The sequence below is a fragment of the Bufo gargarizans genome, chromosome 4 (assembly GCF_014858855.1).
Source record: "Bufo gargarizans isolate SCDJY-AF-19 chromosome 4, ASM1485885v1, whole genome shotgun sequence".
Taxonomy (NCBI): Eukaryota; Metazoa; Chordata; class Amphibia; order Anura; family Bufonidae; genus Bufo; species Bufo gargarizans.
This window is the reverse complement of record NC_058083.1, coordinates 225,002,973-225,516,965: the sequence shown is the minus strand read 5'-3', so window position 1 is coordinate 225,516,965 and position 513,993 is coordinate 225,002,973. Positions and strand designations below refer to the sequence as shown.

Sequence of the window (513,993 nt, the reverse complement as noted above, 5' to 3'; positions counted from 1 at the left end):
TCAGATTCGGTTTTGTAGTGGTCTCTTGAGAAGGCTATGGCATGGGTGGTCTTGACTAGTTCTGGGAGGAGGGGGTTACTGGGAAGTTGCTCAGGTGGTTGGTGGTGCGAGGACCATAGAAAGATTTTCTATGGGGCCCAGCCTCTTCTAGTTATGGCACTGAACAAATTGTTCATTCCCTATAATTGCCTGCTTGGCCTGTGTAAAGAGGCCTTAAGATGGACATTTCTATCAACTGATTATGTTGTATGGTAGAAATACCATCCTATTAAATTGGAAGCCTCAGAACATCCCATTATTAACACAGTGGACCAAATTAGTGGATGCTGATCTTTCTCTCTACATACAGACTTACTCTACAGATTTTAAGGGGTCCTGGCAATGTCTTTAGGATGTGGAACCCATGGTAACACACAAAAACTGCTCATCTGCCTTCATGTCCGATAAATTAAATGTGATTGAGAGTTGGGAATATGGTTACCTGCAGGAGTTAAGAATCGCAGGGGGTGCGACAACGACCAGGCCCAGGTGGCAGAATGGCCCATAGGACTTCCCTCCACTCCAAATACAATCTACCAGTCTCCCTGGAGGAGGTGTACTGCACTCCTTCCCTGTAGTCCAGTGCTGTGTAAGCTCTTAACCCTTACCCACGAGAAAAGTATCAGGGCTGTATTTATCCTTGATAAAAATTATTTATTATAAAAATAACAAAGTAGACTGATCAATGGCAGCATTTACACTAGACTGTGGACTGACGGAGAGCATGACTGATCGGGAACATCATTTACACTGGGCTAGGGATTTACAGGGAGCATTGTTTACAGAGTAGACTATGGACTGATGGGAGCATCATTAAAGGGTTTGTCTCACTTCAGTAAGTGACATTTATTATGCAGAGAAAGTTAATACAAGCCACTTACTAATATATTGTTATTTCCCATATTGCCTCCTTTGCTGACTGGATTCATTTTTCTATCACACTATACACTGCTCGTTTCCATGGTTACACACCACCCTGGAATCCATAGGAAAAAGCACTCCCATGGTCCCGGCCACAGAGAGGCTTATGCTTTTTCTTATAGTGTGCAAGCACGACCACCACTGATGGATTGTAGGGTGGTTTGTAACCATGGAAACGAGCAGTGTATAATGTGATGGAAAAATGAATCCAGCCAGTAGGGGTGGGCGATATGGCCTAAAATCTATATTGCGATATAATTATAAGCATGTGTGATATGCGATATATATCGCAATATATTCTATATTTCTGGGGGGGGGGGGGGGGGGGGTTAAACTATTTTTTTCTTAACTTTTTATTTAATAACTATTAGCCTCCTTAGGAGCTAGAACCCTTGTCCTATTCACCCTAATAGAGCTCTGTTAGGGTAAATAGGACTTCACACTCTCCCTGCTGCCCTGTGCATAGTACACACAGCATCGGGGAGGTAACCATGGCAGCCAGGGCTTCAGTAGCGTCCTGGCTGCCATGGTAACCGATCGGAACCCCGCGATTACACTGCTGGGGCTCCGATCAGAACCTGCCACCCTGGGGCCACTGCCACCAATGATTTATTTGTGTGGAGGGGGGGGGGCCCGTAATTAATATAATACTTACAAGAAGGGGAGTAGAAGGGAGGGACTGTGGCCACTGCGCCACCAATGAGAATAGAGGGGAGGGGTTGTGGCTACTGCACCACCAATGAATATAGTTAATATGCCTGAATACAAACATAGCCTGCATGTGCCGGCCATATCCCATTCCTGGTCTCTATTACTGCCTGAGGGGACCTGAGGGGTTAATTGCGGTCATAGAGGCTGGGTATGGGATATGGCGGCACATGCAGGCTACGTTTGTATTCAGGCATATTAACTATATTTATTGGTGGCGCAGTGGCCACAGCCCCTCTCCTCCTCCTCCTCTCTGTTCTCATTGGTGGCGCAGTGGCCATAGTCCCTCCCCTCCTCCTCTGTTCTCATTGGTGGTCAGCGGCAGTCGCACACAGTGGGGAGGGAGGGACTCCCTCCTTCTCCACTGTGCCGACTCAGGATCACATGGTGCGTGCCGAGACCGGTGCATGCCATGTTCTACAGCAATATGGCGAAATAAACTAAATATCTATCGTTGGCCAAATTTATATCGTATATATCGAATATCAGGGGATTTAGCCCGCACAACCCCTAACAGGTGCAGATTGCTATGGCGAAATACAGATACAAACGCAAAAACACAAAATGCAATCGTACACTGCAACCAGCACTCTGCCCTGCCTTTATGCTGGATGTTGAATAAGGCATTGGTGTACATTTTGGCCAAAGCGTAATAAGCCACTCACCACGTCAAGGTCGCCTTAATGAGTGGTCCCTAACACTAGTTCCTACCTTTTATGGGCCATGACAGCCACACAAAGTCCAGGGAGCGCAGGTACAGCATGTTGGAGTGCATGCTGTACCTGCGCTTCCTGGACTTTGTGTGGCTGTCATGGCCCATAAAAGGTAGGAACTAGTGTTAGGGACCACTCATTAAGGCGACCTTGACGTGGTGAGTGGCTTATTATGCTTTGGCCAAAATGTACACCAATGCCTTATTCAACATCCAGCAAAAAGGCAGGGCAGAGTGCTGGTTGCAGTGTGCGATTGCATTTTGTGTTTTTGCGTATATATCGAATATCGTCTATATCGCCCACCCCTACCAGCCAGGAAAGGAAGCAATATGGGTACTAACAATACATTAGTAAGTGGCTTGTATTAACTTTCTCTACATGATAAATGCTACTTACTGAAGTGTGACAACTCCTTAAACACTAGACTATGGACTGATGGGAGCATTGTTTACTCTAGACTGTGGACTGATGGGAGCATTGTTTACTCTAGACTGTGGACTGATGGGAGCATTGTTTACTCTAGACTGTGGACTGATGGGAGCATTGTTTACTCTAGACTATGGAATGATGGGAGCATCGTTCACACTAGACTGTGGACTAATAGGAGCATTGTTTACACTAGACTATGGACTGATGGGAGCATCGTTCACACTAGACTGTGGACTAATAGGAGCATTGTTTACACTAGACTATGGACTGATGGGAGCAGCGTTCACACTAGACTGTGGACTGATGGGAGCATCGTTCACACTAGACTGTGGACTAATAGGAGCATTGTTTACACTAGACTATGGACTGATGGGAGCATCGTTCACACTAGACTGTGGACTGATGGGAGCATAATTTATACTAGACTATGGACTGATGGGAGCATTGTTCACACTAGGCAGAGCTTAGTGGTGCGACAGGGCCAAATCTGTCCCTTGTACTCCCGTACCTGGCATTATGTGAACGGCATTGTTCGGCTAGGTTCATTTATGTGGGGAAATTCCATTTTTCTATTCTGCTGTAGGAACAGAAACTGTAGTTGCCGGATTTTCCATATACCAGACACCACCGGCAATTGACTGATAGTGTTGACTATAGTGGGGTCTGTCCAGTTTCTGGTATAGATCCTGGCATCCAGCTGGATAACATAAGCTGCATACATTGGTATTTTGTCCTCTTCTTTTTTTTTATTTTTTATTCTGCAATGGATGCTCCTAACGCAGGCGTGAACCTGACTGGGTCTATTATTTATGTTATAGATTGAAAATCCAGCAAGCATGGAGAGAGAAAATTGAAATTTATGTGGTAGAAGATCCAATATGTAGCACACAAGATTTCTGACTGCAGATAATCTAATATACTGTATATCTACTATTTGGCTAAGGAGGGATTATGTTACAGCTCTGTCTTAGTCCTGTCCTATTACTATGGGCAGCTGTACATTTCATTTTAAATTCACTTCTAACATTTCACTTAAGCCATTGGATTGTGATTAGTGTTGGTCGAGCAACAAAGTGCTCGGGTGCTCAAGTAGAACATCTCGGGATGCTCGGGTGCTCTACAGAGCCCCCAAGCACAGTGGAAGTCAATTGGAGAACCCGAGCATTAAACCAGGCACCCCCTGCCCCTGCTCTGATGAGGGGAGGGTGTCTGGTTCACAGGAAAAGGTCAGAAATTGATGGAAACGCCACTGAAATGGTCCAGGAACAGCATGGGGAGGATGTCTGGATGCATCTTGGACTCCCAGGTCGCTGCTGGGAACGATGTTGTCCAAGTAGTACGCCACTTTTACAGACTGACAATAATATGCACAAAACCAAAGATAAAATCGATTTTAGAGGAAAAATTATTAGATAACATTCTTTCCTGTATATTTGCAGTAAGTTCTGCCAAAAATTACAAGGAAGAGGCACTCCGATACAACCTGTATATCACATAAAGGAGGGCCTTATTCACATTGTGGTACAATTGTTCAGGTAGTGGGACTCCTACACTCATAAAGCTTATGCACTAAATGAAAGGGCTGCCAAAAATTGCAAGGAACCGGCACTACAATACACCCTTTATTACATATAAAGAAGGGCATCCTATACACCCTTGAAAAATTATGATTGATGGCCTGCTGGTGACCGTCAAAAACTATTGGAGCATAGGCCTGCTGATCTGACCATGTAAAACATTAGGGGTGAGGGCCTGCTGCTGATGTGACCACCTAAAACATTATGGGTGAGTGTCTGCTGCTGATCTGACCTTCTAAAACATTAGGGGCAAGGGCCTGCTGCTGATCTGACCATCTAAAACATTGGGGGTGAGGGTCTGCTGCTGAGCTGACCATCTAAAACATTAGGGGTGAGGGTCTGCTGCTGAGCTGACCCTCTAAAACATTAGGGGCGAGTGCCTGCTGCTGATCTGACCATCTAAAACATGGCCTGCTGGTGATCCTCAAAAACATTATGAACAAGGGTCTGCTGGTGATCCTCTAAAACATTATGGGTGACGTCCTGCTGGTAACCCTCAAAAACATTATGGGTGAGGGCCTGCTGGTGACCCCCTAAAACATTATAGGGTGAGGGCCTGCTGGTGACCCTCAAAAACATTATGGGCAAGGGCCTGCTGGTGACCCTCTAAAACATTATGGTTGAGGGCCTGCTGGTGACCCTCAAAAACATTATGGGTTAGGGCCTGCTGGTGACCCTCAAAAACATTATGGGTGAGGGCCTGCTGCTGAGCTGACCCTCTAAAACAGGAGCGAGGGCAGCCTAATAAGCATGTTGATATGATGAGGAGGAGGACGAGAAAAGGGAGATTGAACCATATACCCTTTATAGTGGTGGAAGGGGTGCATGAGAATACAGTGTATCCAATACACCATAAAAGCCACATTTAGAGTGCCTTTATGTTCATCTGCTTTCCTCTGGTGGAGTAGAGAAGTCAGGGGCAATCCAGGCCTTGTTCATTTTTATAAGAGTCAACCGGTCAGCATTTTCAGTTGACGGGCGGATGTGCTTATCAGTTATTATGCCCCCAGCAGCACTAAATACACGCTCTGACAAAACGCTGGCGGCCGGGCAGGCCAGCACCTCCAAGGCTTAGAGCACCAGTTTGTGCCATGTGTCCAGCTTGGACACCCAATAGTTGTAAGGCGCAGAGAGATCACTGAGGAAGCTGACACGGTCTGCTACGTACTCCTTCACCATCTTCCAAAAGTTTTCCCTCCTTGTGACACTAGGCCGTGCATCAGGTTGAGGGTGCTGGCATGATGTCATAAAACTGTCCCAGGCCTTGGAGAGGGTTGCCCTGCCTCTGTTGGAACTGCTGTGTGTTCCCCTCGTATCCCCTCCTCAGTTGGCCAAGGAACTACGTACTCTGCTGCCAGCGTTGTCAGCTGGAAATTTTTGAAACAATTTTTCCACAAGGACCTTCTGGTATTGCACCATTTTGCTCGTCCTCTCCACCACAGGAATGAAAGATGAGAAGTTCTCTTTGTAGCGAGGGTCGAGAAGGGTGAACAACCAGTAATCGGTGTTGGCCAAAATGCATACAACGCGAGGGTCACGGAAAAGGCAGCCTAACATAAAGTCAGCCATGGAAGTAGAGTCCCAACAGACAAGACTTCGCTGTCCTCATCAGGAGGATGACTCTCAATCTCCTCATCCTCTTCCTCCTCTTCTACCCATCCACGCTAAACAGATGGAATAAAACTTCCATGGGTACTACTCTCTGTAGCGGAGGCAACCGTCTCCTGCTCCTCCTCCTCCTCATCATCCAATTCGCGCTGAGAAGACAAACTGAGGGTGGTCTGGCTGTCACCCTGTGTACTGTCTTCCCCCATTTCCACCTCTTCCACATGCAAAGCTTCCGCCTTAATTGTGAGCAGCGAGCGTTTGAGTAGACACAGAAGTGGGATGGTTACGCTGATAATAGCGTTATCGCCGCTCACATGTGTGTTGATTCCTCAAAGTTGCATAAAACCTCACAGAGATCAGACATCAATGCCCACTCATTGCTTGTGAAGAGCGGAAGCTGACTGGAAAGGCGACGACCATGTTGCAGCTGGTATTCCACTACTGCCCTCTGCTGCTCACAAAGCCTGGCCAACATGTGGAATGTGGAGTTCCAGCACGTGCTCACGACTCACAACAGTCGGTGAGCTGGCAATTGCAAGCACTGCTGCAGCGTTGCCAGACCGGTGTAAGCTGTCGATGACTTGCGGAAATGGGCACACACTCAACGCACCTTCACCAGTAGCTCAGGCAAATTGGGGTAGGTTTTGAGAAACCGCTGAACCACTAAGTTGAACACGTGGGCTAGGCATGGTATGTGTGTCAGCTTGCCGAGCTCCAAAGCCGCCACCAATTTACGGCAATTATCAGACACAACCATGCCTGGTTCTAGGTTGAGTGGCGAGAGCCACAGCTCAGTCTGGTCCCTTATCCCCTGCCATAGCTCTGCAGCGGTGTGCTGTTTGTCACCTAAGCAGATCAGTTTAAGCCTGGCCTGTTGCCGCTTCCCCACTGCAGTGCTACCGCTTCCAGCTACTGACTGATGTCTGATGGTGCTGCAAGATGATAATTCAGAGGTGGAAGTGGAGGAGAAGAGTGGGTTGCAACCACTAACGTAGGTAATGAGCACCAAAATGACTCACAAAAGTGAGTACCCGTGCAGAGCCAGCACGTGTGGTAAGACACCAAAAAAGAGAAAATAGGGCTCGCACTAAATAGTATTATGAATATATAAATTTTATTAGTGTCTCCATATGAGACAAATCACAATTAAAACACATAGGAAACAATGGATGGTGAAAAATGAGCACACAGAATGACATGGAGCACGACCAAATTACTAAAAATGACAAATAGATACAAAAATGAGTATATAGATATAGCACTAAGTGTGCATGTAAATCAAATAGAATGTTAGTAATACATGTAATCAGGCAAAGCTATACAGGCTAGGTAATGATATCATACATAGTGAAACCAAAGTCTGCATGCAGACTTTGGTTTCACTATGTATGATATCATTACCTAGCCTGTATAGCTTTGCCTGATTACATGTATTACTAACATTCTATTTGATTTACATGCACACTTAGTGCTATATCTATATACTCATTTTTGTATCTATTTGTCATTTTTAGTAATTTGGTCGTGCTCCATGTCATTCTGTGTGCTCATTTTTCACCATCCATTGTTTCCTATGTGTTTTAATTGTGATTTGTCTCATATGGAGACACTAATAAAATTTATATATTCATAATACTATTTAGTGCGAGCCCTATTTTCTCTTTTTTGGTGTCTCACTAACGTAGGTAGTGGCAGAAACGCTGATGGAAGTAGGGCCCATAATCCATTGCGTCGGTAGCACCTGTGCCATTCCAGGGTACGACTCGCTCCCAGCCTCCACAACGTTCACCCAGTGTGCCGTCAGGGAAATGCAGCGTCCCTGGCCAAAAGCACTTGTCCATGTGTCCGTCGTTAAGTGGACCTTCCCAATAATTTCATTGGTCAGGGCACGGGTGATGTTATGGGCACATGCTGGTGTAAGGCTGGGACTGCACACCATGAAAAATATTGGCGGCTGGGTAACACGGGATGGCCACCGCCATCAGGCTGCGGAAAGCCTGTGTCCACAAGAGAAATGGCAACTTTTCCAGGGCCAGCAATTTGGAAAGGTGCGCATTTAGTGCTATGGCCTGTCAGTGGGTAGCTGGGTATTTGTGCTTTCGTTCAAATGCCTGGGGTATAAACATCTGTACGCTGCGCTGGGACACAGAAGTAGATGTGCTAGCTGATGGTGCTTGCAAAAGTCCAGGTGCATGGCGGGAGGCATTAGGGCCTGCATCTTGGACAGGGGATTGGCCAGCACATAACACAGGGGGAGGTAGTGGTGTGATCCGCAAACACTGATTGTGGACCCAGGCGTTCAGCCCACCGATTAGGGTGCTTTGATGCCATGTGGCGGATCATGCTGGTGGTGGTGAGGTTGCTAGTGTTCACACCCCTGCTCATTTTGGCATGGCACAGGTTGCAAATGACAATTCTTAAATCGTCCGCACTTTCCTCAAAAAAGCACCAGACTGCGGAACACCTACCCCTTGGTAAGGGGGATTGCCGCAAGGGGGTGCTCCGGGAAACAGTTGCAGGCCTTTTTGGTGTGGCCCGCCTTCTCCCTTTTGCCACCCCACTACCTTTTCCAGCCTGTTGCGGTGCTGCGGATCCCTCCCCCTCTGTACTGCTGTCCTCACTCGGCTTGCCACCTTCCCAAGTTGGGTCAGTGACTTCATCGTCCACCACCTCCTTTTCCACTTCCTCACTCTGTTTGTCCTCCTGACTTGTTGACCTAACAACAACCACAGTTATTGACAACTGTGTCTCATCCTCATCATGAACCTCTTGAGACACTAATTGCAGTTGACTTATTGGCAACTGTGTCTCATCATCATCATCCACCTCGTGAAACACTAATTGCCATTCCCCACCGTCATCTTCTTGTGACTGTGGATGCTCAAGAGTTTGGGAATCAGGGCACAATATCTCCTCATGTCCCTCTTCAAGCAGGATTGTCGAGAGGCCCAAATCAAGGAATAATAAATAAAATGTGGAGTTGTCGGTTGTGGAAGCTCCTTAGTTTGGCTTACCCAGCGCGGCGTCCCTCGTGGTTTCTGAGTCAAACGTAGCGTCCCACGTGACTCTGCAGCCGCTTCCTGAAGTAGGTCTTCAGTTTCCTGGGTCCTAAATTCCCTCAGCCTCCGCTACCATTGACTTGGAGGTACAAATATCAACCGGAATGTAGCATCAAACGTCCATAAATAAATTCATGAGCAAAATGTCTAATGTCCAGCACCAAATGCGTTTCAAGGTCTACACCCCTTTATCAGTGGCTAGCCAGTGAGATGTGCACCCACTTTCATTGTGCTCATTTGGTGAGCCACTGAATCAACCTTTTTCTGTCTGTCCAAATCAAGGAATGTCGATGAAAAGAGCTCCTCGGAATATCCGAGGTTGGGATCACTTGTGGGAGGAAGGAGTATCAGGGTGAGCATTCTGTTGACCAGACTCTTAGCTACTGAGACTGGACTTTGTGGAAGACAGGGTGGTGCTTAACCGACTGGAAGCATTACCTGCTGCAATCCAACCGACCACCTGGTCGCATTGGTCTGACTTCGAGAGTGGTGTTCTGCGCCGCCCTGCAAACTGGGACATGAAGCTAGGTATCGTGGATGAGTGTGTTTCTTGTGCTCTGGCAGCAGGCACAGTTTTCACCGCACCCAGGGCCACGTCCTCTGTGTGCACCATAAGCAGCATGGCCACTTCCACTATTAAATGGTATATATGCTTGCAAATATGTCACATGTACAGTAGCGCAGGTTTTGTAAGTGTATGCGCAAATAAGGTACACATAATAACCGAGAAGCGAACAATAGAAAGACGGCACTCATCAGTGTAGAAAAAAACTATGCTTTATTCGTTCATGTGTAAAATCTTCAGGCTAGATCATACAGTGCAGGTGTATACGAAAGGAGTAGGCGGCGTTGGCCGTTTCGCGCTAACTTGCACTTCGTCTGGCCAAAAGTACTCATAATGTCACAGATATTTTTAGGATGCGCACTTGTTAAATAGGTGATATAGTACAGATAATGTTGCTGTGCGCAGCATCTATGAAAAAAGTACACTTAAAGGGACTCTTAGAAAAGAAGGAGGGGGGAGTGAGGGAGAGCCGGAGGCGTATCTAAGTATTTTCAGGCGGCGCTGATGAGAGCAGAGGAGGAGCTGGGCACGAACGGCGGCGGCGGGCGGCATCGTCAAGCCATGAGCAACGCCCTGGGCACCTTAACAAGATGACTGACAGGTTAGATAAAACGTTTTTTTAACTAAATGAGCCTGCAGATTTAGCTTATAACACCACAATAGGAATCACAAGGGCTCCATGCACAGAACCATATTTTTAAAAGTGGGGGTCAGAAACTGGTGACAGAGTCCCTTTAATGTCACAGATAATTTTAGGATGCGCAAATGTTATACAGGAGGTATAGTGCAAGTAAAGTCGCTGTCACCAGCGGCTAATAAAAAATTACACTGAATTAATCTCACTGATATTTAGGATGCGCAAACGTTATACAGGAGATGTAGCGCTGGTAATGTCGCTGTCACCAGGGGCCAAACAATTGCGCTGAATGTCACTGATATTTAGGATGCGCAAATGTAAAATAAAAGATGTAGCAGAGGTTGTGTCACTTTCAGAAGCGGCACTAACAATTGCATGCAATTTAGCTTAGGTTGCGCTAATAATTATATTGCTGCCAGATACAACAATAGTCCTTAAAAGGACTTTTGGGTCTCTAACAAGTTTTTTCACTAAAATATAACTATTTCACTCCCTACACTATCTGTCCCTTCTTCAGCACAGCTCTCCCTGACTAAGACTGAGCCGTACACGTGTCATCGGGTGCTATATAGCACCCGATGACGCGTTTCGGCCAGCCAATCGCTGTAATGCCAGTAGCCAACATGGCTACGGCATTACAGTGAGTGCCATTACCTCCTTCTTATTCTGGACACTCATAATAATGTGTGTGAAGATGCAGTGGCTGGGTTTGGGGTCCCCCCGACACAGTCGAGGTGTCACCACGTGTTGCTGCTCTCCGGAAGGAATGGTAAGGCCTGGTGCCTCCCAATGGGAAATAAGTCCAGAGAGTGAAGGTCTGCAGTAAACCAGGGTGCTTCTTTATTGGAGGAATTAAAGTACAAAACAATACAGGCGAGGCATTGGGCTGGCTTCTAGAGTCTCCTCCCTAGCAGAAGAAGGGTTTGATTCTGAGCTAAGGCCTGAGCTAGCTATCCCTCTTTCTCTTCAGAAGGCTGTTACCCTGGTCTAAGGCTGGTGATCCAGGGTATGTGGCAGCGTATTCCCATCTCAGCGTCTTCATCTGGTCACTCAGTAGTCTGGCAGAGTCTCCTCCCTGGCAGAAGAAGGGTTTGATGCTGAGGAAAGTTCTGAGCTAGCTGTCCCTCTCTTTCAGAAGGCTGGCATCCTGGTCAAGGTCCCACGGTCTGTAGTTCAGTAGTCCGGGTGGCTCCTTGGTCACAGGGCTAGTTACCCATGGTCTGTGGCTGTGTCCCCATCTCAGCATCCTCTTATGGTCACTCATGCAGGCTGGCATGAGTATCCGCTCCAAGCATTGGTCCCTAACTGCAGCACACTAAGGGCTCTGACTGCTCTCCTTATATACAGTTTTTGCTAGACTAGAAACTTCTAGTGGGAGGGGTGGAGAAACTCAGCACAAACATATACATTGTTTCAGCTCCCATCTAGTATAGACTTACATTAAAGCTTCAGTGATACTCAATGGCAATGACACAGCAGGTTTTCCGGACAAAACAAGTTTCCAGACATAACAACATAGCTAAAACCAGACATTTAAAAAGGTCAGGCTGTCTGCTTTTGGTGGTAAACAAGCCTGGGTTTTTCCCTCCAAAACATGGTGGTAAACCATGTCTGGGTTTTGTTTCCTCCAAAACATGGTGGTAAACCATGTCTGGGTTTTGTTTCCTCCAAAACATGGTCTTTAACCCCTTAACGACCAGTGCCGTACATGTACGGCGCAACCGGACGTGACTTAACGTACAAAAGCTGCGTCCGTCCGATCCACAGCAGGGGTCCGGCAGTCACTGATAGCCGGACCCCTACTGAGGGCACCGGCATCTGTAAAAACATAGATGCCGGCGTATTAACCCTTGATATGCTGACCGCGGTACATGCGATGTGTGGAGGGAGGGAGAGAGCAGCCATCAGGTGTCCGCGCTGCTGTGATGGGGACCCGATGGCAGGGAAGGCAGCCCGATGCCTTACTTAGGCATCGTGGCTGACTTCCGTGACAGCCTGTGAGATCCAGCCCCCCTGGATCTCACAGACAAGCAGGCTGTAAGTGTATTACAGTATGTAATACACTTGCAGTCAATGCATCACAATACAGAAGTATTGTGATGCATTGTAAAAAGGGATCAGACCCCCAAAAGTTGAAGTCCCAGAGTAGGACAAAAAAATAAAGTTAAAAAAGTTTTAAAAATTTTTTCCTAAAAGAAAGTTAATTATTATTTTTTTAAAATAGTAAAAAAAAGAAAAGTAGACATATTAGGTACTAAATGGTGCAAATTTTTTTTGTCACCTCACATCACTAAAAGTGCAACACCAAGCCATCAAAAAGGCATATGCCCCCAAAATCATACCAAAATGAGCCCCTACCTAAGACAGTTGCCCAAAAAATTTAAAAACTATGGCTCTCAGACTATGCAGACACTAAAACATTATTTTTTTTGTTTCAAAAATGCTTTTATTGTGTTAAATGTAAAAATAAATAAAAAAGTAGACATATTAGGTATCGCCGCGTCTGTAACAACCTGCTCTATAAAAATACAATATGACCTAACCCTTCAGGTGAACACCGTAAAAAAAATAATAATAAAAACTGTGTAAAAAAAGCCATTTGTTGTCACCTTTCATCACAAAAAGTGTAATGCCAAGCAATCAAAAAGTCATATGCACCCCAAAATTGTACCAATCAAACAGTCATCTCATCCTGACAAAAATTAGCCCCTACCTAAGACAATCGCCTAAAAAAATAAACTATGCTCTCAGACTATGGAGACACTAAAACATGATTTTTTTTTGTTTAAAAAAATGATATCATTGTGTAAAACTTACTCATGATCTAACCTGTCTGATGAACATTGTAAATAACAAAAAATATAAATGGTGCCAAAACAGCTACTTTTTTACCTTGCCTCGCAAAAAGTGTAAGGCCTCTTTCACACTTGCGTTGTCCGGATCCGGCGTGTACTCCACTTGCCGGAATTACATGCCGGATCCGGAAAAACGCAAGTGTACTGAAAGCATTTGAAGACGGATCCGTCTTCAAAATGCTTTCAGTGTTACTTTGGCAGCCAGGACGCTATTAAAGTCCTGGTTGCCATAGTAGGAGCGGGGAGCGGAAGAGCGATATACTTACAGTCCGTGCGGCTCCTGGGGCGCTCCAGAATTAAGTCAGAGCGCCCCATGCGCATGGATGACGTGCCATGCGATCACGTCATCCATGCGCGTGGGGCGCCCTGACGTCACTCTGGAGCGCCCCGGGAGCCGCACGGACGCAAGTATACTGCTTCCCCGCTCCCCACTACACTTTACCATGGCTGCCAGGACTTTAGCGTCCCGGCAGCCATGTTAACCATTCAGAAAAAGCTAAACGTTGTATCCGGCAATGCACCGAAACAACGTTTAGCTTAAGGCCGGATCCGGATCAATGCCTTTCAATGGGCATTAATTCCGGATCCGGCCTTGCAGCAAGTCTTCAGGATTTTTGGCCAGAGCAAAAAGCGCAGCATGCTGCGGTATTTTCTCCGGCCAAAAAACGTTCCGGTCCGGAACTGAAGACATCCTGATGCATCCTGAACGGATTTCACTCCATTCAGAATGCATTAGGATAAAACTGATCAGGATTCTTCCGGCATAGAGCCCCGATGACGGAACTCTATGTCGGAAGAAAAGAACGCAAGTGTGAAAGAGCCCTAATATAGAGCAACCAAAAATTATATCTACCCTAAAATAGTACCAACAAAATGGCCACCTTATCCAGTATTTTACAAAATGGGGTAATTTTTTGGGAGTTTCTACTCTAGGGGTGCATCAGGGGATCTTGAAATGTGACATGGCAACAAGATCCCAGTGAAATCTGCCTTCCAAAAACCATATGGCGTTCCTTTCCTTCTGTGCCCTGCGGTGTGCCCATACAGCAGTTTACGACCACACATGGGGTGTTTCTGTGAACTACAGAATCAGGGCAATAAATATTGAGTTTTTTTTTTGGCTGTTAACCCTTGCTTTGTTACTGGAAAAAATTGATTAAAATGGAAAATCTGCCTAAAAAAGTGAAATTCTGAAATTTCATCTCCATTTTCCATTAATTCTTGTGGAACACCTAACGTGTTAACAAAGTTTGTAAAATCAGTTTTGAATACCTTGAGGGGTGTAGTTTCTACAATGGGGTCACTTTTTTTGAGTTTCTACTCTAGGGGTGCATCAGGGGGTCTTTAAACACTACCCGACCACCTAATGCAGGATTGCGTCCTGCGGGCGGCCGGGTTATTCCTCCTTGAGACGCGAGATTTCCTGTGAACGTGCGCTCACAGGAGCGTGCGTTCACAGGATTCGAAGGTAAACTAGTTAATCTACAGCCTGACAGCGGCGATCATTCGCTGGCAGGCTGTAGATGCGTTTTTTTTTTAACCCTGTAAAAAAAGGTATATCAGACGCTGTTTTGTTAACAGCGTCTGATATACCCGGTCCTCTGGTGGTCCCTTTTGCTTGGATCGACCACCAGAGGACACAGGCAGCTCTGTTATAAGTAGCACCAAGCACCACACTACACTACACCCCCCCTGTCACTTATTAACCCCTTATTAACCCCTGATCACCTCCCTGTCATTGATCACCCCCCTGTAAGGCTCCATTCAGACGTCCGTATGTGTTTTGCGGATCCGCAAAACACGGACACCGGCAATGTGCTTTCCGCATTTTGCGGATCCGCACATTGCCAGAACTATATAGAAAATGCCTTTTCTTGTCCGCAATTGCGGACAAGAATAGGACATGTTCTATAGGCTCTACAAAAAACGCAGTGTTCGCCCGATCAGACCTGATCTTGTGCGCACTCTTGCGTTCAGTCTGCCCCACCGCAGTGACAGAATTTTTTTTTCTGATCACTGCAAAAACACCGTAAAATCGCTGCGGCGCTATAAAGATCACTTTTGAGGGGCATGGCGAGTTCATAGAAGATCATTTATTTTTTTGGCACAAGTTAGCAGATTTTTTTTGGGGGGTTTTTCTTACAAAGTCTCATATTCCACTAACTTGTGACAAAAAATAAAATCTCACATGAACTCGCCATACCCCTCACGGAATCCAAATGCGTAAAATTTTTTAGACATTTAGCGGAAAATGTTTTTTTTTTTTTTTTCTCTTACAAAATCATTTTCCGCTAACTTGTGCCAAAAAAAAATATTCTAGGAACTCGCCATGCCCCTCACGGAATACCTTGGGGTGTCTTCTTTCCAAAATGGGGTCACATGTGGGGTATTTATACTGTCCTGGCATTTTAGGGGCCCTAAAGCGTGAGAAGAAGTCTGGAATCCAAATGACTAAAAAATGCCCTCCTAAAAGGTACTCATTGGAATTTGGGCCCCTTTGCGCACCTAGGCTGCAAAAAAGTGTCACTCATGTGGTATTGCCGTACTTAGGAGAAGTAGGGCAATGTATTTTGCGGTATATTTTTACATATACCCATGCTGGGTGAGAGAAATATCTCTGTAAAATGACAACTTTGTATAAGAAAATGGGAAAAGTTGTCTTTTACAGAGATCTTTATCTCACCCAGCATGGGTATATGTAAAAATACACCCCAAAACACATTGCCCTACTTCTCCTGAGTACGGCGATACCACATGTGTGACACTTTTTTGAAGCCTAGGTGCGCAAAAGGGCGCAAATTCTAAAGAGCACCTTTAGGATTTCACAGGGCATTTTTTACGCATTTGGATTCCAAACTACTTCTCACGCTTTAGGTCCCCTAAAATGCCAGGGCAGTATAAATACCCCACAAGTGACCCCATTTTGGAAATAAGACACCCCAAGGTATTCCGTGAGGGGTATGGTGAGTTCATGTAAAATTTTATTTTTTTGTCACAAGTTAGTGGAATATGAGACTTTGTAAGAAAAAAAATAAAAATAAAATCATTTTCCGCTAACTTGTGACAAAAAATAAAAACTTCTATGAACTCACTATGCCCATCAGCGAATACCTTAGGGTGTCTACTTTCCGAAATGGGGTCATTTGTGGGGTGTTTCTACTGTCTGGGCATTGTAGAACCTCAGGAAACATGACAGGTGCTCAGAAAGTCAAAGTGCGTAAATTCACATTTTTGCACCATAGTTTGTAAACGCTATAACTTTTACCCAAACCAAATAAATATACACTTATTGCATTTTTTTTTAATCAAAGACATGTAGAACAATACATTTAGAGAAAATTTTATATAGAAATGTAGTTTTAATTGAAACATTTTACAACAGAAAGTGAAAAATGTTGTTTTTTTGCAAAAATTTCGGTCAATTTTATTAATATAAAAAATACCACCAAATGAAAGCTCTATTAGTGAGAAGAGAAGGAGGTAAAATTCATTTGGGTGGTAAGTTGTATGACCGAGCAATAAACCGTGAAAGTAGTGTAGTGCAGAATTGTAAAAAGTGGTCTGGTCATTAAGGGGGTTTAAGCTAGGGGAGCTGAGCTGGTTAAATGGGACATGGCAGCTTAAAATTATCCCAGTGAAATCTGCCTTCCAAAAACCATATGGCGTTCCTTTCCTTCTGTGCCCTGCGGTGTGCCTGTACAGCAGTTTACGACCACATATGGGGTGTTTCTGTAAACTACAGAATCAGGGCAATAAATATTGAGTTTTGTTTGGCTGTAAATCCTTGCTTTGTTAGCAGAAAAAAATTGACAAACCAAAAAGACAAGGTGGCATTAGCAGGAGGTGCTCAAACCCACATGCAGTCGTGCATATATACAGGGGAGCAAATCCTGCACTTGTGGCCCGTTGCTAATGGCGATCCCCAGCAAAATGCATACGGTGGAGGATGCCTGCGGCGAACCACAAGTACCACAATAGACATCTCACACAAGGTAACAAGTGCGGATGTCATAATCAATATAACAATATAACAAAAAATAACAAATACAGGTGCACTCTGCAGTCTCACTAAACCCTCAAACTGATTTTAAAATTGATAGATTAGTCAACATGTCCTACGGTGTAGAACTTGTCTAAGCCCGGGCACCACGTCAAGGTTTCTCAAGTAGCCCGGGACCTAACACTCTCCTACCTGAGCCATATGGGCGATACCAGGAGCCAGTGGGCAAATTACAGGAGCATGAGGCCGACTCACAAACAGCTCACCAGTTACCTCCAGCATGTAACCATGCTTGCAATGGGAGGAGGGAGGAGTCTGCGAGTCCCACTCAAGACTGACTGATATGGCCCAGGCCTCACAGGTGCACCTAAATGTGGCCTGTAGATGGAAAACAGGCACATTTAAATTGGAGTTTATACACCTCCAGGAAACTATATATACAAACCAAAAAGACAAGGTGGCATTAGCAGGAGGTGCTCAAACCCACATGCAGTCGTGCATATATACAGGGGAGCAAATCCTGCACTTGTGGCCCGTTGCTAATGGCGATCCCCAGCAAAATGCATACGGTGGAGGATGCCCGCGGCGAACCACAAGTACCACAATAGACATCTCACACAAGGTAACAAGTGCGGATGTCATAATCAATATAACAATATAACAAAACAATAACAAATACAGGTGCACTCTGCAGTCTCACTAAACCCTCAAACTGATTTTAAAATTGAGAGATTAGTCAACATGTCCTACGGTGTAGAACATGTCTAAGCCGCTGTTTGTGAGTCGGCCTCATGCTCCTGTAATTTGCCCACTGGCTCCTGGTATCGCCCATACGGCTCAGGTAGGAGAGTGTTAGGTCCCGGGCTACTTGAGAAACCTTGACGTGGTGCCCGGGCTTAGACATGTTCTACACCGTAGGACATGTTGACTAATCTCTCAATTTTAAAATCAGTTTGAGGGTTTAGTGAGACTGCAGAGTGCACCTGTATTTGTTATTGTTTTGTTATACAGAAAAAAATTAATAAAAATAAAAATAATCTGCCCAAAAAAATTAATTCTGAAATTTCATCTCCATTTTCCATTACAAAGTTTGTAAAATCAGTTTTGAATACCTTGAGGGGTGTAGTTTTTTTTTGGGTGGTTTCTATTATGTAAGCCTCACAAAGTGATTTCAGACCTGAACTGGTTCTTAAAAACTGTGTTTTGAAAATTTTCAGAAAAATTTCAAGATTTGCTTCTAAAATCCTAAGCCTTCTAACGTCCCCAAAAAATAAAATTATATTCACAAAAGGATCCAAACATGAAGTAGCTAAGGAACCAGCGCTCCTGGTGTCGCAGCCCGGCCCCATTCACTTCTGTGGGGCTGTGGTGCGACCTTCTCAAATATCTGATCTGGGGGAAGGCGGACCCCCACTGATCAGTATATACAGTACAAACCAAAAGTTTGGACACGCCTTCTCATTCAAAGAGTTTTCTTTATTTTCATGACTATGAAAATTGTAGATTCACACTGAAGTGTCAAGGAACCATGAACCAGACGTACAACAAGAGATAAGTGGAAATAAGAAGGCTTTATTGAAAATCCAGCTGTAAGGCAAAAGTCCAAACGGATGGCTAAACCGAAGCAGGGTCTTGCGAAGCCAGAGGTCAGGAACCAGAAGGGTAGTCAGACGAAGCCAGGATCAGGAACCAGCAGGGTAGTCAGACGAAGCCTGGATCAGGAACCAGCAGGGTAGTCAGACGAAGACAGGATCAGGAACCAGAAGCAGCAGCAGTCTTAGAAGCATGTGAACACAGGAGGACCAAGCAAGGAACTGAAGCCACAGACCTCCTATATATATGAGCTAGGCATCCAGCTCCTCCCAGTGGGAAGGAGAAGCCGCAGGGTGGGAGGCTACAAGAAACCCAGAAACCAAGATGGCCGCCAGCACATGTCAAACGAAGGAGAGCAGCAAGAAGGTAAGACCATGACAGTACCTCCCCCTCAAGGGCCCCTCCTCCGCGGAGTGAAGAACGGTTTCTGAGGGAAGCGTGCGTGGAAGGCTCGGAGCAAGGCAGGAGCATGGACATCTGCGGAGGGAACCCAGGAACGCTCCTCTGGACCATAACCACGCCAATGGACCAAAAACTGCACCCGACCGCGGACCAGGCGTGAGTCCAGGATATTGCTCACCTCATACTCCTCACGATTGCCCACTTGGACCGGACGAGGCCGAGGAACCGAGGAAGTGAAACGATTACACACCAGTGGCTTCAACAGGGAGACATGAAACACGTTGGAGATCCGCATGCCAGGAGGAAGCGCAAGGGCATAGGCTACCGGGTTTACCCTGCGAAGCACTCGGAAGGGACCAACAAAGCGAGGCGCCAGCTTGGGAGTGGGCACTCGAAGGTTGAGGTTGCGGGTGGACAACCATACGCGGTCTCCGACCTGGTAGGAAGGAGCGGGCGCTCGTCTGCGATCAGCCTGGAGTCTCTGGCGCTGCGCGGAGACCTCAAGGGACCTCTGGATCTGTACCCAAGAAGCACGTAGGACGGAAAGGTGATCCTCCACAGCCGGAATATCCTGGGGAGAGAATACCTCTGGTAACACGGCAGGTTGGAACCCATAATTGGCCATGAAGGGAGACGTCCCAGAGGAAGAGTTCACCGCCGTGTTCCTGGCAAACTCAGCCCAAGGCAGGAGGTCAACCCAATTGTCTTGGTGATCGGAGACATAGCAACGAAGGAATTGCTCCAAGGCCTGATTGGATCGTTCTGCGGCCCCATTGGACTGAGGGTGGTAGGCCGAGGAGAAAGAGAGATGAATCCCCAACTGGGAGCAAAAGGAGCGCCAGAACCTGGACACAAACTGACTCCCCCGATCCGACACAATCTCCTTGGGCAAACCGTGCAACCGGAAGACCTCCCTGGCAAAAATCGTGGCCAACTCTTGTGCAGAGGGTAACTTCTTGAGAGGAACACAGTGGCACATTTTGGAAAACCGATCCACAATCATGAGAATGACCGTATGGCCTCGGGATGCAGGGAGGTCCACAATGAAATCCATCCCCAGGTGTGACCATGGACGCTCCCCGGTGGCTATGGGTTGCAAAAGGCCCAACGGACGGTGCCGAGGGGACTTACTCTGGGCACAAACGGAGCATGCCGCTACAAATGCGGCGATGTCGGAACGTAGAGAAGGCCACCATAACAGACGTGAAACAGCCCAGGACAGCTGATTCTTTCCAGGATGCCCCGCGGCCTTGGAGTTATGGTAGGTTCGCAACAACCGAGTGCGCAACTCCTCAGGCACAAAACATCTGCCGTTGGGTCTCCCAGAGGGAGCACCAGATTGAGCCGCCAAAATCTGCTCACCCAGGGGAGAGGTCAGGCTGGTGCGAATGGCGGCCAGGATCTGATTCGGAGGTATGACCGAAATCGGAATCGACTCCTCCCCGGACAGCTCGGAGTACTGCCGTGATAAGGCATCCGCTCTGATGTTCTTGGAACCGGGTAGGTAGGAGACCACGTAATTAAAACGTGACAAGAACAGAGCCCATCTGGCCTGACGTGGTGTCAATCTCTTGGCCTCAGAGAGGTAGGTCAGATTCTTGTGGTCCGTCAGGATGAGAACCGGAACCACCGAGCCCTCGAGCAAGTGCCTCCATTCTTTAAGGGCCTGCACGATGGCCAATAACTCCCTGTCACCAATCTGATAGTTGCACTCCGCGGAAGACAGTTTCCGGGAGTAAAACCCACAAGGAAGCAGAGGACCCTCTGGTGTTCTACGCTGAGACAGAAGGGCGCCTACTCCCGTCTCAGACGCGTCCACCTCGAGGACAAAAGGCAACCCAGGGTTGGGATGCGACAGAATCGGAGCCGACACAAAGGCGGACTTTAGAGCCTCAAAAGCTCGGATGGCCTCGAGCGGCCAGACCTGGGGATTACTGCCCTTCCTGGTCAGATCCGTGAGAGGCTTGGCTAGCATGGAAAAGTCCCTGATGAACTTCCGATAATAATTGGCGAAGCCCAAAAAGCGCTGCAGGGCACGAAGACCACTGGGCTGGGGCCACTGTAAGACAGCCGAAACCTTCTCAGGATCCATGGAGAACCCCTCAGCGGAAATGATGTAACCTAAGAAGGTTACCTGGGATCGGTGAAATTCGCATTTCTCAAGCTTACCGAACAGCTTGTTCTCTCGTAACCGTTGCAACACTCGTCTGACATCCAGAATGTGGGCCTCCATGGATTCAGAATATACCAAGATGTCATCCAAATAGACCACCACACACTGCTGTAACAGGTCACGGAAAACATCGTTGATGAATTCCTGGAAGACTGCGGGCGCATTGCACAACCCAAAGGGCATAACCAAGGATTCATAATGACCGGTCCTGGTGTTAAACGCGGTCTTCCACTCATCGCCCGCCTTGATCCTTACCAGGTTATATGCCGCCCTCAGGTCGAGTTTGGTAAAGACCGTGGCCCCTTTGAGGCGATCGAACAGCTCGGAAATCAAGGGTATCGGGTAAGCGTTCTTGATCGTGATGCGATTGAGACCCCTGTAATCGATGCAAGGCCTCAACTCACCGCCCTTCTTTTTCACAAAGAAAAATCCAGCCCCTGCCGGGGACGAGGATTTGCGAATGTGTCCGCGTGAAAGCGCCTCCCTCACGTACTCCTCCATGGCCTCATTCTCCGCTACCGACAGTGGATAGACCTTGCCACGAGGAGGAATGGCACCAGATTGTAACTCTATGGCACAATCGTATGGGCGTGGGGAGGTAGGGCAACCGCACGCACCTTATCGAATACATCCCAGTACTCCTCGTATTCAGGAGGCAACAGAGAGTCCGAGGAAGTACACAGCAACTTGACAGGCCCATGGATGCAACTAGCCCCACACTGCGGTGACCACGAGAGGATCTCGGCCGATCTCCAATCGAAAGTCGGATTATGCTTCTGGAGCCAGGGGTACCCCAAGACCACCGAGTAGTGTGGAGACGAAATAACCTGGAAACAGACCGACTCTCTGTGAACGGCACCAATGGCCATCCCCACTGGAAGGGTCTCATGAGTCACGTGTGGCGGCAGAAGGGGTCTGCCGTCTATCGCCTCCAGAGCCAGTGGGGAACCTCGAGGCTGCAGAGGAATGGAATTGGCGGCAGCGAACACACTATCAATGAACAAACCACCAGCACCAGAGTCCACCAACGCCTGGGTCGTCACCAAGCCCCCGACCCAGGAGAGGACAACAGTAATCAGTGGTTTGTCAACACGGGAAACCGGGGACGAGGAGACTCCACCCAAGATCTGCCCCCGACAGGATCTCAGGTGCGAGCGTTTCCCGGACGGTTCGGGCATGCCAACCGAAAATGCCCACCGAGACCACAGTACATGCATCGGCCCTCGCGTCTCCGGAGTGCCCTCTCCCCCTCGGACAGGCGAGCAAACCCCAGCTGCATGGGTTCACCCCCAGACAAGTCATCCCCAGGAGGCGTGGGAGGAGAGGGAGGCACGGGTGGGACAGCAAACGTAGGCGCCAATCTGTTAGAAGGCCTCCGCAGGCTCTCCTTAAAGGAAGGTCTCTCCCTGAGTCTGGTGTCAATCAAAATCAGGAAAGAAATAAGAGACTCGAGCTCCACTGGTAGGTCCTTAGCTGCAACCTCATCCTTCAAGGCATCCGAGAGACCATGAGAGAAAGCAGCGACCAGAGCCTCATTATTCCAGCCCACCTCTGCTGCCAGGGTACGAAACTCAATGGCGTATTCAGCTACGGATCGTGAACCCTGTCTGATGGACATAAGGAGCTTCGCAGCAGAGGCAGCACGAGCCGGCACATCGAATACCTTCCGAAGAGAAGCAACAAAACCGGAAAACTCGGCAACCACCGGATTGTTGTTCTCCCATAAAGGGCTGGCCCAGGCCAAGGCCTTGTCCGAGAGCAGCGAGATCAAGAAGCCCACCTTTGATCTCTCAGTAGGAAAGGCATGTGGCAGCAACTCGAAATAAATGCCCACCTGGTTAAGGAAACCTCGGCACTGAGTTGGCTCTCCCCCAAAGCGCTGTGGAAGGGGGGCAGAACCGGTCATACCCCGAAACACCGCAGGCGCAGCAACAGGTGTCGGGGTAGACTCTGGCGCAACAACCGGAGCGGCAGTAGGAGCGGGCCCAGGAGCGACAACCGACCCATCGGCAACGGAAGCTAAATGAGCCGTGCGTTCAAGCAGGGTTTGCAACGCCACAGCGAACCGACCCAACAGGTGATCCTGCTGATCAAGTCTGGCAACCAGCGTAGGTAGCGAGGATGGCCCTGTACCGTCAGAATTCATGGCTTGGTCCTAATGTCAAGGAACCATGAACCAGACGTACAACAAGAGATAAGTGGAAATAAGAAGGCTTTATTGAAAATCCAGCTGTAAGGCAAAAGTCCAAACGGATGGCTAAACCGAAGCAGGGTCTTGCGAAGCCAGAGGTCAGGAACCAGAAGGGTAGTCAGACGAAGCCAGGATCAGGAACCAGCAGGGTAGTCAGACGAAGCCTGGATCAGGAACCAGCAGGGTAGTCAGACGAAGACAGGATCAGGAACCAGAAGCAGCAGCAGTCTTAGAAGCATGTGAACACAGGAGGACCAAGCAAAGAACTGAAGCCACAGACCTCCTATATATATGAGCTAGGCATCCAGCTCCTCCCAGTGGGAAGGAGAAGCCGCAGGGTGGGAGGCTACAAGAAACCCAGAAACCAAGATGGCCGCCAGCACATGTCAAACGAAGGAGAGCAGCAAGAAGGTAAGACCATGACATGAAGGCATCAAAACTATAGAATTAACACATGTGGAATTATATACATAACAAAAAAGTGTGAAACAACTGAAAATATGTCATATTCTATGTTCTTCAAAGTAGCCACCTTTTGTTTTGATTACTGCTTTGCACACTCTTGGCATTCTCTGATGAGCTTCAAGAAGTAGTCACCTGAAATGGTCTTCCAACAGTCTTGAAGGAGTTCCTAGAGATGCTTAGCACTTGTTGGCACTTTTGCGGTCCAGCTCACCCCAAACTATCTCGATTGGGTTCAGGTCCGGTGACTGTGGAGGCCAGGTCATCTGGCGCAGCACCCCATCACTCTCCTTCATGGTCAAATAGCCCTTACACAGCCTGGAGGTGTGTTTGGGGTCATTGTCCTGTTGAAAAATAAATTATGGTCCAACTAAACGCAAACCAGAAGGAATAGCATGTCGCTGCAAGATGCTGTGGTAGTCATGCTGGTTTAGTATGCCTTCAATTTTGAATAAATCCCCAACAGTGTCACCAGCAAAGCACCCCCACACCATCACACCTTCTCCTCCATGCTTCACGGTGGGAACCAGACATGTAGAGTCTATCCGTTCACCTTTTCTGCGTCGCACAAAGACACGGTGGTTGGAACCAAAGATCTCAAATTTGGACTCATCAGACCAAAGCACAGATTTCCACTGGTCTGATGTCCATTCCTTGTGTTCTTTAGCCCAAACAAGTCTCTTCTGCTTGTTGCCTGTCCTTAGCAGTGGTTTCCTAGCAGATATTTTACCATGAAGGCCTGATTCACACAGTCTCCTCTTAACAGTTGTTCTAGAGATGTGTCTGCTGCTAGAACTCTGTGTGGCATTGACCTGGTCTCTAATCTGAGCTGCTGTTAACCTGCGATTTCTGAGGCTGGTGACTCGGATGAACTTATTCTCCGCAGCAGAGGTGACTCTTGGTCTTCCTTTCCTGGGGCGGTGCGCATGTGAGCCAGTTTCTTTGTAGCGCTTGATGGTTTTTGTGACTGCACTTGGGGACACTTTCAAAGTTTTCCCAATTTTTCGGACTGATTGACCTTCATTTCTTAAAGTAATAATGGCCACTCGTTTTTCTTTACTTAGCTGCTTTTTACTTGCCATAATACAAATTCTAACAGTCTATTCAGTAGGACTATCAGCTGTGTATCCACCTGACTTCTCCACAACACAACTGATGGTCCCAACCCCATTTATAAGGCAAGAAATCCCACTTATTAAACCTGACAGGGCACACCTGTGAAGTGAAAACCATTTCAGGTGACTACCTCTTGAAGCTCATCAAGAGAATGCCAAGAGTGTAATCAAAGCAAAAGGTGGCTACTTTGAAGAACCTAGAATATGACATATTTTCAGTTGTTTCACACTTTTTTTGTTATGTATATAATTCCACATGTGTTAATTCATAGTTTTGATGCCTTCAGTGTGAATCTACATTTTTCATAGTCATGAAAATAAAGAAAACTCTTTGAATGAGAAGGTGTGTCCAAACTTTTGGTCTGTACTATAGGTCTCAGAAAACCCATTTAACATATAATTTTTACCCATGGGCAATGCTGAAAAAGCAAAAACTAATAAACCAATGGTGAAATTGCATTTTCTTCAAACTCCACCCCAGCCCTCATACTCTATATGAACGGAAAATTTGAAAGTTATGGCTACTGGAATTGCTCTGTCTGGAAGGGGTTAAATTTGGAACTACAAGGAACCGAACCAAGGTTTTTTACAGTAAAAAAATAATTTCTGAAGTTATTAAACGAAGTCTCGCACGACTTTGCGAAGTAATAACTTTGGCTCATTGGTGCCAATTTATTTTAATACTGTACGGAGTGGGAACTCCGTACAGTATTACAACAAAGTTTTTAGCAAATCGACTTCGGATGCAGCATCCAAAGTCGATTCTCTCATTTCTAGACACTATGATAGGGAAGTTGTTTATCAGGTCATATCAAAACGCTCTCCTGTACCCAGTCCAGGGGACAAACTATGTGTGGAGATTCTTTTGAAAGGGTGGTTTTTAGAATTTAAAGCAAACCTGTAACCTTGATTTTGGGTATAGAGCTGAAGTCATGGGTTGCTAGATGGCCGTTAGCACATCCGCAATACCCAGTCCCCATAGCTCTGTGTGCTTTTAGTGTGAAAAATAAACGCTTTGCTACATATGCAAATTAACCTGAGATGAGTGGTCAGGATCAGGGACAGGACTCATCTCAGGTTAATTTGTATATCTTTAAAACCGTTTTTTTACACAAAAAAATCCCGGTGACAGGTTCCCTTTAAGCACAACAGGGAGCATTTAAACTAACCTTGTAAGGCCAAGTTCACCCGAACATGTGTGACCCGTGCCCGTGCTGCGGCCCGCAAATTGCGGGCCGCAATGCACGATAGCCAGCTGTGGGTCAGCCGCATTGGATTGCGGGCCCATTCACTTTAATGGGTCAGCGATCTGCTCGTTTCGCAAAAAGATAGGACCTGTTCTATCTTTTTGCGGAACGGAAGTACGGGACGCAACCCCACGGAAGCACTTCGTAGTGCTTCTGAGGGGTCCCGTTCCGTGCGGCCGTTCCGCAATTCCGGATTGAAGTGAATGGGTCCGCATCCGTGATGCGGAATGCACACGGAACTGTGGCCTTGTATTGTGACCCGCAATTTGCGGGCCGCAATACGGCCACGGATCACACGCGTTCGTGTGAACTAGGCCTAAGTGTTGGGCTAAAGCAAAAACATTTATACAGTCCTGATTAAAAGTTTAAGACCATTTGAAAAATGGTAAAAAAATCATATTTTACATTGTTGGATCTTAACAAGGTTCCAAGTAAAGCTTCAACATGCAACAAGAAGAAATGAGAGTGAGACAAAACATTTTTTGAGTATTCAATTAATTGAAAATAACGATTAAACTGAAACAGGCTGTTTTTCAGCTGATCCAAATTTTAGGACCACATGCCTTTAAAAGGCCAAATCTGTGCAAAGATGTGGATTCATTGTCATTTTCTGTCAGGTAAGTCACACGTTGTGATGGCAAAGGCAAAAAAACTCTCCCTTTTTGAACGTGGGCAGGTTGTTGAACTTCATAAGCAGGGTCTCTCACAGTGCACCATCGCTGCTGAGGTGGGACACAGTAAGACAGTCATTTGGAATTTCTTAAATGATCCTGAGGGTTATGGAACAAAAAAGTCAAGTGGAAGACCCAAAAAAATTTCATCAGCACTGAGCCGGAGAATCCAATTGGCTGTCCGTCAAGACACTGGACGATCCTCGACCCAAATTAAGGCCTTTACTGGTGCTGACTGCAGCCCCATAATCATCAGACGGCATCTGAGACTGAAGGGCTTCAAAAACAAAACACGTCTTCAAAGACCTCGTCTCCTTGAACGCCACAGAACTGCTCGGTTGGACTTTGCAAGCGAGCACCAAACATGGTGGAAGAAAGTTTTATTCTCTGATGAGAATTTTTTTTACCTTGATGGTCCTGATGGTATCCAACGTTACTGGCATGACAAGCAGATCCCACCTGAGATGTTTTCTACGCGCCACAGTGGAGGGGGCGCCATAATGGTCTGGGGTGCTTTTTCCTTCAATGGAACAATGAAGCTTTAGGAAGTGCAGGGGCGTCAAACGGCCGCTGGCTATGTCCAGATGTTGCAGAGAGCATTCCTCATGACTAAGGGCCCTCGTCTGTGTGGTAACGACTGGGTTTTTCATCAGGACAACGCTACAGTACACAATGCCCGCAGGACAAGGGACTTCTTCCAGGAGAATAACATCACTCTTTTGGCCCATCCTGCGTGTTCCCCTGATCTAAATTCAATTGAGAACCTTTGGGGATGGATGGCAAGGGAAGTTTACAAAAATGGACAACAGTTCCAGACAGTAGATGGCCTTCGTGCGGCCGTCTTCACCACTTGGAGAAATGTTCCCACTCACCTCATGGAAACGCTTGCATCAAGCATGCCGAAACGAATTTTGGAAGTGATAAACAATAACGGCGGAGCTACTCATTACTGAGTTGATGTTTGGAAGTTGGATTTCTGTTTTGGGGGGGGGGGGGGGGTTTGGGAGGTGTGGTCCTAAAATTTTGATCATCTAAAAAACAGCCTTTTTTAGTTTATTCGTTGTTTTAATTAAATTGAATGCTCAAAAAATGTTTTGTCCCACTCTCATTTCTTCTTGTTGCATGTTGAAGCTCTACTTGGAACCTTGTTAAGATCCAGCCATGCTAAATATGACTTTTTACCATTTTTCAAGTGGTCTTAAACTTTTGATCAGGACTGTATGCTCCATCTAAAACAAAGACAAGCAAAGTTGAAAATGATGCCAGTGTTACAAGGGTCTTCTTATCCACCCTAAATGACAACACCAAACGATCGGATCAGTCCGAGACAGCAATATGACCTTTGGTATGACAGAAACAGGTGATTCTGTTGCATTCTTCAGGAAGCAACTCTCTTCAGAACTGGAAGAAGACAGACAGGAGGATCATGAGATTGTTTAATCGATCCTTCTTGCTGTGCCTTAGGCCCCATGCACACGGCCGTTGTTCACAGCCGTGTGCGGGCCGTGGAACCGCGGCCTGGATCCCTCCTGAGAGCAGGAGCGCACGGCGTCACTGGTTGCTATGACGCCGTGCGCTCCCTGCTGCCGGCACAGTACAGTAATACACTGGTACGATCTATACCAGTGTATTACTGTACTGTGCCAGCAGCAGGGGGCGCACGGCGTCATAGCAACCAGTGACGCCGTGCGCTCCTGCTCTCAGGAGGGATCCAGGCCGCGGTTCCACGGCCCGCACACGGCTGTGAACAACGGCCGTGTGCATGGGGCCTTATACTAAAAACTCTGATGTCCAGGGAAACACACATTCCTCCCCTACCTAGATTCTGGAAATCTTTCATGATTTCTATGAACAGTTACAACACTAATCTGTACCAGACCTAGAGAACTCCATTAGTTTCTTGAGCCAGATTTCCCTTCCCAGTTTATCAGATGAACATGTGATGCTCCAATCACCAAATGTTGCCAGGGCCATTAAATTAAAAGGAATAAGGCTCTGGGCCAGATACAGTGGCATGCAAAAGTTTGGGCACCCTGGTCAAAATTACTGTTAGTATGAACAGGTAAGCAAATTGAAGATGAATTGATCTCCAAAAGGCATAATGTTAAAAATGAAACATGGTTTTCAACATTTTAAGAAATATCAGTGTATTATTTTGGTTTTGTACAATTTTACAGGGGAAAATGGAAAGTAGGACCTAGCAAAAATCTGGATACCCAAGAAGATTTGAGCCTCAACGAGCGCTGTGTATACAGATCAGGAAGCGCTATGCCACTTCCTGTCCCGGCCCCGTGGTCATGTGATTGCCTGGGCCAGGGGAGTGCAGGAGCTGTCGGGTCTTCCATAGACATCGATCAGCCCTGCACTGAGGCTGTATAGCGCTGTATTATGCTGTACAGCCTCTCTGGGGGGGTGTACTATGTCAGCCCCAGTTACAGGAGAAATCAAGAAGTGAAGTTAATGTCCCCCACATGTCTTATATGACCTTATGGGGGGACACAAAGTGTAAAATAAAAATAATGTTTTGAAAAAAATAAAAAAAAGTTTCACATAAAATAAAAATCACCCCAAATCCGTTATTTAAAAAAAGGTAAAAAATAGAAGAAAAAAAATAAAATAGACATATTTGGTATCACTGTGTCCGCAATGCCCGGCTTTATAATATTATCATATGATCTACCCCATCATATGAACGCCGTAAAAAAATAAAATAATAAACATTGCGCCAAAACTGATTTTTTTGTGATCTCACCTCTCAAAAAACATTATGTTAATCAATCAAAAAGTCATATGTACCCCAAAATGGTAGCAATTAAAATGTCACCTCATCCCGCAAAAAATAAGCCTCCACACAAGAACACAGCCAGAAAAAAAAAATGGCTCTATGAAAACTGCAACACAAAAACACATTTTTTTCTACAAATGCTCTTATTGTGTAAAATGCTAAAAAATTAAAAATAGACATAGTTTGTATAGCCGCGTCCTTAACAATTGACTCTACAAAAATATCACATGATCTACCCCATCAAGTGAACGGTGTAAAAAAAAAACTAATAAAAATTATGCCCAAAAATATTTTTTTGTCACCTCACCTCATAAAAAACTTTTATATCAATCAATCAAAAAGTCATATGTACCCCAAAATTTTACTGATAAAAACTTCACCTTGTCCCGCAAAAAACAAGCCTGCACACAAGACTATAGCCAGAAAAATTCAAAGAAATGGCTCTAAGAAAATGGCAACACAAAAACATGTTAAAAAAAATTAAAAATGTTTGTATTGTGTAAAACGTAAAAAAACGTAAACATTTTTTACATATTTGATATCGTTGCGTCCATAATGACGGGATCTATAAAAATATCACATGATCTATCCCATCAAGTGAACGGTGTAAAAAGAAATTTGAAAAATGACACCAAACTGCTTTTTTGTGACTTTACCTCCCAAAAATGAGATAAAAAAGCAACCATAAATCCAAATGTACCCCAAAATGGTGCCAATAAAAACTACAGCTTGCCTCGCACAAAATAAGCCCTCATGCAGCTCATTCAACAAAAAATAAAAAAAAGTTATTTTTCTTAAAAACCATGGCAGAAAATTCCATGTTAGAAAATCCAGATGCAGCTCCTTCCCTTCTGAGCCCTGGCATATCCCCAAATAAGGCCCCTTTAACACGGGCGAGTTTTCCGCACGGGTTCAATGCATAAGGTGAACGCATTGCACCTGCACTGAATCCGGACCCATTTATTTCTATGGGGCTGTGAACATAAGCGGTGAGTTTTATGCATAACTTGTGCGTTGCGTGAAAATCGCAGCATGCTCTAGAAGTGAATGGGGCTGCATGAAAATCACAGGCATCCGCAAACAAGTGCGGATGCGGTGCGATTTTCACGCATGGTTTCTAGGTGATAATCGAGATTGGGACCCGATCATTATTATTTTCCCTTATAACATGGTTATAAGGGAAAATAATAGCATTCTTAATACAGAATGCTAAGTAAATTAGGGATGGAGGGTTTAAAATAATAATAATAATTAAACTAACCTCATCCACTTGTTCGCGCTGCCTGGCTTGTCTTCTTTCTTCTTCTTTGATGACCTGGGAGGAAAAGGACCTTGGTGACATCACTGCGCTTATCACATGGTCCATCACCATGGTGATGGACCATGTGATGAGCACAGTGACGTCACTAAGGGTCCTTTTCGCCCAAGTCCTAGTCCTCAAAGAAGAAGAAAGAAGCCGGGCTGCGCGGACAAGTGGATGAGGTGAGTTATAATAATAAAAAAAAATATATTAACCCCTCCATCCCTAATTTACTTAGCATTCTGTATTAAGAATGCTATTATTTTCCCTTATAACTATGTTATAAGGCAAAATATTAAAATCTACAGAATACCTAACCCAAACTTCAGTGAAGTCCTAATTCTATGAAACAGCTGTTGAGTGAATTGCTCGCTACACCCCATTCCTTGGGTGGTGTAGTTTACAAAATGTGGTCACTTTTTTGGGGTTTTCACTGTGGGGTTAAATGGTTAACAACATTTCTAAAACCAGTTTTGAATAGTTTAAGGGGTGTCATTTCTTAAATGGGGTCATTTATGGGTTGGTTCTATTCAAAACCTTCTAGCGTCCTAAAAAAAAAAAAAAAAATTACATTACTAAAATGATGCTAACATAAAGTAGACATATGGGGAATGTTAATTAAGAAATATTTTATGAGGCATCATTATCACATTTTCGTTAACTTTTGAATTTTTGTATAAATAAAGGTAAAACATATTGACTCAAATTTACCATTAACATGAAGTACAATGTGTCACGAGAAAACAATCTCTGAATGGCTTGGATAAGTAAAAGCATTCCAAAGTTATTACAACATAAAGTGACGCATGTCAGATTTTCAAAATTAGGCCTGGTCTGGAAATGGTTAAAGTGCATACTTGAGGATTACAAAATACAGACTACGTTGATTAATGACATTAGTAAAGGAGGTGAAATGAGGCAAGTCCCACTGAGGTACAGGAGGTAAAGATTTAAAGCAGATATGCAATTACTAATTAAGGAAAGCAATTAGTACTGTAGTAACATGTATTTCCTTGAGTGAATTTTGGTTTAAGTAATATGAGGGATATATTTACAAAGATAATTAGAGGTCAAATGGCAGCGTATAGTAAATTGTAATATTAAACTTAATGTGAATAAGAGATGTCCTAAGAAAGTACACTGTATACTGCTGCCATTACTGGTATTTATTGTATACATGTGCATTTCATTTATTATAAAAAAAATGAGGCACAAATCAGGAAAACTTAAAAAAAAAAATTGACAATGGACCATAAAAAATTAGTCAGTTATAGCTTTTATTTTAGATACTAAATTGAAGATCATTTTTTTGTCCATCCTTTAATCTTTATTAAGAACATACAGATCCCTCTAATCAGCTAAATACAACTTCAGAATACTTTTTCTAAATCATTGAAATCATTATTTCATATATAAAATGTATAATTAGTGTTCCAAAAGAGGAGTAGGTAGTATAATGTCTACAGCCACACCCTGGCACTAGAGCCTGAAGGGGACCAAAATTGAAGGCATACTGAACCAGCATGGCTACCACAGCATCTTGCAGCGGCATGCTATTCCATCCGGTTTGCGTTTAGTCGGACCATCATTTATTTTTCAACAGGACAATGACCCCAAACACACCTCCAGGCTGTGTAAGGGCTATTTGACCATGAAGGAGAGTGATGGGGTGCTGCGCCAGATGACCTGGCCTCCACAGTCACCGGACCTGAACCCAATCGAGATGGTTTCGGGTGAACTGGACCGCAGAGTGAAGGCAAAAGGGCCAACAAGTGCTAAGCATCTCTGGGAACTCCTTCAAGACTGTTGGAAGACCATTTCAGATGACTACCTCTTGAAGCTCATGAAGAGAATGCCAAGAGTGTGCAAAGCAGTAATCAAAGCAAAAGGTGGCTACTTTGAAGAACCTAGAATATGACATATTTTCAGTTGTTTCACACTTTTTTGTTATGTATATATTTCCACATGTGTTAATTCATAGTTTTGATGCCTTCAGTGTGAATCTACAATTTTCAGTCATGAAAATAAAGAAAACTCTTTGAATGAGAAGGTGTGTCCAAACTTTTGGTCTGTACTGTATATATATAAATCTCCATATACATATATATAGAAATCAATATTAATTAGGTAGTGTTAGTGTAGGTTTGTGTGTGCATCGAACAATTTTTTTTTCTTTTCTACTCTTTTCTCTATATTTCAAATTTATAACAAGCCCCGTCACGTGTGAAAACACTACATAAACACCCCATACTAAATAAAGTTTTACATATTTCACAAAAAACACCCCAATAAAATAAAAATGGCCCGTCCGTCCCAACAAGTGTACTCAGCTAAAGAGGCATACGCCTATCTTGCCTCTAAAACTGAGTCGGCCAGTGAGGGAGAAGAGGATGCCACTTTACTCCTCTAGCCCCTAATTATCATAATCCGCTGATGAGGGACCCTCTAGAAGGCACCCCAGGGTAGCAGCGGAGACAGCCCCCCAGAGTGACCCCATATGGACCCCACCCCCTGATGATTATCAGCCCTAAATTCCGGATTATGTGGGCTACTCCGGAATACAAATAGACAGTGCGGGCTTCACAGAACAAGATTTTTTCAAAATCTTCTTCTCTGAAGATTTTGTAAATGTAAAGGTGGCCCAAACCAATTTGTACGCCAAACAATTTATAGCTCAGAACCCTACCTCACCACATGCTAGACCCCTAGGTTGGACTCCAGTAAGTGCAGCAGAGATGATGAAGTTTTGGGGACTCGTGCTGTGTAGTAAAGAAGCCAACCGTTAGACAATATTGGAGTTTGGACATTTTCTACCAGAGTCCAATTTACAATAACACCATGACCAGGAAGCGTTTTGAGTCAATTTGGAAATTCCTACACTACAACGACATTTGACCGTCTGTTCAAGGTTAGGCCCATCCTTGACCACTTTAGCACCAAGTTTGCTGAGGTGTACACCCCTGATAAAAATGTATGTGTAGATGAGTCCCTGTTACTTTTCAAAGGAAGGATTAGATTTTGCCAGTACCTGCCTAGCAAAAGGGCAAGGTATGGCATAAAAATTTACAAACTTTGTGAGAGTAGCTCCGTGTACACCCACAAGTTCCGCGTTTATGAAGGGAAAGATTCCCGCATAGAACTGCCAGAATGCCCCCCCCCCCATCCTAGGAGTTAGTGGAAAGATTGTGTGGGACTTGCTGCACCCACTGCTGGATAAGGGTTACCACCTCTATGTGGATAACTATTATACCAGCTTACCCCTATTCAGGTCCTTAACTGCTAGAAGTACTGTGGCTTGCGGCACAGTGCGCAAAAATCTGAGAGGCCTCCCTAGATAACTGGTAGGGCAACCACTGAGAATGGGTAAAAGCAGGATTCTCCTCCATGAGAACATGCTGGCTGTTAAGTACAAGGACAAGAGGGATGTCCTTTTACTGACCACCGTTCACACAAACACCAGCTCCCCTGCTCATGTGCGAGGTACCACTACCACTGTCCCCAAACCAGTTTGCATCCTGGACTACAATAAGCACATGGGAAGGGTTGATCTTTCAGATCAAGTTCTGAAGCCCTACAGTGCCACACGAAAAACAAAAGTGTGGTACAAAAAACTGTCTGTACACATTGTACAGGTGGCAATGTACAATGCGTACGTGCTATTCAATTTGCAGGTCACATAGGAACTTTTCTCCAGAGGTGGTAATAAAGGCCCTAATTTTTCATGGTGCCTGTGTTGTACCAGGGCAACATTTTCCAGGTCAAGTCCCCCAGACAGCAAGGAAGTTAAGGACCTAAAAAAGATGCAGCGTGTGTTGCAAAAGGGGGATAAGGAAAGACACCATTTACCACTGCGAAAACTGCCCTGAAAAACCTGGCATATGAATGCAGGAGTGTTTTAGAATCTACCACACATCCATGGAGTATTAATTTCATCATTGATGTACCCTGTAATTTTACCACCTTATACCTCTGATTTAGTCCGCATAGCTTACATATCCACTTTTCACCAACCACTACACATTTATTTCTATGAAACACCTGTTAGGTCAAAAGTGCCATTTCCACCCCTTAAAATGTTAGATTTTTTCAATGCGACATGGCAGCTAAAATCCATGTCTGCCCATTCAGGCCTGCAAAAAACATATTTAGCTGTTTGACCTTAGAGCCCTGCCATGCGGCCATACATAATTTTTTGAGCACATATGGGGTCTAGCATATTTGGGGGGAAATGGGAGACAAAATGTGGGGTGCATTTTGTCCTTTTTTCCCCTTGTAGAAGTGAAAAATTTAAATGTAAGGCCTCATGCACACGACCTTTTCTTTTTACGGTCCGCAAAAACGGGGTCCGTAGGTCCGTGACCGTTTTTTCGTCCGTGGGTCTTCCTTGATTTTTGGAGGATCCACGGACATGAAAAATGAAAAAAAAATCTAAGTCAAGTTTGCCTTTCAAATGATAGGAAAAAACGGACACGGATCACGGACGCGGATGACAATCTTGTGTGCATCCGTGTTTTTTCACGGACCCATTGACTTTAATGGGTCCGTGAACCGTTGTCCGTCCAAAAAATAGGACAGGTCCTATTTTTTTTGACGGACAGGATACACGGATCACGGATGCGGCAGCAAAACGGTGCATTTTCAGATTTTTCCACGGACCCATTGAAAGTCAATGAGTCTGCGAAAAAAAACGGAAAACGGCACAACGGCCACGGATGCACACAACGGTCGTGTGCATGAGGCCTAAAGCAACTTTTTCTGGAAAAAATTGTCATTTTTTATTTTTACAGCCAAGCGTTTCCTAATTTTGTAAAACACCTGTTGGGTAAAAGTACTCACTGCAAACCTTGAAATATTCCTTGTTTCCGGAATGGGGTCACTTTTTGGGGGTTTACACTCTAGGGCCACCTCAGGTTGTCTTCATATGCGACATAGATCCCAATTACCATTCCAGCTAAATCCTCTCTTCTAACCGCCATATCGTGCTCCTTCCACTCTGAAGCCTTGCGTGCGGACATACATCATTTTTTAAGAACATATAGGGTGTTGGCGTATTCGGGGGGGAATAGGGAACAAAATGTGGGGTGCATTTTGTCCTGTTACTCCTTGTGAAAGTGAAAAATGTGGGTGTAAAGCAACTTTTATTGGAAAAAATGTAAATTTTTTATTTTCACAGCCAAGCGTTTCCTAATTCTGTGAAAAGCCTGATGTGTCAAAGTACTCACTACACACCTTGAAATATTCCTTGAGGAGTGTAGTTTCCGGAATGGGGTCACTTTTTGGGGGTTTCCACTTTAGGGCCACCTCAGGGTGTGTTCAATTGCAAGATGGCACCTGTCAATTATTCCGGAGAAATCTGCCTTCCGCAAGCCATTTGGTGCTCCTTTCCTTCTGACCCCTGTGGTGCGTCCATATAGTAGCTTACAAGCACATATGGGGTATTGCTGTAATCAGGAGAAAATGGGTAATAAATTAGGGGGTGCATTTTCTCCTGTTCTCCCTTGTGAAAACTTAAAATTTGGGCCTAAAGTCAATTTTTCTGGAATAAATTGTAATTTTTAATTTTCACAACCAATACCATGAGTCACCTTTGAGGACAAAGTTCTCACTACACATCTTGCAATGTTCCTTGAGGGGTGTAGTTTCCAGAATGGGGTCACTTTTGGGGGATTTCCACTCTAGGAGTACCTCAGGGTGTCTTCATATGCGACATAGCTCCAAAAAGCCAATCCTGCAAAATCTGTCCTCCAAAAGCCCTATGGCGATACTTCCCTTTTGAACCTTGCCATGCGCCCATACATAATTTTCTGAGCACATATGGGGTGTTGGCATATTCGGGGGGAAATGTGAAACAAAATGTGGGGTGCATTTTGTCCTGTTTTCTCTTGTGAAAGTGTAAAATGTGGGTGTAAAGCAACTTTTTCTGGAATTTTTTTCATTTTCACAGCCAAGCGTTTCTTAATTCTGTAAAAACGCCTGATGAGTCAAAGTGCTCACTACACCCCTTGAAATATTCCTTGAGGAGTGTAGTTTCCGGAATGGGGTCACTTTTTGGGGGTTTCCACTGTAGGGCCACCTCAGGGTGTCTTCACATAGCTTCCAATTACCATTCTAGCTAAATCCGCTCTCCTAACCGCCATATGGTGCTGTCACGAGGGTATCGAGAACCACGCCTGACTCCGTTATACCCGGGGTCAGGAAGTCGCAGCGGTTGGCTGCACGCTCTATTTAAGATAGGGCTGTTTTCCTTATGGTAGCTTTCTGGGTTTGCTTTGCAAACCCTTTTGGCTCACTCAGGGATCCGTAGCTCCTTCTCCTCAGCTGTTCCTTGTCCAGCACTCCCAAACCTCCTTATATTCCTCTCTCACACTTCTCTGGTTGCCAGAGATAGAGCTTCCTGCCTGGACATCTATTCTGACCCACTGGAGCTGTGTTGCTGCGTTCTCGGATGGTTGTTTCAGAACGCTACCCTCCGGATCCCTGTTGGACCTTTGTGGACTGCTGTGGTCGCCCACCTGGGTCTATGTGTTTGTCTGTATTGTCTGTCCTCTCCCTGGTGTTTCCCTCTTAGTGCAGTGGTGCGGACTAGCGATCCCACCGGCCCGTTCACTATCTAGGGCTCATTTCAGGGAAAGCCAGGGTTTAGGCACGTGATCGCCGCACGGGTGAGGAACCCGTCTAGGGACGTCAGGGCAGTCAGGTGCCAGCCGCAAGGTGAGTTAGGGGTCACCACCTTTTCCTCTCCCTTGGGCAGGGCTTTCCCTGTTTTCCTCCCTGTGTGTGACGCCGGTCATTACAGGTGCTCCTTCCACTCTGAAGCCTGCTGTGCGCCCATACATCAGTTTTTAAGCACATATAGGGTGTTTCTGTAAACTCCAAATTCAGGGTAATAGATTTTGAGCTTTGTTTGGCTGTTAACCCTTGATGTGTTACAGAAAAAATTGATGAAAATTTAAAATCCGCTAAAAAAAAATGATTCTCATTTTCATTTAATTCTCGTGGGGCACCTAAAGGGTTAACAAAGTTTGTAAAATCAGTTTTGAATAGCTTGAGTGGTTTCTAATATGTAAGCTCCAGAAAGTTACTTCATAACTGAACTGGTGATGAAAAAATTGGAGTTTGGAAATGTTCTTAAACATTTTGAGATTTGCTTCTAAAAATGAAATTCTTGACTCCATTTTACCACTGTCTTGAAGCACAATATGTGATGAGAAAACTATCTCAGAATGGCTTGGATATGTAAAAGCATTTTTAAGTTATTACCACATATCAGATTTTACAAACTTTATTAACCCTTTAGGTGTTCAACAAGAATTCAAGGAAAATGGTGGTAAAATTTTTAAATGTCACTTATTTTGCATAAAGTATTGTCCATTTTAATACATATCTTTCCTGTAACACAGCAAGGCTTAGCAGCAAAATGCCTAGACATACACCAGGGCTCAGGAGTAAAAGAGCACCATGTGTATTTGAGGACCAGTGTGGTGATTTATGCATCTTGTGCCGACAACTGTAAAGACCCTGAGGTGAAATAATAAATGGAACCCCGAGAAGTGACCCCATTTTGGAAACTCTGCTCAAGGCAGTAAGAGGTGGAATCAGCATTTTGATGCCACAGGTATTTTGCAGAAATGAACACGCTTCATACTGTGCAAAGTAAAAATTGCAAGTTTTCCACTGATATGGCTTTTTACTGCCCAGTATTCTGTGCCCAGCTGGTGCCATCTGAGACCTACAACACATACTTGAATTGATACAGTAGGTGGGTTCTACTGGGTGCAGAACTGTCAAAAATGTGGGCATAAGCTACTGTATGGACATGCAACAGGGCTTAGAAGAGCACAGATTTTTCTGGAATCCTTTTCTAGTGCTACAAAACATTTGGAAACCCATAATAATTTATCCCATTTTGGAAACTACACCCATACACCCCACCAAGCTATTTATGAAGGGGTGGAGTGTGTATTTTGACGCCACTGGTATTGAGCAGGCAACTGTGCAAAATGAAAATTGCAAGTCTTCCACACATTTGGCATTTCAGGGCCCAATATGCTGTGCCCAGTTGGTGCCATATAAGGCTACTCTCACACTAGTGTTCGGGATATGCGTCAGGGAACATCCTGCTGGGTCTCTCTGGATCTGACATTCCTGGAAGCTGCATGAATTCCTTCTGGCCCCATTAAGTATAATGGGGATCCTGCGGAGATCCGGCACAGCAGTCTTTGTCCGGATCATCCAAATGCTAGTGTGAAACTAGCTTAAGACACATCACACTCTTCAAATTGTAAGGTGAGTTTTGCTGGGTTCTTAAAGGGAACCTGTCACCGGGATTTTGGATATAGAGTGGAGGACATGGGTTGCTAGATGGCCACTAGCACATCCGCAATACCCAGTCCCCATAGCTCTGTGTGCTTTTATTGTGTAAAAAAACAGATTTGATACATATGCAAATTAACATAAGAGTCATATCTTACTTGTGTGATCAGAGAAGAGTCATATTTTCAAGCTCTGACTCATCTCAGGTTTAGCTGCATATGTATCAAATTGTTTTTTTACACAATAAAAGCACACAGAGCTATGGGGATTGGGTATTGCGGATGTGCTAGCGGCCATCTAGCAACCCATGTCCTCAGCTCTATACACAAAATCCCGGTGACAGGTTCCCTTTAAATGCAATAATTGTGGATGTAAACTAATGTTTGGGTACGCTGCAGGGTTCACAAGGGAAAGATCTTCTTTTGGATTTTGCAGCGCAGATTTTGATGGATTAGTTTACGGGCACCATGTTGCTTTTGAACAGCCTTTGTGGCACTAGTACAGCTATTTTCTGAGAACCATGGGGGAGATTTATCAAACTGGTGTAAAGTAGAACTGGCTTAGTTGCCCATAGCAACCAGATTCCACCTTTCATTTTTGAATAGCTCCTTTGGAAAATGAAAGGTGGAATCTGGTTGCTATGGGCCAGTTCTACTTTACACCAGTTTGATAAATCCCCCCCCCCCATATGTTTTTTATTTTTTTCTCGACTGAGCTGTGAGAGGGCTTATTTTTTTGGTGGGGTGATATGCCATTATCATTGGTTCTATTTTGGGGTACATATGACATTTTGATCACTTTTTATTTTGGGCAGCAGGATAAAGAAGTGCATCTTGTCCATCATTGCTTTTTTGGTTTTGTTATTGCAGTGTGCACTGTGCATGAAAAGTGTCATGTTATCATTATTCTTTATTCATTATCATAGCTGAATAACCGGCATATCTGTCTTTCAGGGGGTTTTGTGTCTGGACCCCATCCAACTATTGCTTATAATCTATATAAATATTTTATCATATAATAAGGATATATGGGAAAAATAAACAGTACACAGATATACAGTATGGGGCAGGTACAGAAAACTAAAAAGAAGAAAGAGGACAAGTTAAGGTGGTTGTCTAGGATTTTTATCCTGAGCTGTCCCCAAATAGCTCCAGTGCTGGCACTACACATTAGATCACCTGTGGTCTCTTGTGAAAGGGTACACTCCCACAGTATTGAAAATAGCACAACAAAAAAGGAGTGCGAAACACACCACTATGACATGATTAAAAATTCAAATTTTTATTAATATATCAATAATTTATAAACATGATCGACAGCATGTATGAAAATAAAAAAAGCAGGGACTAAACACAGTGTACACCGCCCTACTATGAGCCCTATCCCAATAAAGGTAGTAAATGTGTCTCTGATGATCAATACAAGATGGAATGAATGACCTATTCAAGGTGATCAATCAGAGCAATGTGAGGTGCAAAATACCAAATATGAAGATGCCCACCATAGATGACGGCAACACTACTGAGACCCAGAACAGTCAAGTCATACAGCCTAGAGGTGCTCTGAATAGGGAGGCAACATACCAGTATCGGAAGGGTCCATATAACTGGTTACTGCAGCACTGCTCCTATTCACGTCAATGGGAGCAGAGCTGCAGTAGCCGGTTCTGTCTACCACCCGGTGGATAGAGATGTGTAGTTCTAGCACCTACTTCACGTACCGAAACTTCTGATGGGTGGGGTTTCAGGGTGTCGGATCTCTCAATCAGATATTGATGGGCTATCTTGAGGATAGGCCATCAATATCAAAATCCTGTAAAACCCCTTTAAATCTTGACTGGGACAAACATGAAGTACAAAATGCAACAATACATTGTAGATTAGATTTAGTACAAAACATTGAACAATTCTTAAATATATGACATAACCATATGGTTGTATGGATATATATAGCTGACCTTGGTATATGATCATTAAAACTTCCTGTGCTGTAAAGGAGTTTAGGAAGCAGCAAGAATATGCAGCTGAACATCTGTCCCTGGGAAGAAGACAAGGGTGTAGACTGCACATAATATCCTATTTATCAAACCAGCTACAATACGGTCTTCTACATTTTAATCCCTTCAGCATAACACTCATTTTGTCGCTGAGACACACTAGTATTAGTCGACAGTCACAGTGTCTATTGCCCTGTCTGCACACAGTTCCAAGATGTCTTATGTGGCGGCTCATTATTCAGAGTGATCTTTAAAGCTGAAGATGGAAAGTAAATCATTCTTGCTGCCTGTTAAAATGAAGAGTGCTGGGGACAGACAGTAATTTACTCATAGTCTATTATCTGGAAAACCATTTCCTATACATATGTACGAACATGAACTTTTGTTATCTGATTGTCACATACGGGTAGATTTTGTGAAATTTTGTGAGGAGTGAGAAGATGAACAGTTGCCCTTCAAAATTCATCTGTGCCCCATTATGCCATTTATTGACTCCAAGACCCAGAGGTTTATCAGAATCTGGATTGTGGTGTCGCACCAAACACACACGTTACACACAGTTCATTTTACATTGACTCTATCTACTATAGCCAGGTTCACACATGCGACGGAGGTTCTGGTAAAAGCCTCCATTGCAGATTCCAGCATTGCCTACAGCGGTATGGTATTTTGTCAGGCAGAATGTCGGGATACACACCAGAATCCTGGCAGACTCCGTTATAGTGAATGGGATTCGTCGTGCCGTGGCGGTGTCTGGCATATGCTAGATCCAACAGTTCACGTATTTTGGTCCTATGCGGAATTTAAATGCCAACCTAAACCTAGCCCTATCTTTAGTGTAAAATCTTTTGACTGCCTAGTGATGCCCGTTACAGAAGATTATCTAATATATATTTGATGAAACGTTTTTACCCAGTCTGCAAACAAAGAACTGGGGTTTAGTAAGCACATCCCAATGCGCAGGTGCACGTCGCCAGGGCTGAAAGCACAAAAGCAAAAAAACAAAACACAATGCAACAGCACTCTGCAAACACAAATAATAAGGTAAATACAATAGTGCCATACTCACTATAGAAAATGTAGTGCTAATGCTATGTTATAAATATTAGATTTTTGGCAAATATATTTTTCGTACAAACCTTTTTGTGCCTGTCCGCCAACGACAAGGCGATCTCTTTAGGATAGGAACCTTCTCCATTAAAGGGGTTATCCCACAATATCTGGCCTCCTCATACAGACAATACTTATCTGGTCCCAACACCTGTGTCCTCCAGGATCCCTCTACGGCCGTTGCTGCATCTCCCTATCGTCACAACATCTGGTGACAGTAGGTGCAGCCAATAGCAGGCTGCGACGGTGAGTTGCTCCCCTTGCATCACTGGTGACATCACAGGTGACACAAGGGGGCAGATCACCGTCGAGGTCTGCTATTGAAACCAGGTAAGCATTGTCTTTTTTTGGGGGGGGGGGGGGGGGGAGGGTTTTACAGCTTTGGATAAACCCTTTAAGGATATTTCCACTTATTTTAGGAATTTGTGATTAAAGATCAGTATCACTGTTTGTATAATTATGTACATATATACAGTAATCCCCAATTACAGTTGTATACTCAAATTGGTTGCAGGTTCCTGTGGTTTAACAGATGCAGCAGTGTATGTAACATGTCATATGTCCGAACACACGTTCATTCGGCCAACAGTTATCTATCCCTTCTTAGATGCTCCCATGCGATGCAGATGTAGTGAGTGAGGGGTGAAAACTGCTGCCAGCCAGCTCTGGCATAATCCTTCAATAACAAAAAGATCAGGCAGATCCAAGTTGCCGAATGGCACCATACATATTAGCCGAACCTCACAAGATTAGCAGTTTGGCAGGTATAGATATTGGGGGGAATTTATCAAGAGGGGACTATTTGAAGTATGTTTTGCTTGAGTCTGCGTTGGAATACTTTATGCCACATTTATCAAATTCCTCATGTCGTTTAAATAATTTTGTCTCATCATTAATCCTCAGCCCTCATGCACACGGCCGTTGTGCAGCTGTTCCATGAATTGGGATCTGCAATTTGCGGTCCCCAATGCACAGGCAACGTCCATGTGGCGGCCGGGACGGAACGAGACCCATTCAACTTGAATGGGTCCGTGATCAGTCTGCACCGCAAATAAATAAAACATGTTCTATTTTTTTTTTTGCAGTGCGGAGGCACAGACAGAAACACCACGGAAGCATTCGTGGGGTTCTGTGCCTCCGTTCTGCATCACTGCTCCGGATTGCGGACCCATTCAAGTGAATAATTTAAGTGAATGGGTCCACATCCATGATGCGGGGAGCACACGGCTGGTGCCCGCAGATTGCAGAACCGCTGTTTGCAGGCCGCAGTACGGCCACGGCAACGGTCGTGTGCATGAGGCCTCACACTGTGGTCAGAGGCATACTGATATGCAGGGCGCATGCACCGGTTAAGTAACTGGCCCGGCGGTGAAGCGCATAGGACGAGAATGACGCAGCAAGGATACAGGGCTGGCCGGACGATACAGAGGGGAGGAGTCTGGCACAAGTAAGTCGGGGAGCACTGGGCACTTGCAATAGGTAATTTGGAGGCTCTGAAAAACTAAACCCGGTTATCAGTGTTATGGATCTGCCTCCCACAGAGCTATATAATCAGTTTAAAACATGTTATGTAGGTGACAGACAACCTTTAAAAAAAAAAAAAACATTTTTAGCTCAAAATTAGTACAATGCAATAATTTCAAAAAAACGTCCCTAAAGGAGTACGTAGCCTTCAAGGAGCCTGCATTGCTGAGTGTTTGTTGTAAAGCAGAATTTTCATGCAATTTTTGTAATCCTTGTTTTAGGGTGGTTATGTGTGTAAATTATTTTGCTGTGTTTCTATACAAAAATGTTATATGAAAAAAAAAGTACACTGTTTCTGCACAAACGCAAGAATATGCCTATGTGTGTATAGTGCTGAGTGGTATTTTGACCATGTGTCTACTTTCAGAAAATGTATGGGTATGCTAAAATACATGCACCCACATACACAGACACCACAGTTCCACATTTTTTTGTAACACACACTGGGGGACATTTACTAAGCATGTTGCACCAGAAAATTTCTCCAGAATTTTAACCATAAAGAATGCATCACGCCAAAAATGAAATTATAAATGTCAAAGTGGGCGGAACTATAAACTTGGCGCATATTTTGCCTCATTTATCATCCTCTTATTAGCAGAAATGGCTCAAATTGTAGCGGACAATTAAGCCAGCTTATGTGGTGGTGTTTTGTGTAAAAAGTCGCATTTATGGAATAAAGATGAGACTTTTTGTCAAAAAGTCGCATTTAAGAAAAGAAATCCGACTCGTCGTGGGAACAAGTGATAGGTAAGTAACAGGATGCATTTATTTTTATCTCATATAAAGGAGCTAAACAGCAGGGTTTTGTCAGTAAATTGACATCCAACAAAAACAAAACAATAACAAAAACGTCCTGAGTCTGAGACAGAAGTTGCAATTTACCACTGGAAGTGTCGCAAAGTTTTCAAGTGTGGTCTAACAGGGGGGTGGCTGAAATGGCGCATTTTGGTTTTAAAAAAGTCGCATTTTTGTGCCATTTGTGTTAAAATGTAGAGATGAGTGAATTTCTTAAAAGTTCGATTCTGCCGATTCACCGAATTTCACAAAAAATTAGCTTCTTGACGAATAACTTTGTCGCAAAGCTGATCTTATTTAAAGTAGCGGGTGCAATGACAGGTAGCTGCGATAGCGCCGCCCCAGTCATTGTACCCCTCAGATGCTGCGTTCATACATGATCGCGGCATCTGAGTGTAAAATTAGCAATAAAAAAAAATGTAATCAAACTTACTGCCTCCATTTGCTCGCGACGGGCCAGCCGCCGCAATCTTGCTTGAAGATCTCGGACAAAATCCTATGCAGCACGAGATTATGTCATCACGCCGGCTATGTAATCTCGCACCGCACAGGATTTTGACCGAGATCTTCAAGCAAGATGGAGGCTGGTGGCCCGTCGCGAGCAAATGGAGGAGGTAAGTTAGATTCTTTTAGTTTTTTTATACTATTTCAGGTTAAATCGATTCGCTGACACGAAGCACAAGGAAATTCGTCTTCTACGCGGATTAAATTTATCCTGAAATTCAGATAGAATTCCACTTTGTGTGATTCGATTCGCTCATCTCTATTAAAATGTCGCAAATAGAGAGAAATAGGCAGGAAAAGGACATTTTAAAAGTGGGATGTGCCTTTTGATATATGAGGTGAAATAAATCACCACTTTTGATTTAAAATGTTAGTATTTTATTGGCGCAAATGATGCCATTATTGATGAATGTCCCCCAGTGTGTTGTTTATTTGTTTACCTGCAAAATGTGCCAGTTCCAGTATGTGGGATGCACTACTGGCCCGTTAAAGACCAGGGTCAGTTGAAACCTGTCTGACGCCATTAGAGATAAAAATAAAAACACCCTTCGTCATATTTCAGCGGTCTCCCATCACATCCTACACCAACACAATGGTGATGTCACCCATGTAATGGTGCAGGGTATAGAAAAAGTGACATTGTCAGAAAGAGGTGGGAACCTGCAAAGGAAATTATTTTTGGTTGTTTAAACGTGATACCTGCATCCCCCATGGTCTGAACAGGAAGTAAGATCTGATTTTATATTATTGACTGTAACATTGTACAGCCTTGTTTTAATTATGTATTTTTATAGTTGTCAAGGTATTTACTTGCATTTGCTATGCTGAATGGCAGCGGAGGGGTCAATTGGGAATTCATTCTCTTCAGTATGCACACATGTGGTTCGGCAGTTCCCCTCCCACTATAGCTGCTATTCAGTTTAGCTGTTTTTGTTTATGTCACTATTCTATGACTAAGGGTGCAAAGAGGATGCACCCGAAACGCGTCAGCTCGACAAGATAAATATTGGATGTTTCTTACCATTACCGGAGGCTGGACCTTTTCACTTATTCATATATACAAGCAAACATATAATTAGAAACTGCATACCGTATTTTTCGCCTCATAAGACTCATTTTTTCCCGCCCATAAGTAGGGGAAAATGCCCCAGTGTTTTATGGGGCGAATACTAATGAGCGCTTCCATTATGGAAGCTTTCATTAGTACCAGAGGACCAGGAAGCGGAGAAGGCTCTGTACTCACCGCTTTCTGGTCCTCCGCTGTGCTGTGGCTGTGCACAGCGTCAGGGCGCTCTGTGAAAAAATATTTTTTTCTTATTGTCCTCCTCTAAAACCTAGGTGCGTCTTATGGACCAGTGTGTCTTATAGGGCAGAAATACGGTACTTATTTAGCAGAAATCCAATGTCATTTACGTATTGATGGATGACCCATCATTCATGATGTGCAATAATAGATATCATACATTTGTTGATCTCATCAGCCTTTAAAAAAAATGTTGGCTGTGACTTGGGGGTTCCAACTGTACTGTTCCCAGGGGCTGTCTACTGAAGGAAATGAGGAATATTCTTTGAGAAAGGATGAAGTGGGAACATTTTTCACATTATTTATAGAAGCCGCGCTGAGCACTGGAAATCCCAGACATCATCGGCTAATAATAGTCGGCGTACAGGGCACAGTTACAATACTTCATGAACAAATTGTCCAGTAAAAACTGGTTACCACAGAATGTTTACTTGTGGTTACCAAAATCACTTGTAGCAGTTTGTGGCACTGAAGAGAATCTCAGCAGAGCAATTCTCAGGAGAAGGCAAATGACTGGTTATAGTTTATTTGTTTTATGACACACAATTAACCCTTGGTGCGGAAAAGGATGTCTAATGACAAATATGTTTTAAATCTGTTTGGTTCAACTTGGATTTCCATACAGGATATAGAAAATTAGAGCTAATGATATGGGAGAGATAGAGGGAGAACAGCTGAAGGATGATCCAGCTGTAAGTAAAACTGATGTACCATATTTATTTATCTACAGTCATGTGAAATTGGACCTGCTTGCTAATTGGCGATTACACATTTTTGATTCATTCACCAGCTATCTCTCCTGAACCCCATACCTATGCATGCCCAGCTTGGCCGAGCAAGCATGTGTTCTGAATGGAGAGAGGAGTAAGCCAGTGTCAGACACCTCTGATGGTGGCTTAAAGGGGTTATCCATGATTAATGTTAAAAAATGAAATCAAACATCACATAGTACATGTGCTAGAGGGCTAGAACCAGCCCTGTACCTCACATGGATCCACAGATCTCCCAATTCATTGTTCCAATTGCCCTGCTAGATTTATACCAAGCTAGCAGCTCAAGGGGCATATCCTTTCTCCTGCAGCTCAGAAGGTGTGTCCTTTCTACTGTACATGCTGACTGGCCGAGGTCATCACCGCTATGGCCAGTGATTGGCTGAGTAGACATCTCCTGGCATTTCTGTGGTGTCAAGCTGGGACCATGAAGTGGAGAAGAGCAGGGACTAGAGCAGCGTTGGTACGGCAATGTATGGCTTTTTTTTTTTTTTTTAGGCTATTGTAAGCTATATATTAAAAAAATGAATACAAATGTTCAATGGCAGCATATTACAAGGAGAGTTCTGCTGGAATATTAGTACAAAGGTCACAAAACCAATATTGGGCTATTTGTCTAATAGAACCAACTACAGTATTTATTGGGGAGCACTGACCTGTAGCAAAAAAGCTACGGCCTAGGGTAGTATTTCCATCTATCTCAAAACTTTCAGTTCCTTGACTTGCCCCCCTTCAACAGAGGCATAATGAAGAGGAGAAGTGACAAGATGGTTGCACACATTGGTCAACACATATTTGAAGAGTTCAAAAGAGAGAGCCTTGGGTAACTTAACACTTTGTCTCCTCCTACAGTCATGTGAAAAAATTAGGACACCCTTTGAAAGCATGTGGTTTTTTGTAACATTTTTAATAAAAGGCTATTTCATCTCCGTTTCAACAATACAGAGAGATTAAAGTAATCCAACTAAACAAAGAAAACTGAAGAAAAGTCTTTTCAAGATCTTCTGTAAATGTCATTCTACAAAAATGCCTATTCTAACTGAGGAAAAAGATAGGACACCCTCACATGTATTCCCTCTTAAATTGGCTCAGATCTCACACAGGTATATCACACCAGGTGCACATAATTAGTAGATCGTTACTCTGCATGTTGAATGAGGCTTGCCCTATTTAAACCTCAGACATTTAGTTTGGTGTGCTCCTGACTGTTGAAGTGAGAGTGGGCACCATGGTGAGAGCAAAAGAGCTGTCAGAGGACTTCAGAAAAAAGATTGTAGCAGCCTATGAGTCTGGGAAGGGATTTAAAAAGATCTCAAAAGATTTTGAAATCAGCCATTCCACTGTCCGGAAGATAGTCTACAAGTGGAGGGCTTTCAAAACAACTGCCAACATGCCCAGGACTGGTCGCCCCAGCAAGTTCACCCCAAGAGCAGACCGCAAGATGCTAAAAGAGGTCTCCAAAAACCCTAAAGTGTCATCTCGAGAACTACAGCAGGCTCTGGCTACTGTTGATGTAGAAGTACATGCCTCTACAATCAGAAAGAGACTGTACAAGTTTAACTTGCATGGGAGGTGTGCAAGGAGGAAACCTTTGCTTTCCAAGAGAAACATCGAGGCCAGACTGACATTTGCCAGAGATAAAGTTGACAAAGACCAGGACTTCTGGAATAATGTTCTTTGGACAGATGAGTCCAAAATTGAATTATTTGGACACAACAGCAGAGGACATGTTTGGCGTAAACCAAACACAGCATTCCAAGAAAAGAACCTCATACCAACTGTGAAGCATGGAGGTGGAAGTGTCATGGTTTGGGGCTGCTTTGCTGCAGCAGGACCTGGTCAGCTCACCATCATAGAATCCACGATGAATTCTACTGTGTATCAGAAGGTGCTTGAAGAACATGTGAGACCATCAGTTAGAAAATTAAAGCTGAAGCGGAACTGGACCATGCAACATGACAATGACCCAAAACATACTAGTAAATCAACCAAAGATTGGCTGAAAAAGAAGAAATGGAGAGTCCTGGAATGGCCAAGTCAAAGTCCAGATTTGAATCCCATTGAGATGCTGTGGGGTGACTTGAAAAGGGCTGTACGTGCAAGAAACCCCTCAAACATCTCACAGCTGAAAAAGTTCTGCATTGAGGAGTGGGGTAAAATTTCCTCAGACCGATGTCGAAGACTGGTAGATGGCTACAAGAACCGTCTCACTGCAGTTATTTCAGCCAAAGGAGGTAACACTCGCTATTAGGGGCAAGGGTGTCCTATCTTTTTCCTCAGTTAGAATAGGCATTTTTGTAGAATGACATTTACAGAAGATCTTGAAAAGACTTTTCTTCAGTTTTCTTTGTTTAGTCGGATTACTTTAATCTCTCTGTATTGTTGAAACGGAGATGAAATAACCTTTTATTAAAAATGTTACAAAAAACCACATGCTTTCAAAGGGTGTCCTAATTTTTTCACATGACTGTATATGCACCATCCATTATAAATGTCCAATGTAAGAGTACAGACAGAGGTTGGGGCACCTGTGTGCAGGTGATCATGTGGTGAATAGTGGCTGCCATTGGAAGGGCATGTTCGTAGGACTTTGGCTACATGCTGCAACAACTGTCTGTGCCCTAAACATTTGAAGTGGCAAGACCCCTTTTATGGGTTAGAAACTTGACTAAAGAGGAAAAAGCTGGAGAGCTTTATTTACAGATTGTATTTCCAATTGTAGTGCACCAGCGACCACTGCAAATGGTTAATTGTTTCTGAAAAGGGTAATTTAATGTTACTGAGTTAAATGTTGTGATTTCTTGTTAAAGCACTTATTTCTTTGTGTAATATGTATACCTAATGGCAATGTATGGACACTAATTGTTAACTAACTGGCAGAATTGGTTAGGTTACCAGGGTGATGGAATTTGTCCGCCCCCTGGTTAGTTAGGACAGTCTTAGCTGAGCACAGTGTTTGTGTGTGTGTGTGTGTAAAAGCTCCTGCAAAGTAGGCCCAAATAGAAGCCTCATCCAGGAGACACCACTCTTGAGACTGAAAAGCTGCCAGAGAATTACTGAAGAACCAACAGAAGATAGGAGTAAAATACTTACTACAAACAGGATATAACCTGGGTTTTGGTTCAGTTTCAAAGGTTGCAGAGGTGAGTATGAGGTCAGGATATGTAAAGAGGGCTTGTTTTTACTTAAGTACAAGATGTTTGTGCCCATGTGTGGCCATGCATGAAAAGATGCCTCATCAGAATATGTTTCTGTATGGACTGTTAGTGGGGTCTATTCAATACCTAATTGCAGGTAATAAAGCACTGTGCTGACAATACTATAAAGTGAAGTTAAAATGCCAAGTCTCCAAATTTTGGAAAGAAATTGAAAAATTTGGATTTGATAATCAGCTGTGATGCATAATAATTTACTGCCAATCAAACCGTCATCTCATCCCGCAAAAATCATACCCTACCCAAGATAATCGCCCAAAAACTGAAAAAAAACTATGGCTCTCAGACTATGGAGACTCTAAAACATGATTTCTTTTTTCTTTCAAAAATGAAATCATTGTATAAAACTTACATGAAAAAAAGTTGACATATTAGGTATCGCCGCATCCGTAATAACCTGCTCTATAAAAATATCACATGAACTAACCTCTCAGGTGAATACCGTAAAAAAATAAAAATAAAAACTGTGTAAAATAAGCAATTTTTTGTCACCTTACATCACAAAAGTGTAATAGCAAGCGATCAAAAAGTCATACGCACCCCAAAATAGTGCCAATCAAACCGTCATCTCATCCCGCAAAAATCATACCCTACCCAAGGTAATCGCCCAAAAACTGAAATAAAACTATGGCTCTCAGACTATGGAGACACTAAAACATGATTTCTTTTGTTTCAAAAATGAAATCATTGTGTGAAAACTTACATAAATAAAAAAAGTAGACATATTAGTAGGGGTGCACCGAAATTCCGGCGGCCAAAAATATCGGCCGAAAATGGGCCTAATCCATTTCGGCCGATATTGGTACATATCGGCAGAAAATAGCGGGGAGGGACTGGGAGGAGGAGCTGGGGGCCGGTCACTGGGCTCCGGCCCCCAGCTCCAGTAGTTATAAAATGTGTACAATTAATAAGGATTCTATTCATGAGGCCCCCTCTGCAGTAGAACATTCAATATAGCCACATCCTACTCACAGGGCTGTTATCTTAATGCTGGCCGGCCGGGCAGACGAGCGGCAGCGTCACGACTGACGTCATGTGCCCGGCCTACTTTCTGAATGAAGGAGGCGGCGCAGGCATGTGACGTCAGTCGTGGCGCTGCCGCTCGTCTGCCCGGCCGGCCAGCATTAAGATAACAGCCCTGTGAGTAGGATGTGGCTATATTGAATGTTCTACTGCAGAGGGGGCCTCATGAATAGAATCCTTATTAATTGTACACATTTTATAACTAGTCTGTACTGGAGAGGCAATGGGGGGGGGGGGACTGTGGATGGCACTGTTATGGGGTGGGTGGGGGTCTGTGGATGGCACTGTTATGAGGTGGGGGGCTCTGTGGATGGCACTGTTATGGGGTGGGGGGTCTGTGGATGGCACTGTTATGGGGTGGGTGGGGGTCTGTGGATGGCACTGTTATGAGGTGGGGGGGTCTGTGGATGGCACTGTTATGAGGTGGGGGGGGGTCTGTGGATGGCACTGTTATGAGGTGGGGGGGGGGTCTGTGGATGGCACTGTTATGAGGTGGGGGGTCTGTGGATGGCACTGTTATGGGGTGGGGGGGTCTGTGGATGGCACTGTTATGGGGTGGGGGGGTCTGTGGATGGCACTGTTATGGGGTGGGTGGGGGTCTGTGGATTGAACGGTTATAAATATCATTAAAAAAAAAGTATTTTAAAAGTATTTGGGCAAAAAGGCAGTTTCGGTTTTCGGTCAAGGGCATCCTGAATTTTCGGTTTCGGACCAGAATTTTCATTTCGGTGCACCCCTACATATTAGGTATCGCCGCATCCGTAATAACCTGCTCTATAAAAATATCACATGACCTAACCCCTCAGGTGAATACCGTAAAAAAAATTAAGGCATTTTTTGTCACCTTACATCACAAAAAGTGTAATAGCAAGCAATCAAAAAGTCATACACACCCCTAAATAGTGCCAATCAAACTGTCATCTCATGCCGAAAAAAATTAGCCCCTACACAAGACAGTCGACCCCCAAAAAAATAAAACTATGGCTTTCAGAATGTGGAGACACTAAAGAATCTTTTTTTTTTTTTTTTTTAATGCTTTGTTATGTAAAACTTTAACAAATAGCTATAAAAGTAGGCATATTTGGTATTGTCACGTCCAGAACAACCTGTTCTATAAAAATACCACATGATATAACCTGTCAGATGAATATTGTAAATAACAAAAAATAAAAACGGTGCCAAAACAGCTATTTCTTGTTACCTTGCCTCACAAAAAGTGTAATATAGAGCAACCAAAAATTATATGTACCCTAAAATAGTACCAACAAAACTGCCACCCTATCCCATAGTTTCCAAAATGGGGTCACTTTTTGGGAGTTTCTACTCTAGGGGTGCATCAGGGGGGCTTCAAATAGGACATGGTTTAAAAAAAACAGTCCAGCAAAATTTGCCTTCCAAAAACCGTATGGCATTTCTTTCCTTCTGCGCCCTGCCGTGTGCCCGTACAGCAGTTTATGACCACATATGGGGTGTTTCTGTAAACTACAGAATCAGGGCCATAAATATTGTGTTTTGTTTGGCTGTTAACTCTTGCTTTGTAACTGAAAAAAATTGATTCAAATGGAAAATCTGCCAAAAAAGTGAAATTTTGAAATGTTATCTCTATTTTCCATTAATTCTTGTGGAACACCTAAAGGGTTAACAAAGTTTGTAAAAATCAGTTTTCAATACCTTGAGGGGTGTAGTTTGTAAAATTGGGTCAATTTTGGGTGGTTTCTATTATGTAAGCCTCACAAAGTGACTTCAGACCTGAACTGGTCCTGAAAAAGTGGGTTTTAGAAATTTTCTGAAAAAATTCAAGATTTGATTCTAAACTTCTAAGCCTTGTAATATCCCCAAAAAATAAAATGGCATTCCCAAAATGATCCAAACATGAAGTAGACATATGGGGAATGTAAAATAATAACTATTTTTGGAGGTATTACTATGTATTATAAAAGTAGAGAAATAGAAATTTGGTAATTTGCTAATTTTTCCAAATGTTTGGTAAATTTGGTATTGAATTATTTTGCCTCTATTTTACCAGTGTCATGAAATACAATATGTGACAAAAAACATTCTCAGAATGGCCTGGATAAGTAAAAGCGTTTTAAAGTTATTCATACATAAAGAGACACTGGTCAGATTTGCAAAAAATGGCCTGGTCCTTAAGGTGAAATATGTCCGGGTCCTTAAGAGATTAATGATTTTCTCAATCAGTTTAAAAAACTTATCTTCGATCCATACTGGGGAGTTCCTGAGGATATACAATAATTGGGACAAAATCACCATCTTCACCAAAGATATTCTATCGGCTCTAGATAACAGTGGTGGGAGACACATCTCTATTATGGATCTCAATTTGGTTATTAATGGGACCAAATTCAACTGTAGGAAATCTTGAATCTTAGCAGAAATAGTAATGCCCAGATATTCAAATGAATCAGAGATCCGCAAATTACTAAACAACTCCTCAGTAAATGGTTGTAATCTATCCAGGGGCATAAGAAAAGTTTTAGACCAATTGGTATCCAAACCGAAAACCTCACCAAAGGAATTAACAACTCGAATAACCCTCAGAAGTGTGGAATTAGTATGTTGTATATAAAATAAAACATCGTCAGCTAGGATCTTCTATGCCCAATGTCCCAAAACCTTCAATCATAGGGTCTTGTCTAACACTAACAGCAAGGGGCTCAATATAAATATCAACTAATAATGGTGAGAGTGGACATCCTTGACGGGTACCCCTCCCCAAAGAAATACACCATTCCTGCCAGTCTTCTCTGCAAATCTTCTAACGTTCTGTCAGGTTGGATGGGAACCATCGGTGTACAGCCATTTTCAGCTTTCTTGAGAGATGTTCAGTTGGGTTCAAGTCAGGGCTGTAGCTGAGCCACTCAAAGACATTCTACAGAGTTGTCCCGGCTATGTGCTTAGGTTCATTGTCTTGTTGGAAGGTGAACCTTTGGCCGAGTCTGAGGTCCATAGCACTCTGGATCAAATTTTCATTAAGAATATCTGTACTCTGCTCCATTCAGTTTTTCCATGCAGTGTGTCATGGGGGGTGTGGCCCAGCAGAGTGTCTCACCCGTTGCAGAAGTGTCATAGCAAAGGGTGTAAATACTTATGACCATGCGGAAATGTATTTTTCCCTTTTTAATAAATTTACAAAAAAAATCAAAAATTCTATTTTTTACTTTATCATTATGGGGTGTTGAGTGCAGAATGATGGGGGAAAACTTGGCTACAAAGTCAAATGCCAGAAGGTCAAAAAGTGAAAAAGATGAAAGGTTCTGAAGACTTTCCGAATCACTGTAAATACTGTGCCCATGCCCAGGTTTCAACAGAGAGATTTGGTAGCAGACAGGCAGTATATAAACAACCATCATTATATGAAATGTACGTTTCAGTGGGACAAATTTCTTATTAAAAGGATTATCCCACAAAAATATTTATTACCTATCCACAGGATAAGTGATAAATGTATGATTGCTGAGACCCCCACCATGCCCTGCCAATCCCTCAGCAGTTGGCAATCATCTATAGTCCCATGGACAATTCAGTGGAGTACATGCTCAGCTGCTGCTGTCTTCAATTATGCTTTTAGGCTTTGGCTTGCTTAATTAGACAGGCTTCCTACAGACAGCTGTCATAAGCATGTAGCAGAGTGTAGCCACTACATCAGGGATCAGCAACCTCCGGATCTCCAGCTGTTCTCACACTACAACTCCCAGAATCCTCCTTTCATTTCTGTGGGAGTTACATCTCCAGCCGAGCAAGTGTGCATCCTGGGAGTTGTAGTTTCACAGCAGCTGGAGTGCCTAAGGTTGCTGACCCCTGCACTACATGTTAGTAGGCTCTGATATCAATCAGTAAGCCAACTCTCTCAGCTTTAGCCCCCTGCCTCAGTGCAACACTCCTGACTGTAGACCCATTCCATCCAGTGTAAGTATACTACTTGCAATCAGAGACAGTGTCACTTCAGTTTGACTGTGTGCTTGGCAAGGGTGACTCTTAAGGTGGGTAGTGGTTGTGTCTCACTTCTTCCCACTTTGAGCCTCAGCAGTATCTCTAGGTGACATATGTGCAGTTTTCTAATTTGTGGAGTAGCGCCCAACTGTTTAATTTTCATGCAGCTTGCTCCCTAGCCCCTTCAATGCTCCAGATGCCTTATGTCTTATCCTTCTGAACCCCATGGATTTACTAGCAAGTCTGTTGAGGAATGGAGGTAGGGAGTGGATTGCTTGCTTAGACTGCCACCCCCAAGGTGCCACCCTAGGCACTAGACCTATGGTGCCTAATAGCAAGTATGCCCATGCTTGTGACTACAGTAGTTCATAGTTATTAAGAATGACATAATACAATCAGCTATAATTTTTGTCAAAATAGAGACAGCACCTCAAGTCAAGTATCTACGTTACATAAATGAGTATCAAGACAGCATTTTAGGCCTGTGTCTGAACATACATGTTTTCATCTACCTCAAGCGATTCATAGTGACAGATTTGTGTAATTATTTAAGAAAATACAAGTTTCTAGAATAACATATTCATTTGCGAGACATTCTGAACTTGTATATCTAGTAATAGCTTGTAATAACCCCCTGATGTATTGTAAAGCCTGCAAGCATCATTCTAAGTTGCCAGTAATGTGCCACATATGGAACCATTATGAGGTGAACTTTCATCTTGAGTCCTACCTAAGTAAACAGATCTCTTCATTGTTAATGAATCCTCCTCCTGAACAAGCTGAATTTTTGGAGGGGACATTAACCTTTCAGTTCATTATTTCTGAAAGGACATAAAATATTAATACTTTCAGCATCTTGTTTCAATTATGTGCACCCTACTTACCCTAATGATGTTGCATTACAGATTGCATATAACATAAATGGTCCAAACAGAGACTGCATTATGTAGCGCAGACAAAAGCCTGGATTTACGTACAATAGTAAACGTAGAAAATAATGAGTTCTTGCCCAAAAGAGGAATTGATGTTTTCTTTACATTACTACCATGGGGATAATAATGGCTGCAGTTGCATTCATTATTAATGTCTTCATCTGTGGAATAACAATCTTGTATCTCTAATGGAATGCTTTTACAGGGAGATTTATCATATAGGGATTGGTGTTAAAAGCAAAGATTTGGTGTTAACATGACCCTCTATGGGAGAGGATGCATAATCAGAGACTTCTAGCTTTATTCTGGTTTGCCATAATACTGCCTGAAAATTCAGCCAAATGTATATTTTTCTATAACGTTGGGCATTGCAGACTTTTAAAATTATACAATAGCTTCAATTCTGTTTTACAGCACAGGTTCGGGAAGTAATTTCCTCCCTCTGCCATAGATGTATAGCTCTGTTATGGTGCAGGCTCAGCAGCGGGAGTCAGCCATGTATAATCAGGGCATGGGAGTAGTCAGGAGGGTCGGTATGGCATCACCCACATCTGTCATCTCAGTACAGATACTGAAGGCAGGGCCTAATAAGGTTGGGAGAACAGTAGAAATGTGGACCGCCAACCGAGTACATTTAAAACAAATCTTCTTTATTCCATAATATTAAAACAAGCATAAGTGGCAACAGTATACATTAGGTGAAAAGAAAAAAATAGTAACCTTTTGCATTTCAAAAGTGACCGTCCTACAATGAGTAAGGACTGCTAAGGACCTCCTTTTCCATGGAAGCAAATGACCCCTTCCAGACTTAACAACTGAACAATAGTAATTAATAAAATAATGACATGAAACCTTGTGTTGGAATAAAAATGGCCGCAATGCTTTATTAAGGGTAAATAAATGAATAAATAATTAAAACTTCAAATTCATTAAATAACCATTAAAAACTCCAATAATTACCGAAATCCACTCAGCAATAGCTGAGTGATACAGCCCCTCTAATAAAGCAAAGTGACATAAAGCGTAAGCTAGGGAGGGAGGGCGGGGCGACGATCCGGTCTTGATAAAACTGCCCCAGAAGCGCCGCCAAAACCCTCTTTTTAAAGGACCATACTTTCCCGTCGCTGGCATCCACACCAATCAGCTCAGCAACCAGCTGCACCAATCAGAGAAGATCCGTGCTTGTCATCCAAGGCTCAGGGGAGACCAGATAAAACCAGCTGATTCTGACAGAAAATTAACCCATTGAGGTAAACCTGAAATAAATGAGCGGGAAAAGCAAGAAAAGGGGGGGGGGGGGGGAGAGAAAGAAGAGCAAAACCATACACAAAATAAAAAAAATGTATGGTGTCATTGCCCCAAGATCAACCCAAGCGAAACACCTGAACATCCATGTGAATGGGACAAAGAGCTGTAATTACACTACATTGCCGCTACAATCTAGACAGCCTGCAGGCAAAAACTGAAGAGGATTTAACGCTTGCACAAGCGCCACCGCCTCTGCAAACAGCTGATCAACAGGTGTGCCAGGATTCGGACTGGACCCCTGCAGATCTGATATTGATTACCTAATCTTTTGTACGTCCTCAATGATTTCTGTTCTAAATGGTCCTGGTTTATAAGTGGTGTACCCCAAGGTTCAGTGCTTGGCCCCCTATTAATGTATTTATTAATGATACTGAGGATGGGATTAATAGCACCATTTCTATTTTTGCAGATGACACCCAGCTATGTAGTACTGTGCAGTCTGTGAAAGATGATGTCCATGAACTATAAGTTGTTTGGGCATCCAACTGGCAAATAAGGTCCAATGTGGATAAATGCAAAGTTATGCAACTGGGTAGTAATAATCTACAGTACGTGCATCATATTTCCTAGGGAAATGTGACTTAGGCCTCTCACCCAGTTAAGGGCTCTTTCACACCTACGTTATTGTCTTCCGGCATAGAGTTCCGTCGTCGCGGCTCTATGCCGGAAGAATCCTGATCAGGATTATCCTAATGCATTCTGAATGGAGTGAAATCCATTCAGGATGCATCAGAATGTCTTCAGTTCCGGAACGGAACGTTTTTTGGCCAGAGAAAATACCGCAGCATGCTGCGCTTTTTGCTCCGGCCCAAAAAACTGAAGACTTGCCGCAAGGTCGGATCCGGAATTAATGCCCATTGAAAGGCATTGATCCGGATCCGGCCTTAAGCTAAACGTCGTTTCGGCGCATTGCCGGATACAACGTTTAGCTTTTTCTCAATGGTTACCATGGCTGCCGGGACGCTAAAGTCCTGGCAGCCATGGTAAAGTGTAGCGGGGAGCGGGGGAGCAGCATACTTACCATCCGTGCGGCTCCCGGGGCGCTCCAGAGTGACGTCAGGGCGCCCCAGGCGCATGGATGACGTGATCGCATGGCACGTCATCCATGCGCATGGGGCGCTCTGACGTCACTCTGGAGCGCCCCGGGAGCCGCACGGACGGTAAGTATACCGCTCCCCCGCTCCCCACTACTACTATGGCAACCAGGACTTTAATAGCGTCCTGGCTGCCATAGTAACACTGAACGCATTTTGAAGACGGATCCGTCTTCAAATGCTTTCAGTACACTTGCGTTTTTCCGGATCTGGCGTGTAATCTGTGGAATAGCCTACCTCAGGGTGTGGTCACAGCAGGAACAGTGGACAGTTTTAAAAAGAGCTTATTGTCCCGATGAAGAGGGATTTTCTACCCTCCAAACGCATAGACCATCTTCTGATTAAAGCTACCTTTTCACCCCACTGGCTATACTAGTCTGGATTTCTCCAAGCAAGCGCCGTTACCAGCGGTCCACCACCACATTTTTTCTACTGTTGGATACACTTTCTGTGTATACCTTTCCCATGGAGGCACCACAGAGTGACCGCGGCTGCAGCTTGGAACACGCCATATGCTGGTTGGCCATCAAAAATTACCAGTAATGCCTTCTACAGTGGTTGTGACTCCTCACAACCCTTGACAGTAAGCGTATTCTAATCTTGTTTACCGATTACCGTATGCACTGACACCGCACTTGTGTATAGTCTACCTCAGGATGTGGTCATAGCAGGAACAGTGGACAGTTTTAAAAAGAGCTTAGACGAATACTTAAAAGTTAATGCTTATGAGAATGTGTAGAAATCTGTGTCTAACTCCCCTTTCTCTAAAATTCACATCCCCATCTATTCCATGCTTGAACTTGATAGACTTATGTCTTTTTTCAACCATATTAACTATGTAACTATATAACGATGTAATATTATGACACCGTGAGCGCCGCGGCACATTTATCGTTCACATGGCCTAGGAGCAGCTCAGTCCTATTCAAGTGAATGGGGCTGAGCTGCAATACCAAACATTGCTGCTATACAATGTACGGCGCTGTGCTTGGAAAGCAGCGATAAGGCCACTGCGCTCACAGTAGCGCCAGTACTTGCTCAAACAGCTGATCGGCGGGGGTCCCGGGTGTCGGACCCCCTCCAATCAGATAATGATGACCTATCCAATGACCTAGTGGCTCACTAGAGGGAGGCTGGTAAGTTAGGAATACATTTTGCCTCTTTAGTCATTGCTGTATACCGTATATCGAATCAATTCCTTCTCTGAGCTAACTGTACTAGGGCTAATGGGTTTATTTGATTTGCATTTTGGAAGATACTTAAAGAGTGACCAACATCTTTAACATGTCACTTGTACTACATGATGAATTCTCTATAAATCAATACCCAAACAAAACCCCAAAAATGTATATGTTTTTCAATACATTATATGTACTCCAAAATAGTGTCATAAAAATACAACTCACCCCAGCAAAAACAAGCACTCATACTGCTATAGACAAACAGAAAATGGTGACTTTTGGAATGCAGGGATGAAAAAATAGAAAAAAAATCTCCACATTCATAAAACTGGCAGTAAGGGAATAAGAAGCAGCTCTGAATTTTTTTTGTTTAAGCCTCAAAAACATGGCAAGGCACGTGCATGAAGCCCCTATGGCAAAGCCATACAGAGTCCCTCACTGCTGTGTGTCATAGGCACTCCGTGCCACTCTGTTGCACCTCCATGATACAATATGCAGTATTTTTAAAAGGATTCAGTCATAAAAAAAAACTATGTGTACTTTCATATAAAATCTCGCCCATTTACGGGTACAGTATTGGACTATTGATTCCTATATGTGAGGTGCAGTTCTGTAATATGATTTTATACGTAAGGTATTTAACCAGTATTAAAGGGTTACTGTTCTGACAAGTCATCAGTCTACACTTTGAAGTCCCCCTAACAGACTATGACATCTCCTTACATGATCCCTGCACGGTATGATGTCCACTCCAAGTCAAGCAATCACACAGCAGCTCTTTCAGCAGTCTCATGGTTCCTTTCATTTCTTTCTTCAATGGTGAAATGCCTTTATTTGGCGTGGAGACAGTAGTTACGTATGCCTCATTTCCTCTGTCTCTAAGACACTGGAAGGCAAAGGTCATCGACATGTCCTCTTGTCTGAAGATGCTCCTTCTTTTCAAAATCAGCAATTAATGTCCAGTTTGTGTATCTTTCAATGATGGAGGTGGCGGTATATGCCAGATTCCTTCCAACAGACAATCAAATAAACAGGATAGCATTGGCCATGCTTTTATCTGAGACTGAAGCAAGTAAACATAGAGGGAGCTACCTCAGGGAGCGAGGCATGGTGGTTTATATTCAGATTCCATCTGCACCCCAAGACACAGCTGTGTATATCACATAAATAAACTCTCCACAGATCGAAATGTTATTCATTGGCCTGCTGCAGCAGGTGACAAAATGGCTGCCGATTGAAAAATCCTCCCGCAGGGTTTGAAATACCATGATGTGGAGAAGGCACTTTTTCTTCTGGTTCTTTTTTCAAGCTTGGGGAACTTTTCTTAAATTATATCACATATTCCTGAAAGATTTATCGTAAAGTGACTTTATCTAGAATTTCCTGTATATAGCACCAATATATTTGACAAAGCTGTGCAGAAAATGTGTGGGGTCATGGTATCTCAGACACATATGCTTGGCCCAGTTAACCCAAATATATTCTTAGAGTGTAGGACAATACCTACATCAGGAAAACGTACTGTGTGCATCTGTTCCTCTACCGGATGCAACTATGGCTCCTGGCCAGTGGTTGCCACTGTGCCCCCCACTGCTATGTAACAAAACAAATGAACCTAGAGAAATCCCTTGACCACATAAAAGCACAGGTTACAATATAGAGGAACTGTATTTGGCTAATTGTAAAGGCACTGCCTAACTGGGGTCATGTAGCACAAGTATAGAGGAGCTGGAATACACACTTCAACTTCCATAGAACCTAACTTTGAAGAAGAGGAGTCATCCAAGCTCTTAAGTTCCTCTCAGATCTCTGGCTATTGAGCTCTAATTCCCCTGCAGAGATGAAGAGTTAAAGGGAATGTGTCATTAGAAAAAGATCTATTGTTTAAATCTTTTATTTTATTTTTTTCCATGTCAATATATATATTTAAATAAAAATGACAAAATCCTGAAGTTTTGCACTGGTCACTAAGCCAAATAATAGGCACAGAGTATGCCTAGAAAACTTATAGAAAAATTTCTTAATGGTTTGCAAATAAACACAGATTAACCCCTTCCCGACACATGACGTACTATTACGTCATGAAACCCACTGCATTCCCGCAATTTGACATAATAGTACGTCATGGTGATTGGGCGGGCACCAGAGCAGTGCGCACGTGATCACTGCAGGGGCTCGGCAGTCACCTTACATCACAAAAAGTGTAACACCAAGCGATCAAAAAGGTGTATGTCCCACAAAATAGAATCAATAAAACTGTCACCTCATCCCGCAAAAAATGAGCCCCTACCTAAGACAATCCCCTAAAAAATTAAAAAAAACTATAGCTCTGGAGAAACTAAAACATCATATTTATTTGTTTCAAAACTGCTATTATTGTGCTAAAGTGAAATACATAAAAAAAATACATATTAGGTATAGCCACGTCTGTAACAACTTGCTCTATAAAAATATTACATGACCTAACCCCTCAGGTGAACACCATCAAAAAAATAAAATAAAAACTGTAAAAAAAAAGGCATTTTTATCACCTTACATCACAAAAATTGCAACACCAAGCGATCAAAAAGGCATATACCCCCCCCAAAATAGTACCAATCAAACGGTCACCTCATCCTGCAAAAAATGAGTCCTTACCTAAGACAACTGGTCAAAAAATAAAAAAGTATGGCTCTCAGACTATCATTATATCTATCAAAATATCATTATTTCAGTTTCAAAAATGCTATTATTGTGTAAAACTTAAATAAATAAGAAAATGTTGACATATTAGGTATTGCCACATCCGTAACGATCTGCTCTATAAAAAAGTCACATGACCTAATCCCTCAGGTAAATACTGTAAAAATAAATAAATAACAACTGCGCCAAAACAACTAATTTTTTGGTCACCTTGCCCCATAAAGTGTAATAATGAATGATAAAAAAAATCATATGTACTCAAAAATGGTACCAATAAAAACGTCAACTCTTCCTGAAAAAAACTAGCCCCTGCACAAGACGATCGGCAGAAAAATAAAAAAAAATAGTGTATTCAGAAAATGGAGATACAAAAACCTAATTTTTGTTTTCAAAAATGCTTTATTATGTAAAACTGAAACAAACATCATAGAAAGTAGACATATTTGATATCATTACAACCTGCTCTATAAAAATAGCACATGATCTAACCTGACAGATGAATGTTGTTAAAAATAAAAACAGTGCCTCACAAAAACGTAATATAGAGCAATTAAAAATCATATGTACCCCAAAATAGTACCAATAAAACTGGCACCTTATCCCGTAGTTTCCAAAATGTGGTCACTTTTTTGAGTTTCTACTGCATCACAGGGGCTTCAAATGGGACATGGCATCTAAAAACCAGTTCAGCTAAATCTGCCTTCCAAAAACCATATGGTGTTCCTTTCCTACTGCGCCCTGCAGTTTACGATCACATGTGGGGTGTTTCTGTAAACCGCAGAATTAGGGTAATAAATATTTGTTTTGTTTGGCTGTTAACTCTTGCTTTGCTACTAGAAAAAATGGAATAAAATGTAAAATCTGCCAAAAAAGTGAAATTCTGAAATTTCATCTCCATTTTTCATTTATTCTTGTGGAACACCTAAAGGGTAAAGGGTTAACAAAGTTTGTAAAATCAGTTTTGTATACCTTGAGGGGTGTATTTTTCAAAATGGGGTGGTTTCTATTATGTAAGCCTCACAACGTGACTTCAGACCTGAACTGGTCCTTAAAAAGTGGTTTTTGGAAATTTCCGAAAAATTTCAAGATTTGCTACCAAACTTCTAAGCCTCCTAATGTCCCCAAAAAATCGAATGTAATTTTCAAAATGATCCAAACATTAAGTAGACATATGGTAAATGTAAAGTAATAACTATTATATGAGGTATACCCTTTCTATTATAAGAGTAGAGAAATAAAGATTTGAAAATTTGGGAATTTTTCAAAATTTTTGGTAAATTTAGGATTTTTTCACAAATAAAAGTGAAATATATTGACTCATTTATGACTATCATGAAGTACAATGTGTCACGAGAAAACAATCTCAGAATGTCTTGGATAAGTAAAAGTATTCCAAAGCTATTACCACATAAAGTGACACATCAGATTTGCAAAAAATGGCCTGGGCAGGAAGGTGAAAAATGGCCCGGGGTAGAAGGGGTTAAAGAAAAAGGAGATTTGTCACCGGTGTTAACTAGCAGATAACATTTTTGCATACTGCAGACGTCACCATGGTTAGCCTAGGAGTATAGTGCATACTTTAGTACTCAGCTTAAAGTGATTTTCCAGGCTCCTGATATCGGTGACATATCCTCAGGATAGGTCATTATAATCCAATCGGTGAGGGTCTGACATCCCGTGTCACCACCGATCAGCTGTTTCCTGCAGCCTCTAGTGGTTATACTGCGTTACTGCACCTCACCTCTCATTGAAGTAAATCCGGATGCTAGCTGTCTGGACCCCTGTATGTTCTGAGTTCAACTGTATCTGCATCCTTGGGGCACAGTTACAGCTGTATACATTGGTGAAGCAGGTAGCCATCATCTTATCAAGTTTCTCCTTCTGTTGGAGTGGTGTTTTCACACCCGCTGCTCTGAGCCTGAACCACAGACATTCACAGACTGGGGCAGACCTGTTCTGCTCTGTTTGTTGGGGAAATATGGGGTAGGTGAATATTCAAACTGGAAGCAATAAAGGGCTTCACTCTGTGGGAGTCACTTAAGGGGGCATCATAGTGTATGGGGGGCTTGAAAGGTTTTGCTCTGTGTGGGGGCATGGAAGAGGACATTACTACATGTGGGGGGCACTTAAGGGGACATCATACTGCGTGAGGTGACAAAAAAATTGCTTTTTTGACACCATTATTATTTTTTGATTCCCTTTGCAATGCTTTACAATACTTCTGTATTGTAAAGCATTGGCTGTAAGTGTATTACCAGTGTAATACACAAACAGCCTGCTTGCCTCTGAGATCCAGGGGGTTGGATCTCACAGGCTCTCCCGAAAGGCAGCCATGATGCCTAAGGAAGGCATCGGGCTGCCTTCCCTGCCATGGGGTCCCCGTCACAGCAGCGTGGGGACTCCATGGCCCCCGGCACCAGTGAGGATACTGCACGTGCAGCGGTCAGCAAGGGTTAATGCGCCGGCATTGGTAATTTCACCGATGCCGGCCCATACAGCACGGGTCCGGCTATCATTGACTTCCGGACCTCTGCCGCTGATCGGGCGGGCGCAGCTCCTGCACCTGCCCGATCAGTGTGCTGTACCTGTACTGCGCCGGGATTTCTCTCCTGCATTTCTGTGCCGTACCTGTATGGCGCTGATATCCTATGGGTTAAAGAAGAATGGAGGAGCAGGAGATCCAAAGGAACAACATTCCAGCTCAACCAACTCCAGCGGGAAATATCAACCGCACGGTAAGCAGTGTGAGTAAGAACTAAATAGAGCCTCAGTAATGACCACAAGCTGCACCTGACAAGAGGTGTGGTTATTACCAAACAACAACACTGAAAGGAGAGACTGTCATATACCATCACATGCCGCCAGTCTCTCAGATCTTCTCACCTCTGTCATGGGAGGGACCGTGACAGTACGATGGGGTAGCCAATGCCTGTCCCCATACAGTAGAGGTGATCGCTGCATGTAAATGCAGCTCTTCACCTCCACTGACGAGTAGGCATTGTCTGCTCATTGAAGCAGTGTAAATACTCCATTAGAGGGCATCACTTTGTGTGTGGGAGTAGTTATGGGGGCCTCATATAGTGTGCGGGCACATAAGGACATCATGCTGTGTAGGGGTCACTAAGGGACATAATAATGTGTGGGGAGGCACTATGGAAGCATCATACTGTGTCGGGCACTAAGGGGCATCATAATGAGTGGGGACACTAAAAACTGCATTATTACGATCTGAGGGGCACTAAAGGGCATCACTACTGCCTAGATAAACACTAAGGGGACATTCCTACTATTTTGAGGGACTAAGGGAGCTTCCTTATTGTGTGTAGGAACTAAGTGGGCATCATTACTGTATGGGGGGCAGAAAGGGGATTGGGTGAGATTAGAGGCGTAATTGTAAAGAAACAAATTGCCTCAGGGAGCTATGGGTCCTCCTTACATTTTTATGCTCGAACACCACCACCCAACGTCAGACCCAAGTAGGTAGGTTTTATACAGGGTGATTCAAAAAGAATGGTACAAAATATCGCCTCATTATTGATAACTAGTAGGGTTGAGCGAACCTGAACTGTAAAGTTCGAGTTCATACCGAACTTTAGGATTTTTGGAAAAGTTCGGATTTGGGTTTGGTGTTCAGCGATTTAATGACACTTTTTGAAAGGCTGCAGAGCAGCCAATCAACAAGCGTTTAACTTGTGTGCCCTTAGAAGCCATCACAGCCATGCCTACTAATGGCATGGCAGTGATTGGCCAGTGCAGCATGTGACCCAGCCTCTATATAAGCTGGAGTCACGAAGCGCTGCACATCACTTTGTTCTTACTAGTGTAGGGATAGGATGCTGCTGCTGTGAGGGAGAGAATAGAAAAGAATCTTTAATCTGAAGTGCTTGTTAACTCTGCGATCTACCTAGATTTGGTTTTGTGGGTGCAGTGCACAATCTTTTTACTCTGCCCTGAGCCCAGTGACACAGAAAAAAAACTTTTGTTAGTTAGGTGAGCGGTGGCTGCATTTTATGCAAGTTCAGTGCACCAGCACATGTGCATTTGTGACAAATAGAAGTTTGAAATACTGCAATTATATTCTGGGTTTTAAAAAAACACCCTTTTTGGGCAAAATACTAAATTTACAGCCTTTGCTGCATCTGTCAGTGTGCAATACAGGCGTTAGATACTACTGTTATATTCTGTTATTAAAAAAACACAAATTGGGGCAAAATACTAAATTTGCGGCGTTTGCTGCATCTGTCATTGTTAAATACAAGCTTGAAATACTGCAATAATTCTCTGGGTTTAAAAAAGCACCCATTTTTGGCAATACCCTCCATTTGGGGCCTATGCAGCATTTGTCAGTGTGAAATTTAAGCTTGAAATACTGCAATAATTTTCCGGGTTTTAAAAAACACGCTTTTTAGGCAAAATACAAAATTAGCAGTCTTTGCTGCATCTGTCAGTGTGAAATACAAGCGTTAGATACTACTGTTATATCCTGTTATTAAAAAAAACACCCATTTTGTGCAAAATACTAAATTTGCGGCGTTTGCTGCATCTGTCATTGTTAAATACAAGCTGGAAATACTGCAATAAATTTCTGGGTTTAAAAAAGCACCCATTTTTGGCAATACCCTCCATCTGGGGCCTTGCAGCATTTGTCAGTGTGAAATATAAGCTTGAAATACTGCAATAATTTTCTGGGTTTTAAAAAAACACCCTTTTTGGGCAAAATACGAAATTTTACAGCCCTTTCTGCATCTGTCAGTATGATATAAAAGCGTTAGATACTACTGTTATATTCTGTTATTAAAAAAACACCCATTTTGGGCAAAATACTACATTTGCGGCATTTGCTGCATCTGTCATTGTTAAATACAAGCTTGAAATACTGTAATATTTTTCTGGGTTAAATAAGCACCCATTTTTGGCAATACCCTCCATCTGGGTCCTATGCAGCATTTGTCAGTGTGAAATATAAGCTTGAAATACTGCAATAATTTTCTGGGTTTTAAAAAACACCCTTTTTGAGCAAAATACAAAATTTGCGGCCTTTGCTGCATCTATCAGTGTGAAATACACGCGTCAGATACTACTGTTATAGAGAAAACACCCATTTTGTGCAAAATACTACATTTGTGGCCTTTGCTAATTCTGTCAGTGTGAAATACACGCGTCACATACTGCTGTTATATTCTGTTATAAAAAAAAACACCCATTTTGGGAAAAATACTAAATTTGCGGCCTGTGCTGCATCTGTTAGTGTGAAATACATGCGTTAGATACTGCTGTTATATTCTGTTATTTAAAAAAACACCCATTTTGGAATAAATACTAAATTTGTGGAGAATGAGGAGAGCGTCAAATAAGGGACGTGGCCCCGGTCGTGGTTGCTGCTGGTGGAGCTCCTGTTGCAGGGAGAGGACGTGGTCGATTTGTGCCAGCCACACGCACAAGTGAAACACCTTCCTCAGGTGCGAGTAGGCGACAGAACCTTCAGCGTTATTTGGTTGGGCCTAATGCGGCTCTACGAATGGTGAGGCCAGAACAAGTACAGGTGATAGTAGATTGGGTGGCTGACAGTGCCTCCAGTTTCTTCACATTGTCTCCCACCCAGTCTCCTGCTGAAAGATCAGAGTTAGCACCTGCAGCTGATGTCCATCAGTCTTTCACCCCTTTGCAAATCAGCCAAGCAGTCTGAGCCCCAAGTCATGCAGCAGTCTCTTCTGCTTTTAGATGATTCTGCTAGCAGGGTTTCCCAGGGCCATCCATATAGCCCTGCCCCCAGAAGGGGAAGAGATTGAGTGCACTGATGCCCAACCACTTATGTTTCAAGATGAGTACATGGGAGGACCACCGCAGAACATCTCAGATGATGACGAAACACAGGTGCCAACTACTGTGGCTTTCGAAAGTGTGCATACCGACAAGGAGGGCAGGTGTGAAGACTGGGTGGAAGATAATGTAGAGGACGATGAGGTCATGCGAGTGACCTGTGTAGTTAGGAGGAAGAGGCGGTGATCGCACAGAAACACCAGCACAGCAGGCGTTGTGGGTCCTGTATGGCATGTAGTTATCTGAAGAACACCAAAGTTAACATCTGCTCGGTCACCAACAAGAACTATGACATCAGAGATTTTATCAACTGTAGAAGTAAGGGGGTGGTATATCTCGCTCAATGTACTTGTCCCAAGGATTATGTGGGAAAAACCTATAGGGAATTTTGGAGACATATCCTTGAACATATCAACGATATCAAGAAGAAAAAGGATACCCCCATAGCGAACCACATGTGGGAATTTCACGGTGGCGACCCTAAGTCCCTGAAGTTCTCAGCCTTGGAAGTGATAAGACCCTCTCCCAGGAAAGGTGACTGGGATTGCAGGATCCTTCAGAAAGAAACTGAATGGATCTGCAGGTTCCGCTCGCAGTCACCAGGAGGGCATTCTCATGTTTCCTGTGACTCATCTAATTCTCTGGTCCATTAGAGTAGCTCCCTTTATTCACAAGCTTCATCCTCTTTAACTGATAGAATAGAAGATCGACACATGAAGTGTCAGTTGAAGGGTTAGCCCTATATCCGAGTGCCCATTATGTATTTAATATATCTGTTTCATGGCAAGGACAGCGTGGTGTCCATAGCACACTCAGAGCAATGTACTCCAATGTTGCCCCCAGTAACAATAATCCCACAATCGCCTGTCTCTCTGAGTGGTGGTGTGGGATATATAGCTGGCACCATTGGGGTTAACTCTCGGTGCGCCCTAGGCCCCAGCGCTTAACTATGATAGGGTGTGGTGAAACGCGGGATCCTCCCTTGCATCATGGGACGCAGGTGTTCCAGGTGATTCAAGTGTCGTGTGTTCCACGTGCCGTGCGAATGGAGCGCACGTTCATTTTTCCGGCGTCATGTGACCCGGGAGGCGTGCTCTTCATCGTATGGATGAAACGCACAGCCATCTTTGTGTGCACATGTGATCCGTTTGGAACGCACGGCCATCTTTACACGCCCCCTGTGACCCGGGAAGGCATGCGTTTCATTGGATGGAACGCACGACCTTCTTTATGGCACATAATATTGGAGTACTCCACTGTCTTAGTACACACTGGGACCCTTTGCAGACCGCGATCTCTGCATTCATAAGCTGCTAAGATCAACCTCCATAGTGACTCTAGCTGATGAACACGCCCATTGTCCCGGTCACATGACGGCATGTACGGCCCAGGATTGGCCAATAATATCTAGGACCGCCCCCTTCTGGGGTTTAAAAATGAGTGTGTGGGAATGGACTAGTTTGAGCTACATCTTTTTGCCCCCTGGAGCCCCTCAAGCCACGCACCACCGGTCTGTGAGTGAAAACTGAAGTTAATCACCAGATAAGTATCACACTGGTATTCAGTAAGTTTTATCCAAATTTAGTGGTTACACGTATTCTGTGTCTAATTACTCTCATAGACCAGTGCTGGGTTGAGGGCGCTCCAGTTTTTGGTTGTGTTTGTTTTTTGTTTTTGCTTCTGTTGTGTATCTATGACACAAGTGCTATGATATCTGACTAGCATTATTTGATACTTGTGTCCCCTGACGAACCTTTAGGATCACAAGGGGAAACGCGTCGGGACGAGTAATTTAATACCGTGTTTTGATCGGGACTGTAAATCTATACTGTTCTCGATATGTACAAAGTGTGTATCATACCCAGTGTAAACTAAGAACCATGTAAATAAATAAATAAAAAATTCGAGTATTTGGTAGATTATGTATTGGGTACTCTACCATTAGCAAGGACTTTTTAAGGACAGGCAGTCAAGGCACGTGGACAGAGTGCTCCTACCATTCAGGTGCATCTCTGGGCTGAGGATATTTTTAGGGATATTTAGGGACAGACATCAGGGATCTATACGTGTTGCCCCGTACCTATATCCAACAGCAGTAGCCGTCTGCCTGGTTCACAATAGCTCTTTTCTGTGTTTGTCCATGTATTCATTGGTCCCCTGTCAGGGATCTGTATTTAATGATCTTTAATAAAAGTTACGTTTTAGGTAGTTGTTCTCAGTGATAGTGGCCCCCAGCACAGCAGAAGAGGGAGCAGGGTGCAAAAGCGGAGCGGTCATCCCCTAGATAGTACGCCTGCTACTGCCCAACGCAGCAAGGGACCGAGCACACCACAGCCAGCTCCAAGGAGTTCCCAGGCGTGGCAGTTCTTCAGACAATGTGCTGACGACAAGACACGAGTGGTTTGCACGCTGTGCAATCAGAGCCTGAGGCGAGGCATAAACATTCTCAACCTAAGCACAACCTGCATGACCAGGCATCTAAGTGCAAAGCACGAGCTGCAGTGGAGTAGACACCTCAAAAACAAAGAAAAGGTCTCTGGCTCCTGATTCCTCCTGTGCTGCAGTCTTTGCCTCTTCATCCACCTCTGGATTGACAGTGGCACCTGCCACCCCTGCAAACAGAGGATCTGCCAGCAACACCACCAACTTGGTCACCAAGCATCTCCACAATGTCCCACGGAAGCGTTCAGCTCTCCATCTCCCAAACACTGGAGTGGAAGAGGAAGTACCCCATACCCACCCGCGATCCCTGGCCCTGAATGCCAGCATTTCAAAATTACTGGCCTTTGAAATGCTGTCATTCCGTCTGGTGGAGGCGGAGAGTTTTAAAAGCCTTATGGCGGTGGCTGTCCCACAGTACGTCGTGCCCAGCTGCCACTACTTTTCCAGGCGAGCCATCCCTTCCCTGCACAACGCCATCTGTGGCAAGGTGCGCCTAACTACGGATACGTGGACCAGTAAGCATGGTCAGGGACGTTATATCTCCCTAACAGCACACTGGGTAAATGGAGTGGCGGCTGGGCCTGAGGCGGATAGTAGTTTGGCGCAGGTCCTTCCACCACCGAGGATTGCAGGGCACTTCTCTTTGCCTCCTGTTGCTTCCTCCTCCTACTCCGCTTCCTCATCCTCTACCGCCTTCCTCTTCCGGCCAGCGTGACACCTTCAACGCCAACTTCAGCACATCCAGGGGTAAATGACAGCAGGCAGTTTTAAAACTTATCTGTTTGGGGGACAAACCCACACTACGCAGGAGCTGTGGTCGGGCATGGAACAACAGACCGATGAGTGGTTGGTGCCAGTGAGCCTCAAGCCCGGCCTGGTGGTGTGCGATAATGGGCGAAATCACGTAGCAGCTCTGGGACTAGCCGGTTTGACGCACATCCCTTGCCTGGGGCATGTGCTGAATTTGGTGGTGCTGAGGTTCCTTAAAAATTACCCTGATATGTCAGAGCTGCTGCAGAAAATGCAGGCCGTCTGTGCGCGCTTTCGGCGTTCTCACCCGGCTGCTCCTCGCCTGTCAGCGCTGTAGTGTAACTTCGGCCTTCCCGCTCACTGCCTCATATGCGACGTGCCCACAAGGTGGAACTCCACCTTGCACATGCTGGCCAGACTGTGCGAGCAGCAGCAAGCGATAGTGGAGTTTCAGCTGCAGCACGCACGGGTGAGTCGCTCTGCGGAACATCACCACTTCACCACCAATGACTGGGCCTCCATGCAAGACCTGTGTGCCTTGTTGCGCTGTTTCGAGTACTCCATCAACATGGCTAGTGCTGATGACGCCGTTCTCCGTGTTACTATCCCACTACACAATTGTCCAGTCAGGGCACGGTTCTGGAGGATGTTGAGGTGGAGGATGAAGAGGTGGAGGAGATGGAGGAGGAGAAACCATGTTCACAGCAGGGTGGCACCCAAACCAGCTCATGGCCATCACTGGTGCGTGGCTGGGGGGATACAGAGGACACAGACGATACACCTCCCACAGAGGACAGCTTTTCGTTGCCTCTGGGCAGCCTGGCACACATGAGCGATTACATGCTGCATTGTCTCTGCAATGACCGCCGAGTTGCCCACATTCTAACTTGTGCTGATTACTGGGTGGCCATGCTGCTGGATCCCCGTTACAAGGACAATGTAGTGTCCTTAATTCCGTCACTGGAGCTTGATTGTAAGATGCGCGAGTACAAGCGCACACTGGTAGACGCGCTGCTGGTGGCATTCCCACCTGACAGCGGGGGCACAGTGAAAGCACAAGGCGAAGGCAGAGGAGGAGGAAGAGGTCGCAAATGCAGCTGGTGCACTGCCAGCACCTCAGAAGGCAGGGTTAGCATGGCCGAAATGTGGAAACATTTTGTCAGCACGCTACAACAACCAGCACCACCAGCTGATATGGATTGTCTTAGCAGGATGTACTGAATGATGGGTCTGCCCCCTTCAACCTCTGGGTCTCAAAATTGGGCAGATGGCCTGAGCTTGCCCTTTACACCTTGGAGGTGCTGGCCTGCTCTACAGCCAGTGTATTGTCTGGGAGGGTGTTATCACAGATAAGCGCAGCCGCCTGTCCACAGCCAATGTGGACAAGCTCACGTTTATTAAAATGAACCAGGCATGGATCCCACACTACTTGTCCGTACCTTGTGCAGAATAGACATGTATACCGGCCTTACCCAGCCATTGTTATACTGCAGCGCAATTGCTCACTGTTGTATTTTTGATATTTCCCACTCTTTTGGGGTGTACCCTAATTTAAACAAAACATTTTTTCAATTAAAACCAAAAAACAGTGTTGGCTACCTCGTCCTCCTCACCCTCGCTTCCACATACACCGCTATGTTCACTGCCTCCTCAACCTCCTACTCCATATAAACCTCCACCTCTTTATTTATTTAATTTTTTGTACGTATTTTATTTTATTTTATTTTATGTCATTTCAATAATTTGTCTCTTACATTTTCATGTAAAATTCACCAATTTTTGGCTGTGATATACCCCTGCTCTACCAAGAAGACAGGTAAACAAATTTCACTAATTTGTCTGTTACATTTTTGGGTGAAATCCACCAATTTTTGGCTGTGATATACCCCTGCTCTACCTAGTAGACAGGTAAACAAATTTCACTAATTTGTCTGTTACATTTTCGGGTAAAATTCACCAATTTTTGGCTGTGATATAAACCTGCTCTACCTAGTAGACAGGTAAACAAATTTCACTAATTTGTCTGTTACATTTTTGAATGAAATTCACCAATTTTTGGCTGTGATATACTCCTGCTCTACTTAGTAGACAGGTAGACAAATTTCACTAATTTGTCTGTTACATTTTTGGGTGAAATTCGCCAATTTTTGGCTGTGATCTACCCCTGATCTACCTAGTAGACAGGTTAATCAATTTCACTAATTTTTCTGTTACATTTTCAGGTGAAATTCACCAATTTTTGGCTGTAATATACCCCTGCTCTACCTAGAAGACAGGTAAACAAATTTCACTAATTTGTCTGTTACATTTTTGGGTGAAATCCACCAATTTTTGGCTGTGATATACCCCTGCTCTACCTAGTAGACAGGTTAATCAATTTCACTAATTTTTCTGTTACATAGTTGGGTGACATTCACTAATTTTTGGCTGTGATATACCCCTGCTCTACCTAGTGGACAGGTTAATACATTTCACAGATTTTTCTTTTACATTGTCTGGTGATATTCACCAATTTTTGGCTGTGATATACCCCTGCTTTACCTAGTGGACAGGTTAATAAATGTCACAATTTTTTCTGTTACATAGTTGGGTGACATTCACCGATTTTTGGCTGTGATATACCCCTGCTCTACCTAGTGAACAAGGAAATACATTTAACTAATTCGCCTGTTACATTCTTGGGTGACATTTTACAATTTTTGACGTGAATAAACCCCTGCTCTGCATAGGTGACAGGGCCTGAAATTTTAAAAAATAGTCTGTTCGATTGGTGGGTGACATTAACCCATTTTTGGCGATAAAAAACTCCTGCTCTGCATAGGTGACAGGGACTTAAATTTGTAAAATTCGGCTTTAATTGGCCCTTTCATTCGATCCTTCCGCTTTAATAACTTGTCCCACATTTCAGCTCGATCACATTGCAGCCATTGACCTCCCTTGGATGTGTTCTCCCTTTCTCACGCTCCCTCTCCGGCACGGAACCCTGATTCGCCGCTAACCGTGATCAACATGGTAGGCGCAGAAAAGAACATCGAAAGTTGATAGAGCAGATATACAATTGGATTGTGGACATCACGGTCACGTGCGACATGGTGGAGCAGTATATGTGCACACGCCTACACGTACTGACTGATGGGTCTGCCCCCTTCAACTTCTGGGTCTCCAAATTGGGCACATGGCCTGAGATTGCCCTTTATGCCTTGGAGGTGCTGGTCTGCCCTGCAGCCAGTGTATTGTCTAAACGTTTGTTTAGCATGGATGGAGGGGGTTATAACAGGTTATATTTCCCAATGTTTTGGGGTGTACCCTAATTTAAACAAAAAAATAATTAAAACCCAAAACCAGTGTTGGCTACCCCCTCCTCCTCCACCTACACTGCCACATCCACCGACTCCTCAACCGCCTACTACATATGGACCTCGTCCTCCAAGATCAAGATTATTATTTTTTATTTGTATGTATTTATTATTTTAAGTCATTTCTATATCCATGTGTTTGCACTTGCCATGCAACCCCATTTTGCTGCCATTTGCAGCCCTCTAGCCCTTTCCATGACTTTTTTAGAGCCATTTTAGTGCTCAAAAGTTCGGTTCATTGACTTCAATGGGGTTCGGGGTCTAGTTCGGGTCCCGAACTCAAACTTTTTTGCGAAGTTCGGCTGAACCCGTAGAACCCAGGTGTCTGCTCAACTCTATTGATAACTGAGAAAACATAACATAAATTCAGTGGAAGAAAGAATACATGTTTTTCTGTTACTGGACATCCTCTTCTATACAGAGCACAGATCCTTTGTTCCAGACTACATGTATTTTTCAAATGCCGCACACTGTCATCTCTGTTTGCTGCGTTCCAGGTATTTAGCATACAGCCTTAGTCCAGTTTTTAAATGAGCATAATATGGACTTAATTATGGCCAAAAGTCCCAAGCTGACAGCATAATAAATAATTCCTTAGTTTGGGATCACTAGACCCATGGTCAGGTTGGCATTTGTGGGTGTAATATGGACACTGTGCAGCCGAGATTTTCCTATCGTCTTATCTTCTACTGTTTACTAGTATTGCTTAAGGAATTTGCTATGCAAATGCCTTGTACCTGATATATGGGTCAGACTATCACATTGCTCAGCTTGGCTAATTTTAGGAAGTAGTTCCTTATTGGTTATCTTTCCTCATGCTGTTTGCTGTTTAGTTGAAGTACATAGCGTGAGCTCTGTGCATTTGTATCCAAGTCCTTGTTATTCTTTGTATCTTGTTCCTAGCCTACGGTATATTAGGGCAACTTGGTTCTCGTAGTCCTTCTAGCCACTGGCTTGCAGTTAGTCTTGAAGTTTCTTGTTTTCCTGTGAACTCTGTTCACTGAGTTTGGTTTTGAATGTATAGGTCTTGCTGGGATCAGTATTGTAGATTTGGGTCAGTGTCTTTCAATTTTATTTATTTCGATTCACAATCATTCTTACAGTCCAATCGGTATACCATCATCATCTTTTGTATGCTTTATTACCTAATGGACATATCCTTAATCATACGCATCCTATAATTTATAGGGGAATTTTTGTTGCCTGCCAGTTCTGATATATGCTTCATAATTGTCACGGACGGTGTACAGGAAACAAGACAATGCAACATGCATATATGACTCACTGGATCCAAAGCTAAGGAACCAAAAGGGAGACCCCTGCACAAGAGCTGGCACTTTCCCTGGCTGCTCAGCCTATGCAAAGATCCCAGAGGTGGATGGTTGCATATCCACGTACCTCGACTATATAACCCCTGAACACCCTACAATAGTGAGAGGACATGGCCACCGGCTCCCTACACCAGACACGGAGGGAGTCAGGGTCACCTGGGATCCAGCAAACAGAAAATAACAGATAAATGTACAGCACTTAACTTTGTAGCAGACTGGGAAACAGGATCAGCATGCACACACACTCCAGGAAGAAGTATAAGCCGCCCAGTAATGCATTATGGGGCGGAATTTAAAGGGATGCAATCAGTCCAACTACATGACAGCTGAGAGAGGCTAACGAGATGAGGAACTGAACATCACAACAAAGAAAACTCAAGGAGGAGGTTCTGAAAGGCCTCTGTCAGAGCTTCTCAGCTGTCTGGTTGTGACAATAATATTATTTGTGTGGCCTTTAGGCTGTTTTACATTTCAGCCCTACTGTAAGTAGTGGTGGTATCTGAGTACCAGGACAATATTAGTACTCTGGAAAGGTGACTGGAAAGGCATGGTGCAGGTGCACAAACACCTTGTGTGAAGCTTGTGTGAAACTGGCCTAATGCAGATTGCCAGGTTCAGAGCTAAAGCCGGATATGTCCCCATTTTCACCCCTCCGGCCCCTCTGACATGAGCATCAGAGCATTCCATGGGCTGTACTTTTACACTACTAGGTGGAGGCTTTTGCCTAGCAGTGTTCCTGGTTACATCTTCGGCACTAATGGGCAGGTTTAGCTTTGCCCGAGCAGTTTTACAGGCTAGGGCAGCGCTAAAGTCCACCCATAAGTGCTGGTGACGTCACCGAGCTCACTGCTGGGCCGAAGCCTCCACTTAGCTTTTCCAATAGACAGTCTAGTACGTTACCAGATCTCCAAACAAAGCCTTTGCTCAGTGCAATTCATGAAATGCTCCGATGCTCATATCAGAGGGGCTGCCGGGGTGAAACCAGGGCATCTGTGAGCAGATTTGCATCTATGAGATTGGATGAAGGCATCTTTGTTACTCTCATTTTCATGTAGGCCCACATTGCTTAGAAAAAATATGCACAATTGAGCCTCTAAGAGGAACAGGGGTGTTGCCATTACACCTAGAGGCTCTGCTCTCTCTGCAACTGCTGCACCCTCTACACTTTGATTGACTGGGCCAGGCAATGTAAACGTGATCATGCATGCCTGGCCCTGTCAATCAAAGTCCAGATGGCACAGCAGTTGCAGAGGCAACATCCCCGTTGCTCCTTGAGGCTCGTTTGCACGCAGCAGTGCACCAGCAGTCCCACTGCCAGCATTCATATAGTGAGAGGCATCTCCCATACAGTAATGTGATTCCCTATAAAACTTTGCTCACAGATACGAGACCACTCAATGTCATCAATAAACATTTTTTACAGCTTTGTGCTTCACTTAAACACTTTCGATATGGTCTCCTGGGTATGGATTAAATGTCACTTTCAGGTTAGGTATAGTATAACACAGTTAAAGGGTGTTTATCCCAAATTAAATCACTCAAAATGGTTTTGACATATAATAATGATCTAATAAACAGTGCTCTTGATTGATTATATGTATATGTGAGAAGTATAGCACTAGTACTACTGATAGTCATCAGAGTCTCCCACTTGGAATTCACTGTTTTTAAAGCAATTTTGAGCTCCTTCTGATGTGAGACTGCTGACAGCAAAGTGCATTTCCAAGGCCAAGTGTCTCTCTTCTGCGCCTCTCAGTGTGCCATTTCTGTTTGTTTAGTTCTTGTCCAGCCTAAGCCATTAATACGCTGTGTGTGACAGATCTGAGGTTAAACATTTACATCTCCATACTCCAGAAGAATTTATACGTCTCATTCAGGACTAGAGGCAGAGTGGTTTTCCTCCCTCCATAACTCACCTACTATGATAAATGACAATGGATTATTTGGTTGTGCTACTGTGTCTCACATCTGAGTGGCAGGAGAGAAATCCGTCTGCCGTGTCTGTACATTCATCCCTGTGTGCGGACTTGTAGAAAGAAAGAAAACCGACAGAAATATAATGGCTTCAACAGTGGGGTGCCTAGGGGGAGGTCCGCCCCGGGTGCTGGCTCTCAGGGGGGTGCCAGAAGCAATGAGCGTTTCCATCAATACAGATGAAAGCGCTTATTGCTGGAGCGCTGAGGCCCCCATACTGCAGCGGGGCCTGAGGCCTATGCGGTAGTGAAATCCAGGTGCAGGCGTGCGTGATGACTTCATCGCGCGCGCCTGTGCCGTGACATAGGTGAGTATTTAGCTTTTAGTTTTTTTTTTTTTCTTTTATGTGCCAACTTTGGGCGACACAGGGGGGGCGGGACACACAGGAGGACATGTGGGGGAAAAATATTATGGTGGCTATCAATGGCAGGATATGTAATGGGTGCTGTGACACCAGATTTACTTCTGCTAAGCTCCTTGAAATGGTCTGGACAAAGACAGTGTGTAATGAAGGTGCCAGCTGTGTCTGGATGGTGGACAACAAAACCTGTTGCATATTAGACATCTTCTCTACTGGTGGTCTGTCTGGAACCTGTTCACAATGTGTGTGTGCCCTCATTTAACCACTGCTCTCAACATCTAAGTCAAAAAAGCATAGATGTCAGGCAAAATGACCACCCTGCTTCTCTCAGTCCAATGATTCACCCCTCAAAATGTCTTTGAGTGCGTCATAGAGGGATGTCTAGCACTCAGTAATCTCTCACCAGGAGGTACACTACCCAAACGTACCTGAGAGCCTTTTTATAGGGTAGCGGGGTAAACACTTTTATGCCCTCTTGTTGCAAGACCCAGTGTCTAATCAGACCACACCTGTAATTATTTACATATCCGAAATTTTTATCTGGTAAGGGTACTTTCACACTAGCGCTGTTAGAATCCGGCAGGCAGTTCTGGCAAATCGTATACAAACTGATATCCTTTTTTTCCAGATCCGTTAATCGAATCCCTCTCATCTGGTATCATCCAGAATAACAGATCCAGTAATACAATTTTTTTCAAAGATCAAAAGTGAAACCCACTCCTCCTATATCCCGGCACATGCGCAGACCAGAAAACCGGATCCGGCAATGCGGCAATTTCCGTAACACTTGGTACCGGATTCGGCATTAATAGATTAATGGAAATTAATGCCGGATCCGGCAAGTGCGGTATTGTTCCGGGATTTTGTCCGGAATTTTTTTTGTCCGGTCGAATACCGTACAAAGGACGGAACGGAAGACATCCTGATGCATACTGAACGGATTGCTTCCATTCAGAATGCATTAGGACAAAACTGATGCGTTTTTTTCCGGTATTGAGACCCTTTACCGGATTTTAATACCAGAAAAGAATAACACTACTGCGAAAGTACCCTAAGTTATGTTTTGTTTGTTTTTTGTCAATGAGTGTATATATCTATATATATGTAGATATATACATTCACGTTCTTCCGTCATTTGTTCTGATTGACAACTGGGTTCAACTCCATGTCTCCTAAGTAAATAATTTCTAAATGGCCACATTGTTTGGAACACAGAGCCTTGTTCTTGGTTCACTGCAGAGTTGGATCTGGGTTAGCACCAGGAGTGAGATGTGCCGTAATTGGAGGCAGTAGCTAAGACACAGCTGCTTCTACTGGCTTGGAAATTTCAACATGATGCTAAACCCCACGTGATGGACAGGACTGTTCACATCTCTCCTGCCGGTCAGTATGAAGGATACAGCTGTGAAATGACAGCTGTGTATAGAGAATGATGTCAGATGACTGCAGCTTCAGTCTCTTCCTGCACTGGCCAGAGATCTGTGCAGGAACAGGATGCAGCCTGTCCCCAAATGAGTAACAATAATGCTATTATTCCTTCTATTCATAAAGCACATACAACTAACTTCTTGGGTCCTCTTTAATATTATAGTGTACCAAGTCCTCCACCATACAGACATATCCGTGCCTAGAAACAATCCGAGTAAAACTATTAAATGAGAATTATCTTCCGTTATTTACAAGCAGTAGTGTAAGGCGCAAATGTAAAATAAAAGATTAAAAACTCTAAAAGAAAAAAACAAAAAAAAAGATAAAAACAAATGATAGACTATTTGTAGATAGGAAGTATAGAAACTGCACACATTTTCATGTAAACATGGATGGATATGCAAGGTATATATGGTATCACTACAATGGTATGAGAAAAGGTCTGTTAAATTGAATAAGCTAGACGATTTGGCAAAATATGGCATCAATGTGATGGATTCACCTCATAAACTTTTCAGATCTGCAGTTTGCAGTGACCCAGTGGTTCACGGCTGAATGGATTAAATTGTACTCTATGCAGTTTGTGTCCCAAAGGCTGTGTATAGGGGTTAAATGTTCTGGCCCCTTAGAGACAGTTGCTGGATGTGGGCTGCTCCCCTCCCTTTAGCTAGGAGCTATGGCTGCAGAAAGTGTGTGTGAGTTGGAAGGAGAAGCAGCAGTGATACACCAGCTCTGGGAGCCAAGAGCAGCCAGAAAAGTGACCATAACCAGAGCCAATCTCTGAGGGGGAGAAGACTTGAACCTAAAAGAAGGTTTAACAGCCATTTTAAGGTAAAACGCTTAGACAAAGAGTCAGTTAAGGCAAAGCATGTATGTTTACTGTGAACTTCACTGCATTCTATTGGGGTAAGAAGTTTCAGACTCCCCTACAACACAAAACATATTGGCAATCTGTTAAAGGACTATATCCCGTAGCTTGGAATTGAAGAAGTATGATGACATGAGCCAGCAACAGTATGGAGCCTATAGGCGCACAATATGCTTCTGCAACCTTATATGACTTTTTCTGGGGTTTAGAGCTCCAATGGCCACTCCTTTCCAAAAAAGTGGGCAGCGTGGGATGAGGAGTAAGTGTTGTGGAGGCAACCATAGCCGGACCAGCACATTTATTATCATCAGCTCCAGGAAATCTGTGTAGACTATACCAGAAATCTACGCTTGCTTGCATAAAGCTGGCACTATTTTGGCGCATGGAACACCACAGATGTGCCACAGTTTTACATCGTGGCACGCAGGGTACTGTGAGCTTATCTGCTCATAACAGATTTTAGCCTCATGTATTAAAGAAGAGGCTATGATATAACTTTATCATTAAAACAAGGTTTTTACAAAGTTACAGCAGGTAAGTACTCTTCCCTCTACAGGTCCTGTCCTATGGTTGTGCCACATGGGCCTTCCCTCCACTGGTCGGACTGAAAGGCCCCCAAAGATTGAAGAGCCCTTTAATTGCAGAAGCTTTTCTGAAAGTAACATGCCAGTCGGCCAGGGAGTTCAGGTCTGTCAGCATGCACAGGGCATTTTATGGCAGCCTGAAGTCTGGCATGCTCAGGGAGTCCACTGCTGTTATAAAATGTAAGGTACGCTCACAAGTCATCTAATAAACGAATACTTATTGCTGGTTTTACCCTGTGTGCTATTCCCATTTACTCCCTTGACCATTAACTCCTGTTCTGTGACAGAATGTTCTGCAGCAGGCATATGTAGCACTGGTCACTGATAACAGAAGCATTTGTATCAATTATTTGGCTTTTCGTAGGAGACTCCAATCTTTTTGTTTATAATGTTGCTGTGCTTCCTACTGCTATATAGCATTATTGAACTCTGTATATATGCATGCGGTTTGGCACCCCGTATGGAAAAAAATAGTTATTTTGAGAAATAATTCTGCACATAATTTGGGACCTATTTAAACAAACAAACAAAAAAAATCCTAAAGAAGTTGTGCAACACAAAAATATTGCAACAGCGGCTGCTGTACGCCACTGTTCCCCCGCTTAACGCTGAGCTCAGCGGTGAACTGTGACCGCTGCTTCCCATTTCACTGCTGCGGTCCTGGGCTCTGTTTCTGTAGGTGTTATTGCTTTTCAGGATTCCAATCCACAGCTTCCACTCAGCCCTGGACACAGCATGAGTTCTGCTGGTTTCGTGTTACACTGCTCTAAGGGAGGAGCGCATCACTCCCTGGGTTGTGCGGGTTAGGTCAAGTGACCTCGCTGACCAACTCTGGCTCTCCTGCATGTATTTTAGTTGCTCAGCCCCCTTCCCAGATGCCTCAGTGTCAACGTCCTTGAGTTTGCTGGTTCCTGATACTCTTGTGTGCTCTTGATCTATACTTTGTTCCTGGACTCTGCTTATCGTCTGATCCCTGCCTGCTTGCTTGCTTTGTCTCTCCTGTTGCCGATCCGGATTGCCTGACCTCTACCTGTACCGCCTGCCCTGACCTATTGCCTGTCTGACCAAGTCTCTGCCTTATCCTTCGGCCCTGCACCGTTGCTCCTGGTAACGTCTCTGCCCGCCTGACTCGGGTACCTCCTGCTCTGCCTGGACCAGCTTCCACTGACTCGGGGATTGCTCTGGAGTGGCACCTGGCAACTAATATAACGGCTCAAGTCTATCCTCATCATCTGAGGCTCTAGTGAAAACCAGGTAGTTGCTTAGACACGCCCCTCCAGAGTATAGCCAGTCAGTGGCACAGTGGGTTCACACCCGCTGATCCGTGACAAATATGTGTGGCTTGTTTGCAACTTGCTGTTCCGCAACTATTGTAGAACTGGGATTTGGCTGTGAAAACAAAGCCAAGTCACAGGCGAGTCACGTGCTGCTCGCAACATATTGTAATCAACGGACTTAATGTGGCGAGAGACATGCGGGTTGAACCACAAACTCCAGCATAAAAGCAAAAAACAATGCATCAGCACCCTGAAAACACAAATAATAAAGTAAATACAATTGTGCCATATTCACTATGTAAAATGCTAATGCTACATTATAAATGTGAGATTCTTGGCAAATTATTCTGTATGAGGACAAGAGATAGCATTAGCAACTGCTTCTCCCCATACTGTGGAGGGAATTACTGCATGCAAATGCAGCGGTCTCTGTAACCGATGAGCAGGCGATTGTTGGGACCTTACGCAGTCTAAAGGTGCCTTTGTATCATCTCAAACATTGGTGGCATAACACTAGAATATGCCATCAGTGTCTGATAGCTGCGGGTCCTACTTTCGGGACCCGCAGCTATCACTAAAACAGAGCCCGCAAAGTAAAGGTGAGTGAACCGCCCATACGCAGCTGCCCTCCATTCTATGGCAGTGCAGAAAACAGCTGAGAGCTGGCTTGGCTATTTCTGTCAACCCCATAGAAGTGAAAGGAGCAGTGGCCACGCTTGCCATACATTCTATGTGAGTTCCGAAAATAATTGATCGCGCCACTCGGCTATTTTCGGCACTCCCATAGAGATAAATGGAGGGCGGCAGTGCATGCACAGTCCACACTCCTTTAATTTGCAGGCTCTGTTTTAGAGATAGCAGTGGGTCCCAGAGGTGGGACCCGCAGCTATCAAACATCGGTTTCACATCCTAGCAATATGCCACCACTGTTTGAGATGACACAACTCCTTTAAATTCACTTTACAAAACAAGATTAGTAAATCTGGACCATTGGATTTAATAAAATAGTATGCAGTAAACTCCAAGTAGACTTTTAGCATGAATCTGTATGTCTGTACAGGGGATTTGGAAAAGCAGAGCTCTGAATTCTTAGGCTAGTTTCACACTACTGTTAAACTGTTCCCACAGGCTGTTCCGGTTAGAGCAGGCATCCTCAAACTGTGGCCCTCCAGTTGTTGCAAAACTACAACTCCCAGCATGCCCGAACAGCCTACAGATATCAGCCTACAGCAGGGCATTGTGGGAGTTGTAGTTTTATAACAGCTGGAGGGCTGCAGTTTGAGGATGCCTGGGTTAGAGGAACAGCCTGCCGGAGTCCATCGCATCCGGCATAGCTTAATACGACCTTTTCCCCGCCTGAGCCCATTAACTATAATGGGACCCAGTGGAGATCCGGACAGACAAAAAACGCTGGTTGTGGATACAGGCCGAATCCCCGCTGGATCCCATTATAGTCAATGCCTCAGCGTTTTTTGTCTGTCCAGATCTCCACTGGGTCCCATTATAGTTAATGGGCTCAGGCGGGGAAAAGGTCGTATTAAGCTATGCCGGATGCGATGGACTCCGGCAGGCTGTTCCTCTAACCCAGGCATCCTCAAACTGCAGCCCTCCAGCTGTTATAAAACTACAACTACAACTGGCAGTTTCTGGCTATGCCGGATGCGATGAACTCTGGCAGGTCGTCCCTCTGCCAGAACAGCCTGCTGAAACATTTTAGCGCTAGTATGAAACTTGCCTTACACTATGATTCATTCATTTCATTGCACCCTGTATAACTGGAGACTCCTGGGACCTGTTACCTGTGATTGAAGAATTCTACAATCCAACTGCACAGAAAATGGAGGTAAGATAGACCTCAGATTTAAGGTTCCACAATAAACGACAATGAGATTACTTGTGAAAAACCATTACCCTAAATTACACGTCTTTGCTGGATTTAGCATGTGGATGGTAATATAGTGCTGAGAGGCTTTAGGGGCACAACACAACCTTTATATCTGTCATTACCAGAATAATTGCAAACTTTCACTGATAACAGCTCAAAATGGGACATATATTATTCATATGGGGAAGTCTTAAATCATCTACTCCAACAAAGAAAATTACATATGGATATACCCTCCTATATAACACTAATGTACATTCTCTTTCAGGAAGTGTACATGAATTATAAAAATTTATGGGCATTCACAAGCAGATATACATCAGGCAACTTCCACAAAAAATATAATTTTTGTGAAATCAAGTAACTATGTTCAAAATTGGTCAAATGCATGGAGGAGATTTATCAAGCTAGGACAGTGGCATCAAAAAGGTCTAAAATGTTTGCATAAGTCTTGTTCTTTGTAGAACTTTGTGACTTTTTGCCTTTACACTGTGCATGCCAGTTGCCACCTTTGTAAAAAGTGGGCGGGGGATGGGTGGTTAGAACCCTAGGCCGCCTGATACATTTGTTATAATTTATTGCAAAAAACTGACATAAATTGTACTTTAGGTCTACACCAGCTCCTAGCTGTGCCTCTCCATAACTGGTAAAGACTGGCGTATATAATTCCAGTCTTAATAAATGGACAGGGGTGATAAACATTTTTATTTTTTTTAATTAAGGAAATGTGTTACTTTTAACTAGAACTCAGAGTGTAAGGCCCCTTTCACACGAGCGAGAATTCAGTGCGGGTGCAATGCGTGAGGTGAACGCATTGCGCCCGCACAGAATCCGGCCCCATTCATTTAAATGGGTCTGTGTACATGAGCGGTGGTTTTCACGCATCCCTTTTGCGTTGCATGAAAATTTTCATGAGGCCCCATAGAAGTGAATGTGACTGTGTGAAAATCGCATCGCATCCGCAAGCAAGTGCGGATGAGATGCAATTTTCATGGATGGTTGCTAAGAGATGTTGTTTGTAAACATTCAGGTTTTTTTTATCACACACGTGCAAAACGCAGTAAATCGCTTTGCACCCGCGCGATAAAAACTGAACAACTGAGCGCGCAGTTTTCACTGATTGCATCCGCAACGCATCCGGACCTAATCCGGACATGCTCGTCTGCAAGGGGCCTAAAGAGTCTTTTTAAAAAGGTTCTAACTAAGCGTTAAGGAGAATCAGTCTTCAGTTCTGCTGAGTGCTGAAGACACCTGTGTGTGACATGCAGAGGCCTCCAGCCGTCTCTTGTCCCCACCTCAGTCCCTGACTATGGACATGCGGCCTAGCTATCACTGTACATCACCCTGCCTATCTGACTTGTTACACACAGGTGTCTTCAGCACTTAGTGGGACACTGAAGATTTACTTTTTAACAAAGTTTAGTTAGAGCTTAGACTCTTTAAAGCTGGGTGTCTAGTACACTAACAGTATCACTGTCCACACACACAGTGTAAAAAGTAAATTGAAATGACAGTTACACTTTAAAGAGGACCTGTCACCAAATCAAAAAATTTGAGATGCCTATATACAGTTGTTGGCCATGATCCCCTGAGAATAGCATACCTGCTTTTATGAATTTCAGTCGCCCGGTTGTGGCGCCATAGAAGTGTAGTCAGTCACGCGTCTCTTTTCCTAGGGGATGTTTGTCCCCGCTGTTACGAGCCCAGCAGCAGCCATGTCTGAGTGCCAGAGTGGGGAGAAACCTCCCTTAGCAAAGAAGAGTAGTGACTGGCCACACCTCTGTGGCATCACTAATATTGGGGGACATAACTCTACAATGGGGGGGACCTATTCATAAAAGCAGGTATGAGGAAACCATATTTGAGGATGCAAATAGGGGAGGGGGGACGCATGGTGTCATGCCCCCAGTTATTTGCATGCGTAAAAGATGTGTGTGTGATTTATGACTTACCTGGTAACAACTGTACTTAGTACAGGGTGAAGTCATCTGGAGCATCTTGATTGGAGGATGGATCAATGGCTGGTCGCGTGGAGAAACCTATAAAAGAAGGGAGATATCAGTTGCTGCACACTCACGTAAGTGGCAGTGAAGTATCGGACCTGCACCTGAAAAAGAGAAATGGAAGAATTACTTAAACAGTTAATCAAGAAGGCTTCAGATGGATTCCAGCGCCGGAGATCGCGATATTCAATCAATTCATCAGGTCTGCGCATCCACTTCAGGCAGGAGCGCAGAGCCAGCAACGATGGATGACATCATCGCTGCGCACAGCCACAGCGATGCTCCGCTTTCTCTCCCACCGAAAAGGAGGACAAGAAAAGAAAAGAGAAGTTATTCACCACCACAAGATACTGTGAGATGTAGAAATACGATTTTTTTCTGCATGACACAGCGCGAGGAGCAAAGATAAAAACGGTCACATACTTACCAACGGTCTCCAGTCCCAACAGCCAGGACATCTCGTGCACCTGAGAAAGAAAGGACACTTTCAAGAGGGTAAGAATTTATTTGCACACACAGAAAATAGTGATTGCTTTATGCAGGGCACTAACACAAAAAATTATCCTTATATTCTGAATACTGACACCAACTTAGAGGATAGGGTGCAGTTATTCAAGGAATTTATTTATTTCATATCTAATAAGGAGAAAAAACTGAATCCGAATTCTGACTGGTCTTCTCTAGGTAGAAACTCGTATTCGGATAGTCTGAAAGAAAATGAAAATACATCCAATAACATCTACACATTAGATAATTCTGGAATCCTTAATGAAAAACATTTAATCCCATCTCTGGAAACAGGCAGTGGGATAAAAGAAACATCATTAAAGGAAACAATGCCCTGCCAGATTTCCATCTATCCAAACAAACCAAGGAAATAAATTGTAATAAGGAATACATCAATGTTTTTTCTCTCCTCCCTTCGTCTAAAGAAATGTTAAAATTAGACAAAAAAGAGGAAGAGGAGAGAAAAAGAAATTAGCAGAAGACATTTTTAAACTGGCTGCAAGCGTTTTGCATTTATGCAGCAGTATTGGGTGAAAAACATCTGTTACATTGTAGCGGATTAATTCTTCATCTGGACAGTATCCTGGAAGCTTATGAAAACTTCGGAGTTACTGAATTGTGTAATTATGATGAATCTTTTTGTCAAAAACTAGCAGTATACCCAGATTTAAAATGGGGATCAAAGAATGTAGGTCTTTGGATCATCCTTATGTTGCCCCAAAGGGCTAACCTTTTTCGTCAACAAATTTGCAAAAAAGAAATTTGCTTCGCCTTTAACGAGTTGGTATGTAGATGGCAAGCTAATTGCAAATAAAAACACGAGTGTACTTTTTGCACATGAAACCATCCAGCATCAAAATGCTTAAAAAAGCATGGTCAACACTTATCATACAGTAAAGAATCCATTAGAGGAGGTGACCCCATCGAGCCTTCAAAGGCTCATTCACTATTTAAAAATATACCCAAAGAAACTGATGGCTCAAATATTAATTGAAGGTTTTTTGGATGTTTTTTATGTACCTTCTTGTTCAAGTCCACGATGTTCTTTTGTTAAAAACCTAAAATCTGTGAATTTAAATAAATAGGCTGTTCAAGAAAAAATAGATAAAGAAATTTCAGAAAACAGAGTTCCTGGACCTTTAAAAAATTTCAGTGTCTCCATTAGGTTTAGTTCCTAAAAAGGAAGCTAACAGTTATCGCTTCATTCATCACTTGTCATACTTAAAAGATAATTCAGTGAATGATTTAATTGATAAAAAATTTACAACTGTACACTATGCATCCTTTGATCAAGCATTATCCTTGCTTAAAAAAGCAGGGAGGAATGCGTTGATGGCAAAAACGGATATAAAATCTGCCTTCAGGTTATTGCCTATTAACCCATCTGGGTATAATTCGATGGGCTTTCAATTTGAAGGTAAATGTCATTATGATAAAGCACTGCCTATGGGTTTTTCCCTATCCTGTTTTCATTTTGAAGCATTTTCAACTTTTCTACAGTGCATGCTAGAAAGTCCTTCAAGTGGTGGTGACGTGATCCATTACTTGGATAATTTTCTGTTCATTGGTAAAGAAAAATCCAATGATTGCATTAATTTGTTAAATACTTTCAGAAATATTGCTGATTAATTCCAAATTCCATTAGCGGAAGAGAAGACAGTATACCCAACAAAGGATATCATTTTTGGGGTATCTCAATTAATACGGAAAAATTAGAATTTAAAATCCCGGAGGAAGAAATCTCTTCCTTGAGGATTTTATTAAACAATTTGCTAACATCTAAGAAGACTACATTGAAACGTTTACAATCAGATCTAGGTTCGTTAAATTTCATAACCAGAGTGATACCAATGGGAAGAGTTTTCTCTTGACGAATGTATTCTGCCACAATGGGGAAAAGCCGCCCAGTTGAGCATATTCGTCTTACAAAACAAATAGATGATATTCAAATGTGGCTACGTTTCCTGGAAGATTATAATGGAAGAACTATGTGGCAGCAAGAATTTATAGATTCTGATTCACTTCAGTTGTTCACTGATGCTGCTGCATCAGTGGGTTATAGAGCAATGGTCTGCAGAAAAATGGCCAAAAATTGGCTAGTTGAACCATATATAAAAAACATAATTTTCCTTAAACTTTTTCAGGTATTAGTAGCTCTATTAATTTGGCATGATAATTTTATTTTATTTTCAGACAACAAGGGTGTGATTTTCTCAGTAAACTGTCTATCCGCTTAATCAGAGGTAGTAGTCAACATATTGAGACAAATCGTCCTAACTTGTTTAAAATACAATATCTGGTTAACAGCTAAATATATTGTAGGCAGGTCAAATATAATCGCAGATTCTTTGTCTCGGCAGAACGTCTCCTATTTCAGACAGCTGGTCCCAGAAGCAAAAGAAAAGGGAATCCCATGCCCATCAATTGTGGAAGACAATCTGGAAATGATCAAAGGTTTGATTAGCAATTCACTAGCCCCTACTACATGGGCTACCTACACAGCCGCATGGAATAATTGGAGAACATTTTGTTCTGCCAATAATTTCAGTATATGGGATTTATTTATTCGGTATTTAGTTATGTTGGTATTTATTAATTTGGTTTAATTAATGGTATATTTATTAGGTAACATTAGGCACTGTGGCCAATTATTTTCCAACAATAAAAACAGATTTAATATTTTAAGCGTGGTTAATTATTTAGCGTTTCATAAATTTAGATGGGTACAAGATTGGGGTCTATGACACCATGAGGAAACCATATTTGCGGATGCAAATAAGGGGGCACATGGTGTCATGCCCCCAGTTATTTGCATGCGCAAAAGATGTGTGTATGATTTATGACTTACCTGGTAACAGCTGTACTTGATGCAGGCTGAAGTCATCTGGAGCATCTTGATTGGAGGATGGATCAATGGCTGGTCGCGTAGAGAAACCTATAAAAGAAGGGAGATGTCAGTTCCTGCGCACGCACGTAAGTGGCAGTGAAGAATCCGGACCTGCATCTGAAAAAGAGAAATGGAAGAATTACTTAAACAGTTAATCAAGAAGGCAGAGACTTACAGAGGCAAGGACATGTCTTCAGATGGATTCCAGCGCCGGAGATCGCGATCTTCAATCTATTTATTTGTTATTTAGTTATGTTGGTATTTATTAATTTGGTTTAATTAATGGTACATTTATTAGGTAACATTAAAGAGGACCTTTCACTCGTATACAAACTAAAAACTAACTCTATCTGTGGGCAGAGCGGCGCCCAGGGATCCCCCTGCACTTACTAGTATGCCTGGGCGCCGCTCCGTTCGCCCGGTATAGGCTCCGGTGTCTCAGCTCCGTCTGTTGTACTGGACTGATTTTTTGTAGGAGGCGTGTCCCTTGCTTCAGCACTGGCCAATCGCAGCGCACAGCTCATAGCTAGGCTATGAGCTGTGTGCTGCGATTGGCCAGCACTGCAGCAAGGGACACGCCTCCTACAAAAAATCAGTCCAGTACAACAGACGGAGCTGAGACACCGGAGCCTATACCGGGCGAACGGAGCAGCGCCCAGGCATACTAGTAAGTGCAGGGGGACCCCTGGGCGCCGCTCTGCCCACAGATAGAGTTAGTTTTTAGTTTGTATACGAGTGAAAGGTCCTCTTTAAGCACCATGGCTAATTATTTTCCAACAATAAAAACAGATTTAATAATTTAAGCATGGTTAATTATTTAGCGTTTCATAAATTTTGATGGGTACAAGATTAAGGTCTATGACACCATTCTATGCTCAGGGGAGCATGGTCAACAGGAGTATATATGCATCTCCCATTTTTTGATTTGGTGATAGGTCCTCTTTAAGCTTTCATGCATGTTGATTATGTACAGTTTTATGGGAAATAGGTTTTCAAAATAAAGACTGCTTTCACTGGAAAAGTATTTTTTTCCATGTGGATACAGATTCACAAGAACCAATCATAAGTATTTGAATAAAAACATTTTTGAACATTGTCTTTATATAGATTTTCAAGCATATTATACATTTTGAGAAGTACAGAATAAAAAATAAAAAAGGAAGATCAAAAATAACTATAAAAGAAGACATGATACATGGTATTTTCATGTTTACATGTACAGTATAAGACACCACATATGAGAGGGGGAGCCCCTTGATCCACCCTTACTCCAACAGAGGGAAGAGTAGTTCGGGACTATGTGGGACAGTCTGTCCGGTGGGAGATACCAACGTAATTGAATCTTTCTATTCTGTTCAGCGTGGTTAATGCAGTGAGAACATTTAATTGACCAATACAGGGCAGATTTCCAATGTTCCAGAAGGAAGGATTTGTTTAATTCCTCTTCCCATTTGAGAATGCATGGATCTTTTGATCCCTGCATAGAGGGCAAGAGTTCAGAGTAGATTATGGAGAGTCCTCTACAGTTTAAACCTTTATCAGAGAAAAGGAGGTGGAGCAGGGAAGAGGGGCTCGCTGTGTTGGTGAGAGAGATTGTGTTCAGATAATGTCGTATCTGCAGGTATTGGTAAAATGTAGAGTTGGGAAAAGAGAAGGACTTGTGGAGAGAGGCAAAGTCTAGAAGAGTTTGACCTTGGTACAGTTGGCCAATGGAATTAATCCCCTTAGACTTACATAGGGAAAGGTAGAGATGGGGGATATGGTGTTCCAGCACTGTAAGCGGGAAATCTGGGATATAAAATAGGGTGGGAGGGAGTGATCGGAGGCAGTCCCATGCAAAAAAGGATGCTTGCATGTTGAGTAAAGGGAGATTGTATTTAAGTTTACTTAGGGTATGGGCGTCTAAGAAGGCATTGAGAGAATGTCCTTTGATAATGGACTCTTCTATTTGGAGCCATCTTTGAGGATTGGACCCCCCCACTCCTTAGTCTGGTCTACCAGGCTAGCTACATAATATTTGCAAAGGTCCGGGACTACCAACCCTCCAGAGAAACAGGGCCCTTTTAGAGATTCGCGGCGGGGAGGATCCCCAGGTAAACCACATCATACTGTTTAGGAGGTGGGTGAGTATATGATTAGGCACACGTAAAGGGATACAGAATCTATACAAAATTATTGGGAGAATCATCATTTTTACAGTGCTAATCCTTGCAACCCAGGACAAGCAAAGTTTTGAGTACCTCTGATATTCACTTGCCAGTTCCCTCTGCAGGGCTCAGTAATTAAATGACACCAGTCTCCCTACCAAGTTGGGGAGAAGAATGCCCAGATATGAAATATGGCCTCTGGTTTCCTCCCGGATCTGGACAGGTAGAATAGAAGATTTATTAACATTTAGTTTATAGTATGACACAGCTGAAAAGCGTTCTAAGATGGTATATGCAGCTGCAAGAGGTTCAGTGGGATTGGTAAAGGACAAGACCACATCATCGGTGTAGAGTCCAATGGTGTGGACCGAGGATCCCACACAAACTCCCTCCACCAGTGGGCTGGTACAGAGGAGATCCGTCAAAGGTTCCATGACTAACACAAACACCAGGTGACAGAGGGCATCCCTGGCGAGTGCCATTAGTAATTTGGAAGGGCTCAGAGAGAAAACCAGAGGCCAATACCCTCGCCTCCGGGGCAGAGTATAGACCCATAATAGCCAGCAGCATATGTCCCTGAATTCCAAATTTGCTCAAAACTTGCTCCAGGTACCCCCAGTGAACTCTATCAAAAGCTTTTTCAGCATCAAGTGATAGGAAGATAGTGGGGGGCCTGGAAAGCTCCACAATCTAGACTAAGTTAATAAGATGTCTAGTTCCATCTCTACATTGACAGTTTGGGGACAAAGCCCATCTGGTCTTCTGCAACCAATACAAGCAAGACTGTGTATAATCTAGTTGCTAGTAGTTTAGAAAAGAGTTTCAGATCCGCATTTAACAGCGAGATGGGTCTAAAATTAGCCGGTTGGTTCAGAGACTTTCCTGGCTTAGGTAGCGTGACTATAGTGGCCGATAACATGTCCCTAGGGATGTTCCCCATTGTGAAGAAACAATTGAATAGTTTAGTCAGCTAAGGTGCGAGCACAGAAGCGTATATTCAGAGATGGGGGTATTGTCACAGCTAAGTTTTCCGCATACAAGGAAGGTAGGGCAATAGAGTCCAAAAATGACTGGATCTCATTTGTAGAGGGTTGGGGGATGGCTGATTCGTCTCAGAGATTATATAGAGAGGAATAAAACTTAGCAAATGCATCAGCAATCTGCTGGGGATGTGTTATTACTGAGTCTGGGAACTGGAACTATTCTATTCTGCTAGACGCCGCCTTCAATGTAAGCGTTTAGCTAGCAAGGCACCTGATCTCCCATATTGTAAAATCTTGCCTTCATGCGATGAACTGAGTGTTCATATTCAGTGCAGTTTCTAGGTAAAATTTCTCTCAGGGCGAGTGTAAAAAAAACTCCCCCCCCTCACAACTGCTCGATGAAATAAGTGTCTCCCCATTGTAAAAAAATGTGGAACCACATTGCACGGACTGGTCACAGTGACGCACCCAGTGACGCACCCAGTGACCCACTGCCCCATAGACTCAGGCTCTCACTCACAGCAGGCTTCTTTCTCAGCATTGCTCCGGGCGGGCGGTAACAGGCAGGCAGTGTGGGCGGCGGTGCTCACCTTACTCACTGTACATCACGCAGTGCGTGAGGTACAGTGAGTGAGCGCCGCCGCCCGCATTGCCTGCCTGTGGGGGGACATTATTTTTAATAAGGATCACTATGGACATTATTTAGAATGGAGGCTGCTGTGGATGTCATTATAACCATATAATGTCTGATAGGCCTAGTCCTGAGTTATATTACCCTGCCCTGTATAATAATGTACCCTGATACCCCTTAGTTATATTACTCCAGCGGGGTAATATAACTAAGGGGTATCAGGGATGGGTACATTATTATACAGGGCATGGGCAGGGTAATATAACTCAGCTCAGGACTAGGCCTATCAGACATTATACAGTTATAATGAGTAATGACACCAACAGCAGCCTCCATTCTAAATAATGTCCATAGTGATCCTTATTAAACTTAATGTCCCCCACAGTGACAGTGGCCCCCATTTTCATGTCTCCCACAGTGGCCCCCCCATTGTAATTAATGCCCCCCCATTGTAATTAATTCCCCCCATTGTAATTAATGCCCCCCCCCCCATTGTAATTAATCAGGCATCAGCACTGCTCAGGGGCTCAGGGCGGGCGGTAACAGGCAGGCAGTGCGGCGCTCACTCACTCACTGTATGTCACGCGCCTGCGCCGCCTAGTGGGAGGAGCAGGCGCGTGACATCAGTAAGTGCCGCTCGCACTGTCTGAAGAGTGAGAGGACTCGGCACTCCAGCGCAGGTCAGGCGAGATGTCAGAGGGAGCCAGGGCGCATGGCCGAGAAATGACAAGAGGGCGCCCCTGCCGGCGCCCCCCTTCTGACAGCGCCCCGGGCGGCCGCCCGTCCCGCCCCTAGAAACGGCCCTGTTCATATTTATACAGTAATAGGGAACGAGTTGCTGTTGGAGGGCTAGTGTGAGTGTGGTTTTGTGTTGTAATTCTACAGTGTGTAGAGCCTAAATTGTGCTTTTGACATCTCTCTCCTGTGCTTTTGTAAGTCTAGAAGCGGTTTTGATAAATAGACCCCTCATATACGCTTTTTGAGCTCCCCACAGTGAGGTAATAGATATACCTTCTACATCATTAAGATTGAAATATTCTTTCAAGGAAGATAGAAAGTCTTCTGTTCTGGTTGGGCAACGGAGCAGATATGGATTAAGCCGCCATTGTGGAGGGGTTGGACTCGGGACATTATCGTCAACTTCCACAGTGATGGGAGCGTGATCTGACCATGGGGTACATCCAATATAAGAGGAAGTTACTTTGTGTATCAGGTCAGCTGACACTAGAAAATAATCCAGTCGGGATTGGGATACATGGGCCTGGGAAATGAAATGTTGATATCGCCAGATGTCATGCAAGGGATAATCCATGAGAGTATGTTTAAGTTCCCCCCTGGCAGAGGTGGATACTCTGTCACAGTCCATCTTAATGTCCATTTAGACTGAGCAACGCCCATCTGCCTGGGTTTTCTGAGCAGAGTATAAATGTAGTTGGTTCCTACATTGCCCTGAAAATGTAGGCTTAAGTAAGTCCAAGAGAGGCGGTAAATTAGTGTTAGGTACCAGTCTGCAGAAGCCACCTTGACGGCTGGTAGATGGGCCCGACACAAGTTTAACCCCTTAGTGACCAAGCACATTTTTTTAAAATTGCATTCCAAGAGCTAGAACTTTTTTATTTTTTCATAAATGTAATTGTATGAGGTCTTATTTTTTGCAGGACAAGTTATAGTTTTTAATGCACAATTTTTAGTACATGTAATGATTGATTAAAGCCAGCCGTTTAGCTAAAACCCCCTTTGTTTACGTCAATAAAAACACGTATGGGTGGTAAGGGGTTTCAAAATGTGCGCTAAGAGCTTTAATTTTTCCATTTATAGTAATTATAATAGCACTTTAATTTAGAATGATCCCCATTTCTCAGCTCTATAATTTGTATGTGTAAAGTTGTGCAGCCATTTCTTTATCAACCATCTTTGCTTTATGGATATGCACCTGTGACTATAAATATGAATGTGCTAGTCTAAATTTCTTGTAGTATATATTGAGGGTAGCACCTCTTTTAGACTGAGCAACGCCCATCTCCCTGGGGCTTCTGAGCAGAGTATAAATGTAGCTAGTTTCTACACTGCCCTGAAAATGTAGGCTTAGATAAGTCCAAGAGAGGCGGTAAATTAGTGTTAGGCACCCGTCTGCGGAAGCCACCTTGACGCCTGGTAGATGGGCCCGACACAAGTTTTATCAAAATGTGCGCTAAGAGCTTCGATTTTCCCATTTATAGTAGGTATAATACCACTTTAATTTAGACTGATCCCCATTTCTCAGCTCTATAGTTTGTATGTATAAAGTTGTGCAGCCATTTTTTTATCCACCATGTTTGCTTTATGGATATGCACCTGTGACTATGAATATGAATGTGAATCTGCTAGTCTAAATTTCTTGTAGTATACATTGGTAAGTTAAATTCACCCCCCCCCCCAACGAGGATTGAACCACTAGCTACGGACATCACCCTGTTAAGAAACCGCTTCAAGAATCTGTGCTGATGTGCATTGGGAGCATAAACTGCTGCTAGGGTAAAGGGAACATTATCAATCAAACATACTAAAATCGCATATCTTCCGAGAGGGCCCAAAATACACTTCTGTACTGAGAAGGACGTCATATTCCTAACACCTATAAAAACACCTCGTTGGCGCTTTTTAAAAGTGTGAGAGTGATACATATGCGGGAATAGGCAGTGTGAACACCTATGCGCATCTGCAGATAAAAAAAATGTGTCTCTTGCACAAAAAGAACATCACAATAGGAGTGAATGGCATCCCGCCATAACTGTGCTCGTTTAAAGGGGGAGTTTAATCCCTTAACATTAAGAGAGAGAACCCTCAGCCCCATTGTGTGAAGGAGTTCGATCTACTGAGGCAACAGCATTCCAGATAAGCATGTACATAGTGCACTTATGATTCTGGGCCACATGTCTAAGTAACAGAGGGTGGTCATACCATGTAAAAGAACATATATAGCAGGTCAAAAAAGTAACAAAAAAGAAAACATGGAAAGAAACAAAGAAGATACTCTGCCTAGAGTGTGGCAGAGCCAGGAGTCTTGAGAGACGTGACTCTTTCATGAGTCACACCTAGAAAGGGATAAAAGCAAACGGCGGGTCCATAATACACCCCTGGAGGTAGCAAAGAAAATGGGGAGAGCCCCTTATAACAAATATCTTGAAGTGTCCTCAAACAGTGTCCCATTCAGGAGAGACCTTGTCAGGCTTGTCTTGTTGGACATCATGGTTGTGGGTTGATGGAGATAGGAGGCTCCATTCCTGGAGCTTCTGAGAAGCTAGCTAAGAGGTGCGGCACATGTGTTGCACTCCATTGTAGAAGATGATAAGGTGAACCGGAAAACCCGACTGGTATCTGATCTGGTGTCTTCTGCAAATTCCCGATGCTTAGCCAGAGTGGCCACAGATAAATCAGGGAAAACAGAAATTCAGTGGAAAATATCCGCCGGCATGGGATTTTGGCATAATGCAAGCAGAAAGGCCTCTATGGTCTGAAAAAAGTGCACTTGGGTCAATACATCCCTGGGTGTTGATGGGCCTAGACCCAATGGTTTAGGGATTTTGTGGATGCAGTCTATAGTGACAGCCATGTCTGAGGCTGTGGGGAGTGCGGCCTTTAACATGTCCTTCAATAGAGGCTCCAAATCGGCACGCCCCCACAGTCTCCGAAACACCACCGAGGAGACGCACATTATTTAGGCGGTGTCTGTCTTCTATATCACACATCTTGGCAAACAATCTACTGACCTCTTCCTCCAATGCTTCATTTTGCGTCAATGAGAGCGTTGTGTGACAAGGTCAGTTTAGCCATCTTGTGCACCACTTGGGCTGTGTGGTCTTCGAGTTGCTGTATTTCTCGCCTCATTAACTGTATCATCCCTTGCATGTTGTCTTTGAGGGAAGCCCTCAAGGAATCTAGGAGTGAGCGTAGCGTACCCTCCCCATGAGTGGGTGAGGGGACAAGCCTGGGCAATCATCTGCCCCAGAACCTGAATGCAGGCTTGACGAGGACGCAGGTGAGTCCGGAAGTGCAGGCGGTGAGGCATGCAGTGGGCCCGAGTCCGGGGTCACCGATTTACCAAAAAATGAAGTCACTTTCTGGGGCTTACATATTAGAAACCACCCAAAAAATCACCCCATTTTAGAAACTACACCCCTTAAGCTATTCAAAACAGATTTTACAAACTTTATTAACCCTTTATGTGCCCCACGAGAATTTAATGAAAATGGGAATGAAATATGAAATTGTCACTTTCTTTAGCAGATTTTAAAATTGAATCTATTTTTTTCTGCAACATATCAAGAGTTAACAGCCAAACAAATCCCTAAGTCCATTACCCTGAATCTGGAGTTTACAGAAACACCCCATGTGTGCTTAAAATCTGACGCTTGGCTGTGAAAATGAAAAAATTATGTTTTTTCAAGAAAAAGTTGCTTTACACCTACATTTTTCACTTTTACAAGGGGGAACAGGACAAAATGCACCCCACATTTTGTTACCCATTTCCCCCCGAATACGCCAACACCCCATATTTGCTAAAAAAAATTATCTATGGATGCATGGCAGGGTTAAAAGGGAAGTAGTGCCATAGGGCTTTTGGAGGACAGATTTTGCAAGATTAGCTTTTGGGAGCTATGTTGCATATGAAGACACCCTGAGGTGGCCCTAGAGTGGAAACACCCAAAAAGTGACCCCATTCTGGAAACTAAACCCCTCAAGGAATATTTCAAGATGTGTAGTGAGAACTTTGTCCTCAAAGGAGATTCATGGAATTGGCTGTAAAAATGAAAAAAAAAAATGTTTTTTACAGAAAAAGTTGCTTTAAACCCACATGGGGTAACAGGACAAAATGCACCCCGCATTTCCCCCCGAATATGCCAACACCCCATATGTGCTCAAAAAAATGCAGAGCTTTAGAGGCAAACTGCAAAATATGGATTTTGCAGGCCTGAATAAACAGGCCCAAATTTTTCACTTTCACAAGGAGGAACTGGAGAAAATTCACCCCTTAATTTATTGCCCATTTTCACCTGATTATAGCAAGACCCCATATGTTCTTGTATACTGCTATATGGGCGTACTAGGGGTCATAAGGAAAGGAGCACCAAATGGCTTCTGAAAGGCAGATTTCACAGGAATAATTGACAGGCGCCATGTTGCAATTAGACACAACCTGAGGTACCCCTAGAGTGTAAACCCCCAAAAAGTGACCCCATCCTGGAAACTACACCCCTCAAGGAATATTTCAAGGTGTGCAGTGAGCACTTTGACCCATCAGGCGTTTCACAGAATTAGGAAACGCTTGGCTGTGAAAATGAAAGGTTTTTTTTTCCAGAAAAAGTTGCTTTACACCCACAGGACAAAATGTGTTAAAAAAAATATGTATGGGCGCACAGCAGGCCTTTAGAGGCAAGAATAAACAGACATGGATTTTAGGTGCCATGTCGCATGTTAAAAAATTCCTGAGGTTCCCAGAAATTAAAAACCCCAAGAAGTGACTCCGTTTTGGAAAGAGCACCCCCGTACGAACATTTTAAGGGGTTGAAAGGGCAATTTTGACCAAACAGGTGTATAATAATTAATATGTAGTGGTTGGTGAAAAGTAGATATGTAAGCTCTGTGGACAAAATCTGTTATTTGGAACACACCCTGCATCTTTTTTGGGTCCTTCCCTTTCTCGCTGTTTGGGGGACTTCACCAGGAAAATGTTGCCCTGGTACAACTCGGGCACCGTAACTTGCAGAAGTACTGGGGGACTCGATTGCTTGGTTAGAAAAAATGAGGGCCTTTATCACCACCTCTTGAAACTGTAGGAATGTTCTTGGATGGCCTGCAGATTTAAAAAGCACAAACGCATTGTACAGCGCCATCTGTATGAGGTGCGCGGCCAGCTTTTTCTACCACACTTTTCTTTTTAGTGTGGCATTGTAGGGCTTCAGAACTTGATCTGAAATATCAACCCCCCCAAGTTTTTATTGTAGTCCAGCATGCAGTCTGGCTTGGGGACAGTGGTTGTGGTACCTCGTACAGCAGGCAGGGGAGCTGGTGTTAATGTGAATGGTGGTCAGTAAAAGGACATCCCTCTTGTCCTTGTACTTGACCACCAACATGTTCTCATTGAGTAGAGCAAGGCTTTCTCCTTTACTTAGTGGTTGCCCTACCAGGGATTTAGGGAGGCCTCTGATCTTTGCGTATTGTGCCGCACGCCACAGTACCTCTGGAAGCTAGAGACTGGAACAGTGGTAGACTCGTGTAGTAATTATCCACATAGAAATGGTAACTCTTATCCAGCAGTGGGTGCAGTAAGCCCCACACTATCTTCCCTCTAACTCCTAGGATGGGGGGAATTCTGGGGGTTCAATCCGGGTGTCCCCCCCTTCGTAAACCCAGGACTTGTGAGTGTACCCAGAGCTACTCTCACAGATTTTATACATTTTTATGCCATACCTTACCCGCTTGCTGGGCAGGTACTGGCAGAAGCTTATCCTCCATTTGAAAAGTAATAGAGATTTGTATACGCAGACATTTTTTTCTGGGGTGTACACTTCTGAAAACTTTGCATTGAAGTGGTCAAGGATGGGCCTAATTTTGTACAGACGGTCAAATGCGAGGTCATTCTGGGATGGGCACTGTGCATTATCGTTGTAATGCAAAAATTTCAGGATTGTTTGGAATCGATTACGGGCCATCGCACTACTGTAAATTGGAGTGTGGTACAGGACATCCACATTCCAATACGGAGTAATCTTTGGTTTTTTAACAAACGCCCATATGCAGCAAGAGCCACCAAAAGGTCATCATCTCTGCGGCATTTACTAGGGTCCAACCTAGGGATCTAGCATTGGGCAATGTGGGGTTCTGGGAAATAAATTGCTGGGCATATAAATTTGTTTTGGTTACCATCAAATTTATGAAATCTTCAGAGAAAAACGTTTTCAAAAATGCAATTTCAGTGAAGCCCACACAATCTATCTGAATTCCTGAGCTGCCCACAAACTCAGGAATTTGGGGCTGATAATTGTCAGGGGGTGGGGTCCATATGGGGTCACTCTGGGGGGCTGTCTTCGCTACCCTAGGGTGCCTTCTAGAGGGTCCCTCATCACTGGATGATGATGATGAGGGGGTAGAGGAGTAAAGTGGCATCCTCTTCTCCCTCACTGGCTGACTCAGTATCAGAGGCAAGATATGCGTATGCCTCTTCAGCTGTGTAAACTCGTTGGGACGGACGAGCCATTTTTATTTTATTGGGGTGAAATGTGTAAAACTTTATTTAGTATTTAGTAGGGGTGTGTATGAGGTGCTTTCACACGTTGAAGGGGCTTGTAATAAATTGGAAAATAAATTTAGGAAAAAAAAAAGAACAAAAATTAGCAAAACAAAAATATATTCTTTTCTGCACAAAAAAAAGTGGTGAAAACTGATCAGACACAATCAGTAATGGACACTACTGATCGGTGCTCAGTGGTTGCAAAATGCACGCACGCAGAAGGTGTGTTCGTGCAAAATCCCAAACTGACACTAACTGCGATATATATATATATATATATATATAACTACCTACCACTAACTGCAACTCTTTTTTTCCCACCCAAATGTAAAAAATAAAATAAAATAAAAAATGAGCATACTACTCATCGGTGCTCTGAAGCACACACACAGATGGTGCGTGTGTGCAAAAGCTGTACTATAAAAAGTCACTACAGTGCTTAGTGGTTTTAAGATGTCAACACACTACAAGCTGACTTCAACACTGAGTGATTGGGCATCAACTTGGCAAATGAGGTTCAATGTGGACAAATGTAAAGTTATGCATCTTGGTAGTAATAATCTCTGTGCTTCATATGTCCTAGGTGATGTAGCGCTGGGAGAGTCACTTATAGAGAAGGATTTGGGTGTCCTTGTGGATGGTGGATTAAATTACAGCATACAATGTCAATCAGCTGCTTCTAAGGCCACCAGGATATTGTCATGCATTAAACAAGGCATGGACTCGGGGGCAGGGATGTAATACTACAACTTTACAAAGCGCTGATGCGGCCTCATCTGGAATATACAGTCCAGTTCTGGGCACCAGTACATAGAAAGGATGCACTGCAGCTGGTAAAAGTACAGAGGAGAGCGACTAAAATAATAAGGGGCATGGAGGGTCTTAGTTATAAAGAAAGATTAAAATAATTGAATTTATTTAGTCTTGAGAAGAGACGTCTAAGGGGGGACATGATTAACCTATACAAGTATATAAATAGGCCATACATAAAAAAAAACTGCGAAAAAGCTGTCCCATGTAAAATGCGCTTAAAAGACAAGGGGGCACTGCCTCCGACTGAAGAAGAAAAAGTTCAGTCTCCAGAAGCGTCAAAGCTTCCTCAGGATGTGGTCACAGCAGGAACAGTGGACAGTTTCAAAAAAGGTTTAGACGAATTCTTAAAAGTAAAAAACATTAATGCTTATGAAAACGTGTAGAAGACTGAGTCTCACTTCCTTCTGGGATTCGCGTCCCCACCTATTCCTTGGTTGAACTTGAGGGACGTATGTTTTTTTTCAACCGTATTAACTATGTAACTGTTAAAGGGGTTACCACTATGAAGGTCACTGTTAAAGGGGTGGTCAATGTTAAAGGGGCGGGAACTGTGAAGGTCACTGTTAGAGGGGCAGGCACTATGAAGGTCACTGTTAGAGGGGGCGGGCAGTATGAAGGTCACTGTTAAAGGGGCAGGTACTGTGGAAGTCATTGTTAAAGGGGCAGGCACTGTTCAAGGGGTGGGCACTGTGGAGGTCACTGTTAAATGGGCGGGCACTGTGGAGGTTAATGTTAAAGGGGCAGGAACTATGAAGGTCAATGTTAAAGGGGTGGTCAATGTAAAAGGGGCAAGTACTGTGAAGGTACAGAGGGTGGTTTAGAGATCTAGAACTGCTGCAAATAGAAAAAAAATGTAATCACTGCAGCAGTTCCAGATGTTCTTTTTTTCTTCTTTTTTACAGGAACAGTTGAAGTCGCAGTGGTGGTGCACCACAAGTCCCAGCAAGCCAACCAGCAGCACAGAGGGGCACAGAACCTCTCTGCATGTAGTCACCAGAAAGAATGGCTGCATGCAGGGAAGTTCAGCCCTTTACTGTGCAGCTGTAGCGCTGCTATTGGCTGAAACAACGTTCCAGCCAATAGCAGCGCTAGCAGGGGAGGCCAAACACTGGTGTCCCCTGTCTGACGCAGGGGAACCAGGTGCTGACAAGTTCAGCACCAGTCAACCCTGTACAAACGCTGTTCCACCCCCCTGCAGCTTCCTGGATGAATGAATGAAAAATCATCCGGAGCTGTGATTGGCCGGTCTGCAGAAATCGGCCAATCACAGCGATCGATGTTGCAGGGGGGGCGGAAAAATCTCCCTGTGGCTCTAGGGAAGATGGCTGCCTGCCGTCCTGAGCATCCATCGTCACCCGGTCACCAAACGATTTCGCTCAGGGAACAGGTGAACACTGAGCCGTAGCTCTTTTGCGCTGGTATTTTGTACCTAGTTCGCAGCGCTGTACAGTAACGGTGCTGGTAGCGAACGGGTTAATATTCTTTTGTCCGGTTACATGCAAAGCAACCTGTAAAAAAAGAGAGATTAAGCAATGTGTACCAGACATATGATGTATGTTAGTATAGTTTAAGAGGCATTTTGTTTTGATCCATCATAATAGCCGTCTATGGGCAAGCATAACGGATCCGACTGGTTTTCATTATGCAGGACGGAAAACAAAAGTCCTTTCATTTTACATTCTGTCTGCAAATTCCTTATATTCTGTTATAACGGAATCCATAACGGAATTCCTACACCACCCAAACACTGAACCCGTAAAGTTCTGGTTCACTCATCCCTAATCTCTATGATCCCCTTCATCCTGGTGGGATCACCATATTGGATGGTTGTTTTATTATACCACTGTCACCAGAGATTACCTTTTTATGTGGCCACATTCACTGGCAAGAAATGTTCTGTGATCTTCTCCGTTAATACAGCTCCCACTTTTACTCAGTGGTTTATAATATAGACAATCACAGGTACAATCTTTTGGGAAGAGCTGATCCTGTCATTTACAACTTGGTGATTATGAAATGGTAATAGACCTTTCAGGGTTGCTACTGGCTTAGGGCTAGCACAAGTCCCAGGTAGAGTAACCTGATGATTGGACCACTGGATTACATGTCCCATTTTACCATCCAAGGATATGCAAGTGATTGGACAGCAATGGAGCTGGTCTCAACCTTGATCAGACTGACTCTTGTTTGTTCCTCTGTAGCTCCAACATGGATATCTGGGTACTATTTGACTATTTTCTGACTAACTACTTTGCATGACGTTACTTAGATTGGATAAAGTATCACAAACTATATTATCTGGGAACTTTATAACAATATTTGGTCAATGAATTTACTATTTTTCTGGAGTAGTGTGTAGTTTTTCTGGTACTAAGGCTCATAATGCTGTATATATGGTATAGCTGACAGTATTAACTTAACCATTTACATAACACTTCTATATTTCACAGATTGTCATCACTCACATCAGTCCAAAATCTAAATTCCAAATGAACCTATCTGTATGCTTTTGGAGTGTGAGAGGGAACTGAAGTACATCAGAGACATGTTGAGAACATATAAACACCATACAGATGTTGTCCTTGGGTTGTATTTCGAACCTAGGATCCTACCAGCGTTGCAGTGCTCTGAAACTGATGCAAGTATTTACGCACTTAGATATAGGTAGCATTTTTTTTAGAGGGACTGAACAGAGAGGAATTTATATGAAGGACAACCGGTCACTTAGTGGCTCTGCCTGGATACATACAGAAAGAAGCTTGTAAAGTTGTGAGGGAGACGTACCAATCTGATTTTGTCCCTAGGGCAAAGAAAACCTGGCATTGTCCTTGGGCAATGATCAAGGTCTTTAGTCATAAGGAATGCCAGGCAGTTAAACTGAGACATGTCCTATACTGTTCGTTGCTTCTTTTAAATTATTTGTGGAGTTTTAGATTATTTTTATCCCTCATATGAATAAATAATGGGGAGCAATAGCTGGCACTCTGATAGAGGCTGATCTACTCCCCAAAGTTCATTTTAAAACTTCTAAATGTAATATTGCTTTAAATATCATAAATGCTACAGAATGTAGGTAAACTGGCCTCTTAAGTACATTCTATTCGGGCAGATACAATTTAGAGAAGGCAAGGGATCTTTATGGCCTGTAGATTTCTAGTTTAGTAAAACATCAAGGCTACGGGACGTGATATATTACAGGTGTCTCTAGAAGTGAGGAGTTTAAACTATTATTTCCTGAGGTCTGAAGATGATAAATGAACGTCATGGACCATCTTAATACACATTTTGTAAATCAAGGAGTCAGACTTCCACATTAGCTCCCTTTCAAGCAAAGATATACTTTTTTCCGGAAAGGAGGCACATAAATATATAGCTGTATATTTGTAAAATAGGTGTTATATATTATTATATCTGTCTGTCTTACCCAATGATTTATAGCCAAAAAGTGATGCATAGTCAGCAGAGGTAAGAGCCGTTAGGGCAACTTATGCAGATAACATATGGGGATGTTAAAGAGAACCTGTCACCATGAAAATGCTGTGAAATCTGCAGGCCGGCAGCATGTTATAGAGCAGGAGGAGCTGAGCAGACATATTAGAGGAAGATCTTCAGTACAACTTTAAATTTATTTAACTCTCTTCTCTATGTTTAGGAGTTAAATAGGAGGTCCTACAAACTGATTGAGAGCTAATGCCCTAAGCCAGTGATGGCTAACCTTGGCACTCCAGCTGTGGTGAAACTACGACTCCCAGTATGCTCCATTTATTTCTATAGAGTTCTGAGAGCAGCCAAGTAAGGGGGGCATCTTGGGAGTTGTAGTTTTACCACAGCTGGAGTGCCAAGGTTAGCGATCACTGCCCTAAGCTTTGCCATGCAGAGTTAGATTCTGATACAATTGAAAGTGCTGCCAGGCTCCTACCTCCAATTAAACCTATTAGTGGACACACATTTATCCACTAACACAAAAGTTCAGCATGTTGAATAGACAATTGATCCTCTACTGACTCCAACATTCTGGTACCTTAGTTAACCTTTTCCAGACCTCCTCCATACATGTACGGCGGAAGTCCAGTCTTGAAAGATGACCATAACTGCTGTGTGTCTGCTCTTGTACACAGCAGATACCAGTAGGTAATATCTTTGTTCGGCAGTAATGCAGATTGCAAACATTTACATAGTAACATAGTACATAAGGCCGAAAAAAGACATTTGTCCATCTAGTTCGGCCTGTCATCCTGCAAGTTGATCCAGAGGAAGGCAAAAAAAAACTGTGAGGTAGAAGCCAATTTTATAACATGACAGGAGGCTTCCTATTTTGCATTAACTCTCTTTACTAACTCCACAGCAGTAAAGAAAAACATAAAGAGTAACAAGTAAATCACTGCGCAGCATAGTATATAAGGGTCATGCTGCCTGTACACTTCCTCTTTCTTTACTGCTCCATCGCAGACAGGTCAGACTTTTTGCTCCCCTGGAGCTTTACTTACTTATTGTACTTTAATCTTGATTATATTTTATTATCATTTCCTTGGTTTCCCCAGGTTCCCCCACTGCCCCCTAGCCTGGAGTACCCTCCTGGGCTTCCTCCTTGCGGCCGAAACAGTTTGCGGCCGTTTTCGCGCCGGCCCGCTTCCAATCGCGGCCGGCCTAAAAATTTAGCCCCCGGCTTGCGGCCGACACTTGCTGCCGCCATTTTGGGTCGCGGACATCGTGAGATTTCGTGGCCATCTTAATTTTACCTCAGGCATCTCATTGGGGACTCAGTGTGGCTGTACTAACTTGCTGTCACCCCTGCATTGCTGGTTTTCAGCCCCTTTGTGTCTGGCACCCCTGTGCCTGTCTCGGATTACCTGCTCAGCATTCCATCTGCTTCAAACAGACTGCTACTCAGTTTTCTCTGTGCCTCATCTAACTACCTATCAAGCTCTATCCTGTGGCTGCGTCAGTCAGGTCAGTGCTGCTGCCTGTTTATTATTGTGACCTGCACTTAAGGGTCCCAACCCTGTGCAACCGGGGTGAGCCCCCACTATAAATACGCTGCTTATTGGGAGACTAGCTGTTTCAGTTCTCTCTAACTGGGTGAGCCCCAGTTTATAAGGTCACTACTATACCCTGCTGGGGTTTGTACTGGGCTCTGTTCCCATACTATTAAAACTGACCCTACACCTGTTCTCAAGACCTGGGTGCCCGTTTATTACTGTGCCTTTCGGTGACATACCAGCCTATCCTTATCATGGAAAATTCCCAGAATGCCCCTGTGGACTTCATGGCCATGTTTAACGCAGCTGTCGCTGCCTCTCTGGAGAAGGCACTCTCCAAGGCCCGAGCTTCGTCTCCTGACGTACCTAAAACCCGCAGACGTCCACGTCACGAGTCGGACTCCGATCGATCCGGCTATCAGACAGGAGATGAATCCCTGCCCTACAAAACGCCATGACAAAGGCGAGGATCATTCGCAAGGAGATTCGCAGAGTTCTCTGGCTCCATTCCATCCCTCTACGCAACCTGGCCAGGATTGTGGGACTCCTCTCTGCTTCCATTCAAGCCATATTTCCGGGTCCTCTCCACTACAGGGCCATGCAACGTCTCAAGGCGAAAAACCTACGCCGCAGACCTACTTACGACCAACCCGTCCCGGTGACGACGGAGGTTCGCGAAGAGCTGTCATGGTGGCTGGACAGCATGCAAGCCTGGAACGGCAAGGCCATATTTGGAGACACTCCAGATTTCGCTTTGGAATCAGGCGCCAGCTTGTAGGGATGGGGTGCCACCAACGGAACCATCTCCACGGGAGGAACATGGACGACGCAGGAGCTCTCCATGCACATCAATTGCCTCAAACTCCTGGCGGGATACTTCGCGATCCGCAGCCTGGCCCGGGAGAGCTCCAATTGTTGCATCCTCCTACGCATGGACAACGTCTCTGCAGTCCAGTACATCAACCGCCTGGGAGGCGCTCGCTCACGCCTGCTGTCGGATATCACGAGGGACATCTTCGACTACTGCCTCCCTCGCAAAATCACGTTACAAGCGGAATACCTGCCGGGAGAAATCAACCTCACAGCCGACTGGTTCTCTCGCCACTGGAGAGACGTCAGAGACTGGAAGCTAAACACGAGAATCTTCAGGGCCCTGGCAGCCCGGAGGGGTCCCTTTCACCTGGATCTGTTCGCCTCTCGCAACAATCGCCAGACCCCGGCATTCTTCAGCTGGCTCCCGGACCCGGAGAGAAAGGCGACAGACGCATTTCTCCAACAATGGCAGGCGACAGGAGCCTACGCCTTTCCCCCATTCTCCATGATTACGAGAACACTACACCAGACGCAACAAATCAAACTAGTTCTCATAACGCCCTTGTGGCAGAGCCAACCGTGGTTCCCAGACCTCCTGGCCTCCTCCTGCATGGATCCTCTCCTCCTTCCATCCTTCCAGGACCTGCTCACGGATCCCAAAGGATGTCTCCACCCCTGGTGGCTTGGTCTCTTTCCGGGGTTCCTGGCGAGTCAGCGGACTATCTTATGGGACTCATGGGCCCCGGGAACTAGACGCTGCTACCTTTCAGCTTGGGCCTCCTGGTCTACTTGGTGCATGGAACGGGACTCCGATCCATTTACGGCACCTGTTCCCATGATTCTTAATTTTCTTTCCTCCTTGTTTTCTTCTGGCCACTCTTATCGTTCTATCAACGTCGTTCGCTCCGCGATTTCGGCAGTCCATACCCCCGTCGGGGATCTCCCGGTCGGCAAAGACCCTCTGGTCTGCCGCCTACTCCGCGGCATGCGGCTCCGCCACCCCCCAGATACCATCAACTATGGGACGTGGGACTGGTTCTCCGTTTTTTCAGGGATTGGCTTCCGAATGACCGCCTCTCCCTTCGCCAACTATCCGCTAAGTGCGCTTTTCTCCTTTGTCTGGTGTCTTTCCGACAGGTTTCGGACGTTCGATGTGGATGCCTTTGAGTTGGCCCCTGAAGGAGTCACATTCCATATCTCTCGTCGCACTAAGTCGGGTTCGGCGTCGGTCTTTTACCCCTTTTTTCCAGACGACCCGCAGCTCTGTGTCGTGTCCACCCTCCGCAGGTATGTTTTGGTTACCTCCTCACTCCGTTCCTCTACGTCGGGTCAACTCCTAGTTTCCTACGTGCGCCCTCACGCCCCAGTCTCGGTCACCATGCTGGCCCGTTGGATCCGCTGGATCCTTTCCCTCGCAGGTATAGACCCCGCTTTCGGCGCCCACTCCGTTCGCGGAGCGGCGGCTTCATCAGCCTTCCTGGCAGGGGCGTCCCTTTCGGATATTCTCCGAACGGCGGACTGGTCTAGGGAATCTACTTTCCGTACCTTTTATTTTCGCACTCCTCCTTCTGCGGGGACGTCTCTTCTTCAGCGTTAAAATTGCAAAATAGGAAGCCTCCTGTCATGTTATAAAATTGAAGATTATGCTAGCTTTAGTGTACTAATAATCTTAATTTTAATAAGGACAGGAGGCGACTATTTTCCCTCCCTTCTGTTCCCTACTTTAGTAATCTCTCTATTTTTGGGACATATTCGGAATCTCTCACCCTCATATTGCCTTCTAGACGGACAGAATTTAGTTGTACTACATGCTTACACCTACCATACATTTAGCCACTAGACAATTTACACTCTGTTTGTAATGATTTAACTTTACACCATTCCGTTAAGGCCCACAGGCATGAACAGTTACGGTTCATTACCTGACCTATATTTTATACTCTCCTTTCAGTGTAACCCTCTTCAGGACCTCCACTGGTCGCTGGTTTGTTAACCTCACGACTCCATAGGATGGGATGAGGGCTTCGTTTGGTCTTACCTCCAACCTCGTTTACCAGGAGTCTCCTCAAGTTCCGCTCGTCAGAAACCGCTGTTGCAGTTTTTCGTTGTATTTCTGGATGTTCGAGCTCAATCGGGACTTGGATGTCGCTTCATATAAAGAGGAAGTGTACATGCAGCATGACCCTTATATACTATGCTGCGCAGTGATTTACTTGTTACTCTTTACGTTTTTCTTTACTGCTGTGGAGTTAGTAAAGAGAGTTAATACAAAATAGTCACCTCCTGTCCTTATTAAAATTAAGATTATTAGTACACTAAAGCTAGCATAATCTTCAATTTTCCTCCCCAATGCTGTGGTGAAATGTGACCACTACATCTGGGAGTGCTAAAATCGGGAGCTACATGCTTCCCAGCCCGGGCCGCCTTCCCTGGCTGAGATTAGGGAGTGTGGCCTGTACTAGTAGTAGGCCTAAGCCTGTACAAAACACCCATACTATAAAAATATTTATCTCGTGCTGCAAACGTCGTAATGGAAAAAATCATCAAAATGGACCATTTGCCATAATTTTTCACTTCACCTCACAAAAAATGCAATAAAAAGTGATTCACACTTAAAAATGGTATTAATAACAACTATTTATCGTCTTGCAATAAATGAGCCCTTATATACCTCCATAAAAATAAAAAATAAAGTTATGGGGAGTCAGAATATAGCGATGGAAAAAAAATGATTTATTTAATATTATAGAAAAACTATATACAGTTGCAAGAAAAAGTATGTGAACTCTTTGGAATGATATGGATTTCTGCACAAATTGGTCATAAAATGTGATATGATCTTCATCTAAGTCACAATAATAGACAAACACAGTCTTCTTAAACTAATAACACACAAAGAACTAAATGCTACCACTGTTTTTATTGAACACACCATGTAAACATTCACAGTGCAGGTGGAAAAAGTATGTGAACCCTTAGATTTAATAACTGGTTGAACCGCCTTTGGCAGCAATAACTTCAACCAAACGTTTCCTGTAGTTGCAGATCAGACATGCACAACGGTCAGGAGTAATTCTTGACCATTCCTCTTTACAGAACTGTTTCAGTTCAGCAATATTCTTGGGATGTCTGGTGTGAATCGCTTTCTTGAGGTCATGCCACGTCATCTCAATCGGGTTGAGGTCAGGACTCTGACTGGGCCACTCCAGAAGGCGTATTTTCTTCTGTTTAAGCCATTCTGTTGTTGATTTACTTCTATGCTTTGGGTCATTGTCCTGTTGCAACACCCGTCTTCTGTTGAGCTTCAGCTGGTGGACAGATGGCCTTAAGTTCTCCTGCAAAATGTCTTGATAAACTTGGGAATTCATTTTTCCTTCGATGATAGCAATATGTCCAGGCCCTGACGCAGCAAAGCAGCCCCAAACCATGATGCCCCCACCACCATGCTTCACAGTTGGCATGAGGTTTTGATGTTGGTGTGCTGTGCCTCTTTTTCTCCACACAGTGTTGTGTGTTTCTTCCAAACAACTCAACTTTGGTTTCATCTGTCCACAGAATATTTTGCCAGTACTCCTGTGGAAGATTCAAGTGCTCTTGTGCAAACTGTAAACGTGCAGCAATGTTTTTTTTGGACAGCAGTGGCTTCCTCTGTTGTATCCTCCCATTAAATCCATTCTTGTTTAGTGTTTTACGTATTGTAGATTCGCTAACAGGGATTTTAGCATATGCCAGAGACTTTTGTAAGTCTTTAGCTGACACTATAGGATTCTTCTTCACCTCATTGAGCAGTCTGCGCTGTGCTTTTGCAGTCATCTTTACAGGACGGCAACTCCTAGGGAGAGTAGCAGCAGTGCTGAACTTTCTCCATTTATAGACAATTTTTCTTACCATGGACTGATGAACAGCAAGGCTTTTGGAGATACTTTTATAACCCCTTCCAGCTTTATGCAAGTCAACAATTCTTAATCGTAGGTCTTCTGATAGCTATTTTGTGCGAGGCATCATTCACATCAGCCAATGCTTCTTGTGAAAAAACAAACCCAGAACTGGTGTGTGTTTTTTTTTATAGGGCAGGGCAGCTGTAACCAACACCTCCAATCTCATCTCATTGATTGGACTCCAGTTGGCTGACACCTCACTCTAATTAGCTCTTGGAGATGTCATTGGTCTAGGGCAGTGATAGGCAAACTGCGGCTCTCCAGCTGTTGTAAAACTACAAATCCCATCATGCCCTGCTGTAGGACTGATAGCTGTAGGCAGACTGGGCATACTGGGAGTTGTAGTTTTACAACAGCTGGAGAGCCACAGTTTGCCCATCCCTGGTCTAGGGGTTCACATACTTTTTCCACCTGCACTGTGAATGTTTACATGGTGTGTTCAATAAAAACATGGTAACATTTAATTCTTTAAGCAGACTGTGATTGTCTATTGTTGTCAATTCAATGAAGATCAGAACACATTTTTTGACCAATTTGTGCAGAAATCCATATCATTCTAAAGGGTTCACATACTTTTTCTTGCAACTGTAAGTGTGGTATCATCGTAATCGAACTGACCTGGAGAATCAAGGTACTAAGCTCATTTTTGCCACACAGGGAACATCATAAAAACAAAACCCATAAAACTGTGGCGGAGTTGCTTTTTCTTTCCAATTCCACCCCATTTGGAACTTTTAGGGAACTGACATTTGTTTGACATCCCTAACCTCAGTGGTCGACTGCTTGTCCTGATCTTTTGCCGAGCAAGAGTAAAGTCTATTTTCTAAGACAGTCCAAGGTGCTGTTATCTAATATTGGCATCTAACATCTACATATCATTCTCCTTGTACCACCACCGCAGTGATATCCTTCAGAATTGCCTGCTTCCAAATTGATTCCAAATCTGGGTTTTCTTTTTCTAGTTTGTGTCCATGTGTGAGAATAAACACAAGTCCCTGCATTCATGTTCTAAAATGTAGGAGAATGTATTCAAAGAAGAGTAAGCAAAGAAGTATCTCCCCAAGTGTCACCTTCTGGAAGTGGCTCTCTCTGAGTCAATGTCAAGCCTTTGAACACAAGGGAAAATAGCTAAGCCATACACCCATCCACAGACTTTTTCAGGGTGTTTGTCTCTCGACAGTACAAAGCAGAAGAATAATTCATATCTTTGTTCCACTGATTATTTCTATTACAGAGATTGGCATTATTGGAAACCCCTCTGCCACAATGACATGATACTCTTTGAGGCATTGCTTCCCATGTGGATAGTATTACCAGACACAAGTTCTTACAGAGGAGATTTCCTTTGTTTATACTGGCACTTCATTAATATCTAGGTGTTATGTGCTTTTTTTTTTATTATTCTCTGGTAAAAGAGTTCATATCCCTTCATATGTTAATCTTTTTATGTCTCAATATTATGTAATGTCTACAATTAATTTCTACAGACTTGAAAAGTCAGTGCTCGGATCTGTTCTTGAAATCAGTGACTGTACACAAGTATTAGATAAATAGCTTCATTCCCAATGGGTAGATTAACAGGACAACTATTTATCATACAGAATATGGGAACTTTCTCCCCTGTGTATGTATTTTATTAGCAGAAAATATTCAAACAATTCACATCCAGTTGAGAAGTTTCAAATCTGCAACATGTTAGACAATAAAAGACCATAAAAACATTTCATAGAACGTCCAGCAATTATGTGAGCAGCAATTTCACGTATTCACAGTTGTGCTCTGTTCTTCAGCCCCAGAGGGGCCTCAGACATTGTGCATTATCATTACTCCAGGAGGTAGTTCTGAAGAGGGAGTAGTTTATATTGGGTTATGGAATCTAGAAAAAAACATTAAAAATGTATTAATTGAAATATATACTGTACATCCACATATTGTCTACGAATCTGCAAACATCCAAAAATAAGCATATTCCTAGGTCGTTCCATATACCTATAAAATCTTTTCCACACATCTATAATAGCCATTACGCTGCATGAACCATTCTCTCCTACAGTATCCCCAATTACCAACGGTAGGTACAGTATGGAAAGAAACATTCCTATCTATAAAAATAAAAAAAAAAACTTAAAAGGGTTTTTCAACATTTTAATACTGATGACCTAGCCTCTGAACGGGTCAGCAGTATCTGATGGGGTTGGGTCCACCACCTGGGACTGTTTGAGAAGGTACCAGTGGTCACAGTAGCATCACAGCCTTCTCTTAGCTCACCAAACGCAGCACCGTACATTTTATAGTACTTGTTATCGCCCTCAGCCCCATTCAATTCTATGGGGCTGAGCTGCTCCTAAGCCATGATGAACATGGAAAGGCCTGTGAGAAGGCCGCTGCACTCACAGGATCTCCGGTGCTTTCTCAAACTGATGGTCAGTGGCCCTAGGTGTTGGACCCCCAATGATCAGATACTGATGACCTATCCTGAGGATAGGTCTTCATTATAAAACTCCCAGAAAACCCCTTTAAATCATGGTTTCAGTATAAATTGACGCTATATTTTCCATAAATTGTTTTTTTCTACTCATGACTAAGTTGTAGAGCTGCAGGACACTATGTTAGCAAATTGTCTACTTGGGGATTGGGCAACATTAAAGGACACGGGTTGACTAGGAAGCCAAAGAAATAACGATCATAAATCAACAAACTGTAGGAAAATGCATCCCATATGATATGTCATAAATGATAAATATACAGATATTTCCTGGAGCTTGCTGCTTCTCATTAGCTTTATTATCTCTATAAATAACGCTATCCTGGGATATGAACGGCTCTTTAAAGACAAAAGAATGTGACATTGCCGCTTTCCTTTATATCTACCTCTGTCATCTTTACATTGGTTACTTTAATGTGTAGGTTCATGTTCTGATTCATCTTTTGCATGTATGTACATGTCATAAGGCTGATTGTTTATTGAGTTCTATAGGATGCATTTTCTTGAAAGGGATTGTACCATCTCAGCATTTCTGGTATATTGCTAGGATATGCCACAAATGTCAGACAGGTGCGGGTTCCATCTCGGGGAACATCTCTTATCTCCAAAACGAGGCCCCTGAAGCAAAGGAGCACATTACGTGTGTGCGGCAGCCTCTCCGTTCACTTCTATGGGAGTCTAGAAAAAGCCGAGCACACTCGCCCGGCTATTTTCAGAAGTCCCAAAGCAATGGAGAAGATGAGGCAGGGCAAGCATGGTCACCTCACCTCTTCATTCACCACTATGGGATTGCTGGAAATAGCTGAGTTTGTGTCGACTATTATCGGAACTCCCATAGAAGTGAATGGAGGGTGGATGTACATACATGCTTATCATTTCACTTTGAGGGTCTCATTCTGAAGATAGGAGCAGGTCCCATAGGTGGACATTTGCAGCATATTATAGCGATATGTCATGCCCAGATTGGATAACCACTTTAAAGGAAGGTAAATACAAAGGTGGTAAGACTGATATGAAAAAAGTAACTAGACTAGGTATATGATTATGATATACATGAAAACTGCATATTTTGGTGAATTCATCATTCTTAAATCTCCCCATCTACCCAAGACATGACTTTAGCAGGAGTTTTTGTGTCATAAGCAGAAAACATTGGGGGAGATTTGATCAAAACCCAAACAAAGGAAAAGAGTGACGGTTGCTGATTGCAACCAATTAGATTTCACATCTCATTTTTTATATTGAAAATGAAAAAAAGCAATCTGATTGCTTGAAATGAGCAACTCCATTATTCCTTTGCACCAATTTTGATAAGTCTTCTCTTCAGTAAGGATAGGCATGGTTTCGGACTCAGTTCTGTTGATCATGTACTAATCTGCAACAGTGGTTTTCAGACTGATCGGTTTACCAACGTGATAAAAATACAATACAAAAGGCACAGAATGTAGCAATGGATTAACATTTAAAGGGGTATTCCAGTTATATTACGTTATCCCCTGTACACAGGATAGGGGGTAACTATTAGATCGGTAGAGGTCCTACCACTGGGACCCCCACGATCACAAGAACGGAAGTGGAGGCAACTGAAATTAACTGAGGCCAGTCGGGCATGCCCTCAGGAGCTCTATTCAGTTCTATTGGAGTTCTGCTATACCCAACGGACAGGGGAATGACAATACAACCGAAATACCTCTTTAGGAGCTTCTCTGGCCCATATGGCCTTAAAATGTTTGTCTGCTCATACATAATAAAGCAGAACATACCGTAGCAGGGAAGTTTTGACAACATCTAGCGCCCCCTGTCGCCTTCCCTATGTCCTTCCTTGGGAATCCTTTCACCAGAGCCACCTAAGTCTACTGTGCATGTTAGGAAATTTGGCCCTAATTACTGGTTTTATGGACCTTTTATAAAAGCACACTTTTTTTTGTCTAAAACGAGTGCCAATCAATATAGCAAGTCGATCTGTACCTCTATATACATAGAGCAATCATTGGCACTATGTGCCTGAACAATCGATAATGCTAGCATTCGGGCACAAACAGTTCCATGATTGTCCGAAGCACCCCCCAGTTTACACAGGGATATGAGCCGCCGATAAAAGGAGATTTTGTAATGCAACATAAAAGATGTGAACACCCGAAAAATCTGTGTTTGCTGGTTTTATCGATGGCAACATTGCACGGAGTGTTGATTGATTGAATGTATACAGATATACTTTTGAACACTATTTAGCTGTCACGAGTCCTGATAAATGCATAGTCCATTCTCATCTACAGGGGCATTCACAATTCACTTGGTTCCAAGTTTCTATTTCTGATTATTTCCCTATTACTATAATTATTTGCATTCTGTGCCATGACCTCTACAACAAGCGCTGTATAATGATGCAGAAAAAAAACTATCGGGTGCAGAATGCAGTGCATTGTATCACACAAGCTAAACCATCACCAGCAGCAGAAATCCGAATGCTGCTCTGGACTGCATGGGGAGCAAAGAAATATATCTCAGTAGTGACTTGACTTTTTAATGTATGTTCTACAGTATGTGAATGTAAAATGTCCATTTGTGAAGTTACGCTTTACTAAAGCTGCATGTGTGCCTTGTTGTTGCAGAACAATGGAAGTCAGTTGCATGAAATTCCAATAATTGATTATCTTAGATTAGCAACCAGTGGCCTCTATACATAAATGTTCTCTAGTTTGCATAACTTCTAAATGCATATAACCCACAATTGCTACTGAGTTGCAGGTTTAGGACATGTTACCCTCTAGTCTAGGGATACACAACCTGCAGCCCTCCAGCTATTGCAAAACTATAACTCTCAACATGCCCTGATAGCTGTCCAGGCATGCTGGGAGTTGTAGTTTTGCAACAGCTGGAGGGCAGCAGGTTGGGCTGTCCCTGCTCTGGTCAGAATGCTGCTGGTCAATGACCTCTGTAAGCCTCACTGCTGGATTTCATGTTGTAGAAGACCTTCAGATGCTTTTCATTCCTTAAAATCACCACTCCGCTTTTAGTTGGGATACTGTAATGGCTCATATCTATCAATATCTGTGTGTGCCAGATTCTCATTACAGCTCAATTCCCAAACATTTTTCTTAAGGAACTTTGAGAAATGGAAGGCATTCTCAGTTACCTTACATGACTTCTATGTCTTTCACATTTAGAAGCATGAACCTCTCCTATATAGTTTTCTTTACAGCCAAACACTATTAGATTAATGAACCATGCCCATAGAAACCACTTAATAAGAAATAGTCTTCACTTAGAGTTTTAGAACGTGTTTATTAAGTAAGTAGCCTTCGGACACCAATATATAAATACATAATGTGCTCCTGCATGCTATTTTATCAGACCGAATGCCACCAAAGGCCACTGCAGTGTAAACAGAGTGAACGTGGTCATAGGAGAAGTTACAGGTGTAAATACAAAATGTGACCAGCTTGCCTGTTAGATGACCCATGCATAATGACATATTAAAACTGAGTCCTTCACCTGAACAAGCTGGGCTCCCGAAACCCTCATTGCAAAACCATACACTGCCATGTGAGGTTCTTGGCCATACAGCATACTACACCATTAAGTGGATTTAAAGTTACCTGTCAATCGCAATGCTTTAGACCACTACTAAAAAAGTAACTTTTACCACTGGCTGATTATATTATAAACCTAGCACTCAACAGCAGGGTGGAAACTCCCAATCTGTTTATTGCCAACTTTGCTAGAAAGGTCTCTGCTGAGGAGCTTCACAACTCAAATCACCTTATGTCCTGTCAGTGCAAATTCTCTGCAACCCTTCTCTGCCACGGAAAGGCTGGGCCCAATATACTTATGCTTTAGTGAGTTACTATGGGGTGGGGTGGGGTTGGGAAACACCCAGATTTAAATGTAACCCTCGCCACAGTGTACATAACCTTTCACCTTTAAAAACAGCTTTATAAAGGTTCAGTGTTTGGATTTATATTGAACCTATAAGTTTGTTGATTTAAAGAGGTCTGTAGTAAGTATTACAGTATATCACAGTCATCCTGCCGCTTAGCATTACAGCACATAGGTACTAATTAGCGTTTACCGCTTACCTAGCAGCCATTTCTCCGAGACACACTCCAGGTCTGGCGGTTTCTTCCCAGGAAACATTCCGATGCATACCTTGGCTGGGCGTAGCGTCTTGCACACCTTACCACCGCATAACTGCACCACATCAGAGAGCTTTTCACAAGGAGGCTGGCTGTTTGGAGATATGAAGATGGCCGGCACATTGGAGAACAAATCTTGATGGTACTCTCCTGCGGATAGATGATGCTGCAGTCTACAAATCTGTTCGAGGAAAACAAATTGGAGGAATTTACAAAGAACACCATTTCTCTTTTAGTGTTACTGATAATTTTTTTTTTATTTGCTGTTTTTCACATTGTTGGATTTCAATTTTACATTTCTTCCTCTTCCTATCACCTCTAGTAGGAAAAAGGAAATTGTTTCTCTAGCCACCTATGAACCAAATGTTTCCTGAGCACACAGGTTTTCTCCGTACCTAAAGTCCCCACAAATAACAAAACAAAATTAAAATATAGGAACATCTGTCTAAAAGATAGTATTTAATAAGCTATGCACACATTTGTAACCAATTTTATCACACCAATGAATCTAAAATATAAACTTCAGAAAGTCTTGATCAAAAATCTCCTCTGCAGACTTGTGTCTTCAGTATTACAGGTTACAAACAAACTCTGTGTAGTCTCATCTTGCAGTCATACTCCCTTCTATCTGCCGCCGACTACTTGCTCATCTGCTGGGACCGATGGATGGGAGTATGACTACAGGGTGAGACTAAACAAACCCTTGTTAATGGTTTCTTGGTAAAGAAGAGTTCTTTAGCCTAAAAATGGTCCATATCCTCGAAGTCACGTTGCAAACATGCCCGGTCAAAAATGAAACAGGACCTTCTGCTTCTGTCTAAAATAACTGTGCGCGTCTGTAGACAGGACTCCAGCATGCACAGATTGCTCATAACACTTAGCACAAACTGTCTAAAATTGTGTAGGTCCCCCATGAGCTGCCAAAACAGTTTGGACCCATAAACACATGGGCCCGAACACCTTGAAGTCTTTGACATGTTCCTCAAACCATCCTGAACAATTTTTCCAATGTGGACAGGTGCACTATCCTGCTGAAAGAGTCCACTGCCATTAGGAACACAGTCACTCTAGCCATATACTTGGTCTGCAAGAATGTTCAGAACATTGCCAAGTGCATCACACTGCCTCGGCTTGCCTTCTTCCTGCAGAGCATTGTGGTGCCATCATAAAGTGCGTGACACATACAGACCTGGCTGTCCACAAGATGTATAAAAAGACATAATTCATTAGAGAAGACCACTTTTTTCCATTCTGCTATGGTCCAGTTCTGATGCTCACATGCTTATAATAGGCACTTCTTGCAGTAGAGAAGGAACAACATTAGTGTGCTGACAATTCTGTGGCTTGGCATCCCCATCCTCAGCAAGCATTGTGTATACTGAAACCTATCATGGGCAGCATTAACATTTTCAGCAATTTGTACTACAGTAGATGGTATCAGACCAGACAGGCTAACCTTCTCTCCCAACAAACATCACTGAGCATTAAGTAGCCATACACCTGCAAGCTGGTTCACCAGGTATACCTCCCTGGACAACTTTTGGTAGGTCACTGCATACTGGGACCTTGTCAAAGTCACTCAGATCCTTAAATCCACTCATTTTTCCTGCTACCAACACCTCCATTTCAAGAACTGACTGTTCACCTGCTGCCTTATATATCCGACCTCTTGATATGTGCTATTGTAAGACGATAACGGACGTTCACTTCACCTCCCAGTGGTTTTAATGTTCAGTATATAGTGTTGCATTCTGTTGACAAGACGAGAATTGAAAAGGGAGCAACAGCAAGCAAAGGAACGCTTGTAACTCTATTGTGCAGGTGGATTTATGCAGGTGGACGCAGTGAGGTTTATTCAGCAATATTTACTGCATAGTCTCGCATACATTTTAATGATATAACACAAGTAAAAATGGTTGCTGAACATGCTGAACTTTTCTCCACTACAATGGTCTCTGTATCCAACGGACCAAGCATCATCCAATTAACAAAGGGAAAAGGGACACTTCCATTAATTTTTGTAAGCACACATTAACAACCTGTATGTGTACAGTCTGCAATATTCTAAATAGAAAATAGGTGGATGATTTTCAGGATATACTGTAGTCTACTGAAGTCACTCCATGAATTCTACTTCCTTTGGACTTTTAGCATGCCAAACAGCCTAACCTAACTCCGTCAGACCATGACGGCAAATGGAGACAGCCCCCTTGTAGTGGTTCAATTATATCATCACATATTACACTAATCAATGCCATGCAAATTTTTATGACAATTGAATTTTTTTTTTTTAAACAGCTAAATCAAAATTTCAGTCTAGAGCAGTGTATCAGTGAGACAAGCGAATATTGTGAAAAAGTAGTAGAAAACAAATCTATACATATTAGATATCAACATGATTGTACTGGCCCACAGAATAAAAGTAACATGCCAGTAATTTCACAGAGAACGTTCTAAGTTTAAAGTGCAAAAAACAATGCAGAATTGAAAAAACTATTACCATCCCAAAAATGTTAATAAGATATTTATGAATAAGTTTTATGGACCCTAAAATGGTGTCTCTAAAATGCAATCCACCCTGCAAAAAAAAAAAAAAAACTCATACAGCTACACTGACAGAAAAAATAAAAAGTTATGGAAATAAATTGAGATTATTTTTTAAAGGAGTTGTAAAAGAATGGGGGTTGTGTCTCCCCCCACTTGGCCGGACCTGGAAGGAAAGATTACATACCTGCTCCCTAGTGCAGGCTCTCCTCTCCTTCATGCGTGTGATGCTCCATTGGGATCCCTCAATGTTAACATCCAGTTTGACGTCGCATGAAGTCAATCACAGGCTGCGACTGGCTCTCCTTAAGTCATGACAAATTGTCACATGATGCAAGGAGATCCGGTCTCCGCTGCAGCAAGTAATTGGCTGCGGCAATGTCAAACCGGATGTTGACATCAAAAGAGCCCAGCAAGCATCACAGACCAGGAGGAGAAACAGCGAGAAGCCGGGACCAGAAAGCAGGTAAGTAATCTTTCCTTCACAGGTCCAGCCAAGTGTGTGTGTGTTGGGTTTTCAAACACCCCCCTCATTTTTGAACAACCCCTTTAAGCAAAATTGCCCAGCCCTAGCCTGTACTTTTATTTATTTCATGCTGCAAATATAGCACCAACGTATTTCATATGGCAGTCCCAGTCTCACAATCCAATGTCCTTATCCCAGACAGGCACACACTAGCATCAATGTTATGGAAGCTGGCTAAGTTACCAGAATGTTTTTAGAGGGTGGGAAAAAACTAAAATACCTGGAAGAAACTGATTAAGAGATATGAAGAACTCTGGATTCAAAAGTCTTTTGCGGGCTCATTTGTGCAAGAATTTTGCGACTTTTTGCAATTTTACACCAGTCACTCCAGTTTTGAAATATGGGTGGAGAAATGGGTGTTATTTTATTATTTTTTTTAACGTTTCAATCACACTCCAGTAGAAGGGTGGAGTAGGAAAACTAGAGTGGCTTTTCTAGACAAAAATGTTAGGTTTAACATATTTTATTTCCGTGTCTGTTCCTTTTTTTTTTTTTTTTTTGAGGTTCCATTCATTTCAATGGGTCCGCAAAAAAAAACCCTGAAGTTAAGCTGTGTGCATTCCATGTCCGTTCCACAAAAAAAAATAGAACATGTGACTGTTCTATTAGGGGCCAGTTGTTCCGTTCCCAAAAAATACAGAATGCAAACTGACATCATCCGTATTTTTTTAAGCCCTTAGGATAAGGGCTCATGCACACGACCGTATTTTGTATCCGTGTCCGTTAATTTGTTTTTTTCTTTGCAGATAGGATGTGGACCCATTCATTTCAATGGGTCCGCAAAAAATGCAGATAGCACATCGTATGCTGTTTGCATCCGTATGTCCGTTCCATAGCCCCGCTAAAAAGATAGAACATGTCCTATTCTTGTCCGTTTTGCGGACAAGGATAGGCATTGTTACAATGGATCCACAAAAAAAAAGGATGCAATACGAATGTCTCACGGACGTCATCCGTATTTTTTGCGGATCCATGTTTTGCCGGACCGCAAAATACATATGGTCGTGGTGTGCATCAGCCCTTAGACAAATTTATCAAACAGCATACGACATTTGATAAATCTGACATAAGGTACACCAACACAGACTCGAGGAAAACTGACTTTGAATATTCCCCCACAATCTCCATGTAGATGTTATAGGTTATCCATAACTGGATTAGAACCCAGGCCACCAGTTCTGAAAGGCACAGCGCTAAACAATAAGACACTATACTGCCCACGTGTCAATTTTTTCTTTTCAGTTTTTGGCTTTTTTTGTATTATTGTCTTGGTATATTTATTTTAATCACAAGAAGCCCTGTATATTGGAACTGAAACGTGTAAAGTAAGAGACAATTCTGAGTAGTTAAAAATAAATCCTTCCAGTCAGCCGAGACAAGATACTGATAAATCACCGACCGGTAGGAAAAAGAGAAGAAAGCCATTTGTTAGCTATTTCAGAAAACATGACCGACCCCAGATGAAGAGCATTTTTCAGTATTAAGAATGTGTGGTGAGGTTAACATGAATAATGTTTGGATTGGACACATAAGACTTCCTCTGTGTGCCAAGTTAGTGAACTGTACTAATAGGGTAATTTATCACATCTAGAAGATGTGCTACACCTCTCATGTCTGTGCTCAGCGGAGTCCACAATGACATGTCTCTTTATTAAGCAAAATAAACAACTACTTCATCTTCCCGTCTCATGTCATAATATGGACCAATAGAACGGATCAGCAGACAGAAAATGTATGGCTAAAAGGCATATCTTACATACCAATCTCCCCCAATGCTTGCAAGGAAAAGCCAGTGCAGTGGAAATACATTTGAAATACAAAACTTAATTAATTAAATTAAATTAATTTTAAATACATTTTCAAATCAATCAAATTCTACTTCTGTTTTTGTCAGCCATGGCCCAATGTTCATTCTGATATACTATAGAATACGACAAAGCCTCTAAACGACCACCAGAAGAACGTGCGCGGAGTCGACTATTATATTTCCAGCATAACCTACACTAGAGAATCTAATCCCATCAGTTTCAACCCTAGTGGAGCAGAGTGACCAAAGAAAAGACATGACCAATCATGCGGACATGCTGGTGGGATAGGTTGTGGACTGCCCGAGCAAAGAACTAATGTCCTATTTTGCTCCTCGTGACTGCTGTGACCTGACCTGACATGAGGAATGAGGGAGGGTTGTGCGGTTATAACAGTATTAGGAATATGGAACGCAGAAGACATTCATATTAGGTGAGGTGCAAATAAATTATGTTAGAGGTTTGACATCGATTACATGGCATACTGGAAAAGTTATTTGCATTTTTTTTATTTTATTTTTTGCATTTTTGATCATGTTAAAATGAATAATGACTCCGGCCAGCAGATGGTGCATTCACACACAACTTGGACATCTCAACCAAGAATAGTCAGCTCCTCCGCAAACTCCTTATCCATACAGCCTAATATGATGACTTAAAGGGGTTATCCCATCTTAGACAATTGGGGCATATCGCTAGGATATGCCTCCATTGTCTGATTATAACCGATATACTTCTCAAAACCAATGAGAGAATCATGTGTGAGCGCCAACTCAATAAATCCGATAAACAACAACACACATATACGTACATCACAAAATATTTTATTAGTTCATCACATAAAAAGACAAAACCTTAGACATAGATAAATATATATGAATAGCAGCAGTAAAGTGGCATTACTGCGAATCAGCGCCCCACCAAGGTACCAATATGGAATGTTCCATTCTCTTTTATGGGATTTCTAAGAACAACTGAGCAAGTTTGCATACTGGGAGTTGTAGTTTACACAACAGCTGGAGGGCTGAGCTATAGAATATACTGTATAGCAATTTCTTGCAATTGAATGTTCTGCAGGACTCTGCTACCCATGTTGTGGTTGATGCCATAAAAATATAGTAGAAAGGGGTTAAATGGCTTGGAAACGATGGTCTGCACTTTTTACCCCAGGACAGCACCATTCTTGTCCATGGTTTTATTTTTTCTTCTCATTTTATAAATGGATTTAGTCAAGTAAGATAAAAGAAGTATAACTTGTAAGCTTTAGCTACTATGTCTTATGTATGACCGACAGTTTTATTTTTAGTTCATTTGAGAAAAAAAACACATACACCCATTTCTGATAGTATACTGCCTATTCACTAAAACAAATGAGCAAGTGAAATGGCAGGGTACAGCTGAATGTGCCATATCTGAAGAAATTACTCTGTAGGTGCTACTAGTCAACAAGAAATTTCTTCTGCATTCTGAATGTGTGTTCTGTATCTTTTCGTGATCAAAAGAAATATGGTGTTAGGCAAATACTATACAACTGCATTTACAAAAAACTATTTAAAGGATGGGATTTAATAAATGATTTTTTTTCTGGATTTCAAAACTAGAGATGAAAGAAAATAATTGAGAACCTTAGCATCAGAAAGTCATCATGAGTGAATCTTCAAATAGACCTATTGCTCCACAACTACTTTTAAGTTATTTGATTTACCAAGTCTGTTGAAAATAAATTCTGATCAAATTAGCCTGTGTTTATTGTAGTATAGCTGTTATGCTGGTGGCCCGTGCCCCCCCCTCCCCCCACTCCACTATCCCACTCCACTATCCCACTCAACCATAAAAAATTGGGGCTAGTGCTTATAGTGAACTTCTCTGTGGTATTTCTAGAGTTAATCTTTCCCTCTGTCCAGCTGCTGATCAGGTCTCCTATTTATACTGGGCTGTTGGTTTCACCGCTTTGCCTCAGCTTTAGGTATTCTTGTGTTTGCTAGTTCTAGTGAAGATGTGCTTATTCTGTCTGCCCATGCATGAACTCTGCCTGTTTATCGACGCTGATACTCTGCTGCATGCCCTGACCATGGATTTGTTTTACGGATACACATGAACTCTACCTGCTCTGATTTTGACCTGACTTAGAGTATTGTCCGCTCTTTTGGTGCTTTGCATCGGTGTCTCTAACCCCTGAGAGTCAGCTGCCAACTACACCTGGACTATTCCAGGAGGTAGTGACCTGGTTGGTTCCCTGCAGTAAAGTCTGGGTCTCTGTATATGGGTTAAAGGGTGACTACCAGAGGACCAACAGGACAAGGCCTTGGGTTTATCCCAAAGTCAAACCAGTTAGTTGGCACAGTGGGTCCACACCACTGCTCGTTACAATAGTTAATACTTGAGATAATATTTTTTACTTGAAACAATTTGGATATGATTTTCACTGATACGGTCTGTGCGCACAAGACTGACTTCTTGAAGCAAAACTGCTGTTTCTTTAGGCAGTGAGGCTATTTTGCAATGGATATACTAAATTAATAATGTTATTTTGACCTTTTTGGGGTATTCCAACAATTTATTAAAGAAAAATAAACTCAGTTTAGAAATGCAATGAAACGTAAAATTGCAGAGTATACGAAAAATGTGTAAATCTGAAGTTTATATATAAATGTAAACAACATTCTGCAGGCAGACTGAGCGGGAGGTGAGCAGACTGATATATCATTTTGTGGGAAAATATTCAGTATAACTTGTAATTTATACATTTATATCTGTGCTCATTCTGGGCTTTGAAGTCAAGGAGGCAGTCCTATCAGTGATTGACAAATATCTCTGTGTACACAGTCATAGAGGAAAGGCTGTCAATCAGTGATAGGACCGCCTCCTTAACGTCAAAGCCCAGAATGAGCAAGAATTTAAAATAAATTAATACAACTAAGGCTATATGAACACAAGGAATGGACATTAGACCAGTGGAAATCTGTGCTTTGGTCTGATGAGTCCAAATTTGAGATCTTTGGTTCCAACCACCGTGTCTTTGTACGACGCAGAAAAGGTGAACGGATGGACTCTACATGCCTGGTTCCCACCGTGAAGCATGGAGGAGGAGGTGTGATGGTGTGGGGGTGCTTTGCTGGTGACACTGTTAGGGATTTATTCAAAATTGAAGGCATACTGAACCAGCATGGCTACCAAAGCATCTTGCAGTGGAATGCTAATCCATCCGGTTTGCGTTTAGTTGGACCATCATTTAATTTTTCACCAGGACAATGACCCCAAACACACCTCCAGGCTGTGTTAGGGCTATTTGACCATGAAGGAGAGTGATGGGGTGCTGCGCCAGATGACCTGGCCTCCACAGTCACCGGACCTGAACCCAATCGAGATGCTTTGGGGTGAGCTGGACCGCAGAGTGAAGGCAAAAGGGCCAACAAGTGCTAAGCATCTCTGGGAACTCCTTCAAGACTGTTGGAAGACCATTTCAGGTGACTGCCTCTTGAAGCTCATCAAGAGAATGCCAAGAGTGTGCAAAGCAGTAATGAAAGCAAAAGGTGGCTACGTTGAAGAACCTAGAATATGACATATTTTCAGTTGTTTCACACGTTTTTGTTATGTATATAATTCCACATGTGTTAATTCATAGTTTTGATGCCTTCAGTGTGAAGCTACAATTTTCATAGTCATGAAAATAAAGAAAACTCTTTGAATGAGAAGGTGTGTCCAAACTTTTGATCTGTACTATATATATATATATATATATATATATATATACACACACACACCTTACGCTAATGCTGCCAGAATTTTTTACTTTTCTTGAAAGATCCCTAGTCTGCCCTGCTATAATCCCCCAAAGTTTTTGCGCACAATATGTTAATACGAAGCATCAGAACAGGGAGGAAGAGATGCCAGCGTTTCTCAGTAGGTGTCTCCTTCTCCCCAGCTATGATGCAGTCCACTGCCATTGGACCGCTCAGTAGTAACATAATGGGCACCAAAACTTTAGAGGATCACAGCAGGACAGGCAAAGGGTCTTTAAAAGAAAAAATCTGGCAGCATCAGTGGAGGGTACTCCGCATGTAAAGGTACACAAAAACATACTGTGAAGGGTCCTCTTTAACAAGGATCTGCTTTCATATAGTTATCTGTAAGACTGGGTTCATATCAGCATTAACCTTTCCGTTCTCCTTCTCCATTGTAGGAACAAAAGGATGTAAAGGACGGATTTGTCACATAACTGAGCCGAAAGGAGCCTACGGACCCCATAGACTATAATGGGATCTATTAGCTTTCCTCTAAGATTTTTGAAGCTGAGACAAAAGTCCTGTGTGTAGGAAACCTAACGGACTGCATTATAGTTTATGGGGTCCGTAGGCTCGGTTCGGCTCAGTTTTATAACGAATCTGTCCTTTCCATTTTTCTGTTCCTATAATGGAGTAGTGCCTCCCCAACAACTGGGGTGTGGCCCACCAGTGAGGTCTGTCTCTCAGTTTGAGAAGAACTGTTTTATGCTGTTGCTGTTTTTGCAATCTCAAAGTCTTTATACTGATGGCTTTAAAACTCAGGCTTTTTTTCATATTTAATTTGCAGATTATATAAACGTGTGTAGCAGCAACTAACATAATCCACCATAATGTCATTTTACCATCATATAAGTGACTCACAAAAGCGCCCCAAAAAAAGGGAAGATGAACAAAAAATTCTGAAACTACCAAAAATAAGCAGCTATTTTTCACAGGCTGCTGTTGGTTCTGCAACTACGGTACTGAGACCATAACTGGTCAGTGTGAGGAAATAAGCGAGAGACCTTCGACTGCTACAGTGACTGAAAGCTCTCAGTCGTTGATGGAGGTGGTTAGTACCCACAGTGAAACATGTAGCTTCAGCCCTAGCATTGAAGAAGTGGAGCCACATACAAGTGCCAGCATATCTGAAGTACAAGAAACTGTAGAAAGAGAAGACACTGGCACTGTCTGTATAGAACATACAGTACTTTACTTGGAGAAATGTATGTTACAGATAGGGGACATTTTCTCATTACAATAACAGACCCCAACATAAAAAAATGGCCCCTGCAGACCTAAAGGGCCATTTCCCAGAGATAACAATAACAGGTGTTTCTTTGAAAAGTACTATGACAGACTTAAGCAGGTCATAATATTCCAGTCATGTCATTCTCCAAAGCTAAACATTGCTTATTGCGAGCCATGCTGGTTATTTTGTGATCGTAAAAAATTAGGCTTTGAACCAACATGGGCTAAAGGAATCTAAAAATGGCTAAGGCTCTCAGACAAAATACAAATTCATGAAGCTTCCCAAGCTTGTATTGTATATAACCAATGGAGAAGAAAAAAAATTATAGATGAGGAGACTGCAAAAGAAATTTTAAAAGAAAAACTTTTGCCGACAAGTCCTTCATAGAATAACCAATGTGACCCTAACCATGACAAAGTCTAATCTAGATTTCTGTGGTCACATAGAAAAAATAGGAGAGAGTAATAATGGCAACTTTCTCTCAGTTGTAGAGCTGCTCGCATAATATGACCATGTTTTGAAGGAGCTACTCCAGTTACCTCAGGAAACAGCTAAATACCTAAGCCCCAAAATACAAAATGAAATAATAGATATCCTTGCAAAAAAAGTTGAATAAGGCATTGTGAGTGAAATTAAAGCCTCCAATAGTTTTTCCATAATTATGGACACAACACAAGATGTTTCCAAAGTTAACCAATTAAGTCAAATATTCCGATATGTGACTGCAAGCAGAGACAAAAGCCAAAGGGCAACTGCTATAAATATACAAGAAGCGTTTTTAGGTTTTCATGTCGTAGAAGACCCTAGTGCTGCAGGAATTGAAAATGACATTATAGTAGAGGTTTGCAGCTATCAAAATTTCGGGGGCAGGGTTATGATGATGCTGCCACCATGATTGGAGTATACTCGGGTGTTCAAACTAGCATTCAAATTAAAAAGAGAAATGCCTTGTACATTCACTGTGCAGTCCACAACCATAATTTAGTTCTACAAGATGCCGTGAGCCATGTACCCGATGTGTCAAGATTTTTTGAGGCGATACAGAGTTTGTATGTTTTTTTGGGAGAAAGTATCACCCGATGGTCTGTTCTTCAGTCACTAACCACAGAATCCTCTGTGACCCTAAAAAGATTGTGCCCTACATGATGGTCATCCCGCTATGACTCACTGCTTGACCTACGCTTTCGGTTTGTTGATGTCCTTAAGGCACTGTCTAAATTAATATTGACTTCTACCAAAAGTAAAGAGGGGGAAGAGGGCAGGGTCCTTAGGAATAAAATTGAATCTTGAGTTTGTCTTCATACTTGTTCTACAGAATAAAATTCTAGACATGATAAATGCTAAATCAAAGGTTCTGCAGTCAGAACATATGGATCTGTGCAATGCTGCCCATTAAATTCATAATGCCATTGAAGCTCTTAGCAGTTACAGAAACAAATTTGAAGATGCTAAAACAACTGCCATCACACTCGCAGAGAAGTGGGGAATTCCTGCAATGTTTGTGAATAAAAGAGTGTCCAAAGTAAAGCGCCATAGTGATGAGCTATGTTTGGACGAAAGACTGCAAGACCCAGAGAAGCGATTTAAAACTGCAATTTTTTTTTGCTACATTAGATGTAATAACATCACAGTTGTCAAGCAGATTTGGTAGCATGAACACTGTAGTTGAAAGATTTCGGATCATTCAGCCACATGTGCTGGCGACTGAATCAGACTATACCTGGTTTCAAGCCGCACTGCAATTTCAGTAGTATTATCAAGATGACATGTCTTCAGATTTTCCAGTGCAATTGGTTAGTTTTCTTAACACACTACAAAATGAGATCTCTGAGCTCCACACAGTTAAAGTTTTGGCACACCTTCTTATAATTGACAATGATGCTTTGTCATCTACCCTACCGGTTGTATGTACAGAATTAATACTTTTCCTCACATTATCAGTGACGGTGGCATCTGCAGAAAGATCATTTTCCAAATTATCTCTGATTAAAAATTACTTGAGAAACAGCATGTCACAACAACGGCTTTCTGGCCTTGCCTTTCTAAGCATTGAGAATGAAAGAGCAAGAAAACTGGACATTCCAGCTATTGTTGACAAATTTTGCTGAGTCTAAAGCAAGACGGCGCAACTTCTAGTAATATGTATTTTGCGTGAGTGAGCAGCTTGTTGGGTACAGGGAGTTATACTATCAAAAAGTTCATACTAACCCAGTTCAATTTGTTCAATTTTTGTTTTACTAAACAGTTAACTAGTTTGGTTTCACTATTATTTTAACTGCCTTCTTTTTGGCAACAATGATACAGATAGTCTACAATTAATAAAGAATTCTTATGTCAAAACACAACAAACTCCTTTCAACTATTTGAAAGTAGCACTGTTTTCTGCACAACAAAAGGTTTATATAAAAAAGGCAGATGTTACCAACATCAAAAATACTTAATATAATTACTAAATGCTACCATCTCCTTTCCTACAGTGAGAACAAATTGGTTCCTTTCTACTTGATGCCTCCTCGTTGGACTTGATCGGTTAATTTTCACGTTTCATTTGGATTTCTGTTCTGTTAAGAAGCACGACTTGTACTTATTCACAATCAAATTTCTGTAAGTAAAAAATGTATTATATTTAAAATTTGTATCTAATTATGCACCAGACTGACCGCTAATATACTGTCATTACCATCTTTTTAACTGTAGGTGACTTACCAAGATATGGGTCCAGACGGTTTATGCCTTATGTGGGGAGTCGCATATTTTATATGGTAGCAATAAATACAATTAAACAGCTATCTGTCCTATTTAATATTCTACTACAACGCATTCAAACCTATAGTGGGCGGGGGCTCAGGGTACCTAATTCATAGTTACGCCACTATATACACTCACCTAAAGAATTATTAGGAACACCTGTTCTATTTCTCATTAATGCGATTATCTAGTCAACCAATCACACGGCAGTTGCTTCAATGCATGTAGGGTTGTGGTCCTGGTCAAGACAATCTCCTGAACTACAAACTGAATGTCAGAATGGGAAAGAAAGGTGGGCTACAACAGCAGAAGACCCCACCGGGTACCACTCATCTCCACTACAAATAGGAAAAAGAGGCTACAATTTGCACAAGCTCACCAAAATTGGACTGTTGAAGACTGGAAAAATGTCGCCTGCTCTGATGAGTCTCGATTTCTGTTGAGACATTCAAATGGTAGAGTCCGAATTTGGCGTAAATAGAATGAGAACATGTATCCATCATGCCTTGTTACCACTGTGCAGGCTGGTGGTGGTGGTGTAATGGTGTGGGGGATGTTTTTTGGGTACACTTTAGGCCCCTTAGTGCCAATTGGCCATCGTTTAAATGCCACGGGCTACCTGAGCATTGTTTCTGACCATGTCCATCCCTTCATGACCACCATGTACCCATCCTCTGATGGCTACTTCCAGCAGGATAATGCACCATGTCACAAAGCTCGAATCATTTCAAATTGGTTTCTTGAACATGACAATGAGTTCACTGTACTAAAATGGCCCCCACAGTCACCAGATCTCAACCTAATAGAGCATCTTTGGGATGTGGTGGAACAGGAGCTTCGTGTCCTGGATGTGCATCCCTCAAATCTCCATCAACTGCAAGATGCTATCCTATCAATATGGGCCAACATTTCTAAAGAATGCTATAAGCACCTTGTTGAATCAATGCCACGTAGAATTAAGGCAGTTCTGAAGGCAAAAGGGGGTCCATTAGTATGGTGTTCCTAGTAATTCTTTAGGTGAGTGTATATACATACATACACATATATATATATATATATATATATATATATATAATGTCTATGAACATGTTGGCTATTTTGAAACAGAAACAAATGTAAAATAAATACGCTAGGAACAAAAAGTACCCGGTTTATTTCTGGTTTACTTCACAGGACTACATAGTCTTCTGAATTCATTCCAACCTAACATTATGGGCAAAGGGGATTTAGATTTTAAAGGCAGAATGTGTGACAAATATGCGGCGCTGACTTATTTTGGGGTGATGCCAAAGCTATGACACCAGAGGGAAAAACTACTCCTACATTTAGCCTAGGGAAAAACAAAATGAAGGAGATTTACCATGAGAGGAATGTCTAAAGTCATGTGTGCAGGAGGGTGTATTGCCATCATTTGCACAAAATGTAATGTTTGATAAAACTGATGCATCTTTACATCTAGCACTTCTGTTTTGAGATGTTACTCCACTTTTTATGCTACCTCTTTACTGGAATACGATTGTGACAATTTGTTAAAAAGTCTCTGTTGATAAATCTTACTTAAAAGGCTTTTCCAGCTTTATGCATGTTTTTAAATTTCAAGCCCAACCTGTTGTACCTGCTAAACAAAAACATACTCACCTGCTCCCCAACGCTCCAATCCATCTCCCTGGCTCTCTTCTGTGGTCTTCTGGTCCTTGTCCTGTAAGCTTCTGGATAAATTGGGTTTCAAGTGCTGCCGCAATTAAGGACTGGCCTCAGCGATGACATGTTCGCAAGAGGCATGTGATTCAGCAGTGACGTGTTACTTTGGAACGGTCACGGAAGGTGTACAGGAAACAAGAAAACACTAAATGAATATACGACTCACTGGATCCAAAACTAAGGAACAAAAAGGGAGACCCCTGCATCAGACCTGGCGCTCAGCCTATGCAAAAATCCCAATGGTACCTCGACTGTATAACACCTGAACACCCTATAATAGTGAGGGGACACGACCACCGGCTCCATACACTAGATACGGAGGGAGTCAGGGTCACCTGGGATCCAGCAAACAGAAAAACACAAATGAATGCACAACACTTATCTTGTAGAAGACTGGGAAGTAGGATCAGCATGCACACACACTCCAGGAAGTAATATAAACCGCACACTGATGCACTATGGGGAGGAATTTAAAGGGATGCAATCAGTACAACTACATGACAGCTGAGAAAGGCTAACGAAATGAGGAACTGAAAGCAAAACAAAGGAAGCTCAAGGAGGAGGTTCTGAAAGGCATCTGTCAGAGCTTCTCAGATGCCTGGTGGTGACAGGAACACATCATCACTGAAACCAGTCATTGGCTGCAGTGGGGAATGTGAATGCATCTGAATGGAGGTTACAGGACAGGATTGGAAGACAGCAGAAGGGATCTGGTAGCTGGAAACAAAGGGCTGTGACCAGATGAGGTTTTTTGTTTTTTTCAACAGGTGCTACAGGCTGGGCTTAAAATTTAAAAAAGTGCACAAAGCTGGAAAACCCATTCAAATCAGCTTGAAAAGCTAACCACATCCACTTTCCAAGACAACAGTGGAAACATAATGTCTATGATGTTGGAAAGCCCCTTGGGTCTACGATTTTCTAATATTAAAAATATTAAGGACCGTGAACTCTAGATCGGTGGCGAATAGGGATCAGCAAATCGACTTCGGATGCTTCATCTGAAGTCGATTCGCATGAAGCCTTGTTTTAATACTGTACGGAGCAGGAGCTCCGTACAGTATTAGAATGTATTGGCTCAGATGAGCCGAAGTTATTGCTTTGTGAGGTCTCACGAGACTTCGTGTAATATCTTTGTGGATTAATTATTACTGTAAAAAACCTTGATACAGAACTCTGATTTGGTTCCAAGGTACCACTTGGAATCGAACCTGAGTTCTGTGGCAAGGTTTTTTTTACAGTAAAAAATTCTCAAAGTTATTACACAAAGTCTTCGCAAAGTAATAACTTCGGCTCATCAGAACCAATACATTCTAATACTGTACGAAGCTCCCGCTCTGTATAGTATTACAATGAAGTTTGATGCGAATAGACTTTGGAAGTAGTCAACTGCGCAAATTTAACCCCTCAGACGTCGTGGTCAAATGTGACGATGGCATCTGGTAGTGCAAACACGCGGAAGCATGCACTCCCAGGCATGCACCAGCTCCCCCTAGCAGGGATCGGGACAGTATGTGCAACAGCCTCAATCCTCCTGAATGATCTGACATAGGTTCCTATTGGCTCCATAGGAGCATAGCGTAAGTCTCATAGGCCCCAATGCTGATGATTGCTCATTTACCTTCCATAGTGAAACTATTAAAAAGTGTAAAAAAAAAAGAAGAAAAAGAAATATATAAAACTGCTTAGAACCCCCCTTTTCTCGAAATCAAAATAGATTAAAAAAAAAAAAAAAAACACCCATACTATTAAAATATTTAAAAAATATTTATCCCATATGGCAAATGGTGTAAAAAGTCATACACACTCCAAAATGAAAAGTATGAATGAAAAATACAGATCCCCCCTCCCGCAAAAAATGAGCACTCACACAGTACCATACAATTAACTACAAATAAAGTTATAGGGTTCAGAATATGGCAATAAAAAGAAAAAAAAAGATTTTCTTCAAGGTTTTTCTTTTTCTTTCAGTATTAAAACACAAGAAACAAATATAGAAATGTGGTATCTCCGTTATCGTACTGACCCAGAGAATGAAACTTACAGGTCAGTTTTACTGCATAGGGAACACAGTGAAAACAAAACTCATAAAACTGTTTTTTTTCCCACCCAATTTAGATTTTTTTTCCCCAGATTCCCACTACATTGCATACAATATTAAATGGCGCCTTTAGAAAGTACAACTTGTCCCACAAGAAACAAGCCTTTATACGGTTATAAGAATGGAAAAATAAAAAAAAGTTTTGGTCTGGAAAAGGCAGGAAGTGAAAAATGAAAAGGAAAAAAAATTAAACCCCCCCTCCCCCCCGGATTGAAAGGGTTAACTGCTAATTGAAGATTAATATACTTTACTCACCTATAGAACACTGACATATTCCACAGCGCTTTACAGATATTAGCATTGCTTGCTGTCTCCATTGGAGCTCACAATCAAAGTTCCCGATCAGTATGTCTTTGGTGTATGGAAGGAAACGGAGGTAACTGGAGGAAACCCATGCAAACATGGGAAGAACATACAAACTCTATGCAGATGTTGTCCTTGGTCAGGACCTAGGACCCCTGCACCGCAAGGCACCACTGTGTCACAGTGAATTAACTTCAGCATAGATAGAAGGTAATAAATGACATGCAAGAAAATCTTTTTAAAAAGAAAAGAAATGTCATGCATGGGCAATTCACAGAAGTGTAAAAAAGTATAAAAAGTGAATGAATGAAACACAGATATATAAAGCCTAGACAAAATCTACAATAAAAACTATTGGCATAGCAAGAGCATGCTATAGATTTCCATCAAGATCTAGATCCAGTTACGTTCTTCTTGAAATCCCTTCCTTACTAAAGGTTGACTTTCTTGGCCTTTTCACATGAACTGCTCTACTCCACATATCCGGTGATCTCATGTGCCCTTCCACCATAATTGTCTCTTCTGAGCTTTAGACAATGGGGTCTGAAGCCTCTAGGGAAGGTAATTTCCTTGGTGTAAGAGCAGAGGTTACACATGAAGATTCCACATATGACTGCTGTTAACAAATTAACCCCGCACACAAGAAGCCACACTTACCAAGGATGTCTAATATTTAGACTGTGTAAATGTAGACCAGGTGGTCACAAGATGCACCAAATTTATCACAGTGGCAAATGCTGTATGATAGATTTGGCAAAATTTTTCTTAATTTTTTGGCTTGCTTTAGGCTATTATGTTGGCACCAGAAAAGGACTGCACGGCAATAATAACTGTGGCAGAGTTTACTGCTCTCCTAAAGCACTTTTGAGTATCCCCCCTCCCAAACAGTAAGTGTGGCTCACACAGTCATTTTTTTTTTTGGCACAAACACATAATAAAAGTCTTTGCCCAAAAAATGGCACAAACAACTGCAGAAAACTGGCACACTAACCTTATTAATTCGGAAAAGTGGTGACTGATGTTTACAATGTCCAGGCTAGTTTTGCTGCAGAGAGCATTTTGTATCTGGAATTTCCATGTTGGCCGTGGTTAACAAAATTTCTGCCAACAGAGACATGCAAAACGGATAATATAGAGGGAGGCCGAAATGGAAATAATGCAATAACAAGATCAGGGTCTACTGTGAAAACAAGTGCACAAAAATAGGAAGTTGTGTGTGAATACATACAAGCACGAACACTAATATATGGAAATCTATGTCAATGACGACAAACTGGTGCCATCCAATCTACAGCGCTTGTGTGAACGGTGCCTTAGCCATTATATGGTACATACAAGGAAGCCATGCACTCATGATATCCAGACACTAAGTACACGATTACACAAGGTGTCTCTGTTTATTTAAGCAAAGGGTTAAGGGTTGTAAACTACTAATAGAAAAACTTCCCTTTAAACGAATAAAACTCTCATCAGTCTCACAGTACCTGGCAACATGCAGATGGATATTGCAGGGATAAAGAAAACAGGTTTCTTTCCAGGACAAACACACATCAGCCATGTTACTGAAAGAGAAAGTCTGGCTGGAGTGGTGGGTCACGGATATAGAGATAGGAAGGGTCGCTCACACATAGAAGGCTAGATACTTTCCCAGGACACATTCTTTTCCTATCTGCCAGCTAATCTGACATGACACCAGAAAGGCCTTCTTGATTTATCTGACCACATTCACAGGCAGTGGAGACCACTCTTTATCCAAGCAAGATCCCCGCAGAACACATGGCACAGAATGCAGTTTTAATCAGTAGTAAAGGCATCGCACAGTGTATTCAGCCAGTGCCAAAGGCCACAGTTTAGAATGAAAGCAGCAAAAGAGATGGGAACGTAATTATCTCGTGGCCATAAATAACTTAATAAAAAGGTCATAAATCTGACTTCCAGGACCACGCATTTCAGCAAGTGTATGAAACATGCCAATACAAGGAAAAATAATCCGACAACCTGACGTTTGAAATAAGAGATCCGGACTGCTATCAGAAATTATCCCTGGGATCTTGGGAGTGAAGGTCACCCTCCTGCCCTATGCACTGGACACAAAGCCATGAAATAAAGTAGACGAACGTTCTCAATTAACTACAGGCCATGTTTCCACAGTAAAGACCTATGTGATTGACAACCCAGGGCCATAGAAAGGCATGTCATTGTAGCATGACACCTTTATTGGGATTTGAATCCGATGGAACAAACAATGGAGTCTATTCATACAAGTGGAAACTGACCCAGCTGTTATTAGTATACTTCTGGTGAATAATAAATCATCTAACTCATGACTAATTACAACTACAACACTCATCATTATTTAACAACATCTGCCACGACTGTCTACTAAGTGAAATGTGCTGCATGGTATACAGTACAGACCAAAAGTTTGGACACACCTTCTCATTCAAAGAGTTTTCTTTATTTTCATGACTATGGAAATTGTAAATTCACACTGAAGGCATCAAAACTATGAATTAACACATGTGGAATTATATACATAACAAAAAAGTGTAAAACATATGAAAATATGTCATATTCTAGGTTCTTCATTGTAGCCACCTTTTGCTTTGATTACTGCTTTGCATACTCTTGATGAGCTTCAAGAGGTAGTCATCTGAAATGGTCTTCCAAGAGTCTTGAAGGAGTTCCCAGAGATGCTTAGCACTTGTTGGCCCTTTTGCCTTCACTCTACGGTCCAGCTCACCCCAAACCATCTCGATTGGGTTCAGGTCCGGTAACTGTGGAGGCCAGGTTATTTGGCGCGGCACCCCATCACTCTTCTTCATGGTCAAATAGCCCTTACATAGCCTGGAGGTGTGTTTGGGGTCATTGTCCTGTTGAAAAATAAATGATGGTCCAACTAAACGCAAACCGGATTGAATAGCATGCCGCTGCAAGATGCTGTGGTAGCCATGCTGGTTCAGTATGCCTTCAATTTTGAATAGACCGAACGGAAAGGTCCATCGATATGGCGTCTTCTTGGCTCTGAGCCAGTCGGTCAAGGGCTTCAGGTTCCTTCTTTTCTTCAGGGTAGAGGGGGCCAGATCTTGATAGACAGCTATGGGAACCCCTTCATATGTTAGGTCGGTGAAGTTCCTTGCGGCTTCCAGCACTGCCGTCTTAATTTGGTAGTTAAGGAACCTACAAATGATGTCCCTAGGCGGCTCCGATGGTTTGGGCTTGGGTCGCAAGGCCCTGTGTGCCCTATCCACTATTATTTCTGTTTGCTGGTCTGGGCCCAAGATGGAGCTGCAGATCGCCGTCACCGTCGCAGGGATGTCCACTGCTTCAACGGTTTCGGGTACTCTCCTGAAGCGCAAGTTGTTTCTGCGCCCCCTATTCTCCTGATCCTCCACTGCGTTATGGAGCTTGCTGACTGATGTTCCAGGACTGCAGTTTGGCGAGACTCCAGGGCCACAACCCTGTCTCCTATATGGTGGACATCGTGGCGGAGGGCTGTTAACTCACTCAATATCGTCTCCATAGCCTTGCTGAGGGATTGCTTCAGGAAGCGACGGGTGATCGGGAGAGCTGTCTTGCAGTGAGAATCTTCAGTATTGCTTTCTCCCTCGGGCACCTCAGTAGAGCGTTTGTTCGTCCTGTGAGACGGGGCCGGCGCCATCTTAGTTTCTCTGGCCGTGCCTGTGGCGGCAGCCTTTTTTTATAAATTTGTCCATATCTCCGCTATTATTCGGAGGTTTGAGGGCACTAGGGTTATCTCAAGCCCTAGGGTGACCAATTTTGACTATTGTCACGTCTGTCTGCTAGCGTTGGCTGGTGCTGTGCAGGATTTAGTACGGAGAGCTCCTGACTATGCGGCCATCACAGTCCGGCGCTAGCTCCGCCCCCCTACTTGCACATATTCTTAAGACTGAACACTTGTCAGTTATAAGTGGTCTAGATGACTGGGAAAGTGAAAATTCTGCTTAAAGGGAACTTGTCACGTTGAACCTGGTGTTTGAGCTGCAGGCAGCATGTTATAGATCAGGAGAAGCTGAGCAGATTGATATATAGATTTGTAGGAAAGGATTCAGTAGAACCTGCACTTCATTTAAATTCCTACTCATTCTAGGCTTTGAGGTCAAGGAGGCGGCCCTATCCGTTATAGAGGGAAGGCTGTCAATCACTGATAGGAACGCCTCCTTGACTTCACTATGTAGAAGCATTCCACAAAATTGTATTTTTTTTTTTACAATGGGAGAAAATGGCTGACCTATGTCTATACAGTGGCATACATTGATTCTAATATGTGCTACTGTAACCAGCAAAGTCCACTATAGACAATGGACGAGCTATGTATAGTTCTAAACAGCAATACATCAGCAAATCTTGCGCAAGTGCCCTACGCTTCTATGGGAAAGGGAGAGGAAACCCGTGGAAGCATATGGGGGGAGCACACAGTGGGGAAGTGCATTATTGTGATGTAAGTGGAGAGGGCCAGAAACCTAGGCAGCTTAGGGAAGGTGCACAGAGCAGGGAAGGGCAGCAGGCTTGGGCACTTTCAAAAGCAAAGTCCGCCCTGCTGGGCACTTGGGAGCAGTCACAGAGAATCTGCCAATTCTCTAATGAGACAAATGACATCCTTTAGACATGCCTGTGCAATGTTCTGATGACAGTTAGAGAGTGAAAACTAAGTTACACACTCCCTTTAAACATATACTGTTAGTGGTTGATTAACTACCATATATGGCCGACGTGGTCAGCAGCCACAAGCGGCAGGACATGTTTTATGTGCCGTCGGATGCGCATAAATCAAGTGCAATCATCACAACTTTAAGGGTACGGCGGCCACAAGGTCAGGTTTACTGATGCAGTTGTGGAAGCTAAAATCAGGAGTGGATCATAAAATAGAAAGAGAGTAAGTATAAAGGACACATATGACTTCTCTTGAATTCACTCCTGGTTTTGGATTCCAAAACTGCATCAGGAAACCTGACTGTGTGGCCCTATCCTGAAAGTGCCAGGTCTATCTCAGAATCTTATTTACCCATTGACTTCTATTTAGAAATGAGATGTTGCAGTTCCTAACCACATCATGACCGCAACACAACTGTGCCATGTTGGTCGTACCATTAGGCTAATTTCCAACTAGCTGAAAACTAGTAGCATCTGGATGGTGAAGTCTCATTAATTCAAATTAATCACTCTGCAAGAAAAAAAAGACCCCACGTGGACACCACCCAAGTTCAGTTTTAAAATTTGCCTTTGTTACCCCTCCCTGTTCTGGTATTAATGACCTAAGAGATAGGTCACAAATATCTGAAAGGCGGAAAACCCTTTTAAATATACAGTCGATATAAAAAGTCTACACACCCCTGTTAAAATGTCAGATTTCTGTGATGTTAAAAAATTAGACAAAGATAAATCATTTCAGAACTTTTTGCACCTTTAATGTGACCTATAAACTGTACCACTCAATTGAAAAACCAACTTAACAGGGGTGTGTAGACTTTTTATATCCACTGTATTTATGCTGATACAAAAACACAAAAGTTTATTTTCTTCAAATACTCTAGCTCCCACTCCTTCTTGGATTGTTTTTTCCCAAATTTACATCATTTGCAGTTTTCCCTTATCCCCCATGCTTGAATCCTACTTCCTGGTTTGTCATGTGACCTCAGTCCTATCATGCCTTAGGGCAGTGAGATGTATCCTGACATCAGGACATGTGACACCAGTTTATTTTGTAGCTCCACACATCCAAAATGATCTGTATAACTGTGCTAATATTCATAGTTATGTTTATATCTCGCTCTCTTATCCATTTACCTAATATCTATCCATCTCTCATATCTCTCTCTCTCACTCGTATCTATCTTTCTCTCTCTCATATCTATCTCTCATCTATCTATCTTATAGTTATCTCATATCTATCAATCATCTATCTTTCTCATATCTATTTTTCTCATATCTATCTTTCTCATATCCATCAATCCTTCTATCTATCTCTTTCTACCTCTCTATCTGCCTATGCATCCATCCATAACTGACACTACACATAGCGGAGTGGTTATTAAAGGGAAGAAAAAGAAGTGCTGTGAGCATGTGCGTCCTAAATTAGAAGGTTGATTTGCCACAGGGCACGATGGCAGGCTAATAACTTTAAAATAAAGCAGATCCGATACATAGTGGTATTTGGTAAAAGTGATTATAACAGTGATATCTGTTGGGCGGGATACAGTTATATTGGCGGCACAACCCCTTTAATAGTACACTAAAATAGACAAGTGCTGCCTGCCCCATGCTATAAAGTGCCACTCTAAATCATAATTTGACACATTTTATGTTTCATGCGCAATTTAAAGCATGGAAACCAGAACGCTTCTTGCTTCAAGTATGTCAACCTCGACTGATCAGAAAAGTATGATGGGAAAAAAATTAAAATTATCGTAAGCATCAAGATTAGCTGGCATGATTAATGAGATGACAAGAGAACAGATCAAATGCTGCTTTCAATTAGCCTGAGAAAACATGAGCATGGCCTTGTTTGGTTTGTGGAGATGGCCATTCGCTGCTAGATGTTTAGAAATGCAATACCATGATAGCTCCATAAACAAATGTAGCCTATATATCTGTAACCAGTGTCATATACCACAAATAAACAGGTGAGCACCGCTCTCTTATCATGTGGACTGTATGGTTGATCTATGGTAAAAAAGCAATTCGTAGAGCCCGCACCAGTCTGTCCTAGTCTCTCTTATATCATCTTTCTGTATTGTCATTTTTAAAGAAAAAGGGGGATTTTATCAAGTCATGCACTCCAGAATACTGGCTTCAAAAAGTCTCAAAATAGGTGTGAGGCATGTGGAGTTATGATTTCATTCCTGCCATTTGCTCCAGGAGTGGGCAGAGGAAATCAAACTCCACAGGGGGACCCCGATTCAAAGGGTGGCCCTGTGTTTATCTTTCACACCCCACTCAGCCACACTGGCAACTCAGCTTCTCTGGCAGGATGAATGCTGGTGGGGGGGCCAAGTTGGTAAACAGAACAAAAGAATCCATCAGACATCATGGAACCGGGAGTTCATAAGGGATTATGAATTGCCCGTCCATCACAGGAATAAACCAGTTACATATCTGCGACCCTGGGACAAAGACGGACATGCCCCTGGTCGTCGTTTGGGGGTCGGGTGCCAGGAAGGGGAGATACAGAGATCTCCCAGTAGGAACCTAATAACAGCGCCATGTTTGATCTCCACCTGTAGCCGGAACCCAGCCGGATACGGTGCTGCCAGAACCATCACCCTGTGATCTTCCGGGGATGCGAGGTGTGGTATTCGTCACAATAGGGATTTGTAGCTTTTTAGGCTCATGTGTTCAAAAATTTCGAGACATTATGCATTTTTACTCAGTTTACTCAGTCCAGGTTTGAAAATATCGATTGGTTAACCCCTTCCTGACCGGACAATTTTCCATTTTCTTTTTTTACTCCCTGCCTTCCTGGAGCAATAACTTTTTTATTTTTCCTTTCACATAGTAGGGCTTCCTTTTTTTTTTGCAGGACAAGTTGTACTAATATTGCATGAGGCCTTGCAGTGCTGGGGTCCTAGGTTCAAATCTAACCAAGGACAACATCTGCATGGAGTTTGTATGTTCTCCCCATGTTTGCATGGGTTTCCTCCGGGTGTTCCGGTTTCCTCCCATACTCCAAATACATACTGTGAGAAATATAGATTATCATTTATTGGCAGCCCTGATAGTCATTTGATTCACCTTTTGGCATGTACACAGTGAGTGTACATGCAAAATATCTTCTCCCCTCCCAACCATCTCCTGTCAGCTAGCAAGGGAGGAAGCCCCAGGGGTCCAGGCTTCAAGGAGGCCCCAGGTGGATAAAGTCACACCTCAACCAGCCAGGTTGGAGACAAGCTATTCCTGCAGGAAAACCCCCAGCAGGAGGTCTCAGCCCTTGCCCACACTGATAAGGAACTTTGATTGTGAGCCCCATTGGGGACAGCTTGATGCCAACGTCTATAAAGTTCTGCGCAATATAGTAGCGCTATATAAGTGAATAAAAAAATAAATAAATACAATGTAATGAAAACTCTGAATGGGGTGGAACTAGCAAAAAAAAATAAAAAAAATCGATTCTGCCACAGTTTTGTGTGTTTTTACAGTGTTTCTTATGCAGTGAAAGTGACCTGGATTGGTACACCCATGTTTTAAAACTGATAAAAAAATAAAAATAAATGGCTCCCCTTTCTTCATGACAAATGGTCACATGAAGCAAGAAAATCCGGTCACCACTACAGTTGCAGGTGATACCTAACCAGATGTTTACAGAGAGGGAGCCCAGTGGACCATTGTAGGCCAGGAGAAGGAGTGGGGAGACAGGGTCAGGAAGCAGGTAAGTAAGCTTCCCTCTACAGGTGAAGCCAAGTGAGGGGAGGGATATAGCCACCCCCCCCCCCCCCACCATTCTTGTACAACCCCTTTAATATGGAATGCAGTGTTAGTATATGCCAGATGTAACAGGGACCATGTCTTTCAAACTTTCCACCTTTGTCTCAACAGTCCACACAATATTATCCCAAAAGACCTGGGGATCTTCTAGATTATTATTTTTTGACAAATGCAAGGTGACCCTTTGTGTTCTTCTTTGTCAGCAATGGTTTTGCAACTCTCAAATGGATGTCAATTTTGCCCAGTGCCTTTATACAGAGGAATCGTGTACAATACATTGACCTTAACTGAGACAAGTGAAACCTGCAGTTTTTATATGTTCATCTGGGAACATGTGAGACTTCCTGGATATGACATTGATGTTCCCTTGGTGAAATTTTGGAAGGTTCAACTTTTCCAAGTTTTTTTCCATTTGCGAATAATGGCTCTTACTGTGATTTGCTGGAGTCCCAGAGTCTTACCAAAGGCTTTATAACCCTTTCCAGACTGGTAGGTTGAAATGATTTTGTATTTGAATCTCATTAAATCATGGCATCATGTGCTGCTTTTTGGGAGCTTCTAGCCTGCTTCGCACTGCCGGACAGGTTCTATTTAAAAGATGTTTAGATTCAACAAGTCTGTCAGTAATCATGTCTGGTGTGGCCAGTGAAATTAAACCCAAATGTCAACTGACTGGTAAATAGTTAACTTAGTAGATAAGGGGGCAATTACTTGTTCACATAGTGCCAGGTAAGGCTGAAGAGCATTTCTCCTTAAATTAATTAACTTAAAAAAAGCATTTTGCGGGAGATTTATAATCTCCCATGCGACTGAAAAGTGGTGTCAAAAAGTTGAAAACTATGGTTTTGCTACTTTTTAAACTTTTTAATTACTTTTTTACAAATTTGTCACATCTCTTCCTTGTACGTCAGCAAGGGTGGGAAGTGAGTGTGGCCAGCCCCCCAGACAAAGTTATCTTAATTTACACCAGTTGTCTGGCGCAAATTAAGCCAAAATTCTACGTTCGCTCTCAGCTTTTGTAGATTTTTGTTTAGGTGCAAGGATTGCAGGAGAATGAGCCTAATTTATGATGAGGCCTGCACCTTGTCATAAATGTGGTGTGTCCTCCAGCAGCACAGGGCAGAAAGTGCCAGTTTTGATACATCTTTCACATTGTGTTTACTTGGGTCATCCTGGTTTTAATAGAAAAAGTATTTTGATTATCTAAAAAATTCTAATGTGACACATATGCAGAAATGATGTTGGAGACGTGATAGAGAGCGCTATGCATCAGCCACTGTTTTCACCAGACGAGCCTTTGGTGGTGGTGGTGTTACAGTGTGGGCAGGTGTGTCTAGTCAGTACAGAACTGCCCTACACTTTGTGAATGGTACAGTGACAAGCCCATAGCTCTGTACCCCAGAAACTCAATGACCCGAGGGCCGCCCTTTAAGAAGAGTGGGATGCCATGCCTCAGCAGAGAATAAGTCATCTTAACTCATAACTATTTGCTTAGTTAAATCCAGGTGGCGAATTATTATTTTTTGGACAGGCAGTGAACTAATGGTATACTGTACAATACTATAGTATACCGTGTACTATTACTAAGGCTTTTGTATTTTCATGGCATTTATTTGTTTATTTTTTATGTAAAATCATTGGCGTAACTAGAAAAGCCTGGGCGCCATTGAATGTCCACGCCCCCCCCTCCATGTTACCCATCCACTGGTCATGTAAGAAATATGAAAATAAAATGTTTACTAGCGCAGGATAGAAGGAGTCAATGTTTACTTTAAAGTATACTGCCCAGGGCCTGTATGCCCCCTTAGTGTCCAAACACATTAGTTATGATGCTTATTGTCCCCAGACAGTTGGATGCCCCCCTGGGTATTCCCACTCAGTAGTTATGCTCCTTTAGTGCCTTCACACAGTAGTAATGTCCCCTTAGTGTCCCCATACAGTAGTTATGCCCCTTTAGTGCTAAACACAGTAGCAGGCACGATGCTGGGCTGAGTAGGAGAGCATAGGCTGGGGAATAATCCTCTCCTACTCAGCCCAGTAGGTGCGATGATGTCACTGCATCACACCTGCTTGGGAGAGCACCGTACTGGGCACCCCTGCCAGGGTGGTAATTCTGCCACTGTGTAAAATTAAAGCAATGATACCAGGGTTAACTAAAACATAAATGGGTACTCCCGATTTTGAGAACTTTTTACAATTAATCAGTACTGTGCCTTACCTAAATAAAGAACCTGCTCCTGCCATTTGGTTCCTAGTGTAGAGGCTCTTCTCAGCAATGTTTTTGGTCCCAGGCCTGTACACATCCTGATGGGATCACGTGTGCTGCAGCGGCCAATTACTGGCGGCACATGACCCAGCAGTGACGTGCTGCTTGAGGACTTATCACTGCTAAGGGGAGTAATTGGCTGCAGCAGCGGATGTGACCCTGTCTGGATTTGTACAATCCTGGGATTGGAAGCATTGCTAAGGGTAATTCTGTGCAGGAACAGAGCAGGGTAAGTGGATTTATGTTTAGGTAACGCACAGTACTGATCAATTCTCAAAAGTTCTCTAAATCTGGAATACTCCTTTAAGAATATTGTTCACATGTGGCAATTTTCTGCAGAATTGTCTACGACTGAAAGCCTGTTTAAGATATAATGGAGTTGTTTCCACACTACTGTATATTCATACCTACAAATCTTTTACATCTGTATATACGCTAAACTTTTATTAAAGAAACGGATTTATCAATTAATTTTAAAAAATCAACATTTTAAAATTCCAAATTTTTTCTTTTCTTGTCAAGGAGTTCAGGGCTGCTAACAGATTTACATTTTGTATAGCAATACACAGCAATGTAAGTGGTGATGAACTGGCGTTCCACCTGCTTTACCTTCTTTTGACATAATTTGCCGTAAACATGACCGCCTGACCATTTGTATTAAACAACTGCAACTTGTCAGCAATTTCCTTCCGTACCTTATTTTTTTTTTTTACTTTACCCTTTAAAAGGAACTTGAGAGGAAAATCACCCTTGTAGACTTCTAACAACAGATGACTCAGTAGCACCTGAAACTATGTTATACTGGCATTCTGAACTTCCTGCTTCATGAAATACCAAACAAGTTGTGTTTCCTTTACAAATAAGCTATTACATCAAACCTTGTCCCTATAACTTCCGCGTGTGTCTCTGATCCAACATTTTTGTTGGCAGACTTATAGATATTCTAATTAAAAAAGCAGAGGAAAACACGCATCCGTCATCTGGATGGACTCACAAAAACAAGCCAGTGTTTTAGCTTCAAGTGGTGAAAACATCGGAGAAAACAACAAAAACAGAATTGAAAAGAGAAAGCCTGAAAAATAAAAGTATCGCAAAGCCAGAGAAATGTTAGATAGAAGATTAGAAATAATAACTAATTCTGGATTATTGCAGAAGATTATATTAAAAGGTCTTGTCTATCTTTATATCTGTTTATATCCATTCTAATCAATCTGTCTATCTTCGGGTACTACTACACATCATTAAAAAAACTGCAGTTTTCTTCCAGCAAGGGAAAACACACAGTAGACCCAATTTGCATTAAAGGGGTTGTCTCACTTCAGCAAATGGCATTTATCATGTAGCGAAAGGTAATGCAAGGCACTTTACTAATGTATTGTGATCGTCCATATTGCTTCCTTTTCTGGCTTGATCCATTGTACACTCTATTCCAGGAGTTACGACCACCCTGCAGCAGGGATAAAACCTGCTGTGCATGCGTGTCTTTGCATGCTCCTATATTTGCAAGCACAGCTGGTTAGTGCCTTTTCCTTTAGTGTGCAAGCATGGCCACCACTGCTGGATTGCAGGGTGGTCCTAACTAGTGTAAAGGGAACTTGTGTTTTCAATTTTGACATACAAGGTTCGGGTTATCTAAGAATTCCATTAAAGATTCTGCTACCACGGTCCATAAATTATGGTCTGTGGTAGAGGAATCCATAACGGAATTCTTAAATAACCGGAACCTTGTACACCGAACTTGAAAACAGAAGTTAGCTCATCCCTAGTGCAGTGTATAATGTGATTGTGAAAATACATTTTTGCCACATCCAAAATGCAACATAGCCGTAAAATGTGGCAGCACCCTAATCAATCTCTCAATTACATCTGTCGATCCATCTATCTAATCTCTATCAATTAATCAATCTATGAATTCTATTTATTTCACCCTCTCCCACTGTGTCCTTCTTCCATACCATGTGGATTGTAAGCCGTCATGGGCAGGGCCCTCTCTCCTTCTGTACCAGTTTGTAACTCGTCTTGTTCATGCTTAGTGCAATTGTCTGTATTATGTATGTAACCCCCTTTTCATATGTACAGCGCTATGGAATGAATGGCGCTTTAACCGCTACCCGACCGCCTAACGCAGGATTCCGTCCTGCGGGCGGCTAGGTTATTCCTCGTTGACGCGTCATCTCGCGAGTCGCAAGATTTCCTGTGAACGCGCAGGAGTGCTCGTTCACAGGATCCGAAAGTAAACTAGTTGAACTACAGCCTGCCAGCAGCGATAATTTGCTGGCAGGCTGTAGATGCGATTTTTTTTAACCCTTGAAAGGTATATCAGACGCTGTTTTGTTAACAGCGTCTGATATACCTGCTACCTGGTCCTCTGGTGGTCCCTTTTGCTTGGATCGACCACCAGAGGACACAGGCAGCTCTGTAATAAGTAGCACCAAGCACCACACTACACTACACCCCCCCTATCACTTATTAACCCCTGATCACCCCCCTGTCATTGATCACCCCCCTGTAAGGCTGCATTCAGATGTCCGTATGTGTTTTGTGGATCCGCGGATCTGTGGAGCCGCGGATACGCAAAACACGGACACCTGCAATGTGCTTTCCGCATTTTGCGGATCCGCACATTGCCAGAACTATATAGAAAATGCCTTTTCTTGTCCGCAATTGCGGACAAGAATAGGACATGTTCTATAGGCTGTACAAAAAACGCAGTGTTCGCCCGATCAGGCCTGATCTTGTGCGCACACTTGCGTTCAGTCCGCCCCACCGCAGTGACAGAATTATTTTTTTCTGATCACTGCAAAAACACCGTAAAATCGCTGCGGCGCTATAAAGATCACTTTTGAGGGGCATGGCGAGTTCATAGAAGATTATTTTTATTAATATTTAGTTAGCGGAATTATTATTATTTTTTTTCTTACAAAGTCTCATATTCCACTAACTTGTGACAAAAAATAAAATCTCACATGAACTCACCATACCCCTCACGGAATCCAAATGCGTAAAATTTTTTAGACATTTATATTCCAGACTTCTTCTCACGCTTTAGGGCCCCTAAAATGCCAGGGCAGTATAAATACCCCATAAGTGACCCCATTTTGGAAAGGAGACACCCCAAGGTATTCCGTGAGGGGCATGGTGAGTTCCTAGAATATATTTTTTTTGGCACAAGTTAGCAGATTTTTATTTTTTATTTTCTCTTACAAAATCATTTTCTGCTAACTTGTGCCAATTTTTTAAAAAAAATTCTAAGAACTCGCCATGCCCCTCACGGAATACCTTGGGGTGTCTTCTTTCCAAAATGGGGTCACATGTGGGGTATTTATACTGCCCTGGCATTTTAGGGGCCCTAAAGCGTGAGAAGAAGTCTGGAATCCAAATGCCTAAAAATGCCCTCCTAAAAGGTACACATTGGAATTTGGGCCCCTTTGCGCACCTAGGCTGCAAAAAAGTGTCACACATGTGGTATTGCCATACTCAGGAGAAGTAGGGCAATGTGTTTTGGGGTGTATTTTTACATATACCCATACTGTGTGTGAGAAATATCTCTGTAAATGACAACTTTCTAATTTTTTTTATACAAAGTTGTCAATTTACAGAGATCTTTCTCTCACCCAGCATGGGTATATGTAAAAATACACCCCAGAACACATTGCCCTACTTCTCCTGAGTACGGCGATACCACGTGTGACACTTTTTTGCAGCCTAGGTGTGTAAAGGGGCCGAAAGTCCAACGAGTACCTTTACCCTGGGTTCACACTTGAGCGTTTTACAGCGCGTTCAAACGCGCTGTAAAACGCTTAAGACATGAAAACCAATGCTTCCCTATGGGAAGGGTTCACACCTGGGCGTTTTACAGCGCGTACGAACGCGCTGTAAAACGCCCGACGCTCAAACAAGTACTTGAGCTTCTTTGGGGCGTTTTGACGCGCGTTTGTGGCCATAGGACACTGCAGGCAATGACACAAACGCGCGTCAAACGCGCGTTTACTATTACAAAAAACGCGCATAAAAACGCGCGACAAAAACGCGCGTAAAACGCGCGTTTGAGGAACGCTCAGGTGTGAACCCAGGGTTAGGCTTTACAGGGTTGCTCCCAATTTAGCCCCGCCCAAAATGCCAGAACAGTAAACACACACCAGAAATGACCCCATTTCGGAAAGTAGACACCCCAAGGTATTCGCTGAGGGGCATATTGAGTCCATGAAAGATTGAACTTTTTGTTACAAGTTAGTGGAAAGGAGACTTTGTGAGAAAAAAAAAAATCTATTTCCGCTAACTTGTGCCAAAAAAAATAAAAAATTCTAAAGAACTCGCCATGCCCCTCACGGAATACCTTGGGGTGTCTTCTTTCCAAAATGGGGTCACATGTGGTATATTTATACTGCCCTGGCATTTTAGGGGCCCTAAAGCGTGAGAAGAAGTCTGGAATCCAAATGCGTAAAAATGCCCTCCTGAAAGATACTCATTGGAATTTGGGCCCCTTTGCGCACCTAGGCTGCAAAAAAGTGTCACACATGGGGTATCGCCGTACTCAGGAAAAGTAGGGCAATGTGTTTTGGGGTGTATTTTTACATATACCCATGCTGGGTGAGAGAAATCTCTCTGTAAAATGATAACTTTGTATAAAAAAAATGGGAAAAGTTGTCTTTTACAGAGATATTTATCTCACCCAGCATGGGTATATGTAAAAATACACCCCAAAACACATTGCCGAACTTCTTCTGAGTACGGCGATACCACATGTGTGACACTTTTTTGCAGCCTAGGTGCGCAAAGGGGCCCAAATTCTAAAGAGCACCTTTAGGATTTCACAGGGCATTTTTACGCATTTGGATTCCAAACTACTTCTCACGCTTTAGGTCTCCTAAAATGCCAGGGCAGTATAAATACCCAAGTGACCCCATTTTGGAAAGAAGACACCCCAAGGTATTCCGTGAGGGGTATGGTGAGTTCATAGAAAATTTTATTTTTTGTCACAAGTTAGTGGAATATGAGACTTTGTAAGAAAAAAAAATAAAAAATTTTCCGCTAACTTGTGACAAAAAATAAAAACTTCCATGAACTCACTATGCCCATCAGCGAATACCTTAGGGTGTCTACTTTCTGAAATGGGGTCATTTGTGGGGTGTTTCTACTGTCTGGGCATTGTAGAACCTCAGGAAACATGACAGGTGCTCAGAAAGTCAAAGTGCGTAAATTCACATTTTTGCACCATAGTTTGTAAACGCTATAACTTTTACCCCAACCAATAAATATACACTTATTGCATTTTTTTTTGTAGAACAATAATTTTAGAGAAAAATTTATATAGAAATGTAGTTTTAATTGAAAAATTTTACAACAGAAAGTGAAAAATTTCATTTTTTGCTAAAATTTTGGTTAATTTTGATTAATATAAAAAAAATTCAGCAGCAATGAAATACCACCAAATTAAAACTCTATTAGTGAGAAGAAAAGGAGGTAAAAGGTGGTAAGTTGTATGACCGAGCAATAAACCGTGAAAGTAGTGTAGTGCAGAATTGTAAAAAGTGGTCTGGTCATTAAGGGAGTTTAAGCTAGGGGAGCTGAGCTGGTTAATAATAAATAATAATAATCCATGAATTCTATCGACCTATCTATCAGTTCTATCCATCAGTTCTAAGTAATCTATCTATCTGCTCCTATATAGTGGTTTGTTATGTAAGTGATCAGTGTCAGAACTATGTACTTGTAGATAATAGATAAGAGGAGTTTAGAAAGCTGAACAGGCCACACATGTTGGTCTTTAAGGAAAAAATATGTGTGTGGTCCCAGAATGAACATTTACATAACCAATGTCTGAACATAAATTACAAATGCACAGGATTGATCTCTCGGCTCTGTATCTACAGTTATATGCCCTATGGGATATTTTAACACTAACCGAGTGACCCATATTTGACAGTTTTATTAATTTATGCACTATAAAGGCTGTAAATAAAAATATATGTGCGTGACACTGGTTAGTGTTAAAAAAGTAATGTCTAAAAATTGTCTCCTGTCAACTTTACGATAATTCAGTTCAGAAAGCATATCAGTCCTGGATAATGTGGGCTGATATACAATAGTGAACTTATTCCACATCTAACAGAAGTGGCCACTCTGTTTACCCTGACTTATTCATGAAGAACACTAATTAAGGAGCTGGTTGTAAAGCGATGTTGAATATGTTGGCGCTACATAAAGATTATCATATGTTATCTGCCCTGTATCACTCATTTACTAGCTAGACAGATGTGAAACAAGAAGACTATTCAAGGAGTTACTGTATTTTTCACCCTATAAGACACACCTGCCCATAAGACGCATAATACATTTTTTTTCATCAGACCTCAGAACAGACCCCAATGTTAATAAGTACTCAGATCAGACCTGCATATTAATAGGTTTCCCAATCAGATCTCAGATCAGACATGCAAATTAACAAGTCCCTCAATCAGACCTCATATTAGAGCTCAATAAATTCCCCAATTAGATCTCAGATCAGACCACCATGTGAATGGCCCCCATCAGATAAAAAAAAAAAAAGAATCAACTTACCTCTCCTGCTCCGGACACCACCGCACTTCTTCATCTTGCCGTGCGCTGTGCTGTGACCTGATGCGCACAGCATGAGGTCACAGAACGCCAACGTCCTCACGATGTGTGCAGTCACAGCACAGCGGGCGGCTGAGGAAGACCAGGAAGTGCTGAGTACAGAGCCTGGGGAGCACTGCATTCACTGGTTACCGGTCCTCCTGTACTAATGAGTGCTTCCATAATGAAGTAGCTCATTTGTATTCACCCTATAAGGCACACTGACATCTTCCCCCCACTTTAGGTGCGGACGAGTGCATCTTATAGGGCAAATAATATGGCATATGTGGTCACAATATTTTTTTTTGAAGGAAGAAATTATGCTCAATGTCTCTGGGATTGCAATTCACAATGTAACAAAAAAAAGTATTTCCTCCCATCCCATTTTCTTCCACTTATGCATATTTGTCACACTTGAATGTCCAGCACTATGTGAAAAATTGCCTTTTTTTTTTTACTAAATAAACCAATAAACTAAATTAAATTGAAAGCTGGGATCTATTTCACTAGCCACACCAGACATGATTACTGCCAGACCTGTTGAATCTAAACATCACTGAAATAGAATCTGCCTGGCAGTGTGAAGCAGGCAAGAAGGTCTCAAAAAGCAGCACATGATGCCACGTTCTAAAGAGATTTAAATATAGATGTGAAACAAAGTCATTGAGTAAAACACAGTGAGAGCCTTATCCACAAATAGAAAAACTTGTAGTAGCGCAGTGGTAAAAATTTCTAGGAGTGGCTGGCCTACCAAACTTCAGCAAGAGTACATCAATGCCTCAAAAAAGAACCCAAATATCTAAAAACAACTGCAGTTCTCACTTGCCTTAGTTAAGGTCAATGTACACGTTTCCACAATAAGAAAGGCACTGTGCAAAAATGGCATCCATGTCATAATTGATGGAACCTTGAATTTGGCTCTCTACACTGTGTGCACAATTATTAGATGAGTAATTTGACCATAATATCATTTTTATGCCTTTTTTCCAGCTCTAAGCAGTATAAACTGGAATGTTTATTGGATTGTGCAAGAAACGTGTTAAAAAAAAAAAAGCAAAATAACTGTCAAAGATATTAAGAAGAATTAAACGTGAAGCTACTAGGAACCCATTATCCTCCAGTGCTGTCATATTCCAGAACTGCAAGTGCCCAGAAGTGCAAGGTGTTCAGTTTTCAGAGACATAGCCAAGGTAAGGAAACCTGAAAGCTGACCACCAACAAGACACATAAGTTGAAATGTCGACTGGGCCAAGAAATAGCTGAAGACAGATTTTTCAACAGTTTTATGGATTGATGAGATGAGAGTGACTCTTGATGGACCAGATGAATGGGCCCATGGCTGGATCAATAATGGGCACAGAGCTCCACTTCGACTCCAGCAAAGTGGATACGGGGTACTGCTATGGGCTGGTATTATTAAAGATGAGCTAGTCGGACCTTTTTATGTTGAAGATGGACTCAAAATCAACTCCTAAACCTACTGCTGTTTTTTAGAAGGCACTTTCTTCAAGCAGTGGTACAGGAAAAAGTCTACATCTTTCAAGAAAACCATGAATTTTATGCAGGACAATACTACATTGTATACATCAAACTACTCCACTGCATGGGTAGCCAGTAAAGACCTTAAAGATGAAAGAATAACGACATGGCCGCTGCCTTCCTCAACTGACCTAAACCAATTGAGAACTTGTGAGCCCTCCTTAAATGAGAGATTTACGGTGAAGGAATACAGTACACCTCTCTCAACAGTGTCTGGGAGGATGTGGTTTTTGCTGCACATAAAGTTGATTATTAAAAGATTAAGAAACTGACAGACTCCATGCATGGAAGGCTCATGATTGTTAATGAAAAGAAGGGTGGCTATATTGGTCACTGATTTTAATTTTGGAAATGTTTATTAGTTAATTATTCTCACTTTCACAGAGGAAAATAAACAAGTGAGATGGGAAAATGTTCCTTTTTCATTTAGTTACATAATAATTCTGCATACTAATAGTTGCCCAATAATTATGCAAAGATAGATATTCTCCTAAGAAAGCCAAAACCTCACTTTTACATTCTTAAATATTCAGGTTTAAGGTTTATTAACATTTTGGATTGACCGACAGAACTGTAGTTGCTCAATAATAAAATGAATCCTCACAAATATTGAAATATGACAAATTAACAAAACAGAAAGGAATTGTCGGGGGTATATACTTTTTTTATAGCATTGTAAATATTATGGCACAGAGTTAAATAGTAAAGGTAGTAAAAGGGTTGTTTCAGAGATTTCCCAAAAATAGCACATATGTATAAGAAATGGGAAAACAGTGGCATATGTACCATAGAAGCAGGCCAAACCACAAGTATGGGTCTTGTACTGCCAGCTGGCCATCCACTAAACTGCTCTTGATGTTGGAAAGAAATTATAAAATTCTGTTTACCTAATGCAGCCTCTAGGGGGAACTCACTGTATACAGAATTATCCAGCTCCATTTAAAACCAGAATTGCAGTTGCATACCTTTTTTTACTGTTTTACTGGCAGAGTAGATTACTCAAAAAAATAATAAATTATTCAAGTACTAAAAGTCTTGCCTCCAAATATGGACAACACTTGACTATAATTCCCCATGAACTCAATGGGAGCTGTATAAATCTTTAAGCAGTGAGTGAGTAAAAAAAATCGTATTACTTCAATCACTGATGGTGTAAAGGGAGTATCAAGAGCAGCTCATTACAAGGTCCACTCCAACTACAAGGTTGTGGTTCAGGTATGACAGTTTTCCTAGATATTGCTGTCTTTGTTCCTTATGATGAGTCTATATGATTGTTCACCATGACTAATGTTCTACGTTTTACTTCTCAGACCCATTGATCCTCCGTTGGACCCCAGAGGTAGTATGCACCCCAGTCCGGCTTTCTTCCTCTTCTCTTCCCCCAGTCTCCACACACTACACTATCCACACAACACACTCTCCTCTCTTTATTTAGTTTGTTCAATTTTTTCCTTCATTTTATTTCTATTCCACATCTATTTATTCATTTTATCACCCTTTTTCTTTTCGTCTCTCCTTTTCCACATTTCTGCCCTCTTCCTATTCCTTTTTGACACTTAATCCTTCACTAATTTTTTCCACACACACCTACCTCCTTCAACACTATTCCCTCCTATTCCTTTTTTTCTCCTTTCCTTTTTTCCCCTCCCCCTGCTTCCCCCACACACACACCGCTATACACATTTACCAATATGTCCCCTCACACACCGTTCACTTGTTCCACACTACTGTTATCTCCACCTTTCCCACACCCAGCATGGCCGCGCCAGCTTCAGTGAATCCCTGCCCAGCAACAAGCCCTCTCTGCTCCATTTCACGCCCAAAGCCTCGCACTGCACCTTCTTAGACGCCGTCTCTGGCGCTCTCTCCTACACACTGGCCGGTCACCCCCAGACGAAGGTTCGCCATAACGCGGGTCGGGGCTGGCGCCATACTGGTAAAGACACAGCATGGGTAACTGTTCTTTGTCCCTTATATGTATTTGACACACTAATGCACTTTCACTTTATTTGATTTAGTTTTGTTTATCAATATGGACAATTTTTGAACTTTGTATCTGCTGTGTCTTCCTCCAGATGATGTCGCCTTACCCTGTACTGATGTCTTTTAATCATGTATTTAATTCTGTAATAAAGCTTTGTATTTGATTTGCAAGTGGTCTGCTATTGCTTTATAGGTATTTATTTAAGTTATTATACCATAGGCTTTTTTGTGATAAGTCTAACCCATTAGGGTGCCAATTTGGTAGATACGTTAATTTTTGGGGCTTCTTAGTTGTTGTTTGGTTACACTTCATAGCAGTCTTCTCTACAGCCACTCATTGATGCATTTGTAGAGGTTTTGACCGATATCTTCTAATATTTATCTTTTTAACACATTGGTCTCATCTATAATCAGCCCTATGACTATATCTTTAGAGAACATAACCCTTTACCTCTAACTAATGTATTCATGTTTTTTTTCATTAGTGACTTATATGACCAAGGTCCGAAGCGATCGAAACATTAGACTCGGAGTCACAATATAGGCATTCTTACGTTATTACTTTTGTACCCATTGGATGATATGTCAGAATAAAATAATTTTATTTGCATGATAACCCTGAGTGTGCGGTGGTATCTCTCTTACTAATACTGTATACAGAATTATACAGCTCCATTTAAAACCATAATGGCAGTTGCATACCTGTTTTACTGGCAGAGTAGATGACTAAAAATAACTATAAATTATTCAACTACTAAAAGTCTTGCCTCCAAATATGGACAACACTTGACTATAACTCCCCATGAACTCAGTGGGAGCTGTATAAATCTTTAAAGGGAAACCGTCATCAACTTTATGCTGATCTCACTGAGGGCAGTATAAAATAGTGACAGAAATGCTGATCTCAGCGGTGTGTCATTCACGAGCTAAAAATAAGTGGTTGCTGAGAACCAGCATCATAATCATTGCAGCCCAGGCCTCGAAAAGAGTCAAATCTACCTGAGAAGAGTCATGGTTATACATAATCTCCTGCTCTCCTGCCCATCTGCTGATGATTGCCAGTTCTCTCCTAGAGAGAAAGGGAGAAAACTAGGTAGAAGACTGTCAGTCACCAGCAGGTGGGCAGGAGAGCAGAAATTCATGACTAACCAGGACTCTTCTCAGGTGGACTGGACTCTTTTCCAGGGCTGGGCTGCAATGATTATGATACTGGTTCTCGGCAACCACTCACTTTTAGCTGATGTGTGACACAGCGCTGAGATCATTATTTCTGTCACTACTTTATACTGCCCTCAGTACGGTCAGCATAAAGTTGATGACAGGTTCCCGTTAAGCAGTGAGTGAGTAAAAAGAATCTTATTACTTCAATCACTGATGGTGTAAAGGGAGTATCAAGAGCAGCTCATTACAAGGTCCACTCCAACGACAAGGCCCAAGGTTGTGGTTTAGGTATGACAGTTTTCCTAGATATGTGCTGTCTGGAGGAAATGTCTTCTAATGATTTCAGATTCATGTAGCAGAGCCAAATATGTGTATATGTCTAGCATATACATTCCAAATAACAATGTCTTATCTGTGGTTTCCACAAGATTACAGGCACACCAGCTGCTGAGTTATCTCAATTCTCTGTGTTACTATTTCATAGCCCACAAAACAGAAAATTTAACTGGTTGTCCAACAAAAAATATTCTACATTTTTCAAACCAGCACATGGATCTGAATACCTTTGCAATTGCATGTAGTTAAAATGTATTATAGCTATGGAGTTATTCAATGTATTTCTAATTTCTCTGTCCTGCTCACTGGCATGGAAGCACATTCTCAGTTCCATCCTTCAACTGCCACCAGCTGCAGCAGAGGGGACACACACCACTGAGAATGGACACACCACCTAAACTTGGAGCAATGAATGAGGAGACTTCTGCATCCATGTGAGGTAAAGAGCTGGATCTAGCTTTCTTAGAAAGAGGTCGTCATATATTAGATGATTCATGCTTTTCATTTTTTATTTTTTTTACATTATTCATGGGATAAATCCTTTAAATGACAATTTCAGTTGTGCTACATCTACAGCTGTTTTCCCAATGCTTATCTGGTCAATAGCTATTCTTCCAGACCTCCATACATGTACAAATGCTCGGGAATATTCTGATTGCGGAGAGGAGAATAAGCTTAGCAGATGTCTGAGGGGGGAAAAGGACACCAGCATATACAGCATATGGATGACTGGTACCCCTGAAATTGGCGTGCCTGGCCAGAGTTTATCTAACCTGTCTGGGAGATATGCTTTACAGCAGCCACATACACACAGTGGTCTGGAGAGGATCGATTGACTTTTATGGGAGAGTTTTCTAGGCATTTGACCTGTGCTGAGGTCAGGAGTAAGATGATAAGCAAATGGTGGACTCTGTGTTATCTATATGAAAGTGTTACATTACTTTTTAAACCCGCCTGTGATGATAATGAGATGACTGATGATAAAAGATCTTTATGGAAAAGGACGTTTCAATATATTATTAGGCTTAGTGAGCAGTTGAAAAATTAAAGGATTTTAGGCCTTTTTTTTAATAGTTAAAACTATACAGTGACATGGATAATAAAAAAAATATTTTTTTAAATAACCAACATTCTAAAAAAAATATGTTTAACATAAAAATGTGATTTAAACATAATATTCTGATGACACATTCCCTTTAAAGGGTTTCTACCACTTGCATATCACATATTTGGTGTTCAGACACTAGCGATCCGCTAGTGTCTGATGTAGCTTACAAGCTAATTATTACATTAATCCGTTCGGCCGATACCTCAAAAAAAGCACTTATATCTTTATGCAAATGAGCCTCTAGGTGCTATGCAGGCGTTTTTCCAGCACCTAGAGGCTCCGTCTACCTTGCAGTTTGCCGCCCAGCGCCTCGCTCCAGCACGCCCATCTCTTACTGTATTCGATCCTCCCCCTGCTTCAGCCTTCAGAAATCCCGCGTCTGCGCCGTTCGTCGCGGCATTCGGCGCAGGCGCAGTCAATGTCTGACCGCTCCCCGCTCAGACATTTCGCCTGCGCCGATGACGTCATCGGCGCAGGCGCAGTGGAAATGTCTGAGCACGGAGCGGTCAGACATTGACTGCGCCTGCGCCGAATGCCTCCGAATGCCGCGACGAACGGCGCAGGCGCGGGATTTCTGAAGGCTGAAGCAGGGGGAGGATCGAATACAGTAAGAGATGGGCGTGCTGGAGCGAGGCGCTGGGCGGCAAACTGCAAGGTAGACGGAGCCTCTAGGTGCTGGAAAAACGCCTGCATAGCACCTAGAGGCTCATTTGCATAAAGATATAAGTGCTTTTTTTGAGGTATCGGCCGAACGGATTAATGTAATAATTAGCTTGTATGCTACATCAGACACTAGCGGATCGCTAGTGTCTGAACACCAAATATGTGATATGCAAGTGGTAGAAACCCTTTAAGAACTATCAAATTACTTCAAAGCAGTAAATGAAATAAAGGGTGCTTTCCATCAGCACCCTGAAGCTATAAACAAGAGCCAAAGCTAAATAGTGCTTTTCAAGCTTTGTTGTAGAGATCTTATATTTTTTATTTGACAAATTTTTTATTAGAAAATCATAGCATACATCATCTTCCACAATGTCAAATTACCGTACAGTACAGTATAATTTGCTCATCACATTACAAGTATGCAGGATAAAAGACACTGGATGTAAAGTTTTCATTTATATTAAAGAAAAAAACAAAAAAAAAACAAGGCCGTAAAAGAACGACCAACAAACAAACAATAATAAACACTGCGCCACATTTAAAATCAAGCAGTAAAATTGAGGTATGTATCTTCTACACTTGTAGATCTGGCAAAGATGGATTGTGTTTGGATATATAAGACGCCCATTTTCGCCACCTGGCACTGACACATGATAATCGGCAAAGCTGTTTTGCAATCAGTAGTTCCATGCCATAATTATAGTGGACTTTAGCAATGATTTCTGGTATGGTTGGGATGTCCCTACTCTTCCACCTTTTAGCTATTGCAACTCTCGTTGCTGTTAGTATATGAAAAGCAATAGTGAGGTCTGCTAAATCTAAACATTCCAGCTCAAAGGAGAGCAATGCTAGTTCCGGGGACATGGGGAGCGCCTTCCCTATTACAGCACCTATAAGTAACAATATTGTGGACCAGAAACGGTGGACAGCAGGGCAGGTCCACCAGATAGGCATTAAGTTGCCAACTGCTGATAGGCATCGCCAGCAAACATTTGAGGTGGTTGGATATATAATGGATAGGCGATAAGGGGTATAATACCACCTATAAAGGAGTTTTCTTGAGGCCTCCAGGTGGTCGACACACTTTGAGGTTCTAGAGCTCAGGGAGAAAACAAAGGCCCAACGTGCTGGCACAAAAGATTTATTTAAATCTGTCTCCCATTTAGTCTGGAATGGGAATTTTGATATAGCAACTGAGAGCTGCAACCCCCTATAGGCCTCAGAAATACCTCCCTTCCGTATTTTGGGGTTCTGGAAATATGCAGCATACATAGAGGAGTGTGTAGAGTGTGTAATGTTCTTGGATGCTAGGAGGTGGCGTAATTGAAGGTACTTATAAAAATCTGACCACTGGACTTGATACCGCTCTCTTAAGTCAGTGAATGATATAAGGGCCTCATTGGTTAAAATTCGGGACACTGAAAGGATTCCTTTAGATTCCCATTGTGAGAAATCAGTATCCGGCAAGCAGGCACCGAAAGCTGACAACGGAGCATCCAAAATCCTGAGTGGAAGGATTTTCGGGATAAGGGGACACTTGGTCCACAAGGACATTCCAGCTTGACTAGTGATAGATGGAGATCGAGGGGGCGTTTTGGAAAGTAATCCCTGCCAAAGTAAGTGCTGCAATGAGGGTGCACGAGTTAAGCTAGTTTCCATTTGTACCCATTTCTTCGCTGTGTCATTAATCCACCAGCTTTTGAGTTGGTCGAGCACAGTAGCTTGGTAATAGGTAAGAAGGCATGGACATCCCAATCCCCCCAGTTTAACAGGCTTGTATAGGATATCAGCCGCTACTCTCGCCCTCTGTTTTTTCCATATAAATTGTGATATAAGGGCTTGGAGCGAAGCAATATATCTGCGGGGCACAATGACAGGCAAGTTCCTAAATAAGTACAAAATCTTTGGCAAAAGAAACATTTTGGACGCAGCAATGCGGCCCAACCATGAGAGAGGGTATTGCGAATAGGCCACTATGTCATGTTTAATTTGTGCAATGATAGCATTGTAGTTAACAGACTGGAGGTTACCTAGGGGGAATGTGAGGGATATACCTAAGTAAGGAATACTTCCTTCGGCCCATTTGAAGGGGAATTTGGCTGAGATGGCACTTTTGGTATCTAGCGAGAGCCACATTCCTAGTATAAGCAATTTATGAGAATTTATTTTATAGTAACTCACCCGACTAAACTGATCAATGATATCTGAGACAGCTGTTAAGGAGGTTAAGGGGTCTCTAACTGAAATAATGACATCATCCGCGAAAAGGCCTATTTTGTGGTCTGTTTCACCAATAGTAATACCTTTAATGTTCGGGGACAACCTGATTTGGTGAGCTAGAGGTTCCATCATTAGTGCAAATAGGAGGGGAGAAAGGGGGCACCCCTGTCTTGTGCCATTAGTGATCCCAAAGGGCGAGGAGAGGGCTCCCGAGGAGTATACTCTGGCCGAGGGTTTGGAATATAACACTAAGATGGAGGATAGTAGCCTCGGTGGAAAACCAAATTTGCCCAGTACCGCTTCAAGGTAGCCCCAGTGGATCCGGTCGAACGCCTTCTCGGCATCCAATGATAGAAGCAGAGAAGGCGTCCGACGTTCGAGATCTTATATTTTTGAAAATTTACTTTCATTCAATTTACAGCTTGTTCTTAAAGGAGTTTTCAGAAATTTTACTTGGTCTCAGAGCAGGTGACAAAAAAACAAAAACAAAAGCAAAAAAGTGAACTGCACTTAGAAAGCGTTTAGAAACTTAAAAGGGGAGTTTTTTTTATTGAAAGTCTAAACAATAAAAATCTATATAATATTTAAAAAACTGTTAAATGTTACCCAGTATTAAACATTGTAGTGCCATTTACTCCAGCAATTCTGAGCATTTGGCACCTGTATCCAGGGCAAAACAACATGTTTGTGTATTCACATGTGCAGATTTGTTCTAGAAATATCTATGACTTAGGGTACTTTCACACTTGCACTTTTCTTTTCTGGCATAGAGTTCCGTCACAGGGGCTCTATACCGGAAAAGAACTGATCAGTTTTATCCCCATGCATTCTGAATGGAGAGCTTTCCGTTCAGTTTGCATCAGGACGTCTTCAGTTCAGTCGTTTTGACTGATCAGGCAAAAGAGAAAACCGCAGCATGCTACAGTTTTCTCTCCGGCGAAAAAAACTGAGGACATGCCTGAACGCCGGATCCGGCATTTTTTCCTATAGGAATGTATTAGCACCGGATCCGGCATTCAGAATACCGGAATGCCGGATCCGTCGTTCCGGCATGCGCATATCGGTAAAAATTAGAAAAAATGTACAAGACGGATCCGTCGGTCCGCATGACAAGCGGAGAGACGGATCCGTCCTTGCAATGCATTTGTGAGACGGATCCGTGTCACAAATGCTTTCAGTCAGCGGCAGATCCGCGGATCCGTCGTCGGAACTGCCCGCCGGATCACACTGCCACAAGTGTGAAAGTAGCCTAAAATCAGTTCCACTAATCTGAATGGGGTTGTTTTGGTGGCAAGCACGTGGCTTTCTGCAAGCTGACTTGAGATGAATAGGACAGCCACATACATTTCTTTGACAAATCTTCCAAGAAATGTCAGAGCAGTCTTAAATAAAGGTCCACCTGGTAGCGGGGTGTTTCTGTAGAGTCTGCTACGAGCAGCACTAATTAGATAGAGTCAGACTGTGCAGGGAAACCCCCTCAACTAGCTTTACAAGAAGAAATGCTACACAATGTTTCTTACATGCAAGTAGTTACTAACACTAGGCATGCTAGGAGACATTACAGGTCATCTTTAAAGGTACTGTCTCAATTAAGGCTACTTTCACACTCGCGTTTGGTGCGGATTCGTCATGGATCTGCACAGACGGATCCATTCAGATAATACAACCGTCTGCATCCACTCAGAACGTATGATCTTTAACATAGCCAAGATGGATCAGTCTTGGACACCATTAAAAGTCAATGGAGGACGGATCAGTTTTCTATTGTGCCAGATTGTGTCATAGAAAACGGATCTGTCAGCAGCGTTTTGGCGTCCGTCTCCAAAACGGAATGGAAACAGAACGGAGGCAAACTGATGTATTCTGAGCGGATCCTTTTCCATTCAGAATGCATTAGAGCAAAACTTATCAGTTCTGGATCGCTTGTAAGAGCCCTGAACGGATCTCACAAACGGAAAGCCAAAACGCCAGTGTGAAAGTAGCCCAAGTAAAAATTCGGGCAGCTGCTCTAAAATAACAAAGAAGAGATCCTCGTCCCTTCTCTCTCTTGTGCTGCGCTCCAGTTCTCTCTGGTGCTATTTGATTTCCTGGCTGCAGAGGTGATGTTCCACGCATACAGAACACTGCTGCAGCAAATCACTGACCTTAGCAATGATATCCCGTATACTGCTGAGGCCAGTAAATGGCTGCAGCAGAGACTTGTGTGCATAGAACATCACCGATGCAGCCAAGAAGATGACTTCAGCTACGGGGAGGACTGGATTGCTTCGCTGGAAGAAGCAGAGGGGAAAAGGGTATCAATTCTTTGGTTATTTTAGACTACTCAGAGGGGGGTGCCCGAGTTTTTAATGGAACTTGGACAACAGCCCCTTTATGCATGTATATTTCTGGTCAAGTCACTTGCTTCATTTAAATTATGTATAGATGTTTGCCCTAAAACTACAACTACACATAATAACTCATTACATTGAGCACATTCCTGAATATCTTTACTGAATGTTTGTCCTGTTTAATAGACTTTTTATGCTGGGGTTGCGGTTGGTCGAGTCTGGAACGTGCACGCTCAGTGGTGGTGCATGGCACAGTCTGTCGTGTAGCTGGACGTTCCACTTATTAAGCAGAGCTAGCGTGCTATACAGCTGCACGTACTCTGACCCAAAGCTATGCCTCTAGTCGCCTCTCTTATCTGTCTACTCATTACTCACCATATTTCTCTCTCTTTACTCCTTATTCTGCATTCTTTTTCATACGCATAAATCAGCCTCTATACTCCTTGAACTTGAGCCCTAGAATCCCTCTAGTCTTACGTCTCAGTTTCCATGTAAATGTTATTCTCACTTTACAGATCTCTCCTAATACTCGCCGTATGTAATATCGACAGATTGTGTGTGATCTGTTTTATTACTATTAAGGTTCTGTTGACATCTGTACTGTTAATTTCCATTGGTCGGCTCTATCAGTGGAGCAGAACAATAATGCTGGATGTGGCGGACCTGTCCCATGATGGACAGCAAAGATGTGAACACAGCACATGACTGTATTTTGCATCTGTGTCTGATTTACACTTCTTGAGGATTACACAGGGACTCATTCATTTCTATCGGTTCACAAAAACCAAACGGGCAGAACATCCATGTGCTGTCCATATCCATGTGTCCATTCTTCAAATTATAGAACCTGTCCTATTCTTGTCCATATTGTGGACAAAAATAGCCAATTCTAGTAATGAGAGTGAGAAAAATGCAGAATGCACACGGAAGTGGTCTGTATTTTGCAGGTCTGCGGTTTGCGGACCACAATACGGACACTGTCATGTGCATGAGCCCTAAGGAGGAATACTAGTTTAAAGGGAACCTGTCATCAACTTTGTGCTACCCATACTAACGGCAGCATAAAGTAGAGACAGGTGAGTTGATTTCAGCAGTGTGTAATTTAAAATTTTTAAGTAAATGGTTGCCGAGAACCAACCTCACAATCATTGCAGACTAGGCCTGGAAAAGAGTCACGGCCACCTGAGAAGAGTCCTGGTTAGTCCTGAATTCCTGCTCATGACTGACAGTCTTCTACCTAGTTTTCTCTCTTTCTCTCTAGGAGAGAACTGTCAGTCATCAGCAGGTGGGCGGGAGAGCAGGAGATTATGACTAACCAGGACTCTTCTCAGGTAGACTGGACTCTTTTCAAGGCCTGGGCTGCAATGATTATGATGCTGGTTCTCATTAACCACTTAAGTTTAGCTTATTAGTGGCACACCGCTGAAATCAGCATTTATGTCACTATTTTATACTGCCCTTAGTGAGGTCAGCATAAAGTTTATGACAGGTTCCCTTTAAAGAAACAAGTATTTAAATGATGTTCCTTAAAACTACTGTATAATGCACCCCTGCAACATGTGCTTCCCCGGCCCATACCATTAAAGACTGTGGGTGCAAACCATGTTGCTTCTCTGCCTTTAAATGTAGTAGACATGGACGGTGCTGCTTCCCTGCCTCTACCTGACCTATGCAGACACTGATGTTGTAGTCTCATTCATTCATCAAGCACTATTCTGTAAGAGCAGGAAATTCCTGATACAGAAGCTAGAGATATAAAAACATGGCTGCAAGGAAAAAAACTGGAATTGCCAGTAATATTTATTGTATAATAGAGTAGATATCAATCCACTCATACACCTTTGAATAAACCTTACATTTTGAATCTATGTAGTAGCACCCCATGGTCTACTTCGATGGAAATACGACTGTTCACTTCCTTTTGGTCTCTCAACAATGGTGACTGACATCATGTTCTCTGTGGATGCCAGGAGCAGGTTACACATGTTGTATCTCTCATGTGTCCTGATTTTCCAAGACAGTTCCTGTTTCCCACCATAAAATATGGGAATTAAAATTGCTAGAGTAACCCTAACCAAACTAGAATCCCCCTTCTGTTCCATTTCTGCATTTGGTGTCTGTGCAGATCGGATGCGGACCAAACATACGGTCGAGTGAATCGGGCCTGAGGCTTAAGACCAACAAGACTTTTAACCTTGAGTTATAACTTTGATTCAGTGATAGTAATTGCAAAGTTCTTTAGATTGAATCGTCGTAGTTTGAATATTACAGATAGCATGGTGTACATCTCTATACATTCCTTTCCCTAATGATAACTCGGTCCTTCTCTGCACTTTTTCAAGATGTGTTTTTCCTATAGGGCATTACAATTTTACAACTACCAGTGTTTTCAGAAGGGTCATAATACATAGATGTAGTATAAATCACTAGGCTTATGTAACTAATGCTATTATTTTTCAGGAAATTTAGAAAATTTGAAGGCTTATTTACCCAGTGTTCAGACTAATCGAAGCACCTGCATTAAAAGGATATGCGACAAGAAATCTGTACAGAAGGTTTGTTTCATTTGGCTCTATTATGGATTGACAAAGGTGCCAAGCTTTACATTTTATTACATATTACCTGATTATTTATTTCGCTTTAACATTCAAATTTCTATTAGAGAAGTCTTGCGTAACTTATCGTTTGTTCACATCTGTTTTGGAGGCTCTATTCAGGGCATCAATCGCAGATTTCTGGTCAGACCCCCAGCCGCCTCAGGTCAGACCCCCAGCCGCCTCAGGTCAGACCCCCAGCCGCCTCAGGTCAGACCCCCAGCCGCCTCAGGTCAGACCCCCAGCCGCCTCAGGTCAGACCCCCAGCCGCCTCAGGTCAGACCCCAAGCCGCCTCAGGTCAGACCCCAAGCCGCCTCAGGTCAGACCCCCAGCCGCCTCAGGTCAGACCCCCAGCCGCCTCAGGTCAGACCCCCAGCCGCCTCAGATCAGACCCCCAGCCGCCTCAGATCAGACCCCCAGCCGCCTCAGATCAGACCTCCAGCCGCCTCAGATCAGACCCCCATCAGTCTGAGAACAGACCCCCATCAGCCTCAAAACAAACCGACCCCCTCAGCCTCAAAACAAACAGACCCCCATCAGCCTCAAAACAAACAGACCCCCATCAGCCTCAAAACAAACAGACCCCCATCAGCCTCAAAACAAACAGACCCCCATCAGCCTCAAAACAAACAGACCCCCATCAGCCTCAAAACAAAAAGACCCCCATCAACCTCAAAACAAACAGACCCCATCAGCCTCAAAACAAACAGACCTCCATCAGCCTCAAAACAAACAGACCCCCCATCAGCCTCAAAACAAAAAGATCCCCATCAGCCTCAAAACAAAAAGACCCCCATCAGCCTCAAAACAGACCCCCATCAGCCTCAGAACAGACCCCATCAGCCTCAGAAGTGGTCATTAGAATTTGGACCATAGAAAACGCACTGCCACTTTGCCCTTACTTTTGGGGTAGAAAAAAGTGCATTGCAGTCCGAAAAATACGGAAATTCATTTAAAAAATGTAAACTCATATTATATAGATTCATTACACACAGAATGATATATTTCAAGCATTTATTTCCTTTAATGTTGACGACTATGGCTTACAGTTAATGAAAATCCATAAGTTACTATCTCAGAAAATGTGATTATACAAAATTAATTTAAAAAAAATTAATACACAAACTCTTATATAGATTCATTTTACACAGAGTGATCTATTTCAATCATTTATTTATTTTAATGTTAACTTTTATGGCTTACAGCTAATGAAAACCCAAAGTTAGTATCTCAGAAAATTAGACCAATTAAAATGATTTTAATGCAGAAATGCTGGCCTACTGAAAAGTTTGCATACTATAACATGAATTACTGCATCAATGTGACGTGACATGGAGGCAATCAGCCCGTGGCACTGCTGAGGTGTTATGTAAGCCAAGGTTGCATTGATAGTGACCTTCAGTTTGTTGGGTCTGGTGTCTATTATCTTTCTATGACCTAAATTCTCTGTGGGATTTAGGTCATGCGAGTTGGCTGGCCAATTAAGCACAGTGATACTGTGGTTATTAAACCAGGTATTGGTATTGAGATGACTTTTGACTTGATATAACATACTGGACCCAACACCAGCAGATGATATGGCTCTCCAAACCATCACAGACTGTGGAAACTTCACATTGGACCTCAAGCAACTTGGATTGTGTGCCTCTCCACTCTTCCTCCAGACTCTGGGACCTTGATTACCAAATGAAATGCAAAATTTACTTTCATCAGAAAACAGGACTTTGGACCACTGAGCAACAGTCCAGTCCTTTTTCTCCTTAGCCCAGGTTAGACGCTTGTGAAGTTGTCTCTGGGTCATGAGTGGCTTAACACAAGGAATATGACAGTTGTAGCCCATGTCCTGGATAATTGTGTGTGTGGCAGCTCTTGAAGCACTGCCTCCAGCCACAGTCCACACCTTGTTAATCCCGTCCAAGTTTTTGGACAGCCTTTTCTTGACAATACTTTCAAGGCTGTGGTTATCCCTGTTGCTTGTGCAGCTTTTTCTACCACACTTTTTCCTTCCACTCAACTTTCCATTAATACAGGTCCTTCTAAAAAAAATTTGCATATTGTGATAAAGTTCATTATTTTCTGTAATGTACTGATAAACATTAGATTTTCAGATATTTTAGATTCATTACACACAACTGAAGTAGTTCAAGCCTTTTATTGTTTTAATATTGATGATTTTGGCATACAGCTCATGAAAACCCAAAATTCCTATCTAAAAAAATTAGCATATCATGAAAAAGTTCTCTAAACGAGCTATTAACCTAATCATCTGAATCAACTAATTAACTCTAAACACCTGTAAAAGATTCCTGAGGCTTTTAAAAACTCCCAGCCTGGTTCATTACTCCAAACCGCAATCATGGGTAAGACTGCCGACCTGACTGCTGTCCAGAAGGCCATCATTGACACCCTCAAGCAAGAGGGTAAGACACAGAAAGAAATTTCTGAACGAATAGGCTGTTCCCAGAGTGCTGTATCAAGGCACCTCAGTGGGAAGTCTGTGGGAAGGAAAGTGTGTGGCAGAAAACGCTGCACAACGAGAAGAGGTGACTGGACCCTGAGGAAGATTGTGGAGAAGGACCGATTCCAGACCTTGGGGGACCTGCGGAAGCAGTGGACTGAGACTGGAGTAGAAACATCCAGAGCCACCGTGTACAGGAAATGGACTCTAGGTGCCGCATTCCCCAGGTCAAGCCACTTTTGAACCAGAAACAGCGGCAGAAGCGCCTGACCTGGGCTACAGAGAAGCAGCACTGGACTGTTGCTCAGTGGTCCAAAGTACTTTTTTCGGATGAAATAAAATTTTGCATGTCATTCGGAAATCAAGGTGCCAGAGTCTGGAGGAAGACTGGGGAGAGGGAAATGCCAAAATGCCTGAAGTCCAGTGTCAAGTACCCACAGTCAGTGAAGGTCTGGGGTGCCATGTCAGCTGCTGGTGTTGGTCCACTGTGTTGTATCAAGGGCAGGGTCAATGCAGCTAGCTATCAGGAGATTTTGGAGCACTTCATACTTCCATCTGCTGAAAAGCTTTATGGAGATGAAGATTTCATTTTTCAGCACAACCTGGCACCTGCTCACAGTGCCAAAACCACTGGTAAATGGTTTACTGACCATGGTATTACTGTGCTCAATTGGCCTGCCAACTCTCCTGACCTGAACCCCATAGAGAATCTGTGGGATATTGGGAAGAGAAAGTTGAGAGACGCAAGACCCAACACTTTGGATGAGCTTAAGGCCACTATTGAAGCATCCTGGGCCTCCATAACACCTCAGCAGTGCCACAGGCTGATTGCCTCCATGCCACGCCGCATTGAAGCAGTCATTTCTGAAAAAGGATTCCCGACCAAGTATTGAGTGCATAACTGAACATAATTATTTGAAGGTTGACTTTTTTTGTATTAAAAACACTTTTCTTTTATTGGTCGGATGAAATATGCTAATTTTTTTAGATAGGAATTTTGGGTTTTCATGAGCTTTATGCCAAAGTCATCAATATTAAAACAATAAAAGGCTTGAACTACTTCAGTTGGTGTGTAATGAATCTAAAATATATGAAAGTCTAATGTTTATCAGTACATTACAGAAAATAATGAACTTTATCACAATATGCTAATTTTTTTTAGAAGGATGCTTAGATACAGCACTCTGTGAAAAGACAACTTGTGGAGGGTGTCAATGACTGTCTTCTGATGGCGATTGTCTGTCCTGGGACTAGGCCACTACTTGTAAAGGGGTGGATAACCTCTTCAATTTCACAGCTCCCAGTCAACCTGGGAAGACAAATCTTTGGACCTCTAAATTGTTCTAAAAAACTATAAGACTCAATGTTATGACTTTCTCCTGGCTGAAGTGTAAAAGTTTTAGTTGTCTGTACATGAATTGATTCTCAGAATTATAGTAGAAAATATACTAGAGGGGTCATGCAGGGTGTGATGAATACCACCCCTCGTGTCCGCTGACGTCAACCACGTCGAGCTCACGAGACCTGGTATGATCACGGGGTTTACCAAAAACGTTAAGTTACGTCCTCCAGAGGAGCACGTAAGGTCAGGCTGGTATAGTTTACACACACACCTCCTGTCCACGCGGGCACAGAGAGGCAACAAGCTAGAAGGGCCTTTTCACTGCCACAGTGAAAACAGCCCACACTCAGCCCGGGTACTGCCACCAGTTTCTCGTTTGATATAAGCCCGTTCCGCTAACGGGATTATATAGGGTCAGAAACCAACCCGCGGTAGCTTATAACTAGGCCAAAATACGGACGTGGGGATTCGTGATCGAGATACAAGATAGCACAAGATTAAATTATAGATTTAATCGCTGTAAGAGCACACTAGATGTGACACAATATACACAGACAATATATACAGTGGTCTGAGATTACAGATACAGATTATATGGGTACAATAGGATTAAGCAGTGTGAAAGTAAGTTACCAAGTATGATGAAAGTTCCTTGGGATGTCCTGAACCGGAGGCCACACGAGGGGCTGTGATCTCCTGCTATTTCCTGGGTCCCTCTAAACACATGTGTAGGATGCGACCCCTCTTCAGAGAAAAGACGCCGCCTACTTGCTGGCACCAGGCTTTTAACCTGTAGCTGGCCCATCCCCTCCCTGCCTCAGGGAGGGGTCAACTCCCCCTCTTCTGGGCTGACGGTGAATGACCCACAAAACCCTTTAGGGGTCATAGCTCCAGACCAGAGGGTCACAGGGAGATGGTTCTGGACCTGCCTGGGTTCCGGCTACAAGTAGAGCCCAAACCTGGTACCGGTAGGTGGCTTCTATGGGGAGATATGGGTATCTCCCTACCCCGACTGGGTACGAGTAAACAAAGACCATGGGACCGTACCTCGTGGCCACCGTGACACAAATATGTATCCGGTTTGCGCCTGCGATGGCCAGGTACTTCATAATTCCTTATGAGAGGTAGGTGCCAATATGTCTAGGAAATCTCATTGATCCAGGCAAAAGCTACCCACAGCAGGGTTTTTTTCCTGCAGATTCAGGTGGCTCCCAACTGCTGCACAGAGGTGTGAACTTCTCCTTGAAGCTTGGACCCCCTGAGGGGTGTCTTCCTGGCCAACTGACACTCAGTTGGCTGGGGGGGAGTGGAAACTTATTTGGCATGTACACAGAATCATGCCAAGAGGTGCATCAAATTACAATCAGGGCTGGGGGCTTTGAAGCAGGGAAAGCCCTACCTCTGCTGTCTGTCAGCAAATGGGGGGTGTGAGGACATGGCTGACAGTAAATATTAATCCATATTCCTCACACAGGGGTTTTATATTGATGACCTACATGTTTAGGATAGGTCATCAATATCTGATTGGCGGGGGTCTAACACCTGGCACTCCCACCGATCAGGTGTTTGAAGAAGAAGCACTGCTTCCTGTTCATTACACAGCCTGTCGTCTCAGAAGGGAGCATAATTACAAGTACTCACTCCATTCACTTGAATGGAGTGAGTACTTGTAATTACCCCACACTGTAGCTGCAAGGGAGATGACGTGTGTAGTGTAGTGAAGATGAAGTAGCGCTTGAAAGGAGCGTCGCCTCTTCAAACAGCTGATCAGCGGTCAGATTGACTGCCATCGATTAGATATTGATTAGGGATCGACCGATATTGATTTTTTAGGGCCGATACTGATCATTTGTGAACTTTCAGGCCGATAGCCGATAATTTATACCGATATTCTGGGAATTTTCATTTTTGAAAAAAAAATAAAAAATTCCCACAAATCTGCTGAAAATTAATGTTTATTGTTAATGTGTATTTTTTTTGTAAATCTTTCTTTTTCATTTATATTTTAATATTTTGGTGCTTTTATTTATATTTTTGTAATTTTTTATTTTTTTTTTAACTAACTTTTAGCCCCCTTAGGGACTAGAACCCTTGTCCTATTCACCCTGATAGATCTCTATCAGGGTGAATAGGAGCTCACACTGTCCCTGCTGCTGTGTGCTTTGTGCACACAGCAGCATGGAGCTTATCATGGCAGCCAGGGCTTCAATAGCGTCCTGGCTGCCATGGTAACCGATCGGAGCCCCAGCATTACACTGCTGGGGCTCCGATCGGAGGAGCAGGGGAGAGGGGATCCTGTGGAGGGGCGCACTGCGACTGGGGTGGGGGGCCCTATGTGCCACCACTGCTTAATACTGGGGGGGAGGGGGGGTGCACTGCGCCACCAATGCTTAATAACTGGGGGGGGGCGCACTGCGCTTAATCTCTAATTTATTCATATACAGGAGGCGGGAGCTGGCTGCCGGCTCCCGACCTCTATGAGCAGTAGCTGCGATCCGCGGCACCTGAGGAGTTAACTGCTGCGGATCGCAGCTACTGCTCATAGAGGTCGGGAGCCGGCTATGTGATTCTGCAGCTCCCGCCACCTGTATATGAATAAATGAGAGTTTAAGATTCATTGGTGGCGCAGTGGCCATAGCTCCTCCCCTCCTCTTGTCCCCTGTCCTTTCATTGGCGGCAGCAGCAGCAGCACAGGGGGAGGAGACACTGCTCCTTCTCCCCTGTGCTGCTAAGGGGAACACGGAGAGCGCTGTCAGCAGCGCGATCTGTGTTCCCCATACGCTATCGGAATATCGGCAAAATAAATGCTGATACCGATAGCGTTCAAAATCCTGAATATCGGCCGATAATATCGGTAAATCCGATAATCGGTCGATCCCTAATATTGATGACCTATCATGAGGATAGGTCATTAATATAAAACCCCTGCACAACCCCTTTAAACGTAAAAACATCAATATTTGCCACCAATTTACAGCAACACTTTGATGGAAGCTTTGTAGCTCCCATTATTTAAACAGGACTCTCCTAAAATACTCTGTGAAGCTATGGTCTAGCAAGTCACTGCTCACTACTTACTACTTAAAAAAAAAAAAAAAAAGAGCTAGACATTAACCGCCTCCCGACCGCCTAACGCAGGGATGCGTCCTGCGGGCGGCCGGGTTATTCCTCCTTGGCATCTACAGCCTGCCAGCGAATGATCGCTGCTGGCAGGCTGTAGATCAACTTCTTAGCTCACGGAATACCTTGGGGTGTCTTCTTTACAAAATGCTGTCACTTGTGGGGTATTTATACTGCCCTGGCATTTTAGGGGCCCTAAAACGTGAGAAGTAGTTTGGAATCCAAATGCTCAAAAAAATGCCCTGTGAAATCCTAAAGATACTCATTGGAATTTGGGCCCCTTTGTGCACCTAGGCTGCAAAAACGTGTCACACATGTGGTATCGCCGTACTCAGGAGAAGTAGGGCAATGTGTTTTGGGGTGTATTTTTACATATACCCATGCTGGATGAGAGAAATATCTCTGTAAAATGACAACTTTGTATAAAAAAAAAATGGGAAAAGTTGTCTTTTACAGAGATATTTATTTCACCCAGCAGGGGTATATGTAAAAATACACCCCAAAACACATTGCCCTACTTCTTCTGAGTACGGCGATACCACATGTGTGACACTTTTTTGCAGCCTAGGTGCGCAAAGGGGCCCAAATACCAATAAGTACTTTTAGGATTTCACAGGGCATTTTTTACACATGTGGATTCCAAACTACTTCTCAGGCTTTAGGGCCCCTAAAATGCAAGGGCAGCATAAATACCCCAAATGTGACCCCATTTTGGAAAGAAGACACCCCAGGGTATTCCGTGAGGGGTATGGTGAGTTCATGTAAAATTGTATTTTTTGTCACAAGTTAGTGGAATATGAGACTTTGGAAGAAAAAATAAAATAAAAATCATTTTCTGCTAACTTGTGACAAAGAATAATAACTTCCATGAACTCACTATGCCCATCAGCGAATACCTTAGGGTGTCTACTTTCCAAAATGGGGTCATTTGTGGGGTGTTTCTACTGTCTGGGCATTGTAGAACCTCAGGAAACATGACAGGTGCTGAGAAAGTCAAAGTGCGTAAATTAATTTTTTTGCACCATAGTTTGTAAATGCTATAACTTTTACCCAAACCAATAAATATACACTTATTGCATTTTTTTTTAATCAAAGACATGTAGAACAATACATTTTGAGAAAAAGATATATAGAAATGTAGTTTTATTTGAAAAATTTTTACAACAGAAAGTGAAAAATGACTTTTTTGGCAAAAATTTCAGTCAATTTTGATTAATATAAAAAAAGTAAAAATGTCAGCAGCAATGAAATACCACCAAATGAAAACTCTATTAGTGAGAAGAAAAGGAGGTAAAATTCATTTGGGTTGTAAGTTGTATGACCGAGCAATAAACCGTGAAAGTAGTGTAGTGCAGAATTGTAAAAAGTGGTCTGGTCATTAACCCCTTAAGGACACAGCCCTATTTCACCTTAAGGACCAGGCCATTTTTTGCAAATCTGACCACTGTCACTTTAAGTGCTGATAACTTTAAAACGCTTTGACTTACCCAGGCTGTTCTGAGATTGTTTTTTCGTCGCATATTGTACTTCATGACACTGCTAAAATTGGGTCAAAAAAGTTAATTTTTTTGCATAAAAAAATACCATATTTACCAAAAATTTTGAAAAATTTGCAAATTTCAAAGTTTCAGTTTCTCTACTTCTGTAATACATAGTAATACCCCCAAAAATTGTGATGACTTTACATTCCCCATATGTCTACTTCATGTTTGTAGCATTTTGGGAATGATATTTTATTTTTTGGGGATGTTACAAGGCTTAGAAGTTTAGAAGCAAATTTTGAAATTTTCAGAAATCTTCAAAATCCCACTTTTTATGGACCAGTTCAGGTTTGAAGTCACTTTGTGAGGCTTACATAATAGAAACCACCCAAAAATGACCCCATTCTAGAAACTACACCCCTCAAGGTATTCAAAACTGTTTTTACAAAGTTTGTTAACCCTTTAGGTCTTCCACAACACTTCATGGCAAATGGACATACATTTTTAGAATTTCGATTTTTTGGAAAATTTTCCAATATAATCAATTTTTTCCTGGAAAAAAACAAGGGTTAACTGCCAAACAAAACTCAAAATGGGTTGCCCTGATTCTGTAGTTTGCAGAAACACCCCATATGTGGTCGTAAACTACTGTTTGGCCGAACGGGAGGACATAGAAGGAGGGGAACGCCATATGGGTTTTGGAAGGCAGATTTTGCAGGACTGGTTTTGTTTATACCATGTCCCATTTGAAGCCCCCTGTTGCACCCCTAGAATAGAAATTTCAAAAAAGTGACTCCATCTAAGAAAGTACACCCCTCAAGGTATTCAAAACTGGGTTTACAAACTTTGTTAACCCTTTAGGTGTTCCACAAGAGTTATTGGCAGATGGAGAAACAATTTAGAAATTTCTATTTTTTGGAAAATTTTCCAATATAATCAATTTTTTCCAGGAGTAAAACAAGGGTTAACTGCCAAACAAAACTCAAAATGGGTTGCCCTGATTCTGTAGTTTGCAAAAACACCCCATATGTGGTCGTAAACTACTGTTTGGCCGAACGGGAGGACATAGAAGGAGGGGAACACCATATGGGTTTTGGAAGGCAGATTTGGCAGGACTGGTTTTGTTTATACCATGTCCCATTTGAAGCCCCCTGTTGCACCCCTAGAATAGAAATTTCAAAAAAGTGACTCCATCTAAGAATGTACACCCCTCAAGGTATTCAAAACTGGGTTTACAAACTTTGTTAACCCTTTAGGTGTTCCACAAGAGTTATTGGCAGATGGAGAAACAATTTAGAAATTTATATTTTTGGGAAAATTTTCCAATATAATCAATTTTTTCCAGGAGTAAAACAAGGGTTAACTGCCAAACAAAACTCAAAATGGGTTGCCCTGATTCTGTAGTTTGCAAAAACACCCCATATGTGGTCGTAAACTACTGTTTGGCCGAACGGGAGGACATAGAAGGAGGGGAACACCATATGGGTTTTGGAAGGCAGATTTGGCAGGACTGGTTTTGTTTATACCATGTCCCATTTGAAGCCCCCTGTTGCACCCCTAGAATAGAAATTTCAAAAAAGTGACTCCATCTAAGAAAGTACACCCCTCAAGGTATTCAAAACTGGGTTTACAAACTTTGTTAACCCTTTAGGTGTTCCACAAGAGTTAATGGCAGATGGAGAAACAATTTAGAAATTTCTATTTTTTGGAAAATTTTCCATTTTAACCCTTACTTTATTACTGAAAAAAATGGGTTAACAGCCAAACAAAACTCAAAATGGGTTGCCCTGATTCTGTAGTTTGCAGAAACACCCCAAATGTGGTCGTAAACTACTATTTGGCTAAACGGCAGGACATAGAAGAAGGGGAACGCCATACGGTTTTTGGAAGGCAGAGGGGGGGGGGGGGCAAGTGGCAGGGGGGTCTGGGGTCTGGTAGCTGAAAAAAAAAAGTTTGGAATAAATGTGCATTTTTTTTTTTTTTTTTTTTCTAACTTTTCCCTTCTATCCCTGCCTAAAGGTGCCTCTCCCTCACTGACCCTAACCTACCTGGGTGGCGATGGGTGCAGGAGGGTGATGGATGGCGATTAGGGGGACACAGGAGCTGGTGCTGGACGATGCTGCACGGTCAGGGTGCTGGACAGGAAGAGGAGGGGAGAGAGGAGCGCAGGAAGTTTGAATCTCGCGCCTCTCTCCCCTGCACCAATCAGCACCCTGGACAGCGGCGTTCAGCACCAGGGCCAGCTCCGCCTCTGCAAATCCTCGGACTGCGATTGGTGGTGTAAAATTACGCCACCGATCGCAGTCTTTTTCCGGTTCATCGGGTCACAGGACACCCGAATGGACCGGAAACGCAGAAAACCGCAGGTCTGAATTGACCTGCGGTTTTCTGCGATCGTCGATGCGGGGGGGTCAAATGATTTCAGCCGGCATCCCGTTCCGATTAACCCCCGCGGCGCCGGCATCGCTATTTAAAGCCATGACGTACCGGTACGTCATGTGTCCTTAAGGACTCGGGAAACATGCCGTACCGGTACGTCATGTGTCCTTAAGGGGTTAAGAGGGTTTAAAGGGAACCTGTCACCGGGATTTTGGGTATAGAGCTGAGGACATGGGCTGCTAGATGGCCTCTAGCACATCCACAATACCCAGTCCCCATAGCTCTGTGTGCTTTTATTGTGTAAAAAAAACGATTTGATACATATGCAAATTAACCTGAGATGAGTCCTGTCCCTAATTTGCATATGTATCAAATCATTTTTTTACACAATATAAGCACACAGAGCTATGGGGACAGGGTATGGCGGATGTGCTAGTGGCCATCTAGCAGCCCATGTCCTCAGCTCTATACACAAAATCCCGGTGACAGGTTCCCTTTAAGCTAGGGGAGCTGAGGTGGTTAATGAACTGAAAAGTCCCTCAAACTGCACCAAGAAAGAAATAACTGCAAATATAAAAACGTAACAAACTTCAAGCTTTAAATAGATGGATACACAAATTGTTGATGATTGATTTAAATTAAGTATATTTTCTCTGGCTTAAAAACTAGGCCTTTTATGGTTTGGAATATATTTATTGCTCCATATCCTGACAGTAATTATAGAATGTACATAAAATAGCTCCAATTTTAATGATATAAATTTATTTTCTGTGGCACATAATCAATGTTAGTGTTATATGAAATTATAGAAAGATCTACGTGGGGAAATTCAAAGTTTAAAGTAAGTCCTATAAGTTCATCCAATTCCTTCCAATGCAAACAGATTGGGCACAAAATTATTTGACCCATATCAATGTAAAGTTAAAAAAATACAGTTAAATCAGAGCAGCTTAATGGTCTGGTAAACCAACATCTGAGTTTATGGGCATGGGGCTAGACACTGTGGGCACTATGAATCTGTAGCAACCAAATGTCAAGTTATGCTAAAACACAAACAGGTCAATGCCTGTTTGATAAAAGCCATTATTTCTATATATGCTCATCTACTTAATCAGATCTTTTTCTTACGTGGCAGTATTTAGTTTAAAAAAAAAAAACAGGAGAAGCAAGACCGTCTGGCTGTTGTGTCCAAAGAGCATATCTACATAGCGCCTGTCTCTAACTGAAGGTACATCTGACATAATACAGTACACAGGAAGGAATGGGGGAAGAAAAACAGACAGGATGCCCAGGAGCCACTCATGGCTGCCCGCTGTGCGCAAACAAGGGCATTATGTTCTCCACAAAGGTGTGCATTAACATGAAAGACAGGATATAGTAACAGATACCAGGATTACTGTGCATCCAAGCATTTCCTTAGTTTCATAAACCAATGAGTCAGAAAAATTTAAAACCTAATTGACGTTACAGTTGCACGTCCTCTGTCCTTTCAAAAAAAATAAATGGTAACTGGATTATGTTAAAAGACCAGAACATAAGTTACATGTATACCTGCATAAAAAGTGTGATCCTAAAGCCGGACACAATACATTACTCATATGAACGTTCCCACCAGTAACATGCCTGACTAAACTGGTCAACTTTTTTTTAATTTTATTTTGATTGATTCCTTGGTCCTTCAACGTAATGGAAACTGATAGGCTGAATTCGTCCAATCATGATGTACACATGCAGTTACAAAATGCTCCAACCTAGGTGCATGACTGCGACAAAACCAGTGTGAAAAGTGTGCTACTGGAGTATGTGGAACCACATATGTTTCCACATATGGGGCAGACTAGAGTGGCCCATATATGTATATATATGGGCCAAATGGTTCTTATCTGCCGACACATTCTATGTTTCTATATGTATATATTTGTTTCTCCTCCTCATGTGAATCCCGGCAATGTTAATGCCCATCTGAGTTCCAGTAATTTTTATTCAGGGGGGTTTAATTATCAGAACACTATATTCTTTGCTTCTCCCACTTTTGCATCAGCCTATTTGAGTAAACATGAGGTTTTGGATGTAAATTCTAGTATCAATTTACGCTCATCAAAAATATAAACGTTACTTCATGGACACTATTTATTCCCGGGGACACCACAGGTTCTCACATTTTTATTGAGCATTTGAATATGCAATACTTTTTTAGTTACCTATTTTGTTATAATTGATTCCTGCTTTTTCAGGTCACCATTCATTTTACAGGTGCATTTTAATAAATAAGAATATCATCAAAAAGTTAATTTATTTTTGTAGTTCTTCTGTAGTAGAGTGGACTACGGCTAAAGTCAGTGCTTCAAGAGCCACCACACACAGAAGTACAGTCGTGGCCAAAAGTTTTGAGAATGACACAAATATTAGTTTTCACAAAGTTTGCTGCTAAACTGCTTTTAGAACTTTGTTTCAGTTGTTTCTGTGATGTAGTGAAATATAATTACACGCACTTCATACGTTTCAAAGGCTTTTATCGACAATTACATGACATTTATGCAGAGTCAGTATTTGCAGTGTTGGCCCTTCTTTTTCAGGACCTCTGCAATTCGACTGGGCATGCTCTCAATCAACTTCTGGGCCAATTCCTGATTGATAGCAACCCATTCTTTCATAATCACTTCTTGGAGTTTGTCAGAATTAGTGGGTTTTTGTTTGTCCACCCGCCTCTTGAGGATTGACCACAAGTTCTCAATGGGATTAAGATCTGGGGAGTTTCCAGGCCATGGACCCAAAATGTCAACGTTTAGGTTCCCGAGTCACGTATTTATCACTTTTGCCTTATGGCACGGTGCTCCATCATGCTGGAAAATGCATTGTTCTTCACCAAACTGTTTTGGATTGTTGGAGGAAGTTGCTGTTGGAGGGTGTTTTGGTACCATTCTTTATTCATGGCTGTGTTTTTGGGCAAAATTGTGAGTGAGCCCACTCCCTTGGATGAGAAGCATTCCTACACATGAATGGTCTCAGGATGCTTTACTGTTGGCATGACACAGGACTGATGGTAGCGCTCACTTTTTCTTCTCCAGACAAGCCTTTTTCCTGATGCCCCAAACAATCAGAAAGAGGCTTCATCGGAGAATATGACTTTGCCCCAGTCCTCAGCTGTCCATTCACCATATTTTCTGCAGAAGTTCAATCTGTCCCTGATGTTTTTTTTTTTGAGAGAAGTTGCTTCTTTGCTACCCTTCTTGATACCAGGCCATCTTCCAAAAGTCTTGGCTTCACTGTGCGTGCAGATGCGCTCACACCTGCCTGCTGCCATTCCTAAGCAAGCTCTGCACTGGTGGCACTCCGATCCCGCAGCTGAATCCTCTTTAGGAGACGATCCCGGCACTTGCTGGACTTTCTTGGACGCCCTGAAGCCTTCTTAACAAGAATTGAACCTCTTTCCTTGATCTTCTTGATGATCCTATAAATTGTTGATTGAGGTGCAATCTTAGTAGCCACAATATCCTTGCCTGTGAAGACATTTTTATGCAACGCAATGATGGCTGCACGCGTTTCTTTGCAGGTCACCATGGTTAACAATGGAAGAACAATGATTTCAAGCATCACCCTCCTTTTAACAGGTCAAGTCTGCGATTTTAACCCAATCAGCCTGACATAATGATCTCCAGCCTTGTGCTCGTCAACATTCTCACCTGGGTTAACAAGACTATTACTGAAATGATCTCAGCAGGTCCTTAAATGACAACAATGAAATGCAGTGGAAAGGTTTTTTTGGGATTAAGTTAATTTTCATGGCAAAGAAGGACTATGCAATTCATCTGATCACTCTTCATAACATTCTGGAGTATATGCAAATTGCTATTATAAAAACTTAAGCAACAACTTTTCCAATTTACAATATTTATGTAATTCTCAAAACTTTTGGCCACAACTGTACACTGTCGCATTATGTATGTCAAGCCACTCATGACCCAGACCCAGAAACATCGTACCTGGGCTAAGGAGAAAAAGGAATGGACTGTTGCTCAGTGGCCCAAAGTCCTTTTTTCAGCTGAAAGTAAATTTTGCATTTCATTTGGAAATCAAGTTCCCAGAGTCTGGAGGCAGAGTGGAGAGGCACACAATCCAAGTTGCTTGAGGTCCAGTGTGAAGTTTGCACATTCAGTGATGATTTGGGGAGCCAAGTCATCTGCAAGTGTTGATCCACTGTGTTATCTGTATATCAAGTCCAAAATCAGCGAGAAGCTTCATTGTCCCACAGGAGTTGGCACCTGCCCACACTGCCAAGAGTACCAATACCTGGTTTAATAACCACTGTATCACTGTGCGTGATTGCAATATCTTTATAGGAGCTTTGTTGCACTCCGTATTGGTCCAGCTGTGAATAGGGTTCCCACCCCAGTTACAGTTGATTAAAGATCACAGCATTAGAGCTTCGGTTGAAATGCTTTTATTTTTGCATTAATTAGATAGACATGTGGTACACGAGATTGCCACATGTCTATCTAATTAATGCAAAAATAAAAGCATTTCAACCGAAGCTCTAATGCTGTGATCTTTAATCAACTGTGCGTGATTGGCCAGCAAACTTGCCTGACCTAAACCCCATAGAGAATCTATTCGGTATTGTTAAGAGGAAGATGAGAGACATCAGTGCAGATGGGCTGAAGGCTTCTACCAAAGCAACTCAGGATTCTATAACATCAGCACTGCCACAGGATGATCGCCTCCATACCACGAAACAGAACACTTTGTATGTAATGAATCTATATAATATACTGTATGTGTTTTAATTTTTGTGTTGAATTAAAGGGTAACTGTAATTTTTTATTTTTTTTGCTAGTTTATTAAAGCTAGGCATGTATTCCTCAGTTAGTCTGTCAATGATTGTCAAAAGATCTGTAATTACCTTATAATAACAGCTTTCATTAATCTCCTCTGTCCCTTTCCACTGCTCCCTTAAAAGACCGTTGCTAGGGCTCGTCTGTCTTTCTTTTAGTATAAACAGAAGACGGAGGGGCGGTCCTTCACACTGCATGCCTGCATTAGGCTTCAGAGTGAGGAGGGCGTGTCTCTCAGTAATCCAATCTGATTGGCTGGCAGGGAGCTGCTGGATACAGCAAGTGTGTATGGGAAGTGAGGGAAAGCAATTTTGGCCTTAGAAAACTGGCAGAGGAGCCATCTTGAGAAGCTCCTCATATTGTAAATGTTTAAAACAGCCGTAACTAAGGGAAAAACTCAATGAAAATAGTGGTATGTGAAGAAACTAAAGATTGCTTTATGAATAATGCTGCTGCAGCAGTAACATATACTAAAATAAAGTTTTTGATGAAAACATGACAGTTACCCTTTAATGAAATAAATTAACTTTTTGATGATATTCTAATTTATGGATATGCACCTGGATATCATGTTCTATGCTCCTTGTCATTTACAGTATATTGTCCAACCCTTTGTTTTCCCACAACAGTTTTTACTTTCAGGTTGTTGCCTATATAATTATATGTTAGCCTAAGGAAGGAGGCTGTATGCTTCCGAAAAACACGTTGCTCTCTCTTCTCTTTTTTTTTTACCTATGTATATTATTTATTAAACAACAATTTAGGGATCAGTGCCCCAAAACGATTTTTATATCTTTCCTCTTCATGATATTGTTGCGTCTCCCTTTTTGAAATCCCGAGTGGTGGGATCAGTGATCACATACATGTCTACTCCAGAGTTGTGCAACTCACTCTGGTAAGATAAACTATAACATTGTGTTTATGTAATTATCTATACAGCGCTTCACTAGGAAGTGCCCTGTGCTCAGTTCTTTTTGTCTATTTTAGCAAATGTGACTGCTGAGGCCAGTAGAAGGCTGCAGCAATCACAGATCAAGCCACTTTCTGAAGCAATCAGAAAGGGAGCATGGTGCTGGAAAAGAAGGGCTGTGGATAGTTGAGTGCATTTTTTACTTAGCTGTTGCAGGCAGGGGTTAAGTTAGCCAGACATCTCCTTGAATCTTATGTGTATGGTCATCTTGAAAAAAGAGCATCACATTGCATCTGCTGTCTTGCAATCTTCTCATAGTATATTCTGGCGCCTTCTCTACCCCGGGTAAGTGATGCGTATGCATCCATACTTCTACATGACGTAAAAGAAAACGCCTCATCAGACCAGACTATCATTTTTCTATTGCTCCTTGGTCCAGTTCTGGTGTTCACGTGTCCATATTAGGTGCTTTTGGTGGTGGACTGGGGTCAGCAAAGCCACTCTGACTGGTCTGCTGCTATTACATTCCATACCCAGCAAAGCATTGTGGGGGAGATTTATTAAAGGTGATGTCTAGGCTTTTACTATTGATTACCTATCCTCAGGAGAGGTCATCAATATTAGATCGGCGCGGGTTAGACACCCCTGCCGGTCAGCTGTATGAGGAGATGGCACGTGCCACCTCCCTTCTTTCTTCCTGCTCTGCTGCTGCTGTCTATGGCAAAGACCAGGAAGGTGTGCCGTCTCCTCATAAAGCTGATCAGCTGATATCAATATAGGAGAACCCCTTTAATCTGTGGCAAAAAAAGTAATGCAAATGAGCCAAAATTACATACATATAAACTAGGGTTGTTTCGGGTATCCAACTTTCGATACCCAGGCGATACTTTTGTCCCGATATCGATACGATACCGGGATTTGCCCTTTAGCGATGCTAGGCTGTGCTACTTCACAGCTCAGTATCAGAGAACATGAGTGCGCTGCCCTCAGGGCGGCCATGTTCCCTCAGCAGCACGGGGAGAAGGAAGCAGTCTCTCCCTCCCCCCTGTGCTGCTGCTGCCACCAATGAGAGCGTAGAAGGGCGGAGGAGGGGAGGGGATGTGCCCACTGCGCCAACAATGATAACTAACGTTTAATACATTACAAATACAAGCGGCAGAAGCACATTGCCGGCACCCTGCCTCTGACAGGGTGCTGCGATCCGTGGCAATTAACCCCCCAGGTGCCGCAGCTAAGAGAGTTAACTGCCGCTGATCGCAGCGCCCTGTCAGAGGTCGGGTGACGGCAATGTGTTTCTGCCACCCGGCTGTATTTGTATATTAAACGTTAATTATCATTGGTGGTGCAGTGCGCCCTCCTCTCCCCTCCACAGTATTAAAATTGTTGGTGGCAGTGACCACAGAGTCCACTCGCCTCCTCTCATTGGTGGCAGTGGCGATTGGAGCCCCAGTAATGTAATCCTGGAGCTCTGATCGGTTACCATGGCAGCCAGGACGCTACTGAAGCCCTGGCTGCCATGGTCCGCTCCCTGCTGCTGTGTGCACAGAGCACAGAGCAGCAGGGAGAGTGTGAGATCCTATTCACCCTAATAGAGATCTATTAGGGTGAATAGGACAAGGGATTAAAAGAGCCCAAGTTCTAGCCCCCTAAGCGGGCGAATCGTTATTAAATAAACTGTAAAAAAAACAAAAAAAAAAAAAAAAAAAAAAAAAAAAGGAAAAAAAAAACACATCAAAATATTAAGTATAAATCACCTCCTTTCCCAATTTTACATATAAAATATATAAACAATAAATAAATAAAATATTACATATCGCCGTGTCCGAAAATTCCAAAATCTAAAAAAAAAAATCTCTTATGCAATGAACACTATAAAAGAAAAAAAGAAAAGAAAAACTGCACGATCCCTCCAAAAAATAGGATAGGACTGTTCTATTATAGGCTGGACGTTTCATAAAATGCGGAATGCATCCAGGTTTTTTTGGCGTTTTATTTTTTTCACGTGGTATCGAATGGTATTGAGTATTGCAATACTTTTTTATGGTATCGAAACCGAATCAAAATTTTGGCATCAAAACAACCCTAATATAAACTAGATTGTACCAAATTTAGCACATGCCTATGTTAGTATTCAGTATTCAGAAATCTGCCAAGAAAAGTGGGTGTGGCTAATACAGTGGGGTGTTAACTGTCACGTTCATGAATGAATTATCAGAGAAAAGGCACAACTTTAGGTGATGTTGTAAGCATACCCCAGACAAGCATAAACCCATGAAAAGTCACACGCTGTAAGCAAATGAGACTTTTTGTGAAAAAGCTGCAGGTTCCTGCAGAGCTGGCCATACTCAGTACTTCCGGCTCTTCTCCCACAAACTGGGGTAAACATGACAACTGCTGGAAAATTTCGCATTTGCCCTTGCAAATCTGCACTACCTCTCATTTATTATGCTCTGTACGACATTTGATAAATTTGAACTCAACTTTCGCCAATTTAATCTCCAGCTTTAAAAGTTAGTTATGGTGCAAATAGTTCCACAACTGATGAATCTCCCCCTGTGTGTCCTGAGACCTGCATAACGGAAACGGGACGGATCCGTTATGCAGTCCATAGACTTCTATTATGACAGAACGAATAACGGAATACCTCTAAAGGCATTTTGTTATGCATTCCGTCATTGAATTGCGTTATGGTCCGTGGTAACAGAACCCATAACGCAATTCTGCTTTTACTAGTAAACGAATCGCAAATGAAGTGGAAATTCGCTCATCTCTAATGTCCGCCAGACGTCAGTAACACATAAAAGAATTGCTTGTTATTTAGGACATGCTATTTATAAAGCATAACGAAAAAGCAAATTCCACTATAAATAAAGACTGCAGTAAACAAGCCACGGCATGCCGTTCCGGTAAACACTTTTTAGAATTGACACGTATCACTTCCTAAAGAAGCCCAGGAGACTGACTCCAGTCACTTTGGCAATTCTGTCAGGAAGCTGCAGTGTTCAAAGAATGAGGAAGGGAATGTTACCTTTTCACCAGCCACGTTCAGACATTGGCATGCAAACAGTGAGAAGGAACTTCTAGGGGTTTACCAGCTTGTCAGTGCTGGGATATATTAATGAATTAATCATGCTAGTACAGTTCAGACCTCATTTCTGAGAAAGATGAATTCTACATCATTTAAGAATTATGTGCAGATGTAGCATTGACCTTTGAGATGGGTTGGGACCCAAATCCCACAAGGTTATCACATTTGGATTTTCCAGACTCCTGAATAGTTAAAGGGTTTGGACATGTTCTGGTCATTGTTGACCAGTGTGTTTGTAAGATGATCATATGCCACTTACTAATATAACCTTTATTGAAATTCTGCACCACTTTCTATATTTCATAAGGTATTGCTTATAAAGTCTTTTTGTGCTGTCCACACAGAAGTCCTGTCCATAGGATGGACGCTGATGGGGGGTTATGTGACCAGGCAAATCGCCTCCATGTGATGTCTCCTCTATTCAAATACACTGTGTCTTCCATCTGCATTTGTTCTCTTGGGAGTGTAGTGCAGGTGCTGTGTGTTTGAATGGCGGCTATCTCTCGTGTGGCCAGCTAGTGCAGATGATTGCATGATTTTCCAATCTTAGCACAGGAAACACACACACAAATACACACCAACAGCTGAGAAATACATGACCTTATGATGAGGACATTACCTTAAGTAAAGTAGAGAAAAGTGTGCATAGATATGAAATACAAAACATAAAGGAGCTGGCATAGATCTCAGATTTAACTTATGTCAGCTTAAAGTACGCCCAAAAAGTTGAACAAAAGGAGGCTTGCGCCAAAATGTGTGACTTTACTAGCCTTTCATAAATTTCCCCCATGGCGTCTGCCTATGATATGATATCTTGCAGTGGTATTTAGGAATGGTATGCCACTTCTAAGGCTAATTTCACATGAGCATATTCAGTCTGTGAAATATGCTCCATGTGTCCGAGGTATTTCCCAAGCTGAACTCTACTCTTGTAACACTGACTCGTGACATTATATTGATTTATAATGCTGTTTGTTCCTGCCCGACCTATGCTGTGATAAACTGTATTGACGGCTTTGTGAGTACAATTCATTACAACAGAGATTGGGCAGGTACAGTACCCACAGCATTATAAATACCATATTTTTTTGGACTATAAGACGCACCTATGATTTAGAGGAGGAAAATTAGAACGAAAAAAACTTTTAATGAGACCTCAGAGCAGACCCCCAAGCTCCATCAGCCTCAGACCTCTCAACCTCCATCAGCCTCAGATCAGACCCCCAGCCCCCATCAGCCTCAGATCAGACCCCCAATTAGCCTCAGACCAGTACCCCCAGGCCCTATCAGCCTCAGATCAGACCCCCCCAGCCCCATTCAGCCTCAGATTGCATGCATCAGACTTCAGATCAGATCTTTAAAGGAAAAAAAAGAAAAATTCCTTGCTTGCTCTGGACAGCACTGCATACCCAGGACACCGGTGCATTGCTTCTTCTGGGTCCCGCTGTGTACTATGACCAGATGGAGCACAACGTCAGGTAATAGTGTGTCCCGAAGTGCACTACGTCCTGCTGCTGTGCAGTCAGGACAGCACAGCAGGACCATGAAGAAGACCAGGGGAGGCAAGTACAGCCAGCACAGCGCTGCCCTCACCTCCTGCAAGCTAATGACCCTTTCCATAATGGAAGAGATCATAAGCATTCAGACTATAAGACACACTGTAACTTTCCCCCCCATTTTTTTTAGGGGGTAAACATGAGTCTTAAAATACGGTAATTATAATGCTGTGAGCCTATGTTACAGGAGCTGTGCTCAGCCTGGGAAATACCTCTGACACATGGAGTGTATTTCACGGACTGAATATGCTTGTATCAAATTAGTCTGAAGGTGACAAGTGTACCTGTCGTTTCCGTTTATTTTTAATATAGTGTAGGGACAGAGATGTTAAACATTTTTGTCATGTACTTTATTAGGGTAAGATGTTTCTGTTTTATACACCTCCGAATTATTAGTTCAATTTTGTAAATTATGCTGCAACGGCCATAACTTTTTAAAGTTTTTGATGACATGACCATATGGTGGTTTGTTTTTTGAACGACAAGGTGTACTGTTTAATAGTACCAGTTAATGATCCAAACGTGGTACTACATTATTTGTGGGATGAAAAAAATTCTATCACTGTTGTTCAGGTTATGCCAAAAAATGAACTTATTCTGTGATTATGGTGATACCAAATTTATAGTTATATTCTTACTACTTAAAACCCTTTTCTTATAAAAAAAAAAGGGCAGTGTCACTGTATTCTGACACAAATAACTTTTTCAGTGGACAGAGGTGTATGCTAGGGTTGTCATGATATCAAAATTTTGATTTGATTTTAATACCATAAAAAGGTATTGCAATAATCAATACCATGCGAAAAAAATAAAACACGAAAAAGGCCGCGTGTATTATGCATTTTATGGGACGTCCGGCCATAATAGAACAGTCCTATCCTATTTTTTGGGGGGACAAGGTGACTAAAAAATGGGGAATCATGCATTTATTTATTTTTTTCTGTAACAGCGTTCACCAGAGATTTTTTTTTTTATAGTTTGGACTTTTCGGACATGGCGATATGTAATATGTTTATTTATTTATTGTTTATATAATTTATATGTGAAATTGGGAAAGGGGGTGATTTATACTTAATATATATCTTTTTTTTTTTTTTTTTTTTTACACTTTTTATTTAATAACTACTGTATTTCCCCCCCTTAGGGGCTAGAAACTGGAATCTATTAATCCCTTGTCCTATTCACCCTAAAAGATCTCTATCAGGATGACTAGGACTTCACACTCTTCCTGCTGCTCTGTGCTTTGTGCACACAGCATCAGGGATGTTACCATGGCAACCAGGGCTTCTGTAGCATCCTGGCTGCCATGGTAACCGATCTGAGCCTCAGGATAACACTGCTGGGGCTCCGATCACAACTGCCACTGGACCACCAATGAAGATGAGACCCTGTGGCCACTGGGCGGCACACTGCGCCACCAATGATTTAATACTGGGGGGCCTGGGAGGGTGCACTGCGCCAACAATGATTTAATACTGGGGGGCCTGGGAGGGTGCACTGCGCCAACAATGATTTAATACTGGGGGCCTGGGAGGGGTTGCACTACACCACCAATGATTTAATATTGGGGGGGGGGGGGGTTGGGAGGGGCGCACTGCGCCACCAATGTTTTTAAACCATTAATACAAATATAGGAGGCGGGTGCCGGCGGCAGAAACACATAGCCGGCACCTGACCTCTATGACGATCAGCGACAGTTAACCCCTCAGGTGCCTCAGGTGACCACAGCTCCTTTTCATAGAGGCCAGGTGTCGGCTATGCGATTCTGCAGCCGGCATCCGCCTCCTGTATTTGTATTAATAGATTACTTATCTTTATTGGTGGCGCAGTGGCCACAGCCCCTCCCCTCCTCTGCCCCTCTCTCTAATTCGATACCTGGTGCAACCCTAGTGTATGCTGGCCCTTTTTTATGCGGAGAACATACAAGTTTTAGGGAAGTGAGGCAACAAAAAAAAATAGCAATTTTGCCATTGGGATTTATTTTACAGCACTAACCATGCAGGACAAACATGATTTTTTTGTAGACTGGAAACACCTATAATAATTATGTTTAGTTTTGCATGTTTTTTTTTTTAAATAGGATATAAATCGGAAGAGGAGTTTTTTTTTTTTTTTTACATTTTTGAAAACTTTATTTAATTGATTATTCCTTTCTTCTTTAGTTCTCTTAGGGAACTTGAATCTGGGAAAATTAGGTTGCTTATATTAGTCACTGCAATACTTCTGTGTTACTGTGAATAGTGATTTTACCAGCATTATATCATACCCAGCCATGAAAACCGATCTGCACGCCGCAATTTTCCCTCTGTCTAACCATTGACTATTGACTCTGGCTGGATCGGCACCCACTGTGTATGGAGTGGGCTCAGTTTGTGATTCTGCTCCATACCCACCTCCTACACATAGGATGATGCGCAAGAGAGTTAAAACACATTAAAGCTAAACATAAAACAGTACGTATCTCTCTGAAAATTAATAGAAATTGCATCTAATTATTAGAAAAGGAAACCTCTATTATTTCCTCTGGGAGGAAATGGAATCCATTTTATATTTACTCCACCCCACAAAAAATTGACATCCCTGCAGCAATGAGAACTACATATTGAATGGATAAATGCCAACAAGACATTTCCGTTATGCAAAACTCATGATTCTTATATTGTGCACTTCTAGTCCCTGGAGCAATGAAGTGGTTAACTAAATAGGAAGCAGGCGCTAGACAGCACTAACATTGCCCTGCGTTTTTTCTACATCCACTTTAGGAACTTATATTCATTCGGCTCCCTTCTGTTCCCACAAAATGTCCTTCTAGAAAAAGGCACTTGGAGACTCGTTAAAGAAAGAGATTAGAATATTGAAGAACGCATAGAAGAAGTGGCACTTTGCCAGAGCAAATTTAGAATGGAGGAATATACTGTAAGACTACAGACACAAAAAACACTTAAAGAGAAGTTGTCAGCTCTGATGATGCTAGGCTTAGTAAATACTTGTATCCCACATGAAATAACTACAGAGCATCTTTTCTTAGAATTTTGTGTTCTGTGGTTACTCTGTTATCCCTACGAAAATGTATGAATAAATTGTCAGCTGGGTATACCAGTTGGAGGTGTTCTTTCATCCGTCACATCATCTAATCTATGGTGGCAGTGTCAGACTTTGTAGGGACTTTTGACGAGGGGAACGGAAACACCCAGTTGTCATTTTATTCACAACCTTCGAAGAGGAATCGAGCGAAAAGCCCAGAATTGTTTTATCAAGGGGAACACGTGCTTTTATCAAAATATTCATGACTGAGATAATAAACTACAGACACTCAACTGTGGGTGCTGGGCTTCCAAAGGCTGAACATCAAACCTTCAGGTCTGTGACAATGTCCAAGGAGAAAGAAAAAGCCTTTGCCTCAGTTTGAGTACATCTGCCTGCTGCCGTTCCTGAGCAAGCGCTGCACTGGTGTTGACTCAATCCTGTCATTCAGAGATGGTCCTGGCACCCGAAATCCTTTTTCACAGCAACTGAACCTCTTTCCTTAAAGTTCTTGATGATCCAATAATGGTTTATTTAAATGCAATCTTACAAGTAGCAATGTCCTTGCCTGAAAAGCCCTTTTGAGACAAAGCAATGATGACTGCTCATGGTTCCTTGGAGGTAACCATGATTAACAGAAGAAGACAATGAATTCAAGCACCACTGCCCCCATTAAAGCAACCAGCCTGCTCTTCTAATTTAATCAGCATGACAGAGTGATATTAGCTGCCTTGTCCTTGTTAACACTTTCTACTGAGATAACAAAAAGATCACAGAAACAATGTAAGCTGGTTATTTTTTGGGCTGAAATGCAGTGGAAATGGGCTTTTTTGTGATTAAGTTACTTTTCATTTCAAGGAATGACTCTGCAATTAATTTCAATTCATCTGATCACTCTTCATAACAATCTAGAGTTAAGGCAAATTGCCACTATAAAAAACTGAAATGAAGCAACAAACTTTGTGAAAAACAAAATTTGAGCCAGTCTCAATACTTTTGGCCACAACTGTAATCACACACTTAGCCATGCAAAGTCAGTTGGGACCTTAAAGAAATAGAAGGACTGTTTTATGGGTAGTATGAAACAATAAAACATAGCCTGATATGTCAGCAATATGCAACATTATGTAACGGCTGTATAGAGATAACAGATGTACTTTTTAAAAATAAAGCCTTTGGAAGTTCAGTGGCCTAAACAATACTTGAAGCAGATGGCTAGATTTGTCTAGTGAGCAGCATTTTATTCAGAAATGTAGATGAACTTTCTTTTTGCATATTTCATCTAATGGGGCGATAGGAATCAATAAAGCGGTACAAGGCATGGATCTGGATTAATACATGATATTTTGGGGAGAAAAATATACACCATTAGACTGTATATCATTATAGGGGCTGCCATCTGAGCTGCTGTAAAGAGCATTTAGAGATATGCTTCATAGAGACTACATGGACCTCAGGGGATGAACGACTGAATTATATGAAGCATGCTCTGTGAATGCAGAAGTCATTGTACAGGGAGGAGAGTAGAAAAGTTGTGACCATCATCTAGTGTGAATGGTGTGAACACGTTATCTAATGAATATACTAAAGAAGTGTTATCAGTCATTGTAATCCTACCTGTGATCATAGTGAGATGGCAGCTGAAAAAGTGATCTCTATAGAACAGGACTTTAGGATATATTTATTTTCATATGGATAGGGACTTAAGTGTATATGTTTAACATTAAATCTTAAATCAAAGGAAATCTGTCACCAGATAGTGACACAAACCCGTTATCTAATCTGGTTTTATGTTCTGATTGTAGATTTTTATTATATTTCCTGAACTTTATTATGGGGTCATCTTGCTTGAGTTGTTCTTAGCATATAGAGAGATGCTTTACAGCAGACACTTTAGCAGGGATTTTGGCCCACTCCTTCATACAGATCTTCTCAAGATCCTTCAGGTTTCGGGGCTGTCAATGGGCTACATTAAGTTTCAGCTTCCGCAAAATATTTTTGATTGGGTCATGTCTGGAGACTGGTTAGGCCATTCCAGGACCTTGAAATGCTTCTTACGGAGCCACTCCTTAGTTGCCCTGACTGTGTGTTTCGGGTCATTGCCATGCTGTAAGACCCAGCCACGACCCATCTTCAATGCTCTTACTGAGAGAAGGAGGTTGTTGGCCAAAATCTCACAATACATGGCCCTATCCATCCTCCCTTTAATACGGTTCAGTCGTCCTGTGCTCTTTTCAGAAAAGCACCCCCACAGTATGATGTTTCCACCCCCATGCTTCACGGTTGGGATGGTGTTCCTGGGGTTGTACTTATTCTTCTTCTTCCTCCAAACACGGCAAGTGGAGTTAATACCAAAGGGTTCTTATTTTGGTCTCGTCTGACCACATGACCTTCTCCCATGGTGAACTTCAAACAGGTCTTCTGCAGCTCTCTACCTGTAACTGTCACAGCTTCTAAAAGAACATATGGCTGGTGGCAGTTGAATATTTAAACTGAGCACGTTCGACCAGCTTAGTGAGACGGACAAAAAAACTAAAGAACAGGCACCGGGTGGCGCTATACTGACATATTTTATAGAATAGCTCACTGACTAAATTTTAAAATTGCATGCAATTACAAAAGTATTCAGATCCAGGTGCTAGTTTGAAGAATATGTTAGAATATGTTTTGTGACACAACCCCTTTAACAAAAACTGACCTCATGACAATTCCTATGGCAGTAGTTTTGTCAAAGATAGTGGGCAAACCATGCTGTAACAGCCAAACAAATGCACACATAATCATGACAATGTACAGCAAATGCAGACACAACGAAGAGTACAATTTCCAGGTCTACAGTGGATTGTCTGTGGGAGTCCTGCAAAAATCATTAATTCAGAAATGGTGTTAACAGAAAGAACGAAGGAAATTCATAATGGATTAGATGCTGTTGGGGGGGAGTTTGCTGATTACATTGGAGGCAATCAGGAAATTACTACTAACCCCACTACTTTCCTTTCAGATGCTCAGAAAAGTATGTAAAAGTAAAACATCTGGATTCTGGATCTTCGTTGCTCTTGTTACACACTGGAATATTTAAAGCAAAGCCATCCGAACAGCCAATAACTTGCTGCAGAGCTTTTATATCCAGCCTGGTGTAAGCATGCAGTTAAAGGATTTCTTGCTAGGAAAATGAATAAATATATTTGGGAAATGTCTAATTGATCTAGAAAACCAGAATCCAATTTCCTCTAACCTGCCAAAGATGTATTAGGGTCGGTTCACACAACTGATTTAAAAAAAAACGCTTAAAAAAACATCAGCGTGGAATCTGAGTGTTGTTTTTTTGCGTAAAAAAACATACTTTTTGGCGCGTTTTTTTATGTCTTTTTTTTAACCAATGGGTGTTCACTTCCTTACAAAGCTGTATTATCAGCATGAGGTTTTAGAAGATCGGCGCCAAAAAAAGTGGGGAAAACGCACAAAAAAGAAAAACGCATGGCGTTACATGGAACTTCTTATTTCACCTTCCTATTAATTTCAATTAGAGATTCAGCGCTGATTCTGCCCCAAGATAGGGCATGCTGTTTCTTTTTTCCACGTGTAAAGAAAAAACAAGTGCTGCTTCGTATTGAAACGAATGGGAGGCTGTTTTAAGGCAGAAATGCCTCAAAATCAGCGCATTTGAAAAATGCTTGAGAAGTGACATTACTTCTTAGAGGCAGATTTATTGTGGATTTCAAAGAATTCAATGGGGAAACAGGAATACCTCACTCAAAAACTTCTAAAAAGCTTGTAAAACTGCTATAAAACCTCCCCAAAATTAAAAATCTGACACCAAAACCAACCTGTTTTTAACTACCCTTAAGTGGGGAAAATTGGCCTTTCTCTGGATCAACTTGCAGGATAACAGGCCGAACTGGATGGACAGATGTCTTGTTTCGGCCTTATAAACTATGTTCCTATGTTAAAGAGGTTGTCCGGGTTCAGAGCTAAACCCGGACATACCTCCATTTTCACCCAGGCAGCCCCCTGACAGCAAAGCTCTCCTTTGCCCTGTGCTAAATCGCGCAGGGCAAAGGCATTTTTAGTGTTGAATCTCTTTTTATTGCATAGAGAAATAAAGCAGTAACTTAGACACAGTAGCCATGACAATGAAGGCAATAGACATCGCCCATTCCCGGACTATATAAAACATACAGTACCAGTATACAAATGGACATAGAAAACAACATATTCCCCTGGAACACATGCAATGCGGTCCAGGGGTGTCAAACACCATAAGCATGTACCCATCAAATGGCTCAATAATTGGGGAGACATAAAGCATGGCATATAAAGCCGTGGGCACTGGCAGGAATGGGAAAAAGGACTCTTACCAAATTCCTCAGTATCAGCCCGTTGAACAAAGAGCTACTAAATGCAGCTCATGGCAAGGCGAACCAAAACAGTAAACAAGCAAGAACAGGGGGACAGACAAAGACAAGACATCGACAAACAAAAGACAGGGAAGGGAAGGGGGAGGGGGATGGGAAGGGAGGGGAAGAATAATTAGGCAACATATCATGTGTGCCAGGTGCAATCACCTGTGTCCAGCCAGGTTTGGAAACGGGAGGAGCTTCTAAACTGTTGCCAGGGTTCCCAGGTGCAAAGGCATTTTTAGGCGTTCCGGTGACATATCAGAGCTATCCATGGGGCTGCCAGGAAGCCCAGTGACGTCACCGACACTGATGGGCGGGCTTTAGCGCTGCCCTAGCCAGTAAAACGGCTAGGGCAGCGCTAAAGCACGCCCATCAGAGCCGGTGAAGTCACCGAACACACTGCTGGGCGGAAGTTTCCGCCCGGCAGTGTGTTATGATAAAAAAAAGCCTGTGCCCTCCGCGATCTAGCGCAGGGCAAGGGAGCGCATCGGAGCATGAGATGCTCCGATGCTAGCCTCAGGGGGGCTGCCTGGGTGAAAAAAAGGGTATGTCCAGGTTCAGCTCTGAACCCGGACAACCCCTTTAATTCTGCTACTGATTTTGCTGCTGTGGATTTTAGCCGTGTTCACATACTCTTAGGCTTCTTGCACACAAACTTATTTTCTTTCCGTGTCCGTTCCATATTTTTTGCGGACTGTATACGGAACCATTTATTTAAACGGGTCCGCAAAAAAAATAGAAGGTACTCCATGCGCCTTCCGTTTTCGGATGTCCCCGTATTTTAGTTCCGTAAAAAAATAGAACATGTCCTATTATTGTCCACATTACGGACAAGGATAAAACTGTTCTATTAGGAGCCAACTGTTCAGTTCTGCAAAATAAGGAATGTACATGGACGTCATCCGTATTTTTGGGCGGATCCGTTTTTTGCGGACCACAAAATAAATACGGTCATGTGCAAGAGGCCTTAGGACGATGCACTTGGCTGTACAGCTGTATTAAGGCTCTGTGTGGTCAGAGCTGCATGAAGGCTTCTGCTGTACTTCTACAGTCCTGATAAAAAGTTTAAGACTTGAAAAATGGCAAAAAATCATATTTAGCATGGCTGGATCTTAAAAGGTTCCAAGTAGAGCTTTACCATGCAACAAGAAGAAATGAGAGTGAGACAAAACATTTAAGAGCATTCAATTTAATGAAAACAACAAATAAACTGAAACAGGCTGTTTTTAAGCTGATTAAAAGTTTAGGACCACATTTACCCAAAAAAATATAAACCCCCCCAAAACAGAAATCCAACTTCCAAACATGAACTCAGTAATGAGTAGCTCCGCCGTTATTGTTTATCACTTAAAAAATTTGTTTCGGCATGCTTGATGCAAGCGTTTCCATGAGGTGAGTGGGAACATTTCTCCAAGTGGTGAAGACGGCCGCACGAAGGCCATCTACTGTCTGGAACTGTTGTCCATTTTTGTAAACATCCCTTGCCATCCATCCCCAAAGGTTCTCAATTGGATTTAGATCAGGGGAACACGCAGGATGGGCCAAAAGAGTGATGTTATTCTCCTGGAAGAAGTCCCTTGTCCTGTGGGCATTATGTACTGTAGTGTTGTCCTGTTCATAAACCCAGTCGTTACCACACAGACGAGGCCCTCAGTCATGAGGAATGCTCTCTGCAACATCTGGACATAGCCAGCGGCCGTTTGACGCCCCTGCACTTCCTGAAACTCCATTGTTCCACTGAAGGAAAAAGCACCCCAGACCATTATGGCGCCCCCTCCACTGTGGCGCGTAGAGAACATCTCAGGTGGGATCTGCTTGTCATGCCAGTAACGTTGGAAACCATCAGAACCATCAAGGTAAAAAAAATTCTCAGAGAATAAAACTTTCTTCCACCTTTGAATGTCCCATGTTTGGTGCTCTCTTGCAAAGTCAAAACGAGCAGTTCTGTGGAGTTTAAGGAGACGAGGTCTTTGAAGACGTTTTTTGTTTTTCAGTCAGCACCAGTAAGGACCTTAATTTGGGTCGAGGATCGTCCAGTGTCTTGACAGACAGCCAATTGTATCCTCCGGCTCAGTGCTGATGAATTATTTTTTGGGTCTTCCACTTGACTTTTTTGTTCCATAACCCTCAGGATCATTTAAGAAATTCCAAATTACTGTCTTACTGCGTCCCACCTGAGCAGCGATGGCTCTCTGTGAGAGACCCTGCTTATGCAGTTTAACAAGCCGACCATGTTAAAAAAGGGAGAGTTTTTTTGCCTTTTGCCATCACAACGTGTGACTACCTGACAGAAAATGACAATGAATCCACATCTTTGCACAGATTTGGCCTTTTAAAGGCATGTGGTCCTAAACTTTTGATCAGCTGAAAAACAGCCTGTTTCAGTTTAATCGTTATTTTCAATTAATTGAATGTTCAAAAAATGTTTTGCCTCACTCTCATTTCTTGTTGCATGTTGAAGCTTTACTTGGAACCTTGTTAAGATCCAACAATGTAAAATAAGATTTTTTGCCATTTTTCAAGTGGTTTTAAACTTTTGATCAGGACTGTATCATCCAATTTCATAGTGGCCTCTATTTTGTAATACCACAGGAAAAAACTGCAGCATGCTGCATTACTTGCTATATTAAAGAGATGTTACAGAGAAATTATTCTTTGGGGGTGGGGGAAATAGCAGGGCATTCGAAATCCCTGCAGCTCTATTTTAATTCTAAGAGACTTTAAGCTTCCTGAAAAGCTCTGCTATGTGAATGAAACCAAAGGCTTTGTTCACATGGAAAATTTTTCAGCTGAAAAATCGGAATCGGTAGCTAAAATCTGATCATTTTTGGCTTTTCTATGCCTGGACAACTCTATCTATCTATCTATCTACCTACCTACCTACCAGTTAACTCCTTCAGGACTGGACCATTTTCAGTTTTTTACTCCCAGCCTTCTCAGAACCATAACTTTTTTTATTTTTCCATTCACATAACTGTATGAGGGCTTGTTTTTTGTGGGACAAGTTGTTCTTTCTGGCACCATTTGTGGTTACATACAATATAGTGTCATATTTTAATAGTATGGGCGTTTTCGGACGCGGCGATGCCTATGATTTTATTTTTTAATTGTTTATGTATTTTTATTTTCATATTTAACTTTATTTATTTATTTATTTTTTTACACTTTTTAAGTTCCCCTAGGGAACTTAAACAAGCAATCATTAGAATGCTTCTCTCATAGACTCCAGTGCATTAGCACGGTCATTCAGGAGGACCGAGGCCGCCGCACACACATCCAGCTTCCCCGATCCCTGCTAGGAGGAGCTGATGCACGGCTGGGAGCGTATGCTGCTGGCTTTTGAGCTCCCAGATGGGGAGGACTTAAATGTGTGCTATCTACATTGTCATTGATTACATACATAAACAGCAGACACCTGAAGATAAACACAGCAGGCATCTGGCGGCTATGGTGCTCAGTGCAGACGCCAGCTTTAAATACCCGACTGTTGACGTATATTTATGTTAAGAGGATGGGAAGTGGTTAATATCCCTGATAAATACTGTCCTCTAAGGGAAAAATGTGGACAGATCAGTGATATCCTTGAAAGGATCTGGATGTTTAGTCCATCTAAGGCTACTTTCACACTCGCGTTTGGTGCGGATCCGTCATGGATCTGCACAAACGCATCCATTCAGATAATACAACCGTTTGGATCCGTTCAGAACGGATCAGTTTGTATTATCTGTAACATAGCCAAAACGGATCCGTCTTGAACACCATTGAAAGTCAATGGGGGACGGATCCATTTTCTATTGTGCCAGATTGTGTCAGTGAAAACGTTTGGCTCAGTTTTGTTAGACGGGCACCAAAACGCTTCAAAGCGGAATGGAGGCAAACTGATGCATTCTGAGCGGATCCTTATCCATTCAGAATGCATTAGGGCAAAACTGATCCGTTTTGGACCGCTTGTGAGATCCCTGAATGGATCTCACAAACAGAAACCAAAACGCCAGTGTGAAAGTAGACTAACCTGGAACTCACTTAAGTGGATAGAAAATTTAAGTGGGATTGCGCTTTTTTATTATTATTACGAATGCTGTCATGTTGACAAGGTAATCAGTCTGGGAAAAGTTCATCAGGAAGAGCGGACTGCCACAGTCAATTTGTCGGATGTAAGCACAGGACTACTAAAAGAATCTAGGAAAATATGCTGCTGGGATTTCTTGGTTAGGACATTTTTCTTGAGGTTAAGTTATGCAACCCCCAGAGTGAGCAGCATGGAGTGGAGAATTCACATGGGGGAAGTTGGGGCAATTTGACCCAAATCAGTAACTGTATAATCCGGGCTGACTAATAGAGCAGTACAGTCGCTTTCCATCCTGAGATGTTACACTTTCACCAGGAAATGCCAGGCTGTCCAGGGCAAGGAGCTGCAAATTACATGGTCTGGCACACCCTTCCTGAATCAAATCAACTGTGACAGCTTTTGTGATCAAAACACCTTAATTTTCCCCTTTAAACTGTTGGCACAAAATGCCTCATTAAACCCATTAGGATGTTGGCACCACATCGCGGCACTTATGTAGAAGCCACTCAGTAGAGGCCATGTAAAGTGACTGCTGAAGTGGAAAATTGAAATTTTCATATTGACGGGTATCAATGGTTTAAATGCACCAAGCGACAAAAATTTACAAAAATATAAAACAAACAATAAACACAGTCACAATTCAGCTACAACATTTCACACAAGCTTCAACGTATGATCTGACCCAGCTCATTAATGGACAGTCCCAAATATAACCTCTTATAAATTAGGCAAATTTAATTTGTCACACTCACCACTCAATGATGCTTTGCAGGAAGGATCTTATTGTTGGAGGTCTCATAGTATCCCCTGTTCCAAGAAAAGATGCATCCCCAATATAAAAGTGATTGTAAGCAAGCTATAAACCCAATTTCCATCAGAATTAGGGCTCATTTTTGGTCAGCATCCAATCCCCATTTTTTGTGGTTCGGATGTAGAACAATCCACTTAAGTGGGACCGCAAAAAATACGGACAGCACACCATGTGCTGTCGGCACCCACAAAAATACAGAAAAAGGCCTATTCTTGTCCACATTATGGACAAGGATAACATACCTCCCAACCGTCTCGGATTTCAGTGGCTGTCCCAAGTACGGGGGAGCTATGTCCCGCTTTCTGGGAGCTGTCTCAGCATCCATAGGAGACAGTTGCCTGTATTATGATGAAGCAGAGAGCTGACATCGGCTACCTGCTCCATCATTCCTCCCTCCTGCCGGCTTTCCACAACTCTTGTCTGTGCAGGGGGCTGGGCCAGACCGCAGTCAGCCTCGGGCCCGCCTCCTCCACAGACCAGAGCAGCCGATGTCCTGGGGGCATAGCTGGACTTATTACTGGGGGCACATAACTGGACATATTACTGGGGGCACATAACTGGACATATTACTGGGGGCACATAACTGGACATATTACTGGGGGCACATAACTGGACATATTACTGGGGGCACATAACTGGACATATTACTGGAGGCACATAACTGGACATATTACTGGGGGAACATAACTGGACATATTACTGGGGGCACATAACTGGACATATTACTGGGGGCACATAACTGGACATATTACTGGGGGCACATAACTGGACATATTACTGGGGGCACATAACTGGACATATTACTGGGGGCACATAACTGGACATATTACTGGGGGCACATAACTGGACATATTACTGGGGGCACATAACTGGACATATTACTGGGGGCACATAACTGGACATATTACTGGGGGCACATAACTGGACATATTACTGGAGGCACATAACTGGACATATTACCGGGGGAACATAACTGGACATATTACTGGGGGAACATAACTGGACATATTACTGGGGGAACATAACTGGACATATTACTGGGGGAACATAACTGGACATATTACTGGGGGCACATAACTGGACATATTACTGGGGGCACATAACTGGACATATTACTGGGGGCACATAACTGGACATATTACTGGGGGCACATAACTGGACATATTACTGGGGGCACATAACTGGACATATTACTGGGGGCACATAACTGGACATATTACTGGGGGCACATAACTGGACATATTACTGGGGGCACATAACTGGACATATTACTGGGGGCACATAACTGGACATATTACTGGGGGCACAGCTGGGCATAATTATGTGAGGGGGCACAATGTGGGCATAAATACTGTTCAGTGGCATGAAGGGGGAGTAATAACTGTGTGAGGGCATTAAGTGGACTGGTTGGGATTAGGTGCATAGTTATGTTTTGGGAGGAGTTAGAGGCATGACCTAGGGCAGAAAGATTTTGTGTCCCTCTTTGTTCATTTAGAAAGGTGGGCGGTATGGGATAAGACTGTTCTATTATGGGCCAGGCGTTCCGTTAAATGCGGAACGCGCACGGTCGGTATCTGTGTTTTCTGGAGTGCAAAAACAGCTATGGCCATGTGCATGAGCCTTTAGAAAGGGAAAATAATGCAGAATGAAAGCTTCTATTTCATATACAAAATTTTCAAAAATATGCTCCGATAACATAAAAACGAACAGTATATTAATTCTGTGCACAACCCGGGTTTCGACATTCAGCAGATTCTTATGGGGCATGTCTAATCTTTGCTGTGGGACACTCTTTTCTATGTACGACACAGGTTGCACCTCCTGTATTTCAGGAAGTTTGAATTTAATGTGAATTTAATGACATAGTAGAGCTAAAAGGCGAATTTCAATAGAAAATGTTTATGGCATATGCCAGGATAGAGGTACGAGCACATGTCGTGGTTGCGACGCTCCTTCAGTACTGCACAACTATTAACAATGCAGATCAATTAAACAGTGTGATCTCTATTAGTTAACAGTGATGGCCAGTTTGCAGTGTTTGCCAACGAACACATGCGGGCTGCCATCTTGACTCAAGTCCGGCGATGCACAGGCAAGCCCTTACCTGTGCCGGGAGCCGGTCTGAAACAAATACAGTCACCGGGAGCAGGCAGTTCCGAGAACAGCCCGATGAAGGCCCCCAGGGGCTGATCTCGGAACTGCCTGTTCCCGGTGACCGCATTTGATTTCAGACCGGCTCGCGGCACAGGCACAGGTAAGGGCTTACCTGTGCATCGCCGGACTTGTGAGTCAAGATGGCAGCCCGCATGTGTTCGCTGGCGAACACTGTGAACTGGCCATCACTGTTAGTTAACTGCCTGTACAGCCACCCAGTAGCCGACCGCGCTGTGTGGTTATATCTTGATAGATTAGGGTCCCACCTGGTCACTCTCATTCAGGCAGTGGAAATATAATATGGGTAGAGAGAAAGTAAGGAAGAGTCTGTGCATATTTGTAAAAAGCTTGGGTGATTAAGCTTCAGAAGTATAAAATGGCTGATGATGGTTATAACTATTTTCGAAGACCAATTTAAAAAAGGAAATGCTGACATCAGTTTTTCCATCCATTGTCCAATTTAATTTATTAGATGGAAAAATTTCAGTTTTTCCACCAATGAAAAGTGCATTGATTTTTATATTCCTTTACATCATTGTCATAAGGGATAGGGAACAAAAGTGACATAATATTTTTTGAGCTATTACATCCAGCTTTTTACGGACTTCAATGTTGTGACAATTGATGGGATGTAAGATGCTCAATCAGTTGTGCGTTTTTCGATATATGAAGCACCCGGGGTATACACAGGGTCAGCTCCCCATAACTACACAGTCTAATTTCCTAGCAAGTTTACGAAAAACTGTTGATACTTTTGAATGGAGAACTGAAAAGATGATGAGAGATAGCATACTTTCTAGACTAATCGGGTCTCTATCACGACTGACTTGCCGTGCTACCCTGGAATTTACAGAAAAAGAATAGCACAGCCTGCTTGACTGTTGCCATAACTGTGGCTATCCCTGGCACCCTCACACGATGGGTATTCCGCCATTCATCAGAATAACCCTTTAATGAGGTACAAAGACAGTTTTCCCATTTCCCTTTTTTTGTATAGTGGGATGGGTACCCCATGAAATAAAAAATCGATTACTCCTGGCCGAGGCCTCATGCACACAACCGCAAAACACAGATACTGGCCTCGCGCATGCCACCATTTTATTTCTCCCTTCTATAGAAATGTCCTGTTCTTGTCAGCAAAATGGACAAGTATATTTTGCTGACTGTGGGACTGCACCATGGACATACAGATGTGGACAGCATATGGCGTGCCATCGGCATTTTTACAGCCCCATTGAAGTGAATGGATTTGTAGCCGAACCCCAAAAAAAATGCAGATCGGATTCAGACAAAAAAAAAAAAAAAAACACTGTTGTGTGCATGAGGCCTGATACAGAAAGAATTGGGCTATTGGCCTCATATTCTTTAACTACTCTGCAATAGGAAAGGTCCACATCTCTAACAACACAGAGAAGGAAAGCCAAGAAACACAATGGGCAACCTACAACTTCAGCCTTGTTCACACAGTGGAGTTTTGATGTAAAACCAGGAGTGTATTATATAAGGAAAATTGTAAGTCTTTCCTTCAAGCTTTCAATTTCTCATAATCTGCTACTAGTTTTAGGTCTAATGCGCATGACCGTATGTGTTTTTCCATTTGCAAAGTGTGGATCTGCAAAACATGGACACCAAGCCGTGTGCATGTTGCCATTTTCTTTTTCCCTTCAAAATGGACAAGTATTCCACATGTTCTATTCTGTTTGTGGGACTCGGAAATACAGCTATTTGTGTCCTCATTGAAATGAATGGGTTTGCAAAAAATCCGGATCTGATGAGGACCAAAAATACGGCTGTGTGCATGAGGGCTTCGCTAAATAAAAATGTATTCTGAAAAACTGCACCAGCCTTGGTTTGCACTGGTCCTAGAGATAAACAGCAGAATCTCACCCGAAGTCCTAGCCACCTATATATGCTGTAAAGTTTCATACATGAACATTTCCAGGATTAGCTTTTCTTTCAGACAGGGTTTAGGGGCCAAACGTTTTTATTGGCAACACAGTATGATTGAAATAGACTATGACGGCTAACCACTAGCACATGAACATTATCGTGTAGTTTATCATCAAGTCCTTCTAATTTCGTGGATCAAAAATATGCATGGCCATGTCCAAAATATATTTATTGTATTTCAGTTGTTTGGGTACAGAGATGTTTGCTTAAGTCGTTTTCACATGGAGCACAATGTAATTAAAAGGTTTCATCTTTATAGAAAGACCTAGAAATGCTATCATATATAAATGTTAGTGAACCCGTGTAACCCAAACAACCCTCAGTTAGGATGAATCCCATATTACACAAGCAAGTAACAAAAAAAACTCAGATCTGCAAAATATAGTATGTTTATATAGTGTGTTCCAATAAAAAAAATGCCTGGGTTCAGAAGAGTTTAAGGCTGAGATATGTACTAATTATTTGACATGATTAACTAGCAATAACTATATAAGCCATGCACAAGTTCTTACAAAGAAACACTTGGTGCTGCATGATTCGAGTGTTCACATTGAGGTTACCCAGCCAGTGACAGATGATACCATTCAAAATCAGCTTGTCCTGTAACCTGTAGTAGTGACTAAAGAATGGGTCATATATACAGGTAGTGGACGGAAAGCAGTGGTCCTATAACCCACCTCTGTTTGCCGCGCAAAAAGCGTAGAATGTATATACAACTGCTAAAACGTGACTTCCTGTTTGGGTGACTACGATCTGTACATGTCAAAGTGGTAAGAGGAAGCTTTGTCTGCTCAACCATATACTGTTCATCAATGATAAAAAGTCTGTTCAGTATAAAGTATATACACAAACACTCATACATATAGTATCTCACAAAAGTGAGTACACCCCTGAAATTTTTGTAAATATTTTATTATATCTTTTCATGGGACAACACTGAAGATATGACACTTTGATACAATGTAAAGTAGTCAGTGTACAGCTTGTATAACATGTAAATTTGGTGTGCCCTCAAAATAACAACACACAGCCATTAATGTCTAAGGCCGCTTTCACACTTGCCTTGTCCGGATCCGTCGTGTACTCCATTTGCCGGAATTACACGCCGGATCCGGAAAAACGCAAGTGAACTGAAAGCATTTGAAGACGGATCCGTCTTCAAAATGCGTTCAGTGTTGCTATGGCAGCCAGGACGCTATTAAAGTCCTGGTTGCCATAGTAGTAGTGGGGAGCGGTATATTTACAGTCCGTGCGGCTCCCGGGGCGCTCCAGTGTGACGTCAGAGCGCCCCATGCGCATGGATGACGTTTCCATGCGATCACGTGATCCATGCGAGTGGGGCGCCCTGACGTCACTCTGGAGCGCCCCGGGAGCCGCACGGACTGTAAGTATGCTGCTCCCCCGCTACACTTTACCATGGCTGCCAGGACTTTAGCATCCTGGCAGCCATGGTAACCATTCAGAAAAAGAAAAGGCCGGATCCGGATTAATGCCTTTCAATGGGCATTAATTCCGGATCCGGCCTTGCGGCAGGTGTTCAGGATTTTTGGCCGGAGCAAAAAGCACAGCATGCTGCGGCATTTTCTCCGGCCAAAAAACGTTCCGGTCCTGAACTGAAGACATCCTGATGCATCCTGAACGGATTTCTGTCCATTCAGAATGCATGGGGATAATCCTGATCAAGATTCTTCCAGAGGCTTGGGCAGATAAGTGGCAGATGAGGTTTAACACTGACAAATGTAAAGTTATGCACATGGGAAGGAATAATGCAAGTCACCAGTACTTATTAAATGGTAAAACACTCGGTAACACTGACATGGAAAAAGATCTAGGAATTTTAATAAACAGCAAACTAAGCTGCAAAAAACAGTGTCAAGCAGCTGCTGCCAAGGCAAATAAGATAATGGGTTGCATCAGAAGGGGCATAGATGCCCGTGATGAGAACATAGTCCTGCCACTTTACAAATCATTAGTCAGACCACACATGGAGTACTGTGTACAGTTCTGGGCTCCAATGAACAAAGCAGACATAGCAGACCTGGAGAGGGTCCAGAGGAGGGCAACTAAAGTAATAACTGGAATGGGGCAACTACAGTACCCTGAAAGATTATCAAAATTAGGGTTATTCACTTTAGAAAAAAGACGACTGAGAGGAGATCTAATTAATATGTATAAATATATCAGGGGACAGTACAGAGATCTATCCCATTATCTATTCATTCCAAGGACGGTGAGTGTGACGAGGGGACATCCTCTGCGTCTGGAGGAAAGGAGGTTTGTACACAAACATAGAAGATGATTCTTTACGGTAAGAGCAGTGAGAATATGGAACTCTCTGCCTGAGGAGGTGGTGATGGTGAGTACAATAAAGGAATTCAAGAGGGGCCTGGATGTATTTCTGGAGCGTAATAATATTACAGGCTATAGCTACTAGAGAGAGATCGTTGATCCAGGGATTTATTCTGATTGCCTGATTGGAGTCGGGAAGGAATTTTTATACCCCTAAAGTGAGGAAAATTGGCTTCTACCTCACAGGGTTTTTTTGCCTTCCTCTGGATCAACTTGCAAGATGACAGGCCGAACTGGATGGACAGATGTCTTTTTTCGGCCTTATGTACTATGTTACTATTTTATAGAGCCCCGACGATGGAACTCTATGCCGGAAGAAAAGAATGCAAGTGTGAAAGAGCCCTAAACCGCTAGCAACAAGTAATTACACCTCTGTGAAAATGGCCAAATTGTGCCCAATTCGCCATTTTCCCTCTCTGGTGTCATGCGACTCGTTGGTGTTACAAGGTCTGATGTGTGAATGGGGAGCAGATGTGTTTAATTTGGCGTCATCACCCTCACACTCTCTCATACTGGTCACTGGAAGTTTAACATGGCACCTCATGGCAAAGATCTCTCTGAGGATCTGAAAAAGATATTTTTTTTTGCTCTACATAAAGATGGCCTAGGCCCTAGGCTATAAGAAGATTGCCAACACCCTGAAACTGAGCTGCAGCATGGTGGTCAAGACCATAGAGCAGTTTAACATGACAGGTTCCACTCAGAACAAGCCTCGCCATGGTCGACCAAAGAAGTTGAGTGCACATGCTCAGCTCCATATTCAGAGGTTTTCTTTTCAAAATAGGCGTATGAGTGCTGCCAGCATTGATGCAGAGGTTAACGGTGTGGGGGTCAGCCTGTTAGTTCTCAGACCATATGACGAACACTGCTGCACTAGAAAGCCTGCAAACTGTTTGCTGAAGACAAGCAGACTAAGGACATGGATTACTGGAACCATGTCACGTGGACTGATGAAAGAAAGATAAACCTATTTGGTTCAAATGGTATCAAGTGTGTGTGGCGGCAACCAGGTGAGGAGTACAAAGACAAGTATGTCTTGCCTACAGTCAAGCATGGTGGTGGGAGTGTCATGGTTTGGGGCTGCATGAGTGAGGCCAGCTGTGGGGAGCTAAAGTTCATTGAGGGAACTATGAATGCCAACATGTACTGTGACATACTGAAGCAGAGCATGATCCCCTCCCTTCAAAAACTGGGTCGCATGGTAGTGTTCCAACAAGATAACAACCCCAAACACATTTCCAAGACGTCCACTGCCTTGCTAAAGAAACAGAGTAAAGGTGCTGGACTGGCCAAGCATGTCTCCAGACCTAAACCGTATTGAGCATCTGTGGGGAATACTCAAATGGAAGGTGGAGGAGAGCAAGGTGTCTAACATCCACCAACTCTGTGATGTTGTCAATGAGGAGTGGAAGAGGATTTCAGTGGCAACCTGTGAAGCTCTTGTGAACTCCATTCCCAAGTGAGTTAAGGGAGTGCTGGAAAATAATGTGGCCAAATATTGACACTTTGGGCACAATTTGTCAATTTTCACTTTTGTTACCAGCGGTTTAGACATTAATGGCTGTTTGTTGAGTTATTTTGAGGGCACACCAAATTTACACTGTTGTACAAGTTGTACATTAACAAAAATTTGAGCGGTGGACTTATATATATATATATACACACACACACACACACATATAGGCTCAAAGTCTTCAAAGATGGACAATTAATGCATAATACACTTCTCTGCAGCATGTACTCGCAAATGTCCAATTTTCAAACATGCACAAGTTAGGTCAGTTTCACATGAGTGTGTTGGGTGCGCTGAATTTCCCAGACTGAACACTCGTCCTCTAACCTGAACTCACCGCATCATAATGATTTGTGACGCTGTGATTTCTCACGTGACTGCAGGTCTGCAGTACTGTACTCACATACAGCTGTGAGAGTACAGTACAAGAAGACAGCATCATAGATCATGATGATGGGTCGGAGAAATGCAGCTATCACATGGAGTGTTTCCCGGACTAAACATGCTTGTATGAAACTGGTCTTAGAGGCTGCTGAGCAGTACTGGGGCACTTTCAGTCATGCAGCATGCAGATGTAGCATTCATTATCCAGGGATTTTGCATGGTAAGAAAATATCTGCAAATGTGCAGCAGAGTGATGATTGGCCACAATTTCTGTACAGTTTTATCATTCACTTTAATAAATTGCATCTCTATAGCTCAGCAATTACCATCAGCTCAAAACCACAGCAATATGTGAGGTGAAAAAACCCTGAGGTTTCACTTAACATCTCCAGTGTATTCTCATATTTGGGTAAAGTGTTGCTCCAGTGTCCAAATGTTTTCTTACTCTCTAAGGGCTTGCATGCCAAGAGTGATTTATTGGCGTCCATCATTGGATGAACTGGAGAAAACTACATATAAGCACTGTAGTAAGCCAATCATGTAAGATAGCGTCCCACAAGGCATTGGGGCTGCTCCTTTTTTATGTTGCCCTGCTTCCAAAAAATGCTAATTAGTTTTAGTTTCTCCGATATGAATAAGACAAAACTATATTTTCACTTAAAGGGGTTGTCCAAGTTATTTTTATTGATGACCTATCCTCAGAATAGGTCATTAATATCAGATCGGCAGGGTTTTGACACCCGGGACCCCCGACGATCAGCTGGATGAAGAGAAGGCGCGTGCCATGCCAACCTCCTCCTCTTTACCTGCTCGCCGTGGCATCCTCAGTGGCAAGCATGTGTAATTACACCTAAGTCGTTCCATTAATTTCAGTCAAAAATACGAACACACGGTACACGTGTTGTCCGAAGCAGCAAAAAAAGCCAAAACAAACAATGGAGTTCTATGGAAGAAAAACACTAGGCAATGAAAGGGGAAAAACCCCACTAGACAAAGTGCATGTTGCAAAAAATGCCTGTTTGTACCGCGTTGAAAATTTGCCATAGATTTCCATTTAACATCTAGAGCGGTCATTTTTTGCTTGAAAAAATGAGGCAAGAGAGACCAGCAAAAAAAAAAAAGTGCACCAAAATGCCATAAAAAGCCCAAAAAGCCCAAAAAACCCTGTGTGTGACGCCAGCCTAAAGTTGCTGGTCTGCAATACCAGACAGGTATGGTGCTGTATCTGTGAGAAAGCTTTTTCCTATCTTGGACAACCCCTTGAAACTTTCATTACAAAATTTGAGCCAAATCAGTGCCGAGACCTTTGCTTTGATGTCCTGAACAGAGCACAGCCCGGTGGTTCAGGCGATGCAGAGTTAACCATACATGTGCAGCAAATATTATAAACCAAAATACTTTACATAAAAAACGTTAGGAACAGAACTGTTTGTCAGATGTTTCCTTCATCTGGGAATTGGCTCCAACTTTGTTCAACTTCCTGTCCTAGCGTATGGAAATAAATACTTGTCAATAGCAGCCATGTCCTACATATTGTCAGGCAGAGGCATACTGGAGGACATAACTTTGGTCTTAAGACCTACTGGGTTGCTTTAACATTGCAAAATTAAAAATATGGTTGTATTGAATTTTCTTCTGAAGATGTATTGGTGGAACTTACTTGTGATGCCACCAGTACAGTATGTATGGGTGTACCTCAATTCTATGTTACCGTTACCTGGTGAGCATGTTTGTATGGATGACACTGTGAAAGGTCAGAAACTGAGACTTGGCTAGTGGACACAGAAAAACATCAGGAAGGGAGCAACATAAAATAGGATGCAAAAGCAATTATACTCGCGTGATTACTTCCTAATATACTTTCCTATTGGGTGGAGTTAACTTTTTTGAGAAAAAATTAATTAGCAAACAGTCACAGTCAGCAGAGTATTTTTCAATTTTGTCTTTGTTTCTCGCAGAGCTGTAATCGGCTTCCCACTTTCTCTTGTTGACATAGATCTAAACTGGCCATTTTGGTGAAGTCAGTTGCACCATATGAACCTGCCTTCTCCTGGGGCAGAAGATCAGGCACATGTGTGGCACCAGTTAGGCACTACTACTATTATACCACAATATGGCCATGCAACATTCAGAAAAGTTTTCCTGACAATTTAAATTACAGAATTCATTAGACTTCAGTAACACATTTTCAATAGGTCCAGCGCCTTGGAATTTAAAATAAAATGCAACTTTTATTTACACAAATAAAAAAAACTCCATGGTGTCCTCGGGGGGACGCGTTTCGCGTAGATCGCGCATCATCAAGCCCTTCTATCGATGCCTCTCTCGTGCCCCTACCTGGTGCTGCCTGAGGCGATTGCCTCGCCTGGCCTCATTGGTGGTGCACCTCTGACCTCTGCCATTTTTCTTTTCCACATTTGCTATGGGAATTACACTTTTTGGAGATGACCCTGTGTAAGTGTCTTTACAGTAGGAAGGCAGCTGTTCTTTAACAGCTTTGCATTCTGAATTCTCCAAAAACCCTTGGGTGCTAAAGTTGAAACTACCAACATAAATATATAGAATAGAGAATGTGTTCTGACAAGAACATACGAGGTGACGGCTCGCTAAGCAGAACAGAACTGTATATCTATCTTCGTAAACATCCTTATCAAGCTTTACTTCACTGTAAGTAACAGGGGAAGTAAAGCATGCTGGTATGTGGAAAATGCTGGTTTTATTCAAGGCTGAAGCGCTTGTCATGTGTGATTATAGCCTGTTTTATGTTCCAGGAAAGGCAAACTGTTTGAATAAAAGTGAACAGATAATATGAGATTAGGATAAGCAATGTACAATTCATTATGGAGCAGACAGTTTAAGACCTGATATCCGCTACAAGGCAAGTTATGATGAAATCTAAATATCACCAGGGCAGATCAGTAGCCCTTTCATAAACACACATCAAAAACTAGGTTCTGTCGCAGGCTTGGAAGCCCTGAAGTTGATTATTTGATAATTTTTTATTTTTTTTTACTAGGCAGTCCAAATTATAGGATTGCGGTTTTGGAGGACATAAAACTATGCACATTGGACATCACAGTTCCTGGCTCCCACACATTACTAACCGGCCCTTCCATAAATCACTGTTGTAAAAACCATTAAGAAGCGCCGTGTATGCTATAGCTTCAAAGTTTACAATCTGCGTTTTTCATTGGTAGGGTTAAAAAACATAAAAACAGGGGGGTAGATTTTTTTAATAGTTCTAAATTTAGCCAACTTAAAAGTAGACCAGGCAGACAGAAAAGGTGCCAAATGCACCACAGTGGCTTACATTCTATGATAAATTTGCACATTTTGCTTGACATTTTAGACAATTCTATTCATTTTTCGCTTACTTTAGACTAATATTTTGCTTCATTAATGTGACATTTTGCTTCCCATTTAGTGAAGCTAAAATTTAGTGAAATTAATACTGACTATACTTTTTAGAATAGGAACACAAAGCAAACAATCAATACAGTACACACAATGAGTTCCACAATAAAAACCACAAACTAATATGGCAAAAAAGCTTCTATGCGGGTAGTGTTTATATAGTATTTCATGCACTCTACAGGCGTCTTATCTTCTTGTCTAGCTGTCAGTGCGCTCTTCAGATGACAGAGGCTCCCATACTAGCTAGTCATGAGCACTATAGATCTTCCCTACATAATCCCTTCAGTACTCCCAGGAGATTCCACGTTGTCTGGTTTCTTTCTCAACAGTGGGCAAACGAAACCTCAAAACACTAGTTTTTATCATATTATATTTAAGTGAACCAAAAATAGCACTCATACAAAGAGTTTAAACTCATTGCCACAAGAGCTGGCACTATTACAAATTATAGGACTGCCTTTAAAGGAAAATGGGATGCATAGGCGCAGAGGGAGCATGCTACATGACAGGCTCAAACTGTGGAGTCGATATGTTACCAAAATTAAACTACCAGATATACCATACATTTCAGTTCTTGACTAATAGCTGGTGGATGGGTAGGGCTAGAGAGTTAGCACTGTTCTGCCCAGCAGGGTTAGAAAATTATTCTATTTCATTCTGCCAGGGTTTTGGTATTTCTCAAGTGTTTAATGGGGTTAAGTTGTATTACACTTTGTTTTTCCTGTTACAAAGACTGCTGCATTGTTGGTGGTGCAAAGCATTGTGGGAGTGCAAAGCATCCTGGGAAAGATAAGTCTCCAGTCTCCAGTACACATCAGCAGAGCTGTCCTTCTGCATATCTCCTTCTTAAACTCCACCATCCTTGTAAAAGTATATCTGGTGAGAGATCTACCTTTGTTTCAGGAATATTATGTTATGCAGAGCTGTTCAGTCAGTTGTAATTGTTACTCTGGGAGTTGTTACTACTGTTAGTTAGACATGTAGTCCTATGTTAGGCAGCCATTTTACCATCTGCTTCAGTGTTATGCAAATGTTACAGTACATGCTATTCTATACAGCCAGTGGGGTGGTGAAACGCACGTTGGGGCATAGGCACAATTTCTGCCTCGGGTACTTCGCTCAACATGGGTAATTGACAATGTTCCTCACAGTATTATTGTTTTTGTAATGCGTGTGTGGTTTAGTGGGTCCATCACTGGGCCATGACTTATGACCTCATGATTGGATACCTCTCCTACAGGCCACTGTTTTTTCAAAACCACCTGCATGCAGTCTTATCCTACTGTATGTTCAATGATATATCCACTGTGATCATTTTGTTGTTGCATATTGTATCAGTGTCCTTTGCAGCTAGTAGCTGTGGTCACCATCAGCCCTTGTATACACACTCTGATATGCGGACCCATTGACACATCTTGTGCCATCCTGTGACTGGACACAGCTCCGGCCTGTTATTGGTCCCCATTCATTGTGTGTATAGAATAGGTCATTTTCAACCTTTATCCTTTTTTTCACAGTGTTCATTTTATCATCTCCACTGTGCATTTTGGGGGCTTTTTATGCATGTTTTACCCAGGGATATTTTTACCATCATCAATTGAGCTGAGTACCTGTGCGATTCTCTCTATCAGGGGTATCAGGAGTGAGGAGATTAGCTACCTCCTCCTCCTTTGTTTTCACCTTATCTATGAATTTTTGTATTAATAAAGATCAACTACATATTACATGTGAATACTTTGGTATCATTTATGGGGGTTATTGGGGTGGTCAGGTTAGGCGTTGCATGCTATTTTATACATTATACTTATACATGTTATTTGTATTCTTGTAGTTTTACCGCACACTTGTACAATCTCTCATTCATGCGCATTGCGCATAGAGTACAACCTATTGACCAATAAACAAGTTAGACTACAAAGGACAGTCCTCTTATTTGGAAGACAGGAATGGTTTATGCTGAATGTCAGACTGCACACTGTGTGAACATGTATGAAGACAGAACAAGAACCTTCTAGGACAGGTACTGGAAGCTATGTTAATGAGAGTGCAGCAAGCCTCTGAGGATCTGGTGCAGAGGATAAGAGCAGTAGTGGCCCTGATGAGGTGTTATGTCACAGTGTACTCCCTCAGGCATTTGCTCCCTGGGGATCAGTGCAGTGGATAGGTTGCTTGAAAAAGCAGGCCAGAAGTGAAGAGAAATATAAAAGTCACTGTTCACAAAATAGAACTTACGGTACATCCAGCAGTAGTAGGTATAGAGAGTAGTTTCTGGAACCAGGTTAGGAGGTATGGTGGCTGGTTATGTGGCAACAATATGCACTTGCAGGCAGTTAAGGATATAAGTGTCCACTGTGTGATGAAGAGTTAAAATTAGCATTGCCTGGTGGTTATTCTAGGTGATGGGTGTCTGACCTGTTTTTTCCTCACCAGCAGCAGGGTCTGTAAAGGTGAATTTTTAGGTCACTGGCTGTATCTTGACTCTGGCAATCTTCTTGGAGTAAGGGTCTCACAGGAGAATAGTCCTCCTTCTTCCACACTCTCTACTCTGGAACTCCCCCTCCTGGAAGGAAGTAGTCCCAGCCCACTCCTACCAAGAGGGGAGTAACAGGTTGGTTAGCCATGTTCCTGCCAACCTACCTCCTCTATTGGAATATACAGCAGAACATAATAATACACAACATAACAGCAACTGCAGATACCCCTAGATCCGGGGCACTGTAAGAGGCTGGTAGCAAACCAGGAGATAATGGCACATGCACAAAATTTAGAATGGCTTGCGATAACTACACCTACTCCAGGGACATCAATTAGGCCAATCTGGGCAATAAACTTTGACTGGCCACTCAATCAGCTCCACCTCCATGACTCCAATAACCTCATTTGCAAACAGGGCCTGTGACAAGTATACCTTTTCAAGAATATAGGTATTGATTGTACATTAAGGGACATGTATTAATATACGCTGTAAGGCAGTGGTGGTAGTTTGGGGGCTATACCCTCCTAATAGATTCCTTTTCCAGCAGCATCTATAAATATACAGATCTATTAGCTGTACTACTTCATTTTAAAAAAAATTGCCATTTTCCTGTGTTTTTTTTATGTTTCTAGCTGCATGCTATATTTGGCAGAAAGATCTTTTTATTCTGATAATGGCCACTGTGAGTAATGACAGCTGGTCAGCTAAATAACAAATAGGTACAAAAACAGTCTGACTATTAAAGAATCTAATATTTAAAGGGAACCTGTCACCAGTTTTATGGTGTCCTAAGGGCAACATAAATAAGTCACTGATTCTTTTAGCAAAATGCTGGGTCACTTTCTTTAATTGACCCAGTCAATCTGCCAACATCTTGTATTAAAAAGCTCCAGCTGATAATAATGAGTCATGAATATTTATGAGCTCCTGACTCTCCCCGCCCACCTGCTGCTGAGTGACAGTTATTTTCCATATGAATCAGCAGCAGGTGGGCAGGGGAGTGGCTATAGCTCTGAATTAAATATACACTGGACTCAATGACATCACGCCGGACTCGAATCGGCTCATTGGCATGCGGCATCTTTGTGTGTATATTATGAGGTAACCATCTGTCACACCAGTAAGTGAATACATCTAAGGTACTTTTTAGTAGTTAAAGGGAACCTGTCACTGGGATTATGTGTATAGAGCTGAGGACATGGGTTGCTAGATGGCCGCTAGCACATCCGCAATACCCAGTCCCCATAGCTCTGTGTGCTTTTATTGTGTAAAAAAAACAATTTGATACATATGCAAATTAACCTGAGATGAGTCCTGTCCCTGGCTCATCTCACGTACAGGACTCGTCTCAGGTTAATTTGCATATGTATCAAATCAGTTTTTTTACACAATAAAAGCACACAGAGCTATGGGGACTGGGTATTGCGGATGTGCTAGCGGCCATCTAGCAACCCATGTCCTCAGCTCTATACACAAAATCCCGGTGACAGGTTCCCTTTAATGATTGTATATAATTAGTTAGATTATAATCAAATATCCCCATGACAGGTTCCCTTTAAAGTGGTTATGCAATGACTGGAGCCTGCATCGCTCAACAGAGCTCCGGTGAGCGCAGCGGCTCCCTGAAACAGCTGATCGGCAGGGGTTCCGGGACTTGGACCACATCTGATGTGATAATGATGACCTATTCTGAGGATACGTCATCATTATTTCCCAGATAGCCCCTCTTCCAGTTGGCCAATTTAGGGTTGGCCAGCTGGAAGAGGCTGAAGCACTTCTTACTGAATATTAAAGGAGTTTCCCGGGACTTAGATATTAATGACCTGAATCAGGACATGAATATCAGATTGGTAGAGGTCCTACAGCCAGCACTTCCAGCAATCAGCTGTTCTGGCATCTGCTGGAAATTATACAGTGGACGGAGCTGGAAGCAAAAGGCTCCATCCAACATACTGAAGCTCATCTCTTTTCCACTTGAATGGGAGATGAGCTGTGCTACCCCGAGCATAGCCAAATCACCATGGGTAGACTATTCTGCTTCCAGATCCATACAATGTATAGTTCCTGGTGGCTGCCACAACAGCTGATCAGTAGGAGGCCAGGCGTCAGACCCCCACAAATATGATATTGATAATCCCTTTAACTTATTGGTGCAACTGAATGATGAGAGCCTATGGAGATCACTTCATTAAAGATATGCCAACAACCTAGGGATGGAGGACCCTTACCAGCAGATCATCTTCTTGATCATCTTCTTATCCAAATCCAATCCTATCTAATTATTCTTCCTTCTTTAGTTAAGATATGCTAAAAGTGTCTTGCACCAATTATTAGGATTATCTACCGTTTCCATTAGTACAATCTTTGTTATTATTCAAAAGGGACGTTGGTTCATAGTGTAATATGCAATTACCGATACCAATATAATGATTTTATCGCTGGTTTGATCTATTTGCGTATTCATATTCTGCAATAATTGTTACAACTTGTATGTGAACGTGTAAATGTAGGTTAAAAAGATGTTAACTTTCCCAGGACACCCTCCAGAGACCTTGTCTGGAGTCTCCCTTCAGAGATAAAATGCTGAAATTCAACTTCACTTCAATGTGATAAGAAGCCTGAAAATAGCAAACCAGCCAACACAATAAACGTGTAGTAACATGACAGGGTTGTGAATAGGTCATTAAGAACCGTTAAATATGTGATAATGTACAAGCGACATAATCCAGACAGTCAGGTCAGTAAAACACAGCTACAGGGCCGGTTCAGTACCTTGGAAAGGTCTGGGCGAGAACCAGCACCAGATTTATATTTGAGGAACGTGTCCGTGTAAAATTCTTCCTGTAAAGTTCTTTGGGTACATCCACATGGGATATATTTTGTAGCAGAACATTCAATGCAAATCCACAATGGACTACATGCCAATATTGACACAGATTTTAACCTCTGCATTGCCGGCAGAACCCCTACAGGATAAATGGACGTGCTGCAAATGTAAAATTTGACATTATGGACATTTTCAGCAGCATGCTGATGAGATTTTTTTACAATCTCATCCTTTTTGCTGCTACTGTAAAATGCTACAAGACAGCAAGGATGAGAAGGTTAAAACATAACTTAATCAATTGCCCCTAAAAACTGCTGACCAGAAGCCATCACCTGGGGAACTCTTGACTAGTTACCCAGGATGTCTTACTGTATGTAGGAACCCCTTTTGCATAGCCCTTGTTGATTCCTCAGAGACAAGGATGAAGTATGTTGGGAGCAAATAAGTCTGATTATAGGGTAACCAGACATTGGGGCAGATTGTGCATCCCCTGTAAGGGCGGGAGCCAACATTGAGATACCAGGGAGAGGGATAGCTGTGTGAAGCTGAGGTGTAATAGGGATAGCCAATGTGTCCTTTCCCACCAACGATAACTTATGGAGTTTCTCCCACTTTGCCCTCCGGTAAATGCATGGGTATCCCAATCAGACATTTTAATCTTCTGGTTAAGGGCAGTGATGGCCAGTTCGCACTGTTCGCCGGCAAACATATGCGGGCTGCCATCTTTTTTCACAAGTCCGGCGAGGCATAGGTAAGCCCTTACCTGTGCCACGAGCCGGTCTGAAAACAAATGCGGTTACCGGGAGCAGGCAGTTCCGAGAACAGCCCGATGAAGGCCCCCAGTGGCTGTTCTCGGAACTGCCTGCTCCCGCCGACCGCACTTGTTTTCAGACCGGCTCGAGCACAGGCACCGGTAAGGGCTTACCTGTGCATCGCCGGACTTGTGAAAAAAGATGGCAGCCCGCATATGTTCGTGGGCGAACAATGTGAACTGGCCATCACTGGTTAAGAGCATTTATATGAGATACATTTAATGCTTGGACCTGCTTACAGTATCAACTCTGAATGAGGTGGATTCTCTTCAGTATGAACTGTGTTACACACTGCATGTGGTTTATTAGTTATTGATGGACTGTAACATTTTTAGGACTATAAGGTTTATGGGTAATCTTCTCATTTTTGCTGTCTTGTGAATATTAAGATGAGAACAGCCATAAATCTATAAACTGGTGGGACTATGAGCATTCTAATTACTGCTGTGTATTTTCCACCGGTAAATACTTTGCTGAAGATCTGTAGCATGGTTGCCTCTGTGGCCGTACACTAAATGAACCATTTTGAAAGAAAAGAATGGGTTACCACTTAGGTGAACTAGTTTTGCGCAACTAAATATTCTATAATAAAAGGGAACCATACAATACTGAGTATCATGCTAGTTCTAGCCTGATGCTGCCAGGGGCAGACTTTTTCAGGGCCACTTTAAGTACCCAGTCCGCCCCTGGATGGCACTTGTGTATTCTGTAGCAGAAGGGGTTCTCCAATCATTTGTAATTGATGCCCTATCTTCTGGATAGGTCATCAGCATCTGATTGGGGAAGGAAGGGGGAGGGGTCCGACACTCAGGACTGCCGCGATCAGCTGTTTGAAAAGGCATCAGCACTCATGTGAGTGCCTGTGGCCATTTTGCAGCTTAGCCTAGGCCAGTGACATCATCGCTTCACTTGAATGGGGCTGAGCTGCGCCCAGGCCACGTGACCAATGGTCATGACATCAATGGCCTAGAGTAAGCAGCGAGAAAGCCGAAGTGCTTATTTGCTGGGTCCTGGTTGCCAGGCACCCGATCAGATGCTGATGACCTATCCAGGGGATAGATCATCAGTTACAAGTGGTCAGATAACCCCTGACTATTTAATTTACAACTCTGCTTAGCTGTGTATTTAACTGCCGTTGTTGAATCTCCGTCAGCTTGTTTCAAGCAGATGACGTAAAGCTGCTGCCAAACATCTTTGCCACTAGCTGCACTGGGTTGGAGCTGTAATATGCTGCTGTAAAGGGAAATCTGCAGCCTCTCCTGTGCCTTTGACATTATATCCTAACAATCCTACTAACGCCAGTGTATAAATATAGCTGACGTTAGATGTGTTTTACAATACCTAATGAGTAGACCACCATGGTGTTACCAGAGCTATTTGCTGTAGCACGGTAATTTCTGCCATCAAGTTAGCAGACAGAAAGTGGACTACTCTCTTCTAAAAGTCAGAGATTGCTTGGGGAAAATTTGAAGCATACTCTTAAATTGTAAGGTTAAAAAAATTGTGAATATGTTTTCTTATCTTTTGAGTTAAAATTTCCAAACCTTGCATACTTGCACAGCTCATTGACCTTTTTAGAATGCTGTTGTAACTTTTTCCTCACTAGAGTAACATACTAACAGTTTATAAGGCTGAAAAAAGACATACTTCCATCCAGTTCAGCCTATTATCCTGCAAGAGAACAATGCTTAAATGGCCACTAACTTTTCACAGAACTTTGATTCATTAGTACTGGCAAATATAAGAAACTTTGCCGCCTCCCCTTTGCTACACTATCGCTCTGAATTCTCTGCTAAATCTTGAGAGACAAAGACAAACTGTCATCTCACTGAGGCCTGTGTTTTTCTATGTAAGAACAAATAGTGAGGCTGGCTGCAGCCAATGGCCACATAGTTTAGCCTTACCTAGAGAGACAGAGGCTGAAACAGCTACTAATGTCCTCTCTCACCTCAAGTGGTTTATTCATCTCAATACTGCTCAGCACTTCTCTATAATGTCCTATATGGAGCTTCTGAGTGAGCAGAGTTAGGCCTCATGCATATGTCCGTAGCTGTTTCTGCAGTCCGCAAATTAGGGATCCACAGAACACGGATTCCGGCCAAGAGCCTGCAGCCAATTTTTTTTTTACTTCTTCACAAATATCCTATCTTTATCTGCAAAACACACAACAATAGGACATGTTCTATTACTTTTGCAGGACCACGGAACAGACAAATGGATGCAGACTAGTGTGCTGTCTGCATCTTTTGCGGCTCTATTGAAGTGAAACAGTCCTTATCCGATCAGCAGAAAATGCAGATTGGATGCAGACAAAAAACATGATTGTGTGCATGAGCTCTTAGGAGACAGAATCTCCTGCTTTCTCTATGTGCATTAAATGGAAAAAATCATCACATTTTGTCTCCACTCATTAGCTCAAGGACAACTGATTATTAGAAATGAAGCCTGGATGTATATATCATCAGATCCCCAATGTTAATCAGACTTCAGCTGAGCCCCAGTCGGTCCCACAGTGTTAATCAGAGCCCCATTCAGATCCTCAATGTTAGGGCTCATTCACACGACCGTGACTTTTTTGCGGTCTGCAAATAGCGGATCCGCAAAACACGGATGGAGCCCGTGTGCCTTCTGCAATTTGCGTAACGGAACAGGAGGCCTATTATAGAAATGCCTATTCTTGTCCGCAAAACAGAACGGAGCAACGGATGCGGACAGCCCACAGAGTGCTGTCCGCATCCTTTTCGGACCCATTGAAATGAATGGTTCCATATACAGACCGTATGCGGAACGCAGAAAATGGCTCGTATACGGAACGCAAAATACGTTCGTGTGAACGAGCCCTTAATCAGACAAAAAATAATAAAAATCAACTTGCCTCTCCTGTTCTAGATGCCGCTGGCCTGATGTGACGTCACACAGTGTGAGGTCACACACCGTGCCAATGTTCTCACACTGTGCACAGGTCACAGTACAGTGTGCGGCGTTGGCAGAAGATGACCAGGTAGTGGTGTATTCACTGCTCCCAGGTCCTACTGTACTAGCATTTGCCCTATAAGGTGTACTGACAAAAAGTGCATTTTATGGGGCGAAAAATACTGTGTGTATGTGTGCGTATATATACAGTGTGTATATATATATATATTTATATAAAATACACACACATATATATACATATATATATATATATATATATTTGTAGGAGGAGCGTAGGGCTCTATAAACTCCCCGGAGTGCCTTTACCTCGCACGTGCACTTCCGGTGCGGAGACGAACATCAGTGGAATAGCACATCGAACTTCTTACAGCCGGTCTGTAGGTAAGTGGTCACAACGATGCAGCGGTCCGCTCGTGTGACAACACTCGCCAGCTGGATGGGTAAGTCCGCTCCCCCCCCCCCCCCCCCGTTCTCTTCAGGTTCCTACTACCTGCTCCATGCCTTCATTCAAACCCCACTGCCCACGTGGGATGCAGTTTTCTTTCCTGGCGGCCAGCGCTCGAGATCTCGCGAGACTGGCCCCCCCAGATTCGGGCGCTTCATCATGACGTTTACAGGGGGAGGGAGCCCCACCCGGGTTCGTTTAAGTTATTGTTGTTTTGCCTCGCAGCTGCAGACATGTCACATGTATCGGACATAGAAGATGCTTTATCGGTTCCGGAAACCCAGGTGTCTTAGCAGGCTAGCAATGTCTCGCAAAGAAATTGGACGGTTCCCAAACTGATTGCGGAGTTAAATTGTCGGGGTATTCGTCACTCGGCCTCCGCCAGGAACGCTGAACTATACAGACTGCTATTCACTGAGTCTACAGCTTCAGCCCAGGAACAAGCGTCGATGTCGACCATCCAAGTCGCCCTGACGCAGTTGCATGCCGCGATAAATAACATCACCACCACGGTGTCCGATATGCAGTCTAGGCTGCTTGCGGTGGAAGCTCGGCCTTCCACGACCAGCCAACCAGGCCCACAGCCGTCAGTTCCCTCCACTTCTCGTTGTCCATCACCAGGTAGGGTTTCAAGTATACCCGACATTGCGCCTTATCAGTTTGTCCCTGAAAACATCAAGAAGGACTTCTTGGCTGGGAGGGATGTCAATTTGGCCTCCATCCTCATTGCCACACATGATTCCCTTGAAAACAAGACAATCGCCTGCAGTGACGTTTTCATCATCCTAAAATCTAAAGATGCCCGCCTCAATAAGAAGCTATCCATACCAGAGTTTTGTCCTGGCTTTCAGCCTTTTCAGGGACATTATATGTTCTGCTCAGTCAGGGAGACGTGAGAATTTAGACACGTATCTCTACAGGGTCACCGACCTGGGTCACAAATACGGTGGTTTCGCTTTCTACGATTATCGTCGTTCCTTTTCAGCAAAAGCAGCTGCGGCCCTGGCTCAGTTCCAGTACATGACAAACTGGGCTGTGCTGGACATGGAGCTTTTTTGCCGTCACTTTGCAGGGCTTAAGGCTCTAACCTGTGCTTCTTGCCAATCCATCCTCCACTCCTCTGAATGGTCCCCTTACCTAGCTCCCATTCCCCACGACAGGTATCTTCCTGTTCCATCTGGCATACAAAAACAGGTGCTGTCTGTAGATAAATTAGGCAGGCCCATAGTTTTCTTGGGCAAGAGCCAAGTTTGTAATAATTCTAACATGGCCATTTGCAATTACAAGTGTAGAGCTCTTCACATGTGCTCGTTATGCTTCAGAGCCCACCCTCAGTCCACTTGCCCTCAAAGGTCAGTAAAAAAATCCTGACTCGTCGGGGTTAACATTGATCTTTTGGCCATCCTCCTGCAAGATCATCCCCAACCCCAGTTTGTCCAGTTTCTGATCTCTGGGTTCACAGAGGGTTTACATACAGGTCTAGTTGCCCTGCCTCAATCCACCTGGGAGGGCGAAAATCTCCAGTCAGCTCTCAGTGATCCTGATTCGGTCGATTCTCTGGTCTCATCCGAGTGTCTTAAGTTTTTTTTTAATTGGGCCTTTTTTCACAGTTCCCTTTGATTTCTGGCGAGTAAGCCCCATTGGAGTAGTGTCAAAAAAATTCTGAAATAAAAAACGTCTAATCTACGATCTTTGAGCTCCACATGGTTCATGTATTCCTAGCTTAAACTTTTTAATTCCCTCTGAAAAGTTTTCCATGCACTACTCTTTGGTAGGTGAAGCTATTCAGCTCATCCTTCGGGCAGGTACAGGTGCATAGTTGGCCAAAGCCGACATTGCAGATACCTTCAAACTGTTGCCGGTTCAGGCACAGCTTTGGAAATTCTACGGGATCAAATGGAGGGATGTGTATTATTTCGCGAATAGGCTAACTTTCGGATCTAAAAGCAGTCCCTGGCTGTTTGATCAATTTTCCCAGGCACTACATGGATTTTGGTCAACCATTGTGACTGTCCGATGGTCATTCATTATCTGGATGACTTCCTCCTGGTTGAAGAACCAGGTTGTAAACGGGAAAAACTTGCAACTATTCTGGCAACGTTTGCAGCGCTCAATGTTCCCGTCGCATCTGCAAAAACATAAGGGGCCTAAACAACAGTCACTTTTTTGGGTATAGTTCTGGATTCCGTCAGGATGGAAGCCAGACTTCCAAAAGAAAAATTGTCTAAGGTCAAAGAGACCATCTCCAGGTCAATGTCCTCCAACATAATCACCAAGGAAGAGCTCCAGTCCCTACTAGGTATGCTAAATTTTGCCATGAGGGTCATGTCTCAGGGCCGTGCCTTCATTTCCAGATTGCTCCAGCTACTTCCCGCGGCTCCCGAACAGGATTCTCCCATCCACTTGGACTTCCAGCCCATTGCTGACCTTACAATGTGGAAGCTATTTCTGAGTGGAATGGTGTTTCCATGTTCGTTACTCATTGGAGCCCCGCATCTCCCATGTTTTTTTTCTGATGTAGCTGCCTCGGGTGGGTTCGCAGCGATTATCGGCAAACATTGGTTTGCAAGTCCATGGCCACTGGAAATATCTTTGGCCAGAGAAGCTCTGAAATCTTCTCCCCTGTTGGAAATTTATCCAATAGTAGCAGCCGCCCAAGTCTGGGGTAGGCACTGGGCTAACTCCCCAGTGGCTTTTATCACCGACAACCAGTCAGTAGTCGAGATACTTGAGAAAGGCAGATCAAAATCCCCCCAAATCATGCCTCTCCTTTGCAAGTTGGTTTGGCTCTCCATGCATTTAAATTTTCATTTTTTCTGCAGTCACATCCAGGGCTCTAAGAACCTTGCGACTGACGCCCTGTCACGTTTTAATTTCCCAGCTTTTTTTCAGGTCATGCCAGATGCAGACCACATGGGAGTGACTCTGCCTGTCTTCCGATCCCTGATAATGGATTAAACTCGCACATTGCCTCTGCAAAATCCCACATTCGCAAATCTTTATCCACAAACACGGCAAGGAACTACAAAACCGGCTGGAACGTTTTCAATAAATTCTCGCGCTTGCATCCCAGGGATGACACCGACGATACAACGTACATGACGGCTTTCCAACCTACTGCCATACGCAGCTCAAACTGTCCTATAACACCATTAGGTTGTATTTAGCAGGGGTCCAGCATTTTTTCATGCTTAAAAGTTCTGATTACAGATCAATCTTCACTTCTCAGGCAATCAAAGCAACCCTCAGGGGAATTCAAAGAGTGGTAAAGATTCTACCTCAACCAGACAGCCAGTTTCAGGAGACGTGTTTAGGAAGCTATCCAGCGCTTTAGACGGAATCCTTTTGGGCCCTATGTCAGCACCATCATCAAAGCTGCCATGTTTCTGAGCTTTTACAGTTTTCTCAGGCCCGGTGATTTCACCAGCTCCTCACGCAAGAATAGAGGCTTAACTAAAGGCCAACTAGAGTGGCAAGAGGGTCACTTCATCCTATCACTGACATACACCAAAACTTCTCATACCGGACCTCCGGTAGCGATCAGATACTATCAAACTTTCAACGACTGGTGCCCGGTTCAGGTGTTAAACACACTTTTACTAGTTCTAGGTGATGCCCCATCAGATAGTCCTTTGCTTCCTTTCAATAACCATTATCTCACCTCGTCCCAATTCATTTCACATATCCGCACTTTAACTTCAGGCCTAGGTTTTGACCCGAGTCTTATTTCAGGACATTCTTTCCGCATTGGAGCAGCTTCCTCAGCCTCTCGTCACGGAGTACCTGGACATATCATCAAAAAGATGGGTAGGTGGCGTTCCTCTTGCTTTGTTCGCTACATCCCTAACCCTCACGCAGAGATCTCCATTGCTTTCCGTAATCTAGCATTTTGAAACGCTTTTGTAAAGAGAAAATATATAATATATAAAAATCATTATTTACAAATGTCCTATGGTTGTATTTTTTGCCCACTTATAGGCCTACCCTTGCTCATGGCTAAGGGCACACCACTAGCCATTTATATAGTTAGTTCTGGCCATTCAGGTAAGCTGGTTTCCACCCTTCAGGTCGGGTTGGTATCTCTGCAGCCATGACAACAAATATAAATATATATACATATAATACCTAGCCATGAATTATGAGGCTGCCTTTAGACAATCGCACATAGGAACGGACGGTGATGAGCTGAGACTATTTAAGAAGTATTCTGGTGTAAAAGGTACTTTGAATATGACACAATAGACTGAAACCACTATAGTTCCAAAAATACTACTACTTTAACATAAAACAGGGCAGCTTGAGAATATCTCACTGACTGCACTTCCCTGACACCCCATTTTGCACATAGTAATGGATAACAAAATTCATACATTTATTCACAATGGTGTGAAACCGAATGTGCTGTACTCTGTCTTTACAAGAGCATAAAATGAATGTACAGTTTTTTTGTAACATTGTGATAAGTAAATTTTACATAATGTGGACAGTACAGGAAGAAAATTATTACTTTTGACGACAGCCAGCCAGAATCCTATTCTGTACTGATAAGGGACAAACACCCCTTCTGCGGATGAATATTTGGCTTGGCTATTTTCTTGTCCCAAGGCTTGTTAAAAATGTGGACTGGCTCATAGGGAGCCACTTCCAAAAGGTGGTGCTAGAGAGACAGTTCTCTTTCAATGGTAGATACCTCTTTTCATTTGGTCACAATATTTATAGTAAAGAAACAATCCACCAAACTGCCAACCAGTGCGTCCGGCACTTACATGAGGACACCCGTATTTTCAATATCTGCTTTATAAGGAGCGAGACGAGTGGTCCACTTGGACAACCAGCTAAGGCTACTTTCACACTTGCGTTAAACTTTTCCGGAACGGAGTTCCATCCTAGGGGCTCAAAACCGGAAAAAAAACTGATCAGTTTTATCCTAATGCATTCTCAATGGAGAGCAATCCGTTCAGTATGCATCAGGATGTCTTCAGTTCAGTCACTGGATGGTTTTTGGACAGAGAAAATACTGCAGCATGCTGCAGTACTTTCTCAGTCCAAAATTCTGGAACACTTGCCGGAATGCTGGATTCGGCATTATTTTCCATTGAAATGCATTAATGCCAAGTGTTTCGGGAAAACCAATCCGTTTTGTGGTCTGCGCATGCGCAGACATTTAAAAATGTGAAGAAGATAAATACCGGATCCATTTTTCAGGATGACAACCGGAGAGACAGATCCGGTATTGCAAAGCATTTGTGAGACAGATCCGCATCCGGATCAGTCTACAAATGGTATCTGTTTGCATACAGATTGCGACAGAACTGCCTGCCGGAATCCAGCAACGCAAGTGTGAAAGTACCCTAAGAGGTATGTGCGGTTTTACATAGAAAGTGCATTTACATCCTTCCACTGAAAGTTAGCTTAGAACCATCACAGAATCTGATAGATGCTCAAATTTCAAAGGCATGTTTTCTTTTTGGGTTTATCAGCCCTCTCTCTTCCTACTGCATTGCTTATCGTGCAATCTTCAGCTCTACATGAGCCTAACTCTCTACCCAGCCAGGTGAGGTACTCACGGATGTACATCTTAACACTATCTAGGAGTGCCCAAGAAAGTAACATGATTGCACTGTATTAGGTTTGACCTGTCCTGAGAGAGTAATGTAACGCTGGCAACGTGGACATCAGATTGATAGCTTTTACTTAGACTAATATTGCAAACCCTGAGGACAGCAAAGGGATTTGCCCTGCTGTTTCGTTGAGAGAGGACTGACTAGATTGCATACAATTAACTCTCAGCTACTATATAGGTGCCAGGTTTGGTAGGATTGGCAACAATCTAACGTGTATGGGGTGTCCTGGCTCTCCCTCCACGGCAGATTTTGAATTCCCAAAAGTTTGATCCTTTGTTCTCACCAGATAAAATGCCACTAGGTGTCCAGCTTAGGACTTAGGATGTAAGTTCCTACAATGCCATAGATAATTATTACTTAAACAAAAAACTGACTATTCTAGGACAGGTCAAAACTATTGCAAAGAAAGCATATATTACTATATATTGGACCCCTCCATCAGTCAAGTCCCAGCCTAGCTAAAACAGAGCAGTCAGTCTTGAGCATTTCTGTGTAGTAGGAGGGGTGAGAGATGAGAAGGGAGAAGTAAATGCCTAACTTTCTGGGCTGCTGCATTCCTCGAAAGTACTTATACTTTGTGGAGATCTCTGGCTTATAAACAACGGAGCGTGTATGATTGACTAATACAGTATATACCATATCAAAAAGAATTTAAAAAAATACTACGAAGGATCGAAATAATTGTTTTGTTTTCATTTTAGTTACCATGCTTTGATAATAAAGGGGGAAAAGTCTACAGATCAGGAGTCATTACTTTTTACATATAAATGTCTACAAACACTATCTTTGGCTTTTGAACATATACATTTTATTTTTCATTTAAAGTAGGACAAAATGAGTCGATATAGTAGAAGAAACTATGGCTCTGTATATGGCTAGTTTTACATCCACATACATGCTTTCATGAGTTAGAAGATAGTGACACAAAAGCCAGCTCTCCAGATCTGCTGCTTTTTCCTATCCTGATTGTTCAGTACACTTGGACAGCTCTGGATTCTCAATGACTTTAGCATAAGGGAAGTGGCTGTCTTCCTCTATGCCACAGCTCAGCGGACAGAAATGATCTGGTTTTATCTGTCATTCCCCAGGGTCTCGAGTAAAGAGTCCCTCAAAAGCCCATGAAGCAGCAGGCGTGGTTTAGTAGAGCTCTCCCCTATAGCAGGACAGGGGTGGTCCTGCCAGGCTGTGCACATGTCATCTGCTCGCTGTTTAAGACTAAGTACTTCAGGTTTCAAATCTCTCACACCAAAGCAACACAGCTTTGATTTGGAAAATACTAAAAGCGCTCTTCTTTGCACATATTTTATTACTGAAATCTTCTGTTAATAAGCCTTGAATTGTTTTTGTTTTTTAAAGATTTCTATAATTTTCTAACGTACAAAAACTCAAATTGTCATGTGGCTCTCTGCAATCACTATGCTGCTGGTGGTCTTGAGGAGCTTTGATGAGAGCCTGGCAACAAGTCGGAAAGCTGTGGAGAGCCCAGGAAAGAAGCAATATCAGGTGCAGCATGGGGCTTGTAGCTACACCTTTCTTCTGCCAGAGGTGGACAACTGCCGTTCTGCTCCTGCCAATCCCTATGTGTCTAATTCAGTACAACGGGATGCTCCGCTGGACTATGATGATTCTGTACAGAGACTGCAGCTTTTGGAGAACATTATGGAGAACAACACACAATGGCTTCTGAAGGTAAGCTTGACAGAGAGCATTACAAAATGTCACTCAAGTGTACCGTTTTTATGTCATGTATGGAAAAAAACTCAATGCATAGTTGAATTTGTCATTTAACTATTTGCAGTTCATCAGTATGTTAACTTGCAGTCCTATGTAAAACCAAAGAGAACACCTCCTTTTTTTTATAGACAATATGTCAGTGACCCCAGATTAAGGTGCTCTCTCCCCAAGGAGAGTTAGTTCCCCCCTGACCCCAGATCAGCATGACAAGACTCTAGTGCAGAGTCTGCTTGGGTCAGGTCTTAAACTATAATCCCTTTACGAGCTATTTTTACTGCATGCGATTCATCTAACTTGCAGATAAATGAAGACTGTAAGTGGGCACTCAGAGCAAACACAAGGGATACAGAGGCGAGCTGTAAAAGCTGGCGACAGTCAATCATACTGTTATACACAAGTGATTTTAGAGTTCTTATTCTTCATTGAAACTACTGTCTGCAACACATCAATGATAATATATTACTATATATTGCTATTTAGATATCGACCAAATCTAATGAACAGAACTCTGCTTTAGAGAAACTTATTAGGGAATTGCATTAAGAGCAATTCCCAAATATAACTTTATGACTTGAACTGCTTAGTTTTCAAGTGAAAAGGACGTGAGAAGGAAGTTCTGTGAATGGACCTCAGAGATGCTGTCAGCATTACAGCCGGTGTGAGGGGTCCATTCACAGAACAGAAGATATGGACACGCATTCTGTTGGTGGAGCCTGCTCCGGGGGGGCTTTAAATTCACCTGTTAGAGGGTAAGGCCCACTTCACATAGCTCGGTTTACACGGCCAGTTGTTTTATGCTGAGAGCCGGACTCAACTGATATATGTGAACTGCACTTCAGGGCGCAGATCTGGCATCTCTACACGGATAGCACCGGACAGAAAAAGGGAGCATGCAGCATTTATTTTTTCGTTACGGTGCTATTTGACATCCGGCATCACAAATGATGCGCCAGATGTAGGAGAACAATCCCATAGAAAACGAAGTTCTAGCTTCCTTTCACCTCTGGCGTTTTTTGCTTCACACCAGAGGGGGACTGAACCACATGGCCGGATATACGTGAAGGGGCCCTAAAAAGGCTACAGGGATAAAAACAATATAAAATAGGGTAATACTCATTTAGCAATCCCCTAGTACAGTGATGGCTAACCTCTTGCACTTCAGCTGCAGTGAAACTACGACTCCCAGCGTGCTCCATTCATTTCTATGGCGTTTTGACAACAGCCAAGCAAGTGTACATCTTGGGAGTAGTAGTTTTACCACAGCTGGAGTGCCGGAGGTTAGCCCTAGTTTACAGATTGAGCAATGCTTAGATTGTCATCTGGCACAGATCCTGGTGATAGAACACTATAGGATTTCACATAATACCTACAATCATACCTTAACCCAGGAAACTGGTAAAAGACAAATTGAACTCATCTACATGGAGCTTAACGGTCATCTATTTGTAAAGAGCATCTAGAAGGTGCTCTTTATTAAGTGTTTCCACTGTCTGAACAGTGCAGAGGTACCACATGGTAACATCTGCAAAGGGATCTCAGCAAACAAGTGCCATGGTCAGGACCATGAGAGGCCCATCAGCCAATTAGACTAGAAGGTGAAGTCATTAGCAAATGGCACATGCTTCTGAATGGAACCCCAGTGAATGACAGATTCCCTTAAAGCAAGCAGGATGTGTGTCTACATACACGTTCATAGCACCAAAATATTAAAGAAAGGGGGACACTTGACCACCCACACAGGCAAGTGCCATAATAAAAGTGCGGGTGATTCATTCTCAGTGATGTCTGACGAAGAAGGAGGTTTCATCATATAGTGTGGATCCTGATACAGAACCAGTCCCTTGTGGCCTTTTGGGGAGTCACCCCTTTGTCTGACTGGAAAGAAAAATATAGTTTGTACAGTACTAAGAGTGCAAGATAATAAATTATGCTTATGCTTGTCGCATGGGGGTCATGTAGATTGAGCATGGACAGGGTTCACTGAAGGTACATGGAGGAAATATTCTCATGGTAAATCCAGTTCAGAGATACAAATTGTGCTTGCGTATTACAAGATGGTCCAGTTTCAAGCTTGTTCTTTTAAAGATCATGTCCACTAATGTTTAGGGCAGTTGTGTGCAACTGGTGGCCATTGGATGCTCACTCTGTGGGCCATGGATCTCCCTCTTGTGCTTTGTACATATGTATATATTCAGTCTCATCACGTGCAACTGTGTACTGTCTGTTCAGTAAAATATTTTATCCTCAGAACGAATGGGGTCATTTTTTTTTATGATCACGTTCTGGCCTGTTTCAGCACTGGTAAAAGGTGGTTTCCCATTAAAATGGGTATCTGTGTACCCCAGTTTGCAGCAAAGAGGTGACTCGTACAAATCCTCCAAAAGTACTTGGTTGTTTCTGTACATACCATAGAATATAAGGGTGACAATGTATGTGCACATATCTGTGTGCCACAAACATGAGACACAGGTCATTAAAATGTGGACACAAATGAAGTCAAGTGTCTCAATTGAGGCCTCATAATACACTAGTTAGACCAAAGGTAAACCTACAAAATCGCTCTGTACTTCCAAAACTGCACATGAATTAACACTAAACCAATCTTTAATGTAGTGCCAAGTCTTTGCTACCAATGCGTTGATGAAGTGTCTATGCTGAATGTGCAAAATTGCACAAAAGCTTAACACTGGTCACTGTAAAGATTATTTTAAAAGTTTCAGTAAGGGTACTTTCACACTTGCGGCAGAGTGATCCGGCAACTGCCTGCCGGATCTGGCAAAACGTATGCAAACTGATGGCATTTGTAAGACTGATCAGGATCCTGATCAGTCTTAAAAAATGCCTGATCAGTCAGAAAAATGCATTGAAATGCTGGATCTGTCTTTCCGGTGTCATCTGGAAAAACAGATCCGGCATTTATTTTTTCACCTTTTTTTTCAGTCTGCCTATCCGGCACTAATACCTTCCTATGGAAAAAAAAATGCAATTCAGACAAGTCTAAAGTTTTTTTGGGCCAGAGATAAAACCGTAGCATGCTGCGGTTTAATCTTTGTCCTGATCTGTCAAAATGACTGAACTGAAGGCATCCTGATGCATCCTGAACGGATTGCTCTCCATTCAGAATTCATAAGGATAAAACTGATCAGTTCTTTTCCGGTATGAAGCCCCTAGGACGGAACTCTATGTCGGAAAAGGAAAAAAACGCAAGTGTGGAAGTACCCTAAGATTTGAACCCCAGATCATCTGTACAGTGAACCGCTGCCTTACCCACTGCTCTATGGAACATCTCTGTGCACTGGCCATGGTAAGCAATAGTTTCTTTAGGGATGGTACACATGATGCCAGGTTGTCTTGCAGCATCAATAGTTAGCAACATTGATGGAATGTTACTGCACTGAAAATTAGGGTGTTATCTCTAGGACTACTTTTTGGCATCAGACTAATGTATAGGGGGCCCTTAGTTTTATATTGTTGATAGAACCTGCTGAAAGGCTTTGGTTGACAATCTAATGCTTATCAGGAGCTCCCAACTCTCCCAACAGATGAAGTTGGAGGGGAGAGGGATTGGGCAAACTGAATTTCTTCACCCTATCCTTTTGTTCTCCCAGGAGATTAGCTACCACCCTCACCCAAACATTTATGTGTATTGGGGTCTCGGGAGAATGCCTGGAAACATAACCATCAGTTGAACAATCATTTGACAGAGCAGTTGCCTGTGTATGGTCACCTGGATAACTGCTTTCAGTTTTGCAGATATCAAGGTTGCACAAATACTCAGATGGGCAACGTTTACATGAAACACCTTTAAATGGTTAGAAAGTGATCCATCCTAATTCAGGCATAGTAATTGGTCCATCTGTTTCCATTTTGCTGACTCAATTTGCTTTTAGTCTTATTTTATGCACTCCGTTATTTCTTTTGTAACTTATGGCATTTTAGAAACTCCTCAGATTACAGTTGTAGCCATAGGTCAAGTGGAATTAAGATGACAGACTAGTTTATTACCATTACGAATCCTAGTACCAGCTTCCATTGTGACCTTGGGCATTCATTACCTTGTCTCCATACATCATGTGCCTACATTGCACTGAAATTTGTGCAATCATAAATAAATATTGCTAACCTCCTCTTAGCTTATAGCTTGCTTCTACGGCTGCAATGAAAATAATTTAGGAAATACTTCAGCACATTAAAAGTCATTCTTCACAATACAAAGTAGTACCCATCAATCTAGGACACATGGTCCCACCTACACAGTAATGCGGTCTAGTGGATATATTTGACATACCATACATTCCTGCAGGCATTAATGTGTAATAAATGAACCTGCTTTTTAACTCTCAACAAATAGGAACAATACCATGAAAAACCATTGGAGGATGAAATCTTAAAAGCGAACTAACAAAATTAACTTACACTTGGCAGTTCTGATGCTGTGTTCTTAGCCAAAAACAGGAGTGGAACATAAAGGCAGATATTACTTAAAGTTATATTTCTTGCAGACATCTCGGGAAAATCAGCCTGCCTCATGCACAGTTTATCATCACATTTTACAAGCGGTTGTATCCCTTCAGCAAATAGCATTTATCATGTAGAGAAAGTTAATACAAGGCACTTACTAATGTATTGTGATTATCCATATTCCCTCCTTTGCTGGCTGGATTCATTTTTTTCATCATATCATCATATTATACACTGCTTGTATCCAGGGGTTATAACCATCCTGCAATCCAGCAGTGCTTGCACACTACAGGAAAAAGATCCAGCCTATGTACATTTCCACAGTCCACCAGTTCCTATAGTGTGCAAGTATGGCCACCGCTGCTTGATTTCCAGGTGGTCGTAATCCCTGGGAAAGAGCAGTGTTTAACGGGATGGAAAAATTTATCAAGCCAGCAAAGGAGGCAACATGGACAATGTCACTACTAAGACAGATTGGGGTGTAGTTCAATTTAGAGCAGGAGTCAATTTTACCAATAGCAAGAGATGGTATTTATAAAGTCTGCAAAATATTTTCTTAAAGGCGTTTCTTGTGACCCCAAAAAATTTGGATGAAGGCCAGGAATGTTCTTAATAATAAAATAAAAATTAGTCACTACTCAACCCCCTCACTGTGCCAGTACTATTGCTTCAGTGGCTTTAGTGTTTTTTTTTATGCTGCAGTGATGACGTCGCCATCGCAGTAGCATCAGTCTTGATACAGCGATGACATTCCCAACTGCTTCAGCTGACTGCTAAGGCCAGCGGTTTGATGCAATGTTCACATGGCGTAGTCAGTGATGCCACTGCTACAAAGACTGAAACTGTGGGGAGGGGGTTGAACAAGTGAGCTGGGCATATTTATTCTATTTTAAAGCAATCCTGGCTTCCTTCAAAAAATTTTGAGGTCCCAGAAAACCCTTTTAATTGAATGTTATGTATTTTGGGAGCACTCATATCACTACTAGAGATGAGCGAAGTTTTGAAAAATTTGATCCGGCTGCTTCGCCAAATTTCAACAAGAAATTCAATTTGTTACGAATTACTTTGCCACAAATCGCTTTCTATTGTGTGGAGCAGGTGCAATGACAGGAAACGGCGACCGCGACGCCCCCCCCCCCCCCCTGGTCATTCAACACCCTCAGATGCTGCATTTAATGCTGATCTCTGTATCTGTTACTCACATTAAGCTCTTAAGAGGTTAAAAAAAAATTATACTCCCCTCATCCACTTGCTCACGGACTGTTGGTTCCAGTCTCGAAAACCCGCTGAAGGATCTGCGGCAGGACTTTTTTTTCCCGTCTTACATAACGGAACAAGACAGAACTGCTATTTGTGGCCATAGAACTCTATTAGGACGGATCAAAACGGAATGCCTCTAAAGGGTTTCATTTTGCATTCCGTCTTTAATTTCCGTTATAACAGAATATACAACGCATATGTGAACCCACCCTTACCTGTGTAAGCGCGTATTAACACAATGCGATGTTTTCTCAGTTTTGCGTAAGTTTAAAATCGACCTATCCTCGGTATTGGATATCTAACTGTTGGTGGGCTGACATGGCACACCACTGATCAGCTGTTGGAAGGTGCTCTTCTGACAACCTTACTATACCAAGCACAGCGTTGTACACTGTATAGTGGCTGTGCCCGATTTTGCAGCTCAATCGTATTCACTTAACTGGGACTTAGTTGCATAAAGGTCACGTGACCGGTGGACATGATGTCACAAGACTATGAAAGCCTCTTTAAACAGATAGGTGGAGGTTCTGGGAGTTGGAACGCCACCGATCAGATACTAATAACCTCTCCTGAGGCTATCCTGATGTGTTTTTTTGCCCATATAAGAAATATATGTTATAATAATATATATATATATATATATATATATATATATTAATAAGATGGCAGCACTGACAAGAGTCAAAAGAAAGAAAGGAAAAAATGGGTGCACAGCCCAATGGGAATAAGCTCACCCACTTGCTGTTTCAGTAGCTTCCATTGAGGTGCATGAGAGATACAGCAAGCCGTGCCGTTTTCCGGTCAGCTGGTGGTCAGGACTGTGTCTCATCTCGCCTTAGAAACTGCTAGATGACACAACCCCTTTAACAAACATTCAAGAGACACAAAGGCAAGCATTCCTTCACGAATAGTCTTCATATAAACTGCATTACATTCCAGAGCAGCAAGTGTTCAATGATAGGGTCAAAGGGATTTTGTGTTTTGGGATTAGCTGAGGGAAGTGGCAATCACTGCAAAATGCTGGTACAGAAGGTGAGGTCAGGCAATCACTGCACAAATGTCACATGAAATCTGCATGTTCACATGCAGACACTAAACATGCGTTGGGTGGAATGGGATTAGATTTCTCATGAAACCAGCTGAATTTTGGTTATGTACATAAGAGAAATGGTTTAAGTAGCGTGATATGACAACCTATTGACCTCTGCCTCATTTACTTTAATTGCAGAATACTGCCAGTAAAAACACTAGATTAAATATAATTGGAAAATACTGGATTTCTTCTAAGCCAATTACAGGTATAACTCATTTTCCTAACAAAGTCCCATTGTATATGAACAATATTGCAGATTTTTTAGCATGCCTATGCCGTAGAACTAGAGTAAGACTATATTCACGTAAAGCAGTAATCATGGCAGAGAGCTGCAGCAATACTGCATGGCGGCACATGGAAAAACAATCTCATAAAATCATGGCAAACACTGCACATATACACAGTACAAATATCAGTTATGTAGTTTTATATGTAAGAGGGTCCTGAAATCTCTGGTCTTTATTGGGAAACAATAGAGAAACTTTTTTGGCTTAAAAGTTCAGGATGTGGACACCTTTCAGAAGTACAAAAAAATGTTCTTACATGTTATTGGTTAACCAATTTAGGTTGACGTCTCAATTATTTTATTCTTTATTACAACTGCTCCCTAGTTTCAGACTTTTCTTATGTAGGCATATACCATTAATACTGTACATGCTGAATGAGGTGCATGTGGGCTCAGGATACTGCTGCCTTTACCAGGCTCTCATGTAACAGTGGAGCTTCATTCCTACACTATTTTCCTCTATCAATATAGCCCATGAGGGAATCCACTCTCCCCTGTACAAACATGCTGACAAAGCATGTGAGATCTCTCATGACGAACGTGTGATCCTTACCCTCTCCTACTGTAGAATATGTGGTGCGTTCTCTCCTGCCCTCTCTCTACAGAGCCTGTCTGTGTGATCTTTCTTTCCTTCACTTGCAGATTCTATGGTGGGTTCTCTTTTTCTCCCGCTCTCTCTTTAGACAGCTGTACAGGTGATCTCTACCTATCTTCCTCTGCAAGCCCTGGGTCCTTTCTTTGCTCTCTAATAGTTTGCTCTGTGGCTGTCAACCTTTCCCCCCTTTTTGCTGCTATATCTAACAGTGAGAGGAGGGAGGATAGAGCAGATCCAGTGCCATAGCAGCAAGGGACAGTGTACTGTTGGTTTGATGTGAGAAGTGCATCCAACTATGTGAAGGAGCTGCACACACTGTACAGCAGATTTTTTTTTGGGTAAATTTATACTAAGACTACCTAGAAAGTTGCTTAATTTTGCATTTATCAAGCAAATGAACAACAACTTTTGCCTTTAACAAAACTGCATATAGAAGCTTCTACATCTATAACAATGTTTGGTGTGGTGAAGTACCTTAAATACTTCTGAGAAGGGAAATCTATTTATTGCATTCAGAGAATGGACCCTCAGAGATCTTTATTGATTTAATATACTCCTAGTCTATCCAAGCATATTCTGAATATAGTATACTAGAAGCCTCAATATCCATATTAAGTGGAATTAAACACAATTAGGGCTCATGCACACGACCGTATGCCCTCTGAGACAAACGGACCGTGAGCGGGCCATATGTCCTGGAGCGGCTTACATCGTGCGCACAGAAGCGCACAGCATCATAGGTTACTATGATGCTGTGCGCATCAGGCTGCCCGACGGACTATTGTCCTGCACTAATATGATATTATAAGTGCAAGACAATAGCCCTGTGGGCGGCCCAATGCACACAGTATCATAGTAACCTATGATGCTGTGCGCTCCCGTGCGCACAATGTATGTCGCTCCGGGACATATGGCCCGCTCACGGACCGTAAGTCTTGGAGGGCATACGGTCGTGTGCATGAGCCCTAATGCTTAGCTATAACTTGCACCAATAACTACCTCCTGTTAATATTTCAATCAATATGAAAAGGCATAGGGTAGCGAGCTGCAGTCAGGTTGCATAATACAAAACACCCAACATTGGGTTCAGGGGCACCAAAGTACTCATATGAATGAGTAGAGGGCTTCAACAGTCAGAAAATATAACAGCTCAACAATAATTTATCAACCAAAGGAACTGGATATTAAAACAATACAAACAACCTTTTCTTAAAGTAATTTTTTTTGTCCTCTTCATAGTATGCTGTGAAAATGGATGAAAGTTGTAAACTTACCAAGTCTTGATTAGAACTCACTTACTGTATAGATTTTATTAAATGTATGTATAGTCATAGTTACTTTAAATACTATATTACTTTTATACTGAAAGACCTTGGCATGCCTACAGACTATCATCAGCCAAAAATATGGCAAAAGAATATCATTTTGGTAAACATTTGGCTGGTATGCATCCAAAATGTATTTTTTTTTTTCATTCCAATCTTACAGCTCAAAAATGTGTTCCAATTGTAAAGCTCAAATCAGTGATGCCCTTAACATTCATGCATTAAGTTCAACTGTCCATGTACATAACGTTTGTTCATGGTGGGTGACAGTAAAATAAAAGATCACTTTAGGCATCTGAACTTTGACTTGGTAACTATTCTTCATGACACACTTTCTGTAAACTGGAGGTCAAACATTTAAGGGCAACACACATCTAACAGGCCTGTTTCTGTTTTATCCTCATGTCCTTACATTCTTTTTACAAGCCGGGCTTCTGATCACTTGTCCACTTTATTTACTTTATGGACTCCTGAGGACACTAGGGCATGCAAGGCACATTACTCAAGAATATGGATGAGTGGATGACAACAGACAAAATATAAACAGATACTTGAATAACATTTCACCACCAGCATCATCAATAACTATTTAATTAGAAAAGTGTCACACTATAGATAAAGAATTAAAAAGGGCTTAATAAGTTGCTAGAACGTCATGTTATAAAAAGTAATGTAGCTGGTTAGGCTTCAATAGCCCTTTAAATCAGCGAGAAACCAATAGTTCTTTACCTGACTAAGCATAGAAAAAAATATTTAAATATTCAGACCCTCAGAAACATCTTAAAACATAAAAATGTAACCTGAGAAATGATGTGCATTTTCAGTATTGTGGACTGCAAGAATTGTCCAGTCTGCTGTCCTATAAGCCATAGCCCTAGTGTCAACAGAACTCAATTAGTCATGTCAGAATTCAATACTATAAAAATCAACTTAAAGGGTTGGCCAATATCTACATATTAAAATGTAAAACTCTCATAAACTTTAATTTTTTGTTATCCTTGCAACCAATAGAGGATTCCAGATTACTGTGTTGACATTGCCGCTACTGGCGCCTGCAATTTTAGAACTGAGATATACTACCATTCAGATATGCTTGTGGGTATAAAACATAACAGTTTATAGGCTTTTTACAATTTAATGTAAATACTGGCCAACACCTTTAAAGGGGGTTAAGAAAGGGCTTATTTTCCCATACAAAGTTCCACATCTGTCATGTACTATGTCTAGCATGGCAAGTCCTTCCCATTCAAGTAAAGGTGGTTGAAATGCTATACCTGACACAAACCATGTGCAGACAAGGTGCCGTTGCTGGAAAAAAAGCAAAACAGTTTTTATGACCCTGGACAACGTATTTAAGGTTGGGGCTACACAATGACTTGCCACACCAAATTTCACTCCAAAGATTTCTTCCTACAGTAGAACTTAGATGAAACTTTCAACAACAAAATGTCAAGGGGAATGTTAGTTGTTTAACCAACGTAGGTTGGTCACCAAATCTAAAGGCCCCTTTACACGGGGTAATGAAAATTATCAGTAACAAATTGAACGTTCTCAATAATTCCCTGATCATGAATGGAGGTGATAACTACATTTACATGCAGCAATCATCTCCTCTGTATGAGGATGAGCAATCACTGCAATCATACAGATTCATCATTTCTGTCAGCAGATCACTGTTTACACAGGACAATCTGCTGGTAGCAAGCCATAATTTTGGGTGCTGCATCAAAACTGCTTTCACCCGATGAACAAGTGTTTGCTTGTTCTTAGGGTGATCAATGTCAGCTTTACACAGGGCAATAATCGGTCCAATAATTTTCTTGTGCAAAGAGGCCTTAAGAGTGAAGATGACAGTGATGTTTTTAGCTTTCGCTATTTCCTTGAAGAGCACATTCTGCCCAATTCATGAAACAGGAATGAACATGAGAGACCACTTGATGGATCAAAGAGTTGTTTGGGATGTTGTTGTTTAGACTTCTAGCTGCAGAAGATAAGCTGCCACCCTCAAAACAAATAGGATATAAGATAGTAAATGAGATTTACCCTGATCACCTGGACAATGACTGCCGAACAGAAGCAAATATTTCCATATGACTAACAGCATGAAAAAATATTACAATTCTCAAACACAACCTATTTATGATTTTATAAAAGACTATGCTCTTACTTAATGAAGTTACTCTTCTTCAGAAATCATTGTTTATGTGTGCAGAATAACCAAAAGCATATCTAAAGTATACACTGCTATATCCCCATCATCTAATGTACCTTCTTAAGTCAGTTATGTGCAAAAGTTACAGAGGTTACATGATCCACACATAACATTGCATACAGCCATGCATGTGCATCCAATATCTCCAACGGTCCATAAAATGTGTACATTCTTACAGGAATAGATGACAAATGGCTTTCAACAGAAAAACTAGTCATCCATGCCTATGTACTATAGCTGCTGTGCACTACATGCATTACTAGGGAAGTATGTTCTTCTTCAGGTCCCCTTCTCAAGTTACGGGTTCTGTCAGTTACCTGCCCTGGAATAAGCCATCTGTGGATTCATACTAGTTGTTAGACAAATAGTAATGAATTCTAAACTCTGACCCAGAACTAAATAACCCCCTCTCTAATTCCGAGAGAGTCAAACTATATAGCACTCCTGGGTTTGTCAATTTTCATCAAAGAATTCAAAGCTCACAGTCCAATTTAGTTGACAAATTGCAAGATGTGCATTAATATGCAAAAATAATATGTGGTAAAATATCTTAACAGAATAATTAGTTCAATCATTCCTATTTATTTGAATAACACCAAAAACATACATTTCAAGGCTTCTATGTTACATCTGTTTGAAATTAGATTGCTTGTCTAAAGCCTGGCATTCCTTTAATCCTGACAGTTATAATTTTCTTGGAAGACTATTCAGTGTTATAGGAGTTTAATAAAAATTACTAATGCCATAAAAAAAATATATATATTAAGATATACCACAATATGCGCTGGTAATGATTAATATGTAGAGGACCCGTTTCTCGCATATGCCCTTATTTGTAAAACTTTATTCAATTCTTCTTTCTATAAATTATGCCTAGAGGAGAAATCTGGGAAACAACGTAAGCCTTTACCATCACATAGATCCTCTAAAACGTCTTCCCTGCGTCTGACCAAGCTGTGACATTTAAGTTCAGAAGTGGTATGGACAAAGCTGATAAGGGGATTTTTAACTTTTTCATATGGGGAAAACTGCTGTGTATAAATGCTTGCCAACAATGTAAGGTAGTATATATCGGGGAATTTACAGATCTTTTATAGGTTGGGTTTGAAGTAAAATAAAAAAAATCTCTAAAATTGTTGTTTTTTTGTAATTTTTTGTCCAGTGTGGGAAATTGAAATTAAGAATGATATTAATAAACTGATTATTATTGAGCCAAAGTTTGGTTAAAAAAGGGCATTCCCCAAAAATATGTACCAAAGAGCCTGCTTGACCGCAACCTCTCCAGCATAGGATTTAAGATATTTGGGAATATTTTAGACAGTTTATAGGGCTTTTATACCAGCTCCATAGGATGTTTGCTTAAACTTCATGATGGTTCACACAAGAAGAACTGTTTATTATTATTTTATAAGTTTTAGACCATGTAAATGACGTCTCTTTCCTATATAATTATATGCTTCATTATGTGTTTCGTCCTATGTTTAGGGACGGTAAGGGGAATAGTTTTCCCTTTTTACTGTTCTTCAGATAACCAACAATAATAGCCGTTTCTAAACTGCATGAGAATCTTAATGCTTTCCACAAGTGCAGTATGTTGGTGATCAGGATCTTAACATCTTCAGTTAGTGTAGTACATCGATTGTAAGAATCTTAATGTCTTCCAGCAGTGCAGTGTGAGGTGGTAAGGGTCTTAATGTCTTTCACCAGTGCAGTATGTTGTTGGTAGGGATCGTCTATCAGTGTAGTGCTTTAATGGTAAGGATCTTAATGTCTTCCACCAATGTAGTGCGTTTGTGGCAGAGAACATAAAGGGGACCTGTAACTTCTCTTGACATGTTTTTTTCTTAAAGACTTAAACCTCATGCAGATGTCCGTGGAACATGGTCCGTGAGATACTGGACTGGCATTGCAGGAGTGCACGGTGTCATTGGTTGCAACCAATGATGCCATGCGCTCCTGCAATGCCAGGCCGGTATCTCACGGACCGTGTTCCACTGATGTCTGCATGAGGCTTTACATTCCTCATGTCATGCAAATTCTGGCAAATCTTTTAATATAATTCTGTTTTGTGCCATGTGTGTTTTATATTACTCCTGCTAGAAGTTAGGAATGAATCCCTAGCAGTTTGCAGGGAAGGTCTAGATGGGTGTTACCAGTTGGGGGGTGTCCCTGCACAACCTGACACTATTTAATCAGTGACGCAACTGGAAGACAGAGATACAACCCCAAATTGCCACCCAGATAAACTTTTATTGCAGACTACTAGCAGTATTAAGGTTAACAGGGAAATGGCACAAAATAGAGTCATAAAATAGATGCTCCAGAATTGCTATTTCATGGAGAGGTAATGCAGTGCATTGGTGGCAAGCATCTTAACATTTTCCACCTGTGCAGTCTATGTTGGTAGTAAGGATCTTGACATTTCCACCAGTGCAGTGCAGTGGTGGAAGAATTAACAAACATTAACAAATGTCAATTTTTGAACATTAGAAACCATGATCAAAATGCAAACAAAAACTATTCCAGAAGTCCTGGAGGGAGGAAAATGTAAACCTATGTTGGGGAGACAAAAAATATAAATCAGGTATCAGATAACTTTGTCTGGGAGATCAAAGTGAAGAAAATGAAAAACCAAGGTAACGCTAGGTTCACACTAGCTTTCAGAAATCTGGCAGGCTGTTGCGGCAGAGGAACAGCTTGCAAGTGTTTACCGTATCCAGCATGTATGACTTTTTGTCTGGCATTTCTGCCAGAAAGTGGCCGGATCCCATTATAGTCAATGAGGATCCAACAGTTGATGGGCTATGGCAGATAGGGTGAACTCCAGCATACTGTTCCTCTGCAGATAAAGCCTGCTGGATTTCTGAAGCCAGAGGTGAACCTAGCGTAAGCAATGTTGAGGACTGCAATGTACTGCTAGATCAGTCACATCAGCAGCAGTCTTGCGGTTTCCTATACTGTATTTAGCTAGCAGCTAAAGTGTTTTGTCTACAACTTCTCAAACAAGTACTTTATTAGACAAGAACTAGTTTGCAGATTAAACTAACAGATGCATCATGTACCATTTTGAGGCATTCTGATAACCTATGTCTAACAACTGCCAAGTGAAAACTAACAGGCTTTTTGTATGTAGTAGAAGTCTGCTGCAATATTGGTATGCACAACAAAGACGTTATCAAAGCAGAAAATAACTCTGGAAAAGTCCTTAAGATACTGACCACAGAAGTTGTGTATTGGTGACATATCTGGGTTGTCTTTTATAGATGTAGATAGTTATTTTGGCCAGGACAATTTATAAAAATGTCTAACTGCCTCTTGGGCTATATATACAGCATAGATGTGTGTTTAACAAGGCAGTCATGTACTGAAGGGTCACTCTTTGGAGACACTATTGCACGATCCATATCTTTTCATACTTTTTCTCCTTGGCAGCTTGAAAACTACATTCAAGATAGCATGAAAAAAGAGATGGTGGAGATGCAAAAGCACGCAGTTCAAAATCACACTGCTATGATGATGGAGATTGGGACAAATCTGCTGAATCAGACTGCAGAGCAGACCAAGAAGCTAACAGACGTTGAAGCCCAAGTAAGCCCATATTACCACATTTTGTATTGTTTGCTATAATGGAATTTGTTTTCTTGAAGCTGGAGACCATGTTTCTCTTTATTGAAGAATATTTAAGTATAGTCATGTACAGTTTGCAATGTTTATTTAAAATGTACGGTATGTTCCTTTAACATACTCCGGAAGAAACATGGTCTGTAAAATGCTTCATAAATCTCTGGATCAGATTCTAACCTCTAGACTAAGGCATTTATGTTCCCCATAAATCACCCTAACCAAACGAGTTGGTCTTACCACCCAGTGTTAGCCCCAGCAGCAGTTCAATGTTTTTACAGTACATACGTACATATAGACATAATTTGCACAATCGAACCGAAAAATTGGTCAAAGCTGGACACAAGTGTTGTACTAGCAGTTAAATTAAACCTAAGAATGCTATCCTTTATCAATTTAAAGTACCAATAATAAAAAGTGGAGAATGGTTGCAAACCAAAACGCAGCATGTTCTATATTCCGTATTTTCACGCAGCCCTGGCCCCATAGAAGTGAATGGGGTGTCAGTGAAAAACGCATTGCATCTAGAAGCAAGCGTTTTTCACTAATGGTTGCTAGGAGATGTTGTTTGTGAACCTTAAGTTTTTTATCACGCATGTAAAAAACGCATCAAAACGCATTGCACCCGCGCAGAAAAAACTGGCAATCGCAGACAAAACTGACTGAACTTGCTTGCAAAATGGTGCGAGTTTGCCTGAACGCATCTGGACCTAATCCGTCACGCTCGTGTGAAAGAGGCCTTAATCTAGCCTTTTTCCTTTAATTGACGTACATTCAAAAATGTCATTATCATTACTTGGTTTTAGTTTTCTAACTTTTAGTAAAGAGTAACAATTCAAGCATTAGACTGGTTGCTATAAGGCAATGTTCCTGGTGACAAGTTGTTCGTTAATGTGCTAATTATGTACAACTATTAATTACTTCCTTTTGTTCAAAGGAAGGGGACTGTGTGGAGACCTACTCATACATCATTTCTCTAAACTGACATCAGCTGTTTTTGAATGAATGGCAACAGAGGCTTTTAACGTCAGTTGTTTCAAAACAGTTAACTTTAAAATTATTTTTTGGTGGTGATTTATAGTTCCATCCAAAATCCTGAAAAATATAGACCCCGATCATCAGTCCGCAGAAACCAGATTAGAAAAACAGCAAAGCATGGCTTCATCAGTGTAATAAGGTGTACTTGTAATATCTACCATAATAAATATGCATAAAGCAAGTTGATTCAACAAAAGATTGCATCCGAAACTTAAACCTTTATTTGTGAAAATGTACGGAGAGGATAATAAAAAGCTAGAACGACACAAACGGGTCTCTCCCAAGGACTCTAGAAATGTGAAATCATATCCTCAAGTAAAAATTTTACATGACGGATATGAGTAATGAGTTCTTCCTGTCAACAGACATGGGCTCCAGATGAAAGAAGTCAATGTAGCAGTTACACAAATAGTATTGTCTGAACAGCATGTAGCATGATGAGGCAAATTCTGCAAACGTCCATAGCCCTGCTTTCCTTCCGAGACATTCTCATCATTGGAATAAATAACATTCCTAAGAATGCGCTAAGCCAAAAACATATCTGAAACTATTTCATTTCCAAAAACGTAGTCAGAAGTTTGTAATGTCTCAGGTATGCCATATGTTTAAAGTGTGATAACCGAAGAAGCTTGAGTTTAAGGCCCCCTGCAGACAAGCATGTCCGGTTTAGGTCCGGATGCGTTGCGCCTGCGTTCAGTGAAAACTGAGCGAGTTTGCAGACAAAGTCATTCAGTTTTGCCTGCGTTCATATTCAGTTGTTCAGTTTTTATCGCTCGGGTGCAATGCATTTTGCACGCGCTTGATAAAAAACGGAATGTGGTACCCGAACCCGGACTTCTTCACTGAAGTTCGGGGATCTGTAGATTTTATTATTTTCCATTATAACATGGGTATAATGGAAAATAATAGCATTCTTTAATACAGAATGCAAAGTCAAATGTCAATTGAGGGTAAAAAAAATTATAAAAACATCACTCACCCCATCCACTTGATCGTGCAGCCAGGATCCTCTTCTTTCTTCTTCTTTAGGGACCTGAAAAAGGACCTTCGCTGAAGTCATCGCGCTCACCTTGTGGTGAGCGCGGTGACGTCAGCGCAGGTCCTGCTGAATAATGATAGATGAACCTTCTATCTTCATTCAGCAGGACCTGCGCTGACGTCACCGCGCTCACCACATGGTGAGTGTGATGACGTCAGCGAAGGTCCTTTTTTCAGGTCCTTAAAGAAGAGGATCCCGGCTACGCGATCAAGTGGATGGGGTGAGTAATGTTTTTATTAATTTTTTAACCCTCAAGTGACATTGGACACAGCATTCTGTATTAAAGAATGCTATTATTTTCCATTATAACCATGTTATAATGGAAAATAATAAAGTAAACGGGGTCCCGGGTCGTTCATCCCTCGTCTCCTTAGCAACCATGCGTGAAAATCGCATTTTCACTCAGCCCCATTCATTTCTATGGGGCCTGCGTTGTGTGAAAAACACATAATATAGAACATGCTGTGATTTTCACGCAACGCACAAGTAATGCATGAAAAACATCGCTCATGTACACAGCCACATTGAAATGAATGGGTCAGGATTCAGTGCGGGTGCAATACGTTCACCTCACGCATTGCACCCGCGCAGAATACTCGCCCGTGTGAAAGGGACCAAAAGGGGGGTTTCCAACCATACACATAATGGCTCAACAAGGGACTCAACAAGGGATCATTTTGTAATCAGTGGGGGATTCACATAGATCCAAGGAACAGAGTTTATTTTCGCAGGGGCAAGAGGGCATGAAATTGGTGTTGAGGGAGCTGCAGCATTCTTAAATGCTAAAAATATATATATATATATATATATATATATATATATATATATATATATATTTTGAATTTTTTCATACTCGCCGCTTTCCCCCACAAACTCAAACTGGTGCTGGAATACACAGAGGACTAATCCTTGAGTCCTCACCTTTATGTATGCACATTCATTAATCCATGTAATGTATTCATGCGTGGTTTGAAGATGCACGACAGGGGAAGGTGGGTGATTATGGACACAAGTTAGTGACTGTAGGTCAGTAGTAGCAGTACTATTCATGTAGTATTGCACTGAATAGGGCTTGGGAAAGTGACCAATTTCCTTAATACTTGTTCTGGACACAGACTGTGTGCGATATTAAGAAACAGACTCTGAAAAAGGCTCTACTAGAGGGTCCAGACCGCCATGGTACAAGAAAGGGCTACTTTTAACTCCAGTTTTTAATTTTAATAAAAGTTTTAAAATAAAATGTGATATACCTAAATTTTATGAACAAGAACAACAGACTAGTGCACACTGCTAAGGCAATATACTAAACCAGAAAACAGCAGTAGAAAAAGCTGACACATCATACTGATATCAATCGACAATGCATTGAGAAGTACTTTTTATTTCAGAGCATTTGCGGATTTTGTTTCAAACTCTCACAATACCACTTTACTGATGTAGTATTAATCTATTTAAGGCCCCTTTACTTGGGAAACTCCATCCCAATAAATGCCCAGACCATGCGTGCGTGTAAAGGGTCCTTAAGTCTCAGTGGTTGATAAGATGCATCCAAAGATTAGATGAAAGAAAGAAAAGAAGTACTGACACCACTGTTTCTTTCAAAATTTAGGGCAGGGTTTCTCAACTCCGGTCCTCGGGACCCACCTACCAGTCATGTTTTTAGGATTTCCTGAGTGTTGAGCAGGTGATATAATTAGTGTTCATGCATCAGGACTGACCACAGGTATTCATTCTGTGGGATATTTTTAAATCCTGACCGGTAGGTGGGTCCAGAGGACCGGAGTTAAGAAACCCTGATTTAGGGAAAACATTTTAACACTATTTAAAACTGTATGAATAAAAAACAAACAAAAAAAACTAAATAATGGAGGAGAGCTACCGTTGTGGAAATTTCTAATTGAGAATGTCTTGCCTAGGTCCTGTTTGGCTTGCATTCAGTGGTGAAGTATACATAGTGCTGCTTGTGTCTCATTTCTTAATACAGTTGTATTCTGCAAAAATTCAAGTAACCTTCGTTAACGTTATAAGTAGTTAATAAAGAATGTACTCAACAAATAAAATTCCATACTCATGGCTGTGCAAGCAAGATATTATATATTTATATTTCATATTGCATGAAAGATACTGTTACATATCTGTTAATCTCAATTAACATAGACCATTCTAACTGCTTAGATAGTTCCTGCAGCAGAGTCCAAAAAAAGAAGCCATATATATATATATATATATATATATATATATATATATATATATATATATACATACAGTCCAGACCAAAAGTTTCGACACACCTTCTCATTGAAAGAGTTTTCTTTATTTTCATGACTATGAAAATTGTAGATTCACACTGAAGGCATCAAAACTATGAATTAACACATGTGGAATTATATACGTAACAAAAAAGTGTGAAACAACTGAAAATGTGTCATATTCTAGGTTCTTCAAAGTAGCCACCTTTTGCTTTGATTACTGCTTAGCACACTCTTGGCATTCTCTTGATGAGCTTCAAGAGGTAGTCACCTGAAATGGTTTTCACTTCACAGGTGTGCCCTGTCAGGTTTAATAAGTGGGATTTCTTGCCTTATAAATGGGGTTGGGACCATCAGTTGTGTTGTGGAGAAGTCAGGTGGATACACAGCTGAGTCCTACTGAATAGACTGTTAGAATTTGTATTATGGCAATAAAAAAGCAGCTAAGTAAAGAAAAACAAGTGGCTATCATTACTTAAAGAAATGAAGGTCAGTCAGTCCGAAAAATTGGAAAAACTTTGAAAGTGTCCCCAAGTGCAGTCACAAAAACCATCAAGCGCTACAAAGAAACTGGCTCACATGCGGACAGCCCCAGGAAAGGAAGACCAAGAGTCACCTCTGCTGCGGTTCATCCGAGTCACCAGCCTCAGAAATCGCAGGTTAACAGCAGCTCAGATTAGAGACCAGGTCAATGCCACACAGAGTTCTAGCAGCAGACACATCTCTAGAACAACTGTTAAGAGGAGACTGTGTGAATCAGGCCTTCATGGTAGAATATCTGCTAGGAAACCACTGCTAAGGACAGGCAACAAGCAGAAGAGACTTGTTTGGGCTAAAGAACACAAGGAATGGACATTAGACCAGTGGAAATCTGTGCTTTGGTCTGATGAGTCCAAATTTGAGATCTTTGGTTCCAACCACCGTGTCTTTGTGTGATGCAGAAAAGGTGAACGGATAGACTCTACATGCCTGGTTTCCACCGTGAAGCATGGAGGAGGAGGTGTGATGGTGCTTTGCTGGTGACACTGTTGGGGATTTATTCAAAATTGAAGGCATACTGAACCAGCATGGCTACCACAGCATCTTGCAGCGGCATGCTATTCCATCCGGTTTGCGTTTAGTTGGACCATCATTTCTTTTTCAACAGGACAATGACCCCCAAACACACCTCCAGGCTGTGTAAGGGCTATTTGACCATGAAGGAGAGTGATGGGGTGCTGCGCCAGATGACCTGGCCTCCACAGTCATCGGACCTGAACCCAATCGAGATGTTTCGGGTGAACTGGACCTCGGAGTGAAGGCAAAAGGGCCAACAAGTGCTAAGCATCTCTGGGAACTCCTTCAAGACTGTTGGAAGACCATTTCAGGTGACTACCTCTTGAAGCTAATCAAGAGAATGCCAAGAGTGTGCAAAGCAGTAATCAAAGCAAAAGGTGGCTACTTTGAAGAACCTAGAATATGTTGTTTCACACTTTTTTGTTACGTATATAATTCCACATGTGTTAATTCATAGTTTTGATGCCTTCAGTGTGAATCTACAATTTTCATAGTCATGAAAATAAAGAAAACTCTTTGAATGAGAAGGTGTGTCCAAACTTTTGGTCTGTACTGTATATAGCTGAGAATCACAAGTTAATGACCACTGTTATAGCACAAGAAAAAGATGAAGTGTAAGAATATGAGTTTCATGATCATATGAGCTGTATCATGTGGTATACATCACTCAATCAGTTTCCTTCATTTCAATAGGTATTTAATCAAACAAGCCGCCTTGAACTTCAGCTTCTAGAAAACTCTTTTTCAACCAACAAACTGGAGAGGCAAATAACTGATCAAACTACTGAAATAAACAAGCTACAAGACAAGAACAGGTATGGTATCAACTTCTTTTTGTCTTTGCGAGACTAATCTCAACTAAAAGCTATGTTGAATATTTTGGAAAACATTTGAAAGAGCAACGACTAATAACTTTTTACAATGCAATCGACTTAACCAAATTAAATTAGATTTTAATTGAATTTCCTCAAGATTCCTACTTCTCTTTATTGTCTGGAAGTTTGATGTGCAGCTCCATGAACAATGATAGAGTATTGCCCTGACATTAAAGCAACCATGAAAACATTTCACTCGCCCAGTACATTCCTGACAGCTACAAAGTTGTTTTGAACGCTGTATAGTAGTATTGGGTAACACATGTCTATTCATTGTGCACTGCCGGTAGACAGTGTTTTTAACAAGGTGATTATTACGGTGATCATGCTCATTTCCCCAGTCATCAATAGAGGAAATACCATCTGTTTTCATAAAACAGCAATTGTGCCAAAGTTCAGGGGTTCTTCCTCAGGACGGAGATAAAAAAGCATTTCCACAGACACAATGACATATTATTCTCTCTTTCTGTCTAATACATCCCGTCCTGTGCCTGGAAAATTTATGCGGTGTGAGTTATACTGCAGACAAACAATATCAAACTATACGCTCTACATGTAGATAGAAAAATACATAACCCTTCCTTACACTGGATTAACATGTCCAACCTTCAGCTTTAATGAATGTTGGAAACGGCAGTAAGAAAAGATACAAAAATGTTTTAGAGTACAATGAATTAGTAATGATCCTTATGTAGCATAAAAAGTATAGTTAAGTATACATGGTATAGCAACTGCAGAGCTGTGAAAAAGTGTTTCCCATTCTAGCTACACCCCCCCCCCCCCCCAATATTTCTCATTTCCTACAATGAAGTCTCACCCAATTCTCAATAGATATAAACGTCCTAAAAGCTGAAATCAGTATATTACATAGCTATCGAACCCAAAGGTCATGTGATTAACCTTACTGTAACTGTAGAAATTACATTTTTCAGATGAAAGAAAAATGAATCATAAAATATGTATTAGCCTACAAAGGATTAAGGGTAAAGGTGGCTCACACACACATAAACCCCCACCCAAAAAAAGACACTGCACTTTTTGTGGCACTTTTCATGAAATTATTTAACCCCTTGAGGAAAGGGTGATTTTCAATTTTTTTGTTTTTTTACTCCCTTTCCTCCAGGAGCAATAACTTTTTTTATTTTTCCATTTACATAGCTATATGAGGGCTCATTTTTTGCTAGACAAGATGTAATTTCTAATGGCACCATTTTATATTGCATATGATGTAGTGGGAAGCTGGAAAAAATCATACCAAAACTTGATGTGAACAGCTCCTTTCTGTGGGTGGGCAGCAGCTCATCCAAATCACAACCAAGCTGCATAACAGCCAGCTCATGCTAACCCCTTCTCCTGTCTTACTCGTCTGCATAGAGTCCCTCACACACAGCCCCAGCGATTCCACTAATAAACAGCACTATAGTATGCAATAGACCCCATACCCAATTTCCTTCCCCACTGTCTACAAAGAGAAACAGTTATATATTTCAACAAATTTAGAAGTATGGATCAATGAAGGCAAGGCATATGAGAAGCACCTGAGATCGCTCTGCCAGCACTGAGGGAAGGAAAGGAGCAGGGAATCTACTAGGCATGTTAGTCTACAACTGAAAGCAGGAGAAGGTGGCCCAGAATTTCTGCCATAGAAGAAACAGCAGGCGGTGCTCCCAGGGAGAAAAGTGCAATGTAAATGAAAAACATCATATTTTTATTGCATGTATAGTGTAATAAAGCTTTATTTGAAACGCCCTGTTCATTGCATTGTAAGGGTACCGCCACATGGTTAGTTTTCTGCATGAAAAAACCTGACCGTGTGGTCCTAACATAGTTTTTTCAGGACAATTGCTGTAATATACACTTGCAAACCACTAAGAAGGCAATTTCTTTGAGTCAAATATTCTTGACTAATAACATACTGTAAGTGTAATAGTAAACTAGGGTTTAAAACATTGTGAACTTGTTTGCACTTCATTTCAGCACTGTATTGAAGCTGGCTTACTGACTTAAGCTCAGTTATTTTAATCTGTTATCATTTGTGGTCGGTCCACTTCTCGCTTCCTTCTTATTGTATACATCTGTTTTGGGCTGAGATTGGGGATAGATTTTGCTACATTTCAACAGAAAGCTGTGAATGTATGAAATACATTATTTTCAGATTTGGACACCAGTGGCACTTATCATTAATCATTATTATTTACAGAAATGTAATCTCCAGAAGCCGACTGCAACTCTTATACAACTAGGCTCTACTATCCACACTCCTCCTAGTAACCCCTATTTGCCATTACTGCTTACCAGTCAATGTTACAGACCCACATCTGAAATAAATACAACTTGACACAATAAAGATGTGATAACAACCCTGACTTTATCACCCTGAGCTTGTAAAAAAGTCTCTCATTGCCAGGGTTAAACCCTGTTATCTAGGTTTCCATATGTATTAGGTTAGCTAACATTTTTAACATTCCAGTAGTCCCATCTGTTATAAATAGAAGTAATAAATACCCCATGCTGGCTGAACAGACAACTGACATGGCTTTTGTCACCTTTCTAATACTTCAAGAATAAAATACAAGAGTGTGCAACATAACACGGCTTAAGTAAAATCAATCAACAGACTACCCACTGGAGTTTACACATGACACAATAAATTACTGTTAAATCAGGTCTCTAGACACTTAAATGCCTAACGTTCAATATAATACACATCCAACAGATGAGGTTTACACATAAAACCCAATCTAAAAATGTTTTAAAGACCATGTAGAAGAGCATACGGCACCTGATTTTCACATAATTCGTTTCATTTGGCCACCAGAAAGCTTGTACATTGACACCAGAAATTCAGAAGTCAGTTTCAACACTTCAATGTAGCTTTTCCAGTGACCAAACAGACATCAATACATATGTACTCAAAAAGGAGCCTTCAGAAAATTGCTAGGGCATTAGGAATTTTAGCTCAACGTGTGCTCTGTTCTTTTAAATATAGTAACTAAATTCCAGAAAACAGGAGATAAATGCCTTATTTTATTTTTTTATTTTTTATTCTCCCTTCCCACCAACTTCCATAAATACAAAAGAGATTGTAAGAATTGGTCTATAGTGCACAAACATGACTTTCTTTGAACTCACTCCATTCACTACTATAGAAGTCCTGATAGGGACCAGCATCTATCAGCCATTTATGGCATACACTGTGGATATATCATAACTGTCTGAGACAGGAACGACCCTTTAAGACAACAAGTAAACTTTAATACTCCAACTGTAGACCAGAATGTTAATCTCATCAAGAGCTTCGGTGGTGGATAACATTTCTTCCTTTTTTTTGCCTTAGCTATTTAGAAAAGAAAATTCTAAGCATGGAAGATAAGCATTCCCAACAACTGCAGTCAATGAAAGAAGAAAAGGATAAACTTCAAGTCCTGGTGCTCAAACAAAACTCGATTATTGAAGATCTAGAAAAGCAGCTCATCACAGCATCAGCAAATAATTCCCTTCTACAAAAACAGCAGCATGACTTGATGGAGACTGTGCACAATTTGTTAACAAGGATGGCACCTCAAACAGGTAGGACCAACACAGAGTAAATATCAAACATGGCACGTTCTCATATAATCTGCTACATATCACCTAAACATTTTTTTACTTTTAGAGGGATAGCTCAGTTACCAGTGCTTGCCAATTATACTGTGTGAAGTCATTAACACAAGGAAAGAGAGGATTTTAGTATATTGCAAATGGCTTTGGATAAGTTTAAGGCTTTGGTGGAGGCTGGACTTGACGCTAATAAATGTAGGATTCTGCACATGGGAAGGTAAAATACATGTCAAGATTACGTGCTAAAAGAGGAAACACTAACATAGAAAATGACGGGAATTTTAGTTGACCGTAAACGTAATTGTAGCAACCACTATCAGGCAGCCGCTGCCAAGGCAAAGAGGATCATCCAGTACCTCAAAAGGGGCAAAGATGCACATGAGGAGAAGAGACATGTACTGTAGTTCTACCACTTCATAAATCATTAGTCAGACAGCACATAGAATATTGTGTACATTTCTGACTGCCACTGAGGGGAGATCTGATATCTATGTATAAATATATCAGGGGTCAGTACAGAGATCTCTCTCATTATTTATTTATACCACGGAATGTGACCGCGACGAGGGGACATCATCTGCGTCTAGAAGACTGTTTCTTCATCAACATAGGAGATCCTTTACTGTATGGGCAGTGAGACTATGGAAGTCTCTGCCTGAGGAAGTTGTCATGATGAGTTCACTAAAAATCCAAGAACAGAGTTGAAAGAAAAATTAAGTGAACCCTTATGATTATCCAGATTTCTGCAGTGATTACTAATAAATTGTGGTCTGACTATCATCCATTTACTTTTTCTTACTACTCAATGTGCTCAGTAATAGATCTGAACGATTCAAGAGCTTGGGTGTTATTAGAGTAGTCATAATATGTTTATAATTGTGACATATACCATCAGACCACATTTTATTAGTACAGAAATCAATACAGAATTCCAGGTAACTTCAAAGGGTTCATTTACTTTTTCTTGCAACTTTATATCTATCTTTTAACTTTTGTTCAAGACTAGATAAAAGTCTTATTGTGATGTACATCTCTACATTCCTCAGGATGGCTCATCAATACAAGATTGGTGGGGGTCTGACTTTTGGCACCTCGCCGATCAGCTGCACCAAGAGACTGTGGCACTCCAAGAGTGCTTACGCCTCTTCCTAGACTAGGTGATGTCATGTTCATTGATCACATGGACTAGATGCAGCTCAGTCCCATTCAAGTCAATGGACCTGAGCTGCAATACCAAGCATAGCCGTTATTCAATGGACAGCGTTGTGCCTGGTAAGCTGTGGGAAGGTTGCATCACTGGGGCATCCTCAAACAGGTAATCGTTAGGGGTGCTGGGAGATGGACCCCTGCCAATCTCATATTGATGACTTATCCTGAGGATAGGCCATCAATATGTATCAAAATGAAAATCCCACAGAACCCCTTTAAGAGAGTCCTTATAAGGTCTCTCATTGGACTCCTCTCCCTCGCAGCGCTGGCACTAGCTGTGGGGTTCAGCTTGTCAGTATTATAAATGTACTGACTGTCAGCTCAGAGGTCACAAACAGGGAATTCAGTGAGGGCAGCATACTATAGGTGATAGGTTCCCCTTAACATTCTCTAACGAATGATTGTTTTGTACCTCTATCTAATTTTTTTTTTTTTTATAAAGGCGTGATAGCGAGAAGTTTCTCTTTAGTGAGACAGCAATACATTGGCAGAATTTGCCTACAATCTAATGTGTACAACTAAGAAAAAACTCATTAACTCATCAAAAACTGTGCACAATACACAATGGCTCATACCTCTCTGTGGGAGTTTCAGACACAACTCCATTGAAAAAACCTTGATACAGACTAGTTCTGTCTTGAAAAACGTAAACGTCTGTATAAGAATAAAGTCTTTTGAACCACCTTAATCATCTGAAGTTCTCCCAAGGGACAGACCCTGCATTTTCCACGTATCTTCTGATGTGGGAGTATGCATGTTTATAGTGGAGTAAAGGGAGATCGATTCTGGATGAATGACCCTATAGTTATAGTATCTCATCTGAACAACCAGATATAGTTAATGGGGTTTTTCAAGATATTTTTACTGATGACCTATGCTCTGGATAGGTAATCAGTATCTGATTCGTGGAGGTCCAACACCTGGGACCCCTGCTGATCAGCTGTTTGAGAAGGTACTGGCGCTCACAGTAGTGCGACAGCCTTCTCTCAGCTTACCAAGCACAGCGCCATACATTGTCTAGCCGCTGTGCTCGGTATCGCAGCTCAACCCCATTCACTTGAATGGCACCAAGCTTTACCTAGGCCAAGTGACTGATGAACGTGATGTCACATGGCCTAGGGAAAGATGCGAGAAGGCCGTGGCGCTACTATGAGCACCATTGCCTCCTCAAACAGCTGATTGTCTGAGAGCCGGACCCTCACCAATCACATACTGATGACCTATCCAAAGGAAAAATATCTCGTAAAACACTTTTAAGTACGTATAATAAGGACTAGGATGATTCAAACAACTTATGGGCATAATATTTTTTTCTATTGTTTCGAAGTGTGATAAATGGCTGCGTGCCTAAAACAGCAGAAGATCTAATGTAACATTGTACAACAATTAAATGAGTAATGTAATGAATTACTGTGTATGTGCACTCCACATACCAAGTAAACATGTGTTTTATCACCTGATATCCCCTTTTAAAATCTTTTTGAAATTATGGGTTTGAAAAGAAAGCACTAAAAATATAAATAAGATGTCTGGTGAAAACAAAATTTTGGACTGAGCCGTTGTGTTTTTCTGGACGGATACCAAGATTAGCCTAGCACAATAACAAAGCTGTTATTTCAAGTGTTCTTAAACTTTGGATCACAAACTTAAGAACATAATACTTTCCAGAAACAGATGGGTATTAAATTTAGAAATTGACATGGTGCCCTGTAAGATATTGGTATTTGTTTAAAACCGGAAAAAATAAAATAAAGAATAATAGTATTATCAGATTTTACAGAGTTGCAAAGCCAAAAAATATACTGGGGGAAAATGTATATACTTACCACCTATGAAGACATGCAACTTCTCTTACAGGGGACATGAATAAACCAGTCACCATGACACACTAATTGCAAAGTACAGTTTTTGGATAAAAAATAAAAATAAAGTATGATCATGAATGTCAGAATATTACAATAGACTATGAAACTGAAAATGAAGTAACGCCTTTCACAGTTACTGAACCCTTTACATTATGTTGGCAGCATATACCAATTTTACACAGGAAGATGTGCTGTCGATTAGCGAACTATTTTTATGCCCACATAAAAGATCTGATAGAACGAGTATTTGATTGTTTTTTGGCATTCTTATGAACACCCATCCATCTTATCACTGGTCTGTGTAAAACAGCCATAGGAGTTTGTATGTTCTCCGCTTGTTTGCATGGGTTTCCTTTGGGTACTCCGGTTTCCTCCCACACTCCAAAGACATACTGATAGGGAAATTTAGATTGTGAGAACCACTGGGGACAGCAAGTGATGATAATGTCTTTAAAGCACTGCAGATCATGTCAGCATTATATAGGTAAAATAATTAAGATTTACACAGGGCAAGCTAAGACTAGACAATCGAAAGATGCTCCAGGATTTATTACAGTGGACTGTCTAGTCTAAGTTTTGTACTACCTATTAGTTGGCTTACTGTTGCAGTGTCACAACTTAAGCCATGTCCCTTTGTGCTATGCAATGCCCACTTGCTGAGCGAGAACATTTTGAACACTTAGAGCATGACACATGAGCCAGAATACTGGCACATTTTTTTAAATTATAAATAATAGCTGATGGGGCTGCAACCCAGCAGTCAGGATCAGGTAAGTATGATCACCAGCACAGGTCCGGCCATGCTGTGGGGTCGGTAAAAACATCATAAAGGTGAACAGCCCCTTTAAAGCTTTATACAGTCACTGAGTGAAATAAATACAGTTTACATTGCTGTAATTATGCTTTAAAGGGAACCTGTCATCAACTTTATGCTGTACATATTAACGGCAGCATAAAGTAGAGACCGGTGAGTTGATTTCAGTGGTCTGTCATTTAAAAGTTAAAAGTAAGTGGTTGCCGAGAACCAACATCAAAAACATTGCAGACTAGGCCTGGAAAAGAGTCCCGGCCACCTGAGAAGAGTCCTGGTTATTCATGAATTCCTGCTCTCCCGCCCACCTGCTGATGGCTGACAGCTTCTACCTAGTTTTCTCCCTTTCTCTCTAGGAGAGAACTGCCAATCATCAGCAGATGGGTAAGTGCAGGAGATTATGTATAACCATGACTCTCCTCAGGTAGACTGGACTCTTTTCAAGGCCTGGGCTGCAATGATTATGAAGCTGGTTCTCAGCAACCACCTACTTTTAGCTCATGAGTGGCACACTGCTGAAATCAGAATTTTTGTCACTGTTTTATGCTGCCCTCAGTGAGGTCGAAATAAAGTTGATGACAGGTTCCCTTTAAGTTTCCAGATTTACCAGCATAACTCTCTGTTGAAAAAAAATTGTGTCGAAGCGTCAAATCCATGGCTAGAGATGAGCAAAATTGTGTTTTCAAGTTCAGTGTAGAAGATTCGGGTTATCTAAGAATTCCGTTATGAATTCCGCTACCGCGGACCATAACTCAATCCATTACGGCATAATGGCATTCTTAGATAACCCAAACCTTGTATGCCAAACTTGAACACACAAGTTCGCTCAACACTATCCAGGGCTACTAGAAGATATTTTAGACAGTTCATATGGTTGCTGATCTATATAAGCCTCTGTTTTATTTCATTTTAGCGCCAATATCATCATTTGTTGCCAAAGAAGAACAAATAACCTTCAAAGATTGTGCTGAAGCATATAAATCAGGACTGACCACAAGCGGCATCTACACATTGACGATTTCAAATACCACAGAACAGGTCAAGGTAGGCAAATTCCAAGCATACATGTTGAAAGAGGCGTACTTAAATAGTAATAATTATTTCTCTTTCGGTACAGTATAAAACATGTGATTCTAGATGACCCAACAGCATATAAAGAAGGAGACAATGAGTCTCTACAACAAAAATATAATATGATCATTCACCAGAATAAAACAGACTTAAAGGGTTTGTCAGAGCTTCAGTTTTTGGGGGGCAATAAAATCTCACCACTTCATCCTATGCACCGACTGTGATGTAATGTTTAGGAAGCAGCAGTAACATCTCGTATAGCTTGCATCAGTGGTATATGTTACGGAAAAGCTTATGCATGGGTGACATGTCACTACTGCAGCCAGTTACTGGATATTGATGAGGGGAGACTGGGAAGCTGCAACGGGGGTGCGAAAAAGACAGAAACAAATGACTAAGATTACGTATAATTCTTTCTACAGGACCAGCCATATTGGGGAAGGAGGAGGGGGGAGTCTGCCCAAATGACCCCTTTAACAATATTATATAACAACTGAACAGGGAAAGGGGGCTAAACCTTTGCCATACACCAAGGCAGCGGCTTCTCAGGTGGCAAGAAAGAATAATCCATTCTGAAATCCAACCAGCCAAAACTTTTTAGACTGATCAGTTGTGTATGGGGCCCCTCAACAGTAGTGAGGAATCTATACACATTTGGTTGTCCCCATTCACATTCCTCTGCACCAGGGCTGTCTAGCCAGAACTCACAAACATTCTCCCATAAAGCGCTAAAGACAGTTCCCCTGCTTATTGACATGATATGAGTGGGTGGTGATTAGTGGATGGTGACACCATAAACAGATTTCTCAAGAAAGGACTTAATCTGGTCATGAAAGAGCTGTCTACTCTGCCTAGACCTAGGGGTGTCTGGACTACAAATCCTCACCACCTTGGAACATTTTCACAACACTTAAAGAAAAGGAAAGGGTACACTTCTTATTAGTAATTCAAATAAAATCAAAGAGCTCTTAAGTGCCCTGCAGCAGTCTTACTTTCTCCAACAGTTGTCCTCTTGGGAACAACTTTTTTTGATGTGCATCTGCAAGTCATTTAACACCTCTGAAGATTTAGGGTTTTGTGAAAACTGATGACTCAATGTATTCAAGATTTGTTTCAACACTTGGCAAAGCTTCTCTATATTATTAATGCTTGGTCCTATAAAACACAGATTTTATAGTATATATACACGTGTAGAAGACTACAGTATTTTAGACAGCTCATACTCAAAACACATTTTGTATCATATATGTAGACATAGCAGCTTTATAAGCTAAGGGGTTGACCATTATTAATAAAACCGAATTACAAAAGTGATTTTTGCTACTTCCAAGAAAGAAAAAAACCACCCCTAAAAGCCTTCAAGTCTGTTATTACTAAAACTACAGGCTTCTATTGGTACCAGGAACCGTTATGCGGATATTTGACCTTTATATCGAGTACAGTATTAGAAAAAGCTCCACTAACAGCTGTAATTTCACTCAAAGGATGATATCTGGTGACCAATACCTTCTGTATCATGCGCTGATCTGGAGACGGGTCATTTAATCTTCTTCACCGAAATCCAAATCTAAATTCAAGCAAGCCGATTGCTAGTTACCAACAGGATAAATTTTGCTGGTTACCAACAGCATGAATGTTGTTGGGATGAGCTCCCAACAACATTTTGGTAACCAGCAAAATTGATCCTGTTGGTAACTAGCAATCGGCTTGCTTGAGCTATTTGGTCCCATGACTGTCTGCAGTGATGGTACACTGCAGATTCCAACTGGAAACCAGGTATATTTTTAAAGAAAACATGAAATACCTCATAATAAAGTAAAGCAAAGATTAAAACTGTGAAATATAATAAATAGAGCAGATGCACTTAAATTGTTCTCATGTTGTATAGACCATTGTAGCTATACAAATAAAACTATACAAATAGTATATTCAATATACTAGTATACAGCTGTATCAAACGGCGGACTTGAGCATATAATGTGCAAATATACACTACTAGTGCATTTTGATTCATCTGCCACTAACTTGTCGTTTGGTGGAGCAGAGATCGGCAACCTCCAGCTCTCCACCTGTGGTGAAACTTTGGCTCCCAGCATGCACACTTGCTTGGCTCCTCTCAAAAGTCCTACAGAAATGAATGATGGGAGTTGTAGTTTCAACACAACTAAAGTGCCGGAGGTTGCTGACCATTGTGGTGGAGGGTGCGTGGCAGCAGGTCTTTAAGTGTACTTCTTTTTTAAAACAATGTTAAATAAATCAAGGGTACAAGCGGAGACAGGACACCGGTAATATCTTGTTAGAAAAAAAATGCTTCTTCCTCCACTTATCCAGCTCTTTTCTTCTGCCAAACTGTTTACTCACTCTAAATTCTTATTTTTGATTGTACTACTGATTTATGAAAAGTTATTTAGAATAAAGAACACTAAAATACTGACACAGCCTATTATGTCTGTATATTGCAGTATTTAAGAACTCTATTCATATCAAAGAAATCTGAAAACATGCATGGTTGAAACACTTCTAATATCACATGACATCATATTTTTTAAAAGAAACATGTTTTTATCAGCATCCTATGGCATTGTGTGTTTGAGCAAGTCATATAGTGAAACTTTGAAATGGAGATCCTGTTTTCATTTTCCATTGTTTATGCTGTTCGGATTGCATTCACAAGATGCTACCAGACAAGTGCCTTATTTTGTTTCCAGAATTCCCTCTTGTTTTTTCCTAACCAGCCTAAATGGCTTCCTAACCGGCAAGGTTTAAGAAATGTGAGGCCATGCATCAGGGGGAGGAAGGAATAAAATATCTTAGGTCTATTATAAATATGCAGCACTTCTTAAAGGGGTTCTCAGGGAATTAAGAAAATTAAAATATTATTTTATTATAAATATATTACCAAATACTCCTATTAGTACACACAAAACCTGTCCTAATCACACAGCAGGACAAGTTATTTCACAATGCTGAGCTAAAGAGCTGCCTCATCCTCCTCTCTGCTCTACTTGTCAGAGATTATGATCCTGAATACAGATAAGATCTTCAGCTGAATTTCTGTAGGGATGGGAGACATGAAGTACAGAGAGGAGAGTGGGGATGAGGCTAATGAGCAGCAGCACTTGTATGTCCTGTCCGTCCTCTCTGTACTTCATGTCTCCTCATGAACTCTGTTCCTACAGAGATTCGGCTGAAGATCTTATCAGCTGTATTTAGGATCATAATCCCTGTGAAGTAACTTGTTCTGCTGTGTGATTAGGACAGGTTTTGTGTGCACTAATAGGACGGCAGCCATTTTATATTTCCCAATGATTGCTCCCTAGACAAAACAAGACATTATAACTAATGAAATGTATTTGGGAATATATTTATCATAAAGTAATAACTAAGTATTTTAATTTTCTGAATTCCCGGAGAACCCCTCTAAAGTGAAAATATTACTCTGTTAATGATAAGTCTAAAACATTTTAAACAGTTTCTCAGCAGCCGAGGTCAGAACATGATATGCCCACTACTCCATTATTGCGGAGATTCAGCAGTGGTACAATATTGTACAGTTATTTGTGTGAAATTTTCCTAACCAGATTCAGTTGTATTTGTTCTCTTCCATGGGGCAATATCACTAAATTTAAAGTGCATCTGTCAGCAGATTTGTGCCTATGACACTTGCTGACCTGTTGCATGTGCGCTTGGTAGCTGAAGACATCTGTGTTGGTCCCATGTTCATATGTTCCGGCATTGCTGAGAAAAATGATGCTTTAATATATGCAAATTAGCCTCTAGGAGCAACGGAGGTATTGCCATTACACCTAGAGGATAAGCTCTCTCTGCAACTGCCGCACTCTCTCCAGGGCCAGGCAGTGCAAACGTGATCACACCTGGTCTTGTCCAAGTGCTAAGGGTGTGGCAGTTGCAGAGAGAGCTGAGCCTCTAAGAGTAATGGCAATGCTTCCAGCTCAATGGCATATATTAAAACCAACACAGATGCCTTCCGCTGCCAAGCACACATGCAATAGGTCAGCCAGTTTCATAGGTACAGTTATGTTGACAAAATCCCTTTGAATATGTCATTATAGATGCAAGATTTTTTTTTTCTGTTTTACTTTATATTTAAAAGACATTTTACATTCCATGTTAAAAATTTCACACAACACATGAGATTTCACATGAGATTTCACATGAGATTGAAATGGTAATAAGTAATTTATGCTCTTATTACAGACATACTGTGACATGAAAAGTGGAGGCGGAGGATGGACCATCATTCAAAAACGCTTTGATGGAAGTGTGGATTTCCACAGAACATGGAAAGAATATAAAAAGGTAGAGGAAAAAGACAACTTTTGGCATGTGGTTGTGCATAGAAAGGAACATCTAAGATAGAAATTACAATAAAAAAGAAATCACCTCAGCTTTTTCTAACTGAAAGGGGTTGTCCAGGATTTAGATGTTGATGGCCTATCCTCAGGATAAGCCATCAGTATCAGATCAGCGGGTCTGACCCTCTACATAACCAATAGATCAGCTATATCAGCTGCCGTTCACCGTGTAGTGGATGAAGCTGGTAACTACAACTCTGCTCCCATTGCCGTGAAGGAGCTACAACAGGGGCCAGCAACCTCCGGTCTCCAGCTTTGAAATTCCAAGTCCCTGCATGCACACTTGCTCACCTTTATTTGGAACTCCCTTAAATGTGAATGGAGGATGCTAGGAGTTTTAATTTCCCAATGGCTGGAAAGGTTGTTGACCCCACAGCTATAACGTAACAGCTAATCAGTGGAGGAGCAGTATGTTGGACTCTTGCTGACCTGATATCGATGGCCTATTTTGAGGATAGGCCATCAATATCAAAATCCAGTACAACTTCGTTAATTTCCTCTTCTTTAGACTATTTTTTTCTAACATTGCAAATTAAACAGATAAATATTTTAACAATTTGTCTATATATGACGCAGGAGATCGGCCACTCCCCCCCCCCCCCCCCCCTTCTCGTAATCCTGGGTCAGTTTGTAAGGCAACTGACTGCAGCAGGATACCTCCTGCTCCATTCTTCCCTCAAAGAGAGAAAGCATGCCCCATCCCATCATAAATTGGCCACCTGAAAATTGAAGAGCTCACAAGAAAATTAACCCCTTTGATAGAGTTCTACAAGTCTGTTTTAGGATGATGTAGATACTTCAGAAGACTAATAAACAACGTTGACAAGTTAATCTTTTTTTTACTTTATCATTAATTTCAAGGTTTGGTTTAACTCAAAGAATACGTTTTTCTAACTAGAATACTGCCAGACAGTAATGGATGAAGTAAAAATGTGCTCATATATGTGTCAATCGGCTTGTGCATACCGTTTCTTAAAGCAAGGCAGAGATGACGCAAACCTAGCTAATAGGCAGTAGTGATTTCTAAACTGTATTATGCATAGTAACTTAGAAAATTATAATACTACTACTATGTCCTAGGGATTTGGTGACCCTTCTGGAGAATATTGGCTGGGCAACGAGCTTGTCTCACAACTGACAAATCAACAGCGTTATGTTCTGAAGATTCAGCTTAAGGACTGGGAAGGAAATGAAGCCTATTCACTCTACGACCAGTTTTACATAGGAACGGAAGCCCAGAAATACAAGTGAGATTTTTTGCAAGAGTCTGTATGAAAAGTAATAAAACGAGATAAAGATGTATACCAGGGCTGGCCAACCTGCGGCTCTCCAGCTGTTTTAACACTACAACTCCCACCATCCCCTGCTGCAGGCTGATAGCTGTAGGAAGACTGGGCATGCTGGGCGTTGTAGTTTTGAAACAGCTGGAGAGCCGCAGGTCGGCCATCCCTGATGTATATCTATAATAAAATACAGAAAAGCAGCTCCCTAAATAATCAGCAGCTATATTTTCATACTGTCGCACAGGTAGACAAAAGAATACAACAGATGAAGCGCAAACACTATATATACAGTATATCAATAAATTCTTTAGTCATTACAGTACTAAGATCAGTTGATAAAGGAGATGCCCAGATTTTAGAATTTTACGGGTCAGGAATTTAATAGGCAAAGTCAACACATTAGCATTTGAGGGCCCTTCTGCAGATGTTCTTCACAGTTTCCATTTATAGATCTAGTAAAATAACAGTACTGCAATAATATTATGCCAAGCACAACTGCTACTTTCTTCAGTGGCTATTATACATGCATGTTCCCCGGTATGTTACACGTCCGTATACAAACGGCGGCTCGTCTAGTAATAACAACTACATAGGCCATACTGGGCTGCTTATACATGTACTGTATCCGCAGCAAAAAGACAGCGATAAGTCTACTTTATTAATATTCCTGCTGTCTTCTGTCCAGACAAAATATAGTTTTTTTTTCTTCATGTGGATCTAGTTATAACTTATTATTATATTTTTTTAACGCCAGACACTGAAATGCTTCTCGGAGCAAAGGACACCAGTGGGTCATTCCGGTCAGCCAATAGCGCAGCTTCCAAGTAAATGCCACAGATTAAGCTACTAAGACGGCATTTCCTCTTGAAATATAAGCAAATATGTGATACATCATGGACGGAGAGTCTACAAATAGCTCTGTCACTTTATGTTTCAAAGGATGTTTCTGCATTTACGGAGGCCCGCGTTCACAGACAAGTTTACACTGAATATAGCGGTACTTCTGACCGTCTATCTATGAGAGCATAGCGTAATCAGAAAACGGGAAATACTTTAAATCATTCAGTAAAGGTATAAGCCTAGACACCTCAGAAGAGACAGATAAATCTCGCTATCCATACTAATAGAATTGCTACACAGAGCTTAATAAACGTAGTACGAATGAGAAACTACAGGAGCCAATGGATTCAATATGAAGCAGGACATGGAAAGCTTCGCTTTATACACGGTGACAGATTTTTCCATTAATGTGAACCAGCAAAATACTTTGCTTCCATCTCAAATTCTCTTTCCAATTTCCAATTACCACAGGATTCACCTCAAAGGATACACTGGGACGGCGGGCAAAATAAACAGTATAAGCCAACCAGGAAATGAGTTTAGCACGAAGGATGCAGACAATGACAAATGCATTTGCAAGTGCTCACAAATGGCGACAGGAGGTAGGAACGGTTTTCAATTTTATGATCTTCCTATTTATACTGGCGCGCGCACGCTACTATTTATTGGCAATTTGTGACGGCTTAAATGTTTTTAGCAAAATTGTGCCTCTTGCCTCGAAAAGGCAAAATCTGAATCTCATTTTTTTGCAGTGTGGATACAGACCAATTCACTTCAATGGGGCCGCATCCTTTACTCAGCTTGTGGCCCCGCAAAAAAAAAAAGAAGAACATGTCCTATTATTGTCCGTTTTGCGAACTAGAATAGGCATTTCTATTATGGCCGAAACACACACAGGCAGCATCCGTGTTTTGGGGATACACAATTTGCGGACCGCAAAACACAGCGCAGTCGTGTGAACAAGGCCTCAATATATCAGCCGTAAGGCGGTTGAATCATGTCCATTCTGGAGTTCTACTGCGGACAATTATTGCTTTGATGTCCCTGCCTACAGTGTGGTTTCATCTCCAGCTGTCTCGTTTGTTTGGTTTCTTAAAGGGGCTATCCCATGATTAATGTAAAAAATAAAGCTCACACATATTTCTAGTACAAAGCTAGAACCAGCCCTGTACCTCACATGGGTCCAGAGATCTCCCCATTCATTGCTCCAACTATTCTGCTAGTTATATCAAGCTGGCAGCTCAGAGGGGCGTGTCCTTTCTCAGGGGGCGTGTCCTGTCTGCTGCAGCTGGTGGCAGTTGAAGGATAGAACTGAGCATGTGTTTCCATCTTAGTGAGCAGGACAAAGAAATTAGAAAAAGGGCAAACGGCAGGTGGCGCTATACGGATAGATTTCAGTTAATAACTCGGTAGCAATAATACATTTTTAATTACATGCAATTAGAAAAGTATTCAGACCCAGGAGCTGGTTTAAAAACTGTAGAATATTATTCGTGGGACAACTCCATTAATCCACACACATTGCGATGCCCATGATGTGTATTTTGTTAAAATTTGGGGAAAAAGGGGAGTGATTTAAATTTTTATATATATATTTATTTTTTTATTAACCCCTCCCCCACACCACAAAGGGAACTATAACAAGAAATCATTAGATTGCTTCTTTCATAGACTCCAATGTATTATACTATGTTCCTACGGAGCCCTGCTACAGGCAAGGGCTCGGGCAGCCTCCACTCACACAGGAGGACAAGGGCTGCCACACACTACACCCGGCTCCGCCCCTTCCCGACGCTGGTCTGGAGGGAGTAAACAGACTGGTACGGAGGGGGAGAGGACCCTGCCCATAAAAAACTTCCAATGTACAATTATGAATATAACTATTACGAACTTTTATGAAAGATCAACTATTTTCAATGTCTCCACATTTCATAATTTAAATAGAGCTTACCACTTAAAGGGGTTGTACCACTAATAACACACAAGACAGGGTGATAAGCATTTGATTTCTCGGGATCCACCCGCTGGTACCCCAGCGATCATGAGAACAGGGGAGAATGAAGCGGTGGTGTGCATGTGTGTCCATTCTCATGAGGCCGGTCAGCAGCACTTGCGGACCCAGATTCTTGTGGGACCCAGTGGACAGACCCCCAGCACCCAAACACTTAGCCCCTGTCCTGTGAATATGGGTTGAGTGTTATTAATGGCACAACGCCTTTAATATGACATATTGCATTTAATCTTTTGTTCACTGCGTTAAAGATTACTGGACCTAAGTACAATGGACATCTCTTCTTTCTTGCAGGCTGGTGGTTTGATGCCTGCGGCCCTTCAAACTTGAATGGGATGTATTACTCATTGGGACAGAATACAAACAAGTTTAATGGCATTAAATGGTACTACTGGAAAGGATCAGGCTATTCCCTGAAAGCGACAACAATGATGATTCGACCCGTTGACTTTTGAAGACTGAAGTGTACTGAAGGACATGTAATAAAACAAAATAGACCTGCCGCCATGTGGATTGGAGATTCAGATGTGAGACCCTGACAAGTTGACTACTTACCTACAGAGAAGAACGGTCTGTTGAGACACATCGCTAGGATTTCAAGGCAGCTCTTTACACGGCCTTAGAGAAACTTTCCGCTGTGTGCAACATTTACTTGGATGTAAATAACTGGAACTGTGAAGTATACAGAAGCCCATGTTGTGCCCCTTGCAGTCTTCGTGGCAGCCTACCTGCAAACCACTTTGTATTATGTCTTGTATTATGTGGTGTACATATGACTGTAAATTAACTGTATACAGATTTTGATAATGTGTTCCACGTATAAATAGGAAGAGGCCGGATTATATTTTATGACCTGTTTACATATTTAGATTATTATAGGTAGTCACATTACTTAATGGAAACAGCTGCATGGTAACAGCCCTGCAAAGGCCACATGAAACGGAGGTACGATTCAAATCGACAATGAATCTCGACATCTCACTAAAAAAGTGAATGGCATGTGTCACCATTGGCAACATAAAAAACAGTAGAATTCTTGTATGGAGAACTCTAAGTCAACCAGTGAACAAAGGTTCCTATTACACAGATGTGCTTATATTTATAGATATATACACAAGTATAAATTATAGGGGTCATCCCATTAAAAGTATTACTCTGCAATCAATATGGCATTGCAATATACATGCAATAAAAGTATCGTTCGGCTGTTATGTAAATATTCCTCCTGCTGTCTATCCTTCTCATCCAGCTTCTCCTGCATTCGGAGGTGGACTACCATGCTCAGTGGCTTCTCTGCTCCCTTCCCCTCCCCTCATTGCTGACATAGTGATGTTACAGTAAAGCAGGTGAAGCGGTCTTACACCTTTCATTCATTTATCAATACTTCTAAATTCATAGAAATATATAGCTAGACAGCGGAGGAGGTGGTTGTGGGGGCATTACATACTATATGTATCTGTAGGGCTATATGTGAAGGACAATTATATCCAGGTGAGGAAGGGGTTAACCAAAGCTAAGTGCAATGCAACCTGGGATCTGCAGGTGCTTGTTGAGCTACTGCCCATTAACAGAAAAGGAAGAAAGTCCTCCAGATGAGTTTAAAAAAAAAATCGTTCCATTTGTGGGATAACTTATTTAAAGAAAGCTCTGTCCAAGAGCGAAGAATAACTATGCTTAGAGAATCCACCATGAATAGCAGCAGTAGATTAAACTTTACCGCCATCGACAGGGTAGCATCAAAATTACTTCCATTTAATTTCTATATATATAGGTTTTATAGATCTATTTATCTGGAAATGGTTTACAAATCTATAAGGGATCCTCATTAAACATAGCAATAGCTGCCATCCAGCAATGTATACCCTTAGAGACTCAGAATGGAGAAAAAGAAAAAAAATGAGCTAAAATTCTAAAAATTAGCTTAAGTAAATGTCATAATAATGTCAGTGGTATTAATCTTTTGAAAACTATTGCACATTGAAGGGCTATCCAGTTTGGTTGTTTTTTTTATCTCCAGGAACAGCACTGCCCTTGTCTATGGCTTGTGTCTTCCACTGCAACTGATCTCCAATGAAGTGAATGGGATTCAGCTACAGTTTTTCTAATCTGTAAAAAAAAAAAAAAAAGCAGCAAACTTTCCTGGCTCTTCAGTGACCAAATGACTTTCCAATAACAACCAACTGCATATCACGGCGCCTTTCTCTGAATTATCTGGTCTATGCAAGACCAATTTTATTCATGTTATATACAGAGATTTTCTATTTTGACAGAAATAGATATGAAACGTATGTCCTTTGTGAACACTGACATTTGTTTGTATACCTGGACTGTCTTCAATAAATTAGTAATTATTTATTTTCCCTGTTTTCATTAAATATGCCATATATTTTTTTTGTGTGGTTTGTCTATATTTCTTCCATTTAATACTTCCTGCCCAGGCCATTTTTTGCAAATCCGACATGTGTCACTTTAAGTGGTAATAACTTTGGAACACTTTTACTTATCCAAGCCATTCTGAGACTGTTTTCTCGTGACACATTGTACTTCACAACAGTGCTAAATTTGAGTCAATATATAATTTCCTTTATTTAAAAAAAATCCGAAATTTACTCAAAATTTGGAAAAATTCTCAATTTTCTAAATTTCTCTACTTTTAAGACAAATAGTAATGCCTCATAAAATAGTTATCAGTCATCATTCCCTATATGTTTTTTTTTAGGACGTTAGAAGGCTTAGAAGCCATTTTTCAAATTTTCAAAACAATTTCCAAAACAATTTTTTTAAGCACCAATTCATTTATAAAGTGATTTTGAGGGGCTTACATAATGGAAACCACCCTTAAATGACCACATGTTAGAAACTACACCCCTCAAATTATTCAAAACTGATGTTACAAACTTTGTTAGCCCTTTAGGTGTTCCACAAGAATTAAAGGAAAATGGAGGCAAATTTTCAAAATTTCTTTTTATGCTGATTTTTCATGTTAATCAATTTTCTCTTGCAACACAGCAAGGGTCAACAGCAAACTAAACCTCAATATGCATTACTCTGATTCTGCAGTTTACTGAAATACCCCATATGTGGTGGTAAACTGCTCTATGGGCATGTGGCAGTGGTCAGACGGAAAGGAGCGCCATATGGATTTTGGAGGCAGATTTTCCTAGATTGGTTTTTAGTCACCGTTTTGTATTTGTAAAAAACCTGATGTACCCCCACAGTGGAAACCCTCAAAAAGTGATCCCATTTTGGAAACTACACCCTTCAAAGAATATATTAAGGCGATACTGAGCACTTTGACCACCTAAGCATTTTACGGAATTTGAAAACACTTGGCTGTGAAAACAAAAAGTTTAATTTCTTCCAATAAAATGTTGCTTTAGCCCCAAATTTTTCATTTTCACAAGGGTTAACAGGAGAAAAAGTACCCCATAATGTGTTACCCATTTTCTCCTGAATATGGCAACACCCCATATGTGGTGGTAAACTGCTGTGGGGCACATGACAGGAACGGAAGCAGTGCTATATGGCTTTTGCAGCGCAGATTTTAATGGATAGGTTTAAGGGTGCCATTGTTTTTTTATTTTTAAGTGATTTTCTTATGTGGGGGCTCATTTTTTGAGGGATGAGGAGACTGTTTAATTGGTACAATTTTGGGGTACATAAGACTTTTTGATCACTTGGTATTACACTTTTTGTGAGGCAAGGTGACCAGAAAATGTTTTTTTGACACAGTTTTTATTTATTTTTTATGGCGTTCACCTGACACTCTGTGATATTTGTATAGGGCTGGTCGATACGGCAATGTCTACTTTTCTTTTTTCCCTATTTTTTTATTTTTTTTTAATTTATTTTATTTTAGGAAAAGGACACTTTACTTTAAACTGAATTTTTTTTTAATATGCAAAACTTAATTTAAACTTTTTTTTTCCCCACAACTTTTGGGGGTCTGATCCCCTGTTACAATGCATTACAATACTTCTGCATTGTAATGCATTGGCTGTAAGTGTATTACACACTAATACACTTACAGCTTCCTGCCTGTGACATCAAGGGGGCTGGATCTCACAGGCTTACATGGAAGGCAGCCCCGATACCTAAGGAAGGCATCGGGCTGCCTTCCCTGCCATCGGGTCTTCATCACAGCAGCGCAGGGACCCGATGGGGAAGGGAACTCCCTCCCTCCACACACCTCGCGGTCAGAGCTAACAGCGGCATAGTGAGGGTTAATGTGCCGGCATTGGTGTTTTCACCGATGCCGGCGCATACAGCAGGGGTTCGGCTAACGGGAACAGCCGGTCCCCTGCAGCTGAATGGGCGAGAAGTCACTTCCCACAGCACCATACTATTACGGCGCTGGTCGGGATGGGGTTAAAGTTTAACTGTCATATTTGCTAGTTTATTACAGCCAGGCATGAATACCTGAGGTAGTCTGTCAATGATTGTCAAAATATCTATAATTACCTTATAATAACAGCTTTCATTAATGTCCCCTTATCCCGCTCCACTGGTCCCTTAAAAAAGACCTTCTCTATGGCTTGTCTATCTTCCCTTTAGCATAAAACAGAAGACAGAGGGGCGGTCCTCCACACTGCATGTCTGCATTAGGCTTCATAGTGAGGAGGAGTGTCTCTCAGTAATCCAATATGATTTGCTGGCAGGAAGCTGCTGGCTACAGCAAGTGTGTGTGTGTGTGTAAAGTGAGGGAAGGCAGTTTTGGCCGCAGAAAACTGGCAGAGGAGCCATCTTGAGCAATAACTAAGGGAAAAGCTAAAGGAGAACAGAGGACTAAAGATCGCTTTATGCATAATGCAGCAGCAGTAACATATGCTAAAATAGATTTTTTTATGAAAACATGACAGTTACACTTTAAGGAACCATAATAAGCCACTTTTGTAAATGTTCATAAACACTGAAGATGCCACTGGACTAAATTTACACATAATTAATTGCAAAGAGTGCAAGAGGAAATAGTAATGTAATACACCGATAGCAGTTTATCTAGAACATGGGGCTATTGTACTGTGTTACTCCTATTTCACTACTATTTTAATGGGAAAATATAAAATAAAAAGGCTCTGGGTTTTACTTTGAGAAGCATTTTTACAATTCTTTCAACGTTTCTTAGAAATTAATACATTGTATAGTTCATAGCATTACCATAATACTAGAGTCCATGGCATAAGCTGATGACTTTGTGGTTCTAGTATTTTGACCTTTACAAGTCATTAAGCTTTGAAGTTGAGTTCTTTAGTTTTTAATGAATATCCTGCTGGGGTATAAGAGTTAATAACGACATAACTACCTTAATAGCCAGTGATTAAGACTTTGTGTTTCATTATTTCCTCAAAGCTATAAATAACAAGATGTAAAAAAAACAATAAACTATACACATTGCATTCTTTCCTTTGTTAAAAATGTGCTGGCCACTAAAATTCACTATTTCAGTATTCACTAACTATAGACAGATTCATCCCACAGATCATGCTTCATTATGAAGCTGTGAGTGAGCATATGCAACCTAAACTTTTGAAGAATTTTATTAAAAACTATTCTAAATGTCACCATTTATTTTTGTAAACTCATTTTTTTTTCTTTTTTACTTACAAAATAGGCAATCGAAGTACAGGTGCCTATAGCGCTTGTCAGCATGGTATGGATTCCACTGTGCCGCCGCAGTGAGCGATGTACAGACAGGAGTACACGTCACTGCTCATGTATGTGCCACCTGATGGGCTATGCCAGGCTGTAGTGAATCAGTGATGTGCTATGCTGAAGGCTCTGTACAGCACATTGTGCGGGATAACCTGTAACAACGTCCTATGCAGAGCTTTTAGCGGAATGAGCAGGCTCTGCTGAAGGCTCTGTACAGCACATTGTGAGGGATACCCTGTAACAACGTCCTATGCAGAGCTTTTAGCGGAATGAGCAGGCTCCGCTGAAGGCTCTGTACAGCACATTGTGCGGGATAACCTGTAACAACGTCCTATGCAGAGCGTTTAGCGGCATGAGCAGGCTCTGTATATATAGCACCTCGCTGCAACTGCCTGTGCCCGCCCTGCTAAAGCTTGGCTACAACATCTCTTGAGCTTTGCCACGCTTATAACTCATTATTCACTCAAACTTATCTTTATACACGGATTGAAAAAAAATATATGAAGCATCCACAAGACAAAGAAATCTATGACTTACAGGAGCTCCAGGAAAATAATCAGAAAGCTCATAGGGTTCCTCTGGCATCCAGTGACCACGTTCTAGAGACCACAGCACCTTTATACAAAAAAAGTGACATATGTAAGGGTAAAACATAAAAAAGACAGTATTTTTTTCATGACTACAAGACATACAGATGCATTTGCAAAGAAAGTGAATTTTAAAGGCAGTCTGTCATCTCCCCCAGGCACATGAAGAGTACTGCTGTCCCTGACTTCAGATCCCCAATTTATATATCCATATTCTTCCCCATTTCTTCAATGTGCACCTGCAAACTGGTGCTGGAATACATTGTGAGGAGTCATGAGCATGCACATATAATGGAGAGGACTCCGTTTGTGGGTACACAGCATGGGAATGGGGGGTGAGCATGGATATGCAACTTAGTGTTGCAAAGTCAGGGGCAGCAGCACTATTGAGGTAGTACTATCTTTAGCAGGGCTCGGGGGAACGTGACAGATTCCCTTTAAAATCCAATCACTTCAACAACAATAACAGATATATAACTAATAAGAATCATTAAAGCTGTTCTCCAAGATCACTGTGTATTCAGACAATCCCTATTCTTTATAGGACATCAGAATTCCCCCCCCCCCCTAAAATTTAAAGGGGTTGTGCAAGAATGAGGGGGTTTTGCCCCCCCCCCCCCCCACTAGGCTTAGGCTGGAACTGTAAAGGGGTGCTGTCCTGGCTCCATGCTCCTCCTTGTGCTCCCTTGCTAAAAACATCCGGTTTGGCCATGCCTGCAGCCAATCAGTGGCCATGGCGGTGACCGGATCACCTTATGTCATTTGAACATTTGTCATGATGTAATGGGATCCAGTCACCGCCGCAGCCGGCGCCAGGCCAGGAGGAGACGGTGCGGGCAGCCAGTGCCTGGAAGGTCCGGCCAGGTGAGCAGTTTGCACAACCACCTTAAGTACAGTCTAAACTCTTTCCAGTGCCCTTTATAACCTTGTATTGATCTGCGAGACCTCTGTTTTATAAACTGTAAAAGCTTTTTCAGGCCAGCTCGATGTACGGTAGAAGGACCTGTCACCACTGCCGACATACCGGTTTTAGAAAATACTCATATTTCTCATAATATAAGAGACAATTCACTCTGGTGCATCTTCTCCGAGAACTGTTGGTTGTTCACTCCTCTGTTATTACTCCTAGAACTTGCAAAATTTAAATTGACACTTGGGTGCTACCAGTGGGGTGTGTGGCAGCACACTTTCACGATGTGAAATCAGTGCTGCTAGCATCTGACTGTAGGGACAAACCCCTTCTGCAAGTGAAATGGTAACAACTAGTTGGAAATTTATACATACGTTTCTAGGAAGAATAACAGGAAGGGCACAGCAGATTTACAAAAAGGTGCTCCAGAATTGTTATTTTATGAGGAACTTGAGTATTCACTAACACAAACATGTTAGGAAAGGTGACAGGTCGTCATTACAAGTACGACAGCCATCAGACATCAGTGGCTCTATCTACCTATCAACAATTCTAATAGCCCCAGAAAATAAAAAGCACTTAATATGTAAAAATATAAAGTTTATTTATATGTCACATATAGTTAACATACACATCAAATCAAGTGATAGAGGCCAGATGGGATAAAGCCCCAAAATATTGCTGCAGAATCCAAGCATACAGGGAGTGCAGAATTATTAGGCAAGTTGTATTTTTGAGGATTAATTTTATTATTGAACAACAACCATGTTCTCAATGAACCCAAAAAACTCATTAATATCAAAGCTGAATATTTTTGGAAGTAGTTTTTAGTTTGAGCTATTTTAGTGGGATATCTGTGTGTGCAGGTGACTATTACTGTGCATAATTATTAGGCAACTTAACAAAAAACTAATATATACCCATTTCAATTATTTATTTTTACCAGTGAAACCAATATAACATCTCAACATTCACAAATATACATTTCTGACATTCAAAAACAAAACAAAAACAAATCAGTGACCAATATAGCCACCTTTCTTTGCAAGGACACTCAAAAGCCTGCCATCCATGGATTCTGTCAGTGTTTTGATCTGTTCACCATCAACATTGCGTGCAGCAGCAACCACAGCCTCCCAGACACTGTTCAGAGAGGTGTACTGTTTTCCCTCCTTGTAAATCTCACATTTGATGATGGACCACAGGTTCTCAATGGGGTTAAGATCAGGTGAACAAGGAGGCCATGTCATTAGATTTTCTTCTTTTATACCCTTTCTTGCCAGCCACGCTGTGGAGTACTTGGACGCGTGTGATGGAGCATTGTCCTGCATGAAAATCATGTTTTTCTTGAAGGATGCAGACTTCTTCCTGTACCACTGCTTGAAGAAGGTGTCTTCCAGAAATTGGCAGTAGGACTGGGAGTTGAGCTTGACTCCATCCTCAACCCGAAAAGGCCCCACAAGCTCATCTTTGATGATACCAGCCCAAACCAGTACTCCACCTCCACCTTGCTGGTGTCTGAGTCGGACTGGAGCTCTCTGCCCTTTACCAATCCAGCCACGGGCCCATCCATCTGGCCCATCAAGACTCACTCTCATTTCATCAGTCCATAAAACCTTAGAAAAAAATCAGTCTTGAGATATTTCTTGGCCCAGTCTTGACGTTTCAGCTTGTGTGTCTTGTTCAGTGGTGGTCGCCTTTCAGCCTTTCTTACCTTGGCCATGTCTCTGAGTATTGCACACCTTGTGCTTTTGGGCACTCCAGTGATGTTGCAGCTCTTAAATATGGCCAAACTGGTGGCAAGTGGCATCTTGGCAGCTGCACGCTTGACTTTTCTCAGTTCATGGGCAGTTATTTTGCGCCTTGGTTTTTCCACACGCTTCTTGCAACCCTGTTGACTATTTTGAATGAAACGCTTGATTGTTCGATGATCACGCTTCAGAAGCTTTGCAATTTTAATAGTGCTGCATCCCTCTGCAAGATATCTCACTATTTTTGCCTTTTCTGAGCCTGTCAAGTCCTTCTTTTGACCCATTTTGCCAAAGGAAAGGAAGTTGCCTAATAATTATGCACACCTGATATAGGGTGTTGGTCATTAGACCACACCCCTTCTCATTACAGAGATGCACATCACCTAATATGCTTAATTGGTGGTAGGCTTTCGAGCCTATACAGCTTGGAGTAAGACAACATGCATAAAGAGGATGATGTGGTCAAAATACTCATTTGCCTAATAATTCTGCACTCCCTGTATACAGGGTAGGCAGACTAAACCTATGTATATCCATATGCCTTTTAAATCAATGGCCCAAAGATACAAATCATATAGTACAGTAAAAAACCAATCTAATATATAAAGCTGTGTGTGTGTGTGTGTGTGTGTGTGTGTGTGTGTATATGTCCGCTAAAGGAATCTGCACCGTCGCATTTACAACCATGAAATTTGGCACACAGGTACATCAGGTGTCCGGGAAGGTTTTAGACGAGGTCTCAGCTCTCTAGGACGTACCGTTCCTGAGATATTCCCCAAAAATGCATTAGCCAGTAGAAGCTTGGTCACATGACCATTATCAGCCAATAGAAGCTTGCAGGTTCTCTAGTCTCCACATACACAGTTTTACTCCAGGTTTCCATAACAACCAAGCCATTTTTCTTCACTGCTGTAGGAGAGCTTTAAGGAAATCTGTCACCAGGATAATCGCTATTGCAGTAAAGCAATGGACTTATAGCACTTCGTACCTTATTTCCAGATGTGCCTTTGTTCCAGCAATAGATTTTTTTATCCTCAGAAAATCCAGTTTATTTGGTATGCAAATGAGCCAGTAAGGTGCCCAGAGGGGCGTCACTCTTGTAGGTAGGAGCCCAGGCACGCCTCCTGCCACAATGTGTCCACCCTCAAAAGACTTAAAACCTTGCCCCCAGGTCCCGCTAAGCCAGGCCCCTGATCTGGTTAGGCGACGCCCCTCCCACTCCTGAGCCAAAGGGGATTGAAAAAAAATTAAGGTAAAAATCAACTTCTATCAGCTGCAGGGATGGGAGGGAGGGTGACTTTCTCCCTGCAGCTTACACTCAGACAGCACAGAGTGAGCTGTTCAGACGGACACGCCCCCGATCCAGTAAAGGCCATTGTTAAGGGGGCGGGTCCTTCAGCTAGTAATTACTATAATAAGATAATAAACCAATAGTTACTATACCCCTCCAGCAACTGCAAGAGATATAAACCATAAATATATAGTTCCAAAATGGCTATTTGTCTGAATGTGATATAAATAAAGTGCAATAATGTAACTCAGTAAACAGTGGTCACCATTAATATTATAATGACCACTATCCCAAATAAGTACAACGCTCAGACAATATAGGCAGGTTAGTGATCAACGGCCCCTATCTGGATGGCTGGTTCTAAACAGCATATATAATAACATAGCATATAAGCTAGACTGAATTAGTAGCCGTCCTAAAAATACTATAATAGATAGAAAAACTTACAGCTGCAGGAGCAAATATAGAACCAAGATAGAAAGGCATGAAAGATAATGAATATAATTAGTCATGTTTTCATTTAAAAAAATTTCATTTTAAAATTATTTTTTTTTGCATATGTTACTGCTGCAGCAGCATTATGCATAAAGCAATCTTTACTTTATTCACATACCACTGTTTTCCTTGAGTTTTTTCCTTAGTTACAGCGGTTTAAACATTTACAATATGAGGACCTTCTCAAGATGGCTCCTCTGCCAGTTCTCTGAGGCCAAAACTGCTTTCCCTCACTTCCCATACACACTTGCAGCTCCTTGCCAGCCAATCAGATTGGATTACTGAGAGACACGCCTCCTCACTCTGAAGCTTAATGCAGGCATGCAGTGTGAAGGACCGCCCCTCCGTCTTCCTAGCTGGAGACAGGTGAGCCATAGCAACTGTCTTTTAAGGGAGCAGTGGAAAGGGACAGAGGACATTAATGAAAGCTGTTATTATAATGTATTTACAGATCTTTTGCAATTATTGACAGACTAACTCAGGTATACATGCCTAGCTGTAATAAACTAGCAAATAAAAAAAAAAATATGACAGCTACCCTTTAAATACCCATAATGGTGATGGTCAGGTCTACAGTGTATAGAGCAAAACCCTATAGAGGCATATTGATATATATATATATATATATATATATATAGGTTTAGTCTGTCTACCCTGTATATGCATTGATTCTGCGGCAATATAATGGGGCTTTATCCCATCTGGCCTCTATATGATGTGTATGTTAACTATATGTGACATTTAAATAAACTTTATATTTTTACATATTAAGTGCTTCCTATTTACTGGGGCTATTGGCATTGTTGATAGGTTGATGATATACCGTAGTTAGGATAGACCCCTTTTTGATGTATTGTTATATTCTGAGGTTGATATTGGTAACCATCAGTGGCTTTATTCCAATCAGTGTTGCCAGAAAGGCTTTCAATGATTTATTACTGTACACACTGATATTACATTTTTTTAAATAAAAATACACAATTGGATTAACTGGCTACATAGCAGCAGGGAAGATGCAATGCAGTAAAAAGCATTTTATATGGCATCCTTAAAAATAAAACTATAAGAAATATGCCAATATTTCAACAGTCATATTCTGGAAGACTTTTTTTTAGTAACCAATTAAAGCAGAGTACATTTTGCTTGGAAACTTGCTTACTCTCGGGTCATGGGAGATCTAGCGAAATTCTAAGCTTTGGAATGAATTAGCACCAATTGTCACTGATTTATTCCCGGCTCTAAAAAGCATGTGAAACTCTACAACTGAGCCTGTGATGGTTAATTTGTGGCACAAGCAAAATAAACAATACTGCTGTCATTAGGAAAGAAAACACATTGATGTCAGAGATTAATGATACGGGGCATACTAGCGGTTACAAAGACGTGCAATCATCTCGTAATGATAAAAACATTATTTTACACAGCAATCTAATTGTTTGCTTTAACTCTATTCACCATCATCTGGTACTAACATGCCCTCAAAGTGTCCACTATCTAAACAGTACTTTGTTATGGATGGAAACGGCACAGGTTAAAAAGTTGCACCCAAAATCAGGTGAGAAAAGTGGGCATGCTGAAGATGTAGTCACATGCTTAAACTCCTCAAAATCAAAAGGTTAAAAAACAAAAACAAAATAGTAGCACAAATGTACGGGCGCTCATAATGGGCAGAAAAAGTAATTCAAACAGATAATTGCAAATTCAGGCGTGTGTCTTTTATTCCCCCACCACTGATTAGCCTTAGCTGCGTCTCAGGTAAAGGTATTGTATTTGCCCGAGCACAGTTTCGACACCTGTGTGAGTGCAGAGGAGACACTAAGGGCTCTTTCACACGAGCGGATCTCTGTGATCTTTTTACTACAAAATCACGGTGACAACTTCATCTCACTGTGATTTTGTAGTAAAAAGATCACAGAGAGGCACAGAGCATTATCAGTCATGTTACTGCTCCGTGTCTCTGCTGTCCGGAGCGCGGCTTGGCTCTTTCACACTGCGGATGACACGCACGGGATCTGCTTATGTGAAAGAGCCCTAAGGAATACCTTGCCCAAGTAATGAAGATGCTCGTCCTGCTTCCTTTACATAATATAAATAAATCATCCTCCTCCGCTGACATTTGGATTTCTGCTGCAGATTTGCTGCAAGCAGATCCACTTTACATTTAGTCTCAGTCAGAAATAAGCAAATCAATTAATCTCATCAAGCAGAGGTCTACACCTAAGAAGGGGTGTTCCCGAAGCCGAGGATGCTCTCCTGCTGCTTGATTGCCAGATATCTCGGCCAGCCCTGACAATCTTGCTCCACTGCGATACTGTCCCTCATAGACATTTAATCAGTAATATAAGGTCTATAGGCTTAGGAAGTATAGTTTGTAATTGGATTGAAAACTGGCTGAAGGACCGTGTCCAGAGAGTTGTGGTCAAATGATTCCATTTCAGAATGGTCCCGGGTTATAAGTGGTGTACCCCAAGGTTCAGTGCTGGGTCCCCTATTATTTAACATAGATTGGATTAATAGTGCCATTTCTATTTTTGCAGTTGACGCCAAGCTATGTATTATTGTGCAGCCTATGAAAGATGTCCATAAACTGCAAGCCGACTAGGACTGAGTGTTTGGGCATCCAACTGGCCAATGAGGTTCAATGTGGATAAAAGCTAGGAACTTTTGTCCTAGGGTAACACTCGGAGAGTCGCTTGTGGAGAAGGATTTGGGTGAGCTTGTAGATTATCAGTTAAATAACAGCATATACTGTCAATCAGCTGCTTCTAAGGTCACCTGGATATTGTCAAGTATTAAAAGAGGCATAGAGTCGCAGGATAGGGATGTGATACTGCCACTTTACAAAGCGCTGGTGCGGCCTCATCTGGAATATAAGGTCCAGTTCTTAAAAGTAAATAACATTTATGAGCCCTTGGCTGAACTGGATGGACTTAAGTTTTCCCCCCCAACTGTACTATGTAACTATGAAATACCACCAGATCCCATCAGTGATACCTGCTGTAAAATACAATGCAGGATAAGAAATTAGCTTCTATGGTATAAACTGCGATGTAATAGATCAGTAAGAGTTGCCTAGCTAAAAGCAATAAAAATTGAGATAAGACTGAAATATCATCCAATGTTATAATATGGACGGTATTTTTGTGTTTTCACTCAGGGCTACCTCAAGTCTCACCATCTTCGTACTGTTTATTTTGCCCTTAAAGGTCATTTAAATGATTAATATTGAAGTGATGATCCACTGGGATACTTAGTGTTATGAATACACGAGTGTCTGCTGATTGATCCAGGTTCAGGGTTTATATTTTAAGAAAGTTAGCATTTTAGTGTTGTGTATTTTAGCTGCATGGATGAATGACAGAGCACAGACAGAACTATGTGTAAAGCAGCAACTACTGTACCTATCATTACACAGATAAGCTCAAAAAAATAAACACCATAGGTAATGACATTTCTGCAAGCCTTATACTCTGACTGTAGAGCTCACTACTGAGTGAAGTTCCATTTGTTATACTAAAATGATAAAAAAAAAAATATTATATATATATATATTTTGTTAGACCACCATTTGTATGGCCATTAAATAATGCACTAAACTGAAATAATAATCAAGTACATGTGCCCACCCCTTTATAAAAAAAAGAACATGAAAATCTAAAAAAATTGTCCTGGACTCTTCTCCCGGTACATTTACTATTCTAGGTTTGCTATGGACAAGCTTGAAATCCTAAACTCCAACTGCATAACAGCATGCTGAAGTTTTAGTTGCCCCAAACAGGGTGACAGGTTCCCTTAAAAACGTTGTCCTCTGTAATAATAACCCCTTCACGCATAATCACGTACATGTACATGATTATGCTTAAGGTGTTATGTAGAGCGAGCTCACTGCTGATCTTGCTCCATACATGGCGAGTGCGGGCAGTATAATATAGCAGGCACCTGGCCACATTAACCGGGATCGGTGAGGACGCCGAACCCTGTCATTTAACCCCTCAGATGATGCTGTCAAAAGCAACCTAGCATCTGCGGAGTTACGCAAAGGGATGAGGGTCCCTCTGCCTTCCAATCAGGGCCCCCACAGGGAAAATGCAGGACTCTGATTGGTTACCATGACAGCCTTGGGCCTTCTGAAGGCTCCCAGGTCTGGTTAACTAAATAACCAATAAGAACCTCAAAATATCACAGAAATGAGAGGGCCAAGCTATATTAAACAATACTACCTACAAAGACTGCTATTAGACCCAACATATAAAAATAATAAAAAACTTAAATCTTTAATCAATTGGAAAATACATTAAAAATAGGTAAAAGAAGGGGCATGGTAAAACACAGCCCCACAGTACTGCTTTAGGTGGGAACTCACTGAGTGATTAACAGAACAACCAAAACCACACTATATCCAAATGCCGCCTGTAACATACAGTGATACCTTAAAGAGGTAATGTACCATATAACATTAAATTGTAAAGAGGCACATGTATAATCCAAATAAAAAAAATGGCCCAATCCTGTAATATTGGAATGGGGTTAAATGCAGCCACTGGGCAGATGTGTCTGGTCCCTTACATGCCACAAAAAAAAAGAGTATACAACAATCAAACACATAGTGTAGCTATAACCTACTATTAGTAGCACAGGGTATAGATAAAAACAGCCACTCGCTCAGTTCCCCGAAAAAATACAGAGGTCAATAAAGCAATTGCTGCATGGGGCCTCTTGATGAAGCCAGTTTGGTGGTAAAACATGCGTCGAGAACTTTCTTTTTTCACTGACCACCCTTACCATGGGTAATGATTGACTATACAGGGAGTGCAGAATTATTAGGCAAGTTGTATTTTTGAGGATTAATTTTATTATTGAACAACAACCATGTTCTCAATGAACCCAAAAAACTCATTAATATCAAAGCTGAATATTTTTGGAAGTAGTTTTTAGTTTTAGCTATTTTAGGGGGATATGTGTGTGTGCAGGTGACTATTACTGTGCATAATTATTAGGCAACTTAACAAAAAAACAAATATATACCCATTTCAATTATTTATTTTTACCAGTGAAACCAATATAACATCTCAACATTCACAAATATACATTTCTGACATTCAAAAACAAAACAAAAACAAATCAGTGACCAATATAGCCACCTTTCTTTGCAAGGAGACTCAAAAGCCTGCCATCCATGGATTCTGTCAGTGTTTTGATCTGTTCACCATCAACATTGCGTGCAGCAGCAACCACAGCCTCCCAGACACTGTTCAGAGAGGTGTACTGTTTTCCCTCCTTGTAAATCTCACATTTGATGATGGACCACAGGTTCTCAATGGGGTTCAGATCAGGTGAACAAGGAGGCCATGTCATTAGATTTTCTTCTTTTATACCCTTTCTTGCCAGCCACGCTGTGGAGTACTTGGACGCGTGTGATGGAGCATTGTCCTGCATGAAAATCATGTTTTTCTTGAAGGATGCAGACTTCTTCCTGTACCACTGCTTGTACCAGGACTGGGAGTTGAGCTTGACTCCATCCTCAACCCGAAAAGGCCCCACAAGCTCATCTTTGATGATACCAGCCCAAACCAGTACTCCACCTCCACCTTGCTGGTGTCTGAGTCGGACTGGAGCTCTCTGCCCTTTACCAATCCAGCCACGGGCCCATCCATCTGGCCCATCAAGACTCACTCTCATTTCATCAGTCCATAAAACCTTAGAAAAAAATCAGTCTTGAGATATTTCTTGGCCCAGTCTTGACGTTTCAGCTTGTGTGTCTTGTTCAGTGGTGGTCGTCTTTCAGCCTTTCTTACCTTGGCCATGTCTCTGAGTATTGCATACCTTGTGCTTTTGGGCACTCCAGTGATGTTGCAGCTCTGAAATATGGCCAAACTGGTGGCAAGTGGCATCTTGGCAGCTGCATGCTTGACTTTTCTCAGTTCATGGGCAGTTATTTTGCGCCTTGGTTTTTCCACACGCTTCTTGCGACCCTGTTGACTATTTTGAATGAAACGCTTGATTGTTCGATGATCACGCTTCAGAAGCTTTGCAATTTTTAGAGTGCTGCATCCCTCTGCAAGATATCTCACTATTTTTGACTTTTCTGAGCCTGTCAAGTCCTTCTTTTGACCCATTTTGCCAAAGGAAAGGAAGTTGCCTAATAATTATGCACACCTGATATAGGGTGTTGATGTCATTAGACCACACCCCTTCTCATTACAGAGATGCACATCACCTAATATGCTTAATTGGTAGTAGGATTTCGAGCCTATACAGCTTGGAGTAAGACAACATGCATAAAGAGGATGATGTGGTCAAAATACTCATTTGCCTAATAATTCTGCACTCCCTGTATATTGCTTGTCTGTGTATCGTTTGGGCTCATTGTTATGGCGGTAATGGGTTGTTTTCCTTCAGCTATGGGAAATGCTATTCTCTGTGGTAGTCCCAGCTATTTTTCTAAAAAGGGGAGATATTTTTCTGGTTTTCCTTCCAAACCACTTGATATTATATTATAGGTATTCGCATATTTTTTTCAGGGGACCGAGCAAGTGAAACATAATTTCCCCGTCGGAGCCCATTGACTATAATGAGACCTGGCAGGGGTCCAGCCTATTCCAGCATTAGTGCTGAGATTCGGCGGCACAAATACTGCGTCAAAAAGTCCCAACTCTCCCATACACATATACACCCTCAGTTCCTCAGAGTTTAAATATTTTTTAAATTCAGAAAGACAGGCAAGCCGCTGCCAGACGCCACTGACGGGGGTTTACCTCCCTTGAGAAAGAGACGGATTGGGCGTTGAAATGCAACATGCCTCTCTGCCAACTCTCCCCCGACAGATGATGTCTGGAGAGAGTCTACACACCCCATATGCATAAGACTGTCGGCCAGTCGCACTGGAAATGGTGGGATCGGGTGACTTTACTCCTAGGTATAAAGGAACAGACAACTTGATAAGACGGTGTTCAGGTTGTGCTCATATACTGTACAACAAATAATTTTAACTCGCTTTCAATTCACTTTGTATGTTGATATTTGCAACTTGCTGTTGACCCTATGTTGCCTTAACATAAGGTGATCTTTATATAAAAGCTTTGTTAATTATCAGTATTTAAGACCATAATTATTGGAAATATTTCACTGCTAATGTTACATACGCATCTAACAAGTTACTTACCCAGTCATAGGATACGATCCAACATCCTCTGGCAATTCCTAGGATAATGTTTAATGTACGCCGAGGACTTCCAGCAATCACATGAGTGGTAGTTTCGCAGACCTCATCCGAAAATACAAAGCCTCCAAACTTTTTCACAACTTGGATTATGGTGCTCTGCTTTCTGAAATATAACAATTAAGGAATATATTGTTTCAGTAAAGGAATAAATATTTGGCCTACATTTGCAGCATTAATGCAAAAATAATTTGATTGCTTATGTACTTGTTTTGCTAGTATAGTAGGATTTTTCACAATCTGAAAATTAAAAAAATATAAATAAAAAATATGGCTTTTAGGTATGCTGTGAAATATTTGTGAGACTGTGAACCTAAGCAACGAAGAACAAATTAATATAGTAAGTAAGATTTAAACACTTTAAGTAGCGAAACTGTATCCTACAAGGTACAAAAACAGACGTTAGTTTTGTAAATCAGATACAAGAATGTTTGCTGTCAGTCATTGCAATGGTTACACAGAATTTTTATTAGTGCCATTACCCAGCAGTTTTTTAGATATTTAGAGACACTACCATGCATATCATGTTTTGTTCAAGGATTCTCCTTTAAAGGGTTGTTCAGCTGTTAATATTGATGACCTAACCCCTGCCGATCAGCTGTTTGAAGAGGAGGCGGCGCTCCATGCAAGCACTGCTTCCCCTTGATTACACTGCACTTGGTCTTGGAAGTGCAGTGTAATACAAGTACTCGCTCCATTCAAGTGAGAGAGGCGAGCATTTGTAATTACACTACGCCGCTGCTCCACAGGAGATGAGACGTAGTGTAATGACAAGGAAGTTGATCAGCGGGGGTTCTAAGTGCCGGAGCCCCACCAATCCGATATTGATGACCTAACCTGACGATAGGTTATCAATATTAATGGCTGCACAACCCCTTTAAGGGGTATTCTGATGCAATCATTTTAAATAAAAATAGGGTTGGGGGAGCAGAAACTGTGAGTACTCACCAATCCACTGACACACAACATTTTTGCTAGTGGATTCTGCCAACTTTCTATGTGGGCAGATGACTGCTCTTTGACACTGGTCAGATTTCAACAAGTTCAATCGTATTGCTTTTCCAGAAGAAAAAAAGCAGTCTGGTTTGAGAGCTGCACTTATACAAGCAGACAAACAACGCGAGTTTGTGAGCGTTCGCGTGTTTGATTTCCAGTGTGTGTTTGTATTAAGTGTGTGACTTTAGATTACGTGACTTGAGATTCGGGGACTACAGTAAGTTATATTCTTATCACTGCACTATACTGTATTTTTTCTCTTTTATTGCATAATCCCCATTTAGTATGTGTTCCATTATTGACAGCGCAACCAGTGCACATCTTGTCTAATGTATGCAGTCCTAGAACAGCTGTTTGAGGGTGCATGTCTTTGTTCAAATTGTGAGTAAATTGCCCTTTTGGAAATCGCACATCGTGTATCTAACCGGGCGAGTTTCAACACTGAAAAGAGTTGACAATTTGTAAAAGAGTTTGCTGCTTACTGAGCAAGCACTCTTTTGGGTAGATGGTGGGGGGGTAAGGTGGTAGCGAGGAGGCTGAGGAAAGTGAGGTAGCTAGCTGGGTAACAGTTAGAAAGCGGGGTAGAGGGAAGAGTGCAAAATTGGCAGATGAGGGGGATGTCAGTTCAGGGAGAGCACTGCTGCAGTCAGACACATCCTCTGCCAGTTAGGGGAAGGTCAGTGCCAGTAAGCAGGGGACCAGGAGAGCAGGGCAGGCCAGACAGGTGCTGGTAGTGGGAGACTCTATTATTAGGGGTGCAGATAGGGCAATCTGTCACAAAGACCGGGATCGTCAAACGGTGTGTTGTCTTCCTGGAGCTCGAGTTTGACACATCGCGGATCGGGTTGACAGATAACTGGGAGGAGCTGGAGAAGATCCAGCAGTCAGGGTCCATAACGGAACCAATGACAAAGTTAGAGGTAGGTAGAGCGTCCTTAAAAATTATTTTAGGGATTTAGGTCACAAGCTTAGGGCAAGGACCTCAAAAGGTATTGTTTTTCCAAATACTACTTGTACGACGATCCACACAAGAAAGGCAGTGGGAGATTAGGTAGGTTAACAAGTGGCTCAAGAACTAGTGTAGGAAGGAGGGGTTTGGGTTCCTGGAGAACTGGGCCGACCTCTGTCGGCTACAGGCTCTATCGTAGGGATGGGCTGAAGCTCAATGGGGAAGGGGCAGCTGTGTTGGGGTAGAAGATGGCTAGAAGGTTGGAGGAGTGTTTAAACTAGGGACTGAGGGGGAGGGTAATTACTTTATAGGATGGGAAGATAGTGCAGATAGAGACCTGGGGCAAGGTAATGGAACTGGGGGAGGAGTGGATGGAGGGACTAGAACAGTTCAGAAGGAAAGGTGTAGGGTAAAAAATATACATCAACCTCTTAATTGTATGTATACTAATGCCAGAAGCCTGACTAATAAAACTGGTGAAATGGAATTAGTGATGTGTGAAGAGGACATAGTGAGAATAACAGACATGGCTGGATGATAGTTATGACTGTGTTCACTAAAGATCGCAAAAAGGGACAGCCATAATGGACTTAGTATTAACCAATAGACCCGACAGAACAACAGATGTGCAGGTTGGGGACGCCTTAGAAATAGTGACCATGAAGTAACAACCTTCTAATTATCATAAAAAAAAATAAAAAAAGAGTTTCTTCAGGGAGAAACAAAAATACCAAACTTCAAAAAAAGCTACATTTTGCCAACTTAGGCCTCACTAACTGGGATAAAAGTCCTCAAAAACAAAAATACAGCCACAAAGTTGGATATTTTTAAAACCATCCTAAAATCTAATTTCGAAAGGTACATACCTTATGGGAATAAAAGGTTAAGGAACAAGAAAAAAACAATGTGGATAAATAGAACTGTAAAGAAAGCATTAAATGACAAAAAGAAAGCATTTAAATCACTAAAACAGGAGGGTAGCGAGGAAGCACTGAAAAACCAAGAGACCAAGAGATTAATTGCCAAATAGAACAAGGACCGGGCTCATTTTCACCTTAACTGCCTCCGGACCGCCTAACGCAGGATCGCGGTCCGGAGGCGGCTGTCCCAGCCAGAGTCACGCGTCATATTGCGAGACTTCCTGTGAACGTGCGCACACAGGCGTGCGCGTTCACAGGATCGGAAGGTAAGAGAGTGGATCTACAGCCTGCCAGCGGCGATCGTTCGCTGGCAGGCTGTAGATGCGATTTTTTTAACCCCTAACAGGTATATTAGATGCTGTTTTGATAATAGCGTCTAATATACCTGCTACCTGGTCCTCTGGTCGTCCCTTTTGCTTGGATCAACCACCAGAGGACACAGGTAGCTCTGTAAAGTAGCACCAAACACCACTACACTACACCCCCCCTGTCACCTATTAACCCCTTATGAACCCCTGATCACCCCATATAGACTCCCTGATCACCCCCCTGTCATTGATCACCCCCCCCTGTGAGGCTCCATTCAGATGTCCGTATTTGCTTTACGGATCCACGCATCCATTGATCGGATCCGCAAAACACATACGGACGTCTGAATGGAGCCTTACAGGGGGGTGATCAATGACAGGGGGGTGATCACCCCATATACACTCCCTGATCACCCCCTGTCATTGATCACCCCCCTGTAAGGCTCCATTCAGACGCCCATATGTGTTTTGCGGATCCGTGGATCCGCAAAACACGACACAGCGGATCCGCAAAACACATACGGACGTCTGAATGGAGCCTTACAGGGGGGTGATCAATGACAGGGGGGTGATCAGGGAGTCTATATGGGATGATCACCCCCCTGTAAGGCTCCATTCAGACGTCCGTATGTGTTTTGCGGATCCGTGGATCCGCAAAACACATACGGACGTCTGAATGGAGCCTTATAGACTCCCTGATCACCCCCCTGTCATTGATCTCCCCTCTGTAAGGCTCCATTCAGACTTTTTTTTTTTCGCACAAGTTAGCGGAAATTGTAAGAAAAAAATAAAAGAAAAAAAGACTCATTCCGCTAACTTGTGTCAAAAATCAAAATCTCGCATGAACTCACCATACCCCTCACGGAATCCAAATGCGTAAAATTTTTTAGACATTTATATTCCAGACTTCTTCCCACGCTTTAGGGCCCCTAAAATGCCAGGGCAGTAAAAATACCCCACATGTGACCCCATTTCGGAAAGAAGACACCCCAAGGTATTCTGTGAGGGGCATATTGAGTCCATAAAAATATAGAAATTTTTGTCCCAAGTTAGCGGAAAGGGAGACTTTGTGAGAAAAAACAAAAAAACAAAAAACAATTTCCGCTAACTTGTGCCCAAAAAAATAAAAATTCGATGAACTCGCCATGCCCCTCATTGAATACCTTGGGGTGTCTTCTTTCCAAAATGGGGTCACATGTGGGGTATTTATACTGCCCTGGCATTTTAGGGGCCCGAAAGCGTGAGAAGAAGTCTGGGATCCAAATGTCTAAAATGCCGTCCTAAAAGGAATTTGGGCCCCTTTGCGCATCTAGGCTGCAAAAAAGGGTCACACATGTGGTATCGCTGTACTCAGGAGAAGTTGGGTAATGTGTTTTGGGGTGTCATTTTACATATACCCATGCTGGGTGAGATAAATATCTTGGTCAAATGCCAACTTTGTATAAAAAAAATGGGAAAAGTTGTCTTTTGCTGAGTAATTTCTCTCACCCAGCATGGGTATATTTAAAATGACACCCCAAAACACATTGCCCTACTTCTCCTGAGTACGGCGATACCACATGTGTGACACATTTTTACAGCCTAGGTGGGCAAATGGGCCTACATTCCAAAGAGCACCTTTCGGATTTCACAGGCCATTTTTTTACAGATTTTGATTTTAAACTACTTTGCACGCATTTGGGCCCCTAAAATGCCAGGGCAGTATAACTACCCCACAAGTGACCCCTTTTTGGAAAGAAGACACCCCAAGGTATTTCATGATGGGCATGGTGAGTTCATGGAAGTTTTAATTTTTTGTCACAAGTTAGTGGAATATGAGACTTTGTAAGGAAAAAAAAAAAGAAAAAGAAAATCATCATTTTCCGCTAACTTGTGACAAAAAAATAAAAACTTCTATGAACTCACTATGCCCATCAGCGAATACCTTAGGGCGTCTACTTTCTGAAATGGGGTTATTTGTGGGGTTTTTCTACTGTCTGGGCATTGTAGAACCTCAGGAAACATGACAGGTGCTCAGAAAGACAGAGCTGCTTCAAAAAGCGGAAATTCACATTTTTGTACCATAGTTTGTAAATGCTATAACTTTTACCCAAACCCTTTTTTTTTTACCCAAACATTTTTTTTTAATCAAAGACATGTAGAACAATAAATTTAGAGAAAAATTTATATATAGATGTCGTTTTAAAAAAAAATATTTACAACTGAAAGTGAAAAATGTCATTTTTTTGCAAAAATTTCGTTAAATTTCGAATAACATTAAAAAAAGTTAAAATGTCAGCAGCAATGAAATACCACCAAATGAAAGCTCTATTAGTGAGAAGAAGAGGAGGTAAAATTCATTTGGGTGCTAAGTTGCATGACCGAGCAATATACTGTGAAAGTAGTATTGTGAAAGTAGTGTAGTGCAGAATTGTAAAAAGTGGTCTGCTCATTAAGGGTGTTTAAGCTTGGGGGGCTGAGGTGGTTAAGGACTAGGCCATTTTTTGCAAATCTGACCAGTGTCATTTTATGTGGTGATAAGTCAAAGAGTTTTAAAGTTATCTAAGCCAATCTGAGAATTTTTTTTGTCACATTTTTTACTTCATGACACTGGTAAAATTGAGTAAAAAAAAAAAAAAATTTTTTTTAAATACCAAAAATTTCGAAAAATTGGCAAATTTTAAATTTCTCTACTTCTATAATACATAGTAATACCTACAAAAATAGTTATTACTTTACATTCCCCATATGTCTACTTCATGTTTGGATCATTTTGGGAATTACATTTTATTTTTTGGGGACGTTAGAAGGCTTAGAAGTTTAGAAGCAAATCTTGACATTTTTCTGAAATTTTCAAAAACCCACTTTTTAAGGACCAGTTCAGGTCTGAGGGTCACTTTGTGAGGTTTACATAATAGAAACCACCCAAAATGACCCAATCTAAGAAACTACATCCCTCAAGGTATTCAAAACTGATTTTACCAACTTTGTTAACCCTTTAGGTGCTCCACAAGAGTTATTGGCAAATGGAAATGAAATTTCAGAATTAAAATTTTTTGGCAAATTTTCCATTTTAATCCATTTTTTTCCAGTAACAAAGGACAAGCGGACGTGGATCTAGCGGCGAGGGACTGGAACAAGAGGATACAAGTATAAAAGTGTTCCATGTACAGGTGGTAACCTTTATCTAGCAGTGGGTGCATAAGGTTCCACACAAGTTTCCTGCTAACATCCAGAGTGGGGGGACATTCTAGGGGTTGAATATGGGAATCTCACCCCTCGTACACATGAAACTTGTGAGTGTACCCTGAGGTACTCTCACAAAGTTTGTACAACATCACGCCATACCTCGCCCGCTTAGAGGAAACATACTGCCGGAAAATGAGTCTCCCCTTGGAAGCAATGAGAGACTCCTCAACCACGACCTCCCTTCCAGGTACATAGGCCTCCAAAAATTTGGCCTTGAAGTGATCGATGAACGGCCTAGAAAGAATTAACTTTGGGGGGACATGCTGCATTATCTGCATAATGCAGGAATTTCCGGATGGCCTCAAACCGTGTACGTGTCATGGCCATACTGTAAAGTGGGGTCTGGTAGAGGAGGTCCCCACTCCAGTAATGCCTGACACTGGATTCCTGCTTGGCCAACAAAATCAGGACTCACAGGCTCAAAATGCTCTGGGGTACACCAGACAAGTTCACCGGTAGGGGGCTCAGGTGGACTTATCTGGTGGGCCAGAAAACTAGTACGAGCCCCAGAGCTGCTCGTATTAGTGTGGGCCACAGGGTCCCTGGCAAGGCGGTCCCCTTGCTCCGCCTGGCGGCGTCTCCGCCGCCTTGGGGGCTCATCATCATCGCTAGATGATGAGGAGGACACGGATGACAAGAGGAAAGTGGGGTCATCCACGTCCTCACTGGGACTCTCGGATTCGGAAGCAATCAGGGCATATGCCTCCTCGGCCGAGAATGTCCGGCGGGCCATAGGGGAGTGTGTGTGCGTGGAAAACTTTATTCAGTTTGCGTGTGTGTGGGGGACGGGTGTTCGCATACTTTGCCCTACACCTAACAGAAAAATAAATAAATTAATAAAAATATTTGAAAATCCCAAAAATTTTAAAAAATAAAATATTCAAACGCGCTAATCAGCAGTGGGGTGGGCGATGCGCTAACAGTGGCCGGACGCTAAGAGTGTCGGCCACAGTCAGCGCATGCACACAAAAAAATATAAATAAAAAATATGTGAGTGTGGGAGCGGGGGCAAGCTGCAGCACCCCTGGGGGGGGGTCTAGGTTCACACAGCTGAGTGCTGTGGACCCCAGACACCCGATCCGGGTGCTACAACACAATAAATAAAAAAAAACTCCCCCCCCCCCCCTAACTCTCTCTCACTATCCCTGCCTAATCTACCTCTCCCTACCTGTCCCAAATACACCGATTTGTGCCTTATGACACAAAAAAAACCTCATAGTACAGCCGAGCTCCTCTCTCCCTGGCTCCACGGACCTGTATGAGCGGGGAGGGGAGCTCCGGCAATTCAAAATTGCCACTGCGCCCGCCCACCAGCCCAGCTGGCCAATCAGAAGCAATCCTGAGGTGTGTCGTGACCACCACCTCTCAGGACGGTGATTGGTGGTGTATTATAACACCACCGATCACAGTCCTATTCCGGGTTATCGGGTCACCAGACACCCAAATAACCCGGAAACGCAGCAAACCGCAGGTCTAAATTGACCTGCGGTTTGCTGCGATCGTTGACACGGGGGGGAGGCACAGGACCCCCCTGGGCATTGTACCAAGGTGCCCGATTTGAGCAGGCACCTTGTTCCGATCACTGCGCGGCGGTAATCGGGAATACACAGGGCGTACAGGTACGCCCTGTGTCCGTAACAGGTTAAGTGGGGAAAATTGGCTTCTACCTCACATTTTTTTTTTCCCTTCCTCTGGATCAACTTGCAGGATAACAGGCTTGACAGATGTCTTTTTTCGGCCTAATAAAGTATGTTATTATGTTACTTTGTTACATACTGCTAGGTGGCAACTTATTTCTTATTCCACTACCCAAATAACATGTCAGATTGGCAGACCTTTAGTGTGGAATTAGGAGAAATAATCAAAGCGTTATCTCATGTCTATTGTACGCTTAAAGGGAACGTGGCACATTGAACACGCAGCCATATGTGTGGGCTGAATGTTACACAGCAAGAGGAGCTGAGCAGATTGATACATAGCTTTGTGGGTAAAGATCCCTGCTTTTTCTATGGCAGCCACATGTGTGGTCTGCATGTTACAGAGCAGGAGGAACTGAGCAGATGGAAATATAGGTTTGTGGGAAAAATCCTTGCTCTTTCTATACTTAGAAGTCCAGTGGCTGATTTCTCTTAAATGACTTACAGCCACCCCTGTAAGTAAAAATAAAAAAAAAGAAAGAAAGAAAAGCGCATACAGAAATAACTGCCCATCACTGGTTAGGACCACCCATTGGGCTCCTAAGCATAGAAACAGTGATTTTTTTAAATGGATTAATTACAAGTTATACTGAAACAATGTTTCCATAAAATATAACAATAATAGTGTATCACAGTGCATAGAAATAGACTAAAATATAACAATAACAGTGTATCGCAGTTTATAGAAATAGACTGTTGCTCATAAAACTTTCCCGTGTTCTAACATTTGAAAACTACAAGTATGGAGTGCATGGCACAGCCTGTATTCTTCCTACTCAGCCTCACAGACCACCATAAAACAGCCTGTTTCCATTAATGGGTGGCACAAAAGTTGCAGTCTTTACAAACTTCTACCATGATATATCTATATATCCTATATCTCCTAACACTATAATATTTCTACTCTGTATAAACAGAAAATCACTGATTGCATAGAACAGTATAATATAGAAATTGCTTAGTGTCACAAATAGGGTTTTAATCCTTTGAAACCCCCCCCCCCCCCCGCCCCCGTTCTGCTTAAATCACTATATAAGGATGTGGATATTTCTAGGAATACATTCTGTTCATAGACAGCAAGTCATTGCAGACATTGTATACTGGAACATCAGCTCTAATCTAAACACTTTAATTTGCTCCTATTATGATTTATTATGTAAGAAGTGACCCTCTAGAGGGTCGTATATTGCTCATTAACAATAGCATAGCTTAAGGGCTCTTCGTTTATTCGAATACATTGCCCTCACCCAATTATTAATTTGACAAAATACATTTTCTCTTCCATCTAGTTACTTTTTATTTAGAAACACTACTTTTAAAAAAATCTAGAACACACTATGTGAAAAGTTCAGCAAAAGTTCCATCTTTGGGTCTTAATGGGTCCGCATTCGCCCCTGAAAAATGTGGATCGGATGCAGACTGAAAATACGGTTGTGTGCATGAGGCCTAAAGATTTTTTAAACGCATACACTCAGCCTTTTACACATGTAGCTATCAGCCTGGAAATGTTGCATGTTGGGCATGTTCTCACTACAGAGGAAATGTTTAGATATGGGGTGGGTTCTTCAATATGACCACTGTGATTTTGCTGAACATTCACTGCTGCGTTCACACATGAGCTTACGCAAACAAAACACAGATTTAGTACTACAGCACAGGGGAGAGAAAGTCAGATATTGCGGATGTTTGTGTTCACATGTACCACTCCTATAGATAAACTGCAGAAAATATCTGGGTTAGGCTCCATTCACACGTACATGGTGTGCTGCGGATCCGCAACACACCTGCCCGGCACCCCTATAGAAATGCCTATTCTTGTCCGCAGCTGCGGCCAAGAATAGGACATGTTCTATCTTTTGCGGAGCTGCGGACCCGAAGATCGGGGGCACGCTCCGCAAATGCGGATGCGGACAGCACACTGTGTGCTGTCTACATCCAATCTGTCCCCATTCAGAATGAATGGGTCTGCACCCGTTCTGCAAAATTGCAGAACAGATGCGGACCCATTTGCGGACGTGTGAATGGAGCCTTACCCTGTAAGTATAAATGGGACTCAAGTCAAAGGGGAACCTGTCACCAAATGCTGCTCCAATCTGCTGCCAGCATGTTCTAGAGCAGGAGGAACTGAGTAGATAAACAGTTTTGTGGGAATCTATTCAGTATAGCTTGTATTTCATTCATTTCAAAGTTAATTTGTCACCAGGAAATTCAGCGGAATCTAATGTTACTTTTCACTTAGCAATCTGCTGCTTACACTAGAGAAAAGGTACTTTTAATACAAATGCAAATGAGCACTCAAGTGCAACGAGCACAGGCCCAAGCCACCCTGTGCACCATTGCTCCTCCTCACTTTTTCTGCCAGCTCATCCCTCATCTTGATTGACAGGGCCAAGCAAGATAAGGCTGCTTTCACACTAGCGTTCGGGTGTCCGCTCGTGAGCTCCGTTTGAAGGGGCTCACGAGCGGACCCGAACGCAGCCGTCCAGCCCTGATGCAGTCTGAATGGAGCGGATCCGCTCAGACTGCATCAGTCTGGCGGCGTTCAGCCTCCGCTCCGCTCGCCTCCGCACGGACAGGCGGACAGCTGAACGCTGCTTGCAGCGTTCGGGTGTCCGCCTGGCCGTGCGGAGGCGTACGGATCCGTCCAGACTTACAATGTAAGTCAATGGGGACGGATCCGTTTGAAGATGCCACAATATGGCTCAATCTTCAAGCGGATCCGTCCCCCATTGACTTTACATTGAAAGTCTGGACGGATCCGTCCGAGGCTATTTTCACACTTAGCTTTTTTTTGGCATTTTAATGCAGACGGATCCGTTCTGAACGGAGCCTCCGTCTGCATTAATATGATCAGATCCGTTCAGAACGGATCCGATCGAACGCTAGTGTGAAAGTAGCCTAACTATGCAGAAACCTGGCCCTGTCAATCATGAAGGAGAGGAAGAAGATGGCAGAGAAAGCAAAGGGAAGCAAAGGTGTACAGAGTGGCCTGGACACGCTCTTGGTGCCCTTAACTGCTTGTTTGCAAATGGATTAAAAGTATTTTTTCTCTAGAATGAAGCAAGGTAGGTGGAGGACAAAATCAGGACTAAGGGGTCAGTAGTTGGGTTCATGTTAAAAGAATTGGTGGAGGGAAAAATGCCAGGGAGGCTAGTCCTGAGCTGGAACACCCTAGTAAATATGCCTGTTTAGCTAATAATAAGGGATGAAAGCCCAGGGCCAGCAACACTGCAGCAGGGAGTTTTTCCTAGCAACCAGAAGGATGACCGATGCAGGAAGGATGGGAAAAGGGGTCAGGCAGGCAGATGCTGGTGGTAGGGGACTCTATTAGGCGGACAGACAGGGTCATCTGTCACCTAGACTGTGAATGCCGAACACTGTGTTGTCTTCCGGTGCTCAGGTTCGGCATAGTGCAGATTGGACAGATTTTGGGTCGGGCTGGGGAAGAACTGGTGGTCATGGTCCATATTGGTACCAATGACAAAGTCGGGGGGAGATGGAAGGTCCTTAAAAATGATTTTAGGGAACTAGGAAAGAAGCTCAAGTCCAGTACCTTCAAGGAAGTGTTTTAAAAAATACTACCAGTGCCACAAGCATTACTAGAGAGACAGCGGGAGCTTATTAATTAGTACTTAAAGGGGTTGTCCAGGTTCAGAGCTGAAGCTGGACAGCCCTCCATTTTCACCCAGGCAGCCCCCCTGACATGAGCATCGGAGCAGTTCATGCTCCGATGCTCTCCTTTGCCCTGCGCTAAATTGCACAGGGCAAAGGCATTTTTCTGAGTTCCGGTGACGTACCGGGGCTCTCTATGGAGCTGACAGGAACCCCGGTGACGTCACCGGGACTGATGGGCGGGATTTGGCTCTGCCCTAGCCAGTAAAACGGCTAGGGCAGAGCTAAAGCCCGCCCCTCAGAGCCGGTGATGTCACCGAACACATCGCTGGGCGGAAGTTACCGCCCGGCAGTGTGTTATTGAAAACAAAAGAGCCCGTGCCCTGCGCGATCTAGCGCAGGGCACTGGAGCGCATCGGAGCATGAGATGCTCCGATGCTGGGCTCAGGGGGGCTGCCGGGGTGAAAATAAGGGTATGTCCGGGTTCAGCTCTGAACCTGGACAACCCCTTTAAATAAGTAGCTCAAAAGCTGGTGCAGGAAGGAAGGGTTTGGGTTCATGGAGAACTGGGCTGAGAACTGCCTCAACTGCAAACGGGCAAAGATTCCTCTATTTGGGACCACTTTATGGACCAATTTGTAGAAGATCACACTAGGACGATGCTCTGTTAGATCTGGTAATTTTCAATGATGCAGAGCCTGTTAAAATGTTACTGTTAAAAAAACCCTAGGTAATAGTGATCACAATATGATTATATTCCCCCTAAACCATAAAAAGCTAACTCTGGCTGGCAGAGCAAAAACCCTGAATTTTAAAAAGGACAATTTTCCTGGATTGAGGGCAGCATTTCAGGGCATAGACTGGGAGCAGATACTGTCACATATTAACACTATGGATAAATGGGAGAGCTTTAAATCTACATTAAAGGGAGTCTGTCACCACATTTTAGCATGTTAGACTGTTAAAATAGGGTTATGTGATCCAGCCAGAACATAAAAACGGTACCTTTGTGGTAGAAAACGGACTTTTCAATTTGCCGAAAACGAAGTTATAAGATTATCTTCTGAGCCCTCTCAAGTACCCAGGGCGGTCTCTCAATCCTCGGAGCCCCAGGCAGGCACCTCCTAAACGGCTGATAACTCCGCCCTCCGTGCGCCTCTGCCCGCCCGTTTACTACCCTCCCCTGTCCCTTTCCACTGCGGCTGTGCGGTACAAATCGTAGCGGGCGCATGCGCAATGCGATGCCCGCTCCAGGCAGGGCATCGCAATACCTACTGCGCATGCGCCCGCTACGATTTGGACCACACAGCAGCAGTGGAAAAGGACAGGGGAGTAAACGGGCGGGCAGAGGCGCACGGAGGGCGGAGTTATCAGCCGTTTAGGAGGTGCCTGCCTGGGGCTCCGAGGATTGAGAGACCGCCCTGGGCACTTGAGAGGGCTCAGAAGATAATCTTATAACTTCGTTTTCGGCAAATTGAAAAGTCCGTTTTCTACCACAAAGGTACCGTTTTTATGTTCTGGCTGGATCACATAACCCTATTTTAACGGTCTAACATGCTAAAATGTGGTGACAGACTCCCTTTAAGTAATTACACTACAAAATATATTCCTGTAGGTAAAAAGTATAAACGGCTAAAATTAAAAAATTAACCCCCCCCATGGCTTACAGCTACTGTAATAGAGCAAAAAATGACAAAAAAAGGGCATTTAAAAAATACACAGGTCAGCTGTAACCTTTGAAGTTTACAAAGGGCTTAGTAAAACCTGTAAAAAGGAGATCAAGTTTGCAAAAATACAAAAATGAACAGTAGGTGGAAAAAGAGAGCAAAACAAATCCCCAAAATGTATTTAAATATATAAACGCTAAAAAACAAGGTCAGAGCAGGTAGGTCCCCTGAATAACGGTAAAGGGGGGATAGTCACTGTAGATCTGTAGATATGGTCAAAGATAAGTTAAATAAGGTAAATGTGGACAAGGCTCCAAGTCCATATGAATTACACCCAAGAGTTCAGTTAAGTCATTGCTGTGCCCTTATTTATAATTTTTAAAGATTCTCTCGGGACTAGTACAGTGCCAAGTGACTGGCACAAGGCAAATGTGGTGCCCATATTCAACAAAAGAGATCTAGGTCTTCCGAAGGCAATTATAGTAAATTATAGCAATTATAGTAAAGTAAGGTCTACAGGCTTGGAAAGTATAGTTTGCAACTGGATTGAAAACTGGCTGAAGGACCGTGTCCAGAAAGTTGTGGTCAATGATTCCTATTCAGAATGGTCCCGGGTTATAAGTGGTGTACCCCAAGGTTGAGTGCTTGGTCCTCTATTATTTAATGTACGGTATTTATTAATGATATTAAGGATGGAATTAATAGCACCTTTTTTATTTTTGCAGATGACACTAAGCTATGTAGTACTGTGCAGTCTATGGAAGATGTCCCAAAACTACAAGCTGACTTGGACACTCTGAATGATTGGACTTGACAAATGAGGCTCAATGTGGATAAATGTAAAGTTATGCATCTTGGTAGTAATAATCTATGTGCTTCATATGTCCTAGTGGATGTAACACTTAGAAAGTCACTTATAAAGAAGGATTGGGTGTCCCTGAAGATGGTAGATTAAATAACAGCATACAATGTCAATCGGCTGCTTCTAAGGCTACCAGGATATTGTCATGCATTAAACGAGGCATGGACTCGCGGGACAGAAATGTAATATTACCACTTAATAAATCTTTGGTGCGGCCTCATATGCATTTCATTTCTGGGCACCAGTCCATAGAAAGGATGCCCTAGGACTGTAAAAAGTACAAAGGAGAGCAACTAAACTTATAAGGGGCATGGAGGTTCTTAGTTATAAGGAAAAAATTAACATAATTAAGGGTACATTTATTATTTAGGCAAGGTCACAACAGGAACAATGGATAGTTTGAAAAAGGGTTTAGATGAATTCTCAAAAGTAAATGTCATTAAAGGGGTTGACCAGGCTTTTTTATTGATGACCTATCCTCAGGATAAGTCATCAATATCAGCTCAGCGGGGGTCCGACACTCGGGACTCCCGTCGATCAGCTGTATGACGAGACAGCGCATGCAGTAAACACATCTCCTCTCCCTTCCTGTCCCCTGCTGCTGTCCCATAGAATTACAGCAGAGATCAGGAAGAGAGGTGGCACAATCTGATATTGACATTGATAGGTAATCAATCGAAAAAGCCCGGACAACCTCTTTAATGCTTATGGAAATGTGTACAAATCTAAGTCTCACTTCCTTTTGGGATTCGCATCCCCACCAATCCCTTGGTTGAACTTGATGGACTTATGTCTTTTTTCAACCGTGTTAACTATGTAATGGATTGCTAGGTGAAAGGTATAATTAAATCAAATAGCCGTTTAAGGCATTGGGCCAGGCAGAACAGAGAAGTTCCTAGTAACAGTCTTTAAATCTATGCTCATCAAGGGCTTAGAAGTCTTGTACATGGTCCTATTCAGTGATTCAGAGCCATCTTATAACGGCGGTCCTGCCTGTTTATCTGTCACATGACCTAGATAGATGTTTCTAGAAGCAACCAATGCAGGGGCAGACTGGGAACTTAAAGTGGCCCTGGAAAAAACCTAAAAGTGGTCCCATGTCATAGGCGAATCCAGATTGACAGAATGTGGGGCAACACAAGTAGGTAGGGACAACAGAAGAAGGCAGGGCAAGCAGTAACTAAATGCAGTACAAAAAACTGCCCCAGCTGAACTAAACACCACAGTGCAGAATAAAATATTGCCGCCAGGGTGCAGTATTCAACTATATCACAGTTGAATTCAGGAAAGCGCCTGCCCCCCACCAGCCAGCATTGAGTAATGCCAAGAACATCAGATTTTTATGTACCAAGCCACTGGCCTTAAGGAGGGCTCGGGAAATTTCCATGTTGGGTCTATGGCCAGTCTGCCCCTGAACCAATGCGCCTACTGAAACAAGGCAAGCAGGGATCTTAAAAACCCACATACATAACTGAAATAGAAAGTATATTAGAAATTGTATAACTTTGCATTGTAGAAAGAATAACCTTCCTTTGCTTAAACTGCAATGACCCTTTAACTTATGTATGACAGGAAAGCTCCTAGAGGGGGGATCCTGTCTGAACTGGGAAATGTCCATATGCACATGTACAATGATATGTTAATTGGATGACTTGTAAACTGGATGCTATCTCTGTATGGTCTTTACAAAACGTTCTTTATTTCCATCAGCTACATAATGCTTGGCAGAGCACTAATAACTGACGAGCCAAAACAGACCCACAAAGATCTCAGCAAAGCAGGAGTCTCGACAGATCTAGGAGATAAGGCAGCTAAAGGTAGGGGTGTGTTTTATTCTCCAGCGAAAGTATTTCCTTTAAGTTACGCCTCATTTGTTTTGCCTTCAACACCAACCTTTTGTGGCTGCCCTGGAGGTCAGTAGATTGCAAGTTCTGAATCTTCAGTATTTACTGATGACTCCAATAGTGTGAAACTGTACCTATACCACACACGCTAACCAGGCCTGAAACGAATAAAAGGAGTGTAGGACACTGTACAGCCAGCCAAGGCTGTACACTATTAATAACAATATACCATAAGCCTCATTACACAATGAATGTTGACAATACTGGATTCGCTCCACAAGCAATTAAATTAGGTTTTTATTCTGTAACTTGGTAAAAAACTTAAAAAAAAGACTTATTAAAAGACTGAGGCTAGGTACACATCTGCATTAAAAATCCAGTCAAAATAGTGTAACATGCCTATGCAGCAGAAGAAATTTCACGTTAGTTAAGCTAGAAACCTGGTGTAAATTACAGCTAAAACCCGCAATGAACTCCTACCAGGCGGAGATTTCAGTTTCTGATGCATGGACCTCCCGAGATGAAGCAAAATTATTAGCAGATGTGCACCTCTTAATAAATTTGCACATATTAGTCAGGTGAAACGTCATAAGGGTTAGTACAGGTGATATCCTAAGACAATGGGGAACGGAACGGAAATATGCCTATTAGGCGCAGCAGTTGCAGAAAGAGCTGAGCCTCTAGGTATAATGGCAACTTAATTTTTCTCAGTAATGCGGGCGCATATGAACATGGGACCAACACAGATGTCTTCAGCTGCCAATTGCACATGTAACAGGTCAGCCAGTTTCATAGGTATAAATCTGCTGACAAATGCCCTTTAAATCTAGCAGATATTAGCCTGTCGGATCTGACAGATGCGCTACTGTAGGACAAGTTGCTAAAAAATTCATTTCTGGCTATGAGAGAACGGTTCCACATTAGGCTCCTTTCACACCTGCGTTCAGGTGTCCGCTCGTGAGCTCCGTTTGAAGGGGCTCACGAGCGGCCCTGAACGCAGCCGTCTGGCCCTAATGCATTCTCAGTGGAGGCGGATCCGCTGAGAATGCATCCGCCTGCCAGCGCTCAGCCTCCGCTCCGCTCAGTGAGCGGACACCTGAACGCTGCAAGCAGCGTTCGGGTGTCCGCCTGGCCGCGCGGATCCGTTCCGACTTATAATGGAAGTCAATGGGGACGGATCCGCTTGAAGATGACACCATATGGCTCAATCTTCAAGCGGATCCGTCCCCCATTGACTTTCAATGTAAAGTCTGAACGGATCCGCTCAGGCTACTTTCACACTTAGAAAATTTTTCTAAGTTATAATGCAGACGGATCCGTTCTGAGCGGAGCCACCATCTGCATTAATATGAGCGGATCCGTTCAGAACGCAGGTGTGAAAGTAGCCTTACACTGTACATCACAATTTATAGCAGATGACCAAGACCTTTTGTTGCAGGTTTTACTTTAGAATGCCCATGCTGACCGACCCTTGTCTTATGGTGGAAGTGCTTGTGAGCGTCAGAAATGGATCATGGAGCAATGGAAGAAGACAGCCTGGTCTAATGAAACACATTTTCTTTTGCAAAATGTGATAGTTGGTTGGTGTGTGTATGTTAATTTTCTGGGAAAATATGGCACCAGGATTCACTAAGGGAAGACGACTTTGGGCAGTGCTTTGCTAGGAAACCCTAGTTTTTGTCAAACACGTACCACCTAACTAAACATGGTTTCAGACCAAGTACAATCCGTGGAACTGTATAAAGCACCCTACCAGACTGTAAACATTGTTCAGGAAATGGTTTGATGAACATAAAGTCCAAGGTGCTGAACTGGCCTTCATTGGCCCCAGATCTCAATCTGATTGAACATCAAGGAATGTGCTCAAAATAAGTCCATAATATATACACCCCCATCTCATAAGTTTGGACTCCACTTCATAATTAGGGAATTAAAGGGTCTGCTGCTAACATCTTGGTGCCAGAAACCAGGTGACACCTCCAGAGCTCTTGTGAGGTCCATGTGAGGAGTCTGAGTTGTTATAATGTTAAAATTATATGGCTCATCGGGATACACAAAATTATATATTTATAAATCTAGTGTTGGTGACCTTAGTACTATATATTCCAATTAATATGTCCTGATAATCTGCATTAGGTCACTCTTATGCAGTCCGTATTGGGTCTGTATTTTTCAGTACTTGTAAGGCTAGTTTCACACTAGCGGCAGGGGAGTCTGGCAGGCTGTTTCGGCGGGTGCATGCAGTACTTTTAGTCCGGCTGCCTCTCGCCATGCTCTGCCGTCGGAACTCCGCCCCCATTATAGTCAATGGGGACGGAGCGGCAGTGCGGGGGCACATGTGAACTAGCGGCAGGGCAGATCCGGCAGGCTGTTGACCTGCCGGAACAGCCTGCCAGACTCCCATGCAGCTAGAGTGAAAGTACCCTTAGCCAAAACACAGAAGGGGCACTTAGCTTTCCATTATACTTTCTCTCTGTAGGTTACATTCCTGGTTTTAGTAACAAAATACTGTTGTGTGGATGAGGCCTTACAATCAAAGTCAATAGGCAAAAAGGGACCTACATTTGGATTTGTCAACATTTAATAAAACAGAATATACAATGGTGTCCATGCCATTTAAAATATCACAGTAATCTAGATATCAAGTTGGGATATCGTGTATAAAGCATTTTCAGGATCTTCCTTCCATACCCAGGCCTGTTTCACACATCAGTGATTTTTGGTCAAAGCCAAATGCAGATCATAAACGCTGAATTGGTACAATTCTTTTCATTATACCTTATCTCTGTGTAGCTCCACTCCTGATTTTGGCTCACAATCACTGATGGAAATCATTGATCAGACACTGACCACACACTCACATGTGAAACAGGCATTACTTTCTGGTTTGATAGATCTCATTAAATATAATGTGGAGTTAACGTGCAAATGCACCTACTCATTTTCAAAAAATGGGGACACTGGCTTGCTCCTTTCTGGAGACACAGTGGCTTTGAGACAGAACAGAATAAACATCTGCTGGTACCTTAAACCAGTGTTTCCCAACCAGTGTGCCTCTAGCTGTTGCAAAACTACAACTCCCAGCAGGCCCGGAGAGCCTTTGGCTGTGTGGGCATGCTGGGAGTTGTAGTTTTGCAACAGCTGGAGGCAAATTGGTTGGGAAACACTGCCTTAAACTAAGTGTATTAAAGCCCTGTGGTATGTGTCAACACCATTACATGACTATGTGGGTACTCAACATGGACGACAATGAAATACAATATTCTATGAGAGGATGTTTTACAGAATTCAGTTGTCAAAGATCATGTGTACTCAAGAAAACGTTTCACTATTAGTGAATAAACATTTGTTAGGCCTCATGCACACAATCATATTTTTCATCCGTGCGCTATCTACTTATTTAAAAAAACAGCACACTAACCCATTTATTTTTTGGGGGTCATGCACACATCCATATTTTTTTGTGAATCCATGTGGCAGTTTTGCAAATTATAGAACATGTCCTATTCTAGAAGGTAACCGTATTTTGTGGATCTGTGGTTTGTAGATCAAAATATAGACACAGGCCTTATGATCGCTGTGGTCCAGCTTGTACAGCAGGTCTCGGGTGGCAATCACCATCATAGGCTCTACAGTTTATAGCAGATGACAATTTGTTGCTGGTATTCCCTGGTGGTTGAACCAATAATAAGAAATAATAAGAATACAGTAGAGAAACTTACTCTGTGGACATGCTCGTCATAACCAGCGATCTTGTGACCTAAGACATACAAACAAAAGGAATTAACCAGTGTTGAATGTATTACTGTATTTAGTAAAATAGGTACCATTCGCAATAAGGATCTTCCTTTAAAATAAAGACAGTCTCCAAATGGGTGCAGAAATACGTGTAAACACCACCATAATATAATTCCCACTGATTCCCTTTTGAAATCCATACTGTGGAAAAAACTATTAACATACAGAATCTTCTCATTCACTCAATGGCACTAAATGGACGAGTGGATGCAAGGCAAGTACAAAATCGATTTCACGGCAGTAATCCAAGGGTCAGCCTCAAACTTCTAATGCAGGTTCTATGGTAAACACGCATTTGATTTGTCCTGTCTGTATTTCTGCTGTGAGAGTATACCCTTAGGATGAAAGTGCTTTGCAAAACAGGTACACCTCACTTATGGTACCAAAATATTAACAGGCTTTTTTATTATTATTTTTTTTTCACTTTGAATCTTAAAATAGTTGGTGCAAATAATGACAATTCAAAAATTCATCCATTATTCCAGTAGTGTTCAAGCTAACCTAATACTGTGAGCTCAAATCAGGCCATCGACTACATCAGAAAACCATAGATGGTCAACCTCAGATGGACTGGTGTTTGACGCACACAAGTAATTACATGGACATACATTTGCCTGATCAGCCTTTCTGTTTTACTGTCAGATTTTAGACCTGGGAATGACATTGCACCCATCCGTAAAGTATTTTTCAGGGACTGGGCCACAGAGCACCCACAGGCAACACGCCAGTACGACATTCATGTTCTAATGCATTAATAGTTTGTCCTTTTTACTAACAGATTATAAATACAATCCCTCCAAGAGGAAACCTGACATCAATTAACAAGCACAAAGGTATAGTAGAAAAACAAGCAGTGTAAAATATATTTACACTAAAATTTAGAACATTGAGTGAGGGGAACTTATATGTGATTTATATTCTATGGACTTGTTTGGAATCCCATTCGCTAGTACTTGGCTTTGGAGGCCCCTGAGGCAGTAGTATTGAGAGATGTTATAAGGTCTTAGGAGCACTACAACGATGTGATAACTCCTGGCTCTCACACAGCACTGTGTAAGGGCTCTTTCACACTTGCGTTGTTCTTTTCCGGCATAGAGTTCCGTCGTCGGGGCTCTATGCCGGAAGAATCCCGACCAGGATTATCCCCATGCATTCTGAATGGAGAGAAATCCGTTCAGAATGCATCAGGATGTCTTCAGTTCAGGACCGGAACAGTTTTTGGCCGGAGAAAATACCGCAGCATGCTGCGCTTTTTGCTCCGGCCAAAAATCCTGAACACTTGCCGCAAGGCCGGATCCGGAATTAATGCCCATTGAAAGGCATTAATCCGGATCCGGCCTTGAGCTAAACGTCGTTTCGGCGCATTACCGAATCCGATGTTTAGCTTTTTCTGAATGGTTACCTTGGCTGCCAGGACGCTAAAGTCCTGTTTGCCATGGTAAAGTGTAGTGGGGAGCGGGGGAGCAGTATACTTACCGTCCGTGCGGCTCCCGGGGCGCTTCAGAGTGACGTCAGGGCGCCCCACGCGCATGGATGACGTCATTCTGGAGCGCCCCGGGAGCCGCACGGACGGTAAGTATACTGCTCCCCCGCTCCCCACTACCACTATGGCAACCAGGACTTTAATAGCGTTCTGGCTGCCATAGTAGCACTGAACGCATTTTGAAGACTGATCCGTCTTCAAATGCTTTCAGTTCACTTGCTTTTTTCCGGATCCGGCGTGTAATTCCGGCAAATGGAGTACACGACGGATCCGGACAACGCAAGTGTGAAAGAGCCCTAAGTGACCTAGCAATATTAAACAAGTGACAACCACATATTTGCTTTTTTGTTACTTTAAAAAGAATATCACTGAGGTAAGGGAAAGGGAAAACACTGGAGAGGTCTCATTGGGTCAGGACCATCTCCAAATGTGTGGAGAAAGGTACTTCAACAGGTTTAAGTAACACTACAAGAAAATTTAGACTAGAACATCCAAAATCACTGGTGCACATCCATAAAGCTAGCAAGCAAACAGAAAACGTATGGCAGCACACTATTATACATAAAAACAATAGAACTAGGTATTAGGGATAATTTTGGAATACAGTGAAACTATACATGAAAAATGGAAGAGCTTTGCACACGTTTTTGATCAGACGTGTGTGGCGGGCCCATCTACCAACGTCACAGTGGCTTCTGCAGATGGGTACCTAACACTAACAGAACTGCCTCTCCTGGGCCTAACCTAAGCCTACAATGTTTAGGGCGGTGTAGGAACCAGGTATATTTATACTCTGCTCAGAAGCCCTGGGCAGATGGGCAGGGAGTGCTCAATCTAAAGGAGGGAGGTACCCTCCAAACACACTACGAGAAAATTTAGACTAGCACAACCAAAATCACTGGAGTACATCCATAAAGCTAGCATGCAAACTTGCAAGAGCTTCCATTTTTTATGTATAAGGCCTCATGCACACGAATGTTGTAGTGTCCCGTGTCCGTTGTTCCGTTTTCCGTGATTTTCTGCGGACACATTGACTTTCAATGGGTCCGTGGAAAACTCGGCTAATGCACCGTTTGTCATCCCAATCTGTAATTGTAGCACTTGGCATTTAATGGCACCTGCAAATGATTTCACTGCATACAGCCCCTATAACACTATGTATCCACCAACTTGCTCAGAATAAGCTCACCAGGCCATTATCAGCCTTCTACATGCCAAAGCCTAGACCAGTCAGCAGCAATGAGGTGTGGTTTAAGAGACAGTGTTGAGGTTGAGAGAAGAAGATAGGAAGAGAAAAAATATCCAAAAGTTCTACAGCTGCTCTCCTGCCACTTTCCAGGTTTCCACTGGTTTCTAAAACACAAGAATGCCAGCTTGTCGATACACCAACCTGTCCCTACCAGTCATTTCCTGTGTGTTGAGACATGACCAGGAACTAGACTAGAGACTAGCGGACTGGCCAAGCACTTGGTTGGGAACTGTAAACGATGGATGAGGTATCACATTTATTTTTTTCTTATCCCAGTCTGAGCCTTTTCCTTGCTTAACAACACCTATAGCTGTTATGTCTGACAATTTGTGTTTCATGCTTTACTGCTGAACATTCACAAGTCTACCATAATATCAGACTATATCCAATACACCAATTACACATTTAAAATTACATACATGTTACATTTGATCTAGAGCTCAAAAAGTTTGGGGTCATTTATCAAAGTGGTGTAAAGTAGAACTGGCTTAGTTGCCTATAGCAACCAATCAGAGTCCACCTTTCATTTTCCAGAAGAGCTGTCCAAAATGAAAGGGAAACTAGGCCAGTCCTACTTTACACCAGTCTGATAAATTATAAAATTACCCCAATAGTCCATATTATTTATCCGTTGGGACATTTCTATACGTTTTCTTTAGAGCATGACCAGGCAGTTGTAATACTGAAACATGCATCATCTAAAACATGCATACACATGTGATACAGGTTTCCCTTTTAAGCTGAAAAGCATTTTTTTTTATTACAGATGCCACCCTATTCATTACCAACATTCCCCGCAATAAACAGTTAAACCCCTCTAAAGAACACCCCTCTGAGAAAACCACCCTTATCCAGACCAGATTTTCAGCTCCATCATATAATATACATACTAGAAGACCACTTTTCAATGCAATTCTGGATGATTGTCTTTCCTTATAATACCAACTATAAGACCTTAGAAAGAACCTATCTTGAATTTCATTTACATACCAATTTTTTTTTTTTTACTGTATATCAATGCATAAAGAATTTTTAAACAGATGGAAAAAATACATGAAAATAGGAGTAAACATGTTAAAACTTCAGGGGGAAGTAGGGAAGTACAGTAGTAAAATGAGCCAAGCCACAAACTCAACACTCTATACACAAGTGGTCATTCCGCTGAGTACAGAGAAATTATGGTAAATAAGAATGTTACGCTCTTCTGGTAAGAGTAATCCTTGGCAGAAACATGAGAATCAAACCAGACCCAGAGTCAATCCATCATCAATTCAGAGATCGGATCTCACAAAAACATGATCTTGCACTGTAGTGTGTGACTTTTGACAGAAGGGTTGAAAGATTATATATTAGCCATCGAGAGGGCCGTAAAAAAATCTTTATCTCTTAAGGGAAGTTGACATTGACAAAAAATTATTTTGGCTTGAAGACTATTGGCTTTCACCCATTTAGCAAGGAATGGACAACTTAGAAGATCATGAATTCCCGTCTCAATTAAACTGATTCAAAGCAATAATGCACCAGAGTGGGATCTATGAACTGTTGTAAGGGGCAAGTCTAACCTTAAAGGGGTATTGCAGCCAAAAATAAAATGGTTGCGATGAGAATACAAACTGCTTGAAAAAATTAATAAAAAAATCCCTCACCAAATCCCCATGGCTGCAGGTCCAACAGCGCCTGGGTTCCTACTGTGCTATGCGTTCTGGTGAGGTCAACTGGCATATAGGAAATGGCTAGGAATGCCACTCAGTCAATAATTGGCTAAGGTATGACATTGCAAAAGCTAGTGATTGGCTGAGCGTCTTTCACAACCATTTGCTGATATGTTGGGGTGTGAGCAGGAAGTGCAGAGCAACAGAGACCTGGACATCATCAGAATGGCAAAGGCGGGGGTGGTTTACTCGAACTGAACCAGGCATTTTACTGAAATTTGTATAAAACTCCAGCGCAAGATGAGCACTGGGGCTGTTCAATACCCAGCACATGCCAGCGAGTTCTCATATTCATGAACTTGTGGCTCTTCTCACGCTCCTGCCGCTGACTGACATTTTTTTCCTACTGCAACTGGTGGGAGGGTTGGAAAGCAGGAGCTCATAAATCTGAAGTTTCCATGGCACATGCTATGTATTGAATAACTCCAACGTTCAGCTCGCATTGGAGCTGTTCAATTCAGATTTCACCAAATCGGCTGTGTGATGTAAGCGACCCAGTATTTTGATCAGGGTATTTGTCACTAGTTTATGTATGATCTCTTGTCCCCTTGCCCTTACCTTTGTCTATCAACAGTTTTGCACTGACAAAATTGTGACAGACTCCTTTTAAGGATCAAGCCAATTTCGGTGACAATGGGGTAACTTTATTTTTCCACGGATGTACGAGGACTCGTTTTTTGAAAGACAAATTGTATTTTGTAATGGCACCATTTCATGCTCCATATAATGGTACAAATATTGCATTGAGAAAGTGTAAAAAAAAAAAAAATTGTATTTTGCAAAATAACAAGTTAACTGTATTCTCTGTGTCAGTATGATTATGGCAATTCCATTTTTTTTTAGTTTGTTATGGTTTACTACTTTTAACAAAAAACTTTTTTGTGTCGCAACATTCTGACACCCATTTTTCGGTCAATCTGTTTGAGGGGTTGCTTTTTGTGGGATGAACTGTAGTTCTTATTGGTACCATTATGGGGAAAATACAACTTTTAGATTTTTTTTTCCATTCCGTTTTTTTTGTGGAGGTGAGCCAACCAAAAAACGGCAATTGTAAGGATATTGACAGGCTGCGGATTTTATGCTATGGATATGTAGGTGGAATATCCACAGCCTAATACATTAACCATATGCAATCCACAGGCTGCAGAAAAGATTTACAGAAGAAATTGATGTGCCGTGTGGATTTTGAATCTATAGCACGTCAACTTCTGCTGCAGATTTCCACCATGGATTTCGCCATCGATTCGTCAAGGATTCTCCTGTGGAACTGCACCAATATGTGTGGTGGAAAATTCACCTCATGTGCCCATATGCTAAGGTATGCTGACACAGTGAATTTTACTGGTGGAAAAGTTACAGAAATCAGAGACTAATCCTCGGACTTCTGCAATGGATTTTCTACTTGCATGTTGTGCAGCCGCACGCAGCTTTAGCCCATTCAATGGGGCTAATCTGCATGCAGATACCGTACCTGCTACAGTTAACATCAGTTACTAGGCCAATAAGTGGACATGTCCAGAAATAAGCACGGAATAACCAACAGCGTAGACTTCCGTTAACAACAATGGGAGGCAAATGCAGAATGGCTTCCAAAACATAATTCGGTCCACAAAAAACGCTATGTGAACGATCATAAGTCATGAAAAACAGCTCTCCTCCAAAAGGACGAAAATAACCTCATACTAGCCAAACCAGAAACTCACCCCAACCCCAAAACAATTAGAGACTAACTGCCCTTTAAATGGTACAAGTGAATCTACAAAACTTTGTAATATATATTATTACAGAAAAATGCTACTTTCTTCACTTACCAGACAGACTCCTCTTCCCCCCAATATCCTGCAGTGGTCAATCACTCACAGTTCACAGCTAATTTCAGCGAAGGCAGATTAGTAGTTCACTGAGAAATCAGAGCACTATATGGCCTTGTTATGAATCCTTATTGCCAAGTACAAAAGAAATAGAGATCAAAGCTTTGCCAAATACAGAAAATACTGAACTGGAACTATTTCATTGCAATTTGGCATGTAAGATCATATTCTGCAAGAACGAAGTGTTAAAGGGATTGTGTCACTTCAGCAGATGGCATTTATCATGTAGAGAAAGTTAATAGAAGGCACTACTAATGTATTGTGATTGTCCATATTGCTTCCTTTGCTGTCTGGATTAATTTTTCCATCGCATTATACACTGCTTGTTTCCATGATCATTACCACCCTGCAATCCATCAGTGGTGGTCATGCTTGCACACTATAGGAAATAGCACCAGCCTATGTGTGCTCCCATGTTCCCGGCCACCAGAGAGGCCAGCACTTTTTCCTATAGTGTGCAAGCACAACCACCGCTGCTGGATTGCAGGGCATTAGTAACCATGGAAACGAGCAGTGTATAATGCGTTGGAAAAATGGATACAGCCAGAAAAGGAAGCAATATGGATAATAACAATACATTAGTAAGTGGATTATATCAACTTTCTTTACATGATAAATGGCACTAGCTGAACTGGAACAACCCCTTTAATGCATTTAAGCTGTTTATGATCATTCACACCGTTTACGCAAAAAGTGGAAGTCAAATTAGCGTCACTCAAAGCAACTACCCCAACACATAGCACAGAAGCTGTAGTTGCCTTTAATTTTGCCATGGACACATATAGAAAGGAGACTGTTATTTGGGTGGTACAATTGGACTAAAAGTAGACTAAGTAATAGTAATGATAATAAAAGTATTGCAACCTCAGGCCAACATCTGGAAGACAGACAATTGACTATCAAATTTAAAATTGAATATTGGGTAACTTAGCAGACACTACACTATACATAGTGACAACTAAGGCTTCCCGGATGATAACGCCGTCACAGGATCATTTATTACCAGCTGCCTTTCCTGCACATCAACACTGGATTACAAATACAAGAGCGCAACCTAGTGGTCATAGCTATGCACTGTCAGAATGTAGTTGTTCGCTGCACATAAAACACAGATACATCAGCCTTAATTGAGAATTTTAAAAGACTGAGAATCTAGGGCAGGCATCCTCAAACTGCGGCCCTCCAGCTGTTGTAAAACTACAACTCCCACAATGCCCTGCTGCAGGCTGATACCTGTAGGCTGTTCGGGCATGCTGGGAGTTGTAGTTTTGCAACAGCTGGAGGGCCGCAGTTTGAGGATGCCTGATCTAGGACATTCATTAAAACACTTGAGAACCAACAATTTGATTTCATTTTCTTTCTCAGAAGCTCCAGATGAAATCGCTTTCTGAAGCGCAAACCTCAAACAGAATGTTTCATTTCTGCTGGGTTTGTAAAGATGCTCCGGTGCATCGCTCTCAGGTACAGCACTTTCAAATGCATTATGGAGAACTAGAAAATGAGGCTTTATTAGCAGTTTTGTTGAGTATATTATATACTGGCCAGAAGCATGCAATAATTGGCAACTTTTTAAGCGTCTAGCCACTGCGAGACAAGAGGCAGAGGCTTAGGGAGGCCCAACGGATTTACTATGACACTGCTATAAGTTACAGCTGGAGTGAACGCCAGCCCTTGCCAGAGATGCACCTAATTTATTAAGAGGCACCTTAATAAATAAGGATCACCCCACTCCTGCATAGGAGGACTGGGAAAACCAGTCTTGATAAATGTCCCTCATTGTGCATATAGATAGGATACTAGTGCTGGGTGATTTAGTAAAAAATATTTTAAAAAAAATAAATTGTCCCCGCACCGCCGCTGCTGGCTCTCCCCGTGCGCAGATGAAAACATCCGATGTTGGGGGCTGGGGACCAGCCAATGGTAGGCAGGGACGGGCTTCCCTAGCATCGTGAGTGACGCTAGGGAGGCTCGTACACGTCCCCGCCTGTTCAAAACCCCCCGAGACTACCAGTAGATGTTTTCATCAGGGCACGGTAAGAAGTAGCAGCAGCGTTGCGGAGACCAGGAGCGGCGCGGGAAGCAAGGTAAGTATATTCCCTGTGAGGGAGGGGGGCGTTTATAGTATTGTATAACACCTTTAAGGGCGATTATTGATTTTCCTCAATTTTTCCTTTTTTTTCTGACCATAACTTTTATATTTTTTGCTGATGTAGCCATACAAAGGTGTAGTTTTCATTGGCAACAATTTGGGGTACTGGGACTTCTTGATTAAAAATTTTATGTGGTGGTGGTAAGAACAGGAAAAAAAAGACCATAATGGACAGTTTACCATGTTATCTTCATTATACGTGTTCTAGTGAACTAAGCAATACCATGTACGTGTGTGTGTTGGGGTTAACACTTTTACAAAAAAAAACAATTTTTACTAAACAAAAATGTTATTTTCTAAACATTATGATCCTTCAGGTTAATTTTATTTTTACTCTCACTAGAAGACATTGCTTTTATAAAGCACTGGTATACCTTGTGAACCAGTGCATTATGGCTAGTGTTGAGCAAACTTGTGTTTTAAGTTCGGTGTCTAAAGTTTGGGTTATCGAAGAATTATGGATTCTAAATTCCGTTCTGGTCCGTGGTAGCGGAATCCATAACGCGATTCTTCGATAACCCGAACTTTAGATGCCGAACTTAAAACACGAGTTTGCTCAACACTAATTATGGCCTATCACTGTGACAGTGGCAGGCATTCTATTAGACTTTGTCAGCAGTCTAAGGCTACTTTCACACCAGCGGCAGGCTTCTCCGGCAGGCTGTCCCGACTGTGGCATATAGGGAGTTAAGTGGCTGGCATCGGAGGTACTTCTGATCCGGCTGTTACAGCAGGAGCCCGGCTACAGTGAATAACCATTGGTGATCTAGAGCGCTATATCAGCACAGCCTGTGTGGGGTGTCTTCAGTCCCTGACAATAGCGCCATGTTTAACCCCTTAGTTATTGGTGATCACTAAGGGGTTAACAGTGTATGCAGCAAGGACTGAAGAAAGTATACTGGCTATGCCGATACAGCGCTCCAGAAGAAAAAATTTGATATGACAATTTAAAGAAAAAAAACAACATCCATCAGAAACTAAAAGACCGAAATTAATTCTATTAATCACCCAGCCATATTGGATACTGTGGCAGCAGTATGATAAATGATATACATACACACAAGTACTTATCACTGTACATGTAAGGGTGTGTGCCCGTACAATGGGTTTAATTCATGGCTACTGATATATTACATATTTATATAATAAACATAAAACAACTTGTAGAAAAAAAGCCCCCGTCTGATGTTAATCGAATCCTCCCCTCCAGCCACAGTCTGGAGTTGGAAAACAGATACCGAACAGCATGAGCTAGGTTTCTAGCTACGTCTCTTTGTCTAAAAACATTTTACTAATTAAATGCATCGGCACTAGCGGCCTAAAATATTAAAGTCAAGCTGTGAAGATCAATCAGGGTACTACGCCAAACGGTGCTGAATGATTTTCAACAAGATCATGTTTTCCTTACAAAAACCAAACCTAATTACTAGCAGATAATGAAATTAACGGGACACAGAAATGGTCAAGACACTGGAGGACATGTATCTACACATGTATGAGGACGTACCAGGCGTGATCATTTCCCAGAGCATGGCCTAATTGGCCTATAAGACTCTCTATGTCCGTTCTGGAGTTCTCAAGGAAAAACTGTACCCCCCACCCAGAGGCCTGAGGGAGCACCAGGCATAACGACAGACAAACATAGGATGGTGAACCCCGAAGCCTGTAACATAAAAGAAACTGCAGGATAAAGAGACCAATTAACATTGGTAAGAAACAGTACCCATGCTGCCTACAATGTAGACGGTGCAAATTAGGCCCCATTCACACAACTGTATTTGTGGTCTGCATCTCATCCGCATTATTTGTGGACTGGGTGTGGAGCCCTTTATTTCAATGGGAGTCGCAAAAAATGCGGACAGCTTAATGCAGGCATGCTCAACCTGCGGCCCTCCAGCTGTTTTAAAACTACAACTCCCACAATGCCGTGCTGTAGGCTGTTCGGGCATGCTGGGAGTTGTAGTTTTGCAACAGCTGGAGGGCCACAGATTGAGCATGCCTGGCTTAATGGGATGTCCATTTCTGTCCTTTGGCTCTGGAGTCCTAGTCCTCTGTCTACTCCACTTTTGGATTGACAAGCATAGAACATAAGGGAAGTTTTTTTTATTAGTATGAAATAATTTCTCCTATTTTGTGCTGGAAGGGACAGGGATGGAGGGTGGTTTAGGGATCTGGAACAGCTGCAAATGTAAAAAAAATAATATAAAAATCAGTGCAGCAATTTCTTTTTACTTCTTTCAGCAAGAAAAGCTCAAATCGCAGTGGTGGTGCACCACAAGTCACAGCAAGTTAACAAGCAGCACAGAGAAGCACAGAACCTCTCTGCATGCAGTCACCAGCTAGAATGGCTGCATGCAGGGAAGTTCAGCCCTTTCCTGTGCTGCTATAGCGCTGCCATTGGCTGGAGCGTTGTTCCAACCAATTGGGGCACCATGGCTGCTCTTACCGGCTGGCAACATAGCCAGGTAAGGGCAGCATGGTGTCTTTCCGCCCCCACCCCCCTTCCCCTGCATCTCCAAGCGCTCCAATTGGTCAGTCAATGAAGACCATCATATCGCAGCGCCAGAAAGAGAAGGAAGCTGCGGGGTGGATCGGGGGGGGCGGTCATGGGGAAGTGACCGATGCTGAACTAGTCAGTACCGGTTTCCTCCGAGGTCAGGCAGGGGACTTCAGTGTTTGGCATCCACCACTAGCGCTGCGATTAGCTGGAACAACGCTCCAGCCAATGGCAGCGCTATAGCAGCAAAGGAAAGGGCAGAACCTCTCTGCAGGCAGCCATTCTAGCTGGTGACTGCATGCAGAGTCACCAGCTAGTGCATAGTGTTTTTTATACTGCAAGGTCTGCACGGACGCACCAAACGTCAGCTTGCGTGCGTTCTGCAGCCACCAATAAGTACCATTTTTTTTACTGGTCGCTTTTCTGTTCAGTTTATTATTATTTTTGGGTGTAAAAAATAAATTTAGTGTTAAATATAAATAAATTTTAGGTAGTGTTAGCACAGATTTTTGCACGCACATAATATCTGTGTGCATGCATCCTGCACCTTTTAAGCGCTGATCAGAAACATCAATTTTTCTGATCGGTCTGCTCAGTTTACTGTGCAGATTTTTTTTTTTTCATGTAGATAATATATAATATATATATATATATATATATATATATATATATATATATATATATGTATATATATATATAGATAGATATAGAGAGAGAGAGAAATGAATTTTAGTTAGGTAGTGTTGGTGTAGATCTTTGCATGTACATATAATATATATATATATATATATATGCGTGCATCCTGCAATTTTTTTTTCTCTACTCCTTTTCTCTATATTTCAAATTTATTACAAGTCCCTTCACGTGTGAAAAACTGAAAACATACACACCCCTCACACTAAATAAAGGTTTACACATTTCACACATCACACCCCAATAAAATAAAAATGGCCCATCAGTACCAACGAGTATACTCAACTGAAGAGGCATATGCCATGCTTGCCTCTGATACCGAGTCTGTCAGTGATGGAGAAGAGGATGCCACTTTCCTTTACTCCTCTACCCCCTCATCATCATCATTATCCGCTGATGAGGGACCCTCTAGAAGGCGCCCCAGAACAACAGCTGAGGCAGCCCCCAGAGTGAGCCCTTATGGACCCCACCCACTGACGATAATCAGCCCCAAATTCCGGATTTTGAGGGCAGCTCCGGAATACAGATATACTGTGCGGCTTCAATGAACTAGATTTTTTTCAAAATCTTCTGCTCTGAAGATTTAATAAATTTAATGGTGGCCCAAAACAATTTATACGCCCAACAATTCATTGATCAGAACCCTACTTCGCCATATGCTAAACCCCTAGGTTGGACCCCAGTAGGTGCAGCAGAGATGATGAAGTTTTGGGGATTCGTGCTGCATATGGGCTTAGTAAAGAAGCAAAACGTTAGACAATATTGGAGTTTGGACATTTTCTACCAAACTCCAATTTACAATAACACCATGACCCGGAAGCGATTTGAGTCAATTGGGAAATTCCTACACTACAACGACAATGCCCACCCCAGAACGACCAAACATTTGACTGTCTGTTCAAGGTTAGACCTGTCATTGACCACTTTAACACAAAGTTTGCTGAGGTGTACAAGCCTGATAAAAATGTCAGTGTAGAGGAGTTCCTATTACCTTTCAAAGGGAGGATTAGATTCCGCCAGTACCTGCCTAGCAAAAGGGCAAGGTATGGCATAAAGATTTACAAACTTTGTGAGAGTAGATGCGGGTACACCCACAAGTTCCGCATTTACGAAGGGAAAGATTCCCTGATAAAAAAAACACAGAATGCCCCCCCCATCCTAGGAGTTAGTGGGAAGATCGTGTGAGACTTACTGCACCTACCTCTATGTGGATAACTATTATACCAGCATACCAATAGTCACGTCCCTAACTGCCAGAGGTACTGTGGCTTGCGGCACAGTGTGCAAAAATCAGAGAGGCCTCCCTAGATCCCTGGTAGGGCAACCACTGAGAATGGGTGAAAGTAGGGCTCTTCTCCATTAAAACATGCTGGTGGTTAAGTACAAGGACAAGAGGGACATCCTTGTACTGACCACCATTCACACTAACGCCAGCTCCCCTGCTCCTGCACGAGGTACCACAACCACTACCCCCAAACCAGTTTGTATCCTGGACTACAACAGGCACATGGGACGGGTGGATCTTTCAGATCAACTTTAGAAGCCCTACAGTGCCACTTGAAAAACAAAAGTGTGGTACAAAAAGCTGGCCGTACACATTGTACAGATGGCAATGTTCAATGTGTACGTGCCATTTCAATCTGCAGGCCACACAGGAACTTTCGTTCAGTTCCAAGAGGTGATTATCAAGGCCCTAATTTTTCAAAGCCAGGCCGGGGAGGATCTAAGTACTTCAGGAAGTCATGGTGCCCGTGTTGTAGAAGGGCAACATTTTTCAGGTCAAGTCCTCTAGACAGCAAGGAAAAGAAGGACCCAAAAAAGATGCAGGGTGTTCCAAAAGGGGGATAAGGAAAGACACCATTTACCACTGCGAAACCTGCCCTGAAAAACCTGCTCTGTGCATGCAGGAGTGTTTTAAAATCTACCATTCATCCATGGAGTATTTATTTAATTATATCCATGATGTACCCTGTAGTTTTACCACCTTCTATCTCTGATTTAGTCCACATAGCTTACAGATCTACTTTTCACCAACCACTACATATTCATTTCTGTGAAACACCTGTTAGGTCAAAAGTGCCCCTTCCACCCATTAAAATGTTCGTATGGGGGTGCACTTTCCAAAATGGAGTCACTTTTTAAATTTTTTAATTTCTGGGGACCTCAGGAATTTTTTTAATGCGACATGGCCCCTAAAATCCATGTCTGCCAATTCAGGCTTTCCAGCAAAATCCACATTTTGCCGATTGCCTGCTGTGCGCCCATACAGCAGGTTACGAGCACATATGGGGTGTTTCCTGAATGGGGAACATATACTGGGGTGCATTTTCTCCTTTAACCCCTTGTGAAAGTGAAAAATTGGGGTCTGCTAGTAATTTTTCATTTTCACAAATGTGTACTTTGAAATCCTTTAACAAGTGTTTCTGCCAACCGTGAGACACCTGTTTGCTGAAAAGTACCCTTTCCACCATTTAAAATGTCCGTACGGGGTTGCTATTTCCAAAATGGGGTCACTTTTTGGGGTTTTTAATTTCTGGGGACCTCAGGAATTTTTTTTAAATGCGACATGGCACCTAAAATCAATGTTTGCCAATTCAGGTCAGCAAAATCCATATTTTGCCGTTTGACTCTAGAGCCCTGCTGTGCGCCCATACATAATTTTTGGAGCACATATCGGGTGTTGCCGTATTCGGAGGGAAATGGGGAACAAAATGCGTGGTGCGTTTTGTCCTGTTACCCTATTGGAAAGTGAAAAATGTGGGTGTAAAGCAACTTTTCTAGAAAAAAATGCAATTTTTCTTTTTCACTGCCAAGTGTCTCCTAACTCTAGGAAACACCTTTGAGGTCAAAGTGCTCACTACCCACCTTGAAAGATTCCTAGAGGGGTGTAGTTTCCAAAATGGGGGTCACTTTTTGGGGGTTTCCACTGTAGGGCCACCTCAGGGTGTCTTCATATGCGACTTAGCTCCCAATTACCATTCCAGCTAAATCTGCTCTCCTAAAGCCATATGGTGCTCCTTCTACTCTGAAGCCTGTTGTGCGCCCATACGCCAAAACGGCGGCTTGGATGCGGACCCGAAAAAAGGTTGTGTGCATGAGGCCTTAGTCAAAGACCCAGAGAACCACTTTGAAGGTTTTTTTTCAGGCTCCTTATATTGACACCCTGAACCCCCAACAATCAGCTGTTCCCTACAGCCTAGCTGTTGAATGGAGCGGGGAGCCCAGCTCTATTGAAAGTGTAGTGGCCGTATTGGGGTACTGCAGCTCAGTTCCCACGGAAGTGAATGGCAGCTTAGGGCTCTTTCACACTTGCGTTGTCCGGATCAGTCGTGTACTCCATTTGCCGGAATTACACACCGGATCCGGAAAAACGTGTAAGAACGCATAATTTTTTCTTTCCGGATGCGTCTTTCCGGCAAGATACTGATCTGGAAATCCTGAAGCCAACATCAACGTTTTTTTTCCGGATCCGTCGCACGGATCCGATATGGGGCCGAATCTGTACGACGGATCCGGAAAAAAACTTTGATGTTGGCTTCAGGATTTCCGGATCAGTCTCTTTTTTCGCGCCAGCCAAGCCTTTCCTACTTCCTGGCGCAGGCGCAACTTCCGGATCCGTCGTTGCGTCGTAACAACTGAAGATGTTAGGACGGATCCGGAATAATACATTTCAATGGGCTATTATTCCGGATCCATCGATGCGGCAAGTGTTCAGGATTTTTGACTAGAGCAAAAAGCGCAGCATGCTGCGGTATTTTCTCCGGCCAAAAAACGTTCCGGTCCTGAACTGAAGACATCCTGATGGATCCTGAACGGATTTCTCTCCATTCAGAATGCATGGGGATAATCCTGATCAGGATTTTTCCAGCATAGAGCCCCGACAACGGAACTCTATGCCAGAAAACAAAAGCGCAAGTGTGAAAGAGCCCCTAGCTGCAGTAACACATTATGACCAGGGCTGTGGAGTCGGAGTCGGAGTCGAGGAGTCGGAGTCAATTTTGGGTACCTGGAGTCGGAGTCGGCAAAAAATGAACAGACTCCGACTCCTACTAAATTTAAATTGGAATAAAAAAAAAAAAAAAAAAAGCAAGTTTAAATGTCCGAATTCATAAACAGTTATAATTAATGACTTCTCTACTGTAAGAATAAAGGCCAATGCATGCAGTGCCTCACGTAACCGCAAAACAAACGCGTTCAGTGATGTGAAGAAGCATGCTTTTCATATGCTTCACTATATGGCACGCAATGCACAATTAGGAGTGGCAATACATATACTTTCCATTGTGTTGTGTTCTGATGTTACAGGGAACACAATGCCCATGGTTTACCTAGCCTCTCACTGATAAGGGATTAAGTAAATATGTGTTTTGCAGGACTAGAGACACTTGTATAAGTGAAGGGAATGGAGGGTCAATAGTTCAAGACTGAAGCTGTAAACCATTGGAAAAACTGCTGTCATTCAGCTAAGGCTATACAACGTGTAAACTCAGAATGTTATCTTAAAGGGACACTAACAGGGCCAATAAGCATATTGAGGTATATATATGGCACTACAGGTCTTATAATGGGTATTACAATCATATAAGTATCCCCCCTGTCCACATTATACATACAGTAAACTTTAAGTTTTATAACCTGCTCCAACGGTCTTCAATCTGCCCAAGGGGCGGCGTTTCACCTCTCTTGCGCCCAGCCAGCCTCCCCCAACTGCCGCTTTGAAGCGCCGCCCAGCTCATGAATATTCAGTTTGCTGGGCGGCTTCTGCGGTCCCCGTTCTGAAGCGCTGCGCTGAACAGTGCCCTGCGCATGCGCCGGCTCTTGTGAAGTCGGGGACAGTAAGCGCCGCCCAGCGGAGTGAATATTGATGAGCTGGGCGGTGCTTACTGTACCGGACTTCACAAGATCCGGCGCATGCGCCGGGCACTGTTAAGCGAAGCGCTTCAGAGCGGGGACCGCAGAAGCCGCCCAGCAAACTGAATATTCATGAGCTGGGCGGCGCTTCAAAGCGGCAGTTGGGGAGGCTGGCTGGGCGCAAGAGAGGTGAAACGCCGCCCCTTGGGCAGATTGAAGACCGTTGGAGCAGGTTATAAAACTTAAAGTTTACTGTATGTATAATGTGGACAGGGGGGATACTTATATGATTGTAATACCCATTATAAGACCTGTAGTGCCATATATACCTCAATATGCTTATTGGCCCTGTCAGTGTCCCTTTAAACTTTAAACATGACTATGGGATTCTTCTAGGGAAATCATGTTTTAAAATAAATGTCCCTTCCTGGATCCTCCCACTGCCCTGTCTTCAGCAGAAGATCAGCACACAAAGGAGAAGGCAGCAGCTTCTGCCCAACTACCTCTCTGTGCTAGAAGAGCTTAGAAGAACTTCTTTCTTTCCTTCAAGGAATGTATAAAATACATTCGCATATTAAATACAGAGGAGTCGGAGTCGGGGAGTCGGAGTTACAAAAAACTGAGGAGTCGGAGTCGGAGCATTTATCTACCGACTCCACAGCCCTGATTATGACCACTACACTTGGAAAGTTGCTGTGCTTCCTGTTTCCTTCAAAGTGCTACTTCTAGTGCCAGAGACTGCAGGGAAAAGATGATCAAGGAGGCGAGTGGTGTTGGGCACCCGCTTTTCAGATCTTGATGAACCACACTGAGCATATGTCATTAATACCAGGACCCTAGAAAACCGCATTAATATCAAAAACATTGCCTGAAAAGTGAAATACTCAGTTGTTAAAAATGAAACAAACTGAAAAACGAGTTTGTCACCATTTGCCAATTTCATCAATTTATGCTAATTTATAAAGTTCAAAAATAACGAAAAGAAAATGTAAGTGAAAACAAGGTTTAATAAAACGTGTACAAAGTGAAAAATTCACGAACACCATAAGCGGCTTCATTTGCAAAAGATTCATTGACACTAGTTTAACACATGCTGGAACAAAAGACGTCATGTTCACATAAATCACATCTGTTTATTCATGAAGGAAATCTAAACTAGTCTGAAACATGAATAGAAAGTTATTATTTATTATGATCAGAGTAGCTTATGGAACCTAGGAATTTCAGTTGGTAAGCAAGAGTGTCACTATTTCAACTACTTAATACAGATTCACTTTTCTTGAGCTATTCCTTCATGTTATTGAGATTTAGGGATGAGCGACCTTCAAATTTTGAACTTCGGGTATATGCTAAATTGCGTTATGGATTCTATTACCACGGACCATGACTGAATGCTTTCAAAGGCATTCCATCATAATAGAGGTCTATGGCCAACATAACGGAAACCATAACACAATTCAGCATATACCCGAACTTCAAAACTTGAAGTTTGCTCATCCCTACTGAGATTCCATTAAAAAAAAAAGGATGTTTGGGGTTCTGTCCTTGCTGCCAAACTGCAATAGAACCCTGGCCAAACAGGAAAAAACACAAATGTGAATGAAGCCTTATTTAGTAGCTCACAGAAACTCCTATTAATTGCCCTACCTAGAGAGTGAGCCTAGTATGCTATATAGGTTTCTCAGCGAAATATATGCATTGTCTGGGGGACACGCTTTCTCATTTCAGAGAGCCTAGTATGTACAACCTAGTATGTAGTCTAGTACAGTGCATAGTATTGTGGGCCAAGCAATGCCCCTCTGGGTTTCAGCTTTCTTTCTGAAATGATAAAAAAAAAAAACTACAGCATAGTCTTCCAATCGTTGCTCTGCCTTTTAAAGAGGCTTGTTAGCTCATAGTCAACCTCATAGCTTCAAACAGTTCTTCCACGACAAAAGCCCTATATCAGAGCAAAGGAGATAGAATCAGTTTTTCTAGTTGAGAGGCTTTGGAGGACCTGTGGCTGGGTACTATTTGTATTATGGAGAACACTTAATATATGTGATGACTATTGTAGGCTAGACAATGTGTCAGGGTAAGTGGGGAAAGGAAGAACACCAAATAAACAAACTACAACAGTAACACAGACTATGCCCCAAAGCTAGTGAGGAGGGGGATGGTGACCTAGTTATCCCTGAGCCTCTCCCTGACTGCTGACAGTATGAGCTAATCCTAGTGGTGGAAGAACTCATACACCGGAACCTAAGACCTGCTAAAACTGTCAAAAACCCTAAATTAGGTAGCGGGGATGAGACTGCCGGGACCTTCCACCGTGAAGGGACCAGCGTCTCCCTGAGACCTAGACACAACACACACACACAAAGTAGAAACAGGAGGACTTGGCTTGAGATGAGTAAGAGGCAGGAGAACCTCTAACAACCAGCTTAGAACTCCATAAGTAAACAACCGCAAGGTCTGCAGTCAGAGGCGGGCATAAATAGAGCCACTAAACAGCAAATGAGCAGAACCTATGGAGAGGAGAGATCCTGCCCACAACAACAGACAGCAAGGAAAAACAGAAAGACCTCTCAGATAGAATTGCAGCACGTGAGTATCTGATCTTCTCAGACCTCTCACAGGGCAGGCAGTGACAGTTCCCCCCTTCTACGGGTGACCTCCGGACACCCAGGACCGACCTTATCCGGGTGTGCCCTGTGAAAGGCCTTCAGAAGTCAACTAGCACTGACATCAGTCGCTGGAACCCACATTCTCTCTTCTGGACCCTAACCCTTCCAATGTACAAGGTACTGAAAAGGGAACCACGAAGAATACGCAAGTTAATTATTCTGGAGATCTGAAACTCCAGATTACCATCTATCATGACAGGAGGAGGTGGCAAGGGAGATGGTTCAGCAGGTTCCACATAGTTTTTCAACAAAGATTTGTGAAACATATTATGGATCTTCCAAGCCTGCAGAAGTTCAAGACGAAACGCAACTGGATGAATAATGGCAGAGATCTTGTAAAGACCAGTAAATCTTGGGCACAACTTCCAAGAGGGTACCTTCAACTTAATGTTCTTAGTGGACAACCACACCAAATCACCCACACACAGGTCCGGACCAGTCATACCTCTCTTGTCAGCCATACGTTTATATATTTTGCCCATTTTTGTTTTCAACTTTATTTGAATCTTCCGCCACATAGATGACAATTAGGAAGAGAATCTCTCCTCTTCAGGGATATCAGAGGACTCAGTCCCAGAAAAAGTACCAAACTGAGGGTGAAACCCATATGCACCATAAAATGGTGACTTATTAGTGGACTTCTGTCTACGGGTTATTCAAGGCAAACTTAGCCAAAGACAAAAATGAAGACCACTCTTCCTGATTTTCGGAGACAAAACACCTTAAAATAAGTCTCCGGAGTCTGGTTAGTGCGCTCGGTTTGTCTGTTCGACTGAGGGTGAAAAGCCGAAGAGAAAGACAACTGAACTCCCAGACGAGTACAGAACTCCTTCAAGAACCTGGAAACAAATTGTGCCCCCCTATCAGACACCACATCAGAGGGAATGCCATGTAATTTCACGTCATCAATAAACACATGAGCGAGAGTTTGGGCATTTGGCAAACCTAATAGGGTATAAAGTGTGCCATCTTGCTGAAGTGGTCTACCACCACCAAAATCAGAGTCTTTATAGAAGAGCTAGGCAAATCTGTGATGAAGTCCATGGACAAATGCATCCAATGACGGGATGGGATGGACAAAGGAAGAAGAGATCCTGAAGGCAGAGTATGAGTCACCTTGGCACATGCACAGGTCACGCAAGCTGCCCTCCACACTTTTACGTAAACCTGGCCACCAGAATCTCAGAGAAATAAGATCTATAGTGGATCTGCTCCCAGGGTGTCCCGCAAGGACAGTATCATGATGCTCCTTGAACACCTTGTGTCGAAGCCCAGAAGGAACAAACAACCTCCCTAGAGGACAGGAATCAGGTGCCTCACCTTGAGCTCCCAACACCTCCGCCTCAAGTTCAGGATAAAGGGTGGATTCCACCACTCCATTAGCCAAAATCGGAGCAGGATCCTCAGAATCTGCCCCCCAGAAAAGCTATGTGACAAAGCATCCGCTTTGACGTTTTTGATCCCAAGGGCAATAAGTGACCACAAAATTAAATCTAGTAAAAACCAATGACCACCTGGTCTGCCTTGGGATTAGACGCTTCGCTGATTGCAGGTAAGCCAGATTCTTATGGTCAGTAATTACTGTAATGAGATAAATTGCTCCTTCTAACCAATGGCGCCATTCTTTAAAGGCCAATTTAATGGCCAGCAACTCTCTATTACCAACATCATAATTTCTTTCAGCAAAAGAGGTTTTTTTTAGAAAAAAAAGCACAAGGGCGCCATTTGCCAGGAGAGGGACCCTGCGACAACACTGCTCCGACTCCCACTTCTGACGCGTCAACCTCCACAATGAAAGGTTGAGACACATCGGGTTGCACCAGAATGGGAGCAGAAGCGAAACATTCCTTTATTGCAGAAAAAGCATGTAATGCCTCTTCCGACCAGACTGAGAAGTCCACACCTTTCTTGGTCATATCAGTCAAAGGCTTGACAATAGTGTAGTAATTAGTAAATCCCAAAAACCACATCAGCGCTTTCCGATTCTTAGGTCGATCCCAGTCTAATACTGCATGGACCTTTTCAGGATCCATACGAAAACCTGAGGAAGAAAGCAAGTAACCCAGGAACTGCAGCTCCTGAACAGCAAACACACATTTTTCCAAATTAGCATACAACTTATTCTCCTGGAGGATCAATAATACTCGTCTTAAATGATCCTGATGAGTCTCTTAAATCCAACTTGGAAAACACCTAGGCTCCAACAATCCGGCAGCCACAGGTGACTTAGATGGTCTAATATGTCCTTTTGCCAAACTCTCGGTAATATACTCTCACATAGCTACTCTTTTGGGTTGAGAAAGATTATATAACCGAGACTTTGGCAATTTAGCTCCGGGAATAAGATTGACCGGACAATCATACTCTCGGTGAGGGGGTAACTCCTGATCTCCACCCTCAGAGAATACGTCCGAAAAATCAGAAAGAAACGGAGGTAACACCTTAGTGGATACCACAGAAAGTGATGCGCCGAGACAGTTGTCCATACAGAAATCACTCCAATTACTGATCTGTCTTGCTTGCCAATCTATGGTAGGATTATAGAACCAAACAAGAAAAAGGCCTCACTTATAATGCCATAATTGAGGGCAAACAAGAAAAGCAACTATAAAAACCTAAAGTGTTGTCCAACAAACAAATGAATGCCCAATGTAAAAAATATATATTATTTTATTTAGAGGTTTAGAGGAGTCAGCAGAAAAAACCCTGGATGCCGCAGTCCCCCGGCCGGTATTTCTATACCCAACCCATCTTTTGGTGGGTTATAGAAATACCGACTGCAGCATCCAGGGGTTTTTCTGCTGACTCCTCTAAACCTTTTTCTTGTTATCCTTAATATTCTAAGAATCATGTATTGTCTATTTTGATGAAATAAAATAATATATATTTTTTACATTGGGCATTCATTTGTTGTTTGTTGGACAACACTTTAGGTTTTTATGGTAGGATTATGTCTGATCAACCATGGTAAACCTAGTACTATAGGAGCAGGCAAACCCTTCAGCACAAAACAAGAAACGGACTCAACATGAGAATCACCCACCCTCAAATAAATTTCCTGCACCATTTCAGTCAGACACTTTTGCGAGGGAGGAGTGGAATCAATAGCAAACACAGATATCCCTTTGTTTAATGTGCTTGTTTTAAAACCATGACTCTGAACAAATTGATAATCAACAAGGTTAACCCCTGCAGCACTGTCAACAAATACTTCTAATTCAATATTAGTCTAGCGCCACCATGGCAGGCAGGAGAAATCAGGTACTACAGGTAAAAGGAAAAAAAACTTCTCTGACTCCCCATCCATGCTATCAAGAGTAAGAGAACTAGATCTATTAGTTAGAACCCTTTATTTATTTTTTCACCTTGAGGTTTAATATAAGGACAAATGTTAATAAAATTATTTTCCACAGAAGAAGCAAAGTCTTCTCTGAACCCTGAGGTTCCTATTACCAGGGCCTGAAGAGACCTGTCCCAACTGCATAGGCTCATCACCAGACACTAGCTTAAGTGACTCAACACCCCGAGGGACAGAAGACAATGTTTCCCCATATGATGATGCCAGAGCCTCTTTTAGTCTCTCAAACAGCCCCTGACAGAACTGACTACGGAGTGCTGGGTCATTCCACTCCGAATCAGTCGCCCATCTCCTAAATTCAGAACAATATGACTACGCAGAACGTTCTCCCTGACTCAAGCTACGCAGCTTAGATTCGGCCAGAGAAACCCAGTCTGTGTCATCATAAATAAGGCCCAGAGCTCTGAAAAATTCATCCACCGATTGGAGGGATTGGGAACCGAAGAGAGTAGAAAAAAGGCCCAGGACTGAGCATCACCTTTCAGCAGAGAAATAATCCCCACTTTTTGATTTTCGTCCCCAGAGGAGATCGGACGCAGACGAAAATACAATTTACAAGATTCTCTGAAACGAACAAAATGATCACTTCCCCCAGAAAACCTATCTGGGAGGGCGACCTTAGGTTCAAGGCTGACCTGGTTTCCACTGGCTGAACCAGACGCCTAAGAATCCTGAAACTGTGCAACAGAATGACAGAGGTCAGCTACCTCCAAAGATAATCCCTGCATGCGATCTACTAGTGCATTAACAGCATCCATATTTGCACAGAGCAAGGAAAATAATGACGGTAAGGGCGGTTGATAATTTCAGGCTGAGTGGGGAAAGGAAGAACACCAAACAAACAAACAACAGTAACACAGACTAGGCCCCAAAGCTAGTGAGGAGGGGGGTGGTAACTTATTAGTTATCCCTGAGCCTCTCCCTGACTGCTGACAGTATGAGCTAATCCTGCACGTGAGTCTATCTGAACTTCTCAGACCTCTCACAGGGCAGGCAGTGACACAATGCTCCTTTTGGATTCTGGGAAAATGTGTGCAAATATGAGTATGTCTAACATCAGCTGGCATCAGAAAGCTAATTTGCATAGCTTTGGTTTTGGGGGGGAAATATTCAAATTAGCTTTTCTGACAAAAAGGATAAGAAAAGTAATTATTTCTGATGCCAGATGTTAGACATGCTAATTTACAGAGGGTAGGTAATGAGTTGGGTGTGTGTACCTGCACAGACTCACTCTATCCAATCAGTGCTGCCATTTTCAGACTGTACAAGGTGTTACCACCCATCTGTACCCTTGCTGCAGACTGCTAGCAATTCACTCATAACTTCTAGTTGAAATAATAAAGGAATAGCACAGCATATAGCAATAAGAATAGATGTTCCAGAATTGCTACTACATAGGGAATGCATAAAGCTATTAAAACAGGCAAGTCAGGAGTGGTGAAAGGTCCTCTTTAAGGCCTCATGCACACGACCGTTGTTTTGGTCCATATCCGAGCCGCAATATTTGTGGCTTGGATGTGGACCCATTCACTTCAATCCTTTGCCCCGTTTCGTGGTCTGCAAAAAAAATATAACCAGTTATATTCCGCAAAACACAACGGTCCTGTACATGAGGCCTAAAGGATGAGCAAATCCATTCTACAATTTCAGAATGCTAAGTTTCCCCCAAAAATTTGATTCTAACTAAATTTTGGGGGATTTGTTTCATACAAACCAAAGAGAGACACCTAATGTAATATTCAAGTGAAAGTGAGATAAGAAAACTAGAATATCCCACCCAGAATTACACTTCTCTCAATGAGACATGCAAACCAGCTCTCCTTCCAGAAGGACAAGAGAACCAGAATGTCTCAAGAAAAAAATTGCCTTGCTTAGCTACTGGCCTTGGGGACTACTCTTCACGGTGCTCTTTATCTTTAGGGAGTAAAAAAAAATATTCATGATGAGCATTTTATGCCAGGCTACACTGCTCTCTCCTTCTGGGAAGAATATATGCAACTTCGCATATCTTAATTCTGCTGGCATTAGACAGGATATCCCTTACTGTCCTTTGGGTTTCTGGGAAAGATATTCAAATTAGCTTTTCTTCCAAAACAGAGAGAAACGCTAACCTTACCTGATGCCAACAGACTTAAAATATGCGGATTTGCATATATTCTTCCTAGAAACCTAGAGTAGTGTCACCTGGCATATAATGCTCATCATGCATATTTTTGGGGTCTCTCTAATAATAAAGAGCACCCTGAAGGGTACCATCAAGGCCAGTCAGCTAAGCAAGGCCATTTTCTCTTGAGACATTCTGGTTGTCTTTCCTGGAAGGAGAGCTAGATTGCATGTCTCATTGAGAGTATTGTAATCCTGGGTTGGATATTTGTTTTGGATGGAAAATGGATTGCACATCTCACTTTCAGTTGAATATTATGTTTATTTGCTGAGGTCTTTTAGAAAATGTATGCGTCTTAGGTAATTGGAGCATATTTGATAAGTCCAGAATCAAATTGGGTCTGAATAGAACTTTTCAAAAAGTATGACAAATCAGACCTGAAACAAATTTGAAGAAGCTTGCTCAGATCTATTTGAAATCCATAAAAAAAAAAAAACTCATGGTGAATTCCAAATTGATAAAATTGCTTTACTCATTTCTAGTGTGTATACACCGCGTTCTACATTATTATGCAATTTGGATTTAAGGGTCATAAAGATGGCATTTTTTGTTGTTTTTCAATTAAACTCATGGATGGTATTGTTCCTCAAGGCTCTTTGGATCACTGAAATCAATCGCAAATAATTATAATTAGTTTGTCAGTTGAGCCCAATTAAAGGAAAACTACATAAGAGGGATGTTCCACTTTATTAAGCAGGTTTTAAACAATATGGGAAAGAAAAAGGATCTCTCTGCTGCGAAAAGCATCAAATAGTGCAATGTCTTGGACAAGGTATGATAACATTAGATATTTCACGAAAACTTAAGCAGGATCATTGTACTTATCCCATACAGCGAATGATGTAACAGAAAAACTATCAAAATGGCAGATTCGCTTTATTTTGTTGCTTCACCTCCCCAAACAAAATTGAATAAGAAGAAGTGACCAAAATACACACCATAAAATGATATCAATGAAAAGTACAGATCGGATCGCCCCGCAAAAAAAAAAAAAAAAAAAAAAAAAAACCCCTTATACAGCTCTGTATAAAAAGGTTCTGCCGGTCAGAATATGGCAATGAAAAGAAAAAATTTATATTTTTTTTCCAGCATTTAAACACAAGAAAAACTATACAAATGCTGTAATCATACTGACTTGCGCCACTCCAATTGGATTTTATTTCCAGCTGCATCGTATACAACCGTAAATAGTGGCATTAGAACGTATAACTTGCCTTGCAAAAAACAAGCCGTTATGTGGCTAAGTGAACGGAAAAATGAAAAAGTTACGGCTTCGGGAAGGCCGGGAGTAAAAAGGAGACAAAACAAAAAACAAACACAAAGAATAGAAAATCGCCAAGTCCTTAAAGGGTTGTACAACAGGTCATCTTCTGATGACAGTCCATAAAAAGGCTGCTTAAATTGCCAGGTTACATACTGGCTACATCTGTTCATTAGAGGCATTGTAAACCACTTTTCTAGCTACTCCATATGAGACAGTATACAGACTTTTAGAAGCCCTGTTTAAAAACAAGGATTACATTCATATTCAGCATTTTACATCTTCGCTTTATGATTCCATGTGATTACTCAGGTTTACATTGAGAGCGTAAAATTTAACATCAGTTTTATAGGCAATATTTCTTTATTCTTTCAGCTGCTACCACAACCCTTGTCTGTTTTACACATACCTAACATTCCCTGCGATTGAGCGTTGTTATAATAGGTTATTTAAGTAGTGAAGGCAAGGACTCTGATATAGCAGATGTTTCTGAGTTTATTGTGCAAAGTAGACAGCAAAGTAATAACTCGCTTATATATTGTGTTTTATGCTTTTCACCTCTATTCTCACTGCATACAATGGAGAAATTATCCCCACAGCTTTGTCAGTGCTGTTCAGAAGAGACAAGTCAATAAGCTGTAGGCATTAGCGGCATATTCAACTGCTTCGGTACTTTACCAAATCAATACAGATTTGTGCTACACATTCAAAAACCCACTGCTGAGCAAAACACTAAAAAAGGACCAATCAAAGTAATTTACAGTTCAACTGACCTTTCTGCTTCTCTCGATTTTCCTTGACTCCTCTGTGAATTTATTTCTTTGTTCATTAAACATTTCAGATAGTCCGTCTATTGCATCAGAAACTGAAGTTTTACTTTCAACACCTAGAAATCAATTAAATGAAACTAATTAGGGCTTAAAAAAAAAAAAAAACCTTGAAAGAGCGTTAATCAGTACACGGTACAGAACAACATCGACAAAACGGACTTAAGCGTTGAACATTATGATCGCCCGCCCCAACTGCTCATGTGTGGGACACTGAAAAATCACATGCAACACCATTAGCTATTTTCATGCTCAAATACCCCAGTCGTCTAGAAGACTTGAAAAGGATCCTCCAAGAAGAGACGCATTTCAAGCAAAAAGACGCGAGTACACTGAATAGTATCGGGCATATAAAAATAGGCCTGATTTTGTATTGTGCTACATGGCTGTAAAGATCAATCAACTGCAAGATATAAAAGCGCTGAGAAGAATTGAGAACACTTGAGATCACTCCTGTAGACTTCCCCCACCCATGCCTATATCCATTCACTCATATCCCAACATGTTTAGTACAGAAGGCACTTGAACAGCTATGACCCAATAGCTGGAAGAAAGATTTGATTTTATGATCGTCTGCTCTCCACATCATAAAACACATCAGAGGTCAACAAAGTAAAATGCAGAGAAAAACGTTTTATTGATCCAAATTAAAACTACTGCAGCAATAGATAAGATAAACCCGAGTCTGTCATTAAGAGGATCAGGATTCCAAGGGCATTACGGGACTCTCCTGCTGCGCACCACATCTCTGTATGCCAGTATGAATTCTCCACTTTGGCTTTTAACATGAATCAATATAGTCTTTGTTTGCCCTTTACTCTTGTGCTAAAAGTGTCATCTGCTCGGTTGGCTGAGTGCTGCGCGACAAACTATAGAAAAGTAATGTAAAACACATCAATAAAAGAGGAATTTGTAGTTATTAAACATATTTATCATTGAGTCCTTGGAGACGAGTTAAAAAGGGTAATCCTAATTGGACATTGCCCTCTCTAAAACAAGCCAGCCTGGCAATCAGCCTACCGTTCTGGTTAATAAAGAAGGGTCCTAGTGGAGGTACTTTTCTATGCCACCCAGTGGCGTACATAGCGAAGTAAGGGCCCCATAGCAACGATCAAACCAGGTCCCCCCAAACAGGACAGAAGGGTTTCTGCCTAAACCCTTTTCAATGACCCTTGGGCCATTAGCTACTAGTTGTTCCTTTAGAGAAGGCATCCTCAAACTGCGGCCCTCCAGTTGTTGCAAAACTACAACTCCCAGCATGCCTGAACAGCCTACAGCAGTGCATTGTGGGAGTTGTAGTTTTACAACAGCTGGAGGGCTGCAGTTTGAGGATGCCTGTTTTAGAGGGTAGAGTCCCGACCAAGTTTTCACCTCCAGTAGAATAGGAGATAATCCCAACTAAGATTGGGCCCCCTCTTGCCCTGGGCCCCATAGCAGTTGCCTGGTCTGCTGCTATGGTAGTTACGCCCCTGATGCCACCTATATTCTTAGATAATTTTTACAGGGGTGGTCTAGTTTTTTTTTTATGAAAAAAAAAAATATTTTGTAATTTTGTACAATTTTTAAATATAGTACCTCTAATAAAGGAACATATTGTCAAAAATGTTTCAATGGTAGACATGAAGGGCAGCATAAACTAGTGACCCATCCCTTCAGCAAAAGCGCTGGGTCGCTTTAATAGACAGCCATTTTCTTTTGTATTGAACAGCACTGGAGCTAATGAGTCTCGATATACATTAGGTTCCAGATCTCCCCGCCGATTGGAATAGGAAAAAATATGTTAATCGGCAGCTAGCCAGTGCCATAAATATCAGGACTCATTGACTCGTGCTATATAATAAATAGCTGCAGTGCCGGAGTCGTTCAATACAAAATTTTAGCATGGGGCACAAATACAAGTCACTTGATACAAATTTCAGAAATGTATAATGGTGGATTTACACCGCACAGTTGTTGGGTAGATCACTGGATACAAAAGTTACAAAAAACGTATTCCCAGTAATATGGCCTTGTAAATGTGTTACCAATCTTTCGCCTTTGCTCATTCATCGGATGGAACGATCTTTCATGCAGTACATTAAAGGGGTTGTCTGGGCTTTTTCTATTGAGGACCTAATAATGGTTCTACGGTCTCAGCCCAGTGCCGGATTCACAGCTACACTGCTCAGTAATATCTTCCATGTTGGTGCTGATTTTATGTGACAAGAGATTGTCAGCCAAAAGGCTGCACTGGGTCAATACCAGAGTTAAGCAGAGGTGAAGTCAGACAGTTGAGGGTCAAATTTGGTAAACAGGCACAGGTCGAGCATGGGAAATCAGAGTGGAGTATAGCACACCTTTGCAGAGACTAGCTAGCTACAATATTTATTGCTGACAGGTGCATTAAATTACCTTGGAAGGCTAGTAATGGGCTGGAGTTATTAGAGTGCGCACGCTCTTTAAATGCCAGACAGAACACTTAACATAGGGGCAATCATTGTTCAGTGGACACAGTAGCACTACTCTGGGGGCCATGTCCTCCAGGAACGAACAGAATGACATCAATGGACACAGACAGCCGAAACACTGGAGAGAAAGATTGGGTGAGTCCCGGTACCCAACGGGAGTAGGGACAGCACAGACTGCTGGCATCACAGACTGTTACTCTTTACCTGAATTTTAAACACTGCACTACACTAGTCAGAAATGCCTGCCTTTAAAAAGAAAGTTAGTACTCTGGGAAATGGTTCTTAGAACTGTATTATGGTGCTTAAAGTGGACCTTTCACTAGTTTAAAAAGTAACTATATCAGTGGGCAGAGCTGCGCCCAGGGGTCCCCCTGCTCTTACTAGTATGTCTGGGCGCCGCTCCGTTCGCCCGGTATAGGCTGCGGTGTCTGCAGCTCCTTCTTTTGTACCGGGCAGAGTTTTTGTATTAGGGTTGTCCCTTGCTGCAGCACTGGCCAATCGTAGCACACCACTGAGTCCAGGGAAAACAAAATGGTGGTGCTCACGTGGTTTAATAACAAGACCGCTTTCTCACCCATCCATGACCAGACCAGTACAACTATTTTTTAGCACCTGTGCAGAATAGCATGTGGCCGTAGATGGGTAAGAAAGCGGTCACATGATGAAACCAGGTAACTAACACCATATTGGTTGCCATGGATGGTGTGGCCATGGTGGTGGGCTGTTTACATAGCCTGTGGATGGGGAGTCGGGAGGCATTGTGAGAAGAAGCACAGGTAAGCTGAAAGGTTCCTATGTTTTTAATGTAGCACAGCATGGATTATATGCAGATTTAGCACATACTTCATCAGTGCCTTTAAGAAAGGTCCCAAAGTGCAGGTCTGAAACACTGCGTATGGGTGAATAAAGTGACCACCATCCCTCTTTTTCACTGAAGCTAAGATGCTGCCGAATTTTCAAGGTCAACTGTCCTGTACTCACAGGATCATTTAAGTATGGGTCAGTAGACCCACAGGCTGGAACTCACAGCATAATAGATGACTGATGCAGTGACTTTGGGTCAGTCTAATAAATGTGGCCGTCACGTGGACAGTTTTTCCTGGACCACTCATCGGTCTGAAATTAGCCCAAATTAAATTGTCCAGCTATCCGACGGCAGCATAAACTGGCGAGATATCCCGAGCAAAAAACATTTGGTCACTAACAGACCCAGTGGTTTTGTCAAAGAAAATTCTGTCAAAAAGTGACCTTTTTGAGCAAGCACCATATCCACAATAATTGTGCATCCTTTTGTATTTTTACTGGCAAGATAAAGTTTGAGCACCCCTGACCAAAAATACTGTTACTGTGCCCAGTTAAGCAAGTTGAAGATGCAGACACATTACCTTTGTATTTTAAGAAAAATCTTTTACATTTTCAAAATAAAAAAAGGAAACGGGTATGAAGCAAATCTTGGTTGGTTAGTACCTAGCAGCACCCCCTTTGGCAAGTATCACAGCTTGTAAACACTTTTTGCAGCCAGCTAAGAGGCTTTCAATTCTTGAGGGATTTTCATCCATTTTGCCTTGCAAAAGTCTTCCATTTCTGTGAAATTCCTGGACCGTCTTGCATGCACTGCTCTTTTAAGCTCTATCCACAGATTTGTAATGATGTTCAGATCAAGGGACTTTGAGGGTCATGATAAAACCTTCAGCTTGCGCCTTTTGAGGTAATCTATTATGGATTTTTAACTTCAGCTTTTTTACAGTTGGTGTTATGTTATGCTTCCAGAATTTACTTAAATTTTATTGAATTCATTCTTTCCTCTACCAGTAAAAATGTTCCCCTGTGCCTTTTCGCTACAACACAATCCCAAAGCATGATTGATCCACCCCCACGCTTAATAGTTGGAGGTGTTCTTTAATGAAATTCTGTAAACTTTTTTCTCCAAACATACCTTTGCCTATTGTGGCCAAAGAGTTCTATTTTAACCTCATCACTCCACAGGACTTATTTCCAAAATGCATCAGGCTTGTTTAGATGTTCTTTTACAAACATCTGATGCTATATTTTGTGGCAAGGACGCAGGGGAGGTTTTCTTCTGATGATTATTCTATAAAGGTCATATTTGTGCAGGCGTCCCTGAACAGTAGAAAAACGCACCACAACTCCAGTCTGCTAAATCTTCCTGAAGGTTCTTTGCAGTCAAGCGGGAGTTCTGACTTGACTTTCTAGAAATCCTACAAGCAACTGTCTCTGAAATTTTTCTTAGTCTTCCAGACCTTCTCTTAACCTCCACTGTTCTTGTTAACTGCCATCTTATGTAATTAAGAAATGGCAGTTAACAGGAACAGTGGGGGTTAAGAGAAGGTCTTTCAAGACTAAGAAAAATTCTTATGGCCTGCTCCTGCTTCATGGGCCTCAACCATTTTCTGATTGTTAGGCAGCTACTTAGAAGAACCCATGGCTGCTGTTTTTGGGACAATGTTAGAGGTGGCTGGGTATTTATAAATCTTTGACAATTGCATCACCTGACCTTTCCTAATGATGACTGTAAACAAGCCTGTTAACCCTAAGGGCTGCTTCACATGAGCAAGTAAATTGCGGGAATCACACTCTGTGTACGAGCGTGAGCCGCTGTTCTGGACTTGCAGGAAAGCAAGGCATTATCATGATTTATAATGCTGTGTGCTTCTGCTTGACCTTACTTCTACAGGATCAGAGTGACATAAAGCCATCAGTATTATCCTTTTGCAAGGAACTGGTTTCCTTTTTTCACTCAAAAATTGTGCAAAACCAAAATAATACACAGATATTGAAAAGTGTGTTTCATCTTTAACTTTATGCCTTTTGATATTCATTTCATTTTCAACTTGCTTAACTTTTCAAAGTAACAGCAATATTGACCAGGGGTGCCCAAACTTTTGCATGCCACTGTATGCCGCTCACACTATATATTTTTTTTTAAACAGGAGGAAATTAAAGAGATTAGCTTTTTGCCACAAAGACTGCTGGAAGATGTGCCAAATTTATTAAAGACGCCTGCCCCACATAGTTAATTCAGAAGACTGTATGAGGCGCCAGTCTTAATAAATAGTGTGTCCCAGGATTTGGCCAGTCTTGCAACTATGTGATTTAGATAAAACATTAAAATTTACTAGTAAGTCAGAGTGAATGATCAATTATCACATACAGAGATATGCGCAGGCAGTTGTCAATTCTCATTTCGCCTCTGAGAAGTGATGCTCAACTTTTCTTTTGCCAGTATGTCCAATCAATAAAAAAGTGGAATTATTATACTTTGCAGAGAAGGAAAAATATCAAGAAAACAAAATACCAGACTCTAAACTTACAAAACTAAAAAATGGCTTATTGTGTCAGGAGTGATTTTTTTTTGCACTATGTGATACCAGGTTAAAGGGGTTGTCTCCTTTCAGTAAACTGTATTTATCATGTCCATATTGTCTCCTTTGATGGCTTGATTCATTTTTCCATCACATTATATACTTTACACATATATAGGAAAAAGCACCCATCTATGCACTCTCCTGCAGTCCCAGCAAGCAGGGAGACTGGCGGTTTTTCCTATAATATGCAAGAACGACCACTGCTGCTGGATTACAGGGCGGTCGCAACCACGGAAACAAAAAGTATATGTGTTGGAAAAATCATGCCAGTAAATGAGGCAATATGGATCATCACAATACATTAGTAAGTGCCTTGTATTAACTTTCTCTACATGATAAATGCCACTTGCTGAGGTTAGACAACTACTTTAAAGCAAGAAGGGGAACAAAATCAGAACCAACGGGAGAAAAAAAAAAAATTGCGTACAAAGAAAGGGAAAAAGTTGTTACTATTTATTTTTAACAGTCGTCTTCATTTCTGGATCGCTCCATGGTCCTGCAGTCGCAAATGAACAGGCAGTTACTGGATTTCACAGCAATATATGAATACTTCCTTTGATACTAAATACCTCACATAAGGGGGGGGGGGGGGGGAATGGACCAAAGCTTGACAGATGGCCTGTTTTTTTTTTTGTTCAGCCTGAAACTCTATACGACAATTATTCAAGCATAATAGAGAAAAAAAATATGTTAACGCAAGCAATGCCATAAAAAATATATTCTGTTTTATTGGATATGAACACACAATTAAGAACAATATAATAAGATCTAGGAAAAAGAAGAGGTATCCGTGTGTATTTCACAGTACTATCACTCACTTTAACATGAGACGACGAGCAGCCAAACATTTGTTGTCAATCACTTCCACGTAAAACTATGCCCAGGGATCACCCAACCAATGTGGAATCGCGCACTTGTTGAACGCATCTTTTAATCATTATCAGCAGCACGATGTGCGACCCATGCAATTCTATGAGGAGAGGTATGTTGTATATCTGAAAGCCAAAATGACCACCTCTCTACTTTCTATATTGGCACGCCTGGTGGAAGTGTATCTTCCTATGTAAAAGGAGCCTTACTTCTGAACATTGTTTTACGAATTACACATTATTCTGTGCTGATCATAACTTACATCCTGTATTCTAATCCAGAGCTGGAATCACAATTCTGCTATTTGCTACTGGGCCCTGCCAGACATTCCTTGTATATAGCCCTCTGGACTGCACTGCATTCTGGGAGGGTCAGTAAGGATTACGCTCAGTGGCAGGGAAACAGCTGCAAAGCAAATAATGTACACTCCGTACAGACACTGAACAGGCAGGGACTGTCATTCAGAGCCTTAGGTCTCTTTCACACGAGCGTGATTTCCGCGCGGGTGCAATGCGTGACGTGAACGCATTGCACCCGCACTGAATCCTGACCCATTCATTTCAATGGGGCTGTGTACATTAGCATTGTTTTTCACGCATCAGTTCTGCGTTGCGTGAAAATCGCAGCATGTTCTATATTCTGCGTTTTTCACACAGCCCTGGCTCCATAGAAGTGAATGGGGGTGCGTGAATTAGGCCTCCTGCACACGACCGTTGTGTGCACCCGTGGCCGTTGTCCCGTTTTTTTTCGCGGACCCATTGACTTTCAATGGGTTCGTGGAAAAATCGGAAAATGCACCGTTTTGCAGCCGAGGCCGTGATCCGTGTATCCTGTCTGTCAAAAACATATGACCTGTCCTATTTTTTTGACGGACAACGGTTCACGGACCCATTCAAGTCAATGGGTCCGTGAAAGAACACGGATGCACACAAGATTGGCATCCGTGTCCGTGATCCGTGGCCGTAGGTTGCTTTCATACAGACGGATCCGAAGATCCGTCTGTATAAAAGCCTTTTCTGATCTAAGTTTTCACTTCGTAAAAACTCATTTCCGACAGTATATTCTAACACAGAAGCGTTCCCATGGTGATGGGGACGCTTCTAGTTAGAATACACTACAAACTTTGTACAAGACTGCCCCCTGCTGCCTGGCAGCACCCGATCTCTTACAGGGGGATATGATAGCACAATTAACCCTTTCAGGTGCGGCACCTAAAGGGGTTAATTGTACTATCATATTCCCCTGTAAGAGATCAGGGCTGCCAGGCAGCAGACCCCCCCCCCCTCCCCAGTTTGAATATCGTTGGTGGCACAGTGTGCGCCCACCATCGCCCCCCCTCCCTCCCTCCCTCTATTGTAATAAATCGTTGGTGGCACAGTGTGCCCCCACCATCGCCCCCCCTCCCTCTATTGTAATAAATCGTTGGTGGCACAGTGTGCCAACCACCATCGGGCCCCCCCCTTCCTCCCTCTATAGCTCTATAGCAGTAACAACATTGGTGGCAGTGTGCGGCCTCTCATTCCCCCCCCCCCCCCCCATCATTGCTGGCAGCGGAGTTCCGATCGGAGTCCCAGTTTAATCGCTGGGGCTCCGATCGGTAACCATGGCAACCAGGAAGCTACTGCAGCCCTGGTTGCCATGGTTACTTAGCAATAGTACAACAGTATAAGATTCATACTTACCTGCTTGCTGCTGCGATGTCTGTGAACGGCCGGGAGCTCCTCCTACTGGTAAGTGACAGTTCTTTAGCAATGCGCCGCACAGACCTTTCACTTACCAGTAGGAGGAGCTCCCGGCCGTTCACAGACATCGCAGCAGCAAGCAGGTAAGTATGAATCTTCTACTGTTGTACTATTGCTAAGTAACCATGGCAACCAGGACTGCAGTAGCGTCCTGGTTGCCATGGTTACCGATCGGAGCCCCAGCGATTAAACTGGGACTCCGATCGGAACTCTGCTGCCACCAATGATGGGGGTGGGGGGGGGGGAATGGGAGGCCGCACACTGTGCCACCAATGTTGTTACTGCTATAGAGGGAGGGGGGGGGGGGGGGCGATGGTGGTTGGCACACTGTGCCACCAACGATTTAATACAATAGAGGGAGGGGGGGGGGGGTGATGGTGGGCGCACACTGTGCCACCAACGATATTCAAACTGTGCCACCAACGATTTCTAACATTAGAGGGAGGAAGGGGGGGCCCGATGGGGGGCGCACACTGTGCCACCAACGATATTCAAACTGGGGAGGGGGGGGGGGGGGGGATCTGCCCCCTGTTGCCTGGCAGCCCTGATCTCTTACAAGGGAATATGATAGTACAATTAACCCCTTTAGGTGCCGCACCTGAAGGGGTTAATTGTGCTATCATATCCCCCTGTAAGAGATCGGGTGCTGCCAGGCAGCAGGGGGCAGTCTTGTACAAAGTTTGTAGTGTATTCTAACCTGAAGCGTCCCCATCACCATGGGAACGCCTCTGTGTTAGAATATACTGTCGGATCTGAGGTTCACGAAGTAGCTCATATCCGACAGTATATTCTAACATAGAGGCGTTCCCATGGTGATGGGGACGCTTCAAGTTAAAATATACCATCGGATTGGAGAAAACTCCAATCCGATGGTATAAAAGAACTCCAGACTTTACATTGAAAGTCAATGGGGACGGATCCGTTTGAAATGGCACCATATTGTTTCAACATCAAACGGATCCGTCCCCATTGACTTGCATTGTAATTCAGGACGGATCCGTTTGGCTCAGGACGGATGCCGGGCGCGGGCGCGTTTGATACAGGATGTCGGGCGCATGCGCAGTGCGGCGAAAGTAAGACGGCGCGTAGTACGCGCGGCAGCCGGGACCGCGCTCCTGCCGCCCTTTACTGCGCATGCGGCCGTTGAGCGCGGTCCCGGAATCGGATTTCGGCTGTCAGTCACAGAGGCAGGGGGCGGGGAGAGGGCCATGTAAGACGCCGAGGCCGCTGCCCCCGTGACTTCAAGCCTGACTTGAAGCACGGGGCAGCAGCTGAATATAACATCGATTTCTGACTGAGCATACATGCTGCAAAACTAACAAAAAGTGCATCAGGAAACGACTATACAGCACTATAAGGTACTGTAAACAGCTTAATAGGCGATTTTTGGGTGACAGGTTCCCTTTAAATTTTCCCCACTATGTGAATCCAGCTTTAGGACTAGTTCACACTTCAGTGATTTGATCAGCGATTTCCATCAGAGATTATGAACCAGGTGCAGGGCAGAAAACAGAACGGGTGCGGATCTTTCCCTTATACCTTATCGCTGTGTAGGCTCCACTTCTGGTTTTGGATCACAATCACTGAGCAAATCACTGAAGTGTTAACTAGACCTCAGGGGAGTGATGGCTAACCTCCAGTGCTCCATCTGTGGTGAAACTACAACTCCCAGCAAGCTCAATTCAGTTCTATGGAGTTCTGAGAACAGCCAAGCAAATGTGCATCTTGGGAGTTGTAGTTTTACCAAAACTGGAGTGGTTAGCCTTAGGATATATACACAAATGGCAGATCTGTTGCAGGAATTTCTGTGAGTGTCTCATTCACGAGAGTCAGGTTTGCAGAAATCCATGTGTTTGCCTTCAAAAAAAACTCTATTCAGGTGAATGGAACAGATTTTCAGTCAAAGAAATTTCTGTAACAAATCTACCAGAAAAAAATAATTCTTTAGATATTAGCTCCAGAAATCTTCTTGTAGACCCAAGTTCAGAAAACTGTCTGATGCCACGACTGAAAGATATCAAGTCACAAGAGGTCCCGTGAGACCTACAGCTCTGTCTTCCATGATAAGTGAATTACAAATACACTAAATACAGAAAAATGTCTGCTAGTTGTGGGCATGTCCACCATGCCTATCAGTTACACTGCCCCTTCATGTTATCAAGACATTGTCTAGACCACCTTCACCATCCATATGCCAGGTTCAATACTCAGCAGCAGATGAGGCGTCATACAATCGCTTACAACAAAGATAGTGATTACGAGGCTCACGTACTTGGCTGACATAGTTTCAACTCTTTTCCATGATCTGTGCCATTTGTCAGGTGTAAGGTCTCTTGAACACCAGGTGCATCTTGCAATTTTTTACATGGGGCTGGTGATATGGTGTTCTTCACAGAGGTCATCTCTGGCTTATTACCATTCTCAGCTAATTCAGATTTGCTTTCGCAGATAATGGCTTTAGACTTAGCAGGAACTAGAGACCGTTTTGTAGTGGATGACGCACATTTTCTGGGGCCTTCTGATGGGCTTGAAGCAGAAGGAGTTAATGAATGTATAGTTTTCCTCTTTTTGGCTGCGCAAGTTTCCTGCTGAGCAGCACCCATCGATCCTCTGCGTTTTCGGCAGTCCTTACCATTTGAAGTAAGTGGAGGGGGGCTGGGCGACCTTCTAGGTTCAATAGTCAGGGAAAATGGACTCAGTTTGCTTTGACGGTTATTTAAATCTGAGGAAGTGAAAAAGTCTTCAAAATTAGAAAAAGTGTCAGCAGAGTCTGCATTGCATGATGACAGACGAGGTTTGACCTTCACTGCTTTATCTTTGGCACAGGAAATTGGGACTTCAGATTTTGAGCTGCGACGACCCGTTTTCTTAGACTTTTCCTTTTCATGACACAATGCTATAAGCCTATTTGCCATCGATGAATAGTCCAAGCCTGAGATTTTGCCTTTTTCAGAGGCAGTCTCAGAAAATGCATCACTCCCACTATCACTGCCCATTATGTTATGAGCAGCTTTCACTTTATTATCGGACTTCAGGTTCTTACGAGAAATTTGTATTGCAGAGTTGGTAGTTTCCCTGGCCATAGCATCGAAGCCGAGTTTACAAACAGCGTTATTTGCCATAGGTGTAAAATCGAAGTCTGGGTCATCATTTATGGTAACTAGTGTTGGACGATCACTTGCGTTTGTGCCACCAGCAGGTTTGAACAAACTTGATTTCCGACACTTTGCCCGAGTTCCTGATCGCCTCATTACTCTTTGAGGACTAGATTTCCGGCCGTCAGTTCTTTGAGGTGATAGACTTGACTTTGAACCAACTGAATCATCTGGGTCTTCCTTAACCACATGGATTTTATTGTACTTTGGAGTGCTGGGAACACTGCCTTCCCTCACCGGAAAAAGTTCATCATAGCTAGCGTTAAGACAGCCGGAGTCATCCTCTATATATAAAAAAAAAAAAAAAAAAACAGAACACAAATTAAACAAGAAAAAGGGTTGACATGCAACAACTTTATAAAAAAAAAGAAAAAAAAAAGAAAAAGAAAATTAGCAGTTAGAACTTTATCACTCGACTGCTCACCACAACACAGCTCATCTTTCTTTTCCAATTACCGTATTTTTCGCCGTATAAGACGCACTTTTTCTTCCCCCAAAATGGGGGGAAAATGCCCCTGCGTCTTATACGGCGAATGCAGCCAGTTTTACATCGCTGGCAGCGATGTAAAGCGAGCGGGGACTCTGGGAGGGACTGGGAGGAGGAGCTGGGGCCGGCAATAGCGGCGGGGCGGTGCAGTCACTGTACTAAAGGCCCGCCCCGCCGCTCCGGTGTACTAATAAAATATGTCATATTCAATTAATGGTTATTAAATATGCCCCTTTATGCCTAATAGTACCTTAAATCCTAAGCGCATCCGTACAATGCAGGCCGGGCGGGCGGCAGCGTAACTCCCTGATGTCACGTGCCTGCGCCGCCTACTTTATGAATGAAGCAGGCGGCGCAGGCAAGTGACGTCAGTGAGACGCGCCGCGCCGGCTGCCCGGCCTGCCGGCATTGTACTGAAGCGCTTAGGATTTAAGGTACTATTAGGAATAAAGATGCATATTTAATAACCATTAATTAAATCAGACATATTATATTAGTATACTGGAGCGGCGGGGGATCTGTGGATGGCACAGTTATGGGCTGGGAGGGTCTGTGGATGACACTTGTATAACAGTGCCATCCACAGATCCCCCCCTGTAACAGTGCCAGCCACAGATCCCCCCATAACAGTGTCTGCCATCCACAGTTCCCCCATAACAGTGTCCGTCATCCACAGATCCCCCCATAACAGTGTCCGTCATCCACAGATCCCCCATAACAGTGTCCGTCATCCACAGATCCCCCCATAACAGTGTCCGTCATCCACAGATCCCCCCATAACAGTGTCCGTCATCCACAGATCCCCCCCATAACAGTGTCCGTCATCCACAGATCCCCAGTAATAGTGCCATCCACAGACCACCTAGTTCCAAACCCACAGCACACCTTTTGGTTAAAAAATTTTTTTTTCTTACTTTCCTCCCCAAAAACCTAGGTGCGTCTTATACGCCGGTGCGTCTTATACGGCGAAAAATACGGTAGGTTTCTCTTGCTTTTATCTAAAAAAAAAAACCCTCTCACCTGCTCTGGTCGTCCTGTGGTGCATCTCAGTCCCTCCCTGGCCCAAAGTATGATGTGCTGACTGCCCAAACGTCACCACTGCCAGCAAATTAGTGGACCCAGTGGCTACAATTAGCTGTCACACTTCAAGAACCTGGACAACCTAAGTGAGTAGGTGAATGTCTTGGTTTTTCTGTTGTTTTTAATTCCTTTATAAACAGGTGTGAACAACTCTCAGGAGTAGCCAATACATAAAAAAATCTGTTAAAACTGCATACATGGCGCTCTATCACAACTACACAAGATTCCAATGGTACCTTTGTTGTATTCTTCTGACTTTCACCAGCTGAAAAAACATTGTATCTATATGCAAATGAGAGCTCGCAAGTGCCCAGGGGCGGATTCTCGTTGTAGGTGCCCAGGCTGCTCTGCCTTCTTTTCATATTACCCCTCCCCAGCCTCTTGCTGGTCCCGCCCTATAAGGCTGTTTCATCATCCCACGTACCGGCCGAGATCCAGCGTGTGCGCAGTTCACCGCCGGCCCTGGCATACACACTATGATGCCCATTGAGGGGAGCGGCATCGCTTCATGTTGTGAGCATGCACCGGTGGACCAGAAGCAAGCAGAGAGACTGGAGGCAAGCCGAGCAAGAGAAAGGTAAGTATATCCACATCGCAGTGTGCATGCCCGGGCCGGCGGTGAACTGCGCACACACCGGATCTCGGCCGATACTCGGGATGAGGGTACTGGGGAGGGGTAATCTGAAAAGAAGGCAGAACAGCCTGGGCACCTACAACAAGAACCCCGCCCCTGGGCACTTGCGAGTCCTCATTTGCATATAGATAAAACTATGTTTTTTCAGCTGGTGAAAGTCAGAAGAATACCACAAAAGGTACCATTGGAATCTTGTGTAGTTGTGCTAGAGCGCCACGTAAGCAGTGTATATTGTCAAATTGTGGTGACAGACTCCCTTTAAGTCTCACTTTTTGGACTTTGGTTTATTGACTGATCACTAAAATGTCAGTTTGGCTCCTGGATAAGTCCAACTTGCTTACAAAGTAGTTTTTCTTTAACAGATTTATTATAAAACCAATATAAGAATCCTTTAATAAAAAACTTTACAGCAAGGTCACTTTAGGAACCATGTGAATCAGTTTGTGCATTTTTCTCTCTTTACATCTTATTTCCTACTTACATAAGAAGTCCTTTTATAACCTGCAGTAAAATTAACTTAATATCTGGTGGAGAACATACTGTAACATTTTCCAGACTAGTGAAGAGATGCAAGACACCATTTTTAGCTTTACACTGTGCCCATTCCCAAGTACCATATCGCTCATCTTACGTCTTTCTTTGTATCTTAAAACGGACATGACTAAAAGCTCTATTTTCAGTTACTAATCTACTCTACCGCTTCAATCACTCGAAGTGAAACATTTTCAGTTCCTCAAACTAATAGCTTGGGGCTATCTGAATCTTTTGAAATCAGGCTCTCACATATCAGGTACTCACAAATAACATTCTCGAAATTCTGACCGGAGTGAATGCTGAGATATCAAACAACCATGCAGGTCCATAAAATCCTTCAAGAGCTCACGAGGTTGAAATAGTGCCCCAAGAAAAGTCTGGGTGTCATGACATATGGGCTGTGATCTTGTAACCATCTATCAAACTGTACCTGAATGCTAACCTTTGGTATATACAGGTAGTACCAATAGGTAGTATAGGTAAAACTCGAAAAATTTGTATATCGTGCAAAAGTTCATTTATTTCAGTTATGCAACTTAAAAGGAATTGCATTAATACAACTTAAAATTAGAATTTTGTGAAAAGGTTCAATAATCTAGGTTCAAAAGTGTCACACCCTAGTCAGCTAACTAATCCGTATCCCCTGAGCAAAGGGTGCCTGAGATTGTGACTTTGGGGTTTCATAGGCTGTAAGCCATAATCATCCAAATTATAACAAATAAAGGCTTGAAATATCTCGCTTTGCGTGTAATGAGTCTCTCATATGTTAGTTTCACCTTTTAAGTTGCATTACTGAAATAAATTAACTTTTGCACGATATTCTAATTTTTCAAGTTTCACCTGTAGTCCTAACTCGTGCCAAAACACATTACCCTTTCTTTACACAAGATCCTCGATCCTAGAATAAAAGTATGTTTTATGGCAGACATAAAAGTGCCTATACTGAGGACAAACCTTGTATGTATGTCATTTCTAGGTAAATATACAATCTGAAACGACTTGACCTTAATGGGTTGTCCGCATTTGTAATATTGCTGACCTATCCTTAGAATAGGTCATCAATATCAGTGTAGGGGCGACTCATAGCACTCCACAACGATCAGCTGTTTGAAGAGAACGCATTGCTCGTACAAGCACTGCCTTCTCTTTACCGTTTACCTGCTCCCTGTTGACACTGCAGTGGCGAGCAGGTGTCATTACAATTCTGCTGTGCCCATTCACTTCAATGGGACGGCTTCTTCTCATTCAATAGTGAGGAAGAGGATCACTGGAAAGTCTGCATGAGCATTGTGATGACATTCAGCATTTTGACATACCGTGTGGAGAGTCCGTTCTGCCAGAAGGAGTATTTCCAAGTGACGGTTTCAGTGATGAAAAATCAAATGTTTGTGACATTTGAGAAGCTGTAGAAGAAAAACAAACAATTATGGTTCTATAATAACCACTTAGACGTGCATATACCTACTTCGATTACTAAATGTGGCCATCAACACTTGAAAGCAAGAGTGAGGAGAGAACAAAAAGCTAACCAGACACCGCAGCTAAGCAGTGCTACTGAACGCAGCTTTGAAAAGTCCAGCTACTTCATATTAACATCTGTCTCTATCGCCTGCATTTCCAAAAATGGCAGCTGGTAACGATAAAACCTTTTGTATTTATCACTACCTTCTCAGGTCTTATTTTTCTAGAATATTTTGTGCATATATAAATATATATGCATTTGAGTATTATCAATACATCCCGGTTATATAGCATGGCACAGTAACCTGGGATAGGATGGGACTGTATAAATGAAGAGCTTAACATCCTGCTTTCCAAAAAACTTAATTTTTCAATTCACAAAGTAGGGGCTTTTTTTTGGGGGGGGGGGGGGATAAATTGTACTTTTTTCCATCATTTAATATTCCATACAATAAACTGGAATTTTTTTTATAAAGGAGTAACTGCCGTTTAATTTTTTTTGCTGATGTGTAGGGACAGTGACAAGGAACATTTTTGTACTTTATTTAGGGAAAACATTTATTTTTAGTAGAAAACTGGCATTCAAATGTCCCTTAGCAGCGCTCTTTCAAATGAGGGTTGCTAAGGGCCATCCGTCTTCTATCAGCATAGAAGAGACAGGCTGTGCGGGAGCTGTGGGCCTCTGCCTGCCCTGCTCCCTCACAGCCTGGTGGGCACAGGAGCCTAATGTGTTACATATACATAGTGTTATATAAAACGGTAGAGGAACATTTTAAATTTTTTTCTAACCGCTTTCCACTACATTTTATACCATAATTAACTGTGGCATTGGAAAGTACAACTTGTCCTGCAAAAAATAAGCCCTCATGCAGCTATGTGAACGGAAATATAAAAAAGTTATGGCTCAAGGAATACAGGGAAGAAAAATGAAAACGTAAAATCAGAAAAAAAAACTCCAGTATCCTAAGGGTTAAAAGATTTATTAAAGCTTTAGACAACTTTTTACATTGGGCCAATGCCGGAGGCGGCGAGTGAAATTGCAGTGACAATTGGGGACAAGTAAGCACTGAGGCTGCGTGTCTGACGTGTAAAATTGCAGGTGGTGTCAGCTCAGCTCCTGAGTTAGAACCATCTTTATAGACCCAAAATCCGCCATACAAGTATGGGAGATCTCGGGAAGGGGTTAACGGGTTGTCTCATCAGAGATATCCACTTTAAAAAGGCTGCCACCAGTGGGTCCCTTCAAGTACAACTGTAAGCAAACTCCAGACATAAAAGTAAGAAACATACTTTCAGAAGCCACCACTGCAATTGTTTTCTACCTGTAGGAGATAAATTCTCTCTTTTATGCTTCATCTCTTGTACTCTTCTTTCCATGGCATTGCAGCGATCTGCGACCACTGCTTTAGGGCTGTACAGCAAGGTCCCATCATCATCAAATGATAAAAGAGGGATATCTGTGAAGGGAGGGAGAGCAAGTCAGAAATGATACGTTAATACGGTAAAATCCTTTACTCTGGGCATATTAGATGGGTTTTACGGGATAGTAACGCTGACGCGCTGTCCTCAGATGTCACGGACCAGACACACCACGCCCCTGCCGATGAGCCCTTTTAGGCTAGGTTCACACGGCAAAGATCTGCAGTGTAAAAAGCAGCAGCCGTTCAAGGCGCTGATCTGCCTGTGTGTGCAGCGCGTTTTTGGCAGCAGAGACGCTGCCAAAAACATACACAAAAATGGCAGCTATTTTAGCCCATTAAATTCAACTAAAATCCTCTTCAAATAAGTAACATGCCACTTCTGTAGTGGATTGCAAATCAGTGGAGGAAAAAAACCTTTGCCATGCGAACATGGTGGCATTTTCCCCATTGAAGTCAATGGGAACCTGTTCATGGCATTTCGGCTGCAGAATACACCACGGGGAACTAAATCCACGTTGGAGTAGATCAGGTGCTGCATTCAGCGTGTAGTGGATGGGGCCGGTTACTGCAGCACTGATCCCAGCTTCATCCACTACACAAATAACAGACTTGGGTAGTTCCAGCGCTATGCTGAAACCGCCAATTGCCAGGAATGCAGGGTGATGCACCCCCATCGATCAGATATTGATGGACTAAAACCCTTTAAAGTGAATGTCACCGAAATTATTTTCTGACAATTAAAACCAGAAGAGAAAAACATCTCCTTTTTATCTAATCTGTTTTTACTTTATGATTGCAGATTTTTTTATCCTAGTTCCTGAACATGATAATGGGGGCGGCCATCTTTCATGAGCTGTTCTTACCGCATTTAGAGGATTGCTTTACAGCAGCCAAATGGGCCAAAGACACAATGGTCTGGGGGGGACGTCATTGACTACTAAGGGAGAGTTTTCTAGGCATGTTCTGTGACCTGTGCAGAGGTCAGGAGGGAGTAGATAAGCTGTGATACCACCTATTGTGAACAATGGAAATATACCCCTGCGTCTTATGGGGGGAATACTAATACTACATAATGGAAGCGCTCATTAGTACCGGAGGACCAGGAAGCGGTGAAGGTTCTGTACTCACTGCTTCCTGGTCCTTGGCTGTGCAGTGGCTGCGCACAGCATGAGGTAGCTCTGCGATGGGTTCACAGCACAGCCGACAGAAGGAGGAAGAAGATCACGAGCGGTGAGGAGCGGCGGCCATCCAGGAGCAGGAGAGGTAAGTGTTTTTTTATTTTATAAAACATGAGGCTGCTTGGGGCTGATCTGATATGGGAGGGGGGCTGCATATGAGAGGCATAAGGCTGATACTGGGGGCTGATAAGAGGCATAAGGACTGATACGGGGGCTAATGAGAGGCATAAGGACTGATACGAGGGCTAATGAGAGGCATAAGGGCTGATACGAGGGCTAATGAGAGGCATAAGGGCTGATACTGGGAGCTGATAAGAGGCATAAGGGCTGATACTGGGGGCTAATGAGAGGCATAAGGGCTGATACTGGGGGCTAATGAGAGGCATAAGGGCTGATACTGGGGGCTAATGAGAGGGACAAGGGCTGATACTGGGGGCTAATGAGAGGCATAAGGGCTGATACTGGGGGCTAATGAGAGGCATAAGGGCTGATACTGGGGGCTAATGAGAGGCATAAGGGCTGATACTGGGGGCTAATGAGAGGTAAAAGGGCTGATACTGGGGGCTAATGAGAGGTAAAAGGGCTGATACTGGGGGCTAATGAGAGATAAAAGGGCTGATACTGGGGGCTAATGAGAGGTAAAAGGGCTGATACTGGGGGCTAATGAGAGGTAAAAGGGCTGATACTGGGGGCTAATGAGAGGTAAAAGGGCTGATACTGGGGGCTAATGAGGCATAAGGACTGATATTGGGGCTAATGAGAGGCATAAGGACTGATATTGGGGCTAATGAGAGGCATAAGGGCTGATACTGGGGGCTAATGAGAGGCATAGGGGCTGATATGGGGGCTGATGAGAGGCATGGAGGTTGATGAAAGGCATGGGGCTGTTATCTGAGGTCGGATTGGGGGTCATTTACAGTGGGGTGTGAGCTAACTTCTGATTGGGAGTCTGATCTGAGGTCTTATTGGGGTCTTATTAACATTGGGGGGGTCTGATTGGTGGTCTGACCTGAGGTGTAATGAAAAATATTTTTTTCTTATTGTCCTCCTCTAAAACCTAGGTGCGTCTTATAGGGTGAAAAATACTGTAAATATTGACATGGAAAATTAAAAACATCACCAAAAATTCTTTAAAAATATGTAAAAACTTTTTTTCTAATCAATATGTAATTTTCTGAAGACAACAGCTCAAAATACAATGCTGATATATGCTACTATCATATTGCTTTTTAGAATGTTCTTCCAATTGGAGATAACAAGGGGAGAAAAACAGAACTGGATCGCACATCCACAATGCTATGCTTTGATCTAATCAAACTCGTTTCTCAGCGCTATAATAAAGTGTACAGCCCCCCATACTGCATGCTGTACAAGAGGCATTAGTGTACATTTTGATCAAAAGGCATAAGCCCACTCGCCACGCCAAGGTCTCCTTTTTGAGTGGGACCTACTCTGACAAAAAGGCGCAGCACAATGCGGTGACAAAGCGGCACTGCCCTAGTAGGCGGCGGGACCCAGGAGTCAAAGAGCAACCCTGCTGTCTGACAATGCCACCCATGGCACTGAGTCCCACCAACCCACCAGTACAGCACCACAAAAACAAAGACCACCACGCAGTACTGCACCATGTGAACAGTTGTCTAACACAACATGTTCTTTGCTATTAGGAGCTGCAGGTCATTGACCACTTCTCTGCAGACTTCTGTGATTAAAACCACCTGTGCCGAATGGGAGGAGTGCTGATACCAGTAGTAAAGAGTCAACATCCATATATCTAGGGGAGAAAACCAGAACTGGATCGCACATCCACAATGCTATGCTTAGATCTAACTAAACTGGCTTCTCAGTGCAATATTAAAGTGTACAGCCCCCCATTCTGCATGCTGGCGTGGTGAGTGGGCTTATGCCTTTTGATCAACATGTACACTAATGCCTCTTGTACAGCATGCAGTATGGGGGGGCTGTACACTTCAACATGGCGCTGAGAAGCGAGTTTAGTTAGATCTAAGCATAGCATTGTGGATGGGCGATCCAGTTCCGTTTTTCTCCCCTTGATATATACTTCTAATTGGATATACCGTCTGTAGGCCTTCTGGATCTGGTTTTGTAAAATTTACCATTATTGTAAAGCTCACTTCACTGTATGATTTATATAAAAATTCCAGTAGCAATAGCTTATGTGCAGAAAGTTTCTTTAACCCCTTAGCGCAGAACGCCGTACATGTACGGCGGGGGATGCATTGCCAGAATGCATTCCGCCTTACATGTACGGCAGGATGATCGGGCGGGCACCGGAGCGGTGCGCACCCGATCACTGCAGGGGTCCGGCAGTCCCTGGTAGCCGGGCCCCTGCTGTATCCGACGGCATCGCTGTTTACAGCGATGCCGGCGGATTAACCCTTTCTATGCCGCGGTCCGCGCTGACCGCGACATAGAAGTTGTTTGCGGCGGGTGAGTGATCGCATCGAGTCCCCGCGCTGCTGTGGCGGGGACCCGATGCGTGACAAGGCAGCCCGATGCCGTGCAGAGGCTGCCCAAATGCCCTGCGCGGCATCGGGAACTGCCTTCTACGGGAGCCGAGGAGATCCAGCCTCAGGCTGCGTCTCCTAGGCAACCTGTTAGTGTATGACTCAGTGTCATACACTAACAGGCAGTGCATTACAATACAGATGTATTGTAATGCATTGCAGAGAGGATCAGAGTGGGATAGAAATAAAGTTTTAAAAAAAAGTAAAAAAAAAAGTGTTTGGAATAAAAAAAATAAAGTTTCAAGTAAAAAAAAAAAAAAAAAACTGCCACATTCCCCTGATTTTCTAATAAAAAATTGAAAAAAAAAAGAAAAAACACACATATTAGGTATCGCTGCGTCCGTAACGAACGGCTCTATAAATATATTACATGATCCACCCCATCCGATAGGCACCATAAAAAATAAAAACTGTGTATAAAAAAGCCATTTTTGTCAACTTACATCACTAAAAGTGCAACACCAAGCGATCAAAACGGCGTATGCCCCCCAAAATTGTACCAATCTAACCGTCACCTCATCCCACAAAAAATGAGCCCCTACATAGTACAATCGCCCAAAAACTGAAAAAACTATGGCTCTCAGACTATGAAGACACTAAAACATTATTTTTTTGTTTCAAAAATGAAATCATTGTGTAAAACTTAAATAAATAAAAAAAATATTTATATATTGGGTATTGACGCGTCCGTATTAACCTTCTCTATAAAAATATCACATGACCTAATCCCTCAGGTGAATACCGTAAAAATAAAAAATAAAAAACGGTGTAAAAAAAGCCATTTTTTGTCATCTTACATCACAAAAAGTGTAATAGCAAGCGATCAAAAAGTCATACGCACCCCAAAATAGTGCCAATCAAATAGTCATCTCATCCCGAAAAAAATGAGCCCCTACACAAGACAGTCGCCCAAAAAATAAATAAAACTATGGCTTTCAGAATGTGGAGACACTAAAGAATCATATTTTTTTTTCAAATGCTTTGTTATGTAAAACTGAAACAACCAACCAAAAAAGTTGTCATATTTGGTATTGTCGCGTCCGTGACAACCTGCTCTATAAAAGTACCACATGATCTAACCTGTCAGATGAATGTTGTAAATAACAAAAAATAAAAATGGTGCCAACACAGCAATTTTTTGTTACTTTGCCTCACAAAAAGTGTAATATAGAGCAACCAAAAATCATATGTACCCTAAAATAGTACCAACAAAACTGCCACCCTATCCCGTAGTTTCTAAAATGGGGTCACTTTTATGGAGTTTCTACTCTAGAGGTGCATCAGGGGGGGCTTCAAATGGGACATAGTGTAAATAAACCAGTCCAGCAAAATCTGCCTTCTAAAAGCCACACGCCGCACCTTTCCCTCTACGCCCTACCGTGTGCCCGTACAGTAGTTTACGGCCACATATGGGGTGTTTCTGCAAACGACAGAATCTGGGCAATAAATATAGACTTTTGTTTGGCTGTTAACCCTTGCTTTGTTACTGGAAAAAATGGAGTAAATAAAAAATTTTGAAAAAAAATTTAATTCTCGAATTTCATCTCCATTTGCCAATAACTCTTGTGGAACACCTAAAGGGTTAACAAAGTTTGTAAAACCAGTTTTGAATACCTTGAGGGGTTTAGTTTCTTAGATGGGGTCACTTTTATGGAGTTTCTACTCTAGGGGGGCTTCAAATGGGACATGGTGTAAATAAACCAGTCCATCAAAATCTGCCTTCTAAAAGCCACACTTTTTTGCAATTTCTATTCTAGAGGTACAAGGGGGGGGGGGGGGCTTGAAATGGAACATGGTATAAACAAAACCAGTCCTGCAAAATCTGCCTTGCCAAAACCCATATGGTGTTCCCCTCCTTCTATGTCCTCCCGTTTGGCCAAACAGTAGTTTACGACCACATATGGGGTGTTTCTGCAAACTACAGAAGCAGGGCAACCCATTTTGAGTTTTGTTTGGCAGTTAACCCTTGTTTTTTTCCAGGAAAAAATTGATTATATTGGAAAATTTTCCCAAAAATCAAAATTCTTAAAATGTATGTCTTTTTGCCATGAAGTCTTGTGGAAGACCTAAAGGGTTAAAAAAGTTTGTAAAAACAGTTTTGAATACCTTGAGGGGTGTAGTTTCTAGAATGGGGTCATTTTTGGGAGGTTTATATTATCTAAGCCTCACAAAGTGACTTCAAACCTGAACTGGTCCATAAAAAGTGGGATTTTGAAGATTTCTGAAAAATTTCAAAATTTGCTTCTAAACTTCTAAGCCTTGTAACATCCCCAAAAAATAAAATATCATTCCCAAAATGCTATAAACATGAAGTAGACATATGGGGAATGTAAAGTCATCACAATTTTTGGGGGTATTACTATGTATTACAGAAGTAGAGAAACTGAAACTTTGATATTTGCTAATTTTTTCAAATTTTTGGTAAATATGGTATTTTTTTTATGCATAAAAAAAATACTTTTTTTACCTTAATTTTAGCAGTGTCATGAAGTACTATATGTGACGAAAAAACAATCTCAGAACGGCCTGGGTAAGTCAAAGTGTTTTAAAGTTATCAGCACTTAAAGTGACACTGGTCAGAATTGCAAAAAATGGCCTGGTCCTTAAGGTGAAATAGGGCTGTGTCCTTAATTAACAACAGTGCAGATTATTTTATTAGGGTGGATTCACATGAGCAGGCAGTGTACCTTAAAATATTGCACGTTTTTACAGTGTGTTTCTACTGTACTAACTGAAACCTTAAAGTGGCTGTCTGCTTTTTACGGTTAATGACCTATCCTGAGGATAGGTCATCAATATCAAATCCGCTGGGGTCCAACTCTGCCAAACACAGCGCTGCCTTCACTGCTCTGTTTACCTGCTCGCCACAGCAATTTCAGAGGTGAGCAAGTGTAATTACAAGTATGGCGTGCCCATTCACTTCTATGGGACGGCTCCATCTGTTCAAGTGATTACTACGGTCCAGTCCCATAGAAGTGAATGGGGACGCCATACTTGTAATTACACCTGCTCACCTCTGAAATTGCTGCGGCGAGCAGGTAAACAGAGCAGAGAAAGCAGCTCTCACATGAGCGCTGCTTTCTCTTCAAACAGCTGACAAGCGAGGGTGCCAGGAGTCGGATCCCCGCCGATCTGATATTGATGACCTATCCTGATGATAGGTCACCAATAGTAAAAAGCAGACAACCCTTTTAAATATTGCATATGTGTTTCGGCTGTACAAGCTGAAACCTCCATAAAATGGCGGTGTTGCAGAAAGTGTGTGGTGAACACTACCTGCTGTGTGAATACACCCATAACGGTGTTGCCCACCATTCATACTTACCTGCCCTTCACCATTTGGTACTGGCTTTATGCCTCCAGCCATCTTCACTGCAATTCGTCCCCACATGAAAACTTCTGACACAGACAGGGTCAGGTGTGCGGCTGCAGCCAATGACTGGCCTGAGCGGCAACATGACACCAAGCAGCACGTAACCCAGCAGTGACGCGCTGTTTGGGGACACATCACTGTTGAGGCTAGTCATTTCCAGCTAGTTACACGCAGGGACCAAAGTGTAGTAAAGACAGCAACAGGACCTATGGAGATGGAACTGATCGTAGGGGAGCAGGTGAGTATGTTTCCCTCCACAGATCTGGTGGGATGGGGTGAATCTAAAAAAAGCTATTCAATCATGGACAACCCCTTTAGGCTCCTTTCACACGGGCGAGTTTGCCGTGCGGGTGCGGTGAACGCATTGAACCCGCACTGAATCCTGACCCATTCATTTCTATGGGGCTGTGCACACGAGCGGTGATTTTCACGCATCACTTGTGCGTTGCGTGAAAATCGCAGCATGCTCCTCTTTGTGCGTTTCTCACGTAACGCAGGCCCCTTAGAAATGAATGGGGTTGCGTGAAAATCGCATGCATCCGCAAGCAAGTGCGGATGCGGTGTGATTTTCACGCATGGGTTCTAGGTGACAGTCTATTCACTGTATTGTTTTCCCTTATAACATGGTTATAAGGGAAAATAATAGCATTCTGAATACAGAATGCTTAGTATAATAGTGCTGGAAGGGTTAAAAAAAATAAAAAAGTTAACTCACCTTCTCCTCTTGATCGCGTTGATCCCAGTCGGTCTCTTCTTTAGCTGTGGGCTAAAGGACCTGTGGTGATGTCAGATCACATGCTCCATCACCATGGTGATGAACCATGTGATTGGAGCAAGTGATCTGACATCACCACAGGTCCTTTAGCCCACAGCTAAAGAAGAGACTGACCGGGATCTACGCGATCAAGAGGAGAAGGTGAGTTAACTTTTTTATTTTTTTTAACCCTTCCAGCACTATTATACTAAGCATTCTGTATTCAGAATGCTATTATTTTCCCTTATAACCATGTTATAAGGGAAAATAATACAATCTTCAGAACATCAATCCCAAGCCCTAACTTCTGTGAAGAAGTTCGGGTTTGGGTACCAAACATGCACGATTTTTCTCACACGAGTGCAAAACGCATGACAATGTTTTGCACTCGTGTGGAAAAATCGCGCATTTTCCCGCAACGCACCCGCCTCTTATCCGGGCAAAAAACATGACGCCCGTGTGAAAGAGGCCTTACTGTGCTATATACATTTCAAAACCTGGGGGCTTGAGAGAACCTGGCTTTAGCTTTCCATTGTGTTGGATTGTCCGTCCTCTCAGCTGTAATCATGAAAGAGTATTTGTCAGACCAGCACAAAGAAGAGGGAGTAAACTCACCAATAGATGCTTTTTGGTCATCGAGGCGCTTACACATTTTATCAAATTTTTTTGCAAGTCGCTTGTCATTTTCGGGGGTTTTTTCAACAAAGTCCTTGGGCTGCATACATTTTCTCTGTAAGAATAGAAAGATATTTGGTACACTTTTCAAGGAATCCATAGCCAGCTATCATTTAAGCAAGAACCATAGAACTCTTTGCATCTAAATCGATGCAGAAAGGAAAAGCGAACTGGACACAAAACATTCACACTCACCATTACCAGTAAGGCCCCTTTCACACGAGTGAATTTTCCGTGCGATGCGTGATGTGAACGCATTGCGCCCGCACTGAATCCGGACCCATTCATTTCAATGGGTCTGTGTACATGTGCGTTGTTTTTCACGCATCACTTGTGTGTTGCGTGAAAATCGCAGCATGTTTTATATTCAGCGTTTTTCATGCAATGCAGGCCCCATAGAAATTAATAGGGAACGCGTAAAAAAATCGCATCGCATCTGCAAACAAGTGCGGATGAGATGCGTTTTTTAATGGATGGTTTCTAGGAAATGTTGTTTGTAAACCTTCCGGTTTTTTTTTTGCGCGTGATAAACGCATCAAAACGCATTGCACCCGCGCGGTAAAAACTGAACACAATCGCAGGCAAAACTGAATAAATTTGCTTGCGAAATCGCGTATTTTTAACTGAACGCATCCGGACCTAATCCGTAACGCTTGTCTGCAAGGGGCCCAAGAAGGATTCCCAGGCTAAGTTCGTCTTATAAAGGGGTATTCCAGGATTTTTGTATTGATGGCCTGGATAGACTATCAACATCCGAGGCAAAGGTCCTACACCCCACTGATCAGCTGTTCACGAGTAGCGGACAGAGCGATTACTACAGTGCTGCTCCCATTCACTTCAGTTTGAGATTTGCTGTAGTAACCAGCTGGATGGAGCTGTGTGGCTCCAGTGTTGATAAGTGGGGGTGCATCAATCAGATATTTATGGCTTATCCTGAGACTAGCCCATCCTTAATAAAACCCTATATATGGCCAAAAGTATACGTACAAGCTATATGAGCTTGGAGGACATCCCTTTACAAAACCTTGAGCGTTCTTATGAAGTTAGGCCCCATTTTGTCCGCTCTTCTAGGAAGAGATCTTGCCCAGCTTCCCATGTACTACAGATGGCTATGAAGTTGGAGCAGATCTCCAGATGAGAATACACAGATAGCCTTGCTTACCTTCTTCTTAGCAAGTTCAGGTAAGCCATTATTTGTGTTGATGGCCAGGTACAGAGATTCTTCTACATGCTTAGTCGTCTCTCGACATCTGTAACAAGGAGTTCAGTTATGGCATAACAGAAAATCAAACCATTCTGGAGCCACATCCAATGTACTGTTATTTCAAGAGCAATACTTACTTCTCCACCCAAAGGACAGACACCAGCTTGACCTTATTCTTCACTGCCTTGTCCCATGTGCTTTGACTGCCGTCTTTAAAAACGACGTGAGTTACTTGCTTACTGAGCGTTTTTGAAACCTACAGATACAAGCGCCACTTCTCATTAAACAACATCATTCAGTACGTTCATCAAAATCTCCCCATTCCCCCGCTTCAGAGAATAATTAACCAGATGCATGAAAGCTATACTGAAGATTTATGGCCGGAATAGCTGAACGCTATTTTACCCATTCCATTTCTTGTCTTGTATTAGCGCTTAATTACTACTACTTGTATTAGCTGTAGTTCAAAGGACTGCTACTGGAAACAGTCAGCAAGCTTGTAAGGCACAAGAGGTATTCAGTTCACATGTATGGCACATAGATAATGATTGTTAGGTGGGATCTGCTTTTGGACCGCAAATTATCAAGAAACTTGGGAAGGCCTTTGTCGATGATTGTTGCTCTAAACTGCTGTAAAAGTGGAGGAGAGGATCAGCAATTCTGGCACACGTCCTTTATTGAGGTCTATGGAGAGCAAAGGAAAATGGAAAGATTGTTTCCAAATCTTGCATTCAAGTATATTGGAGGTATGAAAACAGCTGACTCTGTGTCCGTCACAACCCTTAGGTTGTAGACGAGCGATGTTCATGTCCGGATGCTGTATGTACAACGGAAAGTACACAGACTGAACACGAACATATTATAGTCAATGCGCCAATGCACACAAACCATCAGGCTATGCAGAGAACATCGCACCATCCACCATTTAGGCTTCTCTCCCCTCCCCCCCCCCCCCCTCCCCCAAGACCAACCATTCGCCCGTTCAAGTGACCACATGCATGATGAAAACAGACACCATTTTTGTGCAGTCAGTTTAAAAAACAGACTTTTTTTTTTTTTTTACCAGGATGTGCGCAATTTTATTGATCACTCAACTGAAGGAGCCCTTAGACTTCAAATGAGAGCCTCTCCTTTGGGTATATAAAGCAAACTATGTACAGAAAACGAGCCAGCAAGGGATGCTCAGAGATTTGTGCACTAGGATAAAATATAGGCTGTGGCTCGGGAACCGTACAGGAGGAATAATTCACGGATTTACCACAAAATAATGTGCTAGGACTTGTCACAGTTGACCATGCTCATCTCACAGTAAAGATTTACATTATCTGCATTATCCACTGGCCTCGCCACTTTCCCCAAAAAGGGGGGTGAGGCTGGCAACCTGCCACGTTTATCATCTTCTATACCGGTTTTCTGGCATAGAAGACGACTGAAATCTTTGTCAGACCCTGGCACAAGGACTGCCAGATGCCGCACCTAATTTATGACAAGGTGTACACCGGGCCTCATGCCTGGGTATCATCGCCAGGCTATAATAAATCTCCCACACTGGCTGTGAATTCTATCACCTTCACTGTATACAATATTGGATGCTTGCCTTGGCTGAAATGGTCCTTATTACTTACAGACCTCGGAGACAGGACAGGCTGTGACAGCTTCCATATAGCCTACTTGACACTGCTACTTAGAGGGCTCAGAGCGCTTGTGCAGGCATTCTCTCCCAATCAGACATCCAGCGCAGGGAGACACTACTGCATCCTGGGGTTGCTGAGGTGATCGTCTGACGCCCAAAGGGTATTGTGCATGGGTCCCATTAATTAGAAGGGGAGAGGAAGGGGTGATTGCACTGCTGCTACAAGGGACACAACATGCAGGTAACCTCTCAACCAGCTGACCCTCAGGGGTGGCAGGAGACTGACCTCCGCTGATCTGATATTGATGACCTATCCTGAGGACAGATCAAATATCCTGATACCGCTCAACCCCTTTAATACTTTATAATAAATTCTCTATAGGAAACATATAGACTGGACCTTGGCACTAACCTTTGCCCCCAGGCTCAGAAGTTGCTGTGAGAACATTTTAGAGTAATTTTCCGTTCTGTTGGATGACCACACATCGACAAATGCAACGACTCCTAGAAAGGACAAAGGAGTAGAGACGTCTGGAGAAGTATCTTTAAAAGAAATGGGAGTCTGTGACCAAGTGACGGGAAAGCAGAAAACAGCAGCAACAGCTTCCAGTGCTGGCTCTATGGGGATGGGGCTAAACTTTATGGATGATGGTTCCATTATAACTACCTATCCCGTGTCCACAGGATAAGGTACAAGTGTCTGATCGCCGGGGCCCCTGCTCAGCCCTAGAATCAGGGCCAGACATGCATGCTCCATTCAACTCTGGGGCTGCTGAAGATAGCTGAGCGCTTGCAGTCCCATAGAACGTGTGGCATCAGAGAGAGGCGATCAGACACGGATCCCTATCCAGTGGGTACGGGATGGGTTGTTGCAATGGGACAACCTCTGTAACCATCGAGTGACAGCTGTCGTCTATCCTGTGCACTGCAGCCATCACTCAACAGTTAAAAAAAATCAAAAGTGCTAGAAAAAGTCTAACTGAGGGGCCTGGCAACCTACGGCACTGCAGCGGCTCTGAAACTACAATTCCCAGCATGTTCTATTTGTTTCTATGAGAGTTCTGAGAAGAGCAGAGCAAGTATGCATGCTGGGAGTTGTAGTTTCCCACCCCTGAAGACGTAGCCCCAGTATCTGCTGCACCCGAGCCCAGCGCCGAGTCCTTAATATTCCCCAACCTCAGGCTCTCCGCGCCTCTCACTCAGGGACTTCGAGGACCCCAGCAGTGGATTCAGCATCAACCTGGTGACAGATCCCCTTTATAGCATGTCACTCAGCAGTCGATGGATGTGCACCAATCTGCAGGAGCTGGAATCATGTCCCCAAACTGTCCCTCTCCCCATCTTTCCTGCTGGGGGACCCTAGGGGGCGCTGTCACCAGTGCTTAGCTGGTGACTTGGCTACAGGACACTGGTGGTCACAGACTGGCTGCAGGACACCACCAACACTTACATGTTACTTATGGACACAAATCATAAGGGCACATTTATGAAATGGTCTATTTTTCCCCAGAGCACAAGATAGAAGCTAAGCTGTGCTGTAGTCAGAAAGGTCCTGCTTTCACTCTGGCTGCTGGAGCAGCATTCTGTATTAGTTCTTTCCCCCAAAATAAAACGCAGGTGACACGTATACATATGGCAGAACCCGGCGGTACCTGTGAGGATGCCGCAGCCAGCGCTGCCCGGTGACAACGCCATGGCCCCACTGCTGCAGCAGCCTGCTCTCCTTGCCCGCCACCGCTTCAAACCTGACTTCCGCTGTGTGACGTCATCACAGGGCGCGCTGGCCGGCGGAGCGCAGGGGGGAGTTGCGGCTGCACAGCTTCGTGTTGTCAGTGTGTCCTGAGGCTGGCGCTGGGCTCAGTGACCGAGGAGGGCTTCTCCTGTATGTCGTCTCCTCCAGTCACGTCCTACGGGGGACACCTTACAGCACAGTGTAGGGGGTTGTGTTCACTGAGAATAGCTTCACACACACAGAGATTTTATTAGCCCCCTATGCTGTCAAAGAGCAATAGGGTCAAGTTTTGGAAGCCCAAATCAGAAGTGGATCATAAAAAGACAAAGTATAATGGATGGATCCTACTTTCCTTCCTTTACATGGGGCACCTGACTGGTGGTGCTAATAGGGCTAGCTTCACACTAGTGCTGTGTATCTGACAGGGAACTGCCTGCTGGGTCTCTGCATTCCCGGAAGCTTGTAAGGCTCCATCTGGCCCCATTAAAGGGAACCTGTCACCAGGATTTGGGGTATAGAACCGAGGACATGGGTTGTTAGATCGCCGCTAGCACATACGCAATACCCAGTCCCCATAGCTCTGTGTGCTTTTATTGTGTAAAAAAAACAACGATTTGATACATAGGCAAATTAACCTGAGAGGAGTCCTGTCCCTGAGATGAGTCAGGGACAGGAGTCATCTCAGGTTAATTTGCATATGTATCAAATAGTTTTTTTTACACAATAAAAGCACACAGAGCTATGGAGACTGGGTATTGCGGATGTACTAGCGACGATATAGCAACCCATGTCCTCAGCTCTATACCCCAAATCCCGGTGACAGGTTCCCTTTAACTATAATAGGGACCTGGCAAATATGCAGATAATCGGCTAAAAGAAAACTGCTGAGCACAGCGTTTTTTTCCGGGCCGATTCTCTGTATATTTGCCAGTTTGCGGTCGGATCTCCACCGGTCCCTGTTGTAGATAATGGGGCCGCACGGAGACGTTCAAGCTTCCGGCATCGATGGAAGGCAGAGAGATTCGACACTGCCAGATACACAGCGCTAGTGTAAAACTAGCAGAACTTTTAAAATTATCCAATCATGTAGCCGTAGGAGGACATGTTTTTTTTTTTTTTTAATGGTACTGTTTAATAGCTTGGGTTGGAAAACAGGAAAATATTCTTTGTGGGGTGATTTTTGTGTTTATAGCATTCACTGTGCTCTAAAAATGACATGACTTTGTTCTTCTGTTCAGTACGATTATAGTGATAGCAAATATTATAGCTTTTTTCACATTTTACCACTTTTTACAAAATAAATAGCTATAAAAAAAAGCTTGCTTTGCATTGCCAGATACTGACCCTTTATAACTTTTCTATATTTCTATCTGCAGAGCTTGTAATAGCTTGTTTTTTACGTGATGAGCTGTAATTTGTATTGGCACCATTTTGGGGCACAATGGAATACTACTGCAGTCGATCTGCTGCTTACAGGCTTCCTATTAAAGGATAACTGTCACACTTAGACCCTAATTTCAATTTTCATATATGTAGTTACTAATAACATGATATTCCAGAATCAGTTACCATTAGACTGACTTACCCCATATTTAATAAGAGTCAGCCCTTGGCAACCAGTCTGCATAAAACTACAATTTGACCATTCAGATAAGATGGCCGCCACTGTCCTCACCCTGAGGCTAATCCCGCCTGGCCTCACTAGCCAGTAACAATAGCCCCCCAAAAGTGTCCAGAGCCCTCCCCCCCTAAAGGGTTAATCTCCTGCAGCGCAAAGGGGTCCTCTTACCACATGTTGCTTTCATTTATACACTGAGCAGACGGCAGATCTCCCTTCCCTGGTCTGTGCTGCACCAACTCTGCATTGTCCTGCTCTGCTGAGTGAGGGAGCGTCTGCCAAGCGCAGGGACAGGGAGAAGTGCACACAGCTCAGGCACTGTTATCAGCTGCTGGGGAGGACCTGGCTTTAATCATTTACTTACAGTCAGTAATCTGACCTTGCACGCTGCCTGATTCTGCGTCCTCTGTCCTTCAATAGAGAGACGGACCATGCCTAGCAACCTGATTTTAAGCACAGGTAAAAATAGGCAGTACAGGGAACAAAAATGTGGAATTAAGGGGTAACCTGGGTACTGCAGATGTGCTAGTGGCCATCTAGCAGCCCATGTCCCCTGCTCTATGCGCAAAATCATGGTGACAGGTTTCCTTTAAGCCCTGCTGCAGGCATGGTGGGCCTGGGAGCTTTCCCAAGGCCCCAGGCTGCCATAGTAATTAAACCGAACCTTATGATATTGCACAGGGGCTCTAATCAAAGGACAGAGGGAGCCCCCTTCCTCTGTTTAGCCCCTCAGATACCACAGTCGCTGTTGACCACAATATCTGAGGCGTTAAATCACCAGGTGCCAGCTGTGTATCCTATAGAGAAGGATCAGACTGTGAGCCCTCTGCATACATCCCTTATATCCACAGGAAGTGCAGTTACATGATTTTGCATTAAAGGGGTTCTCTGGCCCTAAGTAATATATTGTTCCGTAATGTAACCTGTGGAGGGAAGAATAGTTGTTTAGTACTTGCCATCGACATCGCAGCCATGTCCAACATCCTCTTCACAGTCGTGACTGCTCCTGCAGCGTTTTCAGGGCTTCCAGTTTTCTGTGTTCAGCAGGAGACTGCTTGTCATCATTGATGTCACTATCTCCTGCTGGTCTTCCTTGTTCCCGGATCGCTATTGCTCATGCGCCAGGACCGCCTGTCATCTCGGAACGCCGACCGTCTGCTGACATCAGTGTACAGGCTTCTGTGTGAAGCCTGTACTTTACTGACTTCTGTGCAGTTACTGTGGATGTCACTTTGGGGAACTGTGGATGTCAGTGTGGGGGTAATATGGATGTCAGTGTGGGGGTAATATGGATGTCAGTGTGGGGCACTGCAGATGTTGCTGTGGACACGCTATTCCGTGTTAAGACTAGCTCCCCCATGCAACTATCAGGGAAGACTGTCCTGAAGAGACCCATAGTATTAGGTCTGCAGTTCCTATGTTGGCCTGCAGGTGGCAGGCCAACATAGGATAATAGCAAATTTAGCTTAGACTGTAGTTCTATGGAACTACAGTAAAAGCTAAAAGAAAATCTGACTAGTAAATATTGTAGCCTCCTAGAGGGGCTAAAAAAGGAAAAAGAAAAAATATTAAAAAAATATAACTAAAATATAAAACTTTAGATCATCCCTCTTTCCCTAGAACAGGGGTGGCGAACCTTACAGACACAAAGAGCCACAAAAAAAATAAACGTATGACTGCCAGGAGCCACAAGCTATACATTTACACAAATATGCGTGCACACGACAGTATTACTGCAATTGAGTTTTCAAACATTTAAAAGTGTATTTAACCTCTTCAGGACAACATGACGTACCAGTACGGCATGTTGTCCTGGTACTTAAGGACACATGACGTACCGGTACGTCATGTATAGTTCCGATTACCGCCGCCCGGCGGCAGTCAATTCAGACCTGCGGTTTATGACTTTTACCTGTGGTTGCGGCAGGGATCGGGCGTAAAAAAAACGTAAAACCGTAAAAAATAAAAACTGTGCTAAATAAACAAATTTTTTGTCACCTTACATCACAAAAAGTACAACAGCAAGCGATCAAAAACGCGTTTCCCCACCAAAATAGTACCAATCTAACCGTCATCTCATCCCGCAAAAAATAAGCTCCTGCTTGAGACAATCGCCCCAAAAAATAAAAAAAACTATGGCTCTCAGACTATGGAGACACTAAAACATGATATTTTTTTTGTTTCAAAAAATATATTATTGTGTAAAACTTACATAAATAAAAAAAATTATACATATTCGGTATCGTCGCGTCCCTATCGACCGGCTCTATAAAAATATCACATGACCTAACCCCTCAGATGAACACCATAAAAAATTTAAAATAAAAACTGTGCTAAATAAACAATTTTTTGTCACCTTATATCACAAAAAGTGTAATAGCAAGCAATCAAAAAGGCAGACCCACCCCAAAATAGTGCCAATCAAACCATCATCTCATCCCGCAAAAATCATACCCTACACAAGGTAATCGCCCAAAAACTGAAAAAATTATGGCTCTCAGACTATGGAAACACAAAAATAAGATTTTTTATGTTTAAAAAGATATAATTGTCTAAAACTTTCATACCGTAACAAAAAAAAAAAAGTATACATATTAGGTATCGCAGCATCCATAATAACTTGCTCTATAAAAATATCACATGACCTAACCCCTCAGGTGAATACCGTAAAAAAATAAAAATAAAAACGGTGTAAAAAAAGCATTTTTTGTCACCTTACATCACAAAAGTGTAATAGCAAGCGATCAAAAAGTCACACGCACCCCAAAATAGTGCCAATAAAACCGTCATCTCATCCCGCAAAAATCATACCCTACCCAAGGTAATTGCCCCAAAAACTGAAAAAAATATGCCTCTCAGACTATGGAAACACTAAAATATGATTTTTTTTGTTTAAAAAGATATCATTGTGTAAAACTTACATAACAAAAAAAAAAAAGTATACATATTAGGTATCACCGCGTCCTTGACAACCTGGTTTATAAAAATACCACTTGATCTAACCTGTCAGATGAATGTTGTAAATGACAAAAAATAAAAACTGTGCCAAAACAGCTATTTCTTGTTACCTTGCCTCACAAAAAGTGTAATATAGAGCAACCGAAAATCATATGTACCCTAAACTAGTGCCAAAAAAACTTCCACCCTATCCCGTAGTTTCTAAAATGGGGTCACTTTTTTGGAGTTTCTACTCTAGGGGTGCATCAGGGGGGCTTCAAATGGGACATGGTGTCAAATAAACCAGTCCAGCAAAACCTGCTTTTTTGGTAAATTTGGTATTTTTTTTATAAATAAAAATTATAATTTTTTTACTTCATTTTACCTGTTTCATGAAGTACAATATGTGACGAAAAAACAATTTCAGAATGGCCTGGATAAGTCAAAGCGTTTTAAAGTTATCACCACTTAAAGTGACACTGGTCAGATTTGCAGCTCGGCTCGGGCCTGGCTGGGGGGAAGGCAAGGAGGAGGAGTAGTACTAGTCAGGACTGGAGTGGTGGAGGGCCTGGAGGCTGAAGCAGGCGGGCCCTGCCGGGGCGCACTGCCGCACGAGCAGAAGAAGAGGTAGGTATTGTAACTAGAAGGAGGAGGAGGCGGCGGACTCAGGCGGGGCCGGGCCATGGAGGGGGCGGGTCCAGACCGTGGAGGGGGCGGGGCCGGCCATGGAGGGGGGGGTTAGGTTACCTGTTGGCTGTTGTGGAGGGACTAGGGAGGGAGAGGGAGTGCTGCCTGCTGCACTGGCGCCAGTCAGATTAGCGCTATCTCTATCTAAAACCAGTCTGAGGCAGAACAGAGCAGGCGCAGCTCAGACTCAGAGTGAGAGAGAGGAGGAGCTTTACCGAGTCACAGACACAGTCACTAGTCCAGACCAGTCCTCAGTCAGTGGTCTCCAGAGTCCAGAAGAGACGTCACTCCAGTCTCCGTCCAGTCCAGTGACAGTCTTGCCGACTGCCATGCCAGTGCCACTCCGGTCTGTGCCTGCTGTCTGTGTGACTACAGTGACTGTAAAAGTAAGTGATGTGATTCACTTGAAATGAGATTATTGAGATGGAATTTATGATGTCTGAGATAATCTAAATTCTTAAGTGAAAAAGAGCTGCCTGCAGACTCAGAGTGGGGCCCCCAAGTCCTCAGGATTCAAATTGGGGCCCAAGAGAAGCAAGGGGCGCCCTCCTTATCCTTGCAGGTCTGCAGGCAGCTCTTTTTAACTTCAGAATTCAGATAATCAGACTCCTACTAATTACAGCACACACCCTGCGCCCTGGCCTGTAGTGTCCACCATCAGACAGGGGAGGGAAGAAACCCCAGAACTAGAGAGTGGCCCCCAACGCATTGGGGGGCACACTGACACTCTAGTTCTGGGGTTTCTTTTCTTCCCTCCCCTGTCTGATGGTGGACACTACAGGGGTGTGTGCTGTAGTTAGTAAGTGAGAGTCTGATGTTAAAAAGAGATGCCAGCTGTGATAAGGAGGGCGCCCCTTCCTTTTGGGGGGCACACTCTTATATGACAGACATAAAGGTACTTTTACACTTGCGGCAGGACGGATCCGGCAGGCTGTTCAGCCTGTTGGATCCGTCCGGCTGCTATTTCGCTGGACCGCTGCTCTGTCCCCATTGACTATAATGGGGATGGGGGTGGAGCTCCGGCACAGCACGGCACTGCGTGGTGAGAGGCCACCGGACGAAAAAGTCGGACTTGCAGTACTTTTCGGCCGCCAGCCTTTCACCGCACACTGCCGCACTGCACCGGAGCTCCGTCCCCGTTCCCATTATAGTCAATGGGGATGGAGTGGCGGCACGGCGAAATAGAGGCAGGACGGATCCAACAGGCTGAACAGCCTGTCGGATCCGTCCTGCCGCAAGTGTGAAACTGCTCATGGCGGTGGGAGTTCTAGGATGGGTGTTTGGGTGGGAGCTTTGGAAGGGGTGGTGGGAGGCTCGATAGATATGTGGGGGCTGCGGGGGGGCCCATTTTTCTAGCTACGCCCCTGTGTCAGTAAGAACAGAGCAATGCTTTGATTTCACATGTTGCAGGGTGGAAAAAACAGATTCACAAACATAAGTTGCGCCAAACATTGACAGAAGCTTCAGTGCAGCTCGTTTTACATTGGGATACTTCTCCATAGGCACGATTTTCCAAAACTCCAGGGTTCCCTCACTCAGAATTGACCTGAGTCGGTTCTCTTCCAAATGTTCAATCATCTCAATTTGAGTTGTTGCTTTATCTGTCACCAGCGGGGGTTTCAAACAATCTGAATCAGCAGCAAAAGGGTTAACGAGGAATGTAATTTGTGGCCTATTCAGTTGTAGATCCTCCTTCTCCTTTTTAGGATCTCAGCAGCTTGGGCACTTGCATCTGACACAGAGGGGCAATGTGTTAGTTCTCCCTTCCTCAGATGAGTTTTAAAAAGCTTGAGCTTGTTAACAAATGCAAAACTGTTTGCACTAGATCGGGCAGCATCTTTAATTTCCCTTGGAGCTCAAGGTTGAGTCTATCCAGGTGGTGCAGCATGTCCACCAGAAATGCCAGAATCCAAAATCCACTGGGAATCAGAGAGCACAGGATAGTCTTTGTGTTTTTCTTCCAGAAACAACTTTACCTGACTCAAAAGTAAAAAAAAACAAGATATCACCTTACCTCTTGAAAGCCACCTTACAGAGCAGTGAAGTGGCAAATCATTGGGAAGGTTCTCATCAAGGTCTGCAATGAGATTTCTGAACTGTCTGTGATTAAGCGCATGAGTGCAAATAAAATTGACAATTTCCAGAACAGGCATCATTACGTGGTCTAAATTTAGCTTTTTAAGCACCTGATGATTGATGCAATGAAATGTCCAAAAATCTGGAAATCGGTCACCCGATTTACATAGCCCGACAAGGCCATTCACAGATCCTATCATAGACGATGTTCCATCTGTGGTTGTGGCTGTGAGTTTTGATAATGGCAAATTTGCCTTTTCAACTACAGTCATCAGGGTCTCTTTCATATCGATGTCACGAGTTCTGTCTGTTAACGAGACAATATCAAGTGGCTCTTCTTTTATTGTACAGTTGTCTGATATGTCTGTAAGTTGTCTTGTATATCAGGAGACTCATCCAGTGCAATACGGAAATACTGGCATTTCTCAAGGTCAGAGTACAGCTGTGTTCAAACTGCACTGTTAATGTCTGATATTCTGTGTTCGACTGTATGTCGTGACAATTGGAGGTCTGATACCATTTGTTTCAGACGTTCTTCTTCTGGAGACAAGATTGCAATGGTGTCACAAAGGCAACTTTTCACAAATTCCCCTTCATTGTATGGTTTTTTGGTGCCAGTTGATAGGATGCAAGAGTAATAGTTTCTGAATGTTTTGTAAGTTTCTTAAGGAACTGAGTCTGTTGTTCTGAGTGGCGTTTTAATGCATTTAGCTTGTGTTTGCGAAGTTCGGTACTTGCTGGGAAGTCGTGGTCCATTTTAGCATGTTGTGAGGCAAAGTGGCGCTGAAGATTTGAAGCTTTAAAGGGTTTCTGTCATCAGAAATTACATTATGTAGCGATGGGCTAATGTCCGCAGTACATAACAGTATGCTTTAGTCTCTGCCTGCCGACATTCACTTGAAATTAACACTTTTATAATATGCTAATGAGCCTCTAGGTGCTGCTGGGGCGTTGCTTCAGCACCTAGAGGCTCGGTCTACGCACCCTTTGCATGCCCAGGTCCAGTTGATTGACTGGCAAGTTCTCTTCTTCGTTCCCTAAATCCCGTGCCTGCGCCGTCCCATTTAGTATTTGGCGCAGGCGCAGTGAGTGAAGGACGCGCTCTTGCTGCCGGCTTCACTCACTGCGCAGGCGCTGTCCCGCTTAGTATTTGGCGCAGTGAGTGAGGCCGGCAGCAGGAGCGCGTCCTTCACTCACTGCGCCTGAGCTGAATACTAAATGGGACGTCGCAGGTGCGGGATTTATTGGACGAAGAGGAGAACTTGCCAGTCAATCAACTGGACCTGGGCGTGCCAAAGGGTGCGTAGACGGAGCCTCTAGGTGCTGAAGCAACGCCCCAGTAGCACCTAGATGCTCATTAGCATATTATAAAAGTCTTTATTTTAGGAGAACGGCGGCAGGCAGAGAGTTATATACTGCTGACATTAGCTCATCGCTACATAACGTAATTTCTGATGACAGAAACCCTTTAAAATGTGATATTGATGTCTGGCATATCAAACAGAATGGCTTCCCTTTCCTTTTAAGGAAAAAATACAAATCCTCTCACTCCGGTAGAAATGTTCTGTGTTCATCTTCATATTTAGGCTTGGCTTTATGTTTCCCAGACACTGCCATGTTTAGTATGGTGACGTTGCAGCGTTCTCCTTACTGAGGGGTGGAGGCTGGCTTTGATTTTGTTTGGATTCCTAGTTTTGTTTGGTTTCCTCCAATTATTTTTCATCCTATGTAAGACACACCTAGGTTTTAGAGGAGAAAAATATAAAAAAACAAAAACAAAACAATCCTCATCGGACCTCCAAAATGAGACCCCTAATACTCAGGTGAGACATCACAAATCAGACACCCCCATGCTCTGAACACCCACAATGCTCAGACAAACCCCCCATGCGCAACTGATCTGACATGGGGGAGTTATGAGCATGGAGTGTCTGATTTGTGGTGTTTTATGTAAGGACTGGGGGGCTTATTTTGTGGGTCTGTTGAGCATTTGGGGGTCTTATCTGAGCTCATACTACCCCTATGTCAGATAAGACCCCCATGATCAGTACTTCAATAAAAACTGTGGACTGTTCTCCATGTGTAGGAGGCTTATCCTGTCGTACCTCTGCTGCTGCTGCTCTGAGGACTGTGGCGCCCTGTCCACAGTGACCTGACGTGCACAGTGACCTGACGCGCGGGCCTGCATTACTAACTATCAGTATAGCGACACCAAGCTTGTATGTTTGTTTTTTGTTTTAATACTGGGGAAAAAAAAGCTTTGGAAAAAATTATTTTCTTCTTTCCATCACTATATTCTGGCCCCCATAACTTTTTTAACCACTTCAACCCCGCTAGCTGAAACCCCCTTAATGACCAGGCCACTTTTTACACTTCTGCACTACACTACTTTCACTGTTTATCGCTCGGTCATGCAACTTACCACCCAAATGAATTTTACCTCCTTTTCTTTTCACTAATAGAGCTTTCATTTGGTGGTATTTCATTGCTGCTGACATTTTTACTTTTTTTGTTATTAATCGAAATGTAACGAGTTCCTAGAATTTTTTATTTTTTGTCGCAAGTTAGCGGAAAATGATGATTTTTTTTTTTTTTCTTACAGAGTCTCATATTCCACTAACTTGCGACAAAAAATAAAAAATTCTAGGAACTCGCCATGCCCCTCACGGAATACCTTGGGGTGTCTTCTTTCCAAAATGTGGCCACTTGTGGCGTAGTTATACTGCCCTGGCATTCTAGGGGCCCTAATGTGTGAGAAGTACTTTGCAATCAAAATGTGTAAAAAATGGCCTGCGAAATCCGAAAGGTGCTCTTTGGAATGTGTGCCCCTTTGCCCACCTAGGCTGCAATAAAGTGTCACACATCTGATATCGCCGTACTCAGGAGAAGTTGGGGAATGTGTTTTGGGGTGTCATTTTACATATACCCATGCTGGGTGAGAGAAATATCTTGGCAAAAGACAACTTTTCCCATTTTTTAATACAAAGTTGGCATTTGACCAAGATATTTATCTCACCCAGCATGGGTATATGTAAAATGACACCCCAAAACACATTCCCCAACTTCTCCTGAGTACGGCGATACCAAATGTGTGACACTTTTTTGCAGCCTAGATGCGCAAAGGTGCCCAAATTCCTTTTAGGAGGGCATTTTTAGACATTTGGATCCCAGACTTCTTCTCACGCTTTAGGGCCCCTAAAAAGCCAGGGCAGTATAAATACCCCACATGTGACCCCACTTTGGAAAGAAGACACCCCAAGGTATTCAATGAGGGGCCTGGCGAGTTCATCGAATTATTTTTTTTTGGGCATAAGTTAGCGGAAATTGATTATTTTTATTTATTTTTTCCTCACAAAGTCTCACTTTCCGCTAACTTGGGACAAAAATGTAAATCTTTCATGGACTCAATATGCCCCTCAGCGAATACATTGGGGTGTCTTCTTTCCAAAATGGGGTCATTTGTGGGGTGTTTGTACTGCCCAGGCATTTGAGGGTCTCCGCAATCATTACATGTATGGCCAGCATTAGGAATTTCTGCTATTCTCCTTATATTGAGCATACAGGTAATGAGATTTTTTTTTCCGATCAGCCTCTGGGCTGAAAGAAAAAAATGAACGGCACAGATTTCTTCATTCGCATCGATCAATGTAGATGGAAAAATCTCTGCCAAAAAAAAAAAAGGAGGGGAAAGGCGTCTGTCAGGACATAGGAGCTCCGCCCAACATCCATACCCACTTAGCTCGTATGCCCTGGCAAACCAGATTTCTCCATTCACATCAATCGATGTGGATGAATAAATCATTGCCGGGATTTATTATTTTTTTATATACAAAGTGTTTGCCAAAGCATAGGAACGCCGCCTCCTCCTCAGCTCGTATGCCTTGGCAAACGTATCTTTTACTGCAGAGTAGAAATCTCGTCTTGCAGTGCCGCATACACCAACTTGCGTGTAATCTGACAGCAGCGCAATGCTTCTGTCAGAATGCACATCAGTGCTGCAGCTAGTCGATCGGTTGGTCCACCTTGAAGGTAAAAAAAAGAAAAAACCAGGCCGCAACGCAATAATTTTATTAACTTTGGAACAGAACATATAAACTTTAACTTTTTGAACTAAACATTAGCCTTTTTGCTTACTGGTGTTTTTTTTTATTTTTTTTTTATTTTATTATTTTTTTTTTTATGCACTTTGTCCCAGGTGAAAGGAGAGGTTTGCAGCAGCTGTTTGTGAATGGGCCCTAATAGCCCTGTGTGCCTGTCCTGGTGAGATGTGATCCCTATGCTAAGTGTACCTGTGTGTGGTACTTCCGGAAACACTCTCCAAAGCATAGGGCAGGGTGGTCAGGACAGTCAGGACAGAAATAGCGGGTGTCACGCCTTATTCCACTCCTGCTACAGACACAACATTTTTTTTCGGGGTGGCGGTCGGTTTGAGGTACCATTAACGACACTGCGGAAATGTCGCTCGTGTAGACGGCTAACTACACTGGTGGATGGGGTACAGGAGGTTCGCGATGATCTCTTCCTGAAATTTGAGGAAGGATCCAGTTCTCCCAGCCTTACTGTAGAGAACAAAACTATGATACAGAGCCAATTGAATTAAATATACAGACACCTTCTTATACCAGCGTCTGGTTCTGCGGGACACTAAATACGGAGCCAACATCTGGTCATTGAAGTCCACCCCTCCCATGTGAAGGTTATAGTCGTGGACTGAGAGGTCTTTTCAATGACACGGGTTGCTCGCTCAATTTGGATTGTCGTGTCTGCATGAATGGAGGAGAGCATGTAAACGTCACGCTTGTCTCTCCATTTCACCGCGAGCAGTTCTTCATTACACAATGCAGCCCTCTGCCCCCTTGCAAGACGGGTGGTAACGAGCCGTTGGGGGAAGCCCGTGCGACTAGTTCGCGCGGTGCCACAGGCGCCAATCCATTCTAGAAACAAATGCCTAAAGAGGGCCACACTTGTGTAGAAATTGTCCACATAAAGATGGTACCCCTTGCCAAATAAGGGTGACACAGTCTTCCCACTGCTCCCCAGGTAGTCAGGGCAACCGACCGGCTCCAGGGTCTGATCTTTTCCCTCATATATCCGAAATTTGTGGGTATAGCCTGTGGCCCTTTCACAGAGCTTATACAATTTGACCCCATACCGGGCGCGCTTGCTTGGGATGTATTGTTTGAAGCCAAGGCGCCCGGTAAAATGTATAAGGGACTCGTCTATGCAGATGTTTTGCTCAGGGGTATACAAATCTGCAAATTTCTGGTTGAAATGGTCTATGAGGGGCCGAATTTTGTGGAGCCGGTCAAAAGCTGGGTGGCCTCTGGGACGGGAGGTGGTGTTGTCGCTAAAGTGCAGGAAACGCAGGATGGTCTCAAATCGTGTCCTGGACATAGCAGCAGAGAACATGGGCATGTGATGAATTGGGTTCGTGGACCAATATGACCGCAATTCATGCTTTTTAGTTAGACCCATGTTGAGGAGAAGGCCCAGAAAAAAAATTTATTCGGAAACTTGGACTGGTTTCCACCGGAAAGACTGGGCATAAGAGCTTTCTGGGTTGGCGGATATAAATTGTGTGGCATACCGATTTGTTTCGGCCACGACTAAGTCCAAGAGCTCCGCAGTCAAGAACAGCTAAAAAAATCCCAGGGCCGAACCGATCTGAGCTGTCTCAACCCGAACTCCAGACTGGGCGGTGAAAGGGGGAACTACAGGTGCGGCTGAAGTTGGGGACTGCCAATCAGGGTTTGCCAGGTTTCCTCAGGGATTCTAGGGGCTCTACGGGCACGTCTTTGCGGTGGCTGCGACGGGGTAACTAATGCACGTGCCACCGTACCAGCTTCAACTGCCCTTCTGGTGCTCGCCACTTCACCAGGTTGTACGGCAGTGCTGGTACTAGGTCCAGGAAGGGCTGGGCTGCTGGTGTATGCCTCACCACGTAATCCGACAGCACCAGCCCCACTCTGCTGCTCTTGAAGCGGATCCTGCGCAACCTGTGGTCTAGCGACACGGGGCCGGGTACGCCTGGTGCTATCAGGGACCTCAGCCTCCTCGTCCGAACTTTGGGTCAGAGAGCCACTGCTTTCTACAGGTTCGTATTCTGACCCGCTAGATTCATCAGATGAGGGTTCCCATTCATCATCCGACTGGGTCAGAAGCCTGTAGGCCTCTTCAGAAGAATACCCCCTGACATTTGGGCAACTAAATTTAGGGGTATTCCCTGAGACTACCCAAGAAAAAAAGCAAGCCTGTCTTACAAAGGGGAGGCTAGCGAAGTACCGGAGGCCGCTGCGGTTGATTAAAAATATCAAAACTGATTTTTTTTTATCGCCGCAGCGCGTGTAAAGTTAATGTGCAGTGATAAAAAAAAATAAAAAATTTTGTCACTACGGTGGGGCGGGCGTGGGTGAACGCATGTGTGGGCGACCGATCAGGCCTGATCGGGCAAACACTGCGTTTTGGGTGGAGGGCGAACTAAAGTGACACTAATACTATTATAGATCTGACCGTGATCAGTTTTGATCACTTCCAGATACTATAAAAGTACAAATGCTGATTAGCGATACGCTAATCAGCGAATAAGGGACTGCGGTGCGGTGGGCTGGGCGCTAACCGATCGCTAAACTACCTAACCAAGGGACCTAAACTATACTAAAACCTATCAGTCAATACCAGTGGAAAAAAAAAGTGACAGTTTGCACTGATCACTTTTTTCCTTTTCACTAGTGATTGACAGGGGCAAGAAGGGGTGATCAAGGGGTTAATTGGGGTGCTGGGAGGTGATCTGGGGGCTAAGTGTGGTGTTGGTGGGTACTCACAGTGATGTGTGCTCCTCTGCTGGAACCAACCGACCAAAAGAAGGAGCAGAGGAGCACTGCAGCCATTTAACCACATCATATTTACTAAATATGATGTGTTATCTGGCTGCTGATTCGTTTTTTTGAAAATCAACAACCTGCCAGCCACGATCATTGGCTGGCAGGTTGATGACGAACTTGTCTTTTAAATTTTGCCTGCCCGCGATGCGCATGTGCGGGCCGGCTTTCCCCGAAATCTTGCTTCTCGCGAGAGGACGCACCGGCGCGTCCACCCAGAGAAACAGGACCGCCGCAAAGACGCAATCCTGCGTACGGCAGTCCTGAGCAGGTTAAATTGCCACTTATCTGCCTTCCAAGAAACTACATGGCCAACAGGTGAGCATACCAGAAGAGAATGTTCTTCCTTTGGCCATTGTTTCTTGATAGGTTACAAAGTCGTTATGTAACTGCAGAAATACAAATATGGCTGGCTGTCAAAATGTCCCTCTCATCCACTGTGACAGCCGCACATTGCCCCTCACATAGCTTACACTTCTAGCTGCAGCCTGCAGGCAGCACTGATGACGTGCAAGCTTGTGGTTGCAGAAGTTGCCCAGCGAGCGTTCAGTACAGTGAGCAATGTGCTCACCCTTAAAGCCACCTCGCGCCGCCTCGGTCTTCTCTACTTGATCCTTTATGACAGCAAGGAGGCGGTGCTGATTAAGTCCTGCGCAGAACGTCCTCAAGCGCCAGGACGTTATCACTGTAGGCCTGCTGTCAGTACTTATTAGCGTGGCACATAACTCTAGGCAGTGCTGGGCTTTACACTTTGTGACACCAAACCTATGAGGGGCGTTTGGGGCGGCGTTGGGCCCCATAAAGACAACAGGCCTGTTGTATTATAATCCACCACTGATTAGCTGGCATGCTTCCCTGCGAGCCGCATATGTAGACAGAGTGCTGCAGAGAGAAGGAGCCGCAAATGAAGTTGTAAGGAGCCCCATGCAGCTCGCGAGCCGCGGGTTGGCCACCCCTGCCCTAGAATAAACAAATAAGTACATAAAATGTGATAGAAAAAAGTCACACAAAATTGTATCAATAATAACTACAGATCGTTCCACAAAAAATGAGCCCCCACACATCTCAGTATACATACAGGTGAAACTCGAAAAATGTGAATATCGTGCAAAAGTTCATTTATTTCAGTAATGCAAATTAAAAGGAAATAATTAGAATATTGTGAAAAGGTTCAAAATTCTAGGCTCAAAGTGTCACACTCTAGTCAGCTAATTAATCCATACCCTCTAAGCAAAGGGTACCTGAAATTGTGACTTTATGGTTTTCATAAGCTGCAAGCCATAATCATCCAAATTATAACATATAAGGCTTGAAATATCTCGCTTTGCATGTAATGAGTCTCTCATATGTTAGTTTCACCTTTTAAGTTCCATTACTGAAATAAATGAACTTTTCACAATATTGTAATTTTTTTTAGTTTCACCTGTAACTATAAAAAAAAGTTATCAGGTGCAGAATATAGCAATGTAAAAAAAAAGTTTTCAAATTTTTTATCATTTTATCAGTATTAAAACACAAAAAACCTACACATGTGGTATCATTGTAATCGTACTGACCCAGAGAATGAAGGGCAAAGGTCAGTTTTGCTGCATACGGAACGCTGTAGAGATAGAACCTGTAAAACTGTGGTGGAATTCCTTTTTTTTTCCCAATTCTACCCGATTTGGAATTTTTTTCCTTCTTCCCACTACATTGTATGCCATATTAAATGGTGGCATTAGAATATAAATCTTGTCCCACAAAAAACAAGCCCACATACAGCTATGTGAATAGAAAAAAGTTATGGCTCTGGGAAGATAGGGAAGAAAAATGAAAACGCAAAAATGAAAAAGCCTCCAGTATCCAAGGGGTTAAAGGAAACATGTCAAATTGAGCATGGTGTTTGTTCCGCAGGCAGCATATTATAGAGCAGGGGAGCTGAGAAGATTGATATATAGTTTAATGTTAAAAAAATCTTTAGTTTATTCATTTATATTTATGCTCATTCTGGGCTTTGAAATCATGGAGGTTGTCCTATCAGTGATTATCAGCTAGCTCTGTATATGCAGTCATAGAGGGAAGGCTGTCAATCACTATAGGACCACCTCCTTGACTTCAAAGCCCAGAATGAGCAGGAATTTAAGTGAACAAAATACATGTTCTACTGAATCTTTTACCACAAAACTATATACCAATCTGCTCAGCTCCTCCTGCGCTACAAGGTGCTGCCTATAGAGTACATTGCATTTCCATGGTGACAGGTTCCCTTTAAACCATTTCATCTAATCTGTCAACAAAACTTTGTTCCAGTAGCTTTCTAGCTTGTCCAAGTGATCTTTAGTGCAGACGAGCAGCAATGTTCTTTTTGGAGACCAGTAGCTTTCTCCTTGCAATGCACACCATTGTTGTTTAGTGTCCTCTTGATGGTGGACTGATGCACATTAACATTAGCTAATGTGAGAAAGACCTTTAGTTTCTTAGAGGTTACTTTGGATTCCTTTGTGACCTCATGGACTATTACACATCTTGCTTTTGACATGATCTTTGTTGGTCAACCACTCCTGGGAAGGGTAATAATGGTCTTACATTTCCTGCATTTTTACACAATCTGTGGAGTGGTGGAGTCTAAACTCTTTAGAGATGGTTTTGTAATGTTATTAAGTCTGAGGAGTATCAAAAACTCTTCTTCTGAGGTCTTCAGAAATCAGTTTTGTTTATGCCATGATACATTTTCCACAAACGTGTTGTGAAGATCAGACTAAAGGTCCATTCACACGTCCGTAAAATGGGTCCGCATCTGTTCCACAAATTGCAGAACGGATGTGGACCCATTCATTCTCTATGGGGCAGTAATGGATGTGGACAGCACACAGTGTGCTGTCTACATCTGCATTTCCGGACGGCGCCCCCGATCTTCCGGTCCGCGGCTCCGGAAAAAAATAGAACATGTCTTATTCTTGTCCGCAATTGCGGACAAGAACAGGCAGTTCTATGGGGGTGCCGGCCGGTTGTATTGCAGCCAGTGTGCATTGCAGAACATACAGCCAGGTCCATAAAAATTGGGACATCGACACAATTGTAAAATTGTGCTTTAACTGCAGACTATCAGCTTTAATTTGAAGGCATTTACATCCAAATCAGGTTAACGGTTTAGGAATTACAACAGTTTGCATATGTGCCTCCCACTTGTTACGGGACCAAAAGTAATTGGCTTATCAGCTGTTCCATGGCCAAGTGTGTTATTCCCCCATTATCCCAATTACAATGAGCAGATAAAAGGTCCAGAGTTCATTTCAAGTGTGCTATTTGCATTTTGAATCTGTTGCTGTCAACTCTCAAGATGAGATCCAAAGAGCTGTCACTATCAGTGAAGCAAGCCATTATTAGGCTGAAAAAACATAACAAACCCATCAGAGAGATAGCAACATTAGGCATGGCCAAAACAACTGTTTGGAACATTCTTAAAAAGAAGGAACACTCCGGTGAGCTCAGCAACACCAAAAGACCCGGAAGACCATGGAAAACAACTGTGGTGGATGACCGAAGAATTATTTCCCTGGTGAAGAAAACACCCTTCACAACAGTTGGCCAGATCAAGAACACTATCCAGGAGGTAGGTTTATGTGTGTCAAAGTCAACAATCAAGAGAAGACTTCACCAGAGTGAATACAGAGGGTTCACCACAAGATGTAACCCATTGGTGAGCCTCATAAACAGAAAGGCCAGATTAGAGTTTGCCAAACGACATCTAAAAAAGCCTTCACAGTTCTGGAACAACATCCTATGGACAGATGAGACTAAGATCAACTTGTACCAGAGTGATGGGAAGAGAAGAGTATGGAGAAGGAAAGGAACTGCTCATGATCCTAAGCATACCACCTCATCAGTGAAGCATGGTGGTGGTACTAATCTAACTGGTTCTCTTGTATTTATTGATGATGTGACTGCTGACAAAAGCAGCAGGATGAATTCGGAAGTGTTTCGGGCAATATTATCTGCTCATATTCAGGCAATTGCTTCAGAAGTCATTGGAAGGCGCCTCACAGTGCAGATGGACAATGACCCAAAGCATACTGCAAAAGCAACCAAAGAGTTTTTTAAGGGAAAGAAGTGGAATGTTATGCAATGGCCAAGTCAATGACCTTACCTGAATCTGATTGAGCATGCATTTCACTTGCTGAAGACAAAACTGGAGGGAAAATGCCCCAAGAACAAGCAGGAACTGAGGACAGTTGCAGTAGAGGCCTGGCAGAGCATCACCAGGGATGTAACCCAGCGTCTGGTGATGTCTATGCGTTCCAGACTTCAGGCTGTAATTGACTGCAAAGGATTTGCAATCAAGCATTAAAAAGTGAAAGTTTGATTTATGATTATTATTCTGTCCCATTACTTCTGGTCCCTTAACAAGTGTGAGGCACATATGGAAACTGTTGTAATTCCTACACCGTTCACCTGATGTGGATGTAAATACCCTCAAATTAAAGCTGACAGTCTGCAGTTATAGCACATCTTGTTTGTTTCATTTCAAATCCATTGTGGTGGTGTATAGAGCCAAAATTTTAGAATTGTGTTGCTGTCCCAATATTTATGGACCTGACTGAATATTAGATATTACCACAATAGATCGGGCAGTTCTTTGGGTTGCGGTAGACACTTTAAGCACATTGGATGGCTTTCAATTTGAGAGTTTGTAAGCTGCAAAGAGGAGTTGACTTACATACCAGGTTCCTTGCAGACCCGAAGTGGTGCAATAATCTCATAAATACATAAATATAATTAATATACATATATACCATTGGACAAAATTATTGGTACCTTTCCTTTAAAGAACAATGGTCACTAAAATAACTTGAAACTGGCAAAAGTAACAGTAAAAATGTACTGAAAATCTAATTAAAATCAGACATTGCTTTTACATCAGGGCTCAGAGAAGGCCATGTCAAAATAGTCCAATGCTTTTCTCTTAGCCATCTTGGATGTTTTTAGCTGTCTGTTTTGGATCATTATCCTGTTGGAGGACCCATGACCTGTGACTGAGATCATGCTTTCTGACACTAGCAGCACATTTTGCTCCATAATGCCTTGATAATCTTGAGATTTCATTCAACTCTGCGCAGAGTCAAGATGCCAGATGCAGCAAAGCAACCCCAAAATATAACCACACCTCCTCTGTGTTTCACAGTAAGTACAATGGGGGAGATTTATCAAACCGGTGTATAGGAAATCTGGTTTAGTTGCCCATAACCACCAATCAGATTCCACCTTTCATTTTTCAGAGATCCTTTGGAATATGAAAGCTTCAATCTGATTGGGTAGCGTTTTGGCTTTCCGTTTGTGAGATCTGTTCAGGGCTCCCACAATCGGTCCAAAACAGATCAGTTTTGCCCTAATGCATTCTAAATAGTAAAAGATCTGCTCCGAATGCATCAGTTTGCCTCCGTTCAGTACCATTCCTCTCTGGAGGCGGACACTAAAACGTTGTCCTGACACACAATGTAAGTCAATGGGGACGGATCCGTTTTCTCTGACACAATCTGGCACAATAGAAAACGGATCTGTCCCCCATTGAATTTCAATGGTGTTCAAGACGGATCCGTCATGGCTATAGAAGACATAATACAACCGGATCAGTTCAGGACGGATGCATGCGGTTGTATTATTGTAATGGAAGGGTTTTTGCAGATCCATGACGGATCCTCAAAAAACGCTAGTATGAAAGTAGCCTAAGAAAGTTTTGATAAATCTTCCCCACTGTTCTTTTCTTTGTATGCTTCGTTTGTTCGTCTGTGAACATACAGCTGATGTGAGTTGCCAAAAAAGCTTCAGTTTTGTCTCATCTGTCCAAAGGACATTTTCCCAGAAACTTTGTGGCTTGTCAACATGCATTTTGGCAAATTCCAGTCTCACTTATTTATGATTTACATTCAAAAGTGGTTTTCTTTTCTGTGGTCTTCCATTAAAGGGGTTGTCTGGCTTCAGAGCTTAACCTGGACATACCTCAATTTTCACCCTGGCAGCCCCCCTGACAGGAGCATTGGAGCAGTTCATGCTCCGATGCTCTCCTTTGCCCTGCACTAAATTGCGCAGGGCAAAGGCATTTTTTAGAGATCCGGTGACGTACAGGGGCTCTCCAGATCTGAACCCGGACAGCCCCTTTAAGTCCACTTTGGCTAAGACAGTGACGGATGGTGCGATCTGACACTGATGTACCTTGACCTTGGAGTTCACCTCTAATCTTTTTGGAAGTTGTTCTGGGCTCTTTTGTTACCATTCATGTTATTCGTTTCTTCAATTTGTCATCAATTTTCCTCTTGCAGCCATGTCCTGGTAGGTTGGCTACAGTCCCATAGACCTTGAACTTCTGAATAATATGTGCAGCTGTAGTAACAGGAACCTAAAGCTGTTTGGAGATGGTCTTATAGCCTTTACCTTTAACATGTTTGTCTGTAATGTTCTTTCTAATCCGAGACAACTCTCTTCTTAGCTTTCTTTTGTCCATGTTCTGTGTGGTACCCATCATGATACCAAACAGCACAGTGACTACTTTGAAGACACATGTAATGCTAATTACAAGACATACCTTATGCCTCATTCACTCGTCAGCGTTTTGGTCAGGGATTTCCATCAGTGATTGTGAGCCAAAACCAGAGGTGGAGCATCCAGAGACATAAGATATAAGGGAAAGATCTGCACCTGTTCTGTGTTTAGAGCCGCACCTGGTTTGGGCTCAAAATCACTGATGGAAATCATTAGCCAAAACACTGACGTGTAAATGAGGCATTAGTTTAACATGTCCCTATGGTTGAATTATTTTCAATCTTTTCTAGGAGTACCACCAACTCTTGCAGATCCCCCTGAAGCAAGAAATAATACAGACTCTTTGCTGTTCAGAATCTGAGGAATAGGGTCGTAAATGAAAATATAGATTGCAGCTTTCCCTGAAAGTCCCAAATTGTTTTCTGTCCTCAGAAAAAATGTTGGGAAGCTTAACCTGAGGTTCTATAGGTTGAGGGTAACCTTTGCAACCGACGCTATCAGAATTTTTGCCTGATGTACTCTCTCTGCCAGATTCTAAACCAACTGTGTAAGACCATGCATCTGGTCTACTACAGCCTGCATGGGATCCATAACTGTCAGCACAACACCAGGGAACATATATAAGGCCTGTGAATCTGTCACGGTAGGGAACAGTGATCCCTGTACTCCTGCCTAGTGCTGTCTCTACCTATTTGTATTATCCACCCTAAACGGCGGCCAGCAACTGGACAGCAGTCCCTTTTCAATTTACGTGTAGGGCTTGACTAAGGGAAGGGGAATAAAAGGAGACAAAAATAATAAACTAGTGATAGATCTGCATCTAGAGAAATAGGAGTAAAATGGAAACAGACAAGCTGGGTCAAAACCAGGAGAGACAAGACAGGAACCGTAAATCAGAGACACAACCGTGCCAAAGCCAATACTAGGAGAACAGACAGGCAAAACCTGAAATAAACAAATCAGATGCGATACCAAACCAGGGTCAAAACCAGTAAGAAACGTCAAGGTCCAAATTGTCAGGCTAAGGTCATGATACTGTCACGGTCATATTGGTGTTTGACCGTGCCGTGGTTGCCGTGCAGACTGGTTGCCAGGGGCAACGTGTAGTTTGTGGTTTGCACGTGCAATTCCCCTTTAAGGTGTGCCTCCCTGCTGTTTGGTGAGCTAGGGGTTAATCTTCTAGCTAGTGGGGATTATGGTGTGCGCTGGGTGTGGTCACTAAGTGCTTTTTATACCTGTGGCTTTAGGCCAGGAGTCAGTTGTACTCCAGCCTTGGTGTGTGCTGGAGTTATGCCCCCAAAATAGTACCAATCAAACTGTCATCTTATCCTGCAAAAATTTAGACCCTACCTAAGACAATCGGTCAAAAAATAAAAAACTATGACTCTCAGACAATGGAGACACTAAAATATAATTAGTTTTGCTTCAAAACTGCTATTATTGTGTCAAAGTGAAATAAATTTAATAAAAGTAGACATATTAGGTATTGCCGCGTCCGTAACCACCTGCTCTATAAAAATATTACATGACCTAACCCCTCAGGTGAACACCGTAAAAAAATAAAAATAAAAACAGTGCCAAAAAAATTAATTTTTTGTCACCTAACATCACATAAAGTGCAACACCAAGCAATTAAAAAGGCATATTCCCCACCAAATAGTACAAATCAAACCGTCTCCTCATCCTGCAAAAAATGAGATCCTACCTAAGACAAAAAATGAAAAAGCTATGGCTCTCAGACTATGGAGACACTAAAACATAATTTTTTTAGTTTAAAAAATGCAATTGTGTAAAATTTAAATAAGAAAAAGTATACATATTAGGTATTGCCACATCCGTAACAATCTGCTCTATAAAAATGTTACATGACCTAACCCCTCAGGTGAATGCTGTAAAAATAAATAAATAAAAACAACTAATTTTTTGGTCACCTTGCCCCATAAAGTGTAATAATGAATGATCAAAAAATCATATGTGCCCAAAAATGGTACCAATAAAAATGTAAACTCTTCCTGCAAAAAACAAGCCCCTGCACAAGGCGATCGGCAGAAAATGAAGAAACAAAAACAATTTTCTTTCAAAAATGCTTTATTATGTAAAACTGAAACAAAGAAAGTAGACATATTTGATATTATTGCAATCGTAACAACCTGCTCTATAAAAATAGCACATGATCTACTCTGTCAGATGAATGTTGTAAAAAAAATTAAACTGTGCTGACACACAAAATGTAATATAGAGCAATTAATAATCATATGTACCCCAAAATAGTACCAATAAAACTGGCACCTTATTCCCTAGTTTCTAAAATGGGGTCACTTTTTGGGAGTTTCTACTGTAAGGGTGCATCAGGGGGCTTCAAATGGGACATGGCATCTAAAAACCAGTCCAGCAAAATCTGCCTTCCAGAAACCATATGGCGCTCCTTTTCTTCTGTGCCTTGCCGTGTGCCGTTACATCAGTTTACAACCACATGTGGGGTTTTTCTGTAAAACGCAGAATCAGGGTAATAAATATTGAGTTTTGTTTGGATGTTATCCCTTGATGTATTAAAGAAGAAAATAGATTAAAATGGAAAATCTGCCAAAAAAGTGAAATTTTGTAATGTCATCTACATTTTCCTTTAATTCTTGAGGAACACCTAAAGGGTTAACAAAGTGTGTCAAATCAGTTTTGAGTAACTTGAGGGGTGTCATTTCTAGAATGGGGTGTTTCCCACTATGTAAGCCCCAGAAAGTGACTCCAGACATGAACTGGTCCTTAAAAAGTGGGTTTTGGAAATTTTCTTAAAAATTTTAAGAATTGCTTCTAAAATTGCAAGCCTTCTAATGTCCAAAAAATAAATACAATGACATTTACAAAATGATGCCAACATAAAGTAGACATATGGGGAATGTTAAGTAATACATCTTTTATGAGGTATCACTTTCTGTTTTAAAATCTGAGAAATTTAAATTTCGAAAATTGCAAATTTTTCTAAATTGTGGGTAAATTTGGTATTTTTTTTATAAATAAAAGGTGAAATATATTGACTCATATTTATGACTATCATGAAGTACAATGTGTCACGAGAAAACAATCTCTGAATGGCTTGGATAAGTAAAAGCATTCCAAAGCTATTACCACATAAAGTGACGCATGTCAGATTTGCAAAAAATGGTCTGGGCAGAAGGGCGAAAACTGGCCCAGGGTAGAAGGGGTTAAACAGAGTACATTAACATGACATGAACAGAACCTAAGACACAGCTCTGTTTGTTGTTGGTAGAGCCCTTAACTTTCACAGACTCAACCCAGAGGGTAGCATTTTTGCTTGATCAGAGTTTCTCATGCTCATGAGACCTATGGTTCGACAATCTGGTCCCGTCAAGAATCCAATCGGTTGAACGTCCACCTGTTCCTGACTGCCATTTATTCCCTCCCCCTAGTGAAATATCATGGTCATGGCTGTTAGTTGGGGAGTCAGGGTGATCATAAAGCTGAATGATGCTTGCTCTGTCACCTCCTCACATTTTTCTACCCACGTCTGAAACTGTTATAAACTTCAGTGTGAATTACTGTTCATTTGGTAATTAGACAAAAACCTTGTGTTTAACGGGAGAATTTCCAATTGAAAACAATAATGTTTTTCTCCTTATTAAATGCAGTGTTTTGCATTTGAATTGTTCCATTTTTGCATCAGGGAACCTTTGAAGTATAATACCCCGAATAGGGATATGGCAGTGAAAGCTGCTGAGTGCTCTAAATTGGCATTATAATGACTTGCTTACATTTCAGTTGCCTCATCTAAGGGAGATTGTGACAGACGTTCCCTTTTGATCTTGGCAGCCATTTCACTTTTAACACAGGTTCCACTTCTTGCGTAATGCACTCTGCTGTCTAAACAGCAGTCTGCTATGGAACGGTGATTGCTTTACTGTCTTTCACTTGCTGAATCATACATTAATGCTTTTCTGCACTTTTTAGACTTTGTCTTGAGGCAAACTTACCTATTCAGTTCAAACACTTTGTTTCGCTTTTCTTTGGAGTTAAGATATAAGCTTCAATCGCACGAGTGACAACAATCAGGTGGCCTCTTGTGGCTCCCAAATAATCTGAAGTCATTTCCACAAGTCTAATTAGAGAATGTTTGTCTGAAAACCTATTGTGCTACCTAATACACCAATAGTTTCAGATTTACAATTTTAAAGTTTTTTTTTATATTTGCTGTGGGTTTTTTTTTCAGCAGGGAACTGGTATAACTGAGAAAATGAACTGGTATAACAGTAGTTTCTACTTTAACATTAACATGGCCGGGTTCACATCACCATTTTGTTTTCTGTTCTTCTGATCTGTGAGAAGAACAGAAAACAAACAAAAAACCCTGTATTTGAAGCATCCGTTATGCTCAGTTATGCACATTTTGCATCCATTTTACCCATTTCTATCTGACATCCGTTATTTTAGATGAAAAAAAAAATTGCGTAGGGCTTTCTTTCCATCTAAAATAACAGATCTCAGATGGAAAGGGCTACAATAGATGAAAATGTGCATAACTGAGCATAACGGATGCTTAAAGGGGTTGTCTGGGTTCAGAGCTAAACCTCGACATATCCCCATTTCCCCCCAGGTAGCCCCTCTGATATGAGCATCAGGGCATTTCAAGGCAAGTCAAGGGCTGTTTGACTTTACACTTCGAGGCTGAGGTTATACAGGCTAGGGCAGCGCTAAACCTGCCCATTAGTGTCGATGAAATCACCAGGCTCACTGCCAGGCGGAAGCCTCCACCAAGCTTACCCATGCACAGTCTGGTACGTCAAGGGATCTCCAAAAAAAGCTTTTGCCCTGCGCTGTATCGGAGAGCATCAGGGCATGAAATGAGGGCCTGTCTTGGTGAAAACAGGGATATGTCTGGTTCAGAGCCCCTTTAAAATATAGGATCTATTTTGTTTGTTACTTTTTTAGAGTTAGTGGGATCCTCGAATTCATGGGTAACCGTTGCTTAAGTGACAGCAAATCCTGGTGATATATATGGAAAAGCAACTTTTAGCCCTTGGTCATGGTGGCTGATAAAAATTTAAGGCCACATTATGTGACTACGTTTCATTAGACCCATGGTGAGACGGGAATTCACAGCATCATAAATCATTATGAGAAGAACGGTGTTCAGTTTGGGAAATACTGCTCCCACACAGAGTGTGTTTCCCTAAATATGCTGGTTCGAAAATGGCCTTGCTGTTCAGCCCCTGGGGTCAGTTAGGCTTCCTGCACACGAACGTAGGTGTCCTGTTACCGTATTGCGGACCCCCAATACACGGGCACCGTTCTGTGTGCATTCCGCACACTGCAATGGGTCCGTAAATCCGGAGATGAGGAATGATGCACTACGGCGTGCTTCCGTGGGGTTTCGTCCCGTACTTCCGTTCCACAAAAAGATAGAACATGTCCTATCTTTTTGCGGAACAGCCGGATCACGGACCCATTAAAGTGAATGGGTCCACGATCCGCTGCGGCTGCCCCACGGATGGTGTTCGTGCAATGCGGGCTGCAGCACGACCACAGGGCGCACACGTTCGTGTGCAGGAGGCCTTAGCCAACTATATTCTGGTCCCTGGTTTACAGTGAGGGCTTATACCTGGTGGTCAGCGGTACAGTCTGATTCCTACTGAACAGGTCTGGTCTTGTCATACGTTTAGTGGTTGCTATACAACTGTCAGGTGCATTGGTGCCATATGTCCACTCACAATACAGTGTTACCACAGCAGCCCACGAACAGCTCACAAACTGCGCAGTGTCAGAAATACTGCCACCCTTGGCCTGAAAGATTATATTTATCCATTTTTTTGCAACTCATCCTTTTTGACCATGACAGCAATGAGGCATATGTGTGCAGACAGGTAGAAATCCTGGAGATCGCCTTTACATGTTGCATTTAACATGGGAGAATAAAAGAATGCTTGTTTTACATCCACTTCAACATTATCTTCTGCTCCAACAGTATCTTCTTTTTATTGTATGGAACCTTGGATCGGGTTGAAATGAACCCGTCACCTCTCCTGTTTTAGCAACTACTTGAGTTGCCCATGTAGTAGCAATATACCGCTTTCTTCTCCTGCGCTGGCTATTCCTTCCTTCCATCCTCGCTTCCTTCTCTTCTTCATTTCTTTAGACCTAGCTAATAACCTGACAAAAAACAGAAACATATTTTGGCATTCTAATAAGGTTATTTGATGAAAATAACTTCTTCATTATTAAAGTTCCACATTAGCTTCTAAATTTAAGAGGAGCCAAGAGAGCACGTAAAGCAATGTTCTTATTATATCATATAGGGTTATGAGTTTTTCCATTCTCTTTCCTGCCTTCCATGGCTTTATAGCTATAAAACACAGTAATTAATGATGAATTATGGACCAGATAACTCTTTTCATTTGGTGTGATTAATAGATTTAATAAGGCTAAGCGTATGCAGATTGACTTTTAGATCTGATCAGTACATGTACAATTATTTTAGTATGTAACAATAATATCACTTTTATATGCAGTTATATACTAAAGCTAAGCAGGCTCAATTACTTTTTCATAAAATGGTATAGCTGCCGGGGCATTGTGATATAAAATTACTTTAAGAAGGTCATGCGGAGTTGGCACCCGCTCTTGAATTGATGCAACCACTGAAAAGGCAAGTTTCTTCATTATAGGCTGGAATTCTTCAATTAATCAATTTTATGTTAAAATCCTTAGTTAGTTCATAGCCACCTGTTACTTCATAGTCATTCCCTTCCACGTTGTGATGTTCTCCTGTTTTGCATTTATTAACCCTTAGAGGACCTTGCGATTTTCCGTTTTCGTTTTTTCACTCCCTGCATTCCCAGTACCATAACTTTTTATTTTTCCTTTCACATAGCCTTATAAGGGCTTATTGTTTGCGCCGGGACAAGTTGTACTTTCTAATGGCACTATTTAATGTTGCATATGATGTAATGGGGAGCTGGAAAAAAATTCCAAATGGAGTGGAATGGAAAAAAAAAAATTGCAATTCTGCCACAGTTTTATGTTTGTTTGTTTTTTACGGTGTTCCCTGTGTAGTAAAATCCCTATGTAGTAAAACCTGTTACCTTCATTCTCCAGGTCACTACGATTTCAATGATACCGCATTTGTATACCTTTTCTCACATTTTAATACTGAAAAAAAATAAAAATTAAACAAATAAAGCTACTTTCACACTCGCGTTTTGGCTTTCCGTTTGTGAGATCCGTTCAGGGCTCTCACAAGCGGTCCAGAACAGATCAGTTTTACCCTAATGCATTCTGAATGGAAAAGAATCCGCTCACAATGCATCAGTTTGCCTCCATTCAGTCACCATTCTGCTCTGGAGGCGGACACCAAAACGCAGCCTGCAACATTTTTCTGTCCGCGATGTGGTGCTGTCACGAGGGTGTCAAGAGCCACGTCTGACTCCGTTATACCCGGGGTCAGGAAGTCGCAGCGGGTGGCTGCGCGCTCTATGTCTAAAGATCACGGTGTTTCTTAATGTTTGTTTTCTGTGTTTGCCTTGCTATCCTTTTTGTCTCACTCAGGGATCCGTAGCTTCTCCTCCTCAGCTGTTTCTTGTCTGCCACTCCCAAACTCCTTATATTCTCCTCTCACACTTCTCTTGTTGCCAGTTATAGAGCTTCCTGCCTGGACATCTATGCTGACCCACTGGAGCTGAGAATCTGGTTGTTGTTCCAGAGTGCTACCCTCCGGATCCCTGTTGGGCTTTTGTTGTCTCCTGTTGTTGCCCACCTGGGATTATATGTTTAGTTTGTATTGTCTGTCCTCCCCTTGGTGTTTTCCTTTAGAGCTAGTGGTGCGGACTAGTGTTCCCACCGCCCTGTTCACTATCTAGGGCTCATCCTAGGGAAAGCCAGGGTTTTAGGCACGTGATCGGCGTACGGGTGAGGAACCCGTCTAGGGACGTCAGGGCAGCCAGGTGCCAGCCGCAAGGTGAGTCAGGGGTCACCACCTTCCCTCTCACTAGGGCAGGGCCTCCCTCTTTTCCTCCCTCCGTGTCACGTATGTGACAGTTACGCCGATCGTGATAGGTGCAGAGCAAGACAGATCCGTCCTGACACACAATGTAAGTCAATGGGGAAGGATCCGTTTTCTCTGACACAATAGAAAACTGATCCATCCCTCATTGACTTTCAATGGTGTTCAAGACGGATCCGTCATGGCTATAGAAGACATAATACAACCGGATCACTTTATGACAGATGCATGCTGTTGTATTATTGTAACTGAAGTGTTTTTGAAGATCCATTATGTGAAAGGAGCCAACATTTTTTTCTTTTCATCGTCATATTCTGAACCCTATAACTTTTTTGTACTTATGTGAACTGAGTTGTATGAGGGCTCATATTTTGGAGGTCGGTCTGTACTTTTCAGTAATACAAATTTGAAGCATGTGCGACTTTTTTTATCACTTTTTTATACATTTTTGGGGGGGAAGTGAAGTAACAAAAAATGAAAAATGGCAATTTGGCCATTTTTATTTTTCCGCTACGCCATTCGCCATATGGAAAACTATTGTTATATTTTAATAGTACAGGTGTTTTCACATGCGATGACGCCCATAATGTGTATTTTTTTTATTGGTTATGTATTTTGATTTTGGGGAAAGGGGGGTGATTTTAACTTTTATATATTTTGTTATATTTTTTAAAAACTTTTTTTTTTTAAACTTTTTTTAAGTCACCTTGGGTGACTCATTAGATTGTCAGTTGTGTTCCGTGATGGGTAGAAAGGCATCATAGAACACTCCATTTACAATATGCCAAGACAGTACTGTCTCCTGCTGGTCTCTATTGGTGTATACTAGTAATAGCTACCGAAGCCTGCTTGAAGCTTCAGGCTATTGCTATACCACAACAGGTTCCCCAATCTCAGCCTGGAAACTCTGCCACAGGTCTCTGCTATTTGAAACAGCAGAAACCCGACGGCTATGGCGCCCACTGCACGGACAAGCGGGCGACACCTTACAGAGGTCACCAAGGGGGGTAATAGTACAGAGTTCTTCTAGAAAAGTGTCACCAGCAAAAAAAAAAAATCTTATGGGGGAATTTATCATGAAGTCAGATTTGCTTGAGTCAGCGTTGGAGTACTTTATGTAATATTTATTAAATGTCTCATGTTGTTTGATAAATTTGTCTTATTCTCAAACCTAAGAAAAGCTCCTCCAGTTTTCCTACTCCACCTTCCTACTGGAGTGAGATTGCAACTTTTTTTTAAAAAGGTCTCAATGATAAATCTGGAGTGAAACTCATTAACGTAGCTAACAACACCCACCTTTACACCCACATTCCAAAACTGGAGAGAGTAGTATGTAAGTTTGTACTCAAGCGAGTGCAAAAAGTCAAAAGAGCCCTATTTCTTGAGTGAAGGAATAATAAATCAGGTCTTATATGTCTTTTAAATCGCCTTTTACAATTTCATTTGTAATTTCATCTATTAGAGGTATGTTACAGGCAACAGGTAACTTTCACACTTACGTTGTTGTTTTCCGGTATTGAGATCCGGTAGAGAATCTCAATAACGGAAAAAAATGGTTCTGTTTTGTCTCCATGCATCCTGAACGAAAAGAGAACGGAAAAAAAAACGGTGACGGATCTGTTTTTTTAGGAACATAAAAAAACTGATCCGTCACCTATTGATTTTTAATGTATGTAATGACGGATCCGTTTTTTCAGTTTTAATTTCACACAACCGCATCCTAATGGAACTGATGCATCCTGATGTGCAAAATCAAAATTGATCTGTTTAAATGCAGTATGGAGATTCGCTGCTGGATCTCAATACCGGAATTACAAATGCAAATGTGAAGGTAGCCTAATGCATACAGTTTAACTCTAATTGCTGGGCTGCTTCTGGCTTGCCACTGTTTCAAGTTGCAAGTCCAGTTTAGTTTGCCAGTTAGCGGTATTCCATGTGTGGTGACCACTAAGTCATATATGAAATATTAACATGCCAAATCCTTTGCCATCCAATGTCAATAGGACTTCCTGGCTGTCATTGCACGGTGTGGGTAGATAACTCCACACCAACCACAAGAGGGAAGGGAAAAGGTACCAGGACTGGAAACTAGGGAAAGGGGAAAATGTCACCACCTAGTGAATCTCAAAACCGAGCCCTGACTACTATAAGTATAAACAGACCTTGAAGGTAGGAATGTTTATATGCTGGAACCTAGGGCCCTGGAAATAGTATCAGGACAAGAGATGACCAAAAGGTAGGGGAATACAACGAACAAGAAAATGGGAAAAGACACTTAACTCCAAAGTACGCAGATGAGCCAGAAGTCAGAGGAGAACCAGGCACCAGCTCTTCACAACCAGAAAGAAGCTATCGACTGCATAGCATGATGGGTGATGCCAGACTAAATAGAGGAGTTGGAATGACCACTTAAGCTACACCTGAGACCAGAGGTGTGGTCATTCTCAGCAACAACTGAGAAACAAGTGAAACCAGAGAGACTGTCAGATCACATCACGTGCAGCCAGTCTCTTAGATCCTCTGACCCCTGTCACAGGTGAGACCATGACACTGGCTCCCTTGCATCAGAATAAAAATGCACACACTGGTTCTTACTGGTAGCTGAGGTTGAGGCTGTATAAGGTTACCCATAGACATTCAAGTTTTGATCAGGTTTTCTGATGCAGTTTGGAAGCTAAAACTAGGTGTAGATTCACAAAAGAGGAGAAGGAGAATCTGTAATAATCTCTCTTAATGATCACTTTATGATCCACATCTGGTTTTGGCTTCAGAAACTGCATTAAAAAGCCTGATCAAAATCTGAACATGTGCAGGCGGCGTATATATTCTGTCAGTTTCCTCATTTAGGCTAGGTCTACACGACGACGTGCGACATTTTGTTGCACTAATGTTGCGCGACAATTTTTATAATGGCAGTCTGTGGTGTTGCACTGCAACATGCAACATGCTGCTACTGAAAATCCATTCGAGATGTTGCATGTTGCAGTGCGATACCATAGACTGCCATTATAAAAATTGTCGCGCGACATTAGTGTAACAAAATGTCGCGCAACAAATGTTGCACCCTATCTGTCGCGCGACAAATGTCGTCGTGTAGACCTAGCCTTAGGGCCTGTTGGTATATGCACATTTCACAACTTTATTCCTGGGTGGACCCATTCAGTTCTTTGCTTATGTGGATTTTGCCTTGTTCCTTGGTTTCGTTCTTGAACCTGTGTCCTAGTGCAGTGTTTCCCAACCAGTGTGCCTCCAGCTGTTGCAAAACTACAACTCCCAGCATGCCCGGACAGCCTTTGGCTGTGCAGGCATGCTGGGAGTTGTAAATTTGAAACACCTGGAGGCACACTGGTTACTGGTTGGGAAACACTGTCCTAGTGTATGTTCCAGTACAGTGTCTATGCTCATAGTCTGTTAGTCACTACCACCCTGTATCCTGCTACCCAATACCAGTCTGTGCCCCTGTGCTTCATGTGTGTGCCATTTGCACTACATCTGGACTCTGCTACTCCACTGTTTAAAATTCCTCTCTGCTATCTCACAGTATTAGGCTCTACTACTGTGAGCCTTTCTCTTTTGTGTCGGACTTCCTGGTTACCTCACCGATTATTTCTGTTCCATTATTCTACATCGCAGTTTTGCTATTGCTGCTGATTCCACCACAGGATTCACATTGCTCATGTTGGAATCACTTATGTTACATAGCTACATAGTTGATACGGTTGAAAAAAGTCCATCAAGTTTAACCAAGGTATAGATGGGGACGCGAATCCAAGAAGGAAGTGACTCTACACGTTTTCAAAAGCATTAATGTTGTTTACTTTTAAGAATTCATGTAAGCCCTTTTTAAAACTGTTAAATCCTGAATTCTTGGCTTACGACCTAATTTAGAAGAAATCCTTGCTTAGAAGGCAAAATGCTAAGATTGCACTTCACTTAATGGCTTGGTGCCCCACAGGAGCAGTTATGGTGGTTTATGTTTTTCTTTTATGTTTCGCTTTTATTTGGTGATTGTTAAATGACACTGTGGGATTTTGGGGTGTTACAGTATATAAAAACTTGGAGATACCACTGATCGTTCTCATGGCTGATATTATGATCTTGCACATTTCACCAGTTATCCTTATAGTTGCTGTATACAGCCTGTATCTTTTGAGTCACTGTAAGCAATCTTGATTATAGTCTTGTACTCTTAACTCATATAATTTACATTGTCTCAATAAAAATATTTAAAAAAATTACTAAAAATTAACATCACAATCATTCTTTTATAGAAGGCTCTGTCATTCACCTGATATATAGAAGGAACATTGAAAAAGCTCATAGTCACCAATAGATCAATACAGGCTCGGACTGGCCCACAGGGGTACAGGTGAGTCCCCCGATGGGCTCCTAAGCAAGGTGGGCCCCTAGTCTCCCACACCCTGCACCAGTGGCACATAACAGAGTAGATTTACTGCACTACATACATATATTCAATGTACAGCACCTCAAACAGCCTATGTTCATATAAAACACTTGAAAGATGATTAAAGAAACTCCCCAGTCTATTATTATAGACACAATAAGAGCTGAGATGACTTCTAGGTATAGAGGAAAGCTAGCTAGTATCCTGTTTTCCCCAGGACCTACCTTCTCAAAGTTGCGGGTAGCATCTGGTAGCATCTTGCTGCTGTGTGAGCAGGTAATATTTGAATGTATCTGTACATAGGGCCCCCAAAATAAATTTTACTGGTGGGCCCTAGGCACCCCAGTCCGACACTGGATCAATATCAATAATACATTAGCATCAACAAATTGTATAACCATCAAGATTACCAAAACATCAGATTGCCATAGTGCCCACCAATCAGATGAACTGCTTTAGACACATCAGTAATAAATTACATCGTACTTTCAGCGTATAGCAGTGCTGAACTCTGTGTTTTTCCCTGTACTAACCACATGATCATGCCTGATAGGTTCAACACCACTTGTGCACTGTGTCACAAAAGTTTAATGAGATTATTAAAATCATAGATTAACGTTGGTGCCAAGTCATTTGTATAGCCAAGTTAGTAATGTAACAGGACTAGTTCTCATATTAGGCTGTGACATATCACAAGTGACCAAAAGCAGTCAGCCTTAAAGGCTTTGTACACCTTAGGAGGCAATTTTTTTGATGATTGCATTTTATAAATTTTATTAAGGACCTAAATTCCACCAATTGGGGTCTCACCTTCTCAGGCTCAAGTGACAAATCCAAAGCTGAATATCTTGACCTAGAGCTTCATATAAATGATGGATCAGTTAACACACGAACATTTTTTAAAGAAGTGGATTGTAACAGTTATTTGGACTATTCAAGTGAACATTTCAAGAAGTGGAAGAAGAATATTCCGTATAGTCAATTTAAGCGAATTAGGCGGAATTTCTCTAGGGACGAAGATTTCGCCACACAAAGTAACGTAATCCGGTCCAGATTCATACAAAAAGGCTATCCGACGGATATCATAGATACAGCTTTTAATAAGGCAAAAACACTCACACAAGCCGAATGTCTAGCAGGAAACAAGAAACTAAAAGATACCAAACACCACAATATCAATTTTCTAACCACCTATAACAGTAACCACATAGACATCCGTAAAATTCTGTCTAGACATTGGTATATCCTAAGAAAAGATCCCTTCCTGAACTCTGAAATAACGAAACAACCGTCTCTAGTATTTAGACGAGCAAAAACATAAAAAAATATGCTAGCCCCCAGTAAATTGAAGAACAAACGTGAAGAACTAGGCAGCCAAGCAGATATTAAGACCCCGGGGAGCTATAAGTGCAACCAACCAAGATGTCTCTGCTGCAGATCAATGAACAATACCACTTTTTTCACGGGCCGTAACGATGAATTTTTTAAAATCAAGGACGAATTAAACTGTGGATCATCCAACATCATCTACCTCATTACGTGTCCCTGTAATCTCCATTATGTAGGGCGCACCATACAGACTTTACGCAACCGCCTTAATAAACACAGATCCAATGTGAAGAAAAAATTCCTTCAGCACAGTATCTCCAGACATGCTACCGTCCACCATCAAGGCTCTTTTTTGGGATTCACGGTTACCCCGATCGAGCAAGTCAGATCCAACGGATACAATATTATTCAGACACTAAGGAAACGCGAAATATTCTGGATCTACAAATTAAATTGCCTCAACCCATATGGCCTGAATGAGGCTTTTGAAATCAACCTATAAAATCCACCTTATCACGTCCAGTTCATGAATAATACCCCAGCCCCAATTTAAACCCCCTCCCCTTGTTAAGTCCCCCTTTGTTCCCCCCTCCCTCCTCTCACCCCCCCCCCCCTCCTCACCCCGACCATATCCCTTGTCACACATCCCTTGTCCCTTCAAGGATCCTCCTTTATTCTTTCAAGGACCCTCCTTTAGTTATCAAAAATATGCTATCCAATAAACCACTCCAGTGACGTAGCAACCCCATTTTTTAGCTCACTTTTTTACTATGCATTCCGCCATCCTCAAGAAATGAATAGGAATTTCACATGCATCAAATACCATAATATTATATATCTACCCTAAATCCAATTTTTTTCCGATTGGGATTCACTCTCATAACCACTGACTATCTATATCTGCAAATCAGCCTAATACAAGATGTAAATGCTATTTATACAATTGTGCCTAAATGCCATTTATCTATTTATTTATTTATCTATTATATCTTATCTGTACCCTTGGGCATGCACCTTTAGACCCAAAATTTATTCCCTAAATTAGCCCTATACTAGGTTCATTAGTTCTAATTGCCATTCAGACATTAGCTTTATATTGGCTTTTATATATTCATTTATATCTGCTCTTTTCATCTGTGTCTTTTTATCTTATTTTAGCCCAGAATCAGGTTTTTATCTAGGTCCGATCGCTCCAAGTTTGCACAATACGAACACACTGCTCACCAGTCTGCTCGTTCTGACACTCCCCCTCTCCGATACAACAGCAGCGTCTGGTTGCTAGGAGACAGAAGTGTGATGTCTCCCAGCATGTGACCGGCCGCAGCTCTATGCGACCGCCCATCGCTCCCAGCGGCCGCCTCCCCCTCAAGCTCACCATCTCTCTGAGACGGCGGTCACATGGTACAGTCATGTGACCGCCCTGCACCGCATCACCAGGGCTGCAGGAACGCCCACGACCCTATCCTGACAGCGGTCATGTGACCAAATTCCTCTATATTGGAATAAATATGTAGGAATCGGAATACTAATACTGATCTGCCCTTGAATAGGGACAATAAACCCATGCATCAAAATCAAGTTTGATAGATATTAAAGCTTTTTAACTCTTTTGTTCACAAAACCCTGAGAGCCTGTCCAGGACCGCCCACTGACCCGCCCCTACCCCGCCCCCTGTGCGAATTTGGCGGTTTTTTTACTGTATTTATATGTATACAATTCTTTCTGTATGTATGCAAGCCTATTGTACCTGAAGAAGGGGTTAAACCCCGAAACGCGTTGTACCACTTGCTCTAATAAATTATTAACCTTATCACTCCAACTTTTGGGTGGTTTGTGCGCCGTGGGACATCTTTTCTATTTTCTGAACCACTGGCTTTCTGCGGGACTCCAGGCATCCCTGAACAGAAGCATCCATCCCGGGCTGCACACCATCCGTTATGAGGAGTTTATGGCAATTTGATACACGTCCACATTAGAGTTGTGCCTAAAGTAGCACAACTCCATCAGGTGAGCCTCCCCAGTGGAGATACCTTTTTATCTTTAATCTCTACGTTATTACCCTATGGTGCGCCATTCTTCTTTTTTTGTTCTATAGTTGAACGACGCCTGTTTTCCGACACCTATTTTACCAAGGCTATTTTCCCTGTATTACTTAGTTTGGTGGGGTGGTCAGCTCTAGGAGACATTTGGTTGTTCCAGAATTCTTCTATTTGAGAATTATGAAGGCCACTATGCTCTTGGGAAGTTTCAGATTGAAAGAGGGTAGGAATTTGCACTCCTTTGTTTTATGAGGGACTGTGGTTTACGGGTCTGTGGCCATAAAAGTTTTTTGTATAGAGAAAGCCACGCACACTTTATTGAATATAATATGCAAAGCTGGATTTATTGTGGTACACACATAAAAATGTGAAAAAAGAAAAACATTTTTGGAAATAAATTGGCAATAGATTGCCTTGAACTGCAGGCAAGCTTTATATTACAGCTCTGGATTTTCATTTATATCGTATGTATTGGATCATTGATCTTGTCCAATGAGACGGCAATATTTGGTAGGCGTTTTTGGTCTGTGTCGACCTTTATCAATTTATCGCTTTAAAATAAGAGGAGAACATGAGTATCAAGAAAGTTGCTATATGTGCCATATATACAAAGCGTTACTGGTATTGGTAGTATTCCCATTGAATATATTAAACATATTAGTACAGGTCATATTCACATTTCAGCTTATTGGTACAATTTGATGACATAGGATTATGAAAACTCATGAATGCAGATGTGAAACTTAAAGTAATGGATAGCAAAGCAGTTTGTCTCCAGTTACGAGGTGGAGAAAGATAGGCACAAAGTAATGTGGGTAGATCAAGCAATAGGTGCCGGGTCAAGGGAAGAGGGACAGGAGGGAAGGAGGGATGAATCTTACCAGGTGAATTAGCATGGTGGTAGTTGGATGGTAGTGTGGCGCTGTGGTGTGAGCGTATTTAAATATGTCCCTCGTAATTAATTTCCTGTCTGAGCGCTAGATGCAGGCGCATGCCCGTCAGGGCTGTGGGGTGGGCAAGGGTCACATGCATTAGGTTACCTGTGCGCACATAGGACGCCGGGCGCAAGCGCGTAAGGGCTGTGGGACTGGCCAGGATCACGTGTGTAGAGGCGTACGCGCTGTGTGTATAAGGAGTATGCAGTGATCATTTTGGAGAAGGGAGGGTATGGGCTGTGGCATCTAGAATGTGAAGGGAGGGTGCGCCTGCGTATTAGTAGGTATAGACTGGGCAATCGCCATCTTGGGAGTGGGAATGTGTGCATGGCAACCATGTATCTGTTTAGTAATGTAATGTGTGTGGAGAGAGGTGCCTCAGGGATAAAAAGGTAGAATAAGGGAATGAGAAGAAGAGGGGGAAAGAAAGTAAAGATTGGAAATTGGATAGAAAATAAGATTGGAAGTTAGATGGAAAATAAAATGTGAAATTGGATGTAAAAGTGATTAATTGGATAAATTTAGGAAATTCAGAGGGATTTTGCCAAGAGGAATAAAATGAAAAAATAGAAAAAAGAAGAAAATGATAAAAGAGGGGAATTGATAAAGGAGGAAATTGGAAAAAAAGAGGGAAAAATTAAAAAAGAGGGAAAGAGAAAGTAGAAAAAAGTGGAAAAAAGGTAGAAAAAATTATAGAAAGGTTGAGGGAAATTGGAAATGATAAGAAGATGTAGATAAGATAAAATAGTATGATGATGTGAGGTGATGGGAAGGAGGGAGCAAGGGGGGGTGGGACGGGGGCTGGACACGGAACCTGATACTACCTGCGATGAAGCGGGGGGAATGTTTTCAGCATGTCTAGGAAGAGAATAAAATAATTGTGTTAATCATAAGACCAATTATGAGAACAATTACATAAAACATATGAGCTATGTATAAGTCATGACGGAAAGATGTCGTATTCACAATTTAGGTCTCTGGGGGCTGGAGTCCCTAGGGTATGGATCCAATAGGATTCCATTTTCTTTAGTAGTCCAACGTGGTTTCCGCCACGTCTTGGTCTTGTGATCTGTTCGATGATTTGGAACCGTAACTGTGCGACGTTATGTCCTACCTTTTTGAAATGATCCGGTAGGGGAAGCCTCGTCTTTTGGCATCGTATGGTTGTGGCTTGCTATTCTATCTTTGATTGCCTGAGTGGTTTCCCCAACGTACATGAGGCCACATGGACATTTAATTAAATAGACAACGAAATTAGAATTGCATGTATAATAGTTTCAGTGCATAAGAATTTTTTGTACCCTTCTCCAGGTTTGTGACTCCACAAAATCTCTGGGTTGTACGGGAAGTCCTTTACTCCTCATGGCTTGGTTTTTGCTCTAATAAGCATTGTCAGCTGTGAGACCTTATATAGACAATTGTGCATCTTTCCAAATCATTTCCAATCAAGGTGTAGAAACATCTTAAAGATGATCAAGAGAAATGGGAGGGCCCCAGAGTTTCATTTAAGTGTCATAGCAAAGGGTCTGAATACTTTTGGCCATGTAAAGGTTATATTTTTCATATATATATATATATATATATAAAAATTTGCAAACAATTCTAAAATTCTGTTTTCACTTTTTTTTTGTTAAGGGGAATTGAGTGTAGATTGAAAACTTGAAAGGGTCTGAAGATTTTCCGAATGCTATGTATAGTGTCCATTAAAAAATTATCAAAAAATTGCCACCATAAAGAAAAAAAGAAAGAGGAAAAGCTATAGATCCAGTATTAACTACTATATTTACAAGTTTGCTGTATATTTCTGTATAACATATCAATATTCCAATCAGTTAAATAGTAACAGATTACCGTATAATCCAAATGTACACCTATGGTGGAGTATCCAGTCTCTTGATCCAGGACATTTCCTTTTACTTAAACAATATTATTCATTCCCCTGTACTTCTTATATGCATTTGTTTCACATGAATGAAAGAGAGCAGAACATTCTCCTGAAAAAGATATATGCAAATCAGTTTTTCTTCCAAATGGAAAGTAAAACTGAGTACCTCACCAGGTGTAATATAGCTACAGTTATAAAGTGTGCCCCTATGAAGGGAGATTATAGTTGTACCCAGGGGCGTAGCTATAGGGGGTGCAGAGGTAGCAGTCGCTACCGGGCCTAGGAGCCTGAGGGGCCCCGAAGACCCTTGTACCACATGAGAAGACACCTGTTTTAGAGAAGGTGCATGCTGGTCAAGTTACACCTCTGGCAGGAGGGAAGGTGTTAGGTCAAGAATTTGGCATGGTGGGGGGTGCAGTTTAAATTTTGCCTCAGGCAGCAGGAAGGCAATGTGCTTCCCTGCCCCTAGCCACAAAGCACTGAGGGAAGGGGGCCCCAAGCTAAACTCTTGCACCTGGGCCCATTAGCCTTTAGCTACGCCCCTGGTTGTACCTCCCACAATCTACTGCAGTTGCAAATCAAAAGTATTAAAAGGGGGCAGTGGTGACCCATAAAACTTAACTTTTAATATGTAAACAATAAATGAAGCTAGGCGAAAAATACACAGTCCTTTTGGAAACTCCAGCCCCCAGATCAATCAAAAGGTCCCAATGGACCTATAAAATACCATACCAACATATAACAAATGACCCTAAGTAGGGTGTATAGGGTGGATTGGTAAAGAAATAGATGGTTCTTACCACTACATAGATTCTATGTTGTTATGATATTTTATAGGTCCTTTTGATTGATCTGGGGGCTGGAGTTTCCAAAAGGACTGTGTATTTTTCTCCTAGCTTCATTTATTGTTTACATATTAAGTTTTTTGAGTCACTACTGCCCCATTTTAATACTTTTGTAATATAGCTACAGCATCACTTTGATAATAGATAAATGGGTTGTCTCAATTCAGAAAATGGCATTTAGCATGTAGACACAGTTAATACAAGGCACTTGTATTGTGATTGTCCATATTGGCTCCTTTGCTGCCTTGATTCATTTTTTTATCGCATTATACACTACTTATTTCCATGGTTAGAACCACCCTGCAATCCAGCAGCGGTGGCCGTGCTTGCACACTATAGAAAAGGGCCCCAGCCCTTAGTTCTTTTAGTGTGCTAGCACAGCCACCTTTTTAAGTGCCTTGTATTAAAGGGATTTTCCTATCATATACAATGGGAACATATCGCTAGGATATGCCCCCATTGTCTTATAGGTGCGGGTCCCACCTCTGGGACCCGCACCTACAACGAGAACGGGTAGGGGAAATAAACGGAGGGCACATGCGCAGCTGCCCTCCATTTATTTCAATGGGGCCGCCGTAAATAGCCAAATAGAAATAGCCCCATAGAAATGAATGGGAGCAGGGGCCGCGTGTGTGCGATTTTCTCCCATTCATTTGTATGGGAGCAGTGCTTGGTGGTGAAAGGACCCCAGGAAACCCAGGGTCCTCTAGCCACAGCTCTCCCTGCCCTGTTCTCCTTGTAAGTGCAAGTCCCAGAGGTGGGACCCACACCTATCAGACAATGGGGGCAAATCCTACCGATATGCCTCCGTTGTATGTGATAGGAAAAAACCCTTTAACTGTGTCTACATGATAAATGTAAATTGCTGAAGTGAAACAATGCCTTTAAGCTAGCATCTCATCTGCACACAGCTCTTTCTGGGTTGTTACCCTTTTTCATCGCAAAGCAGAAAAAGTTGGTTTAGATTGCTGCAAGGACTTTGTCGGGTTTTGGGAGGTCATTTTTCTCATTACGGAGAAAGCCTAATATGAGCGAGAAGTGTAAGTCAGCTTGTCTTCCAAAAGAAACCTTAGCATCTCACACTACCAGATGTAACATAACTATACAAAGTCAACATTCACCCTCTTAAACAGGCCTTAAAGCACAGCTTTTTCTAAGTAACTACCCTTTAGCAGAGTAGATCAGAGAACACTGCATTAGCTATCTGAGAGGCCTTTGTCAGGTCTTGGGGTTACTCTTTCACATTCTGGAGAGCACCTAGTGTGTGTGAGGAGTATTAGGCACTCTCCATAATGAGAAAGGCTCTCAGCTAGCTAAGCCAATTTTTTTATTCTTTTCTCTGATAAAGGTAACCACCCAGAAAGAGCTGTGTGCAGATGAGATGCTGGATTAGCATTATTCAAGTTATGCTTTCACACGTGCTTGAAAAGCTGAGCTCTGACTTTGGGTAGTTATATCACATCTGGTGAGACACTCAGTTTTCCTTTCCATTTAGAAGAAAATCAGATTTGCATATATATTCAACAAATTTCAAGATATTCACTCATCTACTTCATACCTTTGTTATCACACACCTTCTTTGATCTAATTGTAGATTTGTGTTGACCAGTTGAGTCTCATAAGTGATGTAAACCACAAGGACCATTTAAAAAGTAGGTGACAAAATCTGAATTACATATATACTGTAGTATCCTTCGATTTAGAATCATATCCCTGTTCGAAAATGTTGGGAATTCTGACTGCTTAACAAACTATTACAGTCACAAAAAGGGAGACATGGAAATGTGTAGATAGAAGTTGCTGCACTTTGACTCTGTATCTTGTATGGATTTTGATTTTTCGTATGCCATAAAATGGGGCTCCTGAAATCTCAGGGTGAGTATTTCTTATCAATGGCCAGTGTTATCTTGACACCTGTGAAGATTTACTGCTATGTGTGCCATAAGTCAACATAAAAGTAATCTTTTTTGTTTCTTTCTTCAATTTGGTCTTACTTATCTCACATTTGGAATACCCTCTATAACACTGCAAACTTCAGCACTCCAGCGGTTGTGAAACTACAGTTCCCATCATGCTCAATTCACTTCTGTGGGAATTCTGAGAAGAGCAGAACAAGTATGCATGCTGGGAGTAGTTTCGCAACAGCTGCAGTGCCGGAGGTTGCCTCCCCCTGTTCTGTAAGCTATACTTCCTCAACATTTTCTGCTGGTAACATTCCTTTCTATCAGGAACTGTGATGATATGATCCTGTCACAGTCCTATTGGTGTTTGACTGTGACACGGTTGCCATGCAGACTGGTTGCCGGTGGCAACGTGTTGTTGGCAGTTTGCACGTGCACTTCCCCTTTAAGGTGTGCTTCCCTGCTGTTTGGTGAGCAAGGGGTTAATCTTCTTGCTAGTGGGGATTTAGGTGTTTCCTGGGTGTGGCCACAAGCTTTATATAAACCTGTGGCTTGCTGGCTGGGGGCAGTTGTACTACAGCCTTGCTTGGTGTTGGAGCTTTGCTCCTTGCCTGGGTGTTTCTGCCCAGTCCTTGAGGGCCACCTTATGGAACATAAATTGTCCTCCCTTTTGTACCCTCCTTGTACCTTTACCCTCACTTGTTATATGTGTGGTGTGGGTTTATGTTCTGGGTGTGTGTAGCGTTTTGTTGGTTGTTACATGTCTGAGCTGTTGTTGGTGTTGGTCCCTGGATGTATGCTATACGTTACCCTGTATGTTGATACCTCTGAAAGGGGGCTGGTTTCCCGGAGGGGTGAACCATATGTCTGGATGCAGTGCTGCCTGGGGCTGTCGTGCACCTTGCTGTATGGGGCCCAGGCAGTATAAGGTGTGCTGGATACCGGTGTGTGGTGTTGTTTGTAGGTTTGGTCCTGTTTGGTGTGTGGGCTCCTGTACGTATGCATGGGTTCCAGTCATGGTGGCATCGGCAGGTAAGCATGTTGTCTGGTGATTTTACCTGCCGATCCAGATGCTGCATATGGCCATTTCCCTTCCACCAGTTCCCTTCCGGTTCGTCTGAGTCCCTGAGGAACCGGTTTTCTCCTATTCCTGACCCCTATGCCAGGGACCGTCAGGGTCAGCAGGATCCAGGTTCCAGTGCATGAGCCCTCCCGCCTTCAGGGTTTGCTCATGCGGTCAGGAGATCAGGGTCAGGATTAGGGCGACTGTAGGTTGTGGCCCGCTCCCTTCTCTGTCTGGCCTAGTAAGTTTCCATTATACGGTGGGGGGTTTGCCCCACTCCCCACCGTGACAGTTCCACCCTCTGAAATGACTCTCAGGAGAGCATGCCTGTATAGAACAGTTCTATCTATGTGCATAAAACAGGATGGACAAACGGATTTGGACAGCGTCCACATCTGACCCGAACAAAATGCAGATCATAGGCATAAAAAAATATGTTCATGTGTATGATCCCTTATACTGATTTATAATGTTGTGTGTTTCTGCATGACCTGTATCTACTGAATTATACTGACAGCATTATGTCAGTATAATTCTGTAGAAGTAAGGTCATGGCAGAGACATACAGCATTATAAATCAGAAAAATGCCATGTGCATCTGTAAAACGAGCAGTGTCCAGAATGGAGAATCATGCTCCACACACAGAGCTTGATTTCCATACTGGACACGCTGACCAAAGGACAAAAAAGGCCAAGCACTCTGCTGTTTCAGTAGCTCCTATTGCAGTGCATGGAAGCTGTGAAAACATCATAGCACACCAATTCCCTTATGGTCCATTCACACGTCCGTTTTTGTATTCCGCATCCGTTCCGATAAAAAACGGAACGTTATTCGGATCCATTCATTTCAAAGGATTCCGCAAATATTTGGACTGCACTCATGGTGCTCTCCAATTCCGTGATTCCGTTCCGTTCCGTGGGTTCCATTTATTCGGATCCAGGAAAAAAAATATACCCTCTCCTACTATTTGTCCGATTTTGCATTCTGTCGTGCCATTCTAGTCAATGGATCCGTCAAAAATGCGGAAGACATGTTATAATATGTAATGTCTAATTTTTGTGTACAGATTCAAATCAATATTAGGTCCGTTTTTTGTGTCCTATCTGTCCTGGAACAGCATAGAAAGTGTACTTTTGAGTGTCAGTGATATTTGGGTGCTCATTAGAACATTTTTTATGCTGCTTCTGGACATGGACAATCACAGCGATTTGTAGATCAGAGATGTTCAACCTGCAGACCTCTAGTTGTTGTAAAACTACTACTCCCAGCATGGCCTTCTGTAGGCTGATAGCTGGGGGGTATCCGGCAAAGATGGGAGTAGTAGTTTTGCAAAAGCTGGAGGAACACTGGTTCTGCATCCCTGGTTTAGATTTTATTGTACAAGGCCTAGTCTTTATTGCTTTGCATACATTGGTTTTTCCTTTTGTGCAATGCATTAAAACCTGAGGTTGCATAGCAACCGTGGTTTAAAATGTTTGCAAATCCATTAACTCCTTCACATAGCATGCATCTATTATTTATGGTAAAAAATGTAATGTTAATATAGTCAATTTTCAGGATTTATATAGAATGATGTGTGTGATAGGATTGGTTATTGCTGGCCAACATGCAGCTCTCCAGCAGTTGTAAAACTACTACTCCCAGCATGGCCTTCTGTAGGCTGATAGCTGTGGGGTATGAGGCAATGATGGGAGTAGTAGTTTCTTACCATCAGGATAGCCACAGGTTGGACATATGTAGTGTAGGTGCTGATAGGGTCATATAGATTTTGTTCTTTATGCAGATGGCTCATGGATGCATAAATGCAAAATTGGTTTTTAATTGATTGTGGTAGCTGCAAGGATTATGCTAGTCTTTTCTAAAATTAATAATTTCATTTTTATTTTATTAACAGTAAAATACTTTAAAAAACAGTGGTACTCGTGCCGGGACCAATATCGCCGAGAAAAAAATATCAAGGCTCGTAGTGGCGATGGCTCATTAAAGAAAAAAACTTATTTATATACCCGTCATCTGGATTTTTTTAAACCAATTATGAAGTTAAGCAGGTAAGAGTTTTTATTTTTAATTATATATCCAATGTAAAAAATGTCTGTGTGATAGCGCTGTGTCCGTGTGTTTGTGTGTACCCAGTTTTGCAATGGTCATACATGGCCGACGACCTATACGGACATAGCGCTTCAGACAGTCCTTGTTCAGACGTCATTAAATTGATCATTTATTCTCCATTTTTTTTGTGAGCAAAATCCTGAAGTGGAGGCTACTCAGAGATTAGGAATAATAAAAATAACTGCACCTGTTCTGAGTTTTTTGAGCCACAACTGGTTTTGGCTCTATATAGAAATAAGTGATCAAAAAACTGATATGTGAACAGGGCCACACAATAGCAGGGGGTCAGCAGCCTGACTACCCATATATTTAAAAAAGCCCCTATAGCAGTCATGTCCTACCTGCGCCACTCCAACTGCAGCAAGACTACAACTCCAAGCATGCCCTAGTAGCTATAAGCTATCTATGAAAGCTGGGAGTTGTAGTCTTACTGTAGGGCTGCAGGTTGGACATGACTGCCCTATAGGAAGATCATTGTTGCAGAGAGGATGAAAATGTTTCAAAAATAGAGCTTCACTGTTATTTACATATTATTAAAAATTAAATTTAAAGTTTGACATATATTTTTTACAGGTTTCTTAAGTTAGTTTAGATAATTTCATTGTGCACGCGCTAGGCACTGTCCAGTCAAGTAGCGGTTCGACTACTGTTCAATTTTAGCACGTTAGTTGAAATGATTTATATGTATATGTCTATAGAATTTTAATATATTTTTTTTAATTTATAGAACTGTTGATAATCTGTCATCGGATTCAACTCCAAATCCGGACGCAACGGGGAATATTTCCCAAGAGGCCTCTCAGGCACCACTTGAAGAATCCAGAGAAGAAATTCCAGAAATTAGAAGTGAACCAATTCTTACAACTTCTCCAGAAATTCCGGCAAACGTGGATACTTCTCCTGTTCAAGAGCAACCTGTTAGCCCTTCTTCAGGCAGACGACGGCACAGACACGCGGCCGATTCTGATTTAGAGGTTAGGAATTTGATTGATGGGGTTCTACAATTTCTAAATCAGAATCGGTCGGACAGTTTAGAAGAACAAACCATAAGAAGTCTGGCATCAAGTCTCGCTTGTGTGCCTGAGGAACGGCAAACACGTTGTCTCTCATCACTGTGTTTATTAATGGATCTATATAGATACAGTGAACCATTTGACATTGTGCATAGAATAGAGCTGTTAAGAGATCAGCATCTCAATATAGAAACACCTGTATACAGGTTAAATAGGCCAGAACCTCCTGTGATACATACACCGGGCCCTTTTACCTGGGAATTATTTGATATTTAAAAAATTGGTTTATTAAAAAATACTTTATATTTTCAGATTATTTTATTACATTATTAGCAGAACAGTTGTATAGATTCAGCACGGAATTGTCCGGCTGTTCCAACAACGGAACATGCAGATTTTTATTTATTTGTTTAGGAATACATTTTATATTAATGAACTACTATTAGTGTAGGTCAATAACATAAAATGAAATAATTTTTTAAAATAAATTCTAGGTGAAATTTCAGCTTTAAATTAGACAGTACATGATGGCTTGCATTGTTTAAATCACTAGAATGCATGTACAGAATGTAGCTTACTACAAACAAAAAAAAAATCATGTGCTGTCCCCTTTAAATGCTGATGTTCTTTACTTACCTAGTCTGCATAGAAGTTAATTCTTTGTGGATTGCGGGTCTGAATATGTCATGTGTTGTTCAAATTCAGAGATGAACCCAGACATATCCTATTAAAAAATTATTATATATGGGACATATTAGAGTTCAGCTCTGAACCTGGACAACAAGTAATTTTAGCATAAAATTCAAATTTTATTTTTAAATTGAGACGTAATTGAAAATGAGATATTAGAAGGTATTTTCACCCAAAATTTGGTTTTTACAAAATACCTCAGCCCGCAAGCCCACGTCAAGGGTCCTCATTCTCTTGCGAGTCCCTAATCTAAACTAACAACAGGGGATCTAACTAAACTTAGAAAAAAAAATGTTGGAAAAAATTTAAACCAGATTCCAGCTGAAATCATCGTCTACCACGGATGGCATCCAACTGCCACGACAATGCCCCCTCAGGGCTGCAGAATTAGTCGGCATAGAGTTCCCGAACAGCTAGGCCGGCTTAGGTCTAAACTGACAGAAGAAGTCATATTTAGGCCCAATTCTGCATCTGTGGAGGCATCATGGATCCTGGTGAAGTTGTGTAGTAGTACACAAGCCTGTATCACCAGGTTGGCATTGTCCGGATTCATCTGTATGGATGACATGAATACTCTCCACTTAGTGGACAGTATTCCGAAAGCGCACTCCACATACCGACGGGCACGAGTCAATCGATAGTTAAAGATGCGCTTCCTGTCATCCAGATCGCGTCTAGGGAAGGGCCGCATCATGTGGGGTGACAATGCGAATCCTTCGTCTGCTACGATCACAAATGGAGCCGGCGGACCTGCAGATCCGGGAAGTCTACTGGGCTCTGGCAGGGCACGCTGGTTTGTCTGAAGCCGTTCACCCATTCTGGAAGCACTAAAGATGCGGCTCTCTGAAGTGCTCCCATAGGCCCCGATATCCACAATTACAAACCTGTAGTTACTGTCAGCAAGGGCCATCAGCACTACAGAAAAATATTGCTTGTAATTGAAGTACCGGGACCCTGAGTGAGGCGACTTCTTCACACGGATATGCTTACCGTCCAGTGCCCCAATGCAGTTAGGAAACTGCGCTGATTGGTAAAATCCCTCAGCGATCCGTAGCCAATCTTCCGCCTTGGGGGTGGGCATCACCGCTTCTCTGAGACACTGCCATATAACTTTACAGGTATGACAGACAATCCCAGAGATTGTAGAGATTCCGAGTAGAAACTCAAAGTGCAGAGAAGCAAATGAGTTCCCAGTAGCAAGGAATATGAAAGACCAAAAAAATTATAATAATTAGTTTGCTAACAATCATTTTCATAAATTATTATTAGATATAGTATTTATAATATGAAAAATTCACTTACCTCAAGGTGACTATCAACCTTTGCTCTGGAGAGATGCAGTGCCGCATACTTGTGTCCTGGAAACTGAGGTCAGGGTGGAGAGAGACCAGAAGATGGTCAAAAGCCTCCATGGACATACGGCAGTAAGATTTGAACTTATAGGGGTCCTGTCGCAGGTCATTAAATAATGTGTGGAATTTACCTTTCTAAAGTCTCTGAGCAATAATCGGAAGTACCCAGTGTCGTCTCCTCCTTGTCCCTGGCTCTTCGTCCAACATAGCTGATTGCCGTCCGAATCGCTGAGAAATAAGCCAGTGAAGGAGTACATTATCCAAGTCTTCAGACATGATGATCGGTGAGAAAACTATAGAAAACTAAGCTAGCAAGGCAGAGATTTCTTACACAGCTCCTACTACACTAAAAGTACAATAAAATTGCACCTGTTCTAGAAGATGTCCTCTGTTTTAAACACTTTTTTTTTTATACCCTAGCAACATCCATTCCTCCTCCTCTTTTTTCATTTGGAAAAACCCCCAAAAAAACTGAATCACGGAAACACGGAACGGATTCGGAAGCACTTAAGTAAAAAAACGGAAGGTTGGGAGAAATGCTTGCAGTTTCACATCGCTGGCAGCGATGTAGGAGCGAGCGGGGACTCGGGGAGGGACTGGGAGGAGGGTCTGGGGGCTGGCAATAGCGGCGGGCGGTGCAGTCAGTGTAGTATAGCACCGCCCTGCCGCTCTGGTATACTAATATACGATGTCATATTCAATTAATACAGGGAGTGCAGAATTATTAGGCGAGTTGTATTTTTGAGGATTAATTTTATTATTGAACAACAACCATGTTCTCAATGAACCCCAAAAACTCATTAATATCAAAGCTGAATATTTTTGGAAGTAGTTTTTAGTTTGTTTTTAGTTTTAGCTATTTTAGGGGGATATCTGTGTGTGCAGGTGACTATTACTGTACATAATTATTAGGCAACTTAACAAAAAACGAATATATACCCATTTCAATTATTTATTTTTACCAGTGAAACCAATATAACATCTCAACATTCACAAATATACATTTCTGACATTCAAAAACAAAACAAAAACAAATCAGTGACCAATATAGCCACCTTTCTTTGCAAGGAGACTCAAAAGCCTGCCATCCATGGATTCTGTCAGTGTTTTGATCTGTTCACCATCAACATTGCGTGCAGCAGCAACCACAGCCTCCCAGACACTGTTCAGAGAGGTGTACTGTTTTCCCTCCTTGTAAATCTCACATTTGATGATGGACCACAGGTTCTCAATGGGGTTTAGATCAGGTGAACAAGGAGGCCATGTCATTAGATTTTCTTCTTTTATACCCTTTCTTGCCAGCTACGTTGTGGAGTACTTGGACGCGTGTGATGGAGCATTGTCCTGCATGAAAATCATGTTTTTCTTACCTTGCAGACTTCTTCCTGTACCACTGCTTGAAGAAGGTGTCTTCCAGAAACTGGCAGTAGGACTGGGAGTTGAGCTTGACTCCATCCTCAACCCAAAAAGGCCCCACAAGCTCATCTTTGATGATACCAGCCCAAACCAGTACTCCACCTCCACCTTGCTGGCGTCTGAGTCGGACTGGAGCTCTCTGCCCTTTACCAATCCAGCCATCTGGCCCATCAAGACTCACTCTCATTTCATCAGTCCATAAAACCTTAGAAAAATCAGTCTTGAGATATTTCTTGGCCCAGTCTTGACGTTTCAGCTTGTGTGTCTTGTTCAGTGGTGGTCGTCTTTCAGCCTTTCTTACCTTGGCCATGTCTCTGAGTATTGCACACCTTGTGCTTTTGGGCACTCCAGTGATGTTGCAGCTCTGAAATATGGCCAAACTGGTGGCAAGTGGCATCTTGGCAGCTGCACGCTTGACTTTTCTCAGTTCATGGGCAGTTATTTTGCGCCTTGGTTTTTCCACACGCTTCTTGCGACCCTGTTGACTATTTTGAATGAAACGCTTGATTGTTCGATGATCACGCTTCAGAAGCTTTGCAATTTTAAGAGTGCTGCATCCCTCTGCAAGATATCTCACTATTTTTGACTTTTCTGAGCCTGTCAAGTCCTTCTTTTGACCCATTTTGCCAAAGGAAAGGAAGTTGCCTAATAATTATGCACACCTGATATAGGGTGTTGATGTCATTAGACCACACCCCTTCTCATTACAGAGATGCACATCACCTAATATGCTTAATTGGTAGTAGGCTTTCGAGCCTATACAGCTTGGAGTAAGACAACATGCCACGTGCCTGCGCCGCCTACTTTATGAATGAAGCAGGCGGCGCAGGCAAGTGACGTCAGTGAGACGAGCCGGCCGCCCGACCGGCCTGCCTGAAAACAGCAGCGATTAGGATGTAATGTAGTAATAGGAGACAGTGAGGGGGCATGTTTGATAATTATTAATTGAATATCACATCTTATATTTGTATGGTGGTGGCGACGGCGGCGGCAGGGGGGGGGGGTGCGGCGGCGATCTGTGGATGGCACAGTTATGGGCTGGGGGGTCTGTGGATGGCACTGTTATGGGCTTGGGGTCTGTGGATGGCACATATACAACAGTGCCAGCCACAGATCCCCCCCCTGTAACAGTGCCAGCCACAGATCCCCCCCTGTAACAGTACCAGCCACAGATCCCTCCCTGTAACAGTGCCAGCCACAGATCCCCCCCTTGTAACAGTTCAAGCCACAGATCCCCCCCCATAACAGTGACCGTCATCCACAGATCCCCCCATAACAGTGACCGTCAACGACAGATCTCCCCCATAACAGTGTCCGTCATCCACAGATCCCCCCCATAACAGTGTCCGTCATCCACAGATCCCCCCATAACAGTGTCCGTCATCCACAGATCCCCCCATAACAGTGTCCGTCATCCACAGATCCCCCCCATAACAGTGTCCGTCATCCACAGATCTCCCCCATAACAGTGTCCGTCATCCACAGATCTCCCCCATAACAGTGTCCGTCATCCACAGATCTCCCCCATAACAGTGTCCGTCATCCACAGATCTCCCCCATAACAGTGTCCGTCATCCACAGATCCCCCACCATAACAGTGTCAGTCATCCACAGATCCCCAGTAATAGTGCCATCCACAGACCACCATTAGTTCCAAACCCACCAAACACACAGCACACCTTTTGGTAAAAAATATTTTTTTCTTATTTTCCTCCCCAAAAACCTAGGTGCGTCTTAAGGGCCGGTGCGTCCTATAGGGCGAAAAATACGGTAACTGTTCTAAATAAGGAACTTGTGTAACACAAATTCATGTGGTATGGTGGATTCCTCATGGGTGTCTGATGTTGGTGGCAGCCCCTTTCCACTAGTTCTTTTGGCAACCCCTGCTCCTCTACCTTGTACACTTTTTCAAACTGTTCTGTAAAAAGACCAGCTTCAGTATTATATCCTAATGTTGCACGTGCAGGGGAGTCCTTATATGGCCATGGTCTAGACTTTTGGTAGGGTCCTTGTCCAGCAAATTGTACACCTGCATCTCTGGTATGGTCTTCTGTGTCTCTTGCGCATTTATTCCATTTTGTAGCCTCTATAGACATCCTGTGCTCAAGTTGCATTTTTTCCAGTTAATCCTTTGTTAACTTGAAGTTATTAGTTGAAGTCACCTCACAAATGTATGTCCTTCACAGGAAATCTGTTCTGGATAAAGGGGGTTTGTGAGAGGTTTCCTTGTATTAATACTCTTCTTGTAAATTCTGTTTATTTTTTTATTTACAATATATATTTCAAAATAATGAAACATTAAAGAATTATACATGAGATAAAGTTGGAGTTACTTCACTCCGACAATGAAATATACTCTTCTTGAATGACAATGTTCTTGTTTTTTTCCAGACGTTGAAAAAGTCAATGGGTCCACATCCGCAAACGGAGTGCCCACAACTGGTGACCCCGCCTTGTGGACCGCTATTTGAGGTCTGCAGTACGGGCACTGAGCCATTACGCTCGTGTCCATGAGCCCCTAACAGTAGTCTCAAAACCATGCCTCTTGACCTAATGATATATCTGGTAACAGTTGGGATAAGCAGCAGCAAAAACGTTCATGTGCGAACCCAAAACATGTATTATATATGAATATGACCAAAATATTGTTATTAGATGAGGGTATTGAATTATAAAAGTGGGTAGAGAAATATTTTCACCTTGTTTGGTGTCTGCATATAATATTGTAATTTTGCATTGAGAAAATGGCAGAATGACTTTAAACATTATGCTGACACTGATGACTGGGTTTAGTAGTTGAGCTAGTTTGACTTTAAAATGCCCTATGAAATCAATTGTGACTTGTCAGTATGTTTATGGATGGTTGGCAAGCGCGCTTAGTGACAAAATACATTCCAAAAGACCAATTCACTTGCATCAGCTATGAGCTAAATGAGTTTAACTAGCATTAAATTGTATGCACAATTGTCTATAAAGGAGATGTTCTCTATTTGTGCCTCACAAGAGGGTTGACCTCGCCAGATATATTAAGACTAACATTAAATCCCACTTGAAATTCCAATAATACATGCTTAAGAGTTGAAATACAAGCTTTCTTCTGCCGATGTTAGGCTCTTATTGTAATTCAGCATAATTTAACAACACATTTCCACTAATGGCAAGGTTCAGAAGCAGACAGGAACTTTCTTCTTTTATTAGGGACTTATATATTATAATTATTATTTATTTTAAAGCACCATTAATTCCATGGCGCTGTACATCCAGCTGGGGTTACACAGAAATAAAAACACAGTAAGCAAGAAACTATTAACAGACTTGTACAGAGGAGTAGAGGACCCTGCCCGCAATTATAATATATATATATAAACATGCTCATAATCCTGTAAGGGTACGGGCAGGGCCGGCTCCAGGTTTATGTGGGCCCTTGGGCGATAAATCCCAGTGGGCCCCCATGAGGCATTTTTTTACATTGACATGCCCCCTGTGGCTCCCACACGGTATAATGACCCCTAGTGGCCCCTATACAGTATAATGACTACTAGTGGCCCTTCACACAGTATAATGACTACTAGTGGCCCTTCACACAGTATAATGAACCCCCAATTCCCCCCCCCCACTGTATAATGACCACCTGTGGCCCTGCATTCAGAATACTAACCCCCAGTCGCCCCCATTCAGAATAATGACCCCCCAGTAGCCCCCACACTGGGGGAATACTGTATGGAGGGGGCTCTGGGGGTCATTATACTGAATGGAGGGTCATTGGGGATCATTATACTAAATGGGGGACACTGGGGGGTCATTATACTATGTAAAGGGCCCTCACAGTATAATGACCCCACAGTGACCCTCCATTCAGAATAATGACCCCCAGTCGCCCCCACACTGGGGGTTATACTGTATGGAGGGGGCACGAGGGGTCATTATATTTATACTAAATGGAAGGTCAATGGGGATCATTATACTAAATGGGGGGCACTGGGAGTCATTATACTGTGTAAGGGGCCCTCACAGTGTGATGAATGACCCCCCCCAATGGCCCCCTCACATACCTATCATTGCTGGAGAGCAGGGGAGCCGGCGGTCCTGTCCATCACTAACCGCAGCTCCCTGCGCTCCTTCTCTCCGGCGGCCCGCTGCAGCAGTGAGCCAGGCCTAGAGGAGAGAAGGAGATGTGCAGTGATATAGCGAGAATTGACTGGGCCCTACAGCAAATTTTAGTACGCCCCCCTCCCCCCATGTGTGTTCACATCATGTTTTTCCTATCGGTTTGATGTATACAAATGTGCAGCACTCCACGTTTTTGTATCCTGCAGAGTCATGTAAAAAATGCATACGTTAACGTATATGCTTTTTCTACCATGGAACTGTATGGTGAACGGACGCCACTGTACGGTATCAGTCTGAGGCATCTGTTAATGTACGCATTTTTGTTCCAATTACAGGTAATTGGTAATAGTTTGACCCACGATCATTTATAAGCTATCCACCAATAATAATGTAAAGCCTGTAGGTAGGGACAGACACAAACAGTGAGCTCTGACCAGTAACCCAGCCTACTTTCCCTACCTACTTGCAGTTCAAGCCATAGGTAGCAAGACTGCAACTAGTCGACAGTCCAGCTACAAAGGTGCAGAGACAGACAAACACCAAAAGACAAAAACAACTTACAGGGATAGTCGTACGAAAATGGGTGAGAACCACACAGACAACACAGCATGAAAACGATAGACAGAGTAGTCAAAAGATAAGCCAAAACCAAATGCCAGACGGGATGCACAGTACAATCACGTGAAATAGAGAGTGGTCAAAAGACAAGCCGAGGTCAAAAGCGCAACTAGTTTAAGCCAAAACAAGACTATCACTGACATCACTGGTGTATGGTCAGAAAGGGGTTTAAATAGAGCACAGAGTCCAAGGATCAGAACCTCACAGAAATAGAGCAGCTAAGCAATCAGCCCATTGCTAGTCTCCTCCAGGACATGCCCGCCCAATGTGGGGAGAAAGAGTATTGCATCCTGTGGCTTAGCAGAGCGTTTCTTCAGGCACTGTCACGCTGAAACTGAAGATCTCGCTGCTGGAGCTCAGACAGGTAAGTTTGTAACGATAACAATAATTGAATCCCCTATGTAAATGGAACAGTGGTGTGAATGCATGATCATTGGTTTTTAATTCCATCAGTCCATGTGAAGGGAGTGTTCCATTCACACATGGAACTCAGGGATCCCCAGTGGTTGGACCCAAATAGATCCTATGATTCATACATCTTTAACCTATTCTGTGGATAAGTAATAAATGCTGTTTGTGAGCCAACCCCTTTAACACCAGTAATATAATATTCCACAGTAGTACTATGGGCTGTAGAAATAATAATACAGTAAAATCAGTAGTGGTACAATTTGCCAATATAGTTATAATAAAATAATATTATAGTGGCTCACCTTCCTAGATTTCTGGATTAGGTTGCACTGTCCTTGGCGCACCCAATGCCAAATTAATGTCTCCAGTCTGTTGTCCTGGCTAATTGAGGTAACGGAAGAAAACAATTTTTGAAGAATTGAAGATCAAGATCTAACAGTTAAAACCCATTTCTTACGCGTTTGGTGTAATCAATCTGATGATATGACGATATAACAGTGACCGTTAGCCATTATTATCTCCATTGTGAATATATTCTCGAGCCTTCAGCTACTACCACCTTTGCTGCAAGTGTATGCTCAAGTTCTTAACGTGCATTCATAGCACAGCAGACCGCTCACCAAGCGGAAGATCCAGGTCGGCAAGCTAACAACCAACGACCACGTGGGATGCCACGTTTGACGTCGAGTGGATTCTGGCCACCAGGATCAACTTCTACAATGTTTAAACTACACGTCTGCTCACTTTGACTCTTTGCCAATCTTCACTCGCCACGCCTCCAAAAGCTGTAGCATATGTTTGCTAACCACAGCTAGCTTCCTAAAAGGAGAGAAAGTATTAAGAAAAGATACTGCTTCACCCCCAATTTGAATTCACTCCTGGTTTCCAAAACCGCATCAGGAAACCTGAATGTGTGACCCGTACCCTTACAGGATTATGAGCATGTTTATATATATTATAATTGCGGGCAGGGTCCTCTACCTTTCTGTACAAGTCTGTTAATAGTTTCTTGTTTACTGTGTTTTTTATTTCTGTGTAACCCCAGCTGGATGTACAGCGCCATGGAATTAATGGTGCTTTAAAATAAATAATAATTATAATATATAATTCCCGCAGCACAGGAAAATCCCAATCTCAGCTAATATTGAAGTGAGACACAGCTCGGTGCCTCTACATGAAAGATTTCCCTCCGGGTGGTAATGTAGCATTAACTATTTAAATATGAACTATTAATGAATATTATATATGAATCAATATACAACTAATATGCAATTTAAGGAGAGACATTGGTAACTAACATACTTTCACTGGAGAGACACATGATTATTTATTCATTTATCAATTCATCATTACGGATTATATGTATTTTTTCATTAATCATTTATTTACGTAAGTCCTATAGCAATTAACTTTAAAGGAGGACCAATTTATTTATTATTATATTATATTTCAATTATATTTTTGTTATTTTTTTATACTATTTATCAACGGACGGAAGTGATTTCATTATTGATTTACAGGAACTATTCATTTATGCATTTGTCATATAAATCATGATTCAATAATTTACTTATATCAATATATTTACAACTATCAGGACGAGTGGACTTTTTATTTATTACTATTTTATTTTTAGTTTTTTACTCAATTGTAATTTTATCATTGTTTTTAATGTATTAGGCTACTTTTACCCTAGCGGCAGGACGGATCCGATAGGCTGTTCACCCTGTCAGATCCGTCCTGCTGCTATTTCGCCATGCTGCCAGACTGCCACTCCGTCCCCATTGACTATAATGAGGACGGGGGGCAGAGCTCCGGCGCAGTACGGCAGTGCACGGCGAGAGCCCGCTGGACTAAAAGTACTGCATGTCCGACTTTTTAGTCAGGTGGCCTCTCACCGCGCACTGCTGTGCTGCGCTGGAGCTCCGCCCCCGTCCCCATTATAGTCAATGGGGACGGAACGGCAGTACGGCGGCACAGCAAAATGGCGGCAGAAGGGATCCGACAGGGTGAACAGCCTGTCGGATCCGTCCTGCCGCTAGTGTGAAAGTACCCTTATGCATCAAGTATTAAAATAACATAATGAACAATTTGTACAACATAGATCATTTTTCATGCCATATTGGATGATAGAGTGCCTGTCATCAAAGTGATTATTTATATTTTAGACAATTTGAAAATATACCCAAGAAAATATATGGAAAGTATTTTATTTTTTGAAGTTGACTAAATTCTCACATTGCCTAAATAGCTAAGTGATGTTTTGACATTTTAGATTGTGGTTCATTGGAAATGAAGAGGCTCGATGAATTAGTTGGTTTGTCACATATTGAATCAGAATCAATAGTTTTAGAAATGTGTTGCTTGCATGCGGTTTCTAGTAATAGGTAAAACTTCTGTCAGGAGAAATAATTATTTCACTTCACCCTGCACTCTGCGGGATTAATGTGGGAAAGAAGATATATCAAAATATGGAACAAGGTAATCGATAACGTACAGGATGAAAGCATTTATCATGCAAAACAGGCCAGCATAACAACTTATTCAGGAAAGATGGCTATAGAGGTCTCATGGGAAATGTTAGTAAATGCTTTTTACACTTTATTGATGGCACCCATGCCTTATAGATGCTGGGAAACCTAGTACAGAAATGAATTCTATGTTCTCTTTGTGAAATGTTTTATATTCACTTTGGTTTATCTCGTCCCATTAGTCAACTAACTTCAAAAACCTTGGACACAAGAATGTAGAGCAGCAAAAGAATCACTCTCATCAAGTGCTGCTTACTGGGCAAGTGTCACGTGTCTTTTGCATTACGTAGGATGACTCCTGAAAATTGTTAAGACAAAGTTTGATATGATGCATGTGTGGCTGTCACGGAAGGTGTACAGGAAACAAGACAATGCAAAATGAAAATATGACTCACTGGATCCAAAACTAAGGAACAAAAGGGAGACCCCTGCATAAGACCTGGCACTCTCCCTGACTGCTCAGCCTATGCCAACACCCCAATGGTGGATGATCGCATATCCTCGTACCTCGACTATATAACACCTGAACACCCTACAATAGTGAGGGGACACGACCACCGGCTCCCTACACTAGACACGGAGGGAATCAGGGTCACCTGGGATCCAGCAAACAGAAAATCACAAATGAATGTACAACACTTATCTTGTAAAAGACTGGGAAATAGGATCAGCATGCACACACACTCCAGGAAGTTGTATAAACCGCACACTAATGCATTATGGGGAGGAATTTAAAGGGATGCAATCAGTCCAACTACATGACAGCTGAGAGAGGCAAACAGGATGAGGAACTGAAAACCAAAACAAAGAAACTCAAGGAGGAGGTTCTGAAAGGCATCTGTCAGAGCTTCTCAGATGTCTGGTTGTGACAGTGGCGTGCAGGAACCGCAGGGGCGACACGTGAGGTGCACGGTGGGCCGATGAGGGCGAGTAATAATACAATTCATCAGTTTACTCACGATTAGCAGAAAGCCTCCCTGGGCCGGCAGCACAGTGATGAGGAAGAAAGCACGAAATCCTCCGGGGCACACTCTGTGGTAGGGGAACACCAGCCTAGATGGAGGTTGAGGTGCCCTTGATGATGGTGGTGTTAGGGTGCTTGTGGCGGCTGGGTCCCTTGGTGGTATTTGTCGTGACGCCAGTACCGTTTATGGTGGTACAACCAGTTGTAGTGGTAGTATTGAAGAATGAGGTAGACAGTGGTAGGATACAACTCACAACTTTTACTGTAGCTGGTTTTAGTTGCAGCATATGCATCCAGACAGAATACAGTCTCTATATATTTAGAGGAATTCTGTTGATCCACTGTTAATAGGTTTTAACTAGGTTCTGACTCAGGAGGTGGTTCAGTAGTACTCTTTTCGGGTATGCTTAGTCCTATAATGTCTGTATTTTCCAAGCCCTTGAACAGGTAGCAAATCTGTCTTCTATACTTTATGGTGAGGCTGCCTGCAGCTAGATTGTCCTCCACCATGTGCAAAGGTGCCCATTAAGCCTTAGGTAGTGGCTGTTATCACCGATGTCTCTCTGCTTGGTTTTCTTCCAGGGACGCAACTCTATCCTCTGGTTGTAGGATGAAAGGAACTAAGAGGAGGTGGTTTCCCTGCAGTGGAGTCCAGGTCCCTGTATAGGGTTAAAAGGTGAATACCAGGGGGGGACACTTAGTCAGCACACTTGGGAAGAGCCCCGAACCAAATATGTTCAAGTGACACATCAGGTCCATTCTGCTGTGTTATACACATATTACATTTATTGGGCAGAACATGTTTTATGCCTAGGTATGGGTCTTTGGAATCCTCTACCAGCTAGAAAGGATGATCCTGTGGGCTCACATACAAATCCTTTCATACAAATAATGTGCATGTTCAGACTAACCAGATGTGCTATTGATAGACATGACCCTCCAGACCTTTCTCATGTAGTTTTGTTTCCTTTTCATTTATATTATTTTAAACACAATATGTATTGAAAAAATATATTCTGGATGTAAGCATTAAGTAGAATTTTTTAAGATCGGTTGTGTTTAAACAGAATCTGGTTCTAAAGTGTCTATACACATTAGACAAAGGCTAGTTTCACACTAGCGGTAAATTCTTTCATCAAGCTGTTCTGGTATAAATTCTGCACATAGTGGTAATACATCCCTATAGGGGCATGAATTCAGTCACATATATACTGTACACTTGAAACCAGAAGTTTACATGCACTATATGAAAAGACACATATGCATGTTTTTCTCAATATCTGACATGAAATCAGAATAAACTTTTCCTGTTTTTTACCTTAATTATAATTTTTGGCCAAACGCTAGAATAATGAGAGAGAGAATGTTTTAAGGCATTTTTATTACTTTCTGCAAAGTCAAACGTTTACATACATTTCATTAATATTTGGTATAATCGCCCTTAACCATTTCAGTACCGAGCCACATTTCATCTTAAATCCCAAGCCAATTTTTGCAAATATGACATGTGTTACTTTATGTGATAATAACTTTGAAATGCTTTTACTTATCCAAGCCATTCTTTGATTGTTTTCTCGTGACACATTGTATTTCTTGACAGTGTTAAATTTGAGTCAATATATTTCACCTTTATTTATAAAATAATTCAAAATTTACAAAAGAAATTGAAAAATTCGCAATTTTCTAAATTAGAATTTCTCTACTTTTAAGACAGATAGTAATACCTTATACAATGGTTATCCATCAACATTCTCCATATGTCTGTTTTATGTTGTGATATTTTTGTAAATGTCATTTTATTCTTTTAGGCCGTTAGGTTTAGAAGTTTAGAAGCTATTTTCCAAATTTTCAACATTTCCAAAACCATTTTTTTAAGCACCAATTCAGTTATAAAATGATTTTGAGGGGCTTACTTAATGAAACCCACCCATAAATTACCCCATTTTAGAAACTTCACTCTTACAAAAAAAATATTCAAAACTCATGTTACAAACTTTGTTAACCCTTGAGAAGTTCCACAAGAATTAAAGGAAAATGGAGGTGAAATTTCAATATTTCACTTTTTTGGTAGATTTATGTTAATCTATTTTTCCTTGCAACACAGCAAGGGTTAACAGCAAGATAAACCTTAATATATATTACTCTGATTCTGCAGTTTACAGAAATACCCCATCTGTGGCGGTTAACTGCTCTATGGGCACATGGCAGTTGTCAGAAGTAGAGTTGAGCGAACACCTGGATGTTCGGGTTCGAGAAGTTCGGCCGAACTTCCCGGAAATGTTCGGGTTCGGGATCCGAACCCGACCCGAACTTCGTCCCGAACCCGAACCCCATTGAAGTCAATGGGGACCCGAACTTTTCGGCACTAAAAAGGCTGTAAAACAGCCCAGGAAAGAGCTAGAGGGCTGCAAAAGGCAGCAACATGTAGGTAAATCCCCAATATCAATTGGAGAGAGGTCCCATAGCAGAGAATCTGGCTTCACGTCACCCACCACTGTAACTGTCCATTGTCAGATATTTAGTCCCAGGCTCCCAGGCAGAGGAGAGAGGTCCCTTAACAGAGAATCTGGCTTCATGTCAGCAGAGAATCAGTCTTCATGTCATAGCAGAGAATCATGCTTCACGTCACCCAACACTGGAACAGTCCATTGTCAAATATTTAGTCCCAGGCACCCAGGCAGAGGAGAGAGGTCCCATAACAGAGAATCTGGCTTCATGTCAGCAGAGAATCAGTCTGCATGTCATAGCAGAGAATCAGGCTTCACGTCACCCACCACTGTAACAGTCCATTGTCATATATTTAGGCCCAGGCACCCAGGCAGAGGAGAGAGGTCCTGTAACAGAGAATCTGGCTTCATGTCAGCAGAGAATCAGTCTGCATGTCATAGCAGAGAATCAGGCTTCACGTCAGCCACCACTGGAACAGTCCATTGTCATATATTTAGGCCCAGGCACCCAGGCAGAGGAGAGAGGTCCCATAACAGAGAATCTGGCTTCATGTCAGCAGAGAATCAGTCTGCATGTCATAGCAGAGAATCAGGCTTCACGTCACCCACCACTGGAACAGTCCATTGTCATATATTTAGGCCCAGGCACCCAGGCAGAGGAGAGAAGTCCCGTAACAGAGAATCTGGCTTCATGTCAGCAGAGAATCAGTCTGCATGTCATAGCAGAGAATCAGGCTTCACGTCAGCCACCACTGTAACAGTCCATTGTCATATATTTAGGCCCAGGCACCCAGGCAGAGGAGAGAGGTCCCATAACAGAGAATCTAGCTTCATGTCAGCAGAGAATCAGTGTGCATGTCATAGCAGAGAATCAGGCTTCACGTCACCCACCACTGTAAAAGTCCATTGTCATATATTTAGACCCAGGCACCCAGGCAGAGGAGAGAGGTCCCGTAACAGAGAATCTGGCTTCATGTCAGCAGAGAATCAGTCTGCATGTCATAGCAGAGAATCATGCTTCACGTCACCCAACATTGGAACAGTCCATTGTCATATATTTAGGCCCCGGCACCCAGACAGAGGAGAGGTTCATTCAACTTTGGGTTGCCTCGCAATATAATGGCAAAATGAAAATAAAAATAGGATTGAATGAGGAAGTGCCCTGGAGTACAATAATATATGGTTAAGGGGAGGTAGTTAATGTCTAATCTGCACAAGGGATGGACAGGTCCTGTGGGATCCATGCCTGGTTCATTTTTATGAACGTCAGCTTGTCCACATTGGCTGTAGACAGGCGGCTGCGTTTGCCTGCTGTGCTGAATACACGTTCAGACAAAACGCTGGCCACCGGGCAGGCCAGCACCTCCAAGGCATAAAAGGCTAGCTCTGGCCACATGGACAAATTAGAGACCCAGAAGTTGAATGGGGCCGAACCATCAGTCAGTACGTGGAGGGGTGTGCACACGTACTGTTCCACCATGTTAGTGAAATGTTGCCTCCTGCTAACACGTTGCGTATCAGGTGGTGGTGCAGTTAGCTGTGGCGTGCTGACAAAACTTTTCCACATCTCTGCCATGCTAACCCTGCCCTCAGAGGAGCTGGCCGTGACAAGGCTGCCTTGGCGACCTCTTGCTCCTCCTCTGCCTTGGCCTTGGGCTTCCACTTGTTCCCCTGTGACATTTGGGAATGCTCTCAGTAGCGCGTCTACCAACGTGCGCTTGTACTCGCGCATCTTCCTATCACGCTCCAGTGCAGGAAGTAAGGTGGGCACATTGTCTTTGTACCGTGGATCCAGCAGGGTGGCAACCCAGTAGTCCGCACACGTTAAAATGTGGGCAACTCTGCTGTCGTTGCGCAGGCACTGCAGAATGTAGTCGCTCATGTGTGCCAGGCTGCCCAGGGGTAAGGACAAGCTGTCCTCTGTGGGAGGCGTATCGTCATCGTCCTGCGTTTCCCCCCAGCCACGCACCAGTGATGGGCCCGAGCTGTGTTGGGTGCCACCCCGCTGTGACCATGCTTCATCCTCATTCTCCTCCACCTCCTCCTCATCCTCGTCCTCCTCGTCCTCCAATAGTGGGCCCTGGCTGGCCACATTTGTACCTGGCCTCTGCTGTTGCAAAAAACCTCCTTCTGAGTCACTTCGAAGAGACTGGCCTGAAAGTGCTAAAATTGACCCCTCTTCCTCCTCCTCTTTCTCCTGGGCCACCTCCTCTTCCATCATCGCCCTAAGTGTTTTCTCAAGGAGACATAGAAGTGGTATTGTAACGCTGATAACGACTTCATCGCCACTGGCCATGTTGGTGGAGTACTCGAAACAGCGCAACAGGGCACACAGGTCTCGCATGGAGGCCCAGTCATTGGTGGTGAAGTGGTGCTGTTCCGCAGTGCGACTGACCCGTGCGTGCTGCAGCTGAAACTCCACTATGGCCTGCTGCTGCTCGCACAGTCTGTCCAGCATGTGCAAGGTGGAGTTCTACCTGGTGGGCACGTCGGATATGAGGCGGTGAGCGGGAAGGCCGAAGTTACGCTGTAGCGCAGACAGGCGAGCAGCGGCAGGATGTGAACGCCGGAAGCGCGAACAGACGGCCCGCACTTTATGCAGCAGCTCTAACATGTCGGGGTAGTTGTGAATGAACTTCTGCACCACCAAATTCAGCACATGCGCCAAGCAAGGGATGTGTGTCAAACCGGCTAGTCCCAGAGCTGCAACGAGATTTCGCCATTATTGCACACCACCAGGCCGGGCTTGAGGCTCACCGGCAGCAACCACTCGTTGGTCTGTTGTTCTATACCCCGCCACAACTCCTGTGCGGTGTGGGGCCTGTCCCCCAAACATATAAGTTTCAGAATGGCCTGCTGGCGTTTACCCTGGGCTGTGCTGAAGTTGGTGGTGAAGGTGTGTGGCTGACTGGATGAGCAGGTGGAAGAAGAGGAGGAGGAAGCCGAGTAGGAGGAGGTGGCAACAGGAGGCAAAGAATGTTGCCCTGCGATCCTTGGCGGCGAAAGGACGTGCGCCAAACAGCCATCCGCCTGGGGCCCAGCTGCCACTACATTTACCCAGTGTGCAGTTAGGGAGATATAGCATCCCTGGCGTGCTTACTGGTCCACGTATCTGTGGTTAGGTGGACCTTGCCACAGATGGCGTTGCGCAGTGCACACTTGATTTTATCGGATACTTGGTTGTGCAGGGAAGGCACGGATCTCTTGGAGAAGTAGTGGCGGCTGGGAACAACTTACTGTGGGACAGCAAGCGACATGAGCTGTTTGAAGCTGTCTGTGTCCACCAGCCTAAATGACAGCATTTCATAGGCCAGTAGTTTAGGCCAGGGATCGAGGGTGGCTAGGTGGGAATTTACGCTTTCTCTCAAATGTTTGTGAGATGGAGAGCTGAACGCTGCCGTGTGACATGGTTGAGATGCTTGGTGACGGAGGTGGTGGTGTTGGTGGTACATCCCCTGTTTGCTGGGCGGCAGGTGCCAACGTTCCTCCAGAGGCGGAGGAAGAGGCCGAGGCGGCAGCAGCAGAACGGCCATGTCCTCTCCCAGCACCAGAGGGTCCACTAACACCACCACGACCATGTCCGCGTCCATTACTAGATGTTTTCCTCATTGTTATCGTTCACCACAACAACAAAAATATTATTTGGCCCAATGTATTGAATTCAAATTCAGGCCTTTTTTTTACAGACACCTAACACTATCTGGCTATCTATTTAGGTACCGTATTACACTAATACAGGCACAGCAGTAACCACAGATTTAGCCGACTATAAATTTAAGGCCTATTATTTAGGCGCTGGGTGACAGGTGTACGTTTACTGGACAGAATTAGACTGGGATATGCACAGTAGCGTGTGTGTCAAGTTATTGAGAATGACCCTATCAGCACCTTGATTCTAATATACCCTTTTAGGGATGGATTTAAAGTAGGCCTGATACAGCAGAAACCACTAATTTAGAGAATTGCTAAATTGGGAATTGTATTTCAACCCAGAACAAAAACTGTGCTTTGACGGACACTAAATAACTTGCCCAGCCACAGCAATAACCACAGATTTAGCTGACTATAAATTTGAGGCCTATTATTTAGGCGCTGGGTGACAGGTATACGTTTACTGTCAGAATTAGACTGGGATATGGCCAAAAAATGCACTTGGTGACAGCTTGCCCCTGATGTAGTATATGGCCAAAAAATAACCACACTATTGATGGTTAAATGCACTTGGTGTGACAGCTTGACCCTGATGTAGGATATAGCCAAAAAACAACCACACTATTGAGGGTTAAATGCACTTGGTGACAGGCTCAGCTTGCCCCTGATGTAGTATATGGCCAAAAAATAACCACACTATTGATGGTTAAATGCACTTGGTGTGACAGCTTGCACCCTGATGTAGGATATAGCCAAAAAACAACCACACTATTGAGGGTTAAATGCACTTGGTGATAGTCTCAGCTTGCCCCTGATGTAGTATATGGCCAAAAAATAACCACACTATTGAGGGTTAAATGCACTTGGTGACAGCTTGACCCTGATGTAGGATATAGCCAAAAAATAACCACACTATTGAGGGTTAAATGTACTTGGTGGCAGCTTGTGCTGGCGCACCAGAAGACACAAAATGGCCGCCGATCACCCCAGAAAAAAGTGAATTAAAAACGCTCTGGGCAGCTTAAAAACAGTGAGCAATTGAATATCAGCAGTTCAATGATCCACAGCTGCAGATCGATCAATGAATGAAGTCTTTTGGAGGAGTTAATCACTGCCTAATCTCGCCCTAACGTTGCAGCTGCAACCTCTCCCTACACTGATCAGAGCAGAGTGACGTGCGGCGCTACGTGACTCCAGCTTAAATAGAGGCTGGGCCACATGCTGCACTGGCCAATCACAGCCATGCCAATAGTAGGCATGGCTGTGATGGCCTCTTGGGGCAAGTAGTATGACGCTTGTTGATTGGCTGCTTTGCAGCCTTTCAAAAAGCACCAAGAAAGCGACGAACACCAAACCCGAACCCGGACTTTTACGAAAATGTTTGGGTTCGGGTCCGTGTCACGGACACCCCAAAATTCGGTACGAACCCGAACTATACAGTTCGGGTTCGCTCATCCCTAGTCAGAAGGAAAGGAGCGCCATATGGATTCTGAAGGCAAATTTCGCTAGAATGTTTTTTAGGCACCATTTTGTATTTGAAGAGACCCTGACGTACCCATACAGTGGAAACCCTTAAAAATGATCCCATTTTTGAAAACTACACCCCTTAAAGAATATATTAAGCGGGGTACTAAGCATTTTGACACCCTAAGTGTTTCACTGAATTTGTAAAATTTGTAAAAATTTGTAAAAATGAAAAGTTTAGTTTCTTCCAACAAAATGTTGCTTTAGCCCGAAATTTTTTATTTTCACAAGGGGTAACAGGAGAAAAAGCACCCCATAATTTATTTCCTATTTTCTCCTGAATATGGCAACACCCCATATGTGGTGGCATATGGCAGGACACAGAACAGAAGGAGCGTCATATGGCTTTTGCAGCACAGATTTTAATGGATTGGTGTATTGATGCAGAACCCCAAGCAACCAGACAGAGTTTAAACAATAGTGGATTTATTAAATAAAAGGCAGTACAGTCCAAACCAGTAAGCATATACAGGTAACCAACCCGAATAATAGCCTGTGCAGGGAAACACCGAGGGGACAGCCAGTGACCAGGCCAAAGTTATTTTGCGCAGTATTAGTCAGTGTAACGTGGTACCTAGGGATGAGACGTCAGGATTTCCAGGGTCCGATCCAAGGTCATACACGAGACAAACTATTCAGCAAAGATGAGGTATCAAGAGGCAGTCTCTAGAGATAAATTGAGGAAGTCAGAGGTTATGCACAGGTAAATCTGGGACAATATGAACCGCAACATACACCCGGGTTGTCAAAACAACAGTGGGCACTGACCAGCCAGGGAGATCACCTTTTAAGTACCTGCTAGCCAATCACAAAGTGCCATGGGTCTATTCCTCATAGGTCATATAATGATCCTAATCCCTGACACTTGTGCGGCCTAGGATGGTCCTTAGTCACTTAACCCATGCCTGCCCTCTAATGCTACAAAAATTTACGTACAGGTATTTTCTCCGTCAGCGGCTGGCTTAGCAAATAAGATGCCACGTATCCTTTTGTGAACCTCCTCTCGAGCGTGCACGCGCATGCTTGAGCGGCCCAGCAGGAATACACGATCACGTCGGCACGGATGCACTACCGCGAAGAAGTCGGAACTGAAGACTCCCGCAGGCCGAGCCCCATGAGGACCCCTGGCGGCCCCAGTGGATCATTAGGTAGAGGCTCATTTTTAGTGAGAGGAGATAGCGGTTTGATTGGTACCATTTTGGGGTAAATAATACTTTTTGATCACTTGGTATTACACTTTTTGTGAGGCAAGGTGTCACGAGGGTGTCAAGAGCCACGCCTGACTCCGTTGTACCCGGGGTCAGGAGGTCGCAGCGGTTGGCTGCACGCTCTATGTAAGATAGGTATGTTTCCTTATTGTAGCTTTCTGGGTTTGCTTTGCAAACCCTTTTGGCTCACTCAGGGATCCGTAGCTCCTTCTCTCAGCTGTTCCTTGTCCAGCACTCCCATCTCCTTATATTCCCCTCTCACACTTCTCTGGTTGCCAGATATAGAGCTTCTTGCCTGGACATCTATTCTGACCCACTGGAGCTGTGTTGCTGCGTTCTCTGGTAGTTGATCCAGAACGCTACCCTCCGGATCCCTGTTGGACCTTTGTGGACAGTTGTTGTCGTCCACCTGGGTGTTTGTGTTTGTCTGTGTTTGTCTGTCCTCTCCCTGGTGTTTCCCTCTTAGTGTCAGTGGTGAGGACTAGCGATCCCACCGGCCCGTTCATTATCTAGGGTTCATTTCAGGGAAAGCCAGGGTTTAGGCACGTGATCGCCGCACGGGTGAGGAACCCGTCTAGGGACGTCAGGGCAGTCAGGTGCCAGCTGCAAGGAGAGTTAGGGGTCACCACCTTTCCCTCTCCCTTGGGCAGGACTTTCCCTTTTTCCTCCCTGTGCGTGTTGCCGGTCATTACACAAGGTGACCAGAAAATGGCTTTTTTGACACTGTTTTTATTTTTTATTTTTACGGTGTGACGGATTGGATCATGTGATAGTTTTATAGAGCCAGTCAATACGGACGCGGCAATACCTAAAATGTCTACTTTTCTTTTTTTCCCTATATTTTACAATTTTTTTAACTTTATTTTGGGAAAAGGACACTTTTTTTATTGAAACTTTTAATTTGTTGTAAAACTTTATTTCTTTAACTTCTTTTCTCACAAAATTTTTTGTCCCACTCTGGGACTTCAACTTTTGGGGGTCTGATCCCCTTTGCAATGCATTACAATACTTCTGTATTGTAATGCATTGGCTGTAAGTGTATTACTCACTGTAATACACTTACAGTCTCCTGCCTGTGAGATCCAGGGGGCTGGATCTCACAGGCTCTCATGGAAGTCAGCCATGTTGCCTAAGGAAGGCATCGAGCTGCCTTCCCTGCCATCAGGTTCCCTTCACAGCAGCGTGGGGACCCGATGGCCAGCCCACACCCGGCAGGATACCGCATGTGCCACGGTCATCGTTGTTTTCACAGATGACGGCGCATATAGCAGGGGTACGGCTATCTGTGACTGGCGGACCCCCGCAGCCCGATTAGAGTGCCCTAGCTGTTTGGGGTTGGGATTTGTGACCCTGATACCCGTGCCATACATGTACGGCGGTGATATTCTATGGGTTAAACTGTATGACTTGGGTCAAATGTTTTGGATATCCTTCCACAAGCTTCTCACAATAGTTGGTCGGAATTTGGGCCCATTCCTTCAAAATTGGTGTAACTAATCCATGTTTGTTGGTCTCCCTGCGTGCACCTGAATTTTCAGCTTTGCCCATACATTTTCAATAGGATTGAGATCAGGGCTTTGTGATGGCCTCTCCAAAACATTGACTTTGTTATTTTTAAGCCACTTTCTATATAGTTTGGCAGTATGCTTCGGGTCATTGTCCATTTGGAAGACCCATTTCCGCCCAAGCTTTAATTTCCTGGCTGATATCTTGAGATGTTGCTTCAGTATTTCCACATAATCTTCTTTCCTCATGATGCCATCTATTTAGTGAAGTGCACCAGTCCCTTCCTCCTGTAGCAAAACAACCCCACAACAGGATGCTGCCAGCCCCGTGTTTCGTAGTTGGGATGGTGTTCTTAGGCTTCCAAGCTTTTCCCTTTTTCCTCCAAACTTAACAATGGTCATTATGGCCAAAAAGTTCAATTTTAGTTTCGTCAGACCACAGTACATGTCTCCAAAAATGTAGGTCTTTGTTCCTGTGTGCATTTCAAACATTAATCTGTCTTTTCTATGTTTCTTTTTGAGCAATGGCTTCTTCCTGGCAGAGTGGCCTTTCAGCCCATGTTGATCCAGTACTCATTTCGGGAGGACATAGAAAAAAGGGAACGCTAAATGGGTTTTGGAAGGCAGATTTTGCAGGACTGGTTTTGTTTATACCATGTCCAATTTCAAGCCTCCCCCCCCCTTGCACCCCTAGAATAGAAATTCCAAAAAAGTGACTCCATCTAAGAAAGTAAACCCCTCAAGGTATTAAAAACTGGGTTTACAAACTTTGTTAACCCTTTAGGTGTTCCACAAGAGTTAATGGCAGATGGAGAACCAATTTAGAAATTTCAATTTTTTTGAAAATTTTCCATTTTAACCCATTTTTTCCAGCAATAAAGTTAGGGTTAACAGCCAAACAAAACTCAATATGGGTTGCCCTGATTCTGTAGTTTGCAAAAACACCCCATATGTGGTCGTAAACTACTGTTTGGCCAAACGGGAGGACATAGAAAGAGGGGAACACCATATGGGTTTTGGAAGGCAGATTTTGCAGGACTGGTTTTCTTTTTACCATGTCCCATTTCAAGCCCCCCCCCCCCTTGCACCCCATGAATAGAAATTCCAAAAAAGTGACCCAATCTAAGAAAGTACACCCCTCAAGGTATTTAAAACTGGATTTACAAACTTTGTTAACCCTTTAGGTGTTCCACAAGAGTTAATAGCAGATGGAGAACCAATTTTGGAATGTCTATTTTTTTGGAAAATTTTCCATTTTAACCCTTACTTTATTACTGGAAAAAATGGGTTAACAGCCAAACAGAACTCAATATGGGTTGCCCTGATTCTGTAGTTTGCAGAAACACCCCATATGTGGTCGTAAACTACTATTTGGCTAAACGGCAGGACATAGAAGAAGGGGAACGCCATATGGTTTTTGGAAGGCAGATTTTGCTGGACTGGTTTATTTACACCATGTACCCTTTAAAGCCCCTGATGCACCCCTAGAGTAGAAACTCCATAAAAGTGACCCCATCTAGGAAACTACGGGATAAGCTGGTTGTTGTTTTGGGACTATTTTAGGGGTAAATATGATTTTTGGTTGCTCTATATTACACTTTTTTGAGGCAAGGTAACAAAAAATTTTAATTCTAAAATTGTTTCTACATTCGCTATTTAGTTTTGTGGAACACCTAAAGGGTTAACAAAGTTTGTAAAGTAACTTTTGAATACCTTGAGGAGTGTAGTTTCTTAGATGGGGTCACTTTTTTGGAGATGTCTAGGCTACATCAGGGGGGGGGCTTCTAATGGAACATGGTGTCAAAAAAAACAGTCCGAAGAGGAAATTTTGAGGACGATAGCGCAGTTACCTGGGAATAAGGCGCCGGGACCAGATGGCTATTCGGGTGACTTCTACAAAGCCCTTAAAGCACAAGTGTCGCCTGGTACTATCTAAAGTGGGAAATGTTCTTTTGCAGGGGGGGAGGTTGTCTGCTCAAATGAACATGGCACACATACGCATGCTCCCTAAGAAGGGTAAGCCAGCAGAGGACCCCGCGTCATACAGACCTATATCCCTCATCAATCAGGATGTTAAAATCCTCTCGAAGCTTATGGCCAATAGATTAGCATGCATCCTCCCGAGCCTGATCAGCCCATCGCAGGTTGGCTTCATTAGGAACCGGTCAGCGGTCACCAACATCCGTCGAGTCTTGGCGGTCTTAGATGAGGTGGGTCGGAGGGAGGGAGTTCGGCACCCTCCATAGTCACTCTGGACGCTGAGAAGGCTTTCGATAAAGTTCATTGGGAGTGGCTGTGGAGGGTGCTGGACAAATTTGGGGTGAGAGGTTCTTTCAGGGAGTATCTTTCTCAGCTTTACACAACACCTATGGCCAGGATTGGCATGCAGGGTTTTCTTTCTGACCCTTTTAGCTTGCATAGGGGAACCAGGCAGGGCTGTCCCTTATCCCCTTTATTGTTTGATCTGGCGGTGGAGCCACTGGTTCGTCTGCTAAACTCGGGAGGGATTTTTGAGGGTATAAGAATAGGGAACTCTGAGCTGAAAGCCCTTTTTTTTGCAGACGACATACTCTTATTTATGGATAACCCCATGTCTGAGCTACAGGCAGAATTGAGCAGCATTGCAAAATTTGGTCAGTTCTCGGGGTTTACGATAAATACAGCCAAGTGTGCTCTTCTACAGTTAGGGAAACTAGACTGAGGACTGGGAGCACTATAGAAGGGATACCGGTGGCTAAAGACCACATTACATACTTAGGTATCAAGATAGGCCCTAGGGCAGAATCATTGTACGGTCTGAACTTTACCCCCTTATTGCGCAAGGTGACTAGTGAGCTGCGTAGGTGGCAGGACCTACCCCTACCCCTGTTGGGCAGAATTCATTTAGTCAAAATGATCAGCTTCTCCAGGCTTCTTTATCCTCTTCAGACATTACCCTTGCTGATTAAGCATGTGGACGTCAGCAGGCTTCATGGTGAGGTGGCATGCTTTATCTGGAAGGGAAAGAGACCACGAATAGGCCTGTGGAAGCTGATGGCCCTTAAACTGAAAGGGGGGATGAATATGCCAGATGTCAGGATGTATAACCATGCTTGTCTTCTCAGACACATTATTGATTGGCTGCGTCACACAAGTTTCCACTCTGATTATACATTAGAGAGGGAACTTTGCGCACCTTGGGATCCTTGCACTCTGTTGCACATGGCCTTGAGAGCCCTACCTATGCATTTGAGGAACTCGGTTATTTTCCGCCACACATGGGCAGCGTGGAGAATTATTAGGAAGAATCTGCGACTCTGTCAGAAAGTCTCGAAATTTTTACCTTTGTGGGGGCACCCGGAATTTGAACAGGGAAGGAGGAATGCTCTGTTTAAGGAATGGAAGCAGAAAGGAATACTGACGGCCCAGCAATTGTTGCATAAGACTGAGAATAGATGGATGTCATGTCAAGAGGTTAGGGACGTTTATCACCTGAGTCCTTTTCAAACTATCCAACATTCCCAGGTTAATAAATTCTTAACTGATAGGTTGAGGGATGTCTCCAAGGAAAAGACGACGAATGAATTTGACAAGATTGTAATGAGGGGTACAGGCCCACAATCCATTTCTTTATTATACTCCCAGTTACGGGAGATTTTGGGGGACGGCCTGCCGCACCTGGCTTTTCGCCCGTGGGCCCGGGTATTAGAGGACATCGAGGCAGGAGAGAAGATTTTAAAGGGCTGGTGGGCTATGAGGAACTCAGTCATAAATGAAACGTGGAGGGACACACATTTCAGGATTATGCATAATGCCATTTATGCTTTTAATCTCCCGGCAGGTCCCAATAAGCCGGACAGGATCACTAGCTGCCCAAAATGTAAGGAGATGCACACTGACCTATTTCATGGTCTATGGTCATGCCCTCAAATACAAGATCTATGGAACCAGGTGGCCCAGATAGCAAAGGATAGTTGGAATCTGACAGCCCCACTAAGCCCTGTGACCTTCCTTTTTCATTATTGGGAGGAGTTGAAGGATGGAGTCCCCCTGAAACGTAGGCTGCCGACCCCCTTTCATGCACTCTGTATGGTAACTAAAAGGAGCATTTTACAACACTGGCTCTGGCCCTCGGTTCCCTCTAGGGATGACATTTTAGCTTGCCTTAAAGAGTTACTGACTTTGGAGCGAGGGGATGTTATAAAACATAAGGAAGGGAAGGGAGGCAAATTTCTAAAGAAATGGAGAGGCTTTCTGACACAGTTTTTTTCTGACTCTGAAATTGAGCATGTCATGAGACCCTTCACATTAACTAAAGTGGTATCTGGAGGAGCAGTTAAAAGGGACGTTAGGCCGCTTGGCACAATAGCAGGCTTCTTACAACAGCCGGTAGTGTTACTAATATGCTGATGTCATGCTTCTAGCCCATGTCTGTCGAAAGGTATGGTGAATGTTCTGGCAGGACGACGGTTAGTTTTGGTTTGGGGTTGGGGGGAGGGGGGGGGGGGCGACTGGGGTTTTCTCAGCTCTAGGGAGGGGGGGGCTCTTAATTGAAGGTTTTTGAGAATAATTAAAGTAGAGGGCGAATTGTCTTGAGTCTTCACTGTATGCATAGACATCAATGTATGTTCTCTGAAAATGATCTGTAACAAATATGCTATGCATTGGAATTGTATCTTATGTATGTCCTTTCTTTGGAAAATTAAAATTTTCTTGGAAAAACAAAAAACAAAAAAAAAACAGTCCATCAAAATCTGCCTTCCAGAAACCATATGGAGTTCCCTTCGTTCTATGCCCTGCCATGTGGCTATATAGCCATTTACGACCACATATGGGGTGTTTCTGCAAACTACAGAATCAGGGCCATAAATATTTAGTTTTGTTTGGCTGTTAACCTTTGCTTTATTACCGGAAAAAAAGGATTCAAATGGAAATTTTGCCTAAAAATTGGTGTTTTGGCACTGTTTTTATTTTATATTTTTAACGCTGTTCATACGAGGAGTTTGGTAAAATGTTATTTTTATAGGGCAGATTCTTACGGACACGGCGATACCTAATATGTCTACATTTTAGAATTTATTTAGATTTTACACTATATTATCATTTTAGGAACCCCCAAAAATTATTTTAGTATCTCCATAGCCTGGGAGCAAATTTTTAGTTTTTTTTAGTTGGGCGACTATCTAATGTAGGGGCTCATTTTGGCGGTTTTATTGGCACTAATTGGGGGTGCATATGGCTTTTTTTTTTACACTTTTTTTTTTACACTTTTTTTTTTAACGCTGTTCATGTGGGGGGGAGGGGGGGGTTGGGTTACATGTTACTTTTATAGAGAAGATTTTTATGGACGCGTTGATGCCAAATATGTATGGCTCTCAGACAGCAAGTTGCAGGGGGGTCTAGGGTCTGAAAGCTGAAACAAAAAGTTTTGATAAAAGTGCATTTTTTTTTTCTAACTAACTTTTCCCTTCTATCCCTGCCTCTCCCTCACTGACCCTAACCTACCTGGAGGGCGATGGGTGCAGGAGGGTGATGGATGACGATTAGGGGGACTCCGGAGCTGGTGCTGGACAGTGCTGCAGGGTGCTCGTGCAGAACAGGAAGAGGAGGGGAGAGAGGAGCGCAGGAAGTTTGAATCTCACGCCTCTCTCCCTTGCACCAATCAGCACCCTGGACAGCAGCATTCAGCACCAGGGCCAGCACCGCATCTTCAAATCTTCGGACTGTGATTGGTGGTGTATAATCACGCCACCGATCGCAGTCTTTTTCCGGTTCATCGGGTCACCGGAGACCCGAATGGACCGGAAACGCAGCAAACCGCAGGTCTGAATTGAACTGCGGTTTTCTGCGATCACCGATACGGGGGGATCAAATGACCCCCCCGGCGTTGTTACAGGATGCCGGCTGAATGATTTCAGCCGGCATCCTGTTCCGATTAACCCCCGCGGCGCTGGAATCGCGATTTAAAGCCATGACATACCGGTACGTCATGTGTCCTTAAGGACTCGGGAAACATGCCGTACCGGTACGTCATGTGTCCTTAAGGGGTTAAGTTCTTGCCGATAAGTTAGACCTGGCACTAACATTGACTTGCAAAGCTGAGTTCACACTTCAGTTATCTGGTCAGTTATTTCCCTCACTTATTATGAGCCATATTCAGGAGCCAAGCCTACTCTCGGATTAGGTATCATGAATAGATCTGCACCTGTTTTATGGTTTTGACCCGCAACTGCTTTGAACTGACAATAACTGATGAGAATAATTGACCAAATAATTGAAGTGTGAACTAAGGCTGCACATAGCAGCCATTTTCTTCATTCACAGTCATCACTGCCTGAGGATAGCACATGGCTTAGAAGCCTCTTCAGACATCTTCTACATCTAATCTCACAGTAGCATCACTTGTATGTCACTTAGCCACATCACAGCCTGTTTGCATCTGTTTTCATATGTATTTTGCATATCTTTTTTCTTTCCTTTATAGCAGCTTATAGTTAGCAGCTAGGGACCATGCTTATTATGCAGATAGGTAACATGCTCTGGTTTAGATGCATCTGTGTATGTGCATTGCTATATGTCAGACCCCATTAGTAAGCGCATTGTTTTTTCTGTTCCCCAGTTTTACCACTGATTTACATCCTTGCAATAAAGATAAAGTTGGACGTTACTCCATTGTCAGTTCATTGCCGGGATAAGGTTTAGCTGTCTGTCAAGCTATGTACCTTACTTACTGCAGCTATGTACCTTCACACATAAGGAGGACAGAACAGTAATTATAATCTTTCTCACAATTCCCTGCAGTAAGTTCTGCGTTATAATGGAATGGACTCATCTAAGTGTTTCAGCATACAGACCTTTTGTGGGTTTACTTCATGGAAATGCAAGTGAGTAGAAAGATAAAACTTACATAGTCTGAATCTGTGTCTTATGAGTTATCGAGCCATTACAGTAGTTCAAGGGGGGTTCCCGTAGTGATAGATCCTCTTGAAGTTACAGTCCACCCAGCTGGAGGACCATATTATATGTTTCTGTAGAAGTCTTACAGTGATTCACTTATAATAAATGCATTTTATGAAAACTGATTAAGACACCATTTCAGTAATTATAATAATTTACACTAGCTTGTCTGTTTAAATTCTCAGTGCATATGGAACTATTCATTAACATCTTAAGATGGAAAAGATAGCTGTGGAATACCCTGCTCATAGTAGCAGCCAGAGCAATTTTCAAGTAATGGTTTTGGAAGTTCAAATTCAAGGTCATTTAGGAAGTAAAACAAAACCTGGCAAATTGCTAAAAATTTATATTCATCTTGAAAGCAGCAGAGAAAATGGAGCTCATTTCTTCATATGATTATATAACAGTATACTTCCATGAAGAATTGTGTCATTCTAACTGTATACGTGGGCCAAAAAACCCTGAATGAACTAAATAAGATACACAAATGGCATTATGGTAATATGATATGAAAGAACTATAGCATAAAAACTATCACAGTAGAAAATACAGTTACAATCTATTAACCATGTATATTGTGATACAGTGAGGGGTTGTGTCTGGCAAGGCAGATATTTTACTCCCAGCATGTGCGGCTGGGCTGGTTTCCAGCCAGGTGAGGTCAAATACCGGACCGGTTTTGGCATCACCTGGCTGTCCTTAAATAGGCAGCTGGGCTCAGCAGAGATGTCTCTGTTTTTGGGATCTGAGGCTTTGTGCCGTGCTGGAGGGATGAGAACCGCACGCTAGAGAAACAGGCCCCCTAAAGCTTGCTGTGGACTACTGGAGGCAGAACTGCCAGCAAGGTGACCTGTGTTATATCAACTTTCCATTGATTGTAAATTAACACCAAGACTGCAAAGTTACGTGCTGTTTTGTGCAATTGCCTCAAGTGTGAATAAACACTGACGTTTTGAGTTAAGAACTTGTATTTTGCCTCTGTACTGCGCCCGCTTACCCTATCTACCAGAGCGAAACCCCTCAATATATTAATAGAGTTTTCTCTGTATTTTCTTGGTTTCCTGCCTATTGAATACTTAGAGATTACTTAATATTGCTGTATGCAATAAAATAAATGTCTTGTTTCATGGTTATAAAATTCTTACCATGTTAGCCTTAAAATATTTTTGGTTGCATACCATTAATTTTTTTTAAAAGAAAATCATGATCTTATGCTTATATAGAAAAGCTCCAGTGGACTTGAGGTATGAAAGTGAGGGTCAAACATAATCAAACTAAATCCTGGATAGCTATTATTTTAAAGCAGTCACATCTTCTAATGTGTCAGCTTGTTATAAAATACTTTTTTCTAATGACTCATGCCATGTTATCTTGAGTCATTCCTCTGTTATTCCTTCTTGAAGTTATGAATAAATTACTAGTAGTTTACAGTGAAAGTCCAGATGGGTGTTACCAGAAGGGTGTGTGTTCTGCACAGTCTAACACTATCCAATCAGTGCTGTACAGTGTAAAGATGTGTCTGTTAAAACTAGAGATGAGCGAATTTCTCAAAAATTTGTTTCGATCTGAATTTATTTGTGGCGAATCAGGTTAAAAAATGGCTATTTCATGGCTGCAGAGAGCATTTATAGTGGTGTAGAACACTGTGCCTTGCAGTAACACGCATGGGGAGTCTGCTTAGTAGTGAAATAAATACTGTGAGTCAGTATGACATACAGATGACAGGGTTCGCTCTTTGAATCACTGCACACTTCACTTATTTGGGCAGTTACGGGGCCAAAACTGACCAAATAACTCAAGTGTGAACTCAGCCTTACAGGTCAATGTTAGCGTCAAGAAGAAGCTCACTCCCTTTACACCGCCGGCAGCTGATTCCACATAGATGTCTACAGAACCTGTTCTATTACACGCTTAAACAAGTAGAGCCCCCCGGACAGAGTGGAGAGGGTGTCAGCAGTAAGTTTGTGTTGATGTCACTGATTATTTTGCCCTTCCTTTTATCTGTCAGAACAGTAATCCCCAAAAAACAGATCCTGTCTGTGGAGCATCCGCCTTCACTCGGTCAGTATTTGGTCAGTAATCCATCAGCATTGCTAAAGCCCCAAAAAACTGGAGTGGATCCAAAACAGAGATGACGCGTGACTGGAATATTTGCATGTCTTCTGTGTTTTGTACCCACTCCAGCTTTTGGCTACCAAATCATAAGCCAATTCTGATGCAAAATAGGGACCATGTCATGCAGGCCTTACAGCTGTTACATAGACAGGATCCATTGTGAGTCTCATTTTTCCTTCCTTCTGACAGATCAGAAGAAGGGTCAAATAAATGATGATGTCAGCCAGGCCAAAATGGAAAATAGTGGCCCAGTCATGAAGTGGGGAGGGGGGGGGGGGGGGGAACAGCATGAGAAGTCAACAGAGTGGCCCTATGACATAGTGGTAAGGTTGAAGCAGCATGAAATGACCATAGTGTGGCCCAATGACAGAGTCTGTAGGTGGCAGCAGCATCAGGAGGAGGCCACAGGGTGGCACAATGACAGTCTGGAGGTGGCAAAAGCATCAGGAGGCCACATAGTGACACAATGACAAAGTGTGGAGGTGGTGGCAGCAGCATCAGGAGGAGGCCACAGGGTGGCACAATGACAGTGTGGAGGTGGCAGCAGCATGAGGAGACCACAGAGTGTCACAATGACAGAATGTAGAGGTGGCAGCAGCAGCTGCATCAGGAGAAGGCCACAGGGTGGCACAATGACAGAATGTGGAGATGGCAGCATCATCATCAGGATGATGTGGCCACAGGGTGGCACAATGACAGTGTGGAGGTGGCAGCAGCAGCATCAAGAGGCCACAGAATGGCACCATGATAGAGTGTGGAGGTGGCGGAAGCAGCAGCACCGGGAGGAGGCCACAGAGTAGCACAATGACAGAGCATGTAGGTGGCGGCAGCAGAAACATCAAGAGAAGTCCACATTATGGCACAATGACAGTGCGGAGGTGGCAGAAGCACCACGATAGAGTGTGGAGGTGGCGGAAGCATCAGCATCAGGAGGAGGCCACAGAGTAGCACAATGACAGAGCGTGTAGGTGGCGGCAGCAGAAGCATCAGGAGAAGTTCACAGTGTGGCACAATGACAGTGCGGAGGTGGCAGAAGCATTAGGAGGCCACAGAGTGGCATAGTGATATAATGTGGAGGTGGCAGCAGAATAAGAAGACCAGAGAGTGACAAGGTGACATAGTGTGGAGGTGGCAGCAGCATCAGGAGACCACAGAGTGGCAAGGTGACATAGTGTGGAGGTGGTAGCAGCAGCATAAGGAGGAGGCCACAGAGTGGCAAAATGAGAGTGTGGAGGTGGCAGCAGCAGCATCAGGAGGCAACATAGTGGCAAGGTGACATGGTGTTGAGGTAGCAGCAGCATCAGGAGACCACAGAGTGGCAAGGTGACATAGTATGGAGGTGGCAGCAGCATTAGGAGACCACAGAGTGGTACAATGACAAAGTGTAGAGGTGGTCGCAACAGCATCAGGAGGAGGCCACAGGGTGGTACAATAACAGTGTAGAGGTGGCATAAGCAGCATCAGGAGGCCACAGAGTGGCAAGGTGACATAGTGTTGAGGTAGCAGCAGCATCAGGAGACAACAGAGTAGCAAGGTGACATAGTGTGGAGGTGGAAGCAGCATCAGGGAACAACTGAGTGGCAAGGTGACATAGTTTGGAGGTGGCAGCAGCATCAGGAGACCACAGAGTTGCAAGGTGACAGAGTGGGGAGGTGGGTGGCAATACCAGTACCAGCTGAAGGTAGTGAGTGAAATAAGGAGCACTTGGCATCAGATGTGTGGCATCATGTGGGTGGCAACATCAAAATAGTAGCTGAGGCAGGTAGCCAGAAGAAACCGATCTCTTTAATCAAAGTGTTGGTGTGGCACCATGGATGATTTAGTCTGATGTTTCAGGCATTGATGGGTGGAAATCCTGGCTAATCCACGACTGATTCCTTTTGACAAGGTCAGTCTCTGTCACACTACTGGCCTGGCAGGGCAACTTTTCCAGGGCAAGCTCTGACAGTTGCGGCCACAAATCCAGTATGGCTGCCCAGTAGTCCAGAGAATCTTCAATGTGGGGTAGCAGGGTGCTGTCCAAGTATGCCACCACCTGCTGGTTCAGGTCCTGCTCCAGGTCTATGTAACGGTCACGTATGCACACACACACACAGGGGGGAGGATAATGACCACTGCGCTCCACCCTCACCCCTGGCCCTGCCTACTTGCCTCACGAGTCCTGATGACAGGGGAAAACTGGACGGCAGTCCCTAACTTAGGATACTTCCAGGAAGGACAGACAAGACAAATAACGGATAGCGAACGGACCGGGTCAAAGCCAAGAGGACAGCGCAGTACAGAGGGATGGGCAAAGAAAGGTCAGGAGAAGCCGGGGTCATAAATACCAGGAGAGTCAAGAAGTACCAAAGGAGTCTGCAAAGAATGGAAGCCGAGGTCACTATACCAGGAAGGATGCGCAGTACAGGAGGAGCAGGCAAAGGATCGTCAGGGAACAGGATCAGGTAAGTACACAGGTATCCAACAACTACCAGGAACCTAAATTAACAGGCAACCTGTGGCCAGCAGGCTGCCTCTATTTATAGTGGGGAGTGAGGGTCATGTGACTGTGGCCAGCGTCACATAACCGTCAGACCGACCAATCGAGCACCGAGTGATCAGCTCGGCGCTCAAGGCAGACCTAGTAGCAGGGAGCCTCCCAGCTAGCAAAGCCGCCCTGGGAACGAGGTCAAACACAGAGCCTCGCTCCTGAAGCTAAGCACCCTGTAACAGTACCCCCCCTTTTACGAGGGGACACCGGACCCAAGACTTCAGGAGATGGCCTTTCAGGGTGTTCTAAATGAAATTTTCTAACAAGTCTAGGAGCATGAACCTCCCTGACAGGTACACAAGATCTCTCTTCAGGTCCATACCCCTTCCAGTGAATCAGGTACTGCAAGGAATTACGCACCTTCCTGACATCCACTATTTTTGACACCACATACTCGACAGCATCATTAACAAGAACCGGCAGAGGCGAGGCTTTCGATGGTACTACCGGTTCAAAATATTTTTAAAGTAGAGATTTATGGAACACATTATGAATGTGGAATGACTCGGGCAGCTCCAACCTAAATGATACAGGGTTAATCACCTCCGTGATCTTATATGGTCCAATAAAACGAGGAGCAAACTTTTTAGAATCTACCTTAAGAGAGAGATTTTTGGAGGACAACCATACCTTATCCCCAACCTTGAAAATTCACCCTCCTTTAACGTCTCCTATCGGCCTTGAGTTTCTGAGAACTTTGAGCCTTTTCTAAGTTCGATTGAACCCGGGCCCAAACTGTGCACAGTTCAGAGCAGAGCCTATCAGCCTCAGGGTTAGAGGAGGAGACGGATGACCCAGAATGAAAACAGTGATGGAAACCATGGTTACAAAAGAAAAGTGAAACCCCAGCAGAAGAATTGACACGGTTATTCAAAGCAAATTCAGCCAATGGAAGAAATTTCACCCATAATTGCTGGTCATCAGCAACATACAACCACAGACTGATTAAGGCGTTCAGTCTGCCCATTACTCTCAGGGTGGTAGGCAGAGGAAAAAGACAATGAAATTTGACATTTTTGAAGGAACACCCCTGTCAGAAACAATATTTTCCGGGATACCATGCAATCGAACAATTTCTTTCACAAAAATAGACACCAGGGTTTTGGCATTCGAGAGTTTAGACAGGGGAATGAAATGGACCATCTTGCTAAACCTATCGACCACTACCCAAACTACAGTCTTACCCTCCGCCGGCGGTAGGTCAGTTATAAAGTCGATCGAGATATGGGACTAGGGTCTACTGGGAATGGGTAGGGGTCGTAGTTTACCAGCAGGGCGAGTCCTAGGTGTCTTGGACCTGCCAAAAACCTCACAGGCTGACACGTAGGACTTGACATCCCTAGTTAGAGTGGGCCACCAATAAGATCTAGAAACCAGATACTTAGTGCCCTCAACACCCAGATGTCTACAAAAGGCAGAATCGTGACACTCACCCAACAGCTGGAGACAAAATTGTACGGGAACAAACAACTTATCTGTTGGGGTGGATATCGGTGCCAGATGTTGTTCAGACCTAATGCGAGCCGAGATATCCTGGGTTAGAGCTGCTATGAAGATTTTTGCTGGTAGGATGGATTCATGTGGTACCTCAGTTGAAAAGCATGGAAGCTCCGAGATAATGCGTCCACCTTCACATTTTTACTTCCTGGCCTGAACGTAATGGAAAAATCAAAACGAGTAAAAAACAGAGCCCATCTGGCTTGACGGGGATTCAACCTCTTAGCAGACTAGAGAAACATAAGGTTTTTATGGTCAGTGACAACAGTTACACAATGCCTTGCCCCCTCCAGAAAATGCCTCCACTCCTCAAATGCCCATTTAATGGCCAGCAGCTCCCTATTCCCTATGTCGTAGTTTCTCTCCGTGGGAGAGAATTTCCTGGAGAAGATGGCACATGGTCTCAGGTTAGTAAGGCTAGCAGGACCTTGTGAAAGGACTGCTCCTGCGCCGTCCTCGGACGCATTCACCTCCACAATAAAAGGTCTCTCTTGATCAGGCTGGATCAGAATGGGAGCGCTACTGAATGCCTTTTTTTATTTTTCAAATGAAGAAATGGCCTCAGTAGACCAATTCTCCAAATCCGCCCTTTTCTTAGTAAGGTCGGTCAACGGTTTAGCAATTACGGAAAAATTCATAATAAATTTACGATAGTAATTGGCGAAACCTAAGAACCGTTGTAATGCTTTTAAGGATGAAGGTCTTACCCATTCCTTAATTGCTAGTACCTTACCAGGATCCATCTTGAAGGTGTGAGGAGTCAGAACATGCCCTAGAAACAGAATCTCCTGTACACCAAAGACACATTTCTCTTGCTTAGCGGATAGCTGATTCTCCCTCAACACCTCTAATACTTGTTTAACATGAGACACATGGGATTCGAAGTCAGGAGAGAATATCAAAATGTCGTCAAGATAGACAATAACAAATTTACCTAAGAACTCCCTAAGAATGTCATTCATGAAGTTTTGGAACACAGCTGGGGCATTGCTGAGTCCAAAAGGCATCACCTGATATTCAAAGTGTCCTGCCGGAGTATTGAACGCCGTCTTCCATTCGTCTCCCTCCTTGATTCGGATTAGATTGTATGCCCCTTTCAGGTCAATCTTGGAAAACCAGGTTGCCCCCAGAATATGCCCTACTCTGGTATGATATATACACCATTTTGGTATTCCAGTTTCCTTAAATTATTGCTCCATGGGAACATTCTGGAGCCTGGGTACACATATGTTTGTGTGCCCCTTACTCTGATCCTGTATAGTGGCTGTAAGGGATATTTATGACGACATACCCTGGCTGATATTCATCTGTCCAGTTGTCCGTATGGGATTTTTATTCCCCTAAACCCTCCCCAACCCCTCCTTCTATCTCCCCTCTTTTGCCCTCATATCGGTCCATATGGGGCCTACATCAGTCCACATGGGACCTTAAGATCATCATTGTTCACGGGCAGATATATTGTCCGTTCAGTCCCCTGACATATACATTTCTATATGTATGGGGAGATTTGATGCATCCATTGACATTATCTCTACACCATTGATATGCACTCACCTAAAGAATTATTAGGAACACCATACTAATACGGTGTTGGACCCCCTTTTGCCTTCAGAACTGCCTTAATTCTATGTGGCAATGATTCAACAAGGTGCTGATAGCATTCTTTAGAAATGTTGGCCCATATTGATAGGATAGCATCTTGCAGTTGATGGAGATTTGAGGGATGCACATCCAGGGCACGAAGCTCCCGTTCCACCACATCCAAAAGATGCTCTATTGGGTTGAGATCTGGTGACTGTGGGGCCATTTTAGTACAGTGAACTCATTGTCATGTTCAAGAAACCATTTTTCCAGTCTTCAACAGTCCAATTTTGGTGAACTCGTGCAAATTGTAGCCTCTTTTTCCTATTTGTAGTGAAGATGAGTGATACCCGGTGGGGTCTTCTGCTGTTGTAGCCCATCCGCCTCAAGGTTGTGCGTGTTGTGGCTTCACAAATGCTTTGCTGCATACCTCGGTTGTAACGAGTGGTTATTTCAGTCAACGTTGCTCTTCTATCAGCTTGAATCAGTCAGCCCATTCTCCTCTGACCTCTAGCATCAACAAGGCATTTTCGCCCACAGGACTGCCGCATACTGGATGTTTTTCCCTTTTCACACCATTCTTTGTAAACCCTAGAAATGGTTGTGCGTGAAAATCCCAGTAACTGAGCAGATTGTGAAATATTCAGACCGGCCCGTCTGGCACCAACAACCATGCAACGCTCAAAATTGCTTAAATCACCTTTTTTTCCCATTCTGACATTCAGTTTGGAGTTCAGGAGATTGTCTTGACCAGGACCACAACCCTACATGCATTGAAGCAACTGCCATGTGATTGGTTGACTAGATAATCGCATTAATGAGAAATAGACCAGGTGTTCCTAATAATTCTTTAGGTGAGTATATATCCATCCAGTCTCTAACCATTTAAAACTGCTATTTAAATACCCTAGGTAGCGCCTCCTGTGACAGTACGGAGTGACGCACCTCTATTTGGCTTTTTTAGCCAGAATATTAGGTTACTGGTGGGGAATGGAATTAGCCCACCTCCATATCGCCACTAGTATAGCTAAGATATCCTCCCCCCTGTATTGCTGGACCTATCATATATTGAAGAGATTCGGGCGCAATAGAATGGACGGCTTAGCGCCGCTCCCAATCATGTGACTCCAGATGGTGACGTGACCATATACGTCATGCGTCAGCGCTAGCAATCCGTTCCCACTGCCATACGCAGGAGAGGTGCGGACCGAGGACGCAAGCATACAACCTGGCAAGCTAAGTACTTTCTGATACACTGATAGGATCGTCTTATTGATTGCTATAGCCTATAATCTAGGCTGTGACAGGCATATATTGTTTGTTACTGTCTGCCTGCGATTCTGATATTGTTTGGTCCCCTGATGATCTGGCGTTAGCCAGTGAAACGCGTAGGGGCACTGTTTATTATTTTTCACATGTCTGTCTGCCCTAGCAAGTGACTGGTCTTTTTGCTTCCGACGAAGCTGGGCAGTCAATGGATAGGTTTGAGGGCCATCTAGAGACAGTCAGAGAGGGTTCCATTCTTAGTTAGGACACAGGGACATTTTTAGGGGAAGAGACCCAGCATCTGTCTCCCTCTTATTTTCTATCCCTGTTTTTTCCTAACTCACCCTCCGAGTGAGCCAGTGAACACACCTCCTGGCTGCTTTTTGCTCTCCCTACCAGTTCATTTTGGTTGGCAGTGGCTTGTAACCTCCAAGTGAGGTAATTGTTACATTATTGTTGGGCCTATTATTTTAAACAGTACTATTAAAAGATACATTTTAAGGCATTCCAGTATTCAATTTATTTAGAATGCACCCAGAACCTGGTTAAATAAATCCGGAATTAATGGGAGTATCTATTCTGGACAGTGATTTTATTTAATCTTCGGTAATCAATACATGGCCTAAGACCACCATCTTTTTTTTAAAAGTAGAAAAACCCCACCCCCATAGGAGAGACAGAAGGTCTAATATGCCCTTTACCAAGGCTCTCCTTAATATAATCTTCCATGGCCTTGCGTTCGGGCTTAGAAAGATTATAAATTCGCCCCTTAGGAAACTTGGCCCCCTCTACTAGCTCTATAGTCCAATCATAAGGTCTATGGGGGGGTAGAACCTCCGGGGTTGGTGATGAGAATACATCAGAATATTCCCTAACAACAGTGGGTAAAGTATCAGACTTTACTGAGACCCCAGCCTGTACCACGGACATGCACGAGTCACACTTAGGCCCCCATCTCACCAACTCCCCCTTGGACCAATCTATAGTGGGGTTGTGTAGTCGGAGCCAAGGCAACCCTAGTACCACCTCAGCCGGTAGATTCTCCAGGACTAAAAGGAAACAACTCTCTGAGTGGCACACACCCACGGTTAGAGAACTGTTGTTCCTGTCGTCTCTCTCTAACCCGTCGGTCAAGTCGGACAACGAGGGTCATCATCTCTTCTAAGGTCTCTGGAAGTTGATAACTGACCAGAAGATCCTTTAAATTATCAGACAGACCTGACCTGAACTGACTCTTCAGGGCTGGTTCGTTCCATCCTGAGGGGACACACCACCTTCTGAATTGGGTGCAATAATCATCCGCAGGTAGATTGCCCTGAACCAGTGCCTTTAGAGCCGTCTCGGCTACTAGAGCCCTGTCTGGTTCATCATAGAGGGTACCCAGGGCCTGAAAGAACCCCTCCACAGAAGTTAAACAACTGGCACCAGCAGGTAAAGAGAACGCCCAGTCCTGGGGATCACCCTGTAGTCAGGAAATGATAATGCCCACGCGTTGACTCTCGGGGCCAGAGGAAACAGGGCGCAAACAGAAGTAAAATCTGCAACTCTCCTTAAAAGAGAGAAACTTCTTCCGGTCTCCAGAAAAGGGTTCTGGGAGCTTAATCTGGGGCTCAAAATGCGGACTGGATGCCTGAGGAGTGGAAGAACCTTGCCCTAACTCAAAAGAACAGAGTTTTTCCCCTAGCTCCTGCACCATCTGCGTCAGATTATAGACATGGTCAGTCAGGGTCACCAGAGGATTCATTATACAGTGGTTATTGGGCCTGTTAATCTGTAACGGTCACGTACACACACACACACACACACACACAGGGGGGAGGATAGTGACCACTGCGCTCCATCCTCACCCCTGGCCCTGCCTACTTGCTTCACGAGTCCTGATGACAGCGGACAACTGGACGGCAGTCCCTAACTTAGGATATGTGCGGGAAGGACAGGCAAGACAAATAACGGATAGTGAACGGACCGGGTCAAAACCAAGAGGACAACGCAGTACAGAGGGATAAGCAAAGAAAGGTCAGGAGAAGCCGGGGTCATAAATACCAGGAGAGTCGAGAAGTACCAAAGGAGTCCGCAAAGAATAGTCAGGTAGAAGCCGAGGTCAATATACCAGGAAGGATGCGCAGTACAGGAGGAGCAGGCAAAGGATCGTCAGGGAACGGGATCAGGTAAGTACACAGGTATCCAACAACTACCAGGAACCTAAATTAACAGGCAACCTGTGGCCAGCAGGCTGCCTGTATTTATAGTGGGGAGTGAGGGTCATGTGACGTGGCCAGCGTCACATGACCAACAGACCGACCAGTCGAGCACCGAGTGATCAGCTCGGCGCTCAAGGCAGACCTAGTAGCAGGGAGCCTCCCAGCTAGCAAAGCCGCCCTGGGAATGAGGTCAAACACAGATCCTCGCTCCTGAAGCTAAGCAGCAAGAACTGCTCCTACACCCCCCCACCCTGCCACAGCAGCTATGGCAGAGGAATGTGAGCGCAAAGGACCCCTCGGTAAGACCTGCGAGAGGATGGACGATGGTGCAGATAGGCAGCGGCCAACTGACTACATACAGGGAGTGCAGAATTATTAGGCAAGTTGTATTTTTGAGGATTAATTTTATTATTGAACAACAACCATGTTCTCAATGAACCCAAAAAACTCATTAATATCAAAGCTGAATATTTTTGGAAGTAGTTTTTAGTTTGTTTTTAGTTTTAGCTATTTTAGGGGAATATCTGTGTGTGCAGGTGACTATTACTGTGCATAATTATTAGGCAACTTAACAAAAAACAAATATATACCCATTTCAATTATTTATTTTTACCAGTGAAACCAATATAACATCTCAACATTCACAAATATACATTTCTGACATTCAAAAACAAAACAAAAACAAATCAGTGACCAATATAGCCACCTTTCTTTGCAAGGACACTCAAAAGCCTGCCATCCATGGATTCTGTCAGTGTTTTGATCTGTTCACCATTAACATTGCGTGCAGCAGCAACCACAGCCTCCCAGACACTGTTCAGAGAGGTGTACTGTTTTCCCTCCTTGTAAATCTCACATTTGATGATGGACCACAGGTTCTCAATGGGGTTCAGATCAGGTGAACAAGGAGGCCATGTCATTAGATTTTCTTCTTTTATACCCTTTCTTGCCAGCCTACGCTGTGGAGTACTTGGACACGTGTGATGGAGCATTGTCCTGCATGAAAATCATGTTTTTCTTGAAGGATGCAGACTTCTTCCTGTACCACTGCTTGAAGAAGGTGTCTTCCAGAAACTGGCAGTAGGACTGGGAGTTGAGCTTGACTCCATCCTCAACCTGAAAAGGCCCCACAAGCTCATCTTTGATGATACCAGCCCAAACCAGTACTCCACCTCCACCTTGCTGGCGTCTGAGTCGGACTGGAGCTCTCTGCCCTTTACCAATCCAGCCACGGGCCCATCCATCTGGCCCATCAAGACTCACTCTCATTTCATCAGTCCATAAAACCTTAGAAAAATCAGTCTTGAGATATTTCTTGGCCCAGTCTTGACGTTTCAGCTTGTGTGTCTTGTTCAGTGGTGGTCGTCTTTCAGCCTTTCTTACCTTGGCCATGTCTCTGAGTATTGCACACCTTGTGCTTTTGGGCACTCCAGTGATGTTGCAGCTCTGAAATATGGCCAAACTGGTGGCAAGTGGCATCTTGGCAGCTGCACGCTTGACTTTTCTCAGTTCATGGGCAGTTATTTTGCGCCTTGGTTTTTCCACACGCTTCTTGCGACCCTGTTGACTATTTTGAATGAAACGCTTGATTGTTCGATGATCACGCTTCAGAAGCTTTGCAATTTTAAGAGTGCTGCATCCCTCTGCAAGATATCTCACTATTTTTGACTTTTCTGAGCCTGTCAAGTCCTTCTTTTGACCCATTTTGCCAAAGGAAAGGAAGTTGCCTAATAATTATGCACACCTGATATAGGGTGTTGATGTCATTAGACCACACCCCTTCTCATTACAGAGATGCACATCACCTAATATGCTTAATTGGTAGTAGGCTTTCGAGCCTATACAGCTTGGAGTAAGACAACATGCATAAAGAGGATGATGTGGTCAAAATACTCATTTGCCTAATAATTCTGCACTCCCTGTAGGATGTCTCTATAGTAGTTCAGTTTGTCCTCCCTCTCAGCGGGTGTAAAAAAGGCCCCCATTTTGGACCAGTAGCGAGGGTCCAACAAGGTGGAGAGCCAGAAGTCATTCCTCTGCCGAATGGTGACAATTCGGCTGTCACTACGCAAGCAAGTGAACATGCATTAGGCCATTTGTGCAAGTGACTCGGAGGAACTCCCTGCCTCTATCTCCACTGCATACTGCCACATGTGTCTGGGTCCTCTGCCTCATCTTCCTCATCGCCCTGAAGATCCTCTGGCTGCTCCTGCTCCTCCTCTCCAGTTACCCATTTTGCTAAACATTGTTGAACTCCAATGTCCTCCTCCTCCAGTTCATCCCCCACAGGGCTCATGTGGCCGTGAGATCTATGCGCCACGTCTCCAGTCCCCTGACCAGCCAGATTTTCCAGCATCTGTTCCACGACATGAAGAAGTGGAATGATGTTCATCCCGTAGTTCTGGAGACTGACAAATAACGTGGCCTTCTCAAAGGGCCTGAGCATACGGCAGGTGTCACGCATGAGCTGCCACTGGCTGACATTGAAGTTACACAGGGGAGTACTCCTGTCCGTTTGGATCATCAAGAAATCGTTTATGGCCTTTCTCTGTTCATATAGTCGGTCCAACATATGGAGGGTGAAATTCCAATGGGTGGAAACGTCGCATCTCAGCCTATGTTGAAGGATGCCGTTCTGCCGATGAAGCTCAAGGAAGGTGTGCTTTGCGGTGTACAAGTGGCTGAAGTGCATGCAAAGTTTCCTGGCCATTTTTAGGATGTCTTGCAGATTGGTAGAAGACTTCAGGAACTTCTTGACAACCAGATTGAACATGTGTGCCATGCAGGGCACATGACTCAGCCCTCCTTGACGCAGCACCGACACCATGTTCTTACTGTTGTTGGTCATCATGGTTCCGATTTTGAGTTGTCGCAGAGAAAGCCAGGATTCGATTTCTTGATGAAGGACACGGAGCATTTCCTTCCCTGTGTGACTTCATTCGACCAGGAAAATGAGGTGCAGAACAGCGTGACACTGCCGTGCCCTGCACATCGGTATGCTGGAGGGGCACTGTGAATTCTCCCTGCAGTGGAGGCTGAGGACATGGTGGAGGATGAAGAGGCAGAGGCGGACATTTTCACAAGACCAACTGCATGAGAACATGGAGGCCGAAGCAGCGTCACCTGGCCAAGTTGCTGGTGTGGCTGTGCAGAAACCACATTCACCCAGTGGGCCATAAAGGACAGGTATTGTCCCTGACCGTAGTTAGACTCCACACGTCAGCACTGCCGTGCACTTTGGCAGACACCAACAGGCTCAAGGACTGGCCCACCTTCTGTTCTACATTTTTGCAAAGAAATGACCGCTTGGGACTCTCCACCTCGGCTCGGCAAAAGCCATCAGTTCTCTGAAAGGTGCAGAGTCCAGCACTTGGAAAGGGAAGGACTGCAGCACCAGCAACTTGGCCACAAGCACATTCAGGTTCTGTGCGGTTGGATGAGTGCATGCATACTATTGTCTCTTGGCAATCGCTTCGGTGATCGATTACTGCCGGAATAACTGACGACGAGGAGGAGCAGGAGCATCAGGACCAGCAGTTGATGGGAAGGACAGACAGCTCCCTTTAGCTGAGGTGGTTGAGCATTGACTGCCTAAAATTGGGTGCGTGCCACTGGGTGATGCAAAGGTTGCTGCAGAAGGCTGGAACACCACAACAGAGCAACAGTTCTCCCAGGCCACTTTATGGTGACGCTTCATATGTTGACACAGGGCTGTAGTGCAAACATTGGCACCCTGGCCACGCTTTAACTTTTGCCCCCAGATTCTACAAATGGCCATGTTCACCTCCCCTGGCGGCTTAACAAAAAACTGCCACACCGCCGAGTAGGTGATTTTACCCCCAACTGTCACCGCCAGTTCTGTGAGAAGGTCTGACAGACGTTCTTCTCTACCTCTTGTATGACGTTCTTTGTTTTGGTTTCACTTTGTCATCTCCTTTCCTTCTGCCAGGTGTCACTTATTTAGACTAATTGTCTTCCTTTATATTCCCTCCCATACTGCCTCACTTTGTGGTTTATACTACTTCCTGGATGAAGTGTTCACTGCTGGAGGCAGATAAGTCTTTTCCTTGATTGTGTTTCCTTGCTGGCTTCATTCTAGGTGACCCTGACTCCGTCCGTATTAAGTGCAGGGAGCCGGTGGTCATGTCCCCTCACTATTATAGGATTTTCAGATGTCACACAGTCTTAGGTACGTGGGCATTCAATCGTCTACCATTGAGACCCTTGCATGTGCATAGCAGTCAGGGAGAGCTCTTAGGGTTTTAAAGGGCTCACCTATATGCTCCTTAGTTTGGGATCAAGCCAGTCGGTTGTTTATTTATAAGTTCCAGCTATCTGCAACTTTACCCGTGACACCAACACTCCGCACTGACTGACTGCTACCGTTGCTGCTTCCGTGAACCCCTGCACCACTACTTTCCAGGCAGGTAGGCTGCTACAAAGCGGGTGGTCTACCCTGGGCATGTTTGGCTCCTGACCTCCCACTGCTGCCACCCTGCTGACTCACGGCCACACTAGCAACTTGCTGGCTTCACAGCTACCTCACAGGCAAGCTGCCACCCTTTTCTCCCGATGATGATGAAGCCCCTAATCCCGGCTCCCAAGTGCGATCACCTACATCATCATAATCGAGTACTGTCTGCACGTCACTGATGTCCTCCTCAACGGTCTATGGGTCAGAAGCCTGACCGCTCGCAGCACCAGCTCCCACGCCACTCACCTCATCACTACTTGCCCACCTATGGAGGACTGTCGTCTAGTAGCTTGTCCTCGCTGTATAGTAGAGCTGAGCCCACAGCATATAATACTTCTCTGGCTGAGGGAACAGAAAAGGACAGAGGCAGGTTGAGGACAGGACAGGGCACAGGGCCTGCTCCCGGATCATGCCAACTAAGGCTTGTGTCTGACAAACCCACCAACTCTTGGCTGAGGGTGTCTAATGTCACTTGGGACAAAGTGGATGACCTAGTCAACCATTCAAGAACCGTTGGGTTGCTGGTCAAGACACGACAGCTAGATGACACTGGGAGCTTAGGCCTCTCAGCAGCTCAGGTATCCTGCTGCTACGCCCCCTTACTCTGCTGCGACCTGTTATGGTGCCAGAAACATTTAGGCCTCTGCCACTCCCCTGTGCAGGACCTGGCACTTCTCTGTCTGACTTACTGTTAGATCAAATAAATAAATAAAAAGGAAATTAAAACACCCCAAAAAAGTCTGTAATTTTCTCACTTCACCACACAACAGCTAATAAGCCCTTTATTCCCCCCACTAATACATGCCAAAAAGGGCTTTAGAACAGATAACTGCACCGCTGAATGGCAAATAGGCCCTTATTTCTTTCCACTTACAAGTGAAACTCGAAAAATTAGAATATCGTGCAAAAGTCCATTTATTTCAGTAATGCAAATGAAAAGGAATTTCATTAATGCAGCTTAAAATTTGAATTTTGTGAAAAGGTTTATTATTCTAGGCTCAAAGTGTCACACTCTAGTCAGCTAATTAATCCATACCCCTTGAGTAAAGCGTACCTCAAAATTGTGACTTTGGGGTTTCATAAGCTGTAAGCCATAATCATCCAAATTATAACAAATAAAGGCTTGAAATATCTCACTTTGCATGTAATGAGTCTATCACATATGTTAGTTTCACCTTTTAAGCTGCGTTGCTGAAATAAATGAACTTTGCACAATATTCTAATTTTTCGAGTTTCACCTGTATACACCCCACAAAAGGCTTTAGAACATTTACCTGCACCGCTGAATGGTAAATAATTATATATTTTTTTGCCACTAATACACGCCAAAAAGGGCTTCAGAACATATACAGTAACTGCACCGCTGAACGGCAAATATATATATATTTGCCACTAATACATGCCAAAAAGAGCTATACTTTTCTAACTTCACCACACAATGGCAAATACTTTTTTTTGTGCCACTAATACACGCCAAAAAGGGCTTTAGAACATATAACTGCACCGCTGAACGGCAAAGGTATATTTTTTTGCCACTAATACATGCCAAAAAGAGCTACAATTTTCTAACTTCACCACACAATGGCAAATACTTTTTTTTGTGCCACTAATACACGCCAAAGAGGGCTTTAGAACACATAACTGCACAGCTGAGTGGCAAATAAGCCCTTACTTTTTTCCACTTATACACGCCACAAAAGGCTTTAGAACATATAACTGCACTGCTGAACGGCAAATAATATATATATTTTTTGCCACTAATACACGCCAAAAAGAGCTGTAATTTTCTCACTTCACCACACAACAGCTAATAAGCCATCTTTTCCCACTAATATAAGCAAAAAAATGCTATTGAACATATAACTGCACCGCACAAGGGCAAATAAGACATAGAAATATTTCCTTGTAATAGACCCTGTTAATGGCTGTAACACCCCAATAACAAGAATGGTTTTCTGGAATTACAGAGCTATATAATGGCAATTTGGATCCACAGACAGTACAGAAAGGTATAATAGGATTGTCCCTATTACCCAGGCTGTAAACTCCCTTACTGAACCCTGTTCTGCTTCAATACTGTGTAATAATTTCTCCCTATCCTTTCACTACACTTCTAATGCTCTTTCCCTGAACGTCTCTCCATGCACTAAGTACACTGGAAAATGGCTGAATCCAAGATGGCTGATGCTATTTATAGGACTGTGACATCACAGAGCTGGCTGGCTGCTGATTGGCTGCATCTAAATGAAAGTGTTTATGCTGACATAGAGAATTCCAAACTTTACCATGTCTCTGGAACTGCTTAATCTGCCATTCAACGAGTCTTACCTCCTGAGATTTTGATGTAATCATTCAAGGAGAAAAATACCATAGATGCATTGCTGAAGACACTGACTGTGTAAAGGGAGAATCTGTCAAGGGAGAACAACTTCTCCCCATATTGAAGATTGAAGTCTGATCTCCTGTGTCATGAATGATGTGCTAACTACTGCTGCCAGGAGTCCTGCTGGACAAGAGATAACGACTTTGATTTTTCTGGCAAAAACGTGTAAAATAGTATCATTTATATCATTTGTTCATTAATCCAGATGCCATTGTGTATTCCTATACAAAGATGTGCTAATTTGTGCGAAGATGTGCACTTCCAGATAGGTGCTTCCTATAATGCCACTGACAGATAGGAGCTTCTTAGATCTACGCTGTTGTACTTTGGAGGGGGCGATTAAAATTGTTTGCAGACTGAGCTAACTGAGATGTATCTGTAGAAGTAATTCAGGACCCACACCGTTTATCTGCAGCTCATCTCATGGCGAAAAAAGGGCATATGAAAAGGGCTTCAAAAGCAGCCTTATCATAATTCATTCATTATTCCTTTCTGCTCTAAATGTGCCCAGTACTGCTTTACTTACCATTGAAGGCCAGTGTGAAGAACAGGTTTGCCTGTCGTATGCAGAATGCAGAGTGTTGTGCTGGGCATTCTCTTGGCCATAATGGATAGGTCGTGGCAGTGTTGTGTGTGGATGTGTAGACGTGTTTTTTGGGGAGGATCATTTAATTCTTTGGTTTCCGAGTGCGTAGGTGAGTATGGAAGGGGAGTTCCCATTTACTGTCACATCCAAGGTGCAGTGAGTGCCAGTCTGCCCCTTGTAACCTGTCGTGTGTTACCTGTGCACCTACGTGATTTTGTGACAAGCACCGTAAAATACACAATACTACTATGCTCCTTGCCCAGTGCAGAAATAATTGCTAAATGACGTTCTGTAATAATGCTGCCATATGGATCCTAAATCATATTGCTATACAGTGCACAAATAATAAAGGAGAGGAAAAATAATACTACCCAGTGACTAAATAATATCTATACTCTGCTCTTAAATGGAACCTGTCACCTCCTAAAAACATCCCAAGCCGGCAGCAGTACCTGACAGTGGCCAACAGCGTGTTTGTAACAATCATTTTCTTCCTGCAGATAGTTGAAGCAAAAGCTGTAAAAACGATCTTTAATCCCCTGCCCGGTGCGTTTTTCTAGTCAGGCTTGAAGATACGGAGGAAGCGGCCTTGCTTCAAGTCACGGTAACCACGCCCTCTTGCCTGCCCCTTCACAGGCCTCTACATAACTTCGGCGTATCCAACGCCGATTGTAAACGTAAGACAGGTTCCTTGCTGCCTTACATTTAGACAATTTTCTATGCCTAAACCAGGCGTAGAAAATGAAGAATGATATGGGCTTGCTGGCCAATCCCCTCCCCCGCCCATGACATACACCCTTTTCTTAGATCTGGCATGAGCGGGGAAGAAGTTGCAGATTCTGCCGCAACATGACGTGTGACAGAATCTGTGGCAGATATATGACATAAAAGTGGCGTATATCTGTTTGTAAATGACCCCCAATGTGTGGCACAGCTGCATCTAACTGTCCATACCTCTGCTTAAGCTTTTATTACACTGGCCTATAGTTCGCTAGATCATTGCTAACCAGCGCTCATAGGAACGCTCGTTAACGATGATCTGGCTGTGTAATACTGCCGCCGATTACCCAATCAAATGACTCCTAGCACCTGATCTATAGGCACACGTGTCTTTATCTAGATATTGCCTTGATATAGATTTCAATAGAAAGATACACTGTATAATAAATGATACACTCATTAGCAAAAAAAACAATGCACCCTGACAAAAATATCAGTGTCCTGGAAGGGCTTCCAACTGGCATTTTTCAGCAGGCTAATGCTTGCCCCCACACACAGCAAGTGTTGTACACGTCATTGGCCTGCCCAGTGCCCAGATTTTTCTCCAATAGAGCATTTATGAGATCAGCTGAAACACCAGCTTCAGCAACCTACCAGTATGTAGGATTAAGAGGCCCAGCTGCAACATCTGTGGGCAAATGTGCTGCAGGATACCATACAGGACATGTATGTCTCCATGTCCAACTGTATCTTACACATCACTGAACATAAACGAACAGTGTAAATCAACTAACACTCACTGAGACAAAGATCGAATTTGAGTTGATAGTACTATACTTGATATGGCTCAGAGATACGCCCCAACAGGCCGTAAACCACATATATCATTACTTTAATGTACATAATATGCAAACCCCAGCAGAAGATCATTCCTGTAAAAACAGAACTGGAAGAGTTGGTTGTATATGATAAAAATGTTAATTTGAAAACACCCAACAACCTACACCTCAAAAGTGTGTACATACAAAATATATAAATAACCCCCAAAGGGAAACATGTCCCTAATGGGGAGGCTAGACCAGTCTGCTGGTATCTTGCCTCCAGGCCCAACAGGATACAAGAGCTTCCTTTCAATTGTACACCAAGAAGCTTATCCTTTTGCTCTAATAATGTAATCACTTACATACAGTGGGATGCGAAAGTTTGGGCAACCTTGTTAATCGTCATGATTTTCCTGTATAAATCGTTGGTTGTTACGATAAAAAAAGTCAGTTAAATATATAATATAGGAGACACACACAGTGATATTTGAGAAGTGAAATGAAGTTTATTGGATTTACAGAAAGTGTGCTATAATTGTTTAAACAAAATTAGGCAGGTGCATAAATTTGGGCACTGTTGTCACTTTATTGATTCCAAAACCTTTAGAACTGATTATTGGAACTCAAATTGGCTTGGTAAGCTCAGTGACCCCTGACCTACATACACAGGTGAATCCAATTAAGAGAAAGAGTTTTTAAGGGGTCAATTGTAAGTTTCCCTCCTCTTCTGAAGAGTAGCAACATGGGGGTCTCAAAACAACTCTCAAATGACCTGAAGACAAAGATTGTTCACCATCATGGTGTAGGGGAAGGATACAGAAAGCTGTCTCAGAGATTTCAGCTGTCTGTTTCCACAGTTAGGAACATATTGAGGAAATGGAAGACCACAGGCTCAGTTCAAGTTAAGGCTCGAAGTGGCAGACCAAGAAAAATCTCGGATAGACAGAAGCGACGAATGGTGAGAACAGTCAGAGTCAACCCACAGACCAGCACCAAAGACCTACAACATCATCTTGCTGCAGATAGGAGTCACTGTGCATCGTTCAACCATTCGGCGCACTTTACACAAGGAGATGCTGTATGCGAGAGTGATGCAGAGGAAGCCTTTTCTCCGCCCACAGCACAAAAAGTGCCGCTTGAGGTGGGCTAAAGCACATTTGGACAAGCCAGCTTCATTTTGGAATAAGGTGCTGTGGACTGATGAAACTAAAATTGAGTTATTTGGCCATAACAAGGGGCGTTATGCATGGAGGAAAAAGAACACAGCATTCCAAGAAAAACCCCTGCTACCTACAGTAAAATATGGTGGTGGTTCCATCATGCTGTGGGGCTGTGTGGTCAGTGCAGGGACTGGGAATCTTGTCAAAGTATCCAGACTCTCATTGGAACCTACAAGAAGCGTTTAGAGGCTGTAATTTCTGCAAAAGGAGGATCTACTAAATATCGATTTCATTTCTTCTTTGTGGTGCCCAAATTTATGCACCTGCCTAATTTTGTTTAAACAATTATAGCACACTTTCTGTAAATCCAATAAACTTCATTTCACTGCTCAAATATCACTGTGTGTATCTCCTATATGATATATTTAACTGACATTTTTTATCGTAACAACCAACGATATATACAGGAAAATCATGACTATTAACAAGGTTGCCCAAACTTTCGCATCCCACTTTATATCATCATTACTTTCACACAAATAAAGTTTCAGCCGATTCCAACAACTCTATCTTGGTGGGCTATTTTCTTTTGTCATTGAGTGTGTATTGCTTACTGTAGTGTAAGAGGCGCAAAAAGGAAGGAAGGAGCAAGGCATTCTAAACTTATTTAAGTTAGGTCACAATTTAATGAGCACCTGTTAGCTCTAAGACATCCCTGTTTGCCTGCGGTGATCCCATAAAAGTGACTATATTGCCTTTTTGTAGCCTTAAGTTGCCTTATTGCCCTGATACCGTAGGTGACTGTTCTTATAAATTTATCAGCATGTGTAATGACTTTTGGATCAGTGAATGAAACACACCATGCACATAGGCCTCTTATAGAATAACAGCGATTAAATCTTACAAGACATTTTGTTACAATCCCGTAAATTAGTAAGTGTGATTGCGTCAGAATATTTTGTGCTATTATTTCTCTTTTCATCACTTTCGCGTTTCCCGGTATATATTTATTGGCAAGTTTGATCTTTATCTCTGTCAGTAAGATGTTCTGGAACCTGGAGCAAACTTCCTATGTACGTACTATATCAGGAAATGAACAAGTTGTTTACTTTGTTTCAAGTTTTGAGGTGACTTTCTAAACTTAATCCAATATGAAAAGTTATTTAAGGATAGTGGGAAAAAATGAAGTTTCTGTTTCCCCAAAGCAATGTTCGGTTGATCTGGCTTAAAGATTAATGATACTCCTCATTCTATGTTTATGACCAGAAGCATTGATCTGTTTTGATTTAGTAAGATGAGAAACCAGTTGTTTCTTTTGTTCCTTTGAGCACAAAAGCTGAATTAAGTTGTAGGCATTATTTGTTTGAGCAGCACATATTAACATATTAACAGTTTTTTTTTCTTTTGCGCTAATTTAATTAGTCAAATATTTCTTGCTAGTTTTAAATATGCAGAAAAAGATATTGCATTTAAGGTGAATCCGCTTCATAAATAAAAAATTACAAGTATTTTGTATTGTGTTTTATCTTTTTTTTAACTAGTAAAATGGATGCTTATGACTTTGTTAAGTGGACTTGGAGGCACCACTTTGTACTGTGTGCACCAAGCGGTAGATAATTCCTTTGGTGACACATTAAGATCTTTACAACAGAATGGTGATGTGTTATGTGTACAAGTGCTACTTTAATACATTTGCCGGCATTGCTATGCAGAGCAAATGGCAAGGCCATAATATGATTAATTAATAAGGAATCTGTAATGAGAAACAGTTATAGCTGGAAACCTCCACTTTAGCTAGAGTTTACCTTCAAGCCATGATAAACATTCTATTGTGTAGACAACCAAACTACATTGTGGCGACTTCCAAAGTTTCTTGACAACCCAGAAAATTTAGGGTCCTTTTTTTGTGGCCCCATGTTAATCAGTGCTCATTTAAATGGCCTTTATAATCGATGTGGGGGATCAAAAATTAATATGATTGTTCATTTCCCATGCAGTTTGCATATCATCAGCAGCACATCCTCTGTTTACATAGGGGATGTGCTGCTGATAAATTATTAATTTTGCCAATGCATAAAAGATCCAATCAAACATTTGCTCATTGATTGGCTGATTGTGGGGTTGTTTTGATTCCTATCAAATGTACCAAGTATCCATTTATGTTCTGGAGAAATGAAAGGTTTATTGTGATCAGTTGCTATGGCACCATGACCAGATTTTCTGTTAGACAATTTTGATAACTGAGGTGGATGGATATCAAATGTCATATGTTATCTCAACAAAGATATTATATATAACTTCAATATATATACAGAAAGAAAGTTTTATGGACTATTCACATCTACTTGTGGCTGTGGATACCACAACACTTTGTTGGATCCATCACACAGTGTATACCAACATGTTCTGATGGGCCATATTGGCTTGTAATGGAGACTCGCAGGTTCCCCCAAGTCTACTGTTTTGAATAAAAGCTCTTCATGCAGGGTTATTGTTTTCCCTTAAAGGTGATAACATAGTAACAGGCTGAAAAAAAGACATCCGTCCATCCAGTTCAGCCTGTTATCCTGCAAAGTACTGTAGATCCAGAGAAAGGCAAAAAAAACTCTCATTAGGTAAAAGACAATTCTCCTCATTTAAGGAAATAATTCCTTCCCGACTCCAATCAGGTAATCAGAAAAATTCCCCGGATCAACGACCCCTCTCTAGTAGCTATAGCCTGTAATATTATTACACTCCAGAAATACATCCATCGCCACCTCCTCAGGCAGAGAGTTCCATAGTCTCACTGCTCTTACCGTAAAGAATCCTCTTCTATGTTTGTGTATAATGATGGACGAACATTGGCCGGGACGATGCGCGATCAAATGATCAAGTTTGCGGCGCACCCCATTCACTTGAATGGCAGGTGAACCTGAAAAACCTTCAGGTTATATTTGCAGCCACCAAATACTTACTAGAAGTGCACAAATTATCCCACAACATGGACAATGACATACCAGAGGGGGATTAATGTAAAAAATTCCCACAAAAAATACGTATGCAATCAGGGGCCATTTTTATGCATCTTAGGCCTCATGCACACGACCGTGCTGTTTTTTGCAGACCGCAGACTGCGGATCCGCAAAAAACAGAAGCCGCCCATGTGCACAAATAGATTACAGGCCCAAAAATGATGTATTCACCATACAGAAAAGATCAAGTCATTATGTGGCTGGAGGTATATTAGACGGTCATTGTAAATCAATTTTACTGCAGGCCAGTGGAGTACAGGCCCCAAACATTAGGCATTCACCGGACAGAAAACATCAAGTGATTATGTGGCTGGAGGTATATTAGACAGTCATTGGATATCAATTTTACTGTAGGCCAGTACAAATACATGTCAAATACATATGTTTAGAAGAACCAAAAATATAAAATTGGATTAAAAACATGGCTAACGAAATACCACCTCTTGAAAAAAAAAAACAATAATAATAGGTGATATTCAATTAAACGTAGTCATCACAGGTGTTGAATTCCTCCGAGATCATCCTTTCAGACAGGACACCTGACGAGGAGCAAGCCAAGAGTTCCATGGCAAATTGTGCCAGGTCTGGCTATAGGTGAAGCCTGCACACCCAGTAGTCAAGAGGTTCCTAGCTTCTCAGAGCGTCCACATCGGCCGTTAACCCGATGTAGTCGGACACCTGTTCGTCTAGGTGTTCCCTGAGGCTGGATCCGGAGGGCGGCTGTCGATGGGTTGGCTGCAAGAATGATCTCATATCCGAAGTGACCAACACATATTCAAACCGCCCTCTTCTTGCATGCGCGGTAGGATTGGTACCCGCAACTGTTTCTCAGTGGGTGGAAATTCCTCTGCCAGCGCCCGCAACACCAGAATGCAGCATCTCTCGAAGCAAGGCCTAGAAATACTGCATTCTGACAATCCTCTGTGATGCTGGTAACATGTCTGCCATTTTGTGTTTGATATGGTACAATGTCACTGATGGCACCCTGGCTGCGACTGACCAGTTTGGTGATCTCATCAAATGGCCGCAGAAGTCTGAATGCATCGTGCATGAACAGCCACTGGTGTGGTGAAAAAAAAACAAGCTCCCCAGAATCTGTCCTGTTGCAGAGTTCATACAGGTAGTCGTTAACAGCACGTTTCTGCTTGAGCAGCCTATCAAGTGTATACTGTACAAGTTGGAGTTCCACCGCGTTGGGAAGTCACAAATCAGACGTCTGACGGGCAAGTAGTGTCGCCAGTGAACGTCATCACTGTGTAATATCTTCTAAGATTTTCTTGGCCTGCCGCAAGACTTACTGGACCTCAAGGTATTTGGCAACAAATTGCTGCACGACTAAGTTCAGGACATGTGCCATGCATGGCACATATGTCATTTTGCCCTGTTTCCGCGTGCTCAGCAGATTAGCACCGTATAGCACACCACTTTACCTTGACTGCAGAGCTAAAAGGAGTGCAGGACCGGTGTGGCTCTTGGCTTCCAGGCACAACAGCCGCAGCATAGTATGGCAACGTCTCACCTGGCACATCGAATAGGTACTGGGGAGCTGGGGGGTGCAGCAGAAGAGGCGGTAGCAGTGGAAAATGAGGAGTCAGCCGAAGAGGAGATGGAGGATGGAGTAGGAGGAGGAGAAGAAGAGGCAGGCCTGCATGCAATCCGTGGCGGTAACACCAAATCCACACGGGTGCCATGGGTTGCATGCTTGACAGCCGTCAGAAGGTTCACCCAGTGGGCAGTAAAAGTTATGTACCTTCCCTGCCCGTGTTTGCTAGACCACGTGTCTGTGGTCTGATGTATCTTGGCACTGACACTGTGTGCCAGAGATACATTCACTTGCCACTGAACATGGCCATATAGCTTTGTGATGCCCTTCTGGGAGAAATATTACCTTCCGGGTACCTTCCATTGTGGTGTGACAATGGCCACAAATTTTCTAAAGGCCTCCGAGTCCACCAGTTTATATGACAGTAGTTGGTGGGCTAGCAGTTCTGACAAGCCAGCGGTCAGCCGTTGGGCAAGAGGGTTATCCGACGTCATCAACTCTGCTGCTCCGTCTCTCCCTCTGAACTCCCCTCCTATTCCTCTCTTGTGGGCACCTATGTGACGTCCATCAACACGTCATCATCGTCACATTCACCACCACTGACATTAGAGATCTCGGAGTAGGCAGCAACAGCGGGGACCACCCTCCTTGGGATGATCTGGGTACTGTCATCAGACCGCTGGGTGGCGGCCTTTGCTACCTCCTCTTCCTCATCCGATGCCAAGAATGGCTGCGCATCGGTAAGGTCTGGGAATGGATGGGAAAATTATTCCTCTGACTCAAGTGGAGGGGCTATGGTGGTGGTGGTGGTGTCTTTGGGGGTGCACACAGCAGAGAGTGAGGAGAGTGCTGATACAGAGGATGAGGAGGGTGCAGAAGCGGAAGGCTGAGTGAGACACTCAACCAACTCTGGTGCGTCCTTTGACGTAATTACACGCACCTTCTCCAATTTCCCACTCAGGTTTTGGCCTGGTGCACTTGCCCGACCCCTACCACTCCTGCGGAATGGCCAGCCTCTTCTTTTGCCTGTCATTTTCAAAATGACCCTGTGACAAAATGAGTCTCTATAGAAGAGCAGTATTTGTGGAAGCAGGTATATAGAACCCTTAATGATTATTTGCTGGAAGCAATTAGTTGTTCTAATAGCGTTTGTCCCTCTGTATAGCTGCGGTGTCGCAGCAGAACCGCACACAACTCCTGCACAATACAAATGCACTATATAGAAATTATTTTATAGGTATATCACACCCCAGCCTCAATTCGTTTTTTGGGGGGCAACTGGTATATCACACCAGTTGCAATTAGTTGTTCGAATAGCCTTTGTCCCTCTGTACAGCTGTACAGTTATTAGATCTCCCCTCAGTCGTCTTTTTTCTAAAGTGAATAACCCTAATTTTGATAACTGGAATGAGTGGACTACAGTACCCTGAAATATTATAAAAATTAATCTTTCAGGGTACTGTAGTTCACTCATTCCAGTTATTACTATTTAGTTGGCCTCCTCTGAACCCTCTCCAGCTCTGCTGTGTCTGCCTTGTTCACAGGAGCCCAGAATTGCACACAACTGCTGCACAACAAAAATGCCTCAATCAGTTTTTTGGGGGGGCAACTGGTATATCACATCAGTTGCGATTAGTTGTTCCAATAGCGTTTGTCCCTCTGTATAGCTGCGGTATCTCAGCAAAACCGCACACAACTGCTGCACAATACAAATGCAGTATATAGAAATTATATTATAGGTATATCACACCCCTGCCTCAATCAGTTTTTGAGGGGTGAACTGGTTTATCACACCAGTTGCAATTAGTTGTTCCAATAGCATTTGTCCCTCTGTATAGCTGCGGTATCTTAGCAGAACTGCACACAACTGCTGCACAATACAATTGCACTATAATATACTTGCTATGTTAGAAAGTATATTATAAGTATATAACACCCCTCTGTATGTCACACTTATCGATAGCACACCTATACCAGTCCTTAAAAGGACTTTTGTGGCCCTATTAGCTAGTGTTTGGTGTCCCTAACAGTCTGTCCATGCTCTACACAGCAACCTCTTCCTACACTGGCAAAAGACTGAATGTAAAATAGCGGCCAGATCGGGTTTATTTATAAGGTAGGAGGTATGTCCATGTGCTGAAATGTCTCAATTGGCTGTCCTGTCCCACCTGATGGATGTGTCATGGGTCAAAGTTCTGCACAATACAAACGAATATGGTGCCAGCGGACATCACCATATGTTTGCCTGTTCGGCAAACTGCGAACGAGCAACGTTTGCCGCGAAACAACCGCCGTCCGAACCGCAAGACCATCTCTATTTGTGTACAAACCTTCTTTCCTCCAGACGCAGAGGATGTCCCTTTGTCACAGTCACAGTCCTGGGGATAAATAGATGATGAGGGAGAGATCTCTGTACTGAACACTGATATATTTATACATAGTTATTAGATCTCCCCTCAGTCGTCTTTTTTCTAAAGTGAATGATCCTAATTTTGATACCTGGAATGAGTGGACTACAGTACCCTGAAAGATTATCAAAATTAATCTTTCAGGGTACTGTAGTCCACTCATTCCAGTTATTACTATTTAGTTGGCCTCCTCTGAACCCTCTCCAGCTCTGCTGTGTCTGCCTTGTTCAAAGGAGCCCAGAACTGTACACAGTACTACATGTGTGGTCTGACTAGTGACTTATTAAAGTGGTAGGACTATGCTCTCATCACGGGCATCTATGCCCCTTTTTATGCACCCCACAATCGTATTGGGCTTGGCAGCAGCTGCCTGAAACAGATTGCTACAGTTACGGTCAACTAAAATCCTCCTGTCAACAGTTAAGTCCTTTTCCATGTCAGTGTTGCCCAGTGTTTAACCATTTAGTATGTACTGGTGACTTGTATTTTTTCTTACCATGTGCATAACCTTACATTTGTAAGTGTTAAACCTCATCTGCCACTTCTCTGCTGAACACAAATCACAATCTAAATGTGTACTGTTAATAACCACTATATGTTTAATATCATTGAGCCAGTTACTTACCCACATACAGACATTTTCTCCCAGTCCAATAATTCTCATTTTATGTACTAGGCTTTTATGTGGCACAGTATCAGGTACTTCAGGGAAGAGTAGAAGTAGCACAGCAGGATCTCTGGAAGACTACCTGCATGAATCTGAATTACAGACTATAGTGAAAGAGGAAGCTGAACCTTAGTTATCCTACTAAGATGCCTATCTTGTTGGTGATGAAAACCAAATGTTTTTAATGAGCTGTTCTTAAAGGCCCTAGATATTGCACATCAGCATCATTCTCCGTACATGTACTGTGGAAAAAACAAAACTTCCTTCTAAGCAATATTACTGTTCAACCTCAGTACAGCAGCTGAACCATTGATTCCTTGAAGACCAGCCATCACATCTGGAGAACCCTTGCTTCCATTGGAGATCAGCACTCTTATTAGGAAGAAGTTATACTTAAAAATGGTTACCCCAAACTGAGTGAACTAAACCATGAGTGAAATAAAACTGTATTGATGTGCACACACGCTTGTGATTAGGGTTAGGTTAGCATCATTCACTACTGTTTCCTTTATTGTATTTCACTAACCATTCACTAACTTATTTTGGGAACTCCGTAGTCGAGCCGTATCACAGCACCTTAGCCACCCAAGTCTCTGGGGGATGGGACTCTTTCAGTAGTATCATTCCTCCCCATTTATAATAGGCCGATGCAAACAAGCGCCGATCAAATTTTTTTTTGGGGCGGGCCCCTTGAAATAGAGCAGTGTGACAATGCGGCCCTCAGACCAAAAAAGGTTGTGCATCCCTGCTCTAGTTGGGTCCTGAACCAGTTGGGAAAGGTTATTAATTTAGTTATTGCCAAGAACCTGTTTCTTTTATGAGATTAACAGTTTTCAGTTTCCCAGTCTATATCTGGATAGTTGAAGTCCCCATAATAATGACCTCATTATTATTTGCCACCTTGTCTATCTCCTTTAGTAGTAGATTTTCTGTGGACTCTGTTATATTAGATGGCTTTTAACAAACCCCTATCAGTATTTTATTATTGTATTTACCTCCATGTATTTCTACTCACAATGACTCCACAAGTTCATGTCCACCACTTATATTTTCCCAGAGTGTGGGCTTTAGACAGGACGTTACATAAAGGCAGACCCCTCCCCCTTTCTGTTTTTTGTTGTCCTTTCTAAACAGACTGTAACCCTATACATTAACAGCCCAGTGACAGCTATCATACAGCCATGTCTCACTATGTCATAGTCCTCCTCAGACATTACTCCCTACTTACTTCCTACATCCTACATTACAAGGCTCCACTACAGGATGTAACTTAATATTAAAGCAGATTTGCCACAGGGTGCAATAGCAGGCTGATAAATTTAAATGGTGGTATTTGTGGAAAATAATATATGTTGGGCATGATACATTTATATTAGTGGCACATCCCCTTTAAATATGATGGAATCTGTGACTGAGGCTCCTAACAGAGCTTCGAACGCAGACATGAATGGAGCCTTTACTGGAAAATATGTATCTACACAAGTGACCATACCTGTAAATTTTCTAGTAGCAGAAATCATGCTTAGTACTTTGACAACACCATATTCTACATAATCACATTATTGTAAGCCAGGAACGTCTTGGGAGCTTCAGCACATTTGTAGTTTTGCTTACTAAATGATCTGCTCCTGCATGCGATGTATCAAAACTAGTGTTGATCGAGCACCAAAGTGCTCAGGTGCTCTGGCCGAACACATCGGGATTCTCTACCGAGCATCCGAGTATAATAGAAGTCAATGGGAGAACCCGAGCATTAAACCAGGCACCCTCTGCTCTGAAGAGGGGAGGGTGCCTGATTCATAGGAAAAGGTCAGAAATTGATGGAAACACCACCGAAATGGTTCGGGAACAGCATGGGGAGGATGTCTTGATGCATCTTTGACTCCCAGGTCAATGCTGGGAACGATGTTGTCGAGTAGTATGCCACTTTACAGACTGACAATAATACGCACAAAACCAAAGATAAAATCGATTTTAGAGGAAAGATTGCTAGGAAACATTCGGATGTCTACCCCATCAACTTTCAATGTTATTTTCAGCGCAAACCATGGTGACCATGGGTAACAGGGAATCAGGGTTCGATTCCAGAGAGGGAGCTTGAGAAATGGCTAAGGCTATCACATCCAAGCAAGGCAGCATTTCCTCAAATTACCTATTAGTTATAATAAGTGAGGGTGTGCAGGTGAGCTGACCCTGTAAAAGATTTTAGGTGTGGGCCTGCAGGTGAACTGACCCTGTAAAAGATTTTAGGTGCGGGACTGCAGGTGAACTGACCCTGTAAAAGATTTTAGGTGCGGGTCTGCAGGTGAGCTGACCCTGTAAAAGATTGTAGGTGAGGGCCTGCTGGTGAGCTGACCCTCTAAAAGGTTGTAGGTGAGGGCCTGCAGGTGAGCTGACTCTCTAAAACATTATATGCGAGTGCCTGCAGAAGAGCTCACCCTGTAATAGATTGTAGGTGAAGGCCTGCTGGTGAGCTGACCCTGTAAAAATTATATGCGAGGGCTTGCTAGTGAGCTGACTCTGTGAAACATTATATGCGAGGGCCTGCTGGTGATCTGACCCTGTAAAAGATTTTAGGTACGGGCCTGCTGGTGAGCTGACCCTATAAAAGATTTTTGGTGTGGGCCTGCTAGTGAGCTTACCCTGTAAAAGATTTTAGGTGAGGGCCTGCAGGTGAGCTGACCCTGTAAAAGATTGTAGGTGAGGGCCTGCAGGTGAGCTGACCCTCTAAAAGGTTATAGGTGAGGGCCTGCAGGTGAGCTGACCCTCTAAAACATTATATGCGAGGGCCTGCAGAAGAGCTGACCCTGTAAAAGATTGTAGGTGAAGGCCTGCCGGTGAGCTGACCCTGTGAAACATTATATGCAAGGGCCTGCTGGTGAGCTAAACCTGTAAAAGATTTATGGTGCGGGACTGCTGGTGAGCTGACCCTCAAAAAATTATATGCGAGGGCCTGCTGGTGAGCTGACTCTGTAAAACATTGTAGGTGAAGGCCTTCTGATGAGCTGACCCTGTAAAAAATTATATGCGAGTGCCTGCTGGTGAGCTGACCCTGTAAAACATTGTAGATGAGGGCCTGCTGGTGAGCTGACCCTGTAAAACATTATATGCGAGGGCCTACAACTGAGCTGACGCTGTAAAACAATATATGCGAAGGGTATATATGCGAGGGCATTATATGTGATGAATAAGCATGTTGATATGATGGAAGAGGAGAAGGAGGATGAGAAAAGAAAGATTCAACCATATACCCTTGTTTGTGGTAGAAGGGGTGTATGGGAATACAGTGTATTCAGTACATTATAAACAACACATTTAAAGTGCCCTTATGTTCATCAGCTTTCCTCTGGTGGTGGAAGGGATGCATGGGAATACAGTGTATTCAGTACATTATTATTTTTATAAGAGTCAACCTGTCAGCATTTTCAGTTGACAGGCGGATACATTTATCTGTTATAATGCCACCAGCAGCACTAAATACCTGCTCAGACAAAACGCTGGTGGCAGGGCAGGCCAGGCCAGCACTGAGGGATCATTGAGAACGCTGACACGGTCTGCTATGTACTTCTTCACCATCTTCCAAAATGTTTGCCTCCTTGTGACACTAGGCCGCACATCAGGGTGAGGGTGCTGGTGGAGTGTCATGAAACTGTCCCAGGCTTTGGAGAGTGTTGCTCTGCCTCTGCAGGAACTGCTGTGTGTTCCCCTTGTCTCCCCTTCCTCGGTTGGCCAAGAAACTACGGATTCTGCCGCCAACGTTGTTAGATGGAAATGTTTAGAGCAATTTTTCTACAAGGATCTTCTGGTATTGCACCTGAGAGATGAGAAGTTCTCTTTGTAGCGGGGGTCGAGAAGGGTGAACAACCAGTAATCCGTGATGTCTAAAATGCGTATAATGCGCGGGTCGCGGGAAAGGCAGCCTAACATGAAGTCAGCCATGTGTGCCAGAGTACCAACAGACAAGACTTCGCTGTCCTCATCCTCTTCCTCCTCTTCTGCCCAGCCACGCAGAACTGGTGGAATTAAACTTCCATGGGTACTACCTTCTGTAGTGGAGGCAACCGTCTCCTGCTCCTTCTCCTCCACCTCCTCTTCATCGTCCAATTCGCGCTGACGAACTGAGGGTGGTCTGGCTATCACCCTGTGTAATATCTTCCCCCATTTCCACCTCTTCCACATGCAACGCGTCGTCCTTAATTGTGAGCAGCGAGCGTTTGAGTAGACACAGTGGGATGGTTACGCTGATAATAGCATTATTGATGCTCACCATCTGTGTTGATTCCTCAAAGTTTCTTAAAACCTTACAGAGGTCAGACATTCATGCCCACTCCTCGCTTGTGAATAGTGGAAGCTGACTGTAAAGGCAACGACCATGTTGCAGCTGGTATTCCACTACTGCTCTCTGCTGCTCACAAAGCCTGGCCAACATGTGGAACATAGAGTTCCAGCACGTGCTCACGTCGCACAACAGCCAGTGAGCTAGTAATTTCAAGCGCTACTGCAGCGTTGATAGACCGACTAAAGCTGTCGATGACTTTCGGAAATGTGCACACACGCGTTGCACCTTCACCAGTAGCTCAGGCAAATTGAGGTAGGTTTTGAGAAACCACTGAACCACTAATTTTAAGACGTGGGCTAGGCATGGGATGTGTGTGAGCTTCCCGAGCTCCAAAGCCGCCACCAAGTTACGGTCATTATCAGACACAACCATGCCTGGTTCTAGGTTGAGTGGCAAGAGCCACAACTCAGTCTGGTCTCTTATAGCCTGCCACCTGCTCTGCGGCGGTGTGCTGTTTGTCCCCTAAGCATATCTGCTTCAGCTCAGCCTGTTGCCACTTCCCCACTACAGTGCTACACTGCTTCCAGCTACCGACTGATGACTGACTGGTGCTGCACGCTGAATTGGAGGTGGAAGTGGAGGAGGAGGAGAAGTGGGGGTTGGAGCCACTAACGTAGGTGGTGGCGAAAAACCCTGATGGAATTAGGGCCCGCAATCCTTGGCGTCGGTAGCACCTGAGCCATTTCAGGGTACGACTCCCGGCCTCCACAACATTAAACCAGTGTGCCGTCAGGGAAATGTAGCGTCCCTTGCCGAATGCACTTGTCCATGTGTCTGTGGTTAAGTGGACCTTCCCAGTAACTGCATTGGTCAGGGCATGTGTGATGTTTTGGGACACATGTTGGTGTAAGGCAAGCACAAATGCACCCGGGCCTGCGCATTCGACAGGGGACTTGGCCAGCTTGTAACACAGGAGAAGAGGAGGCAGTGGTGTGACCCGCAGACACAGATTGTGGACAGCATAGGAAATTGAAAAAGACGGTTTCGGATTCAAATGGAGATCCTCTTAAAACTTCTTCTTTATTTATAAATTCATTTACAGCAGACACAGCCACTTGGTACACAAGACAAGTTGACGCGTTTCGGGTACTTGACCCTTAGTCGTAACAACATTACATAGTGAAACACAAGAATTTAAATGTATTTTAAACCCGCCCCTCCAAAATCCAGGGGAGGAGAACGCTTACTTCATTGGTTGTTTCACTATGTTTAACACACCTCACCTAAACTGCTAATCACAGAGTAGATGCCTTTCACATTGTGCTAAAGCTTCTAATCCAATTAACCCCTGAAGGGCTATTGCCCTGTCATGTTGGACTGAAAAATAAGGGGAAGAAAAAACCGCACAATGTGAATAGTATGCTACATATAAAAACATATCATAACATTACTAATATGACCTTCCTCATGCCATTTGATTCCCAGCATAAAGCGTTCCAGTTATCACCTATAGGAGAATAGCATGTATAATAAATAATAATAAATTACCTCATTTATTGCAATTTTACTGATAAATGTACATCAACTCCCTTTTGAGGTTTAGACCAGCTGGGACTCTACTATTTAGTCTAAATATCCAAAACCCTCTCGTAGGAGGAGTTTTTTTCGATGGTCACCACCTCTTGGGGGTGCAAGCACCCTCTCTATTGCAAAAGCATTAAAGCTTTTCACTTTTCGGGCATGCATTTGCACAAAATGTCTTGCTGCATTGGAAATATTTAGTGCATTGGGATTGCTAATATAATTCAAATGCTCCAAGAGCCGATTTTTAAATTTTCGCATAGTGCTCCCTATGTACATCAAGTCACATTCTGTGCAATGAATGATATAAACCACTCCTGTGGTGTTACAATTGATGTAACTTTTGATTGGAAAACTACAGGAGTGGTCCGAATTTTCAAAGACTTTCAAAGGAGTCACATAGTTACCGGTTTTGCATGGATTGCCCCCACACCTTGTGAACCCTTTATAACTGAGACAGTTTTGTTTTTTATTCATTCCTGATCTATTGGAAGTGAATAGAGGCGGAGACAGAGAGCAGGACAATGTAGCAGCCCTCCTTGGTACTATTCTACACCCAGATTTTAGTGCATTATATAAGATCTCATCGTCATATAGAATCGGCAGACATCCCTTAATCACAGAGCATATTTTGTTGAATTCCTTGCTGTATGTTATAGATCAAATCGGGATATTATCCTGCTCTCTGTCTCCATGTACCATCACTTTCTTTCCTAAATTTCTGGAATTTCTCCTATCCCTCCCAGACCCAAAAAGCATGTCAAATCAGTTTTTTTGCATCGCAATATTTCTACCCCTCAACAACATCCAAACAGGGTATTTTCTTGCTTTTAACCTTTTGTCCACTATACTAAATTCCTCCTTCAGGAACAAGGGTGAGCTGCAATTTCCATAGATATTCACCCACAGGGATCACTTTAATAGTGTGTGAGGGATGATGGCTTTTAGCATTCAGGATTTAATTCCCTGCCACTTTTTTCCTATATGTTCGGGTGTGCACAATCTCACTCATTTGGACATCCATGGAGTGTCAAGTCCAAAAAATGAATGCTGGATTCATTCATTATACATGTAAAGCGCAGATTATAATCATTGGCATTTAAATAGGCCTGGAGGTCCGGGACGGCAGACACATCGCCCGCCCAAATCATGAGCAGGTCATCGATGTATCTGCCGTACCAGACCAATCCAGACCCAAACGGGTTGTTCAAACCATAAATGTATCTTTCTTCCCAATATGCCATGGAACACAGGAGAAGAGGAGGCAGTGGTGTGACCCGCAGACACAGATTGTGGACCCAGGCGTTCATCCCATTTTTTACGGTGCTTTGATGACATGTGGCGGATCATGCTGGTTGGTGGTGAGGTTGCTAGTGTTCATGCCCTGGCTCATTTTGGTAGGGCAGAGACAGGGGAAGAAAAAAGAGGGTTAGTCACTGGGCCTTTCAGAACGATGGTCCAGGGGTAACTTCGCAGGGCGCCAAAGGTAGGGCAATAGTACGTGTGGTTCGTTTTGTACCCGAATTTTTTTGAAGTACAAATATATGTATATATATATGTATATTTATTTAAAAAAAAAATTCTACCTCAATTACCGTCCATAACATTTAGAAGGGCACAAACTATTAAAAATATCATCGCCCCGTCCTGTCCCAAACTTCAAGCCCCCATGAAAAACATTTTCTCACAGTCAATAAGAAAAGGATGTTTTAAATGTGGCACCAAAAAATGCAAATGTTGTGCGATGATCACACATGATACTAGGGCCATTGAAACAGGAGGTCCCTTGGGCCCCTGGACAATAAAACAAGACCTAAACTGCGGGACAAGAAATGTCATTTATCTTCTTAGATGTCCCTGCGGTTTAAAATATGTTGGTAGAACTACCCAAACCCTTAGGGAAAGAATGTGTGAACACAGATCTAATATTAAACGAAAAGTCCCGACACACAGCGTATCACGCCATTTCTCTGAACGACATGAGGGTTCCATAACCGGCCTCACAGTTACTCCTCTAGAAACCATCACCTCATCATATCAACAGCTATGCCGAAAGGAGATGTATTGGATTTTTACACTGAACACCTTATCCCCTTTCGGCCTAAACGAAAGTTTAGAATATTCTAACTACTAGAGAAGTACTGTTGCTACACTTACAAATATGCTTACAAATATACATACAAATATACGGAGATTTTATATATATAGTTATTATATTATGGTATATTTATTATATATTTATGAGACTATATTGTATTATAGTATATTTATATATTTGTAACTTTTTAACCTACTGGTCACCATTTATATATGTATTATTCGTTTTTACTCCACTCGACGCTATTAACTGATTATCAATATTACCCCTATTTATTATGCACCATTACTTTCTCTTTTTTATCAATATATACTATATAGTACATTGATCAATGCTGTCAAATATCAATATTACCAATATTATTCTCTTTCATCTCCTTGTTAACACCATACTTTTCTATTTACTTATTATCTATTATATATTTTTTTTTTTTTTTTTTACAATACTCCCCCATTTCTACCAAACCCACCACCAGCAGTCACTCCAACAGAATAACATAACATATATACCGGATTCTGTGAACAGAAATGTAACCCCCGATCATGTGATTAGGGAGCCGGTCATGTGACATCCTCTTGTCCCCTCTCACCCCAATAATACCTTAATAAACCTTTACACATATATTTTCAATCAACATACACACCCAACATTTGAGTAAGCCTACTATCAAGGCACCTCCTTCCTCCTTTTTCTTCTTCCTTGCTTTGATGGATTGTTAAAAGAGTTATTCTCGTCTTGAGAGGCACTTCCGGTTTCGGGTGCGCTCCACGGTGGAACGCACCGGAAGTGCAGGATGCGTTCCACTGCTGAGCGCAACTAGAGAAAGGGATGCGATCCTTCCCAAACACCTGGAACAGCTAGTACGTGCCCCCCACCGGCCCTACAGGACCTAAACATGTCGTTACACTATGATGTTTCTCTCATAATAATCGTTATTATAACCGACATCGTTAAGACAGATATGACGTCACTTCCGGTGCGTTCCACTCTGGAGCGCATACAGCACCGGAAATGACGAAACAGGAAGCCGTTTTTGGCGCTTTTTTTGTGTTTTATGTGCTATTTAAACCACATCATTGTACTATGATTATATATGCTCCTGATGAAGGGGACCCACTAAGAGGCCCCGAAACGCGTCGAGCTACTCTCTCCCCCACCCTGGCTTTGGAATAAAAGAACATAAAGAATGAACAAGAACTCCTGAGTGATCATTGTTCATCCGTGAGACTCTACTGGCGATCCAGGCGCAGGAGGTGTGATGTGGGTGTCTTGTGCTTTATCCCACATTACCCTCCTGGGTGAAGTGAGTCACTAAAATTTTGATTGTATATCGAAAAATTTTTTGCTTTTATATCTAGATTTTATATTTGCCTAATATTTTATATTTACCTAACACTACATCTGTCAATTGCATACCACATACGAATTGGCCGTGGGAATCAGAATATATTTTGGTGAGTGTGAAAGTGTTGCCACCCCACCTATGTATATCTAACAATCCAAGCCTCCATCTTTTTTGGTTATACACCATCATAACCCTAGATACCAGGGATCTTGGCGCCTCTCTGTGGTCCTTTTTAGCGTTTCCACGCAACCCCACTGTCTTCATTTTGGTAGGGCACAGGTTGCAAACTACTATTCTTTTGTCGTCCGCACTTTCCTCCAAAAAGCGGCATACTGCGGAACACCTACCCTTGGCAAGGGAGATTTCTGCAAGGGGGTGCTCTGGGGAACAGTTGCGGGCCTACTTGGTGTTGCCCGCCTTCTCCCTTTTGCCACCCCACTGCCTCTTCTAGCCTGTTGTGGTGCAGTAGATCCCTCCCCCTCTGTACTGCTGTCATCGCTCAGCTTTCCAACTTCCCAGGTTGGGTAAGTGGCTTCATCGTCCACCACCTCCTCTTCCACTTCCACACTCTGCTCATCCTCCTGACTTGTTGACCTAACCACTACCTCAGTGATTGACAACTGTGTCTCATCCTCTTCATCAACCTCTTGAGACAGTAATTGCCATTGAGTTATTGGCAACTGTGTATCATCATCATCATCATCTATCTCATTAAACAGTAATTGCCGTTCCCCTACCGTCATCTTCTTGTGATTGTGGATGCTCAAGAGTTTGGGAATCAAGGCACAAGATCTGTCCCTCTTCAAGCGTGCTTGGCGAGAGGGCCAAATCAAGGAATGGCGATGAAAACAGCTCCTTGGAATATCCGAGTGTGGGATCACTTGTTTGCCCAGACTCAATATGGTGGGAGGAAGGAAGATCAGGGTGAAGATTGGGTTGAGCAGACTCTTGGCTACTGAGACTGGACTTGGTGGAAGACAGGGTGGTGCTTCACCGACTGGAAGCATTATCTGCTGCAATCCAACCGTCCACCTGGTCTGAATTCAAGAGTGGTGTCCTGCGCCGCCCTGCAAACTCGGACATGTAGCTAGGTATCGTGGATGATTGTTTTTCGTGTGCTCTGGCAGCAGGCACAGTTTCACTGCGCCCAGGGCCACGGCCTCTGCGTGCACCATCAGCATCACGGCCACTGCCACGTTCCTTGCTTATCGCCTTCTTCATATTATTTGTTATATATGATTGAAAGTCTGTCACACGTACAGTAGCTTAGGATTTGGAAGTGTATGTGCAAACAAATTTAAAAAGGTATTTGGGATGTAGAAACTTCACACAGGAGATATCCCGCAGGTAATGTCAATGCTGTCACCAGCGGCTAATGAAAAATTACCAGGGAATGTCACAGTTATTTTGAATGAGGAAATGTTATACAGGAGAGGTACCACCGGTAATGTCACTGTCCGCAGCGTCTACGCAAAAAAGTACACTGTATGTCACAGATAAATTTTTGAAGCTCACACGTTACACTGCAGATGTGGCCCTGGTAATGTCACTGTCAGAGGTGGACACCGTCTATTGACAAAGTACACTGTATGTCACAGATATTTTTTCGATGCACACACTTTAACAGGAGATGTGGCGCAGCTAATGTCACTGTCCGCAGAGGACACCGTCTATGGAAAAAGTACACTGGATGTCACAGATATTTTGTGGATTTGCACACTTTACACTGGAGATGTGGCCCTGGTAATGTCACTGTCAGAAGCGGACACCGTCTACGGAAAAAGGACACTGGATGTCACAGATATTTTTTAAATGCGCACACTTTACACTGGAGATGTGGCGCAGCTAATATCGCTGTCTGCAGCAGCCTAACTATTGTACGCTATTTAGTGCAGGATGCAATAGATGCAATAGATATTGCTGCAACACACAATAGTCCTTAGAAGGACTTTTGGGTCTGTAAAATTTTAGCTATTAAGCGTAGTTTGATAAAAGCGATATTGCGGTTGCCACACACAATAGTCCTTAAAAGGACTTTTGGGTCTCTGAAGAGTTTTGGTGATAAAAATTTTCTTAAATCACTCCCTACACTGTCTGTCCCTTCCTCAGCACAGCTCTCCCTGACTAAGGCCTCTTTCACACTACCGTTTTTTTTTTCCGTTTTGCGGTCCGTTTTTTGCGTTCCGTATACAGTCCGTATACGGAACCATTCATTTCAATGGTTCCGCAAAAAAACGGAATGTGTTCCGTATGCATTCCGTTTCCGTATTTCCGTTTTTCCGTTCCGTTGAAAAGATAGAACATGTCCTATATTTGGCCGCAAATCACGGTCCGTGGCTCCATTCAAGTCAATGGGTCCGCAAAAAAAACGGAACACATACGGAAATGCATCCGTATGTCTTCCGTATCCATTCCGTTTTTTGCGGAACCATCTATTGAAAATGTTATGCCCAGCCCAATTTTTTCTATGTAATTACTGTATACTGTATGTGCCATACGGAAAAACGGAACCACAACGGAAGCAAAAAACGGAACAACGGATCCGTGAAAAACGGAACGCAAAACACTGAATTCAACATACTGTAGTGTGAAAGAGGCCTAAGAATGAGCAGAACATACGTCATCGGGTGCTATATAGCACCCGATGACACGTTCCGGCCAGCCAATCACTGTAATGCCAGCAGCCAACATGGCTACGGCATTACAGTGGGGGCAGTACTTACCTGCACGTTTATTGGCTGCGAACATGGAGAAGCTGGAGCCGAACTGGTGTTCTGCCGAGCATGCTCGATTTAATTAAGGATTCAAATGTTCTTTTCGTGTACAATTTCTTGATGTTTGAGCCTGAATTTTCTTAATGATTGCACCGGTGATAGACCTACTGTATAAGGTAATAAAATGCAGCATAATTGCCCTGATCAAATATTTGGTTAATTATTCTATAATGGCTGCCCTAACTCCCTGGCACAATCATAGCTTAATTATGCAAAGCAGATTGTTTCACTGATGAGATGTCAGATGATCACAGCTATGCAAAGTGTGCCATTTTATAAGCCAGTAATGCCTGACGCATCGATTCAAACATTTTGGAACTAACAGTGTAATTAAGAAATTCTGTGTTATTTTTTCTTATTATTTTTGACATTTAGAGAAAATCTACGGTAGTTAAACTTGTTTAACCAATGAATGCATAAGACAATCTTGGCCAGTAATCCACGATCACATACCTGAAGACCTACAAATACCAGGTATGCTTTCTTTTTTGCTACCAGAGACATTAAACAGCAGTGATGGTATGTTAACAAAAAGCATAATATCTTAAGGCCTCTGAGCATTTGGTAGATTAAAGTAATATACGGTAGATACCTCTTACTGTGTATTTTTGGTGTGCCATCTTGCAGTATAGAAGGGGGTAACTGATGCCCTATTAGAAACTCATCAAACATCATCTCTCAATGTGTTACTAATAAGCGTGTTTATTTTTTGTCAATACGTTAGATGAACCATCTGGCAAAGACACCTTGTTACTTATTTAATTTGTCCAGTGTTTTTTTTATTTTATGACAGGTATTATATTTTATCTGAACCAGAAAGAAATATTTCACCTTTTAATGTTGTGATTACCTTCTTTATCCATTTAGAAAGAACAGGAGAACATTGTGAAAGTTATTATTATAATTTTTTTAAACAAGGTCCGACATTGGGGCCCACATTAAAATTTTTAGCATGTACATTTTTAGTATGTTTAATACAAACCAATAACACATTTAGTGGACAGTGAGAGGCGCTTTATTAATATTACAATGTCAGTTCACTGTTTGATACTGTTTCCACGTGGGCTGGTTTCCCGGATTCTTGTGGGTGTGTATCTAGGGCCATCTCTCAGTATGGCAGTGCATGTCTGCCACTATTCTGTGTGTACTGGCTGTGGCTACTTGAGTCTGTGAATTGCACCACTATGACTTGTATCTCTCCTCAGTATGGTTCTCGTGGGGTTAATCTCCCTGGCTTGTGTCTGCACCTAGTTGCAGGTACAAGTTTGAGTTTTATTAAGGCCTCTTTCACACTACCGTTTTTTTTTTCCGTTTTGCGGGCCTTTTTTTTGCGTTCCGTATACGGTCCGTATACTGAGCCATTCATTTCAATGGGTCCGCAAAAAAAACGGAATGTACTCCGTATGCATTCCGTTTCCATGTTTCCGTATCTCTGTTCCGTGCAAAGATAGAACATGTTCTATATTTGGCCGCAAATCACGTTCAGTGGCTCCATTAAAGTCAATGGGTCCGCAAAAAAAACGGAATGCATACGGAAATGCATCCGTATGTCTTCCGTATCCGTTCGGTTTTTTGCGGAACCATCTATTGAAAATGTTATGCCCAGCCCAATTTGTTCTCTGTAATTACTGTATACTGTATGTGCCATGTGGAAAAGCGGAACCACAACGGAAACAAAAAACGGAACAACAGATCCGTGAAAAACAGAGTGCAAAACACTGAAATAGCCATACGGTAGTGTGACAGAGGCCTAAGTCTGCTATATACACTCACCTAAAGAATTATTAGGAACACCTGTTCTATTTCTCATTAATGCGATTATCTAGTCAACCAATCACATGGCACTTGCATGTAGGGTTGTGGTCCTGGTCAAGACAATCTCCTGAACTCCAAACTGAATGTCAGAATGGGAAAGAAAGGTGGGCTACAACAGCAGAAGACCCCACCGGGTACCACTCATCTCCACTACAAATAGGAAAAAGAGGCTACAATTTGCACGAGCTCACAAAAATTGGACTGTTCAAGACTGGTCTGATGAATCTTGATTTCTGTTGAGACATTCAAATGGTAGAGTCTGAATTTGGCGTAAACAGAATGAGAACATGTATCCATCATGCCTTGTTACCACTGTGCAGGCTGGTGGTGGTGGTGTAATGGTGTGGGGATGTGTTCTGGGCACACTTTAGGCCCCTTAGTGCCAATTGGCCATCGTTTAAATGCCACGGGCTACCTAAGCATTGTTTCTGACCATGTCCATCCCTTCATGACCACCATGTACCCATGTCACAAAGCTTGAATCATTTCAAATTGGTTTCTTGAACATGACAATGAGTTCACTGTACTAAAATGGCCCCCACAGTCACCAGATCTCAACCCAATAGAGCATCTTTGGGATGTGGTGGAACGGGAGCTTCATGCCCTGGATGTGCATCCCTCAAATCTCCATCAACTGCAAGATGCTATCCTATCAATATGGGCCAACATTTCTAAAGAATGCTATCAGCACCTTGTTGAATCAATGCCGCGTAGAATTAAGGCAGTTCTTAAGGCAAAAGGGGGTCCAACACTGTATTAGTATGGTGTTTCTAATAATTCTTTAGGTGAGTGTATATTAAGACCGTTTATCTATGTTTCTTGACTGTTTTCTTCCATGGATGACCCGGACTGTTCAGCTAGGTTTCTGGTAATGCGTCGTGCCTTTGGACGTGGTGGTCTGACCTCCCTCTGAGGTCTCGCGGCAATTCTCCCAAAGCTCCAGTGGGCAAAGCAGGCCAATCGATGATCTCCACCAGATCAATATCTAGTGCCCTAGAGAAGGTTGGTATGTCTTTGGGGTGTTGGAGAATGACCGTCTGTCCATTTACACGCACTTGCAGGCGAAAATGAAAGCCCCAGGTATAAGTGATCTTATGTTGTTGGAGTTGAGAAAGCAGAGGGCGCAGACCTTTCCTTTTAAGTAAGGTATTGCCAGAGAGGTCTGACAGGAGTTGTATATTAGAACCTTTATATTGTATCTGGCCTGCTTCTCTGGCCTTTCTCATTATAGCCTCTTTCTGTTGATAATGATGAACTCTGCAGATCACGTCCCTGATTCTCTCAGGATTTTTGAATATCTGGGCACACTTTAGGCCCCTTAGTGCCAATTGGCCATCATTTAAATGCCACGGGCTACCTGAGCATTGTTTCTGACCATGTCCATCCCTTCATGACCACCATGTACCCATCCTCTGATGGCTACTTCCAGCAGGATAATGCACCATGTCACAAAGCTCGAATCATTTCAAATTGGTTTCTTGAACATGACAATGAGTTCACTGTACTAAAATGGCCCCCACAGTCACCAGATCTCAACCCAATAGAGCATTTTTGGGATGTGGTGGAACGGGAGCTTCGTGCCCTGGATGTGCATCCCTCAAATCTCCATCAACTGCAAGATGCTATCCTATCAATATGGGCCAACATTTCTAAAGAATGCTATCAGCACCTTGTTAAATCAATGCCACGTAGATTTAAGGCAGTTCTGAAGGCAAAAGGGGGTTAGTATGGTGTTCCTAATAATTCTTTAGGTAAGTGTATGTTCCTGTGTTCTGTGGGATGTTACTAGTTCTGTATAATACTATCATATGTTGCTGAGCTCTGTGTCTGTATGCCCTGTGTGTCTTGAGTTCTAGAACCTGCCCTGGTTGTGCAACGTTAATATCTGCAGTCTTTGCTTGTGTATTTGCCTGGGCTCTGTAATTTGAGTCTCAATTAAGCCTTGTCTGTCTGTGTGTGCTGTTTTTTTTGTCAGTATTCCTGTTATTGCTCTGTAATGTCAGTGTGAGCGTATCTTTCTGCCTATTGATCTTGACCACTGCCGTCCAGTATCTACTAAGTATGAACAGGTTCCTGCAGCTGTCATCGATTGTGAATGTGTTACTACAGTTCTTGCCGAGTGTCCTGAGGCTGTTGTTGTGTCTGGATAGTTCCTGAGGCCCCTTGCAGGCGAGCGTGTCCGGCAAACCCGCGAGAGTAGGTACCCAATTGCAGTCAGTTTTTACTGCAATTTCTTTCCATTGTTCAGTTTTTATCACGCGAGTGCAATGCATTTTGCACGCGCGTGATAAAAAACTGAATGTGGTACCCAGACCCGAACTTCTTCATTGAAGTTCAGGTTTGGGTTCAAGGTTGTGTAGATTGTATTATTTCCCCTTATAACACGGTTATAAGAGAAAATAATAGCATTCTGAATACAGAATGCATAGTACAATAGGGCTGGAGGGGAAACAAAATAATAATAATTTAACTCACCTTAAGGGTCCATTCCAATTTTGCGGACCCATTCATTCTCTATGGGCCCGTACGTGAAGCGGAGAGCACACTATTTGCTCTCTGCTTCCGCATTCGCGGAGCGCAGCCCCGAACTTCCGGGTTTCGGCCCCGAACTTCCGGTCCGCAGCGCCGCAAAAGATAGAACATGTCCTATTCTTGTCCGCAGCTGTATAGCGGGTGCCTGCCGGGTGTGTTGCGGATCCGCAATTTGTGGGTCCGCAACACACCACGGACGTGTAAATGGACCCTAATCCACTTGTTTGCTCAGCTGGCATCTCTTCTGTCTTCTTCTTTGAGAAATAGGACCTTTGATGACGTCACTGCACTCATCACATGGTCCATCACATGATATTTTACCATGGTGATTGATCGTGTGACGGACCATGTGATGAGCGTAGTGACGTCACCACAGGTCCTTTTCCTGTGCACAGCAAAGATGAAGACAGAAGAGAAGCCGGGCTGCGTGAACAAGTGGATTAAGGTGAGTTAAAAAAAAATTAACCCCTCCAGCCCTATTGTACTATGCATTCTCTATTAGGAATGCTATTATTTTCCCTTATAACCATGTTATAAGGAAAAATAATAATGATCGGGTTCCCATCGAGCGATTTTCACGCAGCCCAATTCACTTCTATGGGGCCTGCGTTGCGTGAAAAACGCACAATATAGAACATGCTGTGATTTTCACGCATTGCACAAGTGTTGCGTGAAAATCACCGCTCATGTGCACAGCCCCATAGAAATGAATGGGTCCGGATTCAGTGCGGGTGCAATGCGTTCACCTCACGCATTCCACTAGCGCGGAAAACTCGCCCCATGTGAAAGGGGCCTGAGGCTTTTATGGTGTCTGAATAGTTCCTGAGGCTCTTGTCGTGTCTTCTTAGTTCCTGAGGCTCTTGTCATGTCTTCATAGTTCCTGTGGCTGAACAGTTTCCTATAGTTCCTGAGGCTCTTGTCGTAGGACTTTCAACTGCTGATCTAAGCCCCAAATAAGCAGAAGTTTAAATTAATACTAGTCTACTGAATCTAGTCTACGGACAGATACTACTCTACAGTTGTGCACTTCAAGATTTAGTAATTACTTTGTGTTGCCAACTTTTTCCTAGCAAATATTAACATAAAGTAGTAATGACTGTTCACTTGTGCCCCAAGCACCGGCTTCAACTGTTGAAAGTCTTTACATTTTAGGTCCTTGCAGTTTTTGGAAAGCTGCACATTTTTCTTGATTGGTTAACTGTGATTATACGGATCATTATTTTTCTCAATTCTTGCTGATATTTTTCACTGTAGGAAATGCATTTTAACAAGAAAGATGTCAATACTTCACACAGGGCCGTTTATTTCTGAAAATTCATCTTAAACATGGCTTCTTTTAGCTTTACATCAATAGCTCTGATAGAATGTTTTAAATAAAATGAAGTCTTGCTTAGGATATATTTGTTTTTTATGAGATTATATTCCTTTGTTCTTTTAAGCTGATTTTTCAGCTTTGTAGACTTTTCCTTCGTAGGATTATTTCAAATGGACAAGGATATTAAAAGAAGAGGAGAGGGGGCAGGAGTAAGGCTTTATGCTTTGGGCCTTTACTAATATTACAGATACATACCGTTCTGAGTCTTTGGCAATTGCCATGGCCTGTACAGTGTGATGAAGACATTTTTATATAAGGTAAGGTGCCTAGAGACACATTACCTGATGCAAATGCTCCTCTACCATACACACTAAGGCCCTTTTCACACGGGCGAGTATTCCGCGCGGATGCAATGCGTGAGTTAACCTATTCATTTCTATGGGGCTGTTCACATGAGCAGGGATTTTCACGTATCACTTATGCGTTGCGTGAAAATAGCAGCATGCTCTATTTTGTGCATTTTTCACGTAACGCAGGCCCCATAGAAATGAATGGGGTTGCGTGAAAATTTTCACACACGGTTGCTAGGAGACGATCGGGATGGAGACCCGATCAATATTATTTTCCCTTATAACATGGTTATAAGGGAAAATAATAGCATTTTGAATACAGAATGCATAGTTCAATAGTGCTGGAGGGGTTAAAAAAAATAAAATAATAATTTAACTCACCTTAATCCACTTGATTGCGCAGCCCGACATCTCTCCTATCTGTCTTCTGTGCTGTGTGGAGGAACAGGACCTGTGGTGACGTAACTCCGGTCAGCACATGGTCCATCACCATAGTAAAAGATCATGTGATGACCGGAGTAACGTCACCACAGGTCCTGTTCCTGCACACAGCACAGAAGACAGACAGAAGGAGATGTCGGCTTCGCGATCAAGTGGACTTGGTGCGAACCCGTTTATTTTCAATGGGGCCGGAATGTTCTGTCCGCACTTCAGGATCCACACTTCCGTTCCGCAAAAAAATAGAACATGTCCTATTCTTGTCCGCAATTGCGGACAAGAAAAAGCATTTTCTATGAGAGTGCCAGCAATGTGCGGTCCGCAAAATGCAGAACGCACATTGCCTGTGTCCGTGTTTTGAGAATCCGCAAAACACATACGGACATGTCAATTGACCCTAAAAGTGAGAATTTACCGGGCCACCTGATGAACTATTTGACAAAAACATCCGAACTTATTAGACTCTGAACATTCGCTGACTATAAGATACAAGACGCTGTCTCTAAACAACCAAGATCTGAGCACGCTTTACTGTGGGGTCTTATGAAGTAGAGTTTTGCTCCTAAAATTAAGATTTATTTATGTTTTCACTTTGGCAGTTTCTTATATAATACAACGACTGAGAGAAATCTTGTGAAATGAATCATTTCAACCTATCATGAAAGTAATATAAAGCCTTGTGCAGATGAACGCATATTCTTTCTGTGTCCGTTCCGCTTTTTTTTCAGACCGTATACGGAACCATACGGAAGTCACTCCATGTGCATTCCGTTTCTGTATTTCCGTTCCGCCAAAAAATAGCATTACAGACAAGGATAGTACTGTTCTATTAAGGGCCCGCTGTTCCGTTCCGCAAAATACGGAATGCACACGGACGTCATCCGTATTTTTGGAGGATCTGTTTTTTTGCGGACCGCAAAATACATACGGCCGTGTGCATAAGGCCTAAAGTATAGAAGCTTCTCAAGAGTTTCCTTTCAAAGCAAAGTCACAAAAAGTGGTGAGATCTACTGTATTATTAACAAGTATATTAAATACATAAATGATATGCACATACTGTAATTACACAAGTATTGTGCTGCTTTGATGGATTATAGAGTGAATCCTGCTACAAACTGCTGAAACCAAGGTCACTGCGCACCTTTTGGTTTTTGTCTTTGTATCTTCTCAATAGATGGCTTCATTCAGTTGCTTCGTTATAAATATAGGTTTGCTTGCCTTTACGGATTTTAACTAGCTGGCATAAAAATCTGAAGACGTTTTCCACTGCAGATAAGTAAAAGATTATAACGCTGTTATAGTTAATAGCCCCCAGAGCTAGAAAGGAAAAAGAATTCTTAATAATCTGACTTCTTGGCTAGGTGGTTATAAAATGTGAATACTGATTGCTTGAGCAGAAGTTCGGAGACCTCTCAGTTCACTCACAATGCACTAATTTAATAGACCTGGCAGCATATTGTTATCTGAAAACACAAAAAAAATACTGGCTGCGGGCATGGGTTAAAATAATTACCTACTTATCTTGATCCTTACCTTTAGGCTTTTATGAATGATGAATGGACAGATTTCTGCTTCCCAGCTATTTGTGCTACCTTCTTACAGCTGACAAGACCTGTTGTTCCATTCTAGGTTATGTGATCTCTAAAAAAAGGGTCGGCAACCTTTGGCACATCAGCTGCTGTGAAACTACAACTCCCAGCATGCAAACATGCTCAGCTGTGCTTCTCACTCACGCAGAAGTGAATGAATTCAAATGCATTCTGGGAGTTGTAGTTTCTGAACAGCTGGAGTACTGGAGGTTGCTGTTCCCTGTCTTAGAACCTACAATCTTATAGGGTGAATCTAGGAAGACATGAAAAGAAATGCAGAATTACATCTATTGTCCTGAACAAGCCGAACAAACTTCACTGTTTAGAATACATGTATTTGCTGGCATACTATGAATATTTGACATTAGTACCTATGGAAACAGATATCACCAAACAAAAGGTACTAGACCCAAGATACAGTACCATAATAAAACTAGCATCTTTATTGCAAATTCAGGTAAAAAAATATATAAAAACGCCACATAAGATACAAATAAAAAATAAGGAGGGGGAGCCAGCTTACAAAGTGCAGGTAATCACAAAATCTAATAAATCAATAGTAGTAAAGGCAAGTGCAAGCTAACACAATGCAGGGCGTTACTAGGGTCCCTACATAACAAAAGTAGCAGCACAGCCCACCCAACACTCCCGATGTGCGTTTCACCAATGGCTTCATCTGGGGGTGGTTGGTGGCCAGAGCTATTGCTATTTTAATAGGCAACAACCAATAAAAACCCTGTATAGCGCCACCTGCTGTTTGTTCTTTTCTTGTCCACCTCACTGAGGTGGTCACATATGCTCAGTTTAAATCTTCAACTGTCACTGTCTGTTGGGAAAGAGCTACAGCAGAAAGGACAGACCCCCTGAGCTGCCAGCTTAAAATAAATCTAGACCAGACCATATGTAGTGTAGCACTACCACATTGAGATATACTTAGAAAGCTAATATACATACTACTGCTTTAAGCCTCTTGCCCATAAAAGTAAGGGCTCCGTGCCCGTGCTGCGGACCGCAAATTGTGGTCTGCAATGCACGGGCACCGACCTCGGGCAGCCACATGTGGATCGCGGACCCATTCACTTGAATGGGGTCTCCGATTCGTCCGTTCCGCAAAAAAGATAGAACAAGTTATATTTTTTTGCCCAGCAGAAGCACGGAACGGAACCCAATGTAAGTTCTCTGTAGTGCTTCAGTGGGGTTCCGTTCTGTGCTTCCATTACGCACCGCATCTCCGGATTTGCTGACTCATTCAAGTGAATGGGTCCGCATCCGTGATGCGGAATGCACATGGCTGGTGACATGTGTATTGCGGAACCGTCGTATGTGGTGCGCAGCATGGGCACGGATCCCTTAAGTTCGTGGGCAAGAGGCCTTATTCACAGGCACAGTATATGATTATAAAGACGCCTGTAATATGTGAACAATGTGGTAATCCTACAACCTTGTAGTAAATGCTTAGTTTTGCATGTTGAGATCCCAGGTTTGAATCTTGGGACAGATTTTTAGATTTTTTCTTCAGATTTTTTTTTTCTAACCATAAAAAACACAATTCTCAATATAGTAAGGCCTTTTATTATATTATTATATATTAAATATTTTTGTAAAGAAAAAAAACATATGTCTAGTTTAGGACTTGAACTCAGGATCTCAACATGCAAAGCTGTACACATATACTGCCTGTCCAAAAATAAAGTCGACACCTGGATTTAACTAAGCAAATAGTTATGAGCCTCCTATTGGATAATTACTGCATGAGCGATTATCTTTCAGCTGGCAACAAGTTATTTAACCCCAACTGGTGCAATGAGTTGCTTCTGATTTCTTAAACAACCATGTCGAAAGACACATCTCGTGGTCGTGGAAAAGATGTTAGTCTGTTTGAGAAGGGTCAAATCATTGGCATGCATCAAACCTCTAAGGAGATTGCAGAAACTACTAAAATTGGGTTAAGAACTGTCCAACGTATTATTAAAAACTGAAAGGATAGTGGGGACCCATCGTATTTGAGGAAGAAATGTGGCGGGGGAAAAAATCCTGAATGATCGTGATCGGCGATCACTTAAACATTTGGTGAAATCAAATCGAAGAAAAACAACAGTAGAACTCAGGGCTATGTTTAATAGTGAAAGTAAGAGCATTTATACACGCACAATGCGAAGGTAACTCAAGTGATTGGGACTGAACAGCTGTGTAGCCGTAAGAAAACCACTAATCAGTGAGGCAAACCAGAAAAAAGGCTTCAATTTGCTAGGGAGCTAGGGAGCATAAAGATTGGACTCTGGAGAAATGGAAGAAGGTCATGTGGTCTGATGAGTCCAGATTTACCCTGTTCCAGAGTGGTGGGCGCATCAGGGTAAGAAGAGAGGCAGATGAAGTGATGCACCCATCATGCCTAGTGCCTACTGTACAAGCCTGTGGGGGCAGTGCTATGATCTGGGGTTGCTGCTGTTGGTCAGGTCTAGGTTCAGCAACAGTATGTGCTCCAAGAATGAGGTCAGCTGACTACCTGAACATACTGAATGACCAGGTTATTCCATCAATGAATTTTTTCTTCCCTGATGCCACAGCATATTCCAAGATGACAATGCCAGGATTCATCGGGCTCAAATTGTGAAAGAGTGGTTCAGGGAGCATGAGACATCATTTTCACACAGTCCAGACCTTAACCCCATTGAGAATCTTTGGGATGTGCTGGAGAAGGCTTTGCGCAGCAGTCAGACTCTACCATCATCAATGCAAGATCTTGGTGAAAAATTAATGCAACACTGGATGGAAATAACTCTTGTGACATTGCAGAAGCTTATCGAAGCAATGCCACAGCGAATGTGTGCCGTAATCAAAGCTAAAGGCTATTTTTTGGTGGCGACTTTTTTGGACAGGCAGTGTATCACTTAGGATACATGAATACAACCGTATGTGTTTTGCTGTCCGCAAATCGCGGATCCATGTTTCAGTTTTTTGTTTCCGTTGTGCTTCCGCATCAGTCCATCTGCCCACAAATTACGGCCATTGTGTTTCTATGTGTCTTTTATTTATTTTGCAGACTGCAAAAAATGGAAGGAGGAAATTGTGTGAATTTTAAGTGCCCCCACCCAGGATACAGGTATATATGCTGGTCATCTGACTGTTTGGTGGCCATTTTCTGTAGTGTTTCCAGGCTAAAGAGTGTTGTTTGATTCCTTGGCTTTGCTCTCATAGGATTCTTGCGTTTTGGGTCTTGGTTTTACATGGCAGATGACTGAGGATGAGGCCCTACTGCACTGGCTTTTTTTTGGCGATACCAAAAGCAGTCACTTCTACTAGACGAGGAACCGAGGAGAAAGAGGAGACTTTGGGTCCATCCCATTATTTCCCAACTGTAAAGGAAAGGCCACTTCCATACCCTCTACACTGATCTTCGTCAGCATCCGGAAAAGTTCTTGGCGTTCTGTCGGATGTCAGTGTCTACCTTTGATTGCCTGCTGTCATCTCTCCGTACTGTCCTCAGCTTCCAGGACACCAACATGAGGCGCTGCATTACTCCTGAGGAAAGGCTCATCGTCGCACTGAGGTAAGCAATGTGTTCTTTTATTGCTAACAGTAATGTCTTGGGCTTCTGTCATTAGTAACATGGTTCTTAAAGTGCTTGATGTTAGACATGTGCTAATGTCAGCTCAAGTTACCAGTCTTTGTTCCTTATTTCTTTGTGCCATTGTCTATTTCAATTTTTTTTTTAAATTTTAACAGCCAAATGACATGCAAAGATAGAAGAAAGAAGGTAGTGTTGTCGTGTTGTCTGAGTAGCTCTGTTGTTTTTTTCTCTGGGAACGCCATCATCATGCTGATAGAGTGTTCAAATCATCCTGCGTTGCCCATACAGTCTGCATGAAAATGGCGTGACCACAGTAGGCGTAAAAGAGCCTGTAGGAGTAGGGCCCACACCCCCATTGTTGTTAGTGTTTCACTCTGTAGTACAAATTTTCAGTATTAAATTAGGTTAAAAAAAAAGAACATAGAATGTTTAGCTTATGTCTACTAACAACCATATTAATAACCATGTTCCTGATGCCATAAACTCTTAGCAAGTTAATTATTTATCCTTTTTTTATCCTCACAGATTCCTGGCAATTGGGAACTCATTTGCATCCCCGCATTTTGAGTTTCTTTTGGGAACCTCATCGATTTCTCTGATTGTTCGTCACACTTGTCATGTCATCTGACATAGACTCCGAGAGGCGGTGATGCCACAGCCCAAGGCGGAGGATTGGGTTCGAATTGCTGAGGGCTTCAATGTTTCTGTGCAGTTTCCAAACTGCATAGGGGCACTGGATGGCAAGCACATTCGTGTCAAGAAGCCTCCTCACTCAGGGATTCTTCAATTATAAACAATATTTTTCAGTAGTGCTTTTGGCTTTGGCTGACAGTAACTACCAGTTTATAATGGTTGATATTGGGGCCTATGGAAGCACATCAGATGCTTGCATCTTTAGTGCGTCTAGATTAGGTGAGCGGCTTCGTGTCAACCAGCTTGCCCTGCCCGAGTTGAGAAGACTGCCCGGATATGCAGATCCGCCGGCTCCATTTGTCATCGTGGCTGATGAAGGGTTTGCATTGATTCCCCATGTTATGCGGCCCTTCCCCAGATGCGGTTTGGATGTCAAGAGGCGTATTTTCAACTACCGGTTGACTCGTACCCGTCAGTATGTTAAGTGCGCTTTTGGAATACTCTGCAGCAAGTGGAGGGTGTTTTTGTCATCCATACAGATGGATCTGGAGAATGCTGGTGATTCAAGCTTGTGTTGTTCTACACAACTTCACCAGGATTCACAATACTTCCTCTTCTGTTGACCAGAACCAATTTCCAACATCATCTGGTGTGGGTTTGGATCTGACCCTTCATAGACGACCTGGTACTGCAGGCATTGCAGTTCGGGAACTCTATGCAGACCTCTTCAGCAGCCCAGAGAGGGCCTTGCCATGACATATGGACGCTATTCGTGGCAGGGTTTGATATCTTCTGGGCTCGGTAGTTTGTTTTTACTTTATTACAGATAGCTTCTTGAATTTATGTTGTAGTTGAGTGTAGGGACTTGCAAGAAAATGAGGACCCATGACAGAGACTTGCAGGCTGAGGTTTTTGGCCATAAAACAATTAAATCTGAAGATAATTCCTAGAGATGCATTTCAAAGTGTACTTTGGAATCCGTCATTAATCTATTTGCAATATGGCCCCAAAAACTTTGTAATACTTCATTAAAAGATTACTACTTTTCAAAGTATGTTGATTATTAAAATGATAGTATATACTGTGTGTGTGTCTATCTTTTGTTGAAACAAATAGAAATGATGACATAAGTTTGATTACAAGTAAGAACATTAGCCAAGCGATTTTGAAATATGTGTTTTACTTACTGTAACCCCTAAAACAAAACAATAAAGACAACCCATGTCTCAAATGTAACAATATACATAAATAAAATAAATTAAAAATACAAAATCACAAATCTAACAGATCACTTGTAAAGGAGGTTGGTTCATATAAGGGTCCAATTCGAACATTTCCCGGATCTGGGTCCCCTGATATATAAGGGGCCAGATAATAGTCATGGCCAAAGGGGGGGGTTTGGGTTTTTGGACATGGGCATACGTTGGGGCTGGACAGATGGACCTTGGGCTGGGGGCTGCTAATGTGGACAGCTGGTGGGGATTGGATTTTGTGGGAATATCACCTGGCGCCATACTCTGTCAATTAGAGAATGTAATCTCTAACACAAGGGCAATTGAGGACATACAATTGCTCTGCCTCTCTGGAGGTACCCGACGCAACAATGGAGCCATACCCCTCATCAATATTTTCTCCTGCACTTCATTCCTCTTCCGAGCTAGGTAGTCAATGACTTGAGCATCTATCAATTCACGAGTACCTAGCCCAGAAGAAGGCTGAGTGTCCCCCCTCCTTTGCCTCATCTGTGGCTGGGGTGCTGGTTCAGGCCTAGCAGTTTTCCTTGGTTGGTGTTCAGAATCTTCAGCCGGGGTCTGTGTGGGAGTGGATGCTGGGGAGAACACGGCTGGAGTTTCAGCACCTTCCACATCAGAACGCTGGGATTCCTCCAGTTCAGGATCCTCAAGACTGTCCACAGTACTGTAGGGCAAATCAGATAAAAATATATAGTACATTAGACAAAAATGACATTCAAAATACAATGCAATTATGGCAAACTTAGTGGTGCATGTCCACAATAAGGTGAGCCTGCACAGATCCAACAAGGTTTACAAATGTTGGCCCTAAAAATAAAAATTTGTTGGCACATTACATAATCAAACAATTGCCGGACTGTTGCTTTGCACAGTGTTCAAATAGCACCAGAACATTTTGTAGGTTGCTGGGTGTTTAGAGGTGTCCGACTCTAAAACATTTAGACACATTTAGGAGCTAACCAACTGCTGAAATTCTGTCAGTCTGTAAAGGGAGAGGGAGAATTGCATTGCTTGCCATACTTTGCAAACAGTGAGTTGGGGGATTTTGGCACTGGCGGGTTGGAAGCCAACCTTAAAAAGAACTGGCAAGCATCAAGTGGAAGTCAGCACAGACTGTGCATCCTCTCTTAAAACAAGAGAATCTGATGGATAGGCCACTGCCATCATATATTGCAGATCAAACCCCGAAGAAAGGTTTGCAAATGATCTCATAGTGGCCACTGACATACAGTTCAAAATGTGACTGATTTGGGAAAAAAACTTACGGCCTCAAATCCATGACTGGTCAAAGGAACCGTAACTGCTGAGTACAGAGATACAGACTTTTTTTTGATCCACCATCACCACTGCGCCCCATGTCAGTTAATTCCTGACGGAACTGACCCCGACAACTATTCCATCTAGTTTTTGTTTTTTTTGACTGTGGAAACATAAAACATTTAATTTTTTTTTATATAAGTTATATAGAAATCAAATTAAACATTACAAGTAACATCAAAAAATGACCCGAAACAAAAAAGGTTGAAAACCATGTTGAAAGGGGAGAATGGACAGCACATGGTACAGTAGGGCATAGCACACTAACAGCCCACAGCCTACATATCAGTCACAGATTTCCATGGGCCGCCCACAATAACTACACGGCAGAGGCATGTCCCAATCTGAGTTAGCTCTGTATACACAGCTAAGGCTTTTCAACATCGTCTAGCAGGGTTTACTATGCTCGCCGCTTACACTGTCACCTCACTAGGCCGAACGCCACAGCAGCAAAACAATGTCCTGTCCAACATGGCGGGGCAGGTCTGGATATCAGCAGCGTTTGAAAACGTACATGAGCTTCAAACGCTCCAGAAAATACACACCAGGGCAATGTCGGACAGTACTGTACATTGTGGTACTGATGTTGAGCCCTGGATACTAATGTGGAAGAATTGGATGAAGGAGGTGAATATTTTGGCTAGGCCTGTGCTGTTCCAGCCTTTATTCTTGTATTCTATAAGTTGTGTTTGCATTGTATTATCATTACCATGTTGTGTAACGCTGCCACCCCGTGGTTATTCTTATAATTCATTTATGTGTGTTATGTAAATTCCCATTACAATGCTCTCCTCCCTCTTTTGTGACATCACATCCTCTGGAAGGTCCTTCATACTTCCTCTTTGTCGCAGACCTTCATGATGGTGAGAGCTATTCTTTGTGACCTCTAGTATCTCTAATATCCTCTAGCATACCCTCATTTCCCTGCATTTGTTTCCAAGACAAATCAATAAATGATCAAAGCTTCACCATTGTATTCTCCTCACTGGATCATCACATGCAACTGGTGCCTATATCTGGAGATATTAGTGAGTTCAGCTATCTACCATTGCTTGTACAGGGGCTATCACTCACAACTAATCAGGGGATAATCTCTAACGTACATCTGTGGCAGAATAAGGCCTTTACAATAATATTTATGGGAAGGGGAAAGATGTCGCCATATCAATTCTAACAAGGCCACATGTGTCCAAAGCTGTAAAGGGCGCATGTTGTGTACACATTACTACCATGTGCTGGTGCAAAGGTCGGAACATACATTAAACACGTTTGTCTTCACACATTTTAAAACACAAAATGAATGACAAACATGTGCAGGCCAGACCAGATTTACCCTGTCCACAAAAGGGACACGAATATGACCTCATGGGACTACTAGCAAAAGAATTAGGGAAAACACAGGGACAGGACACAAAATGACATAGCATGAACTAACCTAAATAAGCACGACCTCTGCTGTCTGCTTTGTCCCATTCAAAAGGCTTCATGCGTGGAGCCACTTCCTCTAAGAACCTATCTTTTTTTATACGGTCATGGTACACATTACTCCTGGTGTCCCAAAGCTCTGCGCGTTCCTGGACAAGCGTTATCAGCTTCTCAGCATCCTATTATTTACAAAGGACTGACTACCACTCTCTTCTAATGGCAAAACTATGGCAAAACTGAGTTTCAACTTCCTGTACAAGTTCACAGGCCTTGGACACCGGTTTCCTGCCAACCGATCCGCAAAAAATGCGGACATACGGATGGACTCCGTTTGACATCCGCATTTTTTGCGGACCCATTGACTTGAATGGGGCCGCGGACCATTTATTGTGGACAAGAATAGGATATGCTTTACTTTTTTTGTGGAATGGAACCATGTACGATGGACGCGGAAAACACATGGTTGACTATCCGTATATTCAATGCCTCCATAGAAATTAATGGTTCTGCATCAGAATCGCAAAATATGCAGAACGGATATGGAAAAAACAATGTACGTGTGCATGAGGCCTAAACTAAAGGATTACCATATAGAGAGAATGTTTTGTTTTTTCTTTGTTTAGAAGCTAACACGCATTACTGGTTTTATTATAATTAGAGATGAGCGAATTTCCGCTTATGAAATTCATTCACACTTCGTTTGGTGGTAAAAGGTGAATTGCATTATGGATTCCGTTACCACGGACCATAACGCAATTCTATGATGGAATGCATAATGGAATGCCATTATTCATTCCATCATAATATAAGTCTATGGGCGACAAAACGGATCAATCCCTCTTCCGGTATGCTGGGGAGTCGTCTCCTGCATAACGGAAACGGGACGGATCCGTTTTGCAGCCCATAGACTTCTATTATGACGGAATGAATAATGGAATGCCTCTAAAAACATTCTATTATGTATTCCGTCATAGAATTGCGTTATGGTCCGTGTTAACGGAATTCATAATACAATTTACCTTTTACCACCAAACGAAGTGTGAACGAATTTCATAAGTGGAAATTCGCTTATCTCTAATTATAATAATATATTCTGCCTGTGAATAAGGCAGTAATATGTACAGTTGCAAGAAAAAGTATGTGAACCCTTTGGAATTATATGGATTTCTGCACAAATTGGTCATAAAATGTGATCTGATCTTCATCTAAGTCACAACAATAGACAATCACAGTCTGCTTAAACTAATAACACACAAAGAATTAAATGTTACCATGTTTTTATTGAACACACCATGTAAACATTCACAGTGCAGGTGGAAAAAGTATGTGAACCCCTAGACTAATGACATCTCCAAGAGCTAATTGGAGTGAGGTGTCAGCCAACTGGAGTCCAATCAATGAGATGAGATGTAGGTTTTGGTTACAGCTGCCCTGCCCTATAAAAAACACACACCAGTTCTGGGTTTGCTTTTCACAAGAAGCGTTGCCTGATGTGAATGATGCCTCGCACAAAAGAGCTCTCAGAAGACCTACAATTAAGAATTGTTGACTTGCATAAAGCTGGAAAGGGTTATAAAAGTATCTCCAAAAGCCTTGCTGTTCATCAGTCCACGGTAAGACAAATTGTCTATAAATAGAGAAAGTTCAGCACTGCTGCTACTCTCCCTAGGAGTTGCCGTTCTGTAAAGATGACTGCAAGAGCACAGAGCAGACTGCTCAATGAGGTGAAGAAGAATCCTAGAGTGTCAGCTAAAGAGTTACAAAAGTCTCTGGCATATGCTAACATCCCTGTTAGCGAATCTACGATACGTAAAACACTAAAGAATGGATTTTATGGGAGGATACCACAGAGGAAGCCACTGCTGTCCAAAAAAAACCTTTGCTGTATGTTTACAGTTTGCACAAGAGCACCTGGATGTTCCACAGCAGTACTGGCAAAATATTCTGTGGACAGATGAAACCAAAGTTGAGTTGTTTGGAAGAAACACACAACACTATGTGTGGAGAAAAATAGGCACAACACACTAACATCAAAACCTCATCCCAACTGTGAAGTATGGTGGTGGGGGCATCATGGTTTGGGGCTGCTTTGCTGCGTCAGGGCCTGGACGGATTGCTATCATCGAAGGAAAAATGAATTCCCAAGTTTATCAAGACATTTTGCTGGAGAACTTAAGGCCATCTGTTCACCAGCTGAAGCTCAACAGAAGATGGGTGTTGCAACAGGACAACAGAAGAAAATACGCCTTCTGGAGTGGCCCAGTCAGAGTCCTGACCTCAACCCGATTGAGATGCTGTGGCATGACCTCAAGAAAGCGATTAACACCAGACATCCTAAGAATATTGCTGAACTGAAACAGTTCTGTAAAGAGGAATGGTCAAGAATTACTCCTGACCGTTGTGCACGTCTGATCTGCAACTACAGGAAACGTTTGGTGGAAGTTATTGCTGCCAAAGGAGGTTCAACCAGTTATTAAATCCAAGGGTTCACATACTTTTTCCACCTGCACTGTGACTGTTTACATGGTGTGTTCAATAAAAATATGGTAACATTTAATTCTTTGTGTGTTATTAGTTTAAGCAGACTGTGATTGTCTATTGTGACTTAGATAGATTTGAGATCACATTGTATGACCAATTTGTGCAGAAATCCATATAATTCCAAAGGGTTCACATACTTTTTCTTGCAACTGTATATTAGCTTTCTGAGCATATCTCAATATGGTGGAGCTATAGTACATAGAGCAGGGGTAGGCAACCTCTGGCACTCCAGCTGTTGTGAAACTACAACTGGCAGCATGCTTACTTGCTCTGCTCTTCCAAGAACTCTCATATAAATGAATGGAGCATGCTGGGAATTGTAGTTTCACAACAGCTGTAGTGCTGAAGGTGACACAGAGTATATGCTATGTACATGCTACAAGACAGCTGTGCCCTTAGCGTTCTGATATCTAGCCTTGTCAATCAAGGGGAGGGGGAGTGTGCAGAGCACAGGGGGTGTTACAGAGCAGAGCTCAAAGTATTCAGACCCGCCCCCTGGTGCTCCAACTTGCACATTTGCATATAAATAAAAACAGATATCTCTGCAGCTATTTATCATACAGACAAAATAAAGTATTGTTTTAATTAGCATGATGAGCCCCACCAGGCAGTACGCTTGGTTAAATATGGTTATGCTTTAAAGTGCATCTTTCAGAATGAGCATCCCTATTAAACCAAGCAGACTGCCTGTTAGGATTGATCATTGTAGGGGCACGGCTAGGTCAAAACATTCGGGTCCTGGGTCCTAGTTGCTTTGTCCCAGGCCCCAAATGTACTGGGCCAGCTATACAAATTGTATCACCATTATCAGGATGGTGATACAGTTGGGATACAGGAGCCAATGGTTCCCTGCTGTGCTGTTCTCTCTTAGGCCACAGCCCACTAGGCCCAAGGCCTATGAGTAGAGTGGTGCAGGTGGTTGCACTTTGATGACATCACTGCAACTACCTGTGCCAGCTCTCAGGTGGCACGATGATGTCATGATGTGCCTGCACCAAGATAATAATCTGAGAAGCCAGCAACTCAGGCTGCAGGCCAAAAGAGGCCTGTGGCCTGCAATGCTGAAAGAGGTGGGAGGTCATGTATTTTTTTTTTACTTTGTCTCTCTGAGAAAATAGTACTGGGACAGTATGGGGGAGCATTATAACTACATGAGCCACTATAAGGACTAGGGGCACTGCAGGGGGCACTGTAAGAACTTGGGGCAGTACAGAGAGAACTATAAGGACTAAGGGCACTACAGGGGACATTTTAAGGACTGGGGCACCACAGGGTGTCAGTATAAGGACTGGGAGCATGACAGGGGTCATATAAGGACAGGGACCAATACAAGGGGGCACTCCAAGGACTGAGGCACTACAGGGGGCACTTTAAATATTGGGGGCATGACAAGGGGATACTATAAGTACTGGGGGTACTACAAGAGGCGCTATAAGTACTGAAGAGACTACAGGGGCGCACTATAATATAGGGGCATAACAGAGGGGCACTATACCTACTGGGGGCACTACAGGGACTATTACGACTATTGGGGTGCTATAGAGGTTTTATACTTACTGGGGGCTCTGTAAGCAGCATTATATTTATCTGAGTGGGACTTCTATATTACTATGGGGGGACTATCTGTTTGGCAGTATCTTTTGGGAAAAATAGTGTTTGGGAGCATGGGGGGGGGGGCACAGCAGGCATAGTATTAAGAGTAGCAGCAGGATAACACTGTTATGGCACTAGGGTGGGTAGGATAATAGAAAAGTAAGGAACCTAAATAGTCTGTGTGGCAAACTTTGCAGAGATGAAACAGAGCTGAAAGTAGTTATCATGGTCTGAATGGAGAAGATGGGATAGAGAATGTCTACATCAGAGGAGACATCACCTGTGAGGCACTGGATATAATAGATATGTATTGCTATATAGTTTGATAGAATGCATCCAGCAAATAAAATGTGTCTTTAGTGCTAGGGCTTGTGTGTTTGGCACATATGCATTGGTACTTGGGAGCCGGATCTTTTTAGTTCATGCTAAGCTAAATGATCCCATAGTAGTTCAAATGTGTGGCCCCATTTTAGAGAAATATGCACTTTATTTAGTATGCAAATTAAGGCCCCTTTCACACGGGTGAGTATTCCGCGCGGGTGCAATGTGTGAGGTGAACGCGTTACACCTGCACTGAATCCTGACCCATTTATTTCAATTGAGCTGTGTACATGAGCGATGTTTTTCAAGCATCACTCATGCATTGCGTGAAAATCGCAGCAGGTTCTATATTTTGCGTTTTTCACGCAACACAGGCACCATAGAAATGAATGGGGCTGGGTGAAAATCTCATAGCATCCGCAAGCAAATGCGGATGCGATGCGATTTTAACGGATGATGGCTAAAGAGACGAGGAATGAGCGACCTGGGACCCCATTTACTTTATTATTTTACATTATAACATGGTTAGAATGGAAAATAATAGCATTCTTTAATTTAACCACTTAAGGACCAAATGAATTTTACCTCCTTTTCTTCTCACAAATAAAGCTTTCTTTTGGTGGTATTTGATTGCTGCTGAGATTTTTTGTTTTTCTGATATTAATCAAAAAAGACCTAAATTTTCTCAAAAAATTTGTATTTTTTAATTTTTTCAGGTAAAATATTTCAAATATAATTACATTTCTATACAAGTTTGTGTCAGAATTTATTGTGCTTCATACATGTCTTTGATTAAAAAAAAAAAATCCAATACGTGTATATTTATTGGTTTGCGCAAAGGTTATAGTGTTTACAAACTATGGTACAAAAATGTGAATTTCAGCATTTTGAAGCAGCTCTGACTCTGAGCACCTGTCATGTTTCCTGAGGTGCTAGAATGCCAGGATAGTATAAATACCCCTCAAATGACCCTATTTTAGAAAGAAGACACCCCAAAGTATTCGCAGAGGGGCATGGTGAGTTCATGTATGATTTAATTTTTTTTCAAAAGTTAGCGGAAAATGACACTTTCTGAGAAAAAAAATAAAAATAAAGTGTCCATTTCTGCTAACTTCTGGCAAAAAATAAAAATAAAATCTCCCACGGACTCACTATGCCCCTCAGTGAATACCTTGGGGTGTCTACTTACCGTAATGTGGTCATTTGTGGGGTGTGTTTACTGTTCTGGCATTTTGGGCGGGGCTAAATTGTGAGCAACCCTGTAAAGCCTAAAGGAACTCGTTGGACTTCTGGCCCCTTTACGCACCTAGGCTGCAAAAAAGTGTCACACATGTGATATCGCCGTACTCAGAAGAAGTAGGGCAATGTGTTTTGGGGTGTATTTTTACATATACCCATGCTGGGTGAGAGAAATATCTCTGTAAATTGACAACTTTGTATACATTTTTTTTAAAAGAGATATTTCTCACACACAGTATGGGTATATGTAAAAATACACCCCAAAACACATTGCCCTACTTCTTCTGAGTACGGCAATACCACATGTCTAACACTTATTTGCAGCCTAGGTGCGCAAAGGGGCCCAAATTCCAATGAGGAATGCCTTTAGGATTTCACAGGGCATTTTTACGCATTTGGATTCCGTGAGGGGTATGGTGAGTTCATGTAAGATTTTATTTTTTGTCACAAGTTAGGGGAATATGAGACTTTGTAAGAAAAAAAAAATAAAAAAAAAAAAAAAAAAAATTCTGCTAACTTGTGCCCCAAAAAAATCTATGAACTCGTCATGCCGCACAAAAGTGATCTTTATAGCGCCGCAGCGATTTGATGGTGTTTTTGCAGTGATCAGAAGAAAAAAAATTCTGTCACTGTGGTGGGGCGGACTGAACGCAAGTGTGCGCACAAGATCAGGCCTGATCGGGTGAACACTGCGTTTTTTGTAGAGCCTAAGGTGACCCTAATGTACTGATATAGATCTGATTACGATCAGTCTTGATCACTTACAGATACTATATAGTACTAGTGCTGATTAGCGACAGTGATGACGCTAATCAGCGACTAATCAGTGACTGCGGTGGGCTGGGCGCTAACTACCTAACAAGTAGCTAACTATCTAGCGGTGATAAGGGACCCTTACAGGGGGGTGATCAATGACAGGGGGGTGATCAGGGAGTCTATATGGGGTGATCAGGGGTTAATAAGGGGTTAATAAGTGACAGGGGGGAGTAATGTGTGTGTGGTGCTTGGTGCTACTTACAGAGCTGCCTGTGTCCTCTGGTGGTCGATCCAAGCAAAAGGGACCACCAGGACCAGGTAGCAGGTATATCAGACGCTGTTAACAAATAGCATCTGATATACCTATTTGATTGGTTCTTTTAAAAATCTACAGCCTGCCAGCCAATGGTCAGCACTGGCAGGCTGTAGTTAAACTTGAATACTGCGCAATACTGTGAACGCGCACGTTCACACGAAATCTCAGGTCTCATGAGATGACGCCAATCGGCGTTACCGTGACGGCAAGCGGTTAATACAGAATGCAAAGTCAAATTGACATTTGACTTTGCATTCTGTATTAAAGAATGCTATTATTTTCCCTTATAACCATGTTATAATTTAAAATAATAAAATCTGCAGAGCACCAAACCCAAACCCGAACTTCAGTGAAGAAGTCTGGGTTCGGGTCTGGATACCACATTCAGTTTTTTATCACTCGCGTGCAAAGTGCATTGCACCCACATGATAAAAACTGAACACAAACACAGTCAAAACTGAATGACTTTGCCTGCGAACACACTCAGTTTTCACTGAACGCAGACACAACGCATCCGGACCTAATCCTGACACGCTCGTCTGCAAGGGATCTAAGTGTTCTGAGCACTGATGGGTGGGTCTTGCCCCTTGGAGCACCGTTTCACTGATGCATTTCCCCCTTGATATTGCAAAAGGCCTTGATGGTAAGGTTTGTCTTTTTGCTGATGACACAAAGATTTGTAATAGGGTTGATGTTCCTGGAGGGAAACGCCAAATGGAAAAAGATTTAGGAAAGAATGGTCAGAACTCTGGCAACTAAAATTTAATGTGGATAAGTGCAAGATAATGCACCTGGGGCGTAAAAACCCAAGGGCAGAATATAGAATATTTGACACAGTCCTGACCTCAGTATCTGAGGAAAGGGATTTAGGAGTAATTATTTCAGAAGACTTAAAGGTGGGAAGACAATGTAATAGAGCAGCACGAAATGCCAGCAGAATGCTTGGATGTATAGGGAGAGGTATAAGCAGTAGAAAGAGTGAAGTGCTTATGCCGCTGTACAGAACACTGGTGAGACCTCACTTGGAGTATTGTGCGCAGTACTGGAGGCCATATCTCCAGAAGGATATAGATACTCTAGAGAGAGTTCAGAGAAGAGCTACTAAACTGGTCCATGGATTGCAGGATAAAACTTAGCAGGAAAGGTTAAAGGACCTTACTATGTATAGCTTGGAAGAAAGAAGAGACAGAGGGGATATGATAGAAACTTTTAAATACATAAAGGGAATCAACTCGGTAAAGGAGGAGAGCATATTTAAAAGAAGAAAAACTACCACAAGAGGACACAGTTTTAAATTAGAGGGGCAAAGATTTAAAAGTAATATCAGGAAGTATTACTTTACTGAGAGGGTAGTGGATGCATGGAATAGCCTTCCTGCAGAAGTGGTAGCTGCAAATACAGTGAAGGAGTTTAAGCATGCATGGGATAGGCATAAGGCTATCCTTCATATAAGATAGGGCCAGGGACTATTCATAGGATTCAGATATATTGGGCAGACTAGATGGGCCAAATGGTTCTTATCTGCCGACACATTCTATGTTTCTATGTTTCTTAGCCACTCCCCCTCCTTTTGACTGACAGGGGTGGGAGTCCTCACGGTCTGTTTTCCTAACCCTGTAATCCCGGAGCAGCATCTCAGCATTGGAAAAAGTGTATATTCCGTGATGCTGAGATCTGAACTGCTCAGTACTGCTCAATACTTATTCAGTATTGATCGGTGCATGCGCAGTTCATATGTCAGCATCAGAGTATGGAAACTTTCCCCGATGCTGAGTTCCAAACTGCCATTCACCATTCACTGCCACATGCACAGTTTGTATCTCATCAGCAGTACACTTCAGAAGTACAGTATCTCATCAGAAGTACACTTCACCCAGTGCCAAGATCTGATCTGCACATGCCCTGGGATTAAAGAGCCAGGCAGGAAGACAGCGAGGATGTCTGACCCTGTCACTCAAGGGGAGGAGTTAAAGGGGTAAGGCAGTGGTGCTATGAGGAGTTAGACCTGCCCCTTGGTACTTTGAGCTTAACATATTGAATACAGTACATATATCTCTAAAATGGGGCCACAGATTTGAACTACTATGGGATCATTTCACTTATTGCCTCTGTCTGGAGAAGAAAAAGTTCAGTCTCCAGAGGCGTAACGGCTTCTTTACTGTAAGAACTGAATCTGTGAAATAGTCTACCCCAGGAAGTGGTCACAGCAGGAACAGTGGGCAGTTTTAAAAACAGCTTAGATTAATTCTTAAAAGTAAATATGAAAATGTGTAGAAATATAGATCTCACTCCCTTTTTTCTAAAATGTGGGTCCCCGCCTATCACTTTCTTCAACCGTATTAACTATGTAACTGTAATCAACCCTAACTGGCAGTATGCTTGGTTTAATAGGATTGATCATGTTGACTAGAGATGAGCGAATCGAAGCTGATGAAGTGGAATTTGTTCAGAATTTCTGGAAAAATTTAAAATTTTCTTGCGCTTCATGGTAACGAATCACATTTGTTCCTAAAATGGCTGCTGCACGTGTGAGGACATGGGGCAAGGAACTCTGGGAAGGCGGGATCACCCACAATGCCATGCATTGCAGCCAATCAGCAGCCAGCCAGCCCTGTGTTGTCACAGTCCTATAAATAGCGGCAGCCATCTTAGATTCTGCCATTTACCAGTGTACTTAGTGAAGGGAGAGACGTCTGCAGGCGCTAGGGACAGTGATAGAAAAAACATAATTGTGCTAAAAAAAACGATTTACAAGTGCAGGGAAAGATTATCCAAGGTGTAGGGGAAAGGATAGGGAGGAATCAATCCACAGCATTTCTGTTGAACAGGGTTAATTCGGGGAGGTGACAGTCTGGGTAATAGGAACATTCCTATTACACCTTGCAGCTCTGACTAGGGATCCAAATTGCTATTATACAGATCTGTAATTCCATCAAACCGTTCTCATTAGGGTGCAAGTGCTGTTTGATACAGGCATTAACAGGAGTTATTACAAGGAAATATTTCTACGTCTTATTTGCCCTTGTGCAGTGCAGTTATATGTTCTAAAATAATTTGGCTTGTATTAGTGGGAAAAAAGGGCTTATTAGCCGTTGTGTGGCGAAGTGCGAAAATTACAGCTCTTTTTGTCGTGTAGTGGCAAAATTTAAATAAATTTGCCGCTCAGAGATGCCACTCAGCGAACAGTTATCTGTTCTTAAAGCCCTTTTTCCATGTATTAGTGGAAAAAGAAAAAATATATTTGCCGGTCAGCGGTGCAGTTATCTGTTTTAAAGCTCTTTTTTGGGTGTATTAGTGGAAAAATATCTTTGCCACTCAGTGGTGCAGTGGTATATTCTAAAGCCCAGTTTGCCGTGTATTGGTGGCGAATAAAAAAATATTTTCGCCGTTCAGCTTTGCACTTAACTGTTGAAAAGCCTGAAAAAGTTGAAAAAAATTTGGGCGTAAGGCCTCTTTCACACGGGCGTCCCAGATTTGATCTGGATGCGTTGCGTATGCATTACGGGAAACCCGTGCGAGTGTGCACGCAATTTCAGTCAGTTTTTATCGCGCGGGTGCAATGCGTTTTGTATGCGCGTGATAAAAAACTGAATGTGGTACCCAGACCCAAACCCGGACTTCTTCACTGAATCGTTATAAGGGAAAATAATAGCATTCTTAATACAGAATGCTTACTAAAATGCAGATTGAGGGGTTAAAAAATAAAAAAGTTAACTCACCTTATCCACTTGATCACGCAGCTGGCCATCGTCTTCTTTCTTCTTCTTTCAGGACCTGCAAAAGACCTTTGATGACGTAATCATGCTCACCACGTGGCAGAGGTCGAAGCAGAGTAAGGGTCTGTGGCAGCAGGGGTCACTTCGAAAGGCCTGAGCTCCTAGTGTCAGCTAGCGGTCGTGTTGTGACTAGCAACCCAGTGGTTCTTGAATGGTTGACTCGATCTTCGACTTCGTCGCAAGTGACATCAGACACCCCCAGCCAAAAGTCAGTGGGTTCATCAGACACAACCCTTAGTTGGCATGGCCCGGGAGCAGGCCCTGTGCCCTCACCTGTCCTCAACCTACCTCTGTCCTTTTCTGTTCCCTCACCGCGAGAAGTATTATAAGCTGTAGGCTCAGTACCACTTTTCAGCAAGGGAGAGCTACTGGAGGACAGTCAGCAGGTACTGCCCAGCCAAAATGTGGAGGAGACATCCGCCGCTTCCTTCGCTAGGTGGGCAAGTAGTGATGAGGAGAGTGACGTGGGAGTTGGTGTTGTAAGCGGTCAGGCTCCTGACCTAGAGACGGTTGAGGAGGACATCAGTGACGTGCAGACAGTACCCGATGATGATGATGTAGCTGATGTAGCTGGGATCTGGGTGAGGAAGGGGCTTCATCATCATCGGGAGAAGAGGGTGGTAGCTCTCCCGTGAGCCAGCAAGTCGTTAGTGTGGGCGTGAGTCAGCAGAGTGGCAGCAGTGGGTGGTAGCCAAACGTGCACAGGGTAGACCACCCGCTTCGCCAGAGCCTACCTGCCCGGGAAGTAGCAGTGCAGGGCTCAAGGAGGCAGTGGCAGTCAGTCAGTGCGTAGTGTTGGGGGTAAAATCACCAACTCGGTGGTGTGGCATTTTTTTTTTAAGCTGCCGGAGGAGGTGAACGTGGCCATATGTAGAATCTGTGGGCAGAGGGTGAAGCGTGGCCAGGGTGCCAAAGTTGGCACTACTGCCCTGTTTTAACATATGCAGCGTTGCCATAAAGTGGCCTGGGAGAACCGTGGCTCTGATGTGGGGGTCCAGCCTGCCTCAGCAACCGCTGCATCACCCACTGGCACGCATCCAGTTTCTGGCAGTCAAGGCTCCACTACCTCAGCCGAATGGAGCTGTCTGTTCTTCCCATCATCTGCCGATCCTGATGCTCCTGCTCCTCCTCCTCCTTGTCACTCATTCCGTCAGCAATCAATCCCTGAAGACAACAGTATGCATGCACTCATCCAACGGCGCAGAAGCTGAATGTGCTTCTATCCAAGTTGCTGGTGCTGCAGTCCCTTCCTTTCCAAGTGCTGGACTCTGCACCTTTCAGAGAACTGATGGCTTGTGCCGAGCTGAGGTGGAGAGTCCCAAGCCATAATTTCTTTACCAAAAAGGCAGTACCAATCCTTCACAAATATGTAGAACAGAAGTTGGTCCAGTCCTTTAGCCTGTCGGTGTCTGCCAAAGTGCACGGCAGTGCCGATGTATGGAGCTGTAACTACGGTCAGGGACAATACATGTCCCTTACCGCCCACTGGGTGAATGTGGTTCCTGCATAGCCACACCAGCAACTTGGCCAGGTGATGCCACTTCTGCCTCCACATTGTCATGCCATTGGTCCAGCGACAATGTCCGCCTCTGCCTTCTCATCCTCCACCGTCTCCTCAGCCTCCACTGCAGGGACAATTCACAGTGCCCCTCCAGCATACCAAATGTGCAGGGCACGGCAGTGTCACACTGTTCTGCACCTCATTTTCCTGGGCTAACGGAGTCACACAGGGGAGGAACTGCTCTAGTTCTAGTCCTTCAGCAAGAAATTGAATCCTGGCTTTCTCCTGAAAATCGGAACCATGGTGTCCGACAATGGGAAGAACACTATGTCACCTTGCCATTCTGTGGCCTCCTGATGCTGCTGCCACCTCCACACTATGTCACTTTGCCACTCTGTGGTCTCCCGATGCTGCCACCACCTACAAACTCTGTGATTGGGCCACTCTGTGGTCTCCTCATGCTGCTTCCACCTCACCACTATGTCACCTTGCTACTCTATAGTCTCCTGATGCTGCTGCCACCTCCACACTATGTCACCTCGCCACTAGTGATGTCCCGAACTATTCGCGGGCGAACAGTTCCCGGCGAACATAGCTTGTTCGCGTTCGCCGCGGCTGGCGAACATATGCAATGTTCGGTCCGCCCCCTATACATCATCATTGAGTAAACTTTGACCCTGTACCTCACAGTCAGCAGACACATTCCAGCCAATCAGCAGCAGACCCTCCCAGACCCTCCCACCTCCTGGACAGCATCCATTTTAGATTCATTTGGAAGCTGCATTCACAGTCAGAGGAGGGACAGGGCTGCTGCTGATTCAATAGGGAAAGCGTTAGCTAGGGCAGTGTTCTGTGTCCACAAACTCATCTGCTATAAGGACAGCGTCCTGACAGCACCCCAAAAAGCCCTTTTCAGGGCTGGTACATCAGTCTGCTTTTTTATATATATATATATATATATATATATATATAATATTTATATATATTGCAGTCGCCTGGCTGCCCGTGTGTAAGAGGCTGCAGGCTCAGTCACAGACAGCACTGTGTGCACACCATTCATACAGGGTGTGACAGAAAATACTGTGCAGATAAAAAAAAAATTATATTTAATATTTTTCTGTGATATAATCACATTTGCAAGCCAGTGTGTGTCAGGCCCACACAGACTGTATTGTGGCCACTGGCTAGTGGCTAGGCCTCTACTCATACCGTTACAGGGTGTCATTCACTCAAATACCTTGCAAATAAAAAAATTATATTTAATATTTTTCTGTGATATAATCACAGTTGCAAGCCAGTGTGTGTCAGGCCCACACAGACTGTATTGTGGCCACTGGCTAGTGGCTAGGCCTCCACTCATACCATTACAGGGTGTCACTCACTCAAATACCTTGCAAATAAAAAAATTATATTTAATATTTTTTTGTGATATAATCACATTTGCAAGCCCATGTGTGTCAGGCCCACACAGACTGTATTGTGGCCACTGGCTAGTGGCTAGGCCTCCACTCATACCGTTACAGGGTGTTATTCACTCAAATACCTTGCAAATCAAAAAAATATATATTTTATATTTTTCAGTGATATAATCACAGTTGCAAGCCAGTGTGTGTCAGGCCCACACAGACTGTACTGTGCCCACCACTTATATAGGGTGGCACACAGGGGTCAAGTCCTGGGAAAAAAAGTGTGGGAACTCACCCAAGATCCACTGCAACCCCCCCCCCCCCCTCCAAAAAATAAAAAAGCACAGAAAATCTAGCATGCTGTAATTTGTGTCGCTGCGGACTAAAAAATAAATTAAAAAAATAGCACTTTTAGAAAAGTTTGTCCTGGGATTCGATCTCATGACCTCTACACAGCAGAAGCAAGGCATATGCCCTCACAGCTATGAAAGCTGTCTAGCTTGCTACTTAAAAAAAAATATATATAAGACTTCTACTGTAGGTAACTTTGCCCACTGTGTATGGATGTAGCAGAGCTGGGTGTGTTGGGGCAGCTGTCATGTGTATGGTTGTACACTAGGTATCAGTACACAAGGTATCAGTAGAAGTATCAGAAAAAGAAAAAAAAACACTTTTAGTTTGTCCTGGGATTCGAACTCATGACCTCTACACATTACAGGCAAGGCATTTACCCTCACAGCCATAAAAGCTGTTGAGGTAGTTGCTTAAAAAAAAAAAAAAAAGACTTCTACTTATACCTAGTGTACTGATACCTAGTGTACAACCATACACATGACAGCTGCCCCAACACACCCAGCTCTGCTACATCCATACACAGTGGGCAGCTGTCATGTGTATGGTTGTACACTTGGTATCAGTAAACTAGGTATCAGTAGAAGTCTTATAAAAAAAAAAAAAACACTTTTAGAAAAGTTTGTCCTGGGATTCGAACTCATGACCTCTACACATTACAGGCAAGGCATTTACCCTCACAGCCATAAAAGCTGTTGAGGTAGTTGCTTAAAAAAAAAAAAATAAGACTTCTACTTATACCTAGTGTACTGATACCTAGTGTACAACCATACACATGACAGCTGCCCCAACACACCCAGCCCTGCTACATCCATACACAGTGGGCAGCTGTCATGTGTATGGTTGTACACTTGGTATCAGTAAACTAGGTATCAGTAGAAGTCTTATATTTTTTTTTTTTTTTTTTTTTTTTTAAAGCATTTACCTAGACGGCTTTCATGGCTGTGAGGGTAAATGCCTTCCTCTGATGTGTAGAGGTTGTGAGTTCGAATCCCAGGACAAACTTTTCTAAAAGACATTCTAAATTATCTCGTAGTGAAGGAGATGATGTCATTAGGGGGCGGGGTGCCATGAGAGGAGTCGCAGGCAGCGGCACCGCACAGACAGCTTCCTCTCAACTGAAGCCGCCCCTCCTCCCTTAACCTGCCCTGCACAGTGCGCTCCGTCTCCCCCTGTGAATCTGATTCAGCCGTGTTCTCCTGGCTTGAGGCTGAAAGGGAACGGCGTTCCTGCCATGAAAAAAGTGCAGGAACGCCGTTCCCATGCGTTCCCCCTCCACTCGACCCCTGGTGGCACAGTACCTTGCACGCATAGTACCACTTATAAAAAAAAAATATGACAGGCAGAGGCAGGCCACCCCGCAGGGGCCGTCGTGGTCGTGGTGCTGTGATTTCCACTGGCCCTGGAATAATGCCCAGTGTTCAGAGGCCACGTACCCTGAACCCAAAAAATTCAGAGAAAATAGTTGACTGGCTTACACAGGACACCCAATCTTCAACAGCTGCTAAGAACCTTGACGCACCATCCTCCTCCAGCTCAGCTTTGGTCACCTGCTCTCAAGTTACCACTCTCCCCCGTCCACCACCACCACCACTACCACCACAGCCACCACAGCCGATTCACTTGATCCCTCAGAGGAGTTATTTACACATCAGTTGGATGAAATTAGTGATGCGCAACCATTATTGCCAGGGGATGTAGATAACAGGGATATGTCTCAGTCAGGCAGCATTACACACATGGACGTACAGTGTGATGATGATGATGATGTTGTACCCGCTGCTGCTTCCTTTGCTGAAGTGTCAGATAAAAGTGAAGTGGTTGATGATGACGATGTGTCCGTGGATGCCACGTGGGTGCCTGCTCGAAGAGAAGAATAAGAGGGGGAAAGTTCAGAAGGGGAGACAGAGAGAAGGAGGAGACGAGTTGGAAGCAGGGGGAAGTCGTCGCAAGGAGCTAGTGGCACAGTCAGACATTATGTATCGGCACCCAGGGTCAGCCAGACAGCACGCCAATCAATGCATGCTGTTGCCACCACCAGAATGCCGTCATTGCAAAGCTCAGCAGTGTGGCATTTTTTTTGTGTGTCTGCCTCTGACAACAGCGATGCCATTTGCAACCTGTGCCAAAAGAAACTGAGTCGTGGGAAATCCAACACCCACCTAGGTACAACTGCTTTGCGAAGGCACATGATCGCACATCACAAACGCCTATGGGATCAACACATGATGATGAGTAGAAGCAGCACACAAGCTTAAAGCCACCATCCTCCTCCTGGTCCAGCATCTTCAGCCACGTCAACCACTGCTGTCCTCCTTGCCCCCTCTCAACCACCCACCACTCCGCCTCTCACCTTCAGCAGTTCCATCTCATCTGCCCACATACAGGTGTCTGTAAAGGAAATGTTTGAGCGTAAGAAGCCAATGTCACAGAGTCACCCCCTTGCCTGGCGTCTGACAGCTGGCATGACGGAACTCTTAGCCCGCCAGCTTTTACCATACCAGCTGGTGGTGTCTGAGGCCTTCAAAAAATTTGTCGCTATTGGGACACCACAGTGGAAGGTACCCGGACTAATTTTTTTTTCAAATAAGGCAATCCTAAACCTCTACTCAGTGATTGAAAAGGAAGTAATGGCATCTCTAGCATACAGTGTTGGGGCAAGGGTCCATCTGACCACTGATACCTGGTCTGCAAAGCACGGTCAGGGCAGGTATATCACCTACACTGCGCATTGGGTCAACCTGCTGACGGCTGCCAAGCATGGAATGCGTGGCTCTTCAGCAGAGTTGGTGACACCGGCACGACTTGCAGGCAGGCCTACTGCCACCTCCTCTACTCCTCCTACTCCATCCTCTTCCATAACCTCCTCGGCTGAGTCCTCTTCTGCTGCTGCGTCTGGCTGCACATCAACTGAATCCCCCCAGCTCCCCAGGGGCTATTCCACATCCCGGATACGACAGTGTCACGCTGTCTTGGGATTGACTTGCCTGAAAGCAGAGAGCCACACCAGACCAGCACTCCTGTCCGCCCTGAACGCACAGGTGGATCAGTGGCTGACCCCACACCAACTGGAGATTGGCAAAGTGGTGTGTGACAATGGAAGCAATTTGTTGGCGGCATTGAATTTGGGCAAGTTGTCACATGTGCCGTACATGGCACATGTGTTAAATCTCATCGTACAACGGTTTGTGTCTAAGTACCCAGGCTTACAGGACGTCCTCAAGCAGGCTAGGAAGGTGTGTGGCCATTTTAGGTGTTCCTACACGGCCATGGCGCACTTTTCAGACATTCAGCTCCGAAACAACATGCCAGTGAGGCGCTTGATTTGCGACAGCCTGACACGTTGGAATTCAACACTCCTAATGTTTGACCGCCTGCTCCAACAAGAAAAAGCCGTCAATGAGTATTTGTATGACTGGGGTGCTAGGACAGCCTCGGCGGAGCTGGGAATTTCACGTTACTGGACGCTTATGCGCAATGCCTGTAGGCTCATGTGTCCTTTTGAGGAGGTGACAAACCTAGTTAGTCGCACCGAAGGCACCATCAGCAACCTCATCCCATTTGTTTTCTTCCTGGAGCGTGCCCTGCGAAGAGTGCTGGATCAGGCTGTAGAAGAGCGTGAAGAGGAAGAGTTGTGGTCACCATCACCACCAGAAACAGCCTTGTCATCATCGCTTGCCGGACCTGCGGCAACGCTGGAAGAGGAGTATGAGGAAGAGGAGTCAGAGGAGGAATGTGGCTTTGAGGAGGACGAAGACCAACCGCAGCAGGCATCCCAGGGTGCTCGTTGTTGTCGCCTATCTGGGACCCGTGGTCTTGTATGTGGCTGGGGGGAAGAACAGACCGTCAATGACATCAGTGAGGACGAGGAACGGGAAATGAGTAGCTCGGCATCCAACCTTGTGCAAATGGGGTCTTTCATGCTGTCATGTCTGTTGAGGGACCCTCGTATAAAAAAGATGAAGGAGAACAACCTGTACTGGGTGGCCACGCTACTAGACCCCCGGTATAAGCAGAAAGTGGCGGAAATGTTACCAAATTACCGGAAGTCAGAAAAGATGCAGCAGTTCAAAACAAAACTAAAAAATATGCTTTACACAGCTTATAAGGGGGATGTCACAGCACAACGAGAATCTAACAGGGGAAGAGGTGAAAGTAATCCTCCTCCTACCACGACCACAGCGGCAAGGACAGGACGCTTTATAGATGTGTTGTTGATGGAGGACATGCAGAGCTTTTTCAGTCCTACACATCATTACAGCCCTTCGGGATCCAGCTTTAGAGAATGACTCGACCGTCAGGTAGCAGACTACCTCCCCTTAACGACACTCTGAGGAGCGATGAACCCCTTGACTAATGGGTGTCCAGGCTTGACCTGTGGGCTGAACTATCCCAGTTTGCAATAGAACTTCTGGCCTGCCCCGCTTCAAGTGTCCTGTCAGAAAGGACCTTCAGTGCAGCAGGAGGCATTGTCACTGACAAAAGAAGTCGCCTCGGTCAAAAAAGTGTTGATTACCTCACCTTCATTAAGATGAATGAGGCATGGATCCCGAAGGGACTGACAGTGGGGGATACGTTTGATTAACAAAAGGCCTGATGACATGCCTTGGCCTCAAAATGGTCCCCACGCTGCTGTATTTAATGTCTGCATACCGGATGACTTTCGTGAATTCTCCGCCACCAACTAGGGTTCACGCCACAATGTTCTAGTCACCTTTCTGCCTGGAAAACATCAATTTTGCTACAGCAGCGGCTGCAACAATACCTAATTTTTCAGGCATGTGTACATGCCTAATTTTTCTGGCCTCTAGTGCTGCAATGTGGCTGCAAAAAACAAAACAAAAAAAGGCACATACATGTGTCAATTCCCCTTCGTAATTGGTACCTTGTTGTGGTGAAGGGGCTTGCGTATCACAATGAAACGATCATCACCTCTATGAGTGTGTTGGCAATGTTGCCACACCCCAGATAAGGCCGTTGCTTCATTATGATCAGACTAAAAGCGATCGGCTGGATAATTTTTTATAGAAAAAACATTATTTTTCATTTTTTTTTTAAGTTGTATGGGTTTTTAATACATAAAATAAAAAAATCATAATAAAGTCTCTTAATAGTTTATTAGAAATAATGCAGACAATTAAAAAAATCCCCATCAATTCCAATACAAAGCAAGTACAGAGCTCAGAACAAAATTATTTCCGGATGTCGTTAATTCGACAATGTTTATTTCGACACACACGTCCCCGGATAGGGGACGTTAGAGGGATTAAACTGATAGGAATAGTACTAGTTAAGACACCACTCATATAGGGTGTCACAGCACATTGCTCCGTGCACGCGCAGTGCCCCAACTTGGGAGTAAGAGGACCGACCAAGCTGCTTTTTCCATCTCCCGATTCCTAAAATCAATTCAGTTTGGTGTATCATAGTTTGTGAAGGCAGTCGAAGGTACCCGGCCTAAATTTTTTTTCACAAAAGCAATCCCCGATATGGGACGTAACAGGGATTAAACTGGTGAGAATAGTACTACAGAAAATAGCACTCATATCGGGTGTGACAGTAAATTGCACGGCGCAGATGCAGTGACCGTGGATTCAAACAAAGGGGAGGGAGCCAGCGTTTTTTTTTTATCATCTCCCCATTCAAAAATTTTACCATCTCCCCATTCTATTTAATAAATGGACCCCAGATTGGGGACGTCACGTAACAGGGATTAAACTGATGAGAATAGTACTACAGAAAATACCACTCATATCGGGTGTGACAGTAAATTTCACG

At 42.8% G+C, this 513,993-nt stretch overlaps 2 protein-coding genes across 2 annotated transcripts; one reads left to right on the top strand and one right to left on the bottom strand.

Moving 5' to 3' along the window:
* Positions 1-113,442: 113,442 nt before the first annotated feature.
* MCPH1 (microcephalin 1) lies at positions 113,443-361,538 on the bottom strand. The gene is made up of 14 exons (XM_044290211.1): positions 361,447-361,538; positions 360,207-360,298; positions 358,299-358,417; positions 358,120-358,207; positions 356,898-357,012; positions 348,351-348,485; positions 346,884-346,970; positions 341,950-343,116; positions 331,179-331,291; positions 304,376-304,413; positions 284,514-284,676; positions 272,855-272,932; positions 118,366-118,603; positions 113,443-113,677 (listed from the first exon to the last, which is right to left on the bottom strand). The coding sequence occupies exons 1-14, from the start codon at positions 361,487-361,489 to the stop codon at positions 113,625-113,627; spliced, it is 2,529 nt and encodes an 842-aa protein (XP_044146146.1). The 5' UTR covers positions 361,490-361,538; the 3' UTR covers positions 113,443-113,624.
* Positions 227,985-269,040, top strand: ANGPT2 (angiopoietin 2). Its single transcript, XM_044290212.1, has 9 exons — positions 227,985-228,444; positions 243,154-243,309; positions 249,418-249,539; positions 252,937-253,169; positions 257,998-258,128; positions 262,374-262,475; positions 263,612-263,778; positions 265,126-265,256; positions 266,960-269,040. The coding sequence occupies exons 1-9, from the start codon at positions 228,151-228,153 to the stop codon at positions 267,118-267,120; spliced, it is 1,497 nt and encodes a 498-aa protein (XP_044146147.1). The 5' UTR covers positions 227,985-228,150; the 3' UTR covers positions 267,121-269,040.
* Positions 361,539-513,993: the final 152,455 nt, after the last annotated feature.

Excerpts from the sequence above, each read along its gene's own strand:
- MCPH1 (XM_044290211.1), bottom strand. The coding sequence starts at position 361,489 with ATGGCGTTGTCACCGGGCAGCGCTGGCTGCGGCATCCTCACAG. Across the intron at positions 358,418-360,206 it reads TTCTGAGCCTGGGGGCAAAG|GTTTCAAAAACGCTCAGTAA; the intron begins GTTAGTGCCAAG and ends TTGTATCTGTAG. Across the intron at positions 113,678-118,365 it reads CTCGGAGAAATGGCTGCTAG|ATTCCATAACCCAATATAAA; the intron begins GTAAGCGGTAAA and ends GTTTTTTTCTAG.
- ANGPT2 (XM_044290212.1), top strand. The coding sequence starts at position 228,151 with ATGTGGCTCTCTGCAATCACTATGCTGCTGGTGGTCTTGAGGAGCTTT. Across the intron at positions 243,310-249,417 it reads TAACAGACGTTGAAGCCCAA|GTATTTAATCAAACAAGCCG; the intron begins GTAAGCCCATAT and ends TCATTTCAATAG. Across the intron at positions 265,257-266,959 it reads CTCACAAATGGCGACAGGAG|GCTGGTGGTTTGATGCCTGC; the intron begins GTAGGAACGGTT and ends TCTTTCTTGCAG.